General features: G+C 41.1%; 5 protein-coding genes, 2 long non-coding RNA genes and 1 pseudogene across 9 annotated transcripts; 3 read left to right on the forward strand and 5 right to left on the reverse strand.

Annotated features, from left to right (window-relative positions):
- Positions 1-206: 206 nt before the first annotated feature.
- Positions 207-11950, reverse strand: LOC140695710 (uncharacterized). The gene is made up of 3 exons (XR_012071541.1): positions 11866-11950; positions 5807-5975; positions 207-399 (listed from the first exon to the last, which is right to left on the reverse strand). It is a non-coding gene; the product is annotated as an uncharacterized lncRNA (long non-coding RNA).
- AMACR (alpha-methylacyl-CoA racemase) lies at positions 4739-20602 on the forward strand. Of its 2 annotated transcripts, none has more exons than XM_072958800.1 (5): positions 4739-4985; positions 7090-7233; positions 8231-8391; positions 13452-13632; positions 19842-20602. In XM_072958800.1, the coding sequence occupies exons 1-5, from the start codon at positions 4739-4741 to the stop codon at positions 20249-20251; spliced, it is 1143 nt and encodes a 380-aa protein (XP_072814901.1). In that variant the 3' UTR covers positions 20252-20602. The 2 variants fall into 2 exon arrangements, with proteins under 2 accessions (XP_072814901.1, XP_072814902.1); XM_072958801.1 differs by lacking the exon at positions 19842-20602 and adding an exon at positions 18964-19825.
- A 10262-nt stretch (positions 20603-30864) lies between these two features.
- On the forward strand, positions 30865-61884 carry SLC45A2 (solute carrier family 45 member 2). Its single transcript, XM_006199650.4, has 7 exons — positions 30865-31661; positions 33628-33804; positions 48405-48718; positions 52527-52670; positions 53325-53448; positions 59217-59431; positions 61619-61884. The coding sequence occupies exons 1-7, from the start codon at positions 31277-31279 to the stop codon at positions 61841-61843; spliced, it is 1584 nt and encodes a 527-aa protein (XP_006199712.1). The 5' UTR covers positions 30865-31276; the 3' UTR covers positions 61844-61884.
- Positions 61885-66996: 5112 nt separating this feature from the next.
- On the reverse strand, positions 66997-70783 carry RXFP3 (relaxin family peptide receptor 3). The gene has a single exon (XM_006199649.3). The coding sequence runs from the start codon at positions 69377-69379 to the stop codon at positions 68003-68005; it is 1377 nt and encodes a 458-aa protein (XP_006199711.1). The 5' UTR covers positions 69380-70783; the 3' UTR covers positions 66997-68002.
- Positions 70784-86505: 15722 nt separating this feature from the next.
- Positions 86506-374921, forward strand: ADAMTS12 (ADAM metallopeptidase with thrombospondin type 1 motif 12). The gene is made up of 24 exons (XM_015235450.2): positions 86506-86959; positions 96963-97324; positions 192931-193081; positions 249567-249763; positions 250339-250422; positions 260556-260680; positions 264260-264409; positions 273198-273341; positions 273867-274011; positions 276309-276401; positions 277931-278076; positions 280741-280910; positions 291311-291444; positions 298313-298433; positions 306561-306805; positions 308685-308823; positions 319385-319511; positions 329776-329986; positions 340421-341554; positions 346127-346279; positions 353827-354003; positions 359327-359470; positions 365732-365891; positions 371165-374921. Exons 1-24 carry the CDS (start codon positions 86833-86835, stop codon positions 371341-371343), a joined length of 4818 nt encoding a protein of 1605 aa, XP_015090936.1. The 5' UTR covers positions 86506-86832; the 3' UTR covers positions 371344-374921.
- On the reverse strand, positions 181340-184451 carry LOC140689922 (uncharacterized). The gene is made up of 2 exons (XR_012065069.1): positions 184291-184451; positions 181340-181566 (listed from the first exon to the last, which is right to left on the reverse strand). It is a non-coding gene; the product is annotated as an uncharacterized lncRNA (long non-coding RNA).
- A 33145-nt stretch (positions 374922-408066) lies between the features above and the next one.
- Positions 408067-428514, reverse strand: TARS1 (threonyl-tRNA synthetase 1). The gene is made up of 19 exons (XM_015235449.3): positions 428295-428514; positions 424923-424997; positions 421791-421981; positions 419146-419269; positions 418882-419003; positions 418274-418391; positions 417946-418010; positions 417780-417858; positions 416824-416970; positions 415657-415755; positions 414531-414697; positions 413389-413551; positions 413155-413292; positions 412717-412794; positions 412504-412604; positions 412302-412406; positions 410649-410721; positions 409055-409169; positions 408067-408610 (listed from the first exon to the last, which is right to left on the reverse strand). Exons 1-19 carry the CDS (start codon positions 428313-428315, stop codon positions 408462-408464), a joined length of 2130 nt encoding a protein of 709 aa, XP_015090935.1. The 5' UTR covers positions 428316-428514; the 3' UTR covers positions 408067-408461.
- A 78416-nt stretch (positions 428515-506930) lies between these two features.
- Positions 506931-507964, reverse strand: LOC102536048 (glyceraldehyde-3-phosphate dehydrogenase pseudogene; annotated as a pseudogene). The gene has a single exon (XR_338146.4). The product of XR_338146.4 is annotated as a glyceraldehyde-3-phosphate dehydrogenase pseudogene (transcript).
- Between the last annotated feature and the right edge of the window lie 68752 nt (positions 507965-576716).

Below are 576716 nucleotides of genomic sequence, written 5' to 3' on the forward strand. Positions count from 1 at the left end.
AGCAGTACTGTGGGACTGAACCATTACCCTGTGGGCTCTGTGCTACTGCCAATTAGTGTCAGAACTGAATTGAACTGTAGGATATCCAGCGCCAGAGGATTGCTCGGTGTGGGAAAAAAAGAATCCATACAACTGCAGTCAGAAGTGTTGTGTGTGTGGCAGTAGTGTGAGAATAAAGGAGAAACACCCAGCAGGAGTGAGTTTTTCCTACTTACCCTCCTACATGCAAAATACATTCACCCCCACCGGCTGCAAAGTCCCCAGAGGTCTCATGCCATTATAGCATTAGCTCAAAGTCCAGAATCTTGTCCTTTACATCAGACCCAGAGGTGGATTAGGCCTCTTGACTGTAGTTCTTTAGTTCACCTCCTTGAGTACAGTTCATCTTGATCTGTTGGTCTGTGAAATGAAAGAGACAAGACATTGCCTTCCCACCCCCCCGACCCCCACCCCAATACAACGGTGGGACAGGGAAAGGATAACAAGCATAGATGTTCCTACTCAAAAAGGGGGAAATGGGAGAGACCAAGGAGCCACTGGTCCATGGCAATTCTGAAATCCAGTTGGCCAGACATAAAAAAGTTCCTTGATGAGATTTTAAAGTCTATAAACACTCCAGTATATATCTGAGAGAAATGAGTTGGTTTTTTGTTTTGTTTTAAATTATAACTACCGTAACATTTTTACAAAAAGAAAATAATAATTCCTTAATATGACCTGATATCCAGTGTTAAAAAGTATCCCCAATTTCAAAACAAGGTGTACAAACTGCATTTGATTAACACACCTAAGTCTTGAAATCTGCAATGATTTCTCCTTTACTTATTTATCTATTTATTTATTAATTTGTCATTTGCTTTCCAACATTGTGAATATGCTGAGTATATCTCTTGGTGTTACATGGCATCTTCCTCTGTCCCACGCATTAACCATAAGCAGATAATGTGCTTGCTTTGATCTAGGTTTAATCTTTTGCAGGATAATTTCATGGGTGATATTATCTATTGCATCACTCCAAAAGGTCCATAACATCTTATTGTCTCTTTTTATGACATTAAAATTGATCAGTGAGTTCAGGGTATCTCAGCCACGTCCACATATTATAAGATTCCTCTATTAATTTTTGCCTAATGTTTTTAAGCAATCATTGATGATTATTGCTTAAATGCACTTCTTCATTAGCAGTTCCAAAATAGTGACATTTTAAAAGGAAGACTTCTTTCTTTAGCCATTTGGTTATCTGGAAATACTGTTCATACAGAAAAGATAGATGCTTGATTTTTTTCAGTTTCATTTATCACATTTTAGAATAATGAAATTGGTGCCTTAGCAACTTTTAAAGGTGATTAATTAGGTCTTTTAAAAAGGTATTATTATCAACTCATGATTTTTCATATATTTGACGTGTTTCAATCCCCCCCCCAGTCATTATTCTAACTTAATGGTCCCATCCTAATTGTCACGGGGACACCCTTCAAGTTGGTACCTCCATCCTTTTGACTCAGACACAGGCTGAGCAGCTGGGTGGAGGGTCACGTGGAGACCGTGCAGTCTTCAATACTAACCAGACTTTCACGCTGTGACCTCGAATATGACTCTAGCAACCCAAGTCCTGCCAACTGCCTGAATTCAGCTTTCTCAAGCAGTTATGTGAACTACTTCATACCCTTCCAATGAATTATTTTGAATTTAAGCGAAGAATCCCTTCTGATCTAAGAAGGAGTAGAAATCAGGAGATCAGTTAACGTAAGACGGAGTGAAGAAGTATGTTCAGAAGAGTGAGTGCCATGTGACATCACTTATGTAAATTAAAACCAAAACATATTTTGATTAAACAAAATATAGTATATATGCAATAGAGCTACAGCATCGATAGATATAATGGACTGTGGACCACGCATCAGAATCATGGGAGTGCAGCGTCTTTAATGGTGGGGTGAGGAGGAACAAAGTTATGTAACTGCAGTAACTGGGTTAAAGCTTTTTGGAAGGAGCTAAAAGCAGCTGGCCTCTGATCTATTTACTCCTCTCAGCTGGTAAATGTGGAGATGCCCAGGGGACTAAAGAAAAGGCAAAAACTCAACCGAACCTTGAGTAAAGAAATTAATCATATTTGCTTGGAAGAAGAGAATTCACCTGCTGAATGCACTTAACAGGCTATCCCCTGGCCACAGGATTACTCATACTAAATAAATCTAGAATTGAGGAGGCATGGTTCTATAGCTAAGTAACTCTCTGGGATATAAAATAGCCTGTTTGGTGACCTGAGAACTTCATTAAAGACCTCATCAGTAATCGTGGGTTACAGGGCATATTCGTTTGCTAGGGCTGCCATAACAGGATACCATAGACTGGCTTGTTTAAACAAAAGAAATCTCTTTTCTCACAGTCCTGGAGGCTAAAAGTCCAAAACCAAGGGGTCAGCAGGTTTCTTTTGGTTTCTTTTGACGCCTCTCTCTTTGGCTTGCAGATGGCCGCCTTGTGCTATGTCCTCACATAGTTGTCCCTTGGTTTGTATTTTCCATGTTCTAATCTTCTCTTATAAGGACCCACTCATATGACCTCTTTTTACTTAGTTATCTCTACAGGCCCTATCTCCAAATACAGTCAGATTGTGGGTGCTGAGAGTTAGGACCTCAATATATGAATTTAGAAGGGACACGTTTCAGCTTGTTACAGAGGCTATGTGTCTAATGCAGGAAGGAAGTGAGACAGGATGGAAGGGGGCAGGGCACAGCCATTCAAGGAACAACACAACAATTAACATCAAAATGGTGAAAGATTCAACCCCCAGTAGGCCTTGAGGCTCAGGATGATGAGAGATTTAACTTCTAGTGGATCTTGAGCTTCATTATACGCCCATTGTAATAAAGTAACATGGTGAGTAACACACCCACAGGCACCGTGGCAGTTCCAAGGCTAGCCACAAAAGATCAAAGAGTGGGAAATGGCCAACTTCCTGGGAATTCCAGCCCCTCCCCCTTAGACTGGTGCTTCCACTTATTAGCATATGAAACCACCAAGTCCATAAAAACCAGCAACATGGCGCCTCGTGGCCGCCCCTCTATCCCCCTCTTCGGAGATGGCCGACATTCTGTCTATGGAGTGTGTACCTACCTACTTTTAATCTGAGCACCCAACCCCCACACCTTGTAGCCTTTCTCTTGCCTTTTAATGTATCTCTCTAAATAAATCTACCTTCACTCAACTGTGGCTCGCTCTTGAATTCTTTCCTGAACGAAGCCCAGGACCCACACTTGGCAGGGCACGTCCCAGGGGCTCAACCGAGACCTGGGACAGAGCCCTCCTGACGCCCCACATCTGTTTTCCTGCATCAGAAGGACCTGTAGTGTGAGACTTCCCAGACTTCTGGTTTGTCTGAGCTTTTCCGTGACCTGTATCTTTGAGCTCATTAGTAAAGTTTCATGCTACTTAGACCTCTGGCTCACGTGAATCTGATCCTGGGTGTTAGCTCAAAGTTTATCTGTACTGTTTATTTTTTTAGAAAAATAGACTGGAAGCCACCATGAAAAAATAGTGTCCTGGATGTCTGCTATATCATTTTGTACTTTCCTCTTTCAAGTTTCTCAAAATAAAAATAAAACAAGAGGAGGAGTTAAGGAAACTTACGCCTGAACAAAGGTAGGAAGGTGGGATAGCAAGGGACGAGGGGTGGGGTGGCCGGGGTGTTACATTAAATGAGGTCATTAGCGGATGTGGCTCTAATGCCCTTGCAGCCTCTGTAAGCAAATCAAATTTAACCTGGTAAACGCCTCAGTTATGAAATCAAAGATTAAGAACCAAATACAAACAGCCAACTGGGCTTTAAGGTAAAACCAATCAATTTGTTCGCTTTGCCTCCGCCTTTTCTGTGTTTCTCCGTAGTTCCTAGTGCACTCCTAACTGCAAGGAGTGGGGCTATTTGTGATTATTTTATTGTACTTTTTAAAACAGTGCATTAGAATAAAAAACTTGAAACCATAATTATCCATAGAAATGGCAGGTGCCAAATCAAAAATTTTTTAAAGCTCTCTCTTTTGGCTCTGATGAGCACTGCCCGCTCTAATTTTTTTTTTAATAGTCCGCATTACTCAAGCCGTGTGTGGAGGAAATCACTGAGTGGGTAAGAAGTAAAAGTGGTGAAAATAGTTTGCAGCTCACTGAAGAAAATACCATAGCATGGTTCTTTTCAACAATTTTTTAAAAAAATCAAAGCTATGTAGTTTCGTCTTTATATTTATTTGGGGTGGGTAATTAGGTTTATTTATTTCAGTGGAGGTACTGGGGATTGAACCCATGACCTCGTGCCTGAGAGCTATACCCTTACCCCTTAAATTTATTTTATGAACTCAGTTTTGAGTATTTTACATGCCACTTTCTTAAATATTTATATGCTTTTTTTTCCTCCAGGGCAGGACAGAGGTAGGGTCCCAAACAGCACAGCGGTGGGGATCGCAACAATGAGAGTAATAGCGTCCGGGGAAGACGAAGACAGGTCTCAGGCTCGAAATGCCAAGCCCAGAACACAATTTGGAACCCAGCACGGGACGAAAACAAGCTGCTCAGCTGACCCGGCGCCCGCGACCCGGGAAGCGCGCCAAGGCGCGGGCTCCGCGGCAGCGCGCAGGCGCACGCGGGTCGGCGGCGGGCGCGCACCCGGGCTGGAGGGCGGAGGGCGGAGGGCGGCGGGCGGCGGCTACTCAGTTTTCCTCGCCGTCGGGAGACTGCGCGGGCGCCCATGGCTCTGCGGGGCGTCTCGGTCCTGGAGCTGGCGGGCCTGGCCCCGGCCCCGTTCTGCGGTATGGTCCTGGCGGACTTCGGGGCGCAGGTGGTGCGTGTGGACCGGCCCGGCGTCCTCGCTGAACCGAGCAGCTTGTCCCGAGGAAAGCGCTCGCTGGTGGTGGACCTGAAGCAGCCGCGGGGGGCGGCGGTGTTGCGGCGCCTGTGCGCCCGGGCAGACGTGGTGCTGGAGCCCTTCCGCCACGGTGAGCGGCCGACCCGGGGCCGACGCGGGGCCGGACGGGGCCAGGGCCCCGAGGAAGGGAGGGCGCCGGACCGGACGGCCTGAGGCTGCGCCGGGCACACTTTTGCCCTTTTGCCCCAGGAGCCCTTCCCTTCCGGGTCTTTCTACACCTTTCTGTTCTTGCTGATCATTCGCCCCCTGAGACGGTCTTACATACTCGGAGTCTGAGATACTGCTGTTGCCCTGATCTTCTTGTCCCTTTCTCTGACTCCTTCCCAAGTTCCTCTTTTCTCCAGTCGCCCCTTTCTATTTGCTTGAGGGTCATGAACCCAATGAGAATCAAACGAAAGCCAGAGAGGCTCTCCCCGGAAAACTGCACATAGGTACATAGTCATTTTGCTGCCGTTTTGGGGCTTGGTGTGCCCTGTAAAGCCATCCACAGACCCAGGCTAATTCTCCCTGCCTTAAACGCTGGTGTTCCCAAGTTCTAGCTTCCGCTTAGTTTCCTTTACACCTTGTTTCTTCGAGCTACTGTATCTATTCCCGTTGTCTTCTGGACAGAGGATGCCCAAATCTATAACTGTACCCACTTCTGTTAGGACCACAGACCGCCAGAATGTACAGGTCCTGCCCGTCTCTCGGGCACTACCCCAGGCACCGCAACTTCCACATATTCCGAACCAAGCCCATCCTCTTCCCTCCTAAAATGGCATCTCCCCCTTCTGTGTTACTTATTTCAGTGAGTGGAACCAAGATCCACCCAGTTGTCTGAATCAGAAACTTGTACTTCATCGAGAACTCTACACCTTCCTTTCTCCTCACCAGCTTTCAGTTATCACCTACCCACTCATTCTGCTTTCTGTGACTCAGGGTTCTCTCCACACCTGCTACAGCTTCCTCGACACTGTTGTAACAGCCTTTTTAAAGCTGATAATTGGGTCTGACACCACTCCAGTCTGTTCTCCGAAGACCGCCAGAGTTGTCTTGCTCAAATCCAAATGCAAATCTTTGCCTGTTGGATAACAGAAAGGCACTAAACATTTGGTGAATGAAATGAATGTCTCTAGGGCACCAGGCACATTTAAACATGTTAACTAATTTACTTTCACAGCTGTATTTGAGGATTGTAATAGTAATTAGTAATCAGGATTGTATCATAATTTAATAATGCCTATTTGAAGTTGAAGGAGGCTCAGCCTGGTTAAATATGTGAATACAGACATAGCTGCCAGGGGAGGGGATTGTGGCTGATGTTTATCTTGGTGGAGAACTAGACTTCTTGTGTTACTTACCATTTACAATTTATTATCTACTCTTTATGGTATCATGGTCCTCTACCTGCAGTTCCTTGGCATCCCCCAACCACAGGCTGTGTAATGGTATTTACTTTTAAAGAAAGTCTGCATGTAAGCGACCTGCACAGGTCAAACCGGCCTTGTTCCCGGGTCAGCTTTACTTGCTGGTAACTTAAGAGCAATTAAATGCTGTTGTAGCAAACCTTTCTTTTCACAGATACTTATTGAGCTTTTGTGTAGAGGTGCTGATGCAAGGCACTTTAGAGGCCCGTGGAAACTGATGAGGCATGAATCCTGCCACAGGATCTTCTGAGCTGATAGGGGAGATGGAATATATATATATACATACATACATACACACAAGTACAGCACAAGGTGGAAGGTGGTAGGCACTGATGTGGGCATGGACAGAGAAAAGATCCTAAAAGGAATAGCAGCTTGTCCAAAAATGAATTTTTGATCAAATGAAGACCAAGTGTAACTTCCAAGAGAGCAGACCATTTCTGATAGATCACCAAGGAGAGAATTTGGGGAAGTATTAAGGGACTGACTGGAGGGAGGAAATGTCCACTCTGAGGATCGAGGAGGCTTGGGTATGCCTGAAGGGGTGCGGGCAGTGCTGGAGGTATATAGCACCTTGGGGCAGAAGCTGCACATTCCAGAAATGGGGGCTTCAGCCTTTTGGTCCTTAATTACTGAAAACCCTGTAAACCGACAACAAATGTTATTGGTATTCCTGGCAACAGTGCTGTTTTATGTTTGTCGCAGGCGTGCTGAAGGAGGCTCTAAGTTCATGCTGGCTTGAAAACAGTTTGCAACTTTTCTCTTAAGGTGTCATGGAAAAACTCCAGCTCGGCCCAGAGATTCTGCAGAGGGAGAACCCAAAGCTCATCTATGCCAGGTTGAGTGGATTTGGCCAGTCAGGAAGATTCTCTAGGGTAGCAGGACATGACATCAACTATTTGGCTTTGTCAGGTATGTTGGAAAAAATAATTTCTCTATGTTTTTTATTTTGTTCCCAGTCAAGATCTACGAGTGCACTGATTAAAAAGAATTTTTTTAAGGTGAAGATTTAAATATTTATCAGAATCAATAAAGAGCATGTGGTTGTTTAAAAGGGTTAGTTTGTCTTGGAATAGTTGTTCTCGACCTCTCCCTGCCTGAACACATTGAAGGGATGATATACTGTCACTAGTAACATTTACTTACTACACTTGGGGAGTGAATTCTCCAGCAAGCCCCAGCTAGGAGGGAAGAGACTTGGTGGTACTAGAAATGATTGCTCTGTGGTTTGAAAATCCTAATATAGTTTGAAACCTCTTCTCCCCTACTTCGTTGAGAATCATTGTCTGAGTCGCCATTTTAGAAATTCTGTGGATACTATAAAAAACCCGTGGTTTTCAGGTCATAATATCACCTTACTAGAATTGTTGCCTGTAAGAACATGTCTTAGAATGGCCTAATTCTAGATTTCTAAGAACTGTGTTGCTGAATAAAGAAAGTCGCAAATTTTCTGTGTCCACATTCAAAGGCTGAGGAAAACAGTGTAGAATTGGCTTTTCATATCTATTTAAAAGTTTAATTCCTTTTCTTTTTCTTATGTTTGTTTTCTTGCATTTCTTTCTTATAAGAATAAAAGTGCGTTATATGGGTGTAAAGCCAGAAAGTCAATGCATAACAACCATTTTCTTCCCCAAACCCAGTGAATAAAACCTTAGCAATAGAATTCTGAATACATTCATTGGAATAAAGTTTTAGAGAACCAAAAACAAAACAAGGAACTTTTTTCAGAGGGAAGGCTTGCTTATAAATACACTGAACAAGTTTAGATTTAGAAAAGCATTAAGTATTTGTTTTCACTTATGTCAGCAACTAGAGAGATTGGTGTTCCCCTTAGATGTTCATGTATTTATTTAAAAGAGACATTAAATTTATAGTTAGTGTTCCCACTTTTTTTTTTTTAATGATGTAGGTGTTCTGTCAAAAATTGGCAGAAGTGGTGAGAATCCATACGCCCCGCTGAATCTCCTGGCTGACTTTGCTGGTGGTGGCCTCATGTGTGCACTGGGCATCACACTGGCTCTGTTTGAGCGCACACACTCTGGCAGAGGTCAGGTCATTGATGCAAGCATGGTAAGTGTTAAGTGGGGGAAATGATAAGCCTGCCAGTTGTACACAGGATGCTGTATGGCTGCCTCAAGTCCTCTTCTGAACAAGACAAGATAAATGAGAGCTGAAATTTGAATCCAAGTTACCAAGGGTGGCTTTTTCTTTAAAACAGCTTCATATCTTTGACATGTCAGAATGTCATATTTTAGTCATCTATGTGGAGTCAATTTTCTAAAGTTTCCATGATTCACCTGATTTCTATGTTGTGTTTCAAGAATTTTCCCCACACTTGTGCTTAGAATATGGTTTTCCAGCAGTCTTCATCCGAACCTGGGCTCAGAAAGTCTCCCTCAGCAGGTAGAAAAGATTCTTAATGATACTCAAGTGAAAGGGACCAGTGTAGACCTGCCTCCTGCCTTGCATCGGGGATGTCATGATGCTCCAGTGTTTTCAGCATCATACACTGAGCACTTGCCTCATGTTATCCTAGGCGCTTTTCCTGTGTGATTTCCCCCTGTGTGATTTCAAAACAACAATTTTACTTGGAATACATTGTTATTTTAAAGAAGAGGAAACTGAAGCATAGAAATTTGCCCAAGTTCTCACAGCTAGTTGATGGGAGCCCAGTCCAGCACAACTACACGTTTGCCTTTGGACAGATCTTTGGAGGTAGGGTGGAGAATGGATGTGATGGAGACGAGACTGGAGGCAGAGGGACCAGTTACTGGATTACTGCTGAGAGATAAAGGCAGGTACTAAAATGGTTCATGGCAGAATGGGTCTGGATTTAAGGATTTACTTCTGAAATATAAAATTGCTGGGATTTGATGATGTATTGGTGGTGAAGGGAGTGGGAGGCATCAAGGTTGGTTCCCCTCTTTCTGGCTTGGAAGGCCCAGTAGGTGGTGTCACTGGTGCCCTGGGGGAGGCATGCTGAAAGAGGCGTCCAGAGCACAGACTCCGGTGGCCAGCTTCCCCCACCCCAGCTCTGCTGTTACTAGGTCTGTGATTTGGGGTAAGTTACTGAGCTTCCCTGCCTCAGTTTCCTTGTTTGTAAATGGAGATAACAGTGGTTTCTACCTCACAGTGTTGTCAGAGATTTAAATGAGTCCATCTGTTTTTCACTGTTATGTAAATAACAGCTTGTGGGTTCTGTTCGTCATGGGTTTTGTCCAGCAAAAATCCCACCGTGGAAGAACAAAATTACTCAAGACTTTATCAGGTCAAGAGAGTGAGAGGGAGCCAGAGACCAACTCCCCGAGCTCCTCCAAAGCTCTTGTATTTATTGAGAAGAGTCAAACAAAGAAAGTAAAACGTCATAGGAATGAGTGAGGGGCATGGTGTATGTGCAGGGATGCAGGTCAGTAGCTTCAGTTCGTGAAAAACAGAAACATAATCTTAATTTATACTTAGAGAGAAGGTTCCAGTATTGATAGTACAAACGGTTATTTTAAACCTCAGACAATCATGAGCAAGGTTACAGTGCTCCGAACAATTGATAGTGAAAATCCGGACCACCACAGAGTCTCCATGCAATAATCAGAAATCGTCTAAGCACGCGAAGCAGCCCAGCTGTTCCCAGCTAAGGGCTGCGTCAGTCTTCTGTGAGCAGGAGCAGCCTACACGATCCGCCTAGGCCTGATAAGCGAAGCGTGTCCTGCCAGTTAGGGCCAGGGACGAATTATGGTTTTCCATAAGCACAAGCAGCCCTGAATCTATGACCTCACACTAAGCAAAGCATGTCTCTGCTTTTTATGGGGAGGAGACAGGTTGTAGCAGATTCCTGCTGGCAAAGCAGCTTCCAGGCAACTGAGCTGAGTTCCACAGGTAAAGTGGTGACTGGTATTGAGAGCTTGGTCTTTTAAGCTTTTGGACTTTTTGCTTTGAGGTAGCAGTATAAAGTCAAATATAGAAAGCATTGGTTTTGATTATACATTTCTTACGTGTTTACGTAAAGGTGAGAATACATAAAGGTGAGAATATGATTTGGTAAAAGCAATCATTGCAGTATCAAAGTTTGTAAACCCAAGTTTGTGCTCCCACAACAGCTGTCTTAGAGGAGACACTCTGTAAAGAGTTTGTTATCACTATTATTAGAAGAAAAGTTCTTTTAAAAAAAAGGCAAAAAAACTTATTTACAAAACAGAAACAGACTCACAGACATAGAAAATAAACTTATGGTTACCAGAGGGGGAATGGGGTGGAAGGGATAAATTGGGAGTTCCAGATTTGCAGATACTAACTAATATATATAAAATAGATAAGCAACAAGGTTATACTGTATAGCACAGGGAACTATATTCAGTATTTTGTGGTAACTTACAGTGAAAAAGAATATGAAAACGGATATATGTATGTTTATGTATGACTGAAGCATTGTGCTGTACACCAGAAATTGACACATTGTAAACTGACTATACTTCACTAACAATATATAGATACAAAAAAAAAAAAAAAGAAAGAAGAAAAGGAATGCAGTTTTGGTCATTTCAAGTTTGATCTGCCTCTCAGATACCCAGATGGAATCCCCGAAGCTGGGCATCAGAAGCAAGTTCCAGAGTCCTTTGGGAACCGCCTGAGACTGCGATCCGCTGGGAAAGGGAGCAGGAGAGCGGCGCTGGGGGAGTGGGTGGGCAGACCCCCTCTCTGCTCCCTTCTCCTCCCAGGCCCATCACTCCCCGCCCTCTGCTGCTTCTGGGCCTTGTGACACTGCCTAATGAATACATTCACACTGTGCCTTGAGCTTTGTGTTCCTCTCTGAGGGATTTCAGTAGGAGTGGTGTGTGACTGATCTCTACCTCCAGGCCTGGGCCTGGCTTGACAGGCCAGGTGGGAGCAGGGCCTTGTTTCTACCCGCTGCAGTCCGGACACAAGGCTAGGTGCTTTGCATACGTCTGTCCTCCTCTGACCTTCACGGCTCCCTTAAGGAGGGACGCCCACTCCCGCTTGGTACTAGAAGACTCATAGACTCAAGGAGGCTTACTACCTTCTCAAACAGGTGGCTGGAACAGGTTAGATACACCGCCTCTGAGCAGTTTGACTCCCTTGCGGGCATGAAAGCCCAGAATTAGTCACTGCCCTTTCCTGCCCTCCGAGCATGGCCCTTGGTCCGACAGGAAAGAACTAAGAACAAGCCTGAGGCCTTGGGAGTTTGAAGGGAATTTAAGGCTAAATACTTACTACATAATAATCTGAATAATTTACTAATAACATGTGATTTCTTATTTATAGTCCAATATCAGTAAAAGATAATTGCTGCTTTCATCAGACTGCGTCTGATCAGAATGACGTGATGATTAGGAAGACAGTAGGGTCTTAGTGTATGTGAAAATGTTGTAAACTTTGTTTAAGGTTCACATTCACGTTAGGGCACAGTGAGTGCTGGCTGAAAACTAAAGGTCAAGTGGATCAGTAAAGGCTCATATTCATTACCTCCCCATCTCTGGGGGCCCTTGTGATACAAACAGCTATAAAAGCTGATTAGAGGGGAACAGATACCTTATTCTTTTAAGCCAGTAGTTTTCAGTTGACTTGAGCTGCAGAATCCTTAACCCAGGCGTGCCGGTGAGGACCTGGAGTCGTCTCTTCATCATACTGTTCCCTTGGAAACAGTGGAATGTGGGGGGTGATTTTGCTGTGTTTACCCCTGATCTGGGGCAGCGCATCCGACCCGGGGGGCCGTGTGTTGGCACGCAGACCATTGGTCCACGTGAGGAGAATAGTGTAAAAGGTCGGGGAACCGAGGCTGCAGTTTCCCTGTGTCAAGGGTTCGCGTCTGTGGCGGCAAACACTACCCATGGGTGAGGCAGCAAGAGAAGCGTGTGCCGGGCAGCCTCGTGGAGAGGTGAGGATTACACTGCTGTGTCCCTGTCGTGTATCCTCCTGTGGCACCAAGTAAAGGTAGGATTAGATGAGAGTGCTTTTGCACCCTGAGTGAGCCAAACTAGACCTGTGATGCCGTGAGGGCATCTTTTTTAAACAGACTCATCAGTACATCCATTGTATAAAAGAGGTTATATCTTTGTGTGTGTGTGTGTGAACATGGGGATCTTCTAAGATCTACGTAACCCTGTTTCAGAAAAAGCAACACCATAGGCCACTTACACAAACTCCACTATTCAGTGACAACGGATGTCAGACGCACAAATTCAAGTGTGTGTGAGCTTTCAACTTAAAAGGGAACGTTGGGATGTACATAAAGATATATTTTGTATTTGTTTCACAGCCAGTGAGAAATTCCATGTGCACAGTTGGAATGGGGTCCCTCTGTTTGTAACCTCAGAGACAAGGATAATTTGATAGCCTTCTCCCTGGGATGCTGGAACTGTTAGGATCATAAAGCCATAAAGATAGGGAAGTGTGTTCTTTACATGGCCCAGGGCATCCAGCCTAGAGATAATCATATCTGAGGATGCGAATCCATTCCTGTTACTTCAGGACTCAGTGAGAGTTGGCATTCCCAAACTAGTTTGTACTCAGAAAGCGCATATACCTGCCACCCATATTATGTTTATTTTGTACCTTTTTAGTGATTATTAAAATTAAGATATATTAAATACTCAAATTTGTTTTCTTAGGCTTGGAGTCAAACAAAATTTAACTGTCATGTGACTTACCTTTAAAATGTGATACGCTTCATATATCTGTGTGTATGTGTTTATAGGTATTGAGATCAGGTGATGGATTTTTAAAAACGTTTTTGCTTTATTTTCAATTTTTTTATTCTGATGGTTTTTAATATATGTAAAATTAAAAAGCATATATACTGAATATCCATGTACCCTCACTTAGCTTCAAAAATTATCATTTTGCCAATCTTACTTGAAAAGAAGAACAAAAATCATTCTTTTAAGTCTTTGCTGAGTAGTATTTCCTGAGCTGAAAAGTGCAGAAACTCACTCTGCCATATGCCTGCTCTAACTCACCCTATCAAAATAGTAAGGAAGTTGTATAATTAGATGCAGTCTTCCTATATTTAAGATAAGCATTTTGACACGAGTGTTTTTCAAAAGCCCAACCAGAAATCAATCATGCTTTTCATAGTCAAATTATCTGGATTCCTACTGTATTCTGTTTCTTCAAAGGTGGAGGGAACAGCATATCTAGGGTCTTTTCTTTGGAAAGCCCTGGGACTGTGGAGCCAGCCTCGCGGGCAGAACCTGTTAGATGGGGGAGCGCCTTTCTACACAACCTACAGGACGGCCGACGGGGGGTTCATGGCTGTTGGAGCAATAGAGCCCCAGTTCTATGAGCTGCTCATCAAGGGTGAGTGACTGTCACCTACTCTTTTCTGCAGAAGCTTTTTAGCCTCTGTTTTGAGGCCTGTTGAAATTCATGATGTCTTTTATTAAATGTCCCATTATAGCCATCATTATATTGTGGGGCCCTTCCCCCGTCTTTTAAATTGGTGAGTAATTTTTCCAGTCTCTAAAATAACTCAGATTAAAAAACAGTCCCTTTTGTGGGAGTTCGATGTCTTTATTACATTTCACACTCAGTAGTGTTGGATATTTATGTCTCCCTTGTGTGCCCACATCTTACCCCTCCCTGGAGATGATCTGCTGGCTCTACCAGTTTTGGTTCCTTGCTAGATGTCCCTCATGGTGCTTCAGTGACAGAGGGGTCACCAGAGCACAGAGACACTTTGGGGAATGACATCTTGTTGGAATATGTTACCATTATTTGATGCTTCCACAGTTTACCTTTCTCGACATGTTGCCAAAAGTTAGGAAAATTTGGAATCTCTTCTTCCCTGATGAAATAATTGGACTGAAGTTATTTGGGTCCTGTGAAAGTTTGAATTTAAAAGTTTACAGATAATTCAGTATCTGAGAAGTTTTAAAATATACTTTGAAATGGTGTGACCAGCTGGTTGCAGCTCATTTATCTTTCAGCTTTAAGTTTAGAGTTCTTTTGTTCTGTTTGGTAGCTTTTCAGATGCAAAATGCTACTCAGAGTTAATTTGTACATAGCTGAAATGATTATTTTTGCAAGCGTTAGAAAGCATGTTATGATCAGCTGTATTAACTTCACCAATTTAAATATAGTTGGAAGAGCTGTAGAACAGAATGATTTATCTAGATCATATTTTTATTTTGTTTTGTTTTGTTTTGTTTTTGGTCCTGAAATTAAAACGAAGACTAGAAGTCTTAATTCAAAATTCTGGACAGAACAGTGCTGCACGAGGGGCTGAGGGCTGGGAGCAACACCCCCTTGCTGGTGGTACAGGGCCCTGGGAAGGAGCTGGGACATACTCAGTGGGGTTTGCACCTTACACAAATCTTGTGGTTTTGTCCATAGAGAATTTAAATATAGTAATAAAGTTGGCTAATCGTCAGTTGAATTTTATTATAACCATGCATCAGGCAATTCTAAATGACAGTTGAAACTAACTTTTTTTTTTTGATAAATATTTCAGGAATAGGGCAGTGTGAGCTCTGCGTCAGATCAAATAAAGACAACCCCTGAGGATGGAGATTTCCAGGGGGCTGTCAGACAGGCCAAACAGTGGTAGTTCACTGGGGATGGGATGTGGGGGGAGCTCCATCCTTATTTTGCCCCCTCCTCCTTGGCTGTTGATCCTACTGGTTTTCACAGCCACTGCAGTTGAGAGCCTGTGGGCTACCACAGAGCTGAGAGAGGGATGAGATTAGCACCGAGGCTCACTGCTCTTACTAAGATTTTTTCTTGAATATGCTCCTGAAATTGTTGTAGGCTTTTAGTTCATCCTATTTCTAGAATGATGAAAAAGTTGATCCTGCCAATTTGTGCTAGTGTTCTTGTTGCTTTTATACATGAGCAGATTTTTGAAGGTCTCTGTTCTGCCATTTCAGAAGTTAACTCCTCTCTGTCATATGTCTGGTTTTTTTTTTTTTAAAAAACATGTGTGTTTAGAATGATCATTTCTAACATCCACACTCCACTTTGATGAATGAGCTTTTCTGGAAGTACTGAAAGCGAAACAAGACGTTTTTCTAACAGGCTGATTGCCCCAGCACCTTGACTTCTGATCATCTTCTCCTGGGTTTTCTCTTTCTGAGTCTAAACTCTGTAACCCCTCAAGTTTTTTTTTTTTTTACAGCCCCCTCTCTTTGCAGCCACAGCCTTCTGAGATATCCCTAACCTTCTCTCCTCCCCAGGTTCACTGAAGATCCTTAGCTGGCAGGTGGCTTGTGCTGTAAGTCAGCTTAGCATGTCAATTCAGCTTTTTCTTAATCCACGTAGTCTGTGCCAGAATGCCTCAGCATATTCTTTCTTTTACAATACTTATTTGCAAAAATATACTTTTACTAGTCACATATACATAATTTCTCTCCCAGGCCTCATCAGACAAACCCCCACATCTGTAATGACTTTTTTGAGGTAGTATTAATTTATTATTTCTTTGACCTTATGTGTTGAGATCTTTGAGACCATACCTTCATTTAGCGCTCATTATCTGAAGACAAGGTTTTTGTAAAGTGCAGACTCCACAATGCTGTGTCCCTGCTGCTTTATAGGCCAAAGAAATGTAAAAACAGAGAATTTCATGACATCTTGAGGCTCTTGTTGTAAATCAGATAAGCAATAGAGAATGTTTGGAAGTTGTTTTAAAATTTCAAAATATTATTAAAAGAAAACCTGAAAATAACAAGTGTTGGTGAGGATGTGGAGAAACTGGAACCCTATGTATTACCGGTGAGAATGTAAAATTGTACAGCCACTGTGGAAGAAGGTGTGGTGGTTCCTCACAAAATTAAACATAGAATTACCATATGATCCAGCAATTCCACTTCTGGGTATATATCCAAATGCATTGAAAGCAGGAACTTGAACAGATATTTGCATATCCGTGTTCATAGAGTTATTTACAATAGCTAAAAGGTGGAAGCAACCCACGTGACCATCAGCAGATGAATAGATAAATAAAATGTGTTTTTCATTTATATACATATATATGCATATATAGATATATGAAACAATGAAACATTAGCCTTAAGAAGGAAATTCTGGCATATGTTAAGCATGGATGAATTTGAAGATGTTACGCTAAGTGAAATGATCTTGTCACAAAAGGACAAATATTTTATGATTCCGTTCATATGAGGTACCTAGAGTGGTCAGATTCATAGACAAAAAGTAGAATGATGGTTGTCAGGGGCTGGGAGAAGCAGGGAATGAGGAGCTAGTGTTTGATGGGTACCGAGTTTCAATTTGGGAACATGAATAGTTCTGGAGATGGATGGTGCTAATGGTTCCAGAACAATATGAATGTACATAATGCCATAGTGCTGTATTCTTAATGATGACTAAAATGGTAAATTTTACCACAATTTTTAAAAATGAAAAAAATTCAAAATAATGTGCTTTTTAGAAAAAAAATGTGAACAATAGTTTGTAAAGTGAGAGACAAAAATTCTCCCTTGTCTTTCCACTTTGGGGACATTTGAGATGTGGCCTTCAAGAATTTTTCTGGTACATATACAAACACAATTAAATTTTTTTTATAATTTATAAATAATTTACATGATTATATAATTTTACAATTCATAGCTATCTCTTTTTTATTCAAAGAATAGCAGACATCCTTTTTCGTCAACCCTAAAGATCTTCAGGCTCCCTCTTTTAATATAGCAGCCATGTCATACTCTATTCTATACCTGTCCTAAAATTTATTTAACCATTTCCTTATTCAAGTTTATTTACATTTTTCCAGTTTTTCACTATAACAAATAATGCTTATTATTTATTAATTATTAATAAACATTAATCTTTATATATATCATTGCATACTTATGGGATGCATTTTTGACTGCTTAATATGTGCGTAATATTGTTACAGAGCAGTAAGTTTATGACATGTACTGAAAAACAATAACTATTTTATGTAATTATGTGTGTACATATACATGTTTGTATAATGTAGTTTTTTTGGACATCAGAACATACTTTCCCAAGTTTTAAGTGGTATCTGAGTCCCCAGGCCAGTTTCTGGAAGTCAGTGGACTCACAATATCAGAAATTTAATATTAATTATACTGTAAAAACTAGCCACAATCTATAATTGTGTTCCGTGGGGGAGTGGATCCTCTGTATAGGAAGGTCAAGGGCATGGGAAACAGCCCACCCGAACCTCTGGTAGTTCATCCTGTGGCCTTGATGGGAAACTGTGTGCTGAGCAAGGCTGGCAGGGCAGTGGGAGAGCTGGCGTGTCAGAGTCAGGGGTGGAACTTAGGGTCTTTTGGTGGCTAGTATTTTTCCAGTATACAAACTATGACCTGTGGAATCTCGAGTATAATGTTTGTTAGAGAACTGTTGGCTTCAGTTTTAAATGTTTCTCGCTCCCCAGCAGACAAGGCTGTCAGGAAAGAATTTGTTTTGGAGGAGGAAAGGGTAGGGTGGTAATTATATGTATATGTATACACACACACACACACATACTTTTTTTTTTAACAGTTGCTAAGGATTGAACCCACGACTTTGTGCATGCTAAGCACACACTCTACCGTTGAACTATGCCCTCGCACCTTGGCTTCAGCTTTATTTAGTGTTATGATTCTGATCACATTCTGATTTTTTTGAAAAACTGTTTAAAAAAGCATGAAAAGATGTTTCCAGCAGTAGCTATGATCTACATCACTACTTTTGGCTAACTGCTCATTTTATGTGTTTTTCAGTCACAGAGTTTGGGCAATCAGGAGAGAGAAAGCAAAGTGAAACACATCCTTAGAAACATTTCTTTGTAGATGACAGTGATCACCCTGAAACAATAGCTCTGTATCTTCCCTGGTATTTGAATGAGACAAGTGGCTACAGAGAAAAATGTACTTATATATCCCACAGGTGTTTTTTCACAACTATCCCGAACTACATGAGTTCTCCTTATTTCCTTATATCCCCCAAACCCAAAGAAAAGCCTGCAGTATTCATGTCTTCTTAACTCTGTAGGTAAGCTTATATTAAGCTTATTATAAGCTACTCTGCATCTTCAGAGTAGCTTATAATATGTTTTTCAGAATAGTAGATGAGGAAAGGGTGATGAAAGAGAATTATTTAATTAACTTGGCTAAACATGCAAAATATTATACTTGGCTAAATTTATGCAAAGTTTAAATTCAGAAACCCTCTTATGCATGAGGAAATAAAAATGACAGTTACACCAAACCCCAGCAAAGTGGCCCTTTAGATATAATTTAATCAGAACTGGCGTTCAGGTGTTTCTGCAAGGGTAGGTGCTTATAGTCAATAAAGGAAGCCCAGATCGGTCATAGGTCAGAGAAGCCATCCTTCCTGGGAAATCCCATGTGGATGCTTTCATCCTCTCTGCACCCTATGTTGATGAGTCCCTTCAAGGCTCTTTATACTTGAGAGAAAAAAATCTGCCTGTCCCCTATTAATTGGCTGGCCGATTCCTTTCTGTCCTGTTTGTTATAGGAACAATTTACATGTGTCTTTGGTTACTTTACAAGTCCTTTGTTCCTAGTTGACAGCAAGGTTGTAAGAAAGCAAAGAGGCAAATACCACTGCTCTACTAGAGCTCCTCTGTTGGACAAAAATAAAAGAGAAATGAATATTATGTATAAAATTGCAATCTTGAATTTAATTATTTATCTTTAGGCTTCCTCGAAAACAGAATAGAGGCATACATTGGAGACTTTGTGGTTTGGATTCTGACTACCTCAATAAAACAGCTATTGCAATAAAGCGAGTCACATGAATTTTTTGGTTTCCCAGTGCATATAAAAACTATGTTTATATTGTAGTCTATTGAGTATGCAATAAGACTGTCTAAAAAGACAACATACATACCTTAATCAAAAAATCATTTTATTGCTGAAAATACTAACCATCATTTGAACCTTCAGTGAGTTGTAATCTTTTTGCCAGTGGAGTGTTTGAAATATTGTGAGAATTACAAAATGTGACACAGAAACATGCTGTTGGAAAAATGGCACCGACAGAATCGGTCCACACAGGTTTGTGGCACAAACCTTCAATTTGTAAAAATTCATAATCTGTGAAGTGCAAGAAAGTGAAGCACAGTAAAACGAGGTGTACCTGCAGTGATACTCAAATTCGTTTAGAATTTTAGCTTTTGCAGGATCTGGGAACACTATGAAATACGGTGTTATTTTAATTCAGTGTGACAGATAATAACATCATGAGAAAATTTATTTTTGAAAACCTACTCAGAGTAAAGAAATCGGTTTCTGGAAACTGGACCCTTAAAAATAGACTAACTTTTGATGAAAGGTAAATAATGAAATCTTGGCAAAGACTTGGAAAGTGTGTTTGAGTCCTTCTGTCCCTACTACCTTCTCCAGCCTTTGGCTCTAACTTCAAGTTGGGTTTGAATTTCTTCTCTTGACCCACTGGAGAAACTCCTCTAGAACATCTCATTTGGGAGCATACGGTGAGTTCAACATTCAGTTGTCATTGACTATAGTCACTCCACCCAAAGCACACTAATTTAAGAAACTGTGTTTTTCTCTCAGGACTTGGGCTAAAGCCTGATGAACTTCCCCATCAGATGAGCACAACTGATTGGCCAGAAATGAAGAAGAAATTTGCAGATGTATTTGCAAAGAAGACAAAGGCAGAGTGGTGTCAGATCTTTGATGGCACAGATGCATGTGTGACTCCTGTTCTGACTTTTGAAGAGGTTACCCATCATGGTCACAACCAAGATCGGGGCTCATTTATGACTGATAGTGAGCAGGGCGTGAGTCCCCGCCCCGCACCTCTGTTGTCCAATACCCCAGCTATCCCTTCTTCCAAAAGGGATCCTTTTGTAGGAGAACACACTGAAGAGGTACTTCAAGAGTTTGGGTTCAGTGAAGAAGAGATCAATCAGCTTAAGTCCGATAAAATTATTGAAAGTAATAAACTAAGAGCTAATCTCTAAGTTCAAGCTGCACAATTCAAGTGAATCTGAATATTGCATTTATAGTTTAGAATAGTATTAAAAAATTTTATGCCTGGAAATGTGAAAACACAGTATCACAGTGGTCTAACTATTCTAATCAGGTAACAAGACTGATTATAGAGTAATGATTGAATTTGAAAATGATTAACATCATGGTTTTTGGTTTAGGAATATTTTTAGTTTACCTGTACTAAATTGTGGCAGTTTTTCTGCCTTCCAAATTACTTAGTAGGTTATATTTGTTGATTTAAAATACTTACATGTTCATAATATACTTTAAATGAATTAATATAATGCTTTTTATTAAATAAAGCTTTTTTTCCCCGTGAAGTTTACTTGTCCTTTTATGTTTGTGGAAAGCTTTCAAGAGAGTTCTTTAAACATCACCAGAATAGCCTTTTGTTACTGAAATATTTTAGGCTCTCCTGTTAACCAGAATGAACATTCTTAGAAAAGCTGATCCTTTTAATTGATAAGGAAATCTTTCAGCCAGTGTCTATGAACTGGCATTTTAGAAAATGTTCTTGAGGTTCCCTTTAGGTAACCACCGCTCCTCCACTTGGACCACTCGGCTGAGAGTCCTACTCCTGTGTAGCTTCCTGTTAGCATCACCCAAATGTGTCTCTTTCTCAGTAAATTGCACCATCATCCATTTGAAAGTCTTACTAGACTTCTTTTACCAGTCTCTGCTCTCACTCCCATCCTGCCTCTCCCTGTCCCCAGGAGGTCCCACAGCTTACCCCTCACTTCATTTGGCCACTGCTCAAGTGTCCCTGACCCCTGTTTCAAATAGCAGCTGCCTTTTCACCCACTCTCCCCTCGCCGTATTTCATTTTCCTTCACACAGCTTATCAGTGCTGACGTTAATTCTGATTAAGGCCAGCCCTCACTCTGTCTTAAGCAGTGCACACTAGAGTGGAAGCTTTATGAAGGACTTTGTAGGTTTAATTCATTGCTAAAGTCCCCAGTTTCTAGACTAGTGCCTGGCCATTGCCTGGCCCATATTGGAAACTTTGTGAATATTGATTAAAGGAATGAATGTCAGTACAGATATTCAGAGCTCCCGTATCCACGCCTCTGCCCTCCTCCCACTGCTGCTTTCATCCAGACCCCTGTTTCCTCTTCCCTGGACTACTGCTCAGCCTTCCTTCCTGACTTTTCACCTCTAGTATCACTGCCTTCATTATTTTTTTTTCTGTTGTGCTATTTTGGAATCTTTTTGACACCAGACTCATCTTTTCAGTCCTGTAAAATTCTCCAGTGGTCTTCTTTTTTCCCTATTGAACTAAACATAAATTCATTTGCATAATATATATCAACCTTTTATTTAGAATAAGACTTCTACGTAGCTGTCCAGTCCCATCCCTCCCCCCACCCCACCCCCTGCTCCCCAGCACTTCATGTTGGGCTGCCTGAAGTTTCTAGTAAGCTATGGTCTCTCTTGATTCCATTCCTTTCCATATTCTGCAGCATTTTCCAGGACTAAAGTACTCCTGACCCCTTTTGCTGCAGCTTGTTGATCAAGCAGACTCAGACTTGGCTCACATACAGCCTTCTCTGTGACACTTTCTGCGTTTCTCAGCCCTAGGGCAGTTTTGTACAATGATTATGAACTTTGAAGTCAGAAAGCCCTTGGGTTCAAGTCTAACTCTGTCGTTGTGATGTCTAAGACAGTGCCTGGAACATCCTCAGTGCTCAGTAACTGTTAGCTCCTATTCTGAGGGGCCCTTTCTATGTTCTTATTGTACTTTGCATGTATCTCCAAGGATAGTAATTGCTTTTAGTGTAATTTACATAACTTTTCCAATCATCTGGGCATACTATTAAAACACAGATTCCAGGGCTCCACCCTAGAGATTTTAATGTGGTGGGTGCAGGATGGGGCCCATGAATTTGCATTTCTACCAAGCTTCCAGGTGAATATAATGCTTCCCGTTCAGACCACACTTTGAATATCACTGTCTTAGTGGACATGAACCAAGTCTTTCTGCCTTTGTTCCATCACAATAGGTGCTCAGAAAAGTACCTGTTGAGGAGACTGGTAAGGGAAAGAATAAAAGTGAATTGGCAAAAACTCAACAAACAGAGGAACTAGCTTGGAATATCGATTTTTGTGGCTGACTTCATCCAAAATGTTTGAAAAACTGGCTGTGAACTTTTAAAGAAAGGTGTGTAAATAAGGTTAGCAGCTTTTGTTAATGACTCATGTTTTTCTTCTGAAAAATCTGAGACTGCAGGAAATGCTACTCTTCCTCTTTTTTTCACCTATCTTTAGAGAAACTAGATTTAGAAGTAGGCGAAGGGGCAGGTAAGGAGAAAATAGAAAGCTTTAAGAGGAATGGAAGAGAAGCAGGCAGTTGAAGATAGCTAATTCTAGTGAAAGAGGGATTATATTCATGAAAACATTGGAATTATGTTCTTGATAGTCACTTGATATACATTTATTTGCACTGTCTTGATCCTACAATGTAGGAAGTGATGAGATACTACAAATGAGATGTGATAAATGCGACAGTTCTTAAGGAACGAGGTGACTGGTTGCAGCCAGGCCTCCTATCCCTGTGTTCATGTCTTCTGTCTAAGCACATTCCAGGTTTTAGTCACAATCACTTTGTGTTTTATAAATTTGCAAAATAATTTACCTGTACCAAATCAGGATGGCTTAAACGGCAAGTAGCAGTATCCAAAACAAGAGGGAAATGTTTTGGCTCACATACGTAGAGTCCAGAAAGGCTGAGTTTTAGGGTGCCTGAATCTGGTCTCTTAGACCCTGTTTCCCTGCGTTTTCCTGGCTCTGCCAACTTGCCATCCTCTCTGTGTTTGCTTTATCCTTTACCTGGTAGCAATATCTGGCTCTCATTTCCACCCACAGCAATATCAAGAAGAAGAGAGAATTTCAAGAGCTTTCAGCAAAACTTGCCTTGTGTCTCCTTGGATCAAGTTAAGTCACAAGCTGGCCCTATACCAGTCTTTGGCAGAGAAGGTAGAATTATCTTAGATAAAGCCAGCCTACTCCTGGAGCTCCCCTGGACTCAGCTTCCTGGAAGCATATGGGTGTGTGAGGGAGGGGTGGAATCTGGAAGCTAGTCCAGGTTTCATTAGGATGGGCGGAGTGGAGAATGAAGGTTACATCTGTTATATACAATATCTCAATTGCTGTTCAAACAATCACAACGGGAAAGAAGGTAGGGGTGGTTACTCCATTTTACAGATGAAGACTGAAGGCTCAGATGGTCCTAAATCTTCGTAGTTCACATCTCCCTTAGTGTCTCAGTAATTTTTTCATGGTGCCCCTTGGGCCAAAAAATACCTAACCATTTCATTTATAAGTAAGTCTCAGCAATGTAGGTATTTATGTCCTAACAACTTATTAGCTGATTGAAAAATATAATGCAATGAAAGAAGAATTTTTTATTTCATTATTTTTATTGAAGTATAGTTGATTTAAATATTGTGTTAGTTTCAGGTATACAGCAAAGTGATTTAGTTATATATATATATATGTATGTATATGTGTGTGTGTTTGTATATATACACACACATATATATATTTGTTTTTCAGATTATTTTCCATTATAGGTTATTATAAGATGTTAAATACAGTTCCGTGTGCTGAACAGTAAGTCCTTGTTGCTTGTTGCTTACCTATTTTATGTACAGTAGTTTGCATCTGTAAATCCCACACTCCTAATTTATTCCTACCATCCCCCTTTGGTAACCATAAGTTTGTTTTCTATGTCTGTGAGTTTGTTTTGTATACAGATTCATTTGTATTATTTTTCAGATTCCACATATAAATGATATCTTATATTTCTCTTTCTCTGACTTACTTAACTAACTATAGCATTCTCTAGGCCAATCCATGTTGTTGCAAATGCTATTCCATTGTATGTATGTGTGTGTGTGTATACATATATATATATATATACACATACATACATACATACACACATATATATGTATATATATACCACATCTCCTTTATTCATCTGTTAATGGACATTTAGGTTGCTTCCATGTCTTGGCTATTGTAAATAGTGCTACTGCGAACATTGGGATGCATGTATCTTTTCAAATTAGAGTTTTTATCTTTTTCAGATATATGCCCAGGAGTGGGATTGCTGGATTATATGGTAGCTCTATTTTTCGTTTTTTAAGGAGCCTCCATACTGTTTTCCATAGGGGCTGCACCAATTTACATTCCCACCAACAGTGCAGGAGGGTTCCATTTTCTCCACACCCTCTTCAGCAGTTATTATTTGTAGACTTTTTGATAATGGCCATTCTGATTGTTGTGAGGTGATAACTTCACTGTAGGTTTGATTTGCATTTCTCTGGTAGTTAGTGATGTTGAGCATCTTTTCATGTGCCTATTAGCTATCTGTATGTCTTCTTTGGAGAGAAGTCTATTTAGGTTTTATGACCATTTTTTGATTGGGTTTTTTGTTTTTTGATATTGAGTTGTATGAGCTGTTTGTATATTTTTATTGTTAACCCCTTGCTGCTTGCATTGTTTGCAAATATTTTCTCCCATTCCATAGCTTGTCTTTTCATTTTGTTGATGGTTTCCTTTGCTGCGCAAAAGCTTTAAAATTTGATTAGATCCCATTTGTTTATTTTTGCTTCTATTTCTTTTGCCTTGGGAGACTGATCTAAGAAAATATTTCTATGATTTATGTCTGAGAATGTTCTACCTATGTTCTCTTCTAGGAGTTTTATGGTGTCATGCTTATATTTAGGTCTTTAAGCCATTTTGAGTTTATTTTTGTATATGGTGTCAGAGAGTGTTCTTAATTTCATTGTTTTGCATGTAGCTGTCCAGCTTTCCCAACACCAGTATTGAAGAGACTGTCTTTTCTCCATTGTATATTCTTGCCTCCTTTGTTGTAGATTAATTGACGTAAGTGTGTGGATTTATTTCTGGGCTGTCTATTCTGTTCCATTGATCTACATGTCTGTTTTTGTGCCTATACCATGCTGTTTTGATTACCATGGCTTTGTGGTATTCCCTGAAGTCTGGAAGGGTTATACCTCCAGCTTTATTCTTTTTCTTCAGGTTTGCTTTGGCAATTCTGGGTCTTCTGTGATTCCATATAAACTTCAGGATTATTTGGTATTTTGATAAGCATTGCATTAAATCTAGATTTTGTGGGGTAGTATGGCCATTTTAACAATATTCTTCCAACGCAGGAACATGGAATATCTTTCCATTTCTTTGAATCATCTTCAATTTCCTTTATCAGTGTCTTATCATTTTCAGTATATAGGTTTTTCACCTCCTTGGTTAAGTTTATTCCTAGGTAACTTTTTGGAAACAATTTTAAACAGGATTTTTTTTTTACTTTTTTTTATTTCATTGTTAATGTAAAGAAATGCAATAGATTTCTGTATATTAATCTTGTATCCTACTACCTTGCTCAATTTATTAGTTTTAATAATTTTTGTGTGGAGTCTTTAGGGTTCTCTATGTAGAGTATCATGTCATCTACAGATAATGAGTTTTACTTCTTCCCTTCCAATTTGGATACTTTTTATTTATTTTTCTTGTCTGGTTGCTGTGGCTGGGACTTCCAATACTATGTTGAATGAAAGTGGTGAGAGTGTGCCTACTTATCTTGTTCCTGAATTTAGCTGGAAGACTTTCAGCTTTTCACCATTGAGTATTATGTTGTCTGCAAGTTTGTTATAATTGGCCTCTATTATGTTGACATGTGTTCCTTCTATACCCGTTTTGGTGAGAGATTTTTTCATGAATCGATGTTGAATTTTGTCAAATGCTTTTTCTACATCTATTGAGATAATCATGTGGTTTTTGTCTTTTATTTTGTTAATGCGTTGTATCACATTGATTTGTATATGTTGAAGCATCCTTGTGACCCTGGAATGAATCCAATTTGATTATGGTGTATTATCCTTTTTATGTATTATTGGATTTGATTTGTTAATATTTTGTTAAGGATTTTTGCATTTATATTCATCAAAGACATTAGCCTGTAATTTTCGTTTTGTCTTTTCTTTTTTTTTTTTTTTTGTAGTGTCTTTGGTTTTGGTGTCAGGGTGGCTTCATAGAATGAATTTGGGAGTTCCCACCTCTTCCATTTTTTGGAATAGTTTGAGGATAGGCAATAAGCTCTTCTTTGTTTGGCAGGATTCCCCAGTGAAGCCATCCAGTCCTGAACTCTTGACAGGGAGTTTCTGGTTTTTATTACAGATTATATTTTAATTCTAGTGATTATTCTGTTCAAGTTATCTGTTTCTTCTTGACTCAGCTTTGGAAGACTATGTTTCTAGAAACTTGTTCATTTCTTCTAAGTTGTCCAATTTGTTGGCTTATAACTTCATAGTATTCTCTCTCTCTCTCTCTTTTTTTTTTGTATTTCTGTGGTTTCAGTTGTTAATTCTCCTCATTCATTTCTTATTTTGTTTGTTTGAATCCTTTCTCTTCTTCTTGGTGAGCCTGGTTAGAGGTTTGTCAATTTTGTTTATTTTTTCGAAAAACCAACTCTTGGTTTTATTGATCTGTTCTATTGTTTTTTCAATCTCTATTTGTTTTATTCCCCCTCTGATCTTTATTATTTCCTTCCTTCTGTTGACTTTGGGTTTTGTTTGTTCTTTTTTTTTTTTAATTTATTTTAGGTGGTAGGTTAGATTGTTTATTTGAGATTTTTCTTATTTCTTGAGGAAGGACTGTATCACTATGAATTTCTCTCTTAGAACTGCTTTTATTGTATCCCATAGATTTTTGTCAAGTTGTGTTTTCATTTTTCTTTATATATATTTTCTGATTTTTCCCTTTGATTTCATCATTGGCTTACTGTTTTTTTAAGTTAACATGTTGTTTAGTCTCCATGTTGTCCTGTTTTTCTTTCTGAAGTTGATTTCTATTTTTATACCATTGTGGTCAGAAAAGATGCTTGAAATAATTTCTATCCTCTTAAATTTGTTGAGACTTATTCTGTAACCTAGTATGTGGTCTATCCTAGACAATGTTTCTGTGTTCTTGAAAAGAATGTGTATTCTGGGTTCTTTGGGATGCGGTGTCCTGTAGATATCAAGTAAGTCCAACTGGTCTACTGTGTCTTTTAGGACCTCTGTTGCCTTATTGATTTTCTGTCTGGATGATCTGTTCATTGATGTCAGTGGGATGTTAAAATATCCTACTATTAGTATATTCCTGTCAATTCTCCTTTTAAATCTGTTAGTATTTGTTTTATATATTTAGGTGCTCCTATATTGGATGCATATATGTTAATGAGTGTGATATCCTCTTCTTGCATTGATCCCTTTATCATCATATAGTGTCCTTCTTTATCTTTCTTTACAGACTTTCTTTTAAAGTCTACTGTGTCTGATATGAGTATTGCTCCCCAGCTTTCTTGTCATTTCCATTTGCATGAAATATCTTTTTCCATCCCCTCACTTTCAGTCTCTGTGTGTTCTTCATACTGAAGTGAGTCTCTTGTAGGCAACATATTGTAGGCTTTTTTTTCATCCAATCTGCCACCCTATGTCTTTTGATAGAGCCATTTAATCCACTGACATTTAAAGTAATTATTGATAAGTATGTACTTATTGCCATTTTAAATTTTGTTTTCCAGTTGTTTTTGTAGTTCTTTGTTCATTTCTTCTTTTTTTCCTTTTGTGGTTTGATAGTTTAATTTGTAGTATGCATCAGTTCCTTCCTTTTTGGTTTTTGTGATCTACTGTATGTTTTTAATTTGTGGTTACCCTGGAGTTCAAGTATATTAACCCATAACTATATCTACTTGCTTTAAACTGGTAATCATACAAGTTCAAGCACATTCTAAAAGATCTACATTTTTATACTCCCCTCCCCTCCATTCTGTGATTTTGATGTCCTGTTTTAGATCTTCATGCTTGTCCTTTTGCTGTTAATTGTAGTTATAATCATTTTTACAAAAAAAATTTTTTTATTGTTTGTTCATCTATGTGCTGGCTTATTGTTAAGGTGTTCAGAGCCTACACTGGATGTTGAGCAGTGCCTCCTCTTTGGTCTGTGGCTGTCACTGTCCTGTCAGGGGCCAAGTCTGCTACCCAGTTGTTGAAGTGGAAGCCCCGAGTGCCTGGTTCAATCAGGCCTTGTTGCCTTGCTCCAAGAGAGGGGACTGCTGAAGCAAGTGAGGCCCATGTGGTCACAGCAAACCTACGTACTGCCTGGGCAGGCATTTGTGATTCCACCCTGAAGCAGCCCAGGTTCACATCCCTTTCTCTATTTTGTTCGTCCCAGACCTAGTACAAAGCTGTGGCGTGGAGTCGGCTGGGGCTGGGACCCAGGGTGCTCTGGCTGCAGGAATCAAGGCAGCTGTGCCTCCTGAGACCTGGGCTGCTTCTGTGTCACTCCTCTCCCAGGACCCTTCTGCCCCAGATCCAGCGCCAAGCTGTGGTGTGGAGTGGGCGCAGCCAAAGCGCTCCCCACTGAAACCGCTGCATACTTCTACCCAGGGCAGCTCAGCACCCAGCTGCTGTGGGTTCCTGTGGCTTTGCCTGGTGTGCACCCTAACAATGTCTGCCAGGGCCCACCCTGCCCCCGCCACGTGTGCTGACAATGGATTCCACGATTCCCCAAGACCACACCTCAAGCCCTCCAGGCTCTCTGGACCCCTAGATGGAGTCCTCTCCCAGGACCTGTCTGACTCAGATTCAGCTAACACTGCGTGTTCCCGTGGCGGCACCCGTGTGCACACTGACAATGTTGGCCAGGTTCCATACGCCACCCCTGTGCATGAGCTGACAGCGGTCTCTGCAGTTCAGCCCGGATCACCCCCCACCCCCTCCAGGCACCGTGGTTATCTCTGCACAGATAGACCAAATCTCCGCCCTCCTCTCACTCCAGGCTGCAATGTGGAGTGAGCAGGCCAGGGAGTTCACCTCTTCGTGCTGAGAAGTGCGGCAAGGTGGCAGCCGCCAGTACAAGTGCTCCCCACCCTGATTGTCAGCCAGCCAGCATGTGCACACTACTCAGGAAGAGTCTAGGCTTCTCCAGCTCCTCTGTGCATCCCGGTGGATATCCCAACAGGCAAGGGGGCTCCCCAAGGCGAGGGTCTACTGGTGGGGACCCTCTCTTCCTTAGAGATCCCTCCCAGGGGCACTTGTCCTGTGGAGATATTTCTTGCAACTTTGGTTGTATAGGAGATTCCTGCCAGTTTCCAGTTGGTTTTCTGTGAGAATCATTCCACGTGTAGATGCGTTTTTGATGTGTTTGTGGTGGGGAGGTGAGCTCTGCTACTCCACCATCTTAACCCCCTTCCTATTTCCATTCTTAATCACAAGTCCTTCCTAATACATCATACACACCTTTTGGACACTGTGACTTCTCATGCCTTGGAATCAGATTGGATGTCGCTACCCTCATTTTCTGTTCCACGCTTATTTTCATATGATAGTTGCTTTTATCATGACTGTGGAGAAACAAGCCACAAAAAATCTAAAGCCATTGAAAGGACTGTATTGCAATCTTATGTTGCAAGCATGAACTTTTCATTATTACTTCACATGGTATCTGACAGATGTTGATTTTCACTGTGTTTACTGTTTTCAAATGCTTAAGTATCCTGAGACAGCCCTTTGAGTTCACTGTGGTGCCCTGGGGTACTGTGGCACATAGTTTGTGAAATACTGATTTAACTGATTTGCCAGAATTTAAACTTTAATATTCCAACTCCAAGTCTTGATGCTCTTAAACCATTTTTAGGGCCTTTCCTTTAAGATCATGTTTCCATTGCCATTCAGATTCTCATTTGAATTCAAGGTCCAACAAGGAAAATATGACCCTCTTGAAGTCTTTAAAACAGAGGAAATTTAATATGGAAAATTATACTGGTGATAAAAGAGCTGAGAAGCTCAGGGAACAGTGAGGCAACCCAGAAATGAGCAACCACAGGAAGCTGGGACCACTCCCATCACTGCAGAATTTTTATGGGGAAAGGAAATTTTATGGGGACTCAGAAGCTAAGGTTACCTGTTGGAAGCTGCACCCACAGTGGAGACACAGCTACTGCCAGAGACATCTAAGGATGGAGAAAGAGAGGGGAGGAAGTATCCTGATTTCTTCCTTTCTCCTACCCTCAGCCTTCCCATCAACGCTTCCCATTGGATGAATCTGCCTAGAAGCCAGAGAGCGAGGGAACCTGGGAAATGTGGTCCCTTACGGTACAGGGTACAGAGCATGGGGGAGGGGCGGGGAATGGATCTGAGCAGACAAGCAGTTGACTGGCACTACAAAATGTAGTATATACACTTTGTTCATTCTATGATTCCTTTAGCAAGTATTTATTGAGGACCTACTAGGTGCCAGGTATCATGTTAGATACCATAATAAGCAAAACAGACCTGATCACTGCTCATATGGGGTTTGAAGACCAACACAGGAGAAGCAGAATAAACACAAAGCTATCTAATTATAAAGCGTGTTAAGTGCAATGAGGGAAAATCCCGCCGTGCTGTGAGATGGGCAGTGATTTAGAGGAAGGGGGCACCCTCCCGGTATGTTAAGTCTCGTGAATTGACTCCTGGGGTATGTGTAGAAAACTTACGGTCAGGAAAGGTCAGATTATTTATATCTAGGAAAAGTTTACAAAAGATATTGGCTCATTCATATTTTAACTTCACATCAGCATTATGGGGCTTTGTTGTGTTTGTGTGTAATACAGTGTGTGTATGTGTGTGAGTGTGAGACAGACGGGGTGGGAGGAGCAGAGAGGGAGAGAGAACAGTACAAAGGAAGATTCCTTTAGACTAACATTCTAAGGAGCCAGCAGGCTCACAGCAGCTAATCTCCATCATGCTTTCCAGGCCCCACCCCCTTTCTTCTCATCATAACTTGTGATCTTAGAGGCATGAAAGAATTTGAGCCCCTCCCCTAGCCTGACCATCTCTGCTGGCCGCTCAGCCAGGCTCCATGTCAAATCCAGCCGGGAGCACAAACCCCAGGGCCACGCAGGAGGTGGCAGTGGACTCGTAGGCAGGTTTCGGCACCCAGTGGCCATGGGCGACAAGAGTGGGCAGCCCGGCACCCACACCTATAAATCTCTCGCTGAAGATGGAGCCTTCGGCTTTGTGGAGCCGCCCAAAAGACCCACGGGGAGTCTGCTCATGCACAGCATGGCCATGTTCGGCCGGGAGTTTTGCTACGCGGTGGAGGCGGCCTACGTGACCCCAGTCCTGCTCAGCGTGGGCCTGCCCAAGAGTCTGTACAGCATGGTGTGGCTCCTCAGCCCCGTCCTGGGGTTCCTGCTGCAGCCCGTGGTGGGATCTGCCAGCGACCACTGCCGGGCCCGGTGGGGCCGGCGAAGACCCTACATCCTCACCCTGGTCGTCATGATGCTCCTGGGCATGGCTCTGTACCTCAACGGGGACGTTATCATATCAGGTCAGTGGACCGCGCGAGGTGGGCCGCCGGGAGCGTCCTGTGATGCAGCTCAGTAGGAGCAGAATGCCAGTATCTTCATGTGACAGTCAAAAACCAGTTAAAACTTACTATCTCTCCTGAGTTACATTGAATTTCCACCTGTGAATGACCCAAATTCTGTGGTTAAGAGCCTTTACTTTTAGAAACCTCAGGCTACATTATTTTTTAATTGTTGTGAGAATCTTAAAATAGGATTAAATTTTTATCTATTTTTAAAAATTGCATATTTTTACGTATTTATCAACTGTGGTGTTTTTGTGCCCATTGTAAGATATTTAGTACTTTCTCAAAATAACCAGCTGCCAAATGGCTCTATAAGTATTTACAATAAATGTACCTGTGTGTCCAGTAAGAGTTAATTATGTTCCCAGCTTTATGTAGAGTCTTTTAGTGGGTCAGGGTATCAGCCTGTTAGCTCAAGGGGACATTTTTGCATTTAAAATCATGGACATAAACCTGATGGTGAGCTCTTTTTCTAGCCATTAAGCAGCCCCTAATTAATCCACAATTGGTAGTACTACAAATTGCATTGAAAAAAGGATCATTAAACTTAAAAACAACACATTTGTTTTTTTGCGATTAACTCTCAGGCTAGCAGAATGGATGATAAAGAGGCAGGATAATCAGTTATCATTTGTATATAATTTTAAAAGGGCATAAATCCATAAATGTAGAGTATTTCTGGAAGAATTTCCAAAAAATCTGAATAGTTGCCTCTAGGGAATGGCACTAAGGGGCTGGGGGTGAGAGGGGGAGGGGAGGCTTGTTTTCACTTATTTTTATACTGTATTTTTTTTAAAGAGCAGGTGCATATATTACACATTGTTAAGTTTAAAAAAGAAGCTGAAAGCAAGGGAAATAGTTATGAGTAGGTGAATGGATTGTGGTATAGCCATACAATGGATACTATTTAGCTGTTAAAAATTGTGAAGTTGATCTTCATTAAATGAAATGCTGAGATAAGAAAAGAGTTGGTTACAGATGAACAAGTACAACACGATCCCATTAGTCAGTGCTCCTCAAGGCACATTCCTGCACCTGCAGCATCAGCATCACTGGGGGCTGTTAGAGGTGAACATTTCCAGGCCCCATTTCTACCTACTGAGGAATCATGGGAGACTCATGGGAGATGGAGCCCAGCAATGTTTAAACAAGTCATCCAAGTGATGGCTAAGCATGCCGAAGTTTGAGAAGCCCTGCGTGAGGGCGCAGGTGCGCACCTCTGTATAAAGGCATAAAGGGAGATCTGAAGGAGGACAATCTCTAGGGGCTAGGATTCAAAGCATTTCCCCAGCTCTTCTATATCCTTGGAATGGTTTACAATAAGTGCATAATTTAAAACAGCTTTCTTTTTTGGGGGGTGGGGAGGGAGGTAATCAGGGTTTATTTATTTATTTGTTTGTTTATTTATTTAATTGAATGGAGGTACTAAGGATTGAACCCGGGACCTCGTGCATGCTAAGCACACGCTTTACCACTGAGCTATATCCTCTCCTAAACAGCTTTCTTTAAAGAAATACGATTCACATACCATAAAAAGTCACTGTCTACAAGTGTACAACTCAGTGCTTTTTAGTATATTCTCGATTATGCAACCATCATCACTATTTAATTCTGCAACATTTTCACCCCCCCGCCCCCCACCAGAAAGAAACCTGGTCACCATCAGCAGTCAGTCCCCACTTCCTTCTCCCCAACAGCTCTAGGCAACCACTCACCCTACTTTCTGTCTCTATAGAGCTGTCTTTTCTGGACATTCACTTGCATAATTTTTAAAACCTGAAAAAATAATGAAGCTATTTTTATTTGGAAAAGCAAAGTAAAATGAAAGTAAATGGAGATAAGTTAATGAGAGGTTTTGGTGGAAATAAAAATGCAGATCATTCTAAAGCAGGATTTAGAAGACCAATGTTTGTTTCTCTTTCAGCTTTGATTGCTGACCCAAGGAGGAAGCTAATTTGGGCCATAAGCATCACCATGATAGGTGTGGTTCTCTTTGATTTTGCTGCTGACTTCATTGATGGGCCCATCAAAGCCTACTTATTTGATGTCTGCACCTATCAGGACAAGGAGAGGGGCCTCCACTACCATGCCCTCTTCACAGGTATGGAATATTCCAGAAAGTCTATCCTTCAGCTCCCAGCACAGGGAGGCCCTTCCACTGAAGCCACTCAGTGTCTCAGCACTCGAATTTTTTGAATGAATGGATCCATTGAGATGATGAAACACTCCCATCACGAGGGCTCTGTCTTCCGGTGTATTTCTCTAAACAAAGTCAGCTTGTGACAGGGTGTGGAGTTTTTATAGAGGAGGTTTATGCAAGAGCTTTTTACTTTTTGTTTTGACGTTGTTAGTTTTTAAATGAGTAACATGTAGCATCAGCATTACTTAGGAGTCTGTTAAAAATGCAGCTCCCTAGGCCCCTCCCCCAGGTATTTTGATTCAGTGGGTTTGGGGTGGGGCCCAGAAATTTGCATTTTTAATGACAGTCCCAGATGAGTCTGTGGCAGGTGTCCCAAGAATCACATTTAAAAGTAAAAATAGAAACAAACCAAGCAAATTAAAGAACTTCAAATCTTAGAGATTTCTTAGTCATATAAAGAGTTGGCATTTTCTCAACCTCCTGGTTTGGAAAAGACCATGAAAAAAGACTATGGGGGTGCTCCCTTCCAACGCTTGGGGCCATTACCAGCCTCCTTTGGTTGCTGTTGGGTCCTTCATTTCAAACAGTGCTACTAATGTTCCACATGCTTTATAGAGCTCCAGTTAGGACTGTTCTAGCACTGGAGGGTCGTACACAGGACTATAGCATGATCCTGGCCTGGGAGCATTTTTATACCTAGATAGTAAGGGCTCTATTTGATTGTCTTCATGGCCCAGCCAATGTATTTATTTTATGTTTTGGCATATTCTGTCTCCTCTGAAGGTCAGGTAGTTCTCAGGAGAAGAAGAATCTTGAGTTTTGTTCAGTTTATGTCTCTAGAGCCAAGAGCAGAGCCTGCACACAGAAGCCATCGGGTCAAAATTTATTGTTTGAGCAAATATTTGAATGGTGAACACTGGAAGAATGGGGCTGCCCAGCAGAGACGGGAGTTCGTCCTTGCTTTAGGGAAGGTGGAGGAGCGGGAGTCCACCCCATCCGTCACTGGTCCCTGACCACACTGTCTACAGCTAGAAGGTCCCAGAATAGAGATGCAAACTGATTTCTCCTGATTTAAATCCCATAATACCTGCTGCTTTACTTTATCATAATTTGCTGAAATTAATTACAGCAAGATCACGGGAGACTTTTTGGCTTTTGACCCTGACACATGGAGGGTTTTATTGCTCTGAAGTACTCTGGGCAATGTGGCCACTCCTTCTTGTCTTACACCAGTATTAGTCTTGGCCAAATAGCCTCTGCTTTATTGCCTCTGATATTAGAAGATTGAACTCTGTATTTTGGGGACTTTTCCAAGATTAGCATATGGTAGTATTTCTATTGACTTTGAGAAAATATCTTGAGGTTGTCTATTGATAGTAACAAACAGTGGTCTCAGGAAGCATGTGTAATTTTCACATGCCCTTGGTTTAGGCTCTCACTATGTCTTGTCTGAGCTTTCGTACTTATCCTTTGTTTTTCCAGTCTCTAATGTCTTCCTATTCCGAGTGAACCAGCACACAGCTTCCAGATTCAGATTCCTAAATGACAGCTATACCAGGGTGCTTTCATAATCAATGACCTGCAGTGGCTCCTGGGGATGGAAAATTAATTAATCAGTAGTCAACTGAAGAAAGAAAGAGAGAGTTTTATTTGAGTCAGCCTGAAGATTATAAACCAAGAGACAGTCGCTCAGAGAGCTCTAAGAACTGTTCCTTCCATTGGAGGTCAAAGCACAGTTATATATGAGACAAAGGGTTATGCATGACATGTCGACTGCTCAGATAGTCCAGATCTTCACGTCCAAGGTGAGTAAGTGGTTCATCGTGACTCCTTACAGGATTAAGAAAGGAGTGCTATCTCTTAGGGAGTTACCATGCTAGTGCCAGGAGAAAAGTGCTCTTTATCAAGCAAGTATCCCTGAATCCTTTAAGGCGGTCTGGTTAATGTATAATACAGATGCACAGTGCAAAGAGGGGGCTGGAGTAGAGGCATAGATGGGTAGAGAGAAAATTTTATGTTTAAATTTTTCTTGCCTTGCCATAAAATATGCATTTTTTCTCATCACTCCCCATTTGCCTACTGAGTAAAGAACAAATTCCTAGGCAGGGTTCAAAACTCCTCACAATCTGTTCTCATCCTATCCTTCAAGCTTTATTTCCCTTACTCCCTCCACATTCTCTGTGCTCTGAGCAATTTCCCAGCAAGTTCCTAGGCACAGACTCCAGGTCTGTTTTGCTCACAGCATCCCTGGTACCTCCAACACTGCCTGGCATGCCATAGATGCTCAAAATAAATATTAATGAAACAAACATAGGACACTACCCTTTCCTTTCTAGATTCAAGGTCTACTTTACACTGAAATTCCCTTCCTCCTTTTCTCCCTTTGGAAGTCAAAGCTGCTTAGAAACTTTCTTCAAACCCCTTTCCTGGGGAGAAGGCCCCTCACTCTTTTCGAAATTGCAGGCAGACTTAATTTTTAACTTGGTCAGAGCTTCCACCCACAACATCATCAAAATATAAAAGTTTGTCAAGTGGATGAACATAAAGATAGCCACGTGGATAACTCCAGCGGGAAGAGAGAGTGGTTACAGTTCACCACACACACATCCTGAATTTTACCTCCCCTGTGCCTGTGTGGTCTCCTAGGGCTGTCATAACCAAATGCCAGACTGGGGGCCTTAAAGGACAGAAATTATGTCCTCACCATTCTGGAGGCTGGAAGTCCAAGATCAAGGTGTCAGCAGGGTGCTTTCTGGTGAGATCCCTCTTGGCTTGCACCTGGCCATCTTCTCGCTGTGCTCTCACGTGGCCTTTCCTCTGTGCGTGCACTCCTGGTGTCTCTTCCTCTTTTTATCAGGACGTTGGTCTTATGGAGTAAGGCCCCATTGTTGTCTCCTCATTTAACCTTAATTACTTCCTAAAGGCCTTATTTCCAACCATGTTCACTTTGAGGGTTAGGGCCTCAACATGTCTTTTAATAAAGAAAACAAAAGCTTTCTTAGAAAGCCCACAGACTTCTGCTTGTTTCTCATTGGGCAGAATTAGGTCACATGAGCACCCAGGGGCCTAGGAAGTTGGAAAAAAGAGAGAGTCTGTGTGTGTGTGTGTGTGTGTGTGGTGGTGGAAAGGGGGTTCCGTTAGCTGGGAGGGAGGGTAATAATTATTGAATAGGCCCAAACTAGTAGCTACCACATAGAACACAAACACAGTTGAGTATTAACCTAATGAGAACAATTAAGGACCAAGACTATTGTAAGAAAGTGACAGCCAGAGCTTTCAAAGTCCAATCTATTAGTGAATAATGAAGAGATAATTGTATTTTAAAGTTATACTCATGTTCACAATTTTACCTGATCACTTTTGTTATATTTACACTCTCCCCTGAATTACAATCCACTGTGGATTTATCCATCTCTTCTACAAGATTTGTGAAAACATGAGGATTCACCTGCAAATTCCCCGTGGCTTTTAACTTACTGTTTTGTTGTCACCAGGCACTTAGAAATGTTAGCTATGTAAAAGGAGACTCTCAGTTTCTTAACCTTGCTTGTATTTCATGCAAATTTACATCATGTTCAACTGCGTGGCAGATTGCATCAATCAGATGAATATGTTCATTTAGTTACTTTGCTTTGTCTTATGACCAGCACCGAACCCTGGACCTCAGTCACCTGCCTCTGGTTATAGGGGGACCCCCAAGGGTGTGTGGACGGCTCAAAGCAAGCTCTTTCCCCTACTAGGAAAAAACAACTTAAAATATCTTCCTCTTATAAAAGAACACAGTGACGTCTCACCTTGTTTAAGGCTTAAATTCTAAAGTCCCTGCTTAAGGGATGCATTATTTGATCATTCATAGAATACCGCATGCCTTGTTCTATGTCTATAGAGCTTCACAGTGATGGATACATAAAAATATGTCTGCAGATTCATCTCCTCTTTAGTGTCTACTTCCGGACATGGGCTCAGTGACCGGAACAGCAGATAGGACAACCCAGATTATTTCAGACGTTCTTCTTATCTTTCTTGCTCTCTCTTTCCCTCTTTCCAAAGTGTGAATGGTTGAATTCTGTTGAGGTAACTATGGATGTGTGGCCCCACCATGGTGTCCTCGCTCTGAGTGGGAGACCACATTAAAAATGGAGTGAAAAATAGTCAGCAGTGCATCATCATTTTGCTCAGCCTTTGCATACACACCAGACCTCTTGAATTTTCATGACCTTGGCAAAGAGATGGCCATAGCAGTCTGCCTGAAACAATCATTTTATGATAAAGGCATGTTCAGTGTCAGGGCCCATTTTAATTTTCATCAGCAGTAACATATCATTTATCTGAGGTCTCCAATGAGCTAAATAGATTGAAATTCTTTTTATTTATTTCAGAGCTTCAGTCCAGGCCCATCAATTCCAAATGATTTGCAAGTAAGTGTCCAAGGGTTCACTGCCAAAATATTTTCTAGCATATTTCTTACTTTTTCTTTAAAAAAAGAAAAGACTCTACTGGCTCCCTGAAGGACATTTTGGCCCCCCAGCTTCTTCTGTCTCTTATGTTAAAAGGTAACTCCACCTGCCCTCCATCCCTGGCGTAAGTGGTAGCCATGCTGCCGGTCACCCCACGCCTTCACCTCAGGGTGCATCTGAGGCTGTGCAACCCACACTCACCAAAAGGAAATGCCTCCTCTGTATTAAAATACTTCTAACCAAGCACACGTTGCTAAATTAATCTGAGGCTTCGCTCTCCTTAGCAGTAGGCTCTGTCTGTCCCCCGGAGGCTGGAATGAGGCATGAAGGGGAAGGCCATCCCAGATCAAATCCTGGCTCCACCTCCTGCCAAGTCGCCTTAGTATTTCTGAACTTTTGTTTCCTCACAGGGTTGTGAATCTTTACACGATGTTAATTACTAATATCCTGGTAGACTGCCCCAGGGCCAGAGCAAGAAACCATGTTAAAAGGATTCAACACCAAATGTTATATTTACCTGACTTCCTCCATCTTCACTGGGTTTGCAAAAGTTTTATTTGTATATTAAGACTCAGCAAGAAACTTGAACATCTTTGGAAGAAGAATGGGGAAACTTGTTAGGCTTAGCCTCTTTTAACTTTCCTGTTTCTTTAATACTTCAAAGTATGCGTAAAAATGGCCAGATCAGAAATGATTAAACACCAAGAAAAGAGTCCTAAAAATGAAGTTTGGACAGAGGCCCCTTTGACCAAACCTTCTACGCAAATGGAAAGAAGCTGCGTTTCATGTTAGAGTTGATTTTAACTTCTCCTTCAGGACTCATGGCTGCCTGAGTAGATTTCTTTCATCCGCTGGCTTCCCTTTGAAGTTTCCACCCCTGGTGAACTTTCACATCTCCTCATTCAAGCAGATTAGAAAGGATGTGGCCAGAGCAGAAACCAAGGATTCGGAAATTTCAGCTTGGAGGGTGCGTGAATGACTTAGGGCAAAACAGTTATTGTCTCCAAACTGCCATTTCTTTTCCCACTCAGCACCTACCTCCCAAAGAATCTCAGAGGCAGGTTAGAGAAGGGAGCCCCGAGGGTTTTTTTTTTTTCCTGGCTCTGTTGTCTGCCTGAAAAGTTCTTTCCCCAGGTACCAACTGGCCAGCTTGGTTTACTTTCTCTCCTTGTTGCAGTCTGTGTCCTATAGCTCCCCCTCAGTGATGTGTTCGTGACCATCTGATAACATGGCGTTTGCTCATTTGTTTATTGTCTGCCTCTGCAGTCAACATATAAGCTCTCTGGAGGCAGGAACAGTGTCTTTCCTGTGTGGTGCTGCACCCCTAGTGCTTAGAATGGCTCTGGGAGTGTGCTCAAGAAATATTGGTGGGACAGAAATTTTATTTTTAACATCCTCATTTTACCTGTGGGGAAGTTGTGTTGCCAAGAGGTAAGTGACTAACCCAAGGTCACACAGCTGGGTAGTGGTAGACTAGACTAGGGGCAGAAACTAACCAACCAGCCAACCCACCAAAGACCTGGTTCATGTTTTTGTCTGGATTCCTCTAAAAGCTGAGCCCCAGGGAAAGTCTATATGCAGAAAGTTGATTTGGGAAGGGACTGCAGAGAGCAAGAGCGAGGGGATGGAGAAGTGGAACAGGCCAAGTCAATAAGCCTTACAGACTTGGCCTTTGTGCTGAGTGGCTGTCCTCTATCTCGTCAGGATCCTCAGAGGAGCCTTCTGACATGCTTCTCAGAACTCTCCATCTGGGGGCATCGAGGAGGGAAGGGGTGATAAATCCAATGGCTCCAGTCTCCACTGGTCCAGCAGGGTGATCCCATGGGTGTTAACCTCCCTTGCATGAGTGCTGCCCCCACCGGAGTGTGGCTCCCTCAGGCAAGGCACTTTCCAGATGCACCTGAGCAGAGACTGGCTTAGAACTGGTCACCGCAGCTGCTGCTGGGCAAAGCAGTGGAGGGCGCTGAGAAGACTTTCAGTGTCCGCAAGGGCTGCCTGATGCAGCTCCGTGTTACTTGGTCACCACTAGGAGGAGTTAGAGCATTTTGCAAAGTGCTCCACACACTTTACCTTACAGTGAAATGAGCTATTGCAACTCTGAACTGAAATCTGTAGACTTAAAACTCCAGAACCGGGCCCATTGATGGCTTGACCATTTCTAATCCTTAAGCAAGAAAAGAAACAAGAGTCAGATTTATGTGTCATGTCAGAAAATGAGAAGTTTCAGGAATCTTGTCTGAATTAGGATAGCAATGGTCATTCACAGGCTCAAATAGAGAAGGCTGCTTTGGGAAAATGGTGGGATAATGACGGTGAATGCTTTTACAGGAACCATTCTTGCGGTAGACACACTTCACAGCAATGCAAAGTGTGATGTCAGTGCTCTTACCCTCTGTGGCAAACACCCTCCCCTAGTTCCCTGCATTGATTAAGAAGAATATGATTTGGACGTTGCTTTGCTGCAGATTTTTTAGCCTACGGCTTAGCTGATGCTCAGTGATAGAAAATGTTGGATGAATCTTTATGTCTGAAATGGGTATGAATCTCAAACCCCAAAACGAATGTTCTCCCACCTCTTTCCCCGAGGGTTGCAGCTAAGTTCTGGGTGCTTAGAATGCAAGGGTCTCGGGGCAGGGAGGATCTGGGTTTTAGCGTCATCTGTTCACACTGGCATTTTACTAGGATGTCCCCCATCCCTCCAAGTCTCAGGGATCAGGCTGAACTGGTCACAGCTGTGTTCTCTCTCCTCCAGGTCTGCAGGGCCCCTTCAGAACCTGGGATTCTCAGCTACCCCCACCCCCATGCCATTCTGCTATTCCCATGCCTGCCAGTGTCAGGTGAACTCTAGGGGCTGCAAACTCTCTATGCTCTGGTTTCTGTGTCCCTAAAATGGAGATCAAAATAGAGCTGATCCTCATTATTCATGGATTCCATATTTGTGAAGTCATCTGCTCACTAAAATTTATTTGCGACGCCAAAATCAGTACTTCACAGCTTGTTTGCAGTCATTTGCAGACACATGCAGAGAAGAAAGGAAAAAATTTGTCACCCAATGTTCTGGTTCCTGGCTGAGGTTGATCAAGGTGACACTACTGTCTTGTTTTGATTCTCATACCATAAACAAGAGTCCTTTCCGTGGTATCTTTAGTGCCAATTTTTTCCCCCATTTTTTTTTTTTTGGCGATTTCACTGTTTAAAATGGCCCCAAATGTGGTGCTGAAGTGCTGTCTCAGATTCATTAGTGCAAGAACATTGTGATGTGCCTTATGGAGAAAATATGTGTGTTACATAAGCTTTGTTCAGGTATGAGTTGCAGTGCTGTTAGCCATGGATTCAATGTTAATGAAACAACAATATGTTAAATGACGCATCTTTAAATAGAAATACACATAAAACAAGGTTACGAGTTGATCAGTTGATGAAAGTGAGACTAGAGGTTTGAAGGAGTTTAATCCTGTATTTCCCCTTGGACAATAGCTTACTATTCATGAATTCGGTGTTTGTGGGGACTTTGTAGAACGTGACTGCCACTAATAATAAGAATCCACCGTAGTACCGTCTTCAAAGGTTGTTGTGAGGACGGGATGAGTCAGTACATGTCAAGCACTTAGAACAGAGTCTGACACAGGATAAGCTCACCTTTCTTGACCCACTGCACAGCCATTTCTTCCTCGAGGTCTTCGTGTCTCCCTGGGGTCTTCTGCTCTTAGAGCCCCCAAGTCTTCTGCAGGAGGTTCTGCTCCCCACCTCCTATGTACCATCCCCAGCTAGGTCCAGCAAGGAGCAGAACCACCACTGCCTTCAGGATTCACCAGCATATGTGCACCCAACACGAATGCCCTGCCTATTCTGGGAAGCCTCGTTCTTAAATCACATTTTTCTACTGAATCTACTGTCTACGCCTTTGGAGCCTAAGGGCTTTTGAAGCTCAGAAGCCAGGAGACACATTCTTATTTCTCTGCTTTCTACTTTTATGTCCTTCCCTCAAAGCAGTGAGGCATCCTGGCTCAGCTTGACTGTGAAGGAAGGGCCCAGGGAGATCCTGGGGAGTGGTGGGTGGACAGAAACCATGGTCAATACTTTAAATATCTCACATATTTTAAGAAACAAGTTGCCTTGTAAATGTAAAGAAATGTCAAGTGTGCTTGTGTCTTCTCTCTTTAAACAAAGCATGCATGTCTTTTTGTTGGTTTTCCTTATACCCTCAGCTTCCAGGAGGGCAGACGTGGTCTGTATCTGCAATTGCCAGCATGGTTCCTGGTGAGAGTAGATGCTCCATCCATTTCCGCTGATAAACAAACTCTGTCTCACACACACACAGTCATACACACCCAGTAACTGGGACACAGCAGTTAACTCTGGATTTAATGTATGTGTGTTTGTATGTGATTGGTGTAGGTAGGAACCTAATCTGACACGTTAATTGCTGTTTTCTCAACACATAGAAAAGAATCAGAACGCCTATGTCATGAGCCCCCCAGGAAGTGGGGTCCCAGCCCGTCCCGGCGCTGAGGTTCAGTAGCCAGCAGCACACTGACAGCTCTCTCCACCTGAGCTCTTTCTCTGTCGGAGCTGTTTGTGCAGTCACACACCTGAAGCAGGGAGGCAGTCATAGGCACCTAATGGGAGGTGCAGAGCTTGGCTCAGACTCTTTTATAGGACATTCCTTGGTCCTAAAACTCTCCCAGTTTCCAATTTTACCTATTATAGTTGAAGATTAAAGAAAAAAACCATACATATTTCTGTATGCTTGGCCTTTTCCAGGATGAACCATTGTTCAGGCTGTATCATTAGTTATGAAATACAGTGTCTGCCAGGCCATTCATTCTCATGGGATTGGCTCTGGTCTGAGTTTGACGTCGCGGCCTCGCCCTGTGATGGAGGAGCCAGCTGGACCACTTGCGGGCCTCTCTTTGTTGTTAACTAATGTGCAAGCAGCTGTCCTTTGGATGCTTCAGCTTATGATTTGGTCAGTAGCCTGGTCTTTGATTCCAGGGGCGCCGGCGAGTCTGATGTTGGCAGTAGAGATAGATGCGGTCTGGATGCAGATGTGGGGTTGCCCTTAGCCTTTGTTGGAGCTAAGATGACCACACTCTGTTTTGGATATAAATATTTTGAAGATAAATCCTTAGCTTAAGCAGAGGAAGACAAAAGGGAAGCATTCAGTGATTTCCTACAACCCTTTGCTGGCCCACATCATATCTGAAGGTGTGACTAGATAAAGTTAAATGTTTCCATCCATTGTTTTAATATGGTAACTAACTATTGAAATAATTTCCCAATGGCCCACTCTTCCTTCAGGGCATGTTCTGTTCTAACTGTTAGCTAGCTGGGTCCCACAGTAGGTCTGGGACAAACAGAAGAGTTTTGCCTGTTTTGTTTGTTCTTCCCTCCTTAAAAGAAGAGAGGATTGGACAGTCTCTCAGTTACTTGTAGCATGTTTTACTTAACTAATTAATGAGGGAACTGAAAGGGAAGATGTAAAGAACTTCCTCACGTTCTTGCAGTGTGTGTGTGTGTGATATTAGCAAAAGAAAAAATGCTACATTTGATACAAATTTGATTAGCCGTCTACAAGGCAATAAAACTATCATTCCTCTCTCATAGTTTCACCAGGTTACAAAAACTTGATGAAAAACATAAACCCTATTAATGTCTACAAATTAACCCCAGTTTTGCAGGACTGCACTTCATTGTGCTTTATCAGTTGTGACTTGTTGGTCAAATATCCTATGACAATAAGGTCCTATTTCCAAGAATATCAGATGAGTGTTGAGCAGGTTGATTGGAAATTTCTCTGTCACCTGGCTACTCAAAAAGGGATATGTGAACTGGCAGCACTGGTGTCATTGGGAAGCTTAAAAGGAAGGCAGAGTCTCAGGCTCCACCCTACATCTTTAAAATCAGAGCCTGTGCTGTGGACTGAATGTTTGTGCCCCCCAGAATCTGTATGTTGAAGACCTCATGCCTAATGTGATGCCATTAGGAGATGGGGCCTTTAGAAGGTGATTAGGTCATGGGGGCTCATGAACCGAATTCGTGGCCTTACAAAAGTGGCCCAAGAAAGTTCCCTTGTCACTCCTGCTGAGTAAGATTACAGTGAGAGCAGGGCTGTCAGTGAGGAAGGAGGCCCTCACCAGACACCGAAAATGCTGACACCATGATCTTGGACTTCCCAGCCTCCAGAACTGTGAGAAATAAATGTTCGGTGTTTATAAGCTACCAAGTTTATGGTATTTTTTGTTATAGCAGCTTGAATGGGCTGAAACAACCTGCATTTTAAGAAGACATCCATGTGCACATTAAAGTTTAACAAGCACTGCTCTATAATGATATTTTAAAAAGCCAGGCAGTTATAATTTTTACCCTTTCCAGGTTTGAAATACACATTTCTTCCACAATACTTTTTTTTTAAACATTTTTTATTGATTTATAATCATTTCACAATGTTGTGTCAAATTCCAGTGTTCAGTACAATTTTTCATACATGGACATATGCACACTCATTGTCACATTTTTTTCTCTGTGAGCTACCATGACATTTTGTGTATATTTCCCTGTGCTATACAGTGTAATCTTGTTTATCTATTCTACAATTTTGAAATCCCAGTCTATCCCTTCCCACCCTCCGCGCCCCTGGCAACCACAAGTCTGTATTCTCTGTCTGTGAGTCTATTTCTGTCCTGTATTTACGCTTTGTTTTTTGTTTGTTTGTTTCTTTGTTTTTTAGATTCCACATATGAGTGATCTCGTGTGGTATTTTTGCCACAGGCCACACTAGGTCAGCGGTAAGCCGAGGTCTCACCCCTCAGAGTGGCTTCTTGATTCTAGTCACTGGGTCCAGAACGACTACGTCCTTCCAGCCAGCTCCTGGCAGATTGTTCCCCTCAGGGCAGCAGTCAGCTTCTCCTGCTTCTGGGCAAGGCTTTGGGGTTAGCACTTCTGTAGGAGGTCAGCAGGGCGCTCAGTTTGGGGCCTGGTTCTGCCCCGGTATATGCGGGTGCTTTACGTGTATTGTCAGGTTAAGCCTCACAAGACTCAAACAAGGAGGCATCACCACCCCCAGTTCTCAAAGGATACTTGCCCAAGACCACATGATTAGAAAGCACACCGGTGGGAATGGAAATCAGGCATAATTCCAAACCCCTTCCTTCCATGCTACCTCCTGTGGTTTTCTTATCTAATTCAACTAGACCAGTTCCAAACATCCTTCTACCTCTGAAGTCTTTGGATTCATTGATACATTGAATGCTTGTGAACATCACTGCTAATTCATAGGAATCCTTTAATAATTATTAATAATCAACATCATTTGATACCATTAACTAAGCTCCAATAATAACTAAACCCTTCAGAACTCCTCTACACTCTTTGAGTACCCAGCTCACAGTTCAAACATCATTTATCACAGTTTTTTGAAAGTAGCTGTTTACTTATCTGTTTCTCCCACTTGGAACCTCCTTCTGGAGAAGAGAGGATGGGCTGCTCTGTCTTATGTCTACACCTCCAGAAGCTGGTGTCGATTTTTACATACATTTAGTGCTCAGTATTTTTTTTTTACATTTTTTTATTGAGTTATAGTCATTTTACAATGTTGTGTCAAATTCCAGGGTAGAGCACAACTTTTCAGTTATACATGAATGTATGTATATTCACTGTCACATTTTTTTTTCGCTGTGAGCTACCACAAGATCTTGTATCTATTTCCCTGCGCTATACGGTATAATCAATATTTATTGCAGTACACTAAACTAGTAGGCGTAAAACTGGACTAGGAAACCTTCCAATTGTAGGACTCAAGGGTTTGAGTCAGTATCTAAGTCGATCATTTTATTTATATCCATATATTTCTATTCATAAAATAAAGCCACTGTTCCTCTGTACAGTGGAGGATTTGTTTCACATATCAGTTCTATCAAAGAGTCAGGGGTCTTCTGCTCTACATTTCCTCTGCTCAGTGGAACAATAAGTTTGAAGAAAAGAGGCATAAATGGTTAAGAGAAATAAATGACAATATGACAACCACTGGCCTAGTTACAAATGATAAATAGTTTTGAAAAAGGAATGTGTCAGTTTTCCATAAGGTTGATCAAGGTCTTGAGTTCTCAGCTGGGGCCCATTTTGTCCCCTGGGGGACATTTGGCGATGTCAGGAGATATTTGTGGTTGTCATAACCAATGGAGAGGCTGTTACTGGCGTCTAGCAGGGAGAGGCCGGCGGGGTGTTAAACATCCTGCACCGTGCAGAACAGCCCCCACGACAAAGCATTAGCCAGCCCCAGGTGTCAGTAGAGCCGAGGTTGAGAATCCCGGCTTAGGCAGACCCTGCAATAGTGCTGGGCCTTTCGTGATTCTTGTTGGCTGACTGCTTGGCTCAGCACATGACCTCTGACAACCTAGGATTCTCCATGGTTGAACAAAGAGTGTTATTGTCTAATGGTGACCCGAGGCACCACATGCCCCAGAACTGCTCTCTGCATCAGCAGCAGTGTGACCGCCTCAAGGGCCTCCCCTTCCTCTCCGAGCCAACCAGGGCACCTACCACGCAAACAGGTCACCAAATGTGTCATTTCTCTGTTTATCTGCCCATCACCCATAATTAGACCATATATTCCCTGCTGGCAGAGAACATGTTTTTTTCATTGCACCGTGTTGGCCGCCATTTCCCCTAATTCCACCTTAAAATCCTTTGGCACTCAGAGCATGATAATGATGCTTTATTTTTGGAATTCAATGGTTAAACAGTTTTTTTTCATCTGTAAATAGCCTCGTGGTAAACTGCAACTAGCCAGAATGTGAAGTGACCAGAAGCATCCATTTTTCCACTGTTCTGGATAAATTAGGATTCATGGTACTTGGCCCTCAGATTTGTGTTCCTGGGATCAGGGTTTGTGTAAGCCTTAAGTGTTTCTGGTTAGAGATAGAGAATTCCTTTAAGATTTGTTTTCTTCCTTGATTCTCTGATTTAAGAGGATGTTGTCTTTATCTGGGAAATAAAATGGAGCCTCCACTCACACAAGAAAAATATAAACAAACAAACAAAAAGCTGCCCTAACTAGGTAGATATTTGTCTTTGGCAAGGCATGATGGGAGATTGATATTTAAAGGTAAGTGACAGGAGGGTCAGCCCTATGTAAGCTTGGGACATAGGTAGGAGGTGTGTTTGGCATCCCTCTGCTTGCTTCCTGGGACATCTTCCCACCCCCAGGAACACCCCGCTTCGGCCCAGCCTCCCCAGAAGTCACTGGTGCCTGCTGCCCAGAGAAGCGTCTGAGGAGCACCTACTGCCTTGGCGCTGAGTCCTGCAACGTCTTGCCCGTACTAGGAGGGCTTGCATTTTAAGACAGGAACCCACAAAGAATGAATATCAGACATATGATTCATCAGGGCAGGATCAGTTTCGAGGAGCTCTTCTTCAGTGTCCCTCGAGCCACACTGTCGTTAAGCACAAGCAGATAAAGCAAGCTCAGGAAGACTGCAGGTCCAGGGTCCTGTGAGAGGATAACAAGGTTGTTAGCAATCCATATTTAAACTTTTGTTTTCATTTGTTCTGTGCCTGTCAACTGGGAACGAGTACCTTTAGCTTTTCATAAAGGAAAGAAGACAGATTCCAAGATCTCTGCAAACTTGTGTCACCCTAAGAAGCTTATTAATCAATAAATGATAAGACAATAATTATATTTTATTGCAGTCAGAAATTGGTTTTCTTTGGGGACTCTATAAGGCCAGGAATTTTGGTCCTTAAGCAGTGTAGAGAGTGTCGTTTAGAACTTCAGACGGCGGCAGTATTAACTAAGCACTTACTATGTGGCTGGCACTATTCCACTTTCCAATTGTGACCCTACCAGTAGGTTACTCTTTTATTATCATCCCCCTATTATGAGTGAGCAAGTCCAAGGTCACTGCAAGTACATGCTGGACCTGGGCCTTGAACCCCCGCTTCCTGGCCCAGGTGTCGTAGCCTCTCCCTCTGTTGCTTCTCCAGTCATAAGCAGGCTGCCTCTGCCGGCCTTAGAGAGCTTTCCCACTGAAGGGGGGGGCCCTCGCACGATGGCAAGAGAAAATGGTTCTAATTATGCTAATCCCGCTCTTTCTTGCTTTCCAGGTTTGGGAGGTGCCCTGGGTTACGTCTTGGGTGCTATCGACTGGGCCCACCTGGAACTGGGAAGAGTGCTGGGCACAGAATTCCAGGTCATGTTCCTCTTCTCGTCTTTGGTGCTCTCTTTGTGTTTTATCATCCATCTGTGCAGTATCCCTGAAGTCTCGCTTAAAGACATTCCCGCACAGCAAGCCCCCTGCGACCTTGCGGTGTCATCCAACAGAACGTACCAGTATGGGTCTATTGAGAAAGTGAAAAATGGTTATGTAAACCCAGAGCTGGTGCTGCAAGGAGGAAAACCCAAAAATCCTGATGAACAGGTAAATTCTTTTCTCTTTACTGAGGAAAAAAGATTCTTGTTCTTGCCTTTATTCATGTTTAAAAAAATTATTCTTTGTCTTTGTTTTGTTTCCTTATTTGGTGTGAAGAGTTTTGTTAAGTTTAACTGAATCCTAAAATCTCCAGGAGCTATTATCCCTTGGAATGAAAACTTTGCACCTAATAGAAAAATGCGTGCATTTTCCTCCAGTCCTCTTGTCCCTGACTCTTTTCAGAACATCAAACCAGGGAAGCTGAAGCCAGTTGCAAAATGTTAGGCCAGGAAAGAAACCTGGAATCATCCTCAGGCCACAAGAAATAATTTCACCTCTTTGATTAGGATTATAAAGTTGTTCTTCCAAATGACAGCGTCCCTGGGTTGGAAACTGGAAGAACTAAGAGGTTATCGGGATGAAGGCTTCATTTTCTCTTGATCACACAGCAAATAGAGAAAATGTGAGAATCTAGATCTGCAGAGACCTGATTAGCCCTTCCCTGCTCTGGGCTGCCTGGGGGGAGAACACCCACACTCCCCACTGATCTTAGCTGGGATGGAGCCCCTGTGCTGTGCAGTTCTGCAAGACAGCACAGGAATCATGGGAGAGCCTACAGTGGAACCCACTCGATCATTAAAAGATGTGTATGTTTTTGAAGATTTCTTTGAGATATAATAATTACGCAAAATACACATTCATATGAAGAATGATCTCCATTGTGGGAAAAACTACACACATACAGAGAAAAAATAGAGAGGATGCATATATATCCCAAAGTGTTCATTGAAGTTACTGTCCCTGGGCGGATGGGCTGACAGGCGGTTTTCATTTTCTTTTCTAAACCCTTCACTGTTTTCAACATTTCTATAATAGAAAAGTATTACTTTGAAAATGAAGAAAAAAAAAGTTGTGGTTTAAGGAACAAAAGAAGGCAGGGTTTTACTAAAGATAAGTAGGTATTATCGATTATCCCTGCCTCTTTGCCCCGTTGATGGATATGACTCACCCTCAAACTGTCATCCAGCAGCGGCTGTCTCACTTTACCCCGAGGCTGTTGTGAAGATCAGATGAAATCTAGTGGGTGGAAGTCTTTTGAAAGGCGTAAAAGCCTCCATGCTATTAAGAAAAGAAATGCATCAGATACAATGAACTTGTATTAATACGTGCCATGTGGACAACACTGTAGGCTCCGAATGGTTCTGTTATGTGGTTTAAAAAACAAAAGGAACATAACATAAGAAAGAAAAGAGTAATTCTTAGGCTCAGAGCCAAGCATCTGACTCTCCTCTTCCAAATGTGCATCTTGGGAGCTTCCAGCTGAGCAGTGGGAGTCTCCACTGTGTCAGGGCCAGGGCCCTGGACTTCATTGTTGGTTGAAGTCCATACTTTCCAAAGTGAGGGTGGCTGTGCAGTTTGAGCACTGTGATTTATTTTTTTTAATGGCAAAAGGCCTGAATTATTTCAGAGTTCAAACCAGATCCCATAAAATCTGTCTCCAGGTCCTCCATGCCGTCAGTTGCTCCCTTCAATATTTAGTCTCCTGAGGGCAGTTTTGTACAGTTCTCTCTTCCCCAGGTGGCTCTGTGACTTTTTCACTTATAAATCCATCTCTACCCAATCTCTAGTTGACAAAGTTACACAATGCATACAGTACAACTCTCAAGGGCTCAGAATCATTGCAAGGACTTCACCAAGGGGATTGAAGAGTCAGTGAATAATGTGCCAGCTGCATTTTCATTCTGAGTTAAAATATCCAAAAGGGCTTTGAACAGTTGCATCCTCAGCTTTTACAGAAAGACTGGGTACAATTTGGAAGTCCGTATTTATTTTTGGAAGAAAGAAAAAAATAGGTTAACAATGAGAGCAGGCTGAAAATTACGTATAAGACAGAAGCACAAATTAGTATTTGGAATGAGGCTGAATACTTGCTGGTCAGATTCACTTTTTAAAATTTTGAATTTTTGGAAAGAAAAGAAAGAAAGTGACGATAAACTGCTTACTCTGAGACATGAAAATCAGGCTGTTTCTCAGTCTATACCTTTAACTGCTTCATCCTGTGGTCAAGGAAAAAAGTAATAATTCTGCTTTGAATTTCTGTTATGGTCACCATTTGTTTTGCTAAGTACCATATTCTATATGTAGAAAATAGTTATTTTTACTAACTCCAAGAGAATGTCTATATTTTTGAATACTGACTAAGTATTAAAAAATCAATTGAGTCGTGGTTAAATACTACCAAATTTATGAATTAAAAAAATCAGCTTGTATAACAAACTTACAAGGGGTAAATATGATTTTCTGCATCAAAGAAGTAAAGAGCACTATCACATATGGTTAAGAGTCATAAAACAATATGCTGCTGTAGTTAAACTAGAAAATTTCAGGAGGCTGTCTTATAAATAAACTAGCCAGGACCCAATTTCATTATGTCAAGATTCAGAATAAATAAAGATCTGACAAGAAAGACCTATTACCCTACCATGCTTGATGCTTATCGTCTCAGTGTCTTCAGGGCAACTGAGTGCTTAATATTCCCAAGGTTCTTGCTTGTCTTACATGACCAGATGTTAAAGGCCGTTCCATTTTTTTGCATTTCAAAACTGTTGTGTCAATAGTTCAAAATTTTTCATTCTCTTGATGCTCCTGATACCAATAAATTAGAGCCTCTGCTTTTTACCATAATTTAAGTCTAGATTTAAACAATTGGGGGCATATGTACTGGGGGATGTGTGTGTGTATGTGTGTTTGTTTATGTTCTACAGTGTTTTCACTTCTGACTCAACGTAGGGCTCATTTACTTGTGTTGGCTCATGGCAGGATCTAGAGAAATAAACTGAGAGAAGGTACCTGGCCAAGAACAGGGAGCTGATTGGCTCTATACAGTAGATTTCTATTGCTTCATAATGAACTACCATGAATTTAGCAGCTTAAAACCACACACATTTATTATCTCATATTTCTGTAGGTCACAAGTCTGGGTTCTCTGCTCAGGGTGCCACAAGGCTGAAATCAAGGTGTTGGTGGAACTTTCTCATCTAGAGGCTCAAATGGAGAGAAATCAGCTTTGAACTCATGCAGGTGGAATGGTGGTTGCTCTTTGTGGTTGTAGGACTGAGGTCCTTGTTTTCTTGCTGATGACCAGGGGTCCTTCTATCTCCTAGAAGCTGTACTCGGGTCCTTTCCATGTGGCCCCCTCCACATTCAAAGCCAGAAATTCTTGTGCTTTGAGACTCTCTGACATCCCCTTCTGCTCCCAGCTGGAGAAAACGCCATCTTTTTAAAGGGCCCATGTGAGTTGGTTCAGGTCCCCCAGATGATTTCCCTTTTCATTAATTCAAAGTCAACTGATTAGTAAACTTAGTTATATCTGAAAAATCCTTTTGCAGTGTAGCAGCAGAATCATGAGGCTGGAGATCAAAGACGCCATCTTGTTCTAAGAGTCAAGAAATCACAGAATTATAATCATTTAAGGGCTGGCTTAGATCTTTGAGCTTGGTCCTCATGCAGTGGTTCTGTCATTCAAAGATAGGAAGCTAGATGTCTCTTACATCATGGCTCAAAGCAAGCTCCATTTCCAGTCCCTTCACCCTTGTGTCCCTGAAGCCCCACTCTGAGCCAGAAACTGCTAAGTATCCACACATGTTTAACAGGTCCCATACCTCCTATGAGACTGCTTCATGCTAACCTTAGTGCCCAGAAACTGTACTTTTGTGTGATGGTCGACTGACAGATGTGTAATATGGCTGTGTGCTGGCTCCCACAGTGGACTGTGTGTCTACACTGAATGTCACACCTGTTTGATGTTTTATTCCAGATTCCAAGGACCATGACCATGAAGTCATTGCTAAGGGCGCTGATAAGCATGCCTCCCCACTACTGCTGCCTTTTCATCAGCCACCTCATTGGATGGACCGCTTTCCTGTCCAACATGCTCTTCTTCACAGACTTCATGGGCCAGGTAACGGACACGTCTGCACACACTCACTGACTCACACAGCAATCCCTCAGTCGGCACCTGTGGAACTTCCGGGCTGGCCTCTGGGAAGGGCACAGTAAGAGTGTAGGAAAGAGTACTTTCAAGGAGGCGGCTTACAGACAGGTTCCAGAGGGAAGTTAACTACACCCTACACACCTAGAGGACACCGTGGGGCCGGTATTTGATCAAATACAACAAATAGGGAAAAATCAGCTTGAACTGTAGTAGCCACAGCAGGCTTAATAAAGAAGGTGCAGTGCAATTCAGACCTTAAAGGGTGAGTAGGAGCTGAAGAGAAAGGAGAGGGGGAGAAAACACTGGCATGTGTGGAGGTGAGTCAGAAGCCTGTTGACTGTACCAGAATATGGGTGACAGGATTGCCTAAGTTGGGTGGGGCCAGATGTTAGGTAAAAGGAGGGGTGTTAAAAATCCAGGGAGATGCTGTGTAAACTTGATGTAGTAGGTATTAAGACCTCCTGAGGGTCCTTGAATGGAGGTGTGAAAGGATGAAATGGGTGACATGGTCATGAGGGAATAAGGGCTGTGCCCTAGGAAAGGGTGGAGAAGTAGAGTATGTGAGAAGGGGTCCCTACCACCCTGCACTTGTAGCTCAATGGCCCCAAATCTCTCTTTCAGATCGTGTACCATGGGGATCCCTATGGGGCACACAATTCCACAGAGTTTCTCATCTACCAAAGAGGTGTCGAGGTTGGATGTTGGGGCTTGTGCATCAACGCTGTGTTTTCCTCACTTTATTCTTGTAAGTAAGCCTCCTCCTCCTAAGGGTGTCCTCTAAAGGGCTCTGGTCTAGCAGAATCTTGGATTTCATGTATCTATATTTCTATATTTTTTGCTGTTTAAAATACCAGATTCTTGATAAACATATGGAGATTAGGAAAAGCTATTCCCCTAGAATTGACCCATTAAGTATCCTGTTCCATGGTGAATTCTGGATATAATTTTTCTCCATGATTGCTTTGTACTTGGAATCACTGTGTTACCCAACTCAGGTTAAGTTCCTCACCGCTCAGAAGCCAATACTTGAGAGGCAAGTGTTGGTAAAAAGGACAGTTGCTTTAATCAGAAAAGCCAGCAGTCTGGGGAGAAGACGGACTCATGTCTCCAAAACCCAGCACTGAAGATTCTGCTCAGCCATAAGAGTTTTTAAAGGGAAAATGGGGAGCAATTTCAGTTTATCATTGAGATAGGGGATCCATCTTGTCACTGTCTCCCACTGTGTGCAGTCCGGTCAACTCCTTGTCGCGATCTTTCTTCAGATGCTGTTTTGTTCACCCAGTTTGTTCATGAGATTACTGAAAGGGAAGCTGGGGAAGAGATTTGGTCACCTGTTAATTACTTATTCTTTGTTTCTAGTTCTTTGATCTAAGGAAAGAACCAACAGGCTAGGCAAGGTATTGTGTGATCAAAAGATTTGAAAAGTGTGCTTGAGCTGGAGTTGAGTAGAGTGGAGGCAGAGGCAGAGGGCGTGGTTTAAAAGTTAGTTACAGCTTACCTATTGGCCATTTGTACGTCTTCATTGAAGAAACGTTTGTTTAGGTTTTCTGCCTATTTTTTGATTGGTTTTTTAAAATTTTTTTGTTATTGAGTTGTATGAACTGTTAGCATATTCTGGAAATTAAACCCTGTCAGTCCCATCATTTGCAAATATTTTCTCCTACTCCATAGGTAGTCTTTTCATTTTGTTTATAGTTCCCTTTGCTGTGCAAAAGTTTATAAGTTTAATCAGGTCCCATTTGTTTATTTTTGCTTGTATTTCTATTGCCTTAGTAGACTGCCCTAGGAGAACATTGCTAAGATTTATGTTGGAGAATGTTTTGCTAACTGTTAGAGAAATGTGAACCAAAACTGCAATGAGATGTGACCTCACACCAGTCAGAATGGCCATCAGTCAAGAGTCTACAAATAATAAATGCTGGAGAGGGTGTGGAGAAAAAGGAACCCTTTTACACTGTTGGTGGGAATGTAGTTTGGTGCAGCCACTATGGAAAGCAGTATGGAGATTCCTTAAAAGACTAAAAATAGACTTACCATATGATCCAGCAATCCCATTCCTGGGCATATATTGGAGGAAACTCTAATTTGAAAAGATACATGCACCCCAATGTTTATAGCAGCATCCTTTACAATAGCCAAGACATGGAAGCAACTTAAATGTCCATTGACAGGTGATGGGATAAAGTTGTGGTATATTTACACAATGGAATACAACTGAGTCATAAAAAAGAATAGAATGATGCCATCTGCAGCAACATGAATGGAACTGGAGATTGTCATTAGCCAAAAAGAGAAAGAGAAATACTGTATAAGATCATTTTTATGTGGAATCTAAAAAGAAATGAGACAAGTAAACTTATTTGCAAAATAGAAACAGACTCACAAACATAGAAAACAAACTTGTGGTTACCAGGGAGGAGGGGGAGTGGAGGGATAAATTGAGAGTTTGGGATTTTCAGATACTAACAACTATATAAAATAAATAAACAGCAATGTCCCACTGTATAGCACAGGAAACTTTATCCATACCTTGTCATAGCCTTTAATGAAAAAGAATATGAAAAGGAATATATGTATGTATAACTGAATCACTATGCTATACACCAGAGATTAACACAACACTGTAAACTGACTATAGTTCAATAAAAAATTTTTTAAGTTAGTTGCAATGTTGCTTTGCTAAAGTGACAAGAAAAAGGGGCTTCTTGCAGAGACCTCTTTCCTGCAAAAACTGCCAAAAACTGCTTACAAGTGGGCTCCTGATCAAGACTCTTTGGGAGGTAGAAGGGAATCTCATATATAAATTGGTGAGGTATTGGACGGGTAAGGAATAGAGTCTTAATGGAGACCATGACTGTGATTAACAGTGGGTCTTTGTTCTGCTGGATTAAGATCACTGGTGGAGTTTCATAAATGTACTTAGCAGTCTTGAAAATGACACAAAATTGGAGGATGGTTAATATGCAAGATGACAGAATTAACATGTAAAATTGAAGGGATGATTAGAATGCTAGGTGACAAGGTTAACGTGTAAAATGACCTTAACTCAGATGGGCAGGGTGATATGTTACAGGAGCACGGTTCCAGATTGAGGACAACGGCTTTCCTTCTCAGGTGCCAGCTTTCCACCGGATCTGCAGCCTATTAACCACCCCTTAGCTAAGCTGCAGCTGTGAGGACACTGTAAACAAGAGGATTTCTGGGACTGGTTTTCAATAAGTCCAAGTGGATGTACTCCAACTCTCGGGCATAGCACAGGCTCATTTTGTGCTTGCTAATTTGTATGGAAATCTCCAAGTGCTCCATGCATTGAATTAAGTGAGAACTCTGGCTGATAGTGTGTGCAATTCCCCCATTTGGAGTGGAAATCTGGGAGTTCCCCGGCATTCGGGGGAGAATAGCTGGCCCCCAGGGCAGAGCTCTAGGCTTTGGATAGGCCCAGGAGACGGCAGGGGTATGGCCCAGGTCAGGGAGGGGGAGGCGATGAGGGACAAATCCCCGTTGCCATTCTCAGGGGCATCATTCTGTCACTGAAGTGTGCTGCTTGTGGGAGAGGAGGGTGAATGTTTATAATGACCCCTAGCCTGGCATTCAGCCCTTTACCACATAGCCATACCACAGCGGGAAACCTGCTTTGAAATCAAGAAAGTCTCTTCAAAATATAGCACAGTTGAGCAAAGGGCACCTAATACAAACATATAAGGAATTTATGAGTGCAATAATCATAGAACCATAAAATTCATTATTTCTAAATTTATGGTAACCAAATAGTGGTGGCTTAAAGTATACCTTTCTTTAGCAAAACCCATTTTTTTCCCCTTAGAGTGTATGAATTAAGAAAATTCCAGGAGGAAGATTTCAAGTACCTAGAATCAGGGAGCATTAGACCAAAAGGATCTAATAAATTATCCATCTCCATCCCTCTGTGCTTTCAAAAGGTGAGGGGACTCTTTGTTCCTAATCTTATTCTTGTAAGAGGAATACATTTTTCAAAACATCATTAGCATTTTAATTTTGTGTCAAAATTAGCATTTTAACCTTTTTTTTTTCCTCAGAGAATCCCTCCTAGGGACCCTCCATTAGTCTAGTTGGAGTTTCTGTGTGAAATTCATGGCATTTAAAAATTAAAAGCATGCTTTTTCTTTTAGGTCTTTTCTAGTTAAAAGCCCTGTGTACAAAATAAACTAATATTTGAATAGTTTTCCATAGTTACATCTAATGTGTAAGTACATGGGATCCCTATCATTGTGAGTTAGAAGTAAAATTTTACTTATAAAATACCAACCACTCTGCCTAAGGACCTTCAGGGGCTCTCATGTTCATAAGAGAGAGCCCCAATCTTGGCACTCCAGGGTTTGCAGTTTGGCCTGGCTCACACTTGGACCTCTGTCGCTCCCACACAGTAAATCCCCCAGTGACCCTCTGTGCAGATTTTCATCTCTGTTTTGCTTTTGATTTCTTCCACTTGAACTGCTTTTTCTACCTTCCCACCCTGACAACTACTAATCATGCTTTCAGACCCAGCTCCAGTGTGACCTCTTCTGTGCAATCTGTCAAGTCTTTCTGCCACATCCCAACCCACTCTGGGCAGAATCAATCATTTCCTTTAATTCCAGAGCACACCATATAATCCTCTATTTTGGATTATCACATAACATCGGGTCCAGGTCCAGAATTTCTGTCCAGACAGAGCTCGGCTGGGCAATCTGGCTGCTGGGGCCGGGGGTGGGGGACAGTGATAAGGGACTTGGTTTCAAGAGCCTTTGCACAGCAGCCATGCTCAGATCAATGAGAAGAGCAAGGCTGAGTACTGAAAGATAGCCAGTTGTCCATCTCTTGCACTACTATTCATAGCTGGCCTTTAATCAATCATTTCCCTCCAATCTTGATGAGAGACACAGTGTGAGTTGTTATCAGACCCAGTGAGTCAACTTGGTCCTTAAATTGATTGATTTATCTTCATGAATAAAGCATTCTTTGCTGGATTTTCAGTCTTTGTACTGAAGTTACCTATGTTTCCAAATATCTCTTTATTTTCCTTTGCCTTCTTCCTGATTGGCCTGTACGCTTGTGAGAACATTTCCCTAAGAAGTACCGATAATAGCTTTCAGGTACTGAGACAACTTAGATTACATTTTCCACATAAATATAATCATTAAGCAAACAGAAACTGACCTCGCTTTATGCTGCTTTTCCTTTCATCCTTGACAACAGTCCTCCAGTCATGGGATGAATTTAATAGAGGGAGCAATGTTGGCTCATTTAACATTTTCAGAACTCCATGGGATGCCCCAAGACACTGTCTGGTTTCAGAACTGATACAACTGTAATACAGATTAGGTTTCTTGTCTTTGCAGTGTAAATTAATAATTATTTGAATAGATATGGAAAATTACACTCTTGAATAGGCACATTTCTAGTATCTGTCATTTATTTATCCCCATGAGTTCATGTGTTCCGGTAGAATGAGCAGGGAAAGATAAGGAAAATACAGATTAAAAATAACCAATTAAAAAAGGGAGATAAAAGTACTTTTTAGGGACTTTCCCTACCATGGTGGAAAACATAATAAAATATTTTAAAGCAGAATTTTCCATTTTAAAAAATGAGCTCTAGTGTGATACCTTTATTAGCAAGTTAAGTTCACCTGCCGGGAGGGGACCCAAGGTACGAGTCAACCATGTTCAGCCAAGCCTGTATTTGCTGAAATAATGATAGGCACCATTAACTGGATGTCTTCTGTGTGCTTGTGCTGGGTGATTTCAGTTTATCTGACACAGTTTATCTCATTTGATCCTAATAACAACCACAAAGAAAGGTTTTATTAGTTCCACGTTTTCTGATGAGGAAGCTGGGGTTTAGGGAAGTTCCAGAAGTTGTCCATAGAGAATAAGGGCACCAGCAATGGGAGGCGCCCGTGAGGGGAGCCCCTTGTCAGCCTGGGAAGGGCTGGCAAGTCAGGTGATAGACATTCTTTACTTCTTTCTCATGTTGTGTAGACGGCATTCAGGTGGGGTGAAGATGCTGAACTACTTGGATCATTCTATAAAATCTGGTTATTCCCATTTTCCCCAACCTGACTTTGGGCTTCAGGGGCCAAGACAGACCTGGATTGTTATTTTGGTCCTGTTAGGCTAGATCCCTGTGTATCAGAAAGACCCCCACTTTTCTTCCATGCCTTGTAGCCCCAGGGTCCCATAACCAAGGTGGGCTTTTGTATCACCTCTTCTGCAACCTGTTGCTATCCAGCTGTCCACGACACAGTGCTTGGTCCTATCTTGCAGAATAGAAGTCAACCCACCAAGGCAATTTCCAGCTCTCTTTTATGCAAAGGATTCAGAGCTGATTCAAAAGCCAGCTGTTTTCAAGCACAGATAAGGGGCTTCTTTCGTTCATGACTCAGGATCAAAGGAAGGCTAAAAAAAGTGACTCTTCAGAAGGGAAGGTTGTCTGAAATGATGAAATGTTGTGAGGCACTGCCAGCTGTAATTTCTCCCTCTCTTCTCCCCGCAGACTTTCAGAAAGCTTTGGTTCCCCACATCGGATTAAAGGGTCTTTACTTCATGGGGTATTTGCTGTTTGGCCTGGGGACGGGATTTATCGGGCTCTTCCCGAATGTCTACTCCACCCTGGCCATGTGCACCTTGTTTGGCGTGATGTCTAGCACCCTGTACACCGTGCCCTTTAACCTCATTGCCATGTACCGCCGCGAGGAGCAGGAGGAGCAGGTGCGTTGTTGAGCCTCGGCTCTGAGTCACTTCTGGAGTCACCTGAAGGCTGGGGGAACTTGGTAGGAAGGTGTAGAGCAGAGGTGAAAAATAAGGGCTCTTGAAACAGCAGCACTAAAATGTCCAGCCAGGTGTAACAATGGTCTGGCCAAGGCATGACTGTCTTCCCAGCCCCAACCCCTCCCGGACCTTACTCTGAAGCCCTGTGCACCTGGGAGCAGTAGGGCAGGTACCGTGACTCCCATTGATCAGATTAGGAAGCGGTGGGCCGGTGGAGGGGCCGGGAAGGTGGTGCAGGGGGTTGGTAATGCCGAGAAACCAGCCCACAATCACACAGAGACCAAGCAAGGGGAACCCTGGGCTTATGACTGCAACATTTCTGGGTGCCACATCGAGGGCTCCTAGCCTGAACCACTGTAGGGGTGCATGGTGGAATTTCCAGGAGTTATTGGTGGAGGGTAGGAAATTTGTAAGCAACATTTTCCTTGGATGTCTAGGTATTAGTAAGTCAGACCCTGTGTGCAAGGAGGAAAGCCGGTCATAGGTGATCACCTCCACCAGTTGCTTGAAGGGAGGCCTCCCCATCTCCACCTCAGCACTTAAGCCAGAGGGCAAGACCCTACGTTGCCCTAAAAGAGCACTAGATTGGGTATTTCTGCTGTAAAGTTTTTTCTTATCAAAATATGCAATTTTTCCCCAGTAAAAGGGACTTTGCTTCTAAAGAGACAGCAGCATAAAGAACTGTCCCTCTAAGAGAGTTAGATGGTACTCGGCCCAAAATACATAGGCTTAGGACTCAGAGAAACTTGCATTCAAATCCTGCCTCCCCCGCATGGCAGCTTGGTGATACTGGGGATGCTATTCATTTGTGTATTAAATATCACTTAAAATGAGTTCATTTTTAGATGGACAATGCAGTCACGTGGTTCAGCACCCACAAAGATACACGAGTGTGTAGTAAGTGGCTCCCGCCACCCCTCCCTCCACGCTTTCCCTATCTGCCACCCTGGCTCCTACGTGTAACCATTTTAATCAGGGTTTTGTCTGTCTTTCCAGTATTTTTGAATGAAAATCCAGCAAATATGAATCTGTTTTATTATTCTCCCTTTCTTACTCAAAGGATAATATGCATTTTTTCCTGCACAATGACTTTTTTATTTAATAGTACAGGAATTATCACTCAGAGCCTTAGTTTTCTAATCCATCAAATGGGAATGATACACCCACCTTATAGAGTTGTTGGAAAATTAAATGAAACAAGAAAGTGTAGGTGATCTGGTTAGCATAATGCCTACCTGGCACCTGGCAGACTGCAAATATGGTAGGTGGTAGTGTTATTCTCATCATGGGGCTCATTATAATTATAATACATGCATCCAGGGAGGTGGTGAGGATGCGATGAAGTAACGTATGTGAAAGAGCCTTGCAGAAGGCCTAGCACACAGATGATACCCAACAAATGGCAATCTTATCAATCATTTCTGACCAAATATCAAATAGTGATCAGATATTAATCAACTAACCAAATATCAACCATATTTTGAAAGGTTGAATTTCATTTTTATGTTGTTTCTCCTACATATATCTGTGATTTAACATCTTTCTAAAAATGTTTGAAGTTTTGACACCAGGAAAGAAAAGGAATGGATTATTTATTGAGTTTCTACTACATTGCACATACTGACTTCTTAGGAAGAGATAATTTTGCATTCTTAACCATTTAACTCTCCTGTGTGTTAATGGTGGAGTGTCAGACTTTGTGGCAGGCAGGGAAGACAGGTTCAGGCAGGGCGTGGTGCTTAAATCAGGGGTTGACAAACTATGTCTTGTTGGCCAAGTGTGGCCTACGCCCTGCTTTTGTCCAGCCTGTTGTGAGCTAAGAAATCTTTTAAATTTTTTAAATGATTTTTAAAAAATCAGTAGAAGGATAATATCTGTGACAAGTGAAAGTTACATGAAATTCAAATACCAATGTCCACCAAATTATGTTGGAATGCCAGCTTGTTAATGCACTGCCACTGCTTTTGCACAACAGTGGCAGAGTCATGTAGTTGCAACCAAGACCACGCGACCCACAAGCTGAAAGTGTTTATTATCTGGCTTTGTACAGAAAAAGTTTGCTTGCTGACTTCTGCCCTGAAGGACAGTTGGTGTAGATCAAATGCTGTTCCTGTGCTTCCCTTGCAGAGGCAGCAGGCCCGGGGAGGGGACCTGGACAGCAGCGGGAGAGGGCAGGGCCTGGACTGCGCCTCCCTCACCTGCATGGTGCAGCTGGCTCAGATCCTGGTCGGAGGTGGCCTGGGCTTTCTGGTCAACATGGCCGGGAGCGTCGTCGTCGTGGTGATCACGGCCTCTGTGCTGGCACTGATCGGCAGTTGCTTTGTGGCTCTCTTTGTTAGACACATGGATTAGGTCAATAAAGAGACATCGTCCCTAATGTCAGACACAGTGGAGCACGCAGCAAGAAATCAATCTTTTCTTTAGCTCTGCTCGTCTTGTGTCTGCCCATTGGATGCCCCATGTTATGACTTGTAGCTGCAGTCGTCTGCCGACCCCTCACTCTCAGCCAGCCGTCTGCACAACCGTTTCCTTATTTTAGGCATCATTTGTTTTAAGGGAAACTGGGCTATGCCTCCATTCACCAGTGGCAAAGAACAAGTGTGGGTGACAGCACCTCCACGCGCCTTTCTCCCTGTGTCTCGGTGCAGCTGAATGGAGAGACAGGCTCTGTTTTCCACAGGGCATTTCAGGCCTTGACGAAACCCGAGAAGCAGACTAGCATGTACCTGTGATGCTAGGATTTATTCTAGGATGTGATTTTTTTTTTTTTAACCAGGGGCCCAAATATAGTCAGGTGGGAGGGGCATATTTTTCATCAGATTTGCCATTACTCAAAATATTGGCGATGATTTATTTTATGATGTTAATTTACTCACATTTAATTCATAGTTACTTGCTTGTAATTAATTCGTGTTAATTTATGATATCCCTGACATGTCTACAACATCTCATGCTGGAGGATTCACCACTTTCAAAGAGCTCATTTTATTGACACGGTGAAAATCTCTCTCTCTAGCCTGCACTTTGGTTCCATCCCCTGGAGTCTATATGAAAGGCTTTCGAAGAACTGCGTCCTGTGTCCCCTGTGATCTTCTCTTCTCCAGGTGCAGTAGCTTCTCTCAGGCATGATCATTACATAATTTGTCTGAAGCTGCACAGCCCTAAGTGGCAGAGCTGGGCTTTGAACCAGGCACTTGGGCTCTGCTGTTTCCTATGAGAGCAGCCCTGAGCCTGCAGGCGGGCAGCTGGTCTGTGCTAGGTAAGTGATAGCCATCATCACTATTTTTAAAGGCTCCCCATCCTGCTCCCCCAGGCCTAGAATTCCCCCCATCCACAGCACTTCAGAAGTGTTTGTCTATACAATTCCAGATGGGCCTGTGGGGCGCAGAATGATTTGCCCACATGTCTTTACAATTAAAAAGATGTATGTGGTTCCTCTTCCTGCTTCGTCTTAAGATTCTGGTGGTGTAGTCTAATGGCCTCGGATGAGTTTCTAACTTAGCATGAATTTCTAACTTCCATGCTGGAAGGGAATTTGGAGAAAGGAAATGAGGTGCTTGGAAGACAGGGCCATCGGGATTTGGACTGCTCTGTGGTTTACCTCGGGCGGAGTAGAATGGACCGCTCAGTAGCGCGGCAGGCCCTGCGGTGTCAGCTCATTTAGGGTAGCAGCTCTGAGAAGAGGAACTGTGCTCTTTGGGTGGGTCTTTGGGCCCTCTTTCACACACCTGCCGGGGGTATGAGGAGTGCAGACCCACTCCTGACATTTCCATTTGCAGGGCTCAGGGCAAGAACACTGATGGAGGTCCGTCGTCCTCCTCCCGCCCTTAGCTCTGTCCTGTACCGTGAGGGCCCTTGTGTGCACTTTGGCATCGGTACACCCATGGCCTTCCCAGCCCCTCCACTCTCTATCACACCTCTGAACAGCCGCCCTGAGTCACCCCTCACACCTAAAGGTACACAGACTCAGCGGTGTTGTCTACCTTCTGGAGGAAAGGACCAACTAAACCCTTATCAATAGGCTCAGGGCCATTTAGATGGAGGAATTCTGATGTCTCAGGTACTGGAGCATCATCCAGAAGGTGGGAGGTGGATTCCTTGCATGTGGGGATGGGCACAGCTGGGAGGGGAGGTCAGAGCAGGGCCCTCTAATAATCAAACCCAGGGCAGGGTTGGCTGCCTGGGTCTGAGGGCAGCGCTGAAGAGTGCCAGCCAGAGGGCAAGCCAGATCCACTGTCATTGTGGGGCAGCCCCCTCCCCAATTTCTCTAGTGGTCTCAAACTGGGTCTGTATTATCTCACATTCCCTCTCCTCTTGCTACTTTTGGGGGCTTCCAGGCTGCTGCTGCAGTTCTCTTGATCGCCTCCTTTTTTAAGAGTCTGATCTCTGCTGCCACTGCATCATCACCCCTGTGCCTGGGGCAGTGCTAGGGTGTGGGGTGGTACATCTGGAGCCCCTCAGAGATCTGGTCTCTTCTAGTTTGTGTGCAGTGGTGGGGCGGGAGGAGGGAGGGGCAGGGGCTTACACGGAAGTGGTCACTCCTTCCTGCTCACTGCTCATGCTTGCCACCTGCAGAACACACAGCTTCCTGATCAGACACCAGTCTCTCTGGGATCCTGCAGTTTATCCCATTTTTCTCCAGATTATTATTTTTTTTCCTGGACTGGGCTGGGCTGTCTTCTCAAACCTGAATGTGCTGTTGTTTCACTTAATCTCTGAGATGTTCTCCTCTCCCCACGGACACTTATTCTCTGCCCCTCAGTCAGGTCCCCCTGCTGTCTACTGCTATATTCACTCACAAAGGAAAGCATCTCATTCTCTTTCGGGAGGATCACATGCAAAACTACTCCATCTTCCCCAGCCTTCCTCCCTCCCTCTCCCGCTCACATCATCCATCCTAGAGCAGCAGGGTCGTGACTGTCTTAGGAACGACTGGGGAGAACACCTGCTCCCAACCCCACAGCGTAGGAGGAAGATGAGCAGGTGCCCCTAGGAGCCCACATGACACAGCACTTAGCTTCCTGAAAGAAACAGCACCAAGCTGCCTCTTTTGTTTCACCTCCCTGTCCTTGATCTCTGTAAGGTTTAGAAGTGGAATTATTTGCAGAGGGAGTTCCATGTATATTTCCTGATCATTTCTGCAAGGATAGCTCTGGTGATTGAAGATTTTGAAATGAATGATTGCGTGATCTGGGAGGGTGATCTGCAGCTGAGGGCCATCAACCCTAGACCCCCAGGAAGTCAAGAGTAGTCATCTCTGGCCAACCACAGTCTTTATTGCAAATGAAGCTAGTTTCAGATGGAACACTGGCTGGGCTATTGGATGAAGAAGAGAGCTAGAATACACACACATGCACACACACACACACATTCTCTCTCTCTCTCTCACACACACACAAATATTCAAATACTTTACTTTTTTAACTCAACCGCATTGAGGTTTGAATGAGTTGATAGAATCCAATTTTAAAAGCCTTTAGCCACCTTGGGAACTCAAACATTTGTCCTTAGTATACCAATGTCATATCCACTCTGGGACAAAAATGTTCCATTACCAGACCAATAGAGCAAGTGCAGGGACATCTACATTCTTTGTAGAAATCCTAGGATATCCTGTCGGAGAAAGGGAAGCCACACTGCTCTGCCTCCCACTTCCCCCGCAACGTACCTGGCATTCCAGCCTCAAAGCTTCTGATCACTGCATTTCCTCAGCTTCAGATGTCCTCTCTGCATCCCCACTTCCTGTCTCAATTGCCATACTTGCCCGTCTACATTGCACCCATATTTCTAGGTCCATCTCAAATACTGCTTTGACCAGGAAGCCTCTGATCCCCCAGCAGAATCAAGCTTTCCACCCCTGGATTCCCATAGATAGCACTTTCTCTTGGCCCTTTCTATGACATTCAACTCACTGTTCCATGACTCGTTTGCCTTGTACACATGGCAGTGTCCCCTTCTAAATGCTAGGAATGTGTACTCGATCCCAGCACTCAGCACAGGGCTTGGCACACGACAGGCATCCAAAAACTAAATCACTGATGTCAGCTGATTTGACCACTTCCTTGTTGATGCTTTTGTCCTTGTCGTAGACAAAAGTCATGGTCATTGCTCCCTCTAGCCACGTTCTCAGAAGCCCTCAGGTTTGAATGAGGACAGGGTGACCCTTTTCACAGAGATCTTTCATGAAGGCCTTGCCCCCCCTTCTGTTTTCCTAGTACCCATCATAGCAGAATCACACACTTCAACATACTTTCCTAAAAATCCTGGGCTACCTACGCATTATTTTATTGTCAAAACCAAAGTGACAAGTTGCCTTAATAAAGAGAATCTCAGTAAGAGTCTAACAGCAGTGTTACACATGGATACACTGCCATGCTACTTTTGTTCTTTGTTGTGTTCACTTGTTCATTTATTTGTATTTTGGAGACCTGAAGAGCTTACCATTCCATCTTTATTAGCCCATTGGTTTTCAATATCAGTATCATTAGGGTTTCTTCCTAAGGGGCAGTGAGAGACTAATATGATTACTTTAAAATAAACGCATTATTCTGTTTTCTAAAAAAAGCTAACTTCTCAAGATTGCTCAGGACTGGGGAGGTCAGGCAGCTTCTGTTTTTGTGGCAAGGTTCTGAGTGCTTCCTCATTGCACTGTGTTGTGTTACAGAAAGCAGGACAAGGGATGCTGGGGCTGCAGAGCTCACATTTTGAGCCTTAAATCTCAGATACTGCAGGGAATTTCCAACAAAATTACAAAATGATTTGTAGTTCAAGAGGCTATTTAAGCAGACATGTTTGTGTAATGATTATGGTCATTAAAATAAGCACACCAGTAGGTGCTCACATGGTGGGGGTTTTTAACCCCAAAACTAGGTTGCCAAGCAGAACAACAGTAGCACCTCTGTCAAAGTTGGCAGCTGGGTGGGTAGATTGATGTTTGATCCCCGATCTCTGAGCAGCCTCAGGAAAGAACTACACTGCTGTGACCAGAACAGAATTGTCATGAGAAATCTGTCACTCTTCAGGGATGGTCCCATAGACCATCCAGGGGTTAAGGAAGAATTCATCATGCAGGTCAACACACTGAGTACTCCTTAGAATAAATGAAACTTAGTTAAGGTAGTGTCCTATGGGAATTCTGATTCCCTGCCTTCTCTCCTTGGTGTTAGAAACAGTAAGGAACCTCACACCTGAAAGTCTGGCGGTCCCCTCAGAACAGGATCTCAGTCTTTTTCCTTCAGGACAGGTTGTACTTGTCTCATTCCCTTTCCCATCTCACTCCTCCTCTTGAAAGATCAGTCTCCAGCTTCCAGGAATTTGGTTTTCAGGAACCACAATTCTACAGCATCTCTTAATCTGCTCTCTCAGTTTACAAAAAAAAAAAAAAAAAAAAAAAAGCGGCAGAGCCATCCCTCTACTCGCTGGTCCAGAGCCTCAATCAAACCGGTATTCTGATTCCCAAAGAATGAGGGGAGAAAAGTCCCCACTCTCAATAGCATGTCTACTCAGATCATTTCCAGTTGCTCCTGAGTACAGCTCACCTGCAGCGCGCAGACCCCAGCGCACGCACAGCGTCTCCCGGCACCCACACCGCTCTCCGGGGAACCCAGATGCCCAGGCTTCGAGCGCATGGTGCACTCACTTGCTGCAGGGTTACCTAGAGAGCGCGTGAACCCCCTTTCCCCTTTAGGGGCCGTTGCCTGAAGAGGTCGCTCTGTTAGGTCCCTCCAACTACACTGCGTCCGCTAGCTCCCGCGGTGACGCGAATAGCTGGAGTGTTTTGGCCACGGCGACCTGTGAGCGCAGAGGCAGTGCAAAGTCGCGGTCGGGCTTCGCGTGTGCCCACTCGCCCTGTCCGAAATGATAAACCTTTAGACGTCCCACGGGAGGTGGCTTTCTCCCAGTCTAGGATGTCACTCCTTTCTTCCAACTCCGAAAAAGTTTCTTGGCTCTCGGCGCAACCAAGCAGCAAGTTAGTCTCGGGGTCAAGGCTTAAAGGAAAGGTTTTGTGGGAGGCTTCCTCGGCTGGATGCACCTTGAGGACCCTTTCAAGAGCTGCATTAAAGTCGCAGCTCCATTGTCCGCCAATCGTTTGGCTGAGCCCCACTTCCTCGCGCCCGAATTGCTCTACATGCCTCTCTCCGCTTCTGGGCGTCCCCACACTGCTCAGCATTGACAGCACAAGGAGAGAAAGGGGGATGTGTGCACAGAAGGTGGACCGAGGCTGGTGGCTTGGCCCTGTGAGTCAGTCTGATCTCGGCCTCTTTGCCAGCTCGCTCGCGCGCTCTCTCTCTGTCTCTCTCTCTCTGCCTGTTTTCGCAGCCTCCCCTCTCTGGCAAAGGTCCCCCGGCCTCTTCACTGGTTGCTGCTCCTTGGTGCTTCTCCCTACCCTCGTCCCTCCGACCTCTGAATCCGGGTCCCCCTCCCCCCCATCATCCCCTACCCCTTTCTCCCCTTTCCCTCCCGGAGAAGGCCACTTTGCAGTTTCTGCCCACCCTTGGGCTTCAGCCTGCTTCAGTAGGCGGAGCTGCTGGGCAGCACGTCGTAGCGCCCCCCGCTGTAGACTACCACGCCCGGCGGGTAGTAGAGCAGGTCGGGCTCGGCGGCCTGGTGGAGAGGCGCCAGGGCCTGCAGCCCCTGGTCCTCGGGCTCCGGCTTGGTGGTGGCGGTGAAAGGGCGCATGCTGGTGAGAGAAGGCGACGCGATGCGCCACAGCAGGTTCTTGAGAGCTTTACGAAACTCCCGGCGCACGAGGCAGTAGAGGATGGGGTTGAGACAGCTGTTGGAGTGCGCCAGGCACACGCTCACGGGGAACGCGTACACCTGGCACAGGAAGTACTCTTGACTAAAGGGCACCGCGTTGAACTTGATGAGGATGCTCCAGGTAGTGAGCGCCTGGTTGGGCAGCCAACACAAGAAGAAGGACAGGACCACGATGGTCACTGATCTGGTGACCTTGGAGCGTCTCCGGGCGCTGGCTTCGGCCAGGCATCCCCCGGCTGCCGAGGCCCCTCCTTCGGTCCCGGCCACGCGGTGGTCGGAGATGAAGCGCACCAGCAGCAGATAGCACAGGCTGATGATGCCCAGCGGCAGCACAAAGCCCAGCAGCACCTTCTGCAAATGGTAGAGGCCCAGCCAGAACTGCCGGTCGCAGCCCAGCAACTTGTCCGGGAAACGTACCAGGCACAGCTCCTCGCCCATCACCTTGATCGTGGTGGAGAAGATGGCATTGGGCAGTGAGGCGAGCGCGGCCAAGGCCCAGATCAACACGCACAGTGCTCTGGCCGAGAAGCAGCGGCTGTCCGCCAGGCTCCGGCCGCAGCACTCTCCCCGGCCGTGCCCTCGGGTCCGGTGGCTCTTAAGAGCCGAGGCCACCGAGTGGTAGCGCGCCACGCTCATGGAGGTGAGGAAAAAGACGCTGGCATACATGTTCATGGACGTCACGATGGAAACGATCTTACACATGGCCTTGCCAAAGGGCCATTTGAAGTCGAGGGCGTTTTCGACTGCCCAGAAGGGCAGAGTGAGCACGAACTGAAAGTCAGTCAGCGCCAGGTTGGTGACGAAGAGGTTGATGGAGGACTTGCGCCAGCCCAGCTTACTCTTCATCAGGTAGAGCACCAGAAGGTTGCCCGTCAGCCCCAGGGCGCACACCACCCAGTACACCACGCTGATGAGGATCCTCACCCGGGCCTCGGTGTCCGCGCTCTCTGGGCCGCCGCCGCCGTCCGGGGGAAGCCCTGGCGCTGCGCCGTCCGGCAACTCTAGCCCCAGCTCCCACCACAAGTCCTGGAGCTGCGACTCGTTGCCGCTGGTGTTGGCTGCCTGCACAAGGTCTGGAATCAGACTGAAGAGTTCTGCGAGCTCGTCCCCGCCGGCCGCTTTATTCATGACGGCTATCGCGGCTGCAGCGGCCACCTGCCTGCGCAGGTGCCTCTAGGTCATGTTTCGGGGAATAAGACCTAAGGGAGTCCAGCTCTCCCAGGGTTCCGTCCCAAGTCGAGGGCGCACGTAGTGCTTGGGGGCTTTCAAAACAGCAGCTGAAGAGAGCGCCTAGGAACTGGGTGCCTGGCGCGAGGCCGGCGCGCGGAGTTTGGCCTTGGGTGCGGGAGTTGCGCTCAGCGTCTGTTCTGGAGGGGAATTCGAGAGCTGAAGAGCACAGTTCCTAAGGCAAGCGGTCGGCGTCCAAAGATTCTCCGGCCAAGGATGGAGTCTCCGGGTCCCTACTGTAAGACTCAGACTTCCCCCGCCCTGCGTTTCCCACTGTCACTTGGGCACTAGCGCATACCCAACCCAGCTGCTCAAGACCGCTATTGGGGGCCCGCTGCTTCGCTTTCAAATACCTTTGCTGGTTTCCTCTGCCGCTGCTTGGACGAGGTTTCTGAAGAGTTCTCTCTTCCTCGTTATGACTCTCTGGCGATCATTCGATGCTGTCCTCGCTGCCTCGCGTCCTCTCCTCTTCGCTGTTGTCAACTCCCAGTGAGTTGCCAGAGACGCTCGCTCGAATTATATTCCCACCCGCAAAACCGAGGCTGCGGGCTCCAAGGAGCATGCGTAACCCCCGAGGCGTGAGAGGGGACGCTTTCCGTGGTGCTGAACTTCGCCGCTCCAGCTGCGGAGGAGGGGGAATAGGCGTGCAGTAGGCAGAGCCCAGCAGCCTATTTTGCGTTTCCTCTTCAGTTTCAGAAGGAAATGGTCGTAACCCTTTGTTTTCCTATGTTGCTAGAGAAAGTCTGCTTTGATTTGCGATCGCTTTTTCTTTCGTATTCCCCAACATAACTATTAGAATTTTTTTCTTCCTCATTTCCAAAGGCATGATTTCTGCCCATTTTTCTTTCTGAAAGCAATTATAGTTCCCTCTTTTCATGCCCAGACCTTAAGTTAGACAATGCTCTCTTATTGAATATACAAAGGCCTGCTCCACGTTCCCTTCTTAATTAGCTGACCACTTAATTAGCTGATAGGATTTTCAAAAGGTCTTCACATAACTCTGGGTTTGGGTGTTGTCCTCTGCTTTGTTGTATTCTGCGAACCTAAGCTAAGCAGAGCGTATAAGTGGTGGCGCTGAGTTCACAGACATTAGATGTTTAGCTCTCAGCCCAAATCTCTTTAACATACTGTTTTTTCATGCACAACCACACTCTCTTAACTTTGAGGCAATTGAAATAGAGAATTTCATAGGGCTGTTTTTGGACCACCAGCCCCCTATTTCCACTATTATTACAATCAGAATTCTCTACCAGGTGTTTTTTTTCAGACCAATGTATGTAAATTCTAAGGAACCTTCTAAGTTACTTTGGGTAAGGGGGAACTAATATGAGCCATTTGAATTACTTTCTTAAACTGCAGTTTACTTAAATGCCAGCTAAACTGCTCTGGTGTAAAAAGTACACTTCTTAGAATGAACTTAAGAAATGTTAAAAGTGTTCCTCAATGTCTGGAATTAAACTGAAACAAAAGCATCTTAAGCGTAATTGTCCTCAGTCCTGCAGAGCTCGCATCTTTACTTACAGAGATGAAGAGGTTGTGACTTTAAAGCAGAGGAGACAGAAGAAAAAAAAAAACATAATGAAAAAGGAATGTGGTACGCAAAATGCAGGAAGGGAAACGGAAACACTTGATTCCAAAGAGAGAATACCGGTCAGAGAACATGCTTCACTATGGTCTCTGGATTGCTCCGCTTTCCCGCTAGAGGGCGCCAGGGCTTTAAATTAAAAACAAAAACCAAATCAAACCGCTATTAGAACTGCTTCTACCTACCAAAATAGTAAACCAAAGCCACACCACATACCTGAAGGAATCTTGTAGAAATTAATGTTATCATCAAGGACTTAAAAGATGCAGAGGTGGAAGTGGAGCAGCAGGCATTTCCACGTAGGACACCAGGCACCATTGTGTATTGCTCACATTTTCAGTGATCTGTTGGCTCACCTCATTGGCATTGGGCAGTAGCTGGGATCACAGCTCCTTCACTGCCCACCAGATCTCTTCCTCCAGCTTTTTTGAGTCCTGGACCAGATACACCTGCAGCTCTGGATAGCAGGGAAATTATGCAATCCAGTTCACACATTGGAAAGGCCATACTGATTGGTGAATGGTTATAAGGCATGAGGGTACAAGCTGGGAGCCTGGAAGAAGACCACTGAAAGAGTCTGGGTGGGAGATGATGGCAGCTTGTCTTAGTCCATTCAGGCTGCTATAACACAAACACAGAGACTGGGTGGCTTAAACAACAAACATTTATTTCTTACAGCTCCAGATACTGGGAAGTTCAAAATTAAGGCATAGGCAGATTCACTGTCTGGTGATGGCCTGGTTCACAGAAAGCCATCTTCTGTGCTTCTATGTTGGGTCCTCACCTGGCAGAAGGGGCAGGAGAATTTTCTGGGGCCTCTTTTATTACTAGGGCACTAATTCCATTCAAGAAAGCTTTATCTTCATGACCTAATCACCACACTGAGGCACCATCTCCTAATACCATTACATTGTGGGTTAGGATTTCAACTTATGAATTTTGGTGGGACATAAATTTTCAATCCACTACACAGCTTAACGCTGGTGACTGTGGGGATGGAGAGAGGTCCTGATTGGAATTTCATTCAGAGAGTAGAATCTCCAGGACGTGGTCATGGTAGTGGATTGAATGGATAATGGAGAGATGTGGGAGAAAGAGTAGTTCCCAATATGATCTCATCCTAGGTGGTTAACAGGAACTTACTTTGATGGATAGATTGGAAAAAGAAAGATTTTGGTAGAAAATCAAGAGATTTCTTATGGACATGTTTCCTTTCTGACATCCAAGGGGAGAGGTCAAATAGGCAGTTGGAAACATGGGTATGTGGAGCTTGCAAGTCAGGACTGGACTAGTCTTTCAAGTTATGAGAACAGATGAAATAACTTGAGGAGGAACAAGGAAAGAAAGCCTGAGACATCATGAGAAATGCAAGAAAGGTTAGTTTCTGAAGATGAGGTTTCTATGAGTTTTTATGGGGAAACTTATCAGAATGAGCATTTTAATTTTATTATCTTCTTTAAAAATAAGTTCTTGGAGAAAACTGAAACTATCTTCACGAAGCTGAACACAGATAATAGAGACAAATAGAAAATGTTAAAAAGGCAAGTTGAGCATATGTTTACTAGGTCTAAGACCCTGGAGAATGTGATAAATGTTTTCACTAAATATGGAAAAAATACTGTCAGCTGGGGCCCTTTACAGATCAAGAGAGGCCTGGGACTCCTCCAATACTTTCCTCAGGCTCCTGGTATGAATAGATGCATACAGATATAGACATAGATTATATAATGATACGTACATGTAATGAAAACATGCCAAAATCAAATTACAAAATATTGTTATAATTGAAATATTATTTTAATAATTTAATATTTTAAAATAAGAAAAGACTGAGATGATGCCAAAGCCTAAGTTTGATGCCCTTTGTGAGTGCAAGGTCCAGGTTCCTCCCCACTACTCCCTACACTCACTCATTCCCTTGGATGCCAACCATTGTGATAGCTTAGACCAGACCCAACGAGGGAAGAACTCACCTTTTCTTCCCTGATGCCCTCTTTGTTAGTGAACACGCTTCAGACCTTAGGATGTAGAAGAGGAGGCTTCACCTGCTCTTGGGCCGAGGCAATTTAAGGGCTGGACTTTGGACTGGGCTCATGTCTGGGTGGGCTAGACCTCCTTATGGAAAAAGTTGGGCTGAAATATTCAGATTATGAGACTTGAGAGTAGCCATGTAGCAGTATAAGCAGCCTCTGTGAAATTCCTTCTCAGTGTTTAAAGAGGTTCTGTTAAAAACCATCGCCTCAATTTAACTGGGAATGAAAGGAGAGATTTGAATCCATGCCTAGAGTGGATTGGTGCTGGAAGAGATAAATAGCCTGGAAAAGGGTTACAGGACTGTGCATTGTGATCTGAGTTTCCAATGTTGCAGGTGGTTCATTCAAATCTTACATGGTTGGCAGAAGGGGCCAAACCACCAGCCAGGCAGATTTGTGAAATATTCAAGCATCCTTCCTGGGTTTTTATGGTTTCTTTGCAAGTGGAAGCCAAGGTAGGGATGGATTTTTCACAACCTTGGGGATAGGGCTTAGAAAATAATCACTGGAGATAGGAATAAAAAATATAAGCTCATTTTTTGGTTTTAAGATGTAATGATGAAGAAACATGTCTGGTAAAAATGTAGGAACATTCCTTATGTCTAAGAAAGGGACTCTGCTGGGTTTTTTTAAACAAACATAAAGACTGTTCTGATGTTTATATACTTATAATTTGATAAGAGACATAATACAGTGATGTGAAAAGTTGAGTAAATACACAAGGTCATAATCTGGATAACGTAATCTATAATTAATGGGTAAGTAAAGGCTAGGATGTGAGTTTGGGGGAGCCTGTGGTCATGTGGGTAGTTTGTTCTGGGAAGATTGCTGCTGGGTGGAAGAACTTGAGCTGGATCTGGATAAGAAGACAGGAAATTACTGCCTGAGTCAGGTTAGAGAGATGTATAATCAGCACTTCTAGATTCTGGGAATGTACAAGGCAAAGTGTGTTTTCAGATAAGAGAGAGAAGAAAAGGGTCCATTCTCTCGAGACCTTCACATTGCATTAGTTCTTCTACATGGTTTCTGATTTTCTTTCAGATTTTTTAACTTTAGTAAATGATATTACTATTTACTTAACTATTCATGCTTAAAACCCAAGAGTAATTTTTATTTCTCATTTCCCCTTACATCTAATGTAACCCAACCTTGTAAGTCCTGTCAGCCTGTTCTCAAGAACAGAAACAAAAACCTCAAAACCAAAAAATAATCCTGAATTGGTCTACTTCTTTCCATTTCTCAATTTCTCTCTGTATTAGTTATCTTTTTCTGAATAACAATTTATGCTGACACTTTATGGCTTAAAACAACAAACACCATTCACAGCTTGTAGACACTGTCATTGGTTTAAGGTCTCTCATGAAGTTGCAGTCAAGCTACCAGGTAGGGCTGTGGTTTTATCTGAAGGCGTTAATGGTAGGGAGAGGGATCTGCCTTTAAGCTCACTCACATGGTTGCTGGCAGACCTCGATCTTTCATCATGTGGGATTCTCCACAAGGCTGCTTCCCATGATGGTAGCTGGTTTCCACCAGGGTGAGTGATGAGAGGGGGAGAGAGGGAGAGAACCCAGCATGAAAGCTGCAGTCTTTTTATAACCTAAAGTCAGACGTGACACTCCTACCACTTCTGTCATATTCCGTTCTTTAGAGGCAAGTGAGTAGGTCAAGGCTGCATTCAAGAAGAGGGGAATTGTACAAGAATACTTTTACCAGGAAGCAAGGATCATTGGGACCTTCTCAAGGCTGACTCTTACAGCAGGACAGGTGATCATGATACCCAGCAGAAAAGAGGAACTGAAGGGCTACTCAGCTGAGCAGATATTTCAACAGCTACACAGAGCTGGGGCAACAGAGACTGAAGCACAAGCCTAGTAAAGTGGAGAGGAATAAGTAAATAGTCCAGGCTTTAAGTCAAAACCACAGACGAGGCCCATCCTAACAGTAATTTCTTTACTCTATTCTCACCAACCAGAAAATACACACTTTCTTTTAAGTATGTATAGAACATTCATCAAAACAGGCCACAGGCTGGGCCAAAAATCAAATTTCAACAAATTTCAAAGAACTGAAAACATACAGAACATGTATTTTGAGCACAGTGGAATTAACCTAGAAGTCAAGGAAAGAATGATAACTGGAAATCCTCAAATCTTTCAAAATTAAGCAACACATTTTGAACAACCCATGATGAAAGAACTAACATTTATAAAATGTTATAAAATAAATTATAAAGTTATAAAATATTTTAAAGTAAATCATAATGAAAATATGGCATATCAAATTCTGTGGGATGCAATTAAAACAGTACTTAGAGGGAAATGTATAGCTGTAAGTGCACATTTTAAAAAAGGAGGCAGGTTACATATCAATGATCTAAACTGTCAATTCAAGATCCTAGAGGTAGAAAAATTAATTCCAAAGAAATCAGTTTGGAAATATTAAAGGTAAGGGCAGAGATATGTGGAGAGCCCCTGCTATGTCGGGGATGAACCTAGTTGCTGGATCACAGAGAGATGGGTGGTGGGGACTCAAGAGAGGAAGGAGCAGCCCCAGGTGGGATTATTAGGGACTCAGGGTAGGAGTTAACCCATAGGTATGGAAATATATAAATATTTTTTAAAAACACTGCTGTCATACTTGCTCACACCACCTGAATGTGAATATGAGGTCTTCTTAATATGGTCCCATCTCCATCTTATCAGTTTTGTCATCTTCTCCCCATGAGCTAAAACATCCCTAACAGTTGCTGAATTTCACTGACACAACCTGACCAGTCAGCCCCCATGTTTTGTTAAGCGGTTTCCCTCCCCTTTTCTTTGCCCACCAAGCTCTTTTTGCCTAAATGGACATTTCTCTTCTACCCCTGTGTGACTGGTGACCTACTAACTGTTCTTCAAGGTTCAACTCACACATTATTTTCTCTTTGAAGGATTTTATTATTCCCAATATTTCCTAGAGAGAATTAGTCACTCTTTCTGCGCTCTCATAGGACTTTGTATAAACATCTATTATAGTGCTTATTACTGTCTCAGACACACAAAAAAACAGCTAACTCTCCTCTAAACGGAAAACCTCTGGAGAACTATAGCCTGTGTCTAATCCATCTTTGTATCATAGTGCCTGGAAAAATGTATGCAGCTTGAACCCATGAATGAGTCATTAATTCCATTTCTTTACTAACCACTAACATTCGTTCAATAATAAGAAAGCACTTCCCAGTTGGAATACCCGGCAGGAATCTATAAACTCTGTTTCTAATGCTTCTCCAGTCCTCCTGTCTACACTCCACACACTGACAACTTGGCAGGTGTTGTTCTTAATGCACAGAAAGCAATCTCCCCGCCCACCCCCCACCTTTGCCCTGGGGGGCTTCTCTAATCAGGGTAACAACACAGTTCTCAGTCAAATGGTTAATGAGGACTTGTTTCATCAGAAGATACTAAAACAAGCCTGAATCACTTCACAGCATTCTGAGGGCAAAAAGTGTCACCTTCACTATTTTTCCAAATCAAATTGAACCTGGCTTAAGGCTCCATTGACAAAGTTGGAGAGAAATCAAGACGAGTCAACTTCGGTGACTTCCTGATCTTCAAGGGGGCTGTACCCCAGTCCTCAGGGCATGCCAGCACAGTGCTGCTGTGGTTGCCGGTCCAGATCTGAGGGGCCTAACGTTAAGGGGCAGCTCCACCAGCAGTTTTAATGCTGAGCTCCATTCTCTGCTGAGCGTCTCAACATGACAGCCCTAATGCCATGAGCCATCCATATAGTCATCTTGGCTCTGGGATGCTGCATTGAGGCAGGCTCTGAACCCCTTCTGAAATCTCCAACCTTCCTCCTATCCCAGTTCCCAAGGTTCACAGTCTTCTGCATTGAGCATTTTCTTCTTTAATTGTCAAAGTTCTGTTTATCTCACTGTTGAGAAAAAACTCAACCTACTCACCCCATGCTCTCTAAAATAGTGGTTCGCAAAATGAGGTTCCAGGGGGCAGCAGCGGCATCACCTGGGAGCTTGTTAGACATACAACTTCTCAGGCTCCTCCTGATACCTACTGAATCGGAAACTCTGGGGATGGGGCCCAGCCATTTAGGGGTTAGCAAGCCCTCCCAGTGGTTTTCATGTATTAAAGTTTGAGAACCACTGTTCTAAAACAAAGAAGTAGCTTTTCCCCAACTCCCACACTGAAGCACATTAAAAAATTTTTTTTTGTTTGTTTTAGCCACCCTTCCCCTAAAGAAAGCTCAGATAACTAGACAACAAGGATGTGACAGGAGAGAGGGAGAGCTGGTATGGGGACTGACTACTTTTCCCTTCTAAGGTGATGAACGCTGCTCAGAGAAAAAAATAAAACAAAACAAAATTTCTGTGGCAAAATAACCTATTGCTGCCTGTTTCTTTAGCTGTCTTAGAACCTCTCGAGGAGCTTAACAGCATTCCATTCCCTGGGTTCCTCCCACGGGGAATCCTGGTTACAAAGGTCTGGAGTGAAATCCAGATGTTATTTTTGCAGAGTCAGGTTATTTTCATGTGCAGTCAATGCTAAAACTCACTGCCCTAGATGCTCTGCTGATTTTTTTTTTTTTTTGTGAGGATGACACAGGTTATCTTTACTCCCATTATCTTTGAGGCTTGTTTGTAACTCAATCTAAGATGGAATAGCCAGTCTTAGGTTCTCCCAGTTGCCTCATATTCAGTCAAGAGTTGACGTTTATATTCTTTCCCTTGCTTTAACCATTTTCGCATTCACATACAGGTCTAACCATGACAAAGTCACTGAGGAATGCTTTTGAACACCAGCCTCTACACTTTCCTCACTCCCATCATTACAAACTAACTCAGGCTGACTTTTCCTGCATAGATTTTAGTTTCCTTTTGTTAAAAATCACGAGTCACGCAAAGTTAGAGGTGAGTAAGGGATGATCTTGGTCCCCGCCCCACCACCCCTTTACCAGTTTTCAAAGAAGCATATTTCATACCACTTTTGGCCACACACCACATTTATTTGTAAACACAAACAAAAAGCTCATGCAACCCATTTTGTAGGCTCAATGAATCTAGCCAGCACCTAGCGTAAAGGGCTCATCTGAGGAAAATGCAATAATATTCTGTCAGCAGGGTGTGGCTGGTGGGTAGTGGAGTCAGACAACCAGAAATATCAGAGACTGGATGTAAGTCTGTTCATCAGTCAGGCCAGTGATGTCATTTACAAGGACGGACTACTATCTAGATTCCAAAACATGTTTAAAATTGTGATATAATCAGCATGTAATAAATTGCAAATACTTAAAATACAAGATTTGATTCAATCATGCCCCAGAGTTTCCTCTTGACTATTGTAGGCTATCCTCCTTTCATTTTCACTCATTCTGATTTGCCTTCTGTCACTAGAGATGAGTTTGCCTGTCCTAGAATTTTATATAAATCATACAGTATTGATGTTTGTTTGTTTGGTCTGCTTTTCTTTCACTCAGCTTAATAATTTGGGGATTTATCCATGTGGCTGACTATAGTTTGCTCCTTTTTATTACTGAGTATTATTCTGCCCTATATTACAATTTTCATCCATTCAAATGTTGATAGACTTGGATTCTTGCCAGTTTTTGGCCATTAGAAATGGAAGTGCTATAAATATTCATGTATAAATATTTGTGCAGACATATGCTTTCATTTCCTTGGGTAAATACCAAAGTCATGTGGTGGGTGTATACTTAACTTTTTCAGAAACTAGTAAGTTGTTTTCCAAAGTAGTTATGCCATTCATTTTACATTCCCAACAGTGGTGTGTGAGAGTTCCATTTCCTCCATGTGAATATGCCAGCATTGGTATAGTCAGCCTTTAAATTTTGGCCACTCCACTGTACAGTGGTATCTCGTAGTTTTAACTTGCATTTCCCTAATGACAAGTGATGTTAACAATCTTTTCGTGTGCTTATTAGCTATCTTTTTTTTGTGAAGTGTCTATTCAAATATTTTGCCCATTTTATCGGTCATTTGTCTTTTTCTTACTGAGTTGTGAGACATCTTTATATATTCAAGAGACATGCCATTTTTTCAAATACATGTTTTGAAAATATTTTCTCCTTGTCAGTGACTTACGTTTTTATCTTCATCACAGTGTCTTTTGAAGATTAGAATGTTTTAATTTTGATGAAGGTCAACAAATTGATTTCTTTTCTTTAAGAATTTGTGCTTTGGGGTTGTATTTAAGGAATCTTTGCCAAACTCAAATTCACTAAGAATTTCTAGAAATTTTTCTAAAATTCTGCATATTTAGCTGTTGAATTTCACTTGAGAGAGAAATATGATCTCTTTCAAGTTAAATTTTGTATGTGGTGTGAATACAGGGTCAAGGTTAATTTTTTAATGCAGGTATCCAGTTGTTCCAGCACCATTTATTGAAATGATTATTTCCCCCATTAAATTTACTTGGCAATATTTATAAAAATTGACTAACAATTTATGTATGTGTCTATTTCTCTTTGAATTATTCCAGTTTTTTTTTGCTTCTGAAAAAACTTGTTTTTATTTCATCTTAGATTTTGAAAGATTTTTGCTGGTTATAGAATTATTTTATAAATTAATTATAGATTGACTTTTTTTCTTTCAGTACTTCAAAGATTTTTCTTCATTGTCTTCTGGCTTACATTCTTATTTTTTTAATGAAAAGTTTGCTTCGTTCTTATTTTTGGTCAGCATTTGATATGTTTTATTTCTCTGTCTTCTTTTGAGATTTTCTGTTTATCACTGGTTTGGGGCAATTGGGTTGTAATGTGCCTTGGAGTACTTTTCTGTATTTTTTTGCGTCTAGGATTTATTGAACTTCTTGTGTATGTGGCTTTATAGTCTTCATCACATTTGGGAAATGTTGACCATTATTGTTTCATACTTTGCTCCCCTTCAAACATTTTGTGAACCTCAGTTACATGTATATTAATTAGGCTGCTTGAAATTGTTCCACAGCTCCTGGGTGCAGTGGTCTTTTTTCTCTTTTTAGTCTTCTTATTTGTGTCTTTCATTTTGGATAGTTTCTATGTTTTCAAGTTCACTAATATTTTCTTCTGCAGTGTCTAATCAGCTAGGACAGTACCATGTAGTATAGTCTTTATCTCAGACACGTTTTTTTTTCATTCCTAGAAGTTTGATTTGTGTCTTTTAAAAATCTCTTCTTAATATGCTCGTGCTTTCTTCTGCCTTCTTAAACCTATAAAATGTAATTATTGCTACTTAAAAGATACTCTCATCTACAGTTCTATTGTCAGTGTCACTTCTGGGTCTGATTCTACTGACTGCCTTTTCTCCTCATTGTGAACTGCTTTTCCCTCCTTCTTTGCAGGCCTTGTTATTTACTTTTTTTTTAATTGGATGACACACATACAGTTATTTTTACCTTATTGGGTGTTCCACATTTTTGTATTCTTTAGTCTTGCACTTGATTTGGTATCACACTTAAGTTACTTATAACAGTTTGGCCTTTGAAGGCTTGCTTTTAAGCTTTGTTAGGTGAGACCAGGACAGCATTTATTCCAGATTTAATTTTGACTCATTAATGAGTTAATATCTTTCTGATGCCCTGTGTATTACAAGTTTTTTTTTTTTTTTTCCCAGTTTGACTGGCAGGAAAGCAAACTATTTCTGGTCATGTGTCATCATTGGAATTGTTCCACTTGAAGCTTCCTAGTGTGTTTTGTTCTTTTTTTTCCTCTTCTCTCCTGCATCAGATAGTTTATTCCCATGCATGGACTGAGCAGGACTCAATTAAAGGCTTGAGGAGAATCCTCTACAAGTTTCTGAAACTCTCTCTACATGCGGCTCTCTCCTCACTGTGGGGGTCTCTACTCTTCCATAGTTTGCCTTGCAAACTCTGAGCTACTTTGGCTTCCTTGGATTCTTAACTCTGTCTCCTCAATTCACAGAGACCACTGAGCTGTTTGGGGTGCCCCGCCCCCCTCACACTGCAGCCTGGAAACTCTCCAGGCAGTAATCTGGGTAACTGCAGGGCTCAAATCACTTGTTTGCCTTCACTCAGGGATTATTGTCCTGTGTTCCTTGTTGCAGTGTCTGAAACCATTGTTTCATATATTTTACCCATTATATTTTTAGTTGTTTACACTGAAATGGAAAATTGTATTCCTGTTACTCCATCAACGTTGAAACTGGAAATCCCTTCTGCTTGATTTTATATCCTGTTTGTATGAGGTTGGGAATGTCCCTGCAGTAGCTTCCTGAAACCATATTATCTTCAGTATTCTGATTAAAAAACATCTGGCATTTGTCAGAGATAAAGATTGTTGAAGTACTTTTAATTACTGACTTGCAGTGTGAACTTTTGATTAAGTATTACCTAACCTTTCTCAAGGTTCATATCATTTTTCTAGGGCAGACATTAAAAGTAACACATACCAATATTATTGATCATAAAATAGTTTGAAGTAAATTAAAGATATTGTACCCCCTTCTCCCCAGTAAAAATGCTGTCGACCTGGGAGTTTGGTTTCACTTTCCAAATCCTCACCCCAACAAAGTGCCAGCCATGGGTTCTTCTTTCTTGTATATATGCCAAGATTAGATGCTGGAGCCAGGACCAGGTGCAGAAATGACAGGGAGGTCTGCTCAGAACGCTGCCACCGTCCCCTGAGCAGTGGCCGATGCCCCATCTTCCGCTGAGGTGCATATGGTGTTACAGTGTAACAAGTGTCAATGTTAACAAACCTCTCCTTGCTGCAGTGACTGGTGATCTTAACAGTTACATTTGCTTTTAGCAAATAGGCAAAGGAGAATATTTATTCCCCAGGCCAAAGAGAGGAGAGGGTAGTCTAATACTGAGGCCAGAATCCATTTCCCAAGGCCAGGTAGGAGTTAGGAGAGGAAGCTGACTCTAATAGGGCGACGTTTCCACTGGCTTCAAAGCAAATCATTCCCCAGAAAAGTCCCAAGCCACCTCTCACAGACTTCTGCCTGCCTTCCACGCTAATCCATGTGTTCAAGGAACATATCCCGTGTACCTAATTTTCTCACACTGGGTTTCAAAGGCTCCAGTGGTCTATCCAGTCACCTCTCTCCCCTTCCAAAGGTGAATCACCTTAATCTGCTCCCGGCTGCTGCTTTACAGCAGGAAGCAGTGACAGCATCAAGACAACCTCTTGCTTTTGGGAAGCCTCTCAGGAAACTTGGTACAAATTTAGCAGAACAGCAAAACAAGTAACTAATAGAGTGAGTCGGTGTTATCTGCAACACTCAGAGGGGCTATGAAGCAACAAGGAGATTTCCTCGTTGCCAAGGAGGCGATCCTGGCGGCACTATTTGAAGAGCATGGCCAAGGTAGGTGAAGGTGTTAGCAGAGCACCTTGCCCTCGGCCAGCTGTCCCCTGGCCACACAAAAGCACAGTCTGCCTTCTGTGCTCTGGAGAATCAGAGTGCTGCAAAGGCTCATCTCTGGCTTTGGAGATAACCCCCACTTCGGTCTGGCAGTGTGGGAAAGCTATGTTAAAACTCTCTACAACACTATAGAGAGATCTTTTGTCTTACTCCAGGCTCAACTTCCAAGCCGATTTTTCATTATTTTGATGTGCATCTCTTAAAGGCACTTTATCCTGAGGAGAAACATATACCTTCCATGGGAAATGAAATTGTTGGAGCAGTTAGGGGCCTTCCTTCATAAATTACAAGGAAAGATCTTTAACATAAACTACTGGTGTGCATGCATCTGCCTGATTTTAGAAGAGGGATCCACGATCAAGCTTTCTCAGCATCACTTTTCCAGTGGTTAGTGGATAAATTAATAACAAGGTGAATGAATAGACCAATTGTCACAGACACATACACACATACACTTGCACACACATATATATGTCAAAACTCATTGTGGTGATAGTTTCACAGGTGTGTGTATAAATGCAAATACATAAAACTGTACACTTTAAACATGGTCGGTTTATCATACGTCAATTATACCTCAACAAAGCAAAAAAAAAAAAGTGGGTACTATTATACTATATCCTTACTGCTCCTGAACTAATCTCATTTACCCTCTTCAAAGTTCCTTGGGGGCACAGCTGATGTTCTGCAGTCAGTGTTCCCAGGATATCAAGGAACAGTGATAAATATCAGGGGACGGGCCCTCTGAGACCAGGGCAGGACCACTGACAGTCAGCTGGTCCCCTCCGAGGAGGAGAACCCCAGCCCAGGCTACTCAGAGGCTCTGGTTGATCTCCTGTATTTCCAGTGTTAATGGCGGCTCTGAAAAATGCCTCGAGTGAATTTTCCTTGAACTTCAGTCATCCCCGTGCTTCTGTAGGTTCGTTAGGAAAGTATAAATTTCTTTATGCCTTATTTGCCTATGAAACAAAGGGAGCTCTTTGTGAGGTATTTTAGATCTTTTGTCTCAGTTTGGATTTTCACGTGGAAAACCCAATACGAACTGAGACACTATGATGCTGTCCTGTGGAAATGTCCTTAGTCCCTGCACACTTTGTGGATAAAGACCTTACAAGGGGCCTTGAGCAAGACAGATCTGTATTTGATTCTACATAGTGGCTTGGCTAATTCTTCATTTCTCTGAACCTCACTGCTTCATCCTGGTTTTCCACTTCATAGTGATGTGATCCTGGGCAAGTTATGTAACTTTTCAATGTCTGTTTTCTCATTTACAAATCAAGAATAATTATAGTACCTACCTGATAGGTTTCTGTGAAGATTAAAGTAATACAGATACAGTATTCAGCACAGGGCCTGGTGTTCGCTGTTCCTACCTATTATTTAACACTTGGATTTCGCAAGATTTTGTAGTTTTTCTTCAACGGTAGCACATCTGTATCAGCCACGGGATATTTGGAGACTACGCAGTGCTTCACAGCTCTGCTCTCTACAGTGGGCATATCAGCAAAGGTAGTTGACTTTTTTTTTTTTTATTGCTCCTAACCTTGGTCACCAAGAGGATTTGTTTTCTTTTCCCACTGAGCAGAGGAAAAGCTGAGGAGAATTAACTCTTTCCTCTACCCTGAGGTGACACTGGGCTGTGGAGGAATTTGGTCAATTCTGGAAAGAGTGAGAGGAACTCTAAGAATAGTAAAAGGATGCATATTTGTGCAGAGCCATGTTGAAAACCTGCTGAAGCTGGAGACATGAATTGGTAGTTGCACCAGTAGGTGCAATTATGTGAGTTTCTTCAATAGCACTTCAGGGGAAAAAGCAGAGAAAATCAGCAGTTGGGGTAAAACAAGGTTACAGTTTGATGAGGAAGATGAGATGTTGAAGGCACCGGTGAGAGATTATTTAAGGAGATGGATCATAAATACGACTGGGCAAAAAAGGAGGTAAAACCAGAGAGGTACTTATAGATTATGGGACAAACAAAGATGAAGAGATCAAGAGATGGGAAGGCCTTTCTAGGCTGAAAAGGCTGACAGAATACAATGTTTTGGTGGGATTTTACAATTCAAATATTTCAGTCTTGGGTGACTTCTGGGTGGCATATATTCCTTGTTGTGATCTCGAGAGTAGATTGGGGAGAGAGGGCTAGGGGGATGCCGTTAGAGTGGAAGAGGTTAAGAAACTGTGAGGCCAGAGTGTTCTGTGGGTCCTCCCTGATATTGCTGGGACTCAGTAGTTTCCAGAGTTCTTTGGGCTCCTGCCTGAGAGATGCAGCTCTTCTCCAGGGCATGGAGTCCAGAACTAATCTCGTTCTTCAGGTGAGACCATACTTGCTATCGAAAGGAGAAGAAGAAGAAACAAAAGGAGGGAGAAGAGAAGGACGAGGAAAAGGGCAAGGGGATGGGGAAGGAGAAGAAGAAAGGGAAAGAAACAAAGAGTTTTAGCCCAAAGTGGGTCTTTGATGCCCTTGCAGTTGCCTTTCTGTTGGGTCTTCATGCCATTTCACTGGACATGCCTGTCTTATCTGCATCTCCTTCGGACTCAAGGTGTGCTCTTCCTATCTAGTATTTATGTAACAGTAAAAGGGGCTCAGAGCAGTTCTATGACTGGCCTATGAGGACATAACTTGTAATGTTGCATGGCAAGGGGGATAAAGGTTGCAGGTGGAGTTGTGGTTGCTAATCAGCTGACTTTAAGAAAAAGAAATTAACCTGGATGATCTAGGTGGGTCCAATGTAATCACAGGGGTCCTTAGAAATGGAAAAGGAAGGAAAAGAGATAGTTTCAGGATAATGCGACTTAAGAGACTCCACTGGTCATTACTGGCTTTGAAAATGGGGGAAGAGGGCCACAAGCCAAAGAATGTGGAAGCTTCTAGAAGCTGCAAAAGGCAAGAAAACAGCCTCTAGAAAGGAAGAAAGGTAGCTGTGCTAACACTTTAATTTTAGCCCAGTGAGACCCATCTCAGACTTCTGACCTCCAGAACCATAAGATACTAAATTTGTGTTGTTTTAAGTCACCAAGCTTTTGGGAACTTGTGACGGCAATAACAGGAATCTTACACCTACCCCTTGAAATGTAGTGGCGTGTAGGTATCCAGTCTGAAGTCCTTCGAACTACCCACTCCAGGCCTGTGAACACAACCTTGCACTTGGCGTACTGCTTTGACTTGGCTGCCCTGGCTCCAGTGAGGTTGGATGAGTTGGTATCCGCAACCTCTCACTGAACACTTACGGTTGGCTGGAAGCCATGGAGAACCAGTATGGGGCCAAATTCCTCCTGAATGGACTGAGATGGTGGGCTTCAGCCCAGTAGCACAAAATCTTGGCTGGATTATCCCAGGAAATTCTCAGGATGAGCGGCAAGCTCTCTGGTTTGTGGTACTCTCTCAGTGATGTAAAGCTTGAGCCTCAGATTGGTTTCCCCTTCCATGGGCAGCCTGTGCAGGTAAACTGGAGAAATCCCTTGGCACCTTCTTGGGCTGACTTACTTCCTCTACTCTCCTGGTTTCCTTCTGGGTCAGTGGAGGCGGGCTTAGAACAGTAGAAAAGCACCAGAGACCTGCTGACTCAGAGTGGCTCACTGTCCCTTGGTCTCAACATCTCATGGTACAGAAGAAGGGACTTGTCCAGCGTTGAACCAGCGGATTAGCCCAGACCATTTCCCTTTGTGTGAATTGGCAAAAAGAAAAATTGCTGGTTATTTTTTCAAGTGGAAGCCCTAGTAGGCGCTGGAAAAGAATCACAGACAAGGGCGGCTGAGGAGTCTTGGAAGAGCAGTGTTAGGAAGTTTGGGAACTGGGAGGAGAAAAGCAAGAAAGGGGGCAGCACTGAGCTGAGGAGGGTCTGGGAGCGGGGTCTCCTCTGCCCCATCTCTGCGCCCAACATTTTCCGCCAGTGTGAGGGGCTGGCCTGGGGGCCTCTCACTCGCAGTCCCGCCCAGGGTGACTCTCCCTAGGCTCCCCTATTTGGCCGGCTCGGCCGGGCTCTGGGCGGGGCCGGCGGAGCGCGGGGGTGGGAGTCCCGGAGGAAGATGCGCGGAGCTGGGGGCGAGGCCCCGCGCACAAGGCGGAGGGGTGGGGATCTGCGGTGGGCTGCGCCCGCCCGCTCTGACCCTTTCCGCACCCCGCGGAAAGCAGACGCTGTCAGCTGAATCACTCCCCTTTCAGGAGGAGGGAGGGAACAGAAAGGTAACTAGCCCCTTTATGCTTAAAAAAGCAAAGGGAGATCGTGGGCAGCCCTGCAGCCTCTCCTTCCCCACGCCTGGACCATGCACCCCTGCATCTTCCTGCTCGGCCACAGGCGAGGACTTGATTTCTTGAGCTGAGAGCTAAAACTTGTTGACTTTTCTTCTCCCCAACAACTGAATCATGCCATGTGCCCAGAGGAGCTGGCTTGCAGACCTCTCCGTTGTGGCTCAGCTCCTGAACTTTGGGGCCCTTTGCTATGGGAGACAACCCCAGCCGGGCCCGGTGCACTTCCCGGACAGGAGGCAAGGTTAGTGACTTTTTAAAAATTTCCTTGGAAAACCGCAGTGGTAAGGCTTCGTGAAAAGTTGGTTGCTCCCTTTTCCCTTCCCCCACTCTACTGAACTCCGCAAAGCCGTTTGGCCGAATTGCCGGTTGCGAGGAAATCTGGTCCGGGAGCTCAGTAACGCGGGGCTTGTCAGACTTCAGTGTTTAAGGTGCGATTCCTTACTTCTTACTGAAAGGCGAGGATCCCAATCCCTTTTACACTAAGGATGCTGCAGTGAGGACTCCAGAGGTAGCTGGCAATCCTCCTCCCCTTTTGTCTCCTCGGAATGCTGCACCGTTTCAATCCCTGTTTTCAGATTCTGAACGCGGAAAATGTTTTTTTGTTTTTTAAATTCCAACTGGCCATTGGCAGTCATTGCCATGTTTCTAGCTAGTTTTAAACTTATGGTGAGGGAAGGGGAAATGTGATTCCGCCCCCCTGCTGAGTGAGCTTGGCTGTGTTTTGGTTTCCTGGAAAGATTTAGGGCTGTGTTGTAAAAATAACAGAACTTTTGGAGAAAATTTCCAGCCACGGGGGCTCACCTCTCCCTGTCCTGTCTTCCTGATCACAGCTGGCTAATTCTCTTTGAGTTTCCCAAAACTCTTGTGATGCTATAGGAAAACTGGAGGAGTTGGGATGGACAGTTTGTTTTTATGATCCTCCTTGTTGTTATTATCCATTTTTAAAACCTAACACCCTGAGCAGAATGGTACTGTTGCCTCTGCTTTTTTTATTGGACTTGCAGATGTCAGAGATACTTTCCGTTTAGTGGGGAGTTGGTTGGGCTTCTGGGAGAAAACAGTCACACGGCAGCAGTGGCCCGCGTGGCTGGAGCGTGTCTCATGCGCCAGGACTGCTAAGGCACTCTGCTATGTCAGCCCCTTGACCACAGACAACAGCCTTCTGGGGTGCAGGGACTGTGGGTGCCATCCGTGCTTTACACACAAGGAAGCTGAAGCCTGGGGAGTTTATAGGCTTAGCTATAGTGGAGTGAGGTTTTAAACCCAGGTAGCCTGACTCCAGAGGCTGGCTTCTTACAACCAAGCATAATTGTCCGAGAGCAACAATAGAGACAATACACACACACAGAACACGGGGTTAGCATTCGTTAAGTCCTGTGTCTGCTGACTGTGCTCAAGTCTTGGGAAGCTTCCGTAGCTTCCTGACCCCCTTTAATCCCCAAGACCACTTGGGTGGCAGACATCACCAGCCTGACTTTGTTGGCGGTTTCTGCCTATGTTGTGAAGTTCAGACACTGGCTGGAGAGCTCCTCTGCTGTTGCCTTCGAGAGCCATCAGAAGCAGGTCCCTTTGCTTTCCTTGGAAGCGAGCCATCAGAAGCAGGTCCCTTTGCTTTCCTTGGAAGCCGGAGCCCACAGACAGCGGGGTGAGATGTCAGTCAGCCAGCACTGGCTTGTGTAAACTGTCCCGATACCATCTCCCACCCCCAAGTTTAAAATAGCAGTGTTTGTTGTCCTTTGAAAAACAGCCCTTTTGTGAAAAGTCCCTCTTCTGCCCGCAGCACAAACAAAGCCTGCGAGCACTTCCCAGGGCATTTGGAGATGATTTGGTTCAAAGACACACATTCTCTTGGGTTGGTTTTCAGCTCCGCTTGTTCCACATCTTCTTTGTTAAATGAATTCAGCTCAGTGTGGAGCAGACTCCGCTGGGACTTGCTTTCTCTTCTCTGGAAAGTGAGAGATGGTTGTCTTCCTTGGTCACCTTTAGGGTATGTGCTGAGAGGAGCTGATACTGAAAAATACCTGTACAGTGCTCTGATCTTATTAGTAATGTATAGATACTTAGGCTTTAAAAATAATTTCAGATTTTAATTAAAGACTTCAGTGTAAGAGCTGAAGCCATAAAACTCCGAGAAGAGAACATAGAACACTCTTTGACATAAATCATGTAAATATATTTTTTTGAATCTGTCTCCTCAGGCAAAAGAAACAAAAGTAAAGATAAACACATGGGACCTGATTAAACTCAAAAGTGTTTGCACAGCAAAAGAAACCATCAAAAAAATGTTGGTTTTATATGGGAGGAAATATTTGCAAAAGATATGACTGATAAGGAGTTAATGTCCAAAATATATATAAACAGCTCATATGACTCAATATTAAAAAAAACAACAAAATGATTAAAAAATGAGCAGAAGTCCTGAATAGACATTTTTCCAAAGAAGATACATAGATGGCCAACAGGCACATGAAAAAATGCTCAGCATCACTCATCAGGGAAATTGCTAATCAAACCCACGATGAGATATCACCTCACATCTGTCAGAATGGCTATTATCAAAAAGTCAACAAATAATAAATGTTGGTGAGGGTGTGGGGAAAAGGGAACCCTTGTGCACTACTGGTTTGAATGTCAGTTGGTGCAGCCACTATGGAAAACAGTATGGACGTTCCTCAAAAAACTAAAATAGAATTACCGTATGATCCAGGAATTCCACTCCTGGGAATATAGCCAAAGAAAACGAAAATGCTAATTTGAAAAGATACATGCACCCCAAGGTTCATAGCAGCACTATTTACAACAGTCAAGACATGGAAGAAACCTGAGTGTTCATCAATAGGTGAATGGATAAAGAAGATGTGGTACATATATACACAGCTTTGATATTGTATTTGTTGTAGTTAACCATAAGCAGTCGCTGCCTGCGGGTTAGATATCACAGGGTTGGTGAGCTAATCTGATCAATCTCCTGTAGTGTATTTAACAACTTTTGAGTCACCGTTTTGAAGTGATACGATTCTCCGCAACATTTTGGTGTATGTAGTTTTCTATAATAAAAATACAGTTAAATGGTTACAACAACACATGAAGGATAATTATGAATATAAACTTCCTACTGTCACAGGAATTTCATTGCCCTTTGTAGTAACAAGTCTTAGAAGAAATTCAGTTGTTCTCTAAGATAGATGAGATACGAAAAATAGAGATTTAACCCAGACTTTACAAAGTCTAGAAGGTACATATTCGCTCACCTCTCTCCTTTCTTTCTAAGCAGAGGGTAAAAGATGACTTGGTGATTTGTGTTTTCAAAAGCAGTTGTCAAAACAGGCTTCCCTCAGTTTCTCATGGAGTGTCACCTAAACTTATGGCCAACGTTTCAAATCTAGTTTTAAACAAGGCAGATGAAAGTATTTGTGGCTTATGTTTTACATCCGGTGATCCTAGTGCAAATTGTGCTGTGATGAAGGGGTGTCTCAGCCCCACCCACAGCCTTGTAAACACCCAACCTTGATGCCTGCTCCTCAGTGGTAGACCTTTGAGAAGAGTGAAGGCAGCGGTTAAAAGAGGGGGACTCTGGGATCAGATTGCCCCAGCATGAACCCTCACCCCTCTTTATTGTCTTACAGAGGTGGGAATGAAGGCTAAGATGAGGGACGTGTATGTAACATCCCAGATAATTGTGAGGATTAGGCAAGACCAAGTTGGTATACTCTTAATGCCATGTTTGACCATAGAAATGGTGAAAATTAGGAGTTACTATTTCCTGACATCTTATTTCTCCATCCCTGTCATAGCCCCTCTGAGCCCTGCTTTCTATTGGCCGGTATGGTAGCTAGTTCATCTTTCAAACTCAACATCTACTGAGAGGAAGCCAAGATGAGTGCGGGCTTCTCCCCATCTCTGCTTGGAGGTTGCATACATTTAAGGCCAGAGGGGTTCCTAGTAGCCAAGTTTCTTTTTTTCTTTTTTTTAATATATCTATTTTTATTGAAGTATAGTCAGTTTACAATGTTGTGTCAATTTCTGGCGTATAACATAATGCTTCAATCATACATGAACATACGTATATTCATTTTCATATTCTTTTTCACCATAAATTGCTACAAGATATTGACTGTAGTTCCCTGCACTATACAATATGAACTTGTTGTGCAGTATGATTTTGCGAGAATCTTCCTGTATTTTGAAGCAAGAGACACTGCTCGAGTTCTGTAAGTGTTCTGTGCGACTCAGTGGGTTTATAGATGTAATTCTTGGTGTATTTGTGGGAGAGGACGAGCAGTGAGTCTCTCTACTTTGCCATCTTGGCACCTCCCCTCAAGTTCCTATGTTTAATAGTAAGTTCTAGTGTTTAGATAATGTTATCTGTTAGATGGTGTTTTAAATCTATTACGTGTATTGATATATTGAATTCTCATAACCACCCTAAGAGAGAGATACTATTTTTGTTATGCCCATTGTACAGATGAGCTGAGTACAGTTGGGCCGCCCACATAAACCACACTCTGTAAGTGGCCTCCTATTTCCACCCACACCCATTGGCTGATGTGGCTCAGCTCCCTCCTTTATACAACCGGAGCAGTGAAACTGGTCTTACCTCCTATTACTCCTCCCAATAAAGAGATAGCTATTTTCTCCTTCATTGCTGAGCGAATTGAAGCTTCTAAAGAAAAGTCAAGCAGTTCTTTTCTTGTCTCAGATCACGATCCCCCGGGACAATGCTGTTCCCTCTGCTCTGTTATGCTCTCCGCCAAGGGCAGCTGCTTCTGTACACGAAGTGCGGTGGCTGAGGACACGATTTTAAAATAGGAAGCACAAAATTTTAGTCCAAGGAATATTGCATGTTGGCTCTGTGACCTCTCTTAGATTTCGGTTTTTTAGTCTATGAAATGGGGATAGGAACTGGATCTGTGTCACAGAGTTGTTGTGAGTATTAGATGGGGAATATTAGAGCAAGTGCTCATGAAATGGTTCCTATACTTATTATCAGTGTATTATTATACAGCCCGCTTATGCTGACTCTCTTAAAAGTGCATTAGATAAAAACCAGCTGGGTCAAAAGCTGTACATTTGTTTGCTCTTTTATTCTTTGAACAGTATGTCCTGGAACTTAGGCAAGTTAGTCTTTCATTTTATATTTTCAGAAATTATGTTTAATGTTTTGAGATGTGTCTTTAGAGACAGGCCTTTCAGGGACAAAAGAGCTGCTTTTGAGAGGAGTCAGCATCTGGATGGGACCACATACAGGGGATACCACTCCAAGATGAGTAAGTGGAATAAGGCTTTTTCTGCCCCAACTGCTTTTCCTCTGCTCCAGCCCTGGAGGAACCAGAGAGGTCACTGTGACTTGTAGAGGAAAAGTGCAGCAGGAGAGAGGTATTAGAGAAGCCGATTATAGCCGACCCCACCCAGCCTGGCCATTCCATGCCTGAGGTCTGGACTGGGGCGGGCACTGAAGCTCTGATACCAACTAGGTCCAAATATTCCTTGGGGAATGGGCAGGACAGAGGCCCGAGTCAATTTGACTCCTGGTTCACGCACACTAGTGTTATTAATTCGTGCATAACACGTTTCTTGTTTTGTTTACACATGCATTTTGGTCCCTATTCCCCACTCCCGTTCCTCCACATAAAAAACCCCTTTTAATGGGTTCCATATGTATTATTGTTCCCCTGTGTATTTCCCATTAATGTAAATGGCTCTGTATTAACTTGTTTTGTTTCTTATTTTTCACTGAGTGTTGTTTTTAAGGTTTGTTTGTGTTGCTCTGTGGCTCCTAACTGCTGCGGTTAGAAGCAATGGGTCTGGACTTTTTACCCATAAAAACAGAAGCTACTTGTTAGTACCTGAGAGTGAAAACCGTGCTCTGTCCCATATTTCTCTCTCTCTCTCATTGAGGTATAATTGACCTACAGCACTATGTTAGTTCCTGGTGCACAACATAATGATTCAATATTTCTATATATTTCAAAGTGATCATCACAGTGCATCTAGTTACCATTTGTCACCATACAAAGATATTACGAAAGTATTGACTGTATTCCCCATGCTATACATTTCATCCCTGTGACTCATTTGTTTGGTAACTGGAAGTTTGCACCTCTTAGTCTCCCTCACCTATTTCACTCATCCCCCAACCCACTCCCCTCTGGCAACCACCTGTTCTCTGTATCTATGTATCTGTTGTTTTGTTATGTTTTTTAGATTCCACATGTAAGTGAGATCACATGGTATTTATCTTACTCTGACTAATTTCACTAAGCATAATACCTTCTAGGCCTATCCATGTTGTTGCAAATGGTAAGATATCATTCTTTTTTAATGGCTGAGAATATTCCATTGTGTACCTATGCCACATCTTCTTTATCCATTCATCTGTTGTTAGACACTTAGGTTGCTTCCACATCTTGGCTGTTGTAAAAAATGCTGCAGTGAACACAGGGGTGCATATATCTTTTTGAATTAGTGCTTTTGTTTTCTTTGGAAAAATACTCAGGAGTAAAGAATTCCTCGTAGTTGTTTTTAGTTTTTTGAGGCCCCTCCATTAAGTTTTCCATGGAGTCTGCACTAATTTACATTTCCACCAACAGTGAAGGAGGGTTCCCTTTCCTTCACATTCTTGCCAACACTTACGTGTTGTCTTTTTGATAATAGCCATTCTGACAGGTGTGAGGTGATAGCTCATTGTGGTTTTGATTTGCATTTCCCTGATGATCAGTGGTGCTGAGCATCTTTTCATGTGGCTGCTGGCCATCTGTATGTCTTCTTTGGAAAAATTTCTATTCAGGTCCTCTGCCCATTTTTCAATCGGGTTGTTTGTTTTTTTGTGTTGTCTGTCCCATATTTCATCCAAGGCACCGATGAATGACAAGTGTGTTTGAAGGCAGTTGTCTGGAAAAAAAGCTCTTTTATAATTGTACCCCATCAAGTCCAGTTTTTTTGATTAGCCAGCAAAAAACGTGTCAGTGCTATATCCACACATATGAATTGGGCACCTGCGATGTGCAAGATTCTGACCTCCAAAGTATTTGGGAAGAAATAATAAACAAAAGGCATTGTGAAATCAGGCTGTTCTGGGAGCTACAGAAAGTGAGGACCTGGAAGTTCAGAAGTGGGAGAGAATTTCAACCAGGGACATTGGGAGAAGGAAGAAGGAGGATTTGAGTTGGGACTTTAAAACATAAGCAGGGAAAATAGGATGTTGATAGAGAGTAGGAAAGACATTGTAATTGGGGAGGTAACTTGAACAAAGTAACACAGGTTACAAAGTGCAGGGAATACAGCTGGGAGGTGATAAGTAGAACTTTCTCCCCTTTCTTTCTCTCCCTTCCTCTCCCTCCCTCCCCCTTCTTTGTTTTTTTTTCTTTCCTCCCTTCTCTCCATCTCTCCCTTCCTTTCCTTTTTTTGTTTTTTGTTTTTTTTGGGCTGAAGCAAAAAATTTAATCTTACTAAATGGCTAATGGTTTGCTTTAAGTAGTCTATACTCCAGAGCCTGATTCTTACTCCCCACTAGTTGGATTTCTTATTATTCTCAAACAGGAAAATGAGGAGGCAATGGTGGGGATGTAACTATGAGTAAGTCAAAAGGTGTTTGTGGTCTTGTGCATGGAAGGAAGGAACCAGTGTGCTTGTCTTATGTTTTTTTCAAACAGAAGTATAGTTGTTTTATAATACTGTGTTATAATACAGCAAAGGTATACAGCAAAGTGATTCAGTTATACATATATAAATAGATATCTATATTCTTTTTTCAATCATTTTCCATTATAGGTTATTACAAGATATTGAATATAGTTCCCTATGCTATACAATAAAGCCTTGTTGTTTATCTGTTTTACATATAGTAGTGTTAATCCCATACTCCCAATTTATACCTCCCTGTCCCGCTTTCCCTTTGGTAAACATAAATTTATTTTCTATGTCTGTGAGTCTGTTTCTGTTTTGTAAATGAGTTCATTTGTGTCATATATTAGATTCCACACATAAGTGATATATAATATTTGTCTTTCTCTGTCTGACTTACTTCACTTAGTGTGATAATCTCTAGGACCATCCATGTTGCTGTACATGACATTATTTTATTCTTTTTATGGCTGAGTAATATTCCATTGTATATATATACCACATCTTCTTTATCCATTCATCTGCTGATGGACACTTAGGTTGCTTTCATGCCTTGGCTTTGTAAATAGTGCTGCTATGAACATTGGGGTGCATGTGTCTTTTTAGATTAGAGCTTCCGTCTTTTCTGATATATACCCAGGAGTGGAATTGCTGGATCATATGGTAACTCTATTTTTAGTTTTTTAAGGAAGCTCCATCCTGTTCTCCATAGTGGCCGCACTGATTTACGTTCCTACCAATAGTATAGGAGGGTTTCCTTTTCTCCACAGCCTCTCCAGCATTTATTAGTTGTTGACTTTTTGATGATGGCCATTCTGACTGGTGTGAGATGATACCTCATTGTAGTTTTGATTTGCATTTCTCTAATAATTAGTGATGTTGAGCATCTTTTCATGTGCCTGCTGGCCATCTGTATGTCTTCTTTGGAGAAATGTCTATTTAGGTCTTCTGCCAATCTTTTGATTTTTTTTTGTTGTTGTTGTTGTTGTTATTGAGTTGTAGGAGCTATTTGTATACTTTGGAAATTAAGCCCTTTTCACTTGTATTGCTTTCAAATATTTTCTCCTAGTTCGTAGGTTATCTTTTCATTTTGTTTATGGTTTCCTTTGCTGTGCAAAAGCTTATACGCTTGATTAGGTCCCATTTGTTTATTTTTGCTTTTATTTCTATTGTCTTGGGAGACTGACCTAAGAAAACATTGCTGTGATTTATGTCAGCAAATGTTTTGCCTATGTTCTCTTCTAGGAGTTTTATGGTCTCTTGTTTTATATTTAAGTCTTTAAGCCATTTTGAGTTTGTTTTTGTGTGTGGTGTGAGGGAGTGCTCTAACTTCACTGATTTGTGTGCAGCTGTCCGGCTTTCCCAGGACCTCTTGCTGCAGAGACTGTTTTGTCTCCACTGTGTAGTCTTGCCTCCTCTGTCAGAAATTAATTAGCTATAGGCTTCTGGGTTTATTTCTGGGCTCTCTATTCTGTTCCATTGATCTGTATGTCTGTTTTTGTGCCAGTACCATGCTGTTTTGATTACTGTAGCTTTGTAGTATTGCTGTCTTGCATTTTTAAAGTGGCAATTTTCATATTTTGACTCCAGTGCCTCTGATCCTAATATGTTCCTTTACCATTTTATTTTGTATGTTTTGTGAAAATAAAGAAACACCCAAGTTCCCAGAACACATGCTGTATTTGTGCAAGGTTTGTCAGAGTATACATGATGGGTTCACTGGGTTTTTGCATTTCTCCTCCAGTCTGACTTAACTGGAAATTCTGGAGGCATTTATGTTACTGAGTCCAAACTTGTTCTGCTCCCTGCACAACAGGACAATAAATTGGGAGACAAGGTGTTGGGGCAAAGAGTTGCAACTTTATTCGGAAAGGTGGCAGACCAAGAAGATGGCAGACTAATGTCCTGGAGAACAATTTTCCCCTAGTCAGAATTCAGGCTCCTTTTATACTAAAAAGGGGAGGTGGTGTGGTTGTTTGTTGCAGACTTCTTGATGTAGGAATTCTTTGTTCTTGGAATCCTTTGTTCTTGCAGCTGTCCAGGTGGATCAGGTCATGGTGCCCCTGTAAACCTCCAACAAAACAAACATTAGTTTATATTCTGCATCTTGTTATCTTTATATGAGTGCAAAAGTGTAAATATCCTTGAAGGTCAGAGCCTTGAGAATGGGTTGTCCTGTATATTTCAGGCTCTAGGCAACATTCTTTTACAAAATGTGCAGAGCTAGCAAGACTAAGCCTAGAAAACAGGGCACGGGGTTAAAGCCAAAGAAACAGATCTAATAAGGAGTCAGATTTGTTCTTTTCTGTTACACTGTCTTACTGATCTTGCACATTTCCTAACAATATTCCTCACCAATGAATTCTCGTCTTAATTTGTCTCTGGTAAAACATCTGACAACGAGGGCTCTACCTTAGTGTCAGCTCAGAAGGCCCAGGTCACTCTGAGTTGTTCAGGGATTTAATATTGATGGTATTTATATGGTGGGAAGTATCTCTAAACTTCACCTCGACAACAGGATTTTGCAATTAACAAGCTAAGTTCCAAACAGGGGATGTATTTGTCTTGCCGCAGACTCAGCAGGGATCTCTTAGTCTTATTTTGTGTCTCCTTTTTTTCAGAGCATTTTATCAAGGCCCTGCCGGAATACCATGTGGTGGCCCCTGTCCGAGTAGATGCGAGTGGGCATTTTCTGTCATATGGATTGTACCATCCGGTCTCCAGCAGCAGGAGGAAGAGAGATTTGGATGATCCTGAGGACCGAGTGTATTACAGAATTTTACACGAGGAGAAGGACCTGCTTTTTAACTTGACAGTCAATCAGGGATTATGTTCCAAAAACTACATTGTGGAGAGGAGATATGGGAACCTCTCCCATGTTAAGATGGAGGCTTCCTCCGGTCCTCCCTGCCATCTCAGGGGCACAGTTCTGCAGCAGGGCACCAGAGTTGGGACTGCAGCCCTCAGTGCCTGCCACGGACTGGTGAGTCACCCTCCTCCTCTGCCCTCAGTCCCCTACCGTCTTGGCCTGCACACCCACTGTCAATGGGTTTGCACATGCATTCAACACATATGAAGTGAGCACTTGTGACGTGCTTGGTCCTGGCCTCCAAATGGGCTGAGAGAAAAATGCATAAAATTAAAAGTCAAGCAATCTGGGAGGTACGGAGAATAAGGGCATTGAGGGTTCAGGGCAGGGAGAACTTCAACCTGGAACATCAGGGGAAGAAGAAGGAGGACTGGAGTTGGATCTTCAACCTCTAGGCAGCCCTGAGGGTGTTGGTGACTGGCTGGCTGGCCAGCCCCTTTTGAATTAGGAAAACCTGGGTTTGAACTGGGTGAGAGGCTTACTAGTAATGGTGGTGATGTTCGCAGCTGCTGTGATCCAGTCGTTGGTTGTGGGTAGTTTGTAATTAGATTTCATGATGGACCTTCGGCTGTCAGTTGATCCCTTATGCCTCTGTTTTCTCATTTATAAAATCGAGATAATGACGGTACCCAACTCACAGAGCAGAGGTTGGCAGACTATGGCCCACAAACCAAATCTGGATCACCTCTTGTTTTTATGGATAAAGTTTTATTGAAATGCAGATGTGCCAATTTGTTTATATTGTGTATGGCTGCTTTTGAACTACAACAGCCAAGCTGAGTGATGAGGATAAGGACTGTTTGGGGCCACAAGTCCCCAAATATTTGCTCTCTGGCCTTTGCAGGAACAGTTTGATGACCCCTGTAAAGAGTACTGTGAGAACTAAATTAATTAATATGTATATAATATAAATCTTAGAAGAATATTTAGTAAATTGTAGGCACTTAGTGAATATTGGCTGCTATTATTATTTTTTATGTCTCTAATATGCCAGGCACTGGAATGTGCGGTTTATGATGTGGTTCATGTACCTTGTTCTCCCATCCGCTGCTCCCCATTTTTGTTGTTTTAGGGAATGAAGAAGCTTGGAGATGTTGAATTTCTTGACTGTGCTGTTAATTTGAGCCCAAATCTTTCAGGTGTTATGTGCTGCATCTTGAAATGTGACCAAGCTTATTTCTTAAAATTTAAACCTGTATTTAAAAAAAAAAAAGATCTCTTTGTTGCCGCTTGCTTCTGGCAGTTAACAGCAGTGACAGCCCCACTGGCAACTGCATGACAAACAATGCTTAGGAATTGCACTGAGGTTTTTGTTGTGCTGCAGTCGGAGGCTGGCACCAGCACTGACCAAGTGTGCTTAGGGAGCGACTAGAGGCGGAGAGGGTCCGGAGTCCTGGGGGCATTTATGGCAGAGCGTAGGGTGTCACCATGGCACCTGTGCCGGGCTGGTGTGCTGGGCAAACCCGCTGGTGGCATTTGCATTCCTACGGGAGACCCTGGTCCCAAATCCTCCCACCTTTACTGCCAGTTTGGTGAGAACCCTGCTCTTTGTAATTTAAAATTATATTTATCCAGTACCTGTCTTGGTTGCCTTGGCTAGAATACTATGGGAAAATTAATGTAAAACATTGGACCTTAGTTTAAATGTACCAAGAAAGTCCAGTTTTCTGAAGGACCTCTGGGGTTGAATCACTTTGTACAATAAGTGGAAAGTCTTGCTTTGCCTTTTTTTTTTGGTAAATCTAAATTTTCATATGTAGACATTTATCATTTTCCCCAATTGGATCATAAATGTCACAAAATAAAAAATGATGCCCTATTCTTTTCTTCTTCTCCTGGGCCAAGTACCGTGCTCTGTTGTACTGGGGTATGTCTCCTGGCTCCATGGTCCTCTTTCTCTGGACTTTGGGTTCACACCACATTTTCTCTTTGTCAGCCCTGCTCTCATTTCTCTGAGACAATCCTGGGAGCGTCAGTGGCACCTGATCCTCTACGACAAGGGTAACAGAACAAGGAGCCCTTGTTCTAGAAGGGCAGGCACACAAGAATGAAGTGATCCACAAGACACATATGCAAAGGCCACACTGGTCCAGAGAACACTGATGTGGGAGTGCGCATATATTCATTAACCATTAACCATTCATAAACCGTTGCTGTGCTCATAAAATCCTAGGACGTTGGCATGCCATTGCCTTTCCGTGGCCTAGAGCAGTGTGGTCTGTGACCTCATAGAATCAGCATCACCTGGGAGCTCATTGAAAAGACAAATTTCTGGGCTCCACTGAGACCCAGTGCATCAGAATTTCTGGCGGCAGGCAGAAACCTAGGTGAGTGTGTTTTCACAGCTTTATTGAGGCATACAGTTTACCCTCTTGAAGTGTCCAACTTTAAATATATTCATAAAGTTGTGCAGCCATCACCACTGTCAGTTTTAGAACATTCTCATTAGCCCCCAAAGAAACCCCTTAGGAGTCACTCTCCAATCCTCCCATCTCGCCTACTCCTTGGGAACAATGAATCTACTTTCCGTCTCTGTTATCTGCTTATTTGAAACTTCTGTTTCAATGAGCTCTTCAGGAGATTTTGGTGCTCATTGAAATTTGAGAAGCCCTGGGCTAGGGCAGTCATTCTTTTATAAAATTAAATTTTTTTTTTATTGAAGTACATTTGATTTACAATGTTGTGTTAGTTTCTGGTGTATAGCAAAGTGATTCAGTTATATATATATGTATATGTATTTTCAGATTCTTTTCCATTATAGTTTATTGCAAGATACTGAATAAAGTTCCCTGTGCTTTACAGTAGGACCTTGTTATTTATCTGTTTTATATACAGTAGTTTGTATCTGCTAATCCCAGTCTCCTAATTTATCACTCCCTTCCCTTAACCCTTTGGTCACCCTAAGTATGATTTCTATGTCTTTGAATCTATTTCTTTTTTGTAAATAAGTTCATTTGCATTATATTTTAGATTCCACTTATTTAAGTGGATATCACATTATATTTGTCTTTCTTTGTCTGACTTACTTCACTTAGTATGATAATCTCTTGGTCCATCCATGTTGCTACAAAGGGCATTATTTAGTTCTTTTTTATGGCTGAGTAGTATTGCGTTGTGCATGCGTGTGTGCACATGTACACGCATGTGTATAAATATACCACAACTTTTTTAAAAACATTTTTTATTGATTTATAATCATTTTACAATGTGTCAAATTCCAGTGTAGAGCACAATTTTTCAGTTATACATGAACATATATATATTCATTGTCATTTTTTTTCTCTGTGAGCTACCATAAGATCTTGAATATATTGTAAATATTTCCCTCTGCTATACAGTATAATCTTGTTTATCTGTTCTACATTTTGAAATCCCAGTGTATCCCTTCCCATCCCCTGCCCTCTTGGCAACCACAAGTTTGTATTCTATGTCTATGAGTCTGTTTCTGTTTTGTATTTATGTTTTGTTTGTTTGTTTGTTTGTTTGTTTTAGATTCCACATATGAGTGATCTCATATGGTATTTTTCTTTCTCTTTCTGGCTTACTTAGAATGACATTCTCCAGGAACATCCATGTTGCTGCAAATGGCGTTGTGTTGTTGGTTTTTATGGCTGAATAGTATTCCATTGTACAAATATACCACATCTTTATTCAGTCATCTGTTGATGGACATTTAGACTGTTTCCATGTTTTAGCTATTGTAAATAATGCTGCTATGAATGTTGGGGTGCATGTGTCATTTTGAAGTAGGGTTCCTTCTGGATATATGCCCAGGAGTGGGATTCCTGGGTCATACGGTAAGTCTATTCCTAGTCTTTTGAGGAATCTCCATACTGTTTTCCACAGTGGCTGCACCAAACTGCATTCCCACCAGCAGTGAAGGAGGGTTCCCTTTTCTCCACAGCCTCTCCAGCATTTGTCATTTGTGGGTTTTTGAATGGTGGCCATTCTGACTGGTGTGAGGTGATACCTCATTGTAGTTTTGATTTGCATTTCTCTGATAATTAGTGATATTGAACATTTTTTCATATGCCTATTGATCATTTGTATGTCTTCCTTGGAGAATTGCTTGTTTAGGTCTTCTGCCCATTTTTGGATTGGGTTGTTTGTTTATTCTTATTAAGTCATATGAGCTGCTTATATATTCTGGAGATCAAGCGTTTGTCGGTTTCATTTGCAAAAATTTTCTCCCGTTCTGTAGGTTGTCTTTTTGTTTTACTTACGGTTTCCTTTGCTGTGCAGAAGCTTGTAAATTTCATTAGGTCCCATTTGTTTATTCTTGCTTTTATTTCTATTGCTTGAGTAGACTGTTCTAGGATAACATTTTTGAGTTGTATGTGAGATAATGTTTTGCCTATATTTTCTTCTAGGAGGTTTATTGTATCTTGTCTTGTATTTAAGTCTTTGATCCATTTTGAGTTGATTTTTGTGTATGGTGTTAAGGAGTGTTCTAGCTTCACTGATTTACATGCTGCTGTCCAGTTTTCCCAACACCATTTGCTGAAGAGACTGTCTTTTTTCCATTGTATATTCTTGCCTCCTTTGTCGAAGACTAGTTGACCAAAAGTTTGTGGGTTCGTTTCTGGACTCTCTATTCTGTTCCATTGGTCTATATGGCTGTTTTTGTACCAATACCATGCTGTCTTGATTACTGTAGCTGTATAGTATTGTCCGAAGTCTGGGAGAGTTATTCCTCCAGCCTCTTTCTTTTTCTTCAGTAATGCTTTGGCAATTCTAGGGGTGTGTGTGTGTGTGTGTGTGTGTGTATAAATATACCACAACTTCTTTATCCATTCATCTGTTGATGGACATTTAGGTTGCTTCTATGTCTTGGCTATTGTAAATAGTGCTGCTATGAACATGGGGTGCATGTATCTTTTGGAATTAGAGTTTTCTCAGATACATGTAGGGCATCGTCTTTAACCCTGGCTAAACATTAGGATCAACTAAGGAGGGTTTTTTTTTTTTTAAATCGAAGTGTAGTTGATTTACAATATTGTGTTAGTTTCAGGTGTATGGCAAAGTGGTTCAGTTATACGTATGTATATTTTTTCAGATTATTTTCCATTATAGGTTATTACAAGATATTGAATACAGTTCCCTGTGGTATACAGTAACTAAGGAGCTTTTTAAATTATCTATATCCCAACCCCACCTTTGCTTTAACTGGAGGGTGGAGCCCAGACATCAGTATTTTTCAAAGCTCCCTAGGAGACTGTGATGTGCAGTAGGTGTTGCCAACTGCTGGGTTAGTGTGAGTGGGTATTAATTAGCAGTATGAGCCAGCGCTGCTCTGAAGTAGCAGCTCTCCTTGGGTGATTCCAGCATGAACCACTGCTCTCAATTGCTCCCTAATTCATCTTATTTTCTCTAAGGGAAACTGCATACAGTTTAGCATCATTCCAGGCTTGGCGCAGACTACTTTGCAATTTCTAACGGCCCCAGGGAACTGTGAGAACCACCATGTGGGCATTTTCAGAGTCAGATTTCAGAGTCACGCTAAGCGCAGGAGCACAGAGAAGCAAATGTGAGCTGATAGACTTATGTGGTCGCCAAGATGATAGGAAATTTTTCGATCCAAATCATTGAATGCTTTTTCCAGAAGAGCCAACCCACTGGGAGATTATTTTGGAGCCTTTCACACATAATTGTACAATTAATGGATGGTTATGAAAAAGGCACCAAAAGCCAAACGAGTTTCTATTCAGCAACTCTCACCTGGAGTGGTTCTAGTTGAAAGGCAGTGGTTGGCCTGGTGTCTGATTTCTTCTGCTGGATATTTACTTTCCTTTTCACCCAGGGATGACCCTACACTCAGATTCACAGGATGGCAGGCTTATGATGTACCGGCTTTAAGTCTCTCACTGCTCGTGGGGACCAAGGGAGCATTTGGGAAAGCTTTCTGAGGCAGGAAACCCTCTTATGTGGAGCAGGACATCTGCTTCTCATTCCCATGGCTCAAGGTTGGCTTATTCTTGGCTTTAGATGTGGTCGTCCTAATGTTGGAGGCTGTGTTCTCTCGGAGTTGTCTGTAACTTGAGGTTCGTTTAGTTTCCCGTGGAGAAAACTCAGATGGTTGAAAACTGAAGACCTGAGAAAGGTTACCTGTGCCAGACAAGGGGTGATGTCCTTCCTCCAGGTAACATCCCCTCACCCGACTCTGGTGTCCATCCCCCTGGAGTCCACTTTCAGACACAGTTAGCCCCTGTCCCCACCTCATCAACATCCTCTCTGTCATCACCACCGTTTTCATCATCTTTTCCCCTCAGCACTTTTATAATTTTGAAGTTACAGAGTAGTTGCATTTGAAGAGTTGAGTTGATTTGTTTCATTCTATGTTCTTTGTTGGAGAAACTGTATTCTTTAATCCTTTCGACTAGCGGTTCGTCCTCAGCGGGAGTTACCACCTGTGAGAATGCCAGTGGGGTAGTTTTGGATTTGTTGTTGCCCCGAGCCCTCGGGGATTTGTTGCAGGTTGGTTGGTTGTTAGTGTTTCAGTTCTGATTTCTGGACTGAGAGGAGAGTACAAAGTGTTAGACTCCACACTTATACATGATACAGGATTGGGGTTCTGCCTCTTCGTGGGGTACCCCACTTCCATCAAGGGCTTGGGCTAGGCACCCACTGTCTGGACTGTATACTTGAGTCAGTAAGCAGGTATTTAACATTTTTGTTTGCAGTCAGGCACAGGCTTTCTCAGCTCAGGCTTTATTAAAGTGAATACAGTTCTTGGCTCTATCCTAAACCCTAGCCTCAATCCCAGCCCCTGCTGGGGAGTGATTTTGGACCCCTCATTTGAATAGTAGAGTAATTCAGCTTCAGTTCCCACTCAGCTCTCTTTCCCCTTGCCTTTGAGCATATGAAATTTCCTTTCTTGTTTTGAACTCAACTGTGGATTAAAATCGTGAAAAGGTATTATTTTTAGTTTTTTTTTAAAGTTATCTTTTAGTTTTGAGGTCGTAGATTCATGTGCAGTTGTAAGGACCAATATGGAGAGGTCCCATGTGCCCTTACCCCACTTTCTCCACAGTGGTAACTTCTTGAAAAATTACTGTACAATATCATAGCCAGGACTCTGACACGGATACAGTCAAGATGCCCAACATAACCATCACAGCAATTACTCATGTCCTTTCAGCCACACTCATTTCCTCCATCCCCTCCTTACGTTTACATTTTATATTTAAGTTCATGATCCATTTTGAGTTGAGTTTTGTATAAAGTGTGAGACTTAGGTTCAAGTTCATTTCCTTCCTTCCTTCCCCCTATGGATGTCTAACTGCTCCAGCACCATTTTAAAAAACAGCTACCTTCCCTCCACTGAACTGCTTCTTCAGCTGTCAAAAATCAGTTAGCCATGTTTTTGTGAGCCCATTTCTGAGTTTTACGTTTTCTGCCACCAACTGAGTCTTCATTACTATAGCTTCATTATTGTCAAGCTTTATACGTAGTATAGAAATCAGGTAGACTGAGTCCTTCCATTTTATTCTCCTTTTCCAGAATTGTTTTAGTAATTCTAGTTCCTTTTCCTTTCCATATAAATTTTTAGAATAATCTGACTACAAAAAACTTCCTAGGATTTTGGTAGGGCTTATGTTAAGCCTATATATTGATTTGGGGAAATTGACATTTGCTATGTTTAATCTTTAAATCCACGAACAAGATAGATCTCTTCCAGTTCTGCCCATGAGACCTATCTAGGTTGACTGGTGGGACTCAGAGTTCCATGGTGCGTGGTCCTCTTTCTCAAGGTGAGCATTATATAGTCTTCTTGGGAGGAATTCTAAATCCCACTCTGATGGCACTTGTCGCAGGAAATCTTCCAGCCCGTTACACTTACAGTATCACCCACTGGATGAGCCGTCCTCGTGGGCCAGCAGACCCACCCCACCCATAGGTAGTTAGTGTGAGAAGAGAATGAGGCTCTTAAATAGACCCCAATAATTGCCTTTTTCCCCCTTCTCTGGGTTGGAAAATATATCTGGGGGAAAAAAATAGTGAAACTGTTCTTCCAAGTTTGTTCCCTTGGTTTGTTTGTTCATATCTACTCTTGAAATTTTCTGTTTTGGAGAGCTTTTAGATTCTAAATTGGTCTGGTTGAATGATAGCAGTTTCTTCTCTGCTGAGCCACACTGTCTCCCCCATTACGGAAAGATGGGGAGGTTGGTAGAATGACCACGTTTTACTCATAGGTGATATTTGTCTTATCAATTCAGGCATGTTTGGAGTTGTGTGCTCTGGTGTAACCTGTTTCTCTGCCTTCGTGGTATGCTCTATGATTTCTTTTCAGTCTGCAGAGTATAGTGTCCTTTTAATTCAACTCCCTTTTTGTAGGCTTTTAACTGTGCAGCCTGTCTGGAAAGTTGTGACAGTAACCTTTTTATTTTTAGTGATTGCCCCTTAACCCTCACATGCCCTTTGCAAACTATTCTTATACAAAAATGTGGATGAATACATTAATTACCCCTGCTTACCTCACACCGTTCTTGTGGATCACAGCTTCCAAACGCTTTGGAAAAGTTCTCTGGCTCTCTTGTTGGCTTAGTGTGAGTTGCTCGATATCTTTACCCACATTGTTGGGACAGCTCATTAAACTGCTCTTGTACAGCCAGTAATGAACTTCCTGTTGCCAGTGGGTGCCTCTCTGTTTTCGTCATACTTGATGTCTTAGCACCATTTGACACAATTACTGCTCTTTCTAGGTGTATTTTTCTCTTGGCTTAAGTGACACCACATTATGATGGGTTTTCTCCTACCTATCATGGTGATAGTTCTGTCTCAGTATCCTTTGCCACTTTCCGTATCTTTAATTAAGAGTGTACTGGGGCTTTGTCTGGGGACCCCTCTTCTCTACACACTCTCATTAGGTGATCTTAACCAGTCCTAGATGCTGTCACTTATCTGTCAGTTAGTCTGTCCATCCATCCATCCATCCATCTAGCTATTATTATATCTATCAACCTAACCATCTACCTGTCTATTCGTCATCATCTGTATCATCTATCTCTATCTCTGAATATGTATGAGTATGTGAATAACTCCTAAATGTGTATATCTGACTCTGACATTTCCTTGGAACTTCAGCTGTCTGTTTGCCATTTCCACATTATGCCTAATAGGAATCTCAAATTTTAAGACGTTCAAAGCAACACTCTCCAGTGCCTCCTCCCACGATCTTCCCCTTTGCTGTCCACGGTAACTCCATTCTTCCTGTTGCCCAGATCAAACCCGTGGAATTATCCTGTCCTTGACTCCTCTCTTTCTGTCATACTCTGTACTGTTCTTATCAGCATATCTTGTCTGCTCTGTCTTCGAAACATGTTCGGAATCTACCAGTCTTGTCACTTCCACAGCTAACACCCTGGTCCAGAAATTCTCAGCAGGGATAGTTGTGTCCTCCAAGGGACACTTGGCAATGTCTGGAGACGTTTTTGGTTGTCACCACTGGGGGAGGGGGGTTGCTTCTGGCATTTAGTGAGGCCAGGGATGCTGCTAAACTCCCTGTAATGCACAGGACAGCCCCACAACCAAGGATTATATGGTCTGAAATGTCAACACTTATGAGGTTGAGAAACCCTGCCCTAGTCCTAGTCCTAGTCACCATCGTCTCTCCTCTGGACCATTGACCTCCCAAGTGATTCCTCTGCTTCCTCTTGTAATGTCCCTCAAACCATTACTCACAGAGTGGCCAGACTAGACTTCTAAACACATTTATCAAGCACTGCGCTCTTCTGCTTAAACTCTTCTCCTGGTTTCCCATCACAATAGGAGAAAATCCAAATGCCTTGTCCTGCTTTCCAAGGCTCCCTCTGCTCTGGTCACTGCCCCCCACCCAGTCCTCCTCTCCCATCACGTTGCCCTCCCGCATAGTACTCCAGCCACACTGACCTCTCTGTTTTTCAAGCACACTCTGGCCGTATCATCTTTGTGTGGACAGTTTCCTCTGCCTAAAACATCCTTCCCTAAGATTTCTACATAGCTGCTTCTTCTCGTCTTTCAGATCCCAGCGCAGGCTCTTCCCTGACCACACTGTCTAGACTCCTCAAGTATTCTACCCCATTGCCTAGTTTATTATTTTTTTAAAACCTACGGTACCTGACGGTTTCTTTTCTTTTTGGCTTAACTTTTCTTTCCCTCACCCTGGCTTGTTCACGCATGTTAAGCTGTGTTCCATAATAAACACTTAGTAAATACTGGTTAAATGGATAAACGTGTTTATTTCGGTATTTAGCTCCAACTGCTCCAAGTTTCTGTAGACCCTCCCAGCCTGTGGCTTCACAATGAGATCGTATTTCCTCAATTACCCAAGCAATGGCTTGAATGCCATCTATTGACTTGCAGAATGCAGTCTGCTTAAGTGGTCCCTGAGCGACTTCCAGTGGGCTCCAGGGCGCTGGCTCCCCATCATGGCCCTGTGACTTTGCCTCTGCTACAAGGCCCTCCTGGGTCCATCATTCTACAAACCGGGTGACTGCCACCATCATGTTGATTTTGGCAAGAGGATGCTGCAGTCAGCTTTGCTGTTCTCTTCTGTCTCATCCAGGCCTTTCCTTAGTTCTGCAAAACACATCAGAGGCCAAACTGTAATTTTCAGCAAGATTTCTTGGAAGGTTTGCATCTAAAAGGAAGGGAAGTTCGACACAAATAATAGCCTGAAACTTCTACTCCCCTGGGTTGTGCTTCGAGCCTAAGGGGATCTTCAAGAGAATCTCTAACAAGCACCTGGCCTTTTGCTGTGTAGCAGGAATTACCCTACAGCAATCTCTATGCTAAGAGATGCACTGAAACATATTTCCCTTTTGGGGCCTGGGCCTAATCCGGAGACCTCTGAGTAAGGAGGAAAATTTCCCCACCCCAGCCTCAGGCCAAGCTTTGCTTCTAGTTCTTCTTTCCAGGAGTTTCTTTCAAGGAAGTTTCTTTCTTGCTTCAGGAAAATCCCCAACCTTAGGCTGCTGGGTCCCACCAGGCAGTTTGTGCATTACAAACCCTGCACAGGGACCCCATCAAGGGGACCAGTGGGGGCTGAAATCCAGCTCCAGCTCTGCCAGCCCAACCAAGTTCCTGGCTCTGGGAGGAAACGGGATCTTTTTATAACCTCTTTGCCCAAATTGGAGCATCTTTTTGTAACGTGTCTGCTTAGATGGAGTGCCTTCTAAATTCATTTGTTCTGCAGGGGCACCCTTTAAAATTTCATCCGCCTCCCCTGCAATTGCCCCTCCTTGCAATTTGCACAAACGTGTGCTCCTGAAGTAGCCCCAGAGCCCCCTTCCCACAGGAGGTGGCCTGGCTCTGTGGCCCTCAGGTGACAATCACATGAGAACACAGTGATCCATCGTCAGTGTGTTTCCGAAAGCCTGAGGTAGTCAGCACCAAATAACAGTGTGGAGAGGTCAGCGGGTGGAGGGTGGTGCATTCATGACAGATCTTTTCCATTGAGCTGTATGTAGCAAGTCCAGACCTAATCCTTCTCCCAATCTCCCCTTTGATTCAAAGTGGAGAGCAAGTCTGTTCTATTTCCTGAAACTCTTGGGGTCTTTGCTTCTGATCTACAGTGAACAGCTACTTGAGCTGGAACACAACGGAGAGGGAGTCAAGAAGAGACAACTGCATGAGGCTCAGTTCCTATAAATGTGTAGAGAAAACACATTTCTCCCATATGAACACCCCAAACTGCCGTGCAATGTTGCTGCTGAAATATACACGGAATAGCCATGTTTGAAGACATCCTTTTTCCTTCTTTGTTTAGCCATCTCCACACTCAGGTGAAGACAATTTACTTTTTGTCATCAGAACAAATAGAAAGGTATAATCTGAAAATAAATTTAATCTTTGGATGCAGGATTGTATAAACTTTGGAATGGTTTCCACCTTGTAAACAGTAAAGTATCAGTTTTTGCTAGAACATACTGTTACAATCATTTTAACTCTTCAAACTTTGTTAGGTTCTAATTTCCAAACATGCAGGAATTAAGTGTTCTCTGTGTTTTGCTATGTGAATGCTACAAATGAGATTAGTGACATTTAAAAATCTCTGCTACCCCAATGTTCATAGCAGCACTATTTACAATAGCCAAGACATAGAAACAATCTAAATGACGATGCATCGACAGATGACTGGATAAGGAAGTTGTGGTATATTTATACAATGGAATACTACTCAGCCATAAAAAAGAATAAAATAATGCCATTTGCAGCAACATGGATGGACCTGGAGATCGTCATTCTAAGTGAAGTAAGCCAGAAAGAGAAAGAAAATACCATATGATATCACTCATATGTGGAATCTAAACACACACACACACACACACACACACACACACACACACACAAATGAACTCATTTACAAAACTGAAACAGACTCACAGACCTAGAGGACAAACTTGTGGTTACCAGGGGGAAAGGGGATGAGAAGGGATAAATTGAGAGTTTGAGATTTGCAGATACTAACTACTATATATAAAATAGATTAAACAACAAGCTTATACTGTACAGCACAGAGAACTATATTCAGTATCTTGTAGTAACCTATAATAAAAAGAATATGCAGATGCATATATGCATATATATGACTGAACTATTATGATGTATACCAGAAATTGATACAACCTTGTAAACTGACTATACTTCAATTAAAAAATTTTTTTTCTTTAAAAAAGTTAAAAAAAAAATCTCTGCTATGCGATGGCGCCTCTATTGAGAGAGGGTTGTGCTTGTATCCCAAGTTACTCCCTTGAGTGCTGTTGAGTTTCTTGGCCCAAGTGGAAAGCCCTGCTAGTTTCTTTTCCATACACTCAAAGAATGTAACTGTTTCTGCCCTCTTGTTCTCGAACTTGGGCTGAGGCCTGGGGTGATGGATCTGAGGAATGAAACCCGCTGGCAGAGCTGTATGGGAAATCTTGCTCATTGTGACTTCTTGCCTTGTTCCCCGATGCAGAGCTTGAGGGCTCGTGTGCAGAAAACACCCATTTGAGTTGGGAGATGCCCTTGTGTCAGAGTTTGTTGTTTTCCACCACGGGAGGGAAAGAAATGCTCTGTGTCTCCCCTAACTCCACTCCCAGGCTGAGGAATTCTCTGTGACCCCTGACCTTTGAGGGTTGCCTGGTAAGACCCGTTCTCACTCAGACATGAGACTTTGGATCTGGGCCTCTGGCTGGCAGGAGATTCCTCTCATCATTAATGCTTTGTGTTATGGGCTCATCAACATGAGCTTTTTCCCCACCCTCTTTCTCCCTTTTTGTCTTTCTGCTTACTTTTCCATTCATCAGGTTCATCTTGTGAGATCCCAGCTGGATGGACTGCAAGTGAGAGAGGGAGAATTGAAGAATCAGTACTTCAAAAAGTGCTGATCTTGAATTAGGGACCATCCTCAGGGTCCAGGGATGCTGCAGGAGAAGGAATGACCCTCAGCTGTTACGGGAGATGAGAGGCTGGATGTTCTGTTTCTTATCAGGTTAATTATTTGGTTTACGGGTCCACACAAGTGCAGCCTAGAGATGTTACTCCTCTCTTCTCTGCAGATTTGACTTTGAACCTCACTCCTGTTTTCACTACAGAGACTGAAGATTAGGTGTCCAGAGTTTCCCACTGGATGTTTACATATTAATATTTCTCTTCTTTTGTTGATCCAGCATGAATGGTAGGTCCAGGGAGCTTAAATATCAGCTTTCAGAAAGATCTAGTTCCTTTTAAAAATGTCTCCATTGACTGACAGATATTAATAAGGACTTGGAAAAATGAGAAAACAGGAGGCCTGGGTTTTAGGTTTTCTAATTGAAAAACAATGTTTTACTTGGTTGTTGGAGATGATCCTTCAGCGTGACATGACTGATTTATTTTTAGCTGGACAACCCATGTCAGAGAGACACAGCCAGGTCCGTGGAGACGGCACATTTTTTATACGGAGCAATCCCACTGGATTTGGGAGTCTGAGTGTTGCCAGTGGATGTAACCCATATTCCAGGTTCTTGTCCCATCCTGGAAAGAATTCAGAGGCAAGAAGCAGAGGTTAAGAAAGTAAAGTAGGGATTTATTAAGGGATAGATAATACATTCTTCAAGGGGAGAGTGGGTAGGCTCATGTGAGCAGCGGCCCCGAGTTTTTTTGGCAAGTCTGTTACATAAAGTGTAAAAATGAATGGGCAGAATATTCATTAGGGAGGGAAGGGTCTGGGGTCGTATTTCCTGATTTTCATCCCAGCTCCACCTTCTCAAAAGGAGGAGGGATTTTCATCCTTATTTACTCTGGATCAGAAGTGTCATGGCATCAGTGCATGATGGGTGCTTCTAATCTGCAAGGCTAATTTTATTGAAATAAGGGCATAATTAATGAGCAAAAGGTTACATTCAGATACTGGAGATTCTTGCCTTTTCTCACCTTTCTTTGCTGGCCTCCAGGCTGCTCATTACCCCAAAAGGTGTGACCACTTAGCCCCAAGGTTCCTGCTTTTCTTTCTCTGCCCAGGGACCCCTGGTGCTTACATGATATATGGTTTCCTTTATTTGGCCGGTGTCTCTCCTTTTTGCCCAATTCCTGCCATTTGGCCTGCGTCCTCCTTTCTCTGCTTTTATCTAGCTATCTGCCTGCTCTAACAAGAGGAACTGAGCTCAAATCCTAGCTCAGTATTTACTAACGGTGTGACCTTAGATGGGGTCCTTTGCCTCCTTGGGTCTGTTATTTGTGTAGACTGGGTCCTTGAGGCTAAATGTGTGGCCCATGGACCAGCAGAGTGAGCATCACCTGGGAGTTTGTTAGAAATGCAGATTCTCAGATCCTGCCCCGAGTCTGCTGAGTCAGAACCTAAGTTTTAACCACAGTCGTGTGTGATTTGTAGGTGCATTAAGATTTGACAAGCATTGGCCCGTCAAACCCAGAGACACGAATTCTATTCGAGTTCAATCTTTTACATATTACATCCTTTTGGCAAATTGCTCAAATGCCTAATGATGCGTAGAAACAGGGATGAGGAGGGTGCTGCTATTCTAATCAGTGTCGAGTGAGAGGGCGGAAGAGGAATCTTGGATAATGTGATTCAGAAAAAGACTGAAAAGATGCATGGAACCTTGGGAACCAAATAAGATGGGTTACAGTGGTCAGATGCACCCATCGCCATCCTTCGCTGCTCTGCCCTCCGCGGTGCTTTATGTTAGAACCCACGTGCTTGGCTTGGACAGCTCTTACCAGGACAACTTCTGGTGCTTCTCAGGCTCTTTCATTCTCATCTCTCGGGTGCATGTGCCAAGCAGCAATCTCTGGTTTCCGTGCCATCTTCTAAGCTGTTGAGAAGAGGCAAGCTTTTTGGGCCCCACAAGGTGGGACAGACAATAACAGCTGGTACTGTTCAGACTTCTGTCCCTTTCCCAAAGGGATGGAAACTTGTTGATGCTAAGTTTGGGTTAAGAATGAGGAGACCCTGATGTTTATAAATATTCCCTTAAAGAGATTGTGAAAGTTTAGGTAGAAAAGGCAAAGCGAGAATGAGGCTCCCTTCTCAGCTCTGGGAGGACACTATCCAGGCAGAGAGGGCTACATACATCAGTGTGCTCCACAGACAACAGGGACAGGAGATGTGGCCTCTGTCTTTTGGCCGGGACAACCTTATTTCTATTAAGGTCTGTATTCTTGACTAAATATGGTGGGGATTTAGAGAAAGGGTGCGTGTGTTTCTCTTTCTACTTGTTAATGCCACAGTTGTTCTATTTGCCTTCTTCATTGATTATACCTGGTTATTTGCTTTTAAGGCTTTTCAAATAGTCAGACACTGAAAATCTTCCTCAAACCAACACGTTAAAAAAACATGACCTTCTGCGATTTCCCAGTGGTGTCTGTTGTTGGATTTCCTTATTTCCTTCCTTGAGCTAACCTAGGAGTTCACTTAAGAAGAGTGACTTTCTTACACCAGTGTTTCCTTCCAGACCCGGCTTCTCTAACTTGCAGACGGCACATTCTCACTACAGTTTCTTCCTGGGTCTGCAGTGAAATTGGCTGGGAGGACAGTAAGCTAGTCTGAGAAATAGTCATCAGTTACAAAATTTCATACTAAATGATCCCATTTCCTGTCACTGACTCCCCCCGTCCCTTCACCAGTCTGCCCTCCCCTTATCACCCACCACCCTGTTTACAGACAGAATTTTCTCTGGAAATTTTCTCCTCACTTGATGTCTGCTTTGACCCTAAGGAATGAGTCACACTGTTTAAAAGTGTACAGCTTCCAGTCTCTGATGGGTGGTCAGATAGCACCGTCTTCTTTCTAAGCATGCTTCCTTTCTTCGGGCGAGTTTCTCCCCCCCCCCCCTTTTTTTTAAGTTTGCAACCAAATTTCTCTTTTTCCCATCCTCCAACATTCTTAGCTTATCTCCAATGCCCAATTTTTCCCCCCTGGTTGTGGATTTTCTGGGTTTTCTCTGTGGCTTTCCTTTCTCTTTATTGCTCTTGCTGAGTTTTAGTTATTTTTGCAACTTTTTAAAAGCGCATCTGCAGAAGGAACATGTGAGGTTGAGCTGTTAGTTAAATAAAACATTTAACTTATAAAACCTATATATATATATTTAACTTTGAAAATAATTTATATATTTTATGTGTCTATATTATATATATAATTTTAAATATAATTTATAATATAATTTATATTTAGCTCATGTAACTGATGAATTTACATAAGTTATAATTATTTAACTTCTGTAATTTACATAAGTTTTTTACCTCTTTTCAACCTCTACATAGCTTGATAGGGAAAGAACATTGGAAGTGAGCTGCTCATAGCAGAGCTTCCAGACAGATTGGTGTTTATGGCAGATAGAGGAGCAGATTGTGTGTGTGTGTGAGTGTGTGTGTGTGTGTGTGTGTGTGTGAGTGTGTGTATCAGGAGTGGGAGAAAGGAGGAAAACAGACAGAATATGTCCACAGAAAGGGATTTTTATCTATGCTCTAGTTCCAAAGAAATGGATGAATTCACAGCCACAGTTGAAGATGTAAAACATCCTTGACCATCATTTTTTTGAAATTGCGCTGGAGCAGGGGGCACATCTGAACTTGGAGGATGGAGGGGAGACACCCGTCCGGTTTCCCTCCTGACTGGGTGCTCTTTTCTCTCTGGAAGGTTGTGATGGCATTTGCCTTGACAAATGAACAGGAAAGGATTTGAGATCTACTGATAAGTGCTTCACATCCTTCCTCTGGAAAGGATTCACTCTTTTACTAGTTAGTTCTGTTTCCATTCAACTGTTTAATAAAGAGATGCAAGTTTGATAAGTGGGCTTTTCTTCCCTTTTAATTCAATCTTTAGTCCAGACCACTGTGATTTAGGTTTCAGAAGAGTATTTTATTAATCAAAAGCATTGGACTTGGCGTTGAGAAACCTGCACTTTATGTCTGACTGCTCCTGGCTCGCGGGAGCTGTAAGGCAATTCCCTTAATGCCTCAAGGTCCCAGATTCCGCATCTGCGAAATGAACAGTTTCCAAGATCTCATCGAACTCGGGACCTCTGACCACTGTGACCTGCCTGTGGCCAACGCACTTACCATCACTATATCCATCGATGAGCATTTGGGTTATTTCCGTGTTTTGGCTTTTGTGAATAATGCTGCAGTGATTGTGGAAGTGCAGGTATCTCTGTGAGATCCTGACTTCACTTCTGTTGGTTATCTACCCAGAAGTGGGCTCGCTGGATCCTATGGTGGTTCTATGTTTAATTTTTAGAGGAATGTACGTGCTATTTTCCAAAGCAGTGGCACGGTTTCATATTCCCACCAACAATGTATAAGGGTTCCAGTGTCTCTACATTCCAATTAGTGTGACTGAAATGTCTAACGAGCATGCAGCAAAATTCTGACCTGAAACATGGTTAGTCTACAACCCTCCCCCCATGTGAATTAGCCAATAAAGGACCCTTGAGGTTTGAGATTAAAAATCTCTGCTAATCAGTAGCTCACATGTTCTGTGTTAGCAGGCTCCACTCTGACTTACTCTATCCTCACCAGCACCCTGGGAAGTAGGTGTTACCCCACCTCCCATTTATAGGCAAGGAAATGGAGGCGGAAATAAGTTGAATGACTTTCTAAAGGGACTCTCACCCTTTGGGAGGAGGTTGAAGAGGCTGACCTCCTGTTCCTGTGGTCTTCATCTCAACACTGTTCTGCTTTTTAGTTTTTTTTAAACCAGAGAAGGGTCAGGTTTGAAAAGCCCTGTTTTAGGAGCTTCGCTTTAGAAATGAAGGAACTGCAATCAAGAGAGGCCGGACTCAGCGTTGAGGCAGCACCCCAGGTGAACGTCAGAGCCGGGGCTTGCTTTTCAGTCAGAAGGAGAGGCAGTTACCGTCAGTGTGCCCTCCTTTCCAAGTGTTTTAGTCAGTCCTCTAGCGTAGGGACGCGTCTTCTCTTAGGAAATGACTTCCTGTTCGCTCCTTTTTCCTCCCCCACACACTTGGGTCCCTTCATCCCCTCCCCCATCCAACCTTCCCCTGCTGCTTGCTTTCTCCCTCTCCCCTCTCCCAGCTACTTCTGCTCCTCTCATACCTCTGTTCTCCACAATTCTCTTTGCCTGCATTCTGCTTTCCTTTCTTCTCTCACCTTCTCCTCTAATCCTGTCAGTTTCTACTGAAATGCATTTTCTTTTTTGTCCTTTTACTCCATTGAGTCCGGCTGATGGGGTATAAGAAACTATGTAACTGACACGGTTCTTGTGATTGACCATCTTTAGTCCTTTAGACTCTGGAAAGATGCCCCCATTGCTTCATATTTTCTGAATATGTGTAGTCTTGGCTCATCATGGAAGTCTAGACACCCGTGTGAGTCCACATGAGGCCTTGGGGGATTTCTGTGCAAGCATTTCTGTGGTGATGCTGCAGAGAGTAATTAAAATGCCATGTGATTCCTTATGACAGTTCTTACTTTTAAAAAATGAGAGAGATGTTAAGCTGAACCACACATCCTGATCTAATTTAATTGTGACATTTCAGTGTTCTCAGTAAATGATAGTTTTTGTATCATACTCTCTATTGTGTACAACTTTTTAAATTTCTTTAAGGTTTCTGAGAGTCAGGTCTTGCTTGGTAGGAAATGTGTTTCTCTGGTAAAAAGTTTTAAGTGGGGTGTCTTTCAATAATGAATTCTCAGCAGTGGTCCGATTGTAGGAAGAGTGTGCTGACAATGCAGTGATTGAATGCAGTTCGTCGCTGTCATTGCTCTGTCTCCTTTATCAAATTCCCATATTCACAAACTGATCATACCCTGCAAGGAGCACCAAGCAGGAAGGAGCCACTGCAGGTCCTGGGAAGATAATGGGAAGTGCTCATCCCGGAGCTTAGGAATTCCGTTCAGCTGGAAACAGACAGTCCCTGCCCTGCAGGGTCAGATTCCTGCAAGAAATGGATGTTTTTCAAGAATTTCCTGGTAGGCCCAAGTGGTCAGTTGTCAAAGGTAAATTTTTTTTGGTGGGTGCAGCGAGCAGAGCTCTTATGATGACTTGCTTCTAATACATATTTGGCCTAATGCAAGGGAACTCTGATCTCCCCTCCCTTGTCCATCACCGCATCTAGTCCATCCTTGTCCCTGTTGATTCTGGCTCTAAAATGTAGTTCAAGTCCTTCTCTTCTCCTCATGTCCACTCTCGCTCTAGTCCGCCCCCACCCCCAACCCCACCTGGTCTCAGTACCTCTCTCTGATTCATTCTGCACAGAGCAGCTAGGTTGCTGGGTCCTGCCTTGTGCACTTCAGCCCCTCTGGTTCTTGGGCTGGGATTCCGGGTGTTGCAGAGGCTGAGCGTGACCTCTCTCTGTGGGCTCTGGCCTGTTCATTCCGCATGCTGCTCCTCAGGGCTCCAGCACCCTGCCTGCCTTCGATGTTTCAGGATGCCTCAAGCGCCTTCCCACCCCAGACCTGTGCGCAGGCTGCTGTCTTTGGCCAGAACGTTCTTTACTTGCATCGTGTTCCTTCTGGCCCTTCAGTCCTTCACCTACTTACCTCCTTCTCTGATAGTCAGCCGAGCACTGCTTCAGCTTATTGTTTGCCACTCTTTCCACGTTGCTTTATTTCCCAGATTACATTCTGTGCTTCTGTCTTGCCTTAAATCCATCATCTGCATCTCCCCCACTACTAGAATGGAAGTTCGCCCAAGACCAGAGGATTCCTTGTCTTGTTCACTCATGTTCTCCGTTATATCCTTAATATCTAGCGAATGTTAAAGATCTGTTGAATGGATGAATTTGTTTCTAGTCTCATGGGTTGTCTGGCTTCTATGCTCTCCTCCCAGAAGTTAAAAGTGCCACCCTACTTGGGTTTTCTCATTTTAAAAGAGGATGTTTGCAGAAGGCTGGCACCAATGCAGGGAGTAAATCGCCCATTGGAGACTGTCAGGGTTTATGGGAGGGCCGTTTTCCGGGCGTGGAGAGGCTGCCTGACTGTTTTTAAGCCGTTTCAAATTGGTACCACCTGCTCCTCCAGGCTGAGGAGCAGATGCCTCCTTAAAAATACACATTTAGGTCACAAGTAAAAGGCGGAGGCCTTGCACAGGAAGACCAGATTATCTCCAACCTACCTACTGTCCTTGGGACAGACAAGTCCTCTTGGGGCTGGTGAACACCCTTCTCCCTCCACCCAGCCAAACCACAGCAGGCGTGGTTTCCAGATTCTGCACTCACATTCACTCAGCTTTCTCAGTGAATGGCTTTGTGATAACTTAATGTGCGGAGGATGTAGATTTCAGGAAGACACAAACAAAACCAGGAATGTTTACATCTGTACTGAGCTTCTGCAGCACGTGTCTGGCATTTGGGTTTCAGCCTAGGCTGCCTAGATAGACGACAGATAGATGATAGGTAGATAGGGGAAGGATCTTGTCCTCCTCAGCTTGATCATAAATTCTGTACAGGCAGGGGGACAATCTTATACTGCTCTGTATTCTCCAATCCTGAGAATGTTGCACAGATTTAATTTCTCCAAGCCTCAGTTATCTCAGTTCGAAAATGGGGATAACAATACTGATTTTGCAGAATTAATATAAGGACTAAGGATAAGCCCTTACCTGGCTCTGTAGGTTCTCAGCAAGTGATGCTAACGTGGGGGCAGGCTGCATGGTCTTCTTTCATTATACAACAGATACTCATTGTGGACCGCACCGGAGACCTGCCTTTGTGGCACTTACGGTCCTGAGTGCATATGAATGGTCGCTCTGGAGATAGACTTGGGTTCTGATCTTGGCTCAGCTGCTTATTAACTGTGCAGCTTTGGACAAGTAATTTCTCTGAGTCTCATTTTCCTTGTTTGTGAAAAATAGGTTGTCCTGGAAATTAAAAGGATAGTATTTGAAAAATGTTTTGTACCATTCATGGCTTACCGAGAGTGCTGAAGAGATGGTGATTGATTTATTTTCCACCGATACTCCTGTGGCTGGTGCTGCCACAAGGGTAGATGCTTAGTCTGCTGCTTCCCTGCTTCCCACTCCACCTCTTGCCCACCACGTGCCACCTGGGACTTGTCTGTCCCAAGAATATTAGGTAGGTTGGAGTTAATCTGATCTTCCTGTGTAAGTAAGGCCTCCGCCTTTTACTTGTGACCTAAATTTGTATTTTTAAGGAGGCATTTGAAAGCAGATTTCTTGGCCAAGAGCAGCATGTGCGTATGCACGTTGGAACACAGAGTCCTAATTCCTCCGAGGAACTGGTGACATCTGTCCTAAATTCTTATCTACCCAGGGAACTTGGGTGAAACGTGTGTGTGTGTGTGTGTGTGTGTGTGTGTGTGTGTGTGTGGTTACGAGGGGTTGCTCTGACCTTGGCAGTTGGGCTTTGACCTTGGCGGTTGGGCTGTGCCCTTCTGACTCCTCCGGTGGACTTTCGTGGAGAAGGGCAGGCCCCTGGCCCTCTGGAATGTGAGCTCGGAGTTCACAGGCAGCCGTAGGTTCCTGAGTGAGGAGTAAGTCATTCCCTGACACATACCGGGCAGTCAGCTTATTGTTAAGTAGGTGGCTTTGCAGGAAAGCCTTTCTGTTTCTCTAGAATGCTAAGAACTTGTTTTAAAAATAACTTCTGTTGTTTTTTTCTAAATATAAAAGTAACACATGTTGTTGTAGAATATTTGAAATATTCATAAAAATACTAAAGAGAAAAATGAAATTCACCCCTCCGGCCACCACTTTTGAGTTCAAGTCCAATGAAGCCAGTTTGCATAGCAACCTATGAACTGAGAAGCCAGGCCTGCTCTGTGGCCTGAGGCATCCTCGGAACTTTTTGAAACAGAGTTATTTTGACCAGAAATTTTATTTCCTCTCTTCCTCCATCACACCCCTACCTTTGTTATTCATGTGTATCATTTCAGCGTAATTCCTGTGGCCCTCAAAAAATTATGAGGATGACTCACACATTTTACTTTTATTTGTAGTGACTTATTCATAGCTATTGGACTCCTGGAAGATCTCCTATTACAGAGAAACAAGTATGTTCTTGGAATCTGTCATAATAAGAGGAGAGCATTGACTGAAGCTAAAAAAAAGAAGAGAAAGTTCTCCAAAGGATGGGGAAATAAGCAAGTGGCCTTTTTCTCCTTCACTTTTTGATGCAGGCCAATTTTTCAGTCCTGTCGCTGCCTCCCACGGTTGTCTCTAATGCGTGTGTGAGAGTCAGACAGAGTGAGCCTTCTATTTATATTGATATAAATGGAGACAAAGTATGGGTTATATTTAAAGAAGGGGAAATTCGGCTCTTTTGTAAACAGTCATTCCAAATAAGCAGACATGGTGTCATTGTCCCCAAATGAGACTATACCAAGGGGAACCCCCCCATCTCTCCAGTGCTGAGTGGAATTTCTCTTTCTGAGCAAGCACCGTACCAAGTGGGAGAAACTATACACATTGTATGTCTTGTGAAGTGTTTAATGCTTAACACATTTGTCTGCGTATCAGCTGAATGGAACTCATTTGAAACAAGAAGAGGAGATTCCACTGTGTGTTTGTGAAAATTTCAACTCACTGATTATTTTTGGTTTTTACATGGGAACTTGGCATATATGTACAGTGCTCTCTCCCATAGGTCCCACCCCCCACAAAGTGTTCATTTACTTCTTAGGTCACTCTCTTTGCAAAAGAGGTAGGCAGGAACCTCATGCAGTGCAGATGAGGAACCAGAGGTAGGGAAAGCCTCTGGATTTTGATGAAGCTTTCTTTTAGTCATTTCTAAGTTGTACGAGTCAGTGGTACAACTTAGAAATTAATAAAAATCCCATTTCCTATTTAATTACTCCAAACACCAGTCTACACACCCTCCCACAGACTTCCAGATTTTGCCTTTAGAAAGTAAATGGCTGATACTGTTTCCCCTTCTTCCATTTGAAGCTTTCCTGGTAATTTTAGCAGCAGGTTCTGAATGGTGGTCTTGGTGATTGCCTGAACTGTGAATCTGAAACCCATGGAAATCATGGCATTGTGCAGAAGGGGAGGAACTGTGCTTGGTACCCGCTCCCCTGCAGGGATCCTGTGAATCCCGTCTCCTGAGGAAACACTCCTTGTCTTATTATTCCTGCCAGGCCTCTCCCTGGGTGTCAGGAGGACCTGTCTACTTCTAGCTCCTGCAGTGGCCTTGGCCGTGGGGCAGGGCTTTTGTGACTGTCTCTGCCACCTGGAGTTTTCATTGTGGGGAGCTATTCATTTGCCATGGCAATATATTTTGTTCCCTGTGAAGGCAGGCTGGCTTGTAATTGGGAAAGTAGCCAGATTAGAAAGAAGATAATGAGGGTACCAGCTTAATTTGCACCTGTCATTCTGTTGCTAATTACGCAGTACCGTAATTGCAGATGGAGGCAAGCTCTTGGCTTGAAAGTGCAGTCTCCTGGGTGGTTTGGGAAGTAAGAAGTCATCTAGGATGAGGACCAACCAAAAGATGGAAATGGCCCTTTGTCTGAAACCAATGATGTGCCTCTTGCACTTGGTTACTTAAGATGCAGTAAGTCAAGCAAAATATTTGCCTTTAGCAGCTAGACTGCGATGTGGGCTAATTAGTGAGGGATCTTTCACAGGGGCTCTTAACTTAAGGTCACTGTTTATTTTTGTTGGACAGATAAACTACCATTATTGAAGAGGCAATGTAACAGAGTGGTTTTGGTGATGGATGGTGAAGCCAGAGTGCCTGGATTGGAATCCCAGTTCTGTCCCCTTCTCATTGTATGATCTTACACAAGATACTCGCTCTCTATCTGCCTGGATAGATGGGGATATAAGCAGTTGCTATTTTACAGGTTGCAGATTCAATGAGTTAACATTTGACATGTGCTTAGAAGAGTGTCTTGAATGTCACAAATATTATCTATGTTTTCTTCTATTACTGTTGCAATTATTTATTTTTTTCCATTCAGATTCTGGGTGTGTTCTGAGTTGTGTGTGTGTGCGTGTGTGTGTGTGTGTGTGCGCGCGCGCACACATGTACTTCATAAGGCAAGAGTCTGTTTGTAGCATAGATATGTTGGAAATCATTTTGAAAATGGAATTAAACCAGGAACCAGAGGCATCAAATCAGCAACTGTCAACAGTTACAGTGTGGGATTTGTTTTTGCAGAAGCTGCAATCTTTTGCAGAAGGCAGAAATCTTTAACGAGTTGTCTTAAAGTTGTGAGGACGCCTGCCCTTGGATGTTTTTATACTTCATGTCAACCAACTGCTTTCTTGGTGGGCTGATTATTTTCTGATTATCTTCTCTTTCGAAAAGAAATTTAGTCATGTAATTAGGCCGGCCTGATGTCAAATTGTGATATAGATCAAACTTGCACTCCAGGTGTCCTGGCCCCTTTTTGCCACTCATCTCTTCGTATCACTCCTTCCCTCTACCCTCCAAGTGGGTCAGAGCTGTGCTGGGGCTCTCAGGAGCCCTGGTGGGCCAGTGTCTGTCTGCCTTCCTCCTAGATCCTTCATCGTTGCCCCACAGTGGTCCCACCCTTCCTTCTCCTTGAATCCATCAAAGCTACATTCCCATTGGGTGGCCAGAAATGACCACATCCTCTCTCTGATTTTGATTTCTACCCAGTGACCCTGGCCTCTTTCTAGTCTGAGAAGTCTTGCCTACCTTCTTCATACACTGGAGTTTAGGATGCTGACATTTTATTGAGCCAGGGGCAGAGGTTGGCCAAGGAAGTAATGGAGAGGGCTCTCTGAAAGCCACTGAGGAGCCGTGATGCTGTTGGCCCCCTGGGACGGGTCTGGGCTTTCTATCACTGGTGCCAAATGGGTTCCTCGGTAAAGCGAGGCTGAATTCTTTAAGAACTGAAGAGAGCTAGTTGACATTAGTGGGACTGGCAAGGGCCGTCCAACTGGGAACTTGTACTTGCTGACATCGTCGGTCAGCTCAGGGGAATCTTCTCACAGCTGTGTAGGGGAATTGTTTCCAGGGCGTGAGTTCAAGGGAACAGAGAGGCCCCAGGGGGATCTAATTATTAAGGCTCTTGGGGATTAAAGAAGGCAGGGGCAGCTCGAAGGCCAGGGGTCAGATCCTCTTTCCATGCAGTTCCTGGGAAATCACTTCTGAACTTTCAGGCAGAATTAGAAGTTGAGGGAAGCGGATAGAGCAGAAAGTCAGTTGTGTGCTGCTTTGGAAAGGTGGGATGGGGAGGTCCGGGCTGAGTGAGAAGAGAAGAAGAATGGGAGACTTTCCTTCAAAGCTTTAAAAAAGAGCAGTGAGTTTGAAGTATAGGACGAAAGATGTATCCGGTGAAGTCCTTTTTAACTGGGCAGGGCAGGATGCTTGATCTCTGAGGCCAGGTGCTGCAGTCGGCCCAGGAGTCTTCCCGCTTCTGTTCAGGGAGGGCCAGCGTGGCGAGGCACAGCTCACAAGCATGGTCCTTTTAATGAGTTCTTCTCCCATCATTGGCCTAAGGAACTATGCCATTTGTTTATCTCATTGGAATCAATTTTGTGATGAAAAAGACTTGAAGATGAAGTGGGCATGTGTTGGAATGGAACACATCCAAAGCAGAGTGTGTAATGCCAGCTACTGACGTAACCAAGGCTTACGTGGTGTATGTCAGCACGACCCTTTCTCTGTCACCACTCCCCCCACCCCCAAGTGGAAAGGAACTCCGGTTTTCAATAGAATAGGTAAGTCAGAGATTAGTAATCATAACACATGGGCCAAAGAGGATGTTAAGGGCAATATCTAGTGAGACGGACCCTTCCTGTTACCTCTTTCCCCACCAGCACCTTGAGTCACTGCATCCTGCCCTCCTCCAGAGGACCGTGGGATTACTTCGGCTTTCCAGCCCCACCTACATCCATGTTTCTCATCTTACTTCTACCCGGGGAGGGGGGGATTGTTGAGCAGATGGTGTTAAGAGAACCTGCTTACAATGTGGAGAAAAGTCAAACTAGAGAATCTCATGCAAATCTGGACCCTAGGTGGATTAAGGACTGAAGTGTGAAAAAAAATAAGAAGTCAAGAGTAGAAAATGCTGAATACTATTTTAGTGACTTAGTGGTGGGACATATTTCTTAGTAAAGATTCTAATAAAGCACAAATTATAAGGCAAAACATTGGTGAATTGGTTATGTAAAATTGAAGATTTCTGAGTTAGCAGGAAAATATTACATTGGGAGATACCAGAAGGATCTGGTATTCAAAAGATACAAGAACTTTCTAGAAATCAATTTCTAGAATCAATAGCAAATAAAATCTAGAAAATTTTGGGAAACATAATAAAAAATCGGCAAAATATATAAGCAGGAAATTCACAAAAGGAGAAATCCAAATGGTTAATACATACATGCAGTAACACTTGAAATCATTGATTCAGAAAAATGCAAATTAAAAGAACTAGATAACACTTTATACCTGGGAGGTTGAAAAAGATTAAGAAGTTGGTGATGTCAAATCTTGGAAGAGACAGAAAACAGGAACCCTTGCACTGTCAGGAGACATTTGAGAAAGTGATCTGATTGGGAAGGGTAATAGCTCAGTGGTAAAGTGCATGCTTAGCATGCATGAGGTCCTGGGTTCAATCCCCAGTTCCTCCATTAAAAAAAGAAGTTGTAGAGAGAGTTATCTGACAATGCGCAGGTGAATTGCCATACATCCTATGACCTACCCATTTTATTCCTGGGTGTATGCTCTGCAGGAATTCTAAGACAAGATGATGAGGGAACAACTATGAAGGATGCTTTTCATAGTGCTGGTTTTGGTACTGGGGAATTGAAGGCCAACTTACAAGGATGCATTAATAAAAATGTAGTGGATACATACTATGGAATACATACTTTGTAGCAGTTGGAAGGAACTCTCTAGATGTAACCACAGTAAAATGGATAGATCTCAATGAGATAGATCTGAGTAAAAAAAATTATTAATAGTGTGGCATACATGGCACAATACTATTTTTTTTACATCTTAAAGAATTATTTTATTTTAGAACACGTAAAATGCAGAGACCATTCCAAAAATTTTCCCTCAACTGCTTTACTTTTCCTGTCTTTGAAAATACTCCCAACGTTGTCACCTATTCCTACAATTTTTAAACATCTCCCCACCCATTAGCTATAAAATAAAGTCCTAAGTCTTTAGTCTGACAGTGAGACCTTACCCAAGCTTTTCTAGACCTACCTTTCTCAGTTTCTTTTTTATTGTATTCCTAGAAGACCACGTGGCACAATACTATTGATGTAAGTTAAACTACATACACAGAACAAGAATTTATATATATATTAAAGGATCTATACACATTCAGATATACATGTCAATCACAAACAGAGCAGTTTGCCTATGAGTGATGGGGAGTGGGGCTCAAAAGGAGTTTTTTATTGCTAAAACAAATTGTCACACACTTAGCGAGTTTGGAACAATACTCACTTATTAACTGAGTTTTGTAGGTGAGAAATCTGGCACAGCAAGGCTAGGTTCTCTGTTGGGAGTAGCGCCTGTCTGACATCAAGGTGTTTGGTTGGCTGAGTTCTTGTCTAGAAGCTCTGGGGAGAAGTCTGTCTCTAAGCTCAATTCCTTGTGGTTGTAGGACTGAGGTACCTGTTTCCTTACTGGCTGTAAGCCAAGGACACTGCCGGCTCCTAGAATCCACCTGCCTTTCTTGCCATGTGCCCCTCATCTCCCCCTCTTCAAATTAGCAATGACACGTCAAATCCTCTTATGCTTTCCATCTTGATTTCTTCCCCCGTGACAAGCCAGAAAAAAGTCTGCTTTCAAAGGCTTGTGTGATTAGATCATTGCCATTCTGATAGTCTCCATATTTTAAGGTCAACTGATTTGAGATCTTAATTACATCATTAAAATCCCTTTATAGCAGCACCTAGATTAGTGTTCTATTGAACACTGGGAGAAGCTCTGAACTTCTGATAAGGAGTGGGACCATTTGCAACGTCTACCTATCACGCTGACCTTGGGATCAGAAGTTTTTCCTTTCAGAGTCTGATCTCCTGGAATGAGTTTCACATTGGTTTGGTTTGTTCATTTAACATTTCTAGCCGGCAAAGACCTCATCCTTGACTTGCTCTGGGAGTCAATATGTCATAGAATGTGCCATAAGGAACTCGATCTTGCCATGAATATAATGAGCTGCATGCAGTTCTGCTATATAGGAAGCCAACTTAGGCTCATCTAGCTGAAGTCCGTGTTCCAAACATGACAAACACACCACGTTCTTGTGAGTGACCTGACTTTGTTTGGCTGCCTCATCTGTTCCCGACAGCCTGCCAAGTGCAGCAGGTGCCTTCCCCCAAGAAGCCGTGGCTGTTACTCACCACTGGCTTTGAAGAACAGCTTTTGAGTTACGTTTCCCAGGTCCTCCTAGCCTGGGGCTGTTTTCCTGGCCTTCTGGGTACCCAGTCTTCTTCTGCTAGTGCTTGCTTGCTTGACATCAGAAATGCAGCCTCCTGACTGTGCAGAGGAAAGATCCTGCCTGAGATGTCAAGGTTTCCTCCAGAGTCCACGCTCAAGAGTTGCCAAGCAAGTCTACCGTCTGCCCGTCTCTTTTTCCGCAAAGCTGTCCCTTTGGAAATGCATAGAGTAGAAAATACGAGGTAAGGAAAAGAATTTCTGTAGCCAGAGTGACTTAAGAATCCATCTGTTTACCTCCATTTATCCTGGGAAGGCTATCAGGGATTTAGTTACCTTATGCTAATGCTGTTCATTGCTTGTGTGCCTTCCTAGAGTAACAGATGAGAATGAAAATGCACATGAAAATCAAAGAAAAAGCCCCCTGGCATTTAGACTTTAGACTTCGTGTTTTCAGTTAATTTCTATAGGTTTTAAGGTGTCCCCACATAATTGTGCATGAATGATACAGTATTTTTCTGTGCCCCCCCATCATGACTTCAATCAAAGCAGCTCTGTTTTTAACTAGTTTATATGTTTATATGTCTGGGTGATTTTTCCTTGAAGTCAAGTGTTCTGAGGACCTAGTGCAAGAATCTTGTTTTCACTTTTGAATGTTCACCTCTGTTTCACATCTGCTGGCAATCCACAAGTTAGTTTTTGTAAGTAACAGAATGCAAAAGCCTAAACATGAAGCAATCGCTAAGTGTTTATGTGCCAGGAGTTGTGCAAAATGATGGACATGGATTATATCAGAGGAGAGCAAATTTTGGGGGTAAAGGGTTAGAGAGAAACATTTCATTCTTCGGGGGCCATGTAATCTCTGTCACAGCTCCTCAGTTTTCCTGTCACAGCGTGAAAGTGGCCACAGACAACGTGTAAAGGAATGGGCATGACTGTGTTCCAGTAAAACTTTATTTACAAAAACAGGTGGCTTGGTTTGGCCCATGGATCAGGGTTTGCCGACCTTTGAATTACATCATTTGATTCTTATAAGAATCCTATATTTAGGGACTACTATTATTAGAAAAAACATTTGGATTTTATGTTCTATTATGGTGGATTGACTAAAAAATAGAATCTTTCTGAGCTACAAGTACAGCGTTCTAGCTGTATCTTTTCAGCCATTTCTTCAGGATAAATAAGACTGACCTTCCCCTGCTCCTGCCTCCCTGTGACACCCGATCCTGGTGGATGGTGGTCATGTTTGGGTTGTCAGGGTTGATTCTAAAAGCACTGCTCAGGCCCACTGGTCAGCCTTAAGCAGCTTCCTACTGGGCTGAGAAAGAGCCGTGTCTTAATGAGGGAATGATGCTTACAGTTTCATAGACTTCAGTTTTTGTGGATGCCTGAGAACTGTTTAATAGCAATCCGTCACGTGCATTATTAAGTTTTAGTACTCACTAGCTAAAATTGGTGAGTTACTGGAGCTTACTGTGGCCTCTAATTCAGCATCTTACTAAGAAGCCCAGTTGCCTTGTGATGCTTAACGACGTAGCAGAGGGCCCGTTGTCCTCCAGACACCTTGGTGACTGTAGTTCTGCAGTTTTGGGACAGAAGCTTCTTACCAGTTTACCATCAAGGTGCTACTCAGCTGTTTGTATTTGCTACTGGCTTTCATTTTTAATTACAAATTGCACTTATTATTAATTTAGCTGGTTGTTGCATAATTAACCAAATAATGTGTACGGTACACATTTGCAGCAGGAATATTTTTGACATAGGCTTTCAAACGATTGGAGGGCCAGGCATCTCTCCATAGGTATTTGTATATGTATGTATACATTGAGCTGAAAATTGGACTGTCCATACCCAATTGTTCAAACCTATGTGTATAAATAATCTCCCCTCAATCTGCTAGTACTGTTATCACAATTTTTCCATTAACAGTTTTTGAAAAATATGTGAGTTAGGTGAGCAGTGAATCTTTGACTCCGCCAAGTGGACTGCCATTCAAAAAAAAAAAAAAGGTTTCAGTTCCATGGCTCAGGAAGGAAAGCTCTCCTTTTCTGAGCACACTATTGTGGACCTTATTAGGAAGCACAAATTGAATGTCAATTTTTAGTAGGGGAGAAGTAGAAAAACCAATTTATTTCTTGACTTCCCTTGGAAATTTCTCCAACTCTTATCACCAACAGAACATCTAGGAATATACGCATGAGAATATCATAGATTTTCATCTTCTTTCTTTTTAAGAAGGAGCTTTTTTTTTTTTTTAAACACCCCCTCACCCAGCTGCCGTCAGACACTTGATATGTTCAAACTCTTCAGCTGTGGCAAGGAAGGGATCTGTTCCATTGTGGCATTTTCTAAGTCCAGTTTTCAGACGTGACTTATTACTTCTTCCTCAATCAGAATTTGCTGAGCAAAAACCATACATGTAGAATTAGCCATTGGAAATCATCTTGATTTTTTTTTTGCCAAAATAAAAACAGTTCCAATTGAATAAAAAATGTAAAGCACTACATTTTGATCAAATAGTTTTATGTAACTAGTTAAGAGCCTTGTATGCTTTTTTTTTTTTTTAAACGCTTCTGGTTTTGTGTGGCTTTTGAACCCAAATCCTGTACGTACAAACTTCCCTCTTGGCAGAGGTTTTGCCGCATTCATTGCTCTATCAGTTGTAAATCCTCACAGTTTGGCCACTGGCTGAAACTGTCCAGTGAAACGATATAACCAGCCCAGTTTCCCTCCCTGAAGAATTTGGGCTTATAGGTATCATTAGATTCTTGGCTACCAACTGGTTTCTTTCAGGTGCTCTGTATTCTTGCATGTGGCCAGGAGGGTTTGTCTGGAATTTCAGTGGGTGACTTGACTCTTTACACAGATGAAGGGCATTTTCAGCAGGTTTTGTGGGGTCATCTCCGAAGACCTCCTGAAGAGTAACTCTTTGATTGTTTGAAGGGCAGGAAAGGTGGTGCAAACAGGATCCCTGGTTAGGCGTAGTTGATATCGCTCTGGTTTTCTTGGGAGCTCTGTTAGGATATGCTTGCCAGTTACTTTAACACATGGCTCCCAAATCTTTGTGGCCAATCACAGTAAGTTTTCTTATTCCCACGACAGCCTAGTCTGAATCAGCATCTCTTCTCGATGGCTTTTCTCTGAGAAATGGCTCCCCATCTAGTGATGACTCTGGAGTCCAGCCTTCATTGTGTGGCTTTGTCATGTTGGAGTCCTTTACTTCTTCCACCCTGAAAAGCTTTCAAGGTGTGAGTTGAGGATCTCAGGAGATTTTAGGGGCCAGATGGGAAAGTGTCCTCCTAGTCATGACTGTATAACTTTACAGAGCACAGGATGCTGGGAATGAGGCTGCCCTATGTAGTCAGAAAGAGGAAATGGGACTGGTGAACATCTAGGCAGGCTGAGCCACAGATACCATCACAGGACCTTTCGTTCCACATTTGTGCTCCTGAACTATTGGCCCGTCCCTAGAAAGCCATTCTTCAGAATGTTAAAAGATAAACTTAGGCGTATTAAAATTTGGAAGAGTTTAAAACAAAACAAAACAAAACAAAGCAAAAACAAACTCATAGAAACAGAGAACAAATGGGTGATTGCCAGGAGAGAGAGGGTGTGGGTAGGGGAGATTGAGGGAAATAGGTCAATGGGATTAAGAGGTACAAACCTCTAGTTACATAATAAATAAATCACAGAGATGTAATATACAGCTTAAGGAATATGGGCAATAATATTGTAATTACTTTGTATGGTGATGGATGGTTACCGGACTTATCGTGGTGATCATTTCATAATGTATGCAAATGTCAAATCATTATGCAGTATACCTGAAACTAATATACTATTGTCCATCAACTATATTTGAGGATAAAAATAAAAAGAAACAATGAATCAAAAGTATTATGGAGACAGAGAAAAGCTGAGTCAAAATAAAACAGTGAGTCATGAAGGCCGAAAAAAAAAACTTGGAAGAGTTTATTTGAGCAAAAATTCGGTGGAATCAGGCAGCACTGAACCAGAAATGGACAGGAGTGCTCCACTGACGGGGACCAGGGGCGGGGCTTAACAGAGAAGATGTGGAAGCAAAGAGAGGAAGTTATTTGATTGGCTGTAGCTTAAAGCCTCGTTGGCTGATTGTGACTGGTTGTCCTTAGGTTTCGAGGTCATACCTTTGGAACATTTACAGGCTTAGTTTGGTTTGCTTATATGGGCCACCACGGCATTGGAATTCCTTCCCTCAGTCTAACGGCTTCCTTGTTTAATTACTTTAACAAGAGTGAGCTGACTGGCTTCTCTCCTTAGGCAACCAGGCTTCTCTCCTTTCACTTTACTTCTGCTCTGGATGAAGGCTGAGTGACTTAAAATGGGAGACTCGGGGTTTTTCAGGCATGTTTATGTTGTTATTGTTCATATGTTCATTATTTTTGTATAGACTAAATTGCCTCATTGATACTTATAAAAATGTAAACTTGGGGGCTATTTCCTCTGCTGAAATGAACTGACAGATAGTCTAGACTGTAGAAGGGAGGCTGAGACCCATGGCTTCAAAGGCCGGTGAGACCCATGGCTCTTCAGTGGGGCTGCTCCAAACCCACAAGTTACCCCACGCTGCTCCCTTCCTCTGGCAGGTGGCTTCATGGGGTAGAGCATAGGAGTTGAGAGCATGGTCTTGGGTTTCAGTCCTGGGTCAGACACTTGAAGCTGTCTGAACTTGAGGTTTAAGTGAAATTAACCATATAAAGACCTAGCACAGTACCTGGAACATAGTTCTTAGTATATCTTAGTTCTTGTCAGTATCTGTTGTTACTCAGAAGGAAGAGGTTCCCTTCAGTGGGTAAGTTGGCTCATGACCACAATATGCTTTGGAATCTTTAATAATTTCAAACTTTGGAGTTTGGTTTTCTTCATACTTCACCCTTTCTGCCCCAATTCACTCTCACTTTTTTGACCTTAAGATGAGACCTTTGTCTCATCAGATGACAATATCCTTCTAATTTTTTTAATAGGGTAATTCCTAAACTGACTGCCCAAAGATATATAACATTTTATTTGGCTTGCATATTACTGTAAATCAACCGGAGCCAGCAGGTGCAGTATTGGGGTTTCTATCTGAAAATGTGAAGTTCCTACTGCTTAAAAAACCCAGAAGATCCTACAACAAACAATAGGCCTGCATGCCAGCGAGGCCAGAGTCGATGGTGGGGGGTGAGTCTTCCTCTTTCCACACCTGGATAAGTGAGTCCTGTCAAGTTCACTGCAGCCCCCACCACTTCCGTATTTCATTTGACACTAAGGCTGAGATGGGACAGTCACCATTTATCATTGTTTTTGTACTTCTGTTTTCTAATTGTTGAGCAATATTGTTTTTCTCGTGGACAAGTGTATAAAATAGAGAGAGAAACAAAAGATAGACCAATGATATTAAATGTATCAGGAAAATGGGAGAAAGCATAATTCTTTGTAAAAGTGAAGACCATTCCTGTATCTAAGAATAAAGCATATACCAACTTTGAGAGAATTAAAGCCAGCATGCTTCACTCATTTATATCACCTATTTGGCCCCTGAAGGTAGTTGAGCTTGATACCTGGGGAGAAAAAGCTGTTAACTGAATATCATTAAGTGCCACAATAGATAGTGCAGTAAATACTATGGGCAGACTGAAGGAGGGCTTTGTACTTTCCTTGACTGAGTTTAATCATTGTGCGGTGACATCTCTTAACTACAGATGTCTAGAAATTCCCTTTTCATTGGGAACTCAGGGACTTTTGGAGAGACCATAGAGATGATAAGACTATATGGAATATAGCCTAATTCCCTCATATTCAGATGAGGAAAACTGAGGCCCAGAGGAATAGTAAATAACATCACACAACCAAAGCTAGGACTCGAAACATTTGTAAAGACAAAACAGAATGTGACTTGAGGACTCCTAAATTTCATCAAACACATTTGGAATAATAAGTGTTACTCTCTTAGGTTAAATAGAGAGTAGACAGTTGCAGCAAATCACAAATTCAGCAATTTTAAATGAAGAGCTGGAATTTAGTAATCCGTGACTTGGTTGATGGGGTTCCGTTACTATACTGAAAACTCTTTAAAAAATGTTTTTGTATTTAAAAATTTTAATTTTTTTTAGGGGAAGCAATTAGGTTTATTTTTATTTATTTATTTATTTGATGGTACTGGGGATTGAACCCAGAATCTCCTGCATCCTAAGTACGCACTCTGCCACTGAGCTATACCTTACCCCCCATATTGAAAACTCTTCAGTAAAGCTTTTGAAGGAGTGAAGTTGGGTAATCAGGATCTGCAGAGCAAGTTCAGAGAAAAGGAAAGAAGCACTTTGATGGATCTGATAAAAACATGCCTTGGAATAGCTAAGCCACAGAAGTCTTTCTTTTTTTATTTAAAATTTTAAGTAAAATGTATTTACTGCTTATCAGATTTCAATCACTTTAAAGTTAATGAGTATTGACAGCGGTAAGGGAGAGGGCACACGGTGTACTGCTGCTTGGAATGGGTTATGGTACAGAGGGCAGTGTGTTAATGCAGATCAAAATGAAAGTCTATATGACTCATAAATGATCTAGTGATTCCATTTCCAGGATTTTATTTTCAATCTATGCTCTAAAATTCAGCTACCAGGATATTTACAAAAGCATTGATCATAATAACAAAAACCATAAATCACAGACAACCCAAATGCCCAACAAAAGGGAAATGCTCATTCAGAGTATCTTCACACAATGGAAAATTATGGAGTCATTCTCAGTATCTTGGCGGATTATTTGATGATGAAGAAAAGAATTTGTAATATTGTTAAATGTGAAAAACACCATGATATGAGTCAAAATTTTAAATTATGAAGCTTGTAGATACTAGTAAAGCTTTAAGAATGTCATTGGTGGTCATTACCAGTATCACCTGATACTGTTTTCCTAATCTACACTTTCCAAATTTTCTTTATACTTTAGCAATAACAACTTATAGTTCAGAAGTTAAAAAACCCAGCCCCACAATCAAACTGAAATTTCTTCCCTCAGCTGAAACTGGCTTTAGTTCTGTTGGCTACAGAAGAGTTTATCATCTCCTCTACCCATTAACTACTTTGCAGATGTCTTAAGATACTGTGCAAGCCAAACGTGATCTACTAAACATATTTTTAAAGCTGCACATAAAGCCATTCTCTAAGAGGTCCCAGATGGGTCACATGTAAAGCATTCTTAGAAGTGAACAATCCATGTGGCTCTTTCAGTCAATCTCAAAATAGTAACAGCTAGATTGTTGCTAGTCTATGTTAAATTTAAATCTACTGCTCTTGTTTCCAAAGAATGAAGTTCTCCCTGAGGAGTGAAGCCCTGACTCTCCGTATTTTATAAATATCATAAAATGATTCTGGTGATTTCCATTTTTTAATTTCATTTTTTGAAAGAAAACATAGAATATTAGTAGTGTTTGAAGGAATGTCTGAGACTATATAACCTAGTCTCAAAATTTATAGACGACACAGTTGAGACTCAGAGAAATAAAAGGATTTTCCCAAGGTCACAGTTAGTCCATGCTAGAGATGCCTAAGTAAATGTCAGCCCACTCTGGCCAACGGCATCTTGAGGGGGCCTGCACGTGTAATCCACTAATGGAAAGAGTGAAATTATTGCTGTATAATCACAAATACAAAATGGCAGCCAGAGAATGGTAACTCTTCCTTTTCCCTTCCCAGCTGGTCAACTTTTAGCTCTGAGTACTTCTCTCTCTGAGCAACCTCCTCTTGTTTTTTCTACCCCTCTGCCCTGCCCATCCAGGTCAAGAGTAGGAAGTGCATCACCAATGACACTGTTGTGGGATGGTCCCTCAACGCTTGGAGTGGGAAGTACTTGGGCCTCTCAGATTCTTCTGAGTGGAGCATCTATGCTTTATCATATTAAAAGATTTGTTTAAGTGTCTCAATATAGTACTATAGAATGATTTCCATGATGTAATATTAAATAAAAAAAAGAAAGGGGAGAAAAATTACATGTTTAAAAATATATGAAAACAAACATATGTATGTATGTGCATGATTGGGACATTGTGCTGTACACAAGAAATTGACACTATAACTGACGGTACTTCAATTAAAAAAAATAGTGAGACAATTAGAAATCTCTGAACACTGACTAATATCTGATAAGATTAAAGAATTATAGTTTATTTCTTTAGGCATGATAATACTGTAGTTATATATTTCTTTTAAAAGAATCTGTATTTTTAGAGACACATAATGAAGTATTTAGTGATGAAATTATCTGATGTCTGAGATTTGCCACAAAATAATCCAGGGCAAAGGGTAGGGGAAGTGAGTAGAATATGGATTAAATGAGATTGTCCACAAATTGATAATTGTTGAAAGCAGGTGATGAATATGTAGAGTTTTGTTATATTATTCTATTTTTGTAATGTTTGCTATTTTCCATAGTGAAAAATCAAAGGACTCCTATTAGGATGTTTAATAAAAAAAAGCAGGAACTCAAACTTCTTGAGTACTCAGGGCTTCGAGGGGGAGGACTGAGGAGGGTGAAGGAAATCTCATTCTGTGGTATCATAAATATTTCTTGACTGACAAAATGATAAATTGCAGGTATGAATGAATGGATAACCAGACCCAGTTCTTCTGAGTCTAGTGCAGGGCAGTCAAGTTCATGTTAGCGCCTCCTGTAAAACATGGACTGAATACCACCTGTAGGCTTCTAGCTTGAGATTTCTTACTTGTTTATTCAAAACTGAACTTTGTAGTCCAGGCTCCTTCCTGAGTTTCACATGCTTTGAACTTGCAATATGACTCACCTTGCTTTTCTTTCTTTCTTCCTTTCTTTTTTTTTTTTAAAGTTTGTACCTTCTGACCACCTTCACCCATTTTGTCCACTCCTCACCCCCCTACCTTTGGCAACTACCAGTCTGGTCTCTGTATCTATGAGTGTTTAAAAAATATTCCACAAATAAGTGAGATTACATGGTATTTGTCTTTTTTTCTGTTGGCTTCTTAGCATAATGTCTCAAGTTCTATCCATGTTTTCACAAATGGCAGGAATTCCTTTTTTATGGCCAAATAATATTCCAGTGTATTTATGTACCACAACTTCTTTATACATTCTCCCATTGAATGGCACTCAGGTTGTTTCCATATCTTGGCTGTTGTAAATAATGCTGCAGTGAACTTGATGTGCACATATTTTTTTCCTCATTTCTTTTATTTATTTATTTTTAAGGATTTTTAAACATTTTGAGATATACTTGATTTACAGTACTAGGCTCAGGTGTGCAATGTAGTAGTTTGTACCTCTTAACCCTCTACCCTGTCTTGCCCCTCCCCCATTCTCTTTCCCCACTAGTCACCACTAGTTTCTTTATATCTGTGAGTCTATTTCTGTTTCATTATATTCATTTGTTTTATTTTTTAGATTCCACATATAAGTGATGAAATAGAGTATTTGTCTTTCTTTGATGTATTTCACTAAGCATAATGGCCTCCAGGTCCATCCATGTTGTTGCAAATGGCAAAATTTTGTTCTTTTGATGATAGAGTAGTATTCCATTGTGTATACGTACCACATTGTCTTTATCCACCTATATGTTCATGGACATTTGGGTTGCTTCCAAACTTGGCAATTGTAAATAATGTTGCTGCACATAGGGTTCTTGTATCTTTTCAAATTAGTGTTTTCATTTCCTTAGGATATATACAGGAGTGGAATTGCTTAGTTTTTTGAAAAACCTTAGTACTGTTTTCCATAGGGGCTGCACCAATTTATATTCCCATGGTCTGTCTGAAATGGCAGAACTGGATCCTTTTATTGGTCCTCCAAGCAGCTGTTTTCAGGAGAAGCCTAACTAATATTTTTAAAGAATACAGCTTGAGTTGGCTAACACAGCACGTACTGTGATCAGCTCATAACCTTAATGGCTGTTTGTTTCTCATTCTTGACTCTGGAACCCCAGGGAGGGAGCACTGAAAACCACACAGATGCTTACTGATGGGACCAATAAGTCTATGTTGTTCAGAAACTTTACACCCCATCTGAAAGACTTGGAAATTGGAGAATATTCTATTTCATTTTAGGCTATTACAAGGTATTGAATGTAGTTCCCTGTGCTATACAGTAGGACTTTGTTGTTTATCTGTTTTATATATAGTAGTGTGTATCTGCAAATACTCCCAGTTTATCCGTCCCCACCCTGTTCTCCTTGGTAATCATACGTTTGTTTTCTGTGTCTGTGAGTCTGCTTCTGTTTTGTCAATAGTTCATTTATGCACTTTTTTTTAGATTCCACATATGAGTGATAGCATATGGTATTTTTCTTTATCTTTCTGGCTTACTTCACTTAGAATGAATATCTCCAGGCCATCCATGTTGCTGCAAATGGCATATTTTATTCTTTTTTATGGCTGAGTAGTACTCCATTGTGTATACATGTATATACACCATAATTGTTTATTCAGGCATCTGTCAATGGACATTTAGTTTATTTTCACATCCTGGTTATTGTAAATAGTGCTGCTATGAACAACGGGGTTCATGTATCTTTTTCCGTTAGAGATTCCTCCAGATAAATGCCCAGGAGTGGGATTGCTGGATCATAGAATGTCTATTTTTAGTTTTTTCAGGAATGTCCATACTGTTTTCCATAACAGCTGCACCAAACTACATTCCCACCAGCAGTGTAGGAGGCTTCCCTTTCTCCACACCCTCTCCAGAATTTATTGTTTGTGAGCTTTTAAATGATGGCCATTCTGAGTGGTGTGAGGTGATACCTCACTGTAGTTCTGATTTGCATTTCTCTGATAATTAGCGATATAGAGCATCAAGTTTATATCTTTATTGTCCACTTCTTCCTTGAATTTCAGACTCGTGTATCTATCTGCTTAATTGACCTCTCCACTTGGTGGCTTAATAGAAAACTTAGGTTTAACTTGTCCATATGGCATAGGAGTGAAGGTCCAGAAGCAGACTATGACATATGCAGTCACTTGATTTAGGACACAGGTGATACTGCAGTGTGGGAAAACAACGGCCCTTTCAATAATTGGTGCTGGTGAAGTTGATATCTATATGGAAAAAACATGACTCTCAATCCATATCTCACATGGTAACAAAAGTCAGCTCCAGGTGAATTTTAGATTTTAGATGAAAGGGAAGCCATTTAACTTATAGAAGATAACACAAGAGGATATATTCATGGTGTCGGGGGAGGAATGTTTCCTCTAATAGGACACTAAACACACTCAGGTCAAGGAAAGGATTGACAAATTGAACTTCATTATAATTAAGAATGTCTGTCCATCAAAGGACATCATTAAGAGAAGGAAAGTACAAGCCATAGACTGGAGGAAGATATTTGCAGACCATACACACAATGTAACATTTGTATGCAGTGTGTATAACAAAAAAATTTCCTAAAAATTAATAAGAAGAGACAGGAAGCCATTTTACTTATTGTCTACTACATAACAGATCACCTAAAATATTAGTAGCTTAAAAAATAATCCTTTACTCACTCACAATTTTGCAGTTCTGGCAGGGCTCAGTGGGGACAGTATGTCTCTGCTCCACGTAGCATCAGGTAAGAAGACTTGACTGGGGCTGGAGGATCCACTTGCAAAATAGGCCTGCAAGTTGGTGCTGGCTGTTACTTGGGAATTCAGCGGACTTGTTTCCCAGGGACTTTAATTCTCCTCCATACGAGCCTTTCTGCATGACTTCTTGAGCTTCCTCACGGAATGGTGGCTAGGTTCCAAGTGAGAGGACACAGTAGCTGTCAGTCCTCTTTCAAGCCTGGCCCAGAACTGACTCTGCATCACTTCCATTGTAATCTAGTGATCAAAGTAGTCAATGGCCCAGCCCAGATCCAAGGCGGCAGAGAAATATATTCCATCTCTCATTGTGTTGGGGGGATGGTTAAAACGAATTTTAACCATCTCTAACCCACTACAAAAATCTAATTAAAAGATTGACAAATGACTTGAACAAGTACTTTGTGAAAAAGGGATATTTGGATTACCAATAGGCATAAAAATGTATTCAATAACATTCGTTGTCAGAGAAATGTAAGTTGAAATTGCAAGATAGCACTATACATCAATCAGTAAGGCTAAAGTAAAAAAAAACAAACACTTGACAGCATAGCCACTGGTGAGCACGTGGAACAATGCAAGCTCTTAAATACTGCTGGTGGGAACTTAAATTAATACACATTAGGAACTTGTTTTGCATGATCTGTAGACCACTCACATGGCCTGCAAGTTGGTGCTGGCTGTCCCTTGAGAGTTTGACTGGGGTTGCTGGCTAGTGGCCTCAGTTCTCCTCCACATGACTCTTTCTGTGCATCTTGGCTTCCTCAAAGCATCATGGCTGGGTTTCAAGTGAGAGGAAGCAGCATGTAAAAGTACATATGGATATGCATTCAACAGAAATGAATGTATATGTGCAACAGGAGATGTGCAGTGCAAGGATGCTCACAGCAGCAGTGTCAGTAATAACCCCAAACTGAAAACCTAACACCCATCACAGTGAATGGATATGTAAATTGTAGTGTATTCAAACAATGGGATAATATATGATGTATTCAAATAATGGAATAAAATGAAAAAGATGAACCCTTGCTATGCTTAACAATGGATGCTTCTGACACAGTTAATATTGAATGAAAAAAGCCAAGCACAACAGTTCTTATTCTTTGAATCCATTTATATAGAGCTCAAAACCAGGCGAAACTACTCCATGGTGATGGATGTGAGAATAACAGTTACTTTTGGGGTGAGTGGTGACTGGGATGAATATGATGAAAACTTCTATCTTGGCAAAAGATATTCTAAAAATATTCTATTTTTCAATCTTAGTGATGATTACCCTGGTATGTTCTTTGTGTACAAATTCATTGAACTGTCCTCTTAAGATGTGTGTAGTTTTCTGTATGTTCACTTGAGCTAAAGATAGTAACTTTAAACCTCGCATCCTGCTACCCAGACCTGCGGTACTCACACTCTTCCCTTCAGAGCTAATGGCTCCCCTCTCCTTTGGGTCACCTCCAGCTTCACTCTTTCTTCCTTTCACATCCCAAATTCATCCATCAATCTGGTTGGCTACTTAGTGTAGGTCTAGCTTCCAATCACTTCCTCCTCCTCCACCAGAACCATCTTGGTCCAGGACAACTTGTTTGCTCACCTGAATTATTTTGTCACTGTAGCCTCCTAACTGGTCTCTCAGCTTCCACCCTCACCCTGGCTGCACACTGTTCTCAGAACCACAGGCAGATGATCCGCTCGAAACCCAGATCACTTCTCTGCACTCTCCCAGGGACCCCGTCTCCCTCAGTGTAGAAGCCCAAGTCCATAACGCCATTTATGAGGTCTGGACAGCATGGCCCGTTTCCTCACTGTTGTTTTGTTTGTTTGTTTGTGTCCTTTCATTTTCAACCCCTCTGGTCTTCTTGCTGTTCCTTGAACACAGCCTGCCCACCCTCCCCATCGGCTCTTTGCCCTTCCTGTTTCCTCTTCCTGATCACATTTGCCCGCAGAAAGCTGTATGGCTTTCACCAATTTTTCATACATCACCTTCTTAGGAGACTTACTCTGATCACCCTAATTTACATACCCTTCCCTTGGACTCCCCTGCTGTGCTCTGAATTTCACCTTTGTACTTCTTACCTCCTAAGAAACTATGTATTTTCCTTATTTATAATGCATATTATTTGTCTTTCCTGTCTTATACAGACTCTCTGGGGCATTCTGAAGCAATTTAGATTTTGGAAACTCTAGTTTTGATCATCCAGGTTGCAAAGTGCTTTTGCATCCCATTATTGAGTTTGATTTTACCCTGTGAGTTGGCACAACAAATACTATTAACTCCAAGTTTGTTGTTTTTGTTGTTTAACAGATAAAATAACTGAAGCTTAGAGAATAAAGTCATGGTGCTAGAAAGTGACAGGGCCAAGACTTGGATTGGTCTTGAAGTTGGTCAAGAACTTGACTCCAAGGCCAGTCTTCTTTCTACCATAACACATTATCCCCTGTGACAAACAGCTATAGCTAAAAGGCAGCTGAGACATTGGAGAGAGCCCAGCAAAGAGGTGGGCCAAGGAGCAGAGGGAGTGACCGGAGCTTAATTTAGTTACGAAGCAAGAAGGGGTGGTGAGGAGTGTGTGGACATAAAAATGACAGATCCTGGCTAAGAGATAGCTAGCCTGTTGTCTCCAGGGACTTTTGGGGAGTCAAGTAAGGACAGTCCTGGGTTGACTCCATGTCCAGAGGCTGGAAAGGGAGCAGGACAAAAGCAGATCCTTTAGTGACCAAATCCTTCCATTTCAGGGCGAAGTTCTGGAATGTGATGTTATCCTTTGTCTTGTTGGAGCTCACAGACCTCTTATCGGTTTCAGATATTCCATGGGATCCTCATAAGAATCAGGTCTAAATTTCTAAAGATTATCTAACATACATTTTTATACCCTCTCCCTCCAACTTTTCTTCCAAAGAGGTATGAGATAGCTTACGATTTAAGAGGACCAATAGCATAAACATAAAAGATAAATAGCGTATGTGGGGGTGGAGGTTATGTAACGAGCCAAAAAAAATCTTGCTAGTGAATTTACTGTGATTAGAACACTTGGTTTTCATCATTCTGAAAGCTGAAGAGATAATGAAAACTATCAGTTAATGAACAGTATTGTGCCCAATATTTGGTCACAGGGACATGGAGATTTTAGGGAGTATGCAATTTAAGAGGAGCCCATCAAGCAAATCTTATTTAAGGGACATTGACTTCATTAGTGGGTTTTTATTTTTATAGACCTATTTTAAAGCGTTTTTTATTCTCTAGAGATTAAAATGCAGAATGCTTGTATCGAGGGTTTGGGGGAGGAGAGATCTGCTTTGTGTTTCCATTCTTGCTGCTGCTCTAGGCGCTCTTAGTCAGTGCTCCTTAACTCAGCATTTTTCTGTACATCACTGTCCCCAGTGCTTTGAACCTGAGTTTCTGAGTTAAATTTAAACTTCTTGAGGATTGAAATGCCTTCCACTTCTTATGTACTCCTTCAGTTCCGGCCCCAACTATTTTAAAAGCTGCGAAGTCTTCAGCCATCTCTCAGCTGAGTTTGACTGTGGAGTCGGATCAATGACAAGATTTGATCTTGAATTCTCATCTAGGATGATATTGAGTGAGAGCGTTAGAGCCAAGAAGCTGTGGTTTGCCTACTGGCTCCAACACCTATAAATCATGAACCTCAGTTTCCTCTTTTGTAGAATGGGACAGTTAATGACCCATTTCTCATATGACCTTCACTGGGATAAATCTAGTAGTCAGGTCTCAGTCTTAGCGACCCTGTCCGCAGCATTTGGCACAAATGATCCCTTTCTCTTTTCTGATGCACTGTATTCACATATTTTCCAGGACACCAAACTCTTTCTATATCATTGGCCACGCCGTCTTGGTTTCATTTGCTGGTTCCTTCTTGACCTCTTAAAGTAAGTGTGCTCTTAAGTTCACACCTTAGCCAACATGTTTTCCTCTATCTCTACTCATTTCCTTGGTGATCCCACCAATCACAAATAGAGGCTGATATATGCTAAAGACTCCCAATTTAATTGGGAGTCCATTAATATCAACGATCCATGTTCCTCTCCCTCAGACATCAGACTCATGTTCACTGAATTGATTATTCAACATTTCTACCTGGATGTCTACTAGAAATCTCAAACTCACCTCATCCAAGACTGAGCTCTGGATGTCCCCACTCCTCAGACCCTAAACTTGCTCTACCCACAGCTTTCTCCATCTCAGTCAATGGCTACTTCATTCTTTTGGTTGCTCAAGCCAAAAATCTTGGAGTCATCCCTGACTCCTACCTTTCACTCTCCACATGCAGCCATTGGACATTTGTTGGCTCTAGTTGGCTCTACCTTTCAAGAAGGCCACTGACAGTTGGAACATCCCAACTTCAATTTTTTTCTCACCAATTCCAATGCCAATACCATGCTTACATCCCATGCTAACACCTCTATGTAATCTCTCACATAGATTATTAAAGAAAACCATTTAACTTTCTCTTTGCTTTCAAAAGAAGCTCCCTACATGGTAGTCATGGTGATCCTTTGAAAATATGCCAACTTTCTGCTTAAAATCCTGCAATAGCTCCTCATCCCATCCTAAGCAGAAGCCAGCATCCTCCTACAGTGGTCTACAAGGCTGGTGCTTCAGGCCCCCATGCCTGAACCACCTCCACTAGTGGATATGTACTGGTTTTTCCCTCTGCTTGGAACACTCGCCCCGCTACCTGTCCCCCACATCTTCATTAGAATGTCATGTTCCCCGTGGGGCTGACCCTGACCATCATATATGAAATTCCACTCTCTCACACCTAAATAGCAACTTTTCTTTTTCCCATAGCAGCTTTCATCTCTTAAGTGACCATTTTTCTTATGTTCGGTGCTTATTGTGTGCCTCCTTCTGCTCGAATGTGAGATTGGTAAGTCCATATTGGAAGAAGCAATGACTGATAAGAGACTCAATCCTCAGATGGGGGAAGCATACCATGTCTCAAAGTAGAATAAATAAACATAAATCTGGGTGCATTGCACCAACGAAACACATTTTTTTTAAAGTAACCAAAGAGAATGATAGGTTTCTTAAAAACAAATACCAGACTGGTATAGAATTTCTCATTAGCAATAGTAGAGGTCAGAAGATGATACAATATCTTCAGAGCACTGGGAGGAAATAACTGTTAACACTGAATTCTGAATCTGCTAAACCCTTGCTACTCAAAGTATGATCTAAGGACCAGCAGCACCAGAATCACCTGGAAGCCACTGAGAAATGCGGAGTCCACCCTGGACCTACTGAATCACAGTAGTTTCACAAGGTCCCTGGGTGTTTTATATGCCTATTACAGTTTGTGAATCCCTGAGCTAAATTATCGTTCAACGTGAGACCAACACAAAAAGCTGTTCAAACAAAGAAGAAGGGAACCTTGCTAAAAAAAAAAAAATTACTCCAGTAAGAAGGAAATTGAAACCATAGGAAAGAAGAAGGATGTGGGAACCCAAATAAATTGGCAAATGTGGGTAAACCTAAAGAATTGCAGACACAGTCCTTACCCTCAGGGAAGTTACGATACTGCTGAGAAGGGGAAACCAACACACACAGAAAGCAGAGCATCATCAAGGTGCCCTGACAGCAGTGGTCAGGAGAACTAGATTCTCATGTGGAGTTTGCCATCGGTCGTGTGTGTGTATGTGTGCATGTGTGTTTGACCTAAAAGAAGTCTTTCAATCTATCTGAACCTCAGTTTTCTCACCTGTGAAAGGAATTTCTTTGAATCACTGGTTTTCAAACTTTCTTGACCCTCTGACCCACAGTAAGAGATACATTTTTACATCTTGACCCAGTTCATTCATATGAACCTAGACAATTAAACAAATGTTAATCAGAATGACCCTCTCCCTTTCTGTGTGCCATGCGCTCGGATGCTTTCTGTTCTATTTCCTGTATAAATCTGCTGGTGTGCTTTGATTTGAAAAAGCTAAAACCGATGGCCCTCTAAAGCCCTTTTCAGTTCTAACCATATATAATTCATTCTTAGTGGTAAATATTAAATCACATAATATCTCTAGATAACTGGTTGTCAAACTTGACTGCCCCTTAGAATCTCTTGGGTTGTTGTTGTTCGTGTTGTTTCCTAGTTACTGGTGCTTGCGTTCCACTTCAGAGATGCTGATTTAATTGGTATGGTGTGTATCTTGGGGTCAGGATTTTTAGATGCATCTCAGGTAGTCCAAGGTGAACCACGTTTGAGAACGACTGCTGACAGACTCCCCTGTGCCTGGAGCATCTGTGCACATGGAAGTAGCTTCTCCCAGGCTCTGCTTTTTTGTGGCTCCCCATAGTCATTGCAGACGATCACACTGGTGTATGTAAAGATGTACATTTTTCTGATTCCTCTGGTTACACCAGAAGAGGAGTCCTTCCTTCTCTCTCAAGTTCATGCTCGCCCTCTTCCTATGCTCTGGATTCTGTCACCCCTACTTCCTCTGGTACTTTGTGGAATCAGTTTTCACCTTTCTGTCGCACTCCACTTTGCTCTCTCTACTACCAGCTCCATCCCGTTGTGCCTGGGCATTTAGGTATGCCCTAATCACCAGAGGGCGAACACTTCCCCATCTCACCTTTTTCCTCTCTTGTGTAGTAAAACTTCCAGCGTGAACAGAGGTGTCTGCTACCCACTTCCCAACACCAACCCCTCGTCAACCAACTGCCCTCTACCTACTACACCTGCCTCCTTTGTCAAGGTCCCTGGTGCCTCCTAGACTGTTGGATTCAATAGACACACTTTAGTGCTTAACTTGCTCGAACTCTGCAGCGTTTGATGCTGTCCGCTGTGCTGTTCCCCTCAAAGCTCGTCCCTTGGCTTTCTGAGAACGTCACACTTTCTTAATTTGCTCCCTAGTACTCAGATCGCTTCCTCTCTCTCTCTCTGTCTTTCCTTCTGGCTTTACTCTGTCCCTGAGCTTAGTTCCATATCTTTCATTTCATTTTTTATGCCATGCCCTCTCTCTACCTCCTCTTCCTCCGTTTCTACCTGTAAAAACAACTTATAATTTCCGTTTTTTGCCCCAGATCTTTGTTTTGAGCGCCAACTGCTTGCATACTGATAATCTCCATGTGGATGTCAAACAAACTCAGTTTGTCCCTAACTGAATTCATTGTCCTTTCCAACCGTTCCTCTGTCAGTGTCCCTGTCTCAGTAAATGGCATCAGAATCACCCAGTGGCCTGCACATCCTCCCACCCCTTCCTCCGTTCTCTCCCGCAGCCGGTGAATCAGCACAGCTGTTATGCGACCTTATATGTTTCTCTTCATGTCTCTGCCATCCATCCTGTTACCAGCTTCCTGGTGCCGTCTAACCACACAATGACTGCAGATTTAAGATTGCTTCCTGTCTGGGAATTCATTCTCCATTGCTGCCTCTGTATATTTTGAAAATGTCCATCTGCTCATGTCAGTCCCTGTTTAAAACCCATTAGAATACAGTCTGAGCCCCCTTGCACAGCCTGTGCACCCCTTTGCCTCCGGCCCCTTTGTGCCTCCAGTCGTTTTCCTCCTTTCTCTTTCTGCTTCGACGATGTTGGGCTTTTATCGCCCCCAGAGTGCCCCATTCCCTCTGCCTCCGGCCCCTCTGTCCTTAACTGCTTTTCCTCTCGCTCTGCCTGAAACAGGCATTGGGGAAGGAAGGGATTTACTGGGGGACATTTCGTCTGTTCATGAGAAGACATCTACAACCTCAAAGTAACCTCAGAGAAAGACAACAGCGTGGCTCTAGGATCAGACACACTTGGCTTCAGCAGTTAGCTCCGTCACCTACTAGCTGTGTGATCCTCGTCAAATGACTGAAACTCTCCTGTAACCCTCTTGTTTTCCTCATCTATAAAATGGGGATGATGCCAGAACCTTTCTCACTGGGTACCTGTGAGGATGAAATGACACGATAGATGTAAAATTCTTATTACAAAGACCAGCACGTAACAAACATTAAATTAAAATCTGGTATTGTGTGGTGAATTTAATTATCGTCATCATTGTCCGTGTCAGTTGGCTTGACTCATGATTCTTTGGATTTAAATCGAATGCAGTCGTAAAAATGATGACGTAATTCGCCCAGAGATATGGAAACACTTCTGAAATGGGCAGTAAGTTACTTAGATCCAGTGAAAGGCCAGTAAATACGTACCAGGACATGGGCAAGTAGAACACTGTGTGGAATTCAAAGAGCGCCATCGTCAGCAGTGTTTATCCAGACTGAACAGGCCAAAATGAGCATGTAGCTACTTTTAACCGATTTATTTTTATGTAGTATTTGTGGAGGAAACACTATTAAGCACAGTCTCCACCAGCGTCTCCCTTTACTGTGTGTTGAGACTTGTGGCTTAGAGCAATTGAGAACTGACCAAAGTCACATCATTTTAAGCGACGTCATTGAATTTCAGAGGTAGGACTGGGACCAGAGGCCAGGTTGCCAGACTCCAGGCAGCATTCTGTCCACAGTGTGGCCCAGTCACAAAGCCTGTCAGCTCCCATAATAGGAAGGGAAGCGCCAAGTCACACAGAGATTTAACTTGCCCAAGATTCCCCAGCTGGTGCTTCTTTCTGTAGGAGTATGATCCAAATAAATAGGATACACTGGAAATCTGTAACACGAAAATACTCATTTTTTTAAAAAAAAGTGTTAACTTTTTTCGTTCCTTAAATTCTACAGCTGATAGCACATTTAGAGGATTTAGAATCTAAATTCGATGCTAAAAACTATTGTTTCTTTAAAAATGGTCACAAGGTGAAAAGTTTCTCTGGGGTTTTTTTGCCTCAATGTGTGCTTGCACATCAAAAGAGCTCAAACAGAGCCTGAAATATACTCTTGGCAAGAATCCTGGTGAAGGGGAGTTTCAGGGGAGTTTCAGCGCCAGCTCCATCACTCCACTGGATCTGGGAGTCCTTGACTCGGGTTTCAGTGAACATTTTTGAAAAAGTAAAAGGTTGGCATGACGCGGCTGATGTTTTTACTTTCCCTTGTAAAGATATTAAAAAGTTTCAACCACTTGCAGCTGTGGCTGGCCGGCATCACTTCCTTCCACAGACTGGCACTGAGAAAGCACTTACATAGCCTGCCATCATGAATGGTCCTTACATCCTTAGGAGGCTGTGCTTCCATTAATTACTTCTTTGTTTATACACTGAACACAGTCACCCCTCAGTATCTGTGGGGAATACCGAACTCCCTGGATGCTCAAGTCCCTTATGTAGGATGTCATCATATAGTAGGTCCTCCACATCCATGGGTTCCGCATCTGAGAACTCAGCGAATTTTGATCCGCGGTTGGTTGAATCTGTGATGCGGAACCTGCTGATACGGAGGGTTGACTGGACGTTTCTAGGTTCTTCAGTGACTTCCATGCATGGGGGCAAGGGACGAGAGGAAGCTAATACTTTCTGCAAACGCACATGCTTCTTCCCGTGTTCGTGATCTTCTAGTCTAAGCACTTGTAGTCAGTACTCTGCAGTCACTTTAAGGCATTAGCCCCCTTAACATAGCATTCTTTTAAGAAGCATATGACCTGTGTGATACAAATGAGAAAGCTGACTCTCACAGCAGATCTACAGCTAGTAGATGGAAGAACCAGAATGCATATGACTCTAAAGCACAAATCCTCTTAGTGTTTAATAATCTTATTTAGAAATGTAAAAAAAAATCTGATTTTAGACATTTGTACTTATTTATCTGCTTAGACTGCAGTAGACTCTACTTAAACATATTTAATTTATTTTTAAGTGTTCTGTAATTCACATTCTTTACAAAATCATTTTTCCAAATTAGACAAGGCTGTTTTTCTTTTCTAGCACAGACATCATAACTTCTTTTTTCCTGTCACACATGCCGACATTTATTAGACAAACATTCATTAACAAGGCAGGCACAGAACAGTGCGCAGATCTGTTCTGTAAGCTCTCTCTCCTCCTAGGTGCTCTGCCCCTTCTCTGTATGAAACCGCTCATGCCCAGCAGATGTGGCCACATTCCAAGGCAGGATGTTGTGCAATCAGTGATCCTCCTAATCCCATCACTGGGTGTGGATCTGATGGAGGATTAAGCCCCACATGCCTTGTACATGTTTCTGATCTTGCTGGAGTCTCATACTTTGCTCATGTAAGAGCAGAGAGGGTTGCTCAATTATCTTAGCAGTTTATACATTTTCAATATCTTTCATTTCTTCAGTGAGATGACATTTCTAATAATACTCATTGTGCTAATTAACAAGACCCTAAGTTCACAATAATTTTTTTTTATATATACACTGTGCTAATTAGCAAGGTATAGACTGTTGATGGTGACCCAAAGGGTAGGATTAGTGAGAGCCACTCAGGGAATGTGGCTCTTTTTATTTTAATGCAAGCTGACCACCCTTGGGCTGCACATCAAGCATATTGTTAGCTTGGCCAGTCTTGGAATTTAAACTTGAACTCATTGGTGCATACACAATATCACACTAACTAGACTGAAATAGTTTACAGTAAGTTACAGACTTCATAACACTTGCTCTGGTAAGTACACTGGCCCTAGTTTTGTTTGGATGGGGTGGGAGATGAAGTGCCCTGTGATGATATGAATCTTAACTTTGCTGAGCCGAATCCCATTGACTTACACATATTTCTCAATTACGTGTTCTTAATATGACTTTTCAGAATGCAGGGTCCTATCTCCTCCCCTCGTTATTCACAGGAGTGAGGTAAAGCTCACAGGATTCGGAGGAGTGGGGATGTCGAGCCAGTCAGGTATGTGTAATTTGAAATTTCCAAGCCATCTGGATACCACCCTCCTCCCCAACCCCACTGCCTCAGTTTCTCCTTCTGGCCAAAACATTCTTTGCACTTATGAATTGCATTGCAAATATTTTCTCAAAATGGTTTCCAGAGTGATTTCCCAGGACCTCTCAGTCTGAGGAGGAAAGTAAAAACTTTGGCATAACACAACAGTTAATTGTTGTTGCCTTCACATCTGCAAGTTGGCTGGGAGTGTGTGGGGTGTGACTCTCCTGCGGGCTGAGCTCTCCTGCTCCGTGTATAAGCCTTCCGGGGCTGAGCCGGGGAGGGGCAGCAGCTTTGGGGAAAAACTCTTTCCAGGGCAACGGCAGAGGTGCCGAAGTGGCATGAGCACCACTGTGCAAGCTTAGTTCTCATGTTCGGTTGCACTGGGTCTGTTTCCATCCCTTTTACCAAAATAAGTCACGTGGACGAGCCCAAAGTCCAAGAGCAGAGAGGTGTCTCCTCGCTTGGAAATGGAGGGAGAGGGGGAGAATATATTCGAATAACCTAATATGTTGTAGGCTATGAATGAAAACAGTGCACCCTTTGGAGGAGTTTTTACTGTGCAAAGACTCCCACAGACGTTATCCCACTCAGTCCTTCAGTAGTCCTGTGAGGCACCTATTCTGCGTCCATTTTTAATGACCGATTAAGGCTTAGAGAGGTTAGAGATATTTGATAAAGGATGTCCACCTGATGGGTGACTGCTGGAATCCTATCTTCTTCCCCTACATTATCTCATTCCCCACTTGACCTCCCACCAAGCATGGAGACCTTTGCACCCTGGGCTGCTACTGGAGAGCGTGGCCGTGGCCGTTGGTATTTCTCAGGGTTATTTGTTGATGGCAACCTAAGGGAGACTGGACGCCAGAATGGCCTGGCCAGTGCATCGCAAGCTTCCATGCACAAAGAGTGAACTTGTGTGATCGCCTTTGGTCCTTTCCCTGGCTGTAGCACTGACCGCTTTAGGTTGCATGTACCATGCATGTCCTCATGGTCTGTGTCTCTGCGTGTAAGCGTCTCATCGGCAGGGTTTGTGTCCTGTCTCCAGCAGTGTTTCTGATGCTGCCAGTTGTTTGTCTCCATTACTCTTCTTTTGGGTTTTGTTGTAGTTTTGTCTGTCGGTTTTGGCTTGGTTATTTTAGTCTGGTTTGCTTTTTTTTTTTTTTAACGAGGGAGTTTGGGGAGATTCAAAAGCCAGCAGTGCCTCCTTCTTCCCAGAGTCTACACATCTGATCATTTGTGGAGGCTTCCCTGGCCCTCCAGGGTGCCTGACTGCCACCTCCTTTGGACCCTCCTATACTGAATATCTTTATCTTATAACATCAGTGACACTTGCTGATTTGAGGTAAGGGTCCTTCTGAAGGCAAGAGTTGCTTTTTAACTGTCTTCATTCTCCTGTACCCAGTTTGATGCCTGGCATACAGAGTCCCTCAATAAGCATTTCTTAAATGAAGGAATAGATAAAATTGTGCTGCAAGTAGGTCCCACACCTGGAGGAGTAAACTTGTTGCCCTGTGCAAACTACCCAGTAATTATATGACCTCTCCCATGAAGAACAAGTCATGGGCTATTCACTCTGCCCGGCTGTTGCTAACGTCTATACCTTGAAAGAATGTCCAAGAGGTTTACTGGGGTGGGATGGAGGGTAAGGATTCAGAGATGTGGTATCTGAAAAGGGGGAGGTCATATTGTTTTCTATTAGCTAATGTGTGGCTGTTACCTTCAGATGCCACCAGAGGAAGTTGCCTGAAGTCTTCATAAAACTATAAGCTGAAGAGTCGGTGAGGATATTTATGAGGAGTAATGGGGGAAGATGCAGAGAATAGGGACCCAGGTGGCCATCCGAGCCACGGTTTACACATTACTGTTACTGTAGCATCAGTGGAACAGAGGCGTCTTTGGTGATAAGCATCACCCCCAACAGTGACACTGTGGGCAGCATCCTCTTGTTTGACAAATGCTACCTGCCCGTGGTTAGGATCCAGTTATCCAGTTTTGCACTTGGCCCAGTTCAGTTTTGCTAGGAGATAGTGGCTCAGGTGTGTGTTCAACAGAGAAATGAACTTTCCAACTCAGCGCCTTGCAGAAAGCTCTTTGGTTAGTCTGCAAAAACATGGTCCACTGAGAGGTCCACTCCCCAGTGACAAAGTGTCTCAGTGATTTGGCACTAGAATCACAAAGAATGAGAATCACAGGGATGGGGGCTACTTCAGCTGTCACCTTGACCTTTCCCTCACAGTGCCATTTTTTTGGTCACTGAGCTATCTGATGTCATATATAGTGTCCCCTCCTCAAGGACAGGTGTCCTGTCTTGCTCCTCTTTGTACCTTCAGTGCTGTTTCTGGTCCACAGTATGTGCTTAGTAAATGTTTCTAGAGTGAATGGGTTTGTTTTGAGGCTCTTATTTTTTCAGGGAGGAAACCACAGAGAAAAGCTAAGAGGGCCACGTGAGGACAGACGGGTGCTGTCTGGGGGGGAGTCAGAATGCAGACCCTGCTCACAAGTTAAGTGCGTTATCCAGTGTGTGACATGACATGACAGGGATGACCCCACGTCACAGTACGTCACGTCATGTCATGCCACGAAGCAGGCTCTCTAGTTGTTTATCTCCCGCTAAGCTGCCCAGCTATAATGTAGGCACACACCAGCTCTCTGAAACTGAAAGCTCTGATCTGTGCCATTGTCAATTTCTGTGGTATAAAAACGCCACCGTGGCTGATTTCAAGCTACCTGGGTTAGTTTCCTGTGACTGCTGTCGCAAATTACCAGGAACTTGGAGGCTTCAGTCAACACAAATGCATTCTCTTTCAGTTCTGGAGCACAGTAATCCAAAATCAGCTTCACTGGGCTGAACTCAAAGTGTCAGCAGGACCACTCTCCGTCTGGAGGCTCTGGGGAGAATCGTTCCTGGCCTTTCCTGGCTCCTGGTGGCTGCTGGCATTGCTTGGCTTGTGACCACATCACTCCAGTTTCTGTCTTGGTGGTCACATTGCTTTCTCCTCTTCTGTGTGTGTCAAACCTCCTGCACACCTCTCATAAGCATATATATATATATATGTATATATATATACATATATGTGTATATATATATATATATATATATATGAATGATTGCATTTATGACTCACCTGGATAATCCTCCCATCTCAAGATCCTTAACATATCTGCAAAACTGTTTGTTTTTGGTCATATAAATGAACATTCACAGGTACCAGGAATTGGGACATGGTATCTTTTGGAGGGCCACTATTTAAGCAACCACACCTCTGTTTAACAACCAGCTCACAAAATGCCTAATCATTTAGCAAATGAGCCTCACGAGCAGGTGCAAGAGGGCTGCAGGACAGCGCTGAATGTAACCTGCTTGCAGGAGTAGGCTGGGGCTGCTCCTAAATTTGCTGCTTCTACAGTCCTTAGTCTGGTGCAAGCCAGTATGAGCTAGTGCTTAAAAAGTACCTTTGAAATGGCTCTAAGAGACCTTAATGACAACCCTGAAACTAGTTAATGTAAAGCCACACTTGTTTATTTCTAGGAAAAACCTCCAGGCTGTGAGAGCTGTAGCAGAAATGAATCATTGAAGGCTCAGGAACTCACAGCTTGGTGAGAGAGTTTAATGGGTCATGGCCAAAGTTTGCAGAACATTGAGCACTCTGGAAAACCCACGTATCTGCAGTGACTCAGTTTCTGAATGTTCCCCTCAGGTCAAATTTTCCAGTCCCAGTTTCTTTGTCTTTTTGTTTTTCCGCGTGTCCTTTGTCTCATCTGCCTCACTAGACTGAGCTCTCTGGGCGGGGATTGTGTGTTCAGATTCCTCATTACCCGTGACCGTCTCCCTGCCCCTAGTCCTGCAAGGCTGGTGCAGTGCCTTGAACTTGGTGCCTCCGTGATAGTTGGGTTATGCGCGAGGTGACTGAGCCCCTCACTGGACTGAAGCATGGGTACGTGTGTGCTAAGACTGCTGACTGAGGGGAAACCAGAACAGGCCTTGTATTTCCCTAAAGTTACCAAATCCTGTATCGTTGTGGCATCTCCTGTGGTTCCAGTGCTTGGCTGGCACAGGTTGTGTTGCCTGGGCCCTCACAGTGCCAAATGTCCTGGTGCCAAGAGCATTTTCAACAATGTTGGTCCCACATCCCTCTAATCCCGAAACAGACTCTGGCCTCCTGCTCTCTGCTGCTGCTTCGTTTAGTGACCTTGTCCCAGTTTCCCTCTACCTGGGTTGAGGGGAAGATGGTGCGTGTGGCATGAGATGCCCTCCTGGTCTTTTACTGCGTCCAGGGCAGTTGACCAGACACAGCCCCTTTTACCAGCCTTCACAATCTTACTTTCAGATGTCCAGCCAGTCCCTTAGACCAGCAAAGAAGGAAAGAGACAGGAAATACATTACGCAAGCATACAATATATGTCAGCTTTGGACTGGGTCGTTTACAGCATAGTTTTCTATTTAATCCTCTTGACAACGTAGACAATGGGGTGTTACCCTCATTTTATGGATGAGGAGATTCATGAATGGCCAAAGAAGTGGCCAGTTAGCATTTAAATAAAATGGTTGGGGAATGGAAGTGCCTGATGAGTGGAAGGTAAAGCAGTACACCTGGAATTATTCCCATTTTACAGAGAATGCAGCCATAGTCCAGAGTGGTTCAGAATGGGCTGGATTTCTCTGGTGGGGACTCCATCCCCCCATCATCAGTACCGACACTCCAAGCCCCCTCACACTGGCTCAGCCACGGTCAGCTGGAGTTCCATATTGCTGTGTTCCTCCGGTCCCAGGAACTTTCTCCTGTGAGACCCTACTTCACACTGGTTGTGAGGGGGCCTTATTTTAGAGAGAAGACTTATCCAAGTGTGAGCAGTTAAGTATGTTATTCATAACTTTCGATTTTATTTACATTTTGGGGGGGTAATTAGGTTTATTTAAGTTTTTTTAATGGAGGTACTGGGAATTGAACCCAGGACCTCATGCATGCTAAACATGCACTCTACCATGAGCTATACCCTCTCCCATAACTCTTTTAATCCTAGTGTTTACTAACCTCTATTTCTGATAACTCCCTGAGATAGTGGGGGTTTTTTCAGCTTTATTGAGGTATAATTGACACAATTGTAAGTTATTTAACGTGTATAATGTGACGATTTGACTTATGTATACCTAGTGAAAGCATTTTCCTGTTGAGTTAACACATTCATTACCTCAAATGCTTACCTTTTTTTTAAAGAGAACATAAGTTCTACTCTCTCTTAGCAAATTTTACTTATACAACACACTGATATCAACTGTAGTCACCATGTTTTATATTTGATCTTCAGACCTTACTCATTTCATAACAGAAAGTTGTACTCTTTTACTAACCTCTTCCTATTTCTCCCACTTCTCAGCTTGTGGCAAATACTTTTCTATTATTTTTAAGAGTTTGACTTTTTTTCCCCTTAAGATTCCACATATAGGTGATACATGCCATGTAGTATTTGTCTTTTTTGGTCTGGCTTATTTCACGTAGCTTAATGTCCTCTAGGTTTACCCATGTTGTCACAAATGTCATGATTTCCTTCTTTTTCAAGGCTGAATGATATTCCAGTGTGTGTGTGTGTGTGTGTGTGTGTGTATTATATATACCACTTTTTCTTTTATATTCATCTATGGATAGACATTAAGTTCATTTTCATACCTTGGCTATGGTGAATAATGCTTCAGTCAACATGGGATTGCAACTATGTCTTTGAGATAATGACTTTGCTTCCTTTGGATATATATACATACCCAGAAGTGGGATTCCTGGATCATATGTTCTGCTTTTCAATATCTCGAGGAACCTCCATACTTTTTCCATAATGGCTATACCAATTTACACTTCCACCAACAGGGCACAAGGATTCCCTTTTTCTCCATATCCTCACCAACACGTTTTATTAATTTTTTTGATAATAACTATCCTAACAGATATGAGGGGTTAGCTAACCCAACAGGTGTTAGGTATTAGGAAGAGATACCTAGCAGGTGTGTGAGTTTCCAGGCACTGGTATTTAAATAGACTAGAACACTAATGGCGTCGCCTTGAGCTTTACAGGGCAGGAGTCCTCTTCGACAGACTTAGCCAGGAAGATTACAGACCCTTGACCACTCTTAAGAGTGTAAAAGTGAAGCATAAATTCTCCTTGTCTAGCACCTGGTCCTGGGACTTGGGGAGGCTAGGCTTCTAAATTTGTTGACATGCTATAAGCTAAGGGATTGCTTGTTAACACTCTTGTTATCAAGATATTACCTTCTCATGCCTGAATTTAGAGATTCTTTTATAGAAGAAGGTTTCTCAGATTCTTTTCAATCTCGCCTTCTATGAATTCTTGGCTTTTCACTTGGGACGTGATTTGATCCTGTAGCAGCTGGAAAGAGGTCAGGCGGCTTTGAAGGACTCTCCAACCATCAGTAGTCACAGAGGTCATCCATCATCCAGTCTCCCATCCCTTAAGGCAGTTCAGTCCACACAGCTCTCATTTGAAATCACACAATTTTGATCTTTTATGTATTTTTATTGAGGTATAATTCATGCATATTAAATTAGTTTCAGGTGTACAATATAATGATTTGATATTTGCATATATTGTGAAATGATCACCACAATAAGTCTAGTTAACATCCATCGCCATACACAGATGCAAAAAATATTTTTCTTGTGTGATAAGGACTTTTAAGATCTCTCTTAGCAACCATCAGATATGCAATACAGTGTCGCCTGTGTTGTCAGCTGTAGTCACCATGCTGTTCATTACATCCCCATGATTTGTTTATTTTATAACTGGAAGCCTTTTGACCTCCTTCAACCATTTAGCACCCCCTCCCCAGTGTTAACCCCTTAAATAAAGATGATGTGGCTGAGATTTTGGGTGTTGATGTGAGATTGGTCTTTGCACCACAGCTTTGTCATGGGGTTGGAATGACAAGTAGCTCTCCTGATATTAACAATTACAAAGTTGGAACTGACATACTTGATGTACAGTTAAAAAGGATTCCAGTCTGTAGTGGGCAGTTTGGCTCAACAGGATGCCTCTTCAGTGTCAAATACTATGAAATAATAGCTGATCTTACAGTTCTTCCCATCTTTCCCTTTCCCTATGCTTCAAAGAGAGATGGGAGAGCAGCGTTTGGTTTCTGGAGACTTTGGACAGGTTCCATTTTGTGTCATCCTTTTGACTTTCAGCCTTTAGCTTAAGGTTTTGTTCCCTGTTAAAGTTAAGCTTCCTCCTCAAAGGAGGGGGAGGGGTCACGAAACTGTTCAAGCTGTTTTCAATTCAAAGCAGTGGTTCTCCATCAACTGCTTTCTCCAAGCCAGTTCTGAACCTTGGTTGCACATTAGAATCACATGGGGAGCTTTGAAAACTACTGGTGCCTTTGTCTCACCACCAGGAACTTGGATTCAGTTGGTTTAAAGGCTCACCAGGTGACTCTCATGCACAGCTGAGCTTAGACTCAATGGCTTAGAAGGAGCCAATGGAAGTTTTGATGGGGCTGGAGGAGACATATAGGGTCTCTGGGTAGCTTGGAATTAGGGATGATAATGCAGGGAAGAAAAGCGAGGAAAGAATGGAGAGGAAGAGAATGGGCACAGGAAAGAAAGCTGAACAAGGGAAAGACAGGCTTCTCAGATCTCTCTTTTGCTAGATTGGTCCAGGGAGGAAACTTACCCTTCTAACCTACTCAGTTAAATGATTTCCACCAGGGATGCTAAACCTAACCTCATGCCAGGAGATGAAGGCATCAGAAATTGAAAGAGACCTACAGCCTAAGATTTCACGTTGCCTGATTGGCCTCATACATGAACGAGTTTCTCCAGTGTCTACCATATGCCAGGCCCACTGCTTGATGCAGGTGTGAATGAGACAGACCTGGCAGCCTTGCCCTCATGGCACACTCTGTGTGGCACGTCCGCTGTAGGACTGCAGTCTGTTCCACCGAGGTCCTTATGGATGAGACATTCACACAATGCACCTAATGCTGAGGGCAACATCATTGTGCATGTATCTCTGGGCACTTGTGCAAGTTTTCTCTCTCGCCAACAGTGGGGAATAAACTGTGAGTTTTAGTGGTTCTCCACATGCCCAGAAAGATTGGATTTATTGTGACGGAGGTGCCAGTTGGTGGAGACAGTGGGGCTCTCCCAGTGGGACCTCCAGGTGTTCTGCCTGGGCTTTTTGTTGTTACTCCTCAGCTGACGTCAGCATTTAGTTGCTATTAAAGCAATTTGCCTAAGGTATCTGATGCCTTCTTTCTTTTCAGCCTTTACTTGGTTTGGTGGGGGAGACAGGGCAGATTTTCAGAGCCTTCTGCATTGGGGCTCCTATTGACTGTGAGGGAGAGGGGCTCTGAGGGGAGCATTGTGCATCCCTGCTGGACCCCCCTCATCCCAGCTCCCCGCTTCCTCTACACCGGAAGTACCTGCCAGAGCTACGGGAGTCTGTTCACTCACCGAAGGGTGAGACAGAAGTGGGACACAGGCACCAGTAGTTTTCAAAGCTCTGCGTAGCTTACTTCCTAGAGTCCCCTTTCATTTTGTTCCCAAGTGTGCTTCTGGATGACACTTCTCAAAATTTTTGGTACGAGACAGACTGCTTCCTTGTTTCAGTGCTGTGAATAGATTCTTCCCCCATATTAAATTATTTATTCATTGCATGTGATTTCGGGGGCTCTGGAGTTCTGTTTTGTTTGTTTGCTTGCTTCTGCCCTGGGTTTCCCGGACGCCTGTCCTGTTTTTGGTGTACTCCGTCAGAGGGCATTAGATGGGAGCGGCGTGTTGTTGTGTTCCCACAGAACGCTATGTTCGCTGGTGTATGATAACACATTTCAAATCGCTGAGCTTGCCAGCCTCATGGTTCCCTTCTCTTTACTGCTGGGGCAGTCCAGGGGAGATGCTTATTACAGATTGGATTTACTTGAATCCTTCAGCTCATGGGTCCTACAGTGCTTATTTTAGGGCTGGAATATCCCAGTTTTCCTCCGCGCCGCCTTTAGAGTTTCCAAATAAAACCCAGATTTTGCGGTCCATGAAAGTCTGTTCTTGTGACCAGCTGCCTGAAAGGAATGAATTTTTAAAGTGCTTTTTTAAAATATATTTAGAACTTTTATTTTGTAACATTAAAAAAACATTGAGAGCTTTCTAGTTACTGAGAATGAGATGAGATATTGGTGTCTCTGGGAGGAGGAGAACATGCGGGAGCTCTCCCTCTAAGAACAGTTCAGGCTGCCGATGAAGTTGTTTCTGGAGCTGAATTTCCGACAGGTGGCAGCTCACGATGTGATTCATAGAGTTGGAATGTATACTGGCTTCTCGCTTTTCCCTTGACTTCTGGGAAGTTCACCTCTTGCAGACTCAGAGGGAAATATTCAGGTGTGTGCCTCAAACGCCTGCCTACCAAGCCGGAGGCTGCCGCCTCTCCTGCTGCTGAAGTGCCCCCCGCAGCGGCAGGTCCGAAGGGAAACACGAGTATAGGAAGGGCGTCAGCTAGGCGGTGGGCACACCACGCCCTACCTGCACCACTGTCTCCAGTCCAGGGGACATCGCCCACTCGAGCAGGTGTAATTGAGTGGCTGTGCTACAAAGCGAGAAGGCAGTACAGCACGATGAGAATCGGCTCATGCACCAGGCTGGAGCCAAAGAAACGCCGCCCACCCAGGCCGGCACTGTCTTGATGGCCTGAGTGTCCTCAGCTCTCCTCTTCTGAAATAATGAGAACACTTGAAGAGACAGCCGAGTCTCTTCTCCCTCAGGAATAATTCTCTGACTCTTCTGAAAACACTTACCTGTCCTTTCTGAAAGCTTTCCGAGTCTGTGCCACGTTCTGACACTTGTTTATGTGCTGTGTTCTTCGTTCCCCTCACGTTTTGTGCATCAGTCATGACTCCTCAAGCAGACGTATGCTCAGAGAGAGGGAAAATGCACAACACATTGAGGTGGAGAATCACTGCACTTGGCCAAGGGGTCATCTGGTCAACCTTTCCCCCCATTATGAACATTAAGTTTATTTAAGACAGCCAAGGCTGATTAGGCTTTAGCCTCCACCTTTTATTCCACACTAATTTTTCACTCCTTCCGACAGACCCTTCTTCTCCAGTCAAGCCTGGATATTTATTCTTCTCTGCCATTGCTTTCTTTGGGTCTTCAATTCAATTGTTCTTCTTGTTTCATTTTCGCTTTGCCCAGTGTCTTAAAATTCTGTCCTTCCTTCAAGGCTCCTTCACCACTGAAACCCAGAAGGAGCCTTGAGAAGTCTGCATTGCTGATTCGTCCCATACTAACACTGACACCTAATAATGTAGTGCTTGATGACGACTGATCTTGTTTCATGTGTGTCTTTTCTGTCCACCAGTCTAAGAGGTTAAGACTACAGCTACTACTTCTGTATTATTTTAGAGCCCAGGATCATGCAATAAATAATTATTGCTGGTACCATCTTGCTAATAGTGCCAGACTTTGAGATTCATTTAGAAAAGGGCCTAGTTTAACAAACAGGATGCTATCTAGGAGTCTCACAGAGAAAACACAATAATACATTGAGTTGTGGATTTCAAATTGGATATGAAGGTATCAAACAGAGCTTCAAGTGAAAATGTATCAAACAAGTAAGAAGAAAACCGGGTAAAACAGCCAATCTAGCCTTTCATTTTGAAAGATTTCAAATTCAGTTAAAGACATGATTGGATAGCCTTCCACTTATATCAATGCATAGTCCATCCAGACTTTAAGAAACCTAACTCCCTAAAACACCTGCTGTGAGATGTTTTATCAAATATTTCAGGAATTTAAACTATTCAGAAGGTTATTCTTAAGAAATGAAAAACCTGTAAAGTTTATTCTATGCAACTTCAATTCCTAATTAAAACAAATAAGAACATTTGACATTTTCCTTTAAAATTTTAGAAATTTTAGGCAGCTGGTCACAAGAACAGTCTTTCTTTCACGGACACGGACAGCAGAGTCTGGGTTTTATTTGGAAACTCTAAAGGCATAGAAATAAGATTATTCTTCATTTTAGACACTATATATATGTATATATACATATATATATACACACACACACATATATATATAAAGCCATAATGGAGGAAAAGAGTTATTAATTCAAGAAAGACTTATGGAGCACCTGTTAAGTGGCAGGCAGTTTTCTAGAGACAGTAGTGAACCAACATAAGAATTCATACTTTTCGAGAGCTTCCATATTGAAGAAGATAGCCAGGAAATAAACATGGTAACTAAATATCTATTTTGTTTGATGGCAATCAGTACCAAAGAGAACATCACAGCAGGCAAGGAGTTAAAGAGTTATGGGGATGATGAAATTTATAGGGTGGCCAAGGAAGGCCTCAATGAGAAGATGACTTTGAGTCCAGACCCATGGAGGTAAGGGAGGGAGCCATGAAAGTTTGTGGGGAAAGGTTCCTTTGACTGAAGGAATGGTATTTGCAAAGGCCCTGAGGCAGAAGTGTGCATAGTATTGAAGGTCCAGCAAATAGGCCAGTGTAGTTGGAATTGAGTGAGTGGGATGCTGAGGAGCAGGGGGTGGTGCTAGAGATTCCTAGGCCCTTGTAGCCATTGTAAGGATGTTGCCTTGACTCAGAGAGCTGGGGAGCCATGGAGGGGCAAGTTGAGGAGGGCACTGACATAGTATGATTTATATTTCACCCACTGTGATGAGAATAGACTGAAGTGGGGCAAGGCAGAAAGGGAAACCAATCAGGAGGCCACAGGATGGAGTTAGGGGACCCTCTGAACTGGAGGGTCTTGAAGTCTTGCATTTTAAGACGATGGAGTGGATAAGATATAAGTGGACGTAGCAGAAGGATTGAGCACACACCAGACATGGGAGGGCCTCTTCATAGGTTACATCATTTAAATCTTGCAAAAATCCAGAGAAAGAGAGTGAGGGCTAGAGCTAGGAGAGGAGTGAGGGGAGGTGGGGAGAGAAAGAAAGAGAATTTCCCCCATTTTACAAATAGGTTCTGAGAGATTACAGGATTGCCTATGTTCCCACAGTGACTCCAGTGCTGGGTGGGAGTAAGGACGAACAGGAGAGAGGGGCTGATGAGGTGAGGCTCGGGGTGCCTGAGGGCGTGGGGCACCTGGCTTTGATTACTTGCATGCCTGCAGAGTGATATCTGAATTCCTGCAGCTCCAGGAAGCAGAGCGCAGGCATATTCCCTATGGGAACACACCCCTTCAATCCTCCTCCTCCCCCAGGATGATGTCTGGGGGCAGCTGGTCTCCAGACCCCGCTTGCCTGGTCCTCGCATGCCTGGTCCTTGCATGCCTGGTCTTCGCAGGGGCAATTCTGCAGAGGAGCCCGGGAGAGGGAAGGCCTGTTACACCTCCTGCAGCTTCTGCTCTCCAGTTGCTGCCTGCCCGTAAGGGCAGAGAGCACCAGGATGTGAGTATGCATTTTGGGGAGGTATCAGGCATCTGAACACTGGGCCTCAAGAACTTTTTAGTTTGGGGAGGAAGATGGCACACCAAAAATAACTCAAAGAGAAACGGGAAACTAGAGCTCGTCTGTGTCCTCAGGAAGGAGAGTATGGGGCCAAGGTTTACGCACCACTGGCTTGTGAAGGACTGCAGTCCCTGGGCAGGAGGGGTGGGAGCAGGAGTGAGGCAGGGAGGAAGGAAGCAGGGCCGGCGTGAGGGCCTGCTGCCGGCCTGGCAACCCCTTGGCGTCAAGTATGACTGATGGCTGCTTCTGAGAAACAACGTGGAGACCTGCTTCTCAGGGAAGCAGATGCATTTGCTGACTCCATCTCCCTTTGTTCAAAGATTTGAGAAACTGAGCAGGTCAGGTGAGGAATCCGGGGCAGAGCTTAGACCAGAGGTGGTGTCCTCCATCTCCTGGAAGGCTTTCAGATCTGGGCTTGGCTTGTCTTCATCATGAGAGCCTGACCTCACACTTTATAGTGGGGGGATCGTCTGGAAACCCTCTGATCAACGTTTGCATCACCAAACGTGGGAGAACCAGGTAGATGTTAGGGATAGCTCATGTCGGGTGATAGCTCAACGGGAAGAACACAGCACCACCTATGACATGTTTTTGGTCATATACATATATGGCCTTTTATATTTATATGTGTGTGTATATGAAACTCTTGCCTATATGTATAAGTAGCTGATATCCAGTATTTAGCCATATATGTATATATATTTATCAGTATGCATATGTATATGTGTATATTGAGCTAGAGCTTGATTTGATTCAGATGTATATGTATATGTGTGTATATGGATCTGTGTATATGAATGTATACACACACACACATATGTATACAGACACACACACCACATACCTGAATCTAATCAAGCTTCTGGCTCACTTTACTGGTTTACAGGAGAACAAGGTTAAAGAAAACCACAAGGAAGCAAACAGACAAGTCCAGAATATGAGATGGTCTATGGGACAATTGACCTGGTTTCTGCAACCAGCCAATCACAGAAAAGAAGGGCAGGTCGACCTGCTCTGGAATAAAATAGACGTAAGAGACAACACAACCAAGAGCCAAGTGGAGACCTTGTCTGCTCCTTATTTGAACAGGTGAACTGTGAAGAGATTTTTCTTTGAGAAAGCTGCAAAATTGGATTATTTATAACACTCTGAAATTACTAAAAACATAGTGTACTAAAAGCATAGTGGTTATGTGTGAAAATGTCCATACATTTAAGTGTAGTATTGGGGTGAAATGGCATGATGTCTGGGATTTTCTTAAGCAGCAGGGACCTAGTGTCAGCCCTCAGAGGGCATGAGGGACAAGACTGAGGTGCCAAGTTAAAGGGAGGAGGCCGCAGGGTCCAGTAGACCCTCCCTTCCAAGAGCCGGCTTGAGAGCGCACGCAGAAAACGTCCTTTCCCCTGAGTTGGTCAATTTGTCAGGAACATCAAAGTCATTTCAAAGTAAAGGAAAGCAAACCAGAGCTCTGGTGTGCCGGCGATGGGATGTCAGGAGCCTTGTCACAGGGTTACAATCAAAATGTCACTGCTGTGAACATGTTCATTATTTCTTTTCAAACCTGCTGGGCATGCAGCTGCCGTGGTCCCCTTGGCCACCAGCAGCTTCCCTCCTCAGGGGGCCACTTCTTAACTCTCTGCTTTCCTGCCTGAGAGACCTGTGGGGGAAACCTCCCCTGGATTTCCTGATGGGATAAAGAAGAGCTCTGGAGGGCGTGCTGCTCATGGACAGGGTAACGTAGGCTGTTACACCCGCCCCTCTCCTCGGGCGTGGTCCACTGGCAGCCTGGGGACAAAACGTTTGGGCAGCGCCTCTGGCATTAGGATGACAGATGTGTCCTTGTCCATATTCACGAGGCCCATGTCCAGCAGCAGCTGGTTCTCTGGGGATATGAGTCCCCAGGTGCGGGATGCAGCTGCTGTCATGCTGTCCCCTGGCTGAGCGTGTGTGGCCTTTCTGTCTGGTGGGGAACTCACATAGTGTCCACAACTTGTCAGAGCTCTTACGTTCCCACGAGTCCTGATCTTACTCACAGAGCAAAACCACGCTTGGTTTATAGGATCTGCACGTCCCGAGTGTGTGCGTCTGCATGAGTCAGATTTCTGTGCCCTGAGTCACATTTTTGGTGAGCTGGGGCTTCCCTCTGAGAGAATGGAGTCTCTAGGCTCCTGGGAGTGAGCGACCTCCTGCAGAGTGCTGCGGGAACAGGCAGGGGACCTGGAGGAAGCGCAGTTGCTGCCTCTGTACAAAAAGGGTGGTGATGCCTGCCTGCCCTTCTGTCAGTATTGCTGGGGAAACAAAGGAGAATGTGTGTGGCTGGGCTTTGGAAACCCTGTAGGTTCTGCAAATGTTAAGTGGGGTTTCCGTGGAATAGGTTTGCTTATGGTGAGTGTCACCTCCCTCTCTTAAATAGCCCCCCTCTCTCTAAGGCTGTAATCCAAGGATCCTCTAACAACTGGAGAAATTCAGAATTGTTGCCTGGTGCACCTACTTCCAGGTTTTCTCCTAATCATGCCCCATTCCTTTCCCCATCAGCTCGGCTGGACTCCCTGGAAGTGAAATCCCATGGAACTATGGAGAAAAAGACAACATTTGTTTCTTCTGTGTACCTCCACCGAGTATATTTTAGCAGTCTTGCTTTTCCTTCCTCCCCTCTCCTCCCTCCCCCTACCATCTCCTCTCTCCCACCCTCTTCCTTCCTTCTTGGTATATTTTCATACCAGCCCAGGGGTCACTGGATATGATGCATTGATCACCTTTTTTTATTGGACGTATGTATATGAAAGAGAGAGAGAGAAAGGGATATCCAGGCCCCTCCTGAAGTTGCTGGTTTGCTTTAATTGGAGGCGGTACATTCTTCCAAGTTCAGTTAAGTGACAGGAACCACTGCTGGCTGTTCAGAAGGAGCCATCCGTGGGCAGGTGTCTGTGTCCCAGAACAGACTGCAGCGTGAGGGCCTGGGCACGCTTCACAGCCGTTAGCTGATGATGAAGGCAGGGATGGGGTGCCCATCTGCTCTGGAATTAATTGGCATCCTTATGAGATCATCTTGATTCAGGGTGACTAAGAGTCGCCTGTTCCCTCCCGTTGAGTGGGGCTGGGAGCTCCGTGGTGGCAGGGCCCGGGTTCTGTTTGTCTTCGGTGGTCTCACGCGGGAGCACACCCTCAGACATGGTAGGCGCTCAGTAAGTGTTTAATTCACGTGATAGAGTCAGAAGACCAATAAATTTCTATCAACATTTTTTCTTCTGCATTTTCTAACCACTCGCTGTTAACCCCTTGCAGTACATTTCCTTTCAGACACTGTTGTTTTCATCTCTTAAAGTTAGATTGGATCTTTTTATATTTCCCATGTGTCTAACTTTGTGAACTTATGGAATACAGTTAGAATAAAAGTTTTAATGTCAGAAAAAAAAGAGTCAGAAGAAAACAGCTCTATTTCCTATCCTACTTCCCAGTGTCTTTGTAAAATGTTGAAAAGAATGATCTCTCTTTTCTACATGGAGACTCTTCCGTATCCCCACAAAGTGATGTAGTAATGATTCCTGGAAGTGGTTCTGCCTGAGGGCCCCCCAGGGACCAGGACACTGGGAGGGCTGGTTGTGGGCAGCTGATGTGGAAACCAGAAAACAGGCCTTGCTAAGGGTGGGCCACAACCGGGGGGTCCTGTTGACTTGCCACCATTCAATTCCTGGTCCTGATGACTCATGTCACCACCAAAGCACCCTTACATATGTGGTAATTAAAATGCCACAGTTACTTTCTTCTCTTAAAAAGTATGTTCTCATCATGAAGCAGCCTTCATGGGAACGCTTAAGGGTTTGTCCACAAGGCTGAACAGTGGTAGGGACTGCAGGCAGGTTGCTAGATGGGAACCTTGTTGACAGGCATAGAGCTGGCAGTGACCCTTTGATGGGCAGCACTTTAATTTTGTTGAAGTCCCCATGTTCTCTCTCCTACAGAGCTCTCCTTTTTCTGAAAACAGTAAGAACCTTTAGCCTTCATCTCTAGCAGCCTGATTTTTTTTTTTTTTGGCTAACTTGAGAATCAGGAAAATAAAGCAGTAGGAGGTGACTGCAAGGGCTACATATTTTCTTATGTTTCCTACATTCTTCCAGGAAAGGGAAACTTCTACTGAGTAAGGAAAGATCAAATGCTTCAGAGTTAAAGACATTACTTTTTTAAAGTGGAAGTATGGTCTCATGGTCTCATAATCACTAAATTGGTAAGACGCAGAGCACTTTCAACCATAGAGGACTACAATTAGGCACAAATGTAGCAGATGCTCTCAGAGCTAGAAGGTGTCATGAATATGATTAGGTCATAATCGTAACAAAATGGTTGGCCCTTTGGGTACTGAGCTCAGAGCTCAGAGGGATTCCGTTCACTGGACCGGAATCCCCACCAAAGGTGCGAGAGTTGGGAGTTTTCATTATTGGTTTAATTCATTAAAATTAGGTAGGTATTTGCTGTCCCTGGTGGCACGGGAGGTGGACTGGGTAAATGTGATTAAAAGAGGGCCAGAGAACAGGTCTTCCCAGAGTAATATTCATGCCGCTGTGCCCTGCCACCATGCTGAAGGTTCCCAGCATTGTAGAATGTGGGCAGAATTTCTTAAACTTGTCTGATCACAAAAATCACCTGTTCTGCTAGTTGAAAATATAGACTCCTGGGACCCAGTCTGATGGAGAGGAGATTCTCAGGGGTATATATATATATATATGTGGGTAATGCATATCAGAGTCATCTAGGGGAGTCTTTTCAAACTGTATTTAGCCTCCCCATAGTGAGTGATGATAATCTTAGATTTCTGGTGTTACAGTGTATGGAGGAACAAATATATGTGTGTTAAAAAGAAACTTCTTACATAATTCTAATATGCTGCCTCCTGTCTTCCTCTCTGTCCCCACCTCTCATCCCCATCCACCCTCTTTGGAGAACAACTAACCCAAAAAAAGGAAATTAATTTTTTAGGAAATAGCTTTATAAGTATCATATACATGCCATAAAGCTCACCCACTGTTAAGTGTACAGTTCAAAGATTTATAGTAAATTCATGCAGTTGTGGAATCACCACAATACATTTTTAGAATATGTCTATCACCACCTGCCCCTGCAAAAGTTCACTCATGCCTATTTGCAGTCAATTCGCATTCCCATCCAAGCCCCAGGCATGTACACTGTTCTCTTCTCTAAGAGATTTACAGTTTAAAGAAATGGTGAAATCATATAAGATGTAGTCTTTTGTGTCTGGCTTTTTTAATTTAGCATAATATTTTTGAGGTTCATCCATGTTGCATTTATGAGTAGTTCTTTCTTTCTATTGCTGAACAGTATTTCTTTGTATTGATGTGCCATAGTGGGTTTATCTGTTCACCCGCTGATGGACTTTTGAATTATTCCAGTTTTGAGCTCTTGTGAATAATTCTGTTATAAATATTTGCATACAAATCCTTGTGTGACTATATGCTTTCATTTCTCTTGAGTACATACCTAGGGGTGGAATTGCTTGGCTGTGTGAAAAGTATATGTTTAATCTTTCAAGAAACGGCCAACTGTTTTCCAAGATAATTGCACCATTTTACATTTTCACTAGCAATATATGAGGGTTTTGGTTTCTCCAGGTCCTAGCCAACACTTGGCATTGCCGATCCTTTAGATAGATTGTAAGCATTCAAATGGGTAGGTAGTGGTGTATAATTATGGTTTTAATTTGCATTTCCCTAATAATTAATGATACTGAACATTTTTCATGAACTTAGTAGGAACTCCTATCTTTGTTGAAATGTCTGTTCAGATCTTTTGCCCATTTTGTAATTGGTTTGTCTTCTTATTGAGTCGTAAGAATGTCTTCTTATTGAGTTGTGTTGTAAGAATATATATATATAGTATGTGTATATATGTGTATATATATGTATGTGTATTATACACATACATATGCACATTAAGTACAAGTCTTTTAAATTTAATTTTATTTATTTTTCATTTCATTTTATTTTGTTTGGGGGGGAGGTAATTAGGCCTATTTATTTACTTATTTTAATAGAGTACTGGGAATTGAACTCAGGACCTCGGGCATGCTGAGCTCCCACTCTACCTCTCAGCTACACCCTCCCCTCCAAATACAAGCCCTTTATCAGATACATGTTTTGCACACATTTTCTCCCTGTGTGTGTCATGCTTTTGCATTTTCTAAAGGATATCTTTTGAAGATAAAAAGTTTAATTTTGGTGAAGTTCAGTTTATCAGTTGTTTTCTCTCCTGAGCTGTGCTTTTGCCTTATCCAAGGTCACGTGATTTTCTCCTCACAGTTTTCATCGTTTTAGCTCTTATGTTTAGGTCTCTGATCCATGATGAGTTTAGTTCGATACATAGTGTGAGGTAGGTGTCCACCTTCATTCTTTCCACGTGGGTCCAGTTGTCTCACCTCCAGTTCCTTTCCCATTTTCTCTCTCCTGTCCCAATTAAATTGTTTGGCAACTTCATTAAAAATTAATTGACCTAAGAGTAAGGGTTGATTTCTGAACTCTCTGTTCCCTTCTGTTGATCTGGACATCTCTCCCTATACCAGTACCACACACTATCTTGGTTACTGTAGATTTACAGTAAGTTTTGAAATTAGGTAGTGAATTTCCAACTCGGTTCTTTTTTGTGAAAGTTATTTTGGCTATGGTAGGTAGTTTTCATTGTAATATAAATTTTAGGATAATCTCAATAATTTCTAAGAAAAAAAAAGTCACCTGAAGTTTTGATAGGGATTGTGTTGAATCTGTAGATAAATTTGGGAAGTGTCCCCGAACTATATCTTCAGTCCTTGAGCATTGTATGTTTTCCAACTATTTAGAAATTTTTAATTTATCTCAGTGATGTAGTGATATTTTACAGGTTTCAGGGTATAATTCTTGCACATCTATTTAAAAATTGATTTGTAATTATTTGATTCTTTTTGATGATACTGGATATAGACTTGTTTTCTTTGTTTCATTTTTGTATTGTCTGTTTCTAGTATAGAAGCACAATTAATTTTTCTGTATTGATCTTGTGTCCTGTAACTTTGCCTTCCCTCCCCTAGGTGATTTTGACTGTCACAGTGTCATTTTCAAAAAGTTGAAAACATAATTTTCAAATATATGAAAGTTTAGTTAATCTTTTTCAATTTTTCAATCTTCAACAAGTTAATTCCAACTTCATAGAGTCTGGACTCTCATCAAATGTAAAAAGTGACTCAAATGTTGCTTATTTCATTCTCTGTGTTCTTCATTAGACTTTGAACTTCACAAGGGCAGGAATGTCTCATTTGTTCAGTGTTACATGCTCAGGGATCTTAAGGAGAAGCTGGTGCATGGGAAACACCTAATAAATACTTCTTGATTGGGTAGATGAAACTGATGATCTCAGACAAGGTTAGTGTGAAGGTAAACTGAAATCCAATACTGGATTCAGACGAAGCCCAGCCAGCTGCTTTCCTAGAGCAACGTTTGATGGTCAGCTGCTTCTTAATAATGTTTCTCTTGGTGAAGGGACCACTCAACCCTATTTTTTCCCTTCAGCAGAAAGGGTTGAAGGTTATATGTGCATCTTCAAAACAATCAATCATCATCAACATCCTAAAAAAGCCATTTTTTTTCCCCCAGTAGCTCAGTGTGTGTAGTGCTGCACTAACTTCTGGAAAGAAAGCACTCAGCATTGTCAAGACCTGCTTGGGGTTAAACAGGATACAAGGTATAGGGTAGACAAAGAAAAGGGGTACTTTTGGTCTGTCTTCTTCTCAGTTTTATGTGTTTAATAGGTCCATGCTACTACTAGGGGTCAGATAATTCTCAGTTCAGTTACTGAGAATTCACATGGAAAAATAGACCCTAGTTTATCATCCTGATGGCCACAGTGGTGGAGCTCTGACAAGCCGTGGAGGAGGCTCTGTAGATGACACATGTGTACGTCTAGAGCACACGCCAGGCTGTGAACTGCTTGGCAGCAGGCTTTCCTTTTGTAAAGATCGTGGTTCACCCATCAGCAGCCTATTCTCACTTCAAACTCCCTGAAGGAGAAGAATGAAAACTAAAGGGAGCATGATTCTTAAAGCTGTGGAAACTTCTCTGCTGTCTACCAAGCTCCAATCCAAATATCAAGAACATGACCTTTCTTAGTGTTCAGTAGACTGATTGTTGGAGAGTTTGCCAAAGAATGACTGCATTGAGCCTAAATTCAAAATGGGCAAGCTGTAGAGCCTGAAATGTCACTGGACAAAAAGGTAAGTGGCAAAAACTGTTCTTAAAAGGGCAAAGAATTGGAACAGAAGATTCAATCAAGAACAGCTTATATGTAACAACAAGGTCTTACTGTATAGCACAGGGAGCTATATTCAATATCTTTAAATAGCCTATAATGAAAAGTAGTATCTATATCGATATATCTATATATATATCTGAATCACCATGCTGTACACTAGAAATTAACACAGCATTGTAAACCGACTATACTTCCATAAAAAAAAAAAAAGAACAGCTTATGTGTTCTGGAATCCCTGCTATGCCTGCAACCTTCCATATCTGGGCTTTGTACAAAGTCTTTTCAGCTGCCTGAAAGATTCTGTTTCCAAACTGTGAAGTACTACTCACTCTCCAAGCCCCGGATCACAGACACCTCCTTTATGAAACCTTCCCAGATGGAATCAATTGCTTTCTCATTAGTACCTCCACAGCATGGGATCTGTTCCTTCTCACTGCCCACTTTGTATTAGAGTTATTCATCTCTGTGACCTGGAAGGCAAAATACCAGCCTTATTCATATATGTATCACATGTGGTGGGGTTTATATTAACGCACTTCAAATTGTAGGTGCACAAAATAAATCAAAGTCAGTGGAAACATATCCAATGCTAGCTCAGTTCTTAAGAGTAGTGCAGCCCTGTCTTTAAGACAGAATTCTCTTATGCGAAGGGTTGAAACACAGCCTAGCGGCTCCTTTCCGAGAACCCTGGAAGAGAGGGATCTCATTTTTCATTCATATGAGTATACTTCATTATGCATGCATACAAGCACATATGGGAACTGTCTCCATTTCTTTCTTAGAATATTAAAAAGAATTCTGCCATTTAGTTTTGCTCAGTCTTCTGACCTGCTGTAATGTTTTCCAGACAAGTTAATAGAACACCTTAGGGGTTATCTCTAGATCACAATGGTGAATAAATTTCATCTCACATTGTCAAGTTTGATTAATTGGTAGAGGATGCCTGGAGTGCCGGTGAGAGGGTCTGTAAGGTAAGTAGAAGGTATGGATAGTGTGCCAAGAACGAGCATCAGTGTTTGCCATAAACACTATACAGGACCATGTAGGTGAGGCAGGTGGCAACGTGTAGACCAGGTTTTGGCATCTCTGTTCTAGATAGATTATGGTAGTAGCTCTTGTGCAAGGAGATGGCTGCTCAGAGTCTAGAATTAAAACCACATAGAATTTGCTATTGAAAGGAATGACAAAGGATATCTATTCTGCAACATAATTTTACTTGACAGTGTTATCATTTTAAGGACCATGGATATTTTGTTTCTCTATTTTGCAGTTCTTTAAAATATTGTGGTAACAAAAAATATTGTGGAAAATACACATAATACAAAATTTACTGTCTTAACTATTTTTACATGTACAGTTCTGTGACATTAAGTACATCCATAGTGTGGGTGGAATGCATCCATTACAGAACTCTTTTCATCTTGCAGAACTGAAGATTTATACCTAACAGATGCTGTACTTTTTTTTTTTACAGTTTCATTTTTAAAGAGCAGTATTAGGTTCACAAAATTAAGAGAAAGGTACAGAGATTTCCCATCTACCCCCTGCTCCCCACATATGCATAGCCTACCCTATTATCAGCATACCCCCTGCCAGAGTGGTACATTTGTTACAATTGATGAACTTATATTGACACATCACAGTCACCCAAAGTCCATAGTTTTCACCTTAGGGTTCATTATTGGTGTTACACATTCCATGAATTTGGACAAACGTATAATGACATGTACATGTGTCCATCATTATATTATGATACAGAGTATTTTCACTGCCCTAAAAATCCTCTGTGCTCCATCTATTTAACCTTCCCCCTACCCCTTCCCCCTACTGACCCCCAACATCTCTGGAAACCACTGATTTTATTATTGTCTCCATAGTTTTACCTTTTCCAGAATGTCATATAGTTGGAATTGTAGAGTATGTAGCCTTTTCTGGTTGTTTTTTTTTTTCACTTAGTAATATGCATTTAAGTTTAGTCCGTGTCTTTTCATAGATTGATAGCTCATTTTTGGGGGCTGAGTAATATTCCATTGTGTGGATGGACCACAATTCATCTATCCATTCACCTACTGAAGTACATCTTGGTTATTTACAAGCTTTGGCAATTATGAATAAGGTTGCTATAAATATCTAAGTGCAGGCTTTTGTGCAAACATAAATCCTCAACCCCTTTGAGTGAAAAAACCCAAAGTGTGTGATTGCTGGATTGCATGGTAAAAGTATGTCTAGTATTGTAAGAAGCCACCTAACGGTCTTCCAAAGTGACTCTACGATTTTCCATTCCCACCAGCAATGAATGAATTTCTGTTGCTCCACATTCTCATCAGCATTTGATGTTAGTGTTCCAGATTTTGGCCATTCTAATAGGTGTGTTGTGGCATATCATTGTTGTTTTAATTTGCATTTCCATAGTGACATGTGATGAGAAACATCTTTTCATGTGCTTATTTGACATCTGTTTATCTTCTTTGATGATGTGTCTGCTAAGGTCTTTGACCCATTTTTTAATCAGATTTTTTATTGTTGAGTTTTAAGAGTTCTTTATTTATTTTTGATAACAACCCTATATTAGATATGTCTTTTGCAATGTTTTCTCCCAGCCTGTGGCTTGTTTTCTTATTTTCTTGACATCGTTTTTCTCCAAAGCATAGTTTTTAGTTTTATTGAAGACCAGGTTATCAGTTATTTCTTGGATCATGCCTTTGTGTTGTACCTAAAAAGTCATTTCCATACCCAAGGTCATTTAAGTTTTCTCCTATGTTATTTCCTAGAAGTTTTATAGTTTTACATTTTACATTTATGTCTATGATCCATTTTGAGTCAATTTTTGTGAAGAGTGTGAAGTCTGAGTCCAGCAGCACCACTTGTTGAAAAGATTACCTTTGCTCCTTTGTCAAAGATCGTTTGATTATCTTAATGTGGGTAGATTATTGGGTTCTATATTTTGTTCCATCAACCAATTTGTCTGTTCTTTTGCCAGTACTGTACCATCTTGATTACTGTAGTTTTATAGGAAATCATAAAGTTGGGTAGTGTCAGTCCTCCAACTCTGTTCTTCTCCTTCAATATTTTTTGGCTATTCTGGGTCTTCTGCCTCTCTGTATAAACTTTAGAATCAATTTGTTGATATCCACAAAAAGGACTTGCTGAGATTTTAATTGAGATTGCATTGAATCTATGGATCAAGATGGGAAGAACAGATATCTTGACAATGTTGAGTCTTCCTATCTATGAACGTTGAATATCTCTCTGTTTCTTCTTGGATTTTGTTCATCAAGATTTTGTAGTTTTCTTCATATAGATTTTGTGTGTATTTTGTTAGATTTATACCTAAGTATTTCATTTTGAGGGTGCTAATGTAAATGGTATTGTGTTTTTAATTTCCAATTCTATTTGTTCATTGCCAGTCTATAAGAAAATGATTGACTTTTGTATATTAATTGTTTCCTACAGTCTTGCTATAATCATATTAATTCCAAGAGGCCTTTTTCTTTTATTCTTTAAGAATTTTTACATAGATAATTCTATCATTTGCAAACCAATACAGTTTTATTTCCTCTCTCTCAATCTGTATACCTTTTCTTTCTTTCTTTCTTTTTTTTGCATTAGCTAGACCTTCCAGTAAGATGTTGAAAAGTGGTGGTGAAAGGAAATACTTGCCTTATATGTAATCTCAGTGAGAAAGCTTAAAATTTCTCACCATTAAGTATGATGTTAGCTATAGGTTTTTTTTTTGTGAATAGTGTTTATCAGGTATTTTTTAATAAGCCAAGATGTAGTGGGTTTTGGAGGGCATTTATCCTACATATTCTCTGAGCTTCCTGGATCTGTGGTTTGGTGTCTGATATTAACTGGGGGAAATTCTCAGTCATTACTGTTTTAAATATTTCTTCTGTTCCCTTTCCTTTTTTTCCCCTTCCCCTTCTGCTATTCCCATTATGTTAGACATCTTAGAGTTGTCCCAAGAGTTCTCGGATATTCTGAGTCCTTTTTCAGTCTTTGTTCTCTTTGATTTTCAGCTTTAGATGTTTCTATTGATACATCCTCAAGCTCAAGAGATTTTTTTCCTCAGCGATGTCCAATCTACTACTATAAGCCCATCAAAGTCGTTCTTTAATTCTGTTAAGTGTTTTTGATATTTAGTATTGTTTTTTGATTCTTTAAAATTTCCATCTCTCTGCTTACATTGTCCATCTGTTTTTGCATACTGTCTTCTTTATCTGTTACAACTTTTAGCATATTAATCATGGCTGTTTAAAATCCCTGGTCTGATAATTCCAACATCTCTGCCATGTCTGGTTCTGATGCTTGCTCTGTCTCTTTAAATGGTGTTTTTTGCCTTTTGGTATGCATTGTAATTTTAAAAAATAAAAATTGTGTATGTTTAAGGTGTACAACATGATGTCTTGATGTACATAGTGAAATGATTACTATAGTCAAATTAATTAACAGATCCATCTCCTCATGTAGTTTTATTTTGGGAGGTAACTTTTTCCTGATAGGTGGACATGATGTACTGAGTGAAAGGAGCTGCAATGAGTAGGCCTTTAGTAATCCGGTGGTGAGTTGTCAGAGAAGGGGAAGTGTTCTGCGGTCCAACACTCAGGCCTCAGGGTTTCAGTGAGCCTATTCTAGGATTGGAAACTTCACAGATATTTTTCCCCACTTCGGTGGGACAGAATGACAAGACAGGGCTGGAGCTGAGTACTCCTTTTCTGCCACGTGGAAGTCTAGAGCTGTTAAGAGTTGGGCATTTCCCTTCCGTAAGGTCAGTTAGGCTCTGATAGTGCCTAGCAGGTTGGGCTCTGGTTTACCATCCCCCTGATGGCAGGTCTTGTTAAGAACAGAGTACTCTGGCATATTTCCAAATGGTTCCTTTCGCCCTCCCCCTGATGGAAGCACTAGGGGATTTTTTCTCTGATTTTTACCGTGGGAATTTGGTTGAGCTCCTGGATGTAAATCTCACAATATTGCAGAGGCCTCTTATAGTTAGGTCCCCCTGGAATTAACTCTTAGAGTTGTCCACGCGGAGCCCTCCAGCAATTCATCGATTACAGCTCAGGCTTTTCTGCCTGGGCACTGGTTCCCAAGGTGGATTCCACTTGTGAGCCTCTGTTCTTGTAAGCTGCTCCTTCCTGTGTTTGTCTGTCTCTTCTGTCTTGGGGGCAGTGGTTTGCTCTCTGTCCTCCCTTCTCTTGTGGATCCAAGAAGAGTTGTTCATTTTTTCATTCTGTTCAGCTTTTTATGTGTTAGGATGGAGTGGTGACTTTTAAGCTCTTTATATGCAGAATCAGAAACCAGAAGCCCCTTTTGTAGCTATTTTTGTTGGATGGATACTTCTTTTTTAGTTAAAAATTGTAATGATAAAAACTAATCACTTTAGGAGATTTAGAATAGACAAGAAAATAAGAAAGAGAAATAATATCATTGGAATGGGACTATTAATGTCTTGGTGAATGCCTCTCCACTTGGTCATTGAGGCTCTGACTTCATTTTTTTCTGTTTATCAACATCTGTTCCCAGAAAGGGAATGGAGACCCACTCATTCATACAGATTGAAAAACTTACTAAGATACTTATTCCAAAGTCATTTTAATTATTTTTCAGGAAACAGATTCCTTATTTACCTTTAGCCAAAGGAATAAAGATCTAATTACGGATTTTAGGTATCAATTACTCAACATTCATCACTGAACAGATACTTGTTGAACACCTACCGTGTGTTGGGCTGTATTCCAAGCAATGAAGATATAGAGTTGAACAAAATAGATAACTTATTCCTTCCAAATGAATTCTAGTGTGGAAAGTGACATTGGACAAGATTAAACTGGTAAATACATGTCTATATATAGTATGTAATAATTGCTCTAAAGAAAAATAAAGGAGGTAAGGCAGATGGGGCGTGCTCAGGTGAGAGCTGTGCTTTTGTTTGCATGGTCAGGGAAGGACTTTCTAGAAGATGGCATCAGAAGTATACATATGTCTGGAGAAGGGGCAGAAGGGCACAATCTGAGGGCAGGGACCCTGAAATAACATTATTTCAATCATGCTCCCTGGGCCCAATGCACAACTGACTATTTGCTTAGACCCTTTTATTTTTTGGAATGTATATTTCAGATAGGTTTTAAAAATACTTTATAAAACTGTTAGAGCAAGCAGATAGCTAGATATGAGCAGAGAAAGGGGGAGGCAGCCCAAATGGCAGGAATTGGGCAAAAAGGAGGGACACAGGCCAAATGCAGGAAACCATACATCATGTAAGCACCAGGGGTCCCTGGGCAGAGAGAGAAAAGCAGGAACCTCTGGGCTTATAAGTGGTCACACATTTTGGGGTGACAAGCCACCTGGAGGCCAACAAAGAAAGGTGGGAAAGGGCAGGAATCTCCAGTGTCTGAATGTAACCTTTTGCTCATTATGCCCTCATTACAATAAAATTAGCCTTGCAGATTTAAAGTACCCATCATGCACCAATTCCATGACATTTCTGATCCAGACTGAATAAGGACAAAAATCCTCCTCCCTTCGGGAAGGTGGAGTTGGGATGAAAATTAGGAAATATGACCCCAAACCCTTCTCTCCCCAATACATATTCCACCCATTCATTTTTACACCCAACTTGCCAAAGAAAGTCAGGGCAGCCACTCACCTGAGCCTGCCCACCCTCCCTTTGTGAGTGTACTGTCTATCCCTTAATGAATCCTCACTTTACTTCCTTGACCTCCGAGTCGAATTCTTTCTAGGATGGTACAAGAATCTGGACACACATTACATCTACCAGCAACAAAATATTCTTATATTGCCACAAAACCCCAGAAAAGCTGTGGACATGTAATCAATCAACGGCAACTGGACTTACTTAGAGTTCCTAATATGTCCTGGGAGAAGCTGAATTACAGGCAGCTGAAAACTCCTCCTTCTCCCAGTGTACAAGTTACAAATTAAAATTAGTGAGAAAGGATCCAGCAGAGTTCCTGCAATTTCCCAGTAGGCTCCAGGAAGCTTAAAACTTGATCTGAATGGGCTCTCTTGCTCCCCACAGACTTCAGATTTTCCTGTACTCAATTTATAGTTGGAAACAACCAGGACCCAGTGCATAAAGGCCACTTCCTTCTTAATGCCCTTGAGGTTAACAGACTTTCTGGGAAGGTCTTTTTGGAACCTTTGGAATGAAGACATGTTTAAAACCATGAGCTCATGCTTTCCACAGATGAGACTTTGTCAGATGGACCGTCACACTATATAAAAAGCACCCACCCATCACCCCCAGGCATGAGTTTATTGGAAAGAAAACTATTACTAAAGCATAATTGTGATTTGTAGCAAAACAAATGATTGTGATTATTCAGCTGAAAATGACAGAGGGATAAATGTATGTATTACTTGCAGATCTCAAATACATAGTTCCATTTGCCTTTCACTATACTCATGGGAAGAAGGCAGTATGACAGTTTTCATTTTTCATCTACAAAACCTGAGATCCAAGAAATTCCGTGACTGCAAAAGATCACACACCAGGGGAAGACTGTGTCTCCTAATGGTGGACCAGTTTCTTTTAAGTCATTCCTTTCCACCCTTTGCATTCCACCTCTAGATTTCTAGAAAGGCAACTAAATATCTCAATCCTGTTTCTCATTTTTAGTTCCTAGTAGAAAGAGAATTGTGTTTTCAATGTTAACAATCTTAACATTTTCATAGTGCTGATTTGACAAAAGCTCTTGGGGCTGACATGACTCACATCACTGTAATTGATTTAAGGTGAATACACTGGCTTCATTTTAAGTTCTTTCAAATGCTTTAGTCTGGACCGAGTAGCTAAAATTTCCAGGGAGCAAGGTTAGTTAGCCCTTTCCATCAATCCCAGAGCTTGATACTAGCTTTTGAAGTTCAGGCAATCTTTTATTTAGGGCTCACCTCCCAATTCCTGCTTGCAGTCTTCCCTTTTGCACCTGATGTTTGTAACCATATTGTATTTGTTTCCTGTTGCTGCTTTGACAGATTCCCGCAAGCTGTGTGGTCTGAAGCAACACAGATTTCTTATCTTACAGCTCTGGAGGTCAGTAGTTTGAAATGGGTCTCAGTAAGCCAAAATCAAGGTGTTGACAGGGCTGTGTTCCTTCTGGAGACTTAAGGGTAAACCAGTTCCTTGATTTTTCCAGCTTAAAGATCAGTTGCATTCTATGACTTATAGCTCCATTTCTCCATCTTCAAAGCCAGCAACACTGGGCCAAGTCTTTTCACACCGCTGTCTCCAGTCCTACCTCTCTTTTCCATTTATAGTAATCCTTCAGACTACACCAGGTGCACCTAGATAATCCAGGCTAATTTCCCAAACTCAAGGTCAGTTGATTAGCAGCCTTAATTTTATCTGCAATCTTAATTCCCCTTTGCCATGCAATTTACATAGTCAGTTTCTGGGAATTAGGACGGGGACACCATTCTACTGCATCATTTCAGTATGATTGAAAACTAGTATCTTGGCAGGTCCAACACTCATGAAATAGTTATTAAGAATTTCCATTTCTTGATGGTTCAGAAGGACTTTTGAAATAGTGATTTTGATCACTCAAAGCCGCCCAAGCTAATGGTGTTATTATTTCCCTGTGGCAAGCAGTTGTCTTCAAAATCACCCTTCCAGCTTGAGAGATTTGCTTTTCAAAAATGATCTACACTTCTCCCTCTTTTGCCATGAAGTGAACAAGTGAGTGACTGAGAAAGAAGTGGAGGTGGAAGGGGAGGCCTGGAACAATATTAATGAGCAGAACAATCCACCTGGACAATGTGGGGACCACCTGTTCATCTCATTACACGTGGCGCTCTTGTGTATTGACTGGCACAGGTGTGAGTGGTTCCCTCCCCAAGAACATTTTCTCATGGCTATAAAACGTTGCTAAACAACATCGGGGCCTGATCTAATCCTGTTGATTTCTCCACTGATTAAGAACCTCTCTCACCCCGTATTATTATTGCCTTTTAGTGAGTTTATTTCATGCAATTTCCAACTTCCTACTTCCTAGATTTGAGAGCAGGACATCTTTTGCTCTTCCTTTTCTTGCCTTCTTTCCAGCCTTCCCACTCTTTCCTTGCTCACTTTTTCTGTAGTTCTTTATCCCTTGTCTTCTCTTCCAGTGTGTTTGTCCGTTCTCTCTTCTCTCTGTCTTCCTCCCCCTTCATGCTCTCCAGTCCCACCTCCCTCTCCCCTGCTTTCACCCCCTTTACCTGTGGACTTCTAATTGGCAGTGTAATTGGGCAAACTGATGACTGAGATCAGGAAGACAATGCATTTTAAAAGCACTTCAATTTAAATCATGCTTCCTAATGAAACATTCTCAAAACACCACACTCTGTGTATATTACTTAGTATCCTTAAAGTTTTTTTCTAGATAAAACATGTCACCATTGCATTTACAGAGTACAATAGAACTCAAACCATTGCATTTACAGAGTACAATAGAACATTTTGTACATTCTCTCTGGTTTTTAAAGTATCACATGCTAATATAGAGATTTGAAAAATTCAGAAAGGCACAAAGAGGAAAATAAAAATCATGTGTCATCTAATCACACAAAGAAAAGCACTAGTAAATGTTTTGAAGATCACTTTATTTTTTACCATAAAAGAAATATGTATCCCATGTGGGAAATACAGAATTTTCAGCAAAAATATAAAAAAGAAGATAACCATTATCCAACTATTCAGGAATAACAATGACACAAAAAGATATATCTCTTTCCTGTATTTTCTCTGTATTTCTACATAATTGGATTCAGGCTGAAGGTAAAATTTTGTGTCTTTCAGTCTCACATGATGAACATTTTTTGATACCGTCAAAAACCTAACATATCTTTTATTTGCTGAGTAACTTCCCATTATATAGGCATTGCACAATTTATTTTCCAGCCCTCCGTTTTTGGCCATTTAGATTGTTTCTTATTATTCATCATTATAAATAATGCAGTGATGGATATCTTTGTGAACAAATTGTTTTCCTTATCTGAACCAGTTACTTAGGAAACAATTTTACAAGTGGAGTTTGGGGTCAAAGTGTGCGTTTCGGAGGCTTTCAATGCATCTTGTCCCCAAAGGCAGAGGCAGTCCTTCCTCCCTTGCTCTGAAGTGTGTTGATCCAACTGTGATATCCTGGGACCATATTGACAGAGTAATTGCACCATTTTATGGTGGAAAAAAATTTTAATTTCTCTTCCCAGATTTTGATTATGATTCACCTTCCATCTATCTTAATGCAGTTGTTTGTAATTTTTGAAAGGATACTCTATTTTAGAGCAAGTTTAGATTTATAGAAAAGTTGCAAAGAGAGTACATACAGTTCTTGTATTCCTGGCACCTAGTTTCCCTTATTGTTAACATCGAGCAATATTATGCGTGTTTGTCACAGCTAAGGAACCAGGCTTCGTACTTTACAATTAACTAAACTACACACTTTATTTAGGACTCATTAGTTTTCCGAACGTCAGTCTTCTGTTTCAGGATCCCGTCCAGGACACCACATTACGTGTTAGTTATTGTATCTCCTTAGCCTCCTCTGGGCTCTGACAGTTTCCTAGGCTTAACCTGTTTTTGATGACCTTGACAGTTTGAGGAATATTTTGTAGAATGTCCCTAAAGTTGGGTTTGTGTAATATTTTTCTCATGGGGTTATGGGCTCTGGGGAGGACCACCACAGAGGTAAAGTGCCCTTCTCATGACCTCATACCCAGGTCACATGCTGTCAATATAACATATCACTGATGGTGCTTTCCTTGGTCACCTGGCTGGAGTAGCATCCACCATGCTTCTCCATTGTAAAGTTACTTTATTTCTTCCCTTTCAGTACCAGTACCCAACTCTGTGGAACCAGGTCATCAAACACAGGCTACACTCAAGGCAGGGTTAGGGTGGAGGAGTTAAGTTCCACTTCCTGGAGTGAAGAATATTTAGTTAAACTTTCTGTAATTTTTCTTTACAGGAGAAGTTTATACTTTCAATTTTATAAAATGAGCATGTCACATAGAGATAACCACTGGTAAATTTTTCAGAATAATTGTTTTGTTTGTAAGAGAAATACATACCAAATACATATGTACATGTGTATGTGTGTTTTATATACAAACAGATGTACATTTTATATCTGTATATATCAAATGTAGCAAATTTGGAAATTACAGGAAAAGTGTAAAAGAGAAAATAACTCAAGTGTTTTTGCTGTGATCAGAAATTCTTGATTATACCTTTGTTCTTTGCTTAATAATTGCTATTCATTAGTAATTTGGGAGGTCATAAATTGTGTCAGCCAGGGTTACATTTGCTTCAGGCCAATCCATCTCCAAGAACATCACCCTCATCAAGGTTAAGGTCACTACAAAGGTCACAAATGGTGGGTAAACTTCAGCTGTCATTCAGGTGCTTCAGAAAGTTCAGTAGCACTTACCACATACATTCCAAAATTGAGACATTTGTTTGTGCTGTATAGGTTTTGACAAGAATGCTGTGTTATTTTATGGCATAATTATTCTCTTGGTAGGGATTTTTAATGTTTTATGCCATTTGTCATTTATCATGGATTATTTGGGGTATAAACAATTTTAAATGGTGAATTAAAACAAAAGTAGACTTATTTTTCTAAGTTTATAAAAAGGATGAATGTCATGTGTAATCTCTTTGACATTGGTGTGAAGGTTTAACTCATTGTTTATTTAAACCTGTTAAAAGTATGTCTTATTAATCGAATTATTTTTGTTTTTAATGTTCCTGAAACCATCAAAAAGTTTCTAAAGATGACAAATGGAACAATAGGTTTCCTCTCCTTCCTAACAATAACAGAGAATAAGAGAGGAGCTGTTTTAGGATATGAGATTTTAACAAAATTCTAGAGGACAGAAAGTGGGACAAGTAATAATCAGTATTTCATGGCCAAGTGAGCCCCACCCCAAAGTCTGCATACTGACAGGATATAGCCAAGAAGAAAGTTGATTTGACTCAAGAACCCCAGAGTGTTCTGAGACTTAGAGATGCTGATATGATGGAGGGCAGGGAGGATGGGGCTGAACACAGAATTGCTGTTTCCACTACCTCAGGCAGAATGACTGCAGTCTGGTGTCCACCCCCTAAGCCGTACACTAGAGTCTTCCTCTCTGCAGGAATTAAGTGGGGCCATAGGGATGTTTATTATAGTGTTCTTTGAGTTTTCTGTACTTTTGAAATTTTTCCAAATAAAATATGGGGAAAAGAACAAAAATCACATATGTACTCTTAGATCCACTTTTTATCTGCAGTGACATCCAGGCACCGCCTGCCCATTTTGCAAAGAAATTGGAACCATTTGCAGAGGCTGGTTCTGGTGTGGTCTGTTCGTATCCACAACAGCACTGCCATGAACTGTTTACTGGTCTTCTCCTCTTGGACGCAGAGAGGATGGTCAGAGTGGCTGGGAACTTGAACTCTAATGAAGATGATGTCTGGTCAGTTCAGGGCCTTGTTTAAGAAAAAAATCATTAAACTTCAGGGAGTACTGAGACTTTCTGTCTTCAGTGTTGTCACTGTGTGTTTTCCCCAATTCCAAAGCCCATTTCCTGGACCCTGTGTAACACCATGGAGAAAATAAATCATTTTGTTAAGCCCTAGTAAAAGGAGAAAGTCCTTATTAGACCAGATTTTTGCCTTATCACTTTCTTCCCTGAAGAATTTGATTACTGTGAAGAATATGTGTGTGTGTGTGTGTGTGTGTGTGTGTGTGTGTGTGTGTGTATATTTCCCACTTTTTCATTTCTCCAAAGTTGATGACATTGGGGTGCTGGACCCTCAATGCCCTATTCTGGTGTCATTTTCAGAGAGATAGTGACAAACTGTGGCATGGTTCCAGGGAGATTAACCAGACTGCTGAAGGATTAGCACAATAGGAAATGAAGAATGGTTGAACAAAATGGATATATTTAGGCTGAAAAGAGAAGCCTTAGTGGCACATGATAAACGTTATCCAATATACATAAGCAGATATCAGGTATAAAAGATACCAGCCGTGTTCTGGTATTGCTCCACAAGACAGAGCCAAGATGATGAGTGGAAGTTACAGGGACACAGATTTTTAATACCGTAAAGGGAGGAGATTTCTAGTAATTAAAATACATGAGCAATAGTGGATGCCTTGAGAAATTGTCTGTCTTCACTATAAGTACATTTGTGGTTTGGATGAATGGAACTGAGGACACAATTCCAGTGTCAGCTGAAAAATCGACCCTTGATGAATGTTAGGGTAAGATTCTCCGATTTTATAAGAAGCCACTATTTTTGAATTAATGCTACATGCCAGCCCCTGTAATAGGGGCTTCCTTGCAATAGTTCTTTTTGTTCCTGTGAACAGCTTTATCAAGTCAGCATTCCCCGTTTCTCATAGGCATAGCCTGAGACTCATCAGTCAACCACTTTGACCGTCACGCAGGAAGAGAGCTCAGAACCAGGGCTAGAACTCAGGTCCAGATTTAGCAATTAAGTCCCACTCCCTCCTTACCATATTACAACCATGTCATGGTTGTAGTCCGTTATGTGGATATGAAATCAACTTAGTGTGTTAGAGCCAGAATTTAAATGAAATGAAATAGAATAACACAGAATGGAGTGTATCAGAATGCCTCCTATGTGGGAAAAGAGGGGAGCACTGCTTCCTAAAATTGTTGTTTGGCTGTATACTGGGCTCACAACGTGAAATATATTTTTAACTGTAGGTCAGAGTGAACACCTTAACCTCATGGACCCTAATCTTCTTGACTTCCCATTCTTAGACTTCTTCGATTGGGTTCACTTTGGCGACCTATTCCCGTGACCACTCCCCTGGTGTATGAGCTTCCAAAGGCTGATGTAACAAATTACCACCGACGCAGGGGCTTAAAACAACAGAACTCTTACAGTTCTGGAGGTCAAAAATCAAAACTCAAGTGTCATTAGAGTCACGTTCCTCTGGAGTCTTCAGGGGAGAACCTGTTTGTCCCCTTTTCAATTTCTAGAGGCCGCTTATGTTCCTTGGCTTGTGGCCCCTTCCTTACCTCACACCAACTTCTTGCCTCTGTTAGTACCTCTCCTACTGCTCATTCTGACCCTCCTGTCTCCCTCATTTAAGGATGTTTCTGATTACAGTGAGTCAACAATCTCCCTATCTCAAGATCCCTAACTTAATTACATCTGCAAAGTCCCTTTTAGCATGTAAAGTAGCCTACTCACGGGTTCTAAGGATTACGAGGTGAGCATCTTCTGGGGGCCATATTCAGCCTGCTACATCAGGCTTGCATTACAAAGTCTGAATGCTTAAACTTGAGTGTTCCCCTTTCTGACCACAGCCTCTTCTGCATTTATCTTGTCACTTCCTTTGACTTGCTTTTAGCTGCTCACAATCTCAGCTGAGACTTCAGCCAGGCTCCGTGAAAGGCTGGTGGCTTCTCCCATTCTCCACAGCAGTTTCCCAGATGCCTTTCCTACTTGCCTTAAGTAGATGATTTTACCCTCTGTTTAAAGAGAAAAAGAGGTCTCTCACATGTACTGCTTCAAAGACTCTCCCCTCTTTTTCTCCCTGTGCTGTCTTTGAAGGAAGATACAGCATTTCTAGTCACAACAAAGTATGAGAGAACAGTGTTTGTTGTACTCAAGATTTCGTAGGTGAAAAAGATAAGGGAGTTCATGTTGTACATGTCCTGTGATGCTCCAAGTAAAAAATCCCCATTTTCTTTTTTACATCTTTCCCTTTGGCCGCCAGCTGGTGCATCTTCTTCTGTGGGCTTTTCCTTTCTAGCCTCTCCATCTCCAGGTGCCACTTTGTCTACATCTGGATTATTTCTGAGACTCCCAACTTCTCACTTCTTTCTTAAACACAGTTGCTTAGAGCTTTCTCAGTTGCCATTTCCCTTCCTCATACTACTTTAATGTTGTCTTCAAGGGTGGGAAAGTCCAGTCTACTGAGTAGGAAGTTTTTTTCTTTTCTTTTCTCTTGGCCAAAAAGTACTACATCCACCCAGACCTGTTCCCCTTATGTGATAGTGGGGGGTTACAAATAAGTAACATAAATTTGTGCTGCTGTAGTCGTGACTTTAGTGGGGCATAGAAAATGGAGACAGTGAATGTGGACTCCCTCTGTAATGAAAGAGCCATTGGGAAAGCAAATCTTTCTTTAACTTTTTGTTTTAAACATATAATGAGGATATAAATATTTACCTGTGTTCACATTCACATCTTGAAGTCTCATACTAGACCTCCTCTCCGTTTTTTACCCTTTTCTCTGCTGTGGCACTTAGTGAAGTTAACACGCCATCAAATTCTCTCGTGGTTTGCCAGCTCCCATCACTAAGCCACCAGAGAAGGCATTCCCCTTTGGCCCTAAGCCATTGGTAAACATCGCTGGAATGCTCTGTTTCAGGCCAGAACCACTTTGGTGGCCATAGCAACAGTCTTGACAGGCTATTGGACTCGTCCCTCCAGGCGTGGGGGCTCTCCCCGATCAGGGACTGTTGCCCATCAGAGTGGGAGAAGCAGGGCCAGGGCCGCAGCCCAGGAAAGGCTTTGCATCCTGTCAGTGGAGGATGGTTTCTGATTTGAGAATGATGGCCTGCTGGGAATGTCATGAAAAAATAGTGCTCTGTCTTGGCTAAATCTACCATGATGGCTTTCTGCTCCCTGTGGGAGAAAGTTCTTTCATTTGTTCTCCCTAACAACATGTTTGCTGGGCTCCCAATGTGCTGGCAGGTTTTCCCCAGTCCATTTAGTCGGACCCCTCATTTTCTAGTGATGACAAACATGGATTGCTGTTTATAGAGACATTTTGAAAAACAGAAAATCGTTCTCACGATATGTTGTATTTCTGTGATGTTGGTTGTAATTTCTCCGTTTTCCTTTCTTATTTTGTTTGTGTTCTCTTTTCTTCTTGATGAGTCTGGCCAGAGGTTTGTCAATTTTGTTTACTGTTTCAAAACAAAAAAACAGCTCTTGGTTTGATTGATTTTTTCTATTGCATAATGACGTGTCAATGTAGTATCCTTGTTTGTAACACACGTACCTCCCTGGTGAGGAATGCTGATAGTGGAGGAGGCTGTGGAGGGTGGGCAGAGGGTATATGGGAATCTCTGTACTTTCTGCTCAGTTTTGCTGTGAACCTAAACTGCTCTAAAAAACAAAGTCTATTTTTTGAAAAGATTAAAAAAAATTGTTCTGAGAGAAGATTATTGGGAGAAGAAGAAAGAGTCAGAAGTAACCCTAAGTGTCTGATGGGGGCTAGGAAAACCACCTGGTAAGATACCGTCTTCCACGAGGCTCCTACCCCATTCCTGAAGATAACGTGGAAGAGAAGTTCTGATGAGCTTGTGGTTGCTACGATGTCTCTTAGCTGATGTTTCTTGATTTTGTTGGCTTATCTAGGAACTCATGGTTTGAGATGTCATTAACATTCCTTTTTCAATTTGTGAGAATAGTAGATTTGGTAGGGTTCTTTCTTTTTAAACTTTTTTTTATTGATTTATAATCATTTTACAATGTTGTGTCAAATTCCAGTGTAGAGCACAATTTTTCAGTTATACATGAACATATATATATATTCATGGTAAGGTTCTTAATATTTGTGTCAAGCTAGCTTCTTTAAGACTGCACATTTTCTTCTTGATGTGACATGATTTCACATTTATTTCACATTTCAAATCCCAAACAGTTATTCAGCTGCTTCCTAGAAAGGTTTGAACTTTATTTTTTTGGCATCTTTTAAGTGCCCTGATCTGCCAAGATGTTATGGATTCAGGGGAATATGTTTCACAATCAGCAATCATTAGAGCTGAAACTTCTTTTGATTGGGATGAACTAAGTGTTTAATTAGGGTCATAATGAGTATTTCCCCATATCCTTAGTGCCAGCTTGACAGTGGGAGAAGATGAAAACAACCAAGCATCACCCAATGGAATACTGTGTTTTTCAAAGCATGCTACATGAATTGTCTATATCAAAACCCCCAGGTGCTTGCTAAAATGCAGATTTCTGGGTATCATCTTTGGTTGACTGATCAGAATCTCTGGGCTAGGTTCCCAGTGTAGGCATTTTAAAGACACTTTCCAAGTGATTCTTACAGCCAGTAAAGTTAGAGATGAGTCTTCATCTAATGCCTCATTCTCTTTGGTGATTACTTCTTTAATTTCTGAAACTCCACTTTATTGAGCTAAGTGGGTGCCCTTCTATTAGGTGCTGACTCTTTATTCTGTAAGAACAATAGTTAGTGAATCTGGGGGAACGGCTCTGGGGAATTATAACAGAATAAATGCACTCAGTTCCAAGGACTGCCAGGTATGAAACAAAGATAATTGAGACAACTTTTGTACCCTTAGATGAGCAGGCTTTCTTCTGGAACCTCAAATGGAGTACTTCCAGAAATAAACAAGTATATTAACCAGGCTGCAAGATGAGGAAATGATTAATTGAGTCACAGGGACGAGTCCGAATACCATCATCTTGAGGAACTCCATGGAGACAGCAAGGCCAGGCACTGTTTGGGGTCATTTTTAAGTATTACCTTATTCTGTTTTTATCAAAACTCCTCAGCAAAGAATATGTTGTCATCACCATTTTACAGATAAGGAGATAGGCTCAGAGAGACAACATTACTTGTGCAAATCTACCTTGTTTGTTAGTGCTGGAATTGAGTGTTGAACTTAGCCCTGCCTCCAAAGTCTGCCTTTTCCACTGGAGGAACACACCCTGTGCTGGAGATTCTGTTTCCAGTAGGAGGAGGAGGGCAGGACTCGGTATCCATGTTGACCTAGAGACTTGGAAAGTAAGTTTATTGATGATTTCATCCTTAATTCATTTGAAGAAATCCCAGTTTGGGAATCAGACTTGATTCTTCCTGAAAGATGCCTTGAAAACCAACCTCCCAGGCTGAGGAGTTGACTGTGGGCTGAGTGAGGTTTGATTACAAGGCCTCCACCACCCCTTCCAGCTCTAAGATTTTCAAAAAGGAAGAGAGAGAAATCTATTTACTTTGTCTCCTCTCAGATTTTTCCAGACAGCTGAGTGTACCTCCAGTCACCACTGATTCTCCCCTAGTGAGTGCATTTATTGTGAGGAACTGGCTTACACGATTATGGAGGCTGAGACATTGCGTGATCTGCAATCTGCACGCTGGAGAGCCTGGACAGCCATGGTGTGATTTAGTCCAAGTCGGAAGCCTGACAGTCCGGGGAGCTGATGGTGTAGATCCCCATCCCCATCTGAGAGCCGGAGAAAACGAAATTAGATGATTCCCACCCACATGGGGGATGGCAGTCTCCTGACTCCACTAACTTAAATGCTAACGTCACCTGGAAACACCCTCATAGACACACCCAGAAATAATGTTTAATCTGGGCACCTCATAGCCAGTTAAGTTGACGTATAAAATTAACCATCATATCAGGGATCTGGGGTAATGTTCCTTAGACTATCATAATGGCTAATAGCTAATACTTACTAGGTACATACTGTGTGCTGACACTCACCCAAGCACTTTATACCAACTCATTTAATAGACATGACCACTTTTAGTAAGTTAGTTAACAAGTTACTACCACTATTCGTATTTTTCAGATAAGGAAACTGAAGCCCAGAGAACCTAAGTTACTTGCAGCTAAGGGATGAACCAAACAGCTGGACTTGAGAATACTTGCTTTCAATCACCACTTTATCTTGTGTTCACTGTGGATGATGCAATGATAAAATGAGCATCTGTGCATTTATGGGGACCTACCAGATAGATGTTAAGCCTTCTGCTGGGCATTTTACATACAGTGTCTCTGATAGTTACAACCCTGCAAGTTAAGATAGATTTTGCTCCATTTTACAGATGAGAAAATTAGCTCGAAGTATTAACTAATTTTACCTCAGCTCATGCTATTTCTATTAAACCCTGACATAATTTTTTGATCTTATGGTTTTTTTTTCTGAATTCTCATCCACTTTTCAATGAAGGGATAGTTTTTCCTACTACTTGGACTCTGAGATGCCAGCTGGGGAGTGATACCAGACTCAAGGTCTGGGCTCTAGACCCAGTGCCATCAGAAGTCATGGGCCAGCCTCTGGGACATGTGAGCACTACACATTTTTCAACAGGAAAATGCTAGGGCTTTGCTGTTCCCCTTTCTACTATTTTATGGATATCAGTCTTGTCTTCCAGGCTGGGTTATAAACCTTGAGGGCCGGGGTCACTGCCCCTCTTAGAGCTCTAAGCACTGGGCTGGCCATGCGATGGATAATCAATAAGGGTGATCTGGAGGTGTGATTTTATTTTTTCCTGTGTATAGAATGGGGAACATGTGGTGCCTTTCCACTGATTCATGCACTGTAATTGAGTACCTTGGATACCTCTTTATCCTAAACCAATTTTTTCCTGTTCTTGACTATTGTTGATCATGTTGTCTTCATCACCATGGGAAGAGACACACTGATCTGGCAACTTCTGACATTTTCAAATACAATGGAAATTCTTTCCAGGACAGGTTGATGAGTTTTGATGGCACTGTTCCATTGCACAACTCCAGAGGGGAACCACTCACAGTTTTTTTTCTTAGTGAATAGCACCCCCTTGAGTTGTGCAGCGCAGGGCCCTGAGTATTGGAACTGATTTGATAATTTCCTCCTATGTCTTTTGCAATACCGTCTTTTCTTCTCTTCAGTCTGCTGTTTTTAATTGGTGGTAAAACCCAAAGGCATGACAGCATAGGTTAGGTGACTCTTCAAGGTCTCTGGGCTTCGTGATTCCAGAGCACTCTATTCACAAATTCCTTGTAAGATGCTGCCAGTTTCCCACTGGATCCCAAATCATTGCACTAACCGAAATATAACATCTAGAAAATCAAGATGACTAACACTTTGATGGGAATTGAGGAGAAGAAGGCAAGGTTGTAGGCAACTGTTCTCAATGGGAGACTAGGAAAAAATGAATTGGTTCTCAAGAGGCTGTGAAGGTCCTCTCCCCTGCCCTTCCTTAGCAGAGAGCAGTGGACGTTCCATACCAGATGATTCCCACAAGGCAGCTCAGCTTTTTATCTCATCCCCACCAGCTGGTCTTGCGTGATAAGTAGGAAGCAGTGTAAGTCTGATCTAATGGACCCTGAGAAATCCCCCTGCCTTAAAATGTTTTCCATTGGCCAGTCCCTACCTAACACTTGAGCTAGTAGACATTACTATTATTATTATTTTTTATCAAGTAATGCTTCCTATAAAGAATTAAGGATAGGTTTAAAACTAGTTTATTAGTGTTAGAAATCAGAATAACAGTTACCCTTGAGGATGATTTCACTGGAAAGAGAAACAGGAAGTTTCTCGGCTGCTAGGAATGTTCTGTTTCTGCATGCAGGTATTCCCTCTATGAAAGATTAATGGGACTTCACAGTTATGTTTTGAACTTCTTTCTGTATGTTTATAATGCTTCAAAATGAAGTGTATTTAAAACAATTCTTAGAAGATAGCCTCGGGAGGCACTCAGAGATATTTATAACTTAGTTAAACAAGGAGGTGAGTTTATTTCTGTGCTGGGACTACCGGATACTGGGAGGAGGAGGAGTAGATGATGGATACTGAATGACTGGTCCTCTGTATGTTACAGTAGGATCTTGTTGTTTATCTATTTTATATGTAGTAGTTTGTATCTGCTAATCATTATGCTGTACACCAGAAACTAACACAACATTGCAAAGCAACGATACTTCAATTAAAAAAAAAAAGAGTAGATGATGGAAAAAAAAGGGCAGATTTGTCTTCCTTGAGCTTTTTCCTGCAGCTTAGTCTGCCCTGATTATTCTGGGAATCTGTGCAAGCCCCAAGTAGACTGGATACTAATTTTTCTAACCCATTCTCATTCAACTTCAAAGATAGAAGAGGCGAGCAGGTTGTAGAGAAGACTGGAAGGAAGAACTCCTCCTTTGGTTCAAATCCAGAGTTGGCAACAGAAGAAGGTGGTTCTCTTGGGCAATTAGTTTCAGGGAAAGCGTGGGGCCAGCCTTCCTTCCATCGGAAAGCAAGCCAGGTTTCCCAGCTGACCGCGCTCTGGTTGGGTGAGAAGAGACCAGTGAACCATGGCCACTTGGGAAGCAGATGTACAAAGCTCTGTGTTTTTATGTCGGGGGAGGGAGGCAGTGCAGGGCTCAGATGGGAAATCTTCCCGCCTCACTCTCCCAGAAACCAGCGGGTAGCTCTTCACCCCCTCCTGCCCGTTCCCCTCTCTGTGAGACACACACGCGGGGTCCTGGGGCAGCAGCCCCACTTACATGTGAGCAGGTGTCCCACTTCCTGTCCAGCTGGCGAGTCACCCAACTCTCCTAGATCTCCACCCAGCGTCTGAGAAATATTTCGGCTGCATAGGTAATTGCCAGGTGCATGCTGGCAAAGCGGGCTTTGTGGAGGAAGGCAAATCGAATTAAGCCTTTAACGAAATGCTCATTTGGCTTTTAGGCACTCTCATTCACTTTGCCCATAAAAATAGTTATCATGTTCTCAACTGGTGCCCCATCTGTTTCTTCCGCACTACCTGGGGCCAAAATTTGAGGTGAAGAAGTAGCAAGGTGTCCTTCGTGTTGAGGTTATTTTTCTTTTTCTTCAAGGATATCAGTGTTAGGTTGATGGCAGTTGCACAGAGGGACTCCACAGCAGCCACCCTCAAGGAGTCCTTGCCTTCTGTTTCATTTCTAAGGAGCAAATGAACTTCATTAGCAATAGGCCCACATTCTCCGTGTCCCTAGTCTGTGATCTTTGTCTCAGACTAGAAATAGCACCAAATCTCAGCCCTACATGAGTCTGCTTCCAGCTATTTTATTGTGGCCTAGCCCTGGTCAGTTCTTCCTGTCCCAGAGATTTTTTCCTCCAAGAAATATGCTGAGGAAAAAAAAAGTCATGTCTCCTAAGAAATATTAGAAAATTCAGAGTCAGATGTAACCACTGCTGGAGCGGACAATTAAAATATTCCCACCCTGAATTTGTAAAGCAGTTGGCATGGGGCTCGGATAAGCTTCAGCTCATTTGATTCTCCTAACAGTCCTATGAGATAGTAGACATTACCCACCTTTTACAGGTTGGGTGACCTATTCAATGTCACACAGCTATTCTTGTCCTTCCTTTTTTCTGTTCCCTTGTTATTAAAGATACTTTAAGGTTAGTAATCAAAGTAGGAAGCCAATTGTGAGATTTATGTTTAGATCTGGTTATATTACTGGTACAATGAAGCAGACATTTTGCAAAGACCCCCAAGTCAAAGGCGGTTCAACAGAGAGCGTCTTCCTTCATGGGAGCCCTTTTGCCTCCTGACCTCAGGGGCCACTCAGCTAGTCTTCAGACTCGTCTGTGGAGCAGAGTAGCCCTGGCTTGCTGAGTTATGGTGAGGGGGCTTGAACTCTGGGACTCTCACAGTTTTCCTAACCTCAAGGCTTCCAGGTTAATTTTTCAGACTTAATGTTTCATTGAACTGCTATGTCGACTCTGGAGAATCTAAGACAATGAAAAGACATAAAATCTGAGCCCTGGAAAGAGTGTAATGACAGAGAAGACTGTGGGCCATGCCCTTGTCTAAGAGCTTTGCATAGATTAACTCATTTAATCTTCACAACAGCCCTTGGTTATGCCCATTTTTTGGTTGAGAAAGAGGAAACTGAGTAAGTCATTTGCCCCAAATCAGAGCACTCATTAGTGGAAGAGCTGGGGTGTGAACCCAGTTTAATTCCAGAGTCCAAGCTCTTGCCCACCTCGATGTGATGCCTCAAGCTGGGCACTGAGGGTGAGACCTTTTCTTCATGGATATAGAGTTCAGATCCTGAGAATTAAATCCAACCTAGGAGATCATTGGCAAAGGAGTTTCAAAACGTCTCTAATGAACACTAAGACATTTTCCCCAAGAGAAAACAGAGTTGTAGACCTGACCTCCAAAAAGAGTTACCCATTGCCCAGCACTCTCCAACTTATCGCTGATCCCCACATCTGTGAAATGAGAGTGACTTCCTCTCCCTGGAAACTGCCAGAGGGCTTTCCACTGGAAACTCCCAACTCAGTTTTAGATCAGGAACTTAGCGTTATTGTTTCTTTGTTTCCTTGAGAGCAGAATGGCACTGAACACTTCAGGTCAAACCTCTATGTGAACATGTAGCTACCCACGTACAGGAAAATGTTCCCAAAAGTTGTCAATGAAATGTGGAGTGAAAGTGCCAGTTCCAAGTCAGGGCACCCGGGGAGCACTAGTTCCTCACTTAAGATTCACAGGTATCCAGCCATGGGTTTTCGGGGGTAGAGGGAATCCATGAACCTGTAAAACTGTATGCTACATTTTGGAGACATATGTATATGTGCATTTCTTTTCATTAGCATCTCCAAGGGGTCATGACCCCAAACCATTGAGTAACTTTGACTATGAAGGCATTTCACTAAATTATTTATGTGTAGCTCTTCTGTGAGGCCAGACGGCAAATGATGAAAGCGCTGGTCTCGTGAGTTTCGGGGATCGTCGTGATCTACATAATTTTCACTTTGCTAATTTTCTTTACCTAGGTAAAGAATAGATTCTGACAGATACACATTACTATTTATATAACAGAGGTAAAGAACAAGAACCTACTGTATAGCACAGGGAACTATATTCAATTTCTTGTGGTAAACTGTAATGGAAAAGAATCTGAAAATAAATGTGTGTATATGTGTGTGTATATATATAAATATATATACACACACATATAAATATATATATAACTGAATTGCTTTGCTGTACACCTGAAACTAACATTGTAAATCAACTACATTTCAATAAAAAATAAAATTAAAAGAAGAATTGGTTCAAATAAGCCTTTGTATTGCATGTGTTTACAGAGTGGATTTTTCCAACTACCACATGGAGACTTTTTCATTGAGCCTGTCAAAAAGCACCCGCTGGCTGAGGGAGAGTACCACCCACACATCGTGTACAGGAGGCAGAGGCAGGGCGTCCCAGAGATGAAGGAGCCAACCTGCGGATTAAAGGGTATTGTGACTTAATCTCCTCACTGGGTGCAGGAGGTTGCTTTGTTCTGTTACTGTCTTTTCACTTGCTCTCATTCAAATCTGTTATCTCCTCCTCATTCTGGGGCCAGAAAATATATACCTTTGTATAAATCATTTCACTTCTCTGTACTTTTTTTTTAAAGGGGAAAGGGAAAAGGTATCTCCTACGTCCTTGCCAAGTTAGTTGATGGTATTCATGTGGTATTCACACTGGTGAACTGCTCTTTTTAAAAGCCTCTTCTGAATCCCTTAGAGGAAGATAGTTTAAATTAAAGACAATGATTTTCAGTGTCAGCAATGTTATGATACATTAGCGTAGAATATTACCAGGCAGCTTGTCATAGCTGCATATGGAAGGCAGATTTAAATGTTTGATGATGCTGATAATGGTGTGTAAAGAGAAACTGAGAAAGAAAATCAGTACATTATCAGAGGATGAATTCAGCTAAGGTTCTGTTGGCTGCATTTTGCTTGTAGTCCACCGCCAAGTATGTTCCCTGCCGCTGTGCCCTGGGAATGATCTGATTTGCTCCTCTCTGCCTTGTACTAGAGTTTCAGGTAGTTTTCAGAGGTAAACTGACCCAAGTTATTTCCTTGCAACTCCCAATTCTTTTTAATGTGTAGGAGATTGTAGTCTATGCGTAAAGGGCCACTGAAAATTGGGATTTTTAAAAAATGTTTATTATTTAGTTTCTTCTTTCTTCAGAGAAAAAGTAGTGGGCTAGAAGTTAACAAAACAAACCATAATATTATTTATATGTGTCAAGGATTTGGAACGCATGGACGTCAAAGGGAAAATAGATAGATGATGAAGGAATTAGGGAAGGTGGATTCTGATAAGGGTTTCAGTGGATTCAGACCTTGAGCTTAGCAAGTAGGAGAAAGAAAGGACAAGGGGAGCGGACATCCCGGGAGTTTCTTCTGTAATCTTAGCAGAGCATGTAAGCAATAGGAAACTTCTGAGTCTGTAACAGTTTCTATACACAAAAATGGACAGCTGCTTTAATTCCTTAACTTTAGTAAACAGTTGTAACTGTGATCTAAATTAGATGAGCTAGATAAGTTATTGTCTAAACCTCCTTCCAGAAATCACCAAGAGAAGAGAAACACCATCTGGGTGGTTTGATTGACTGAGGTACCAATCCATATAATTTAGTCTCAGGGTGAATTCTTAGGACTGTGTCACCAATCCAGTCACCTGAATAACTGCTCAGTGTCTGTATACCTTGGATGATGGATGACACTTTGGATGTGTGATTCGGCATTTTTTAGGTCTCTAGGTCATCATGATGGTGGAGAGTGTTACTAAGGCAGTGAGTGAACTTGGCTGGATGATTGCTCCTGGAGGCGTGGCTGCTCTGTGAAATGTTAGGCTATTCCTCACCCTCCCACCTCGAACACGTCTCCTTTATAACCCCACTGTTGAGGTAGAGTTGAATAATAGTGAATTGAGAATGGCATGTATTTAGTCATAAAGGCGGAAGAGATGAATAGGAAAAGAGTGAGGTATACAAATGTCATGTTCCCGTTACCCAATACCACAGTGATAGTGCTTGTCACACAGTCTCATCATTGTGCTTCTAGGCCAACCTTAGGACCATCCACTGCTATGAAACCTTCTCAGATTAATCCCGCCTTGGGACAATCTTTGCGCTGTGAATTTCTCCACACACATCTTCTGAAAGATGTTCTCTTATACTTGCTGAAAACCCCAGGATGTCAGAAGTGGACAGCTTTGTTGGAAAGGTGTTTGAGAGTGCCTCGTGCAGCCCCTTTCTTCACCAAAGAGGCAACTGTGGCTCAGAGGAGGGAGTGAATTTTCAAAAGTGTCAAGGTAGCTGGTGTTCAGAATGTAGCCAAGCTCATGAGTCAATGGTCTATTATACCTCGTGCTTTATACTCTCTCATTTTTATTCTTTAAGCCTTCCTTGAATATAAATCATGTATTATCAACTCTCTGGAAAGCCCCATTAGAGTAGGAACTCTCTCCCCAAACAGCGTGTAACAGTAGAAATTCATTAAATCATTGACTGAAATGAAGAGTGATTTGTAGCCACATAGATGAAACTAGCCTGCACTAGCGTTGAGTCCATGTAACCGTGATAGAAAGAAAAAAGAAATATACATTTTCTAGATGTTGAGGAAGTGTCAGTTTGTGACTTATCTCCCTTCCTAAGACAGGAAGCATGTTTCGGCACTTACATGGCAACTAGAGATTACAGAATAAGCTAATGTACATGTGATTATACTTAAAGTATACTTGACATTTAGAATTGAAAAATCTTCGTATACTGAAATGTGCTTGGTCTTGCTGAACCAGGTAATTGCAGTGTTCTTAGACCACATTATCCTGCAGAGGTGATGGAATTAACTGACACTAGCCATGTCATTAGATAACATTAAGGTGCACCTCACGCTTAGGGCAGTTGGTGCTACAAGATTGAATTACTGTGATTATATCAATAAAGACCACCTTTCCTTGTGTAAAACAGCCTGTCTTTGTAATGGTCAAACAGGGACATTCTTGGTATTGGAAAACGTTGTAGTTTAAAAGTACTCTGGAAATTCGGGGGAGAAAGTGTAGCAACTACTTTCCCTGAAAATGTGTCCCTTCACTTATATTTATTTCCCACATGGAAAAGTGCCCAGGAATTTCACAGCAAGTCCCTTATCAATGTGGCCCAATGTAATTAACTTCTTTTTTCCCCAGGACTTTAATGTGAGGCTATTTTGTTATTGATTTGATCAAGTTGAACTAAAATTTCTTAACCCATATGCTTTTCTGAGACTTGTTTTTGCTGAGCCCTGCCAAAATTCTCATTTTCTCTCATGTTCTGGAATCCATGTTAAATCATGGGGAAATAATACAGCTTGCTGGAATGAAATCTAGAGCAAATTTCAAAACCTCATTTTATTGACATTGACAAGCTCCTTTCTGTTAGGTTTTTTTGGTGGGAACGTATCACACTGGAACACGAGTGGCTCTTGGATGGAAGTATCAGGGGGACTATGGTTTTTGGAAGCTGGGGCAGGAGAGTCAGATAGGTTGCATGACAACAGCTCAGGGTCATCTGTGGCATAAAGGGGTCCAGGCAGGGGAAGTCAGAGTCTGGAATTTCGTGGATCAGGACACTAGGCTAGAAACACAGGCTCTAGTCCCTGGCATGCGCTTTTGTGTTAAAAATTTATTCATTCATTCAACGAATCTCTGTTGGGTATCTTCTCTTTGTCTGGTGCTCTCCTGGGTTCTGTGAGGACAGCTGTGACTAGGGTATAGATCTTGGTCTGAAGAGCTGACAGCCTAGATATAGGATATGAGTGAGTAAGGCATCTGGTCCAGGTTTTATCTTTATAACATGTGGTAAGACCATGAAAGGAAATGGCATCATAATACATGTATTGGGCTTTTGGTTATACCACATTATGTTTGTGCCAGGACGTGTAGCTATAATCCATTCCTTTTCTCTGCTGTGGAGTACTCCATTATGTGAATTTTGCACTTGCTCTGGTCTCCTGTGAATAGATCGGAAACTTTTCCAGTTTGGGGCTATTATACATTATATTGCACAGACCATTCTTGTACATGTGTTTTTAAGAACACAGGTTTGTAGGGTTTTTCAGGGCACAGACCTAGTAGTGTAATGAAATCAGTATCTCATAGGATGTATACATCTGTGACTCTACCAGATGGTGCAAAGTTGCTTTCCAAAGTTGTTCAAGAGCAGTGAGTATGAGAGTTCCCATTGGTCCATATTCTGTCTCATACTTGATATTCTCACGTACAAATTTTGCCAGTTTCATGAATGTGAAGTGGTATCTATCTATGCTTAATGTCGAAGTTACACGTATTCCACTATGGAGTTGGGTCCCGAGTCTATGGCTTGTGGCTATAGGTTCTCCGTGAGTAGTTCTCTGCCCTGTACCCAGAGTCCAAGCCCAGAGAGCCAAGTTTACGTTTGCTTACTTCCCTGTTTCTCGCTCACCTTTTTTTTTTTTTTGCTTAGAAAATTATTTATTTTATATACTTATTTGCTTTTTATTTAACATTTTTTATTGATTTATAATCATTTTACAATGTTGTGTCAAATTCCAGTGTAGAGAACAATTTTTTAGTTATACATGAACATATATATATTCATTGTCACATGTTTTTCTCTGTGAGCTACCATAAGATCTTGTATATATTTCCCTGTGTTATACAGTATAATCTATAATCTTGTTTATCTATTCTACATTTTGAAATCCCAGTCTGTCCCTTCCCACCCCCCACCCCCTTGGCAACCATAAGTTTGTATTCTGTGTCTATGAGTCTAATTCTGTTTTGTATTTATGTTTTTTGTTTTTTGTTATTTTTTTAGATTCCACGTATGAGCTATCTCATATGATATTCTTCTTTCTCTTTCTGGCTTACTTCACTTAGAATGACATTCTCCAGGAGCATCCATGTTGCTGCAAATGGCGTTATGTTGTCAGTTTTTATGGCCGAATAGTATTCCATTGTATCAATATACCACATCTTTTTATCTAGTCATCTGTTGATGGGCATTTAGGCTGTTTCCATGTCTTGGCTATTGTAAATAGTGCTGCTATGAACATTGGGGTACAGGTGTCATTTTGAAGTAGAGTTCCTTTTGTATACATGCCCAGGAGTGGGATTCCTGGGTCATACGGTAAGTCTATTCCTAGTCTTTTGAGGAATCTCCATACTGTTTTCCACAGTGGCTGCACCAAACTGCATTCCCACCAGCAGTGAAGGAGGGTTCCCTTTTCTCCACAGCCTCTCCAGCATTTGTCATTTGTGGATTTTTGAATAATGGCCATTCTGACTGGTGTGAGGTGATACCTCATTGTAGTTTTGATTTGCGTTTCTGTGATAATTAGTGATATTGAGCATTTTTTCATGTGCCTGTTGATCATTTGTATTTCTTCCTTGGAGAATTGCTTGTTTAGGTCTTTTCCCTTAGTCTCTAGTCTGGCTTTTCACCTCTGCGGGTCCTAAGCTGACCTATTTTCTCCAGAGCAGAAGTAGGGAGCAGCAGATGCCCTGATCAGCAGCTAGCTCCTTGCATCAATCAGGGTTTAGCCAGAGGAGCAGAACCAGTAGGAAATATATATTAAGAGCTTTATTAGCTTTATTGCAAGAAATCAGTCTACATGATAGTGAGGGCTGGCTAGGCAAATCCAGAATCAGTGGGCAGGCTGTCAGGAAGTGCAGGCTGTGACTCTCAGGCATAGCTAAAGAAGCTGTCCACGGGTAGAATTTCTTTGTCTGGGAAGTCTCAGCTCTGCTTTTAAGGTCTTTCAACTGATTGAATCAGGCCTAACAGCATATCAAGAATAAACCTTCTTTACCTTAAGTCAACTGATTATGGACTTTAATTACATCTACAAAATGCCTTCACAGTAACACCCAGATTAGTGTTTGAGTAACTGGGACTGCAGCCTAGCCAAGTTGACACAAGAAAAAGCTCACACTGCATCTTTTACTTTTCTCTCTGAATTTCTGCTGATTTGTTTTTGTTTTTCTTTTTTCCTATTTTTGGCCTCTGAGGATTTACCTCCTTTTTTAACGCTATAAGCATTGTTAGGGGCTTAATACTGGGAGAGTTTTTCAGAATATCTAGTTTACTATATTGAAGTCTTGGGTGGATATCTTAAGTCATTTGGGAATTTTTGAGTTGGTTTTTAAATGGCATGCAGAAATCTTAAATATTATAATAACATTAACAGTCGTGCATTAGAATTAGTTAGCATACCAGATCCCTAAGCTCTGATATACTGTAGAGGGTGGGCATTGTTTACAGTTTTGTTCTAATTTAATGGAAATTCAGTGAATTGAAGATTCTAAGCAACCTCCATACCGAATCTAAAATGCACCGTTAGTTTTCCCTGGCTAACAGCCAACTGTCTTGGTACAACCTGCCTGAGACTTGCTTTGAATTTAACCACCTGATTGCTTTATGATTACAGCTACTCCACAGTGATCCATGCTTTGCTTTGCTATGAAGTAGTTAACCTTTTAATTGTTGTTCTGTACTTTTTATTTTTTGTCGTAGTGAAGGGGCGTATTATTTTTGATTACCTGGTTTCAGAACTGGTGGGAGGCTTGGCACAGTGCTTCAAGCTTTTACCGGTGAGAGGAATGAGAAAACTGTATGAGGAAACTGGGGGAAATACTTCACATGTGACTGAATGGGAAGATAAAATGGTAACCCAGTTAGTTTTGTTGGCTTAGTAAAACCCAAGACAAGACACTAGGAGCTCAGAGCATCAGGCATCTCAGCACAGTCGCTCTGTTTTTCTGGGATGCTCATTTATCCAGCTGAAAGCCTTTATTCATTAGCTGGACCTCACCATGGTAATTCCTTTCTTTGCATTTTCTCAGAATTTGACAATTTTTGGACTCATATTTAGGTGCATACATTCCCGCCCCACAAACAGGAACCAGCTTCCCTGGGAAAGAGGGCATCTGCTTGTTTTTACCTCCCCCAGGACGCTCTGCGCTGAGCACATGCTGTCAGAGTGGCCAGGACTTCCCTGAAGTTTGGGTAGAATTCTGGAAGGCAGAGAGCACTGGGGAGTGCTTGCTAGGCGGGGAAAGGGATTTGGATCAATACGAACAAAGGACCAGTTTCAACTAAAACACAATTCTCCTGCAGGGCAGAAAGTCCCAGTTTTGAAGGAGTACTGTGTAAGATGGTAGCCATTAAGCTCCACTTCACTTCCCAGAACCCTATGGGGAAATGTGCAAGGTGTCTTGATGGGTAGTAGCCCCTGGCTCTGCCCCTGGTCATCCTGGAGCTTCCATGTGCCTGGGGAGGGCCCAGGAGGAGGCTTATTCTATTCTGCCCAACCTTCTGGTTCCTCCTGCCACCTGCAGAGACTGAGACAGCTGTCTGATGGCTCCATCCCACTCTGATCTGCTCACCACTGGAGCCTCAGTGTCCTAAGAAAACAGTGATACTGTCCCTAAAAAAATGAATGTCTCAGTCTCAGCGTCAAAGCTCTGTGTGGCAAACAAGTTCCTGGTGTGGTTTTTCTTCTCCTATTCATGTCTTTAGTCAACCCACATTACCAAGTCTTATCATTTCTGCCACCTAAAGAGTTTCCTAACTATGTGTGCCTTCGGCATCATAAGCTCTCACTTGGATTACTGCGAAGTCTCCCTGCCCTTGATCTTTCTCGTTAAAAGTCAGGGAAGTACTTCTAAAACCTAAACTAGATCATCTCTGTCTCCCATGCCCAAAGCCGCCTGTGAACCCTTAGAATAAAGATCCAGCTGTTCAGTAAGTTTTAGGATCTCCTTCTCTGGGTGACATCTGCCTTTTCTCTGGTTTCATCTCATCACTGCAACTGTAGCCTGTGCCATCCTGGTGTTTATTCCTCAAAGATACTTTGCTTTTCATTGTACTTAGGCTCCTTCTTCTGAAACATGTTCTCCCCAGGGCTTTACTGACTTTCTTCTGTCTGTCTTTAGGACTCACACATGTCTTCCTTTAGAAAGCTTTCTCGACCGTACCTCTGTCTGCATCAGGTGCCTCTTACCATCAGCTACTTCCCCTGCCACAGGCTTGACCATATGGTGACTATCTGTCTGTATTCTCCTCTGGGCAATAAGCTCAACAAGGACAAGAATCACATCTGCTTATTCACATATGTGTCCCTGAGATCTGGCAGAGTTCCGGGCCAAGGTAGGATGTTGAACGTATAAGTATTGAACTTACTGGCCACCTGTGCTGCATTTGGCACCTTTGGGGATGCTTATATTTTGCCTCTATGGAGCCAGTTTAATCCATGAGAATACCCACACCTTCCTGAAGGAATTCAGTGGGTACTCTGATGTCTTGCTGTTGAAGAGGAACATGCAAGACGAAGAAGTGAAGGCTGGAGTCGTGGCCAGAGGTTGTAGCTGAAAACAACTACTTCACATTCTTATTCTGGAAAAAAGGAGAGGATGGATGGATGGATGGATAGACAGATAGATAAGAGAAAGCAAGTGACATTCATTTACTCAACAAGCTCCTACCCTGTGCCAGGCACTGGGGATGTGCTTGGTGAATACAATATAGACCAGGCAGGAACAGAGAGTGGGGGAACCCGCAAGTAGGGAAGAGGTGGTGTGCTCTCTCAGTGGAGGTAAAGAAGAGCAGGTGCCTTGGGAGATAAACATGTCAGAGAGGACCAAGTCAGTCACCTGCGGCCGCACTAGCATGCCGAGTGCTAGTCTCTGAGCCTAGAGCCCACGTGATTTTCAACCTCCTGATAGGAATAGAAAGACAAATTCCCAGCTGGTTCACTAGGCAAATTTCTGACATCCTTCCAGCCTCATTTCAAATGCGACTTCCTTGTGAGGGCCCCACCCCCATATGGACGACCCTAAAAGGAGTGATTGGCCCTGTCCCCAGCTCACTCCGAGTCTCCATGTGACTCTGGCTGACTTCCACCTTCCCTCCTACCATTCTTCCCCCTCCTTCTCTGCCTCCCAGGGGTTCCTTGATGTGAGCTAACCCCAGGGCCTTTGCACTCACTGTTCCCGCTGCTTAGAACACTCCTCCCCCAGATTTCATACTGGCTCGTTCTCTCACGCTCTTCAGATCTCTGCACAAAATCACCCAAGCCTTCCTTGACCACTAAGTAAGATGGCTTTCTCCATGTCACTTTGTAAACCATTTATGCTGCTTTATTTCTTTTCACAACCCTTATCATGATGTGATTTATCTATTTATTCATTTATTGGTTTATATTCTATCTCTCCCTAACTAGAATGTAAGCTCCATGAGGGCAAACACTTTATTGCTCTTGAACTCTGCTCTATCCCCACTGCCTTGGACAGAGTCTGTCATAGTGTTGAATGAATGAGTGAGTAAATAAATGAGTGAATCATAGCTTCATTAATGATTATCCTGTTGGACTTGCATTGTGTTTCTGCCACTAGACTCATCTTTATATCCGAAGTCTCAGGGACACTTGTATCCTAAGTACCAAGGCCAGTGTTGGCTGCGTAATAATTATTTATTTGATGAATGTCTGTCCATTGAATGAGCGAATGATGTGTATTTGCAGTGGGGTCTTGCAAGTGTGAGCAGATACCCATTGTACCTGGACCAAGGGACTAAGCCACCCAGGCGTGCTCGGAGTCACCGAGGCAAGGCACGCGTGTTCTTTTGGCAGCAATGAATGTTAACTTCGTGTTTGTCCACAACTTGATCAATGCCAGTGGTTGGGAAAACAAACATTCCCCCCCAAGCACAGTCCCGTTTCTGTGCAGCAGCTGGAAGTCTTATAAATAACTGCAAACTTGTTTCTTTATGGGGAAGGAAGTTTACTTGGTAGATTGGAAATTAAATATTTGAGGAAATTATTGATGACTTTGTGGTCTAAATCCTCTCCTCCAAAGGCCCAAGAAGAGGATCCCTAGGGTGTTTTCTGGGCCAATAAGCCAAAGATTAGAAGGTTCCAGAGTTACATTTACATTGGTTTGTGTGCTATTGATTGACCTTATTTCTTCAGAAATTTTACTTTCGTGCTTCCTCTGGACACAGCCCTGAACATTCCAAGAGGGACCCTGCCCCCGTGAACTTATGGGAGGAGAACTTAAAAATTATAAAGATGGTGTAGATGAGCACTGTTGCTGTAAGAGTGTCTAGAAGAGGAACTTGATGTGATCAGGAGGGTCAGAGAAGGCCCTTCGCGTAAGGAGCCTTAGACAGGGTTCAGATACTTCGGGAGCCGTCTTCCCTGAGGTCACGTCCACACAGCATCCAGCATTTGAGGAAGGGTGCCTGTTAGCGATTAAATTGTGCCCCCCTCCCCAACTCATATGCTGACGTTCTAACCCTCGGTACCTCAGAATGTGACTGTATTTTTGGACATAGAATCTTTCAAGAGATCACTGAATTAAAATGAATTAAGGTGGCCCCTATTCTAATATGAGGAAAAACAGGAGGACATTTGGACACAGACAGACACAGAAGGAAGATTGTGGGAAGATACAGGGAGAGGACAGCCATCCACAGGCCAGGGAGAGGCCTCAGAAGAAACCTACCCTGGTAAAACCTTGATCTTGGACTTCAAGCCTCCAGACTCGTTAGGAAATAAATGTCTGTTGTTTTAGCTGCTCACCCTGTGGCGGCCCTAGCGGATGAGCACAGCAGCTGTGTGTCAGCCTGCCTGCACAGCCACCCTCCAGTTCTTTGCAGCTGCGGGCGGTTAGATACGCTGCCTGAGCAGCTGAAGATTGCACAGTCAGGTTCGGCCGGGGCTGGCTTTGGGGCTGGCGTGTGACTAGTGCGCTCTCCCAGGGCCTTACTCAGGAGAGGCCCGCGACCTTGCAATTCTTAATGGCTTTATCTTTGAATCAGTGCCTTGCAGGTGAAATCTGGTGGCGTGACGGAGCATGCGCTATGGGCCTAGAGCCTTGGCTCTTATGTGTTTCTTCCTCTCGCCACTGGGTTCTTGGCCACGTTCTTCCTGGCCCCTTCGTGCCCCAGTCCTCTTGGCTTCCTCCTCTGCACTGTGACACCACTTCTGCTGTGACCCTGCCTGGGCAGTGACTAGGTTGCACTGGGGTCAGTGGGGAGGCCTGTGTTCCATGGCTGCCCTCTGCCCCCCAGCGGGAACCTGGGCACACATGGGAGGTCCAGGATGGAGTGTGTGTCCCACAGAGCCCGAGGTGAGGTGACAGCGGTCCTCCCCATCCCACGCTGGCATCTGGCAGGTGGCTTGGAGGAAGACTGCTCACCGCCTCCCATTCAGGGACTGGATGTATCCCAGTGTGGTGTTTGCAGCTCCTTGGGGGTCGCCCGTCTGCGGTGGGCTGGGTGGTGGGCCATGCGAAGGAAAGATTGACAGCCCTGCCCCTGGCCGGGGCCCCTAAGATTCATTTTGTGCTGCCCTCTGCAAAGTCGTGTAGCTGGCCTGGGTTTAGAATTGCTTTACCTCCAAAAAATTTAAAGGGAATCTGACACGTATTAATGCTATGCCTGAGATTATCGTTTCATGAGCCATAGATGGAAAACTATTATTACAAATCATTATTTTTAGTTTTGCCCATCGATTGGCAAACAAGTTTTACATTTTTCGCTTTTCACAGTAGAGTTTACAGAGAAATGGCCTGGAGATCAGGAGAACCGTGTTCTCTGCCTCCTCTGTCATTCTCTAACTTGGCTAAGTTACAGGAACCTGGCTTCTGTTCCCTCATCAGTAAGATGAAGGGGCTGGAGGATCTTAGTGGATTCTTTCAACTCTCATGCATGATGAGTCTACTTCTGTTTCTATTCTACAGTGTCTAGAAACAAAGCAGTGATGACACTCCTCATTCATACCAGTGTGGTTTACCTTGACAAGGGGCTTTGTACACACTGGTGTCTCCCTTAAACAGCGAAGATCTTGACCCATCTCTCTGATATCCCTAGGCCCTGGCTCCCAAGTGCTCTCTCCTTTGGAGTCTTCTGCCCTCTTTACACCTTGGCCTGTCCCAAACTCCCACACCTGACACAGAAGCACAGGCTGCTTCTCCCGTCACCCTTCCCCAGACCCGGGGGGCCAGCCAGCACCAGCGTTTCCGGGACCCTTAAGCTGGGGCTGCAGAACTTCAGAGTCGTGAGTCAGTGGATGTGTCTGGTCCATCATCATGAGTCAGAGCATCAAAGGGAAGGAGTGGCAGTCCAGAAACTGAGTCTGGACCGAAGATCCTTAATATCTGGAAAAGGAGAGAGGCGAGAGTATCATGCTGTAGCAAGATTAGAGGACTTACTCATCCAGGCCTGGCTCCACTGCACACTCACATACATACACACATTTCTCTTGAAATGCAGTGCTTAGTTAAAAAACAAATAGTATGTTTAAGTGATGTCAAATACAATGGGGCTGTTATTCTGAGTTCATGACCTCATATTTTAGCTACATTCAGCCTGAGTAGGGTGTGTGTGTGTGTGTGTGTGTAGGTATGTTTGAACACACCTGTCACACACTTTTGGCTCCAGGAGGCAGAGACAGCTTGCTCAGCTGTGGTGACTCAGGATTTGATGGACGTTCTTTCCATTCTCGTTAAATATTCCACGCTGAAAGCCCAACGTATTCTCTTCATCAACAGAGGAATTCTTTGTTTAATTTAACTGAGAAGGGAGAGTCCAAACCCCTCAGAGAAAAAAGAAAAGGCTCCCCTTGCTGAGAAGTCGTGTGAAGAACAGAGCCAGTGTCAATGCTGCCAGGAGCCGGCCGGCACCACGGCTGCGCTTCCCCGGGGAGAGCTCTGCTGAAGTTACACAGAAAGGGGCAAAGGGCTCATGTGCATGAAGCCACCTCTTCACCCACCTACCCTCCAGAAAACTTTTAGTCGGGAGTCAGCCCTTCTTACCAGCTCCTCTGGAGCCCCAAACCTTGGTCCTTTGGTGCTTTCTCCCAGCGGGGTCAGTGAGCACTGAGATACTGAGGGCTGGCTCCATCCTTCCTCGGCCAGCTCAGCGCCCCGATGCAGACACTGCCCGGCAGTGACTCCCGCGCTGCGCACACCGAAGTGCAGGAGACAGGCAGCTGTCAGCGCGCATCTGCTGGGAAGATCCGTTGATACAGTATCTGCAGTGATGAACCATCCCTAACCGAGGGACCAGGTGGACGACTTGATGCCTGAGAGAAGAGAGCCAGAAGCTTTTTTCCTCGTTAGCTCTGCCGGGCTTCAGATCTCTTTTGATCTCATTTCTTCGAGGAATACGCAGGAGATGGGCCAGATTGGGAGAGTCAAAGGTACTTTTAATTTGCATGCCTTCTATTTCTGGGGAACAGTCCCAGTCAAAAGCAGATGATTAAGGTTTGGGGAGAAGGGGAGCAAAAGCTCCCTGATAGGAGATGTGCTGTAATTCAGGCCTGAGAAACAAAAGATCAAAGTCCCTGGACAGAGCAGTGGTTTGTCCTGTTAATGACTGTGGCTCCAAGAGTGACATGAATCTGGCTGGTGAGAGTGGGCCATGGCCTTCTGAGGGGAGAGGCTGTTATCAAAACCCCAGTGGTTCCATCTCGCGTGTCTTCCGCTGGCACCATATTGGGGCAGGAGACTCTGTCTCCAACAGAGCTCAGCATGGAGACTCGGGGATCTTTCTTCAAGTTTCAGGGAAGTTCGTTAGGGGTCTGGTTTTTTTGTTGACCATGTCTTTGTCCACATTAGCCTGAGTTCAAGGTGAAGCCTTAGCAGCTGAACCAGGCACGTCTGAATTCCCACTAGCTGACCGGCCTTTGGCGAGTGGCTGTTTTCCTACTCCAGTTGCATCCTGTTGCTGTTTTCTCATCTGTAAGCCGTGGATAATGAACATTTCCCACTAAGGTGGGGTAGGGGTGGGGCCATTGGGAGCCACAGGCTCGCAGTTCCTGAGCTGCAACTCTGTTCCAGAGACTGCTGGAAACCAAAAGCCTTCTGGTAAATGTTCAGCAGACTCAAGTGGGGGCAAAATGTGACCTGCATTGACGTGGGGCTGTATGATTTTCATGCATCCTGGTTGGTTGAGACTAGCTGTACTTTTAGCTGCAGAAGTCTCCTTGTGTTCAATGTCAGGGTACTGCCCTAGATCCTGCTGGGGATGTTCAGTAATACGTGGTATGTGATCCAAATTGCTTTTTTATAAATTTGTGGCCAAATACTCAAACCATAAAATCTAACATCTTACCCGTTTTTAGGAGCGCAGTAATGTTATGTACATTCATAGGGTTGGGCGACCAATTTATAGAGCACTCTTCAATCTTGCAAAACTGAAATTCTATACACATTAAACAAATCCCTCTTTCCTCTATTCCCAGCCCCTGGCAACGACCATTCAACTTTCCAAATTACTTTTATAATTGCAAAAATCCTGAGTTCCAGTGCACATCTGGTCCCAAATGTTTTGGATAAGGGATTGTGGATTTTTTTTTTTTTTTTTTGGATTGTGGATCTTCATGAAGGAAGGGGGAATGGCCAACGTTTGACAGAGTCGCCACCTGTGAGGCTTTTGGTTTCCAGCAGTCTCTGGCCTTCCAGGGGTCTTTTCTTGACAGCACTCGGCTTCCCAGCATCCGGTGCCCATGTGAAAATGACTGCAGAACATTGAGATCAAGTGCCACTAGGTTCTGACTAGTAGCAAAGAGAGTATGGGCACCAGGGTGCAGTGCCTACAACACTCTCCTGTTTTTCTGTCGTTCCCTTGATCTCACTCTTTTCCAGGAAGTCAAGGGGCAGCTGGTGGTGGCATCAGCTTGTTCACTTCAACCCGTGGAGCGTGATACAGGATGCTCTCACAGTGAGAAGGTGTTCAAGCCTGCAGGCAGACTGAATTTGTGGGGAAGGTGCTGACAGCCCACTGAGACCTTGCTGGAGACCTTTGAAGCTGGACTTCTGCGATTTGTAACACTCTCCAGGCGTGTCATGAAAAGCAATAGGTCTGACTTTTTCTCTGTTAGTCCCTAGCCGAGCTCGGCATGGAGACCTGCTCTGGGTCATGCTCTCTCTAACTGGAATGAATTCATTGTTTACATGTCTCTGAGAGTGTGGGAGGGAAGGGCTGTTCAAGGTTATCATTGGAAAGTCCGTCAGTGACCAGGCATCGCTGTTGGAATGTCTGCTCCATCCCCACCAGCCATTTCGTGAGCTTCCTGGGGGGAAATGGAGAGGCTGTTCTCTGCAGGAGGCTCACGCTTTCTCTCCCAGTTTGTAATCTCCAGGGACAAAAGTGGATGCTTGAAAAATTGGAGGCCCATGAGCACAAACATTCAGAACATGGATAACTCCTGATAAATATGGACAAACTTAGTACCAGAACTTCCACTTTGGGGTTATCTAAAATGTATGAAGAAGTATTTGCTTTCAAAGCAGATTACATTAATTGGGATGTCTTTATCATCATCATTATACTGTTCTAAAGAAAACTGTAAGAAATCCTCTGTTCACCGCGAAACAACACTAGAGAACTTTTCATGTTATCTGGCCCTGGAAAAACTACAGATGATCAGTTTCCAAACATCAACATGGAACATTCCGAATCCACAGTGACCAGGATGCCCCCTGAGCGCCAGAAGTTTGGGATCAGCTCCAAAACAGGTTTCCTGTCCTTAGTGGCATTGCTGCCAGCATCACTGCCACCATGTGGCCTGCACTGGACACCAGCTGACCTCTCAGTCACCGGAAGTTAAGGTGCACTTTCCCGATGAGGGCATTAGGCAGCAGGGACCTTAGGAGGAGTGAGAAGACAGGTGTGGGGTGGGGAACAGAGGGACCAAGACCAGGAATTAGTCTTGAAATCTGGACCACAGGCCAGATTCAGCCTGAAAGCTAAGAATGGATTTTACATTTTGAAATGGTTGCATTTAAAATGGTTGTACAAGTCCTCATATCGTATCCTTGATTTTGCCCCTTGAGCCTCTAAGCCTAAAGCATTTACTTTCTGGCCATTTCATTAAAAAACTTGCTGGCTCCTCATCAAGGCCAGTGGTTCTCTAAGTGTGGTTCCCAGACCAGCAACAACAGCATCACCTGGGAGCTTGTTGGAAATTCACATCCTCGGGCATCACCCCGGATTTACTGAGTCAGACACTCTGGGAGTGGGGCCCAGTGTCTGTGTTCTGACCGGCCCTCTGGACAGTTGTGATGCAGCCTAAAGTTTTAAGAACCACCAATGGAGACTGCCAGCACCATCATTCATGAGTTCATTGATTTATTCCTCAAAAAAAAAAAAGAGGACCTGGGGCAAATGACTTAACCTCGGTGTGCTGGGTTTCTTCACCAGGAAGGGTTATTGTAAAGATCTAAAGAACTAAAGCGTGTGCAATGTATTAAAGTAAATGCTCAGTGCATGTTAGTTGTTCTTTCAAATTTATTGTTATTAAGAAACATTTTGTTAGATCTCAGGCCAGTTGAAAATCAAGAGAACCTACCAGAGACCTGCGATTTTACTAGAACTCGTTAAGGTACCATGCAGCAAGGCATGCCCTGGAGGAAGTCAGATGCCAGTTTCGAAATTGGGAGCCAAGGTTCTCCAGACCCCGTCAGGACCCATGGGTCCTCCTTCAGCCGGGCTCCGGGGCGTTTCTCCAGCTCTGACCAGGCATCCCAGCTGCTCTTCCTTCCAAGGAAGTGCCCTCCCAGCCTTCTTCCCCGGCTTTTGGCGCAGGGTCCCATCCCTCACCCACCCTGGACAGAAGCACACATGCTTCAGTCATGAGTCACTCTCAGGACATCGGGCTCTTATATAAGAGTCACGCTCAGGGGATAGGGTTGGGGTGGGGAACTGTAAAAGCTGTACATGTTGGCAAGGTGAACTGGATGTGTGATACACGTTAGCTGCTGTGGTTGTTACAGTTTTGTAAGTTTGTAATTGTTATTCAGAAATAACATGGTGGCTAAGTCTCAAGCTGGTTCAAGTCAAGAGAAGCAGAACATTCTCTTGGTCAGCTGAGGTTTCTGGCCGATGTGGCTGCTCCCTCGAGGGCTTTGGTTTCCTGTACTGGGCTTTGCTCCCCTCTGACCCAGAAGCACTTTGAGCAGTTCAGGCAGAGCCCCCCGGGGGGGGTCCCTCTTTGCCTGAGGAGGCAGCTTTCACTCCAGAGCCCCAGTCACAGAGTGATGGCTGCTTCGCTTGAGAGACAGAGGGGTGTTGGTCTGTGGTTGCTAGGAGGGGAAGCGGGCAGCATCCCTTGGATGGAGTGGAGGAGGGAAAGGAGGAAACCGGGTCTCTCTACTGTCTCTGATGGTGTGACCACTGCTCAGGCACTGCTCAGCCATCTTTGCAGGCAGGCATCCTGATGCTAAGAGCTGAGTGCGAGAGAGAGAGAGAGAGAGAGAGAGAGAAAGCGAGAGGGAGTGTGTGTGTGTGTGTGTGTGTTGATGGTGGTAGGAGAGTCCCAGACTCTGACATCACATGGATGTGGGTGTGAAATCTTGGCACTGAGCTGCTCTGTGATCTCAGTTGAGTTTCTGAAGCTCTTTGAGCCTCATTGTCTTCATCTGTAAAATGTGAGTGGTTCTTGCTTGGCTAAGGGCTCAGTAGGTGCTGGCTTCTATTTTGGGGGCTAGTAACAGCTGTGACTCGCTGACGAGTCTCCTTGACTACGTGTGGAAGGATGGCTTATGAAATGGCATTGATGACGATTCTCAGGAAACTCCAGCTCACGCGGGTTCTTGTGGTCAACCACAAAGCAGCTGGACTTGCATCATGCGTGGCCTTGTTGACATGCACTTGGAATTTAAGGACCCTGGTTGCCATGGCCACTTTCACTGGCTGAGACCAATCCACCCAAAGCTGATGGTCACTTCCCCCAAGACCAGCTGGTGATTAGTGTTGAAGTACCTCCCATGGGCCAGGAGGAATACTAACCACTTGAGAGCATCTCTTACTTAAGACTCATAGCTATCTTATGAGTAGGTGCTATTATCATCCCCATTTCACAGACAAGAAAACTGAGGCTTAGAGAGGTTCAATGGCTTGCCCAAGCTCACATTGCTAAAAGTAACAAATGTCTATTTTACTCTGAAACTTGTTCCACCATGCTCCAGGACTTTTCTATGATTAGTTGTCTTGAAAAAAATTTCATGTGGCAATTTTAATCAATCAATAATAAATATAAATAATAAATGTAAAAATAAATATAAGTTATTTTCACCAGGAAAATACAAAATAATAAAATGAGGGAAATAAAACCATTCATAATCACACAATCAAAAATAAGCACTGATTTGTGGATATTTTATTTATTTTCGAAGGTATGACATACGATATGACAATATAATTGAATTTAACATTGGATAAAAATATAATATGTTATAATATATAATGAAATATACAGTTGGGATGTATAAAATCTTTTCATGCAGCTTATACAGGAAAATTATTCCAAAGCAATTTTAAGGATTGCTGAAAACTCCTCTGTTGGGTAGGTCAAATTTTGTTTAACTGTTCTCCTAGTTTGGACATTTACATCTTTTTCCAAAATTTTGTTATAATAAAACTCTGTATGATTATTATTTTTGTGTTGTGAATTTTGCCACCATTTAAAAATATTACTTTAGATTAGGTTCCTACAAATGAGTTACTGGAAATATTTCCAAATATTCCCCAAAAGGCAATATGTATTCCTAAGGCAACATGTAAAAGTATCTGCTTACAGTCTTACCAGCATTGACTAATGTATATTTTTGAATCTTCTCTAGTTTTATATGTGAAATATGTTAGCTCATGGGTGCTCTAATTATTATTTCTTTGAGTTTTTGAGTCATTTAAAATTCTTCTTTAAGAATCACCTCTCCATGTTCTTTTGTCATTTTTCCATTGGATCATTAACATTTTTCTTAATAATTCATAAGAGAGCTTCATATACAAATATATAATACATTTGTTGTGTTTGTGAGAAAATACTTTTCCTGCATTTTACATTTTTGATATTTTTGACACCTAGATATTTCAGATTTTTTTGCTTGGATGTTTTTCTCTCCAGTTTCTTCCATGCCTTTTATGCTTACAAAGATCTTTCCCATCCTAGTATCAGATAAGTATTCACCTATTTTTTTTCTGGTCCTTTCTTCCTGGCTTATGATTGGATTCGGAATGAGAAGAGAAGGTGGGTATATGGTATGTGCATTGCTGCTTCTGGCTCCTGGTGTCTGGGCAGACACCACTAATCTGTCACAGCATCCTGTCCTGCTCAGCCTGGATGCGACCCTAGAATATTTTTCAGTGCAGTTGCAGCTCTAGCCACGACCAGCCGGTCACTGTTGGAACATGAGATTATACCTCTTTGCCATCTCTACTGGAGAACAATTCTCTGATGTTGACAAGGATGAATAGTTTAAAAATCCTAAGCATCCTACAAATCTTGTGTATTTGTGGAAAAATGGATAGTCTTGTTCTTAATAGCACACAGTCTAATAAGATGCACGCTTAACATTTCTCGATCAGGGTCACAAGCCATCTGCAGACTTCTGGCATCTTTCTGCTGGACAGCCTCTGCTAGGTCAGAGCATCTAACCCCTGTCACTTGTCCTCCCTTTCCAACTGGCCTCAAATCTGGATCTGTCAGCAGAGATCCTCAAGAAGGCGTTTGCTGTCTTCTACTTTTCCTGATCTCTTAGGACTGGACCCTCATCTCAGTAGACATCACTGGCCCCCCTTTGGAAGCTGGATACCGTATCCCACCCTCTCCTGGCTGTCTCGCCTCATTATCACTCATGTCTTTTCAAGACATTAGGTAAGGACCATATCTAAGCATAGCTGAACGAAGCTTAGGACTGGGTGAAAAGGCAGCAGGAGCTTCTGTAACATATGCCTGTTGTCTTCACTGCTCGCCGTACTGTAGAGGAAAAGAAAGGTACCAAGCAGAAGGGAAACTGGTGTTTATTAATCCATAATAACAATGATTAAAAATAAGTTGCCATTTATTGTATGCATGGCATTGAGTTAAATACTGTACAAATATCATATCACAATAATATTCTGAGGCTGTTTTACTTATCCCTATTTATAGATGAGAAAACCAAGGCAGGTCAGAGACCTTCCAGTCAGTAAGTGTGGAGCCGGGGCTCCTGAGCTGTAAACCATTATGCTCAACCCTTCCACTTTCTCCACGAAGGCAGAGACCTTTCCGTTGCTGAAGAGTGTCAGGAAAATAATTAGGTCACCCTAAAGGAGCAAAGTTAAAGGATCATGGAGAGTTGCCCATTCTTCTTGGCCACAGCTAGGGATTTGTTAAAGCATACCAATGCAGTTAATGGAATATACCAGTGTGGAAAACATGACATAAAGTGGGGGCTCCCTAGAAAACAATCCTTGCTGTGTAATTAGGTGAAAGAGGGACTTTCCTGTCTTTGGACACTTGCTTCCTGATCAGTGGTGGGAACCAGCCTTTGGAAGTTCCTAAAGCAATATGTAAAATTATCTGATTGATTTCAGTATATTTTCCTCTTATTAAAAAATAATACAATTTTAGATTTTTATCCATTCATTTAGAGATTAAGGTAATAAATCAAAATTCTATATGAAAAATAAAAATAGACATTTAAACTAAATTTTAACCATATGTAGGGGCAAGTACAAGAGCAGGAGGAGACATAGGGAAGGAGACAGAGGAAAAAGGTTCTCTGATCTTTCCTGCCTCCCACCTTTCCATTAACCTATCATTCCAAAGACATTTAACTCTTACCCTCCAACACACACACACCAATGGACTTTGATAGCATAGTGATGCCATCTTGTGGCCTTGAATGATATTGATACTTATAGAATGTCACAGATCATGCCATTTTTGCAACAGCTGTCATAAACTGTATAATTTCACAGAGAAAGATTCAGATTGACCCTCTCCTAGGAAGGTCTCCCTTTCAGCCCTGGGTAGGTGGGGAAGGACATTGTTAAGAGCATCAGAGTGGAAGAAGGGAGCCTTCTATTCTATGACTTTTCCTTGGAGTCCCAGAATTGAACTTTTGCCCACAGACACAACCTTAACTATTGTGTATTTAGAAAAGTTGGATGTGTAATAAGTACTCATTGAAAAGCTACGTATATTCTGTAACACAGACACACACACACACACGGATTTCTAACCCTCTTGTTCTACCACCTGAAACTGGGTGTTCTGATCTCACCACTGCCAGTGTCTTTTCCTTTCATTTGGGAGACTCTGCCACTTGCTAGCAAGCAGGAGTTGCCTGACCTGCCCATTGGCAAAATCCTAAATGTTCATTTGGGCGATGCTTCTGATTCTTCAGAGCACTTCAGAGCATGAGCCCGCTGGATGACATATCTCCCTGTACACTCAGTGAGCTGGAAATTGTTATCCTGCTAGACTCCATTTCTGATTGTGCAAGTTATGTCTGCATAAGAGAATGTTTGGACATTTCATACAAATGTAAAGAATATAAAATAGCTTTTATCACACGGAGCTAAAATGAGCATTTCACATTTCCTGTGCATCAGTCTCCTGGTGCATACACACATAATATACACGCACACATACACATGGATACACACCTGGATGTCCATATGTACGTGCACACACACACAACACACGCATGTATACAGATGACACAGGTTACTTTCTAATGAGATACTCTTTAAATGAGATCACCACAGCTGAGAGGTTAAATGACTTGTCCAGCCATACCTGACGTTCCTGGTTAGTCATCTGATTCTAGAAATTCTTTCTCTCCATCCCTGTCCTAATTGGCCAGCCCTCTGCTGCATACTGACCCAGCTCTCTGCAGGGCTAGGTTGGCCTTTCCCAGCCTGGGGCGAGAACACGTTTTGTGGAAGAGCCTGTGATAGCCTGAGGCCTGAATCCCAGCCAGCAGGGACACTGTCCTCCCCTCACTGTGGAGAAGTGGGGCTTAAAGAGCACATGGCCTCAGCAGAGAGCCTCGAGGGATGGGCTGATCCCACCAAATGCTGATGATCAGATCTCATGCTGAGAGGATGCGAGGGCCACCAGGCCGAGGGCTTATGAGTCTAGAGGTCACAGCTCTGTGGTGGGAAAGGGGTGGAACTGGGAGGTAGGGGGCACTGAAAACGCCTTCCATGCACCTCCCAGTCTGTGGCTGACTTTCACAGGCGGGTCCACCTCCCACCAGGGGCCCGGAGGGAGCATCTCACCCAGAGCAGACAGTGCTGGGTGGGTGGGAGCCCGGCTCTCTCCCCAGCTTTCCTCACACGGTCCTTCTCGTAGTCAGGGCTCTGGCTCCGCTCCACCTCTCTCCCTTTCTTCTCTTTGAGTCTGTGGATTTTCAACTGAAAAGTATTATTTCAGTAAACATCCCAAATAGAATAACTTCCTCCAGCCTCAGGGAACCCAGCGGCATACGAAGAATGGGGCCTCCTTCTGGGGGAAGAGGGTGGGCTCGGGCTGTCCCGGGAGGAAGACGGGAAGTCCAGGACTTGTTGAACTGACACCTGAGCATTTCATGGACACGCCAGAAGTTGGAGTCCATTTTTGTTAAATTTCTTTTTTCTCTGTCTGAAGTATGAGGGGTTGTAGTCTTTGTGTTTTTGATCAGTTTGCTGATATGTTCTGAGTGCCTGCAGTCTAGATGCCCAGGGTAGATTGTGAATGGAACAGGCAACGTGCCCTCAGGGAGCCCACGGTCTCATGGCAAGACTGATAGAGAAACAGATAAATGATGCAAATCAACAAAAGCAAATGCGAACCAGTAAGAACCAGAAATGGAATTATCAGGCGAAGAAGTAACAGGGGACGAAGGGGGTGCCAGGATGGTCTGCGGGACTCTTAGGCTGAGATGGAAGGAGAGGAGCCCCCCTACTCAAAATCCAGGAGGAAAATGCATGCAGGCCTTGAGCAGTGGCCGCTTGGCTTGTTTGAGGACTTGAAAGAAGGCTTCCAGAGAGACGATAAAGGGAATGAACCTGGAGAGAGAGCCAGGAGCTCCGTTGAATAAGCCCTGAGCTAACACTCATGTATCTCTAATCTAGAGGTCTTGGAAAGTCTAGAAAATGGAGATGCCCAAGAAACTGAGAACTCAGGACGCTATCTGTAAAGCTTACGTTTGCGTCTTTCTCTCCTCAAAGCAAAAACCTCTCACCTTCAGAAAACTGTTCTTTCTCTAGAGAGGCAGCTGCAAAGCCATGAAATGCCTCCAAGGAGAAAGGAAAGAGACACAAGTCTGAATGACCTGCTCTCGGATTGCTGAGCGTTCATTCGGAAATGCAGGGACACGTCCTTGTCTGTATCATCCCAGGCCAGACCTTTAGGCTGGACTTGACCTTAACCCAGACTTCCGGGACCAGGGCAGCCCTGATTCATGGTGCCCAGTCCAACTCTGTTTCACTTTCCTGCTTCTCAGCGCTGTTCCCCCAGCAGGTGAGGTGGAAACACTCCTCCGTGGGAGGGAGAGGAGGAGAGAGAGGACTGTGTGGGAGCCTCTGTCCAGGGGGTGGTGAGCTGACCTGATTAGAGCCCGAAGCTCCCCTGGAACGGGAAGGAAAACAGAGCAGCTGTCAAAGATCCAAGTCAAGGAGGTGCTGCCCCCATAGGCAGATTTCTGGACCTTGCCTCCCAGAAGGGTGGATTCATGTGGCTTCAGATAGTGGAAGGGATCAGAGCACCAGACAAGTGTAAGGGATGATTTTTAGGGAGGTGCTAAAGACAGATGATTTCTAGGTGGTCACGTGACTGGAAACTTGGAGCTCAGCCCCTGAGTTTCTTTAGGAACCCGTATCTGCAGCCCTCCACCCAGGCCTCCTCAAATAAGCCTCCAGCGTGAAAGAGATCAGTATCTTCGCCAAGTAAAGGGGACTTCAAGGTGAGTCCTCTGGACATATGCCTTTCCAACCAGATTGCTGCCTTAAGCTCCTTCCTTACAGATTTTTCTAGTGACCACCATACACCAAGCTTGTTTGGTGGCCACTGCTTGGGCTGTGTAGTGGAAGGTGACCTAGAACAGGACACAGACCTGGGTTCTCAGCCTGACATTGGCACTAATGCTCTGTGTGGTCTGGGGCAAGTGACTCACCCTCTCAGGGCCTCCATTTCTTCAGCTATAAATTAAAGAGTTGGGGATATATTTTCTAAAATAGCAGTGGTTCTTGAACTGGAGCCTGCATCAGAACCCCCTGGAGGGCTTGTTAAAATCTCTGGGCGCCCCTCCCCCCTGAGTTTCCGGTCCACTGGGTCTTGAGTGGAGCCCAGGCATGTGCATTTATAACAAGTTCCCAGGGGATGCTGATGCTGCTTGGGAGTCTGCCTGGAGATGGGAGTTTCCTGAAGTGTCCCCAGGATGAGTTGTAGCCATGGTTGCAGACTTCACAAGGTGAGGGTTTCCTCACTGACGCATCTGGCAAGGCTGTCCACAGCTGTAGTTCCTCGAGGGGCTCTAAGCAGTGCCCGGCTCCTGATTCTGTTTTTTGATGGTCGTAATCTCCTTTCAGATGCTTCATCTCTGCCCCCTTTTTCCTCCTTCCTCTGATTTGGCAAGTATATATCCACAGAGCTTTAAATAGTTCAGAGAGTTTTGACCTCTGGGATGACAACTGAGTTTGATATTGTAAAGGGGGAGAGTTCTGGGTAATGAAAAAAACCTCCCTCTCTAGGGCTGGATGAGATGATAAGACAGGGGAGGAAGGACTGGTTCTCGTACTAAATGTCTTCCCTTAATATCTAGTCTTATATGATCAGATAAAGAGAAACTGTGTCGAGGGAGCCAGGCAACCCGGGAGGATTCACTGGAAGGAAATTGGGATTGGAATTTAAAGCAGAATGTTAAAGGAGCTTAAAGGTCATCCAACTCAGTGGTTTTTAGAAACCAGTGTTTCTGCAGAATTGTATCAGGGGCTGTTACAGGGGTGCTGACTGTCCACTTTTCAAAGGCCGCCAGAAGCATCTGGTGAGCAAGCAGAGCGAGGTTGGTTAGATGTGCTGGAGTAAAGGAGAGCTCGGTGCTGTCGCATTGCAGGGAAGGTGGGCAGGGAACTTGTGGGCTTTGGGGGCCTGAGGTGGGTGATTTCAAGGCAGGTCTTATAAGGGAGGAAATGGTTGGGATTTGGACATGTTTATGACAGAATAGCTTGGGATTGGTGAGCTCAGCATATTAAAATGGACCTTGATAAGCAAACTATAATATAGTTTGCTTAATACGTATAACCTTACCCTCCAGGAAAGGACTGTCCAGAACACACAGCTAGCGTACTCCTGCTCAATTTCAAGATTGTTTAAAATAGGAACAAAAAAGAATGTCTGTTTCTAGAATTGTTTTGCATAAAGAAATACAGGGAATCATGTGGACTTCAGTCCTCAGGACCAAGGAGAGCGGTTGCTGTTTGGGTGCTTGCCCCTCCCCTGCCCTCTCAATCAACTAGAGCACCTGCACATTCTTCTGTTTTCTGTTTGGGGTTTCTCCATCAGATTTCATTGAAAGAAAGGGCTTTATATCTTGAAAGGGGTTCAGACTCCAGACGTACACAAAAATCCCCATTTAGAATAGAGAACACTGAAGTCCAGAGGGGAGGGGCAGTCACACCATTGGTTCATGGCACAGAAGAGGGCACGCACCAGCTTGTACCATGCCCCTGGGGCAGTCAAGACAGCAATGCTGGGCTCAACCACAAGTCACCACCAAAATCTGAGTGGTACCCAGTAAAGCTGTCTCTCTCTCATGTACATCTGAAGGGATGAGACAGCTTTCCCACATCTTCCATCTTTCCCACAGGAAACACATGGTCTCCAACATGCTGTGGGAGAAGAGAGGAAAGTGGTGGCTCGGTGGCTCACTGGCTCTGAGATCCAGGAGCAGTTGAAAATACGGGTTACATCCATGCACAGGCCACTGGCCCCAACCTGACTGCAAGGGAGGCTGGGATGCCCAGAGGAGCCCAGGAAACACTGGTGTGCACTGACTACCTCTGCCTCATCCAGGATTTGGGGGTGCATGCATGCTTCATCTTGTGCTGTTTTATCCCCTAGTTTCTAGAGGAGAAACTTAAAGAGCAGTAAGGAGCAGTAACTTGACCACTCCTCACAGGCTGGAACTGATGTGGCCAGCACTTGAACCCAGATCTGACTGAAGACCAGTGCTCTTGTCTCTCCCCTACCCTGCGAGGAAAAGAGACATGGGGGGGACGAAGAGGCCAAAGCCAGATGGCTTTGAGGTAGGAGAGATCTGTGTACTTTGGAGGCAGAGAGGCAGGAACGGGTAGACCTGAAGTTGAAATGTAGGAGGTTGAAGGAAGACATATAAGATCTTAATGAGAAAAACAGGATTAAAAGCACAGATAAAGTGTTAGCAAGCAGAAAGAGATGGAATTATTTCTCTTCCTCTTACACAAAAGAAAGAATGAGAGAGCAGTTTACAGACAGTGAATATAAGGATAAATGGAGCCTGTACGCAAAACTTGGGATTCTGGTGACAGATGACAGTAAAAAGGGGAGGAGCCCACACTGAGGGGTTAGGAAAAATAGCATGGTATTTAGATGAACCAGGTTGGCACTGGGTCTTGTGATCTGAGCTTCTCCATCACCTGGCCCCTCCTCTCTCTCTGGCTTCCCTCTGGCTTCTATGATCTCGCTCTGAGGCTGCGGGCTGGGCGCTTCCTCCTTGCTCGCAGCCTGCTCTGCCTCAGTGAGGCCAGTTTGCTGTTCCAGCGCCATCAGACTTTGGTGGTCACTGCTCGTCCTCACTTAGTGACCCCTCAGTTGCCTGCCTTGAGCCACCTGCTTCCAGAATTACTCCTGATGAATTCCTCTCTAGCCCTTTGGCTTGTTAACAGAGTAGTTGTCCCCTCTGCACTCTTTTCATCCCTCCAGCTAATGACAGTCCTCAGATCTACATAGCTAAATTCTGCTTAAAGGAATCAAACTCATTTTGATATTTGGTCTAAGAAAAAAATAGGAAGATCCAGGTTTCTTAGGAGAGGCAGCGAGGCTGCCTGAGTTCACATCCCAGTTCCACCCCTAACCAACTCTGAGACTTCACACAGGTTACTTAATCTCTCTGGGGCCCACTCTTTCTTCATCTGTAAGATGGGGAGAGTAGTAGTGTTACCAGAGAGTAGGTTCTTGTCTCCTACAGGAAAGAATTCAAGAGCAAGCTGTAGTAAAATGAAAGAAAATTTATTTAGAGAGATGCATACTCCATAGACAGAGTGCAGGCTGTTTCAGAAGGGAGAGTGGCCCTGGGAGATGGGGGTCCTCTCAGGATTAAGAGTGGCCCTGGGATGCAGGGGTGCTTGGTTTTTATGGGCTTGATAATTTCATATGCTAACAAGTGGGGGGATTATTCCAACTATTTTGGGGAAGGGGCAGGGATTTCCAGTAACTGGGCCACCGCCCACTTTTTGGTCTTTTATGGTTGGCCTCAGAACTGTCATGGCGCCTGTAGGTGTGCCATTAGCATGCTAATATATTACAATGAGTGTATAATGAGGCCCAAGGTCCCCTGGAAGTCCAGTCTTCCACCATCTTGGGCCTAGTTGGTTCTAACCAGTTTGCGTCCTTTCCTCAATTGCTGTGTCATTCTTTTAATAGTTGTGCCCTGCCCCCTTCCCTCCTGCTCAGTAGTTTTTTACCTCATACTATGTTTCTAAGCATTAAAATTTGTTGCTATAGCTAAAAGATTAGGATAAACTAGAACGAAAACTTAGACCAGTGGTAAGAATAATGTAACTGTTTCCCATCATCATTTTTGTTATCAAACACAAGCAACACAATCAAGGTCAACAGTGATAATGGTTCTATTATTTGTAAAGATCTGTGTCACTACTTTGCTTTATTCTCATAGCAAATCATTACTAGTGGCCCATACCACTCTTTTGGTTATAAGAGCTTTCATTAAGTTTAAATATAAAAAGGTATCTTCTGAGTTTGATGGAAATGTGGTTCCAGTGTTAGTCATATTATAGTTTTGTATTCTTGCCACGGGAAATATTGTGAGCAAAGGAGTGCTTTTATCTCAAGTTATAAGGGAAAGCTTTATTGAAACCAGGATGAGGGGGAAGTCTTGTCACGTTGCCATCAGAATGAAAAGAAGAGTCTTCACTCACTCATCCTGCTGCTTGTTTATATAAAGAAATCTTGGCATCAGGTCCTTGTGAGGAGAGACTACAGCATTTGAGCTGAGTTCTTTGGGGGCTCAAAGGACCATCGAGAGAAGGGCAGTCTCGTTTAGTAAGATGGGAGGCTGAGCTGCTGGTTTTCATTCTCAGCAAAGTTTCCTGCTCGAAACAAACAAAGGAAGGTGCAGGTGGTGAAAGGGGGAGGCTGTGGAACCGACCCAGGAAAGTTGAGATAAATCCGACTCAGGATGCAGAATTCAAATATTTTCTCTGGTGTTGACAGGAAGGGTGGGCTGAGTGTTCGCTCTGCTGTCTCAGCAGTATGTTCTGTCCCGCCACTCCCCTGTCATCACCAGGCCTGAAGCCTTTAAAATACCAACACTTAGCATTTTGCGGGTGGAAATCCAGATTTAGGGAAAAGGAACCCTTCCATATTGGGAGATCGTGGGGCCCTTTGCTCCGGCCACCTTGGAGCTGTAGAGAAGGGAGAAAGGCAAGGATCCCTCCCACAGTTCATCCTGCCTCCTGATCTGAATGCCTTATGACAACTGATTGACCTGTTGTGGAGTTTTTAGGCTTTTTTAAAAAATTCATTCAACTTAAAAAAGTTATCAGATCCAAGTGCACATGTCACAAGTACACAATTTATAAATTTTCACAAACTAAACATCCTCATGTAACTAACACCCAGATCAAGACACAGAATATGACCAGCCCTCCAGAAGCCCTCCTGTGCCTCTTTCTTCTGCCCTGACCTCTAACAGAATAGATTGCTTTTGCCTTCTTGGTACTTCATATAAATGGGATAATTCAGTGCATACTCTTCATACCTGGCTTTTTACCTCATCGTTACCTTGGTGAGATTCATTCATAATGTTGCACATGGTTGGAGATCATTCTTGGCTGTAGAGAATTCTATCGTGTGAACACTTGATGAGCTTTTGGCAATTTCTATTTGGGCTTTTTTTTTACTGGTGTTGCTGTGAACCTTCTAGTGCATGTCTTTTGGTGGATGTGTGCACATTTTGGGGGGATATACGTGTGTGCACTTGGAACACACACGCACACGCACTCCCTTCACACCTAGGAGGGGAATTGCTGGGTCATACAATGTGTGTATATTTAGCTTCAGTTGTTACTGGCAGTTTTATAAAATGGTTGTACATTTTATATGGAATCCCCCTACAATTTAGTGTAGGGGGATTCCATTTGTTCTCCATTCAACTTTTGTGCCCTTAGATTCCAGGGCCAGCACGACAGACTGCACATGCAATAAGCACATATAACAAGGAACAGACCATAGTCAGCTCAGCATTCTTTTCAAAGCAGAGCTAATGCTGCGGCTGCTCCCCTCAGCTGCTCTCTGTCTGACCAATGAGATTTATCCTTGGAGCCATCAAGTCCCCAGTGGTATGAACTCTGATCAGACCCCTGGTTCTGGCTTTTCTTTGACTGTTGAGAATCCTGGTGAGCATCTGTTGTCGATGATTGCCATCAAAGGACAGTCTCCACGGCCTATTTATAACGAGGAGGGTGGAAGGACTTGGAATGCTTTTTCCTGAATCCAGAAAAACTTACTGGAGTTGGAAAATAAAGCCCCTTTTTAGAATTGGCAATCACTTTTTGGGGGAAAGGGGAGCTATTAAGAGCTTATTTAAGAAGCTTAATATGTTGATGTCAGAAATCTCTTTCATCCTCACCAAAGAATTGATCTTAATCCCATTGTCTAATTGGATAAGAGTCGTTCACAATTTTAGACGTCTCTGGATAGCTTCCATTGTGGATGCTTGTTTGGATGTTTTTACAGGCAGCATATTTTCCTGTGGAATGCTTGGCAAACGTTTGTAATGAAGAGTTGGATTTGAAGTTGTGGATACAGATGGATAAGGTCACCCTACAAATCAACCATCGAGTAACATTAAATGTTTAAATTGGATATAAATAAGTGCTTTGGCTCTTCCCTTCCTTCTCCCCCTCTCTCCAAGTATTTTTCTTTCACTTCCATCTTTCAATAATCAGCAATAGTTTTACTGGATGTTGGGCAAAAGACTTGTTCTTTTTTTGTTAATAGAGCATTCATCTATCATAGCAACTTCTCCACTTTTAATGGAACTAGTAAAATTTCTGCTTTCCATGCTACCTTTTATTCATAAGTTAACTTAAGTTCTAGCAAGTAAAGATGACAAAAGCCAGTGGCCAGGAGTCGAGGAGAATTTGTCTTATGGGTAAGGTATTTAGCCTGAGGGATTTCAAATGCCACTTTGCATGATGAACCCCCTTAAGATTCTTAGAAATTGATGGTGCAGTGAAACCACTCATCTTAATAGATGCTCGTTGGACAGCCAAGCCACCCGACCATCTTATGACTCCCTGGTCAGAAAAGCAAGTTACTCATGTATGCAACTATTTAGCAGCTAAATTTCTGGAAATAGAATTGCTAGGTCAAAGGGTAAGTCCATTTAAAAATTTTAGAAATATTGCCAGATGGTGCTCCAGAAAGCTCGCATCACTTTTCACTCAGTCTGCAGTGTACCAGAGTGTCTCTTTTTCTCCTCACCTCCTTTAAAACCTGTCACAAAAATGAATTCCTCTTGGATTCTCTTTAGAGCCCTCCTATACAGCTCCATTCTGCCATTGCCTTGGCATCTGTCTTTTTCTTCTCAATGGCTCATATTTTGCGTATTTTTACAACTTACTTACTTTCCCACTTCGTCCACCCACCCAACCCCTCTACTGTCCTACCTAAGCATTAAATTAAAACCCAAGTGGATTGGAAGAACTGTTAAGCTCTCATTGGTGTAGCTGGTTCAATCCTAATTTTGCAACAACTTACAAAATAGACAAATTGGGTAAGTTGAGGAATACCTGTATAATGATAAAGATATTGAGACAAGGACCATTAAATTATTCACAGTGACCAAAGAAAGTCTTTTATTTGGGACGGGATGGTTGGTGGGGGAAGAGAGTATTTATGAGAGACAGTGCAGTGGTTAAGAGCCAAAATGCCTCTGTTTAAATCGTTGCTCAGCCACTGTGTGACTAGTAAGGAACTTATGCCATCTGTAAAATGGGGATAATAGTTGTACTTCCCTCACAGGTTTCTTGCATAGATTCAATGACTTAATATATGCAAAGCACTTCTCATAGGATCTGGTATAGCACCATTATTACTAGTTTAGGGCTATTACTATGAGTTTGTTGCTTCCTTTTCTTCCGTGGGCTTAACTATTCCATTGGGCAAGAAGATGAAAAGTCTGCTCTGAGTTCCCTTCATCAGACTAGCTGAAATTTGGATGTATAGAAAGGCAGTTTATTGAAAGCACTGAGCTTTTGTGCCTGAAAAAAACAGGCAAGGTGGTGCTAAAAGACAGTGGCATAGGAAGGGTACGGATTTTGTCTTATCTGTTAAAAAATATTGCCGGCGTGAGCCTCCGTTTTTTTTTTTTTTTTTAACAGTTTGATAGACAGGGTGTCTAGCATAAAATGGGTGCCTCTTTCTTCCTCCTCCTGCTTCATCTGACAAGCCTTCAGCAAAGAAATAGTGCAATGCAAACCCCCTTGATGCCGGGACATAGGACTTCCTTCCTTTGCTGTCTTCTCTGGCCGATGGCCCCTCTCACCTGTGACACACCCCCCCCTCAAAAGCCAAAAATTACGTGGAATTTCTTTCTTAATCAATTTCTGCTTCCATCCGACTTTCCAGCCTCTAAATCCATAGAGTATTTTTTAGCTTTACTTGGGCCCAAAAATGTATGCATGTTCTTAGATTTTTTTCCCTTCCCAAACCAGTAAAATAAGAATTCTGTGTTGGCAAGCTCAATGACTCTCTCCCTATCCTCTGAGTAGAGTTTACTCCGACTAGATCAGTTCTTTGGGGGCTTTTATAATGTTGAATCAGAAAGAAAGTGAAAATGGACAAGAATCTGAAACCCCTGGGCTTGGGCTGGGGGAGGAGATTTCCCAGGGACATTTGGAGGGAGGCTGTGAGTTTAAGAGATTGATCCTTGTTGTGATGATTTGTCATTGCAAGCAAATTACTTTGGGTTATTTTAAATTAATTTTGTTAGCGGCTGAACTGTGATCCTTTGTTCATATCAAAATATAATTTTCAATGACTAAAAAAACACTGTGTGATAAAAATTGTGGTGAGCATGTGCAAGGTTTTAATTACTGCAGTAATGAGGGAACCAGCAGATGACAAAGATGATTCACAGGAGGACATGAGAAGCTAACGTGTATACAGCTAGTGAAGGAAAAAGAAAAGACAACACTGCAATAAAGAAGAAACTGCAAGAAGATTGCTAGGTTGATTGATACCCAACTGGTTCATTTCCTACACAGCAATAAAAACAGTAACTTTTGGGGCTACCTTATCTACTGGACAAAAAACATTTGTTGTTTATAAGTTTTCTACAAATTAGCATCTATCTTTGCATAGCTATAAAATGTGCCTGGCCCTTATCAATGGTAAACAGTAAGCCTAGAGTCAGATAAACCTTGGGTGGGCTTGTTAGATAGCTCCCTGCGTGATAGCAGAGATTATTCGGTTATCTCTTTTTGCTTTTCTTCCAAGTTTTGGGTGATTTTTCTTCATAGTCCCTTGTGTGGTCATAAACAGTCTTCTAAGATTATTTTTGATCACAAAAAAGACTGGTCTCACTGTGTTTTGTGTTCTTTGCCTGATCCATTTACAGAGGAGCAGCACGTAGAACACATACCACCACCATTCTTGTTGTTCAGCCAACAAATCTACGGCCATGAGAAGCCAAGGAACTACAGAAGCCAGACAATCAGCTTTGGTCTGGAAAGTTTGTAAAGAATCCAGGATTGCATCTCAACTTCTATTATTCCAAAGATCATCTCCCCAAATGTTTATTTTAATCATTCTTATATGCTTATTAATTCCAAAGCGAGAGAAACAAATTTAAGAAATTCATCTCCACCCAGGTTTCACCCACAGTGCCTACAACTGCATGTGAATTCTTTTCTCGAGGTCTTCCTCCTCCCCTGCAAATTGTTAAAGTTCCTTGGCTGCCAGGGAGTGATCCTCCTTACTGCCTATGAGTCCGGAAACCCTGTAAGCACATACCAATTTCCCAGCATGGCCTTGTAGACATTAGGCCCACAAATGACAATCAACTTTTGTTGTTTGTCGTATCAATGACATGAGTTTTAACTCTGGCATAACACTCCAGGTGTGGCCTAAGTTTACAAATCAATTTGCTCAACTACATCTCTGTTTAAAAAAAAAGATTTTAAAAGATTTTTAGTATTTGATTTATAGTGTTGTATTAGTTTCTGGTGTATAGAATAGTGATTCAGTTAAAAAGAGTAAGTTTTTTTTTTCTATTGAAGTATAGTCAGTTACAGCATGTCAGTTTCTGGTGTAGAGCATAATGTTTCAGTCGTGTATATATATATATACCTATATTCATTTTCATATTCTTTTTCATTAAAGGTTATTACAAGGTATTGAACATAGTTCCCTGTGCTATACAGAAGAATTTTTTTAATCAATTTTTGTATATAGTAGTTAATATTTGCAAATCTAAACTCCCAAATTTATCCCTTCCCACCCCCTTTCCCTCCAGTAACAATAACAGCAGTCTGTTCTTTGTTTTTTAGAAATCAAGGCCATACGAAGTCAGCAGAAAGCCCAAAAAATATTCTCAGGAGAAGCAAAATCTCTATTATCTGGACAAATTACAGAGAAGATGAATAATAAATTTTACTGCCTTTTGTTAAGAGCAGACTGTATACTCCAAGACTCATTTATCATTTTAATGGAAAGAATACTGCATTCTAATTTTGCGTTAATGTGATATTGGACAGTATAGAATTTATGAGCATTTTTAAAATGAAAATTGAACCAGCTTTGTCAGCCTTTTAAACAAATTTCTTCTTTTCAGTCTTAAGTTTGCAAGTTTTATAAACTAAGGCAAATAAAATTTCCTCTTCTGTGAACCTCCTGTATCCTGTTCCCATGCAGGTTTAAGATCAAATTATTTTCTTTTTTCATTAGCAAACCCAAACACAGCCCGTTATCTTGCATACATATATACCTATTTATTTGGGACTCCTGTTCTCAGTGTAGTCTCAACCACTGATCTTAGGTACAACTTTTAACTAAGGTAATGTTTATTTCATAGTGAAAACTGGAAGGTAATATTTAAGAACTAACCCTCTGTTATGCAGAAACATCCTAACAAGCGAGCAAAATTCATAAACATAAATAACAAAACTTAACTACAGCTGCACACACCTGTTTTACACATACGCACATCGGGAGCTTGCAGCCTCAGTTCTACAACTCAGTGAAAGAAAGAAAGAAAAGAAAGAAAGAAAGAAAGAAAGAAAGAAAGAAAGAAAGAAAGAAAGAAAGAAAGAAAGAAAGAAAGAAAGAAAGAAAGAAAGAAAGAAAGAAAGAAAGAAAGAAAGAAAGAAAGAAAGAAAGAAAGAAAGAAAGAAAGAAAGAAAGAAAGAAAGAAGGAAGGAAGGAAGGAAGGAAGGAAAGAAGGAAAGAAAGGGGGAGAGGGAGAGGGAGAGGGAGAGGGAGAGGGAGAGGGAGAGGAAGAGAGAGTGGAAGGAAGGAAGGAAGGAAAGTAAGAGAAGAGAAGAGAAGAGAAGAAAAGAAAAGAGGAGAAAAGAAAAGAGAAAGAAAGAGAATCCCTGCGAGTCTGCAGACCTTAAGAATGGATGATTACTCTACATTTTGAAAGGGGCTTTTCCCATCCTTCAGACCTAGCCTGCAAACAGCTGTGGACCATTACTTAATCAGACTTTCAGATACAAACAAGTGATAGCACAACCAAAGTCCACACCCAGCTGCTTTTCTCTACCTGGCAGACAGGTGCCCAGCCAAGTCACCTGAGCTCTCACCCTGGAAAGGAGATGCTTGTCAAACTAGATCTTTAAGACTCACTTTGAATGATGATAACCAGAATCACTAAACCATAACAATTTTTGGCAGGTCTCAGAAATACTTTTGCTTCTATTGACCAGTGGATTTTTGTCGTATAAACAGTGAGACTCCAATAGCTAATCACGTTGCCCTTTTCTCAGTAATGGCTAGAACTGAAGCCAGGTTTGTGGACCAAACAAAGCAAGGAAGAACAGAAGATAATAACTGGTTTTTTAATTAGTCTCATCATTTTCCACTCATTTTATCTTCTTCCTCTTGTTTTTCTTTCCTTCTTGCTGTTTTCTAGTGGAAGTTATCTGGCCATAGTGTCTACTGGGGAGGCACATTAACTCCTTTGTGAAATAAACAGGGTTTAGACATGTATCAAACAAACTCCCAGACTGGATCCATTTCCAAATTTCTGTTTGTGATGTCCTTATAGTTTTGAGGCTCAAAAGTGCTTTAGAATGAACAGGAAACAGTCGTTGTAGCTTTAAATCTGTATTCTCAAAAAACTCTTCCCCAAACTGATAACGACATTATTTTGTATGTTGATGGTTTCTGTTTCTGCTTGCCTAGAACTTGATTTCCTCAGCAGTGAGCTAATAGGACTTGCTGCTGCTGCTGACTGGACACATCCACATACAATAAATCTTGATAAACAGTATGCGCTGAGGGGTATAAGTATAGTTCCCTGATTGGCCCTTTTGGTAATACTGATTGTTCCCTTTGTTGAATTTCACGCTATGAATCAAGCTCGTAAGCTCTAGGTGGAAAGCATCTCCATAGTTTCAGAAACATCAGTTCAGAAGCTTAAGGCCTCAGAGTATGTGCCTTCCACAGTTACAAATCTGGTGTGGGATTTGGGTATTTGACTTAGTATTTGTTTAAAATCAAGTCCCAAATTTATTTTAAAGTGAGGCCACGCTGCAGGAGTCTAGCCAGAGCCCCATGTTCTGCGATGACCTGAATTCCTGTTGGGGCCCGGCCATGACCCAGCCAGTGGTCCACAGGCAACTTTGTGATCTTAAGGACCAGATGTTGAGTTGAAGGAGCCAAAGTCCCAGGGTGCAGCGGGAAGATGCTGTATTAGCTTACCTCATCTGGATCCATCTCTTTGTACCAGAGGGACTCAGTGGGCTCAAGAAGAATGAGGTTTGATTTGAGAGGCCAAGCTATTTCATCTTTGCCAGTTTATTACACGAATTATCACAGCTTCTCATCTAAGTCAGTGATCTTGGACTTGGCCTTGTCTCTGTCCTTTACCTCGTCAATTCTCATTGATTCTTTTCCCCACTTCTGGCTCTCCTAAAACCTATGGTACCTTCTTCACTCACAGTCACACTTGCCTGAATCCAGGAGGCTTAGTGCTACAAGCGCATCCTGTCCCTGCAAGAGGCAGTTCTGCTACAAAGATGAGGAGTTCATGACTTTCTTTTCACAACCTGCTTTCCCTCCTCTGCCATTCTTTTCCATCCCCAAACTTTTATCGTCATCTGTATTTGAAGCCTTCCTTTCAAGAGCATTTGAAAACATTCTTTCTCTCTGGAGTGGTATGTAACTTTGGGGGACATGTTGAGAACTGCTCTCATCATTTAGAGCCCAATTTACTATTAATTGACAGGGAGTCTTTTAGGTTTTCTATCCAGTTTCTATTTACTTGATTAACTATTAATAGAAGTAGGTAACATTCATTAAATTTTTACAATGTGCCAGCTACTGCAATAGGTTTTTAATCAGCTCTTTAATGGTTATAATAATTCCATAAGCTAAATTCCGATCTGGTCCCAATTTACAGATGAGGAAACTGAGGCAGAGAGAATTCAAGTAAATTATCCAGAGTCACTCAGGAGTTACTAAGAAGCAATGCTAATTTGACTTTGAAACTCTGTATGTAAACATCATTCTATGCCCAAAACTAGATTAAGATATTGAATTAAGAGTTTGGGAGTAACATGTACACACTACTAAATATAAAGTAGATAAACAGCAGGGACCTACTGTATAGCACGGGGAACTATATTCAATCACTTTTAATAATCTATAATGGAAAAGAATCTGAAAAAGAATAGATATATATGTGTATAAAAACCACTTTGTGTACACCTGAAACTAACACAACATTGTGAATCAATTATACTTCAATTAAAAGAAAAGATACTGATCTCTGTTATGCACATGTCCTCAGGGTCACTCCATCTCTCCAGGGTCCATTATGTTCTCTATTTTAAGTAGTATTTTTAACTCTTGAGTTTCGGAAGATAATATATACTACAATTCTAACCCTGTTGACATTTTCAGAGAGGAGACGGTTAGAGCAGAAAGGGAGACAGTATGATGTTCACTAATTTTTGTGATTAGTTTTACAAAGTAACTTGGCAAAGCCTTCTGTGGGAGGATGTTGCCGTGTATCTGTTGACACAATTCCATTCTTTTGGAGACTGACAGTAGGGAGTGGTGCTTGGAGCATGTAATATATTTGGAAAGGCACCGAAGTCTGGTTGTGTAGCACTGACCCCTGGTCCTGGAGGCCTGGCTGGGCCAGCTGAGCCTAGCAGGGGCTTTAATTTAGAATTTCCTGAGCCACTTGTGGATTCAACCTATAGCCTTGGCTTCTTGAGTCCATGCTCCAGTGGCAGTAATTGGATTCAGGATTATTTCTATATGCCGAGTCTCTGGCTCTCTTTGATGATGATGGTTGGCGTGTAGACCTGAGTGAATAAGCAGAAAGTTGATCTGATCAGTGATTTAACAGGCTACTTGAGACTTCCAGAGGTGTTTTTTTTTTTTAAAGAAAGTCTTTAAGAATAATATTGAAGTAATACCAGTTATTAATTCCTAGTATGTGTACATAGAATGGTCATACCTATTGTATCCTTGAATTACCATAATTGCCAGAGGAAGTGACAGGACACATAATTTTAATCCCATTTCAGAGATGAAGAATTAACCTCAGAGAGTTCAAGAGACTTTTCCAGTGTCAAATGCTTGGGATCAGAATATAAGACCCCTAGTTTGTAGGAATTACTCTTTTTATTACACTTTTTTCAGACTTTTTTGTTTTGTTTGTGTTTATGTATTATTTTCATGGTAGACTGAGTCCACTTATGGCCGCAAATTTTGATCTCTTTCTGTATCCACGTCTTGGGCTGTGTCCCTGAAGTCTCTCTCACCTTCTTTTCTGAGTACGCCTTTGTGTGTAGCTCTAACTTTTAAAGTTATAATTATATTCCAAAAATTCGAACAAAAGAGAAAGAATTAAAATCAACTAGGATGTAGGGGAAATCAAAATGGAATACAAGCAGCAGCAAATGAAACTAGCTCTATTATAAATGAATAACATAACCACAGTGAAGTAAGTGGAGAAGAAAAGAACTAACCTAAGAAATAGTGTTTTAACTGTGTTGTAAGGCTAAAAACCAAAACCAAATACACAAACATAGTATTCTAGTTAGTAAGTTTGTTTTACGCAGGGGTACAGGTTAGCAGGTCTGAAACTACCTTACATGTACTGGAGGACTGAGCAGATAAGTAAATATATTGTGGAAACAAGAATCAGGTTTCCCAGGGGTAGAGAAAGAAGTTATAAACAACATAAGCAACAACAAATAAAAATAGAGAGGCTAAAATAAGCCCTGTGACTTTGGCTACCCAGAGGTATCAGTATGAACTCATGGTTTTTAAGAAATACGTAGATGGATGGATCGGTGGAAGGATGGAATGATAGACAGATTGACATAGACGTTGACATAGAGGTGTGCATATATACGAGTGTTTACATATACTTCCTACCTTTATCTGATTAGAGGGCTTAGAAACAGTGACACCCTAGTAGCAACAAGCACATCTAGCATCCAGATCTTGGTTTCTAATACCATTTTCTATCAAAGAACCTGGGTTTGTTGGTGAAGTGGTTGATTCCATGTCTAGGGCAAGGAAAATACAAGATAAGCTTGGATCATCTTATGGTGCCAGGAAGCAAGGAAGTACTTGAAAATGTTGGATATATTGAAAGTACACAGAGCCAACTTGAAAAAATTCCCAATGGCCAAAACTGGGACAATTTAAGCAACAAAATGGATGCTGATCGTATTGGATTATAACCCATAGAATAAATATTCGTAAGTCCAAAATGTTATAAATAAATAATTGAAAAATGGTGGTGAAGGGGCAAACTTTTCCTTACTGTAAAATTCCAATTAATAAATATGGATGGAGTGATGGAAATAGAAAATCACTATTTATCAGAGCAATCATTGTTGCAGGCAAGAATCACCAGTGTTCGCTAATTAGCAGGTGAAAGTATGATGAGAAACAAGATATTTCTGTAACTTCAAAGTATCTCCTTACAAAATATGTATTGATGACTAAGGGACAAATAGGAACTTTACAGTGGAGACATCTGGCAGATACCACCCTAACCAGGTGATGAATGCATCATCAATAATGAGGTACATTGATATCATCTGATTCTTCATCTGAAGCACTGAAAAGTGCATGGCATCATGGCTGTGGTATTTTTGCCCCAAATCATAATCTAATTTAATCCTGAAGAAGCCAGACAAACCCAAGTTGAGGGTTATTATTATACAAATGACTGGCCAGTTCTCTTCAAAAGTATCATGGTCATGAAAGACAAAACCAGAGCCAGGTTTGAGGACACTGAAGAAACATGACAACTAAATGCAATGTGGGATTCTGTATCAGAGCCTACAGTAGATGGAGAAAAGTAATTGGACCTGGGCAAAACTTGATACGGTCTATAGAGTAACGGTAACAGTATTGTATGTCAATGTTAATTTCCTGGCTTTGACAGTTGTCTTGTGGTCAGGTAAGATGTTAACACATGGGGGAAGCTGGGTGAAGGGTATATGGTAACTGCTTGTACTTTTTTGCAGATGTTTTAGAAATCTGAAGTTATTTCTAAATGAAAAGTTAAAAAAAAAAAACCAAACAGATGCAATTGCTGCCCTCAGATGTGTCCCTGCTGTCAAAAACACAATCTAGTGGTGGAGATGGACGTTCATGTAAAAACACTCAAATAAATGTAAAATCACACATGTGTTAAGTGCTCCAAAAGTTAGCACATAGTGGGGTGAGACACATTTATGGGGGACTTAATTCTCGTTAGAGAGAAGGGGACATTCGAGCTGGGATCTGAAGGAAGACTGGGAGTCAGTAAGATGAAGGAGGAAGGAAGGAGACTTCCAGGCAGAACTAACACCATATACAGTGGCTCTCTGGCAAGAAAGAGCAGGGCACAATCGAGAAATCAAAATAAGTCTGGTGGGGCTGGAGTTCAGAGAGTGCGGAGCAAAGGAAGGAGGTGGGCTGGAGAATTAGGTGGGCAGGAGAAAAGACAGACTGGGGTGGTTTCAAGTGGAGAATGTGGGGTTCAGGGAAGGAGGAGTTACCAGTTTTTGAGCACTTTTTATATACCAGCTTCTGTGCTAGACCCAGCCCTGAAGCAGAGGCTGCCATTAGCCTTCTTTTGCAGATGGTAAAGTTAAATCACTTGCCAGCAACATTTCGAAACTGCAGATCTCAGCTCATTGGTTCTACTGAACCAGCATCAACACCAGGTTCTCCAGACCTCAAGAGTACCATGAGAAAGTGCTAGGGAAACTGTGATTTCAAAGGAAATGCATAGTTAGTTCATGAAAGAAAGCAGCTGTCACCTAGGAGAGCTTGTGGTGACGGAGGTGACAAGCAGAAACAGTGCCAGTCACCGCTCACATGCGCTTTTAGCATGGCTTTGGTACTGGGTGAGTCGGCTCACTGGAAGCCCATTGTGAAGTTGACTCTTCTTTATCCAGAACTGTTAGTCGATAAGGGGTTCAGGGAAATTGTGCCTTCTGTTTGACTTAACTCTCTTGTCATGCCACCCCACAGCCTCAATGTTTAAAAACATAGAAGGTGATAGAATATATTCAGCAGAAGAAAGATGGACACGAGAATTTCTTTTTTTTTTTACCTTAATGTAGGTGCTGGCGATTGAACCCTGGACTTTGTGCATGCTAAGCATGTGCTCTACCACCAAGCTATACTCACCTGAACAAGGATTTCTATGATGATTGAGAAAGCATGTGTAGATCTTCACAGACTCATGATCACTATCAGTGCCTTGCCATTACCTTAGCAAAAGAAAGAGTATCCTATAGTGAAGCTGGGCTGATTCTGGAACAAATGCTGGAAGTTGCTGTATATAAATGATTGATATCAGTGCCTTTATCATTTGGCCAATTCTCTTTCTCTTGTTTAAAAAAAAAGTCTAAGGGGAAAATGATGTCCTCATTATGTATCTGATTGAACTTGCTGCTTGTTAAGTTTCTGTCATCGTCACAGTCATTAAGTGTCGTGTTAATAACACTTCTTCTGTTGGGCTTGTTATGGGAGACTTTAATCTGTCTGTTTTAGCCATCTGTGACTACCCAGAAAATCCATTTGACCTAGTGCATGCACTACAAAATCTTTAAAAGTTTGCGCTTAGTGCTTGTCACTCTCCTTTGAGTTGGCATGAATGGGAAACTTGAAAAAGGAAAATGACAGGGTTGTTTTGGGTTTTGTGGCTGGTATGGGGGATTTTCTGTCTTCATTTAAAATGGCTTAAGTCCATTTAAGACTATGGGAAAGGCATTGTGCTAATGATTATGTGGTTAGATTTTATCCCAAGTTAAGTCTCCAGTTGGCAACAGAGCCCGGGATTAGAGTCCCTGTCCCACATGCCAGCTCTGAATGTGGTTTTTCGGAACATTGAGGCTGTGGGTTTGTTCCCAATTTATAGGGCAATCTGAGAATCTCAGAGCTTTTTAATTTTGTGTAATTTTATTCTATATTTTTAACTTGTAAAATCTGAGACGAGCTTCTCAGTAATTCTAGACATCCAGATTTGAGTAAAGTCTTACTGATTCAGACCTGCTCCCAGGGGCTACACTGGGACAGGGAGGAGGGATGGGGTTGTCAATGCCACTTCAAGGGAAGCTCAGAAGAGGTAAGTGAACACTTCATGGCCCATAATGGATACAGCTGGAGCTCGTTGGGTCATACTTAATAAAAGGACAAGCCGGGCAGTCACAGGCCCAGCTATAAAGAAAGAAAGAGAACAGATTTTGGAAGAGAGCAGGAGCCTTGCCTCACCAGCGAAACCAGAAGAGGAGGAGGGTTCTAAAGGTGGTTGGATGATGGGAAACAGAACCTGGAGAGATTCTGCCAGCAGGTGACAGCCAGCGAGGCCTCTTCTAGGCTGATTGTATTTGATTGACTTCATCTTACGTGTTTTTATTTCTTTATGCACACGTCTCTAATTCCCCACACCTGAGTGCTGCTGTGATTGTGGGCACCTTCCCTGTGCCTCCTCCGCTTCTGCTTCCGTTCCTCAGCGGTTGCTTTTCTTGGTGCTAAGTTCACTCAAGATCAGGCGCTTGGCAGGGCTGTCTGAGCCAGAGGAGTAGAGGTGAGTCACTGACTCTGGACTAGGAGTTGGGAGATTGAGGTTTAGTTTCTGCTTTTGCTGCTGCTATGTGAGCTTGGACAAGTCATTTCTATTATTTTAGTAAAATTGTATTGAGACAATTGCAGATTCACATGTAGTTGTTAAATATAATAGAAAGAGATCCCTTGTACCCTTCATCCAGTTTTCCCCAACATTAACATCTTGCAAAACGATAGGACAGTATCACAATCAGGGCGATGACATGGACATAATCCGCGTTGACCTTGTTCATGTTTTCCCCCTTTTCCTTGTGCCCAGATGTGTGTGTGTGTGTTTGTGTGTAGGTATCATTAGTTCTACGCAATTTTATCACACGAGTTGTTTCATGAATCCACTGATGCAGTCAGGATACTGAATAGTTCCATCCCCAGAAGTATCCCTCATGTTCTTCTATAACCACACCCACCTCCCTCCTATGCTCCCCACCCCTTATTCGTAAACTCTGGCAACCACTAATCTGTTCTAAAATTTTTTCATTTCAAAATGTGCTATAAATGGAATCATACAATATGTAACCTTTGGGGACTGGCTTTTTTCACTTAGCATAACTCCCTAGGCATTCATCCAAGTGTTGTGTGTGTCAGCAGTTTGCTCCTTTTTTATTACTGAATAGTATTCTATGGTGTGTATGCACCATAACTTGTTTAACCATTCCCCTGTTGAAGGACAGCTGGCCTGTACCTAGTTACTGGTTTTTGGGTGGACGTTAAGTGGTCATTTCTGTAGGATAAATGCCCATGAATACAATTGCTGGGTTATGTGTTAATTGTGTGCATAGTTTTATAAGAAATGATCACAAACTGTTTTCCGGAGCAGCTTCCTCATTTTACATTCCCACCAGCAGTGTATGAGTGGTCCATTTGTTCCACATCCAATATCACAATGGTGATAGTGCTTCTATTTTTAATTTTAGCCATTCTTATAGGTATGTTGTGTTGGTTTTAATTTGCATCTCGCTGATAGGTAATGATGTTGGATATCTTTTCATGTGTTTTTTGGGCTTTCTGTATATTTTCTTCAGTGAAATGTTTGTTCCTGTCTTTTGCTCATTTTTAATTTGATTTCTGGTGGCTTTTTTTTTTTTTAAGTTTCTGTTGAGTTTTGAGAATTCTTTAGATATTCTTGATACCAGTCTTCTGTTAGATATGTGGTCTGTCAGCATTGATGAATGGACTGTAGCCCCAGGTCAGGGAAGATGGTCACTAAGGGCAGGACCTGCCAGGCTGCAGTCAAAGGTTCGGGAAAGGCCCAGGGAAAGAACTTTTTAACTTATGTTATTGTGAAACCTCATTTCACTGGAAAGTTTTGGAAGATGATATTTCTGGCTAATTAAAATGTTAATTAAAGCTGATTTAGCAAAGACTTACTTTGATCACCTCACCTGTTGAAATGTTAATGCCTTAATAAGCACACTTTAGTGATCTGTAAACAGTGATTGGTAACTGAGTTTCTTAGGACCTACAGGTGGGACCTATTGATGTAGCGACAGAAAATACAGGAGATTGGGTGGATCTGGGTCAACATTCACCATCTAACATGGAAGTTCCTTTTTTTAGTTTATTTTTTACACTGTGGTAAAATATGTCTAACAGAAAATGTACCATTTAAACTATTTTAAGTGTACATTTCAGTGACCTTAAGTACATTTATTCATTGTTATGGAACCATCACCAATATTGATCTGAACTTTTTCATCTTCCCAAACTGAAACTCCGAACCGAACTGATTAAACAATAGCTCCTCATACTTTCCCTCCCCTGCCAGCCCTTGGCAACCACCATTCTATTATCTGTCTCTGTGAATTTGACTCCTCCAGGTGCCTCATGTAAGAGGAATCATACAGTATTTGTCCCCTTGTGACTGGCTGTTTCACTTAGCATAATGTCCTCAAGCTTGATTCATGTTTTAACGTATGTCTGAATACCGTTCCTTTTTAAGGCTAATAATAGTCCATTGTATGTATATATAGCATTTTATTATCTACTCAGTCTGTCAATGGATAGGAAGTTCTTTTTAAAATAAATCTCAGAGGGGAGGTTATAGCTCAGTGGTAGAGTGCGTGCTTAGCATGCATGAGGTTTTGGGCTCAATTCCTAGTATCTCCGCTTAAAAATAAATAAACAAACCTAATTACCACCCCCTCCAAAAGAAACAAAACAAAACAAAGTAAATCTCAGTGTTAGAATTTACTCATCTGTCTCTCTTGAAAAAAAGAGTATGGAATAACAATGGGTAAAAATTATTTGCTTCTGAGTGTTGCTTCCTCATCACTTTGCTCTAGTAGGTGAGGAACTAAGATATTTTGCAAGGTGAGGACAGGGATAAGCTGCCAGGTTGGTTAAAGTCATGGCTTTCTCCTACCAGTGGAATTAAATAAGCCTTATCTGAAAACAAGAAGAACTTGAGTTTTGACCTATTATAAACAGCATATCTTTAGTTGCAAATAGGATTGAGGAAAACAAAATAACACTTGCTGTGACTCGGTATGCCTGGCGCTCATGCCACATTCTAAATTATTCCTTCCTTCCTGCAATTCTGTGAGTCAGACTTCAGACAAAAACAGCAATAATAGTGAAAAGACTCTGGATTAATATGTAAATACTTCGAGCTTTAAACAAGTACTAAGCAATACAAATAGAACATGAGCCACAAAGGCAAGTCACATATGTAATTCTCAGTTTTCTAGCAGCCAAGAAAATACAAGAGAAAACATTTTTTAAATGAAATTAATTTCAATGATTTACTTAGCCCAAGATATCTGGAATATTATTTTGACGTGTAATCAATGTAAATTGTTAATGTGACAGTTTACATTCTTTTTTTCCCCCTACCAAGTCTTTGAAATTCCAGCATGTGTTTTACATTTACCGCCCATTGCAGTTTTGACTTGGCAGATTTCAAGTGCTTGATCACTGCATGTGGCTGGTGGCTGTGTGTTGTCCTGTGCTTCTCTGGACCGTAGTGTTCCTTCCACTGCCCCAGGAAGTGTGTTTATCTGGCTCAACTCAATGTCTCCCTTTATACTTCTTGTGTCTCTGGTTTCTTAATTGAAGCGTTAGCTCATGGCTTCTTTTTACCAGCCACATACCTACACAGAAGAATGGCTGGCTTATTGCTTAGAGGTGATAATTCTTTTTTTCACCCTTGATTTTGCACTTTCTCTAGGTCTATTTCTCTACCTTTGGAGAACCAGGAAATGAATGAATAGAAAAATCGGGTAGATTTATTTTTCTCAGTAATTACATAGGTTGTGATTATGTGACTGCTATTGCTAGGGGAGCATTTTAGTTGGCTGGGAAGAAGAGCGTTTGGTTACTCAGTTAAAAGGACAGACATGAACAAGAGAATTAACGAAGCAACTCAGAAAAATGGTGCTATTAAATTACCAAATTGTGGCATAGAATTAAAGTAGAGGATCTTCACCATATTTTTAAAGTTTATTTTTCTAACCGTGGAAGTAATATAGAAAATACAATAGCGTGGATAAAAGGAAAAATTATCCACAATCTTGCTTTCTCTAATGAGTTTCCAAGAAATTTCAGAGCTGAAATGGGAATGCCTTGTTATTTTGTGGGTTCCCTTGTCCCTTAAAGTTAGGAGAGCACCTTACTCCAGAATAGTGTTCCCTTTGGGAAACAAAAACTTGCCCGATTTTGACCCGTGTGCACATTTATTGTTGGTGTATTACTTTGGGGTATACTTTTAGGTCTTAACAGAGTTGGAGGTGGATAAATGTGCTGAATAAGTATAGAGGTTGGGAAGGAGGAACAAATGACTAAGTTAATGTGCTGGCTCATTTGATGCTGGATGACATGTCTTTTGAATGAATGAAGGGGCCTCAAGGAAAGTTAGGGGAGGATGAGTTCCTATTTGTGGGGTTCAGGTTTCCTATCAGAACCAGCCCCTGACTGTCAGCTGGTGGCCCTGCTTGTCCGGGATTGTGGCCCCAGCCCTGCGTGGGTGGACTCCGGTTCTCTCTGTGAGTGACTTTCTCTTGGCCCAGGACATGCCCTCAACAACTTTCCAGGTCATTCCTCCTCTCCGGGTCATTTGATACCTTCAGCATTAGAAAAGAGTTGACCCTTGAACAGCGCAGGAGTTGGGGGTGCTGACCCCCACAGTTAAGCCCACCTACTGCTGTCTGCGCCTCAAAAACAAGGGAGCTGATAAATGACTCACCCAGAGGCAGGAAGCTGAAACAGTTTGCATGGAATCAGGACTCAAACCTTTGCACTTTTGATGCCACATGTTATGATCTCTAATCAAACACAAATTCTCCCCTATACTTAGTTAATTTAAAGATCTGAAAAATGAAAATACAGGTACTGTATTTATTGGGGAAAAAACCACATATAAGTGGACTCGTGCAGCAAACCTGTGTTGTTCAAGGGTCAACTATACTCACATGGAAACTCCTCCCCAGAGTAAGGAGGAGAGATGACATGAAGAGGGCCTCGGGGGTCTACCTGATACTGACGTAGTCCTTCTCCAGTATCCACTCCTCAGCCTGGCCCATCCTGTGCTTAGGAGGCCCAGGGTGACTTTGGAACCTGTCATCAGACCTGTGAAGGACCCAGTGTCCTGTCACCCTGGATGTAGCCTTTGTCTTCAGAGAGTGATTTAAGACCAGTGCAGCATTTACAAATGAGTAAGTCTGTGGAGCCCAGGCGAGCCCTTTGGGTGGTTTATCTACTTCCATCTTCTCTTGAGTAGTAGTCCTCTTTGTTACTGTCCCAAAGTCAGGCTCCGAGGAGCTCATGTTTGATGAATGAATAATAAAATTCAGATTAGATTCACTAGAATGTAATTACCATTTTTTTCCTGTTTTGTTTACTGTTCTGTATTCCACCCCACCCCCACAAATCATTATGAGGTGAATGAATCCATAAACTTCATTCAGCACATACTTATTGCTTATGAAAAATCACCAGGCTCTAGGCTATCTTGAGTTACACAGATGACTGAGACACTGATTCAGTTCTCCCTTGTAAAGAAAGTCTCCCGTCTCAGAAAGATGCTGCTCAAATGGCAAAAGACTCAGGCAAAAGAAAGTTAAATGAAACGCAGAGCTTTGAGTTGGAAAATTAATAGTGGCTAGTCTGTTTTTATTTGCTGCATTTGATAATAGAGAAAATAAATAATAAACTTCTGCCATTGATGTATAACAAAATAATATCACACTGACCTTTACTAGAAAAAAGCAAACTGCAGAGTCTCTTTGTGACACTTGTCTCAAAAACAAAGTGCTCCATGATTACAGCTAATAGAATGTCCCCTGGGATTATAATTGATGTCTCCTGAGTTCCCCCTTCTGGTCTGTGATACCCAGAGGGCTAAGGAAAATGATGTAATCATGCCTTTAGAATACACTAGCGAAGCTGAATTTTACCATGAAAAGATGACACAAAAATATTGGAGACTAGAAACCCCTAGCCCCTGCCTCCAATATGGGGGGAAATTTTAACAATTCTAGATAATAAGCTTTAAAAAAAAAAGAATTCCTTAGTTGCAGATAGTGGACTGGACATGAATATGAGCACATTCTCTGAGGTTAAAAAGAGAAAGAAGAAGAAGAAGAAGAAAGAACAGGAAAAAAAAAGATGAGAATGCAGACACCAGAGGTTAACCAAACGTGAAAGATAGTGGCTTCCCTGGAGCTCTGAATTCTGCATTTTCAGAGTCCATGCATCAGAACCTGAGAACAAGTTTCTGAGCTCACAGAAAGAAGGTCGAGAGCTAGAGGGAGATGCATGTGTGAAGCCAAAACTTTGAAAGTGACATTCTCAGTGGAGGGGTGTACTAGAAACCAATCAGACTGATCAACTAATAAAATAAATATTCTGCAGAGGAAAAGTGTAAGGAAATGGACCTACTTTGGTCTAGGTTCTGGGTTGAGGAGGATGCCACATACTATACTAGGAGAAAAACAATGTTCTGAAACTGTTAAAATAGGTAGACAGCTAGATATGAGCAGAGAAATGGGAAACCCTTTGTAAGGAAACCATACATCTTGTAAACAACGAGAGTCCTTGGGCAAACAAAGAAAAGCAGGAACCTTTAGACTGACAAGAAGTCACTTCTCTTGAGGCAACAGGAGTCCTGGAGGCAGACAAGGAAAGGTGGGAAAAGGTGGGAATCCCTGGCATCTGCATGTAACCTTTTGCTCATTATGCCCTCATTACAATAAAATTAGCTTTACAGATGAGAAGTACCGATCACACACCAATGCCATTATATTTCCAATCAAGACTAAGTAAGGACAAAATTTCCTCCTCCCCTTGGGAAAGTGGAACTGTGGTGAAAATCAGGAAATACAACCCCAAACCCCTTCCTCCCCAATGAATATTCCACCCATTCATTCGTACACCCCATCTAACCTGCTTGCCAAGGAAACTCAGGGCAGCTACTCATCTGAGCCTGCCCCGCGCTCTCCCAGAGAGCATGTTACTGCTTAATAAATCCTCACTTTGCTTTCTTGACCTCCATGTCTCATCTCTGAATTGTTTCTGAGACAAGACAAGAACCTAGTCACCAGTTACAAAACCTGTATGAATATAAATATTATACTTGTAATAAATTTTCTTGCAAGAGGTTATATTAGTGTGAAATTAAGCGTTAAGTAGAGGAAAAGAACTGTAAATATGTCCATATGTATGTGTTATATGCCCATATGTATGTAGATATGACCAGATATAATAAAAATTATCTCATCAGGCTGGAATTGTCCTCAAATATGGGACAGATGGTTTCTCAAGTCTCTGTGAACTATTTCTCTGATGAGTGTGCTCAGAGATTTCTTTATTCGTGACTTTCAGCTTGACTGTTGCTGTCTTGCCAAGTTAACATTTTTTTTTTTAACTCGGGACTCTGGGGGTACTGGAAGAGCTTGGACCTATTAAAGCCCTGGAGCCAAGCTGGGGAAATGAAATATCAAACAGTCGTGTGTGATCTGGGCGGTAGCGGCCACAAAAGTAGCTGACTGTTAGGTTTCTTATTAACAGACATGCTGAGCCTTTGATGCCATGGGACAGAATGTTAATAAATGAACAGGCCAGTAGGTATCACTGAGAATTTTCTTGCTGCATTTGTAAGTGCTTATGAATTGAGGTTCCCAACCATGCATAGTGTTTTCTTCCCCTCTCCACAAAACCTTGGGATCTTTAAATCTCTTAAGAAGACTCATGGAATTGTCTTCTCTGGAACAAGAATGGGCATGTAGTCTTTAAGAACGTACTGCTTCTAGAAGCCACTGGGGGATCCGTCTTATTCCTGCTAGTGACAGAGTGGAGGTATTGAAAGAAAACCCACTACGTATTTACATTGAATCAACGTGCTGAGCTGAGGGGATGGCTCAAATACTACCACTTGGAGATGGAAGCAGCCTACCCCCTGAGGGTTATGGATGAGAAGAAATAAGGCTTACAGGCATGGAGGGGGTGGGTAAGTCATCTTATGGTTCAGGATTATATGTTTAGGTATAATAGGAAACCCCAAATACAATTTACTTATTTAAATATTGTTACTGAATACAAGGAACTATTCTAGGTGCCTGGGATAAAGAAGCAAACAAAACAGCCCTCTTCCATTCTAGCTGAAAAATGGACTTTTGTTCATCACTCACATCAATGAACTTCGGGGAGAAAATGTCCCAGCGCAGTGTAGTGCTCTGCAGTCCTCAGAACTCTGCCTGTCTGTCTTCCATCTTGTTGTTCTATCTTGTGACATCTGGCTTCCACTTCCTTGTCCAGACCATCCACATTCAGGCCAGGAAGAAGGAAGAGGAAAAGAAGTACCCATCCTTCCCTTTAAGTTCTACAAGTTACATGGAGCACTTCCCTGTGTCCCATTGGTCAGAATTTAGTCAGAAGATAGGCTGGGACATTTAGTCTTTATTCCAGGAGGCCATGTGCCCAGCAAAAAAGCAAAGAGGAAGAACAAATACTGGGACAACTGGGGATCTGACACTGTCATCGTAAAGGCAGACACAGATTGCCTTAGGCATGATACGGTATTTGATATGGTAGTTTTAAGACCAGATACAAACAGCAGAGAAGGAATAGATGGGGAAGGGATACTGAGAGGGTCCCCGCCTTAGGTTACCCACCACCTTAGAGTGGCCTAAATCTGTTTAGATAGAACTGATTCATTTTTCCTTCTATGTCAACAGTTGGCTGTAGGTCCATGTGAGCATGAAGGAAGGCCTGTTAAATCATTTGCATCATATTTGTTAAGCATATATCATGTTTAGAGAACTTGGTAATCTTTAAAAGTGCTGCCAGAAAGTGTAGGAAAGTAGATTTGGAGTCCAGGGTGGGCCTCAATGGCGTGACTTAAGTAAGAGGTCTTTCTGGTCTACCAATATGTAAATCTTCAAGACCTAAGAAGAAAGCATAATCGGTGTGAAGAAACCTGGGTTTCTATTCTTGCTCTGTAGCTCCTGGACAAGACTTTTTTCCCCTTTATTTCCATGCACATAATCTTAGGATGACAGATTCTTGTAATCTCAAGAGGCTTTAGCAGGCATTTAAGCTAATTTCCTTCCTGAGCTTGTCTTCCTTAAAGCTGTATTTCCCAAGTGATAGACATGGGACACTGGGCAGTAATAGGAGCTCTGAAGACAAGTCCCAAGGTCAAGAAATCTTGGGAAACAGTGTATTAAATTCCCCACTTGGAGATTCACAATGATTAGTTTTATAGGCTAGTAGAATTCCATACCTTACACGAAAATGTAAGTCTGTAGGAGTAAACTCTTCATGAATGCCTTCAGAAAAGGAGAGCTCACCACTGAGGACCTGAGACTATCAGAAGCTTTTCATGGTGCCTTGGACGAAGTGTGCAGGTCCCTGGGTTTTTCACAAATCCCTCAGTCACAGGCTAAGGAGAGTGTCAACAGAGTTCTGCCAACTTTGCACGTGCTGGGATTCATTATCCCTGACTGATTACTCAGTTTTGCTTGGTTTTCCTTCTGCCCCTAGCTGCCCCCTCCACATCTGGTCTTCACTGTGAGAAATGCCTGAGTACATTTCTATCGGAACACGAGGAAGGGGAAGAAAGTATGTGGGATGAGATCTCAAACCTTCAGAATTCCTTGTCGTTCCAAGCATTGGCAATGAATGAAACTGATCATTTAAAATAAAATGATAATGGACCAGATTGTTTTATAAATTCTCATTCTGATCGACTGTCCAGAGAGATAGATCCTGAAACCTTTCACCTCTGCTTGATGTAATTACATTGTGATTTTTGGGAAGTTTCACGTTTCCAAAATGATTAATCACTTCCTTCCTTTTTTAGTGGCATGTTCGAATGAAGTGAGGGTTTCATAAGGCAAGACCAGTCAGCCCTTGGAGAGCATTTTTCATTTTTGTTTTTTCAGGTGTTTATACTTTCTGTCCACACCCCTAACCTGGGAGTAGTTACTTTTGCCATTTACTGGTTACTGACGCTTAGACTCATGCAGCCTCCCTTGTTGATGTTTAAAGACAGATGTTTTCACTTGAATAGTGGCCAGTTTTGAGGAATAGATAGTCTATTACCTAAGTGTAAAAATATTTTTGGTTCCCAGTGAATGAGGTAAACTTTTTTGAATGAAAATGAGCGTCCTGGCTGAGGCATTTTGAATCTACCCAAAGCTTCCTGAAGATGGGAACACCTTTGGCAGCTCAGCCATTTTTGATAAGAACATGAACCCCAGCTTTGACATTCAGCTCTGTTGGGAAAGGCCACACTGTTCTGCCAAGAAGGGGACCTGCGTGCAACTGTGTGATGGTAGCAGACTGCTGCCAGTTGTGCTTGAGTCATGGAAAGGTGTGTTTATTCAACTCAACACACCAGAGTTGAAAGGTCTCTAAGATATCGTGTCATCTAATGGCTTAAAGCTGTGCCATGTGGAATCCCCCTCAGGGCCATCTGCCACATCACAGCCACTTTCTTTGCCTTGCTGTTTGCAAAATCTGTGTGTGGAGAAAGGGTTCCATAACTAAATGAAATTTCCAAGTCAGAGTTCAGTTTAATTTCCTTGTTACATAGGAGTGGGATGGGGGTGGTGATGAGAACACTTGTCCAAGGTCATGAGACTTGTGAGTGGCTCCACGCAGAAGTGGTTCAGGCCAAGCCCACAGGGCTGGGGAGGGGGTGGTTGTCAGCAGTGGGCCTGGACAAGCTATCAGACTTAAGACATTCATCTTCCTTTTTTCCAGGCAAGTAACATCCAGGAAGCCCACCCCTGTCTCCATGCCACTGTCCTAAATGAGATCCAAACCTGCTCATCTAAGTGCTCATGTGCTGCTTATGGGCTATGAGACTTTGAACAAATTTGAATAAGTATAACCTCTCTGCATCTCACTTTTCTCATTTAAAAATGGCAATAATAAGACTTACCTCAGATAGTTGTTGAGAATTAAATACAGTTGGCCCTCTGTATCTGTGAGTTCAGCCAACCACAGATTTCATCCAACCTTGGATTGAAAATACTAAGGAAAAAAAAATCCAGAAAATTCCAAAAAGCCAACTTGAGTGTCCTTACTTACACTGCCCATTTGGCTAGATTTCTCCCCTTAAAGCAAACACTGCCTAGTCTCAGTGTGGAGAATCCTCTAACTGAAACAGTCATCTCCTGGAAGTGAATAACTCTTGCCATTCTTCTTTGTTTGTGGATCATAAATCTGTTCCAATTCATCATCAGTTTTTCCTTCACCCATGCATCAAGCATTTATTGGGTGTCACTGTTTGCCAGGTGCAGTATTAGGCGCTGGGTGCAAAGCTAAAGGAGCTCTCGTCCTTCAGGCACTTAAAGCCTCACTGGACAGCCCTGCAAGCAGCAGGAAGTCACAGCAGTGCAGAAAGTGCTCCACCCCAGGCCTGCCCAGGGAGGGATCTCTAAACAGCGCGTGTGTGGTGTGGACTGAGCTGTGTCATCCCACTTTTCCTGTGCTGAAGCTCGAACTCCCAGTGTGACTGTAGCTAGACAGAGGGGTTTTAGGAGGTAACTAAGGTTAAATGACACCATAAGGGTGGGGTCCTAATCCAGTAGGATTGGTGTCCCTATAAGAAGATGAAAAAGAGATCCGTCTCTCTCTCCACATGCGCACAGTGGGAAGGCAGCCTTCTGCAAGCCAGGAGGAGAGCTCTCAAAGAGCCTGTCCGTGCTGGCATCCTGACCTTCCAGCTTCCAGGAATGTGAGAAAAGAAATTTCTGTTAAGTCACCCAGTTGATGGTATTTTGTTATGGCAGCCTGAGCTAAGACAGCTCGTGTGTGTGTGTGTGTGTGTGTGTGTGTGTGTGGGCCAGGGGGTGGGGAGCTTCCCAGAATTGCTGGCGCCTTACCTGCCCCTGAGGGACTGTCTGGCTTTGTCCTCAGGCCTTGAAGATAAATGTGTAGGGCTGGCTTCTTGTACTTTCTGAAATTCCTTAGCTGAGTCTTGGATGACTTCATCAGGACTCAGTGAAGTCAGCCTAGATATATCTATATGATCCTCTTTCCTAACTCCGTCCCACCAGGGTCCAGTTCAAATCCCATCACTTCTGCGGAGCTCTGGCACTGTCTGTGAGAGAACTGATCTCTCTCTCCTTGGGAATTATTTGCAACCTGATCAGGACATTTTCATACGTTCTTGTTATCTTATCCACAATTAGATTGGCTGTCACATCAGTGCAAGGATCGTGTCACTGACTTCTTTGCCGTAGGAAGTCACAGGAAGGCAGAGTAGGGCTCGCCCTGAGGGCCTGGGCCATACGTGTTGGTTGTTGCTGTTGTGGAGTCAGACAGACTTGGCTGGTTGGTTGTGTCGTTTACTATGTGACTCTGGGAAAATTACTCAATCTCTTTGAGCCTTGGTTTCCTCATCTGTACTAAGGTGGTAATATTAGGGCTTCTCTGATGGTCTGGCTGGTGCAGTGAATGAGGGCATTGGGTACAGAGTGCTTCGCACAGGATTTGACCTTCAGCAGGTGCTTAGTGTAAGTCTTGTTGAAAACTTTTAAACAGATGTATGTCTTTACCAGACCCCATCTCTCACCATCTCCACATTTCCCCCTACAGGCCCGTTTACTGAGTAACTCATCTGACTATTTGCTGAAAAAATGAAAATAACCTGATGGGCTTTAAACATGACTTCCTTTTTTTTCCTTTAAACTCTTTTTCTCAACATCAAGGAGATAAAAGGTAGAGGAGGGGGAGGAGAGAAGGAGAGAGAAAAGAAAGAAGCGACTGGGAGAAGCAGAGAAATCATCTTTGTCCTGCCAGTGTCTTACCTGTGCTGGCCTCCTGCCAGCCCCTAACCTTAGACGCCTGAGGGCCTGGGAGGCGGGGGGACCACAGCCAGCCAGGGACTCAAGGCTGCAGCCTGGAGCACAGGGGCCTCTTTAATGCAGGGGTTGCATACTGCACGGTCTCTGCACGGTCAACTGCAGAGAGCTGAGGGCTATGCAAGGGAACCTGTGCCGAGGGGAGGGGTGCCCAGCCTGAGGGCCAAGTGAGACAAGGAGACCATGTCACCAAGGGCTTCGTGAAGGCAGTGGGTTGCCCAGGTACACAAGCTCATGGGGAGCACTGAGCATCCTTGCACCTTGGAGGAGATCCACCCCCACGTGGCAAGGACAGGAGGAGGCCGAGAGGAGGCGGTCGTACCTAGCCCGTGCGGACGGGATTCCTCTACTTGGCCCAGTCGGCTAGCACCCCTTCCAGAAACAGACCCCTCGTGGGCTCAAGTGTGGCTTGCTCCCTGGCTTGGGCAGAAAGATTTAGAAACAGATAGTAGTTTGAAACTGTTCCCATGAGCTTCAAAAGGAGATGAGAGGGTGATAGACAGAAGGTAGGAAGTGGTGCAGAGTTAGAAACCATCGGTGTAAAGTCTTTGGAGATTTCTTAGCAAAGTCGTACTTATCCATGCAAAGTTAGTGCAGATGGACCATAAAAAGTTACTCTGCCACCAATGAGGGCTTAACTGTCTCCCCATATGTAAGCTTTCATAGGGCTTCCCTACACCTAGGATTATGTCTCATTTCTTTGGTAAATATTGCTCAGCGTGGCGTGTTCCAACTTCACACACGGTGAAACGGAGGAACCGTGATGAGCTACACAGAAAACCAGTGTCATCAACTCTGCAGCCCAAAGAGCGTGTGGGGAGAAGGGAGGGTATGGACGGTAAGGTTTCAGTTGTCCCAGTTCCGTGTCTGAGGCGGGGCCTCAGGAGGGGCCGGTGTTCGAGATCGCTTTGCAGGACAGGACCAGACTGATAAGCGGAAATTCCGGGAGGAAGTTTCAGCTTGGTGCAGGAGAGAGCTGCCTAACAGAACAAGACGGCCTGTCAGGTGGTGGGTGCCCCCGGCTCCGGCAGCGTTCCAACTGAGGCTGGATGGCCGTCACCGGAGATGAGGACGGGGCTGTGAGGTTTGCTGCTCTGCTCTCGTGTTTTGCCCCAGCCAGGGGTCCTGGGTGCCGATGAGAGCAGGTAGGAGGTGTGTGGCTGTCTTCCTGATAGAAATCCTCAAAGACTCAGACTTCGTTTCTCCATCAATCCAGGCTTCTTTCCTTGTTTACCCTTTCGGTAAATTCATCTTTCGTCAACTGCCTACGCCATTCCGAGCCCACTGAAAGCTTTTAGACTTGACCACCCCTTGGGTTAAGCTTCCCAGGGTGTGAAGCAGCACCTTATTCTTACTTGGGTTTTAAATAAACCTCTCTCAAGTTTCAAAGAGGTGTTTCTCCAACTTCTGGGAGTTTGAGGATGATTCCAGTTTTCTTCATGATTCTATAGTCTCTCCTGGGTTTTGCCTTCCAAACTATGATCCTCATACATAAATATTTTCCATACTGAAACCTGTTAGTCACCCTGATAATTCTACTGTCCTTCATTAGATCCTTTCCAGCTCTTTTTATACCTTTGAAGTAGGATGTCTTGAACCACATGCAGCTTTTCCAGCTTCCATGTGCTCCCGTCTTATGCACATTTACTCTGTGGGAGACGGTATGATGTCTGTGAAAATGCATGATTTGGGGGTATAGAAAATCCTGGATCTTCCACTGATATTATAGGGGGCTGTGTGACTTTGGGGAAGTTGTTTAACCAGCCACTTTGAGCATCAGTTTCCACATTTGCAAAATGGAGATAGCAGTATGTCCCTCAGAGGTTCATGAGGATAAACAAGTGGGCATTTCAAAGCCTTGTGCACTGCCTTGCTCCCAGTAAGCACTGAATAATTTAGAGGAGGAGGAGAAGGAAAAGAAAGAGAAAGTTCCCATTCTTGATTATATCTTTTTTAATGATGAGGGATCTCTTTAATGAAATAGATAATGGCTATTTCAAAGCAGTACTTTGAGTCTCCCTGTTATATTCAAATTTCACTTATTTTGATCATATTCATTTCAATTGATCTCTTCTTGCATTTTGGTCATATATATAAGAACATTGCATTTGCACATTATTAAACCTAAATTAAGCTTACAGCCTTGCATCTTTAAAAACATAAGTGAGAAATATGAGAGAGAGAGAGAGAGAGAGAGAGAGAGAGAGAGAGAGAGAGAGAGAGAGAGAATTAACCCATTATATTCTGGTCAATGTTTAGACAGCCTTGGCATCTCCCGGAAGCAAGAGCTACAGCGAGAGAAGTGGGAAAGGAACAACCTGCCAAACAGAAGCCTCTCTCGGCGTTCCATCAGCAAAGAGAGATGGGTGGAGACGCTGGTGGTGGCTGACACAAAGATGGTTGAGTACCACGGGAGTGAGAACGTGGAGTCCTACATCCTCACCATCATGAACATGGTACGTCTGACTGCATGGGGGCGGGGGCAGCTGGTGAAGAGATGTCATTAGAAATGAGAACACGAGACCCCTTTTTGGTCCTTCTAATACATATTTGTATTTATATTTATAAATAAATTCCATGCCTAAATAATTAAGGATGGAAATTCAGGACAAACTAATCTTTCTCTTAAAAATGTGTATCCTAAGAAAATTTCTAAGTGTATATTTTCTACTGGTTACTTATCCAGTGACTCGATCATTTTAGTATGTTTTTTTTCTTTTCTCATTGATTTATGCTAGTTCACAAATGAGTAAATGGAGGCAAAGAAGTAGTAGAACATGATTTCTTCAAGGTAGTTAGAACTAGAACTGGAAATGATAACCCCTAATGTCAAGCTTCCCTCTTGCATTGTTGAGGTTTTCTACCTTTTCATTTGACAGTATCTCACTCGTCTTTGCCCTCCACCAAAAACCCCTGACCTGTAAGGTAAGGAATTATTTGAAGGGCACTGCAGTTCTGTTTTGTCCCCTCTTCCAGCATTTGTCTAGTGTCTATCCATGTGAGGCTAATGGTTTTCCATTTCTGACTCCAGGTCACTGGCTTGTTCCACAGCCCAAGCATTGGCAATGCGATTCACATTGTTGTGGTGCGGCTCATTCTGCTTGAAGAAGAAGAGGTAAGGAAGAGTCTCCCCGCCACCTGCTTGTATCCTCACACCCCCACCTACTTTCTTCAGAAGAGCTCTTGAGGGTACCAGAAAGATGTTCGGAAGCCCATCTGTGTTATTTTCCGGGGAGTCCAGTGATGTCAAGTGTGAGATGGAGAACATTTCCAAGGTATACATTACTTGACATCATCTGACAGTCTTTGTATCTTATAACTCACAAGTCAGATTGACAGCAGTGACTAAGAATGTCCTACAGTGGAAACAGACTAAATTGTGTCATGGTGGGATGGTTTCAATAAAAGTTAGGAGGGACATGGAAATATTGGGTTTTTTATGCTTTTCTTTACCTCTTGCATATTAATAATGTCTCCCGGATCTGTGCCCACTCGTCTCCCTGCACTTTGCCTTGGGGATTCCATCCATTCTCAGAGACTTACCTGGCATCGGTGTGCTGAGATTCAATTGATGCCTCAAGTCCAGACCTCCTACTTGAGCTCCAGACTCATATTCCATTGCTTACTTGACATCTCATCCTTCATGTGGTCTAGTCACTCAAACTTGGAAGCTTAGTAAGTTCGAAATGTTTCCTAACTCAAATCATCTCAATCCTGCCTCTCACTGCTCTCCAACCCTGTGTCTTCTCCAGCTCAGTAAATAGTGCTGTTATGCACTGTTGCATAAGCCCAGAAGTCATTCTTGATTCCTTCTGTTCTTATCTTCAACATTCAACAGCAAGACCCACAGGGCTCCTACCTGCTGTGGCCACACCACGGTGATGGTACGCAGGTTGGTAAAAGAATTACCCAGAGACAGAGAGGAGTTTAGGAAAATTTAATAGGGACACCGCTACAGGCCAGAGGGTGGGCATGGAGGGTCTTTTATTGGGGGGAGGGGGCTGTGCACACCAGGAGTAGGGGCTGTGTGATCAGTTTGTGCACAGGTACCTGATTGGTTGCAAGATCTGTCAGGGACTTCTCTGAACAATAGGTTTTACGACTTTGGTAAGGGCAAGGTGTGAGGCCTGTCGCCTAGAGTATTGTGAGATGGGCTGTCTCCTGGGACAATGTTAGGGTAAACACACATCAAGAGATGTTTTTATCCTGTAGAAATGCAGGTATGGTGGTGGTGGTGGGGGTCCTGCAGTGGGGAATTGGAGCTAAGGTGTCAGTAGGCTCCAGGCACACAGAGAGCCCAGGGGTGGGGGTTTTGACTCCAGAGAATTTCAACCGGCTCCACATTACCTTCAGAATACATCTCCACGGTCATTGTGTTGATTTCAACCTTATATCTTGCCTAGATGACCACAGTAAAATCCCAAATGTTCTTCCTATTTTAAGATTCGCCCCCCATCATCCAATCTCTATGTAGCAGTTAGAATGGCCATTTTAAATACAAATTGAGTTGCTCCACTATTAATAGGTTTATGTCCTTTTTAGAACAAAGTCAACATTTCTTACTGTGTCCTGCAGAGACTTTCATTATCTGGCCTCCATCCACCTTTCCAGGTTTTCCTTGTGCCACCCTCTGCCTTGCTCCCCGCCTTCGCATTCACTGGACTTCACGTAGGTTCTGGGACACACAAGGCACTCTTCAGCCTCTTGGCCTGCACACTTGAGGTTCCCAATGCCTGGAACACCCCTTTCCTGGCTCTGCTTGTGGCTGGCACCTGCTCACCTCTCAGACCTCTATTTAAATGCTGCTTCTTCAGAGAGGTCTCCATGACCAACCTGCCCAAAGCTGGCCCCACTTTCTCTTCTCCACCACAGAATGCAGTTTGCTTCCTTTACTGATCCTACCCTCAGCCACTGTCAGAATGTGAACTCCATGAGAGCAGTTGACTATGTTTCTTTATTCTTGTCTTTATCTCCAACTCTTAACATAGTGCCTGGGCATGAATGAATGAATGAATGAATAAAAAAGGAATGAAACCAAATTTAATGAATGAGTGAGCAGCCAAGCTGATGGAATGACTCGGCAATCTATAGCACTTTACCAGCAGCTGAGATCTGTGAAGAAGTGTCTCATTCATATCTCCATCAGCAAGGGACCTGAGGTCAAAATGCTCAAGTCTAGGTCTATTGTTTTCTGAGCAGAAGCCTCCACAATAGGCTAGGAAGTTTTGAAACAATGATCGCTGGAGCCTGGATCCCTTTTCCTTCCCCTCTCCCCCACCATCCCTGCTTCCCTTAGTCACTTAACGCATACTTTGGGTTTCCTGGGATACCGATGGATATATTATTTCTCTTCCTGTGAAACTTTTGTTAAAAAAATTTATCCAAAACTTAGAAATCAGGCAAAACAAAAACCGTGTGTCCTCTCAGTGTGAACTCTCTGATTCCATGGGAAAATAACTTTGGTTATTTCTTTGATCAGGGACTAGACATGGTAGAGTTAGGTGTTAACACGCAGAAAACTGATTGAGTGAAAATGGATTTTGTCCAGTAAAGATAGAAGTGACTGTGTCCGGCAGAGAAGGTAATTCTAAAGGGTATGGTTTTATTGGCCTGGGGAACATTAAATAATTCTGTATCTAATTTAGCAGTCTCATGCCAGCATTTTTTTGTGGACTATAATTGCATCAGTTTCATGTATCTGCCTTTGAACCAGCTTTGCCACCTGGCCTGTCTCCTTATTAGTGAGTTAAAGAGATCTTGAACATGTGCTCACGGAATATTTGTATGAGAGTTACGTTTTTTAACTTTTTGAAATTATACTTTGAAACCTTGGCGTTGCATAATGGTCTAGCGTATGTGTGTGCTTAGCCACAGGGAGAATAAAAAGAAGGTTCTTTTGGGTGTGAGAAGGAGAAGCCTTCACCATCTGCAGTCCCAACAGTAAGAGTAGTAGGACCTCAAACTGTGGCTTCCTTACAACCCTGTAACTCTTCCTTCCCAGGAAACAATGCCACCGAAGTCCTGCTGCCAGTGGAATCCTTTCCGAGAACTTGACTGGCTGTTACCTCTCTGGCCCCAGCACAATTACATTGTTTTCCTTCTTCTCATCCTTGTTTTTCAAGTGCAACGAGACACAAATGATTTGCTGTTTAAAAAAAAAGCCATGTCTCCCTATCTCCCACTTGCCAAGTGTCTTCCCCTTTCAAGCTTTTATAGAATCTCCACGTAGTACAAGGTTTACCATTTGGCAACAGAACTGCTAGCTCACTGGAGAGCTGCAATTCACGATTCCCACTTTCTTGATTCCCAGATCATGGCTCAAGCTGTTCTTCACATCTTTGACTAATGAGCAGCCCCAAAACAAGAGACAGCCATGAGTCTCATAGAAGTGACTCAACTAACATCCAGGTAGCAGCCACAGGCAGCAAGTACAGTGTGAGGTGCTGCGAGGGGACTGCTCTTGAGCAGGGAGACCTGAGTTCTAGTCCTGACTCTGTCATCATCCCGTAGGTAACTCTGAGGAAGTCACATCATTGCTCCATCTCTCCTTTTTCTTCATCTAAATGAGAATAATAAATGAGGAGTGAGCTGTGATGCACAAACTGTATGTCAAATGCTATGCTAACCACTGAGGGGAGAGATAGGAATATAATAAGTCCTATTTCTTGATTCTAAGGAACTTAGCATCTCCTGCACAAAGGCACAAGATGGAAAATTTCAAATTGAGATTGTCATGAGTATAAGAAAAAAAAATCCAAAGAGGCACCTGGGATAAGGAAGGATACTTGGATGTCTAAGCTGGTTTTTAGAGGATGGGAAGAAATTAACCAGTGAGGAAGGACACTCCAGGTAGAGCGACCTGGAAGTAAGGGTAAAAGGACCAAGGAATCAGTGTGGCTTCAGATATGAGCTAACTTGCTCTCACTCGTGTCCTCTGTCCCTCCTGCCTGGAATCAAGTTCTCATTTTCACTTTATGACCCTAATCCTATCCTTTGAACTTCCATTCTCCTTCAAGGGCTTGGACACAAACTTGGCTTCTAGCCCTTTCCACTTTGTGCCAATTTATTCGAAGGCCTCCCTGCTCCACTTTTGGGCCAGGGGTTAAGGATAGGATTGCTCCCTTTCCTCCTAGTCCTGTGAGTGGTTGGTAGTCACAGCAAGCACAGATTTATAGTCAGTCTCCCCTCTTTCTAGTCATGTAATAGGTTACTTGACTTGCCTATGTGTCCATTTGTTATTTGGTAAAGAAGAAATGAGAATATTTACTTCCTAGGGTTGCTGGGAGACTCAAAGATGCTAATTCATGTAATAGTCAGCATACTCTCTGGCTTGTAGAAACCACTCAATCTGTGTCACTTGCCAGTATCAGTCCTGTTCTTACCCTGGTCATCATCATTTAGGTCCACAACAACCCTAGAAACTTGTTACTATTACACTCTTTTCACAGATGAGGAAGCTGTACCGAAGTCCTTGATGCAAAATAAAAAACCTTAAGGGACAAGACTAGGGTCATATGAAGTTGGAGACTTCCTTTAAGAACAGGGTAGAGATAAAACTGGGAGGGAAGTGAGTTGGGATGCAGCCAGCCCGGTGGGCCCCAGGTCACTGTGCCCTCAAGGGGTGGAGCTCACAAGCGTCAGGCTGCTGAAGGAGCAGTGGTAGGGCTGACAGACAGGAAGGTGATGAGTTTTTTCACAGGGAGTATCTCTCTTGGTCTCAGAGTGACTTAATGTTGGGTCACTTCTATGAGACTCTGGAGTTAAGAGACTGTTACCTTTGGAGATTTAGGCTGGTGACTTCCCCTGCCCCCAGGGTGATTTGTGGGTCTGTAATAACCTCTAGAATTGCTTCTTTATCAAGATAAATGCTAAAAATATTGGCAATGAATTTGTATGCTCATTAGCTTTTTAAAAACTCAAGTATCTCTTCAGCTGATAGTCAGATGAGTTACTCCTTAGACACACGGGAAGTTTTCAGGTTAAACTTCTTACTGCTTTTTTGTTCTCTGCCTGTTCTCTTTCTTCCAGGAACCTAAGCCTAGCTAACAGAGAACAATCCCATTGTGCACTGAATCACGAATTCCCAAGGAAATCAATACATAATTTTTTTTTCATTACAAAGAGAGAGGTTACAAAGAGAACAATTTATAATAAAAAGCCATGTTCTTGCAAAATAATTTTCTCTCCCCCATTTGGGACTATTTCTGTGAGCCACTGCTGATTTCCTCTAGGTCACCTCCCTGTCCTATTAGGTCACATACTCAAATGAATAGATAAGAGGAAGTGGGAAGTGAATTGGACTCGCTTGAGAAAATGAGGTGAGAAAAATGATGAAAGAGTGAAAAGGGAAATCTATTTTTGTTTACAAAGGAAATAGGAAAAAAATTAGTGTGGATGGGAGTTTGTTTTGACAAGCCCCGATAATGATGAAGATGCTTTATGGAAAATGTTTAGTGCAAGTCTGTCTCCCTTTATTCGCTGTGCAACGGAGTGATCTCTCTGAAGCTCTTTTGTAAGTTGTGCGTGCTTAGGGCTGCATGGCATTGAGGCATAGCTGATGACTGTGACCAAGGCTCCTGTGATCAAGTGCATTCAAGAAATTAAGTGAGTAAGTGTTTCTTGGACTTAACTTCTTATGAGACTTGGAGATGAAGAGGCTGAGGGGGCTGAAAAAAGCTGTGCTCAGTTAAAACTTCCTGGAAGAGTCATGACGTCTAGTAGAAAAGCAGGAAGCTGTCCTTGAGCTTGTGTTAAATGTCACATATTGTAGATGAAAGTTCTACACAGGGGCAGGGCACCCAGTTACCAATGCTCAGCAACTCAGTTAGCGGCACTTGCTTTGTCTGTAAGGGGAACGGACAAAAGCCATAGGGAGAAAGCAAGCAAGATTTTGGGGTGACTTCAGGCCCTAATTTTTTTTTCATCAATGATTATCCCCCAGGTTATTCCAGAACTGCTTTGTAAAAATGTTGGAGAGTAAGACGAATCCCCTCTGTTGACATCTCTTTACACCCAGCTCCTTTGCGCCTCATTTACTCCTTCCTTCCTCAGGAGTTCTGCTGCTGGAAAATCTCAACAACCAGGCAGCCCTGGCCCATATACTCGGATGGTTCAACCTGGATATAGTTCTCACTACTGCTCGATCCCCGATTGTTCTCTCTCCTCCTCATTCCTGTCAGGAACTTTGAAGGGTCTTAGATTTTCCTCTCCTTGCAAGCAAACAGGTCATCCTACCATACTTTCATGGATGTGACTCTCGGAGAAGACATGAGACTTTTGGGTCAGAGACAAAGGGCTTCATTACTCACAGTACATGGGGCGTGAGCTTCACGTTTGTATCTGTCCCGCTTGTCCCCTAAATCCTGCAGGGGTGATGCAGGCACCCCAGGTGGATGCTGTGCACACACTGTGTTTTATCACAGCTGAGAAGCCCCAAAATAAGGAAACTCCAATCCCTTAAACGTGGTTGTAAGAAATTTGTTGAATTTTGCCCCAGAGGAAGCCATTATCTTTATTATCTTAGAAAGCAAGGAAATCTGCCTTCTTCCCTGGAGGGAGACACTATCCCTATATGCCAAGGCTGTTTGCTATACAATATCCTTGAAAAAAACACAAAAGCTGTCAGTGCCTTTGTTCAGAAGAGGTCAAGAACACAGGAGACGTGTGTAAAGCCGTTTCCCGGCAGATCCTATTACAGGCAGCAGAATTACTGTTCCATATTTTATGCTTTATTCTTAAACTTCTGGCCCCTTACCTTCCTCTTCTCTAATCAGCAGATCTTGCCTCTTTGCTAACTCGCCACAGAACCTCTCAGCCACAAAATCTTCACTTTTGTCCGGCTTCATGGATATATGCTTTGCCGTTTCTCCATTCCTTGAGGAGTGATGGGCGTCCTCTGTTTTGTCGGTACGCTGAGAATGCCAGGCTGTGTGCAGTACTTGATTCAGGCCAGTTATTATTTTTAAGATACCAGTATTTTTTGGAGATAATTCTAGATTCAAACACAGTTGTAAGAAATAGTACAGAGAAATCCCTTATATCCTCTACCCACTTGCCCCCAATGGTAACGTCCTGCATAACTTTGGAATAATATCAGAACCAACAAATCGATACTCATATAAACCACCTACCTTATTCAGATTTCACCAGTTTTATAAGCACTGTTTGGTGTGTGCGTCAGGCGTGTGTTTACATTTAGTTCTTGTCAATTTAACATGTATAGATTTCTGTGACCTTCATCGTAATACAGAACAGTTCCATTACAAGGATCCCTCTCATGCTCCTCTTTTGTAGATCCTTCTGCTTACAGTCCTAACTCCTAGAAAGCCCCTAGTCTGTTCTCCATCTCTCTAATGTTGTCACTTCAAGAATGTTATATAAGTGGAATTGTACACTGTGTAATCTCTTGAGATTGGATTTTCCTCATTCAGCGTAATTCTCTTGAGAGCCATCCAAGTTGTGTGCATTGAGAATTTACTCCTTTTTATTTCTGAGTAGCATTCCATGGTAGACGTCAGTTTATTTAACCATTCACTCATTGAGGGACATTTTGATCGTTTCTAGTTTTTTTGCTATTATTCATGAAGCCGCTATAAACATTCCACTACAGGGTTTTATGTGAGTGTAAATCTTCATTTCTCTGGGATAATGTCTAAGCATACAGTCGCTGGGTCATATGGTAGTTGCATGTTTGGTTTTGTAAGAAGTCTCAAACTGTTTTTCATAGGGGCTGTAGCATTTCACATTCTCACCAACAGTGAGTGATCCACTTTTACCATGTTTTTACCATTGTTTGGGTGCTGTCACTAATTTTAATGTTGGTCATTTAGACATATAGTACTATCTCATAGTGGTTTCAATTTGCAATTCAATGATTGCAATTAAATGATGGTTAGTGACGCTGAGCATCTTTCCCTGCGCTTATTCGCCATCTGTGTATGCCCTTCAGTGGAGTGTCTCTTCTTGCCTTTTGCCTGTTTTCTAATTGTTCTTTTACTGTTGAGAGATCTTTATGTATATATAGGTATCTTTTTATATTTTCTGGGTGTAAGGTCCTGTGGCTTACCAGTACGTTCTCCCACTTTGTAGTTTATCTTTTCCTCCTCTTCACAACACTTCTCTCAGAGCCAAAGTTTTTCATTTTGACGAGATCCAGATTTTCCATTTGTCCTTTGCTGGATTGTCTGACTGGTGTCCAGTCTCTGAACTCTTTGCCTAGCTCTCAGGACCCAAGAATTTCCCTATATTTTTTTTTCTAAAAGTTTTATCATCTTAACATTTTACATTTCTATCTATGATCGATCTTCAGTTCATTTTTGTGTAAGGTGTGATGTTTAGATCAAGGCTCATGTCTTTCATCAGCATTTTGTAATTTTCAGGATACAGATCCTGTTCCTGTTTTGTTAGATTTCTACCGTTTTCATTTTCATTGGAACAATGCAAAATGGCATTATTTTTTGATTCATGGATATTCTTTTAGAGACTTTCTCCCCTCAAAAAACAAATGAACAAACAAACAAGTGTAGGGTTTAAAACAGACCTCCGAGAAATTAACAGCTGATGCTTTGTTTGATGACCTGCCTTCCTGTCTGCAGGAGCGAGAATTAAGACACCAACCAATGAGGCTGGTCACCAGTTAGAGAACCACAGCTTCATCGAGGAGCCCTCGTTCTCTTAGTCTTTGATTCAGTCACTGAGCTGAGTGACCATCAGCTAGTTCTTCACTTCTCTGAGGTTTAATTTCCTCTTACACAATGAAAATAGCAATGCTTTATTTACAAATAATGCTGAGAAGATGCAATTAAACAAGAGAATATGTGTGAAAGTATAGTAAACGATCAAGAAATGTTTTCTTCTTTTTCTCCTTTCCTTTTTCCTTCTTCCCTCCACCCACCCCTTTTATTTCCTTCTCTTTTCTTCCTTTCCATCCCTGATTCATGCCTCCTGGCCAGTTCCTTATGGTGGAGCTGGGATATTTGTTCCAGTAGGGTTTCTATTCTAACGCCAGCTTGACTAGTTGAACAGGAGACTGACTCCCCCGTGGCCAGCCAGCCCCCTAGAACTTCCCCTCCTCCACCATACGTCATATAATGAATGATATAATGATGAGGATTATTAAATACTGAAGGCTCTTTCTTCTATTTTAATTTTTACACTAAGAGGTTCAGTGAGTTTTCATGAGTGATGAGCACTTCCTGTGTTCCCATGAAGGGAAAGAGTTCTCTGGTAGTCGGTGTGGGTGAGGGTCCCGGGAGTGCCTCCAACAGGCACCTGAAGCCTCTCAGGCCCTGTATGAATTGGGTGTGGGCCTTAGTAAAATACATAATACAGAGAAGCAAGCTCATAGTTTTACGTAGAAATCGCCCAAAAGTTCTTGGGTTATGCCCAGGGTAACAGACTCAGATTAGAGTAGGCCAATGGACGTAGTCATTCTCCAAGGAGAATCCACCTTGTACAAGGGATGGCTCTGTATAGAGACTCCAAAGAAATGGGGCAAAGGAAAGAAATTTCCCCTTTAGAAATTCAGAGTAAACTGGAGTCCCTCTAGGGCTGATCATCCATTTTTCCTTCTCCCTCATGTGACAAGCATTTGTCCAGGTAGTTTGGAACAATCCCTCCCCTCTCATCTCCAATAGTAACTGTGGGCCACATAGATGTGACTCAGGAGCCCTTGAGGTCGCTGGCTGGGGGCATCTGCTCCAGCATTCTAATTGCTGTCAGGTCATCGATGATCCTAACTGGTTAGAAGCTGGAGAGATTATGTCATGTTCTGGCCTTCACCCACAGACATCAAACCAAGATGGAAACCATGAGCAAGGAAACATCCAGTACATCCTTGCAGGATGTCTCATGAAAGGAAGAAGCTTTTTGTTGAAAATCTATTCATTTTGCGTTAGAAATAAAAATGTGTCTTTGGCTTAGGAAGCAGAGTCCCACTAGAAATAGAACTTCAAACAGCTGTTGGTCTTTGTTGATATATTTTTAGTTTTTCTTCGAGGGCTGCTACTTGTCCCTTGAATGATAATTTCTGTCCTACAGTTCTCCTCTCTACGCTCTTTTAGTAGAATGAGAATGATAGTTTAGAGCAAGGGGTTGGCCCAGAGGGTAAGTTGGCCTCCCCAGATTCCTGCCAGGGGTCTGGGGCACCCACCCAGAGCTCATCTCACTTGGCTGCTTCTGGAGAGTAATGCAGTGGACACTGATGACAGTAAACTCACCCAGGCCAATCCCTTCCTCTTCTTTCTCCAGCAAGGATTGAAAATAGTCCACCATGCAGAGAAGACACTGTCCAGCTTCTGTAAGTGGCAGAAGAGCATCAACCCCAAGAGTGACCTCAACCCTGCCCATCACGATGTGGCCGTCCTTCTCACCAGGTACCCAGAGACTATGCGGAAGCCAGGGGCTGCAAGGCAGGGAGGGCTGGCAGGTGGTTGCTACTTTTTGGTGCTCTTGGTCATTTAAAAGGCAGCTTCTATGAACTAGACAACTTCTGACTCCCGAACCAGTCAGGGAGCAGTTAGCAAACTTGCTGAATGTGCACAACTCTCTGTGTTAATAAACTGAATCTGCTGGCAAACGCAGACCTCTTTCCTATTCCGATGATGATGTCATCCTTAAAACTGGCTTCTCAGTGCAGCTCTGTAAACAATGAGGAGGCTTGTTTGCAGATCCTCATTAAAGAGTCCCATAACTCTTAACCAAGAGATTTCTCATTCTTTAAGTTTTTTTTTTTTTAATTTTCTTCAGTTTAGAAACCTGCAAGTGTCTTTATGGAAATCAGTCCTCCTGGTAAACCCATCCCTGACTGATGCTGAAGACAGAATATGGGGAGAAGGGCCTCCCCTGAGTAGGCAGGGTGGTTTGCTCGTAACTTTCTCCCTCTGACCCTCACGAAGACACTGTTTTGTTCTCCCTGTGGTGCTAAGCTCACAGGTGTGTAAAGCTAGTGGCCGCTCCTGGTCAACCCAGGCTCTTAGAAGGCTATGTTTGCTCATTGAGTCAATAAATATTTATTGAGCTCCTGCTGTATAACAGATGCTGCCTTAATCCAGACCAATGAAGTTCTTACATTAATGGGGGAAGTAGGTGCTCACTAGGCACTTCTGTGCAGATTCAGAGACATCTTGAAATCCAGGGATGTGTAATGGAAGAGGCTCTTCGGCCTGGCCCTCCAGCCACAGAAAATTTCGGGCACAGGAAGACCCTAGGTGTATGTGTGTTGTCCCTGGGGAGGACAGGCTTCCCCTGAACATCTTGGCTTGACATTTGTCCCTTTGACAGGATCATCCCAGTGCATAGGATGCCTACAGGGGATGATAACCAACCCCCACCCTATCCAAGAGTCTGTCTTACCCTGACCTGCAACTCCAATGATCAGAATCACTCTTTTAAGTGATGGTATCAAGACTTTGGTTGAATGTAACCATGTTCCAAATTAAGCCCGTGGCATAAACCTATTGCATTAAGTTCATTAGAACGTATCACATCTGGATTGATCATAGCTCCCCTGGGAAATAGGCTGGTGGGGGTATGGGATGTAAGCACAGGGGCCTTGGGGAGCCAGCAGGCAGCCAGGGACCATGAGGACCCAGGCAAGTGACCGGGGAAGACTTCGGTGTCGGCAGGACCTGGCTAGAGGGAAGAACCCTGGGTTCTGGGACCAGCATTGGCCCCGGGCAGCTGGGTCTCAGCTGCGTCTCTTTGCTCTCCCTGAAAGCAGACGTAGTTTCTCCTCTGATTCTCACGTGCAGAAATGAGTGAGTTAATGAGAGCTGGCGTTTGGAGAGAATTTGACATGGGCCAGGCGCCATGCTACAGCTGGTGGAACAAGCATCACTCCATTTAATCCCCACTACCGCCCTGGAAGTTCATGACCATCAGTCATTCCTCTTGCAGTAAATCTTGCAGTCTTCCACAGATGGGGAAACTGAGGCTTAATTATGTCAGTTGCCCCAAATCTCACTGCTTTTAACAGGTACAGGTGGGACTTAAATCTAGGTAGTTTGACGCAAATAGACATATTCTTAACTTTTACCCAATAAGAATATGAGGGATCTGCTCTCTTTTTTTCTTATTACGATTATTTTCCTTCCTTAGAACAGGCGTCTGGTTTCAAGCTTTGACGAACCTCCCCACTAGACGGTGGAGAATATTTCAAGTTTGGAATTAGGATTTCTCATTACCAACACCATTGGCATTTTGGGTTGGCTAATTCTTTGCTGTGAGTGGCTGTCCTGTGCATTGTAGTATATTTAACAGTATCCCCCACCTCTATCCATGAGATGCCAGTAGCACCGTCCTCCAAGTTGTGACAACCAAAACTGTCCCCGGACATTGCCAGATATTTTCTAGGAAGATGTGGAGAGCAAAACCAACCCCTGTGGAGAACCTCTGGTCTGAAGAAATAGGTAGGACCAGGAAGGGAGGGAGGTATAAGACCAAACTTGCCTCCTGAGGACTCCGCTGAGATCCACTTCAATGGAGTTCTCTGTAGGGTTGCATTCAGTAGAAGGTGGATTTGGCATGAATACACCTTGTGAAATGGGGCTGGTGGCTGCATGCCAGGGCGTGTTTTCTCTTACACTTTCCCCAGCGCATGGTGGAGATAGAGCTGATCCTCCTGTTGGGAGCTGAAGGGCCTTCCCTGCAAGACCTATATTTTACAATCCTTTTGTTTACCACCTTTTCCCCACCTTAGTGCTGGATGAGTAAACAGTTACTTAAGGGACCCGCCTTCCTGCACTATCAGAGTGAGAAGGTCAGTAGATTAGCAAAGAACATCATTCATCCTTTCCCAGCAGCTCCATGCAGACCTAGATTTTTTTTTTTTTAATGAAAGAGGAAAAAGTAAATCTTGCAGAAGGGATGGAAAAGTGTTTGGGCAGTCCTCTCACAGACTCAGAAATTAAGAGAAATTATGGGCTGCATGATCCAGTCTCGCTCTCCGGCACAGAACTGCCCAGCAACTGCCGCTGCTAGTAGGGGTGGGGCTTCCCGCCTTTTGCGCATGTTCTGAGCTGAGAGCTGCTTTCTTTTATCCGGTTTCCCAGCCATTGTCTCTTGGAGAGTTGAGAACTCACAGAGGTTCTCAGAGCCTGGACCTTTTCCATGGCCCAGTGGACACAAAGAGCAAACCATTTATTGCCAGAGCGGTGCCCACACAAACCCCATGAGCTGAAGGTTTGCAACTAACTAAAGCTCAGAACCCTGTTGGCATTTGTGCTAGTCATTCTTGGCAAAGACCTGTTTTTGAACTAAAGAAAAAAGCATACGACTAATTGACAACTCTTCAAAACTCTTGTCAGCAATTGAAATGATTCCTGCCAGGATATGGAAGCACATTTTTATATTTAAAATGTATAAGTAGTATTTTGTGAGATCCTGGGGGTCTTTACTTGTGTGTCCATCCCCTCCATACGCAGTATTGTTAGGGCAGTGGGACTGGAGAGACCACTGACGAGATCCTCCTGATGGGTTGATGTGACCAATTACCTTTTTCGTGAAGGAGTAGAAGTTCTCGGATGAGTTTTGAGCATAGACCTCAGAAAGTCCAAAAAGGCGTTTCATGTTTGAAAAGGCTCAGCCACTGCTGATTGTCCCTCCCCTATTTAAAAGTTCAAGTTAACTTTAATTTTCAGTCAAATCCTTCTCTTTGGGGGCAGATAATATAATTCAGCCTCCTGAGATTAGGAGCAAAAGCAACTCAAAATAAAGCATTTGTCCTATTTTCCTCCATTTTTTAGGTGTTAGATTCAGTAGTCAAATGGTGAAATCAGAATAACCCTAGTGAATTCAGAATTGCTCCCTCATTCATATGGACTTTCAAAAACAATTTTATTCATGCTTTACAGACCATGTTGAATGTGAACTAATACCCCACTTTTTCCAGGAGGATTTTTCCCCCAGGTATTCCTTTGGGCACCTGTACATCCTTCCATGTTCTCTACTTTCAGGAAAGACATCTGTGCTGGTGTCAACCGCCCCTGTGAGACCCTGGGTCTGTCCCACCTGTCGGGAATGTGCCAGCCTCACCGGAGTTGTAACATCAATGAAGACTCTGGACTCCCCCTGGCTTTCACAATTGCCCATGAGCTTGGACACAGGTAAAGGGACCAGGGAACTGAGATCTCCTCGTGTTCATGCATCAGTATCAGTAGAGGGAACGGAAGGTTCCTCTCCTAACAACAGGTTGTCAGGAGAATCAGATTGCACTGTGGCTTGAGAATCACCCTCCTGACTCTTTGCTTCCTCATCTGTAAAGTGTGGGTGGGGAATCACCCACATCAAAGACTCCAGTGTCTTCTCTGCCCCAACCACTTGTATCCTTCTACGTCACAGAATCAAAGAGGCCACTAAAGTTCTATTAGTGAGAATGAGGTGAGCAGAAGCAAAGAGATAAGTGTAACTCAATTGATTAATTCAGGAGTAACAATCCCTATTTCTTTTTTTCAATTGAAGTATAGTTGATTTACAATGTTGGGTTAGTTTCTGGTGTACAGCAAAGTGATTCAGTTATACACACATATATATATCCTTTTTCAGATTCTTTTTCATTATAGGTTATTACAAGTTATTGAATACAGTAAAACCTTGTTGTTTATCGATTCTGTATGTAATAGTTTGTATCTGCTAATCCCAAACTCCCCAATTTATCCGCCCTCCCCCTACTTTTTCTTTTGGTAACCGTAAGTTTGTTTTTTTATGCAATAGTAATAATATTAATATCATTAAGAAAATCACGAACTTTAACATTTTGTGCCCTTCTTTGATGCCAGACACTTTGCATGTGTCCCTTAATCCTCTCAACAACCTTGTGAAGTAGATGCTACTGTTAGCCCTGTTTTGCTTGTATGTATTAAAGGAGAACACTGACTTGAATAAAGAAAAAATGGAAAACTGCTATGAACTTGGAAGTACCATCAAGCAAACACCAGTTAACAGGAGGTCCAAGTTGTCACAAAAATGTGTGAACTGGATTAGATGAATTGAAGGCAAGTTTCAGAAAGTTGAGTAGAGAGATGATGAGGAATCTGAATTCTGTAGATATCAGAGGTTCCCATGGAGGAAAGATCTGAGCTTTGTTAGTGTATAGACTAACCCCAAATAAGAGAACATCATACTAATTAGAAGCTCAGAGTGGGGAGTCATGTAAATGTCTCAACTCTACCCCCTGCCTGTTGGCTAGCCACCAGCCTGGATCTCCTCCGGATCATACTCTGAATGTACAAGCAGAAAAAAAGGTGGGATTGGGAAGCGCCCTGTTGACTGAAGTATTCACAGCCTGGCCTCTCTGGCCTGGGCTTTCTCAACATTTTTCTCAAGTAATATTGGAACTTTTCAAAACACTTCACCTGCACTACAAAACCAGAGTATTGGCTTGAGAATTAGGAAAAGGGAATGCTTATTCAGGCCTTTTCATCAACCAATATAATGATTTTAAATAAGTCCCTTTCTGCACCTGTTTCCTTATCTGTGAAATGACTGGGTTGAACTAGGCAATTTCTTAGGTACTTTGATTTCTTTGAACGTTACCAAAAAGTCCTGAGAGATAAATGTGATATATGATAGTATTTTTAGTTATCAAAAATTCAAATACAGAACAATCAAGTGACTTGCTTATGATTAAATAATAACTGGGGACAGAAGGCTAGATCTTGAAAAGACCAAGCCAGAGTTGTTGGCATGTAGATAAGAATAACTCATTTTGCCAAATTTAATTATGTACAAAAATATAGGTGTCCTCAGTCCTGATGTGTAAAGGGATATATCCCTTGTCGTCTTCAATCAAGTCATTGGTGTCAGCAGCACTTGCTGGCCAAGCAATGTCAAGTAAATATAGACAGGTCACCCTGAGAAATGATTGCTCAAGCCTTCCCAGCAATGGTGTGCCCAAGCGAAAGAAAAGTGGAGAAGACTTGCTTGATAAAAGACATTTTCAAATGCTCCCTGCTTGTGTTCAAAGAATGGATCCTTTATATCCTCAATTCAGCTTGACCTTGTAAAGGGACTCAGAATGGTGCTGAGAAGGTTCTGCCAAATCAACGTTGCCCCAGTTTTTGAGGCAATCATCGGCGTGACTATCCAGACCATGACATATCACCTCTGTGATGAGGACCACCTAAGTAAATAAAGCCAAGGGCAACTATGATCCTCCTTCCAGATTTTGGAAATTCTCCAATAAAGTTGAAAACCTCTTGGTAACATTACTTGAGCACAATTTCCCTGAATACTTGAAAGCAAAGAGTGGTAGATGTCTTAAGTGGTGGATATTTTAACAGACTAGAACTGGGCCACTGCCTCAATCAATTTGATGTTTTGATATGTGTCCTCTAAATATAAGGGATCTGTCCTTTGATTGCTGATGGCTATCTTTGAACACAGAGGTGCAGACAAAGAGGTAGGCAGCATTGTTACTACACCTCCCCTCATTGTTGCAAACCCCTCCACCTTTGGCTGAAGTGACTTCCGGAGGACTTAAAGGGCCAGTGTCCATTTCTCCCCATCTTTACTTTCCTTTTCCCCCTTTTTGGAGCCTGACAGTAAAGACTTAAGACTTCCAGAAACAATTTTAAAACTAAGGAAAATTAGAAAGTGACCACATATGCCTAAGGAAAGACCTGAGAAGAAAAGAGCTGAGAAGACCTTAAGTTTACACTGCAGGTTGATCTTTGACACAGAGATGGCCTACAATAATCAAATAACAAAAACAATAATAAACATCAAACTCTAGGAAAGGGGAGAAATCTAATTTACAGAATCACTATATTGTTAGATTCAAATGTCCAGTTTTCCACACACAAAAAATCACAAGACATATAAAGAAATAGGAAAGTATGGCCCATTCAAAGGAAAAATAAATCAACAGAAATTGTTCCTGAAAAAGATGTGATGACAGATATACTAGACAAAGACTTTAAAACAACTGCCTTAAAGATGCTCAAATAACTAAAGGAATGTGTGGAGAAAGTTGAGAAAACAATGTATGAACAACATGGAAATTTCAATAAAGAGAAACCTAAAAAGAAACCAGAAAGAAATCCAAGAGTGAAAAGTACAATAACTGAAATGAAACGTTCACTAGAGGGATTCAGTGGCAGATTTAAACAGACAGAAAAATTAGCAAACTTGAAGATGGAACAATAAAAATGATCAAGTCTGAAGAACAGAAAGGAAAAAGATTGAAGTTTTAGCCAGTGCAGTAAGGCGAGAAAAGGAAATAAAAGGCATGCAGACAGATTGGCTAGGAAGTGTAAAACTAGCCTTATTTGCAGATAACATAATTACCTATGTAGAATCTACACATGCACAAACTAGAACTAATAAGCTCACAGGATTCAATATAACATACAAAATCAATCATAATTCTATAGACTAGCAATTAACGGGAATGCTGAAATTAAAAATGCAATACCTTTCACACTCACTCAAAAATATGAAATATTTATGTATAAGTATTACATATTATACTTACAAATCTAACAAAACATGGTCAGGACTTGTATGCTGAAAACTGTACAACACTGAGGAAAGAAATCAGAGATGATCTAAATAAATGGAGAGACCTTACTGTGTTCATGAATTGGAAGACTCAGTGTAGTAAAGTTGTAAAATTTTTCTCAAGCAAAAATACAGGTGGAATGATATTTCTATCAAAATTCTAGCAAGATTTTTTTTGATATATAGAAAAAAATATTCTAAAATGTGTATGGAAAGTCAAAGGAACTAAAGGAAAACAATTTGAAAAAGAATAATAAAGTAGGAAAAATCAGTGTATGAGATTTCAAGTTATTTTAGACAGCGTCAGTAATCAAGATTGTGTGGTTTGGGCAGAGAAACACATAGATCAATGGAACAGAACAGAGAATGCAGAAATAGTCCCAAACAAGCATGCCCAACTGATTTTTTGACAAAGGTGCAAAAGCAATTCAGTGGAGGGAAGATTGCCTGCTCAACAAATGGTGCTGGAGGCAAAATTTTTTTTTAAATATGGAAAAGGAACCTCTACCCAAGTCTCACACCATATACAAAAATTATCTCAAAATGGAATACAAACTTAAATGTAAAACATAAAACTGAAAACTTCAGAAAATGAATAGAAGAAAAGTTTTCAGTATCTAGCACTAGGCAAAGAGTTTTTAAACTTGATACCAAAACAATAATCCATAAAGAGAAACATGTAAAAATTGGACTCATCAAAATGTAAAACTTTTGATTTGTTTAAGAGGATAACAAGATATCAAATATAGTCTTGTAGTAACTTATGGTAAAAAAGAATATGAAAACAAATATATGTATGTTCATGTATGACTCAAGCATTGTGCTATCCACCAGGAGTTGACACAACATTGTAAACTGACTATACCTCAATTAAAAAAATATATATATACACATGCAAAAAGAAAGAGGATGAAAATGTAAGCTATAGCATGAGAGAAATATTTGAATAGCGCCCCTCTACTTGCACAAATTTAAACCCACCTGGAACCTCAGAACATAACCTTCTTTGGAAAAAAGGTCTTTGCAGATGTAATTGGTTAAGAATTTCGAGGTGAAATCACCCTAGATTTAGGGTGGGCCCTAAATCCAATGACTGGAGGGAGATATTTTTGGACACACAGAGACACAAAGGGAGGAAGACCATGTAAAGATGGAGGCAGAGGTTAGAATTGCTGCCACAAGTCAAGGAAGCCTGGAGTCACCAGAAGATGAAAGAGGCAGTGAAGATTCTCCCCTGGAGAGAGAGGTGCTTAATGCTGCTGACACCTTCATCTCAGACTTCTGTCCTCTAGGCCTGTGAAAGTATAAAGTTCTGTTACTTTAAGCCACCAAGCTTATGGCAATTTTTATAGCATTTCTAGGAAACTAATATACCTTACATCCAACAAGACTAGTATCTCGAATGTATAAACAACATTCAAAACTCAATAGTAAAAATCCAAACAATACAATTTAAAAAGACATGAAGAGATATTTCACCAGAAAGGATATACAAATGGCAAGCAAGCACATGAAAAGATATTCAACAGCAATCAGGGAAATGCAAATTGAAATCACATGAGATATCACTGCACATCTATCAGAATGACTGAAATTAAAAACAGTGATGACACCAAATGCTGGCAAGGATGCAGGGAGTCTGAATCATTCATACACTGTTGGGGAGAATGTGAAATGGTTTAAGCACTACGGAAAATAGCTTGGCGGTTTTGAAAAAGGAAAGCAGTAGTAAAACCACCATAGAATCCAGCAGCTATGCTCCTAGGCATTCGTCCCGGAGAACTGAAGATTTATGTTCACACAGCAACCTATATGTGAATGTTTATAGACGCTTAATCTTAAGAAACCAAAACTGGAAACAACCCAGGAGTTGTTTTAGCTCAACAGGGTGAATGGTTAAAGAAACTGTGATTGATCCATATCAGGAAATACTTCTCAGCAAGAAAAAGGAACCAACTATTGATACGTGCAATGACCTTGTTGAATCTTCAAACAATTATGCTCTGTGAAAAAAGCCAATCCCAAAAGGTTACATGCTGTAAGATTACATTTACATAGTGTTATTGAAATAACAAAGTTATCAAAGTAAAGAACATATTAGCAGCTGCCAGGGTTTCAGGAGGGGATGTGAGAAGAAAGGAAGTAGGTGTGGCTATAAAGTACAACATGAGGGATGCTTGTGGTGATGAAAATGTCCTGTGCCTTGACTGTATCAACATCGGCTTCCTAGTTGAGATACTGTATTATATTTTTACAAGGTGTTACCACAAGGGGAAGGTAGGTAAAGGGCACATTAGACCTCTGTGTATTATTTCTTACAACATGCATCTGAATCTATAATCATATAATAATATAAATTTAATATATAATCATAATAAATTAAAGTTGGATTTTTAAAAGGGTGCATTGGGCCATGTACAGATGGCCTACATAAAACACAGTCTTTAAATGGCAAAAAAAAAAAGTTCAGTGTCACTGAAAAGAAAAACAAAAGTTGAAGGAAGATATATAAGCTTGAGTCTCAGTGATAGAAAAAATACTTTGATAAGACACAGAACTGAGGAAGACAAGACTTTAGGGGCATCCTTTTGCTCTTAGCAGAAGATGCTTCTCAAGTATTTAGTTCTTTCCTTAGATGTATAGTTCTAACTAGCTGTGGATCAAACTGCAGAAGACTGGGCAGATCAATGAAATGGCCTGCAGCTGCCCAGAAAAAGAAAAATACAATAAGCCACTATCCTAAGAAGATACTCATTATAGTTTAACAACAAAGATACCCCATTATTCATGAAAGCTTGTTTGTTTCATCACTGATGGCGTAAGATATAAAGTAGAAAGTGAAGTTAGCTAACTTGTGCTGTGGCCTAAATTAATCATTTCATTTTTATTCTGAGTAAACGCATTTAACAGTTCCATTTATGAGAACCCTGGATTATATCCAGCATCCACACCTAAGGTCTCATCCCTTATTAGATGAGTTACCAAAAACAAAGATGGGATTCCAGCAGGAAATTTAAAAATCTCTCTTGAGACTTTCAAGTAATGAAAGTATCGTGATAGAGATGAACACTTAAAAGGCAATATCCACCCAACATTTCCCATTATTCTGAATCATGATATTCCATTTATTTCATTTACAAAGCTTTGCCTGTTGCATATACAAAATTGGTATTTCCTCAATGAGTTAGAAAAGCTCACCTTCATACTTTCATGGTTCTGGTTCTTTGCTGGTTCTGCTCCACCACAAAAGGAATAATAAAAGGCAAGGAATATCCCACCAAGTGATACCTTGAAACCCAGGTGATTACTTAGCTTGTTATTTCATGTCTATAATTTCATAAACCCATTTAACAGGATTTTAAAACAAAGACCAAGTAAAGCAGGCTAATCCAGCCACCCAGCGACTTGTTTCAGACAGTAAGCAGCAGCTCCTTACTCCAGACTTCAGGCTCATCCTACCTTCTGGAAGGTAGCTTCCTGGAAACAGGTCTTCCATCCCTATGACCCCATGTGTTTTCCTTGTCTCTCATTATTCATTGACCCACTCATCCCATGTGACAGGCATGCTCCACCCATTTAAAGGAAGTAGATGTGTCCAGAGGGACATTTGTTTAGTTGCATTGCTTTTCTCTCATTAGATGGGAGCCCAGAGGGTTGATAAAGCTGGAGGGGGAAATGCTTTATTGGACTAAAAACCTTATATAGAACAAAATGAGCTTTGGGGCAAACTGATGTATTTCAAGTGTAGGTTTGTAGACACCTGGTATATAGGCTCCAACCATATGGCTTACTGTATTGAAATAGCCAATGCTAGAAAAAACATTCATGGAGATTTTTAGACCTATGTTTGTTTAAGATTTTTCCTAATTATTGAACAGGTGAACTTGTTGAATATTTCATGAACTGGATGAGGCTGGATTTGCAATAGCTTGGGGAAAGCCTGCTCAGAAAAGATAATTTTCATTGAATCAAATTCTTTGTGGGTGGGTGGTAAGAGCTTTGTAGATTAATTGTCTGACTCCTTTGTGAGTTTTGTATTCCTGTGGAAGGTGATCAGAGTCTGTAAGGCAGTTGATAACATCTTAGTGCATTAAAAATAATACAAGAAAACCTCCCAAATACTATTTTCTGCAAGAGTTGCTAATACTGATCAGGAGATTTTACTAAAGTTGGATGTCAGCTTGCCTGTCACAGGGATTGACTTTCACTAGCAAAGTAAAAGGTCATACTTTCCTCTGTTCAGATTTGGAAAGTTGAGCCAACATCTCAAGGCTGTTTAAGTGTCCAATAAGCAGACTCCGGTGGAGAGAGGTCTTGTGGGGAGCTCAGAAGGGGAGCTGAGGACTCAACTTATAAACAGACACTTCTCATTCTGCCTCTTTCCCAAGCACCCCTTGCCATGAGCATCAGTTAAACTCTTTAGAGCCTTTCTAGGACTGCTTCACTTGGACGCCCCCGGCAGTGGGAGGTCCGGGAGCAGACAGAGCAAGACATGGACAAGAGCACTGACTTAGGTGCAGATCTCTGCAGAAGACCTAGTTCTGTCACAAACCAGTTCTGTGACTTTTGACAAATCTCACACTCTCAGCTTCTTCAACTTGAAAAGGAAAATCTGCTAGACAATGATGAAAAACAGCAATAAAAATTTCTGTCATTTATGCAGCTCTTAGATGCCAGGCACCTTGCTGAGTGATTTTCAAATTTTATTCCATTCAGATGAGAATAAATCCCAGGTTTACGATGCCTACTCCGTTTTCTACTCAGTGAAGCTGAGCAGATTTCAGTAACTCACAGATCATTAAGTGGCAGACCTGGAATCCAGATCCAAATCATCTGTCTTCAGATACCCTGCTCTGAACCACTGGACTATAAGGTCTCCCTAATGTCTATTAAAGTCCCTAATGGCGCTCCTATTGAAGGACTCAGAACAATACTAGAAAGCAATCCATCCCCTCCAAGCTTGTGGCTTCCCCTTTCATGCTCTCTTAAATTATGATGAAAAGGGAGAAGGAAGGTTTTGTTCTTTTGTGCCCTGGTTGCTGCAGCAGGAGAAAGAAGGTGGCTGGAGGCAAGATTTGCCTTCCTGACGCTAGACTCATAGAAAGTCAGAGTCCAACTGGGAACTTTCAGCTTTCTGCCAAACAGAGGTTTTTGAATTAGCCACACGGCTCCTAGGGCTGCATGTCTGAAGCAGAGACCTGCCTAAAATGGTTCCTGTGCTTTTTAGATGCAAATGAGTACGCCTCCTCCAACTTCAAAGTCCCACTTTGCGTACAGATGCCTTCTGTACAGAGGTGGCTCTCTGGGGGTTATTCTCACCTTGGAGAAACTATGGTTGTCTTCTTGTTTCACGCCTGCCTCCTTGATATTCTTGGGCTTTGTGCCTCCCTGCAGCTTCGGCATCCAGCATGATGGGAAAGAAAACGACTGCGAGCCTGTGGGCAGGCACCCGTACATCATGTCCCGCCAGCTGCAGTACAACCCCACCCCGCTGACGTGGTCCATGTGCAGCAAGGAGTACATCACCCGCTTCCTGGAGTAAGTCACAGCGTCTCGGGACAGCCTCATTTGGGTCTCTGTAAACCGGCAGGCACTTTGCGTTTTACCTGAGGCCTGGAAAACTCTCGTAACAGTAGGGGTGGATTTCGCTTCTGCTTTCTGATCCTGAGATCTGGTGGGTTCTGGCCTGCAGCCAGAGCCAGGTGAACACCCTTTTTCCCACCCCTACCTTGCTCCTGTCTTAAAGTGGCTCTTTGTGATCTGATTGTGAGTTAAGTCCCTGGGGACTTGCAGAAACAACCAGGACAAGGCAGATGTGGGTTGCCCAACTCCGCTGCAGGTAAGATGATAATTTTCTCATTTTACTGCTTGTACTTCTTAGATCACACCTGAACAAATGGAAATGCATTTCCTTTTAGAGAACTCTCACCTTGGGCCCAGATAGAGATAAAGTTGTCTTGAAGGACGGAGTAAACTAGAGGGATGGAAGTTTCTGTTGAATGAAAGACTAAAGATGGAGGAAATCGTAAGCAACTGCTCTCATTTCTATTAACTTGTTTTCAGCCGAGGCTGGGGATTCTGTCTTGATGACATCCCCCAAAAGAAAGGCTTGAAGTCCAAAGTCATTGCCCCTGGAGTAATCTATGATGTTCACCACCAATGCCAGCTGCAGTATGGCCCCAATGCTACCTTCTGCCAGGAAGTAGAAGTAAGTGTTGGGTATGGCAAAGTGTTGGGTATCTCAGTGCCTCTGGTGAGTATGTGCAGGGCTTGAGATCCAGCGTGCGGAAGGAAGGGCCGGGGAAATATTTGGAAATCCCAAGATCCAGACACAGAAATGGAAACTTTCTATTCATGGCAAGATGTCTATAGGACAGAAGGATGGAAACTGGGGTCATTTACATTCCTTGACCCCACCTCCTTGGTATCCTTTGCAAGTGGGTGGTGGTGTAGGAAATTCTATAGTGATTTTCAGCAATCACAGTGATTCACATCTGCAGACCCCATAACAACCAACTTAATCCCCAAAGTTACTCCTTTTCCTGCATTTCCCCTCTGGTTGAAGAGCACCACCAGATCCCAGGGTAGGATTCATTCTCCCCCCTTATTTTCAACATCCAAATGATAAGCCAGGCCCTGACATTTAACCTCTTACAGAGTGTGTGGCTCTGTCCTGTCACAGTTATTCCCACTGCTGCTGTCCTGATTCAGTCTCCCATTACCTCTCCTAACTGCGGACATAACCTCCTACCTCACCTCTCCCCCATTCACATTGTTGCTCAAGTTGTTTTAAAAAAAATCACAAATCTAACCATGGCTCTGCTCTGCTCTTCCAGTCCTCGCTGACCACAGGATAAAGTCCCAGGTCTTTTGTGTGGCATCCCTTTGTGATCTGGATCTTGAAGGAGTAGATTAGAAGAAATCCACCACCAGCAAAGGGAGATGATAGATAAGCATCTATATCTCAGACTGAGTTTTGAGGGGGAAGGATGCTGGTGGATAACTTTCTCTGCAGAAAATTCTTACCATGGTCCAGCCTCTTGCCAATTTAGAGTTCATATTTATGCTCTTGTGTGGTTTGAGAACCCCATGTCAAAAAATTAACATGAAAATATTTCTGACCTGATCATACCATGGGATGCTCAGTAGAAACAAACGTTTAAGAACTAGCCTGGAGAAACCAACCCTCAGCTAAGGATGCACAAAACTCTAAGAGATAAAGCTTTGTTCAGATGAGTTCAGAATTCAGCACCTAATTAAAAATGTAAAATGGTCTATCTCCTCACAGCTAAGTGAGGAGAGACAATAAACCTTCAAGAGCTTTGAGTAATTGAATTTTTTAGGTAGGGATAATGAAATAACTGCATAAAAGAGGAATTGTATGTGAGAAAAGGAAAAAAAGCAACTACTATAAGTTATATTAAGGTAGATATGAAGAAGGACAGTTACAACCTCTAGAAATGAAACATGTCATCATTGACTTTAAATTCAGTGGGTGGCTTACACAGCAGGCTTGACACAGCTGAAAAGAAAATCAGTCAGCTGAAGTTTAGAGTTGAGAAAATTACCTCCCATCCCACTTGAGTCTCAGACTTGTGTGACAGAGGAGAGGCTGTCCTTTTCCTGATAGAAATCCAGGCTTTTTCAACTTCGATATACAAGAAAATTGAGAGCCAAAACTATGAAAGTAAAGTCGAAACTTGAAGGACAGAATTGGGAGGTCTGTCAACAACAACTATGAGTTGCTAACAGAGAATAGAGGTAATCAGGGAGAGGCAAGATTTATAGAGAGGTAAAAACTGAGAATTTTCTGAAGTAGTTAAAAAAATACCAGATCTTATGGTGAAAGAACATATTGAATCTTGAGTACAGTAGTGGATGGAGTGATGGCAGATGGGTGAATTGGAGAAAGACTAAAATGTGGATGGAAGCAGCAGAGCCATTTCAGATGACGCATAAGAATCCTGCCAACCTTCCCTTGTTCCTCCTGCAGGAGGAGAAATGGGAGGGAATATTCCGTTCACTTCATGGCAGCTAAAACAAACTGGCTATTTTGAGTGATAAGGAAATAAGCTGAGGTTTTCTGGATGGAATGGTGTCCTTTCCTTTGGTGAGCAGGCTCAGGGTACAGCCACCCAGCTATTTGTAATCAGATTGCCTTTCATCACAGTCTAAATTGCCCTCTGATGGCTAATGTCACCAGTTACCTGCCTTAGGGCCATGAGAACTGGGTATTGTGCCACACTCTTAGGAAATGTATCTTATCTTTCATTTTCATATTGCCCTAGCATGGCCTGCAGACCACTGTCTATGAGTGATGACCAAGTCCAAGTTAAGTGTGAGCTAAGGGTTCTTGAATGATGACTTTCCATCACTCTTACTAACAACAGCAGCATTTATTGTGGGTACGTGGGCGAGTGTGTGTCTGTTTTACTATCACTGTAGAAATGCTTTTGTGCAAGCTTGGAAAATACAAAAAAGTGCAATCTCACATTTGTTTTCCAGAACGTTTGCCAGACGCTGTGGTGCTCGGTGAAAGGCTTTTGTCGCTCCAAACTGGACGCCGCTGCAGATGGGACACGATGTGGAGAGAAGAAGGTAATGTGTTAGTGATACATCAGGCTGAGGAAGGAGGTGGTGGGGGTTCGTGTTCTTGGGAATTGCTGGGGGGAAGGCCCCAGAGAGCAGCTGTTTCTGGGTGAATGGAGGTCCTCACACAGTCAGACTTCCCAGAGGAAAGAGTTCTCCTTCCACTCCTCCTTTTGAGCCTTCACTGGAAACAAGTCCTTAAGGAGAGCGGGCTGAGGCCCAGCTCCACACTTCACTTTTGAAACATCTGGCCCATCTTTCCCTGACAAACTTCTGTGGGGTTTGTGGCCAGTAATATCTGCTGAGCTCATTATCAACCTTCATTTTGACCCTTCCCCACCCCCCTCATGTTGAAGATTGGGAGGGCCAAGCCAGCGGCTGCTTCTTCCCAAAGATGTTGAATTTACGCCATGTGTTATCTTCTCTCGCACCATCTGACCTGCCTGCATTTCTTGAAGTTCTGCCCACTTTACTGAGCAGGAAAGGCAGATACCCAAGAACTCAGAGATGTTAGCTATCCTCCAGACTGCCCAAGAACAGAGTAATACGTGCTGCTCAACAGCGTCATTTGGGTTTTGTTGAGGGCCTAGGATGTGTTTAGTGCAGCTTGAGCATGGCATGACCCATCACTGAGATTACAGAACTTGATCAAAATGCATCCTCAGAAATGTTCACCAAATAAAACATAACTCTCAAAAAAAAAAAAAACCCCAAAAATTTTTAAAAAATGCATAGTGACCAGAAATAAGGAGGAAAAGGAGGCCAGCAGATGAAACATGCCCAAATCCCCCAGGAAATGTGGCCATTTCTGAACACCAGCTTGCATTTCTTGTTTCCTTTTTTGCATGTTCACCCTTCTAAACCTGACAGTAGTAGTTGAAGGATTCCCTTAAAGAGGGAGAGAGTGGATTTTTTTTTTCTGAGCCACTGGAAACAATGGATAGAGTTATAGGAAGGCAGAAAATTTTTCTTGACATTAGGAAGAACTTCAACTTCTTAACAACTTGTGTTTTTTGGCAGTGAGTGGACTTTTAGCAGGAGGATGAGTTATCTGGTGCAAACATGAAATACTCATCAAGGCTGTAAAGAAGAGTTATCTCAGTGCCAGGCTGCACAGTGTTTGTCATGGCCTAGATAAGAAGCTTGCACTGGAAAGTGAATCAGTTATGTTACTGAACAGCAGGGTTACTCAGCATACTCGGCTGACATGCTTTTCATAGCAAGACTTTCTCAGTGAAGGAGGTGGTGTGTTGATCTACATTCTGGTGTGCAATCTGCCGACTACACTTTGAGTAACACTCCTGAATTAGGTGCAATTAGGCACCATAAAGTTCCGTTTAATTCCTGAAGTTCTTTGATTCTACAACCCAGACTCCCCAGGGAAATCTTTCAAGAGGCTTTCTTTGTTCCACGTCCGACGTGTGACTGCGGGAAGCCTGCTCGCGCAGGGAGGATGGGTTTGGACTTCTGGGGTCCCTGACTCCGCTTGCTATGGGAACCTGACTGACGGATGCCTCTCCTGCCTCTTCCCTTTGCAGTGGTGTATGGCTGGCAAGTGTATCACAGTGGGCAAGAAACCAGAGAGCATTCCTGGAGGCTGGGGCCGCTGGTCACCCTGGTCCCACTGCTCCAGGACCTGCGGGGCTGGAGTCCAGAGTGCAGAGAGGCTTTGCAACAACCCAGAGTAAGTCCAGCCAAGGACATTTCCCTTCCTTCCATGAGCACTGGGAGACCATTCTTAGACAGCATGACGGCAGTGACCCCAAGCCTCCTCGAGGAGACTAAATAGATTCCCAAAGACAAAAGGGAGCCAGAAGGAAGGTTCACAGAGCGTGAAAAAAAAAAGTGGTTCTTTTTTGCTTCGTTTCATTTTGGCTTGGCACTGGACTCTTTCTAGGACTTGGATATGGAAGCTGATTCCATCATTTGAAGAAGTAAACAAAAATGTTTTAAAAGTACAATCTATGTGAAAGCTTCTAGGAGATTATAGAATTAAATCCTTCCAAATAACCCCATTCTATCAGTGGGGATTAGTTATACCTGATTTTGCTGATAAGATTGTAGCTTTCTTTCCATCATAATGAATGTATAATTAAAAAAAATTTTTTTTCTTCCCTTAGGTAACTCATTAACAAGCTAGGCACGTTTTTTGAAGATAATTATTTGTAATGTTTTAGACAAGGATTTTATAAACCTCAGAGTTCCGTATTAGCCTGTTAAGGATTCCATGCAAGTTATTTCACAAGTGGCTTTCAATTTTTTAGTCAAATTATTTAATTTTTGCATATTTTAAGTTTGTATAATGATATTATATATGAATGAAATTTTTATTTCCCTGATTTCCATATATTACATATATTCTTAATTTCATTATTTCCTGATATACTAGTTCCCAGGTATAATTTTTTTTAAAAAACTGTACATCTGATGACTCTTGTAAGTAGAAAGTGTACTGAGCTTCTTTTACCTAGATTTACATTAGTCTGCACTGAAGGGAGGAGTCACATTTTTTTTAAAAGGCAAGTGATAAATATGATTACAATTCCTCCAATATCTCAGTTCCACATATCACTTTTCCTTTGTATTAATAAATGTATTACTATATACATATATGTGCATGTATAGTATACACATATAAACTATACACATATGTATGTATATATAAACTATATATGTATATATATAAAACTATTATATAATTTCTTCTAAAAGTTAATAAGTTAATATCTATGAAGAGTTATCACAATATTATCAGTAAATAGTGGTTACTATGATATCTTTATCATTTTCCATGCATATAAGTAAGTGTACATTTGAGGAATCTAGACAAAATTATTGTAAAATCTTACATTTTTGTTTAAATACAAGGTTCTTGTGACTTGAAAAATTCAGATCCAGAAATTTCTTATGAAGTATTTTTGCAGAAAATCTTTATTTTTTAGTTTGTTTCAGTGTGATCAGAAAAGTGATTTCCATTTTAGAGATCAGGAAATACGGGCTGTTTGCTCTAGGACCTACTCTCAGTACTAAGTGTCAGGCACTACCAGTCCACAGCCTTCTTGGGAGCGTGGTTAGCAACCCATGCTTATCAGAAAAGGGACATCCATGTTGAAGAAATGAAAGATGATTCTGTAACTTGGCTTCAGGGGGAAAAATGGTGCAACCTCCATCTTAGAGGCTACAGTTTGTTATAGAGTCTCCTTGGTGAGCGTCCATGTCTGACCTCAGTAGCTGATTTGCTTAGGTTCATTGAGAACAATGACTGGAAACACAGTCACAGATTTAGTTCTGTGATTCAGGTCACAGATTCAGATCAGTGCGTGATCAACTGCCCCTGAGGCTGTATCCTTGATGTATGTATTTGTCAGCTGTCTAGTGAGAACCCACTAGGGCTTGGCTCATGGAAATGAATTGGAGAGATTCCAGGTCACAGAGTTTCACTCCATCATCACAAATAGGAAACCAGCCTAACCTCAACTATCAAGGACAATTCTTAGTACCTCCTACAGGGAGTCAATGAATGTAAACTGCCTTGGTCAAAGGATTATCTTTGGAGGTGATAAGTGCAGGAAGTTCCTACAATAAGATAGTGAAGTGCAATTAAAGAAGAGAATGAGATTACTTCTGGCAGGAATCCAGGAAGAATTCCTGATGAAGATAGCATTTATTTGGTCCTGAAAGCATGGATAATACCTAGATATTTAGAGACTTAAGAGAGCAGAAATCTATCTAGAGGCACAGAAAAAAAAAAGAGTAAATAAGTCGCTTGTATCACTGGAAATGAACAGGGGCAAATGAACAGGGGCATGGGGGGAGAAAAGTTGTTCAGGTGATGTAAGTTGGGGCCATGAGGGCCTTGAATGCCAAGCTCAAGAGTTGATTCTGTGCCCACTGGGTGCTGTTAGAGGTTTTTAAACAGGAAACTAAAATAATCAATGTAATCCTAAAAATTAGCCAGATGCAGTGTGTACAGCAGGTTGAATGAGGAAAAAGAGGGGAGACGGGAACAGAGGTAAGGGGTGAACTAGTCCGGTGACTGTGGGAATAAAGGGAAGGCAACAAATATAAAGACGCAATTGATGGCCAGGTAACTGATTGACCATGGGGTCAAAGGAAGGGGTCAAACTGTATCAAAATAGGCAACTGTACACTTTGGACTGAATGTTCATGGGCAACAACAGCAACAAAAATGTGTGAGATTTGAAGAATATATTTAAAAGGTGAGTTTTGAGGCTAGAGAGGAACATGGTTTGGCAAGGAATGGCCATGGCCAGATGTCAAAGGATTTTTAAAGGACAGTGCTGGCCTTTAAGGAGATGAAAGAACAGCTTGTGTGTTTCATTTGTAGACCAAAGTTTGGAGGGAAGTACTGCACTGGAGAAAGAAAACGCTACCGCTTGTGCAATGTCCACCCCTGTCGCCCGGATACACCAACATTTCGGCAGATGCAGTGCAGTGAATTTGACACCGTTCCCTACAAGAATGAATTCTACCACTGGTTTCCAGTTTTCAATTCAGGTAAGGAGCTGGATGAGTATATTCCAGATCTAGGGCCACAGTCATTATCAGAAAGCATTTATATTGTCAGGGTACCTGTGATACCCTGAAAAGTTCAACAAAAAGAGAATTGTGCCCTTAGGAGCTTTTTATTTTAGGAGGTGGAGACACTGTCCTAGTTAAGTTGATCAGTAAACTTTGAAGGCAGAATATTCCAGCTGCATGCCCTGCTCTGAGGGAGATAAAAGAAGTTTATCAAACATGACGACTCAGTTCAAAACAGCTGAGGTACAACTAAACAATAAGTGGGGCTTATAGAGATTCAGGAACTAATCACTGATGAAAGTCCTTGTTGATGAATGTGTGGAACTGAATGTAACTTTGGCAGAAATTCAGCAAAGAAGGTCATTGTGGGTTTGGAGTGATTTCAGAGAAGTCTTCCAAGGAAGCTGTTGATGATTCTTAAGCATGAGTAATCTTTCTACTGGAAGAAGGGTAGGGGAGGGCACTGAAAATAGAGCCAGCAATCCCAGGTGGGAGGAGAGAGGCACAAGGAAAGACAAGGTGGTAGAAAATGAGTAAGAAGTGAAACTTCATCGGAAATGAGTGAGAGCCGCTCTGGGCCAGAAGTCAACATTTTGTGTGTACAGGACAGTGAAAGAAGGGTAAAAAGTAAAATCAGGCATTGAAGGATGTGCGTCAGGGGATGGGAACATAGCAGAGTTGGAGAATGGAACAGCAGCTTTGACAGTGCTTCTCCTGACTCAGCACCAGTGACACATCTTCTCCTGAAAATGAGGATGAATCATTAACTGTTGGCTATAGTTTAGCATCAAAAAGTATCTGTGCTATTTGTTGTTATTGGAAAAGAGAACTGAAAAAAAAAAAAAGATATTCCTGGGTCAAGGAGATGTGAGACAAGGTAGAAAAAGGTAACCACATTTTTTGTGATTTTTCACCTTCTGGAATCCATTGTGATAGAATACAAGAAGAATCTTAGACGTCGGCCAGTGAATAAAAATTACGTATCTGGACTGTCAGAAAAATGAATATAGTCAATTGCTTTAGGAAGAAAGACTCTATAGTGCTTTTCCTACTTTGTGTCTACAAAATATCCCACTGGCTGTTGGTTGTCATGGGCAACGTCTGCTCCCTGTCCTCCATTGTTTAGCATCATTCATGCTCTAGGCAAGGGAGTCACTTGATTTTTGGTGCAATTTCACTTCCTGATTCAAGGACTTGAATACAGGAAAGCTCATGGATATACTCATGTGGATGCCAAAAAAAAAAGCAAACAAAAACAACCCCCCGCCCCCCCCCAAAAAACCCACAGTGATGAAAGGTATACCCAGCTTGTACTGCCTCTGCCTTTATTTTGGACGTTCTATTTTGTTGGAACTACCAGAGTCAGTAGGACTATAGACCCTGAATGTGCAGAGGACGTTCTGCCCGAGTGTTGTGACAGGTGCCTAGTTGAGGGTCCTCATCCCCGTCAGATTCAGGGTTGGTTCTGTGTCTGTCTACTTGACTCTGATAGCTCAAGTAGCTGGATCTGGAATACAAAGATTTGGTTCAGTTTGGCTTTTCATGGCTTTAGAAGCGTTTATCATGTGCCTACTTTTTGCATAGCATAGCACTAGGTATTAAAGAAATGAGAGTTCTAAAAGTGTACACAGATTTCGCTCACTCTGGAGTGATTGGTTTGCATCTGTAACTGGTATTCAGGCTGTATAAACCACGTGAGGGAATTAGACTGAGTGTTACCTGCTTAACTCACTGTCTGCCTGGGCTGTAAGCCTCCATCCTCCATCCCAGTGGTTTCAAACAGGCTCCTATACTATTATTTGACCATAGTGACCTACCTGCTAACCTGATTAGCTGCTTCCTTGACCAACACACTGATTTCTTTCCCCCGTCAAACTGTTAATCCTACAATGTTGCTCTTTGCTTAGTTGATAGGCACCCCTGGTGGTGACAATGTGGCATTCATGTCCACAGCTATCTGTGGAGCACTTAATCTGTGCCAGGCATTGAGAACTTTACACCATCCCAGCCTCCCCTTAGAAGCCACCAGAGGATGAACAGAACATACAGCAGAACTTTCTACCCACTCAGTGGATAGTGTTAAGTGTCTTAGTGACCTTTGGCAGATTTGGCTAAGTAGTGAGGGACAGAAAAAGAATCATAGATTCAAACATTTGGAATAAGCTTAGAGACTCCATCAAACCTTGTAGTTTCCAAACTCTGTTCCATGGAATCCCAGAGCTTCTAACAATGTTTGATTCCAATTTCATTTGCCAGAAAAAAAATTTAAACTATTTTTAAAAGTGCATTAAAAAATAGTGCTTACACTCAAACATATTATATATCAAGTTTTAACATATCAAAAACCATTAACTTATACAAATTAATTTGGTTCTCCACAGACCTTAGGATAAAAAGTCTCCCATTAGCACAGTTTAATTGATAAATATCCTGAGGTTTCAGGTCGAGTTGTTCTATATTGTTACCATTTGCAGCTTTATATGTGTCAGAATTTTTCAATGCTGTGCAACCAGTAAAACCCACAGAAAAAAATTAGGTGCTGCAGCCAGTATAACTCTGTAACTTGATTAACTCCATAAGCTTGATTTCACAATTTTCTGTTCGTCTTAGTAGTCCCTTTAGAGCCCACTGACTTATTTTTAACCATGATATACTTAAACTTATAAGATTTATGTTTAATAAAATCCTGAGTTTATCTGCTTTATTTGCAAGATCTGGTTTGAATAAAGAAAAAGAAATCTTTTGTTGAAAGGGTTTGAAAACTACTAATCTTGATCAACTAACTTTCCAACATAGGGATTTCCTTTACCAGTACTCCTGGCAAAAAAAAATTTATGCAGATGCCACTTGCACATGTTCACAGAGGCACCAGTGTGGAGAGCAGCAATCTATACATTTTCTCACTTACCCCCACTCCATCCTTCAGAGATGAAGAAACTTAGTCTCAGAGAGGACAGTAACTTATTCAGGGTTATAGTGTCTTATATCATAGAGCTGGAATTGAAACGTACAGTCTGTTTGATGAAGATGCCGAGATCCTTCGGCTCACTTAAATAGGTTCCCAAGGACTTGATTTGCCTGTGTTACTATGAATTGATTACATGCTGCATTTCTATTAGGAAATGACCAGAGCCTGATCTTGGTGTCATCACTATCTTGGAATCTCTTTTCCTTTCTGGATTTTTTTTCCCAGAACACCCAAAGAACTCCTCATTAAAGCTAATTTTTCAGTTGTTGCTTCTAAATATTTTAGCCCTCTTCATCTGTGATGCCAGTGAGGTTTCCAGCAACTATGGAGGGTCTGACATGAGATGAGATCACAGTCTGCTCCTCCCAGGATAGGATGCTTCAAGAACATTAAGGAACTGTTACAGTTGGGTTCCCTAGGAGACAGACTCTGAGACTGAGGCTAGCACGCAGGAAGTTCAACAGCCATAGAAGGAGAGAAGGAAGAGGGATCAGACAGGGGAAGAAGCCAGGCTACGGTGCAGTCTTAGCAGATGTCTTCTCCAACCCCATGGGGGCTCTGCAGCTGGAGAGACCCTCAGAGTTGCCATGGTTACAGTAGGGGAGCCAGTCCCTGAAGCTCTACGTGGACCAGACATTGGGTGTGGTCTGTCCCCAGAAGGAGTGAGTGTCCTTGGACAAGAAAGCTCTCTTAAGCCAAGGTGACAACTGAGGGCCAATGCTGGCATCATTCCCAGGGGCTGGACACCTAGGGGAACCTGGGTTACCTGTATGGAGTTTATTACAAGAATACTTGGGGTTTAGCTAGAAACAGACTTTAGAGAGAATGTCAGTGTGGGGAGCGACCCGGGAGATCTTCTAGCCAGAAGCCTCTCATTTCACAGACTGGGAATCTGTGGCTTCAAGGTGGGGAATGATGGAATAAAAAGGATGATGTTTGCAGACACCCCCCAAAGCCAGTCACAACACTCCTCCCTGTCACTTTCCTCTACAATAGAAGAGGAAAAACGGAAAGACTCACTAACCTGTATCACTGAGAGCCTCAATTCTGACCAGAGAGAAAGACGGCAGCCCCTCTGGGTCAGGCTTCTGGGAAGGGTTTTCATTGCTGCTGACCCAGCTACACTTGGCCTCCTACCTCTCTGCCTTTCACTCTCCTCCTCTTGCTCTCTGAGGTCCAGCAGTCATATTGCAACCATGATGAGATGGCTGAGCAGGAAGGTCGGAGAGCCTCTGGACTTCTTGTTATGTGGGAAAAGTGAAGTCCTGCCATTTCAAACAAGGAAGCAACATTTTTTTGCTACGTGCTGCAAAACTCATTACTGATGACAGCAGCTTATAGTAAACTTGCATTTGCTCTGTGCAGGCCCTTCAGTCAACACTTTATATGCCTTTCCCTAATTTTAATCTCCACAAGAAAAATCCATGATGGAAATTTACATTTTTGTCCTAATTCTTATGGATATGCAAATAGACTTAGAGAATTTAAGTTACTTCTTAAACTCTAACTGTACAGTAGAGCCAAGAGTTAGCCCAGAACTTACCACTTAAACAGAGACTGGGATAAGCCCATTACCTTAAGAATAATGCACTGAATTTTGAATTTTACTTAAGAGGATGCTCTTTTTTCTTTTTAAATAGATGATTTTATGGCCAAGGAGCTCTGGTGGGAGGAGAAGAGCCCCCAGCTACTCTTTGTGTTATGATGAACAGTAGGTTTACTGAACTTACATATCTTGCCTTTGAAAATCAATTTTTCTAAACATTTAAGCATTATGACAAAATTATTACATTCCTTAATTTAAGTTGCAATTCCAAATTTAGTGTCCCAGTTCTTAACCATTTTAACTAAAGACAGAATATAAACATATTCATTAAATAGAAAACATTACTACATTTATCCTATTCTAAAGCATCAGTGAAGTGGTTTAATTCATTTTTTAAAAGTCATTCTCTTCTTGTTTTCAGAACTTCCTGCGGCTGTAGTAAAATATATTAATTTTAATGCCTTCTTATGTTTAACTGATATGTATTTTGATATAGTTGGAGATCACAATATTACCTTATCAGAAAGTAAAAGAAGAGCATTTTAGACCAGCCAGGGTTACAGGATTTAGTAATTATTTGACTGATTTTTGGTTGGGTGTTTGGTCAGGACTTTTTATTTGTTTTTGTTTTATTTTTTCCCCTCAAGCTGATCTGAGCCCAGTCATTAAACTGAGCTTCTTTTTTAAGTTAAATATTACTTGTTAAAACATAAAACATTTTAAGTTACACCTTTTGCTTAAGGTTTAGTCTTTCTGAAAACCTGGCAAGGAACCTCATACACACATATCACAAATCTCCTCTGTGCGCAAACCTCATCGTCCCACTGAACTTCACTTACAAGACACAAGTTCAAATGTAAAATTATGAAGAGTTTTAAGACAGTGACAACAGAGCTTTCACCCAAGTGTGAGGCCCTGGGTGACTCCACGGGGTTCATATCCATGGAGCCCAGCCCGTAAGTGGATTTTAGAAACTGAAGTTTTTTAAATAGTGAAACTCAAATTGCAATTTACTCACAAAAACATAAAATGCATCAGAACTTTCCCTTGACCTGAGAAATAGTTTTTATCTTTCTTAGCAAGTTTTATTTTTCGCTTCTAATGATTACTTCTTAAGATCATTATCCAAAAATGTTGAGCCACCCTGTTTCAGCAGAATAGAGAATGCAGCCTTTGATTCAATCCGTTCATTCAGTTACCTGCGCTTCCTTTGAGAGGATTAATCAGGCAGTGTGAGGGAGAGTCAGCCATCGATTAGTTTCAGAGTTTTCACTTAGCTGAACTTAGAGTTTAGCTTCATTTAGAGTTTTCACTTAGCTTAGTAAATCTGTATGGAGGCTAGAGGGAAAAAAAATCACATGAGCCAGACAAAAGGATGTGTGAGGACAGGTGAGTACACCTGAGACAGTGAAAACACTCAGCTCAGCTCTGTGGGTGTTAAGGGATCCATGAGGGTGATACCTGGGCAGAGACTCTCTGATGGTCCTGATGACCCTGGAGAACTAAGAGCATCCATTGCTCCTCCTGCCTCCTTCTGCGGAGCCCTGTGTCCTAGGCCCACCTAGACATACCCAGAGCACCATGGAAGACAGGCCAGAGGAAAGGACAGGGAAACAGGTCTTCAGGGTCAGCCTTATAAACTGCTTCAATAGCCCTGAACCCTCAGTTCACAAAGGATGCTTTCAAGCACAGGGTTCTTTCTGGCCTTGAGCATGACAGTGGTCTCCTAGCACCGGGAGTCACGGCAGTGGGTCTGCACGCTGCTGCTGTTGCACGAGAATTATTTACTAGCTGTTCCTAAGGCTCCACAGACCGCTGTCCTCATAGTCAGTAGGAATCTGTGCTTTTTACTTGTAGTGCCCTTCAGTTAGTTCAGACAGCGGACTGTCTAATCCTGAAAGATTTCAAGATGAGTATCCAGTATCACAGAAGCAAGATGAAAAGCAGTCTTGAAATTCGGGCCTCTCTTTATGGAGACGTGTCATGATTATCACTGGGGAAGGGAGACCTTTCCAGTTTTCTTATTTAAGGACCAAGACATTATTTATAAAAGGAGTACCTGCTTCTTATTTAAAATGCAAGTGTATATAATACAATGAAATAAAAAGGAATTCTTCCCACCATAACTTATTCCTCAGAGGCAACCAATGTTAACAGCAGGTTTTCATTTGCACATGAACGGAATCATACTTTGCTGATTCTACAGCTTTCTTGAGTCACTGAGGAGAACAGCATGACATTTCGGTTTATCTCATTCCTCATAGTAACTGCATAGCCTTCTGTTGTGTAAATACAACTCAGTTGGTCCATTTCTTCCTGGAGAAACAGTTAATGGCTACAGTGAACAACCTTGACTTTTGTCACTACGGTCAAGTTCATTTTTATGACTGAGTGGATGATCTCTCAGGATCAAGTTGATCTCTTTGCCACTTGGTCCAAAAGTTTCTCCCTGACAGCGTTGATCACTGCCATGTCTGTTAATTAATAAACGTGGGTTAAGAGGCTTTTCTGGAGGTAACAGTCTGCTGGTATTCATTGGAAATGGTAATAACAACCACGTTTAAACAATTGCTCTATGCCAGTTACCTTACTGGAGGTTTCAGTGTGTTACCCTCTGAAAACCCCTTGTGTGCAGACTGAAGACCAGAATGCCTTGGGCAAGATGTAGGAGTCAGGGCTGGGATTTGAATCCCTATGAATCTAACTCCAAAGTTCATGTGGAGAGTCCTCCAGGCTGTGCTTATCCCTGCCCCTCCCGTGCCTTTCAGTCCTCCCCGGCCAGGGACAGGATCCCTCTTTCGCACACTGTGCTGGCCGACAGCAGCTGATCAAAGCATGGATGACTGGGGTGCCCCTGAGGACACTGTGGTTTGGCCGAGGAGCTTGTAAAATCCATAGTCTCGGAAGCATAGAGCTGTGAGGACCTCCGTAGTCGTCGTATGGGGGGGATGGCTTTGAACCAGGTGCATGGTCATGGAAAAGAAAAGTCATGGAACCACCTGCTGACCTAGCCAGATCTAGAATTCTTTCTGCTAAACTGACAAGACAGCAGTTGTTTAGAAAATAGCAAAACAGAGCATGAAATCAGTGCAGAGTTGATAGAAATGACATAATCGGAAGGAGAAGAGCCTATTTCAGGAAAGATTTGTATATGCCTGGGAAAGAGACCCGAGCCAGCATGACAAAACACGTGTCTTTCAACTGCTACAAAAGAAGGTTGGACTGATAGATGCATGGCTTATCGGGGCAACTGAAGGGGATTTTTAAAATTTATGAGTTCATGACTAAGAGGTGAAAACAACCATAACAAATGTCATCTGTCAAGCACTTACTGTATACCTGGTATCACGCTGAGTGCTTAACATACGTTCTCTGTCTTAATCCTCACAATTACCCTGCAGGGTAGGTATGATTATCCCCATTTTTCAGATGAGAAAACTGAGTCACAGAAAAGTTAAGGAACTTTCTCAAAGTAATATTAGACCCTCATGAGCTAGAACTTTTCTATCTGCTCTCTGTAGAAGTTGATGGATCCAGAGGCTGATAATTCTCACTGTATTTCAGTTCCATGAGAGAAATACTAAAATGGAGTCCAGTTGGCATTCTACCAAGTTTGCTTCTCAGAGATGATCCATGAATAAATGCATTGCCTAATAATGTAAAGGTGGTAACTTAAACGATTTCATCAAAGACATTGTTAAAGAAAATTCTGTGCCTTTATGTTACGGGTTAATGGTGTGAACTCTGAGCTAAACCTGGGTTTTGCTCTGCCACTCAGCCTGCGAGTTCTTGGGAAACAGTCTCTCTGTGCCTAAATTTTCTCTATTAAATGGGGCTAATAGAAGGACTAACATCATAGTGTAGTTGTGATTGTTAAGATGAGATAAGATAACCACTGCAGAGCACACAAAGATCTGGGAAGTAATGCTCGAGTAATATGTTGCCTGTTGTTTTAACAAGCAAAATTCCCTTTAACTCACTAAATAAACAAGACTAGCAAAAGTCTCTGGATGGCTTTATCCTACAAGGAGTGAGTCAAACAGCACAAGCCCAGAGGGAGTAAAACTAAGGCAAACATTGGGACTTCGCCAATCTGGAATTCAAAGCAGCGCTTGCCTTTGGGTGGGGGTTTACTTGCTGTGAGGAGCCATTTATACAACCGAGAGAGACGCCCTCAGTTTTGCACTCTAGGTACCTCTAGTCCCAACCCTCCCCAGCAGGCTGGAACAGATAATTCCTTTAGAAACAGAATTATTCAGGGCTGCTTTCTCTTTGTACTTTATGTGTCTAAATACAAAATCTCAAGTCTAAATTCTAAAGCGCAAATCAAAGTCTTATTTAAAAGCATTTCCCCCGCCTCCATCCTTCTGCTTAACAGCCCAATGTTTCAGAAAATGATTCCCTGGACTCAGCACACCTGGCTGGATGTTCGCATCTCTCGGAGAGCAGAATTGCTCCCAGGTGGCTCCCTCGAAATACTTCTATTCCAGTTCAGGCAGTGAGAGAGCTAACCTTGCGGCCAGGAATGAAGATTTACAATAATCCCGAGTCATGCCTTGGCCCCAGAGTCTCCTGGCTGTTTTCCATCGGCACTTGGTGCAGTAATCTCTCCAACTCATTTTGACTTTGTTCATTTTCTCAGACAGCTTACCCACTGCACTTTATATAAGATCAGTTGGTACCTTGATTTGCTCTTACCTGTTTCCTTTGCTCTTTGAAGAGATGCTTTTGAAACTCTGTCAAGTTCCACCAGGGTTTCAGTGTGTGAGCTTCTGCTCTCAGTTGTACTTGTGGAAGTTGTACACTTTTATTTCTTTCCCACGTGGGTCACTGCATCCTTGAGCAGCCGTGCCTTGAGTTGGGCATGTGGCCTGCATTTGGTGTCCATCCACACTGAGGTGGGTCCATGGCAAATGGCCCTGTGGCTGGTGTCATTGAGCCTCCAGCTGGTCACACCACCAAGAAAACTTATAGCCCTTCCCCCAATAAACAGATCCAAAAGAGATCCCAAAAGAACCTTTCTGAGGAGGACATTCTGAAGTTTTTCACTTAAAGAAAACAAGACGGAACATTCCAAAGAAAATGACTAGTCGAATGCTTATCAGATACATGCATCACCCATTCAAATTTTTAAGGGAATTTATGTCTTAAAAGTTCTCTCTTTCTGGTTATTCCAAGTACCTATGTATAGAAATGCACTGAATTAAGTAAACCTTCAGAAAAAGCAACTCTGTGCGGGAGATCACCCTGTCTTCATTCACAAGGGAACAGAAAATTGAACCTTAGAATGGATTCAATGCAGGACGCAGCTTGATGGGGTGGGCCACTATGATAAATAGGCAGGTTGGCTTCTGCTTTGGCAAAAAAACAGATCTTTTGTTTCCATGTGGTTATAAATCTGTGTCTAAGGACTTGGACTTGAGGAGAATAAGAGAGACTGTTTGTTGGGAGTGGGCTTATGACTGTGGCAGTGGTGTTAGTGGTCCCCCCGGAGTCGGCTTACTTTGCTGCAGACAATGCGCAGGCATCAAGCTTGTCCTGCATCACTGGTTGCTGTTACCAGTTTTCTAGGTTAACCCCAGATGCTCAGTGCTTTATTTTCACAAGCACAGTTCAACATTGGATTGAAAGGTCTCATCATTTATAACAAAAGGCCTACTATTTTAAAGCAATCTTCCCAATTAAATTTGTTACAAAGCTCTGTAGAAGACAAAAGCCTACATTCCATCATGTGTCACGGAAGGGTAAAAGATGGGGCTCTCCAGATTAACGACACTTGGGAGGTCATACGTATGAAATCCTGGGGGGAGGGTTCTGAGCTCAAAAGCTGACTTGCAAGGATTTGTCTGTTTTTCACTTCAGCACATCCCTGTGAGCTGTACTGCCGACCCATAGATGGCCATTTTTCCGAGAAAATGCTGGATGCTGTCACTGATGGTACCCCTTGCTTTGAAGGTGGCAACAGCAGAAATGTCTGTATTAATGGCATATGTAAGGTATTGGGTATGTTTCCTTAATCTATGACTTTACAAAATCATAATTTTTATTAATTCAGGAAGTCAGACATTCTAACCTTTTGCTTCCTCGGCATTTGCATGTGGTTTTTTCGTGTGGCCTGTGAGACAAGATTTCTCAGCACTCATCAGAGTGACAGGGAACTGACTAGTTTTCCTCCACCGTCATCTTCATTTCCTGTCTGTTCATGTGCTCTGGGGTAGTATTTTAGGCTTGGAGCTGGGTCCGTTTGAAGAAGAACCAAATTAAAGGAGGAATTATTAGAAAAAGGCAACTCGAATTATCTCAGTGGTATTAAGTTATTCATTGGTTACTTGTCAACAGAGGAATTAAATTTGAGGAAAAACTGAAATTAATAATTGTATAGTGTTTTTCACAAAGAATTTTCACATTTAATTCTTCGTGGGTCACGAACATGATCTTACGAAGAGTGAGATGGCATGACCAGTGGGTATACCACAGGTCTTCTGATTTCCAGGTAGTATTTCCACATGGACTCTCTGAAGAAACTCTGCCTTTACATAAATTACTTAGATTTGATTTTTTTAAAAAGCTTTTTATGTGTGCAGTCATTGAAGAATTTCTCACCATTGCTCAGTCCATTTTGCAAGAAACAGGTGAACAAGTTCTGTGATCCAACATTCGGGCATAAATCTCAGTTTAAAGAGGTGTTTTTAATCAATGAAAGAAAAACCATAAAAATATTCAGTTAACTATTACTAAAGCGCAATGGTTTATGCTCAGGCTGTAGAATATGAACCCAGTACCACTGTTTGGTACTTATATAACCCCATACATCTTTCTAAAACTCAATTTCCTTTCGTAAAATTGAAGTATTAACAGATTTTCTTAGTCGGAGTTGTCAGAAAATGTCCTATGTGTTAAGCCCTTAACAGAGCGCCTGACACACAATAAATTCTCAACATATTTTATTTGTTATTACAAACAATTATCATAATTGTTTTTCCATTGGACCAACTTGATGCCATGAAAAGCTCCTGCCCAGAAATGTTTAGCACCCTGGGAAGGTGAGTTTATCACCTTGCAGTTGCCTGTGGACTTAATCCAGCCGTGACCAAAGCACAGGAGGCAACATGGTGATTTCCAGGACTGAGGACATTAACAGCAAGCCTGAATCAGACTCTAAGTTGGAACTGAACTAGAGCTCAGGCAGAATTCTCTCTCTAACACACTAATTACCATTATAGCTACAGAGAGCCAAAAATAGCATATTTTTAGGTTAGATCTATTCCCTAGAGAGGGAAAAAGTTTGTTTAGCTAATTTAGGCCAAAACAGCCCCTCACCATCTAAGGCAGTGGTTCTCAGGCCTGGCTGCCTATTAGAATTAGCTGGAGAGCGTTTAAAAACTGATGGTGGCTCTGTCTCCAACCTGTTAATTCAGAATTGCTGGGATCTGGGGCCTGGGCATTGATATTTTAAAAACTCCCCAGGTGATTGCTGTATGCTGTTAGGGCTGAGAACTTCAGTCATCAAGGAATGAATGTGATGCTAAAATTATCTTTTAGACCTAAATGCCTTTGCATGCATAGAGACAGTATCTTTAGCTTGTGATGAAAAACAGGTGTTTTGAACAAAACATAGGTGGTCTTGGGTATCTCTTGAAACCAATTAAATCAGCTTAACAGGATAAGCCATATTCTCTCAGCTGGGCTTCCTCTTTCTGGAAACCAGTTAATACCTTTTAGAAGCTTTTATATATATATGTATTTTTTTTTTATTGAAGTATAGTCAGTTTGCAGTGTTGTGTCAGTTTCTGGTGTACAGTATAATGCTTCAGTCATACATGAACATACATATATTCATTTTCATATTCTTTTTCACTGTAAGTTACTATAAGATACTGAATATAGTTCCCTGTGCTATACAGTATGAACTTGTTTATCTATTTTATATATATTAGTCAATATTTGCAAATCTCAAACTCCCAATTTATCCCTTCCCATTCTCTTCTCCCTCTTCCCCCCAACAGTAAGTTTGTAGAAGCTTTAGTTACTCACTTTCTGCGTATACCACTCTGAGCTAAGTTTTTAAGCTGAAAAAATTGTGTCAAATGAAATTTACCTTAATAGCCTAAATATAATTTATCTTTTGAAGATCCAGGTTGTAGATATGTTCAGCTTTTGTTAGTATTATTCATTTACCACAGTTTTTTCAAGGGGAATTGAACATGTGTTGAAATAAAAAGTTACACCACTGGAAAAGAATATATATGGTGTCTAATTCATCTTCTTTGTGGATATGAAAATATTTGCTGATATCCCTATAAATAGTCATTATATTTGCTTATACTCATATTTAGCTATTTTGAAATTATGATATTTGCCAGTATGTTGGCGTGTTAGATTTGCAGATTCTGTTGTCAAGAGAATTATCAAATTTTGACTAGAACTGAAATTGCTATAGGACGTAACTGTGCCCCTCCCCCTCCCATTTTTTAAACTCATACTGCACTCCTAAGCTTATTTATCACAGATATAAATGGAAACAATGACTTTTCAGGATATCACCTATTTTTAATCATAAGTGTGACATGGAATAAGCTTTTAAATATATGAGCAGATATTCCCACTCCTCTTCCAACTTTCCCAGCTCTGCAGTCTTACCGACTGTCTCAAGACAGCCGGCTAACCTTCCAGCTCTCTCACCCCTTTCTTTGGTAATCAGTTCTTTGGCTGTCAGTTCCTTCACGCTTCCCCGTCCTGCCAGTCAGCAGAGCTTTGGCATCATTTCCTTCCCAAACAGCTTAGCTGCCCTAATCCATCACATCAGCTGTTCCTAGACTTCTTCTCTAGGCCGTCCATCAACCTCTGACCCCAGGACCCTGATTCTGATCGACCTAACACAATGATTTTTTGCTCTTATGATCAGTCTACTGACATTTCTTAAAATGGCTGGGACTGAATCTCATCTTGGAGCCAGGCATTCTTCCAGTCTCTACCTTTGCCAAGGGACCACGGAAGGGAATGAGTAGTTTCTTGGTGCATTAGGTCGTGGCGCCAGTTGGTATTTTAGTCCTTGGTCACTTGAGAAATTATAGAATAAAACAGTAAAACGATGTTAACTCATAGGGGAAAGATGAGAATCGGTAAGAATACATATTACTTACTCACTCATGTAGGGCTGAAAACCTAGTGAATGACTGGGATCTGATTTCTCTAAAGAGTGTTCAAGATAGGATGCTCTTCAGTCCAAAAGACAGGGTCAAGAATTGATGATGCACTTTTGCACAAGAAAAGAAATAGTCATCAGAATAAAGAGTCAACCTACAGAGTGGGAGAAAATGTTTGCAAACCATATATATGATAGGAGTTATTATCTAAAATGTATGAGAAACTCCCACAGATCAATAGCAGAAAAACAAATAACCTGATTTAAAAATGAGTGAAAGACTTGAATAGACATTTCTCCAAAAAAGACATACAAATAGCCAACAGGTATATGAAAAAGTGTTCAACATCATTAAATGTCAAAGAAATACAAACAAAAACTCTTGAGATATCACCTCACACGTGTTATAATGGCTATTAAAAAACAAAAGGTAACAAGTATTGGTGTGAACATGGAGAAACAGGAACCCTTGTGCACTCTTGGTGGGAATGTACAATGGTGCAGCCACTATAGAAAACAATATGAAAGTTCCTCAAAAAATTAAAAATACTTACTTTTTAATTAAATTAAAATTTAATTTTTACCATATGACCCAGCAATCCCACTTCTGGGTATATATCCAAAAGGACTGAAATCAGGATCTTAAAGAGATACCTGTATTTCCATGTTTATTATAGCATTATTTACAATACCCAAGATATGGAAACAACCCAAATGCTTATCAACAGATGAACAGATAAAGAAAAATACCATATGATATTACTCATATGTGGAATCTAAAAAAAAAAAAGGGTTCGGGGACACTAATGAATTCATCTACAAAAAAACAGAAACAGACTCACAAGACTCGCAGACATAGTAAAAAATCTTACGTTTACTGGGGGAAAGGGAGTGGGAAGGGATAAATTTGGGAATTTGAGATTTGCAAATTGTTAACCACTATATATGAAAATAGATTAAAAAAAACAAATTTCTTCTGTATAGCACAGGGAACTATATTCAATATCTTATAATAACCACGAATGAAAAAGAGTGTGAAAATAAATATATGTGTATATATGCATGACTGGGACATTATGCTGTACACCAGAAATTGGCACACTGTAACTGACTATACTTCAGTTAAAAAAAAGAAAAGAAAAGAAAATGTGGCATATACACTTCTTTTAGAAAAGAAGAAAATCCTACCATTTGGACAACATGGATGAGCCTGTAGGACGTTGTTAGGTGAAGCAAGCCAGTCACGGGATGACAAATGCTACATGAATCCACTTATATGAAGCCCTGAACTGGTGAGATTCATAGAGGCAGGGAAGAGGACGGTGGTTGCCAAGGTCTGTAGGGAGGGACCAATGAACCGTCGCTGTTCAATGGGTAGAAAGTCTCAGTTATGTAAGATGAGTAAGTCCTAGAGATGCTGTTGTTAACAGTACTGGATTGTGCACTTCAGTTTTGTGAAGAGGGTAGATCTCATGTTAAGTGTTCTTACCACACACAAAATGAAGGGACACAAGGGAACTCTTGGAGCTGACGATATGTCTGTTACCTGGATTGTGGCGCTGGTTTCACAGGTGTTCGTAGGCGTCCAGACTCATCAAACTGTAAAACTGAATGTGCAGCATTTTACATATTAGCTATACCCCTAAGAAGGCTGGTTTTTAAAGAAAGAACTAATGATGTGATGGGAAATTAAAGTGATTTTCTTTTTTAAAAAAAGGTGCCTATTGGGGTGGCTACCTGGCATCCTAAGAGTTGCATCAGAGGAGCCGTGCTGGAGTCTTTGTCCGCATTTGGTAGCAGCAGCAGGGCCACCTCTGATTCTGCTGAAGGCGGAGAGATGACATCTGCTGCCAGAATACACGCCATGGAGGAGGAGAGGGATGTCTGTTCATTTTCCACTGAGAGCCCTTATGTTTTACGTGTAGCGAGGAGAACTGGCCTTCTGTTGTACTCAGTTCAGGGTTGACTGTGCTGTGTGCAGCTGATGGGAGGAGCAGGTGGGATGGAGTGCCCACAAGAAGCATTTACTACGCACTGGACCAGCATGTTGGGGAGTGTGCCTTTCTGTCCCCAACCCTGCCTCCCAGGGATACAGGCAAACATTGCTAGAGAGGGGCTCAAGGTATTTGTTTTTCTGACTCTCTTTCCTTTTTATCTCACATTTTTTAATCCATCCCCTTTTGATCAAGATTTTTAAAAAGACTTTAAAATGAGTATGTCTCAGAGTAAGTTTCCTGGGCTCATTCCCAATCAGTGAAGGAATGAAGTTCACTGGGAATAGAATTTGTAAATGTCGGCTTATTAGAGATACTCAAGATTGATGTAAACATATCACTTGTGAAGGGTTGGCATTTTAGTTACAACCACTGAAGGCACACATCCTTTCTTTCCTTTCTGTTGTGATTAGCATGACTGGTTTTTTTTTTTTTTAATCTCCTAGCATTTTATTTTTCCCACCTGGGTCCAATAGCACAATCTTTGGACCTAAAGGAAAGCACAGATTAGGTTAACCTGAGGAATGATGCTGTTTTCTGTCCATGGGATCAATTCTCTGTTTAGCTGGTGGAGAGAGGATGGTGTTTAAAGACCTAAACTCTTCTTCCTTTCAGTCGATTTGAGGTGGCTTTAAAATAAGAAAGAGAACTCTCTTTGGGAGAGAAACATAAACTACCTGGGCACAATTCTTCTTCCCAAACAGAAAAGAAAAATCCAACTACTAGAATATAGTGTAGTCTTCCTTCTTTCTTCTACCACTGAAATGTGGTTCTGGAATACAGGCCATAGAAGTGGGCAAGTGACCAAGAACTTCAGTGGAAGTTCACATGTTCCATGGCTTTCAGTCTGAGTGTCATGGTTCTTTGGTATCTGATGCTACCAGACACCCCAAGTTTAATGCTCTCATTTTCCAGACTGGGAATCAGATGGGAAAGACTTGGCTGTATTGGTGGGCCGAGGAGAAGGAACCTGGGGAGAGGGAAAGATGGTGGTTCGGGAGGCCCAGTGCACAGAACACTGAGAAGTGATCCCGTCCAGGGCGTGGGGCATTATTAGTCTTGGCTCAGGGGAGAAATAACCAGTTCTTCCTCTGCAACTGGAGGAAAGGAGGCCAGGGTGGCTGGGACACGGCTGCGTGTAATGTGCAGAGGGGACTGGGGTCTTGGAGGCTCCGAAGGATCTGGCGCCGGGTCTGCAGGACAGAGATCTCTTCCATCACGGGACTGGGGAGGTCTCAGCATGAAACCAGGTTTCCCCCATGGCTGCCAGTTTAGACAGGAACCAGAGAGGGTAACCCCAGTGAGGAATGTAAAGGGACTGAACAACCAAAATATAGGTGGAGTGGTTACATCATTCCTGGGAAATGTCACTGGAGAGGAGGGGGTGTGAGGTTTGCACATCTGAAAGGGATCTGCTGCTCCACTTACTCCGATTCCAGGATGTTTTCATTGTTCAATTTTTGGAAGTGTGTCCAGTTCTGCCTCTCACTTGGGAAATTAGAGACCTGTTCGGTGTGTACGTCGTTTTCCTCTAAGCAGCTGGTTCCTTTACCATCAGTGGCTGCTTTACCTCTGGCTGCTACCAGGAAGAGGAACCATTTGTTCCTGTAATGCCCCCAGCCTGCATCTCATCCACAGCAAAGGGGGCCGGGAGAAGTCAAAGGTCCAAGGCAGGTGTGGCGTCTCCTGCCTGTGTCCTTCACCCTCGACCTCCCTTCCCTGCAGATGGTGGGCTGTGACTATGAGATCGACTCCAACGCCACGGAGGATCGCTGCGGTGTGTGCCTTGGGGATGGCTCCGCCTGCCAGACCGTGAAGAAGATGTTTAAACAGAAAGAAGGATCTGGTAATAAGCAAATAAATAATTAAAGTGGCAGGGGACTGAGAATGAAGGTGAAGACTGAGTGCTATTTTTTTTTTAAAGCAGATTATGACTTTCACAGAATTGAAAATGGATGTAGCCTTCACTCCAAAGGGATAAAGGCTCCTTGGCAGTCTTAGGAAAGGGGTTGAATGGTATGCAGTTTCAGGAAGTGTCCCACTGCTGCTGTAGGGACCTGAGGTGGCCTTGTGGCTGCCTATGGGACCAGGTTTAAGAGTGTGATCTGCAGGAGAGGATCCAGGGCTGAAGGCCAGTGGACGAGGAACCAGGGGAATAGAAGCCACCTGGGGAGCCATAAGGCACCGCTGGCTGGGGCTGCCTTACAGGGAGGCATTGGGAAGAAGAGCAAGTTAAAGCAAGGCTGCCTTGCCTCTCCTTTGGTCCTGAAGGTTCACTCTGATTCTTCTGCCTTTAAACCCGTTGCTGGCTTCTCTGCCCTTTCTTGCATCTGTGTCCTTCTCAGCCAGCTTCTCATCTCCTCTCTCCCCCAGTTCTCTTGTTACTGTATTGCAGTTGGGATATTGTACCCCCAGCATTAAAATATTGGGTATAGTCACTTTCTGACTCCAGCTCAAAGATGTAAATCTCAGAATCCTCCCTGTTGTGTGTCCTAAAGTATTCTTTTCTCCTGGTCTCTCCACCCGGCAGTGGTCTTCTTGTCATTGCTGCTGTTCGGTGGGTGGCAGTGATCGGCCCAGGAGGCTCACACTATGCCTCCATCTCCCTGGTCAAGAGGGTCCCACTCGCCCTCCAGAGTCTGTGGCTTGTGGTGGTTCCTTTTGGAGGATTATTCCCAGAACAAGTGTGTGTTTATAACCGGCTGCACGGGGCTGTGGTTGTTTGGAGAAGGCTTTGTTGTCCAGCGTTTGTGCATTGAATCCCCATAGCTGTGTTATCACTGTTCTTAACCATGGCCTTGAAAGAAAACCCAGTGTGTCTTTTTTCCTGAGGGAAGTAAGAAACCATCAGGCAACACACACACACACACACAACAATGATCTTGGGCAACAGGTGCAGAGTAGCTCTTGTGGCAAAATCGTCTCTGTTACCAGGAAATAATGAGGACATGCGATCAGTCACTCAAAAGGATTCAAAAATCCTTCAAACCTTGCATGGCCAGACTGGTCCATGGCTTCTGCCTGTGTTCTTCTTTTCCCTTCCTGCTTTACTTTGGCTGACAGCTTTTTAAAAAAAAAAATAAAAGGTGAAAAAGTCTGCATTAGAAATGCCCATGGTGGTCAGACCCAATGCCTCCTCCTCTCTGGCTCCTGCTGCCCTTGGCTATGAGGGTGTGAAATATTAGTCAAGACTTTTCCTTATTTGTTGTGAATGCTTCTAAGAAAGAGAGGGGAGGGTGCGAAGGTGAGGTACACTCAGGGGTAAGAGGCCAGGTACTGGTCTAGGTTACCACCAACCCCAGGAGGTCACCTCTGTGGGCCTCACTCAATTTCTGAGGCCCCTTCCAAGCCCGGGTGGCACTTCCTGTCTTCCCTCTGTCTCGGGCCTCAGGGCTGATCATGAGTTTGTTGATATCTAAGTGTCGAAGGTGGGCAGGCTCTTCAGAAGACGGTGTCTTTATCCATGGGCTCCTTGGGATGTCTCAACAACTAAGTTCCTGTCTTTCTCTGTGGAGAAGAGCTCTTTTTAGTAGATCTGATGCCTCACAGCAGATGGTGGCATCTTGCCCTTTAATTAATGCCACACTTGGGGAACAAAAGACCCACCGACTTGTAGATCGTCCGTAATAGCTTCTATTTCCTATCTGGGGGAAAGAGAAAAGAGTTGGTATTAGGTGTAGTGCGTGGTTGCTGTGATTGGACGTGTCTGGAACTTGAAGAACGTAGGCCCAGAGTACTGTGTACCACAGAGTACTGTGTACCGTGTACAGACATAAAGAATGGCCTGGTTCATTCATTCATTCACTCTGTTACTTGAGAAACTTCAGCCGAGCACCTGTTGTGTGCTTGGCATGGGGAACAGAGTAATGAGTAAGACGATGGCTCTTCCCACTGCCTACTTGCCTCACACCGTCCAGGTTACAGGTCCAGAGCCCCGCTGTGACATTTGACTGTTGGGTAGAAATTAATGAGGAGCCTGTTTCAGAAAGAAGTTGGCAGGAAATTAAGCCTTATTCTTTCAAAGGTGCCCTGGGCTTGTTACCCAGAGCCCTGGCCTTCATCCCAAACTCTTGCAGTCCCTTCTCTTTGGTCTAGAACACTGGCCCTTCATTGTCCAGTTCCTCAGCCTTGGTTTGTTTCTTGGTGTCTCATCTCCTGGATCCTGTATTACTCACCTGCCTTGGTCTTTAATATTAGCTATCTCTTTCCTGATTTTTTTTAAGTTCTTGGCCTTAATCCACTGACTTTCTGAAACCACCACTCTGGACTCCTCTGGCCTTCATTGACTTCTCTGGACCTCACCAGTGCTAGGCTCTCTGATCACTAAACCAAGTCCTAGTCTTGCTCACACTGGCCTGCTTGGCTCTGTTGCTGAGAACAAGGATCTGCATTCTCTGAGCACCTGAACTCTCCTACAGCAAGTATGTCACTTAACATGGTGCCTAAACCACCAGCTTTAATTCCTACCTCCTTTATTTAATCATAACCAGAATGTGCTCAACTTTCGTTCAAAGTCTTTTTATAGAATTGGAATAGTGACCCTATAAAATTCACGTTTAATTTTATATTTTAGATAATACATTTGCATCTCTATTTAGTAGACTTGCTGCACATAATTGAGTTATTTTGAACTCTTTTGGCACACTACTTAAGTTAATTCAGTTTCCTCTGTCTGATATACCTTGCATACAATTTCCTTTTCACAATTCAGCATGTAGAAAAATCAATCTACAGTCTAGAAAGCAGAGGATGGACACAAAATGTCCCTGTTCTATAAACTATGACTGCCAGTATCCGTATCTTTAGAATAGGAGATTCCTAGAATGGGGTAAAAGTTGCGGCTGCCTGGAACCACTTGGATGTCAACTGTCTCCTGACCCCACATGTTTATGTGTTTAGTTCATCTTGCTGTAGCTCCCTAGGCTCTGCCACTGATTTCTTCTTTTTTTAAGTCAAAATATTAAATTCACATCGAGTTAGCAATTGACAACAATTACAAATTATGCTAAAATTGCCATCTTAATCCCGTAATGAGGCGTGTTCTGGACTTTTGCTTGGGACCACCTAGGCTCTGGGACAAACTGAAGACGATCACGAATGAATGGGGCCCATCAAGAACACTCACAGTGCAGGTCGGGGGGCAGTGGCCACAGTGTGGGGGTAGGGTCTATACAAGTCAGGGCAGTGGGATTGAGGCACTTTGAAGAAGAAATGATACGGCTTCATGACTCAAAGTTGCTCCTTTGCTGGACCACACGGTTCAATTTCTTTGCTGTTGATTTCAGAGAGAATAGGGACCAATCTATGATTTTAGGTGGACGAATGACACGAGGAGGTCAATTTCACAGAAAGACTAGTTTGCCTGAGATACAAAGTTGCCTGGAATAAGAGAGCCCAATGCTAGGAATCAAAACATTAACCCAGGCTCGGGAGATGAGGGCCTAGAAGTTCATGTAGATGGGATGAGAATCATATAAGAATATATTCCAGAGAAGGGACCTAAGGCAGAGTTTGTGCATACTGATAAGTGGGGACATGGCTTTCTTGAAACCAGAATAGCACCTTACTTGGAGACTGTTCTAGATCATGCTTTCCAGGCAGCCTTGGGTCAGAAGGGGTAGGGAGAGAGAGACTGGACATTTACTGGAGAGTTTTCCCATCAAGGTTTCACCAGAGCTGGGACTCTTTGCCCCAGAGGCATTTAGGGTCAGGAAGCCCTTATCAGTGTCTGTTCCCTCTTCTCTGTTTCCTTTCCACTGGCTTCTAGCAAGTGGGTTGTGGTTGCTTACAGTGTCTTCCAAGATTCCAGTCCCCTTGCAACCCTCTTTTGAAATAATTGAAGCTAAAACTCCAAATCTAGGGCAGGAGAGTTTGACTTCTCAAAAGATCTACCAGGCACGTGTACTTACTTGCACGTAGCTCTTTCTCACTGTAATTTGTGAGCAGGTCAAATGCAGGTCTGTATCTGAACGAGACACTGATGTGTCACTGCTGTTGAGCCAGGCCTCAGAAGGTGGATCTGCCTTTCCCAGGAGGCATCCCACAGAAACCATGACGTCTTGGCCTGCGGTGAGGATTGTCTTGCTTGCTGCAAATTGACAGCACAAATCTTTAAAAAGGCAAGCTGGTAGCTGTAGATAAATTGCCTGTGTTAATAGAATCACCTCTTTACGAACACATTTTTATTTGAAGTGACAGACTGGAAACCAAATATGCCAGTGGATAACTCCTATTTTTAGAACAGTTGAATAAGATGTACATTAGCACCAATAATCCATTGTCTCTTTTGTGACATGTCTTCAGAAGTGAGGCCAATCTTCTGCCCATCCTCAGAAGCCCTGAATGTTCTTTTAGCTGAAGGCATTCAAGACTCAGTGATGGGATGGTTTCTTCAAGTGATGTCCATGGGCCTAGAGACACTTCCTTTGAGATCAAGTTTATGTTTTCTCACTTCCTCCAATACTGATGCAAAAGGCTAGTGTTTACCGGGGAAGATGGGAGAAAAGTGATTTGCTGAATGAGTATATTCATCATTCTTAATACTTTGGACATATTCTTACCAACCTTAAAAATCTTCCCTTAACATAGAATGAACATCTCAATAACTCTCCACACCTACAACTTTTTAATATGATTCTTATTCCTGTAAAGAAGACCCATGAGGATGAGACATTCAAGGGGGATTTGTTTTTATCTCTATTCTACCAACCACATTTTTCCATTAAAAACACTGTCCTAGGAGTTGGTTAGCAAACCCTGGTTATAGGTATGTTTATTTTCCATCTAGCTGTGTGATGCAGAATAGATATTTTTCCTCTCTTAGGAACTCAGTTTCTTCATTTTATAGACAAAGAGGTTGATAGCCATTTCATTCCCCATAAATGTCCATTAACAGTGGGTTGGTTAAAGCACCTCAGTGTTCATAGCATCATTATTTACAGTAGCCAAGATATGAAAGAAAACTGTGTCCATAAACACATAAGTAGATAAAGAAGATATATACACACATACACACATATATATCCTTACACACACACACAGTGGAATACTACTCAGCCATAAAAGATGATATTTTGCCATTTGCAGCAACATGAATGGACTTGGAGAGTATTATACGAAGTGAAATAAGTCAGACAGAGACAAGTACTGTATGATATCACTTATATGTGGAGTCTAAAAAATACAACAAACTAGTGAGTATAACAAAAAAGAAGCAGACTCACAGATATAGAGAGCAAACAAACCAGTGATTACCAGTGGGGAGAGGGAAGAGGGAAGGGGTATTATGGGGGTAAGTAATTAAGAGGTACTCTATGTATGAAATAAGCCACAAGGGTATATTGTACAGCACAGGGAATATAGCCAATATTTTATAATAACTATAAATGGGGTATAACCTTCAAAAATTGTGAATCACTGTATTGTATACCTATAACATATAATACTATACACCAACTATACTTCAATAAAAAATAATAAAAGTTTTAGAAATTTTTAAAAATAAAGTGTATTTTAAAAGAAAAAAAACACAGTGGGTAGGTATAATTAATGGGTTTATGTCATTTTTGTAGCTGTTGAAATGCTCAAAAAATAAGGAAATATATGTAAGGGATATTAAAGTTAAAAAGGAATAGTTAGAATAGTTCATACAGTATGATTGCACTTGTTTAAAAAAGTGTATGTGTGTGCACTTATACATACAAAGAAAGATTTTGGAAGAGAATCCAAGAAACTATTAACTGTAATTATCTTGGGGACATAGGACTCTGGGTGGAGGGAAGTGGAAACTTTTACTTTTCATTTTATAGTCCTCTTTATTGTGGGCTGTTCTGTCGTGTGCAAAGGAGTCTAGTGGATATATTATAATTTTATCCTTTGGCTTCCTCCTAGGTATTTTTTTTGCAAATATATATTACAGATATTTATTACTTTTGCTCTTGGCTACATCTGCCTCAGTTGACATCTCCTGTTGACACACTGTTTAGAAGCAGTGCTTGTACTTACTGAAAGCTTGTATTTAAATTTGATATACCTCCCCTTTCAATTTGAAAGAATCTGTCCATGATAAATATTTTCAATTTTGGAGTTTTTTCCTCTTAAGTGGAAGATAAAAAAACAAACTCTTTGGAGGTTTTTTTTTCCCCAATCTGGTTTTTGTTTTGTTTTGTTTTTAAACAAGGGATAAGGTGGTTGCCACACTACTTGCCGCCAGTTGGCTCTCCTGCTTGAGCTCTGCTCTGAGACCACATGCAACATCCTAAGTCAGATGATGGCTGCGGAGAGCAGTGCTCCAAAGGCATTTTAGACAATTACATTAGCCTCAATTACATGTGATAAATATTTTCCCCGAGCTATTTATAAATTAGTAGTTTTAACCAGCTGTCTCAGGCAAGTGTGTGAGGGCCCAGTGGAATTTAATCAAGTACTTCAAGCCCCACATTTTGTTTCCTTTGGATGAGAGCCACCGGTTTGAAAAATAGAGCAGAAATTTGTGGCCCATACCCAGCTTCTGAGCAAATCATTTCTGCTGGCCAGCCTTAGGTTTTAACTCCCAGGACCCCATGCCATTAGTGTCTGAGGGAAAGGGAGCTGTTAGGGCACTTTTAGGTGACAGAGATGAGGGTTTGCTTGTTAGTCAAAAAAACAAAAAGAAAAACAGCGAAAGAGAATGTGACAATGAATCTATGTATGTTTGTGTATAACTGAAAAATTGTGCTCTACACTGGAATCTGACACAACATTGTAAAATGACTATAACTCAATTAAAAAAATGTTAAAAAAAAAACCTAGTATATATCCAGTGGAAAATGACCAGGATGATCAGGATCTTAAAATCAAGTTTTATATGGAAAAGGTAAAGGAATGGAGAAAGTTAAGCTTAGAAAGGGGCAAAATAATCAATTATCAGAGCTGGGAGCGGGTGAGGCATCATCTCATTCAAGGTGCTTCATTGTGCAGATGACGTTCAAAGAAGTTAAATAAGTTGATAAACATCATGGAGCTCACTTGTTAGCAACGCAGAAACTAGAACTCAAATGTCTGACTCCTGTGCCTCCCGTACTCTTTTCCCAGTGCCATCCCCAAGGTCCACATTCTTTCCATTCTGTTGCATCTATGAGGTGATGGTTCTTAAGATGCATAAATAGGGTGAATCCATAAAGAGCTCAGCCTAGAGTCTGGCAAAGAGAGGAAACTGTTATGTATTAATTCCTTTTCTTCCCAGTATGTCTCCTACCATAACAACCGTAGCTACAATTGATCATGGCCTTTAAGTGGATGTCCTCTGTGCTTTTTCAGAATGTTGGATTAGAACACATGAGAATAAAACATAAGTTTATTATATTTCATCAAAACATAAGAAAAAACACTTTCTAACGAATATAATTGTCCAGCAATATAAAAAGCTGTGCTCAGAGCTATTTCTCATCACAAGCTGTATTCAAGAGCGCCAGGTGGCAATCAATCCAAGATTCCCTCTAGAATTCTCTTAATGAATTTAAGCTATGGTTAAATTACTTCTAAGAGTCTGTCTTTAATTTTCAGGCAATGAGGATGAGGGAAAGGATGGAGCCACTGCAATATTTAGGGAGATTAATCTGATAGCAGCAACAAATGAGGGAGTAGAAATGCTAATGGGAAGCTGAACATTTTGAACTATTAACATATAATCACAGAATATAAATGCTGGATCAATCACAAAAAAGCTTCAGAGCCCAATCTGCATTTATTTCACCTCTTCCCTCATGAAACTGATTATACACTGAGTCACAAAGCCCCTGAGAATTCTACTCACAGACAAACTCCTTCCAATTCCCCATAGTTAGTACGTCTGCTGGCCCCAGTAAGCACCTAGGAGGAAGGCTAGGGTACTAAATGACGGGGATACTGGGAAGAGGATGGATGATGGGTCAGAAGCAGATTGTGTTCAGCTAAGCTAGCGTGCCTCTTTCATCATTGTGTCTTCTTTCCTTAGGTTATGTTGACATTGGACTGATTCCGAAAGGAGCCAGGGACATACGGGTAATGGAGGTCGAGGGAGCTGGAAACTTTCTGGCCATCAGGAGTGAAGACCCCGAAAAATATTACCTCAATGGAGGATTTATTATCCAGTGGAATGGGAACTACAAACTGGCGGGGACCATCTTTCAATATGACAGGAAAGGGGACCTGGAGAAACTGATGGCCACAGGTCCCACCAATGAGTCAGTGTGGATCCAGGTAATGCAGAAGTGAAGGAAACTGCTGACATATGCATTAGTTAGGATTTTTCTAATTTTCTTGTCCAAGGTATTTGCTAGGGGATATTCATTAACAATCCTTAAGCCTTCTTCTAGCAAGGAACAGGGAGGGACGTGAGATACTAGTTTGTGTGCTGCTAATCCTTTATTGCCTAAAATTGCTGAAATCCACATAATGAAATGGTAGGGACCCCCAAATCATCCATTAAGTTCAGTTACCAGTATGGTTGACACAGGCTGTTTATTTGAGGATGAGTGTTCTTCAGGTATAAAAAGGATGCTATTCTGCTGGGGAGGGTGTGGAGAAAGGGAACCCTCCTACGCTATTGGTGGGGATGTAATTTGGTGCAGCCACTATGGAAAACAGTATGGAGATTCCTTAAAAAACTAAAAATACACTTACCATATGATCAAGCAATCCCACTCCTGGGTATATATCCAGAGGAAACTCTAATTTGAAAAGATACATGCACCCCAATGTTCATAGCAGCATTATTTAATGTGTTTAAATGTCCATCAACAAATGATTGGATAAAGAAGTTGTGGTATTATTTACACACACACACACACACACACAATGGAAGACTACTCAGCCATGAAAAAGAACGAAATAATACTATTTGCAGCAATATGGATGGGCTTAGATATTATTATACTAAGTGAAGTAAGTCGGATGGAGAAAGACTATCATATGGTATCACTTTTACGTAGAATCTAAAAAATGAGACAAATGAACTTATTTACAAAACAGAAACAGACTCACAGACATAGAAAGTGAATTTAGGGTTACCAAAGTGAGAAAGAGGGGAGGGATAAATTGGGAGTTTGGGATTAGCCGATGTCCATTTTAAACACGTGGTAGGTAGTTTGCCTGCAGGAGAGGGAAGTGAGGGGAAGGGCCCCAGAGTGGTGGCTACAACTCATGACCATTGTAATCCCAGAGCTGTATGCTTTGAAGGAACTAATCAGCCTGAGAGCTAGAAAAAAGGCATCACAAGGCAACAACAACAACAACAAAATTAATATTTATATTAATATTAAATGCTTACATTAAAATCGATATTTATTGAGTGCTAACCATATACCAGGCACTGACCTAATCCAATCTAGTCACATTGCATTTATTTATTTAACCCTCACAAACCACTCTATTAGTCATGCTATTATTATCCTCACTTTGTAGGTGGGGAAAATAAAGCAAACAGAGGTTAAGTAACTTAGCCATAATCACAATGTTAGTAAGTACACAAGGGCACAAGGTGACCGACCAGGCTTGTTGGAAAGGACACTCCTGGTCATTCCCTCAGAGTAATCCGCATATGATTAGACCACCCAAGAATTTCCAGGGAAATTCAGTCAAGAAATAACAGAATGGAGAAGATTAGATATAGACATATGTAGATGGACAGGTGGAGGTAGAAACAGAGGTAGAGATATATTTATTTAATGGTGTTTGTTCCAATGCATCGCCTCCATGACTACTTTTTTTAATTAAAGTACAGCCGATTTACAATGTTGTGCTATTTTCTGGTGTAGCATAGTGATTCAGTTATACACACACACACATATTCCTTTTCTTATTCTTGGTCGTTATAGGCTGTTACAAGGTATTAAACATAGTTCCCTGTGCCATATAGTAGGACCGTGTTGTTTATTGATTTTATTAATAGTAGTTAGTGTCTGCAGATCCCAAACTTCCAATTTATGCTTCCCCCACTTCCACCCCAGGTAACCGTAAGTCTGATTTCTATGTCCATGACTACTTTGAGATGATGGACATGGTGTGTTATTTTTATGTGATTCTGCTTTGCGGTATAAAGTCATGACAACGTTTGACATGGCCCCTCTCCGTCTTTTAGCTTCTATTCCAGGTGACCAACCCTGGCATCAAGTATGAGTATACAGTCCGGAAGGACGGCCTTGACAGCGACGTGGAGAGGCTGGTGTACTTCTGGCAGTATGGCCGCTGGACAGAGTGCAGTGTAACGTGTGGGACGGGTGAGAACAGCTGCTGTCTGGGCAGGTCCACGGCGGCTTCAGACCTGTCCGTGGAGGCCTCTAGGCCAGTGGTTTGTGCTCTGTGCCCCCGGGTCTGCAGGGTTCCACAAAGATGGCCCAGGGGCCTCTGTGGAGAGTGGCCATGCGAGTCCTGGTCCAAAGAGGGGGGCGGTTTTTCCTTTACCAGCTTTATATACTGTCCTTCATGAAAGGTTTTGTTTGAAGAAAGGGTTAACATGTCTTTTTATAAAGCAAAACAGAAAGGTTTAAAACTGCTCTGGTTGAGGACCTGAGGACCACGAAAGTCAAACAACCCACGAGAGGTGTACTTTAAACCACAGCCAAATTCAGACCGTATCTGGCTCTGCTAATTCCTAGCCCAGTGTTTTTCTTCTGTCTCAGATTTACCAAATTTTCGTATCTACAAGGAGAATAATTTTCCTTCATAAAGTCAAGCCTGGGAGAGATTCCTTGCTGTCCAGCATGTCAGGACGGGGCAAGTTCTGCTATGGTAACAAAGGTAGCAAAGTCTCAGGAACACGATGAAGGGTTTAACCCACCCTAAGTCAGATGCGGGTGAAATGGCCCTGCTTCACCTTGAGCTGAGACACTGGAAATGCCTGGCTCCCAGAGAGAAACCAAAGAGGCAGGCTGGCCCTTAGCAGTGGCCTTGGCCTGGAGTAACACAAACCACTTCTGCTCACGTTTCATTGGTTGGCCTTAGTCCCATATGCGCAATCCAAGTGCAGAAAGAGGCTTCTAGCTGTAAAGGAGCACGTGGACGTTTGGAGAGCGTGGACTCTCTCCGCTGCCATGTTAGATGAACTTTCCCCCGGCCTCCGAGGGCAGGGCGCAGGGGCTGTTCTGGTACTTAGGCTTCTTCACTCATTTGGGGGCTTTCGTCGCAGTGGCCAATGAGAAAGCCTCTGCCTCTCTTTCTCCCCTTGGATCATGTCCAAGTCTGCTCTGGATCTTCCTATCTCTAGTGTTACTACTGTAAAACTAGGGCGGTACAAGCTGAATTGTCAGACTCAGCAATGTTGCAAAAGAATTCAAAGTGAAGGAATCGAGAGAACACAGCCTCCCCTCCCTAGGCTTCCCTGTCATGCTTTGTCTCCACTTCACTTGTTCACTTGCTCCTTCCCACCCTCCACCCGCCAGGAGATAGTCTGGAAAGAGGTCCAGCAACAGACTGAGTCATGTGCCATCAGCCTTGTAAGCAATTTTTGTGTTACCAACTTCTTTCTTTTCCTCCTTCAGTATAGATAACCAAGGGCAACTTTTAGAAATCACAGGAATCTTTTGTTCGTTTCAAAATGTATGACATTTTGAAAACCCTAAACCTCTGTATCTGTCCACGTCAAAGGTGCCATCTGGCAGCCATCGAAAGTGGCGTTAGTAAGAGTCAGCTCTGCTATTCCCACCGCTGCCTCCTGGGTTTCCAGATGTCCTGCCCCGACTGCCCAGGAGGGCTGGGCTCACTGAGAAACAAAAGCAATTGAAGCAGGAAATAAGTTGTTGAAAGAGATTTCCCTGAGGAGCAGTTGTGAGGAAAATGAAGTCATCGGGACTGTAGTTAACGAGTACTTTTTAGATTTTGCATCCCTTTTGTTCTCTCTCTCTCCCCCACCTTTTTTTTTTTTTTAACAAAGTACAGGTTTTGTTACTGAGTCCAAACTCATTCTGCTCACTGCATGACAGGCCAATAAATCGAGAGATGAGGTGTTGGGACAAGGAATAACGACTTTATTCAGAAAGCCAGCAGACCCAGAAGATGGGGGACTAGTGTCCAGAAGAACCATCTTACCCAAGTCAGAATTCAAGCTCCTTTGATGCTAAAAAGGGGTCAGAGGCATAGTTTGTTGGTGCAAAATTCTTGGTGTCAAAATCCTTTGTTCTTGCAGCTGTCCACTAGCTCAGGCCTTGATGTTCTGTAAACCTCCGACAGGACAAATGTTATTCTCTGTTCTGCAACGTTTTATCTCTACATGAATAGAAAAGTGTAAAACCCTATCCCATATATTTCAGGCTATGGGCAACAGTCTTTTACAAACATGCAGAACCAGCATAAAGGAGCAGACCTAATATGGGGAGCAATTTGTTCTTCCCTATTACAGTTTAAGCTTTAAGCTTTAAGCTTAAATCGTTTGTCCCAGGACACCAAGGAGTGAAACTCAGCCGGTCCTGACCGGGCAGGGCCATCCACCCTGGCCTTCATCTTCTATTTCAACATGGGCCAAACCCTTTGCATGACTTGTGCAGTATTTCAGAGCATAGGAAATACAATATAAATGGCTGATTTGTGCAGTAATCATAAGGATACATCCACAGTTAGGTGGGAAATGAAACAGCCTTACCAAATGTGAATCGGGCATTTGGTTTTGATACAGCCTGATCCTCCAGCAGCACCTCTGCCGACTTGGGCAAATGTTATTCTGGTTATTAAACCTCAACAGGACCTATCCTAGTACCCGTGTGCCTTCCTGAATCTCAGCCGCACTGTCTATTCGAGTGACAGTCAGTGCTCTTAATTCTGGCAGAGAAGAGTGACAGTATATCTACCTCCATACTCTCCAACGTAGAGAATGAAATGCTAATATTCACATAGGACACTCACTGCTAAATATAAACATAGAAGACTGCCTGAAACACTTGAGTCATTCAGTGATGTATTTTTATTTCCTTTAAGATAAAATTTCTGTATTGTAAAATTAAGCTAAATGATTTACTGAAAAATTAGAAATAGAAGCAGTCACTCCCCTAACACATGCACTTTGGTTCTTTGCTTTATTGCCTTTTAGTATTCTTTTTTCTAATCATAGATGTACATAGTTGTGCGCATATGGATGTATTTCTTTACATATACACACAGGTTTTCACTTCACAGCATAAGGTGGGTACCTTTCCATGTGTTATTCAGTCTTAATGGCTATCATTTTTGTGGATACCTTGTATTGCACTGGCAAGAAAAAACAAAACTCCCTCAGCCAATTCCTTATTCATCATCATCCTCTAATAAGCATCTTTGGACCCATGTAAGGAATGATCTCATTAGTATTAATCTGTAGATGATTCCATTCTAGGTTCGAAGAGTAAAAATATTACAATGCCAAGAAACTTACTACCAAATTGATTCTCATAGTAAAAGGGTTACAAACAGGTGGTGGTAGCATTTTATCTTATTCGATTTATTACTGTGCGATTTTAGTTTTGTACTTTTTTACTGAAAAATATTTCAAATATCCCAGCAAAACAGAATGCAACAAACTCCTGCACATCAACACCTCAGCTTCATCAGATCTTGTAATTATGTCGTATTTGTTTCAGTCTCCTTTTCTAAGAAAAAAAAATTGCAGATACACTTGGGGAGCACTCCCGAACTCCACTCCCTTTCCTTCCTCCCCAGCCCCCAGAGTTAACTAGGGTCAAAATTTTATGTCTGTGTGGGAGAAACACCAGAGGGAAGGAGAAGAGAGAGAAGACCTTGGCAGCGATTGAGGGAAGTACTAACAGTGGCTTGAACTAAAATTAAGGTGGCACAGGTGGGAAAATGATACAAATGTGGCGCTATCTAGGAGGTGGAGTAGACTGGACTTGGTGGTTGATTCGGTTTATCTGTTGGTGGAGAGAGGTTTGAGCGGGAGGGAAGGTTGAGGGTAACACCCAAGGTTCTTTGCACAACTGGCTAATGGTGGTATCACTTACTGAGACAGGGAGTATGTCACAGGAAACAGGTCTAAAGAGGAGTTTATGATTATGTTATGTTCAGTTAAAGCACCTGTGAGATTTCCAGGTGAAATGCCCAAAGGCAAAGGCGGTAACATGTTTATTTTACAAAGTATGTCAGGTTGCCTGTCTTAGTTTGGGCTGCTGTAACGAAATACCATAGACGGGGTGGCTTAAACAATAAACGTTTATTTCTCACAGTTTTGGAGGCTGGGAAGTCCTAGTTCGAGGTGCTGGCAGATTCAGTTCTTAGTGAGAATCTTCTTCTGGCTTGTAGATGGCTACCTTCTCCCCGCATCCTCACATGGTAGGGAGAGCACGACCTCTCGTGTCCCTTCTTCTTTTTATAAAGGCATTAATTCTGCCATGAGGGTCTTACCCTCATGAACTAATCCCTCCCAGAGACCCCACTTCCAAATACCGTCACATAGGGGTTAAAGCTTCAACATAGGAATTTTAGGGGATGTGGACATTCAGTCCATAGTACTGCCCTCTGAAATTTATTTTACCCCAAGTGAATTCTGTTATAATTATTTTGTTGCCTTTCTTGGCATTATATTTCTTAAGGGACTTTGGAATTATAATTTACAGGCTTGATTTGAGTATTACTTCCTTTTAGTTTCTTTTTATTTTTCGCTTTCCTATCCATTTCCTCAATTTTTCTCTCTGTGTCCACACAACTCTTTCTAGATTTTGCAGTTTTTTTCCTGACCACACTGTGCGACCTCATTTCAGGACAGGACTTGTTAAAGTGGGTCAGAATTGCTGTCTCCTAGTGACATTGACAATTCATTAGGAATCATGACAGAGCCATTAGGCAGCTTGGCTGAATGCCTGGTTGAGAAGCTAAGACTTTATTTTGCCACTTTCCTGGGCCTGAAATTCATCAAGAGTTAAGACTCTAAAAAGTTTGTGATGAAGGGGCTGGGGTCTCCTTCCCATCCTCGGACTTCACTGGAGCTGAGCACGTGGCCACCATCCACTAACAGCTTCTGGCCAAGAGCCTGGCAGACCCTTCACTTAAGTGCTACTCACCCTTTGGCCAGGATGTTTCCCTACATTTGAACCTTGTGACTTTTTGCTTTTCCCTTTCTATAGAGTTATATTTTATCATTTAATAACTTTTATATATTTATATTTTACATATTACTGTTGTGCATTAGGAGCAAAGGTCTGCTTAAGCATAAATTCACTAAGATGTTATTTTTTTTAGTCGGACTGTTTAAACATTCTTATCATCTTTGTTCGAGAGCAGAAATCCATGTGAAAAATTGGCAGAGCAATATTACAAACGTAGCGAAGTGTCATCAAAGCCAGCCCACTTATTTCCCACAGCCACTTTTCAAAGGTAAAGAGGACTCAGAGGATACCTGCAACGGGCCTCTCTCGCTGCTAATGTTTGTTCTTCTGTCCTCTCCACCGTATTTGCTTTCACTCCTGGGATGTGACTTTGGGGTGACTCTGGGAGAGTTTAGCACTGCTGTCCCTCATGAAAAGTTGTAAGGCAATGGACTAACAAGTCATGACAAGAGACTTGTTGAAGAAAACTGACCCAATTTACTCATCAAAAGATCAACCATAAACGTTCAACCAATGGATTATCTGTAAAGGAACAGCTGCAGAAATGGCTTGACACAGATGTTGGTCTCAGTTGGAAGCTTTGAGACTCCTTACTAAACAAAAAATATTTTGTAGAAACCTCAAGATCTCTTTCATAAAAATGTACAGGCCACCATTTTGCCCCATTGCAACCCTAGTACTGCAGAAATCTATCAGTTGTTATACATTCTAACCAAAACTCCCCTGTATCCTGTAAAACTTTGAGCAATGACACTACTGTGAGACAGTGGGTCATCACTTCTGAACGTGACCTTTGCCAGTTGTGTGCTCTGTCTCTGTTGTGTTTTGGGTGTATAAGTACAACAATGGCCTGCACAAAAGGGAGAACATTTTCCCTTGCCCCACCCTGGACATTGCCCTGCTTGGCTGAATTCTCTCAGGAGTGTAGACACTGTCCCTATTTTTAAGGAGCGCCATGTTCCGATAGGAAAAGGCACATATTAAAAACTGCAAAGACCATGCGAAGGTCCTGGAGATTGCATCAAGGAAATCAGAGATGAAAAGTTCAAGGGGCCAGAAAATATGAAGTACATGTTTAGTGGGACCTGAAATTGAACGTTGATAGACTGAGCATGGACACAACTTAAGGAGGATTACAGTTTACGTGCTAATATAAAACTTAACTTGTACTGTTTAACTTGTACTCAAATGGTTATTTAGAAAAACATGTTGTTCTTTGTCAGTATTTTAAAGACTGGGTATGCAGTGCTTTGAATCTCTTTCAGATGATGTGATTAAATATTCAGTGCTTGAGTGTCTTTGATCCTAAGTTTAGATATAGCAGGAAATATTGCATTTTCTGACATGGGTCATTACAGTAAGATAAGTCTTCAGTTGATTTCTCTATCCCCTTCCTAAACTGAATTTTTGAGTCAGGAAAATCTTAATATGAACTAAAATAACCATATAACAGCCTCCCTCTAATTTACAGTCTCAATATTGAATTGAGAATATGATGAGCTTTGTCATTTTTTTGTTTTATTTTGTTTTGTCTTGTTTTCAGACATAAGAAACTTTACTTGTTCTTTGTATCAAGGCATAATTTCCACTGAAGATGACCAGGTTCAGGGGTGTATAAATATAATTCTTCAAAAACAAGACCTCTTAACTGATCTTTCACTGCGAGTATCTAATAAGATTTACCAAATATTTACAGCTGCATGGTGACACTCTCATCGCTACATGGAGAAAGCAACTCAGAATCCTCTATAAATAACATTTTAAATTTGATTCTCATATATTTTAGAATGTGATTGATTTTCACTTAATGTCCTTTTCAAGAAAATACTTCTAGATAAGCAGCTAACTTAGAACTGGGCCAATGTGTTGACTGACATCCCTAATTAACTCAAATTTATTTTGGGGCTGTGTTCAGCGTGTAAGAGAGTCAGAAGGCAAGCCAAAGGAGAAGCCAGTATTATTTTTCTTCTTTAAATCCCAGGGACAGGTCAAGGTCATATAGATTCAGTCTAGTCTCTTACATGTTCTGCATTTGCAGTGTTCTGTTGTGACCTCTACTCTTAAAAGGATTCTAACCCCCTCTACGAGGGGTATTATAATATCCTATGTCAGCGAAAGAGTCTGTTACTCCAGCAGTTGATTTACAGAGTTAATTAATGAGAACGTCACTCAAGATCGATAGTTTGAGTTTTTTACTACGTTGTCAGTCAGGGTGCCCTGCACACCTAGATGCAATACTTTGACTGCTTTCAAAGGTGTGGGTGGGGCTTGGGGAAACCACGAAAGGGGATTCATTACCTCTGTCCATTAATAGTGGAGGATGGGGGAAACCAGGCTACCAACCCTAGGCCTGAAGAAGTAAGACAAGGAGCGGTTATCCAGAGAGACAGCACCTCCATTCCCCAAATCCAGCCGGAAGCCACAGCAGTCCATAGCATCAGCTTCCCAGGGTTCACGGCAGTTGCAGAATGAATCAGGAGTGACAAGCAGAAGAAGCGTTCACACAGGAGAGGGTGAAATGAAAAATCAATAAAATCAGTAGTGGATGGTCTGCTAGCGAGCCAAGCTGGACTGTAGCTCTGGGTCTTGACTGAAGAAAGGAGGAAAGCTAGCATCTTTTGAGTGCTGTTCCAGTTACTGCTGCTAGATAACAAGTCAACCTCAATTTAATGTAGTAAAACACCATCATTGTATTATGCTTATGGGTTCTACAGTTTGTAAACTTAGACAGGATACAGTGGGGATGATATTTTTCAGCTCCACAATGTTTGGCACCTCAGCTAGGAAGACCTGGATGGCTGACAATGACTCAAATACCTGAGAGCTAAAGTCGTTCGGAAGCTTCTTCACTCAGATGACTGGCACCCGGGCTGGATGACTCACCGGGGACTGTCAGCTGGAGCACCTACGCCTGACTTCTCCAAGGGCATGGGCTTCTCACCCAGCTGGCGTGTCCTGAGAAAGACAGATCCAAAAGAATCTGATGGAAGCTGCGTGACCTTTTATGACCTAGCCTCTGAACTCACACAGCTTCATTTCTGCATTTGGTCCCAGGCCAGGGTAACCCCATGTCGGGATGGAGAGATGAGGGTGCCAGATGAGAAACAATTGTTGCAGCTGTCTTTGGAAAATACAGCTTGTCATAGTCAAGTTCACTGAGGCAATGTGAACTGTAATTTTGAAACATTCTGACAGCAGTTGCAACAAACTATTTTTGCAGTTAATGATAAAATTATAGTAACCAGAATCCTCTTATTAGCCAAGGTTTCCAGTGATTAATCTTTATCTTCCCTTTGTAGATGACAGAGTTTAAAATGTGGAAGACACTCCTAGAAACCAACGAGCTCAGCATCCTGCCCTTAGTCCGAATATCATATCCTCATTTTCCTGTAGTAGCCAAGTGGTGGGTAAAAGGAAAAATAGAGCCTAGAACCCAAGACCCTTGCATTTTGTTTATTTGTTTTATATACTTAACCAGAATTTGAGAAGGAATAAAATTATAGATTAAATTGTACCAAGTGAACTCACAAGCACCAGAGTTGAGAAAGAAGTACCTGGCCAGGTATTGTGTTCCTGTAACGTGGGAGAAATCAATCTACTGGGTTGAGACCCCTTGTTGGAAGATGTGTGCTTAGCTTTGTAACTGTCAAGTAAGAAGTCAAGAGCTAGAAGAATAGATTAGTGGTCACCACAACCATTAATTCCAACAGAGATACTCTGACATGTTATTAATTTTCCCCTGTACACTCCGGCTGTATCTGCCTGGCCCATCCATCCATTTGTCTGACAACTGGTCCAGTGGATTGACCCATGAAATGTTATTAACTCTCTGGCAGGGATTTTATGTGATGTTCTGTGCCCTTCTACTACTTCTGGAGGCAGGAGCACTAAGCATGCTTATTTTCTCTATTTACACACAGAAAGAAGCCTTTTTGGGGAGATTTCCCACCCTTTTATATGTTTTGACATCAAGAATTTGCCCAATTACTCAAAGTTTGCATGAAACTTCTAAGTAGCGAAGCTTTTTCTTTTTCTCTCTTCTACAATGGCAGATACATATCAGCTCTTCCGGCTTTAACCATTTCAGTCTCCACTCCACTCACATTGTCTGCCTCTATAGGTGTCTGTGTCTTTCCAGACAGTGACTTACTCATTGTGCCATGAAAGTTCCTTTACAATGTTGCTTCTGGCTGTTGGTAGTGTTTATTTATACGACAGAAGAAGAAGAACCCATAGTCTATCAGCTGAGAAAACCAGAGTGGTTGACAGATTACCTATCCCTTCCAAAAGAATAAAATAGTGTTGATTTGACAAGAAAATATTGCTGATTCATTTTAAAGGCTTCACTTACTGTTTTGAAACTCCCTCTGATACTTTTAAATGGGGAGATGCAATCTCTGGCATCTGAGTGTGCAAGTCAGCCTGGCAGATGGGGTTGGCATGAGTCCATGAGTCCTGGAGACGGGGCTGGCATGAGGCAGCGTGAGCTGGTGTGTGGTAGGGAATTGCCCCAGTCCTGGTCCTACCAGCCACATGGTTGTGGGGAAGCCACTCCATGTCTTTGGTGCCAAAGTGAGGAGGTGACTAGTTTATCATTGGTTTACTCAAGGCGTTTCCAGCCCTGGGCTTCACTAGTGAGCCCCCTGGAGACCTGGATGCCCTGAGAACTCAGGGTGCCCACGTCTCTGCAGGCTGATTGCTCTTTAGTCTCCTCACCGAGTATTTCATATTTCAATGGAAGCATCAGTTCTCTCAGGAGACATGATGCCTCCTTCCTCACTGCCCTTCCGCCTTTCAATCCGGGACGTTCCGGCCACTCCTGTGTTCTCTTGCTAATGATGTCCGAGCCAGCAAAGCCAGTGGTCCTTTCTTTTCTTTGTGACTTCACTCAGTTTCCTCATCCGTCAGATAGTGATGATGGTGTTGACCTCACTGGGTTGTTGTGAGGTTTCAGAGATTATATATCATAGCAGATAACAGGTAGTATGCAATATAGACACACACATTTATGTATGTGTGTATATTTGGGACACATATATGTATACACACACACACACATACACACACACAATTTTGAACAGTGCCGTGGGCTAGGCAAGCACTACGTGTGTACACTATTACATATCCAGAGTCCAACCCAGCCCACAGAGGTGCTTTGTCTGCCTGTGGACCTGGCCACTGCCATGTGCCTCTTTCGCTCCCATTACCAACCCGGTTTCAGAAGGCTGTAGTAGTATCAGTCCTTGCTGTCAAAACCCTCTGCTTTAAAAACCATATCCTCTCGAACCTCACAACGTTATTTTGAATTTTATTCCTGTCTTTCAGAGTTTATAGACTCCACCTAATATAAGACTCCGTACCTCCTCAATTCCTTTATTAAACTAATAATGTAACATTATTATTGTAACACCTGGTGATGATACCTGCTTTCATTATTTAAATTTCACTTTGTTTTTTATTTGGCATATGTGTGTTAGGCTTGTCTCCACAGCGAGGCTGTAATCTATGTATTACACTATATATTAACCTACATACATTGTCTGTAGTCCTTCCTAAGCAAGATCTCTTCCATCTATCACCTGCTGCAGTATGGGCACAGGTAATAAAAGGTCCCCACTCCTCATCCCTACTTTAAAAACCAAATACCTTATGGATAGCTTTCCTATCAGCTATAGGCATGACCAGTGGCCTCACCTGACACTGACCATGTGGGCTCTGGATTTAATACACGTGAACTTTTCTGTCTGGCCCCCAGGTATCCGCCGCCAGACTGCCCATTGCATGAAGAAGGGTCACGGGATGGTGAAAGCTACGTTCTGCGACCCAGAAACACAGCCCAATGGGAGACAGAAAAAGTGCCATGAAAAGGATTGTCCACCCAGGTAACCACTGGTAACAGCTGGAGTTTGGGGTCTGATTTAACAGTAATCCAGGCTGAGAGATAGGGGAAGGCTGTGTGGCTTTGTTTTTGGAATAAATACAGGAAAGCTGTCACAGGTGTCTGCAGCTATGCTGTTGGAACCTATGACAAGCTGTGGGAGGAGAGACATTTTCTCCCCAGAGAGCAGTATTTCTTATGAAGCTGGTGTGTTCAGTGTTTAAATGTTCGGTCAGACTTAAGTCCCCAAGCATTGTTGAAGAGAATGGTATGTAGATCGTCCAAAAATTCTTTAGCTAATGGGTTTACCTTTTCCAAAAGCACTTCACCAGTGTGACAGTAGCTTCTAGACAGCACGTTGACACCTTCAGATGGCAGTGTCCGTTGGCACTGAGGGCTGTCTGTAAGAATGGACTTGTGGGCCAGGCTGTCCCGACCTCCGCGCTGTTGACACTTGGGGCTGGATAACCCTTTGTTGTGGGGGGCTGTCTGTGCACCGCAGGACGTTAGCAGCCTCCCTGGCCTGTATCTATTTAGACGTTATAGCACTCCTTCCCCATCCGGGATGTGACCACCATGAACGTCTCCAGACTTTGCCGGATGTCTCCTGGCGGCAAAATCACCCCTGGTTGAGAACACTGTAGTAGAGGTATTCATTTGCTCCTAATCATGTTGGTTCAGGATATTGAGATTCTAGAAGGTAGCCGGGATGTTATTATGAGGGGCTTACACTACAAAGGGGCTTACAAAAAAGAGAGAAAGAGGAGTGGGAAAAAGAAGGAAGAAAGAGAAACAAAGGGAGAGAAGGAAGGAGGGAGGAGGGAAAGGAACATTCCGTTCTGGGCAGTGTCTTCATTCTCTTGCGACCTTAGACAGGGATGTATTTTGGATGCAGATTCCATCAGGTGTTCATTCCAGTCCCAAAAAGACATACTAAGAAGAGTTTAGTTTAATAGGAGGGGACTAGTTGGCATAATAAATCTAACAAGTGACAGGCTGGACTTAAAGAAGAGCTTGGAGAATGGGATAAAGGCCAAAGAACTAGGCCAAAACAGAAGAGTCCAGACAAGTCCGTGAAGGCAAAGAGGCCGGTCGCAGAGGGCAGCAGCTCTCATCTCAAGAGTCAGAAGGCTGATTCTCTATCTGGTTCTGCAGTTTCTGCCAGGTGGGAGGTGGGCTGTGAGGTCCAGAGCTGGACCCACCTCTGTGGAGGCGGGACAGGGGTGCTGCTGTCCGTCACCTTGCTGTCACTCTGCCCTGGAACTGTTTTCCTGGAAAGAACTAGGGACTTGACGAGAGGTTTAGGCCCCACCAGATTCTGTGTGGAATTGCAGTTTCTATAAATTCTTTTCAGGAAAGAATGAGCCCCTAGAAAGAGGAAACTTCTTTTCTTTCTTTTCTTTCTTTTTTTTTCTCACTGTATGGCATAGAGAATTATGCTCAATATCGTGATGTATTGTAATAATGGAATATAATCAGAAATATAATGGAATACAATCAGAAAAAAAATAACTGAATCACTATGCTGTACCCCCAGATCAACACAACACTGCAGATCGATCAACTATACTTCAATTTAAAAAACTAAAGACTCGAGAGTGGGTTTTAGCTGGTCCGCCTCCCTACCTCTAGTAGCACGTCCCCCCATAAAGACAGCAGTAAAAGCCCTGCCCTTGTATCCGGGGTCTGTAGGGTCTGGATGCATCCATATTGAAACCTTGAAATGAGATGACTGACACTAACTTGTCCAATAGCAAATTAATAAACTCCACGCAACATTGCCTACATTTCTGCCCCTCCTCCCACCACTATCAGGGCCGACAGGAGGAAAGAGGACCCTTTCTTATCCATAGCCTTTTCTAGTTGAGAGCCTACCACTCTGCAGAGTTTACGTGCTTCCTTCATTCCTACTCTCCCTCAAAGTTACGACCCTCTGCCAGTAACTTCCTTTTGTGCTCCCTGGGCACGTGCCGGGGAGTCTCACCTCACTTTTCAAAGCCACTCTCCCTGGTGAGGGGCTACCTCCTTAAAGCCACAGCTGTTTATTTCCTGGATCTAATTTTACCCCTGAGGTTCAAGTTCTCATTTTTATTGTTTTATGTAGTATGCCTGGGCCTTAATATTACCAGCAAGCATTTGTTAAGCATTTCATCGTTTCCCATGAGAGATACGATGGTGACAATAACCGTAGAGCAGTTATCATGTACTGAGCACTGTGATATTGTGATTTAATAAAAGATACATATCTGGTTTGGGTACCTGGTTCCAGGAAGAGGTCCTAAAACTCAAGGCTGGCTAGCTATAAGCCTGCAGCAGGTGTGCATACAGCAGGACCCCTCCAAGAAGCGTGCACCTCTTCCCTTATTCGGGCTGTGTCTAAAGCAGAGCAAGCCCTGTGCTAGGTGCATCAAGAAGTTTTGATGCAGGCACTCACCTGCTGAGGCCAGGGTAGAGCTGGGAATGTGAGCTGTGTATGTAAAATCACCATGGCCAGAGGAGATTGTGCATCTGTTATCAGCTCTCTGTTTCAGAACAGACATCAGTCTGTATCTGACAGTTTCTTATTCACCTGTAGCTAAACATCTGTCTTCGTTCTTTTCAGAATTCAGTTCCGGTAAGGGTGATCATCTTTTCCTACCACTGCACTCTAATTACTAGAACTTTCTAGTTGGAGTTGACCCTCTAGTAAGACACATCCGGTGCTAGGAGGCGAGCACTGGGACAGGAGTCCCGAGGCCAAAGGGCAGGGGATGCGCTGGAGGTGAAGCCTTGTAGACACAGAGGGGGAGCCTTGATAGGCGAATTCTTAAGTGATACAGGCTGACCTCTGGGGACTTGAAGTTGGCTCCGAATGTAGTCACATGATGGGCTGAAAACTAGCCCCCAGGAGCCTGCAGTGGTTATCTTATTTGGAAAGTTCAGACCTGTGCAGATGTGATTAAGCAAAAGGGTATTGAATTGGGGAGAGTATCCTGGATTATTTATCCACTTGGGCCCTCAATTCCTTCAGAGTCCTTATAGGAGAGATAGAAGGAAATTTCAAACACAAATGCTTGTGCACGCGCACGCGCACACACACACACAAAGGAGAAGCATTATGAAGATGGAGGAGAAAGAGATTTGAAGATGCTGACCTTGACCAGAAATTGACACATTGTAACTAACTGTACTTCAATAGAAAATTTAAAAATTAAAGAAAATGAAAAATAAAATAAAAAATTGGAGTGATGAGCCACAAGCCAGGGAACGCTGGCAGCCACCCCACGCTGAAAGGAGCAAGGAATGGATCTGCCCTAGCGCCTCTGGAGGGAGTCAGCCCTGCCGCCACCTTGACTTCATCCCAGTAACACTGACTTGGATGTCCAGCCTCTAGAGCTCTAAGAAACTAGTTTTTCTGTTGTTTTCAGCCACCAAGTTTGTGGTGGTTTGTTACTGCAGCCACAGGCTTACTAATTAATGCAAGCATAACCTAAAAGCAGGGAAAGAGAAGAGGCCATCTCTCTACCAAGTCATAGAAGTGCCAGAGCTTGGAAAACCATGTGATTAGGGTTTCCTCAGAGCATGTGACAAAGGATTTGTGGAATAGCACAAATATTTCACTTCCTAAGAAAGCTAGCAGCCAGCAGGACTCTAGGAGATACATGCCCTTCGGCAAGATGGAGCCCTTGTTGTCAGGGCTGGGACCAGCAGTCAGGCTTCTGGGTGCTTTGCCGGACGCCCTGCCTCCTGGTCACTGTCCACGGTCCCTATTCTCTTTGGGGCTTTGTGGTTAATTGGCATCTCTTTACCTCATGTTCTAAGAGCAGCATTGTTAGGACGAGGTGACTGACACTTTGGGTTTTTTTTCCTGGAATGCTTCCTAAGCTGAGTACATGGATACAGCATGTTGATTTAGAGCAAACTTTTGAAATGGATCAATTACTCAGCTCCCTCTCACAGAGTCTGTAATGAAGCCCTGGCAGTTAGAATGGAAGTGCTGATGGCCACAACCAGCCCTGTGCCATCCCGGTCAGCACAAGTGTGACATCCAGTGCCCAGGTTTTCTTGGTGAGCTGCTGGTCATTTCTGCAGCTGCCGCTGCTGCCATTCCACATCATTACACTTCAAAGGGAGGAAAACAATCCATCCTGTTCCCCCAGTTTCTGCTGTTGTGTTGGAAATTTAACTTCCTCCAATTCCCTCTAAACAGTGTGAAGATTACACTTAAGGAAGAAGAACAAAGCATATGTAATTTGGCAAGCTTTTTAAAATCTTTATCATTTGGTAGCATTTTTGTTTTGATTTCCCTTTGGTATCTATTTCCCAGGGTCTGAGTTTGTTGTTTCTATACATGATTAATGCCTGAGCACCATTTGTGGTCCTTTAAGATCAACAAAATTAGCAGATCATGCCTGAATTTACCTAGTTCAGACCTCAAACTAAAGGCACAGCTTTCGGAGAGGGATATTAATGATCCCAATAGTGGGTTTTTTTTTTTTGAACTTGAAAGTAAAATATATGCCCTTATTTTTATTTTTATGCCCAAGGTGATACACACACACACACACACACACACACACACACACACACACTCATACTTACATGCATACATATATACATTTATGTTTAAAATTTATGGTACCTGTATTTAGAGGGTTACTTGACCCCAGCTAGCTAATTTTATTGAAATTTCATATCTAATATTTATTTGTTCTCATGATATGTAAACACACACATATATATTTTTTCCTTTCCCTAAATCTGTATTTGTTTATTTAATGTATCTGGACTAAAATCTTTATCAGAAGTTACAACTCGAAACTTCACCCACAGTGCTTTTATTACGTAGTTCATTTTTGTTGAAATGCATAAGGCTCTCTAACTTGGTCAGAGATTTTGACTCATGAAAATGTTAAGTAAATACCACACGTGGCAGCTACAATTTCTGAAAATGCATTCTGAAGTAGGATATGATGAGCTAAATAGAATTCCATGGAATATTCCAATATAATGGATAACGTACAGAAGTCCTTCTTATTTACCATTGCATTTCAGCTTCCCATGATATTCATGGTAAAGTTAGGGGGTAGAGGGTGGGTACTATTCCCAGGGGGTAAACAAGGAGTTATGAGTTCAGAGAAATGGAATGCCATGCCTCAGGGTAAAGAGGTAGAGGGAAATGAGCAATTTTTAAGAACCCACTATTTTTCTTCTTTTTTCCTTTTTCTTTTGCTTTATTTATTTACTTTTTTATTGATGAACCTACATTAACACATCATAATCACCCAAAGTCCATTGTTTACTAAAGAGTTCTCACCCACTCTCATAGAATGTTGTACACTCTATGGGTTTGGACAAGTATATAGTGACATATACCTGTCATTATAGTACCATACAGAGCAGTTTCACTGCCCTAAAAATCCCCTGTGCTCTGCCTATTCATCTCTGCTTCCTTCCTGACCGCTGACAACCACTGACCCTTTCACTGTCTCCATAGTTTTGCCTCTTCCAGAACATCGTATAGTGGGGTACATACAGTATACAGCCTTTTCAGATTGCCCTCTTTCACTTAGTAATGAACATTTAAGGTTTTTGCATGTCTTTTCATGGCTTGATAGCTCATTTCTTTTTAGTGTGAATAATATTCCACTGTCTGGATGGACCACAGTTTATCCATTCACTTTCTGAAGGACATTCTTGGTTGCTTCCAAGCTTTGGCAATTATGAATAAAGCTGCTGTCAATATCCATGTGCAGATTTTTGTGTGACCATAAAATGTTCAGCTCCTTTGGTTAAATACCAAGAAGCATGATTTCGGGACTGAGAACCCACTCTGCTTTAAGCCCTTTCCATATTGCCAGATCACTTATTCATGTTAGCCACCCTGACTGTTAGGTACTTTTATGCCATTGTACAGATGAGGACACTAAAATCTTCACAAGAATTGTCCCGAGTCTCTTAGCTACAAGAGGTAGAGCCAAGATTTGAACCTAGATCTGTCTGCTGAGAATTCTATGCTGGGCTAGGATACCATGCTACTGCCTGGGATCTCAGGATGAACAGGTTTGGGGGCTAAAACCAGAATCCCCAAATTTAAAATATTTCTCACACATTAAAACACAATGAAAATGCTATAAACAAGTGGAAGATTCTAACTCCAAAGCTAAATCATACACACAAATTCACAAGGGGATAAAAGAAACAAAATTAAGTTGATTTGATTTTCTAAAGAATAAATAATAAATGTCGATTGCTGTGTTAATATTATTTGTTTTTAAAAGCTTAGTTCAGTTGTTTCCTTCGATATGAATTTCAAATTGCAACACTTTCCTCTGTCACCTAATTTTCATTATCTCTGAAGAGTTCATCCCCATCCTTCAGAGCTGTCACTTCCCCTACTCAAATGACTCAATGTGCAAGATTTAATCTTTTATTTCTGGATTATTGTCCTTCAGTAATAATTTATTTCTACATCCAATTTGGACATTCTGTGTCCTTTCCCAAATGAGTACTTTGGACAGATTTTTTTTAAAGATTTAATAATTTCTGGTAATCTAAGCATAAGAAATACGTGTTACATGGCTTTCAGGATGAAAGTCTTGAGTACATGGTCCAGGATGGAGTAGCCTGTCAAGAAAGAAAAATCTTTGGAATTGAAAGTGTATCTGACTCCAGAAAGAGGTCATTTGAGTCTCTTCCCCCTCTTGACTTCTCTCTGAACTTTGGTTTACAGCAAAGCAGAGCTCTGTGAGGCTACAGCTGTGATGGTGCCCAGCACATCCAAAGTGCTTCATAAACTCCAACAGCAATTCTTTCCACCCCGGAAGCTGCATAGAGGTTTCAGTGCAAAAAGAATAGCTCGTGGTTTAAATCCAAGTTTCTTAACCTTAGCACTAGAGCAACCTGAAGCTGGGTAATTCTTTGCCATGGGAGCTGTCCTGTTCATTATGGAGAATTTCATAGCGTCCTTGTTCTCTACGCACCAGACCCCAAGAGCACACCTCCACCTTGTGACAACCAAAAATGTCTTCAGACATTCCCAAATGAACTCTGGGAAGGTGACTATGGGGCTCTCCACTGGTTGAGAACTACCAATCTCAATGAAAGGAATAAGGTCATTGAGGCTGGGAAAAGTCCATGAGAGGTGAGAGAGGAATGAGCACAGTGTGTGCAGGGGACCACAAGAAAGCTAGAGAAGATGAGGTGGGACCAACAGGATTCAGTCAGAATAAGGAGACACTGTGTATAAAGGTCAAGGAAGCTATAGTGCTTATATCGTAATAATGGTTATTATGTTGAAATTTGGAATGTCAATTGAATTTGATTTTGGAATGTACCTAAATGCTATTAGGGAAAATATGAGTACAAATAATAGTTTTAAAAATTGGTATTTTTAAAGAAATTACTATTCTGAGCAAGAGTTTAACAAATTCAGATTAGGACTTTCAGTTTTCTGTGTAATAAGGGTTAGAGTTTATTTTTATATTTTATTGATTTATTGGTAGTCAGAGCTGCCTGAGCAAGCGCTGGTGTGGGAATGGGTGGAAGATACAGATCCTTCTACTTGATCTCAGAAGGTGTCCAAACGACAGTAAACTTTTCCAGGACAGCTACAGGTTCTTTGTGGGTCTCAAAACACGCTCACTTCTTTATTTTACTTAATCCATAAGAAAACAACAATCTGTTCTTTGTAGAAAAAATTTAAAGATAAACAATCAAATGTTTATTTGGTATCATAACACCAGTGATTTCTAATCCTGACTTCATATGAAAGTCATCAAGAATCTCAAAAAACACTGATACCTTGGGCCCTACCTGCAAGAGATTCTGGTCAACCAATATAGCAATAACCCCCGAACACTGATCATTTTTTTTAAGTTCCCCAAGTGATGCACAGTGAGAATCATTGATAGAGCCCCAGTCCTTGAGGCTTTTACATAGTAACTGGAATGAGAAGATTGACTAACCTGTAGGGACTAAAGAATAGAAGGCAATGTAATACCAATCATCCAGTTGTGTGTCAGGTGTGACTGATGTCATGGATGTTCTGGTACGAGAACAATCAATGGCAAAAATGGAAAACGTCAGGTTAGGTTGTTGTTGAGTCTGTGCTGAGTAAGCCAGAAAGGTTGTCTTGTTGAGGTGGATAAGTGTGTGGGCTGGGTCTTTTGTCTTGCTGAGTTCTTCGCATGTTACATTGTCCTTCTCACCAGACACTGAGCATGTTAACAGTCTTCTGTCACAAATCTTCTATGAACATAAATATAAAACAATATTCTTTTACAAGTCTCCTGGAAGAGGTGGGATTATGGCAGACACCAAAAAGAATGAGACAGACAACGGAGAACAATTGGCAATAGCTCGTGAGCCCAGGGCCTGGGAGACCTTTGCAGGGAAATAAAGAGGATGGGTTTCACTTTAAACTAGTGACAAACATATGTGAGGTATCCCCAGGGGACTGTGGAGAAAATTTCAGGAGGAGAAAATAAGAAAGTCCATTATCACTTTGTGATGCCATAGCTGAAAGCCTTGTAGCAAGTAATTAGATGCATTAGACTTTTGGTCGGCTCAGATTAAGGCCCCTCCAGAATGGCATTTGATATATTCGATAATGTGTCTGGCCTCCCTTAGAAATGTCAGAGGTAGGACAAAGTGATTAGATTAATACAGGGGGCATTTATTTGGTGTCATGTCCATATGATTCCAATATTAGCTCTTTATCCACACAAGATGGCCAAATGTTAAACACGAAAGAATAAATAAGTAATCTTAATTACTTGCTAAGTGAAGAATATAATAGAATTGAGGAAGAGCTTTCTTCTAATATTTTTAACCAGATGAAAAGGATAAGGATCAAGGATCTACCCAGATAAATCCAGTATTTTGTAAACATAAGTAATAGTACAAAGTTTTATCTTCTTCAGAATTCAATACTTTCTCAAGGCCAGAAGGCTCCCTTAAAGTCAGGATTGAAGGACTTCACATGCTATATTATTTCTCCCATGAAAAAGAGAGAAATATTCCATTTTATTCCTGCACAGAGAGATGAACACAAAGGCCATACAGCTAAGCAGTGGTGGACCCAAACCACACTGGATTAAGACGCCTGTTCCATATTTTGTATTGAGGAAGATTTGTGCAATGATGGAGAAGGGAAAAAAGAGAAGGCTCTTTGTCACTTTCAAAAGCTACTTCTGTGTAACCGCTGGGCTCACATCCTAGAATCTTAAGTCCGTCATCCATGATAATGGGGTAGAGAGAGAGTACACCTCCTCATTTTTCCATAGAGAATCCAGGTTAATTTAGCCAACAGTTTCAACTATTCAACCTATCAAGAACAGCTGACAAAAAAGAAATGACCTTATTTGATAAGTTTCTCTTTTTCCTACCCCTTTCTGATTAAAGGGACCCATGAAAATATTAATAGGTAGATAGAGGGAGATCGGGTGGGGGAATCATGGCAATCCCCCTGCCTGATCACCTCCTAAATCATTGAAAATTAGTGTTAAAGTACCTGCTTTACATTGAGATAGAAAAACATTCATTTAGGAGCCAAGAGACCTAGGAAAATAGTGACTTTAAATGAGTGTTGGGGATTAACCGAAATACAAGTATATGTCCAGTGCCTAGTACAGAGCTCGACGTCATACCAGTTCATCATTGGTAACTGTTGTTGTTTTGACTGCTGAAGGATTGAGTTGGTAGGATGCCAAGCCCTGTGCTATGCACTGGACATAAACTGGTATTTTGTTAATCCTCAACACTCTTTTAAAGTCAGGGTTGTGGGGAAGGATATAGCTCAGTGGTAGAGTGTGTGTTTAGCCCACACAGGGTCTTGGGTTCATTTCCCAGTACCTCTGTTAAAAAATAAATAAATGACCCTAATTCCTTCCTCGGTCAAAATTTTTTTTTAATTTAAAAAATTGAGTCAGCATTGTTACATCTATTTAACAGATAAGGAGAGTAAGGCTTAAACTCACTTGAAGTTGTACAACGGAAAACTGGACCTCAGGTTTCTTGACTGAAAAGAGGGCTTTTTTTTTTTTCACATTTAAAAATATCCTTACTGAGCATCTACTTATGCCAAGTATTCTTTTGGGTTTTGGAGCTGTGATTGAACAAGCTAGTCTTAGCCCTGTCTGCAGAGCGCCCTCCACTGTATGGGAGCATCTTCAAGAACCTCCCAGCTCTGTCACGGGCACTTCTGCTCCTGGTTTCCTTGCAGGGGTTGAACTGAGAGTGTATAGACTGTGGGTGATCTTCCCTCACATGCCCGTGTGTGTCTGCAGGTGGTGGGCAGGGGAGTGGGAAGCATGTTCGGCCACGTGCGGGCCCCACGGAGAGAAGAAGCGGGTGGTGCTGTGCATCCAGACCATGGGCTCCGACGAGCAGGCTCTCCCGGCTGAAGACTGCCAGCACCTGCTGAAGCCGAAGACCCTCATTTCCTGCAACCGAGACATCCTGTGCCCATCGGACTGGACAGTGGGCAACTGGAGTGAGGTGAGCTCAGGGGTTACAAGGGAAGCCCGCGTTGTTGGTGCTTCATCAGCCCCGCCCCCATCCCTCTACACTAGCCAATCCAAAGTGCCCCCGGGTGAAATTGCACCGCTGGCCAGTGTTCTTCACTTCGGGCCTGTTTCCTGCATTTCCCACCACCCAGTATCGTGTCTTGGCTTGTTTTTCATTCTTCCAGGATCTCCCTCTCACTTGTCCAGTGGTCAGATACCAGCCAGGGGGCAGCTAGATCTCACGCAAACAGGCTTCCAACAGCCAATCGTAAATCTTTAGGATTTTTCTTGGCCCATTTGTTAAACCATTGGTAGCAAATCGAGGCTCCCTCACCTTCCTCAAGAGCTGGTTTGTCAAACATTTACTGGTAGTTATGTTTCATACAAAAACCAAAGGAGGGCCACTCTGATGGGGGAGCGGCAGGCAGTACACTTGACACTTGGAGAAGCCCCTCAAATCATCCGTCTGTTCAGACCTGACCAAGGTTTAGGTTGTGTACTATTATCAGTCACATACATTCAGATAGTGTTGCATTTCCCCCAAGTTAATTGAATCTAATTCTCCGAGTATAGTTAGAAATCCATGGGCTAGAAGGTCAGGAGAGACTCCCAGGCTTTAATTTTCTTTGGGTCGCCATGGACCCTGGTGCTGTCAGGCCTGGTGCTCCCAGAGGCTGCAGCAGAAGCAGAGACCTTCTTCCTGCAAGGGTGCTGGAGTCCCCAGGGGCCTGGCTCTGCCTCCCTATGCGTATTTCAATTAACGACCTAAGGAATTACTAGAAAATGAATGATTCTTGAAAAACCAACAGGCCAGAATTTATCGATCGATGCTGACTTCTTACGAGCTTCCTTGGGAAGCCACGTGGTTTCCATAGTAACGCTACCATTGACCAGAGTATCTTAGGAATTCCTCTTAGACTCACCTTCAAAGAAATGAAAAATATTTGATTCAGGAGAATGCCACAGAAAGTCTATTAGAATTAAGTCTGTTGGTTAAAGGAGTAATCTGATTGATCTGGAAAAAGCCTTTGTGTTTAAAGTGGTATTTGATTATAAATAAATGCTACTGCTTCTCACAGCTTAAAAAGGTTCTCTGAAAGTATTATCTAAAAAAGAATTCAAAAATGTGTATAAGCAAAGTTACCATCTCTGAAGATAACTATTTGAAAGCAGAAAACACTCATTTGTATACAGACACTTTGATAACCTTATTTCCAAAATGATTTCATTAGCTCGTAGTCACGGTTTAGGTTTATTTAGCTTCTAATTCTGTACAGAATACTCTCTGGAGCATCTGAGAGAAAGTGAAAAGTATGGTCCCTATATTGTAAGAACTTCCCATCAAATGGGACAGCTAGGACCAAAACCAGAAAAGTCAAAGGTATGCATGTAAAGAAAACACACCTACAGACGAATGCAGGTGTGTTAGTGATACGTGCACACATCAGTAATAGGCCAGAATATCCCCCTGCTCCTGGGAAGGCACACTCATGGCCTGTGGCTGGCCTGACCTATTAGTCTACCGCCAACCTGGATTGTCGTAAATTACAGTGTTGTCAAAATAAGGCTGAATAGGGTATGGCTACTGGTCCATTAAATCTGTTTACCAGAAATGTGTTGGCTGCATCCAAAGCAGTTAATAATTCCTGTCATGTAGAATTTACTAATTGCCATAATCGTGCTTTTTCAAAGGACTGCAGTTACATGTTTGGCTAAGGCACTCTTTTTATTGTGTTTATGTTTATGAGGAGCGAAATGATGTGCCTTAACTGGGGAACAAAGGACCAAAAAGTTGGCACAAGATGACAAGTACTCGAGAGTCTGTTGTTTCAAACAGAGCCACCGGGTAGTGTACTGACAGCAGACATGGAATCCAGTTTCTAGCTTCCATTTGACAGAGCCAGACAGAGAAACGGAGCCACTGCCTTCATTCAGGAGATATTGTCAAGAGAGGTGCTTTTAGTTAAATTGGCATTAAAATGTTCATCGAATGGGGCTTCCTTTCATCCCTCTGCTGTCTTGCTCGTGTCTGCATGAGCCCTTAATGAGCTTTGCTGGAACATGACACATGTCTTTGACGTTCTGACTATGCCAGGATACTTTTTAAAGAGATGATATAGTGATTCTTGCTACACAGAGTATTTCTGGTCTGGATTTTGTCTTGAGAGCAACAATAATTGATGAAAAGCAGTGTTCCAGCAATACCTGATCACTTGGTCTGCACTGGGCCATTTGGGTCAGCCTGGGTGAGTCTAAAGCTATAATGTAACTGGGTCAGAAGACCCCAGACCTGTGAGGCTCCTGGACTCCTGTAGAATGGCCTTCGCTGGGCTGCCCAAGGTGGGAAGAAAGAGAAGAGGCAAATACATGAGCTGCCCTTCTCTGCCAATCAACTCTGCCAACCCAAGCAGTGAGGGGAGAGTGGCTTATCTGTGCCAGGCTGGACCACTCATCCTTGCCCCAGCAGGAGTCAGAAGAAGGAGGTCTCTCCCTTGCTAGTGACAGCCAGAGGCTGCCCCCAGGGCCAGCCTTCCTGCCGCACTGTGACCATCCCCTTCCCCTCTAAGTTTGCGCTGTGGACACCTGACTTCTACTCCCAATCTCAAGTTTCACCAAGAATCTTATCCTGGTTTTGCCCAACCTACTTTCTGGGCTTGGAGGGTAGAGGGGGCCTCTGTTGTAAACAAAGACAATTATCAAAGTTTCTGTGGCCCCCATAGATAGACCACTTCAGTGACCTGCCTTGTGAGAGGCATCCAGTCTAGTGAAGGAGAGCATGGCCCCCTGGGTTCAAATCCTGGCTGTGCCACTGATCTGATGTGTGAATTCAATCCCTCTGTGGTTACTTTGAGTTTCCTGTGACTTGTTTCCTCCACCTCTAAAATGGAGATAACAGCAGTACTTAGACTCTAGGGAAGTTATGAGGATTAAATGAGCTAATATTCCTGAAGTTCTTAGAACAGTGCCTGGCACTTCACAAGAGCTACACGTATAATCGTTTGTTAGTAAAGTGAATAGATGGAAACAGGAAGAATGTCATCCATCATTTGTTGAGTGCTTTCCACACTATAGATCAGTGTCTCAGTTAGCCTTTTAAATAACTCTATGAGGTTGATTTTATTTTATTTTATTTTATTTTATTTTATTTTAGAGTTATAGTCAGTTTACAATGTTGTGTCAATTTCCAGTGTAGAGCGCAATTTTTCAGTTATACATGAACATACATATGTTCATTGTTGCATTCTTTTTCACCGTGAGCTACCACAAGATCTTGTATGTATTTCCCTGTGCTATACAGTATAATCTTGTTTATCTATTTTATATATACCTCTCAGTATCTGCAAATTTCAAATTCCCAGTCTCTCCCTTCCCACCCCTCTCCCCCCTGGCAATCACAAGTTTGTATTCTATGTCTATGAGTCTGTTTCTGTTTTGTATTTATGTTCATTTATCTTTCTCTTTTCTTTTTTTTTTTAGATTCCACGTATAAGCGATCTCATACGGTATTTTTCTTTCTCTTTCTGGCTTACTTCACTTAGAATGACATTCTCCAGTTCCATCCATGTTGCTACAAATGGCGTTATGTTGTCGGTTTTTGTGGCGGAATAGTATTCCATCGTATAAATATACCATATCTTCTTTATCTAGTCATCTGTTGATGGACATTTAGGCTGTTTCCGTGTCTTGGCTATTGTAAATAGTGCTGCTGTGAACACTGGGGTGCAGGTGTCTTTTCGAAGTAGGGTTCCTTCTAAATATATGCCCAGCCACTGTGGAAAACAGTATGGAGATTCCTCAAAAGACTAGGAATAGACTTACCATATGACCCCAAAATCCCACTCTATGAGGTTGATTTTAATTCATGAATTCCCCTCTTTCTCCCAGCAGTTAGATGAATAGATTTAGTGGAATAGTAATTTTTCTAGACATTTTAGCCGTGGCAAGCCCTAACTGAGCTAATGTTAAACCTCTCTCGGCCTTTTCTCATTTAAAAAGACAGAGTTATTATAAGGTTCGATGATAATCTGTGTGAGCCCTTGGCATAGTGCCTAGAAAATAAGAAGTGTTCACTAAAGAGTAACTGTATTATTGGACAAGATGACATGCTACTGATTTTGCAAGCCTTGTACAGTCCATGGCACCCAGTTGCCCTGATGAAATTGATCTGTGGCCCCTGCATTTTCATCTAACTCCCTCCCGGAGCTCAGGACCATTTTATGCATGGAGTTATTATAAGCCCAGGGCTAAGAGCCTGCAAGCTTTTTAAGGGCCTACAAAAATGTTTGAAACCTGCAAAATCAAAAAAAAAAAAAAACCCCAAAACTAATGTGTTGCTCCAATAGAAAAATGACACTGCAAAATCAGAAATCAGTCTTTAATTACATATTAAAAGCAAATAATTATCAAGCATTTAGTATGTATATCAAACACTTTAATGGGTATTAGCACAATATCTCACAATAGTCTTCTTAGTCCCTTTTTACTGGTGAAGAAACTGAGGCACAGAGGTATTTAGAAGCTTGTCCAAGGTCACACAGCCTCCAAGCCATAGAACCAGATTTTGAATGCAAGCAACAGAGCTTTTACTCTGAACACTGGCATGAAACATCTCAAATGTCTGCAAAAGGTAACAATATGACAGCTCTCAGTATTCGTGGAAAATGTATTATGTTTAGAAACAATTTTCTCACTTTGCTGAAATTCCAAACTATGCATAATGATTGCGGAGAAGTCAGAGCCACTCATAAATTAAATGAGCTACCGTCGCCAAATATTTTCAAAAGCAGAAGAATAAAACGCCTTTCAAATTGTTTTTACAGAAAGGAAATTACATTTCACATGCGCCTAGAGATTTAATCTATTTGATGGGCCATGGGGTGGAACCTCCAAAAGCCGGCATGCCCAGGGTCTGCAAAGATCTTTCATCAATCCTTTCTGTGCAAAGCTGTTCACATGAGTGTTGCCTTGCATAAGTGACCATGTAGACTAAATGCCGATTTTCACAAACAAGCTCTCCCGGCTCTTCAAACAGAGGGCACTGCAAGTGCCAGTGGCTTATCTGTTGCTAAATGAAAAGCAGAGCAAACAGTACTCGTGCGAAGACCCCCATGAGTTCCTGCAAACTGAAAGGAGACAGAGCATGGATGCTAGGAGACGTTGCTGGTTCACTTATCCTTAGTAATCCCGGGTTACAGTTAAGGTCCAGGGCACTCCTGTGGGGCTAGACACCTGCTGCTTTCGCCTTGACCACCTGCTCTTTTGTCTGGGGACCTCTGCAAGTGCCAACACCTCAGTCCTTCCAGGACATCAGCAGCCTGTTCTTTGCCAGGTTTCCTAGAGAACACACGTGAGCACTTTTTTTTTTAAATTTATTTTATTATTTTTGTCTGAAACAGCTACTCACAGAAAACCAGTTGGGGGCCATGCTGATTCTCTACATCACATCGGATTTTTTTTAATTATCTACTGTACTATATTCATTTGCTAGAGCTGCCACAAACTGGGTGTCTTAATGAAATGTGTTGTCTCACCACTCTTTAACTAGAGGTCCAAGGTCAAGGTGTTAGCAGAGCTGGCTCCTTCTGAGGGCTGTGAAGGAGAATCTCTTCCATGCTTTTCTCCTATCCCTCTGGTGGTTTGCTCACAGTCTTTGGTGTTTCTTGACTTGTAGATGCAACACATTGGTCTCTGCTTTCATCTTCACGTGGCCTTATCTCTACGTGTGTCTCTGTATCCAAATTTCCCCTTTTTATAAGGACAGTGGACATATTGGATTAGGGCCCAACCTAGTAACCTCATTTTAACTTGACTACCTCTGGGAAGACACAATCTTCAAATAAGATGACATTCTGAGGTACAAGGGAAGAGGATGAGCAGGGGTAAGGACTCTGATATCTTTTTGGGGGGTAGGGGGACACAGTTCAACTCATAACAGGTACCCAAGGTTTGTAGCTTACTTCCAAAATGGCTTTAGTATGAGATCCAATCATTCATTTATAAATCCCCAAGACTATGTATTAAATGTTTTTATGCCCAAAGCATTAGCTGTTTCTCTACTTATGCCCTTAGCCCAAACTCTCTAATAAACCCCAACTGTGTTTTTAAGTAAAGTCTCTCTGAGCCAATTGCCAGCTCCCCTCACCCACAGTCTCCCCCACAGTGCGCCTCAGGGGGCTTGACTGATTTAGCCCTAGACCTGGTTCTCAGTAGGCTCCCCCGGGAGTCCTTAATCTAGGCGTGATGGCATGTGACAGCAAGATAACTCCCAGGGAGGACATTAGCAGATTGACACGCTGTTTGCCTGGTACAGAGCTCCAAATTATAAGCTAAGAGCATAAGATAATCATAGCAGAAATTGGTTTTGAGAATCGTGGAACTACCAGTTGAGATGAGTTCTAAGTGTGGTGCCGTGTCTTGCATTTATCTCATTGGAAGGGCTTCACAGCTCCTAAGGAGATAAACACAGTTGGAAGATGTACTGGAAGAAGCGTGCGCTGAATACAGAACAGCACCGCTTGTTCTGCTGTGACTACGAGAAAAGGCAACTGGGTTTCTATGCCCGATATACTCGGTAGATAGTTAACACTGTCTCACTGGGCATAGTCTGCCCTACTGCAGAGGAATGGCAGCCATTGATTATTGGAAAAGCTCCATGTCTACTGGGTAAGGAAAGCAGATGGATGCCGATGGTCGGTGGATAACATATACAGTCTCCCAGACCCAGGGGTCCATTTATGAAGTTTTGAGTTGCCATTTAGGAGTGGGGCCAAGAGTTGTAGGTCATCTGCTTTTTCAGGAGAAGTTAAAACTCTGGAGTCATAGTAGGAAATCTGCTCATTTTCAAGTGTTGACACTAATTCAGTTTTTGTATTTTTCTCTTCTTTCTTTATTTTTTTTAATGGAAGTACTGGGGATTGAACTGAGGACCTCGTGCATGCTAAGCATGCACACTACCACTGAGCTATTTCCCTCCCCCCAGTTTTTATATTTTGTTTGTTTACTTGTTTGTTTGAAGGTTGAGCAGACCAAAGAATACACGTCAGTGGGCCACATTGAGCCCTTAAGTCTGCCACTTTGGAATTCCTGTTCTAGAATAATGTTTTGTTTTAAAAGGTCAAAATCTAATGTATTTTAACTGAACAACTACCTAGATAGCTATTATTTACTCCTGCTTTTTTGTTTGTTTGTTTTTAGGCTGAACAAGTTCACAGTGAATAATATTATTTAATACTTGTAATTTATAAATTAAAAATAAAAACTTTTATCCATCTCTTAGCCCTAGGAAGTCTGAATTGAAAAAAAAAAAATCTAGCAGTAAACCGGTGGGCTATTACGGGTCTCTGCAGTGTCTTCTAGACATGTGCCTACAACTACTTCACCCAGACAGGTGCTCACCTCACAGCATCCCCCAAGACAGGTCTGTGCATCACTCTGTGCTTCACAAGGATGGTAGAAATTGGGGACCCCCATGCCCTTCATAATTATCACTATTATTATTATCAGCATCATTATTATAACAGTGATAATAATAGCTTCCCGTTCCCAGTTGTCTTCTATATATTATGCACTGTGTTAAGACTGTTGTCTTATGTAACATTCACAGGCACCTTGAAAGGTGAGCATTACTTTCAATTTCTGGATGAGGAAGCTGAGGCTTAGTTCCTACCTCATGCATGGGGTTAATAATGGGGTTATAATGGCATGTTGAAGGCTTTAAGCTATTTCTTACAGGTTTCATAAAAGCTTTTATATCATAATTCACTATGAGGTGGAGGGCACACACCCATATACTTTTGGATTTTTTAAAATGCTTAAAACAAAATTTTTTAATGTACACTACTAAAAATGTACACTACTCTATATAAAATAGATAACAAGAAACGACTGTATACAGTTGAAAACAGGGAACTGTATTCAATTTCTTATAATAACATATAATAGAAAGGAATCTGAAAAGAAAAAAAATGTATATGTGTAACTGAAGCACTTTGCTGTACATCTGAAACTAACATTGTAAATCAACTACGCTTCAATTAAAAAAAAATGTAAAGTTGTCCAGTAAAGTCTATGGGTATTAGAGACATGACAAATCAAAATAAACAATCAGGAAAAGGAAATGAAGAAAAAGAAAAGAAAAGTAAATCAAAAGGTTTCCTACTATGTAACTGTCCACTCTGACATTTTTTGGAAAGAAAATCCCAAAGGGAGTGGGGTACACCTGCTGCTTGAGAACAGTTGGTGGCAGCGTTGGCGGGGTCCTCACTGATGAATCAGCTCTCGAAACCAAGCTTTCCTGAGGCAGTCAGCGTGGAGGTGCGTTCAGACGTAGTACATGGAGGATTATTTGGCTAGCCTGATCAGTTTTTGCAGAGTGGAGATTTGAAGAACCAAGGGGTTTGGATTAGTACGTAAGTGGAGAAGTGACTCAGGATGACTAAAATGGATGGAGCATAAAGTATCTTTAGGCACAAGAAGAGTAGAAATATTGTGATAAGCCAGGAAAAGAAGTATCCTCAGCCTGCCCTTTCCAGGCTCCAAGGTGCAGTGAAGAGACCGTTTTCTGCCCGGTGGGCTCTGAGACCTTTAGTTTTGTAGTCTCCAGTTGGTTGGAAATGAGTGTGCACTTCTTGGTCTGTGAAGCACTCTTCCCACCAAAAATTAATATTAGTATATATAAAAAAAACTTGGAAGTTCAGTCTGAGAGTTGAGTGTTGACATCTTAAACCCACAGCTTCATTGGTCGCCCCCAAATCTGCTGTCGGACATTCCCTGAGCTGCACAGCCTCCTTGTGCTTACGAGTGTCTCCTGCTTTTAAAGGCACTGGTTTTACAGACCATCACGGATCCATGAGTGACTGTGCTTGACTGGAATGAAATAAAATGGGAGTCTTCTCCAAAAGTATTATTTCCTTATACAGAGGAAATTGAAAATAGGACTTGAGAAGGCAAGAAATTTAAGCCAAAAAATGGAAAAATTGGAGAATTTTCCCATTCCTGATTTTGTTCCAGGTAAAATAATCACATAATAAATATGTAGTCAGTAGTCACTGTGTCCTAAGAACCATCCTGGAATTCTATTATGAACAAGAAAAGAGTTTTTGCCTTGGATAACTTTTCAGGAATCAGGAGTTTGGTCAAGTCAGTAAGTGATTTCAGCAGATAAACTGCGGGTCCACTGTGCTGTGCTAGGTTTTGTGGGAGACACGGAATAAATCTGATTCTTACTCTGAAGCTGACTTGCAGCCTTTCAAATGGGTCTCTGGGTCTCAGTTTCCCCTCTTGTGAAAGAAGGAATAGTAATTCCAGCCTTGTAAATCTCACAGCCCCATACCCCTCACAGGGCTGACACTTACAGGGGACTACCCAGAATAATGGCTGGGAAGCCCTTTGAAACCTAGGAAGCATTGTGTGGTCCCTGTCTTCAAGAAACCTGCTTTGAGGTTAGAGATATAAGACAGACAAATATGAAACAGCCAGTACAGACCGGGATGGTCTATGTTCAAGAGCCAGCTGTTTGATGGATAACTTAAAATATCATTGGAAACGTAAGCTAAAAAGGAGCAATTTAGTAAGAATATGGATTTCTCAATGTATCTAGACATTTAGTGTTCTGTAAACTATGTGGTTGCAGCTGCTGAGACTTGAAATAAATATTCTTTACCATGAATGCTGAGGGAGGACTGTCCTGTTAGGATCTTCCCCTCACCAAAGGCAATCTAGCTGCCTGCGCCTTGTATGCCCTACAGAAGAATGTGGATGGAACATTGGAGAGGGGCACCTGCCGTGGCCCTGTGTATCCATCAGCACTGTGCTACAGGACTCAGCTACCTGGAAAGAGTATTTCCCCACCTTTGATTAACTACCTGCCTTTGAATTTCAGAAAAAGACCTGGATCTCTGTACATGAGTGAGTACAGTGATTTTTTAGCTTTCAACCTGAGTCTACCTGACACAGGCAAAAAAATGGGGCTCTGGTGTCTGGGTGAGACTATGTGAGTCATAATGGGTAAGGAAAGGCTCATAATTAACAGATTCCAGTGACTATAAATAGTTTATATTAATTTAGAAGCATCAAAACCCTAGGAAAGATATTACTATCTCTTTAAAAAAATTAGGTGATCTGTTTAAATCGCTGCACTCTTCATGGATCCACTATTCAGCATTCATAGCCCAGTCTTCAATTTTACTATGTTATTTTTGGCATTTTCAGTTTGTTATGGGTGGATGGTTGGCCCAGAGTCCCAGCTGGTCTCCAGAAGACACATATTTCCATGGGACTCTAAAGGAGCACAAAAATCAAATATGAAGATAGAAAACAATTTTAGCCACAGTTCAGCTTCCATTGCACCTGTCCTGATTTGTCGTAAACCTTAGCATGAGAACTAACACATCTTTCCCACTAGACTAACAGCATCTCTCTTTTCCAGTGTTCTGTTTCCTGTGGTGGTGGAGTGAGGATTCGCAGTGTCACATGTGCCAAGAATCATGATGAGCCTTGTGACGTGACAAGGAGACCCAATAGCCGAGCTCTCTGTGGCCTCCAGCAGTGCCCGTCTAGCCGGAGAATTCTGAAACCCAACAAAGGCACAATTTCCAATGGGAAAAAGCTACCAACACCTGACCCCTTCAAGCCCATCCCTCCAACTACGCCCACTCCCAGGATGCTGACCACACCCAGCCCTGGGATGCTGACCACACCCACCGTGCCTGGGTCTGTGAGCACAAGTACTCTGGCGATCAGCAGCCCTGGTCCTACCACAGCTTCCGAAGAAGTCGACCTGGATGGGAAACAGTGGCAGAATAGTTCAACTCAAAGTGAACCAGACTCCTATGATGTCATTTCCATTGGAAGTACTTCCCAGCCCATCGTCACTTCCCAGTCTGCGAGTATCCAGCCAAATGAAGAGAACGTTTCCAATCCAGACACCGGCCCTACCTCAGAGGGAGACCTTTTAGCCATGACAGTGAGTGGTTCTGATTTATCAACTTCCAGCAACCCTGTGACTTGGCAGGTGACTCCATTTTACAATCCCTTGACCAAAGAACCAGAAATGGAGATTCATAGTGGCTCAGGGGAAGACAGTGAACAACCTGAGAACAAAAATGAAAACAACTCTGTGACATGGACCAAGATCAGAGTAGCCGGAAATGATGTTTCAGTGGAAAGAAGTACAGACATGCCACTTGGACCTCCGCCAACGCCTTATCTTAGGGGGGCATCCTTGTGGCCACCCTTCAGCACAGTGTCAGAAGGACTGCTCGCCACCCAAAGGCCCTCCACTCTCAAAAGTGATGCACCCAGAGCTGAGGGGATGGTCACTGAAAAGCCAACTAACCCTCTGGGAGGAGATCGCCAGCCAGCATCCTCAGAAAAGTCAGTAAACCATCACCCCCCAGAACTTTCAAGCAACATGAATCTAACACAGAGTTCTGGACCAGTTTTGACTGAGGAAGATGCAACAAGTCTGATTGCTGAGGGGTTTTTGCTGAATGTCTCCAATTACAAGCCACTCTCCACAGGCCACAGTCCTGCCCAGTGGATTGTTGGAAACTGGAGTGAGGTAGGAGTTCCATTTCTTACCCATGCCTGATTCTTTATGGAAATTAGCGCAGGTATTATAGTGCAAATTTCAAAGTGGGCTTGTAGAAAACATAGTCTACTGTGGCAAAAAGGCAAGGCAGTCTGGTCCATGCCCTCACCTCCCTGTCTCCCTGTTTCCTCTCCCAAAACTCCTAAATAGAGAAAAAAAAAATCTCCAGGGAAGGAGAGCAAGTGTAGTGAGATATAGTGAAAAGAATCTGGAGCTAAATCAGGAGGCCTGGGTCAGCCAGCTGAGTGATAGTGGAGAATTCAGTCTGTCCCTCTGAGCCCACTTTTTACCTACAGAACAAGGAAGCTGGTATAGGTCATCTCTCCTCTTTAATGTCCCTTCCAGTTACAAACTAATGATCCTATAATGAGGGACACTGAAAAGATGTGAGTTCACATCTCATTCAGAAAGCCACTACTGAGACACTGATTTAAACCTGTCAACTAATCACAAATGGAATGGAAATCTAAGAAAGAATTCTTAAGAGTTCTATAGCTCACTGTATCAATGATTTCTTTTTGGATTCAGTGTTTGCTTGTATTAAAAAGTTTTATTTTGGCTCACTAAAAGGATTAGACAATAGAGAAGGAGATAAACATGAGGACAAAATGTTGGCCCCTGTTTTCAGGCTTCAGGAATTTGGCTAGATATTTGTTTTTCCATCTCTCGAACTAATTACATCCTTTGAAGCATCAAAATCACTTCTCACCCCCTTGAATTTTGAATGCACAGTATATGAACCTGTTAAAAATAATTTGACAACTCAAAAGAGGACTTTGTGGCAAAGTAATGACACGTTCAGATCATTCCATGTTTTTTAGGACAATGCATGACTCATCTCCCCAGCTAAAGAGAAGTATTAGCAGCTAATATAAAAATAACAATGTGTTTAATTTATAAAGTGTGTTCATTTCCGTATCACTTTCCTGTGTAGTCTTTTATTTTCTCCTTTTGACAGTCTGGGGAGCAGGTAGGGTCTCATTTATACCAACTTACAAATAGAGAAACTAAGATTTTTAACAGTTAAGTGACTTGTCTACAGACATGTCAGTTGCATGATGAACCTTCTGACTCCTTTCACTCTAATCTGCTGTTTCTCTAGTGAATTTTGGCACCAACTGACAACTTTGCTGTATAAAATTCTTTTGTCTGAATTAATCAATCTCGTTGGTCATGGAATTAAATATACTGGCAATAAATAGGTGAATACAAACTTCAAAAAATGTTTGTTCGTATTCGAACTATGTTTTCACATTGATTTATTTCGCTTTCTAAAGCGAAATCACATTCATTACATTTTCTGTCAGTGGAGGGGCATCTTATTATCTCCATTTGCACGTAGAGAATCCAGGTTCAGGAGGGGAAAAAAGTTTCATGCTTAGAATAATCCAGTTTGTAGAAAGAATGAGAGGGATGGGTGTTATCATTTGACTTTGATAGAAATAAGCTGTCTCAGGGGGAGGAGAGCAAGTGGTGGAGCACATGCTTAGCGTACATGAGGTCCTGGGTTCAATCCCAGTACCTCCTCTAAACAAATAAATTAAATAAATTACTCCCCAAACCAAAACAAAAACCCAAAAAGCGAAAGAAAGAGAGAAAGAGAGAAAGAGAGAAAGAGAGAAAGAAAGAAAGAAAGAAAGAGAAAGAAAGAAAGAAGAAAGAAAGAAAGAAAGAAAGAAAGAAAGAAAGAAAGAAAGAAAGAAAGAAAGAAAGAAAGAAAGAAATTGTCTTGTTGAACACATCATAATTCACCCAAAATTTGGCAACCATTGGAGCCACTGAGAGCTATTAATTCTAGGCAGATTGTCTGGAAAAGGGGAATTGGCCCAGACTGCAGAGGCTTTTAAAACTGCAAGAACATTACGAGGACAGAGTTCCCCATTTGGCCAGAGTCCCCTTCATGACAAGGCTTGGCACCTTCTGCCTTTGTGCATCGTTTGAGACAAAATGTTCAATACACAGAATTGTCGGAGAGGATCAGGATCCAGAATGAAAACCTGGGGTTTTCAGTTTCCCAATGTCCCCTGATTTTCTTTATTGTACCCATTTCTGAAGTTATTTCTTTAGGATTGTCCCTCCCTATAACGGCGTGACTGGCTTCTCAATCACTGCATCTTAGGAACCCTAGAATCCCTGCTAGTATCAATCTTCCCTTGTCCTCCTGGAAAAACCCTAATGGTTTTTCAAGTCAGTGTCATCACATCATTTCTGTCATCTCCTCTTTATTTCCTGTTAGTTTAGTTTCGGCAGTTTCCAATCTAATGGTCAGAGGCATCTGGAAAAGGTTGTTTCCAGATTTCCAGATGTCTCCCACCATTGTTTACTACAATGTTGGGGGGAGAGGGCTGCTGCCAGCATTCCATGTCTGAGAGCCAAAGATCATGAGAGTCCTGTGACACTCAGGGAGGCCCCTGATGAGGAAGTGTTACCCACCCAACATGCCAGTAGTGCCCCAGAGGTCAAGAGTGGTGGACCCTCGGTTACTACTCTTGTTAGAACACCTGCCCTTGCCGGTCTGAGCCCTTCCAGTCTCTCCCCTGCCCAGTGCTTTCCACTCATCATGCCAAGAGATGTAAGACTGCCATATTTCCCTTCCAGAAGGAATTTTCTAATCATTCCAAACTTCTGATCACAAATCTTTAATGTACTTTCATTACATATCACATCAGATGAGATCCACTCTAATATCCAACAGCCATCACAACCCGGCATAATCTAGCTTTCAACATTACTGCCTCCCACCTTGCTTCATCCAACTGAAGCTTCAGCAAATCTAAACTGCTCAGATTCCTCTAAACCGTCTGCTCCTCTCGGTCCAGTGCCTTTGTTTATGCTGTTTCCTCTGCCTGGAATTTCTTTCTCCTTCTCCTTTGTCCCTTTAAATCCTGCCTGTTCTTCAGTGTCCAGCTTTGAGCTGCTTCTTCCATAAGCCTTTCCTACTCTTTCAGATTGGAAGTAATTTCTAAAGTTACTTAGCATTTGACCTGAAAGCTCTCTCGTGGTGCCCTCCCACTTTCTGTCCTGTGTGAAGAGCTGTGCATGTCCCCCAGCGTCCCCATCATGTTCCCTCTCACTGCTTGTGAGTTCAAACATTAAAGAACTCGTATAAAAACCAAGTTAACATTGTAAACTTGACATGTAGACATAAAGCTTGAAAGCAGAAGCTCTGGGTTTGCATATTGGCTCAATCACAGACTGTACGTCCTCACTGCACCCATTTCCTTATCTATAAAATGAGGATGATGACGCTGCCCGATTCATGAAGATTGTTAGGAGATGAAAGGAACAGCTCTGTGTAAGGTGCTCAGGAGAGTGTCAGGCACGTAGGAAGCACTCGGTAAGTATTTGCTTTGATATCTGTTTGTAGAACAGAAAACTTAGGTGCTTGATGGCGTGCATAGGTGGGGATCTCATTTTGACCGAAAATCACATATCAACAAATTGCTTCATCATTCAGTCAGATCCCCTGGGCCAGTTCAATGCATGCTATGCAGTTGTGTAGATGGAAGTGACAGTATAATTTTCCACAGCCTTTCACAGCAGCTTCCACGCAATTCTGCTGCAGCCCTGCGCATCAGTTCCAGTTCTGAACACCCTGAAACCTGCTCCTTGACCTGGTAAATCAGTTGTCACAGGGTCACTAGCTGTGATGAGGGAGGTTTCTGGGACAAAGTGAAGTTGTCCCTCAGCCTTCTCAGGGTCCTCCTGTCTTCTCTGATCCCCCACTCCGAATTTTAAACTAATACAAGGGACAGTCAGTGGAATCCCATTTCACTGACTGCATTCCATGGACTTCCTCCTGTCAGCTTTACCTCTGGACCCTGACTGGCTGCCTGAATAGAAATTGTCAAAAAGGAATTAAACAAATGTCTGCTCACAACATCTGAATCTAAGAGGACTAGATTCAGAGCCCCAGAGACAACGTGTGTATTTGCAACATAAATATGGTACAAAAAGAACTATAGATAAACATCACTTGAGGTTTACCAGGTTCATCACTGGCCTGGTCATTTGGTCTCACTAACTCCTTTCCTGGGCTTGAACAAATGTCATGTTTTTCTCCATGTCATGATGTGAAATTAACATCATACTGTCTGTGTGACCTTGGGCCTGACTTCTAAACTCTCTGAGCCCCAGAGATCTGGAAATGGGACTTATAATACTGACCTTGAAGATGTGTTGTGTTTAATAGGTACCATTTTTAGAGCACTCGCTTTGTGCATGAATTACCTCTGTTGTTCTCACAGCATTTAATAGATGAGGCACTGGGTTTTCCTCTTACAAAGAAATCAGGAATCCGCAACCCTGGCTGCTTATTAGAATCACCTGGCAAGGTTTTAAAATACCCAGGCCTGAGCCCTGCCCGCAGCCGTTCCAGTTAATTTCTTTGGGGTGGGGCGCCAGCACTGGCACGTTTTTAAAGCTCTGCAGGCAGTTTTAGTGGGTAGCTGAGACTGAGGACCCCTGACTCGGGGGTGTCTTGGCGTGTGCCGGAGAAAGTGGCCCTGAGCCTCTGTCTTCTGTCTCCTCCTCCCCCGGCAGTGCTCTACCACGTGCGGGCTGGGGGCCTACTGGCGCAGCGTGCGGTGCAGCACCCACCAGGACTCAGACTGTGCCGCCCTTCAGAGGCCGGACCCGGCTAAGAGATGCCACCTCCGTCCCTGTGCCGGCTGGAAAGTGGGGAACTGGAGCAAGGTAATTTATCAGGCTCAGCGGGGATAGGGGTGGAGGGGTGCGGGAGGAACTTGCACAAGCATTTGCTAAAATAGATTTTCCTCCTCCCTTCCTGCTCTCCAACCTTCCTGCCTCCCTTCTGCCCTTTTCTTTGATAAAATGGTGGATGAGTAAATCACAGGCATTACACAATCACAGGCCTACTTCATGTTACACAATAGCCTTAGAACCAGCACGGAGTTGTTATTAACCCACGTGTTTTTATCTGCCTGTCCACCCTTACCAGATAAACTGAGGGGAAGAAAAAAGTTAAATTTGGTGTGATTAATTGCTTGTCCAGCATGCAACACTATTTCTAAATTGCTTAAATTTAGCTTTATAATTAATAATTCTACGTTATCGCATGTGTAATTAAATCATGGTTCAGCAGCTGCTCACAAGGCAAGGATAACACTGAGTCTGCCAGACTCAAAATGAAAAGAAAGCTGAAACATCAAGAAAAATTTTGGTCTTTAAAAGTCTGTTTCCTGTATGAATCTCTTTGATGTGCGATTTTGTTGTCTCTGCTAATGGGGCTGCCGTTACTTCCATTAGCGTGCTGTCTGCATGGTCCCTTGGGGAAGGCTTTAGCCGGTTTTAGGATTAGTCAGCCATGGTCCTCCTGGGCACCTATCAGGCCCAACCTGCCCGTCACCTTGGATGGGGCTAAGCCAGCCCCGGGGGGGATGCAGGGAGACTGGCGTCCCCTCTAGATGTTCGCTCCCTCAACTAGTGGAGAGGTCATGTCCCCAGACAGGCAGGACCTTGAGGTGTCTCACTGGATGTCTGTCTCTGGTTCTTCTAGCCGGCCCTCCCTGGCAGACAGGCACTCGGAACATCGTTTATCTGTGTTAGGCCCCTTTTCCCAAAGAAAGGCTCTGATCTTTGGCAAGAGAGAGAAAGTAGTGCTATTCCCTGAAAAAATTACCTTGCGTTTCTTGGCTGCCTGCCCAATCCATTTTTCTGTTTTCATACCATTTTTCTTTCAAGAATGAATGCTGGTTCTTTTTTCTTTCTCTTCCAACTCATAACAAACTCAAGATCCAAGGACTAAACACTTGGCTACAAACTCTCTCCCACATCCAGAAGAATCTCAAAAAACATTTGTATCCCTGACCTTGCCAAATGTTGACCAAGTCCTAAAGTTCCACTTCCCCATCCTGGGGATTCATTCTTTCCTTGGAAATTTCATGACTCATAAAAAGGACAGATGTGTGAACTAGCTAACACTTTAAAAAAAAAATCGATGCCAGAGGAAAATTCCAGGAATTCCAGCTGGTGTAAAACCCTGAATGGGAGATACGGAAGTCAGACCTCCCAAAGAAAGCCCTTCCCCTCCCATCTCTGGGTCTCCTCTCTGTGGTGGCTGGGAAGCTTGCAGATAGATTTATTAACCCCTGTAGCACTCCTGGTCGTCGTGTAAAAGCTGTCTCTGATACATTAACAAATTCTGCCAGAACGTGGTCATCATCACATCTAAACTCGAATCCTCAAAATGACTCCGTTCCTATCATAGGGAAAATATCTCCTCTCTCAGGATAGCAGATAAACCTTATATCAAAGACACTATAACTCCTGAAAGTCAATTGCCCTGACTTTTGTTTTTTCCTATCACTAGGGACACTTCATATATGATTTCTCTTTTTTCCTAGGGATGTTGATTTAAATGTATCTTAAATTTTGGTGATTAAGTGGACCCTTTTTTTTTTTTTTGACCACCACATTATTAACCAGTTCACATGGATGTCTGAGGCCCAAAGCACGCACTAGGGAAGATTTGAAGGCCTTCATTGTTTCATTGTTCTCTCGGGACTTTTAAACTGATGCAGAGGCAAACTCCAAATCCTAGAGTAGGAAAATAGACCCCTAGTTTTGCCTTTAAATATCCAGAGAGTTTAGATTCTGCCCACTTGATAGTTTGACTTTTCACAAACACTTTCTCAGGGAAGAATTCTAATTTCATCTTGAATCTTTCTGCATTATCCCACCGATCTCTACTCCAGATCAGGAGACACCTTAACTCTTGTGGGACTAAGGGTGTGCTGCAGCCTCACCTGAACCCACAGGTTTATCACACCTGAGGCCCCCTGGGTTACTCACCCGCTCTTCCCCCGAGCTGTGGGCACGGTCTGAATTGCAGCTGCATGCTAGCTTCTGTCTTCAGCACCACTTGATGGAGCCCTGATACAGCTGCTGTGGACTTTTTCTCATATGTGCGACAGTACAGTGGGCCTGTCCACTCAGTGCTCCACCTTTACAAATTCTAGAAGTGGCTTTTTTGAAATGGTTGACTTCCTCTTCAGGCATTCATCCGTCTGAAACAGATTCAAGGTTATAGCCCTCAGCTTTGTCCCCGAGGCACACTTGAGAAATTGTAGTTTTACAGAATTGAATCCAGGAAGCAGCACTGGGCCTGGGATCAGACACATCTGGGTTGGCAGTCCCTCTCTGTCACCAACCACCGTAGGATACTGGTCCTTTCTTCCAGCCACTTGGGAGCTTTAGTTTTCTCACCTCCGAGAAATGAACTGCATCATACTCCCTCTACTAACCTCGTAAAGTTGTACAGATCCAAAGAATGTGAACAGTGAAGACTGTTCAGTTGAAGCCTTGGGAAACTTTGATCTCTGGGTAAAGGTTTGGGCTTGTTCTTAGGCTTTTACTAACATCTGGCTTTTCCTGGGCTTGGGGCAGGAGGCCTGTGGAGAGGAGGCAGTGAAGTAAGTCCTGTCAGTCCAGCAGGTCTCCACTCCTCGTACTAAGCAGAGTGCTCCAAGTGTCCATGAACTTTGGAGGACTTGATCTACCTTGGGCCCTAGCACTCACCAAATACCACTATGTGCACAACACCGCATAAGAATTTTAGGTAAACAATTTTATTTTCCTTCAATAAAAGACCTTTATAATTCCTACTGAGGAAATGAAGGCTTAGAGGATCTAAATCACTAACATGTGATCAGTTAGTATGAATACTCTCAGTTCTAAGAAACCATCAACTGGGGGATGGGTCATCAATTTAATTACAGCTTTTCAGAAAGAAAAAAAATGACACAATAAATATGTACATAAGTTGTAAGACACATGCCAATTTCAGAACGTTAAAATTTGCATAAGAGCAAAAGTGATTCTTGTGCTGGAAGACATGCAGTAAGTGACAAGATGAGCTTGGAAAACTTTCTGTTGGGTTTGACACCAAAGCTGTGCATCCTCCACAGCCACCCCCCACCACCTCCCTGATTGAACATTTCACTTGTGCCTCCTGCAGTTTTGTAAACTGGTGATTTGACAGCCTCCTTATTTTTCTTAGAATGATAATGACTTTCCATAGTTAAGTCTGACAGCTCTTGGTGATCTCTGAAATGAATCAAAGATTTTCGCATTTTCTTGAAATGATCTGTCTTCCCACCTAGGCAATGTTGCAATTTTATTTTAGCAGTAGCTGACTGTATTACCTGTAGCTTTACTGGAAAATAAAAGTAAGTGGCCCCTTTTCTTATGGCCTTGAGTTTCATAATACTCAGTGCTACATTTTTTTTTTAGATCTGAATTTTCACAAATGAATTAAATAGGGAAAGAGCCCCTGTCTTGCTAAATACAGTCCCCAACTTTCATACATAACATGTTCCCAGAAGCGTACATTGAAATCCAGTGTGCAAAAAGTCAAAACATAGAATTGAATGTTACAGGGGAGCTTCTGTGCTCAGAAAGCAAAAATTGACCAGCTGGAATGTGGGTAATACACTCAAAATCACTGCATTTGTTTTCTCTTGATATAATTTGTTGTACATCTAAATTGTAACCCTCTCTTGACAACCCTGAGTGTTTTAGATTAAGGAATCCGTAAGAAGAGAAAAGAACAACAATTAAATGGAAACCTTTAGGGCCACAGAAAGCATGACCTAAGACCACTCTAGTTGAGGACTGATGTCCAGACCATGAGGCCCTCCATCATGGCCCCTACCATCTCGCTTTGTCCAGCCCTACCCTCTGCTCTAGCATTCTGTTGGACATGTTCCCCAGCAAGACTGGTCGTTTCCTGGCACTGTGCCTGTATATGCCATCCTCTCCACTTTGAATGTCCCCCATGCTGTTTGCCAGCCCAGTGAACTTGCACTCATCTTACATGATTTCAGCTCAAGCATTGGCTCCTCTATTCAAGCCTTCCCTGGCTTCTTTGGGTGAAATCAACCACCTCCTTTGTGCCCTCGCTAGAACCTGAACAACTTATGACATATAATCTTTATGATTTCTACTCATTATGTGGCTTTTTTCCCAGCCAAATTGGGATACAGAAGCTGGAACATAGTTAAGTGCCCAATAACAGGAAGGAAGTGAAGAGGCGATTGGGTGATGGGGACAGATGAACAGATAGGTGAATTTCAGTGATATTCGACATAGAATTTTGAGAATGAATTAATTTGATTTTAAGGATCTTATGAATCTGTTTAGCATAAATAAAGGAGAAGATAGATTCATTTCTGCATCCTGCTTTAGTCCTTGGAGAATAAGAAAGTATTCTGAAATCAAAGTAGAATACAAACCCAATGATCCCATACAGTTACACCACTCTAGAATGCTGGGAGAGTTCAATCTCCCAGTTTATCCTCCTTTTAATTCTGATGGAGAAATGGAGGCGTAGAGAGGTGTAGTGACTAATCCGCGGTCACACAGCCACTTGGTGTCAGGGTCATACCTGAATGTAATCTCTAACCTCCCAATCCCATGTTCATTAATTTCACTACATTCATCTGAACACTTGGTAGGGGTCCAACTTGGAAAGTGTATCAGGATGACTGAATAAATCAAAAAAACCAACACAAAGAAGAAATGGTTATAATTTCATTTTTCTCTGCTAGTAGCTCCTGTAAGCTAAGAGTATTTCTCATTCTAACTCAATATGGTTTGCTGATTACATCAGTTAAACTGGTGTAGTCAGTGGAAGATGGTCAGGTTTGGTCACAACTGGGCATTAGCCAGTCTTTCTGTTCTCATTAGTTTGGTTCCTGTCCTCAGTCTGGTCCATGGACTCCAGGTTAGGAAAACATGAATACAAATGACCCTTCTTTAAGGCAATAAGAAAATGAATGTAATAATTGGCATTCAGTACACAAAGGCAAAACAGTTCTCCAAGTGGAGTGACTTGATATCCCGCCACTTCCCTCTTGCTACCTGCATCAGAGGCCCTTCTGAAAATGGAGTGAAAAAGTCAGATTTAGTGAGTGTCTTCCCTTATTATTTACTTTCACATATTAATAAACGTCATTGCCCACTGAATGTGAATACACTCCTTGACAAAAGGGTGATGCTAATTTGAAAATTTTAGGAACTAACAGATTGTAGCAACAAAGGAAAAATAAGAAAATAAAACTTCATTGTATGCTTCTGTCTTGTAAAATCCTATTCCTAATAAAGAGCCCTCCTGTTTTAACCATGGGTTATTTCCTGCGAATCTGTCAGACAAATGGCTGCTTTGTGTGAAAATTATTAGCACGCTTCCTCATTTGTTCTATGGCAGATTTTAAATTGGCAGTTACTTTTTTCTCCATGTACTTAATAGCATAGCAGATAAATGAAGTTTTGAATTTGATTTTGGGGGACTGTCTGGCAAGTGTTGCTCATTTCTGAGAAGTTAAACACACTTGATTTATGGAAGCATTAGAGCATCAATCTGCTTCCTTGTCACCCGGGCCCATATCTTGTATGTTCCAGCCCAAGGTCTGAAGTCAGGTGACTATGCAGTGTGCCAGGTGGCAGAGGAAGAGGAATCAGTATGTTGGGATGTATCTCTACTGAAAGGGTTTGAGGAATTTTCTTTGACCATTCGCAACCCTACAATTGTGACTATTCCACCGTAGCCAGAAAGAGAGTGTATTTAACCACATGGGGATGGAGGAAACAGATGAAAGCATACCTTACAGCAGTGGGCACACTTTGATGGTGGTGCATTTTCTCAGCCAGGACTGTAATGATAGATCATTGATGGAAGGATTGAGAGGGTGAAGAAAGATGCTCTTTATCCCCATGGCAACCACAGATCTCTTTAGCCCTCTGGGAGCCCCTGGTTGCCCTTTTCTCAGAATTCATATATTCATTCAAAAAGCCTGTTGGGAGCATCTGTGCTTTGCCTGGCACCATGCTAGATGCTTGGGACACAATGGTGACAGTCTAATGGAAAGGATAGACAGAATGAATAAGAATTGTTTCACATTTCAAGTTCCCATTATGGAAACAGAAGGAGATGAGATAAATAACAAGAATAGGTATCCTTTGGATAAAGTATTCAAGGAAGGCCTCATGGAGGAGGTGACATTTAATCTAAGCCTAACGGAAGAGCAGTAGCAGGTAATGCAAAGGGTGGCGGCAAGAAGATTCAGGACATAAGGACCACAGGACATATTGTCGATGCAGGTATAATGAGGGGAAGGGGCTTAGAAGCGCAAGGGTCAGCGTTCATGCCGCCTACCTTGGGTCCCCACTTGAGTGTGGGCAGTGACAAGATAGGCCAGGGCAGGACTGGCCATGAGAAACTAGGATACAGAGGCCAGATGAGCTAAAGGGACACTGATGGCACTAGCATTCTACACAGACTGCAGACCAAGTCTTGGAAGCTATAGTTATGCTTAAATAAAGTCTTTCTAGGTGGGGGGTGGAGGAGGTTCCAAAATCCAAGAGGTCAGAGAATTAACAAAAGTACTCCATAACAGACCACATCAGCTCTTGTTTTAGGTGACCTGTGTGCATCTGTGTTTATCATGATCTTAAGGAAATCAACAGCCTGCATGTGAGCCTGCCCTTTACTGAGAGCAGAATGCAGGGGCTGCTGCACAAGCGGGGGGCACTTGGGACGAGGGGCGGGAGGAGGCCTCTGTAAGGGCTTGCAGTGCGTTGCTGCTGAGAAAACCCTAGTGATGGAGGCAGTTGATGGCGGCTGTAGGAAGAAGGCTGATGGGCGATGTTGCTGTGGGGGGAACCATGTGGGTGAGGACAAGGAAAGGGTTTGTCCGCTCCCAGAATCAAACCATTGAGAAGTTATTTAGTTTATTTTCCTAATAGAGGCCCTTCCCTTGTAAAAGGATTACCTATCCTGCATTCAGAGTCAGGGAGAAAACAGGTTTTCTGAGGGTTCTGAGGGAGAATTGGATGTGGCGGAGCAGAGAGCTCCCCCATGGGCAGTTCTGTTTGCTGCAAACGAATACAGGCACCAGAGGGAATGGTGGCCCACCAAGCCAGACCCTATGCCAGCATCACCCCAACCCTCCCTCCCCCACCCCCACCCCAGCATCTGTAATCTTCACGACACCCCTGCAGGCATGGTTTTTATCCCAGGTTACAGGTGTGATAGCTGAGGCTCAGACCATTTCTGCAACTTGCTCAAGGGCTCATCATCTTGGGGAGCTGCTTGAGTGACCCTCTCTTCATGACTAGAAGCCTGGAACTTCGTGATGCTTTGTGAAACCCCTGGGAATCAGGGCATCGATGGCCTGATGCCAAGGACTCAGGTGTCCCCTTTTCTCTCACTCTCCTTACAGTGCTCCAGAAACTGCAGCGGGGGCTTCCAGATCCGGGAGATTCAGTGTGTGGACAGCCGGGACCACCGGAGCCTGAGGCCCTTTCACTGCCAGTTCCTGGCTGGCATTCCTCCTCCACTGAGCATGAGCTGTAATCCGGAGCCCTGCGGGGAGTGGCAGGTGGAGCCCTGGAGCCAGGTAGGGCCCCTAGTACACCATCCCCGCAACCAGGCCAACCTGCATCCCTGTGTCCGTGCGAGTCTGGAAGTCAGGGAGGACCCCTCGTGCGTTCTGCCAGGGACTGGCCTCCGTTCAATGACCTGACACTCTGCTGGGGGTGCTGAACATGTCCAGCAACTTGAAGGCTGTGTCATGTGGTTTAAACTGTGATTGTTCAATGTTTTATCACAGCCTAGTCTCCCAATAAATATACTGGGGAATTGGGATCCCTGCTGGAGAAATGTACATGGACCACCATGATGAGAGCCATTTAGGACTGAGGCTCACAGGCCTCTCCGGGGCTTCTGCAGTTAGGCTGTGGGTAATGGTCAGCTCATTTCCACACAAGGTATAATTTCATAGCTCCACTTCCCAGTTAAATGCCCAGATCCTTGTTTGCACAAATAAAAAGAGGAGTCTGTGTGTGTGTGTGTGTGTCCTGTTTTGTGAAGGCCAAGGCTCTGCTGGGTCTTTGTCCTACTTTACTACATGAAAACAAGTTACTGTTCTTTGAAGTATAATGGTTTCATTTGCCAATAGGTGAGTGTCTCAATGGTGAAAAAAAAGTACCCCCAATTATATCCATGCATGGTAGAAAGAAGAGCATAAAAAAGAACCCAGCATATTTTGAGTGTGTCTGTGCACTGGACATTTTACCTGCAATATTTGTTTTAACTTTTGCAACAGCCTTGATGGTAGGCCTTATTAATATCATTTTATAGGGAAGAGATGGAGACTCAGAGGTTAAAAAACTTACATGAGGTCACACGGTGAGAGAATAAATGGTGGAGTATCAATCCAAGCATAATGCCGACTCCAATGCCTGGCCTCCTGCTACTGTAGACTTCAGTCCAGTAGACGTGGCGCAAAGAGTGAGCTGAGGGGAAAGAGTCGGTCAATAGCTCTTTGGGGAGAACTTACCCTGTGTCAGGGAAGGGAAGGGGTGTAGAGTTTGTGTCCAACCCTGGAAGACTCAGGCCCCCAGCTACTTACTGTCTATTGGGTCAGGCAGCCATGCCGATTCCTGACGCCCTGGGCCAATACCTGGTGTTTCCTGGGGCAACCACTGCCCCCTGTTTCTCCTCCTTCCCCTGTCCGGCTCTGGAGGACATAAAGTGCCTGCTACTCCCATGTTCTAGACAGAGGCCTCCGAGGCCTCCAAGCTCTCCATGTTTGCTGAGCCTCGTGGCAGCTTCCAGAAGGCTGGAATCTGCAGAGGCGCTTAGATCGCCTTGTCAGAGAAATGGCATTAGCAAGGAGCCCAAGATGAGCAATGATATCCACGCTCTGGTTTTGAGAAGGATGTATTCTTTATGCTTCCTCAGCAGCCTCTGGGAGCCCCAGTCATGAGCCTGTTCCCTGAAGGCCTCCCACCACCCTCCTTTCTCCACTGCACTATTCTGAGCAAACCACAAAGTTAGAAGACTTCCCTCTGAGGGAGCAGTAAAGATGGAAAATGCCAAGTCAGTTGAACATTCCCCTGGAAATGAAAATGTTGAGGGGCCATTTTGGGGGCTGAGCACCTTTAGGTGCTTTCCCAGAGCCATCATGATGCTGCTCTGTCTACAGAGACTAATGGATGCCCTCATAGGAATGCTCTGGGCCCCTCAGTGAATGTCTGCCAGCCCAGACTACTTGCATGGAAGATGCATTTTCAGCTGTGGGAGCATCTCCACTAGTGTGCAAACTTTAGCAAACTCTGGCATGCTCTAGCATCACGTGGAGGGTTTGTCAACATACAGCTGTCTGGACCACACCCTCACAGTGTCCAATTCAGAGGTCTGGGGAAGGGCCCGAAAATTTTGCATTTCTAGCAGATATCAGGAAGATACTGAAGTTGCTGATCTGGGGACCACACTTTGAGAACCACTGGCTTATACCATCTTTACCCTCCTTTCCTGGAGGTTACTCAGCCAGGGGGCCCTGGATCGATATGCACACATGTAGTTATGCCATAGGCTCCCAAATGTGGGGTTCCTCCCCTTCTCTCCTCATATAGGGTTAAAAACAGTGAGTAAGTGGGAAAAAAATCCAGGTTGGCTCTCAAAGTTGGAATACTGTGAAAGCAATAGATTGGTTCTTTTATTGAGCAGAAAATGTTAATTTCATGTAATTTCCCTGTTTTCCATGGTTACCACCACATACATAGTGCTGGATGGGATAGGCCTGATGTTGGCAATCATAATAATTGTTTTGTTGTTACCATATCATAATTAAGATTTTTCAAAGTACTTTTCAATGTACTCAAAAGTATTTTTCAAAAATTTTTAGTGAGTTATTTAATTTCCTTCTAGAAACCTCAGTAAAATGAGACAATATATATTAAAAAAAATCATTCTAGTGAGCCAAAACCTGACACATTTTAGAATTGTATTTCTTCAGAAATCCAACTTGTCATGTCGAATTTATTTTGTGAGCATTACAGCAGTGCATCAGACCCTTAGAAAACCTATCAATTTCACTATTCTGAATAGGGACAAATTTAATTCTAAAACTTTGTGTAGTGGGGAAGAAGATTGAATCCCATTTTTCACAGGAGATGAACAAAATTGTATTGCAAAGCCTTCAAGGCTGCCAGAGCTAGTCAGAATAAAAACATCTACGTTTTACATCTGGTTTCTAGACACTCATGCCAGAAGGCAAAAGTCAGATAACGAAATGTCCCTTCTAGAATGACAACTCATTTAGGTTTTTAACCAAAATTCCTCCCGTTTGACATATTGAACTATTTAGCATCGTCTGATTTTTTGCCCTTTTCTTATCCTCAGAATTTCCTTTATCAGTCTCCCATTAATTCCTATTTCACCACTGTTTTTGTATCTCCTGTTGGTTTACACATACACACACACATACACATATATATTATATATAGGTATATACATATACACCTATATATATACATACACACACACACATACATACATATATATATGGTTATTTTAAATTAATGATCTGTTAACTTCAAATTCATTCTAATAACCCTGAATTTTATATCCCCCCCATGTTTAATGTTTTTGACATCATATTTGCTGTCTTGTGTGTGTGTGTGTCCTGTAATCACTTATTGTGGATATAGAGGATTTTACTATTTTTGTCTTTTAACCTTCTTACTAGCTTAAAAGTGGTTGAACTACTGTCTTCACTGGATGTTTGCCTTCAACAATGAGATTTTTTTCTTTTGTACATTTTTATATTTCTAGTTATGGTCTTTTATTTTCTACTTAGAGAAGTCCCTTTAACATTTCTTGTAAAGCTGGTTTAGTGTTGCGCTTGTCTGTGAAATTCGTTCTCTCTCCCGCAGATCTGAATGGAAGCCTTGCCAGGTGGCGTATTCTTGGCTGTAGGCCTTTCCTTTCATCACCTTGAATGTACCCTCTCACTCTGCTCTGGCCTGCAGAGTTTCTGCTGAATAGTCAGCTGGTAGCCTTACGGAGTTCCCTTGTGTATAACTAGTTGCATTTCCCTCGCTGATGTTAAGATGCTCTTTTTCTTTAATTTTTGTCATTTTAATTACAGTGTGTCTTAGTGTTCATCTTGTCTGGGACTGCCTGTGCTTCCAGGAATAAATGTTTGTTTCCTTTCCCAGGTTAGAGCAGTTTTCAACCATTATTTCTTTTAATAGATTCTCTCTCTTCTCCTTCTGGGATCCCTATAATGCAAGTTTTGGTATGCTTGATATTGTCTCAGAGTTCTCTTTAACTATCCTCATTTCTTAAAATTCTTTTTTCTTTTCAGCTTGGGTGATTTCTACTACTCTACCATTCACTGTTGTATTCCTCAGTGTCACCTAATCTACTGTTGATTCTTTCTAGGGGATCCTATTTCAGTTATATATTCTTCACCTGTTTGGTTCTCCTTTATATTTTCTAACTCTTTGTTGAAATTCTCTCCTGAGCTTATTGAGCATTTTTATGATCTGGACCTTGAACTTTCTAGCAGGTAGATCTTTGTCTTGTTCCTTCATTTGGAACATACTCCTCTGTCTCCTAATTTTGCCTAATTCCTTGTGTTTATTTTCATGGATTAGGAAGTTGGTTACATTTCCCAATCTTGCCGAAGTGGCCTTATGCAGGAGATGTCCGGTGGGGCAGCAGCATGCTCCCCCGTGGTCACTGGAACTATACGCTCTAGGGGTTCCCCCTATGTGGGCTGCATGGCTTTTCTATTGTGATGGGACCGACTACTGTGGGAGCTCTGGTAGGTGGGGCTCTTCCTGGTCTGGTTGACTCCCAGGCCCTGCCCCATGTGGTGGCTGCTGGCATGCTGATGGGCACGGCCAGCTCACAGCATGGCTGGCTGCATGGCCTGGAGATCCCAGAGCTGTTGTTGGCCCACTGGCGGGCAGGACCAGGTCCCAGTGTTGCTGGCTGTGTGCCCTGAGGGGTCCAGGTCTGGTGCTTGCCTGCTGGTGGGAGGGCTGAGTCCTGGGGCTTATTTCACTGCTGTTGTTTGAAATGACTGAGTGGTCATTGAAAGGAACCTGGCACAGGTGGTATAGATTCCAACATAGATACTAATATTCTCAATAACAAGGTACACAACAAAAATAGTAGTAAAAAATATAAAGAAAATTCTGTTGAGATTTTCTGTCTTCTTGAGTTCTTTGTTAAAAAATTGATAATAGCTGTTTTGACTATCTGAAGTCTTTATTTTCACATACTTTGGAGAAAAACATCTAAATACACATGGTTTTGAAGACACTAGGAGCACATGTTATAGTGAACAGATGAAGCTGCCTAGATTTGGAGTTAAGGTATCTGGGCCTGCTTGTTGCTGCCAGCTTTGTGATGTACTGGGATAAGCCAGGTCTCATCCCAGGTAACCCTGAGCCAGTGAGCACCAAACAGATTTTTTTTATCCCTACTTGAAATAATTTATTCAGCTGTCATGGAAATCTCTACCCTAAGAAGAAATTATGTTTTATACTATATACATCTGTCTCTTTAGAACTTAACAATATGTCATAGTAAAAATAATTGCTTGTTCCAGACTTACCTGAAACATTCATTTTCTTATTTCTTAAAAAAAAATAACTCTTTAAATAATTAGCAGGAAAGGGGATAGAATACAAATGGAACTAGGGATAAACTGTCAAGTATGTTTTTAAATAAAGTAGACATTTGTTCAGCATCTACTGAATACCCACATCTACCAGGTCAATGTCAGGTGCTGAAGATACCAAGAAAAAAGACATGCCCCCTACCCATAGGGAGATCATATCTGGAAAAAAATAATTCTTCCCTTATCTCTGAAAATGATACCATGTGATTTTTAACCTGACCTTGTCCCTATTGTGGACCAGTGTTCCAGGTCCTGTGGAGGTGGGGTTCAGGAGAGAGGAGTGACCTGTCCAGGAGGCCTCTGTGACTGGACGAAGAGGCCCACGTCTACCGCGCCCTGCAACGGGCACCCTTGCTGTCACTGGGCCACTGGGAACTGGGACCTGGTAAGAGTCAGTTACAGTCTCTTTAATTTATTTTAGTCTTTTTAAAAAATAGCATTTGTTTTCATTTGATTTTAGAAGTCATATTTAATCCCTGTAAAGGTTTAATGTATCCATTGATTTGAAGTGTGTCTCTACATATTTCAGTTTTATATTTTACTCTTCTGCCCTCTAATACCTCTAAGTGTGCTAAAAATTGACCCATAGCTGACCTGGTGGTCAGTGTTAACAGTCCTGAGTTCGGAAGAGAAAAAGATCAAATCCTTCCAAAAGAGAAAAGATCAAATACCAAAAACTATCCCAGAGGCTCAAAGTCTAAGGAAAGGTGATTTTAAGCCCTCACATCTTGGATCCTCTGGCTTTTTCTAGAACAAATAGGAGTTGCCTATGCCCTGAAACTTGAGGCTTAGCACGATTTAGTGAGTTTCAGGTCTCTTGTCAACCTGCAGGTCAGTTTGCTGGATGGCCAACACATCCGATGGAAAGACAGACAAAATAATTCAACAGTAAATGAGGGAAATATTAATAATTTTTACAAAGTGTATTTATTATAGAAATAAGACCATCAGTGACACTGAAACTAAAGAAATTCTCCCATAGGGAGGTTCTGCCATCACTCTGACTTGTTTTATCCTAGGTTCTCTAGAAAATAAAGACTTGAGGCAAAATCTAATATTTTATTAGGAAATACAATGCCAGGGAATTAGGAGTGATTGAAAAGAGGAAGGAGCAGGGAAGAGGGGAATCAAGTATGAGGTGGTGCGTTACCAGGCTGACGACTTTTCTTGACTCACCACTGCTGGGTGTCGAGAGCAAGTGATTGCTCTGGAAAGAAGGTCTTTTAAAAGCTATCTGAACTACTTCCTCTTAGACCAGTTTGTCCAAAGACAGGAAGATAGGTGATTGTCTACTGGCTCCTGTCTCCCAGGATTAGGTAAAAAATCTCCCCTTAGAAGGCTAGCATCCCCCATCATCCTGGGTTATTCATGTGTGGGCAGGTCCCACTGTGTCTTGCATCTTATTGGCAACGAGAAAACCCAGAAGCTGGAGGTGAGGGACACATAACATGGGCACGAGGTGCAGGCCAGTGGGTTATGCTTCTGTGAAGTTGGTTACCACCTCAGCTAGGCCCATCAAAGGCCAACAGCTGGGAGACAGGGCAGTCAAGAGGATCTGATGCACTATCCCCTCAACTGTTAATATCTTTTAAAGTAATTTGCTCTTGTGTATTTTGATGATTAAAATTATAACACAGGCCAGTGAAGTATTTTGTCAAACTTCATGTCCCCAGATATTTTTAGGTTGCTCTGTTCTTGGTAATTTTCACTGCTATTGCTGTGCAGTTGTACCTGCGTGGCCATGATCACTTTGAAGGCTGGCATGTACTCTTGAAAAAGGCTCCTGCTGGTGCATCTGACTCAAGGTTGTGTTGGTCTCTGAACACTACCCTACTCAAATCCAGGAAGAACAAGATGACTTGTTATTGCTAAAGGAACATTGTGCATTAATTAGGCTGCAACAAATAAAAAATACATATTTTACTATTTTATAGCCTGAAAAAATGCCTAGTAGACAATGAAGAATGACATCAATCATTCTCTTAGACAGACAGGACCCATAGTATTTTCTATGAATGCCCTGTTTTCATTGGCATCTAATGCTGATTCATGATGAGTTGCTGAAAGAGATTGTGGTGTTCAGGCAAGCTTCTGGTTATGCATCTTACTAAGTTGTCCGCCAGGGCCGATACCCTGTTTTCACCCTACCCCATGCTTCATGGGAACAACAGAAAATGTCATCCAGTTGTACTTTTCATAAGAAGATTATTTAATTTCCATTTAGGCACCTTACAATATCTCCCTTGGAAATTTACTTTATTTTCTATTTATTAGTAGTTCAGTTATTCTGAAACCAGTTTTCCTCCTCCGTCTTTGATTTCACAACCTGAAAAGATTGTGCTCAACAAATAAAGATGTGTTTCTGGAGTAGGCACTTCATAAATACCCCGGGGCCCTGTGTAACAATTATAAGCATCACTAATCAAATCAAGTGTGACCATCAGAAAAGAAAATCTGATCCAATGTGAACTGTCATGGAAATGTTATTAATGTGAGCCCACTCAGGGACACAAAATTCCATAGATTAAAAACTATAGATGAACATTTTTAAGTCTTACCGTCAGTTCCCTGAGACTCTTATCATTTATTGTACCTTATCATTCATTGTAAAGGAAAGTTGGTAATGCAGTTTTCTTTCTGGCAGGAATGATGATGATATCGCAGTAAATATGACAGTAGTAATGATGTGTGAAGCATACTGAGCTCTTAGGGTACATGCTGAGAAGAAATTGTCAAAAAAACACCATCACTTTTCTGAAAGGATGCAGGCTGCTCCTCCTTTTGACATTTAGATATCACTAAGGTTGTAAATTGTGAAGTTTTGTGTGCTACTTCAGCCAAATTTCCAGTGTATTTCTTCAGGTATAGCCATCTGTGTGAAGTTAGAACAGGAAGTGTTAAAATCAGCGAGAAACTTAAAATACATAAACTGACCCAGAAATTCTACCTTTAATCATTTAACTTACAGATAAGCATCAGATGTAACTCTAGATGACTGTAAAGAATGCTCATGGCCATGCTGTTTGTATAGCAATTTCTGAAAATAATCAAAACTTCTGTTGATGGAGGAACTGGATAATTTATTAATATATTATAGTACAGACCTTTTAAGAATGAGGTAGACCCATATTTCTGAGATGTAAAAATTTCCAACAGAAGTTCAAAATTTCCTTAGAGGGAGGTAGAAGTAGCCGCCTCTTGGAGGTGGACATGAGTTAAAGTTTCCTTGGAAGAGCTATGTATTAAGAATCCATCCACTGTGCATATCAAAGAATAGGGGACAGTGGAGGTGGCTAACACCTGCCAAGCCAGCCTTTGGAATTGCCCTTGACCTATTTTTAAGTGAAAAGGACAAGTTATAGAATTCAAGTAAGACATATGGATGGATTGAACATATGCATTTGCCTCTGTTCCCAGAATTTCATTAAATAGGCAGGAGATTTAAAAAAAAAATAACTGAAAGTGGAACAAACCCACAAAGAAGAGGATTAGAGACAAGAGCAAAGAGAGGAGGGTGGTCAATAAAATTTTGGCAGCTGGAAGCATTCCTTAACCAAACTTAAAATCGACTTAGCATGCCAAAGAAAGCTAAAAACTGTCCACAGCGGAGATTTCCAGGCACCTCTGAAGGCAGAGGTGAGGGTGAAGGAAAGTGGGAGTTGGGTGAAAGTTTATAAGAGAAGCAGTTGGATCTTTAGAACCTTTCCTCCATCCTGACCATAGCCTGGAGGTTTTCTCTTTGGAGAAGTAAACCAAGAGAGACCTTGGAATCAGGCACAGTTGGTGGAGGTGAAAGGGCTCATCTCACCGGGGATTAAGTGATGAAAATACACACAGTAAGTAGTGTCATGTCCCCAGCCCCAGCCCCAACCGAGCTCTATAAAAGCAGAGGACCAGCTTAGCCTCAAGAGGAAAAAACTGCATATAAAACAAACATGAAGCTCCTTTTCCTGATCACCTTATGTAAAGCCATGTCTCAATAACTGCCACCCATGGAACTTACAACCAGCTCATCAGTGCCTCATCTGAAATCTAAATAGATAGCCTAGGATTTCTGGTCAGGTGAGGAAACTGTTTTGGGGGTTCAGTTCTGCACAAAGAATTCTTTTTTATTTTTATTGTATACAAAGAAGTGAAACTGGGCATTAAGAAAGGTACCTTCTCATGAGGATCACACATAAAAATGCACGTGAAGACCTGTTGAGAGATCTGTGTTTACGCACATGAAATCTATATGCATGAACAGTATGTGCACAAGCCTAAATTCACTCGAGTACAGAGTAGTGCAAAGACTGTTAGATTTTGCTTCTGCTCCCCCTTCGGTATGAACTTGGGTCTCAATTTCCTCAGTTGTAAGACTTAAGTGCCAGATTTTTTTCTTTTAATTCTAATTTCCTGTATTTCTAAACCCATGTGCAAAACCAATTATAAAATAAACCAATAAATTTAAAAAAAAAAAAAGGTACCTTCTCTCTAAAATTCCAAACTCACAGCATTACCACAATTAACAAAACCCAAATTAGCAACTATGCTTCCTGCTTAATCATCCAGTTACAACTCCTGCAACTTCTTAGTCACAAGTTAGTTTAATTAGCTCATAAGTGCACAGGCAGTGCTCTCTCTGCTTATTTTTGTGCTTGGCTTGGAATTAGCTCTTCCATCTCAGTCTGCCCTGACCAAGGAGGTCTGCGGGACTTCGGCACCCAGGACGAGCCCAGGCTTCTTCCATCAGACCCTCAGAAGCAGAAAACAGGGAACGAAGTCATGTATTCTTTAACTAAAAACCTTATTTTACAGAGGAAGAGAGAGAGAGGTGGAGTGAGACCCAGGGCAATACGCAGTCAGTGAAAAAGCCCAAGTCCCCCTGAGCGCTGGCCCGGTGCCCTTTACCCCACGCTGGCTTGATTCATTTCCCTCGTTCTTCTCTCTGTCCCCCGTCATGCTTTGATTGACTCAGGGTCAGTTGCGTTTTTACCTTTTTCTTGTCCATCTCCAAGGAGAATTCGATGTGCATTCACTGAATAAAATTACCTTTAGGTTTAATCAGAGTAATCTCTGACTTTATAAAATAAACACGAAGTTCCATGCTGCTCACCTTGCTCTAGACTTTATGAAGAGTTGAGTGAAATAAGCGATGGACTGTAAGAAAAATTTGATGTTTTCCTCCTGTTCCATACTGGAGTTTTGTGGGAAACAGGGTTTAATAGCAGTATTCTGAGTTTCAGTGCTGTCCGAGTGTAGGTATTATTTTTAGTCTAATAATCTTGGTGACCAATAATATTTCCAATGAAATATTTTGGGCCTAATGATTCTTCCAGAATTTGCCATGCAGAAGTCTTTTTCAGCCCCTCAATCAATCAATGAGTATTTACTGAAAGCTCAGGCTGTGTTTAGCACACTTATCTAATTGGCATGCAGGATGAAGAAAGAGGAATTGATTTCTGCCTTATATAATCAAAATTGGATTGTGATTATATAAGATGAGGTTAATAGTAGTAGAACATGAAATAGAATGTAAATTACAAGAGTCTATGTGGTTCACAATAGCCAGAAGGTGGAAGCAACCCAAGTGTCTATCAGTGGGTGAAAGGATAAAGGAAATGCAATATCTACATACGTGGAATATTATTCCACCTTAAAGAAGAAATTCTGGCACATGCTCTAATGTGGAGGAAACTTGAAGACATTAAGCTAATTGAAATAAGCAAGTCACAAAAGGACAAGTATTGTAAGATTTCACTTATATGATGTCGCTCCAATAGTCAAATTCATAGAGACAAAAAAATAGAATGGTGGTTGCCAGGGGCTGGGGCAGTGTGAGTTGGGGGTAGAGATGAGGTGTTCTTATTTCATGGGTATAAAATTTCAGTTTGGGAAGATAAAAAAGTCCTAGGGATGGATGGTGGTAATGATTAAAGAACAGAATGAATGTATTTAAGGCACTGAACCGTAAGCTGAAAAATGATTAAAATAGTAAATCTTATGTTTTATACATTTTACTGCAATAGAAATGATTTTTTTAAAAGAACGTGTATATAGTAAGTTCAGACACATTCAGAATCATCTTACATAAGCTGCTTTCACAGGCCAGAGAATCTCCCTTCTGTTTCCAAGCAGCCACATCATGACATGACTTGAGTCTTGTCTGTTAGCTGGTTGGAGACTGCACATGGTGCCCTGGGTCCATCCAGACTCTCTGCATGCCGTCTTGGTTTTCCTCTCCCACTTCCCCTTTTTATCCTCTCTCAGCTTTCTTTGTAGCCCTGTCCTGTCTCCCCACATCTGAGTCCTAGCCTCAAATCAAAACTAGTTCAGAGAAACTGGACTGCTGAGGCATTAGAGCCCAGGTATGATGGGTTTGTTTTTTTTTTCCATTTTGCTTGTGAGTCAGCCTCAGTCCACATTCTTCAGAGAACTGAATACTAAATTAAGCCAGATTCAGTTCACACGCTCTATCGTATAAACCCTTCCTAAATTCACATCTCCAAATTATGAGTGCCTTTATTCTATGACTCCTTCAGAAAGAGTTCTACTAATTGAAACTTTCCCCTTCTTGACTGCATAGGGGTTAGCGGGATTCTGCTGGCGCTCCCCTGGTGATCCTGGGGAAGGATCCTGACCCTCCCCCCTCACCCCTCTCTTCCAGTGCACTGCTTCCTGCGGAGGTGGCTTTCAGAAGAGGACTGTCCAGTGTGTTTCCTCAGAGAACAATAAAACTGAAGGCCAAAACCGATGCCTGTGTGATCACGAACCCAGACCACCAGAATTCAAAAAATGCAACCAGCAGGCTTGCCAGAAGAATGCTGGTAGGTGAATGGCTTTGCTCGATGGGGACAGAGCTTTTTGTAAATAAGTTATTGTCCTGCATGGCTGGATTTGTGGGTAGTTTTTTGTTCCCTTTCCTGAGCAGAGCATCTTAATGCTGAAGAGGCCAGCCAGCTCCCCTGGGAGCTGTCTGTCTGATTTGGTGAAGTTTGACGCTAATTCCTTGAGGAAGTAGCACATCAGTGCTCCTCTCAAAGCACGTTCGTGCTGACCTCATCCCGCATAGATGAGAAACAGAATCACTTCTATTTATTCAAAGATTCCTGAGAAAAATTCCAGCCTTTCTCAGGAACTCAGTCAAGTACTGAATGGCCCTTTCTGTCAGCCGAGCAGCACTGTCTGAAGTCAGGTTCCCCGGAAATGGATTCTGAAGTGAAAATTTGCGTGCAAGGGATTCATTAAGGAAGGGGTCCCCTGGAGGACCACTGAGGGCGTGGGGAAAGTGAGACAGAGAAGCGGCCAGGCTGCCATTTCAGGCACAGTCCCAGCTTCAGCCGGGCCCCCAGGGAAGCTCCAGGGTGAAAGGTAAAATTCAGGGTTGTCTGCTTCTGAGGCCAGTGAGGTGGATGTTCCTACGCCCGCGCTCGTCAGCCATCAGCCCACGGCTACTGCCAGGGAGAGTGAATTTGCAGGTATTTAAGGCTCTCCACCAGTGGTGGCCTTCTTCCAGAGGTCCTTGAGGGTGAGTGGCAGTGAAACCAGTGGTCTGTTAATTGGCTGCTCACTGGCCTCCAAGCACTGAGGGCTGGCATTCCACAGAGGCTGCTGTTAGAGCGCACATGCCAGGAGGGCTTTCCCTAGGGGTGGTTTATTTACAAATCCTGTATTTACTCGACAGATGTTGGAGGGGGCACTTACAATGTGTTAAACATAATGTCAGACAGGGAAGAAAACCGCCCACCGCGAGACCCTGATAAGGGCGGTAAAGATGTTACGGGAGTACTCGGGGAGGGTGTCAGATGTAAACTGGGGAGAGCGGGGAGGGCCTCCGGAGGAAGTGAAGGACGAGTAGAGAAGTCAGGTGAGAGGTATCTGGAGCAGCTTTCAGTGTCTGCTGTAGCCAGGAACAAGAGAAGTCTAACTCAAGTACGAAGTTCAAGGGGAGCTGGGAAGCAGTAGGGCCAGAGGGATAAGCTGGAGCTAGAGGGTACAGAGCCTCATCAAGCATGCTGATGAGTTTGGACTTTATCCCCAGGGCAGAAGGGAGCCATTGAAGTATTCCAGACAGGGGAGTGCAGGTGAGAAAGTCATGCTGGCTGCAGAGTGGAAGACAGAAGGAAAAGAGCAAAATGGGAAGAGACCCAAAGTGAGAAGGAAAGAAATCAAAGAACAGAGCAGAAATAGAGACTAATAAGACAACAGACCTTTTCTGCCAGCCTTCCAGTCTTTCTCATCAACAGCTGCTCTGTAAATTGTTGTAATTTTGGTAAGCTGTGGGAAGAGGTGGGCTCAGGGTCTTCCTACTCTGTCTTGCCCACCCCCCAGCAGACTTCCTACTGAAAGATACTCTTCCAGATGAATAGGTTTCATTCATTTATTCAGCAGATATTATTGATCAGAAGGTATGTCTCAGACAAGTGCTAAAAACTGAGGATACAGAAATGAGTTTGACCCAGTCCCTGGCCTCAAGGAACCTGAAGTCTTACAGAAACTTTATTTGCCAACAATATTGAAATTATTTTTCAACTTTTGTGGGCAAAATAGTATCCTTCAACCTAGACATAGCGGAAAGCTAGGGAACAAGCTTATACTGTCCCTTTATTTTTTTTTTACATTTTTTTTATTGAGTAATAGTCATTTTACAATGTTGTGTCAAGTTTATACTGTCCCTTTAAATCTTGACATGTGGTTTATACTGAACAGGCAGAGGACGTCCTCCCCAAGCTGCCCCTGATTAGAAGCATTGTGTGTGCTTCGGCTGGAATCCAGTTGGCTGATGAACACAGCCAGCCTTCATTGTTTTACGATAATGAGGAGAACTGGTGCAGTTAAGCCCTGCCTTGATGTTGGGCTCACAGTCATTGTCTAAATGAGCTGCTAAACATAGGCCTGGAACACAGGCTCCCAATATAGGTCACCGCTATCCTCCACTCTCCCTCCCAGTTTCCTACTTTCAAACAGGAGGACCCTAGGATCCACATGTGCCTGGGGCTCTAGAGAATCACTGAACAACAGGGCTCATGATCTCATGATTCCCAAGATCAGACCAGGCTTGGCTGAGCCTCTTTGGGTCATGTAGGTGTTGACCTAACCTACAAGTGAGGGCCCTGGGTTGAGCAAATGAAGATATTCTGGGTGAGGAAGACCTGTCCATGTGGTCCCTTCCTTGCTCATCACCAACTCAAGAGGTTCATTCTCTTGGTGGCAGAGCTTTAGAGGCACTGAAGCAACATTCAAATTCCAACACCACCATCTATATTCTAGCTGTGTGATGTTCAGCCAGTTCCTAAGCCTCTCTGGTACCTCAGCTTTAAAAGGAGAAGAATAGACATACCTATACATAAATGTCTCTGAGGATTAAATGAGATAGTATGTGTCAAACTCATTGCCTAGTATGTGTTCAGTGCTTAATAAATTGTTACCTAAGTTATTATTATGTGGGGAGGAGTGCATTAATTTCCTAGGGCTACAGCAAACTACCAGAAGCTTAAAACAATAGAAACGTATTCTCACAGTTCTGGAGGCCAGAAGTTCAAAATCAAAGCTCTTGGTAGGGCCAGGCTCTCAGCTCCTGGTGGTTACTGGCTTTCCTTGGCTTATCACTACGTAACTCCAATCTCTGCCTCCATCATCATGGTCATCTTCCTCTGTTTGTGTCTTCATGTGGCTCTCTCTTGACTGTATATGTCCATCTCTTCTCTCTTTATAAGGATGTTGAATTAGGGCCCACTCTACTCCAGTATGGCCGTATCTTAATTTACATCATAATTACATCTGCAAAGAAGTATTTACAAATAAAGTCATAGGCACAGGCACCAATGATTAGGACTTCAACTTTGTGATGGATGCTTAAACTTTAGAGGATACAATTCAACATGTAACAGGGTTAAAGACTTTGGAAGCCTCTAAGAGGCCTTTTTATAATGGCAGACACTCTTGAGAGGGGTCACACTTCAGCTCTTAGTGGAAAAAGCTCGCATACCATTTTACAGAAGAGTGCAAGATGGAACATAGTGCTGTGTTGTCGCGAATGTTACAGCAATAATACAAGTTTGGAGATTGAGACAGAGGGAGTCTATGCGGTCTAACATGGCCCACAAAAACCTTTGTGGAGAGAAGGAATGGAAGCTGAGCTTTCATACTTTCTCTGTCTCCTCCCTTTCTTGAAGTAGCCTCAGCATGGCAGGGAGGATGTGGGGCAAAGAGCTACCCAAGAGGCCTTCTCCATCCACCATCCACAAGTGCTTTAGGAGAGGCTGGCTAAGAAGTCAGAGCATTCCTGTGATGGTGGACCCTGTTCCAAAGCCAGCAGCCCAGGAAGGATCCTTGCCTTGTTCTGAACAGCAGCCTGCATGATGCATGGCCCCGGCCCTATGGAGAACACCTGCTGCTCTAGTGGGAACATGGCAGACGAAGAGCTCGAATTCCTGTTCCACAGTAGGACATCTTGGCAGAAATATGTACTCCTAACATGTCAGGTCGTATACAGAAGTATCCTGTGTGCTCGAGAGACACTGATATAATAGATTCAAGAAGAGGCTTGAAGAAGAAAAGAATCCACAATGAAGAGGTTTGGGATTCTAAGAGCATTATATGTTACCTGGTCCCAAGAGCACTTGAAACTTGCAAACCAAATGGAATTCTGACAGCTAACAAAGACACTTATTTCTTCTTGAAAAAGCAAAGTGCAATCAAGAGAACGATGAGTTCTAAAGAGCTAGAAAGCATTTTTCGCCTTCATGACCTGAAGGTGAAAAATACAGTGAGAGGCAGAAATACCATCACAAATTTCGGTAAAGAGGATATCACCTCAATTTCTACTTTTACTGACAGTTCAACTTACAAAGGACAGCAGCCCATTTGTGAAGGAGTTTTTCTTCCGGACCGTTCAAATCTTTTCTGAAAGGAGAAAGAAAATCAGCTTGAGCTCTGAGAGGCACTCAAGCAAAGTTTGAAACAGTTTCACTTTTTATGAAAGAAAAATCTGTCGTCTGGGTCTTACTGAATTCCTTCCAGACCAGGAGTACGTGGGCCAGTGCAGTCTGAGCACCAGCCAAAGAACATGCGAGGGTGGTCCTTGAGAAATCTAGTCTAATTCCCCGCTTCATGTGTGGGGAAAGGAGGGCCAAAATGACTAAGGGACTTACTTGCCCAGAGTTAGAGAAGAAGGAGGGTTAGACCCTAAGTAATGAGTTGTATCCTCACTGTGGGGACTACTTGTGTATGTCTTGTGCCTTCATCTACAGGGCACATTTCTCAAGGGCAGTGACCATGTTGTATACACCTGCATCCTTTGCTTGAAAGCATTGGTTAGTCGGCTGACTGACCGCTTGGTGTTCCAAATGATAACGATTGATTAAAACATGAGCTTTCAAGTTGAAACTGCCTGTGTTCAGAGCTGACGGTGCCACTTACCAGCTAGATAATGATGTGCAAGTTCTTAACCTCTGTAGGTTTTACATTCCTCATTTGTAAAATAAAGTACAGCTGTATGTCCCTAATAGTTACTGCTGTGAAGATTAAATGGAATGATGCCTGTAAAACATTGCCTTCAGCTACCGCATACCAACGCTACATTGCAGAACACCTCTAAACTCAGGGCTTTAAAACCACAAGCATGAATTTCTTGCTCAGCAGCCACCGGGCAGCTGAAGTTCAGCTGATCTACTTGGCTCTGCTTGGCCTGGGCTGCAAGCTGTAGGTTGGATCTAGGTCTGCTCTGTGTGTCTGTCATCCTGTGTGTCCAGTGGCTGCTTGGGCCACATTCTTCTAACGGTGATGACAGCGGCTCGTCAGGGCTGCCTCACCCTCCTGCACATGCCAAGGCTCCTCAGGGATCATATCTGTTAACATCCCATTGTCTAAAGCAAGTCTCAGGGCTGAACCCAAAGTCCAGGATTGGGGAAGGATTCACCACCTGGTGGCTGTGGCAAGGCTGGGAACGCGTAACGTTGCTACACAGGACTGAATGGCAGGAGATGTCAGCTGTTGTTATGAATTCTTAGTAGCCATATCAAGTCTTCCATTAATAGAAGTTGTGCTCATTAACTTGCAAAAGGATCACCTTTATTTCTTTTTTTTTTTTCTCCCACAGATTTACTTTGCACCAAGGACAAGTTATCAGCCGGTTTCTGCCAGACATTAAAAACCATGAAGAAGTGTTCTGTGCCCACCGTGAGGGCTCAGTGCTGCCTCTCGTGTTCTCAGACACACACCGCCCACACTGAACGGCCGAGAAAGCGGCAGATGCTCAAAAACCCCAAAGCCCCCTAAGTCCAGAAGGAAGCCACTGTCCACCATGGACTGCTGCAGCCTGCTGACCATGACCTGTTCTAGCCCCAGGGACCACTTCATTGAGGTTTTACTTGTGTATTTCAGGTTCAAGCTTGGCTCAGAATGAAACCCATTGTTCCTTTAGCCACAAAATGTCCCTCGCAGGAGGCATGGCTCTGTAATACATACTGCTCCTCGATAGGCAGGTGAGGTACCCAGGAGAAACGTGCATCTCCTGGGATCATCTCCTGGGAAAGGTGTCAAGTTAGGCAAGTCTGTGAAATGAGGTCTTTTTTCCCTCCCTTAAAGATAAAAATCAGAGAGACCAGATTTTTCCCAGACTACCTCAAGAGTGTCAGGAAGCAGAGCCACACTTATCCAAGGAACAAATAATCTTATTAATTGGTGAAATCATCCTTTTTTTTTTGCCTCCCTACTTGGGGCAGCTGCTATTTAAAATGTTATTGGAGAGCTTTTAGGGACAATCTTTCAGTTCATCCAGGCAGGGGACCACTTTTTTTCACCCAGTGTCCAACTGGACAGGAAGAGAAAGTGCTGGCTATACCCTCAGTCTGTCCCTAATCCCTGTGGACTCCACATCTGGGCTGTTTGGCTCCCATGCCTACCTGGAGACACTCAGAGAGGAGGAAATGGGCAGGCACTGTAGGATTTAGGAAACCTAAGGGATTTAAGTTACTTATAAGGAAGGCATTTTTGACTTAGGGATAATTTCTACGAAAACTCTTAAAAAGCAAATGAACATAAATCCAGGAAGGAAACATGTTTTTTCTTCCCACTTCCCTGGCAGATAATCCATTTCTTTGCAGAAGTGCAAATGAGTCTTCCCATCTGACTCTCCCTTCTCGAGCATCTTCCCTGCCTGAGTCATCAGCTCAGGGTGACATGTCTTTTCATTACCAAGGGGTTTACACAGGACAACTCTACAGCCACATCCATGGCTGCAACCCACCCCCCGTCAGCCCCAGCCTGCCCTCAGGTTGGAAAATGGAGCTCTAGATTAAAATATTTCCAAGAACCAGGTAAATGGTATTAAGTACAAAAACTTAGTGCAAAGTTCTAGTCTCAGGAAAAGATGCCCTACTTTCTAGCACACCCAGTAGTTACTTGCAAGGATCTGCTTTCTTGCAGAGAACAGGTGAGTCAGGGGGTCCAAAAAAGTGAAATAAAAGTTAGAATGCTTATTCTGAATGTTCCCGTCACCCATCAGGAGGCAAAGTAGGCTGTGGTCTCAAGTTCAAGGTGAATTTTCCTGGTTTCTAAGCAGAGGTATACACATGAACTGAAGCTGGAAAATGAGCTGGGAGCCCGGGCGTTGGTGGGGGTGCTAGCGGGATGCATTGCAGAATGAAGCTTCCAGGGAAGGAAGACCTCACACCCGGTTCTTGGCAGAGGTCGAGACAGCATGTCTTCAGACTGGTGCCCAGGTACAGTTAGCATTGAGCACAGTGTCCCACACCTCCCTTGAATTATCCGTTCTATCCATTCAGCAGAATGGTGCTATTGGAAAATGGTGCTAATATCTAGATGGTGGCAGGACTAATATAAACAGATAAGTAGATGTACAAGCGGGCAAGTCCATATACATCTTGTGTTAAATGCGTAATGGTGTTGCTGGCCAATGCCACTTCTGCTAGGATTCCAGAGGCTTAAACGTTTTATATTATGTGCTTTTTTTTCCCCAAGCCATTACTGTGTATTATTCTGATAAATTCCTGTGGAAAATAAGACACTGGGGTTGGGATGAAATTTGAGATAGACCAGAAACAGGAGGAAAGTAGAAATGTTTATCAAACCCAGGGAATTTATTTCTAGGTAATAATTACTTGTTCTTGTATTCTCTGTTTTTAAATATAAACATTGCCGGCTGATGGCAGTCTCTGGTGAAATAACAGGCTTAGAGAGAAGGTGTTTAAACTGTCAGTGATGGGAGTGGAAGAGAACCTGATTTTTTTTTCCTGATGAGGAAATTGGCAGAGACTGTCCCTGAAGCGTAGTGGAGGCTTTCAGGGGGATTCATTTGTAAGCCGGATGGTCTAACTTACCCTGGTGCTCTGCTCTCCCAGGCTTATGCATGTCATCAGAGACCTAGATCTGATCAGTCTTACAGAACTCAGGAACAAACCCAGATTCCTACTGACCTCAACAAACTAAACTGGGCCAGGTTTCCCAATATGCAAAATGTTATTTATGACCCACAGGGCAAAGATGGTAGAAACGGAAGGAGGGTCTGGCGAGGTGCTCCATTCTAGGCCTTTCTCTAGTTTCTCAAAAGGCAGAACAGTGGCCCCTAATCCTGCATCATGGACATTCACTTCCCGTATTGAGGCTGTGTTGTGAGACAGTTGTGTGACATCTGTCATTCTAGACCCCAGGATGAAGATAGCGCTGGCTACTAGAGTCATCTGACATGGTTGATGCCTTGTCAGGTCCCTGTGCCTGAGAAAAGAGGGGCCTTACATTAACAGGGAGACTCTGAAGACAAGAACCTAGATGGTGTCTCACCATTTTTGGGTGCTCGCGAGGGTCAGTATGAAGTAGCCTTGTTGGTGTTTTCATACATGGGCTCCTTTCCTCCCACTTAGAACAAGCAAGTGAGAAGTGTGGCGAGAAACACTGGATACACGTCTACCGTGAACCACAGAGGGCCGCCACAGGGCCTGGTGCTTCAACACATGAAGGTTCTCAAACCCAGTTTGGTTTACACTGCCTTTCATGCTGGTAGAGGTAGCTCTTCTCTGAACCGTATGGGTTAATTTAATTCTTCAACACTGAAGTATAATCCAGCACACTATGAGAAAACAATATTTCAAGAGACTAAATCGTGATTACTTTTGTAAAACAGGAAGTCATTTTGTGATACAAGCAATTGCCTCTCTGTCGGAATGACTTATTTTAATGTTGGGTTTTCTTAAACAAGAGTGCACCTCCGTCCAGTCTGACACCCAAGTCTCTACTTGGTGGTGTCATCCCAGTGTGATGCTTTCGGATGTTTAGTGAATGTTTTTGATAACCCTCAAGTTTCTGGAACACAATTTGAGGGATTTATGTTGCTTCAGATCATAATTTCCCAATCAATTGGTTAAAATCCTCCAAACTCTGAAAGCAACACATTGCTACCCCAGAGATGACAGGTCATAGCTCTTCTTTCTGACTTTAGGATCAAGCCCCTGGGAACAGTGAATCAGTGCATAGTGACTCATTTTCAAGAGACAGATGACATGAACTATCTGGTGCTACAACTTAGCCAACATAATTGATGCTACTATTTTTTTTATGCTACTCCTTTTTTTTTGTATTGCTAATTCAAATATTGTTAGTAGTATTTTATGTCATTAAAAAAAAAAAACACATGGTTGGGGAAGCACAATTTTACCTGTCACTGTCCCCCAGAGTGGTTGCATGATGTGCATGGCCTGATCCGTTGCCCTCCCTGCATCTCTGTGCTGCTTCGCCAGGCCCAACCTCCTTAAGGGGTACCTCAGGGGGTACCTCGGTATTTAAAACCAGACTGTAACCATAGCCTGTCATTGTGTGGCATCAATAAATGGCTAGCCTCACTGATGTTTCCATGTGATTCATTTACCCTCTGCTGCGAGACTCCCACCACCCACCAGAGGAACCCTGGAATTGAGCAACCTGGGGGACGATGCTATCAATTCCTTCCTCCCTGACTCCTTGCAGAAGCCCTTCTTCTCCACCTCTAGATCCAGAAATCACTAGATGAGACACATCCCAGGTGAGGCAGAACTTAGGTCTCTTCTCAAGAATCATTGTGCAACAGCTGACACCATCCACCATGTGATAATCTGAAGTGATACCTGAAGCCCTCCACCATTCCAGACCCCCATGTACTCAGACTTGGAGCTCACAGCATAACCTGGTCCCCCCACCTAGCCAAAGTGTAAAGACATAATGCTCAGGGGAAAGTAGTAGTAATGATGAAGAGGAATTCGCTTTGGAAATCCAATCCTTTTTCACAGCATAGTAAGTGTAACCAGCAGTTGTAGCGTTTAGACAGACGGACATGGAATCCACTCGCATGGAGTGAGCAAAAGCACCAAGGCGGGAGGAGTGAGGCGTGCACGGTGGCCCCTAGAATGTTTGAGGGCATGAACAGGGGTGGTAGGAATCTGGTTTGGGTTAAGAAGATACCACAGAGGGCCATGAAGCTCTGTCTCTGTTTGTACCTTGAAAATGCTTCTGTGACCACTGGGGAACTCTTTATCTTCCAAGGCTCAGCTCAAATACTGTTTCCCTGAGGAGCCTACACTAACCCTGCCAGAGAGACTGGGGCACTTCTCTGCCCCTCCTTCACTGTGTCCATTTTCCTCTAGAAAGGGGTTCTTATTTGGGGACAGTTTTGTCCCCTCCTACTCAGAAGCCAAGGAGGCTGCTAAACTTCCTACAGGACCGTCCCTCCCATCAACAAAGAATTGTCTGGCTCAAAATGTCAATAGTTCCGAAGCTGCAGGCTCTGCCCTAGAACAGTTATCACCCTGGAGTGAGGCACAGGGTTCCTGGGGAGAATAAGACTGAGCTCACCCTGACACTCAGCCCTCACAAAGAACTGATGAGGTGGGTCAGCAAACTTACAAAAAGAAAAAGATAAATACCAGGGTTCGAAGCCCACTAGCTTAATAAAATCACCTTAATGTCAGAGCGGGGAGAGGGTAGCAAGCTTAGCTCCAAAAGAGTCTTGAATGAGCTGCTGGGGCTCAGGTGTTCAATCCTAGAGCCGGGGAAAATTAAGCAAAAGCAGATAAAGTGGAAAAGTGACATATAGGTGGTTTGGAATAATCCTCCTCCTCCAACTGAGGCTTCTAACCAGAGTAGACAGAATCAGCCAGGTCGAAGCCACAGCTTCAGTAACGGTGAAGCTGGCTTGGAGAGCATATTATGGAGGGAAGCATTTTCAAAGTGAAATACATATTGTGAAGTATGGAGTATAATTTTTAAAATAAAATAGGAAACTTCAAGGGCATTTCCTCAGTCATGGGGTGTGGCATCAATCAAGCCTCTGGGCCTCTCTCCTGTCTTTGGTGGAAATGCTTAAGGCTGGATTCAGTGCCCTCTGAAGTCAGATGTGCTCTGATCTGTGACGTGATGACTTCCTCCAATGTGGCCACTGTGAAAATCCCACTGGACATCGCCCTCCGTTTACTCGGTTCCTCACTGCAATCCCCCACCAACGGCTCTTTATATGCTAATCCAATTTTTCCTGGCACCATCAGTAATGCTTTGATGGCTACTGACTTGTCTTTTCCTCTCCCTTCCTCACCCTGCACTGTCCTGGAGCTAATCATGGGCAAGATGCCCATTGAAACAGTGGGACTCTTCCGGTTTCAGCCCACGGCAGCCCATTGCTGTGTTCTTCAGACCATGACTGAGAATGGAATGAGCAACCCATTCAGGGCACTTAAACGTGTGGGCTGGGCTAGTCTGTTTACACTGGTCAGAGGCAGGAGGCTGCAGGGCCACTCCTCCCGGCTGAGACAAACTGCCATGTCCCCATTAAGACTGCTGCAACCCAAGCCACCCCCAAATCTAGTGGTGTAAGAACCACCACCGCTTTATCATGCTCACAGATCCTGTGGGTCAGAGATTCAGACAGCACACAGGGATGGCTTGTTTCTGCTCCACAGTGTAGAGAACTGCAAAAATTTGGCAGGAATGACTCCGTCCAAACCCCTGCATTAACAGATGTGACCAAACTCTAGGATGGATTTTAGCAGCTTAAGGCCGTGTCCCTGGAATGACCCAGCCCCTACTGAGTTCTGGTCTGGAAAACCTCAAGCGTGCCAAAAGAATTTAGTGTTTGTTCCAGCCAGCACTTGGATAGGCCCCTGACCTCTCTTTCTCAGAGCATTTATTAAAAACTTACCATTGTAAATCCTTTCTCTGTCCGTTTGAAATGTATATGTATTGTCTACAACCCAGAAGTGCCTTTGTCAAGGACCTGAAAACCATTCCTTTGAAAAGTAATCATCTGGAAGGACAGAGCATCTGTCTCCCAGGCCCTGTGGGAGAGGAAACGCTGAACTTTTGAAAAATGCCGGTTAGACACAGATGACCTAAACACACTGACTCTGACCAACTCTTTTATCTGATTTTAGTAGGTTTTCGCTTCCTTCTCTGCTCACTCCCGCTCCGTACTCTCTCACTCTCCCTTTAAAACATCCAGTCACCTCAACACAAATTGGAATTGAGCTCACAACACTGCAGTCCCTTCCCATACTCAAGGAGGAAAGGACATCGACCTACCTCTCAGAGGAGAAAGTGCCAAATAATTGATTTAAAACCACCACATGCACCAAGTTCTAAGCTCTATGTACAGTAGAACTTAATCGTTTGCAGATTCCACCTTTGCAAATTTGTCTATTTGTTAAAATGTATTTTTAAACTCCAAACCATTACTAGCAGTGCTCAAGGACACGTGCAAAGCAGTGGAAAATGTGAGTCACTGACACGCATGTTCCTGGCGGAGGCTGAACAAGGCGATGCTCTGCCTGTTTGTTTCAGCTCTCAGGCTGCAAAAAAGGCAAAATTTTCACAGTCTGTTTAGTGCCATGTTTTTCACATTTTAGTGCTTTTTTTTTATTTTGTGCCATAAAATGGCCTCCAAGTGTAGTGCTGCCTGGTGTTCCTAAGAGCAAGGTGGCTGTGATGTGCTCAAGCTTGAGAAAACACTGGGTTAGAGGGATCACCACAGAACATCCATGATATAACCATGAGGGTTGGAATAAAGCATTCAGGTTGTATTCTATCATTAACCTGAACGACATACAGTTCCAGCCCAAAAAGCTTGCACAAGACCGCTCATACAGCTTTATTCAAAACAGTCAAAACACTGGAAACAGTCGTGTCCATCAACAGCAGAATGGATAAATGAACTATGATATACTTACACAATGGAATATTACTCAGCAACAAAAAGGAACGAACTATAGGTACAACTAACAATATGCAAGAACCTCAAGAAGTTATGCTGAGTGCAAGCAGTTTTATCCAAAAGAAGACATACTATATAATTCTTTTTTAAAAAATAAAATTTGGAAGCAGGGAAAACCAACTTACAAAGGAAAAAATCAGAATAAGGATTGGGTGGGAGTGGGAATTGACTAGAAAGAGGCAAATGGAGCACTGTTGGGCTTCAACCCCAGAACTTCTGATTCAGAACCAAGAATTTGCATTGCTAATAAGTTTCCAAGTGATGCTGAAGCAGCTGGTCTTGGGAATCACACTTTGAGAACCGCTGCTCTAACCTAGCCTTGCTTGACTGATACAGCAGATAGCTTGGGTGCCCTTTCACATTCCTAAAGCCCGTTTCAGTTCTGTATGAGCCCAGGGTCATCGTGCTTCAAGCACGTGCCAGACATCAGTTTGCTTTCTGCCCCAGAGCACCTCATGTACGTGCAGCTCTGAAGTACCGGGGAGTTAAGACTGCTGGGGGGCAACTCTCAACCAATGGGAAATAAACTAGTGGGTAAATGTTCTGGTCCTCTATCCACCAGGTGAATAAATCTGGAGGATTCTGCATCCTTTGTAGAGGGCCTGGCAATGTTGAGCCCCAGATGCCCACAGTGGCAACCTCTATGACACACCCTGAAGTTGGCTTTTCTCCTTCCCTGTCTCACTCTTGCTGCTCCCACACCTCTGTTTCCTGAGATCACCTTCCTAGTAAACTACTCTCATCCAAGTTCTTATCTCAGGCGCTGCTTTGGGGGAACATAACTAAATTAAGATAATTGAGTGTATGTTGGTAGATGAAAGGATGCTGAATATAATTGCTAGGACAGCATCTGACTTTTACAGTAGAAAATGAAGGTGGTAGACAGCAGCTTTGAATATGCTGCCCCCTTATCAGATTTGGTGTTTTCTGTTGGATCCTAGGGTTCCTACTCGGTTCTTCTGCAGACCAGGATCTATGTGCTCTCATAGTCTGACCTTGCTTGGAGCGGAGCCCAAGGGGGCCAGCTGGTGTCACCGGGATGAATACGAAGGGCGTGGTGTCAAGCTCCGCTCTTCCCGCTGATCAGTTGTGCCTGTTTCTCTGGACACTCCCTGGATTCTGACCTTTAGTTTTCCAGATGCTCTGCCTGATCTCTGAGCCTCTTGGAGAAGCTCTTGATCACAAATGTAACGCCTCAAATTTCAGAAGTGAATCCTACTTCCTTCGGATTAAGTCACTTTGCCTGACCCTTGTCTGTCAAGAGAAGGATTGGTTAAAACAGCATTTCCCAGCCTCTTCAGATATGGAACATGGAAAGATGGCCGTACATGCCTGGCCTGGTGCAGTAAACCGATGAGACCAGCAGTGACCAGGCCTGGCCACTCTGAGCACTGGGGGTTCTGCATCTCAGGCTTACCCCAGTCCCGAGATATTAAATGCAGAAACTGTCACTACTTACAGGAATAAGAACAACAACTCTCTGAAATATCGTCAACCCCTACTAAGGAGGTATTTGAGGACAACAAGCCCAGCCCTGGGTGCCCTCCGTTTTCTTACATCCCAAGTGGCCAAGCTAACAAACTTAGATCTCCACTCCCCTTATAGCCCCTTCCTGACGCATCTCTGGAGACTGATGCTAGGCATCTTCCAGGACAAGGGTCATTCTCTTGGCCTCCTGTCTCCCTTTTCCAAACCTCTCCTGGTTTTGCCTTATCTCAGACCTGTACATCCAGGGTCAAACTATACACTTTCATATGGCCCCAGGCCATCCTTATTGCCTTGGTTGCAAACCTGGACCTAGTCATGTGTGGGCTGCCCCTAGTAGCTTGTCTTCAGGGAAAGAAAAATCTGTGCTCCCAGGACCATTCACAGAGCTGACATTTCTCACTTAAAATGAACACCAGAGATTAGGCCAAGATGGTGGAGAGTAAGAACCTTGAGCTCACCCCCTCTCAAGAGCACACCAAAATCACCACTAACTGCTGAACAACCATCGATTAAAAAAGACTGAAACCTACCAAAAAAGATCTACTACTGGACACGTAGCTACATGTAAAATAATGAAATGAGGACATTCTCTAACTCCATATGCACAAATAAACTGAAAATGGATTAAAGACTTAAATGTAAGACCAGATACTTAAAAACTCCTAGAGGAAAACGTAGGCAGAACATTGTTTGACATAAACCACGGCAGTATTTTTTTGAACCAGCTCCTAGAGTAATGGAAATAAAAGCAAAAATAAACAAATGGGGCTTAATTAAACGTAAATGCTTTTGCAGAGCTAAGAAGACCATAAATAAAATGAAAAGACAAGCTACAGAATGGGAGGAAATACTTACAAACCATGAAACCAACAAGGGATTTCCAAAATACACAAACATCTCATATAGCGCAATTAAAAAAAACAAAAAACAAGCAATAAATGGGCAGAGGATCTAAGCAGACATTTTTTCCAAAGAATACATATAGATGGCAAGCAGGCACATGAAAAGATGTTCAATATTGCTAATTATTAGAGAAATGCAAATCAAAACTACAGTGAACTATCACCTCACAGTGGTCAGAATGGCCATCATTAAAAAGTCTACAAATAATGCTGGAGAGGGTGTGGAGGAAAAGGAACCCTCCTACATTATTGGTGGGAATGTAAATTGGTGCAGCCATAATGGAGAACAGTATGGAGATTCCTTAAAAAAAGGAAAAATAGACTTACATGATCCAGCAATCCCACTCCTGGGCATATAACTAGAGAAAAGTATAATTTCAAAAGACACATGCACTCCAATATTCATAGCAGCACTATTTACAATAGCCAAGACATGGAAGCAACCTAAATGTTCATCAACAGATGACTGGATACAGAAGATGTGGAGAGATATATATATACACACACATATATATACATACATACACACACAACGGCATATTACTCAGCCATAAAAATGGAAATAATGACATTTGCAGCAATATGGATATACCTAGAGATTATCATACTAAGTGCAGTAGCCAGAGAAAGACAAATGTCATATAATACCGCTTACTGCATATGGAATGTAAAAAAAAGGATACAAATGAACTTATTTACAAAACAGAAAGAGACTCACAGACATAGAAAAAATCTTATGGTTACCAAAGGGGAAAGGAGGGGAGGGATAAATTAGGAGTTTGGGATTAATGTATACACACTACTACATGTAAAACAGATAACCAGCAAGGACCTACTGTACAGCATAGGGAACACAATATCTTGTGATAACCTATAATGGAAAAGAATCTGAAGAGGAATGTGTGTGTGTGTGTGTATAACTGAATCATTTTGCTATAATTCCTGAAATTAACACACCATTGTAAATCAACTATAGTTCAATAAAACAATAAAAAATATGAAAGGAACACCAGGTCTCAATAGGAAAGAAGGCCTCTTGTGAGGAGAAATGAGAGTGGCAGACAATGGCGCTGCTGATCAGCTAATAAGCAGGAACACCTTTCCCCAGCTCAGTGGAAATAACTGTAAACCAAGTCCAACGGGTGGAGCCGCGGGGGACCAGCTTAAATCCACAGCTGTACAAAACAGCAATTTGTTTTTGGCTGATTGTCTTGTGTTTGTTTTTGATTTCAGACAACGGATGAGCTAACGAAGCATGAGATTGAATTAGCTCTCCTTGGCCCTTGCGGATTGAGGAATGGATTAGTTATGTATTGCTGGGGAGCCAATTGCCCTTTACTGCCTTTACGATCCACTGAAGAGCAGAACATTAACAAAAGTTCCCCGTTTCTCTGGTGCTTGGGGACATGGGCATATGAATGCATCTGAACCTCAGCAGGTGAGGAGAAAAGATACAAACTGACAAACATTCCTTCCCTCCTTCTTAGCGCGATGAAACGCTGGAGCAATTTAAACTTAAATTGTCAGATTATTTGGAGCAGGAAGTGGGCAAGTGAAGATGGTACAGCTGTGGGCCTCTATTGTTGGGAATTATTTTTTCAAGATAATCACCAAACTGAAGTCTTGCTGACTATTCATTTGTGCCACAGTATCCCTAAGCTCATATTTATGTTTTTAGAACAGAATTCCAAAGGCCAGCTTCCCCCAAGATGCATTTACTAGGCTACAGTCATGATTTCTGAGGTGCCAAGTAGGAGGAGAAAATATCCAGTCTGGCCAAATTAACAAAGAAGGGTTTTCTGGGGCTCTGAGCAGGTGGCTTGGTAGACGACCTTCTGGGCCATGTCTAGTTTGACACAATGTTGTCTGGGGTCTTTGGGGAATGAGAGTTGTCCTCCTTCCACGTGAGACTGTGTAGGTGGAACAGTGGAAACCTAGCATTAGCCTAATTCCCTGCTTCCTGCCTTCATTCACTTGCTCACTAAAGATTCTATTGACTTGCAACCAGCACCGTACTTTAAACTCTGGTTAGTTCAAAGCAGCATTAAGACAAGTCCTCACCCTCAACAAATTTGCCATCCAGCAGAGAGCTAACCCAAACTTCTAAAAAGGTAAATTCAAAAACAAAATACAGTAAAAGAGAATAATTCAAAGAAACCACCAAGCAGAACAGTACATAGGGAATTAGAATAACAAACCATTATGGTTTGGAAAGGTCCCCCACAGGGAGAAAAATCATGAGAAACCCAGTCTCAGCTCAGTGTCTCATTTAAAGGAAGAGTCCTACCACCAAAAGCAAGTGGGAAGTAATTTCAAACTCTCCCAGCCTCTCCCAAAGAGCAGGAAGGAGGGCAGCATAAAACCTACAGCCATGTTTTAAACCAGTTCTTTCTTCTCCTTTCTAGTTGCCCCACTGTCAGAGAAGCTAATTTACTTAAATCCTAATTCTTCCTGCAGGAAGAAGGGTCAAGAAGCCCCAACTCTTCCCTATTCGTCCAGCTTCTCCAGGCCTGAGTCTACCTAACCATTCCCCTCCATGGGCAGCACAACGCCCAGGAATGTTCTCGTCAATGACAGGACTCACCTTAGAGGGTAAGGACAGGAGGGAAGCTGGGCAGGCAAGAACAAAGCACAGGTTTTCTTCAGCAGGCCATTAGTTTAGGATGAAATTGGGGAAAGCGAACACAGCAGCATTGATGCAATTTCTTCCTGACACTAGTAAGGTCACCAGGTGGGTGGGGTTGGCCACCTGAAGAAGTAACCCCGGGTGATGCGCTATCAGACGTGGTCAGGGTGATAAGACACTGGCAGTCATGGTCTCTTGGAGGAATACTGTTTACTATCCTTATTTATTCCAACATTTGATCTGTGATTTAGCCAAACAATTCTAAACCTACTTATTTTTACTTAATAGACCTAGGAATGTTAATCAATTCAATGCCTAGTCTATAACACATGCTATAAAAATCATGTGCACACATGTCTGTGTGAAGCAGAAAGGTCGTCTGTTAATGAGTGTTTGCTCTGTATTCATTTATTTTGGCTTCTGCTAACCTTTCCTTGCAAAGAAGGAAGAGCAGTCACCAATGTCTCAAGGAAAAAATGTTTAAAGGAAAATTAAATTTTTTCCTACTTCAATGTATTCACTTCTAACTGGCAAATGGTTCCCTGGCATCTAACTTTTGGTTGGGGTTCATGGAACCCTGGCAAATCTGTGTTTATTTCCCAAGTCAAAGCAGTCAGAGTTGGAACTGGAAATCCATCCTGGCTATGCCAACCTGTGAAAGCTAGCTGAGGTCCCATTGACAAATTGATCTCTTGAGGGAGAAAAATGGAAAAGGGAGTCATTGTCTTCATAGTGCCTAGAGGAGGCAGGTAAAGATAAAATATTCATGTGGTTTTCCACCACTTTCCAGAAGAAAAAAACATCATTCACCACCCTATACAACTATCACCTTCGGCTGATAAATTTCTCCTGGAAATATAATAAATTGACATTCTGATTTATACATCAATTTCCTGTGAGTTAGGTTAGTAAAGGTCAATACCTTTAAATCAGATAAAATTCAGCTTCTAAACTGAAGGTCAGACCTTAGATTATTATTGATCCATCCCCCAAAAATGCCACCTCTTGAGGCCCAGTGTGAGCAGCCAGCTGATCACCCCCTAAAGCAGCAAAACCTCTGCTCTTCCTGATCTCACGTGGCAAATGACTGGTAGGAATAATAAGCTCTGAGAATTCCACCATCTGGCATAGTACCTAGAACGTAGTGAGAATTTAATAACTTTTGTTCAAATTATCTTTTTTTCTGTTCATCAATTCATAGGAGAGATGTGTAGTCAATAAGTTAAAAGTTGATAGAGGAGGAGGAGGCAGAGGTGAGAATGCCCAGGTCACGCTTAGGAACATGAAAACAGCCTATCTGGGATGGGGGACGTTTTGTGTGTGTGTGTGTGTGTGTAGGAGCAGAACTGAGGAGTGAAATCCCAAGGAGGCTGAAATGCAGAGGCAGTGTCCTGCCCTATCCACCCACCATGGCAGGAGACCAAGGGCACAGCGGGGGCCATCCCAGGTTGGACTTCCTCCCAGTCCTTACACGGTACTGAACTCTTCTATCTGTGTTAATCCTCGCCTTCTGCAGCCCAGGCAGTAGAGGGAGGCATGTGCCAGGTTTGTCTAAAACTGCCTAAGGTTATTCCATCAGGCAAGAGATTGCCTGCCCATTCTGGGCCCTGAGACAGGCTTGCTTTACACTCACTGCAAGCATTTGTGGGGCCTGGAGTAAGAGAACAACTGAAGATCCACATACCAAATGTCTAAATGTTTAAAAGTTATCAGATAAGCTATGTGCTGGGCCCGGACCACTGCCTGGGATCACTCTTGTGACTGGAAGCTAAATGAGCCATCTCTGGGCCAGCACTACCTCCTCAGACTCTGGTGGCCCACATCCAGGACTGAACCCAAGTCCATGATAGAGACTTGGAGACTGACCTGGCCAAGCTCCCCAGAGGGTCAGGACAGGTTAGCTCCCATCCCCTGTGTCTTACTATTCCAGTTCATCATCTGCAGGCAGTTCTAAACACCTTCCCAAACCACATCATTGGAGCAGAGCGAAGAGAGGGGCCACAGTTACCTGGGGAATTTGGTCTGCCCAGAGCCCCTGGATGCTCCTTACACGCTTTGCAGTGGCCTTCTTTAAGCCAGAGCAGCTACTCTCTCTTTGGTTTCCTTGGGTCCTTGGGTCCAGGCTGTCATTTTCACCTCCCTAGTCTGCACTCACAGGTTCTCAGACCCACATCCTCCTGTGACCTGGGGATATACACTGAGTATGTCTGTAATATAATAATTTTAAATGCATATATGGTCTTTATCCCTGGTTCCTAGCACAGAGCTCTTAAATGTGGAATTTCCCAAGTGATAGGATGTCTTTTGTTACTCATAAGAGCCCCTTTCAACCATACCTGAGTTTATGCCAATGATATGACTCATATTAAGGCCCCCAGATAGCTTCTGGGGAGGGGGGAGGTTAGCGTGCAGCTCAGGGGTACTAGTCCAAAATTACAGGGTTGGAACTTTCGGCCACATCCCTCTGGCCTCTTGGAAGGAGAGAAAGGCTGGAGATTGAGTTCAATCACCAATGGCCAGTGATTTAATCAATCATATCTACATAAAGAAACTTTCATAAAAACTCTTGGACAATGAGATACAGGGAGCTTCCGGGGTGGTGAACATGTGGAGGTGCTGGGAGGGTGGTGCCTGGAGAGGGCACGGAAGCTCTGGGTCAGCTCCCATACTCTGCCCTGTGCATCTCTTCCATTTGGCTATTCCTGAGTTGCATCCTTTATAATAAATCGGTAATTGTAAGTAAAGTACCTTCCTGAGTTGCGTAAGTCATTCCAGTGAATTATAAGCCCTGAGGAGGGGGTTGTGGGAAACCCTGAATTTGTAGTCAGCTGGGAAGAAGTGCAGGTGCCTGCAGACCTCATCTGTGACTATCTGAAGTGGGGACAGCCATGTGGGACTGCGCCCTTAACCCCTGGGTTCTGTGCTCATTCCAGGTAATGTTAAAATTGACTTAAATTGCAGGACACTCAGTTGGTGTCGAAGAATTGGGTTGGTGGTATTGGAACAATATATTTGGAATGTCAGATAAAAAGAAATCACAGTATTCCTTTCTGATCAATCTTAAAACTTTGAAAAAACGTTCTTACTAGAACACAGAGGCAGAAGTGGTATTTGTGATTCAGTGTTTGTGACATGCTGGCCCCTCCACAGCAAGGCTCAGGCCAGGGGCCCCTGGGCCCAGACCTAAGGGCAGCACTGCCCGCTGCACTGCGGTTCATGAGAATTTAACAGCTGGGAGCAGAAACTTTTAATGAAAGGGAACCTTGTAGCTCGTAGGATCCAGGCTTCTCTTGGGCAGTGGGAAAGCTGAATGAGTGGGAAACAGTACCTCAACAAGGTTGGCAGGCTGAGTCACTCTGGCCTGGAAGCCTGGGTTTCTAAAGGCCACCCAAGGAGACAGGCTCAGGTGTGGCTGTGAATGGCCAGGTGGGGATGAGCAGACTAGAGCCAGGGTATCTGGAGTTCAAACTTTGACACGTGCTTCCTGCCCGCTCCAGGGCCTCCTGTCCTGCCTACTGGCTCTACCCACTGCCAGGGCTGTGGCTCACAGAGGGCCCAGAAGCAAAGAAGTGGGCAGAGGGGCTACGTGGGCACGGCTTGCGTCAACGACACCAATTATCCTTCCTCTGCATTTGACAAAGGAGCTAATTCTCATCCTGATTAGAGGCCATCCTGCATTATTAATAAATTGTTGGGATTTCACAAGTAGCTCCCACATTTCACTCCAAGAAGCTAAACTCAATGAGCCACTCCTTATCAAGTCATCATTAAGCACAGTGCACAGATATGGGATTGAAACAACAGCAGAACTGAGAGTTTGCTATCTGCCATGTCCATCAGGGCGTCACCAGAAATGGGATGCCAAGGAGGGAGTTCAGCACGAGGACAGGGGACAGCACGTCCATCACGCCCTCCCTCTTTGGTGAGGTGAGTTTGGTATTATTTCATCTACCTCAGCTCCCCCCAGTGTGGTTGTGGAGCTCCAGCAAGATGATGCCTGGGAAAGGGCCTGGAAAAGATGGTGGCCTGGGATACGTCTACTGCCACTCAGCCACTCACAGGAGAGACTGTGTCCTGGAGAGCCATGCTGTCCACCTAACATCCCTCTTCCATTTCCCCACTGTCACTGTTAGTCACCCCTCTACCCAGATGCATCAAGGTCTTTGGCTTCCTTCCATCCTCAGCCCTACTCCTTTCCTAGGGAAATTCAGCGTCTAACGACCCATCCAACTTCCCAGCCCTATGCTGTCAAACTTGAGTTTGTCTAAGTTATGTGGGGGAATTTTGTTCAAATGCAGACTCTTTAGCCCGGATTGCAGTGATTCTGACTCAGAAGGCAGGAGAAGGCACCAGAATTTGCAGGTGGTGCTGATACAGATGGGCCAAGGGTCACGGAGAAGTCCTATTTTCTTGATTCCTTGACTTTGTCAGTGAAATAGACCTAGGGTTTCACAGAGGTCTTAAAGAAGGCTAGGTCATGGGCATATATCCAGGGGAAAATACAATTTAAAAAGACACATGCACCTTGGCGTTCACAGCAGCACTATTTCCAACAGCCAGCACATGGAAATAACCCAAATGTCCATTGACAGAGAACTGGATAAAGAAGATGTAGTGATACATATACACATACAATGGAATACTACTTAGCCATAGAAAAGAATAAAATAATGCCATTTGCAGCAGCAAGGATGGACCTGGAGATTGTCATTCTAAGGGAAGTGAGTCAGAAAGAGAAAGAAAAATGCCATATGATATTGCTTATATGCGAAATCTAAAACAAAAGAAGAGACACAGATGAACTTACCTATAAGACAGAAATAGACTCACAGACATAGAGAACAAACATGGTTACCAAGTGGTTAAAGGGGTGGGAAGGGATAAATTGGGAATTTGAAATTTGTACCTCTTGGGGAGTGATGGAAATGTTAGCTATCTTGATTGTGATGGTGGTTTCATTGGTGTACACATCTATCAAAATTCATCAAATTGTACACCTGAAATACGTGTAGTTTACTGTGTAGGAACCATAACACAATAAAGGTGTTAAAAAAAATACGCTGTTCCAAAATAGAGACAGATAGATTGATAAAAAAAAAAAAGAATAAAATTAATTTCAAATTCCTTCCTAATTGGAAAAGCTAAGTCATTCTTCTTTTGAAGTAACATGTACATTTTAAAATTACTTTCCCCAAACACCCTGAACCTAAATATATATTTTTTTTCTGATTGAACTATCTTGTAGTAAAACTGCAACCATCTTCATGAGTTAAAATTTTATGAAGTAATAGGAAACTACAGTTACGTAGACTATAAAAGGTGTTACTTTGGTACTTCTCTACAACTACAAAGATTATCTCCTTTATAACGGATGTCCGTCAAAGAATTACAGCTTCAAAACTCCCTGATCCTTTTATAAAAATGACCAATTAAATAAATCTGCAATCACATTTAAATTCTAGTGAGAAACAATTACAGAATATTTTTTAAAGTTATAGGAAAACAATAAATACTAAAATATATTTTCCAAGTTTCAAAGAGCCAAAGGAAGAAAGGCAGGTAGGAAAGGCAGCCATACCTACTCTAAATCACTCACACAGCCTCGGCTCTAGACTGTTCCTCCCACCAGGTTTCCTGCCTTATGACATGCGATTGGGAAGCATTAGGAAAGTAGAATGGAGCAAAAATTTCAGAAGCGTTCACTAACAATAAAGGGACAATAAAATATTCAGATCTTATTCATCTGAATCTTTCTAAATTTTTGCCCAACTGCTTGACTTTGATCTTGTACAGTTCTCACTTGCCCTCAGAGGTAACCTGGATTATCAGGAGCCTAAGGAGATGACAAATTCTCCAACTGACCTTTCAGCAAAGTAAGTAAACAAGAACGAAATAATCTTCAAAAAAAAAAAAAAGGCTAGGAAAGGCTAGGTCTTTTCTATTTTTAAGGATTCCAACATATTTTTTAAAAATGAAGGAATAAAGTTATCAACATTGTGGTAAATTTTGAATGCTTGTATAAATACACACATAAAACTGCATTTGGGGTAAACAGCAAGTCTAAACATGAAGCCCCCTGGAGAGGTCAGCCTCAGCACTATGTGTATATGTAATGGTCCTCAAGGGACGCTCAGACCAGACCTAAAGCCTTGAGGAAGTTCGACGTCCACTGGTAGCGCTTCTCACCAGCTCCTGTGCACTGTCGTTTTGGCCCAGCCCCCTAGCCGGCTGGGGCCATAGCGAGAAAAATGGAGCCATGAGACAAAGCACCTGTGTAGCTACAAGGACGGTTGCCTGCCTGCATTTGTCTTCAATTCTTGTAGCCAATTGTATTGAGAGGATGGTTAACACCTGGTGGGTAGGACCACGCCCCCCCATGGGTAGGTGTGTGTATGAGCTCCCCTATGGCCAACCACCCAGGGAATAGGTGGGCCTCCAACATAAACTTTAGGGAGATTGGAGGGAAAACTCTGCTTGAAAAAGTTAGGGAGACCAACATTAATGCTGGCTTCTAGAAAAGGCTCACCTAACAGCTCCCTACATATTTGTGTGGAAGAAGTTAAGTTACCGAGACTCTTTCTCATAGAGGAAAGTATAAGCAAAGAGAGTTAACATACATCAAATGCCTCCTCCAAGCTACTCATGGGGCCCTGGCATTGTAAGCTTACTTTTCATTATAGCTTGGGACTTTGCCAAGTATATTAGGTTGAACCATATGAAGCTGCCATTTCATTTCTGTGGGTCAAAAAAGGTTGCATATTGGCAGTTTCATATAGTTCAGTCTAATATTTCAGACATCAAGGAGCAGGTGAATATAAGATGTTGGAAGCTAAGGATCAGAGATTGACCCAAGCCTGAAAGGTTTGCCCAGGTAGTGGTGGCCCTGGTGGAAAGAGGACAGGACAGAATAACAATCGGAGAATTGTTAATAACAAGTAGGGACTGATGGTGGTGAACTTGCTGTTCCCCCACCCCCACCTGGAAGGCTCCACCCCCAGATATACACATATTCTCCTCCCTCACAATCTCGGATCTTTGTTCACGTCTCACCTTCTCAGAGTGGCCTCCCTCACCAGTCTTACCCCCAGGGGTGCTCTAGCCCATTCCCTGCCTTATTTTCCTCACAGCACTTGTCCTATTTGTATTTATTATGACGCCACCACTAGAACGTAGATGCTGTGAGCGTAAGGGACTCTGCGCTCTCCCACGTCCCCAGCACACAGACGGCTGCCTGGCATGTAGCATCTGCTCGGAAGTATTTGTTGAATGAGTGAGCAGAAGAACAGCTAATGAAGACTTGATCACTCCATTTAGGCTGCTATCGGAACAGTCAGATCTCATACAAACAGAAGCACATGACAACCGACAACCAAGCCTATGAACACGACTCTCAATTAATTACATAAACCCATCATTATCATCACTTCAATCACACATCACCCAGCCCTCAGCATTCGCTTCCTGGGTGCTACAAACAGCGATCCTCTCGGGTCTGTGAGGGAGATTTGTATGGTTCTCACTTCCTTCTGAGTAAAGAGGAGACTCTGCCACAGAAAGGTTGAGGTCACACAGCCCTTCAGCAGAACAAGGCCCTGAGGGGCCAACTGGGGGCAGCTGGGAAGAAAGCTTTTTGCCAACTCTAACTTCCAGTATCTTGGGAAAGGCAATCCCTGCTGGGGGTATCAAAAGTAGAAAGTGATTGAAAGCACTTGCCGCTGATCCTGCCTGGTCCTGGCACCACGTTGAAAACCTTTCTGCAGCTGTCAGCCAGCAAAGGGCTGTTGCTAAGCCTGCTAGAGGAACATATCCTGGTTGCTTCTTGCTTCATCCTTTTCAGCTGGGCTGCTTCCCGGCAGCAGTGCTGACCACAGTCAGTCTATGTAAGACACTTCAATCCAGAACCCACATCCAGGACTTACAAGTCCAGAGGACAATACAGCAAGTAAATGTAAATGTATAGACTTACCCTTTGTCTACAGGACATTCTGGAATGAATCCTTGTACATTTATAATCTTGATTACTTTTCACAGTAACTCTCCCACATAGCCCCTCAAAGAACTTGCTATAGGATTTCTCTATTTACTTATTTATTTTTAGGCTGTTTGTCCTTTTAAACCATGCATTCAGGGGGCTGAAACTGATGATGGAGATACAAAAGGAGAGAAAGAAAAAAGAGAGACACTGCTGGTTTTCCTGTTTGGCAGCTGAACTTAAATCCTTTAACAAACTACCGCAAACTCGGTGGCTTAAAAGAACAAAGTGTATTATCTTACATGTTCTGTTGATTAGCATCCAACAGAGATCTCACCAGCTTAAAATCAAGGTGTGGGCAGCGCTGTGTTTCTGTTGGAGGCTCTTGCAGAGAATTTATTACCTTGTCTCTTCCAGCGTCTAGAGGCTTCCCCTGCGCCTTGGTTCATGGTTCCTTCCCATCTTCAAAGCCAGCACCAGCTGGCCAAGTTCTCCTCAGATTGTATACCTCTGACTCTCTTCTTTTGCCTCCTTCTTCAACTTTTAGTGACTCTGTGATTACATCAGACCCACCTGGATAATCCAGGATGCTCGCCCTTTCTTGGCATCAGCTATTGAGCAGCTTTAATTCTCTTTGCAATCTTAATATCCCTTGGCCAGGTGACCCCACATAGTCAGAGGTTGATCTGGGAACAGGATGGGGCAGCTTTGGGGGACCACTGTTCTGCCTGCCATAAAGGATGAGATTACAATGGGCCCGGTCATCATTTTTAAGGAGTTTTTACTTTAGCCTAAGGTTAGTAGAGGGTCAGTAAAGGGTTTTAAGCAAGTGAATAACAGGATCGTACTGTTAGGCTAAACTTTTGGGTTCTTTTTCTCTGTAAGTTGGAATGGGGACTAGGTGCTATCGAATGGAACTCTGGGCCTGGGCCTGATACTGGGTCCTGGAGAAAGTCCTGTCCAGGAACAGAGGAGAGGAAATTGTAGGGCTAGAACTTCAGATGGACACCTGCCCCCCAGTTCCCAAACCTTATCCTCACTCAAGTCTATGCATAATAAGATGAGAGTCTACTGTAAACCCATTACTTTCTCCCAGCCCACAGTCACCTCTTCCTCTCTGTGTGGTCAGGTTGAATCAGTGTTTACCTGTGAGGAAGTCAGAGAGCTGCCACCCAGGGTGGGGCAACACTCACATTCACACTCCTTACCCTCTCTTGATTTCTTTCCACCTCCCTGCATTTGGCAGGAACAGCTTGAAAAGCATCATCTGTCTCTACCCCAGACTCCTTTTGATAAGTCAGGAAATATACCTTCTACCTCTTTATCTGCTTTATCATGGAGAAGATGTTTCCCAAATCCTTAAGTCTTACTTAAATTGCAAGAATAAGATAAAATACTGAAAACATTTTATTTCCTTTCCATTACTTTAAAAAGACTTTCTAGAACTCTCTATAAATAAAGACTTATTAGGAGCCAAGCTTCTCTTCTAAACGACATGCAGCAGGATGGAGAGCTGGGTCAAGCATCTCTTTCAACTGCATTTGGTTAATTAGCCACATTGTTTTGCTACCTACAATCAACTGTGCATACCAGCTGGTGTGGTTTCAGAACAAATGGCAGTCATGTGCATGCTTTGCGCCTTATCTTCTGTTTGCATGATATAATCAACACTGAACAACAGGGCCTCTCCGGCCCCAGGCCTCCCCACACCCCCAGCACCAGGGGCTGGGATCCCACCACAGGTTCTTTGAGTTTGCCCATACATTTCATTGGCCCTGGAGGACACAGATCGCCCTGGCCCACTTTGATTCCATCCCCTGCCCTTATCTACCTGATCTCATGTTCTGGCTTCCATGGCCTACCAACCTTTAACTCACTCCACCCTGGGTCTCCAGGACGAGAAAAATCTACCCAGCACACCCCTCCTTCCCTCCACAACATGGTGTGGACAGAGGCCTTGGAGTCCCAAAACCTGGGTCCCCAAACTCTGACACTTATTAGCTGCCTTCACTAGTTGTATAATCATCAGATTATCCTTACAGACTTATTGTGAGGGCTAAATTAGTTAACGCATGTAAAAACACGTGAGAGTGCTATTCAAACTGTATTTTACGGACTGACACCATCCACAAGTTGCTTGCTACCAGCCTGCAACTAGATAAATATGAAAGTATAGTTAAGTAGAGAAACTTGTCATTGGATGTCATTGGATTGATGAGTTTATAAAGCAAAAAGAAAGCTCATTTGTCACGCTATGAGCTCTAAAGTATACAGCATTTATTCAAAGTGTGCATAAAGGCCCTTAATATGAGGAGCCACTATTTTACTCATAAGTAACTTTTTGTGAAGTAACAAAGTTTTGTGTAATAATCATTGTATTAGTCACACTTTCAATAGACAATATGTACAGGTTTTGCACTTTTTCTTTTTTCTGATGTAATTTTCTATTAGTTCATTTGTATCATGTTTTGCAAAAACATTGATCTGTGTCAAATTGGAAATCAAAGAAAAAATAGACATTTGTCACCGAGAATTTGAGAAGCACTTAGAAACTACCTGGTATATTATAAAAATATTAAAAATTGCCAAATATAGTAAGTGTTCAATTAACATTAGCTAGTGTTATTTTCATTTTCTAGGTGCAGAACCTTAGGCAGACGGAGGTGCAGCAACTAACCCAGAGTCCCAGGTCTATGGTACCATCCACTGAGGCATCCTGCCCAGGACCTGGAAGTACCTGCCTGTCTACCTCCAGGGAAACTGCTAGAAGGATTTATCTTAACTGGGACAAGGGGCTCCTGCAGAAAATCCTGCAGGACAAAAAGCAGAAGCTGGAGAAAAATGGATGTTTCACTTTATCCTTGAGTTTTTCATGGTGCCAGCAGAAGCTGGGATGAAATGGAATTGCCCAGAAAGCACCTCAGGGTGCATTGCCTATGGAACAGTAACAACCCTGAGTTACACCCACCCAGACGTCGGCACTGGGGGCAGCAAGTCACCCAGCTACCTGGCAGAAAAGAAACATCAACTAGAAACCAGATTTACTGGTCTGCACAAGGTCACTAGGGCTCGCCGGGGACCTCTACTTCCTTGCAAAGTCACAAGGTCAAGTGGGCTCTATTCTTCAAAATCAGACACAATCCTAAAGAAAAAGACAAGAATAGAAGCTATACGAGGGATCAAGCATTTTTAACTAATGGAAACTGAACCCCACTTCAAGGGAATGCACCTTATTCAGGCCTGGAGATGCAATTAATCTTCACCTAGTGTCCCGTGGGACAGGGCTCAGAAGGAAGTTCCAATTACAGAGAAATGACATCCCTTTCCCTGCACCTCTGAGTTGTGACGAGTTGAATTTTTCTGTCTTCCTATAAGAACATCTGGGGAAAGCTAAACAATGAGTTAAGGAACCTATGAATCCAATGCTCAGTGACCCATTTCTGACTCCTTTCCTCCAAGCCCCCGCGCCCAGAGCCCCAGAGCCCAGCCCCAGCAAGCAGCGCAGGTCTCTGCCGGGTCTGAGCAAGTGCCAGTCCGCACTTCACAGCCCATTAGCCAAACGGGAGCGCAAAGGAGATTAAGTGATTGCAGCCTGTGGCGGAGCATGTAGGGGTATTCTGGAACATGACACCTCGAGGAAGGTGCCTGTGACAGCTGAGGGGACAAAGGGGTGGGTAGGCGGCGATGCTCCATGCTGTTAATGAGGCTTGTCCTGGCGGAGGCAGGTCCGCCTGCCCACGCTGCACTAATTCAACGTTAACCTGAAAGGAGAGGAAAAGGCAAGCGTTCTCTTCAGTCAAGGGCAGATCTCATTCCATGCCTCTTTGCCTGTTTGATTGTTAAGATTTTTAACCTTATTTTAAAAGTCAAACACGTTTTAGTATTGCATGTTATACATCTGAACACTTGAAAGGGAAGTGTAATCACATGTTTAGTATTTATACCTGCACAATAAATGAGAGCACTTCTAAAAACCCAACTGATTCCTTAACAGTTTTAATAATCAGAGGCATTTTCACTTAAGGTTTCTCTGTGTTATTTTTAGTGATTACCTTACTGTATGAGTTTGTCAAAGTTCATTGAACTGTGCAATCAAAAAGGCTGAATTTTCAGTATGTAAGTTATACCCCAGTGTGAAAAAAAAAAGAGTTGAGGGTAACTTAAGTCTCAAAAGCAATTTTAAAGAAATACATACACCTTTTAATAGATTTAGGGGGGAAATAATTTCAAAATAACAGAAAAGTTCCAAGAATAGTGCAAAGAACTTTTATTCCTGAACCCATCTGAGATGCTGAAGCAGGGCTTCGTCACTTCTCATGAACAAGGACATCCTCCTCCTGTAAAACTGTAAACCAAACATCAAAGTCAGGAACTCAAGACTGATACCCATCCAGCATCCAGTCCACAGACTCCATTCAGGTTTCACCAATTATTCCAGTCCTTTAGAGAAAAAGGATCAAATCCAGAGCCACACACCACAGCTAGTTACTGTATTCTCCTACAGTCTGGAATACTTCCTCAGTCTTTCCTTGTCTTTCATGGTCTTGACACATTTGAAGACTACAGGCCGGTTGTTTTGTAGAATGTCTCTGAATTTGAATTTATCTGATACTTTTTTTTGACAATTAGAGTCAGGTTATGATTTTTTGGCAGGAATATCACAGAAGTGATATATTCTTCTCATTGAATCCTATTGGGGGCACAGGATTTGAAATTGTCCCATTGCTAGTAATGTTCATCTTGATCATTTGTTTGAGGTGGTGTCTGTGAGTGTGGGTATGTACACACAAACTTTCATATTTATGTTCATTTTTATATCTATCTATATATATTGAAAATCATGAGTCCACAGTGATCTCTTCAACGCCAGATCAGTACAACAGATTGATCTGAGTTTCCCCTACAAATTTGTAACCTCCTTTTTGGACAGTGTGAAACCTGACTCCCACGATCGTCCATAAATGTACTTGTGTCATCTCCCATCTCTCATCACCACCTCCCATAGACCCCTCCTCCCCTCACTTGTGCTCTGACTTCCTGTCCTGGGCCACCACCGCCACCCCTACCCGAATGCCCTCTTCACCCTGCTTGGACTCCCAGGGGTGCTGGGGGTGCCCCTGCCATTCATTCACCCACGCAGGAGCCTCCCTCACCCCGTTTAGGCTCTGACGCTCTGCTCTGGTCCTGCCCTTCCCCCCCCCATAATAGGTGCCTATTTTTCTGAGTCCTACCCAGTGATATTTGGACTAAATTATTCAGGAAAGAAGGAAGAAAGGAGGGGAGGGAGGGAGGAAGGGAGGAAGAGAAGCCTTACCCGAAGCCTGGTGTGTGGGCTTATGGTCTTTCTAGTTCAGCACAGAGCACATCTAGGGTCAGTTCTCTCCTGTCTTGAGGTCGGGCAGTAGAAGTGTCCTAGCTACCACTTTTATCCTTATCCTTACCCATCAACTTTGCTCTGTTTCACAGCCACCACAGAGGTGAGGCCCACCACAGGCAGGCCCGTGGCTGGGGAGTCTCGGTGTGCACTTACCTCCTATGGTCCAGGAACCATCCTGCATCCCCATTTCTGCAGAGGAAATGCAGGGTCCTGTGATGGTACCTTACAGGTAACAATGAGGGGCTGAAAAGGCTCTATTTTAACCCAAAGGGGGAAAAAATGCTTCTTGAGGAATGTTAGGCCCTATGACATGCTTTTGGGAAGAGAAGGAGAGGAGGGTTATTCCCAAGGTCCATGCCTGAGACTGCCTGGTTAGGAGGGGTTGGGTGTTGATCCAAGGCTGCATCTCCGTCCCAGCTAAGTAGAGCCTCCATTGGCTTGCTCAGGGAAGCTCAGTTGCTCTCACCTGAGCTCTGTTGCCAGCGCCCTGAGCTCAGAGCCATGTGCCCAGGCTCCCTAAGAGCTTCATCTATCCTCTTTGGTAGTTGGTCATGGTTTTCCGGCCATGATCTTGGGCAAGCTGACCTCTTTGACCTTCAGTTTTTTTGTTTTTTAAGTGGAGCTGATAACAACACCAGCTTCCTCAAAAGGTTGTTAGAAAGAATAAGCAAAAATATTAAGGTGCTAAAGCCCTGTGTAAAAGTTGGCTCTGTATCACTGCCCTCAGCAAGCACAGCCCACGGGTGAGAAATGATGGTGAACAACTGAGCAGTGGGGGTGGGGATCCCTGCAGCGTGTCTGCAGGTGTAACACGGGGCGCAGCCCTGGAATTTCTGGACACCTGATGCAACACTTTGATCACATGGACTTGTCTGCATTCTTCATGAGCCTGAGATTCACTCCTTAGAATCTTTCTTACTCAATTTATCTATCCTACTGGGGACAATGACAGAAGGATAATCACAACTAGGGGAGCTGAGGTAGTTTCCCAGCAGTCTGAAGGGTGGTTCCTGTACCAGCATCCACCGGGGTGAGTGCCCAGTGCGCAGACCCACCCACCTCCCAGGCAGACTCCACAGCCCTCTGGATTTCTCTGATGCACGTTAAGTTTGGAAAATACTGGCTTCAAAAGCTTAGCTAATGGGAAAATTTGATGGAATATTTTTCCTTGAAGAGTATTTTTTTTACATTCCAAAAAATAAATGCCAATTAGGGGCAAAAGCCCTATTTCCAGTTCTGCTATCAAAGACAATGATTTAAAAGCCTAGGTAAGAAGCTGTGTCCTGATTGGCATGATTGGTGTAGAAAAACCTGGACTAATGACTGCTAGGAAATATTAAACATTTGAAATTCAAATGTTCTGATAAAAGTAAAACACTTTCCTTTCACAATTTGTGGACTACAATGTAAGTGGCAGACATTACTCCAAATCAACAGAGACTAGAAGAAATAGTACAATGTAAATGGTGCCCTGCTGTATTAATTCATTAGTACACTTTACATTTTTAAACTTTATTCCCTCAGGGTCTCTCTATTTCCCACATAAAGCAGTAGTTCTCAAGCTTTGGTATTTGGAAGAAATAACTTATAGAACTTATTAAACTCAACAGATCTTCCTCGACTTATTATGGGGTTACATCCTGATAAACCTACCGTAAGTTGAAAATACCACAAGTTGAAAATTCATGTAATATACCTAACCTACCCAGAATCAGAGCTAGCCTAGCCTAACTTAGAGGTGCTCAGAACACTCACATGAGCCTACAGCTGGGCAAAGCCATCGAACACAAAGCCTATTTTATAATAGAGTGTTGAATAGCTCATGTAATGTATTGAATACTGTACTAAAAGTGAAAACCAGAATGGCTGTCAGTTGCTTGCTTTGGTGATCTGCAGCTCACCATTGCTGCCCAGCATCACAAGAGAGGACCCTACCGAATATCGCTAGTCCAGGAAAAGATCAAAATTCAAAGCACTATTTCTACTGAATGTGCATTGCTTTCACACCACTATAACCAGTATATATTCCAGACTATCTTCCCCAGATATGGATTCACTAAGTCAAGATTTTAACAAGGACCCTAGGTAATTTTGAAATGAAAGGTTAGAAGAACTAACCTTTGAAAAACAAACACTTAAAAATTGACTGACCCCTCTGCCCAACTACTCGCCTTCCCTACAAAAATCCTCTTTAAGACAACTTATTCAACCGACCTTTCCATGCAGCTGCACATTGAATTAATACTCAATGCAGCATATCCTTTTCCAGAGCCATGAACACAGTAACAACTTTCATTTCCCAGAGTTGATTTTAAAAAAAATAACTATTCATTATATGAAGAACTGTAATGGCAAATTAACACAGGGTGGTTCTCTGGTCCTATGATGTATGGGCACTCACAAGCAAATCGAATGCATTAAGTAATGCATTAAATCTCAGTTTCCTGGATTTCTGCCCATAGGATGATGCAATAACAGTGGGCACAGACACTTGCTGTACTTTGTGGTAACCCAGTATTTTTGAGTTCTGTTCCTACATCTGGGCAATCCCCTCCCGACCTCCTGCTTAGGCAAAGCTCTCCACCAACCTCCCTTGAAACTAGAGCACAAGGAGCAAGATTTTCCCTTCACTGGGAAGAAGGAGGCAGGCACCCTGGGAATCCAGCTGGCCAGGAGAGGGGAGTGGACCATGGCAGAGAGATGGCCAGCTTCACTAGGCAGCCCTGGTGGAGGTGGGAGGGCAGAACACCTCCCCAGTGCAGGTGCTACGAGCTGGCCTGCATGTTCTGGAGCAATGGCCGCACCAGTGCTGCCCTCTGGGGCTGTTCCCTCTTACAGTTTCCTGCTGGACCCCAATCCCCTCCCAGAGGTTCTGTGAAGTACTTAATATATCTTAATGAACTCCTCTCTGCCTGAACTAGAAGCCAGTTCTGCTGTTTTCTACTAAGAATCTTAATAGAGAACAGTAATTGTCCATCTTGCCATCTACAGACATGTATTCTTTATTTGAAATGTCATCACATCCACTCTGCTGGATTTTTTTTTTAACATAGTCATGCCATTAGTAAAAAAAAGTATTCCTTTTGCATGTTTAAAATAAAACCTGCATTAAGGCGGAAGGATGCCACTACATTCGAACCCTTCATTGCATGCAGGAAATAAAACTGAAGCACAGGGAGGGGAGAGTTTCCACTACTTACTTGTACTTGGATTCTGGAACCCAGTTGGCCAGCCTTCCCTTCAGTGGCCACCTCCTGCCGTGTCCAGTTTACATGTTGCCCAGGCTCAGCCACAGATGGAGATTTTGTCACATAAAGTGCTGCTTCTCAGCATGGTGCTGAGACATTTCGGTGTACTGAGTTCATTCATTCCAGATCACATAAAAAAAGACCTTGGACATCAGTTTATGCAGGCAATTGTGAATGACTGAGGTTCCAAATAGTAGGTGCTTTTGAAAATAGTAGCCACAGAAAAAATTCAAGGGGGCCCTCTTATATTTTAGGGAAAGACCTGGATGAAGCTTTGACTTTTGCTGCCGAACTACCCACATCGGCATTCTCACTGAATAGGAATAAGACTCCAAACAATTGCTAGGAGGGAATGTTCATTCCTGACTCCTATTTAGACTCAGTCTCCTGGTCCCTCTCGTCATCCCTCTTCACTCCCCACTCCCCGACGAAGTGGGACAAGTTGTCTGATAGAGGGGGAACCGGTTTCGTCCCATTAGCCCGATCTCCCTCCTTTGTCGTGAACCAATTAGTCCAGGAAGCAGGTTTTCTCTGCCTCACGTTTTCTCAGGAGACGGTTTTGAAGCTCTGTCTGGACTGTGTGAAAGAATTTACTTCCGTCTTTGTGGAGAAGGGGCAACTAGCCAAGGGTATTTTAGCTGATTATACCTCAGCCTTGTCAATGTTGTCATCTGCATACGGAGGGCAAGACTGCCCTCTGCTGCCTGGAGGAGAAATAGCTGTGTGTAGTCACAGATCTGACTTTCCTGGAGTAAATTCCTTCTACCAGTAGCCAGGGGAGCTTCCCCTTGATAAAAGTTCTGGCATCACTGGAGATTCATAATGAACTTTGAGATATTGAAAACTCCAAGAAGTCATACCTTGAAGAAACTGGTTTACCTAAGTCTCTCCCAGATTGATTACCTTTAAGAGCCTATTGAGAGCACATGACTTCCTATTTTCAAAGTCAACACATAAATGCTGCTTTGCACAGGCCACTGTGAGTCTAAATACAATGATCTGTACCTCCAAGGGTGACAGCATCCCTCAGTCATTCTGTCCTCAATTCTACGGTAACCCTGCCTCTTATTCTCCCAAACTTCCCCATCCCATCTCCCTCCCAAGTCCAGTCACTTTTTCTTTCTTGTGTGAAACAAAATGCATATTTTACAGCAAGATAAGGAAAATTCAAACATAAAAATTTGCTCTGCCCTTTGGCCTCCTCTCTACCCTCACTGTGCACTGTGTATCTGCACTATACATCGACCGACACCCCCCCTCAGCAGAAATCCTCCTCAACCATCAAGAGCAACCAGTAAGACAACTCCTTAAAGATAAAATTCCTTCTTGCTAAGTGGTCACATGGTGCTTAGATCTGGATTATGCAAACTGTCAATGATACGTCATTTACTGTACAGCCCTCTGTCTCACAAAACCTATAGAACTGTGCCTTGACTTCTAATGGATGGGGCAGTTCTCAGAGCTTTCTGAGATGTTCTTTCTCAGTTATAATCCTCACATTTGGTTCGAATAAAATTTTCCATTTCTTTCTTAGATCGACTGATTAATTTTTCGTTGATGTGTGATACCTCCTCTGTCAATTCCTCTCTCTTCTACTCTACAGTCTTGGTTTCAGTTACCCCTTCATTCTTGATCTGCCTCCCATGACTCTGCAGACCACATGTGCCTCCAATGCATCCTCCCTCACAATATGCTTCAGAACTATAAGTATTTGACTCCCCTTTCTCTCGCTAGATTGTAAACCCCATGAGGGCAGGGATCTTGTCCATCTTGTTCACTGCCTAATACAGCACCAGTTCTAGAGCTGGCGCCCAAGGATTTTTACCCCCCGAGCACATGAATTTCTTCAAAGAGAGTTGTTAAATGCAGCACAGAGGATCTTTGGTCTTTGGCAAGTACCATTTGAATGATGTGGAGAGAGTTGAAGTCAGAATACACAAGGACACAGAATACAGTAGAATAGAAAAGGTGGTGGTGCCTTTAGGTTTAGAGGTTGGAGGCAATTAGGGGAGAAGTTGGTAATATAGGGGGAAAACTGTAGGAGCAAAGTACTGGAGCAGGTGAGAATAGCATTTTTTTTTTACACTACATATAAAACTCATTGACTCCTCACAACAATTCTATGCAAAAGATGTCATCTACATTTTATGGATAAGAAAAGAGGCTCAGATTTATCTGAGCTTAAATGAACTTGCCTGAGGTTATACCACTGGTAAGTGACAGAATTAGCATATTAACCCAACAGTCTGTCTCTAAAACTCATATTTTGTCTGTATGCCACACTTCCTCCCACAGGACCAAGAGCTCCAGTGGACTGGCTGGCCTTAAAGGGAGGAGGAAGAAGATCTCATTCACTGGGGGGAAAGAAGGAAGCACCCATATAGGTTTCTAGATTTAATGAAGCAGAAAGGAAGCTGGTAGTGTGAAGTGTGATGTGAGATTTGAAAATATAAAGCCAAGTGATTTTTATAGGCTCTTAGACAGAATCCATCTGGGAGAGAGGTAGGAAATTTGAAGAAAGTAGTGGCAGGAACTGAGAGGCTGGGTCGAGAAACTTTTCAGGGGGATAAATGATTGTGCAGGTGGAATTGGAGATCATAAATTGGAAGTGGCACAAATTACATATTTTAACAGTGTTCAGTCTCTTGGCTGTAGCATTAGAGAAAGGTTGAATATTTGTCAATGGGTAAAGCAGAACAAGGATACGTGAAAGGTGAGAGTGTTGATGAAAGAAGAATTTGAATGATGGGCCATGGAAGTCAAGGCTTGGTAAGGAAGAGAAGCAAAAGGCAGCCCAGATCAGAGGGAGACACAGAATGAAGTAAAACACTGGACTTCTGTTGGACCCAAAAGCAGAAAGTAATGGCAGAGGACTTTCAGCCCTGGTGGCTAAACAATGATCTCAAAACAAAGATGGAAACCAATGTGCATCTCTGATGAAATGAAGTGTATGAGCTGGGGATTGCTTTAGCTATAATGCATTAGAAATCTGCCCACAGCAGTTTAATCAAATGGGTGTTTGTTTCTTTCACACAAGAAGTCCAGAGTTTGGCAGGCCAGGCAGATTCAGCAGACCCACCACATCATCAGTGACCCAAGCTCCATCTACCATTCTGTTCTCAATTATTAACGTGGAGTTTCCATTCTCATGATTACCTCCTGGGTGAAAGACAGCCACCAGATTGCCATCCAAGCAAAAAGAGGAAGAAAGAACTGGCAAGAAGGGCAGAGACATCAGAAACTAATATAACACTGTAAGTCAACTATACTTCAATAATTATTTTTTAAGTCAAAAAAAAAAAAAAAAGAAGGACAGGGAAGGGACAAAAGTTTGTTCCAAGAAGCCCCACCCAAGGATTTCCAGGTCTATCTCATCGGCCAGCTCTGTCTCATAACTGCTCCTGTGAAAAGCTGAGCGTCTTAAGGAGAGTACACTGTCATTCCCAACAAAATCTGCGTTCAGGAAGTAAGAACTTGGGCAGGCAATTAGCAGCCTGACATACAAGGAGACATCTGTGACCCTAAACCGCCACATCTGAAGATGGAAGTGTAAGCAGATAGGGTAGGGGGTCCCCGGAGAAAGAGAACCAGTTCTGTTTCAATGGTAAAGACCAGCCTGAAGCACTTTCTTGAGCTGTGTTGCGAAATTTAAGCCCCCCTCAAGTGCTAAACCACCAGATCAACTGGAGCCTAATGAATGATGATGTTGACCTTTTCTGACCCTCGTGACTTAATCAACTCAAGCTTGGATTCTGTCCAACTCTGCCCCAATTCTATGCTGAATTCTCCTCTGCTCAGCTCCCTTATAAACATGCACACACAACTCAGACCTCTTCATGAACATGCACGTACCCTTAGTTTTTTAAAACCTCCCCAATTTTGCTGTTCAGGAAGACACTGCTTTGGGACAAATCTCCAGTGTTCTCCTTACTTGTTGCAAGTCATTAATTCTTCCTCCTCCAGATCTTTGGCTTGGTTGTGTCCTTTGGCTTGGCACTCACCAAGAGGTGAGCCCAGGTTTCGGGTAACAAAAGCTAAATGGGGCTTTGGCAAATGATGCAGCAGAGAAAAGGAAGGTCAAATTTAAGTGCTTGAAAAGGATGGAAGTAGCAAGGCTGTTTGTCCTGAAGAGCCCAGGAGGTCTCAGGAATTAGCGGCATCAGGTACAGTGGAAGAAAGGGGACTAAACATGAGGGTATTATTTGAAAGTCTGCATAAAGAGTAGTTAGGTCACTGTCTGCAGCCCTACCTTGTGCGGTCAGGTGATGCTCCACACTCCCCTCCTGGAAGATTGTTGGGACTGCAGCCTTCTGGGATACCAGAGTCCAAGGAGGACAAGGACGAGGTGCTGTTTGGACATTGGGAGAGTAAGTTAAAGTCTGCGTATTGAATGATAGCACTTCCCCCCCAACCCCCTCCCACAGGCTGACCCTGCAGCGAGATTGGAAGAAACTTCCATGAAGAAACTTCACCAACTCTACAGAATTTTATTATAAGGAATAGGATAAGAGCAAAGAATAATCAATGAAACCTAAGGAACCGACATCTGACACCTTTTAAAATCACCTAAATGATAGAAATTCCACTAAGAACAGAACAGAAGGAAAAACAAACTGCCCACCAGAGCATAAGTCAGGAAAGTTCTCCAGTCTGTGCATGTACACACACACACACACCCCCTAAATTTTGAATGCGTCACTCTTAAACAAAGATCCCAGACAGTTAGGCATACTTATAGTACAACAGATACCAATACATCAACAAATCAATTTAAAGACAGTAGAGATAATGCAGTGGAACTGAAGAAAACTGCAGTGTAAGTAAAATGAATACCCTGAGATAAGAAATCGAGTTAAAGGGACAAAAATACAATGCTTTGATATAAGGAATAACAAAAACATAAGAGAACTCTTGAAAACTTCAAAAAAAATGACAGCTGGAATAAAACACATACACGCACAATAGAACTAATGGGAAGAGAAAGTTAAGGAACTCTCTCCTAAAGTAGAGCACCTAAGTAACTGAAGGCCTGTTAGGAGCAGAGGTCAGGGAGGAAGCCGTCAAAGACAACACAAAAGGCATTTCTCAGAACTGCAGGGCACCCATCATCAGAATGAAAAGGCTACTCACTACCTTGGAAGGCAAAAGACCGACACTGTCATCGTGAAATTTCAGAACAATAAGGCTAAAGAAAAGAGACCTAGACCTTTCAGGGAAAAGAGTGCCGGGTAACACACAGAGACCTGAGAGTAGGAACGGATTCCTCAGAGAAACATTAGAAGGCAGAGGAAGATGAGAGCAATGCCTTCCAAAGTCTGAAAAAATTTACTGTCAACCAAGAGTTCTAGACCTAAGCCCACACATTCTTCTTTGAAAAGCAGCTGGAAAATCCTGTCCACCAACATGAAACAGTGAACCAAGAGAGAGTAAGACAGGGAATCCAGGGAAGCAGGCCAGACATGGAGGGGAGGTGGGAGCTGACCCCGGTGAGGCTGCCTGGCGCCCACGCTGCAGCAGGAGCTTGGAAGCTTCTAGGAGGGGCTTGTCTTGGAAGATGAGTGGATCCAGTGAACTGTCCGTCAGGTGACTTCTGGATGGTAGTTACAGGGGATGGGGATGTTAACTAACCTTATTGTGGTGAACCACTTTGCAGTATTTATGTTGATCCAATCATCACATTTTACAACTTAAACTTATTACATATATGTCAATAATACTTCAACAAAGCTGTAGGGAAAATGGACTTTTGGGAAAACTGTAATGAAAGGTATAAAACAGAGCTGTTCAAATCAGATATTCAAAGAAAACATTTTAAAAGAGATAATTATTAAGGCCAAAAAGAAAAAAGTTGTACTAGAAAAAATGTAATCATAGAAAACAATTCAACTTATTAGCGCATAATATTTGTGGACATAGTAACAATAACACCTAATATGGATGTAACAAAAAGTTGAGATATATTAGGATGGAGGGAGGAAATGAAGGGCTGTGAATTAGAATCCACATCTGAAACAGTAAGTCAAAAGAGGGGTTCTCAGAGTGATGAGTTGAGAGTAGTGTCTGGAAACAGGAACAGAAGTTTACGCCAGCACGGCTGAAGTGGTTGCCTGGGAGTATGGGAATCAGATGAGGGTCAAAGGTACAAGAGGCTGGTTTCCTTATAGGCCTTTTACCACTATTTGACTTTTTTTTTTTTTTTTAAGGCAGAGGAGAGTAAGGCTAGTGGGAGAGAATGAGAACCTTCTTCTCACATCGTGCTTTTCAGCATCAAATGGGAGCTCAGGACCCATACCTACAATGAGTGTGCATTTCCACGCCATCTCCTGGTGCTTCACATGCCCAGTAGTCTGAGAAGCACTGTAGCAGTCTCAGTGCAGGGGCGGGCCTGAAGGGAGACGCACGCATCCATGGATGTAGTCAAAGTGAGGAAGGGAAGTAAGGGGGTGCACTGGGCACACCAGGCCATCCAGGGGTTCAGTGTGACCTCAGCCCACCATTCCGGAACCTTCACCCTTTCACTTGCCTAAACCATCTTAACCTGCCTGCTCAGTACTCCTGACTTTCTGTATCTAGATTTTGGTTTAGGTGCCTATTTACACATTTTGGTACCTACGTTAGTTCTGGAAACCTACTTCACAAAATCTGTCCTTGCAGATGTCATTGCTGACGCTCTTCTCACATTGCTCCTGTCTGTATTGCCAAGATCGTGTAACTCAATAACCCAGATGCTCAATATAGTCTAAGCAAATGGGTTCTGTCAATTCTTTAAGTTATGAGCCAGAAGAGATCAGAGGGGTAGAATTCTCTTTCCTCCAGGAAAAGAAAAGGAAAAGGAAACAAGACAAACTATAGACATGAGCTTTCATGGGATAAGAGGGTGGACCCCTCATGCTTCCACTGCAAGTGAGGACTAAGCTGTCAGTTACAAAGAGGAGCCTTGATTCCCAGTCCTGTCTACCTACGTTTTTATTATACTTTTAAACCTCAAGTTTTGTAAGATTTATAAAACTTCTCTATTTATATATTTATAATAATTATAATATATACTAATATAAATATTAACATATCAGCCACTTGTTGCTTTAAGTGTGAAATACGTATTGAAAAAAACGTAGCTAAACCATAGTTGGTCTTTGGACTATGTTATTACAGAAGCCATTGAAAATAATTCTCTTAAGTTTTTTTTTTTTAAAAAACTGAAGACAAATCCAATCTAAGATACTGTGAATTTTAAAGAAATTAAAAGTCCAATAACCTGTTTTATGAATCTGAAATTTTGGTGTCATGAATTGAGAATAAAAGTTCTGGTTCGAATAGAAAATTAGTTTTCCTCAAGGTAAGTACAGATGTTAATTATAAACCTATCAAAGGTGAAGTCTTAAGACAGTCATAAGCAAGGCTTAATTACGAAATTCTGAAAAAAAATCCCTATGATTAAAGATCTTATCTCCTTTATTAAAGGCAGGATTGATCTATGCAAATTAGCTCCCCTTAGAAGTGACCCTAGCAAACAAGCTATTGGAGTTACTGGTGAACTGAAAAGATGTTGCCTTTTTAAAGTAACTAAAGAGGAATCTACATGCATCCACGTAAAATTTCTTACTTCTCCAAAACACCACTCACTGGTTAAAAAAAAAAGAAATTCATAAATTATCCCTTATAGCAGGAAATTTGTATAAAGGATTCTATGGCCCAGAACAGTCTGCTATAAATATGTATTTTTTTAAATTGAACTATATTGATATACAACATTATATAAGTTATAGGTGTACAATATGATTCACAATTTTTTAAGGTTATACTCCATTTTTATAAAACACTGGCTGTATTTCACTGTTGTACAATATATCCTTGTGGCTTATTTTACACGCTAGTCTGTACCTCTTAATCCCCTTCCCCTGTGTTGCCCCTCCTCTCTTCCCCCTCCCCACTGTAATCATTAATTTGTTCTCTGTATCTGTGAAACATATTTCTTTGAAGACTTATCCTTCTTTCTGCACCTGGTTCATATCCCGGTTTGAGAATAGCATACTCTACCCAACTTACCTCATCAGTGTTATAAAACATGAAAGATAAATATTGAATCGAATGGTTTGTTCCAGGTAGGTGTGTAGGAGGCAAGGGAAAAAGCAGTTGAAACTGATGTGAATAAAAGCTTTTATTTTTATGTAGCAATCCAATTCCAATCTTTCCTTCATATTAATGAGATTTTGAAAAAAATTTGTATTTTAGCTGCATTAAGTTTACAAAAACATTCTTCCACATTACATTAGACCATTCCTCATGTTTTATTCCCAGTGCTCAGAAATTTAACAAATAAAATGATTATTTTACTATATCACTTTTAATTACCTCCCGCAAATATACACTATCTAATATCTGTCTAGGTCAGAAAAGGCTGCTCCTGCAGTCACCTCTGCAGACTCTGCCAAACTACTCCCAGGTCAATATAAACTGAGTTTTATACCAGAGTACAAGGTTAAGTTATGAAAACATGCTCATCCTTTTCCATTGAGCCAATCTGGGCCAAGCTCTTTAAAACTCTTCTTCTGCCTGTTTGCTGTAGGACTGCTTGAGCTGCTGGAGCCGCTCGATGGTTTCAGAAACAGTACGTTCTCCGTGCACCTTGTTGTCTCTTGTGCGGATATTAACAGTGCCACTGGTCTTCTCTTTTTCACCAACAACTAAACCAAAGAACGCAAAGCTTTGCTAGGTAAAAGGATTCTTACTGAACATTCGAATGGAAATCTACCCTGTAGCTTCTGATTCATTAAAATGTACAGCTGACCAAATCTATTCATTAAAAAGCAAAACAAACCAAAAAAACCCCACCATTTTGCAAAGACTAAAAGTGCTGTTTACTGAGCCACTTAATCCAGCCAACTTAATCAAAACCCACCATATGAAAAAATAGGAGGTGAAATGGAGAAGACTTTTTAGACAAACCTTTCAAGATTACTCTTTTTCAAACCAAAATGCTCCTTTGTCATATTAATATAACAAACATATAGTTTGAGAATCAGGACTGGAAGGAACTACTGATGACACAATTCTCTTAAGCCTAAATCTCAAGATTTCAAGTTTTCCTCAGGGTGGGCAGATTTTCTCTGCTGAGCTTCCTTTCTTACCCAGGATGAAGTTATACTGGGCTAGCTGTGCGTTTCTGATCTTCTTGTTTAACGTGCAGCCCGGATCCAGATCAATGTCCACCATGAATTTAGCATCGTGGAACTGCTGTCGCACCTATTTAAACAGAGACACAGAATTCTTCACGTCCAAGGTAACTGTATTTTGATCTTGAATGCTTTTATTTAACATACAATTTCAATAATCATGCAAGCATTAAAAAAGAATGTTAACAGATGTACTGAAACATTATTAATTTGTGACTTGGAACTACAAAAAGATATACTTTATACTTGAGAGAGAAATTACGAATTAAATAAACTAGATTAAATTTTCCATCTACCCAACAACCAATTACCACTAACAAGACAAAAAGATCTGAATGAACTGTTTTTAATTCACTAATAGGTTGTTATGCCTTAGTGATCATTAACCAATGAAACTGCTGGGATTTTATAAGTATGCATATTTCAGAAGGGTTTTTAGTTTATTAGAATGCCAGGATTAAGACTACATTCTTAGCTGTAATGTATGTTAAAGAATAAAGCACCAGTGTTTTCTTTAATTAACACGAGCCCTGCGTACATGTGAGTTGAGCTATTCTGCAACTAGGGAAGTAGCCTGGTAACTGCAGCCCATTTAACACCTGTGGTCTCTGGTCATTAAATATCAATAGCAGGGCCCACCTGTCTCCACTCAATATAACCATAAAACCACTGCTACATAATTCCAAACACCATCCGACCTCCAGATGGAAAGAGAAAAGTCAGTATACCGTCTGCAGTTGAGAAATGAGATAACACAGACCTTTTTCCTACAGTGTGAACTTTTCATAATGCAAATATGGGAAAGTACCACTGACCATGAAGCATCAGTGAATCTCATCGTTTCTAATTAAAACTATGTGCAGTAATAGGAATATAGTATATCTTGAACGGTTTTTGCTTATCAGCAAATGTTAATGCTCATAGTTGAGACCTCAGTGCAACTTACTCTAATGATCAGGAAATACGCTGGTTTTGATGTTACAGTGTTATGTAATTATGAAACAATGCATTTTTTATAACTCAACTTTTAACAATTTGAAATTCCTCAGAGTGGAATTGTTGCTGTAACAGATTGTTCTACTCTTAAGGTGTGATATATGAATGGATATTTTATATATATCTGTTAGTAGGGTAGCTTTTTGGTAGGTAGGGCAAAACATTGCTGTGTCATGCCACTAACCTGAAAAAAAGGTTCAAATTAAAGAAATGTGCATTAGAAATGAGCAAAATTACTCTCTGAATCAAAGAGCAGCTTACGCTGCATTATGCACTTGAACTTACTTGTCATACTGAGGCATCTGCTAATACTAAACACCAAAATATACAAGTGTGTATACTTTCCAAATTACGCCTTCTAACAGCATAACCACACAGAAAAGCATTAAAGCAGTAATATGATCCACTCAGGTTCACTACAGATTGAAAATATTAACATTTCTCTTTATCACAAGCAGCTTGATTTACCAAGAAAAGATACCGCTTACTGAGATCTGAAAGGCTGAAATGACAGCTATTAAATGTATTAAATTTAAAGAAAAGTCATACTTACCTTTTGGGCATATTCATCACATGTTGGTCCCACTGGAACTACCATCACCTGGCGAGGAGACAGCCAGAAGGGCCTTTAAAAGAAATTAAAAATCTTTAGTGTGGACTTGGGCACTCTCCTAAACAACGGTGGCACCTTCCTCAGTCTACTCTTGAGCACTGTTTCCCTAAACACGAAAGGGCCACTTTAAAGAACTCAGCTTTCTGTCGATATCCAATAAGGACTAAAAGGAGATTCAGAAGCAGAAGACTAACCCTACATCAGGAAAATCTGTAAGACTTGTCTTGCTAAGCAGATGACAAAGCAAAGAGGGGGCAGGAACTGTGCCCCACAGGTCACACATCGGGTGACAGAACACCACACACACTGGCTGCCAGATGGGTTAAAGAAACATACTTAGTGATTTAAGTTATTCTACTCAACAAATTATTTTGCTCAAGCATTATTTTGTTACTTATTCTTCACGGGGAACAAAGACTTTGCCTTCAGTTTATTCAAGATCCATTTTACAGGATTCAGCAAATTGGAATTGATAATAACTGGTGATAGTATTTGGTAAAAATGAGTGTGTTTTCACTACTTATTACAAGGTGACCTTGTCTGCAATTCTCCCTTGCAGGTGTTTCAGGGTCAGGCCCTCCCCCTGCTGCAAGACATCAATCAGGCCAGTTTCTCTTGATCAATCTATTTTCAGTGGTTTTGTTACATCAGGGAAAAGGCTGGAGCAGGCACTAATTCCACCCAAACTGTGGGCATTTTTCCCTCTAGGTTTGGTAGAGCAGTTAGCTGAGGATGTCCCTACTTTTTAGACGGCACAGAGAATGCTTTCTGTACTTGATTTGATTTAGTAAAACATATCTGAAAAGAGATTAGCTTATTTCATTTACATGTATGATGAATTTCCTATTAAGTCTGAATTAACTGTAATTATAAATAAAACTGAAGTGACTGCAATGCAGACGATAAGACAGATTTACAACATTTTACAGAAGTTACACATCACACAAAACATGGCAGGCTCTACAGAATGGATGTCTTATAATCATGTGTTGTTTTCAACTCCATTTACAAAATGCGGCCCCAGGCAAGGCTGCTTAGGAAATAAAATGAAGTCGTGTGCTCATATCTCACCATCAGAAACATAAGCTTATAGAAATAAGACACAGAAATGTTGATCAGTCTGGAGTCTATACTTTCAGTTAAAAAAAAAAGCTTGGCTTCTAAAGGGTCCAAAATACTTGCTTATGATCAGCAACACCGAACACGCTGTCACTAAAAGCCTACTCTTGTTTATGCAGACAAAAACAAAGACGTTATATAAATTCCCCAGGTTACTTGAAAAGCAATCAGAGCAATAAACAAGCTTCTTACCAAATAATAATTCCTAATTAGAAAGCATTTATATAATATTCAAACAAATCAAGTGCTGAAATAAAAATAATTACTCGTAACAAATATTCTTGGAGCTTAAGAGTCTGGATTTAGATTGTGATTCCTTCCTTTTCAGTGACTTTTCTGTCACTAAACAGAAGTGACCAACTGGTGTAATTCTCCTTTTCCATCGTACAAATATAACTAAATTGGAAAGTAGACATTTCTTAGAGCCAATTTACATGGTCCAGACAAAAACAAGAAAAGAATGACAAAAATTACCATTTGCCTCCATAGTTTTCAGTGAGAATAGCAATCATTCTTTCCACGGACCCCAAGATGGCTCTGTGGATAATCACTGGCCTTTTCTTATCATCACCATCATGGCTAGAAAAGAAAAAAAAAAATTTGTTTTGCTTTATTTTATATCTATATTCTTTTATATGTCCTCGAAGAATATTCAGAGCAAACACTAGAAACTCACCTTACAAAAGTAAGATTAAATCTGATGGGCAACTGAAAATCCAACTGGATCGTTGCACACTGGTGGTACCGACCAATGGCATCTTTAATCTGTATGTCAATCTAAGAAGCACAGAGTGGATTGTATTAGGACTGTTTTGTTTTTTAAACTTAAAGTAATTTCTTCACCCCAAAATGAAATTCACATCACTCCCAAACAGACTCTGGTACTGACCTTTGGACCATAGAAAGCTCCATCTCCAGGATTTAATTCCCACTTCTCACCAAACTCATTCAAACTGTTCTCAAGTTGCTAAGGATAAAGCAAAGTGATTTTAATTTTTGTTCACCTGCAACTTCTTCCAGCCTAATATGAGACTAAATAAAAATACTGCAATTACTTTCATGGGTCACTATTCTTCGCTTTACAATGTTGTCCAGGTAGACATACTTACACACAAACCCCTTTAGAGGTTATAGCTTGATGACTGAAAAAACATTCGACCATTTCAAAAATACAAAATCACAGAGAAAAAAAACTAGCTTACACAATCCTGGAAACCATTTCCAATTTTCTTTTCCTTTTATCCATTTAAAGAGGCATGGCTTTCTTACATCATGGAACAAGCCAATTTCAGTCAAATAATACTGAAGCGTGCTGAAAAACACTTACTTTCTCAGCTTGATTCCATACTTCAACATCTCCAAGGAATTTTTCTGGGCGAGTAGACAGGTTCAGTTTAAAGGAAAATCCAAATACGTTATATACTGCACGCAGAAAATCCAAACAACCTTTTATTTCACTCTCAATCTTTAAATTAAAAAAAGAAAAGGGACACAGTGGTAGTTAATTTTCCTTGATTTTCTTGACACTTCTTTCAAAGTATTTTATCCCAGAGTCTCGTACCTGCTCCATGGCACAGAATATGTGAGCATCATCCTGCTGGAATCTCCGCACCCGTGTGAGTCCCGTGAGTGCTCCTGACAGCTCATTTCTATGAAGCACCCCGAAATCAGCTACTCGCAGAGGTAACTCCCGCCAGGACCTTGGCCGATGATCAAACATAAGGCTAAAGAGAAAAGTAAAGTCCATTGATACTTAATTTCACAAGAATAAAACTGCTTCTCTAATATTATAAGAAAAGCTGTCAAAAAGCTACTGGTTCTAGTTGTTTAGACAAGAAACACTTCTCAAAGTCTGGGCTCTGCACAACAATGGAAGTGCTTGCATGAATAAAGCAGCAAATAAAATAAACAGAACCATCCAGAAGAGAGAATAAAACATTTATTTCCCTATGTCTGGAGTCATCGCTTTGTGATAAATATTTCTATTAATTTGAGAACTGCCTTTAAGAGTCATATTGAAAAAAAAAAAAAGAAAACTTAACTACGTACAAATCATTTATAACACTGGAAACTAAAGTCTATACTTTCTTGTTGCTCTTAAAAGTGCTTCAGTTCCCTGTTGGTCTGAAGGTGCTTCAGAAACTCTGAAGAATCTGGGAAACCCAAGAATGAACTTGAACTCAGTTCCCTGACCCACAACCCAGTTACCTTGTGGCGATTTCACTGTCTCACCTACTCTGCCCTCGAGGCCCAGCTACTGGGAGCAGGACTAGGAGCTATGACTGAGCCACCTGCAGCCCCGGCTCTCCCTAGTCTTGCCCCCGGTTGCTCTTCACCCAACTTTCAAGAAGGATAGAGTGGACTGCCTCAAGGCAAGGAAGATTTTCCAAGGATGTCAATTCATCAGCAACAGGTTTTGATACATGCTTTAAAAAAAAAAAATCTAGAGAGTCTGCTATGCCTCACATTCGGCCTCCTTTGTTTTGTATTCTGCTTGTTCACTGTTACCCCGGTGCCATTAGATCCTACAGATCTAAGGATCTAGCTGGACACAGATGATGTTACAATACCGTAATAATGATGCATCTAAATACTCTTCTGATTAGATAATTTGTTTTTTAACAAAGTACTTTCAAGGGAGGGAAAACAATCTAGAACTGACTGCAAGAAAATCTCTGATAGAAACTCAAAATTGCTGAATACCAGTGTCCCGGGCAGTTCATGGGTTTCAGAGCAAACTGCTCCTTCTCCACCTCAAAGGAGAACATGTTCTCGCTGTAGTGCTGCCAGTGGCCCGAGGTCACCCACAGTCGGCTGTTGTAGATGTTTGGGGTGACCACCTCCTGGAATCCCCGTTTCCTATATTCACTCTGTTAGAAAACAAACACAATGCACGTGTAGGGAAGTAAATGCTCATACCTCTGGTCGAAGTAAAAATGTAAAGAGCAATTTTATACTGTCTAGTAAAGCCCAAGATGCACATATTACAACCTAGAAACTCTACTTGGAGGCATCTACCAAGCGCCTGCACGTGCACGGAAGGCAGCTGGGCAGCACCGTCAGTAATGCAGTGCCATGAGAGGTGACATCTGTGTCCCCCAGTAAAGAAACGGGCATACTGGGTAGTGGTATCACGGGCTAGTATGTAACAAGGGAAACAAAGTGGATCTGTACATATCTAGAATGAAAAGGCAGTGCAGACTGATACACAATGAGACTTCATGTACGTAAGTTTGAAGCACACAAACACATACATAACTTAGGGGGTATATTTATGGGGTAGATATAAAAATTACAAAAAGAATCCATGCTAACTTCAAAAAGGAGTTACTAGATATGTATTACTTACTAGATATGTATAACTTCACCTCAATAAAAAATCTGAAGCAACTCTAGCCCAGGGTAGGTGTGTGTTAAATGAGGTGCTGAGTACCCTATGGCGGTGGTGTTATTTTCTGACATATGCTTGAAACACTTCATGGTTCATAAAGTAAAAAAGCAATGTAAAGACGAACTTGCTTTTTCAAGGAAAATACAAAAGAATGGGTCAGAAAGCCACGGGGCTCCTGTGTAAAGGACTGCAGGCCCCACTTCAAGTTCACCAGCCTATCCCATGCACACACCTCCATATATACAGACAAAATCATGTACGAGGAGGGAAGAATTTTTTAAACATTTTATGAGACTTCATATGCCCATTTCACTTTATTCTTTGAAATGTTTCTTCTTAAACACAAGATTCTTTCCTCTTGGTAGACCTTACTTAATAAAATCAACTTATGTCTTAAATCTACAGAAGATATAATAATAAATAATAAACATGGTTTACCCTGATGTATTCAATAAGCATATTATAAATGTACGCTCCCTTTGGCAGGAAAAAGCAACTTCCGGGGCTGAGTTCATGGAAGAAATACAGTTCTTGGTCCTGAGTAAAACAAAAGTAAAAGAAAGTTTATATGTGTAGATATCAACATAAATTTCAGGGTTCTTGAGTTCAGAATATGGTCATGACGTCTCATATTTTAACTGATGCCATACTGCCAAATGTCAAATAAACATGCTGACATTTCTGGGGTGCAAATTAATGGTACAGAATTACAGTCCCTTTATAACTTAGCATGAGTACATTCTCTGCCTGTTAACGTTCCTAAGTTCAGTCAAGTTCACCCAAGAGTGGCACGGAGCAGGGGTCTTATTCTCCTCTACTCTGCACAGCAGGGGATCTCAGTTTGAATTCCTCAATGCTCCAAGTTCTGAGTGTTTTTTTTTTCTTTTTTTTTCTTTTAAAGTAGGAGTAGCAGGAAGGAGACTGGGAAAGATCGATAATGAAGTAGATGATGGAGAAGTGGGCTAACTTTGGGTCATGGTCAAAGAGGAACACCCTCCTACCTCCTTGCCCATTACCTACCATCCTAAACACCCAAGTCCTGAAGGAAGGACCCCACCAATTGCTGGTTGCCTCCTTCCTGCTGGAGTTTATGTCAGCCAGCCAAGAGAGCTTGACAGTGGATGCTGCCTCCTGCCCAAGCTGCAAAAGCTAATAGCCATAACCTGACGCCTGGCACAGAGTGAACACACTTCTAGAAAGGAGTATTTTTACCAAACCTAACTTCCAGCTTAGGAAACATTCAGGGCTAGAAGGAAAAGAAAATGACACCACAGAATCCATCACTGACTCATCTTGGGCAACAAGTAGATGAGTCTTTCTGGGACTTAAGTTTCCATATCTTTAAAATAAGTCAGTGACCAGGGGTGGGGGTGGGTGTAGCTCAATAGCAGAGCTCATGCTTAGTTTGCATGAAGTCCTGGATTCAATCCCCAGTACCTCCATTAAAAAAATAATAAAATAAGTCAGTGAGACCAGGGGATTTCTAAGGTTATCAAGCTACAGCATCTCTTCAAAAATCAATTCCTAGCACCTAATACAATCACATTTCAAATGAAAATAAAGAAAACTCAGTCTAGACACATCATTATTCTTTTTTTAACATACCCTTCCAATTTTCCTATGATCTCGGTTCTTAGCTTCCTCTTGGAACTTCTCCCACTCTTTCAACATTTTAGGATCTGGGAATGAAATGCCATAAATTCTCTGCAGAGTCTCCATATCTGCCTTGCCTTCCCAGTAGGTGGAGGAATTCTGAAAACAAGAAATAACCGTGAAATAATATTCAAATTTCTAAGTATATCCGTTATTTTAAGAGTTAGATGTTATTTCTCACAGTCACATTATGCGTCAAACTCATATTTAGTCCTTATGGCAAGAAAAATGGCACAAAAAGCACACAGTCAGTAAACACCTCCCAGTTCCTGAGGCATAGCCAGGGTAGTTGCACTCATTCTGCAGCACAAAACTGCTGCTTAATCCCCTCAAAACTGTTCACCCCCTCAATACCCACTCACAGCAGAACGCCACAAACATGACTGCAAGGGCATCTTCCACAAGATGATTGAACAAAAATGGAAAATCAACCAACCAAAAAAAACGCTTTTTTAAATGACTCAGCTATTCTTAGGATTTAGAGTGCACTTTAATAACCACCCATTAAATATTACACGCTAGTATAAAACTGGCAGGATTAGTTTGGTTAAAAGGAACTATTTGGGTAATTACTACCTTAGACACACAAAAGGCAAAAGCACATACTCCCACAGTGAATCTCAAAGCTTTTAGAGCCAAGATGGTCCACTGTGTGATTCTGTAAATTCTCCAAATCTCCATCCCTGTGTGCTCCCGTGATGAATGATGAGTCAGTCACTGCTTGAGAATTTCAGTTAAAAAAAGGCTAATGACATGTAGTACCCATAGTCAGCAGAGAACATGAGAAAAAAAATCCACCCTTACATATGCAAGAGAAAAACAGCCGAAAAGAGAAACCAATGGAAGTTTCAACATATATCGTTAGGACACAAGTATGTTTACACCATCATTAAAGTTACATTGCTTACTTTGTGTATTTTCAAAGCCTTGATTTTGCCAGTGTGTCTGACATGAGGACCCCGGCAGAGATCTATCAAGGGGCCACACCTAAAGATAAAATGAAAGGGATTTTAACTAAGACTTTAAATGACATATACGTCAGTGGTATTTAATCACACTTGATATTCTCCTCACCTGTAGACTGTGGTAGTTGGAGTATTCACTTTTTCATTCAATATCCTGCATTTGAACTTGTTGTACTGAAAATAAGAAAAATTGTTTTTTTAAATAACCATCCTTTAATTTTCACTTCTAAATACTATAGATAAAATATAAAGTACACCTTATTTAAACACTGTATGATTATAAATATGTCAGCATTTCATGTTTTGAAAATACTGTTAAATTTTTTTAAAGAACAGGATAGACATCAACTTAGTACATGAAGCCCCAATGTGACAACTTCAAGTGACATTAATGAGTGAAATAAAAATAGAGGCCACATGTTAACAGTTCAATTTACCTTAAACATTTCCAATAAGGTTTCCTTCTTAACTTCTAATCTTTCAAAAGCTTGTTTTTCTTTAATGATTTTCTTACACAGAGCCTCCAAAGAAGAGAAATCATTGCTGGACACACCCCTGAAGAAGAAAACATAATTAATCTCTTTCCATTCCATCCTACTCACACTGCAGCTTGCAGGAGTGTTTCTTGAGAATATTTCAAGGGTTTTAATATAAAAAAGCTGGACTCCTGAATCATATATTAAGAATTTTAACCTACAAATTTTTAATAAATTATTTTTCTATTTTCCATGACTTCTACCTTGGTCATTGTGCAGACCATTCCCTCTAGTGCACCTTCCCCCTCTAACTCTGTAACCAGGTTTAAAGAAAACGAGAAGTCCAAGCTTCATTTCACTTCCCAGTGCAGCTTAGGGCTCCACCTCCATCGATCTAGAAGGAAGCTCTTATTAAAGCCCCCACTGCTTCATGGGCTACTACGACACTGCAAGTTCTGATGGTGGGAATCCTTGGTGACTATAAACCTTTACTGAGAACTCTTTAAAAATAATGTCTGGACCCAGAGTAACTCAGATTTCATTCTTCTTTCTCCAGTCAAGTAACTTACCCTTCTTCAAGGTACATGTCGTAATAGAATCCATTTTCTATTGGTGGACCGTAACACAAACACCCACCATAGACTCTTTCCATGGCTTCACCCATTATGTGAGCACTCGAGTGCCAGTACACCTGAAAATTCAAAGAAAAATGGGATGGTTTGACAAAATGAAGATTTCAAACATGACAACGAGACATCAACAAACCTTAGCCACCTCTTGGCTTTAGTATTAGCTGGAAAAGACTGTAAATACCAATCTGAATAAAAACTTACCGCTTGAGCTTCCTCATCTTCAAACTTGAGAAGCTCCAAGGTACAATCTTCCTCCAGAGGACGGTCTAGGTCCCACACAACTTCATTCACTTTAGCAATGACAGTGTTGTCAGCCAGGCCTTGACTTTAAAAATACACACACATGTATAAAAACACAAGAATCTAAAAAAGAATCTTCTGCAGCACAACAGTTAATTTGAGAACAAGAACATGAAAATAAACATCAGATACAGGCATACCTCCTTTGACTGCACTCCACAGATACTGCGTTTGTTTTTTAACAAATTGAAGGTTTGTGGCAACCTTGCATCAAGCATGTCTGCCAGCACCATTTTTCCAACAGCATTTGCTCACTTCATGTCTCTGTGTCACATTTTGTTAATTCTCCTGATATTTCAAATTTTTTCATTATTATTATATGTATTTGTTATGGTGATCTGTGATCGGCGATCTTTGATGCTACTACTATGACTTGCTGAAGGCTCAGATGATGGTCAGCATTTTTAGCAATAAAGTATTTATAAATTAAGGTATGTACATTTTTTAGACATAATGCTACTGTACACTTACAGACTACAGTATAGAATAAACAACTTTTATATGCACTGTGAAACCAAAAAATTCACGTGACTTGCTCCATTGCAATACTAGCTTGATTGTGGTGGTCTGGAAATGAACCCATAATATCTGAGGTCTGCCTGTATATTATATTCGCATGTATATTTATCTTTCTGAAATAAAATCTAAACAGCAACATTTTAAAGATGTACCTAAAAATATAACTAGAAGATTCTGAAAATTCAGAACACTATTATTTGACATTTAATGTTTCTTGTTTCAGCAAACGTGGCAACTGTGATAAACAGACAATAACAATTTCCATTGGTTTGATTAATCTTTAAATTTCTCCAAATTAAGTTTTCCACAAAGCCAAGCTATTTATATTCCAAAGGAAAAAAGGGGTAGGGGTGGGGTTCTAACAACCTCTCTGCTTTTCTCTTGCTGGAAATCCGTAACAGATCTTTCCTTTGATAGGCAATGCTAATCTCAGGATCCTGCAAATGGCTAAGATGATATTATTTATAACAAATATATAAGTGACATAAGATACCATTTAATAAAACATCTTATAAACATGCGTAAAAATGTTATCTGAATACGCAGTACAAAACACAAGTCTCCTCAAGTGACGAAATTTCAGATCAAACGGGAGCTCCAGGGAGGGGAAAGCACAGGTCAGAGCAGTCTGGACGGACTCTGAAAACAAAGAAAGTGATGAGGGGCTGAAGGATCAGAAGACTTGGACAGGAACAAGAGACGAGACGGCACTCCAAACGCGGGAATGGGCATGGATGTGAGCGGAAAGGTGCGGGAAGCTGTGTGGCAAGAGCAGAGCTGAGTATGATCAGTCAGATTACAGATCGGAACGTGCGGCTAGAGAAACTAGCCTGTGACAGTCCAGGCAACTCACTACAGCAGGCAGCCCCCTACGGTATGAAGGGACAGTGTACAGCCCTCACACTTTCAGTCTTAAACAAATCTACCACCAGAAGGCTTCAGCCAGCTAGGCATGCTGGGGGCGGGGGGGTGGTTCTCTCCTTGCTCTGCTTAAGGGTTTATAACCAAGTTTATGCAACCTTCCCCACTGAAGAATCAGAACAGAACAGAAGGAAATAATCGATTCCTATCCCATTTTCAGTGCTACCACTGAATTTCCCATGGATTATAACCAATTCACATGGTGACTTCTTTATTTCAGCTCAATATATAATGATTATAATAATGAAAGACTCTAATTAGCGCTCCACCCTCCAAAACCTTGGTCTTACTTTATATAACTAATGAATAAATACATGCGCACATATTTTAAGATAAAATGTTTAAATAGAGATGGGCAAACTTTTTCTGTAAAGGGCCATATAAATATTGTAGACTGCAGGCCATACATGGTCTGTCTTGCATATTCTTCTAAGCTGTCTTATTTTTTTCAAACTATTTAAATACATAAGAATGATTCCTAGTTCTTGAACTGTGCAAAAACAGGCTATGAACACAGTTTGTCAACACCTGGTAGAAGATAGATGTATCAATTTATGCTTTTCCAAACTTCATCATTTGATAAACTTACTAACTATTCATCCCAATCATATCAGACTAGCAAAGTATTTATTCTATGACAAAGTACGCATCTAATTTTCAGTTACTTAAAATAACTTCTTCCTAATCCAATGAAAGTCTTAACATTTATAAAAAAATTAGATTTATAAAAATGGTACTTTTTTCATGGGCCATATACTAGCTTATTTTTCCCATTTGAGATGATTTACCTTCATTTTTAACTTTAAAACTGAGATGTTTAAGTCTTAATAGGTGAAGCATTCTCTACTTGGTTATGTGATACTTTATGATTAAAGTAGAACTAATGATACAAAATCCTTTGCAAAATAAGACCAAAGTTGACTCTTTCAAATATTAACTCTGAATCTTGACTACATCATTTCGATTTTTAAAAAATCCCAAATAAGGTATATTAAACATTAAGAACATTGAACAGGAACATAACAACATTATGAGGATAAAGCATGGCAAGATAAAAAAAAATTTAGTTACAAACAACAGAAGGTTAAGACAGGTGTAGCTTATACCTAATTCCACAAGCAATTTGATACGGTGTAGTTTTCCAGGATTCTGCATCGACCTGTTTACCATCAGGCAGGGTGACTTTAATTGGCTTGCTATCTTTTTCTGCCTTTTCTGCCAGAATGGAGTCGTGTTCCGCTTTTAGTTTATTATACATCTCAAGACGTGTATTAATATATTCAGGCCAAGGACTCAACTGTAAGACAATAAATGAAGAAATAAGTAAGCAGTAAACACTTGCTTTTCTTTTTTCAGAAAAGTGAAAGAAATAATAAACACAGACAATAAAAAAATCCATAATTATAATTCAATGTGGTACATGGATTGCCAAAAAAATCACTTATCTTGTCCTAAATGAAGGCAGAAGAAGTAATTAAATGCTTTCTTCTTCCAATTTTCACTTTAAGGAATTAAAGAAAATAAAAAAAATATAAATAACATAATAAACTTCTGGGCTGCCAGCATCCTGAATGAACAACTACAACAACATTCTGCTATTATTTGCATAAAGTGATTTTTTTTTCTTTTAAGGTGTTTTCTTTTCTAATGAATTATAAGTAGAGTTATAAACAATACTGAAAACAACAACAACTAGCTGGCTTTTCCATTTTGTTTCAGTCTTGTTCAAGGGATGGTCTGTGCAGCTGGTCAGCCTACATGTCCACTTACAACTCTTAACTAATGAACTATATATTTATTTGATTTAAGGGCTTGCATTCAAGGAAAGCAATTACTGAATTCAAAGAAATCACGATCACCACCTTTCTTGGGAACATTTAATTAGCAAAATAAGAAAACAACACTACTGTCCATAGTGGATAAAATGAACCAAAATATTTTATATAAGATATCCACTTGGGTTCCTGAAAGTTTGGCAAAGTAGAAAAGAATAAACAACAGTCAAAGATCTGACTGCCTCTACTAGTAGAGACTCCAGTCTTCAAAATATTTCAAAAAGCAGGCAGTGAATCTGTGGTCACAAAATAGTCAAACCACTAATATCTATATCATTTACGGTCTTCAGTTGAAAATAACATGAATATTAACAGCTGCATACAAAAGCAAAGATATGGCTTAATTTTACCATGAGTTTCTATCCTCACATGGATTTAAATTAATCAGTCAGCTATAATAACTTATTCAAACATATGCTTTAAGTTATTCAATTTCGATAATGCTGTCCAAAGTGGTACAAATAATATGTATCAACATAACCCAACTAATCTGAAAGGAGCACAAGCTAGTATCTAATCCTAGAAAAAATGGCTTCTGATAACAGAAAATAAAATCAACCATTCCATATGGACTCATTGCCTGGCCAGCTTGGGTACTATGGTTTCCGGTAATCATGGTTATCTATTCTGTCAACCACAGACACCAATACCCTTGGTATCACAGTTAAAAAAACAATAGTCACAAAATTTAAAAATGTATATAGATTTTAGCCTGGTCGAATATTACTTCTTAGAATCATAAGCTTATACCTAATGCGAAGTAGTGCTTTTAGTTTTTTTTCCCCTTATACAAAATTTCCTTCTCATTTCAATCTGGGAGTTCAATCTTATTTTTTTCTTGACCTTCAATTTTTCAAATGGAAGACGAGCCTTAATTTCTTTGTAATTCCCTCCTACAGCAGTCTTTTCCCTTCTTTAGTCATTCAGGTGCTCTTTGGGAGCTTTTCATTACACTGTCACAGGGGTCCACAATCCTAGACGGTGAAGCATCAAAAAAATTAACTGTTAAGTTCAGAGCCCGTCATTCTACAACCATGCTCTGAATCCCTCAGGCCAAAGCAGCTTACCTGGTCCTACCTACTCAGAAGTATCAGCACAGGCCACATCACCCACATGACCCTCTGTAACTTACTGCAGTTTGTCTCCACATCCATTTGACACTTCCCAATCAGAAGAACTTAGTGTCAAACTTAATTTATTCAACATTCACTGAGCAGATACTCTGTGCTCAGCCCTGGGGACGCAGAGAAGAGTAAGACCTGCTTGCTGGCCTCAGAAGGGGAACAAGACAAGGACATAAATACTGCGAGCAAGGAGGGGGAGGAAGGGTCTTGGACATCTCACTGCACTCTTTTTCCCCAGACAGATCATTTAAAACAATATAATAAATCACATGCCACACGCACAATTCTTTATTCAGAAAAGTCCTCTAATTACACCCTTTATTTCCTACTTCCAGGCTAATTCTCAAGCTGTAACAGAACAGCACGCACTACTTATACTGAAAGTAAAAAGAGAAATAGGGAACATATGCATTTTTCTATTTACTTGCAAATTTTTAAATTCACAATCCTACAATTCTCCTCACAATGACAGTAGGATATACTGGACAAAAACACAAGGGAGATGGCTATGTAGGGCTCTAAGCAACTTTTAATCAACTACAAACTTACCCTTAAGTAAATGGAAGCACTATAAACGTAGCAATGCAACATTTGTAACAACAGCTCTTTAAAGCCAGTTTATTGTGCCACAGTAGACTTCTGAAAAGCCTATTCTTTTGTTCTGTATTCTGGTAGTTTTCCAAAGAGTCGCTAATAAAATGGTTGTAATGACAAAAGCAAAAGGGGAAGCATAGTTCACTGTAGTTTGACTTAAAAACAAGAGTAGGAAGACAAGCTGAAGCACCTCCAGAGCAGAAAGCCCAGGGTCCAGACCAACCCTGGGCTAACTTTCAATTTCGGGCTGACTTTCGAAATGCCACCTCCTTTTAGCATGAGCCCGGGGAACTGAAAGCATTTATCTATACTTGAGAGGCGTCAGTATTTGTCATGGATTAAAATTAAACCTCAGTGGCAGGTCCAGGTGGAAACAGTGTGAAAGGGGTGAAGGGACTGAGCTTTCTTTGGTTTCTGTCATACTCAGTATTAACTGAAACATCAAGTATCAGCATCTCCTTGAATAAAATGGTCAGCGAGCATCCAATTTGGCAACTGAGTAATTTCCACAGTCCACTTTCACCAACTTTTCCCCCTCTCAGACCTTTCTAATTCTTCTCCCCGATTTTTCTATCTAGTGCCATCTTACACCCTGATGTAAACCATTAGAATCTCACACAGGATGAGTCTGAGACAGCTCCCTGCCACCTGTCAGTCTTTGACGACAGAGCCCTGAAACACTTACCTCTGCTCGTCCTCCATCCCCAGATGCTTCTTTGTTCTTGCCTCCTTCCTTTTGATTCTCCTCACCGGCACCCACCTAAAATGGCAAAACAGACGTGACGGTTTTATATCTTAACCTAATCTGACACCCCTCCATGCTGCCCCCAGAAAAGTACTGAGGGTGTTATTTTAGCACCTTTTTTTTTTTTTTACAGTGGAAATCTGATTTTGAAAGATAGAAAATTTCACTACTGCACAAGGCAAGTTGACTTCAATAAAGACAAGTCCTAAAAAAGCAGGAGTTACTTGATAATATTCAAGTCCTCAAATTTCATTCATTTTGCCTATTCTCATATCTCTCACCTCAGGTTTAAATGGACATACACCAAAAATACAGCCACAAGAAGCAAGCGATTTATTCAGCAATAGTATTTGGGGGGGGGGGGAAACTAACACAATACATCTATCCATTCCACAATTACTATGTGCTCATGGTATTTTGTTAAACCCTGTGGAAGAAGCAAACCTGAGACCCAATCCCTACCATGTGCAAACAACCTCTCCAGGGAAACTAAGGCATACATGTATGAGAAACTCCTGGAGGAGAAAAGAATACAGCTGTGGCAACTCCACTCAGGTGGCAAACAAGCTAGGACAACAGTAACTGCTAGGGCTTTAAAGGATAGAGATTTCAATAGGCTGGATTTTGAGAAAGGAAATTTTTTCTACGTGTACACAGAAACTTCCTGTCTATGGTCAGAAATGTCAGAGAAAGACGAAGAGTGGGAGAAGGAGTGAGAAGGTGAGCTATGGAAAATGACTAAACCTTCTAGGAAATAATGTCAGTTAAGATAGACTAGGGTTCAGACAGAAAGCAGCACTAAAAGCTACCATAAGGAATGAGGACTTCAATTTGAAATACATGAAGTCATAGAACGTTTCAAGCAGTAAGTCCTGTGCAATAAGGCAACTGATGGCAGAGTTGGTCTTACTGGTGATTCTCAACCAGAAACAATTTTGCTCCCCTGCGGACATTTGGCAATGTCTGGGAACCTTTCTGGCTAATCACAACTGGGGGGCGTGATTGACATATAGTGGGTAGAGGCCAGGGGTGTTGCTAACCATCCAACAATGCACAGGACAGCTTCCCACAACAAAGAGTTACCCAGTCATCATGTCAAGAGTGTTGAGGTCGAGAAACTCTGAACCACATTATGGGAAACCTAGAAAAGTATCTTCTCAAAAAAGAATTACTTACTTCCCGGTGACTGCTCAGACAGAAACATTCTAAAGCAAATTTTACTACAAAAAGTTTTATAATTTACAAAGTTCCTCCACAATCACATCTGATTCTCACAGAAACACTGTGAGATGGCCATTATTCCCATTTTATAGATAAATTAAAAAAGTTAGATTATTCTTCCAGGTTCACAAAGTCTGTAAGTGGCAGAAAAAAAAGATACCCACCCAGATATTGACTGTGGTCAACTCTAAGAGATGTGATCATCAACAGTGAAGGAGTTTTGAGGGTAGAACTGGGGATGTGAAGGGGTGACTTTAATTCTGTATGATTTTGATCTTTGAATTTTTAAAAAAGTTTTATTAAGATACATTTCTGGGGGTGGGGGTATGGCTCAGTGGTAGAGTGTGTGCTTAGCATGTGTGAGGTCTTGGGTTCAATATTCAGTACCTCCACTGAAAAAAAAAGGACATATTCCTATAGCATACAATTCACTCACATAAAGAAGACGATTCAATGGTTTTCAGTATATTTATTCACTGTTGCCTAACTAGCAACAGAATCAATTTCATCACCCAAAAACGAAACCTTTACCATTAGTATTCACTTTCTGTTTACCCCTTCCCCCAGCACTTGGAAACCACTAATCTTTCTGTCTACAGCTTTACCTATTCTGGACATTTCATATAAATGGCATCATACAACATGTGGTCTTTTGTGACTGGTTTCTTTCAATTAGTATAATGATTTCAAGATCAACCACATTACATGTATCAGTATTTCACTCCTTTTTATTGCCAAAAAACATTCCATTATTCATTTATCCATTTATTTACTTGTGGACATTTTGGTTGTTCTTTTCAATGATATAAAACTTACATCTTGTATAATTTAAAAATTTAATTAAAATTTAAAAATATGACTCCTAATTTCATGCTGAGCTAACACTTCCCCCACTCTGGGATTTAGGACTTAATAAACTTTAAAGGTTCATTTATAGTCAATAAATGAACAGTGAACATACATTAAATCCATTCTAATCAGGTAAAGTACTGACAGGGTTATAAGATTACCTGGATGCCTTCACTATACTACAGGATTAATGTAACTAGTTAAGTATAATCAGGTAAAAAGAGAAGTAAAAATTAACTACAGGTCTGTCTGTGTAGATTTAAAATGGAAAGAGAACGAAATGATTCTATTTTTCTGATTAAATGTTTTTGGTTTTAGCCACATGGATATTTACTATATAAATAGGAATAACGGAAAAGGAGAGAATTAACACCAAAGTTTTTTTGTGTTCTAAATCCCTCTCCATTTTACAGATGAGAATAGAGGCTCAAAGACAATAATTTCCCCTCTGTACACAGCTAGTAAACAGAAGAGCCAGGACATTAAAATGGGTCTCTCTGGAACCCTGAGGCCTATTTCCCCTTTACTTCAACAACTGGGAAGATGATGGGCAACCGTTCTTTACTTTCTAATGTAAGCATAGCAAAATTGCACGAGTTATGTAAAAGCTATCTAAAATTTCAACCCCAAAGCTGGTACACAGAAGAGGATTGTGAAGATGTTCCTAAGCAATGGATGACACTAAAAGGAACAGGTGAAATGCTGAACATTTGTGAATGCCGTAAGGCGGGCCGCCAGCACTAGGCAGGGAATTGTGTAACTTCCCTAGAGTTTTGTCCGCTGGGGTCATCCGGCCTCCACCACATAAACTCCCCAAATTTGGGTAAGCTGTACCAGATCATGGTGATTCGGTTTTCCCTTCCTTAAAGTGGGGCTATTTACCCCTACGTGGTTTTAAAATAAAATGCGTCTCTGCAACATTCTTCCCTACTAAGGTGAGTCTGGAGCCCTAGATTCTAAGTCTTGGCTTCTAATTACAGGTGTGGGTCTAAACCAAGACACTCAAGGTCTCAGGTTCCTCATCTGCAAAAAGACGGCGGCCCCAGAGATGATCCGGAAGGCCCTGCCGTAATTTATGAATTTGAGACTCTTCTCCAAAGGGGGCCCTGACCTGTCCAGGAGCTCCAATCTTCCTCCTCAGGACCCTCCGCGCCCGACCCGGTTGGGGCCCTCCCTCGTTTGGGCAAGGTAGGTACCAGGAGAGCCCCAGCCCAGCCTCCAGGTTCCACTCAGCGTACTCACCGGCTTCTCCTCGTCTCCCATCTTCCCTGAAGGGCTACTGGCCTTCTCCTCCGACACTGACAAACCACCAAAAGAAAACTGAATCCCAAAACGACGGTCTGGAGGAAAGCAGGGCAGACGCCAGGTAGAGGAGAGCAGCGACTGCCGGGAAACTGTCCGACTGCAGGGAACGGGGCGCTTTCGCCAAGTGGTCCAGAAGAGACCGGCTGATGCAATAAGAAAGCGCCCAAACCCCGCCTCCTAACCTGCCGGAAGAACGGGCAGCCAATCGACAACGGGGAATGGCGGGCCCTCCTTTCTCTAAACCGAAAGCTTGTTAGGACGACGGCAGTTACAGGAAATCAGGGTGCTGCGGAGCAGGAGAGGAACCAGCCCGCAGGCCTCTCCCAGAACCGAGCAGTCCGCTATGCGCGCGCTCCTTCTTGCGTCTGAAGAGGCCTATTCCAGGGCCTTTTCGGCCACCGTAGCGAATGAGAGGGGCTGAGTCTGGGCTTCCGGAAAGTCTCCGGCAACCCGATTATCTTCTTTGGCAATGGGACAAGCACAGCGACAGAAGCCAGGATTTCCTGCTTCCTTGGCGCCTCTTCACCTGGCGTGACTGCTGAGTTCTGGGGACTTCCCAGGGCCCCCAAGCCTGTGGCGGCGAGTGGAGCGAGCCCTCCTCTTTGCAGTCCTGGGCTCCCACGACCCAAGCCCTATTGATCCAGGGAGGAGCGCCTTTCCTCCGACATTCCTTAGTGCACGCAATCGCCAAACTATGTTGCATCAGGGAGCATTTCCCCAGAGGCCAGGCACGCCGACTCCACGGATTCTCACGCAGAGGTCTCAGTGTTTGGAATCGAATGGGCCTATTTTCATTTATTTTACCAGCCATTTGAAAACAATTCCTGATTTGAAGTCAGAGGTGCAATGAACTCGTTTATAGTTTACTCCATCAGCAGGTTGTATCGATTTTACTTTCTAAACATCAGCCCTCGAGAACTTGCCACCTTCAGGGCCATCCTTCCATGAAGATCAGTAACCAATAGCCTCCTAGCCCGACTTTCTGCATTCACTTCTCAGATGGCACTAGAATAGTCTTCTAAAATACAAGTATGATTATGGTAACCTCCTGCTTAAAACTCTTCTTTTAAGTGGCTGTCAATTTAGAAAGTCATGGCTTTGAAAGCCCCCAACTGCCCAACTTTCTCACTTCCCCACCACACGCTGAACTGCAGCCTTAATCTTATTATTTCTCAGGTCTTTTCCCACAGACTCTTTTGTACCTGCCAAGATTATTCTCGCTATCCTCACCTTTACGTGCCTCACATACTTTTTTTTTTTTTTTTTTTTTTTTTTTTTTTTGCCTATTTAGCGCCTCCTTATTTGTTAGATGTCAAGAATCGTTTTCCTAGGGGAACCATTTCTTGATCACCCTTACTGACTGGTGCAGGTCTCCCTTATTACATCTGGTAGCTTCGGATAGCTCTCTTTGTAGCACCTATCAGTTCAATTTTACGATTAAAAAATTATTGTCTCCTAGATTGAAAAGTTCATGAAAGCACAACTTGTTTATTTTTGCCAGCATCTAGCAGATATAAGCCTGGCACACAGTTGATGTTCAGTACATGTTGAGGGAATTAATGAGTGTTGAGACAATCCTTGCTTGAAAAACTGCCTCTTAATTTGTACTGCAAAAAAAGAGAAGCCCAAATCCCTATACTAATTAGATGTACAAGAAGGCTTATAATAAGAGTAGATTATTGGTAGTACTTAGTGGATGCTCCCTTTAAGAAGTTCCAGGAGTTATACACAATTTTAGGGGCTTAGGTAAACCAATCTGACTTCCCATATTTAAATTAGAATGAGAATCAACAGGATCCAGTCTTACATTCCAATGTAAAAACAATTTAATTATGCTCATTAGATATGTTTGAATTGGATCTTAATTTTAAATGAGAATAAGAAGGACCAGAAAGATCAAGATTACTGAATTTGCTGGAGGCAGAACAGTTGTAGGCTACAAATTACAGATTGTTCTTACTGCTGTGAAACTTGGTCTTCAGCAGCTTCTCTCTACACCTTGTTCTCATTCAGTTTTGGAACCAGTCCTGATCTAAGAATGGCAAAAACAAAAAGCAGAAGGCTTTTCTGAAGATTTGAATGTGGTGCAGGAATGGAGAAGCAGCTGTAAACATCAGTTGCTGGTGTAGGAAGCTCAGGGAGGTATCCCAATGGCACAGAGCCTCCTGGTGTTAGGAAGGGGATCTTTCATTATTTGCATATTTAGGCCTAAGCAGAGATGATGGAAGCTTCCAGAAGATCTCAAATCCAGAGCACAACATGCTGTTATGCAACTTTATTTTTTAACCAACAAAAAATATTGACTGGCATCCAGTGTTATAACTTATGCCTACTACCCTAATACTTTTTAGGACAGTGGTTCCCAACAGCTCTGCTTTGAGAAGTGGACCAAAATTATTTAAGAACTACGCTACAAAAAATGCTACAAATAATAGAAGATTGCACATAATCAATTTTTTAAAAATATGAATTAGAGAAGATTCAAGGTTATCTATAATCTCTTACTCACTCATGCAAGAACATTAAAAAAAAATGGAAGTACAAAGGGTAAGGAAGTACCAAGGGTGTATAACTATGGAAGATATACCTGGAAAGTTCTGCTTTGGTGTTAGTACATCTTAGAAAAGTGACTGGAACATAGCCAGGTAAGAATGAATCTGATTACAGTAAGAATGAGGAGGGATGGTCCTTTGGTTGCAAGAAAGAGAATCATTTGGTGATTTTGACAAATAGGAAATTTATACTAAAACTACATGAAGTAGAAAGGGAGGTAGAAATCTCATTTTTGTAGTCAGGTCATGTGGCTTGCAGGAAAATTGACAATTGGGCCTCATGGGAGACTGCAAAGACTGCAGCTTGATGGCTGATTGGAATCCAAGATACTCTGTAGTAACAGGAAATTGTGAATTTGAACTCTAGTAGTCCACCAGTAACTTGATTCAGTTAGTCTTGTCTTTTGCTCCTCCTGTTACCAGCTGGCTAATTTAGTCCATCTGTCCTGGTTTACATTACCAAGGGGGAAAAATCAGAGTAGTTGTCTAATTACCAAGCCACATCATCGTAAGTCACAGCTCAGCTTATGGACTGGTCGTTCCTTAGGTCGAGTGCCTCCCCTGGTCTTATCAGTACTGGCTGAGGGCTGATCATAGCCATCATGCTGCGGGGATCAGCTGCTTTCCTCATGGACTTGTGGGCACCTTTAGAAGGAGATGCTGAACATGACAGATGCTATGAGTGTTATCTCCAAGGCAAAACGTGTTTGTGACTCATTTGGCAGTATTTTCAGTTACTATAAAGAAATATGGGTGCTATTTCACTTAAAAAGGGCTAATGGAATTTTTGGCGGGGAGGGGATGCACGGGTGCTTAACTTCTAACAACATCTAGCAAAACTAGTTGTTGCATGGAATGCCCTTTGGAAAATGTGACACTTGTAAGGTGTTTGTTATTATGATAAAATTACCTACCAGTCACATTGGAGTGACATAATGCTTTCATAAATAAATCTTGACTTGTATTTAGTCTGAAAACTTCAGAAACATATGGTCTCTACTGATACAAATTTCCCCCCTCTGATTTCTTTACAATTAATCCTACAGATTGTTTTATTTCTGAAAAAGATATTTAAACTTGTGGGTGCTGTTGAAAACGATACCAATCATCATTCAGATTCATGCTATACAAAAATAGATCACTGTACACCACAGCACAGAAGATAATGTTGATGCAGATTGAGAAAACAATGTTTACTCAGGGCACAGACATAATAACTGTGTCAGCCTGAAACCCACTCTCTAACTCTTTGAATATTTTACACCAGTGTTTCTGGTTTACTTTTCAACATTGTCCAAATGTTGGGCGTTTTGAATGACAGTGTCAACCTTTAGTAGGTGGTTCCAAAATAGAAGGTCTATCCACACCTTGAAGAGGGTGCTCTCTGTGATATTTGAATCTTGGTTTCTTGTGGGTTAGTTATTTCAGTTTGTTTAGCGACTTTGCTTCCCATCCCATTAGATTTTATTCAGTGGATCTTGACTTATTTTTTTGACCTAATATCGTCTAACACGTCCTTCATTTTCTATTGCCTTTTTGAAGAACATCTTATTTCACTACTACCTTTTGAGGTTACTCCATTTTATATCTATCTTTTCCTTAAAGATGTACCTTTTTCTTTCTTGCCTCTATCATAATTTTTTTCTTAAAGGAACCACTTTCTTCCTGCAACTTAACCAGACTGTCTTCTTTTACTTTCAGTGTAACACTGCTGATTTCTAACATTAGAAATGAGCGTGTTTTTCAAGCTACTCTACTTACTCTTGGATCTCCTAAGAATACCTGCTCCCCAGAGACTGAGACTTCAGACAAAGGTCTTTTAAAAAATTTAAGGGGGAGGGTATAGCTCAAGTGATAGAGTGCATGCATAGCATGCTTAGCCTACACAGGGTTCTGGGTTCAATTCCCAGTACCTCCTCCAAAAGTAAATAAGCCTAACTATCCCCACCCCCCTGCCAAAACAAAATAATTACATAACACAATAATTAATAAACAAAATATTTTAAAAATTTTAATTACCTTCTTTACTTTTGGGTTTGCAATATTTTAATTGAATTGTTTCTCCATTTCAGTCCCCCAAAAGAACATATTCTCTTTATAATAAAGGCCCATATCCTTGTCTTGTAAACACGTATCAATTTTTTGATTTTTTTAAACTCTCAAGAGCCTACTTAAGATCACATGACTGGTGAAACCTCTGAAATCTCTGGCCAAACCGTAAAAGTCAAAAAGGTTACTCCCTCCAGACTCCCTCCAGACTTACTCCTTAAATACAGTTCAAAAATCATACAAAGAGGAGTGGAAGGTGGGACAGCTGGTCTTGCTCTGGGTACCTAGACCTTGTCCTGAACTAGGACTAGTACTAGTACTACAGTACAGCAGTGCTTGGCAGCACATGTGTATCTTAGTACTTTAATATCCTGCCCATTGGCTGAAAAAGACTGTAAAAGAGCCAATGTTATTCCTTTTGACAACACTTAACAGAATACCCCAGCCTAAAGTTTAGCACAAGGAAAAGCTGAAGCAGCCTCTCTCAGGCCCACAGCACCTGCTTACAAGGACAGGTTCCTGGCCTGCTCCAGTTAAATACCAACTGCAACTACTGTAAAAATCAGCTAGTCACAATATAAACAGCTACAAAACTGTTCAGAAAGTTTGCAAGTCAATCATTAAACATAGCTGTGGTTAAAAATTGAACTATATTAAATGCAATATGGTATCCTGAATTGAATCCTGGCACAAAAAAAGAATCTTAATGGAAAAAGTGATGGAATTAAAATATAGTCTATCATTTAGTTTATAGTATGGCACTGATGTTAATTTCTTACCTTTTGTAAATGTACCCTGGTCACGTAAGATGATAACATTAGAGGAAATGGTGAGGAGTGTATGGGAACCTGATACCATCTTTACCATTCTTCTGTAAATCTGAAGTAGTTTTGAAATAAGAAGCTTATAAATTTTTGTTCTGAGATAGTTGTATGTTTTTGCTACATGTATGATATATAAACTACATATAATTATATATTTATAAACTAATACTTATATAAATATATAAATTTACAATTAAATAAATTATATTTTTTAAAGATAATAAGTATCAAAACTTACCACTTCCTAATTATTTTACTATATTTAACTATTTATGCTTTTCAGGTCATTTATATCTATTTTATCAATATGGTAAATGACTACATACTGCAGATCTCTTTCTCATTCAGAGTTCAGACATTGGTAGATTAAAATTGGCTGTGGTTGGATTATTTACACCTAGAAACTGGCAGATCCTACAAATCAGGGCTTATTTTCTCCCCAGAGAGCTGGTTGTTAAACATTACCAGTATACCACTGGGTATATACCATACATCTGTGACAATACATATGGGACTCTTAATTCTAGATGTAGATTTCATGGGTTCAGAGGGAAAAACGAGGTCGTTCTCACTTATTAGCCCTTAATAACTCACTTGATGACTTTTTGCTTCTGATTGCTACAACCTTGGGCTGGATGATTTTGAAAGTCCTAGTCCCTAAGCGAAGTAATGCTTTTACCAGGGAACATGGTCAGGGTACAGATGAGTTGTTCTGGGACTGCCCCCCGGACACTTTGGACTCCATATACTGCTGTACCCACTGGCAGAACTGGGAGTTGCTTTTCTGGCCAGAATGATTGATTCTGATTTGTCCCCTGATAGGGGACAAATGGGTTTCTGCTATGTAAAGGGAGATTTTGTCAGGAACCTAGGAGATACACTGAGTCATTTTTTAGCACTTCCTTGCCTAATGTTCTGCTCACTGAAAAATTCTGACAACCCAATAAAGACAAGGAAAGATGATTCAAGAGGTGCTTGAAGAGGGAAACTATACAGAATTGGCTACAGCATTTGCAGAGCCCAGTGAAAAATAAAAATGTGGGGCTCCTTTTTCAAATATGACCAAGAATTTCAGCAGAGCAACAGGAGAATATTAAGCAAGTGCAGGGCCCTTCTAAGTTCAGGGCTCTGTGTGACCGCCCTGATTGTACACCCATGAAGCTGGCTGGCCCTTGTGATCAGAAGAAAGTATGGACTGTAGCAGTTGTGTTTATACCTCTTCTTTCTTATTTTCCCTTCCTCTAACTTTTCCTTCTATCACATATGAAGGGCACCATGGATGGCTAACTTTTCAGGCTTCCTGTGGGAATGTGATTGGATCAATATCACTCCATGATGATGAACAACCTTAAGGGACCTCATGTGTCCCATGTGTTGGGATTATACACTTTTCTCGTGGATGAAAGACTGGAGAGGGTGTTGAGGAGGGGAAGTTATGGCCTGTATCAATGGACTCCTGTTCTGTTGAGTTCCAGTAGCTTTCAGCCACTGGGACCCTTAACAGGAGGTGGGAAGGCTCAGAACAAAATGAGGATATTTATTCCCCTGGCTCTTCCCTGGGAAGAGTTTGTGCTGGGGTGTTGATGTTTAACTACCAAAGGTCACTGCTTATCTGATGGCAGTGCTTTCTGCACACCTCTTCCTTTGTGTTTTAGTAAACACTGATTCTCCCCACCCTTCCTGAACTGGGAGTGGTCACAGATTTCCCATTACTACTAGCTTTAGGTTCCTGACTCTTTACACCTCCCTATCCCTTTTTAACCCCTTGTAAATAAAGCTTCTTTAAATTACACTAATTAGAGTTTGCCATCCATTCCCTGGTTGGATCTCATATGATATCTTTGTGCTCTCAGCTGTAAAATGGGGACAAGAATGACACATGATTCTGGAACTTCTTGGGAGAATAAAATTAAAGCAGAGGAATGGAAAGCACATTGCAAACTTTAAAGGGCTATAAAAGTTAATTATGTTTGGGGAAATGAATGTTCTGGCTATTTACCCTCTAGGGTTTACCCTAGGTTTGTTAGGAACTATCCTAAAAAACTCCCCCAGAATTAGTCTCCACTTCTGTTGCATCTCTGCTGAGAATATCACAGTGGTTTTTCATTGCCTAGAGCAAAGGTTGTCTTTATCCTGGTGATGCAGGAAAATGAATGTGGGGCACAAGAAGGGCCCTGTCCCAGGTCTCGGTTGAGCCCCTGGGACGTGCCCTGCCTAGTGTGGGTCTTTGGCTTCCATCAGGAAAGAATTCAAGAGCGAGCCACAGTTGAATAAAGGTAGATTTATTTAGAGAGATACATACTGCATAGAGTGAAAGGCAAGAGAAAGGCAAGGAAAAAGGTGTGGATATTGGGTGCTCAGTTTGAAGTAAAAGTAGGTACACACTCCATAGACAGTGCGGGCCATCTCCGAAGGGGAGGAAGTGAAAAGAGGGCCACTAGGCGTGGTGGTGTCAGTTTTTATGGTCTCAGTAGCTTCACACGACTACAGGTGGGATCATTCCAACAGCACTGGAGAAGGGGCCGAGATTACCAGGAATTGGGCCACCGCCCATTCTTTGGCCTTTAGTAGTTAGCCTTGGGACTGCCGTGGGCCTGTGGGCATGTTATTTACCATGTTAATATATTACAATGAGCGTATAATGAAGCTCAAGGTTTACTAGAAGTTTAATCTCCCATCATCTTGAGCCTCAAGGCCTATTGGGGGTTGAATCTTTCACCATTTTGATGTTAATTGCTGTAGCATTCCTTGAATGGCTGTGTCCTGCCCCCTTCCTGTCTTACTAGCACTAAAGGAGCTTCACAACTTAGATCCTCATCACTTTCCAGTTTATGTTTCTTCTCTGCCCTCATAAATTCCAGTGAAACAGATGTATCCCAGGAGAGGTGACACACTGTTTTTCTGTGTCCTGGCCCTTGCTCACTTGGTCATGCGCTTACTCCTTCAGATCCATCTAAATCTTGCATATCTTGCCATCTCTCAATGCCTAGCACAAGACCTTAGCAGTCATAGTTACCACTTGTATCTGGGGCATATATTAAGTATATATTTCTCTTGGAATTAATCAAATTGCGGAACTTAATGGGCCTTATGACAATTTAGGGCCACATTTGCATAATTTCTTACCCTACCCTTTTTCTGTGCAGGCCCATAGCACTCAGCCTATTTCCCTTTTTTCTTTAGATGCCAGAAGCCACTTGCTTTCCAGAAATTTTTCTTCCTCCCAGAAAACTGTGATTGTGAGATGGGATTCTTCCCACCTGCTTTCTTCTAATATGCCCCTAAAATGAAGTCTAGTGTTTCTTAATTTAATCATTTGCATTTGCCTTTGTAGAGAGTAGATGGGGGTGGTGGGGGTGGGGAATGACAGAGTAGCAAATAGGGACACTTGATCAATTTTGTAATGTTCTAATATTCTCCATTCTTCATCTGTATTTTCTGGATCCTTTCCTGCTCTGTGATTTGCTTCCTTTATCTCAGCATGGAGCTCCAGAAGCACCACTTCTCCAGTTCCTCACCATTCAGAGGCCCTCAGTCTGTGGGATGGTTATTTACATCTTAGGGGGCACCAGCCTAGGTGGCTCTCATTTAAACATCTGTGTTCCAGATGGAAATCTCATCTTAATAACGACCACTACTTTTGAGTAACTTATTTAATCCAAATAATCATTTTGCATGGTACCTCATCATTGAGGAAACAGATTTAGGGAAATTAAGTGGTTTGGTCACAGTTGTGCAGTTAGTAAAAGCAGGGCTAGGAGTGGACCACACATCTGTTTGTCTGCAAAATTTGTGTTTCTTCCACTCTTCCAAATTGCGTTACCCCAACACTAGGTTACTTCCTGACAATCACAGACCATCACATGAAAGCCTGTGAAGGTGCTTCTGTTGTTATGTTGATCTTTGCGTTTGTATCTTTTATCATTTTTAATTTTTAATATTTAAGAATATTATCTCCTTATTATTTATAAAGCTAACTGAAGACAGAAACATTGTACTATATGTCACTTTATTAGCCATTGCACCTCTACTAAAGGTTAATGCACAACATGTGTTGACCATATATTTGTTGGTTAATTCTTCCAGAAAGGTTTTCAAGAATAAATGGTTTCTTTTACCTGTTTTCTTTTTTATGTATAGTGTAACTGGGATCATAATTGTAATTTTTCTTTGCTGAGTAATAGTCTTACAAATGAAGAGTGATCTCAGTACATGAAAAACAACAAAACAAAACCGAAAGATGTTTAAAATTATGTCTATAAGGGGCCACATAGAAGTGTAGTGGTTAAAAAAAAAAGAGGCCTTGGACTGACAAGCAGAATTTAGAGATGACAGCTAATGTATAAAGAGTTTAGACAGTGATGAGCCATGAAAAGGATATGATCTATCAGATTTGTCTTAGGGATGTCACCCTGGCTGCACCAGAAAGAATGGATGGTTGTGGTGTGAAGCCAGAGGCAGAGAGATCTGGTCCGCCTTATTTGGGATCGAGCATTACTTCCCCAGCCCCACCCTACCTCCCACATTACTGTGCTAGTCAGGATGTCTAATCCTGTTAATCAGTGGGAAATTGTGTTTCCTCTCTGCGGTGGATGCAGTGAAAATAATGTTTAGAACCTAGAGAATCACTAGAGTGCCTCATGACACTCCTATGAAAAATAGTCCTATTCAGCGTAAAACTGTAGCAGTCTAATAAACAAGACCAGCAAAGACTCATATCCCATAGGAATAAATATTTGTATCTTCCTGCCAGCTGAAGAAACCAGCTGAGATACTATCAGAGGTAAAGGGAACTTGAAATGAGTAGGGGAAGAAGGCAGCTATGATTACCAGCTTGAGGCTAGTGAACAGCTGTAGAAGTAGGAATTGTAGCATTTATGCTAAATAGTATTTAATTGTTTCTCTTCCTCCTTCTTTCCACTCCTTTCCATTATATGAGGAATACTGATGCTAGCTAAAATTTAGTTTTCAGGTAGTAACATGAATCAGTGGATTTCAACAATACAGTGGTCAATATGTGTTGATGATACAAGTTTTTGCATGAATTAAGGACAAGAGTTAATGCTGGGTATTAGAATGGATGGACTGTGTTGTAGAGTTTCTGATTTTTTTCCTGCAGACACACTCCCTCCCTACTCTTCCCCTGGATCTGACTTGAAGGCTGACTATTATAGACTGAATGTTTGTGTGTCTGTAAAATTCATCTTGAAATCTTAACTCCCAACGTGATGGTATTAGGAGGTGAGACCTTTGGAAGGTGACTAGGTCTTGAGGGTGGAGGCCTCATGAGTGGGATTAATGTCCCTCCAGAGGAGACCCAGAGATCTCCCTCACCCCTTCTACCATTTGAAGATGCAGGATGAAGACAGCTATGAACTAGGAAGCAGGCTCTCACCAGGAACTGAATCTGCTGATGCCTTGATCTTGGGTTTCCCGACTTCCAGAACTGTGAGAAATAACATTTCTGCTGTTTATAAGCCACCCAATCTATGTTATTCTGATACAGCAGCCTGAATGGACTAAGACACTGGCCTTCATCAAATGATCTTGACTTCTCAGTGCCCATTGGATTCAACCAATGAGAAGTACCAGCAGGAGATCAGAAGGAGTGAGGAGAGTGAGATGGCTTTATTTATTCCCCCAGCTCCTTCCTTGTAGGGTCTTCATGGACTCACTACATCCCCTGACCAAATGTCACAGACCTGTCAGGCTGTCTTCCCTGAACAGCTGTCTGAATCCAGGGGTTAGAGGAATGCTTCCTCCCAAAACCGCTCCAGGAGTAAAGGTGATATTATTACTAGTATGAAGTAATGCACTTTCTCCTATGGTTTTCATACATTATGCCTATACCTTTGGAAATAGTCCTGTGATTAAGGTTTCTTCAAATTACCCAGTTTATGGGTGCTAGCTGTTCCTGCCAGAATCTCGCTAATCCATGAAGCTTGGAGTTGAACTGATTGCCAAGGTTTAAAAAATGGTTCCTGCAGTGTCCTTTTGTGTGTTGGGGGAGGTTTCAAGGCTTGGTGCCCAGGTCTTAGAGACTGATCTAGAGACAGTATTGGCATTCGTTCTTTACTTCTTTTAACTCTTAGTTCTCTGCTTAATTTTTGCCAGAGAAAAACCAATGAATTCTTTTGGAGACAAGAGCCCTACACAGGTTTGACACACACAAAAAATCATACCCCCTTTGCCTACTAGAAATACGTGTGAATAGCTTTTTGGAGGTTCTGAACCTCATCTCCAAAGAGCATTCCTTCCTCCAAAGTAAGCTGTAAGCTTGTAAGATCGTACATTTGTCTCTGGTGTCCCTCCAGTCTCATTTCTTTGTGGAGTAGCTCTGCCATTCCCTGTAGGTACTCAGGGACCTCACACTCTTTTCCACCCACCTCTCTCTATGAAAACCAGCTTCTGGGAAAGACTCTGAATTCATTTTCACTAAATAAATGACTGCTTGACTTTGATTTGTTACCTCATGCAGATAGCAAAAGCAGAGTTTTCTCAACTTCAGCACTATTGATATTTGCTCCCCTCTCCCAATTTTTTTGTTGCAGGGGGCTCCTCTATGCATTGTAGGCTGCTTAGCTGACTCCCTGGCTTCAACTCACTGGAGGTCAGTAGCACCCTTCTCCTAGCTGTGATAACCAAAAATATCTCCAGATATTGCCAAGTGTCATGTGGGAGCAAAATCACTCACAGTTTAAAACAATGAAAAGGATGAATTTCTACCTGTGCAATCTTTGGGCATCATCAAACCAGAAGGGTAAATATGTATTAGGGCAATATGTGGGAGGTCCTTCTTAAAATATGGGCCTTCAGTAAATAACATTCCTTTTTGATTTTGTAAGGGGTTAGGATGACCCACCACTTTGTACTTACAGATCTGGATTGTGCAAACTGTCTACATCATTTAATGTACAGCCCACTGTCTCAAAAACCTATATAACTGTGCTTTGACCTCTAATGGGCAGAGCTGGCCTCTGAGCTTTCTGAGAGGCTGTTCCTGGGCTATAATCTGCAATTTGGCTCAAAGAAAATTCTCCATTTCTTAGATCAACTGATTAAATTTTGTTGACGTGATCTTGGATAAAGACATAAAATTCTTCTTGGTCTTTTATGGTATTATTTCTTGCCTTTTTTGGCTTTTGTAGGGAACATAAGAATTAAGAACATAAACATACTGGATTTGGAATCGACAGATTTTGGGTAACCTCTAGTTGTGGGACCTTAATTAAGCAAGGCTATGTCCCCCATTGGTTCTGTTGTCGAGAGTGTGAAAAGAGGAAGTTGATCTACATGCCCGTCTAGATTTCTCGATCTTTAAAAATTCTAAATATTTGCATGTATGAAATTTGCATGTAGTAATCCATGGCGATTTCATTGGACTTGTTGGATGATCAGGATGTACATAAACTGAGAAGCCACTAGATGTCATGTACTTCTCAGAGTTTGCTTGTCAAACCCTATTTTAAATGCCAGGATATTTGGGAAGCTGAATGGAACCTTAAAAACCGTATTGTTTAATCATGTCAGTTAATTAAAACCAAAAATAGACGATTTGGACTAGGTAGATCAAATGATTTAGATAAGTTCACATAGCTAGTTAGCATTAAAACAGATTTCTTGCCTTCTATTGCAACAGACTTTCCTTTCTTTAAAGTAAATAATATTTGGAAATGATGGTTTTGCATCAGTTATCAACTTTGATAATTTTTTTCTTTTTCTTCTTGAACTCGAAGTAATCTGGAGTAGATTATTCAAATTTTTGTGATTTAATATAATACCAATAACATTGGGAAGAAAAGTAATATTACTTGTCGATTCCTACTCTGCTTTGAGACTTGATGCAGATAAGTCACAGGAGGGTATGAGAAACTGGGCATATGTGATGAAAATGGAAATCAAAGTTCACCAACACCTCACTGATCTGAAGGTTAGACTTTGGCAACCTCAGAGGTTTCCTTTCTTAACATGGCCCTGGCAGGAAATTGAAAAGGGCTTTCTTTGAAAAGTGAAATAGCTTTTTTAAGGTCTCTGTGCCAAACTCATTAACATTAATTTCTGTGTTGTCCCTTGAACCTTATCTAACATGCAGTGTTTAATAAACATGGTTGTCTAATTCTTGGTTTAGATGACTCCAGAGTATTTGAAACAGAAATGGGACTGTAAGAGGAAGGCCCACTAAAATAAGAAGTAATGCAGATAACCTGATATGACTAAGGGGGAAAATTGCTAAACTCAAAGAAACAAAACTGTATTACATCATTATAAAAGAACAGATGCTTACAACAACATCCTTGTGGCTTCAATAAAAGGTTAAATTACACTGACTATCCTTTGCCATATATAAACTTTTCAAGAAGGATTTCTTACACAATGGTTAAAAAGAAGCTTTGGTGTCCAAAAAGAATAAGTTTTGCTTATATGAGAAAGTCTTTTATGTAATGCTTATAAATGCGAAGTTATAATAAATCCTTTTCTCAGGCTGGAGCTGGGAATGGATCTTGTATAGAAATAGTGAGTCTGTTAATATGGCTTCATTTCCTGAGTGAACTGGGAATAATACTGCTACAGCATGAGGGTCCTGTGGGATGTTTGAGAGAGTGTGAGAGGTAGAAAGCGCTATACACTTGTAAGCCGTTAAGATGATGACAGGAAAAGTGAATGCATACACCCTCCCAAGAAAAGCGCTCTCTGAGGAGGTGAGCTGAGGAAGCAGAAGAGCTCAGGATTAGAAAGACAGAAGGATAGAAAGGAGGGCTGGCCATGGGTTAACTTCTCTGTGATAGTGAAGTAGCAGGGCTGATCTGCTTTCCAGAAGACAAGAAATGAACAGAGAGATTCTGCCAGGGATCAGAAAACGAGACACTGTGAACCAGTGCTGGGGTGTGACCCATCTGTGTTCATGAATGCATGTAACACTATGGCTTCGCAAATGGGCTGGAGCTCTGTCCATCTAAGGGACCGGCTCTTGTATTCTCCCCAGTTATTTTTTTTCCCTGCTCAGTTCCAACGGGAAGGAACAATAGGCCCTGTATAGTGTCTTCCTTAAGCTATTTTCAGTTTTATTTTATATCTGCCCTGGGTTGGACAACTGGGGTGTTCTGCTGTTGCCCCCACTTTATGCGATCAGGCTTCAGTCTTTTTCTCCCTCTTTTTAAATCCTCTTTGTGAATTTATACGTACAAAATGGGAGTTGCTTATTGTAGGAAGATTCCATTTGGTTTCAATGAAGAAGTAAGACAAGTTGGCCATCACCTGTGTTCACATCTCAACCATGTGCTGATTGAATTTCTGTATTCTCTCAAGTTGCCTCATGTTGTGCAAAATTCTTATGATGTCAGAATCCAGCAAAAAAAAAAAAGCCCAGCAAATATGCATTATTTCAATGTGGAAATTTCATATTCTCTTCTATGTTACTGGAGAAAAATTGTTTCGCACATATTTTGATTGCATTATAGTGGTGCCAGTCATCTTGTTGTATTAGGGTGGTGTCAGCATTCCTGCTATCAACTTTGTTTGTCAGGCTCTTGTATCTTGGCTGTAAAATTCTGCCTCAGGTCTGAGGCTTGCTCTCAATCCCAGACCCATTTAGGAGAGGAGAAAGTAAATGTATCTTAAATTGAATAAAATGTTAAAGAGTCAACATAATTAACAGCAGGAACGTCCAGTGGTTCAAATCTAGTTGCTATTTTTCATCAACTCCAAACTGTAAAGCATAAATTTTGAATTCCTTAAGTTCTTTCTTTCTGTATGACTTTTAGTATAGTTTGGATGTTCATCTTTAGATCCGAGAAGGACATTGCATCTCTGCAGATAAACCAACTCAACATCTGGGCGAGAAAATAATTCTATTTGTGAAAAGTTTCATGTTTTTACAAAGTGCTTTTGAAAGGGTAACATAGTGGGAGGGCAGACAATGCAATGGCCTGGGAGAAGCCATTTGTGTGTGTTGTGATGCTGTTTCTTCAACCTCAGTGATAAACCCACAGACATCCTGCTTCGCTCACTTTTTCTCTCTTGAGTTGCTTAAATGTGTTTTCCCTTTTTAAAGTTTTAGTTCAGATTCTACTTTTTATGTTAATAGCGAGGGTGTTCTGAGGACAGACGTGAACAGAACAAAGCTACACATCAAATTCATTTTGTAAAAGTGTCTCTTTACAGCTTATCAGTAAGTGAGCCAGGGTGTTGTGAAAGTGAAACTTTTTCAGTTGAATTGTCTTTCTGGGAAACGCTCTTTTTCTGCTAAACTGTCTTTCCGGGAAACAAATTTGTAACTGCTGATTTGTTTGCATGCCTCAGTTTTCAACCTACCCACAAAACGATAGCTTGGGTGACTCTGAAGCTGTTGTTGAACTTACTTTCAGAGATCAAGGCTCCAGGCGGGGACACTCCCCCTCATTGACTTCAAAGCAAACTGAGCCCAGAGACAGATAGGCAGTAGGGGGATAGCTCAGCCAAATTCTTATCGAGATTATTCTGGGGTAGGCTTCTTGGGATGAACTAAGCGATGTACAACTTTTAATCATCTTCAAAGCCCTAAATGATAATGTTTGGTTTTAGTTAAGTTCAATTTGAATAGAAAGCCAATCAGTTGAAAAAACAGCAAATGTGTTATGGGACCCCAAGCTAAATATGCTTCCCCCCAAAAATGACCTCATTCAAAGTTCCATAAGCACAGGAAGGAATATGGGGTGGGAATGGGGATAAGAGGAGCCCTGTCACTACCTTGCTGAGTGATTTTCTCTTAGTTTCTATATTTCTCTGAAAGTCAGTTCCTCTTTATACGAAAAAGTAAATGTGAAAGAGAAAGAGAAAACTGAGCTATTGTAGTAGTTATTTTCAGTTGTTTATGCAGGAATTGGGTGACTTTCTGGAAAGGGCCAAGTAGCAAATATTTTCAGTTTCACAGACCACATGGTGTCTGTTGCAACTACTCAATTCTGTTGTAACTAGAGAGCAACATGTTAATGATAGGTGTGGATGTGTTCCAGGAAAGCTTTACTTACAAAATCTAGTGGCCTGCAGTCCACAATTTGCTGACTCCTGGTTTAATGCATGCTTGCATACTTAATATATGCCAGGCATTGTGTTAACTGCTTTATAAACATTAACATACCCAACGAGGAAGGTACTATTATTGTCATCAGCTTATGAATGAGGAAGGCAAAGCTCAGAGAGGTTAATCCACTTGCACAAGAACACATGTATCTAGTACATTGCAGAATGGAGGGTTGGCATCAAATCCACTTGCCTCAGCTTCTCTTATTCTTTAGACAGACTTACCTTCCTTCCAAAGAGAGCTTCCGTAAGAGAATTACTAAGTCCCAGTCCTGTAGACCAGGAAATGTGACCCAAATCTTCATAACTCCAATTGATGAGTTATGAATATTTGGCCACAGAACATGTTTTCCAGATGATTCTTATAATTTGGCTTGGTAATAGTGGTCAAAATAACTTATTGTCTTTTTTTTCAGATATTTGACTATACTTGTTTCATTCATATTATACATTCTTCTTGTCTCCAAATGTATTTGATAATTTTCCACTTGCTGTTCTCCCTTGAAAGCAAAAGAAGTGTTAAGATGTACTGTTTCCTTAGACCTGAGTTCCTCAATTTAAGTGGGAAAAACCCAAACATACTTTTTTGTTTTCCCCTACTAAAAGAAAAAAGAGAAGACAAGAAAAGAAATGGAAACAATGAGAAAGCCTTGTTAGGTATCATAGAGATGGTGACTGTACTTCAACATGAATGCCATTGTCACCCTCTTGTATGATCTGACAGTCACTGAAGGGCTTGCGTTTTTAGGTGTATGGTGTTTGTGATGTGGAAAAGTGTATGCATTTTTATAATGAACTTGTTAGATTGTTTCTCAGGCAGAACAGCTCATTTGGGAAGACTTGGAAATATACTGAGAATACAACTTGGTTTATCTCCATCAGGGAGGAGTCTCCCCAGTACCTCATGTCTTCCAACTGGCTCTGCCTGACTCCCAGAGCAGGCTGGGATTGAATAAGAAAACAGTACAGTATTGACTGCACAGTTCCCACACTTTCAGTGTAGTAGAAAGAACAAACTGTCAAGACTTCCTATACATTGGCTGTGATCTGTGGTGCCCTTCACAACCCTTCTTTTAGATTTCCCAGGAGATCTTATCAGAGGGCCCCTAAAAGGCAACATAGGCTCAAAGGAAGGTCTGTAATACATCAAAAATGTATTATGTATGCAAAATGAACCTGACCTAGGAAGGTGAACTTCCTCACTTCAAAAGTTACCTCTTAACCAATCAGGTCTGGCGGGTACAAACAGACCCCAAGATCTGGGCTTCCAGGACAGCATATACAAACATATCCATGTATGTATGTTTCCAAGGCTAGGACACCTGGAGCATCCTTTCTCTATTTTTATTTTTGTTTTCTTAAGCTCTTGGATTGAGATTTATTAATTAATTACTATAATGTTTTAATTTATTTTTATTCACACATATAATATAAAAAGATATTCTCATTACAAAAATTCATCTAGTACAGATATAACTAAAGTTCCTCCTGATCACTGTTTCCAATCCTAGCCCTTCTCAGAATGTGGTGTATATCTTCCAGACCCTTTATGGAGTTTCATTTTCCCTTTTCTCGCCCAAATACTGTCTTCCTCAAGAAAAGGAAGTGTTCATTTTATTTAAGTTATAACAGTGGAATTTTTAGAGTTTAAAAACCTTATTTAAATTACTCATTTCAGCTCATTCCTGGTCTATTCTGACCCAACATGGTTTTATACCATCAAAAATATGCTTTAAATATTGTGAAATTGTCTTCCTATTTTGCAATTCCTTTATTTTGTAGTATTCCTTTTTTTTTTTGGAATATTTTGGAGTAATCACTTCCTGAGAATGGCTGCACTAAAGGTAGATTTTATGAATACTTATATATTAGAAAATGTCTTTATTCTCATTTCCCATTTGATTGATTATCTGGCTGCACATAAAATACAGTGTGCATTAATACCAGAATATGTTTGACCACAGGAACTTTTTCCATGGGCATCCCATTGTCTCACAGGGCTCTATGGAAATATACTTTGGGGAAAATTATCCCCTTGGGAGAAAGCTGTATTCAAGTAAAATGTTGCTTGCAAATATTGTGCGACTTAATGAGGCTGTTAAGGTACCTGATTGGTAGCTAAGTAAAGGTGTATTTTTTTTCTCTTCATTCTTTCTTTATGATGGAACCATTCTGGCTTCTGAAGCTTGGTGAGCTTGCCCTGGTGTTTGTATTGGAGTCATGAATGTTTTGTGGACAGTAAACCTCCTTGGCAATTCTCTGAATGTCTTCTTGGATGAACTCTGTTGCAGGTTATGTTTATAATTTACTTTCTGGAAGTAGCGATTCAGGTGCATAGCTGCCACTAACATCATCATTAAGCAGTAATTAGTGACCCATTTGGATATAACACTATACATCAATGCCATCGCCTCTCTTTCCAGAGTCTCTCACCTCCTGGAATCTCCGTGTTCTGGAGTCCCCATGCTGATTCCTCATTACTATGCCCCAGCCAAGCCTGGCTTTCCCAGGCTTGCTACATATCTCTATTTCTTATTCATTTCTCTACCCCTGGAGCAGACACATTACTTGCATTGGCATAAAGTCTCATTGCATTGTGTTTAGGAAAATTAATCTTCTGGTTTTTTTAATTACAATTAGGTGAAGGGGAAAAAATTTCTCATTGATTTTTTTCTAACAAAGGAATACCAATTGTATCAAACACTAGGTTGAATTAAAGTTCTCCAACAGAGTAAAACATTTATATATATAAAATATTAGGGTACATGGTTACATCAGAGATAACATTAATACTTAAAATTTTTTTTTATTGAAGTGTAGTTGATTTACAATGTTTCAGGTGTACAGCAAAGCGACTCAGTTATATGTATACATACATATATATTTTTTCTTTTCAGATTCTTTTTCATTATATGGGTAACATTAAAGTTTTGAAGACCAGATGTATTAAGGGGAACTCCTTACAAATGAACTAGAACTACCATGTTTATGGTGATAGGATACAGAACAAGTCACATATGTAAACCATTTCATCTCTTTATACATACACCAAGATGAAGATGTGATATTTAATTCTTGAATTGTCTGGAGAATTTAATTAGTTATCTACTTACTGATGTGGAATTGATCTTCCAAGAAATTAGAGAGCTTATTTTTATTATTGTTCCCAGAGAGAGGTAATTACTCACCTCTTTTTCATTTCTGGTAAAATCTACTTTGCTGGAAAGAGTGAAAAACAGTAAGATTAAACATTTAATTACAAATCAGCAGCAGAGAAATTTGTCAATTCTTCTATCTATAATGTTGTTTAGAAACACATTTGATTTAACCTGTTGTTTTCATAAATTGATCTTGAAATACACTTTAAAATTTACAGCCTGATCAGAATTTCCCTTAAAGAATCATGTTATCCAAAGCAAATTAAATTATTAACAGGACAATACCACTTCCTCCCTTACCAAAAAAAATTCTTTTTCTGTTTATAACAATAATTCACCCTAGAACTTTTGGAAGATAGATATTATATGAAATTATGTAAAAATACTCATAATCCTACTGCCCATAAATAACACCTGTTACCATTTTGGTATATTTCCTTCCAACCCTTATCCATGCATGTATACACCAGTGTGGGTCTACCAATGGGGTCGCAGTAAGAATATGAGCCACAATTTAACTGGATTATGTCCTCATCTGCATGGTACCATCCTCCAACTGCAGCCTATGAGCTCCACTTCACCCCAGTCATCTCTGGGAGCCCCTGGGGCATCTCCAATGGGCTCAGATAGTTTCTCATGGGCCGTTCTAGTTCTTTGCTTTCCTCTGCCCTTGCTTCTGTGGTATCCTCAGAATCTGGAAGAATGGCTGGTACAGAGGCTGCTTAATAAATGCTTATTGAAGTGCTCATTAAATACAAAGTCTCCTTGAGGGTCATGCCCCAACAGTGTCCCAACTGTTGGTGCCCTTCCTGAGTGTGCTGTCGACCCACTAAGAGTGCAGTCTCCTTGTGCCCCCAAAGTTCTCACAGCACCGGATGGATGCTTCACACAAAGGTGTAGAGAAGGCCCCCCTTCCTAACTCTGTGCCACAATTTGTCACCCAGAACATCAAGGCCTTACTGAGCAGGTCCCCATACCTCATGGAGTCCCTTTAAAAACATTTCCTACAGCTTCTTGCCTGTGGTCACCGCTTCACTGGGCTCAGACACAACGTTGGGAGTAATACCTGAAACAGACACAACGATTTCTGCTCTGGATTTGTGTCCTTATTGCTCCTTTTTAAATTTTTTCACACAAGTGAAATTTGGTTATAAGAATGAAAAGAAATTACACAGTTGGTTTTCAGCCAATATGTTTAGAAGGCTTGAACAGTGAGCAAAATCACCTCAATGCCTTAGTGGCCTGTTTTGCCTGAGAAATGTCTGAGAAAGTGGGAGAAAGTTGATACCTTATTTACCTTGGTTACCGCTTTGCAGTAGTGATAGTTAAGTGCTATGCTGGAGCTGTACTTGCCTCTGTGTGTGTGTGTGTTTTTTTTTTAACCTGAGCTGGATCAGCTACCTTCTTCTTCATGTTTCCTTCTAAAATCAGTGCCACTCCTTTATCCCAGAATATCTACCCCTTACCGATCTCTCTCGCTTTCTTGCCACATGTATGTATGCACACACACCTTAGGAGGGCCACCTCCATCCTTAATGGGCTAAAAAGGTGAGATATGGATGGCTTCTTTCTGTTTTCTCCCAGTAATCTTCCTGAGAAGCTGACAATATTAGTGTGTTGACTTTCTTCTGCTCTTCCCTGAAGAAGTCTTGTCAATGGATCTTTTTCAGGTTTTGATGAAATTTTTATGTTTTAGGTCTATCTATCTATCTATCTATCTATCTATCTATCTATCTATCCATCCATCTTTCTATCTATCTATTTATGGTATTGAATTAATTCAACCTTTTTAGACTGTATAAACAGATTCACTTTTCCTGTGGCTTACATAATCCATTCACAGATGCCAGACTCAACCCTTTGATACAGAAGGAACATTTAGCTTGTGGAAGAGAAAAGGAATCAGGTCTCCATTGATATTCAAGATCAGATAATAAAGGGAAAGAAGCGATGAAAGTTTCAGTTTCAGAACTACAATGATTGTTGCTGTTGCTAGCATACTGGTGTGTGAGAATTTTTCGAGTTCATAATTTGAATCATAAAGATGATGACTTTTAGGCCTGGGCAGCTCCAAGGGTGCTTGAAAACCTGGGGGTGCCTTCCACCTCTAGCAAAGCCCAAGGGCCCTCTCTGGGCCAGTCGGGTGTTTGCAGTTGAAGACAAAAGAGGGGACGGTCCCCAGAAAAGAAAGTAATCTGGGATTCTTCAGAATGATTTTGAAAACGATCCCAAATCTGATTTTTATTTCTTCCTTGCATGAACTCAATTCCTGGCTCATATCAGATGCTTTCCTGCTGCTCTGTCTCATCTCATGTCATTCCCAGCTGGGCATCGAGGCCATGGGAAAGATACCATGGCCCTTCCCTGAAGCCACTGGTAATCTGCAAGGCCTGGCCTGAGTCCTTCCTCTTCTTTGCTGCCTTCTCTAACTATTCCAGCCATTATTGAGTTTCCTTTCACTCTGCTCACCTTCAGCATTCGGAATCTGTCTTGCATGCTTTAGCAGTTAGCTAATATTTGGTACTGCCCACATTATTGAGTGGGAATCAAGAGACTTATGTTTTAGCCCACGTTCATTTACTAGGTAGATGTCCTTAAGTCACATTGCCTTTCTGACTTTTATGGGTCTTTTTTTTTTCCTTTTCATATAAAAAAACAGAGGAGTAGGTAGATCATCTCTAAGATGTCTTTTAATTCTATTACTCCTGCTGCCGACAGAGATTTTAATTGCATGTTAAAACTGTATCAGACACTTTTGTCTTTCTCATGCCTAGCTGAGTGCTGTGTGCAAAGAACTCAGTAAATGAATACTTCGTGGCTGGTTCAAACCCCTAGAAAGTACAAATATTTAACTTTTTATTCTATCCATCTATGAATAGAGGAATTAATATCAAATATTTACTATTGTGTTTTGGACTCAGTCTACAATTAGCCCAAGGTTTTCACATACACTACATCCAGTAGGATTGTAAAATGAGAATTGGTGGTCAAAAAAAAAAATGACTCTGAAATCCTGTACAATTTTAAGGATCTCTTCCTGCATGACGAAGCCTCTCTAGAAGCAGTTTTAGTTCCCAGGAGATATATGTAGCAATGACAAGACATTTTTGATTGTCAAAGTTAGGGGAATGTTACTGGCATTTAGTAGTTAGGGGCAAGGGGTGCCATTAAACATTCTACAATGTACAGGACAGCCTTTTGCAACAAAGAATTTCTTGGTTCAAAGTATCACTAGTGCTGAGGTTGAGAAACCCTACTATGTGGTAAGCCTAATGAAGGTAGAGATTATGTCTTACTCATATTTGTTCCCTAGAGACCAATACTTGTTTCTCACATCCTCCAAAAGCTAACCTAATTCTGTCAATCTGGTTTTAATATTAGGTACATTTGATGGAACTAAAATTGTTTCAAAATTGATCATCTATGTGGATCTCTTCTTTTGTATTTTTTAGATGATATGAATATAAAATTAACTAGGACAATCACTAGTCTAACAAATAAGGTTTGGCATCAAAGCCTTTAACACCATAGGTCTCTGTATATTGAACCTACATAAAGTTATTCATGAATAATAATATAATCCCTTTATAGGGAATTTCCTGAAAGTGATGTTTCCCCCGAAGTCAAATTCAATTATGGCAAATTAACTTCCTGAATATGAAGCATATTTCTATACCTGAAGATGAAAAAGTAATTACAGTTTTTTTGGTAATTGAATTAGTGAGTGAAGAGAGGAGAAACATACGCCCATTTGGTGCTTATTCCTGTAGTGTTAATATTTTCATTTTCTCAACTTTGGCTTTGAGTATAGTGCTGTTTTTTCTTTTAATGATTTGAGAATTTACATATTCCATTGTTATTGGCCAGTGATGGTGTGGATATTTAGAAGATGCCATTCCTAGACTAATTGATCTATTCAATCAAATGTGTAGATTGATCTCCTGTGCCAGGTCTCCTGTGGTAAGGGGTGAAGAACGATGAACCTGCTCTTTTGCAGCGTACAGGTCATGAGAATAGCTAAGACCTATCTGTATACACCTTTAGTATAATAAAGAGCTTACAAAGTCTATAAGACAGATACAAGTCAAGATCCAGTTCAGATGAGGAGAGATTATTTCCAATGGAGGGAGTGGTTAGAGGAGGTAAGTCAGAGGGGAAGTTGGGATCCAGAAATAGGATCTTTACAGAGAAGTGAAGTGTTCCTTTGGCCCAGCAGCCTTTGCTCTCCCTGGCCGATAACAAAACTACCATCTATTGTGTGCGGAACTTCTTAGAGGCTTCAATATTCTGAGTGCACCTCAAGAGAAGGAGAGGTTATGCAGCACATCTCAAATTTATTAGTACATGTGTCACTTTTATTTATTTGTCAGAATTAGAGTTCCAGAGGGCACCTTCCAGAAAATGCTATTCTACTCTAACGGAGCTGAGTGAATGTGGAGGAAGGCAGGCCTTTGGATATCTTTAACAGCACATCTGGGGAAGGAGAAGGGAAGTAGCAAGTCTCACATGACAGGAATTGTGCTGCATCTTGTACGTAACTAATCTCATGGGACATCACAGAGCCTGAGCCCAAGGAAAGGGTTGATCTGGAGACCAAGGTTGCACAGAGATAAGCCTCAATTCTCTTGGGTCCGATGTAGGATTGCACAAGTGTTTCATTCTGTTTTCTCCATTACAAACCAGGAATCTTCATATTGACACGCAGACTGGCTGTATCACTTAGCCTGTTCCTTGTCTGCTTTAAACAGGAACAGTATATGAAGAGCAGGTTTTAGGCCCCTTTTTTGTTTTATTTTTGTTTTTTCCATTTCCTGATCAGGGATTTAATCTTTGGGATTGCACTTTGTTTTATTTTTGAAATAAAATAACTCCGGTGGTTTTGAAAGAGGTACTGTATGTTTTTTAATTGTAAATAATTGTTTCATAATGATATTTGGCCTTGGGGCCCACTTGGAATTGAGGTCCCTAGGTCACAATGTGGAACCCATTCTGACAACATCAAAGCCTCCTCTTTCCTCTCTAGAAGGCAGAGAGCAGACACACTGGCTTGATCCAACACATACTTTTCTTGCAACCGATGGGTTATTTATTGTTGTTGCACACACTGACAAGCAATGAGACAAGGCAGGGTCTGGGGAAGCATCTTGCCAGATGACTGCCTCCCCCAGGCATCTGTCAGGGAACGTTATAAAATCACAGACTACTAGAGTTAAAGGGAACTTCGTGACTTAAAAGAAACCATTTCCCCTAGACAAGAAAGAGGGAAACTGAGGCCCGGAAAATTTAAGTGACCTGCCTTAATCAATCAGGCTATACAAGCCGATTTGGACTCAGCATCGCACTCCTAACTCAGCATTCATTTTCCTACACCATAGATGATTCATGACCTGGAGTTTATTATACTACACAGTCTCTATACATGCTTAATTTTTTCACTTTTAGTTTGTTTGAATGAACTTCAGGATTCCCTGCTACCCTTTCCTTAATGCAAGGCTTTGGAGGCTTCTAAGTAGAACCACTAGATGTTTCTGGCAAAGTCAAGTCTGGATGGAATAGAACATAAACCGATCTGCCACAAGAATTCTGTTTTGCTGAAAACCCACTGAGGTTGAAAAATGAAAGACAAAACTGCCAGGTAGGAATATTTTGGGTTTTAGTGAATCCAGAATATTGAGAAAGAGTTGAAGAATTTGGACCAAACTGTTCATTGCTTGACTTGCTCAGTCCTGCTCAGCACTATAGGAAAGTTTGGTAGAAAACACTGGAAATAGGTTTAGTCTACAAATACCCCAACTGAGATGAAAAGCATTCTAGTGGCCAGCAGGAAACATTTTTATCTTGAAATCACCTCAAATGTAAGAGTACAACATGGGTGAAGGCAGTGTGCTGACATTGCTTCAAACCAAAGAATTCCAGCCCTTTCAGGAAGTCCCCCCAGATTGAGCCAGGGCAAAGCTCAGCCAAAACAATTGTGAGCCCATTCTTTTATTCTCAATATATGCACTAAACAATTAGCAAATATTACTAAGCACCTACTGTGTGCCAGGCATGAGGGGGTATACAATGCCGTTTAGAGGTGCTCTTTCCTTCAAGCAGGTCAGGTCATCTTTATCATGAAATTTCCAGAAGACTTCTGGAAACTATCCTTGACCTGCAGTTCAAAGACACTGGCGAGTGTCCAAGTATATCCTTGACTTGACTTTGTTATGGGAGGGAACTTGAACTCACTCCACACTGAGATTCAGATGTCATCACTCTTGTCTGATGCACTGGGATGGGGGATTGGGTAACGGCCAGGAATCATGGATCCCCTGAGAGAAAATCATCATGAGTGAAGAAAATGGGTTCAGTGGTTCAGATAAAACCTCATGGTCATGGTCTGGGTGTTGGAGACAGCAGTGGTTCCAGCTTTGGTTAGAAACTACACCTGACCCAACCAATTGGCCCTCACCTTCCACAGGTACTCATTTCACTCTACTATGTGCTATGCTATTTACATGCTTTTTTTTTTTCTAACTAGACTTTAAGCTTTTTAAAGTTAAGATATGCTTTTAAATAATGACTTTCGTGTTTTCTGTCACTTCAAAGGAAGTACATTTTGATTATCAGACACTTAAAAAATTAAGATAAGCAGAAATGAAAAAACAACCAGTTAATACGATGTTTATAACTTTATAATAATATATAGAAAGCTAACTTATGTATATAGATATACATATACACTTTCTTATACAAACATGTAACAATCACTTAAACAGAAAATAAAATGGACTACAGGTATACTACTTTGTTACCTACCTAAAAGTAACTATATATATGACTTTGTGTCATTAAATATTCAACAGCACCATCATTTTTAAATAGCTTCATAGCAATCCATCTTGTAGATATGCCATGATTTATTTAATTGAGCCCTTTATAATTGGACATTATTCCCAAGTTTTTGCTGTTATTTTAAAAAATGCAGTAGATACCATTGTGGCTAATTCTTTCCACATATCAAAGGTCTCTCCTTAAAACAAGTTTTTCGAATAGAATTCATGGGACAAAACGCACAACTGGGTGAAATCTGACAGATGTAACAACCATCATAACCATTCTTTGTTCAGATTATAAAAACATCCTCTTTAATCAAGGCTTTTTACATGGAACAGATTTCTGTCACCTCAGAAAGTTCCTGTGTATCCATTTGCCGTCCATCCTCTCTCCCTGTTTATTGCCTTCTGTTAACCAATGATTTGCTTTCTTCCACTTACAGTTCTGCCTTTTCTAGAATTTCATATAAATGAGATCACAGTATGTAGCTTTTTTTTTTTTGGCCTGACTTCTGTTACCTAGCATGTTTTAGAGATTCATATCCATTTTGTGTGTTAATCTGTAGTCTTTTTATTACTGAGTAGTATTCTGTTGCAGGATTATATCAAAATATGTTTACTTCATTTTCCATCCGATGTATATCCCCCCCCCCCCCCCAGTTTTTGGCTATTATGAGGAAAGCTGCTATGAATATATGAGCACAAGTCTTTGTGTAGGCATACAGTTTCATCTTTCTTGAGTAAAGATTTAGAATCTTAATTGCTGGGTCATATGGTAAATATATGCTTAATTCTTTAAGAAATCCAAATTTATAAGCATTCCACTTGGCCCCGCATCCTTGCCAACCTTTAGACATCATCAGTCTTTTTGATTTTAGAAATTCTAGAGTTCTATAGTGTGAGTGGTAGCATTCAATTATGATTTTAATTTACACTTCCCTGATGACTAACGATGTTGAGAATCTTTTGGCATCCATGTGTCTCCTTTGCTGAAGTGTCTGTTCAAAATCTTTGCTCTTTTTGTTGTTGTTTTTTTTAGTGAGCTGTAAGGATTTTAAAAAATGTTTTTAGGATAAAAGTCCCTCATTGGATGTATGTTTTATAAATATTTTCATATAATAGCCTGTGGCTTGCCTTCTCATTTTCATAACAGTGTCTTTGAAAGAGCAAAAGTTTTAAATTTTGATGAAATTTGTATTTTCAGTTTTTAAATACTTCATGCTTTTTGTATCCAATTTAAGAAACCTTTGCCTAACCAAAGTCACTAAGATTTTTTTCTTATAAATTTTTCTGGAAATTTTATAGTTTTAGCTCTTACTTAAACTATATTTGGTTCTGTGATCCATTTCAAGTTAATTATTATATATTGGAGAATGTAACTGTTAGATGTTTCTTTTTTCTTTTCTGATAATCAATTCTTTGAGCATGACTTGTTGAAAAGATTTCCTTTTCCTCACTGAATTGCTTTGAAACATTGTTGAAAGTCAATTGGAGAGTATATATATATACACATACATATATACATATATATGTGTACATATATATGTATATATATTACACTTTATAGAATAAATATATCTATTTATAGAATATAATTTAATTCTGTTTCTTCGATCTATATGTTTAACTTTATGCCAGTACCATTCTTTCTTATGTACTGTAGCATTATAGTAAGACCTGTAATTAACTTTGTTCTGTTCTTCAAAATTATTTTGGCTATTTTAGTTCCTTTGCATTTCTATATACATTTGAGGATCAGCTTGTCCATATCTAAAAGGTGACTGCTGGGGTTTGCGATTGGGATTTCATTGAATCTGTAACTTATTTTTGAGAGAATTGATATCTTAACAATATTGAGTTATTGGGTATTCAGATCCACGAGCATGGTGTATATCTCAATTTCTTTATGTTTTTAAAATTTTCTTAGCAATGTTTTATAGTTTTCTGTGTGCAGGCCATGGCTTATATTTTAAGTTTATATCAAGAATTTTGTGATTTTGATGTTATTGTAAATGATAATTTTAAAAAATTTCCCCACTTATAATTGTGCTAGTTGATAAAAATACAGTTGATTTTTAAAATACTGATCTTGTATGCAGCTAACTTGCTAAACTCATATACAGGTCCAATTCCTTTTAGGTAGATTCCTTAGGATTTTCTACAATCGTGTCATCTTAAAAAAAAAAAAAAGACAGTTTTATGTTTCCTTTCAAATCTGTACACTTTTATTTCTTTTTCTTCCTGGGAAAGAATAGGGCAGGTACTCAAGCTTGTGTGGAATGGTTTAAGTGAAAGGAGAGACAAGTAACTTTGATTTTTACTGAGATTAGGGGAGTATGGCTAGGATAAGTGTTACCTCTGGTCAACATTTGTATAGTTTGACTATTTTGTTGATGTCAAGGGTGAGAGTGTGTGTGCCTTCTTATGGCTCTCTCAGATGTGGAGCAAAAATAGGAAGTAGGAGGGGTAGAACTTCAAAGTTGTCAGAGGTCAAACATCAGAAATGGAGGTTCTTAATTATAATTTGACTTGCTAAAATGATTTCAAAGAAATTAACTATTAGCAACCGGAATTTCAAATTTGGTAGTCTATAAACAAGATGACTACATTGGTTTGTAGTTTTAATTTCATCTAGATGAACTGTAGGACCTTTAAGGAATTTAATAACATGGACAACCAGAGAATAATATTGCCAGCAGTGTACTATCAGCGGTAAGCTCTACCCTACCATCTAAAGAAACTTCCCCTGCTTAGTCATCTTGTCACCTGGCTTTATTTTAAAAGGTGAGTTTAATCCCAGACCATTGTTTTTTGGGTCATCAATTTTTATCTTTTTATCAGACCAACTCCATCACTTAATGACTGATTGGAGACTCTAGTAATTTTTTTCATATTTTCGTGCAGACTAGAAAGATTGGTATCAGAGCTGACTTTACCCATCTCTGATTGAATCATATATAACTCGATTTTCTGCTGTTGTTAATAATACTGCAACTCCTCTCTTCTTCCCTGTCTCTTAAATTTAGAGAGCTCAGCACTTAGGGCAACTCCAGTCACTCCACATTTGAAACTAACTCATCACTTGCATTCTTGAACTTCCTCCAACCAAATTACTAAAAGAATGTATTCCTGAAGAGACTGATTTTTGTCTTTTTCTCATGACAGGTGTTAGGACCATGACAATTATGACTCACTGGGAAAATAAAAAATCCTAAATCAATTCCTTCCCATAACCTAGGCACTCGGGCTGTCTGAGGTTTGCCATATTTATTAACGCAGGAAGGAGATCTTGTTTTCTTAGTTACAGCTCATTTAATGACAGTCCCTCTGCAGGCTGTCTGTGTGTGTGACCTGCCTAGGGAATGCTGGAGATTTGATACCTTGGTTTAGATTCTTCCTGGTTGCTAAGGGCAAAAGAGACCATGTGTCCCTCCAGGAGTTCAGTTACCCTGCAGAGCAGCACAGCTGGACCTGCATTCAAGATGGTATTTTTTCCATTAGTAGGGAGGTCAGCAATTCCTGACCAGAGGGCAGATAACACTAAAATTGTGAATACCTCAAATTTCTCTGTGCTCCCCTGATAAGTTATTTTGGAACAACATGTCTTTAAGAAGTTGGAATCTCACTGGGGAGATAAAATTGGTAAGTGACTAACCATGAGAGAAGTCCTCAGTGTGAATCAAGAATCCTTAGAGGAAATTAAAAAAAAAAAAAAGAATCCTTAGAGGAAAAGTAAAAAAATATAGAATATAAAATGACTAAATAATAATAAAACATTTCACTGACACATGCCAGATATAATGCAAGTACTGTCACATCCTACAAAATAATTATTTCAATAATAATAATATTTGCTATATGCCAGGATGTACCAAGTGCTTTAGGCAACTTCATCACAGTTCAAGGTAGGTGCTAGTACCATCTCTAATTTTAGGTGAGGAAACTGAGAATCAGATGGAGTAAACAACCTGCCCAAGGTTCTATTGCTGATGAGGGGCATAGCTGGGATTCTGATTATCAAAATTATATTTTCCTTCTCTTCTATGTGATTATTCTATGGACAAATGACTATAGGAGTTTGAACTGGGATGATAATCATAGAAAACCTCAAAGAAGAGGCCAAATGAGATGGCCTTGAAGTACCAGTTGGAATTTGAATGGTGGAAATAGTAGAGAGAGAAGGCACCTGGCATTGTAGGTAAAAGATTCAACGACAACGGCTCTATGAGCATGGTTTTCTCTTTTATCTTGGGCGCATCTCCCCAGCGCCCCCTGCCTGTTTGCACATCTCATACAGGTGTGTGAGCTGTTGTGTGATGTTCTGACATGGCTGTTTTGTTAAGGCCATTCTGCTATGACTAGGTAATGGAGTCCCCTTCTAAAGGTGAGTGGGTCTTTGAGAACGCCATCTGTGGAAGGGATCACTCTTTTGACAGGACACTGATTCTCCTGATTTTTGAGAGGCAGCTCTGAGGCAGGGAGACAGCACCTGCTTCTTTTAAGTCTGCCTCATTGTGAGTCTGGACTTTGATATGGATTTGAGGGCCTTACCGAGCGGTGGGGAAAAATTTTTGCTTTTATCTAGAGTCAGAGGGGGCACACCAAGAGACACTCCCATGGGAGATATTTAGGAAAATAGGGCTGGAGATATTCTGGAAGATAGATTACCTTGCTTCATATTACTCTGTTTTCCTTTAGTGCTCTGAGAACCTTCAGCAAAGGTTTTATTTGAATGCTTGAACTTGATCTTGGCTATGCTATGCCATTTGAGTCAAAAAACAGTAATGCCCCCTGAGGTCAGAGTGATGGGGGTAGCAGTAATTCACTCTCTCTCCCCACCTCCCTTCTCTCTCTCTCTCTCATTTCCACTCTTACTTTCTTGCTCTCCATGTACTGCTAAATTATTTTGGGGTGCAGACTATGTGCCAAGTCCTTAAGTTAAGGACTTAATGCATGCTGTCTCAATGCTCATGCCCATCCTTGAAGTAAGTACCTTTATTCCTCCGGTTGACGGTTGAGGGTTACAGAACTGGTAAGTGGTAGTTTCAGTTACCTGTTGCCGCAGTAATATTACATAATAAACAACCATGACACCTCAGTGACATACAGTGGTAAACACCTGTTTGCACATGAGTCTGTGGGGTAAAGCTAATCTAATCTGGACCTGGCTTATTCTAGCTGGTCTCACTCTTGTGGCCGGCTCTGGGTTGGCTGTGGCTCTGTACTCTTGGCTAGGCTTGCTCACATGTCTGGGGTTTAGCTGGTTATTGGCTGATTGAGGATGACCTCTCCTGGGATGACTGGCAGTTTTCTTTGTTCCACTTCTTGTTCATCCTACAGCATGCTAGCCTAGGCATGTTCATCTCACGGCATGGCAGAGGGCAGGAGCAACAAGCAGAAGCATGTAAGTGGTCTTGAAATCTCTACATATGTCATGTCTACTAACATCATACTGGGCAAAGCAAGTCACATGACCAGAGTTGTAGGTCCTGGACAGGTGCAAAATCAGGGCCATTAATGCACTCAACCTGCCATAGGGGTAGAGCTTATGCCCCTTTCTCACTTATCTATCTCCCACTAATTTGTAAGATATTATCTAATAATTGCCTAATTATTCTTTACCTGCTTTCCTTAAGTAGAAGATGAATCCCAAACTAGAAGATTTGGGGCTGATGGGTCCGGCCACCTCTCTTTGTGAAGATAACCCCTGCATTGACAATTTCAGAGAGGGCGTTTGCTTCCTTACAATGTGTATATTCACATTCTGGAAATATGATGACCCATCAGATCCCACGCTGAAAAATTTTCCACAGTCCAGTGGTTCCCAAGATTCCAGAGGATGAAGACTTCTCTCCAAAAACAAAGCACTCACAGAGACTTACATGATAATAGCTGTATCAGATTGAGGAAACATATAGCAGAGAGTTATTCTAAGTTCAGTCCACATGTTTAGGCTAATGTATATTTTATTAATACCCACAATGTCCCGATCTATATACATTTTGAAAATAGTGATACTTGCATGTGTTAGATATTATTTATGTATTTTACAGTTAGTACAGTTGGTGAATATGAATTCTCTGATTCTTTGCAGTAACTCTGAAGCTTCCCTCCCAAGTAAAGGCACACACGCAAACACATGCCTATCTCCTTCCTAGCCTTAGTGACTATTTTTTTTTTATTACGTATTTTATAAAATCTCTCGTAGTAAATGTAGGGCTGAAGATACAATGCGGAGGCTATCAGAGCTATGACAGTCTTGTACAAGGTACAGAGGTGGTAGCAACCTCCTTGCTTTCTACAAAGACTCTTTAGTGTGCATAAGAGGAAGACCTTAACTCTTCAGTTAGGGATTTGAAAATTTCCCAGATTGGGCCTAGACTTCCCTTTCTCGGTTTCTCTTTCACAATTTCATTTACAAAATAGTCTCCTTGTCTGAGAAAACACACATTTTTCTCATTTCTGCTTTTTGCTTGATATAAAATACCCTCCTTGTGTTGGGCAACTACCTGTCCCTCAGACCAGGCTCATTCGCTCCCTGAGGTCTTAATCGTGGTTCTCAGCCTGTCTTTTATGTTTTGGTTCCATTCATCTTTTTCTCCCTCTGATATCTTACATTATCATTCTAGAAGTGATTTTAATTAATTTGTGTTTATTTATTTTTATTTTTGGTGGGGGGAGGTAATTAGGTTTTATTTATTTATTGGTTTTTAGAAGAGGTACTGGGGGTTGAAATTAGAACCTCGTGCATGCTAAGCATGCGCTCTACCAGTTGAGCTATACCTCCCCCCCACCATTTATTTATTTTTAAATTGAAGTATAATTGATTTACAATGTTGTATTAGTTTCTGGTATACAGCATAGTGATATATATATATATATATCACTATTTTTCATTATAGGCCATTATAAGGTATTGAATATAGTTCTCTGTGCTTTACAGTAGGACCTTGTTGTTTATCTATTTTATATGTAGTAGTTTGGTGAAATCACCTAGCCCAGTGGCTGACACATAGACTGGGCTCAATAAATGCTTATTTCTCCTTTCTACCTGTTTATTTGTACCTTGTATACAGGAAATGCACATTGGTTGAGCCATTTGAAACCCAAATATCTACCCTCTTTAGACCAGCTGTCAGAAAACTGGATTATTTAATACCCCTAGTGTGCATAGAAACTCTTCAAGGAGTTGAATGGGTAAACTCCACAATTGCTTTTTTCTAAAATTGACCAGTCTGAGATGAATGTTATTCTAGTTCTTTTTCCCCAACTTTCCTTTTAAAATCATCTTTCCACCACTTAGAAAAAGAAAGGCACACCTTCCACCATTTCCAAACTTTACTATATACTGTGTTACCTGGGGAGAGGGTATCTCATAAAAGACAAAAATCAGAAATTAGAAAAAATAAAGTATGCTGGCAGAGGAGAGCATTTTTGTAAAGGAAATTGTGAAAGGGAAATCTAGAGAGGGAAGCTTAGGCCCCATCTGGAAGGTTTTCAAATCCCTGGCTGAAGAGTCAGGTCTTTCTCCTATAAGTACTGAAGAGCTTCTGTAGAAAGCAGGAAGGTCCCTGCTGCCTCTGCATCTCGCAAAAGACCGTCATAGCTCTGATGGTCTTCCTACTGCAACTTCAGCCCTACGTTTCCTATGAGTTATTTTGTAAAATATGTAACATATAATATATACATATTATATGTAATCTGTATATATATTATTATATGTGTCCAGTAAAATTGTAGTTTTTATGTTAAATCATTATTTACCAAACTTTGTAATATGTTTAGAACAGTTCTGTACTACTAAAAATTTTAATGGCTAACTCAATCTAGAAGAAATTATAAACATAAGAGAATTATGGATACAGGAAATGGAAAGCAAATACATATTTCAAATAACATACATGTTTTTGTTTGAGAAAAGTATGATAAGGTGATCAACAAAGCATAGCAATTTAGTTCATTTGGATGAATTCTATGGGGACATTCCCTTTGATAACAAAAAAAGCGACAATGTAAACACATGTTAAGAAAGTGTTCATTTACTGTTCAAATGGATGGGTATCAAATCACTGTAGCATTTAGATTTCATTGGAAAAATTTACAAAGAGATGCAATAGTTTTATTTTTAAATGTTATTATTTACAGTACACTGAAAATATCACCCATTGCAATTATTTAAATTTATGATGAAAAAATTTAAAGGACAATTAAAAAATGTGTAAAAGGGGTATATAGCTTTCAGCCTTTTGGGGAGTAAGTAATCCAAAAAGTTTGAAGATCACTATTATAGGGAACGTGCAAAATGGAGTTTGGCTAAGGCTGGTGCTTTGCTTACAGTAAACAACTAAGAGTAAGTTGGGAGGAACCAGGATCGGCGAAGGGGAAATTAGTAGCACATATACATGCAGTACAGCGGATGTACCATAGAGGGGCGCTGGAAGACTGAGCCAGAGAGACCTCTGCCGGGCTCCTCGGACCGGAAGTGGCTTTTGTCACAAGCGCGAAGGCGCGGGAGGGGGTGGAGAAAATGGCGACCGCTGTCGAAAAGGTTCAGCCTCGCAGATTTGGCCACATTAGCGGCAGCGAGTTGGTTTAGGGCAACAGCTGTTGTCAGGACAGGTTTCCAGAGCGACCGGACATGAAGCAGTTCCAGCCAAGCCCGGTTGGTGAGCCGGAGTCAGTGCTGGTGGAAAGGAGTGCTGAGGATTCCGTTTCGGAGACGCTGAAAGGCTGAACCTGATCACTAAACGGTTCAGCTTTCGCGGAGCAGTCTGTGCGTCTCACACACGCAGAAGTGAAAACACCTCATAATTTCACACACCAGTTAGGTAAAGGTATAAAGTGTTGGTTGCCATGAATGATGGGTTTACCAACTGAAGAAACCCAGGGTTTCTTGGCGATTCTAATGGTATCTGTGTTAACACAAATTTACTTTCCAAAGCCAATCAATATATTTGGTTAATTTAACCTTTTTACTTTGTAAAAAGAGCACTTGTATTTCAGAGTTCTCTGGTGTGCTGGGAAAGTGAAGGCAGTTTTCCATGAAAGTAGTGATCTGGAATACCAGAAAGAATTTCTCTGCGAGATGATACTGCAGAGACAATTTCTCGTGTTAGGATTCAGGTGTTCAGCTGCAACTTGTTTATTGTATTTGAAACAAATCTAACTAGTTAAATGTAAGTCTAAAAACATCTCCAAGACAAAAATAACTGTTTAGATTATCATTTCACATTATCCAAATTCTGATTTCTAATCTGTTTTCTCTCTTTCCTTTAGTAGCACAAGTGATTTATATAATTATATTTTTATTTTGTAAATACTACAAGTTTCCCAGCAGCTACTGTTGCCTATCGAGGAAAATCTAACTTTTTAGTCTGACATTCAATGGCTTCCATAATTTGCTTCATCTGTATTTTGTATTTTACTTTCCATCTCCTCCCTGTGTGGTATAGCAGCCTAAGCTGGCTGTTCACTACCCTCTGACTATGACATCATGGTACAGTAGGTGCCAGATTAAGATACAAACAAAGGATAGTAGGAGATCACTTTTGATAGGGCAATCAAGGAAGATTTCATAAAAGATACGACATTTGAACTGCTCCTTGATATATTGGATTTTCAAGGCATGGGTTTAGAATGAAATACTGAGCTGTTGGTGAGGGACTAGGGATGACTTAGATGTCTAGGACATTTACTCCAATAAAAGATATGGGAAGACAGACCCTATTTGCATTGGTCTTTTCTTATTACATACTGCACAGATGTGATAAAAATGCCTACATTAGGTTTGTGCTTAGGTCTTTGTCCACACATGGAGTTGTGAAATAGGAAATTCCTGAAGTTTGATGCATTGGAGGTAGAATTTAGTATAGGACAGTTTAGTGTCCTATTTGTGATGGTTTATTATTATTATAGTCATAGAACAACTCCATTCTTGTATTTCACCTACAGCACTTTAATATGTCTCAGGAATATCCCTGGACAAAACAGTGATTCAAGTTTTTGTTGTCAGTCTGGGATTAAAAAGAAAGAAAGGTGATGCTGACGAGGAATCTGAGAGTGCAGATTCTAGATCTGTCAGGGCATCTGAGTAGCTGAATGCTAATAAAAACAAAACTGTAACTTTTTCCAATATTAGTTTTCCCACCTGTGAATATATGTAGTAATAACTTCCTCCCCTATTTGTGAGAGTACAGTGAAGATTAAATCTGTTAATATATGTGAAAATATTTCTAGAGAATTAAAAATCCCTAAAATGCAAAGGATCAAATTCCAGGTTCCTTATTCCTTTTGAGGATACAGTTAGGTAACCTGAATGATAACTAACCATTCAAATGTGTTAGATGATATAGGTAAAGTCCATGAGGGCTGGGACTTTGTTTTGTATTATATTTCCAGACAGCGACCATCACATTGTAGGTACTCACTATAGATTTATAAAACGAAGGAATGAATGAGTGACTGAGGCATTTAGGGGCCTTCCTCTGGCTGGCTGACCTGTCTGCCGAAGCTCTGTATCTAGGAGGCTGGCTGAGTAGAGCCTGTGAACTGTGTGTTTACCTAAGGATACCTTGATTCCAGCTGGCTTTTCTCCCTGACTGTTTTGATGATAGGAATAGCTAACATTGCTTGAAGACCAAATATATGCTAGGAGCTGTGAGCTAGGAGCTTACGTAAACTATCAGTAATCCTCCCAATCCTGGAAAGGTGTGTATTTTTATTTTAAACACCAGAAACATGCTCAGAGTGGCTGAGTAAGTTACTTAATATCTTACAGCTAACATATCAACCTATAGTATAGGCTACATTATGCTGTGATAATAAACAGCTTTTATATCTCAGCGACTTAAAATACAAGGGTTTATTTTTTGCTTGTCTCACATGTACATACTGAGTCAGCAGAAGGGCGCTGCTCCTTGTTCTTAGGGATTCAGGCCACAGAGAAGCAACCATCACAAGAGAAAAGACATTTCTGCAGTGTCACACCAGTAGTGAGTGCCATACATCCCTTTTTCTCAAAATACATTGATCAGGATTAGTCACATGACTCTAGCTAACTACAGGCAAGCTAGGAAATATAGCCCTATCATGTGCCTGGAAGACAGGGTGAGACATTTTGGGAGAGGTGCAAATAACTACCAGAGCTAGTAAGTGGAAGACTTGGTTTGTGAATTCAAAAACTATCTGACTCCCAAATAGGTTTATGTTGCAAAAGCACATTGCTTTACTCAACTTACCTGGAGTTTTGGGAATGGGGAGTAGGTGTATCATTCGACTTTCTGCTGCGTTTCAGTGAGAGTTGTCTTTCTGAGGCAACCTAGGCTAAATCTTCCCAGGCTGAGAATAACTCTTCCTTCTCAGTTGTCCCACCAGCAGACATGGCCCCTTTGGCCTATGGTAGATGAGGCCTTGAAGTCAGACTCTGGCAGGACAGGCACCATCCCCATCCGTGCTATCTTCTGCTTGCTGTGTCTATAGCAGAGATAGTGTTATTGACAACAGTGTCTGCTATTCCAGGCCCAGAGCTGCTGAAGTGACTTCCAGTCCTGGAGCTGCTGGAGTGACCTAGTGATTGGCTACGTGTACCCTGAACTGCAGAAGATGTATACTGGGCCAGAAGCAGGCCTTCTTCCTGCGGACTTGGAAGGAGCTGATGACAAAGGCCTGCCAGCAGTGCTGAGACTGTAAGTTAAGATCATTCACATTTCCATCTTTGTAGGCAGCCTGTGATGTTAGTTTGAACACTGCCCAGCTGAAAGCCCTGAATTGAAATTCGGGAGCTTTGAAATCAGCCCTGGCTCTGTCATCACTAGCTATGTGACCTTGGGCAAGTAATTTAATCTCTCAGAAGTCTGAGTTTTCTCATCTGGAAGAAGAATTCCAGTTCCAACCTTCTGATTTTTAAGGTGAAAACTGCCAGTCTGCACATTGTGTGAATGGCTAATATCTGAATAGTACTTAGTGTTTTATGGAGCTTTTCTTCAGCTGCCCTGCTGTGCAGACATGATTAATATGATTTTCTCAGGGAAGAAACAGTCTTGTAGGAAGGTGAATTGCCCAAGGTCTCACAGTTAATAAATAGCAGGAGTAGGACTTGAACATAAATCTTCTGTTTCCAAATTTGGTATTTTTTTCTCCTGGCCTGAGTCAGTGACTGGGTAGTCCATAGGGTGTGAAAAAGGACACACAAGTAAAGAAAGTGGGTGGCAAAGAGAAAACAGCAGAGGATTTAAATCCTTGAAGACTAACTTTGAATCCAAGCTCTGCCAGTTACTGGTTTAGAGTCCTAGAAAAGCCACTTCATTTTTCTTTTCCTTTTTTCAGTTTGGCAAAAGTAGGCAGGGGTGATAGCCACTTGGTACACACTGGTACAGCCATACTGCTTATTAAAATAGTGAAATCCTTCTGTGCTATTTGATGAGTAGCCACTCCATCTGATCCCCTCCTTTAAAATGCCTCCCCCCTGTCATCCTGTGATACAGCAACAAAGGAGTTCATGTGGGGCTCAACCAGGGTCATTAAGGATTTACTCCATTTTAGGAGGCTATGGTGGGTTGCAAACCACATTGGTTGTTAAATGTTTTTAATATCAACAATGATTAGGGATAATAATGATAACATTCTTCCCAACTTCAATGGGCTACTGTTGAAGATCAGATAATATAAAACAATGAAGATGACAGGTCAGGTATAAACCTCAAAAGCAATGTTTTTTAAAATGTCATAGCAATGACCTCTAAGAAAAAAAGTTCTATTGTACATAGGATTTTACCTTGCATGAAACTTGCTGCTTATTAGTCTATGCAAGACTCTGAGATAGTAAAGGAACTTATTTTACATTTTTAACTTTGAATATTTTAAAATATTGAGAATAGAACTCATTTCTTCCACCATACCATACATACCACATCCTCTACTAATTTTGTGAACCTTGGTTTTTGACCCTTAGCTTATTGTTTTATGTGTCTTTACTTATTCCCGTGTAGTACATCTTTCTGTGCAGTGGCTCACGTGGTTCCTACCCTAGATGCTGCTTTAGTCCAGAGTTAAAGGCATTCAAATCCCTATGACAGATTTGTCACAGAGCCAGGGGTCTCTGGACTCCAGCTATCCCAGAATAACAAGAATAAGGAAAATGATGGCATCATCAAAACAACAAAGGCAAGAAATATTTATTGAGTGCTTTTTACACGTTGAGGACCCTGCTGAGCGCTGTACATGAGCTACTGATCGTGGTGCTTGACTCCATCCATTTTACCCAACATGATTAGCCAGGTTCAACAAGCCATAGCCTGCAAGCCAGCCAGCTCCAGGCCTGTTTTTGGAAGACCCATGAGCTCAGAATATTTTTTACATATTTATAGGATTGAAAGAAGAATATGCGGCAGAGATTGTATGTGTCCCATAAAGCCTAAAATTGTCATTATTTTTTCTTTTACAGAATAGTACCCAAACCACTTTGCTTACAATTAGTTGGATTAGGGTTAGACATTCAGTCCCTTTAAACAACAAATAGTTATTGAGTCCTAACCACTATTTTGGATGTTAGAGATACATCAGTAAGCAAAACAGACAAAAATTCCTGCCCTTGTGTATCTTTACTCTGGATCTAGTTAGTGAAATGTTAACTGTTGCTGTTTCGTAAAACTTCCTCACATTTAAGTAGGTGATAGTGAAAAAGATACTCATTTCTGCCTGTAGATGTTTCTTTCTTTAAATATGATACTTATAACTTATGATCATGAGAGGAGCCAGCTCAAGATAGAGTTAACACATCAAAGGAGACAGAAGAGAAAGTTAGAAAGAAATTAATTAAGTTGCTGAGTCAATCAGCCTTGAAATCTACCATGCCAAAGACCTCCTAATATAGTCTATAATAAGTTTTATGGCATACTTATACACATATGTTACCCAGTTTAATCCTTATAACAACCCTTATTACTCTCATTTTTCAGAAAAGGAATGTAAAGATTGGAGAAATTAATTTCATAGTCTGCACAGTTAGTGGAAGAGCCACAAAGGGAACCCAGGTCTCCCTGGATCTCTCATCTCTCTCCTGTTTCTCCCTCTTGTGGAATTTCTAAACAGTGGGAATTGTTAGAGAGAAAGACAGGAAGTCAGTATGAGAACAGTTTTTATATCCTGAGCCTGTGTTTAGGCTGTATTACTGAGCTTCATCCTTTTTCTGAGACCCAGAACAATGTTTCATGACTCCCATCCCACCATGAGAAGGCAGTATTTTTCTGTTTTTTAAGGAGTCATTACACTCAAACAGTTGCATTAACATATATAAGGAACCAAGCACTGAAATCTCCCACGGAGGGGCAGATCTTGTCCATTGCTGTAATAGACTCCCAGCTAGTCAATGCTCAGTCCTCTCTGGCCTTCCATTCCAATCTCCACCCTGTAGCTGGATAATAGAGACAAATTTTCAGTATTGCTACAAAGCCTGTTCAGCTTCACCTTTCCTCAAGCACCCTCCTGCTTTCTCCATCCTGGCCACACTGGACTTCATTAGCCATTAGCTTATGCCAGGAATGATCTTTCTTTCCTTCTATGCCCAGTAAACACCTGCTTGTTTGAGGGTATTTATTCAAGTTTTCCTTCTGCATGAAAGCCTTTTCTGATATCCCTGACTGGTTTGACCCCTATTGTTTGTCCTCATCAGACCATGCACCTCTCCTTCAAAGCACATGGCACAATCATAGTTTTCCACTAGTTTGTGTGATTATCTGTTTAATTTATCTACCATACTATATTTTATGCTGTAGGAGAGCAGTGGCTACATTGGTCACTATTGTAAACCCAGTACCTGGCACACTACTGGTGCTCAATGAATATTTGTGGAATGAATGTATAAATGTATGCATGAAATGGCATCTTATATTTATTCAGTGACCCAAAGCATCATGGAAACTTTATCAAGTTGTGTCAGTCTGAATCCCTGTAGCAAATACATTAGCATCTCAAATGGAGCAATTGAGGAACTATTTACACGAGTGTAAATAATTTTAAGGGAAAGTAACAAGGGCTAATGAAGCATCCTTGGGGCTAGCAACAATGGAGAGAGGTTAGTACCCCTAAAACTGAATGGGAAATGAAGGGAGCAGTTTTGCCTCTAAGAGAATAGCTGTGGTTCTAGAAGAGAGCCACAGGATAGGAGCTGTGTCCACTATAGACAAACCCAGCCAAACCTGAAGGAACACTCCAGTGTCCAGTGATACCAGAATTACAAAAACAAGAAAAACATCATTATCACCAATACTCTCTTCCCTCCTGTGACCTCCATCCAGTGCCTCTCATGCCATTTACCTAGTTAGGTAAACCCAACTGAGAGCTAGAGGGCAGGGGACTAAATGATGTGGTCTGTAGAGGCTGCTTTCCAGGGCACAATGCTGAGTGGAAAATGGAGCAAATGAATCTGGCAGGACAAATAAAAAATATTCAGTTGTTGGTCTTTGAGACAATTCCATCTCTTGCTTTTCTAAAAGAATTACTGAGACAAATAATGCTAAAATGTAACTTGAAAAGTTTTAATTTAATAGACAGAAAGGAATCATTAAAGACTGATAGTTATATGGATAATCAAAACTACAAAAGTTTTCTTATCATAGAAATGCCATGAGAAGAATAGATGACTGAAAAGTGTCTGGGATTTTTAATTAGACTTGAGATCAAACTAGCTCTTCTGCTACCTACTTTGGTAGCCTTGGTTTTCTTGTTTGTAGAGTGAGGATTATAATGCCCATCTCATAGGACTGTTGTAGGAATCCAAGGTCTGACACATGATAGGTGCCCGGGAAATGGCAACTACTGTGAAAAAGATATGTAGTAATTATCTCCTAGGGCCTAGCACTATGATAAAGTCACTCCTTGGGAGCTTCAGTCATTAGGCAAGCACAGCCACCAGGGAAGCAGCAGTTAGAGATCCAGTGGGCCAGAGAATGATCAAATACCAATTGCACATTAAGATGCACAAGGAAGCTTCAGGTCACAAGCTCTAGCAAATCTGCTGTGTAAATGGACCACTCCTCTTTCTTGCCCCTTTCCCACTCCACTTCCCACCCACACCCATAGATCTTTAAGGAAACTCCCAGTCCTAAAAGCTAGCGCATTGTAGATCATGAGGATTGTGTACATCAGGGAACTACTGAGTCACTCAGCTACGTGCAGTTTAACCACGGGCTACCAAGGCCAATAAAAGCAGGAGCAGTTTAGAACTCCTTAGTGGGCAGTTCTACCTTAAGACAGTAGTGACGTCACATTACCCAGCTCAGATGCATTGTGTGAAACTGACAACTTTCCCCCCACTTAACAAAACCTGTTTGCTTACTTGGTGCCAAATGGCTCACATATAAACACTGAAGGACAGATTAAAGACCACATTGTACTTTTCTTTGCCATTGCGTGAAGGGCATTATTTTCCAAGTAGATAAGATCTGGAGGGAAGAATAAGGCACAATGGACTTTTATTTTAACCACTAAACACTCACCATATCTCACAGAATGCCCGGGGCTCTGTTCTACTGCTCTTGGTCACAAAGCTTCTGCCATTAGGAAAAGCAAAGACACTTGGCTCAGAATTTATTCCTAGGGAATGGGAAATGAGTTAAGAGGAGGGATGAAAAAGCAGAATTAGAGGGCCTGGAGGACAAGCTGGAGTGACAGTATTTATGCCTGAAGTCCACTGCATGCAATATGATTCTTGTTCTCAAATTGCGTGAGCCAGACTGACAGAGAGGGGCAGATGCCACCAGTGTAGATGGATCAGAGCATTAGCAACGGAATCAGATGAATCCGACTTCATACACGTAGCCTTCCCTGATGCGTCTGTCCTGTCTTGATCTGTGTCTTCTCTATATTTTCTCCAAACTAGCGAGCAGTTCTTCTATTCTCGCCTCTCTTTTCCCACTTACATGAATGCCTTGTGTTGTCACAGTTCACTCTTGGAATTAAAATCACATTGGGCCAGGAGTTAAGAGGCCCACTTCTAACTTTAGCTTTGCTATATATCTTTGAACATGCCCTTTTATTTATTTATTCATTCATTTCTTGTTATTATCATTTTGATGAACCTGTTTAAAATTGAAATATATTGATGTACAATATTATGTTAGTTTGACATTTGCATACCCATGTGAAATGATCGCCGTGATAAGGCTAGTCACCACCTGTTCCCCATACAAAAGCATTGCAGTATTATTGACCATATTCTTTATGCTGTATATTATATCCCTATGGCTTATTTATTTTATGACTGGAGGTTTGTGCCTCTTAATTCCTGTCACTCATTTTGCCTCCCCCAACTGCCTTCTCTCTGACAACTACCCGTTTTCCGTATCTATCAGTCTGTTTTTATTTTATTTTGTTTGTTTTGTTTTTCAGATTCTACATGAAAGTGAAATCATATAGTATTTTGTCTTTCTCTGTTTGACTTATTTTGCTTAGCATAATACTCTCTAGATCCAACCATGTTGTTGCGAATGGCAGGGTTTCATTCTTTTTATGGCTGAGTAATATTTCATGGGGGGAATATTACTTTCTACTTGTTTCTCATACATAAAAATAGGTGATGGGGTTGCAGGAGAATAAAGTAAAATCACTCCAGCTTCTTTCCATTTCCCAGATCCTTCACCCACCTTCTTGCCTTGTATGTGACCATTCTCTTTCAACAGGTCACTTTCTGTATGAGTGGCAAAGGGTTATCAGGCCTGACTGGTGGATTTCCTTATTCTTACTGGAAATAGAGAGTATATTGCGAGTGAAGGAAATTACTATGAATAGCTCTCGGCAAAAAACTTCCATTGTAACAGGGACATGGTCTCAACAAGGAGACTGACTCTTGAAAATTTGTCTATGGATTCTTCTTTTGGTTCAGGAAGGGAAAACAACAACATGGGGCTGTTTGCATTGCAGGGAAGAACTCTTCAAAGGCAGAACTGGCTCCAACCTGACAGGGCCCATTGGCCTATGATTTCTGAGATTGAATAGACTTCCAAAAGAATCAAGTCCTTCACAGTCCATATTCATTATGAAGCCACTGTATTAATGTACTCGGCAAGGCTGAGATAATAGTCAGTCAAGTATTTTTAAACCATGTTCCACAGGGCTCCATCCATAGAGGCACTTCAAGTATTCTGCAAATGTTTGGTTTGAATTTTTTTAATATGGTCAGTTTTTTTTTTATTCAGATTCTAGTCCTTATTTTGGTTTTCATTTACACCCTCTCTCTTGGAGTCCAGTTTTCAGTAGACCTTACCAATACTTAATAATAAATTAGCTTAATTTGTTTTTGGTCAGGGTATCTCTGAAATAATGATTCCCAAACACCTTGGAGAAAGTATACATTCTTGATGCCAAATACATTTTTGAAAAGATGCTTCCTTCCTGTGTGCCTTGGTAAAATAACTTTTTGGAAGTCCAGTCTCTTTGGTGGATCCTGAAATCTGTTAAGAGTCATTTTGGAGCTTGAGAACTGGAGCCTGGATAGAATAGGAGTTGGGTAAATCAGAGATTCAAGTGCGTGTGTATGTGTGTACAATAGGAATCATCTATTCATTAACCAAACACAAAACAGTATATATTTTATATGGCTACATATTTTTGTATGTAAATGCATTTTTAAATGTCTGAAAGGACACATACATAATCCAACATTAGTTACCTTAGAGGAAGCAGGGAGGGGACCAAGATCAGAAAGGTGGTCAAAGAGGATTTTGCTATCTACAGCATCTGATTTATTTTAAAGGAGAATGATTTATTTATGTTTGATGTTGTTAAATATTAACTTAAAATAATGATTTATTCAATCATATGTGAAACACTTTTGAAGGAAGAAAAAAAGAAAAGAAATCAAGATGATTGGCCCAAGACAGCCGTCCCAATTTCGTGCTGTATGTGTCCTGACTGGTGTCTCCCTTTGCGCTTTCCCTTGCTCCTTATAACAATCCTCGGTTTACCTGCTGTTAAGCAAAACCTTCCTATTCCTTTTCTCAAATATGATTACTGTCTCTGACCTTGGGAAGAGCTGGAAATGGAACGGTACGGAGACAAATCTCTGTGGTTCTGTGATGTGGGTCTGTGCCAGCTAATTCTGTCAGACAGGCCTAGAGACAAATCCTGCTCACATCATTGGCTACCTTTGAACTTAGCTTGTAGGATTTTGTTTTCTCATCTCGTAAATAGATATAATTTTATCTGTTTTGTGAGTCTTGTACTGAAGATTAAGCAGTGTATAAAAATGTCTTTCACGGGGCCTGGCACATAGGTCTATAGTTAGAATCAATAAATGTTGGATCCACGTCTTTTAGTTGTCTTGTTCTTTTATACCCCCGGGAACTGTAGTAGGAGCTGATGATCTGAAACAACGGTGATAACAAAAACAAAAACAAAAAAGAAGGAAGTGATCCTTGTCTAGGAGCTATGTAAAGAGTTAAATGCAGTTGAGTGGTTTGAGTTCTATAGTTTAAGGGTACTGAGAGAATACAAAGTAAGTAATGATGCCAATGGCTACAGTTTATCAAATGTTTACTCAGTGAGGCCTATGCTGAGTGCTTTTTGTACCCTATCTTATTTAATCATCCCTGTAACCCTTTATGGGATGGGCTATATATTATCTGAGTTTTACAGATAACGGAATTGCAGTTCACTTATGTTAAACTTCTTGCCCCAAATTGCATATCTACTCAATAACAGAATTGGAATTAGATTTTGTGCCTCCCTGACTCCAAAGCCCATTTTTAACCACTGTTTGGGGGTTGAGAATAGAAGCAAGACATTTTAGAGAAGTTTTATTAGTTCATCTATCCATCCATCCTTCCTTCTACATATCTCAGAAAGGATTTAAGGTAGCTTTTGGAAAAGTAACATTTGAGCTGAGTCCTCAGAGACATGTAAGTGTCAACATAGTGGGGCCAGAAAGGGCTTTCTTGATAAAGGCAACAACCTGAGAAGTAGTATGAAAGGATCCATCAACACATAGCCTTGAGTGTCCCCAGGTAAGGGTGAAGGCAGAGTCTGGAGAGCTACATTTGGCTGGCTACCTTGTCTGCGATATTTCAAAATTGAGAATTTATTTTGTAGGCAATAGGGAGTTAGTAAGGATAATGACTGTCACAGACAACCGGTTTCATTAACATAGGACCTCACTTCAAGTTTTGGCCCCAAAAGGAAGCACCTTGCTTATCATACTCACTCATTTATGAATAATATTTAGCAGTTTTCAGAAATTTAATCCAGTCTCTGAGGCTGAAGCTTTAACTTTACAGAGGTTGTTGGAAAGAATGTTCTTCATCCTGTAAAAGCCATTCTCAAGGAGGAATTTAAAAGCTGATTACATATTGGAAATATGTCTAGAATATGTTTTTGTCTTGAGGGATAGGGTTACCAGATTTGGGGAGGATAAGTGGGGAATGCTCAGTTAAATTTGAATTTCAGGTAAATAACGAATACTTTTTTAAAAAAGTATGTAATATTTGGGGCATACTTATACCAAAAAATTATTTGTTCTCTATTTGAAATTCATATTTATCTGACATCTGTTGTTTATCTAAAATTCAAAAGTGTAATGTTTTTCATATGATAACCCTCTGAGATGGCTACTTTGTTTTGATATTTGTAAAATTCCAGATTTATTAAATTGTGGTCACTTTCTCTATAACCCCTTTTTCCCAAAGTGCTGAACTCCTGCAGGACTCAGTGCCAGGAGAAACGTGTGTTGTGTACAGTGCACTGCCACTTCCCACACACCTGGACCTGAAAAAGCATAACCCCAGGGCAATGAGAAACAAAAGAGGAAAATCAAGACATGAGCCTCTGTGAAGTCTTTCAGGGCTGACCTTGGGTGTTTTGTAACCTTCCAGTGGCCTGGCGGCCTAGCCTGAGTGCTTTAATGTTGAAATATTTAAGTAATTGTGTTAGTTTCCTTTTCATAAACCTTATCTCTTCCTTGGAGTGTGTTTTAGTTTGCCTGGATGGAGTTGAGTATTCATTCTGTTGGCTCCCTGAGTCCTCACGTCGGACCCTGTTTCTGTGGGATTTCATTCTTTGCTTATTTGCTTTAGGAAGAGGCTCACTGATAAAGGAGAGCAGCCATGGGGGGCAGAGGATCCTCTTGTGCCACTGCCCACTAGGACCCGCCTCCTTTTCAGGCTGCAGGCAGTTTATGGATTATCACGGATTGTTTAAACTGAGAAGCACCTTAACATACTCTTGTAGTGGGGTCCCCTTGACACTCCCTCAGAGCAGTTTTTTGAGTAATTTTACTTTTTGTCATACAGTGTTAGTTCACCTGAAAGATATCACTTGATAAAAGGATTCTGCAGCTAGAAATGAGTTATAAAATTCTTTATTATAGCCCTAGCTCATTACAAATAAGGAAGCTTAGAGAGGTAAAGTGACTTGCCAGATATAATGTAGCAGGTTAGTAGCAGAAGTGGGGATATATGAGCTCAGGTCTTCTAGCTTTTTATTCAAGTGTACCAAGTCCCTAACACTAAGATTCAGCTACGCACATTTCAGGGGCCAAGAAAGAGTTCCTTGTCATTTCATGTAGCTTCCCTGCTTAAGGAGGGTTGGAGATTGTTTTGATTGCTGCTGGGGGTGGTGGGAAGATGTGTTAAGGCTTAAAACATAAATACCTGAGCGGTGCTAGACTGCTATTCTATTCTATCCTATTAGATAAATCTAGATAGGAGTTTGTTTCCTGAGAAGAACATTTCGTGGAGGAGAGCAAAGAACAATCTGGGAGCCTACATTTAGTAGGGATGGGTTGCTTTCAGGGTAGAAATGGATTCCAAGAGCAGGATGTGATCCTGGCATATTTACTTCTTGTTTTTTCTCTAGCTGGTGTTTTTGGTGCTTCATCCCTCTGGATGTGTGGGAGATATACCATTCTCTTTTCTTTTCCCTCCCTCTTAGGTGAGCACTTGGCTGAGGTACAGAACTTCTGTTCTTATATCCTGTACTTGCCTTGTTTGTAACCCTTTCCCTGAGGAATTCTCTATAGTTCTTTTTTAGATCATTCCTCTAGTACTCCAGGCAACAGAGCGGAATCACTAATGCCAGAAATCACAGCCCCAAATACCCCTTCTACTTCCCTTATATGTAGAGAAATTTACAATGTCCTGAGGGAATAGAATAGCAAGATGTTTAAGGACTTGGAATTTAGATTCCAGACCTGGATTAAAGTTCCAGCTTTGACTTTTACCAGCAAATGACTTTGGGCAGATATATTTTACCTTTTTGAGCTCAGTTTCTTCAAAGATGAAAAGGATACATGTTGGGTGCTAATAATAGCCCACACTTCATAGGATTGTTGTGAGATTTAAGAAATGTATGTAAAGTGCTTTGCATAGTAGCTGGCAAGTGGTAAGCACTCAATAGCTGCTAGTTGCTTTATTACTCTTATAATTATTGATACTTTTATTATTTATTTTCTATTAAATGAATAGAACTATTAAAATGAACTATTTTAGGTCTCTTGCACCATGATCTGGAACTTGGTATTCCTATCTTCATGAAAGAAAATCTCTCTCAATCAACAATTTGGATTTATGTAAAGAGATTTCTTTTTTGCTGCAATAGAAATAGAGAATGAATTCTTCTAAGTTAAAAAAAAAAGGAAAATCCTACTTAGCTTATTTTTAATTGTTTTAAATTATGATTTCTTAAGTTTTGGTTCTAATTTCACATCCAGATGAAATCTTTCACCCTGCCACAACACTGATCTCTATCTCCTTTGATTTCCTGATTTACACATTCTCTGTGCCAAATGATCTAGAGAGCATTTTTCTAACATTTTTCACATAAAGAGTCTCTCTTTTTAAATTATTTTCCCATGAATTTTGTGGTTGAAAGTGTATTTTAAAGCTAATTTTCTTATTAGGGAAATTTCAAACATTTAAAACATGAAAGTAGTGAAAATAGTATAATGAGCTCCATGTATCCATTACCCAGCTTCAGCAGTTATCAGTATTTTGTTAACCTTGTTTTATCCATCTCCCCTGTTCCCCTTTTATTTTGGCCAGAGTATTTTAAAGCAAATCACCAGGTATCATGTAAGTTCATAGGTAAATAGTCCGTTGTGTATATTCCATTGATAAAGATTTTTTTCCTTATAATTACAATGCCATCAGTCTAACAAAATTAACAATATCCTTTCATCATTTAATACCCAGTCAGATCTCACATTTCTCTGATTGCCTCAAAAATGTTTTTTAGCCGTTGTATCAATAGTTTAGAATCAAGATTCAAAGAAAGCCTACACATTGTATTTGGTTGCTGTGTCTCTTAAGTCTCTTTTACTTGATTGAAGTTCCTCTTCCCTTACTTTTTAAAAATTTTCTCAAGATCCAAGACCTAAATAGAAAAACAATCCAAAATGCATTCATTATAAAGAAGTCATTTCCCTATTTAATAAATAAAACATAAATAACTGTCAGTCAGAGTGTCTAGTTAATATAACTAGAATTAACATGTTGAATTGACATCAATCCAGTTGAAAGCACAGGAATTTACTATTTTAGTTAATTTGTGCATTTTTATCTAAGAACGCATTTCCATTTGGTTTTTTAAAATAATACAGATGGCTTAAGGTATTTGGTCCTAAAATCTGAAGTTGAGACAAACTGATATTTATTATAGAAAGACAATTTCTACTTTTAAATACCTAATATTAAGTGTTCTTCTCAGCAGGCAAACCCCCCTTTTATCTGGAGACCCCCACTCTGTTCTCACTGATGCTAGTTGAAGATGCTGTCCTGCTCCCTGGGTTTCAGTCTTTGTCTTTAGCCTGTTCGTTGGCAACCCCCAACCCCATGGACTTTGCCTTCCCCATGAGCCTGGACGATGGAGAGGATGAAGGGAGCTTCTTGCCTCTCCTGGGTTTGGAAGGAGGCAGAACATGAACGCAGTGGAGAGAGAAACGTGGGAAGTGTCGGAGACAGAAACCCTGAGAGAGACAGAGTCTGCAGAACTAAGTTAAGAGGGACACTTAGCTTTGGCAGTAGAATTTATGTTGTTTTTGGACTGAAAGTAGAGGGAATGTCCAGTCCATTTGTAACCCCTTCAAATGAGCTTTATTTTGAGTATGAGATAGTGTGTGATAATAGCTTGGTCAAAAGAAAAAAAAACCTGAAAGCAAGTTATTTTACAGTAAAACTAGACAAAATTTAAAATACTAGTAGCAACACTTACTGAAGCCCTTGAAGGCAGATAGAAATCCCACTTAAGTTTTCTCTAGCAGCACTTCTCAGCCGCGGCTGCACGTTGGAATCACTGGGGACCTGGATAAACTACTGATGCTGGACCCTGTCCCCAACCCCCAGGTTCTGATTTAGTCTGGGGTGGGAAACAGCAATCAGTATTTTTAAAAGCTTACCTGGTAATTCTAAATGCACTAGCATTCATGGTGAATTTCTATAATTCTTACTTTACTACCCTCCCCCAGTTTTATTAGTACAATTTTTTGGAACATCCTATGTTGTTTCTCTCTGAACACTTTTCTATGGATTCCGTAAGCTCAAATATATTTTTTATTTACTTATTTTACTGCTTGAAAATTTCAAAGTACACAGTTTTTTAACCCCATTATGCTGTTGCTTTTTGTGGACGATGCTGGGACTCTAAGCATCATTTTATTAAGTTGGTCTTATGGGAAAATACATCCCATTTCAAGCTGAAAACTTACCCAACTAGAACTCAGCTGGCTTTTAATTTGGCACATAGACTAATTTTCATACTCAATAGCATTATGAGTTCTTTGAGGAAGAGTAGGTTTGGATACAAGTGATCAAACACCCAAATTAATAGTTGCTTAAACAAGGAAGAAGTTTATTTCTCTCTCATGTATCAATTGGCTGTAAGACATTCAGGGCTGGTGTGATGCTTTGTGGTGTTAGAGACATGGGCTCCTACTTTGCTAGTCTGCCAAGTGAGTCTTCGGTTTTCATGGTTATCACCTAGTCCAAGATGAATGTAAGAGTTACGTCCATGATGTCCACATTGCAGCAGCAAGAAGGAAGTAGGGCAAGGAAGGGAAAGCTCCCCTTTTTAAGGACACTTCTCAGAATTAGCAATTCACTTCCACTTATACATGACTGGACAGAACTTGGCTTCAAGTGAGGCTGGGAATCATAGTCCTTATTCTGGGTGCCTGAAGATCAGGCAAATATCAAGGACCTTTACTAAGAACAAAGGGAAGAATAGATACTAGGGGGATAGTCAGCAATCCCTGTCTGTAGAGGAATGACCAAGTGTTATACATTATTCTGTGTATCTGCTATGCCATCAAGATCTAACAGATAATTATCAATTGATTCCAGCTAGCCAGGATTTTTTTTCTATTAAAAAATTCTAAAATATATGCAGTATTTTACCCATATGATTTATTGATTTTGTGGCCTATCTTGGGATTCTAAGTGCCATTTTATTACATTGTTCCCACAGGCATCCCATTTTAAGCTGCAAACTTCTATCCAACTAATAATGGCTTTCTATGTCTCAGCTGGTTTTTATTTGTTTTAGGACTGCTCACAACACAGAGTTACTATGTTCTGTAAAATTCTTGTAAGAGTTTGTATGTATGTTTGTATTTTCCTGGGAGTAGAGTAGGGTTCATAGTGTCCATCAGATTCCTTAGTAAATCTGTATCTCATAAAACGTTAAGAATCATTAGTGTAAACTAGGAAGGAACATGGGTAGTTTGATTCCGAGCTGGTAACGCTGCCAAGTTGTTTCTTGTTCTTATCCCCAGTTACTTTAGTAATCTGTTCTTAATCTTTAAAATTCTCTAAAATTCTTTGAAGGGGCTCAGTATACAAATAAATACCCTTTTTTGGCAAAATAAATTATAAACCCTCATTGTTTTAAAAGTTTGGATTATTGTATTTTGACTTTTTAAATTTCAGCTTTATTGAGATATAATTGGCATACAATTATAAGATATTTAGAGTGTGTGTAGTAGTGATTTGATGTATATATACACACATATATATCTGTGGATATATACAATATATGCATAATGTAACATGTATATATTATATGATACATATATTATATTATATATACATAATATATTGTGTGTGTGTGTATGTATGTGTGTGTATATATATATATATACATGTATTTGAAATATATATGTACCACATTGTGAAAAGATTTTCCCCATCAAATTAATACATCTATCACCTCACATGCTTATATTTTATTTTTTGGTGAGAACATTTAAATTCTACCCTCTTAGTAAATTTCAGTTATATAGAGTTGCTAATACAGTGTTATCAACTCTAGTTATCATGTTTTATGTTAGATTCTTAGACTTTATTCATTTTATAGGTAAAGTTTATGCCCTTTTACCAACCTCTATTTCACCTACCCCTACTCTCTGGTAACTGCTTTTCTACTCTCTTTTTTCAATGAGTTTGACTTTTTTTTTTTTTGGACTTCACATATAAATGATATCATGTCATATTTGTCTCTCTCTGTTTGGCTTATTTCACTCCATTCCATCCATGTTGCCACAAAGGGCAGGATTCCCTCTTCCTCATGGCTGAATAATATTCCACTGTGTGTGTGTATGTGTGTGTGTGTGTGTATTGAGTCTCTTTAGCCATTCATCCATTGATGGACAGACACTTAGGTTGTTTCCATATCTTGGCTGTTCTGAATAATGCTGCAGTAAATATGAGAGTGCAGTTATCTCTTTGAGATCCTGTTTTCATTTCTGGGTATATACTCAGAAGAGGGATTGCTGAGTCATATGGTAGTTCTGTTTATAATTTTTTGAGGAACCTCCATACTGTTTTCCATAGTGGCTGCACAAATTTACTTTCTCCTCAGCAGTGCGCAAGGGTTCCCTTTTCTCCATGTCCTCACCAACACTTATCTGTTGTCTGTTTGATAGCCATTCTGACAGGTGTGAGGTGATATCTCATTGTGATTTTGATTTGCATTTACCTATGATTAGGGTTGTTGAGCACCTTTTCATATACTTGTTAGCCATATGTATATTTCCTTTGGAAAAATGTCTATTCAAATCATCAGCCCATTTTTCAAATGGATTTTTTGTTTTTTGGGTACTGAATTGTATGAGTTCTTTATTTATCTATATATATATATTAACCTCTTATCAGATATATGATTTGCAAATATTTTCTTCCATTCCATAGGTTGCCTTTTCATTTTGTTGATGGTTTTCTTTGCTTTGCAGAAGCTTAGTGTGATGTAGTCCCACTTGTTTATTTTTGCTTTTGTTTTCTTTGCTTTTGTTGTCAAATCCAAAAAAAATCATTGCAAAGACCTATGACAAGGAGCTTAACCCCCTATGTTTTCTTTTCAAGAGTTTTATGATTTCAGGTCTTACATTCAAATTGAATCCATTTTGAGTTGATTTTTATTGTGGTGTAAATAGTAGTCTAGTTTTCATTTGTTTGCATGTGTCTATCCAGTTTCCCAACACTATTTATTGAAGAAACTATCTTTTCCAGATTGTATATTCTTAGTTGCTTTGTCATTAATTAATTGATCATATATGCATGGGTTTATTTCTGGGCTCTCTATTATAGCCCATTGATCTATGTGTCTGTTTTTATGCCAACACTGTACTGTTTTGGTTACTACAGCTTTGCAGTATAGGTTAAAAACAGGAAGTGTGATGCCTCCAGTTTTGTTCTTTCTCAATATTGTATTGGCTATTTGGGGTTTATTTTTTTTTGGTTCCATATACATTTAAAGATTTTTTTTAACTTTTCTTAGACTGAATTCTAATTAGATATTTGGGAAAATTAAGACAGCAACATTACTGTTACTTGGGCTGTAAAGAGAAATAACATTTCTTTTATATTCAGTCAAATGTTATATATGCAAGAGATGCAAGATACTCTAATTTTGGTGATATCCACAGGTTCTGTGGAAATATTTTTGAATATTGTCTGGATATATGGAAACAATTTAAATATATTACAACTTTCATTTTTCCTAATAATTAAAAACTAAGAATGTAATTAAGTGTATGACAGTCATGGATTATTTTATAAAGGGTTTCTGAACTAAATAATAGCTAACAGGAGAATATACAAGGGGCACTTATAGCTACTTTGAGTAAGTAGCTATAAAATCATTTTTTAGGGATTTCTTGTTATCTGTCTTGCCATCTAAATGTAAACTTTCTGCTTTATTTTTAGTTAATTATGTTGTAAATTATTAATATCAAAAGTATCATTAAAATGTGCTAAAAAGATACTGATTTAGAACTCCCTATGTAGACTTAGTGTGACTAGCAGATGTAGTTGGTTTAAATAAAATCTGAGATATTTTTGCTTCTTAGTCATCTACAATCTAATTAGGAAAACAAGAAAAATACACATGAAATTATGAGAAAACAGTGAGTAGTGATTAAATGACATACTGTGCCATACAATCACTACTTAGGTACAGAATCTATTAATATGAGCTGAAGTAGTCTGTCTTGTGGTTCCTGATAGAGTTATTAAATTACTATCCCAGTATCTTTCCAGATGAGCTGTTTGGTTAAAGGTTAAATTCCTCCTGCCACATATTAGAAATTCCAGCTGTAATTTTTATTTGGAAATTTCCCTCCCTTTTCCATTAATGTAATCCCACCCTAACCACCCACCAGAGAAAACAAACAGGAGTCTTTTGTGTGGTGAAGGCATTTTGAGAACAAAAGAACATGACACATGCAATTAAGCTGAATATTTGAATGTCTGCATGATGCTGTAACTGTGGTTCTTTGGACAAGAATGGCAAGCATCCATCTTGGGAGTCACCATACTAGTCCAATAGTGAAGGAATCTTTGGACTTTAAAACTGGTTCCCTTGTTAGGATTCTCTTTTTGAAGGGAGAAAAGAACCTGAGAATGAGGGGGTGTGTGTGTGTGTGTGTGTGTGTGTGTGTGTATTTGTACATACAGAAGTGGTAGTGTCAAATTTTACACATTACACAATTCCAAGGATTCTTTCCTAATAACATTTAGTGAAGGATGAAGTCTTTGTATTTCAGCTTGCCAAATTATGTAAGAGAGATGGACTGTTGAAACTAGCATCTGATACCTAGGGAGTCCACTGCTGTTACAAAACTTGATGTCTTTTATTCACCAGAGTAGACCAGATTGTAGAAACAAACTATGCCAAAACCCAAGTGGCTTAAAATAACAAAAGAGAATTATTGCTCCCACTAAATGTCCATCATGGGTCAACAGAGGGCTTTGTTATACAATGTGATTGTCCTCATTCTGAGACCTAGGTTGGCAGAGCAGCCTCCATCAGGAACATTGCTGGTCAAAGTGGCAGAGGGAGAAAAAAATAACTCTGTGGGTTCTAGCATCTGCATCAGTCTTTGACTTGGAAGTAACACAAATCAATCTTGAGGTTAGAGTTTAATCAAGTTTTATTTAAAAACTCCAATGAGATAGATACAGAATCTTATATTTAGGACCTCAAGTTCACCTGCCTAGAATGAAGGTGTGTGCAAAAAGGACTGAGGGCTCAATATGAATGAGCCAGTAGTGTTACATGACAGCCAAAAAAGCTAAGGCAATTTCAGGTTGGAGTAATAACATCCATAGCAAAATTGGTCCCTAATAGTTCCACCATACTCCCTAGTGGTTAGACCGTTCCAGAATTATTTATTCAGGTTTGATACCACATTTGGAGAAAGATATTAATAAAGAGAAATGAGTCTAGATGAAAACAAGAGGGTCAAGATTTACAAATACTGTAAGACGAGGAATGGTTGAAGAAACAGGCTGTTTCACCTAGCTAAGAGAAGACAGAGAAGTGACATCCTCGCTGCCTCTAAGAATGTAGAGAAGGCATTCAGCCTATTTCTATATACAACACAGGCTAGAATGGGGTGTATGAGTGGAAAGTAAAGGGAGGAGGATTTCAGCTCAGTACTGAGAACTTAATAATAATCAGAACTGTCCAGCAATAGCACAGACTGTAGGGTACAGTTCCGAGCTCTGTGAGAGGTTCTAACTGAATGTACTTTGTTACTGACTGTGATCCCCTGTTGTCTCTGACTGAATTTTATTCTTATATAGTTGGCTGCATTTCTGTTTCATACATTTAGGAGGCTATTTGAATCTTACTTGGCATTTTTTATATTGATAGTTGGTCTTGAAAATTGTTTTTGATAAAGAAAATGAATTTTTGAAAATCTCTGTCAAGGATCATTAAATGATACACATTGGATTCCGACTGACAGTATTCATATCCTAGCTCCTCCCTTACAAGCTTTATGTCCTTCACGATTTAGTTACTTAATGTCTCCTAGCCTAAATATGTGCCTCTGTAAAATGGGATTAATTACACTGCTGAGAGGATTAAATTAAATGAGTTAATGCACATAAAAAGCTTCTGAATGTGCTTGGCACAGAGTATGCACCCAGAACATGGAGGTTATCATTGTTATTAATCCTTCTTTTGGATTTTGACTAAGGCTGATGTGGTACTTAGTAAAGTCTTTTCAATTCTTAATCTCAGCTTCTTTTTACTATTTCTCTTGAGTTGCTTCAGGTTTGTCAACTGAAATAAAATGCACAACCTAAAAGCTGAGTGTTGTGTTTTATTTGGTGGACCTCCTGAGGACGTGAGCCTGGGAAGCAGCCTCTCAGATGGCACTAAGAGACTGTTCAGCCCAGGCAAGGGAGAAGCCAGAATATATAGTTTTTTGTGGTTTTTTTGTTTGTCTGTTTGTTTTGGCAACAAAGACCAGATAGTCAGAACACCAAAAGATTACTGTTAATTAAAGGAAACCAGATATCTCAAGTTAAGGAATTTAGTGCTTTTCTGTGTACGGGAAGATGCAAACGTCTGGGCTTATTGAAATCATTCCCTTGATATGCACCTAGCTGTCTAGGGCTAGTATCCTGTTCTTTCACACCCTGAGTTCCCTCAGGGGCCACTGTTAAAGGCGGCAGCAGAGGCCAGGTTGCCTGCTTGTCTGCATCCCGAGCTCCCTCTGCTCACTGTCGGGGCGGCAGTAGTGGCTGATGACTTGATGGCCACATCATCCTTTTTTTTTTTTTTAACTGCTATGGCTGACAATATTTTCATTCACAGGTTTCAGGGTCAAGTCAAAAATATTAATGGTTTTACTATTTCTCCATTCACCTACTTTCCTCACACTCAAATGTTCTGCAGTCAGGTTTTCTGATGACTTCTGTAGCTGCCATTACTGGTTATGTGTGTAGTAAAACCCATCACATTGCACCATCCAAATGTCCAAGTGGTATTTGAACAACTGCTCTTATTGCTCCAAGCACACTTCAGAGTTGGGAGCCGTAGACCTACTCATGTGTATTGTCCCTTCTTAAGTTTTCCCTCACATTTGAAGGCCTTTTAGTTTTTCTTTGACCATTAACCAGAGTGAGGCTTAGATAACCCTATTAGCTTGACCTTTCCATTAGTTCACAGAAAACTCAAAGAAATCTCACCCAAACCTTTTTTGGGTGAAAACAAGCTTTAGAACAATGGCATTTGCCAGCACTGAAATTTGTTCCTTTTATGGCTCATTTCACCCCTCACAGTGACAAAAGAATTGTTATACCCAGGAGTCTTTTGGAAGCATTGACTTTAAAAGTCCTGCATTAGATTAAAATGTGAATAATCATATTGTATGCATGTTCTGTTTTGCAATGCTCTGCTACAAAAGCCAATTTACAGAGGCTTTTTTCTTTGTATGTAGATAGAATGCTTGCATCCAGCTCTTTCTTACCTGTTCTGCTTAGATGCGAGCTTGTCTCTGTTTCTCACTGGTCCAAGCTGATGGCTTTATTCCTAAGGTTTGTAAACAATTAATTCTCTACGTCTCCACAGGGACTAATGAAACCCAACTACATTGTGATATGGAGAAGCATGAGGCCTTCGGAATTTATGAATCATAGCAATCAAATCTGGAAATAGTCATGTAGCCTTTTGCCTGAAAACATATTGTTGAGAATTCAATTATGGTTACTGCTCTTCCCTAGTGCCAGTTTGATTGTAAGTCAATTAAAAAACTCAAGCAGCCTTTGTGTGAGGACACTTATGCTGGCAAACACTCCTGTGTTACAGACATTTATTACTAAACTGAGCAAACGTTTCCATAAACGTTCAGGTTTTTTTTCCTTCGGAACAGTCCTCAAAGGACATTTTACACATGGTGTCCCCATTCACTCACATTCATCTGCACTCCCTTGACTAATTGGTGTTAAAGTGATGATGGGGGTGTGTTTTCAGTTTTTTAGGGGGAGGGATTTACATTTTTTACAGATGTATTTCTTTAAACTAATCTTAATTTTCCTTAGCAAATTTGAGATTACTGTGCTAATTTTTTATAATGGGATTACCGTAATTTTTAGAGTGGGGGAAGTGTGAAGATATTTGAATTTCTCACCCTGTATAGATGTTCTTATATGCAAGAGGGAATTGCTAGAGAGAGAAATTCAGGTAACTTAATATTAGTAACTTTCATATGAAAGCTATTTAAAGCATTAGATCTCTACTTCTTCACTTATAAAATAAGACTGAGAATGGCACTGTCTCAAAGAATTCTTATAAAGTTCCAAGGAGATTGTGCACTAAGCATTTTACCCAGTGCCTATGGCATTGTGAGCGGGTGGCAATTTGTTCCTCCTAAACTTGTGAGGTAGGAGCTGTGTTGTTTCCTGGACTCTCCTGGTGAGGAAACTGAAGCTCCCAAAGGATTAACAGGGACTTTTTAAGGTCATATGGCTAATGTATTGTCGATAGTGGGATTTCATTCTGAGAGTCTTAACTCCTAGTTCTGTGCTCTTTCACTTCGGAAGGTCAGGGGTAATTAATTAGGTGGATTACTTGACACAGTTTAAGCAGTATTGTTTAATCCTTGCTGTTCGCTAGAATCACCCGTAAAACTGAAGATCCACGTAGATGTTTTGGTTCCAACAATGGAGATTCTAATATAGTAGATCTGGTGTGGAACCTGGAATTTGTAGTTATAAATTCTTGATGCTATCAATGTGCTGCCTCTCCTTTGTTATCTATTTTTTATATTTCTGGAACTCCTTTTGAATATATGTTGAAGCTGTTCCTTCTAGCCTTTATATCTATTCCCTTTGCCTTTTTCCTTTTTTAAATCTCTGTGCTGCATTGTTTGTTTCCCTCATATTCCCCCCCCTCCCTTTTTTTTAAGTTTGTTTCTCTTGGTATTTCATATAATAAGCTTTCTTCTATGCTGCGTGACATTTGGCTGCCCATTCATATTTTACTGACATATTCTAAATAAACTTCTCCACATGTGGAAAGGGCTTGTCGAAGTATGCTTCATTGTAGAATGATCACGCAAGGGCCTGACCATTTTTTCAAATACTTTTTCTTTGACTTTTAGTATTAAGAGGACCTGAGCCAGACTTTTCCTTTGGGGTTTCCCCAACGAAAAATTCTCTAATCTCTTGCCCTATGGATATAACCTAGATTTTAGCACTGTGAGCAAGAACCTGGGAGTAGTAGACTTTTACTTAGCCTACTGTTTACAGTATGGAACTGCTGCCTTCAGCTGTGCCTGATGTCTCTGAGCCTATAGTCCTTCAGTTTCAGTCTGTTTATAAAAATCCATGTTCAGACTTATGCTGGGTTCAGGTAGAGACAGTCTCCTGGCTATGCATGGTAGGAGAACAACTTTTTTTTTTCAATCTTCAATGACTCCTCTACCAGTATTTCCCCATGTGTAGAGCTGCATGATGCATCTAGTTCCTGATTCTTTCCGGGGCTCCACAGTGTGAATCTGCATTCTATTACTCTCCAACCCCCAGCCCCATCAGCCCACCACTTGTAGGTAGTTAAATTTCTGCTTTATCCAGTATGTTGTCTGGGTTAAGACTGCACGTGTCAGGATTTGATGGCTAAAAGAGGGAAAGGCATGAAACTTCCTTCTTCTTTTCCCTGTTTTTCTTTCTCACTATTGTTCTGCTTCCTAGGATCTTCCTCCATCCACTCAGATCTTTCCTCTTCTGCTGACCCCAAATACCAGTGCATAACGTAGCTGTAAGCAACAGGGATCATGTCTGTAAAGGGTAACCTGAGAAACTCTAAATGTATGCCACTATCCCCAATGCTATAAGCCACATTCCTATCTATCTACCAATTACATCTCAATCTCCAAAGTTCAGTCCTCTTAGAAAAGCTTTAGGGACCATTTTTGTGTAAGTGAATAAATCTTCCTTATGTGGACTCAGAGGAATCTTAAAATGTCCTAGTGTTTCCTTTCAGGATCAAGGGGAGAGGACATGGGAAGGGTTTTCTAAACCTGATTTCCTGTTTACTAGCAATTAAGAAAAATTCTGAAAACTGAAATTATTGGCAAGACTGACAGATAATTTTGTATTACTCAGATGGTCAGAGTAGAAGGAAACTGGTCAAAAGTTACAAGTGATGGCTATAGAAGTGAAAGGAGGCAGGGCAGATTAATCCTAGAAAAACATGCTAGTAAGGCCGTCTCTTTGTTTCTTTTTCTTTTCAAATTCTGTTTCCTCAAATTCCAAATAATAAATGATTCAGAGAGGAGATTCAACTGTCTTTTTCTGAGTCCTAGCTTTGATGATTTTTAGGTATATGAATTTGAACAAAGCTATGATAATTAGAACAATGTGATACTGGTACAAGCATAGACAAATAGACAAATGGAGCAGAAGAGATTCTAAAACATATTCACTAAAATGATTTATGACAAAAATAAAACTGTAACTTAGTACTTAACTTCTATCTCAGTGTCTTTGTATGCAAAATAGGAATAACTGTATCCCTGTGGTAGTGTTGTGAGGATTAAGTGCATTCATTCAAATGTGCTCAGAATGGGGCTGGGCATCTAATAAATGCTTAGTAAATTTAAGGTACTGTTTTTGTTCTCTTTATTTCAATATGACTTTTCCTGGTTCCAGGCCTTAATCGGCTTACTTTGAAATTTCATTCTCCTCATTCTGCACCACTTCTTGCTTTGCTACCAAATTCTCTTACATGCATTAGTGTATTCCCACCTCTTTGAGGATGGAGACCACATAGAACACATGCAATTGCTTCTCTAGGTCTCATGGCATACAGCACAATGTTGAGCTGAAGGTGAAATTCAGTCTGTGCTCGTCAGTTGACTGAGCAGTAGCTTACGTTGGGGGTTAGACATGCTCGTCAGGTGATCTGCTTTTAGCTTTCCAAGGCATAAGGTTAGAGCAGTTCTATGTTTTTTAGACCTAATCAATATCAGAAACATTTGCTATTTTTACCTTTTTACTAAATGGTCCTGGATTTTATAAATTCTTAGGGATTGTACCTGACAGAATCTGTCCAGAATTAAATGCACAACAAAGAAAAGTAAAAGCTTGTGGTTCTTGACCTCACTTTCACCTCCAGAGGCTCAAAAGAAGACAAGAAAGAGCTTAAGGTTTTTTTCATTTATGAATGGGTAAAATTTTCACATCCATATTGTTCCTTTGGGACTGTTAGGTTTTTGTATTTTATATGACAACCTAAAACTACAAGGTTTTTTTTTTTTTTTCCTCTCTTCATTTTTTCCCTTCCATTTCTACACTACCTATTGTCGCTCTTAGAAAAGCTGTTTTTTTCAAAGTCTTCCTGCCTTCCCAAGAAAGGACCCATGTCTGTTGGTTACCTGGAAGGTGGCATGTTGCCCTTCTTCCTGTTTCAAACTAGTCTCATGGTGCTTGCTTTCCTGAGAGGCGGCCAAAACTGCTTGCTGAAATGGTCATTTGTGAATACAGTAATTCTCAGGAGGCATAAATTCATATCCTGTTCTTACTGTGTATTTTATTAACTGTTAGAGTTATTCTATTGCCAGGCCCTGGCTAGAACCTGATTCAGTGCCCAGTGCTAACAACTGTCTTTAAAGACTTATGAATAGGGTCATAAACACTATTTACATTAGTAGAAACACATACTTTTAGTATTTCCACCACCCCTATCCCTCCTGCTCACTGTCACATGCACAGGCAGTTTGTGATGAGTGTGTGGTTACTATGCACTTTCCTCATTTTATTTTAGTTGACATGTGGATACATCTGTTTGTTTAAACTTTATTTTTCATAATCAAGTCACTCTTATACCCTGGCCTCTAGTCTTTAAATAGCATGAACCTTCCCAGATTATTTGTTGTAAGAGTTTTTTTTCCTTCTTTTTAACTACGGCCAAAAAGAATAAGCCTAGGTTGTGATGCAAGCAACCAGAAAGCTAAACTGTTGCCTATTGTGCATTAGCAGAAGTTCAACTGCAGCAGGGTCCTGTTGTAGACATAATAAAACCATGGAACACACCTTAGTTCAATGGCAAACTTGATGTTCACCTCCCAGGTGGCTCAGGATATTCAATCTTAGCTTCATTATCAGAGAAATATGAAAATAAAAGTTAGAGAGGCAACTAATCTTTGTTTTTCCTCAATTTTACTTAAGAGAGAGACTAGATAGTTGAGTAACAGATTATTCCTTCTGTTTCAAGATGTAAACCATATCATGTTACAGCATATGATGAGAAATCTGGGAAAGAAGCAATATTATGCAAAAGTTGATTTGGTGGTGACTGGATTTCCACTCAGACTCTATAATAATACACGGTGAACATCATTCAGATAGCTCAAAGTATCTGTAGCACAGGGCTTGAATTCAGTTCAAGTAGTTCATTCAACATGCCAGCCTGGTAAGCGAGAAAGTCAGTATAATGATGGCAAGATTTATAGTTGAAAGAGTCTGTCTACAAAAGATGTATGGCAAAGAAATAGAAAACTCATGCTTTTTGACCTTCGTGTAAGAATAAGGCACACCAAGGGAAGATTGTTGATTATATACTTAATTTTTTTCTCAGTCTCATTTTACACATCCTGTTTAACTATGCATTTTATATTCTGTGCCCTTAAAATGGGTAACAGTATTAAATTGGACCTGAGAATGCTATTTAAGTCCATGTAATTATTATGTATTGACTGCTGACAAGAAGTATTAACAAGCCACGTATTTTATGGAAGCAGTTTGAGTAATGCTTAAATGCACTGGATTTGGAAGTAGACAGAGTTATGCTGTTTCTTTGCTGTAGGAACGCGAGCAAGCTTTCTATGAAAAGTTTGAATAATAATGGTATCTACACGATACCAGTCTATTCCAGCATCTTACAATTCATACCATACTTAAAAGGAGAACAAAGTAGCATTCTTATAAATGTTTGTTTTGATATTTGTTCAGGTTGAAGCCTTTTCATGTTCTGTTGGCTACCATATTCCTGTGCTAGTTGTTAATCATGATGCAGATGGCTGATAGTGTGGGTGATGCCACTGTATACAACAGAAGTTGTGTCCAAAGAAGTGTGCTACAAACTACATAGCAATGACTTGGAGTCTTCTTGAGTAAGAGGACCAGAATGGTATGTCACCCCCTCCCTGCCCTGCACACATACATACACACACACATAGTACTAGTTTTACTTCTTATCTGTTATTTAAGAAAATCCATAGTGGAAAAAGATATTATGAGTGTCATAAAGCTTTTAGTGAAGATGTATTTTATTAAGCACAATCGCATCTTCATACATTTGAAAGGTAGCAGTGCATATGTGAGAGAAATTTTTTCAGTCTAGAATGAAGAAGTGTGTCCCATTTATCATTATGAGTTATTCAGTGAGAATATTTGTGGTATTCTACCCATAAAAATCTTTCATTCATTATGCATGTTTTTGGATCTAATTAAAGATAAAAATGACAAAGATTGGTGCACATTTCATTTTTTTCTACTCTCCTTGTCGGTAATCCCCAAGAAGGATCCTGGTAGATCACCAAGAGGAAGCATAGTAAGTGTGGATGCTTCATACTATGTTCTGAGCCTCAGACCATGCTGCCTATCTTTAAATCAGAAGATGTTTGTAAATAACAGCAAAGGGTTTATACATAAAATTTTTTCTCTATGCAAACTTCTTTATATAGCACCAAAATTTCCTGGTTCATGGGTCGTCTTTAACTTAAAAGAAAAAAAAATTCTGTCCTCTATAGCATAGATCACTCCATGAAGGAATACCTAAAAATAAAACAATCCATTAACAAAAGTGTATTTATGAGTGTTTACTGTGTGCCTAGCAAGAAATCATTTGTTTCTCTCATCCATTTATCTGTTCGCCTTAGGTCAGTAATGAATGTCAGTTACTGTGGATGTAGAAAGGAATTTTTATATTGATGAGCTGCATTTTGACTTAGAAAGTTGACTTAGGTTCTGTAGAAATAGATTGCTCTTTGATAGATATACTTTCCTTTGCATAGGTAAATGCACTGTTGTTTTTAATCATTTTTATATTTATGGAGGAGAAGCTGATTTGTATCTTTTAGGGGCTGGTGAACATTTTTCTGCCCATATGAAGAACTAATCAAATAATTATGCATGTGGTTCAGTGTCTCTGTTAGACTACGGGGAATGGGAATGAGGGGTTAGAGCATTGGAAATTGATGTACTAAAGATATCAAGAGACTGCTTGTCTTGAGTAGTACTGATAGAGGGAGAGGATAACCTTTTTAGTCCCTAGTAGGCCTGTTTTCTTGTTGTTGTTTTTTATGGGTTTTTTTTTTTTGCATACAGAAATGAAACATGGAGATTTGATTTGTAAACATAATATAGTCAAATCTCACCTAGTTTACTTGGTTTGAAGTGGGAAGCCCCATAAAAAAGACTGGCAGGACTCCCAGGCAGGGCCACTACTCTCCTTCCAGCACCATTCGGTTCCCTGGCCCAGCGGCTTTCTCTCACTTTTTGTCTCTGAAAGGGCTAACTTCTAGGATAGGGGGCTCACTTCTGATTGGTCCATTTCCCTCACTCCTGATTGGTTATTTCTCTCCCCCCTGATTGGTCCATTTCTACAAAGCCTGTTCCTAATTAGTCAACTTTTGTTATAGTTTATTTGCATATGATGTTGCAAAGTGTAAACTGGCAGCCTATAAAAGCCTGTGTAAACCTACAGAGGGGGCCCAGAGATTAGAGCGTTAACTCCTCTTGGCCCGCTGGTGTAATAAACCCGATTTCTCCAACTTTTCCAGTGCTGCTTGGTCTTTCACCCCGATCCAGGTTGCTGTCATAACGGAGCTGTAACATGGAGCTATAACACTGAGCTGTAACACATTTTTTTCTGCAACATTTCGAATGGCTATATTGGGCAACTGATATTTCTGGTTATCATAAAAGTCAGAGTATGGTAGGTATACATTGTTAAAACACAAGTCTTTAAAGGACTATTTTCCTTGCTGTGGAAACTATTCATGTACCTCTGCTGTTATTTTCCTGGGGAAGACTGGAAATTGCAACTGTCTGGTATCAGCCTTAATATAAAATATGTCTAAGATGCTTTTATTAATTTTTATTAATTCCATGAATCACAGACCTTTCTTGGACATTTACCATGTTCAAGGCACTGCAGCTGATAGTGAATATACAAATATCTGTGATGTGATGAAATGTGAAGTTTAATTAATAGGCTTTTTTTACATTCCTAGTTTAGCTGGCAAATTATACCTTATTTAGCAGTCATACCATGGCTACCTGTTACAGCACATGCCAAATTTGTAGCTTCTAACTTTGAAAGGTCTCATCTGGAGTGAGATGGGGATGATTTGAGGACAAGATACTGATAGACTAAACAGATTTCTTATCCTGTTTCCAGATATGGTAAAAGCCCCACTGAATTGACACAGAGAAGGAGCATTCAGAGAGGAAGAGGAGAATTAGCTCTGTGCTCTGCTTTCAGCATCCCAGTGGGGGTGAGCCTGGGCAGAGGGCACAATAACATTCCTGTTGAGATTTTTAGGTGTCCAAGAATCGAGGAACTTGTGCTCTCCCTTCCCATTTGGAAACTTGAGATGTGGCAGTCTCACAGATATGTCTTGTGTTATCTTTGATAGGTGAGTGGAATAGAGATGGTGGCTTCTGTGTCCCAAATGACTATTGTAGTGTGGTGGATATTACAAAAATTGAGAAGAAAGAACAGTTACCTTGATCTAGGCTTGTTGGAGAAAGTTTAAATGTTTTTCTACCTTAATAAGTTCGATATAGGGAATGTAATATTATGTTGGCTAGTTTGAATTAATAAAATGTTAATTACTCCCAGAAAATGAGCAGTAATAGTCTCGTTTTCTCCCTTTTTTGCACACATAGATAATAAAAAATCTATTTCCTATTAACTGGAAAATAGCGTAAACTTTTTTATTGACTATTAGTACACCTTTTCTTTCTTCAGTTATTAAACTACTCTAGACTTGATGGTTAATTATTTTCTTTTTTCTTCCTCCAAAACAAAAAAACAAAAAAACTGAGGTAGCAGAAGTCTTAATCAAGTACTATCTATCCAGTATGTAAGATAGAAGAGCAACAATAGTCTCTAATAGAACAAATTCCAACCATTGCATTTTGGAAATAAACCTAAGTCCTAATAATCACTCAGATCATAGGGTACACATATCCCTTGAGGGTTCCCCCCGGCCATAACTCATATATTTCTTCCAGATGTTCCTCAGTCTCTAAAAACACAGAGCAGTCACTGAAAAGGTACCACTACCATAAATTTTGCCTGCCCCAGAAAATCTCCAGGTAAGAGCCTCCTTATATCCAATTTCCATTCTAAGAGTAAAGTAATAAACCAAATTACAGCAAGCCAATACAACTCCTCCCTCACTGTTTTCCCTTGCAACTTGACCTTACTGGGGCTCAGAAAAACAATAAGAAAAATTACCATTGAATTAACTGTAAACTGTACCATATGAAGTGGAAATAATGACTTTAATGTTTGCAAAAGCCCTTGAGAGAATGTTGCTTAGATTTACTTACTGATCCTTTATATTAAACTTACATCCTTCAAAAACTATCAGTTATTTAGTGGATTTGGAGGATAGCATAGAGTTTCATAATGTAAACTTGAATTCAGAGTTTACATTATACAACTATTCATAATTATATCTGGTCTTTTTGTCTTTTCTAAGATTAATAAAATTTTTCTAACAGTCTATTTCTGGCAAAGTTACAGACTGAGGTGTGACCTTTCACCTTAAGCAAGCAATTATGTAACTACTTAATAGTAATCACTTTACCATCTGCAGTCCATACTAATTTAAAAGACACCTGATCCTCAATTCTGGTGTGTGGCTCCAAGTTCAGCCTTTCTTTTCCTAGTTCAGCAATGGTCATTTCTACTCTGGTGACTGTGACTGTCAGTTTGGAGGATGGAAAAACAGACCACTAAGTGGAGCTTCATTTATTCTGAACTAATTAGCCCCACCCAGCTTTATTCCTATCCTACAGAGCTCAGTTCTCAGATAATCCAGGCTTTCATGTTTTTCATCCCATTTTGTTCCTTTAAATAGATAGACCATTTGTATTAATCTTCCATTGTGAGGTTTTCTAGTCTTGAGTGAGATTCCAATGAGTTCTGGAGGAAAAGGGGACAATGAAAGGCCAAAAATCTTTTTGTAGATATAGATTGCTTTCCCTGTCTCCATGGAGAGACAAGGCTATCCCTTGATGGGTGTTAAAATAATATAAAAATTCCACCCAGACCTGGATATGAGGAAAGCATTTAATTTTTGTTCCAGCATGTAGCAGACTTTTACAGCAGAGTAAAAAAAAAAAAAAATCACATTTTCTGACAGTCCAAACACCTTTTTAATGTATTGGTCATTGCTGGTGCTGAGGAGGGAGGGGAGCAGAATGGAGATGTTGGCAATCAGAACACCTTTTTTTCCTTTTCAGTTCAACAGATGTTTGGCTTGAGAGTCTCCACTTTAAGGCTTTTAAAAACACTCACTATCACCTTCTCGTGATAGTTACACATGAAGGATTTGAATTCCATCTCCCCCACCAACCCGCCCTGGTCTTCTAAAGTGCTTAATACACCTTCCTCTTCATATTCTATCTTTGCTTCCATTCCTCCCAACTCTCTGTACCATCTCATGTCTTTTCACACCAAGGCATCTACTTTGTTGGGTTTAAATGATGTGAGCTTGTTGTCAATGTTGACATCATCCCCGGGTATTGGGCCTGTGTCTGTGCCCTGTGGGGCATTCTGCATGCTTCAGGATAAAGAAAAAGGGTGAGAAGCGTAGAATTTGTGACCTATTTCTGGCAACTCAACCTAATGAACTGTATTCATGGAAATTTAAGAATCTGCTCTCTGGACCTCACTGCTTAACTATAATATTCTGGAAGATCCTTGGAAATGAACTGTTAGTGCAGAAACATCCCTAATTAATGATGCAGAATGATTCTGCATCCAGCCAAGATATAATTATGGAAACAGTTACAAAAGATATGTGATCTACAAAATAATTCCCTAAATATATTTCAAAAACTTACTGGGCTTAGTTGTGCATGATATATATATGTATATGTGTGTGTATATATATATATGTATATGTATATATACATATATGTGTATGTATATATACACACACACACATTATCTATCATATGTGTATATATATAGTATACATATAGTATAACATATACTCTATATGTGTATATATTATATGTATATGCTATATGCTATATTGATATTTGTGGTACTTATCTATACTATAAATATGGTGTAATGCTATATATGGATGTGTACTGAATATATGTAAATATACTATATATGCTACCCCAAGAATAACATATATTTACACATATGGTGTTTACTATATATATAGTGTAGATAGATAATATACATATAGTATGGATAGAAGTATTGATAGATTTTATATCTGTTTATATTTGTATTGTAATTTTCTTCTCCTAGGTGTCTCCAGGGAAATGACTGTCTCCTCTCAGGTCAGTCTTGAAGTTAGAGGTAGTAGATAGTCACTTTAATGAGGTGATTGATTAACTTGTGTGAGCCTATAAATGTATCCCTCAAACCTGTGTAGAACCTCAAATTCTATCAGTTGGGTTTTATTCTGTTAAATCCTGAAGGCTTTTCAACATTCTTAAGTACTAATTAAAATTTAAATATTTTTGGGAACGTCTTACCAATTGTAACTTGCTTGAAAGCAGAAAGGAAAGAGACAAAGGGTGTCAGTTGACAATTAGATGATAAAATCCCAGCAAAAAGAGCCCAGGGTAGAAACCTGAATTTAGTAGTGGGACAGCTTGGGGTAGGGAATAGGGTTCGCAGCCAAAAGAGGTGGGAAGGAAGTGTCAGAGACAAGTTTACCTACTTAGTTTTGCAGAAGCCTGGTTCAGCTCCTCTTTTGTGTGTAATGGGTATTCACTCTCTAAAGAAGTACTTGGATGGTCTCTGTAGGGAGATAGAGAAATAACTTTCTTCTCCGAGTTAACAACCAGAACCTTCACACACCTAAATAAACACCTTTCATGCCAAACATCACATTAGTTTATAGGGAGATGTCAGTGGTAGACCTAAAACATTACTTTACAAGATTTCCTGTCGGAGGAGTCTGACAGAGGAGCTGAAGGACAGTCTTGCTGGGCTGGGCCAATAAATGCTCTTCAGTGTTTTTCCCAATGGCTCCGTTGAAGCTGTAATTCTTCACATACTAGCAATTTAGTGTGTTTCCTTGAAAGTAAAATGCCTGGGACATGGCTGAAGAAAGTCATAACTTTCCCTTATCTATTGGGTTTGATGGTTGTTTTAGTGACAACATCTTTAACTTATAGTTTCAGTCTTTGCCTCATTTTCAGCCTTTCGTAATAACCTCATTTCTTTTGTCAGTTTCCCTGTGGTTTCCAGTTTCCAGACTTAGTCTCTCTCTCTCTCTTTTAATTTAAATTTCCCATTGGTGTATTATATTGACCAGACTAGAGTGGTAGGAATCAAAAAGTAATGAAGATAATAACTATCCATTATGTGTCTAGTATATATAGGGCTATTTATATACTTTATTTCATTTAATTCTCAAATCATTGTTGTAAGATGAATATTATTTAACTATTTTAATGGGTAGCTAAGAGAGGTTAAGTAAATTTCACAGCCTTAAACAGTGAGAAGCTGAGATTTAAACCTAGGTGTTGCTTGAGTCTAAAGTCAGTTTTGGGTTATAATCTTGGCTCCATCTACTTGCTACCTATTGTTAATGTCTAGTGTTTTGATTTTCTCATGTGTAAGATGTATGGAAATACAGTTTTTATATGCTTAATACTGAGACATTTTCTTGGGTTTATAATAAAAATGCACAAAACAAGGCAGCTAAAGTAATTTTTAAAAATACTATAGAGCAGTACTTTTCCAGTGATGATCAGATTACTACCGCTGGAGCCCTAAGGAATCTAGGACCACTGGAGTTGGAGGATTTTTGAGGGAGGCTTAGTTGGTAGGGCTCTGAACTCCTTTCTCAACAGTTATGCTCTTATCTGTTTTATGTATCAAGATTCTAAGTAATTTTTGTAAGTCAAAGGGTTCATTGTTTTACAAAAAACATTTTCCCCCCAAGTCCTTATTTATTATATAATAATGTTGGAGAGATTATGTTAGGACTTTGGAATGTCAAAGTTAGAACCACAAGGTTGACTAAACTTCCAGGCAACTTCTGAGGGAAAAAACAGAACCATGTTTGCTTATAGAGTCCCCGTTATTTTGTTTAGGGGAAAAGGGAATGAAGGAAGTGAAGAGGGAAGGAGGGAGGAAGGGGAGAGCAGAGAAACTTGTATGCCCTGTATAGCAAGTCAGATGTTTTCTTGGTATTAATCACAAGAGGAATTTGTCATGTTGTTTCTCATATGAGGGGCATGATGGACAGTGATTATTTCAGTCATGGTTTTACATAAGATGTTCTTGTGATGACTTTTTCTTTTAACAACCTTTAAAGGAACCTAAAGCCATAATGTTAATTGAAGAGCATCTTGGGGGAGGGCAATAAAATAAGGGGTGTAAAATGGGCATAGCAGCCTGCCTAGCCAACCTCACAGGGTTTTTGCTGAAAGCTCAGAGAGCCAATGTGTGTGAAAATGTTTAGAAACCTCTCAGAACTAACTAATATTTAGATAGTTGTGTCATTCTTTAAATCACATATATTTTTGAGTTCCTGCTCTGTGCCCGGTATTATTCTAGGTGTGGGGATACTCAGTGTCGGGGGTTAGTCTATTTATCTACCAATATCTTTTGCAAATTATATATTTAATCTCATTACTTTGAAGGATAAAGTTGATTATATGAATGAATTGAGTGGGGCTTGACAATTAATACCTTGGGCTGCTTTCAGAATGTGGAATCATTGAGCCTTCAAGCTGGAAAGGTTTCTAGGGGCTATCTGGTTCGTCTTGCCCATGTAGGAATCCTTCGCACAGAATTCCTGAGGAAGAGCACCGGAAACTCATTAAATATTTCTAATTCACAAGCAGTCCAGTCTACTTTAGACAACTTTGGATTTTAAAAAATTTGTTCTTTATGTTGCACAGCCTGGAGGGTTGAAGAACAATGACAGAGATGGGTATTAGAAATCCTCTATGTTCTTGTGTTGATAACTTTGTCATTTATAAACTTCTCATTGGCACATGCCATCAGAAGCATGCTAGAAAGGATCTTGCCGCCTTTCCACTTGACAACCTTTGAATTTAAAGATGTCTATGATGTCATCCCTAAATTTTTTTTCTTTTATAGGCTAAACACTCCCAGTTCTCTCGTTCTTCATTTGAGATAATTTCCAGACATCATCTTGGTTGCCTTTGTCTGGCTACATTGTTTTGACAATGTCCTTTTTACAATATAGCGTTCAGAAATAAACATAGTGTCCCAGATCTTGTCTGACTTATAAATAAGATTCCATTCTGGAGAGTTTATTTTACATTTTCTTTTTCTTTTTTTTTTTAGGCCTCAGTTCAACTTATAATTGAAATACGTGTCTGTGAATGACCTCTGATCGTATGCTGTCTCTCAAATTGTTTACCAATGTCATTGTACAAACTTGTTATACCTAAAAATAAGTATCACATGAAGAATTCTCAGATGAGGTAATAGACACAAGACTATTTGGAAGTCATAAAACTATACAAAAGTGAGCTATTGTAACTAAGGTCCTCATATTTTCAACATGTCAGTTCTGAAATCACTGTTAAAATACCCTTGAATCCATATAACTTATTTCCACGTCATTTTATTTAGGCAATTACTTTCAATCAGCCAAATGTCTTTTTATTTTCCTTGGAATAAATTAATTGGGTCTACTGTTTTTTTCGTAGATTGATCAGAAAGTAGTTACTGAGCACTAATAAATCTACTGCTAAAAATTCAGTGCATACAGAGAGATCGAGGACAGTCTATCACCAAGGAGTCTTACGGAGGCAGGCTGGCCTTATCTCTTCCTTTGATGGAGTTATATTAGATCAGTGTTTCCTAAACTGTGTTCCATGGAGAACTAGCTTTCTGAGAAAGATTTATTGATATATAAAAATTAGAAAATGTGGTCAAATGTATTTGGGAAATGCTGGGTTAAACCAAGTTAATCACATTTCTTCACTGCAGGATTTTTCAGAGCCTTTGATATGCTAATATGCACCATGAATCTCCAAGAGAAAGACAGAGTGTGCAGGGTTTTCTAACACTATTTGACCAGGGACTTTATTCTTCTTGTTTGTTTTGGTTTGCTTTTGTTTTTGTTTTTGTTTTTGTTTTTGTTTTTGAAGAATCATGAAACATTGTTCTTTGGAGAATAGTTAATGAAACATTGCACTGGGTAATATTTGACTCTGCTATTATGCAAAAAGCATATGTTCTTTGATCTCAGAGGCTTTCTTTGGAGATGACAGGACAGATTGAAGTCTCCAACTAAGTCAATCATGGAATGCATATTGAAGGAGGAAAATCCTCCTTCAATTCAGAACTAGAATCTGAAGAATGGGTAGAATTTTCATAGCTGAAGCTGAGTGGAGACATTTACAGATAAAAGAAATTGAATAAATGTAAGACACGAACAGATGGAAAGTACAGTAGGTTTTGGGAAATTATGAACTGTCAAAAATGTCTGTGGCTAAAGTATATTCTGAGAAGTGGCAGGAGGTAAATGAGGAAATGTGGGTAGGTGTCAGATTGTTGAAAGCCTTGAATGTCAGAGTAGACAGGCTATGCTTTGAGTGGGCAATGCAGAGCCATTTGACAAGGAGAATGATATAAGCAAAGTGATGTAAAAGGTAGCTTACTCAGGGACAGTGTGGAAGATGTATTGGGGTGCAGTGTGAAAGTGGATGATTTTGTGACCTGGATTTGAAATTGAATGAGGATGGTGGCAGTGGGAATAGAATGGAAAGGATGGAATCTGGCTATTTCTGAACATCTGAGGACTCCAGACTGTCTGTTAATATCCAGAAAATATTGGAGAGTTTGCTGCATTTGAAGAGTGAATGAGATCCAGCAAGAGACGTTATTCAAGAGCAACAGTCAATGTTTCTCAGGCAATCAAGAACACAGAGAGGAGTGCTGGTTATTTGGCTTCTTTGTTCTTTCACTAATTTATTTATTTACGCATTTATGCATCCATCAAACACTTATCGATGGCCTACACTGTATAGGTAAATATGTGTCCAGGGACATTACGGCCTTTTCCCTAATTTACTGCTGATAATTTGCAGTGAGGTCCTTGTATATTCTTGCAGATCATTCTCACTGATATGCAGGGAAGTTTTATCACTTCATTAGAATAATAAAATTTTTAACTGAAGTTTTAAAAACATTTATTTTATATCTTCTTTTATTTTTCTAACTTGCTAAGTTGCTAAAGCTAACATTTTAATATTACACTGGACAGTGGTTTCTTATGAAATAAATATTTTGAGCGCTGTAATCTAAGGGAATATGAGGAGTCCAATGGCATAATGCGTCAGAAGCACTGACCTGCATTAGTGCTCGGTAGTGACAGCCATTACTACTTCTACTACTATTGCTGCCACTACCAGCTCCACTATAGTTATATTTGAGAATTTTTCTGGCTTTGAGTAAGCCTCCAGCATGTTCAATTGTAATTTCAGTTTTCTTCTAGCCTCACTGTGAAGAAATGGGTTGAGAGGGGCACAGAGTAGAATCAATGGAACGTCTATGTACAATAAGCCATGATGTTTGGGAGTCTGAGAAGTTTCAGGCTGTGATTCCCTTATGATCTGCTGGAATGAAGGACCCTTGGAATATGCTTGTGTAGGTGCTTGTGAGTGTGTGCACACATGTATTTGTTCATGTGTGTGCATGAATATGTGTGTTTTAAGCAGTTTATTTGGATCTAAGATACTATTTATGTATTATTCAGCTAACTTTAATATTCTGTGTTCCATTTCTCTTAAAACCTTGGGGTTTCTTGGTTATCTTGAAAGAAACTGTAGGAGAAGTCATGCTGAAGGGGAGGTAAGAAGGCCACTTCAACATCATAGTCTCCCTGCTCGTCACCCCTTTGCCACCTGGCACCTTTGCCTCCTGTAACACTTGAATTTTGGACTCAGGAGTTTTAAAGGTAGGAAAACATTTCTAGAAAATTTTGGAGGCCAGGAAAAATATGTATTCTCTATATTACTTAGGAATTATGATAGTTATCATAGTTAGCATCAGGGAAATTGAAATCCCATATGATTCATGCCCTAGGATTTTTCCCCCCCTTTGCTTTTGCATCTGTACAAACATTTCCTGGTTTGCTTGAGCTCTTATCCACCCAGGAGGTTCCTATCAGAGCTGCCTGAGCAGACTACGTAACGAGGGTGATTTATGATGTTCTAATGGTGAAGTTGCAGATTTCTTTATTAAACACCTAGAACAAAAGGGAAACAAAGCAGGGAAAAACATAGATCATAATCATTGCTAACTGAGACCTGTACCCTGGGCATGTGAAAGAGGAAGGAGCAAATAGGCTCAAGCCAACTGCTCCCTGCAGACCTATATGTGGATTTGGTGATTTCTCCTCTTCCCCTTTGGCCTCCTCTTGGAACAGCAACCTAGGAAATACTGTCATTCACAAAAATGTTATTAAAATGCATTTATTCAGTCAACAGATATTTCTTGAACAAATACTCTGTGCCAGAAATTGTTTTAGGTCATGAATATACAACAGTGAACAAAGTAGATGAAAATCTCTGCCTTTGTGGAAATTGTGTTTCCAGTGACTTGGACTCTGAGGCACTGACGTACTCGAGGCAGGGGTCCTGGCAAGCGCAGAGGCCTCGGGGAGGATGAGGCACAGGAGGCCTGTGTGCCTGCAGTGCAGAGAGTGGAGGTGAGGGGAGGAGACAAGGGCGTGGGGCATGGAGTCTGATTGTGTAGGGCCACATTGGGCTAGTGAAGGCTGGGCTTCTACCCGACATTATAGCAGAAACTGTTGGAAGGTTTCGAGCAGAGGAGTGACATTATCTAACTTATGTTTTAATGAAACATTTGACTCCCGTGGTGAAATACACTGAAGGGAGCAAGGACAGAAACAGGGGGACAAATTAGTAAACTAGTGGGGAATCTGAGGGTTTGTCTTCAGTTTTTTCCAGGGAGCTCTATTTAACTAGTCTTAAACTGTTCACTCTCTTGTATATGTACAACATCTAATCTAGTTCATGGGAATTCCTCCTTCATCTTTGATTCAGTAAACACAGTAAACGCAGCAGCAACTTCTCTCCCATTGCCAAAGCTGCAAGCCAACCCGTCTCTTGCTCTTTAGACTTTCCAGGCAGAAGTCAGACACGAGTTCACTGGGTTCCTTTCTAACAGAAGGAAATTCATAATCAGTTCTCTGAGTGCTCTCTTTCTCTTCTGTCTCTCTTGAGGGTGTGAAGAAGGAAGAACTCACTTTCCCCTTGGAAAGGGGTGGGCACATAGGATGCCAAGAATCTTCTCCACTGAAGCCTTTTTGGGAAATTCTCCCTGAGTAATATCCTGAAGCCCTCTCATTAGACTTTATTTTAGGAGTTAGTACTTCGCTCACATCTCTTCCACGGCAAAAGACGAAGGAGAAGGTACAGCATTCTCTCAGGAAATCTTTTCCCACAAGCCCTATTTTTTACTTCGTCTTTTATGCCCTGGATGCAAGTGAGGGGATTCCAGAGTTTTGTAACCTTTTTTTTTTTTTTGACTACTACCTATGAAAATTTGCATCTGGGTCTGGCACTTCACCCTGAATGTCAGCTATTGTATTTTGGTGCCATGATAGCAACATCCTATTACAAAGGGAAAGGCTATTTGCTAATTAATGAATTGTGTATTTCTGCCTTGATAATAACTATCAATAAATGAGAATATATTTGACAGGGAGAAAAAAGAAAATTCAGAATGTCATATCCTCATATCTTGTCATGGTGATATGCACATAATAGAATCTTAACAAATATTTGTTGAAATAAGGATTGAATTTTGTGCTTTGAATGGAAACTGCAAAGTAAATTCATGTTAGGAAAGCAGTTTATGGTCAGAATTAAATCCACTGCTCACAAGGATAGTACAAATAAGGTAATTGTGTCCTCACCCTGCGCTCGACTTCTACCTAACCCAAGGTATTGATTTTTTTTTTCTGCATAGCAATTTGTCAGTAATTTCCAAGCCTCAGAGTCCTTCTGAATCCCTAAAGGAGCTGCCATGTAACTGGATAAAAAGTGCTGTCATATCACCTCTAGTCTCTGGGTTTGTAGAAAGAGTAGGAGAGTTTTCTGGCTGATAAAAAAGGGGTTTGAGTCTTCACGCCCAACACTTAGAGCTGGACTTGAGAGAAGTGTTTAAGAAATGATGATGATAAATGCTTGAACATTGCTTAAACATGACCTGTTCTGATGTGGGAGTCACACTTACACTCTACATTGCTTCTTATGAATAAAAGTGTATCACGGGGATACTATGTGCCAAGCCATAAACTGGAAGACAAAGCATACAAATGTGAAAGGCTGCGTAACAGTACAGTAATGGTCGTGAGGCACTTCATGTGAGGCATATTCACTTACTGCCAGTGGGAGATCTAAACACTGAGTCCTCTGAGAGCAGAGGAGGAAGCAGTCACTGCGGGGTGGGGAGGAATGTGAAGGATTTCTGAAGGACTAGAGAAACAGTTTTATAGTAAGACTCTATCATATAAAGTTTGGTGCTTATCTAATATATTTCATGTGGGTGTGAAATATACAAATCAATCATCTGTTCCTCAGATTTTCATCTACCCCTTATCACCTTTCAAACTGATAAACATAACACACATATAAAAAAGTGCCCAAAACAGTTTAATGAGTAACAGCTTAATGAAGAACATTTTAATGAATAAATAAGACAGAATAAAATAAAGCCACATGTGTATTGTAATTACACAAGAGAACGTGAGCAGTGTCTTGGAAGCCCTATGTGTCTCTTCCCAAGAACTGCTCTGTCCTTGAGGCAACCACCGTCCTGCATTTCAGGGCACTGATGTCCTTGCTTGTTTCTTTTTAGTTCTGTCCACTATGTACTGTAAAAGAAAAACTGTTCAAGACTGCTCTGGAATAGAAACTTTCTGTGTGATATAATTTATAACCCCTTTCTTGGAGAAGATTAGCATTCCTGACAGATTGCCTGAACAATTTTCTGGGGAACTTTAATGAGATTTGTTTTGGACGTGGATTACTCACCAGTCAGTTTGGTTCTCAGTTGACTATCAGTCAAAAATCTACTTACTCCCTTTAATCAGACCCTCCTCTTTAGATATCTAGGCTAAAGATGACTGCCTAACCACTCTCCTTTCCTATAAGATGTACCTACAAAGACTAAATATTTGAATAGGCCTCTAGGTATGTTTTTTCTTGTCTGCAAAATCTAGAAAACAAAGTAATTTTGATACATACCTATAATTAAATAGTCTGAAAAGTTTATTTCAGTGGTATATATTGCTAAATAATAATGATAATTTTAGTGTTGCTCATTATTAAACTTCATGAAAATGGATTCGTATTATATTTATCTTGTTGTCTTTGTTTCTTTTGCTTAATATTTTGGGTTTTTTTGGGGGGGAAGGGTAGAGTATACTTTATTGATGGTACATGACAAGGCAGGGCTCCCTAAGCCCCCCCCCTTCTTCAGGGGGTCTGGGATGGAAACTGTGTGGAGGTCAGATTCTCAGTGTGTTGGGGGATCAAGTTGGGGCCAGGACTCCCCAGCAGCTGAGGGCCTCTCTCTTCCTCTTATGCTCTTGCTGGGGCTGGTGGTCCCAGGGCTCTTACTCCTTGGAGGTCATGTGGACCATGAGGTCCACCACCCTGTTGCTGTAGCCAAATTCGTTGTTGTACCGGGAAATGAGCTTGACAAAGTGGTCGTTTAGGGCAATTCCAGCCCCAGCATCGAAAGTGGAAGAGTGAGTGTCACTATTGAAGTCGCAGGAGACAACCTGGTCCTCAGTGTAGCCCAGGATGCCCTTGAGGGGGCCCTCTGATGTCTACTTCACTACCTTCTTGATGTCATCATATTTGGCAGGTTTCTCCAGGCGGCAGGTCAGATCCACAACAGACACATTGTGGGTGGGGACACGGAAGGCCATGCCAGTGAGCTTCCCATTCAGCTCAGGGATGACCTTTCCCACAGCCTTGGTGGTGCCAGTAGAAGCAGGGATGATGTTCTGGGCGGCCCCTTGGCCATCATGCCACAGCTTCCCAGAGGGGCCGTCCACAGTCTTCTGGGTGGCAGTGAAGGCGTGGACTGTGGTCATAAGTCCCTCCACGATGCCAAAGTGGTCATGGATGACCTTGGCCAGGGGGGCCAAGCAGTTGGTGGTGCAGGAGGCGTTGCTGACATTCTTGAGGGACTTGTCATACTTCTCGTGGTTCATGCCCATCACAAACATGGGGGCATCAGCAAAAGGGTCAGAGATGATGACCCTCTTTGCTCCACCCTTCAAGTGAGCCCTGGCCTTCTCCATGGTAGTGAAGACACCAGTGGACTCCACAATGTACTCAGCACCAGCATCACCCCCATTTGATGTTGGCAGGATCTCGCTCCTGGAAGATGGTAATGGACTTTCCACTGATGACAAGCTTCCCGTTCTCAGCCTTGACGGTGCCATGGAACTTGCCATGGGTGGAATCATACTAGAACATGTAGACCATGTAGTTGAGGTCAGTGAAGGGGTTGTTGATGGCAACAATGTCCACTTTGCCAGAGTGAAAAGCAACCCTGGTGACCAGGCGCCCGATACGGCCAAATCCGTTCACTCTAACTTTCACCATCGTGTCTCAGAGACTCGGCTGGCACTCACAAGAGATGGCGGCTGTCTGTCGAATGGGGAAGAGCAGAGAGCCTGCTTAATATTTTGTTTTTAAGGGCCAATCATCTTGTTGCATATAATTTTTGTTTGTTCATTTTTATTGCTGTGTAGTATTTTATTAGGGGTATATACTAGAATTTATACATCCTGCTGTTGATGGACAGTGTTGTTTCCAAAATTCCAGTTTTGGACTGTTGAGGAGAAGACTGCCAAGAACATTCTTGTATGTATATCTTGATGCAAATATGCAAGAGTTTCTCTGGGGGATGTACTCAAGAGCAGAATTTCTGGATTGTAGGATATGCACATATTCAATTTTAGTAGCTAATGCCCATTTGCTTTTCTAAAGTGGTTGTTTCCAATCTGTACTTCCGGCAGCACAGTATGACAGTTTCTAATTTGCTCAGTTTCCTTACCTAACGCATAGTATTTTCAGACCTTTTAATTTTTTTAAATTGGTTTAGAGTACAGTGGTATCTCATTCTGGTTTTGACTTGTATTTGTCTGATTAAATATGAGGTTGAACACGTATATTTATTCATCATTTGGATTTCTTCTTTCATGACGTTCCTGCTCAAGTCATTAGCCTTTTCTTTTCCTATTCTATTGGATGGTCTTTTTTTTTTTTTTTTTAGGAGTTTCTACAAATATAAAAAGTCTTGTGTTGCTAATATCCTCTCCCATCTTGTGGCTGTTTTTATACTCTTCCAGTAAAATCAAATTTAGCAGTCTTTCTTTATGGTGTTTGTGGTGTGTGTGTATGTGTGTGTGCATGCACATGTGCATACAAATACGTTTTTATTTTAAATTTTTTTCATAATTTGCTGAATTCAGTTATTAGTTCTACCATTTTTCGGTCCTTAGGGTTTTCTATATGTAAGGTCATGTAACTTGCAAATGAAATTTTATGTCTTCCTTTCTGACTTGGATGCCTGTTAATTCTTTTTCTTGCATGATTGCTTTTGCTAATACTGTCAGAACTATGTTGAATGAAAGTGGCTTTGCACCGGATCTGAGAGAAAAACTTCCATTTGTTTTCCCATTAATTATGTTGTTAGTTGTGGGTTTTTCATAAATGGCCTTTATTGTGTTGAGGAAATGTCCTTTTATACTTATTTCATTCAGAGTTTTCATTATGAATGGATGTTAAATTTTATCAAATGCCTTTTCTGCTTCTGTTGAAATGATCGTGTAGTTTTTATCTTTCATTCTGTTAATGTGGTGTATCACATTGATTGATTTGCATATGTTAAACTTGTATGCCAAGACTAAATCCCACTTGGTCACCATGTAGAAGTTCTTTATATATTTTGTGTAGCAGTGCTTTATCAGATATGTATTTTGCAGATATTTTCTCCAATTCTGTGGCTTTTCTTCTCATTTTCTTAATGTCTTAGCATATTAACTATAGTTATTTTAAATTCCCAGTCTGATGGTAATTCCAACTTCCCTGCCATATCTGAGTTTAGTTCTGATGCTTGCCCTGTTCCTTTAAGCTGTGTTTTTTACCTTTTGGTATGTCTTGTAATTTTTTTTGTAGCGAGCTGGATCTGATATACTGGGTAAAAGAAACTCCAGTGTGTAGGCCTTATTGATGTGGTGGTACGGTGTGGGGGAGGGGTAGTGTTGTTAGTCCTGTGGTTAGGTCTCAGTTTTTTAGTGAGCTTATGCTTCTGGGCTGAGACATTTAAAAGTGCTTCTTAAGTCCCTCCTCCCCTCTCCACCCCCTTAAGTGAGAGAGGAAGTCTAGAAGAGGCTGCAATTGTTTATTTCCCTTCTTTCACATTAAAGGCTAGAGGAAACTAGAGTTGATAATTTCTCTTTCCCCAGGTCTGTTAAGCTCTGGTGAAATAGTTTATTTTGTTAAGAACAGACTGCTCTGGGCTGGATACAAAAATGACTATTTTTTCCCTTCCCCTGATGGAAGCATGAGGGGATTTTTCTCCAATCATCTTTGTGAGAACCTCCTGGGGCTCCTGGAGGGAAGACTTTCAAAAGTGTAAGAGGCCCCCTAAGACTCTCCCTCCCTGGAATTTTTAAGTCTCAACCTCGTCCACCCTGAATTTCCAGCAATTCATCAGTTATAGTCTAGATTTTCCTGCCCTGGTACTGGTTCCCATGGAGGTTTCTGCTCCAGTAGGTTGTGATTCCCTGTATCTGCCTGTCTATCTCTCAGAATTTGGGAGCAGTGGTTTGTGTTGTGATTTTAATTTTTTTGATAGATCTAAGAAAAATTGTTGATCTTCAGTTTGTTGAACTTTTTCTTCTTGTCTGGATGGGGGTGACGACTTCCAACCCCTTATATGCTGGACTGGAAACTAGAAGTCACTAAAGTCTTTTTTATCAACTCTTCCAGTTCTAGAATGTTATAAAATTTAATTTTATCGCAAAACAATTACATTTCATTCATTTTCACAAGGTCTAGGAAAGTTGGGGGAAAAAAAAACAACTAAAAAGACTTAGTCACAGAGTTAGTTGCAGAGCTGGTATTAGAACTGAGGATTGGGACTTGTCCATAGCTGTTTACCCTAGGTCAAGTGAGCACAGTGATAATGCACATTTTTCTCAAATGGAAACCCAGGGAAGAATGAAACAATAGCATATGACCAAATAGGAAGCAGAGGTGATGTTATGGAAAAACAGCAACAACAACAGCACAGTTACTAATAGGAGAACAGATCGAAACATAATGAGGGCTAATTTTTTCCTCTCATTCTCTCCCATTTCCACAGGGCATGATGTGTTGTGATAATAAGAATCTTTATGTTTTTATAGATATTACAACTAACATAAATGGAAAGAGCATTTATTGACTATGTGATTAATTCAGCATTCTCAAAAATGTGCTTCATGTAACACCAGTTTCAAAAAATGGTCATAAAAGGTTTTCATCTAATCAAATAAATTTGGGACATGCTGTAAATAGTATCTTCCTCTTGTTGCCTCAGCACCCTGCTTACTGAATTGAGACTTGAGGACACAGTTTTGGATGAAGTAGAAAAGGCAGCTTTATTTCTTTGCCAGGCAATGGAGGTCACGGTGAGCTAATGCCTCCAAGACTATGAGCCTGCTGGGGAGAGAAGGCAGGGGGTTTTATAGTAAAAGTTCAAGAGTTCAAGGAGCGGAGCTAGTTTCCACAGAGATTGCATACAGGGTTAACAAACTGTTGCAGAGTTGTTCTTGTTTTTGTAGATGCAGCAATCCCCTTCCCTCTGCTAGTTATAAAGTTTACTTCTGGGTTTGGGAATCTTAATAGTCTTGTACCTAAAACAAAGGATACATAAGAAGGGGGTCCAGGGAAAAGAGCTCTAGAGAAAAACTTGTGTAGTTTAAAGTCAGGTTGATAAATGCTTTTAGCTTTTTAAGCAGGCTGAGGTCTGGGACCTCCTGCTGGAGGCTGAAGCCTACACCTCAAACAACAGGATACAAAGAAACCACAAGGGGCCCAAAACAACTGCAGACATGCTCAGTTGGGGCAAGTTATAAATAAAAAAAATGCACAAAATACCCAACTGTAGTTTCTGAGGTGTGAGGGTTAAGAGGAGGACACTGGGGGCAAAAGCACTGAGCATGATCCCCACGCATTGCACGAAAGGGGGTTGGGCATACTACCCAAGGCACCTTCCCCTCCAGCCTAACCCTGGTCGGCAAGAGCATGAGAAGAATCCTTTAAACCACTATACAGTTAAGTGGTTACAAACATCATTACAGATATCAGATGGTCACCAATAACAATAGGATCCTGCATGGTTACACTCTTGTTAATTCACTAAGAATTATTATATTAAATTAATATATTAATATAATAATTTAGAAGTTACACATTAAATAAGTCAGTTTGATTAGTTTAACTCTTTATTTCCTAAACTAATTTGATCCATAGACCTCATTTACTATTCTCCAGAACTTGTCTTATGTGGAACACACTTTGGGGAAAGCAAATCCTTGCAAGCTAACGTATCTAACAAGTTAAGCAAGGTAGGTTTATGGTCATTATTTTACAGATAAAGAAATTGAGACTTAGAGGGTTTACATGACTTGCTAATAATAACACTGTGAATGGTAACACTGGGAATTCAAGTCTTCCTACCCAATATTGCTTCACCAAAAATATAATCTTTGCTGAAGGAAAGGGAGATGGAATTCATGATCACAGAATGTTCACCTGTCAAATATAAATACCTCTGACTAATATTAGTAATGATCAAAAGGATTAGACTTCCCCAATATCCTTATTAGTATTATTGCCCAATGTAACATTTCTTACAATTAGACACTCCCCAATACCTCAGTGGCAAGTCATTGTGTAAGCACCTCATGATGGCCTTCAGTCTAGAGACTTATTTTTTTCCACATGATGAGATGTTTCCTGTGATTCCAGCATAAGAAGACAAGCCAGATCTATTGAGGCCTGGTTGGTAAGAGAACATTCAGGTGAATTACATACTTAGTTGAATGTGTCCCTCACTCTCCCACTTAATCACTGCTATTGATGGTTCCCTGGGAACTTGAGCTCATTACTTCCCATGAAGCCATTTGTCTCATGTTAGTTGTTGTTCTCTTGGATGCATAAGAAGCTCTTTTCTTTAGAAACTTTGCCTGTTGCTTTTTGTTTATTTTATGTTTCCTTAGCTCTTGAATTTTTCTTCTTTCTATTGGCTGGAATATGAAGTTTTCTTTCTATGAGACAACCTTTGCGAGGGGAAGGATGAGGTCAGAACCAGCTGCATAATTTGTGGGACCTAGTGTAAAATAAAAATATGGGGCTCTTTTTTCAAAAATTACTAAGAATTTCAAGATAAGAACAGCAGAGTATTAAACCAAGAGTGAGGCCCTTCTGTGCGTGAGGCCCTATAGGATTTTACAGGCTGGCTCTGGGTAGAGTATTAGGGGTCAGAAAGGGTCAGAAGATGTCAGAAGATGGGGTTTTAGTTTTGACTCTGTCATAACACAGCTGTATGATCACTGACTGGGCCACCTCTTTTTCATCTCTGAAACAGGAAGTTGAATTAAATGGTCCCTAAGAGTCTCTCTAATGCCAAGTCCTTTGATTATGTGACTCATTTGTAAATTCTTGAAGGCAAACAGCTCAGTGCTTATTAACACATTAACTATTCATTTTGAATCCCATCCCCCAAACATATATACACATTCAAAGCTCAATTATAGATAGTGGGACACCTTCTTCACCAGATGTTTTCGATAACCTCTGTCCTTTCCGTTATAGTTTCGGTGACAGATGAGAGATGAAGAAAGGCCTTCAGGTTCTCACCATGAGGAAGGTGAAAGCAAGATTAAAAGACTAACGTTGCTCTTAGAAGAACAAAGGAATTTCGTTTAAAATGGCCAGTCATTTCCTTTGAGGCCTCATTTAGTTTTGGCATGTATGCTTTCTGCATTATCTAACTATGTATTTTTATAGTTATTTGTCTTGGTGTTAAATAATAAGTGTCATTACTATGGAAACTGCTTTGTTGCATCAGGCTTTGTTTGAGATAAAGTAGAAGAACACATGCTTTTCACAGTGCCTTGTTAACCTCTTTATTTTCATGGATAAAATGAAAACCAGAGCTAGGTCCCTGGTATTAACCACTGCTTTTAAAGCAACATAAAAAGCTAAATTACCAAGTGCACCACAGGTCACTGGATTCACAAAAAACATTCAGGACTGCTGATGACCTCTCTTGTTCTTAAACATTTTTAGACAAGACATTTTCCAAATATCCTCACCCTTTCCACATTTTTTAAGGAAGATTTTTTATTTGTACAGAGTTCTACAAGTTTTGACAAATGCATGAAATTGTGTAACCACAACCACAATCAGGATACAGAGCAGTTCCATCGTCTCCCACCAAATTTCCTATGCTAACCCTTTGCAGTTAAGCCCTCCTCCCATCTTAACTCCTAGAAACCACTGCTCTCTTCTCCATCCCTATAGTTGTACCTTTCCCAGAATGTCATATAAATAGAATCTGGCTTAGTAAAATGCACTTGAGATTTATCCACGTTATTGTGTGTATGGTCTGTTCCTTTTTATTGTTGAGTAGTATTCACTTGTCTGGATGTACCATATTTTATTTACTCATTCATCAGTTAAGAGACATTTGGGTTGTTTTCAGTTTGGAGTAATAACTGGTAATTCTGCTATAAAACTTATGCACATGAATTTATGTTTTCATGTCACCTGCGTAAATATCAAGGAGTGAGATTGTTGGGTCATGTTGTTAAGTGTATGTTTCAAGTTCAAACTCTTCCCAAAGTGACTGTGCAATTTTGCCTTCTCACTGGCAATGATTTATTTGCTCTTCATCCTTGTCAACAATTGATATTGTAAGTAGGTAAGCTAATGAGTAAATAATGATATTCCTTACAGCCTTAGTTTACATTTCCCAAATGGTCAGTGATTATGAGCATATTTTCACATTCATATGATCCATCCCTATTTCTCCTTTGGTGAAATTTCTATTCAAGTATTTTTGCCATTTGTGAAAGTTGGGTTGTTTTATTATTGTTTAGTTTTGTGTGCTCTTTGTATGTTCTAGATATAAGGTCTTTGTTAAAAATGTGATTTGGAAATATTGTTTCCCAGCCTGTTGCATTTCTTTTCAACCTCTTAATAGTGTCTTTTACAAAGAAAAAGTTTTAAATTTTGACGAAGCCATATTTATCAGTTTTTTAAAATGCATTCTGCTTTTGGCTTTTTATCTAAGAACTTGCTGCCTAACTCGAGGTCTCAAAAATTTTCTCCTATGTTTTACTCTAAAACATAAAACTATGTTTTATGTTTTATGTTTTAGAGTAAAACCAAACTGGACCATATACTTAAACGTAAAACATAAAACATAGTTTTATGTTTTACGTTTAAGTATATGGTCCAGTTTGAATTAATTTGTATTAATTTGCAAGTTTGTATTCTATGTCTATGAGTCTATTTCTGTTTTGTATTTATGCTTTGTTTGTTTTTTTGTTTGTTTTTATATTCCACATATGAGTGATCTCATATGGTATTTTTCTTTCTCTTTCTGGCTTACTTCACTTAGAATGACATTCTCCAGGAGCATCCATGTTGCTGCAAATGGCATTATGTTGTCGGTTTTTATGGCTGAGTAGTATTCCATTGTATAAATATACAACATCTTCTTTATCCAGTCATCCGTTGATGGACATTTAGGCTGTTTCCATGTCTTGGCTATTGTAAATAGTGTTGCTATGAACATTGGGGTGCAGGTATCATTTTGAAGTAGGGTTCTTTCTGGATATATGCCCAGGAGTGGGATTCCTGGGTCATACGGTAAGTCTAGTTCTAGTCTTTTGAGGAATCTCCACACTGTTTTCCACATTGGCTGCACCAAACTGCATTCCCACCAGCAGTGTAGGAGGGTTCCCTTTTCTCCACAGCCTCTCCAGCATTTGTCATTTGTGGGTTTTTGAATGATGGCCATTCTGACTGGTGTGAGGTGATACCTCATTGTAGTTTTGATTTGCATTTCTCTGATAATTAGTGATACTGAGCATTTTTTCATGTGTCTATTAATCATTTGTATGTCTTCCTTGGAGAATTGCTTGTTTAGGTCTTCTGCCCATTTTTGGATTGGGTTGTTTGTTTTTTTCTTATTAAATCCTATGAACTGCTTACATATTCTGGAGATCAAGCCTTTGTCAGTTTCATTTGCAAAAATTTTCTCCCATTCCATAGGTTGTCTTTTTGTTTTCCTTATGGTTTCCTTTGCTGTGCAGAAGCTTGTAAGTTTCATTAGGTCCCATTTGTTTATTCTTGCTTTTATTTCTATTGCTTGAGTAGACTGTTCTAGGAGAACATTTCTGAGATGTGTGTCAGATAATGTTTTGCCTATATTTTCTTCTAGGAGGTATCTTGTCTTATGTTTAAGTCTTTGATCCATTTTGAGTTGATTTTTGTGTATGGTGTAAGGGTGTGTTCTAGCTTCATTGCTTTACATGCTGCTGTCCAGTTTTCCCAACACCATTTGCTGAAGAGACTGTCTTTATTCCATTGTTTATTCTTGCCTCCTTTGTCAAAGATTAGTTGACCAAAAGTTTGTGGGTTCATTTCTGGGCTCTCTATTCTGTTCTGTTGGTATATATTTCTGTTTTTGTACCAATACCATGCTGTCTTGATGACTGTAGCTCTATAGTATTGTCTGAAGTCTGGGAGAGTTATTTCTCCAGCCTTTCTTTCTCTTCAGTAGTGCTTTGGCAATTCTAGGTCTTTGATGGTTCCATATAAATTTTATTATGATTTGTTCTAGTTCTGTGAAATATGTCCTGGGTAATTTGATAGGGATTGCATTAAATCTGTAGATTGCCTTGGGCAGTGTGACCATTTTAACAATATTGATTCTTCCAATCCAAGAGCATGGAATAGCTTTCCATTTTTAAGTCTTCTTTAATTTCCTTCATCAATGGTTTATAGTTTTCTGTGTATAATTCTTTCACCTACTTGGTTAGATTTATTCCTAGGTATTTTATTACTTTGGGTGCTATTTTAAAGGGGATTGTTCCTTTACTTTCTTTTTCTGTTGATTCATCATTAGTGTAAAGATTTTTGAACGTTAATCTTGTAACGTGCTACCTTGCTGAATTCTTCAATCAGCTCTGGTAGTTTTTGTGTGGACCTTTTAGGGTTTTCTATATATAATAACATGTCATTGGCATATAGTGACACTTCTACCTCTTCTTTTCCAATTTGGATCCCTTTTATTTCTTTCTCTTGCCTGACTGCTGTGACTAGGACTCCCAAGACTATGTTGAATAGGAGTGGTGATAATGGGCATCCTTGTCTTGTCCCAGATTTTAGTGGGAAGCTTTTGAGTTTTTCACCATTGAGTACTATGCTGGCTGTAGGTTTGTGATATGTAGCTTTTATGATGTTGAGATATATTCCCTCTATACCCACTTTGGTGAGAGTTTTTATCATAAATGGGTGTTGAATTTTATCAAATACTTTTTCTGCATCTATTGAGATGATCATGTGGTTTTTGTCCTTTCTCTTGTTGATGTGATGTATTACATTGATTGATTTGCGTATGTTGAACCAGCCTTGTGTCCCTGGGATGAACCCCACTTGGTCATGATGTATAATCTTTTTTATATGCTGTTGGATTCTGTTTGCTAATATTTTGGTGAGGATTTTGGCATCTATGTTCATCAGTGATATTGGCCTATAATTCTCTTTTTTGGCAGTGTCTTTGCCTGGTTTTGGTATCAGGGTGATGGTGGCTTCATAGAGTGAGTTTAGGAGTATTCACCCCTTTTCAATCTTCTGGAAGAGTTTGAGAAGGACTGGTATGAGTTCTTCTTTGTATGTTTGGTAGAATTCCCCGGTGAAGTCATCCAGTCCTGGACTTTTATTTGTAGGGAGGGTTTTTATTGCTCTTTTGATTTCATTTCTAGTGATTGGTTTGTTCAAGCGGTCAGTTTCTTCTTGATTCAGTCTTGGTGGACAGTATGTTTCCAGAAATTTGTCCATCTCCTCTAGGTTATCCAGTTTGGTTCCATATAGTTTTTCATAATATTCTCATATGATATTCTGTATTTCTATTTTATTTGTTGTAATTTCTCCATTTTCCTTTCTTATTTTGCTAATCTGTGCTCTCTCTTTTTTCTTCTTTGTGAGTTTGGCCAGAGGTTTGTCGATTTTATTTACTTTTTCAAAAAACCAGCTTTTGGTTTGATTGATTTTTTCTATGTTTTTTAAAATCTCTATTTTATTTATTTCCTCCCTGATCTTTACAATTTCCTTCCTTCTACTGCCTTGTGGGGTTTTTTGTTCTTTGTCTAGTTCTTTTTAGTTGGTGGGTTAAATTGTTTATTTGAGATTGTTCTTCTTTTTTGAGGAAGGCCTGTATCGCTATAAACTTCCCTCTTAGCACTGCCTTTGCTGTGTCCCATAAATTTTGTGTGGTTGTGCTTTCATTTTCATTTGTCTCAAGATATTTTTTAATTTCAACTTTGATTTCCTCATTGACCCATTGGTTTTTTAATGGCATATTGTTTAATCTCCATGCTTTCCTTTTTTTCTCCTTTGTTTCTCTGTTGTTGATTTCTAGTTTCATGGCATTGTGGTCAGTAAAGATGTTTGAGATAATTTCTATCTTCTTAAAATTGTTGAGGTTTCTTTTGTGTCCAAGTACATGATCAATCCTAGAAAATGTTCCATGCACACTTGAAAAGAATGTATATCCTATTTTGGGGGGGGTGTAATGCTCTGAAAATACCCACCAAATCTAATTTTTCTATTGTATTATTTAGTTTCTCTGTAGCCGTATTTATTTTCCATCTGGAAGATCTGTCTAGTGATGTTAATGCAGTGTTAAAATCTCCAACTATGATTGTATTCCCATCAATATCCCCCTTTATCTCTGTTAGTAATTGTTTTATGTATTTAGGTGCTCCTATATTGGGTGCATATATATTCATGAGTGTAATATCCTCATCTTGTATTACTCCTTTAATCATTATAAAATGTCCTTATTTATCTTTCTTTATGGCCTTTGTTTTAAAGTCTATTTTGTCAGAAATCAGTACTGCTACACCTGCTTTTTTGGCTTTTCCGTTTGCATGGAATATCCTTTTCCATCCTTTCACTCTCAGTCTATATGTGTCCTTCTCCCTAAAGTGGGTCTCTTGTATGCAGCATATTGAAGGTTCTTCCTTTATTATCCAGTCTGCCACTCTATGTCTTTTGACTGGAGCATTTAGTCCAGTAACATTTAGAGTAATTAATGATAGATGTGTGTTTATTGCCATTTTGAACTTATCTTTGCCGTTGATTTGGTATTTCCTCTTTGTTTCTTTCTTCTTCCTTTTGTGGTTTGGTAATTTTCCTTTGTATTATCATGGAATTTATTTAGTTTTTGTGACTTCCTTGTAAGTTTTTGGCTTGTGGTTACCCTTTTCTGTAAGTCTGTTAGCCCATTACTATATCTCGAACCCATCCTACTGAAAACAAAGAATTTTTTAAAGAAAGAAAAGAAAATACTCTATATTTTCTTGCTTCCCTCTCCCACTCTTAATGGTTTAGATGTCTTCTTTTACAATTTCATGTTTATTTTATTTGTAATTCATGAGTTATCACCTTTCCAGTTATGAGTTTCTCATTTCTGTAGCATCCTGCTGCTTTTCTATTTAGAGTAGACCTTTCAATATTTCTTTTAGCATGGGTTTAGTGTTGTTAAACTCTTTCAGTTTTTGCTTGTCTATGAAGTTCTTTATCTCTCCTTCTATCCCAAAGGATAGCCTTGCTAGATAAAGTATCCTAGGCTGCATCTTTTTTTCATTCAGGACTTTGAATATATCTTGTCACTCCCTTCTGGCCAGTAGTGTTTGTGTAGAGAAATCAGCTGAGAGCCTTATGGAGGTTCCCTTATAACTCACTCTTTGCTTTTCTCTTGCTGCCTTTAGGATCATTTCTTTATTCTTGACTCTGGCCATCTTGATTATGATATGTTTTGGTGTGGGTCTGTTTGGGTTCTTCGTGTTTGGGACCCTTTGAACTTCCTGTATTTGGATATCTGATTCCTTCTTTAAGTTTGGGAAGTTTTCAGTCATGATTTCTTCTCCTTTTCAGTCCCCTTTGTTCTTTCTTCCCCTTCTGGGACCTGTATTATGCGAAGATTGGCACGCTTTATATTATCCCATAGGTCCCTTATGCTGTTTTCATTTGTTTTTATTTGTTTATCTTGCAGTTGTTCTGATTGTGTGCTTTCTATTGTCCTGTCTTCTAGGTCACTTATTTGTTCCTCTGCATTGTCTAGTCTGCTTTGCACAGCCTTTAGATCAATTCTCATCTCAGCCAGTGAGTTTACCAGTTCTACTTGGTTCTTCTTTATAGCTTCAGTTTCATTTTTGACATATTTTGTATCTCTAAACACTATCTCTTTTAGTTCCTTCAGTACTTTGATCACTCCTTTTTTGAAATCTTGATCTAGTAGGCTATCAATGTCTATTTCATTGATTGTTCTTTCAGGGGATTTCTCTTGTTCTTTTAATTGGGAATGGTTTCTCTGCTTCTTCATCTTGTTCATATCTCTCTGGCACTGTGGCTTATGGAGTATCAGTTATCTATTGTGGTCCTTAAACAAGTTTGTTTATTTATCTAGCTAATGCCTATGTAGGAATAAAACAAAAAAAAAAAAAAAAAAGAGAGAGAGAGAGAGAGAAAGAGAATTTTAAAAGAAGGGAGAAGAAAAGGTTTAAAAACAGTTTATAATCAATTATAGAAGAGAAATTTGAATCAGATTAGCATTCGAGTTGAGATGTCTTTTTAAAAACCCTTAAAAAAAAGGAATAAAGATCAAAAAATGATATTTTAAACCTACTGATAATCAATAACAGGAGATCAAAACCAAAAGAAATGAAATCAGGTGGATTAAAAAAATAACTACTTTAAAAAAATTTAAAAAGGAATTAAAACTAGAAGCATATACAATTGTTTAGAAAGGAGAAATTAAAAATGTAATAAAAAATAAAACAGATAAAAGATAAAATAGAGAATTTTAAAAGAAGGGAGAAAAAAAGGTTTGAAAACAGTTTATGCTCAATTATAGAAGAGCAATTTGAATCAGACTAGCATTCTAGTTGAGGCATCTTTTTTAAAACCCTTAAAAATAAGGAAAAAAGATAAAAAAAATGATATTTGAAACCTACTTATAATCAAAAACAGGAGATCAAAACCAAAAGAAATGAAAATGAAATCTGGTGGATTTTTAAAAAAATAATAATATAACTACTTTATAAGAAAAATTTAAAAGGAATTAAAACTAGAAGCATATACAATTGTTTAGAGAGTAGAAGTTGAAAAGGTAATAAAATAGAACAGATAAAAATACGATAAAAAGAATTTTGAAAAAGGGGAGAAAAAAAGGTTTGAAAACAGTGTATAACGAATAATTGAAGAACAAGTTGAAGCAGAATAGCAATCGGGTTGAGACGTCTCTTAAAGACCTTTAAAAAAGGAGAAAAGAGGAAAAAAATATATTTGAAACCTGTGTATAATCAATAACAGGAGATCAAAACCAAGAGAAATAAAAATGACATGATGTGGATTTTTTAAAATAATAATAATATTACTTTAAAAGAAAAATTTAAAAGGGATTAAAACTGGGAGGATATATAATTGTTTCAAAAGTAAAAATTAAAAAGATAATAGAAAATACAACAGGTAAAAACAAATTTTTAAAAAAAGGAGGGGTGTTCTCCTGGAGACTGGGTGCTCTCAATGAGAAGACTTTCTGTCCTCACCCTGTTTCGTGAACTCAGCTTGCTGTTTCCAGAGGCCCTCCATTGGTGCCCTCCTCTGTGCTGCTCCCAGTGCCTGTCGACAAGCAGATCGCACCCCCTCCCAGCACTGGGTCAGGTGCAGCGTTCCTGCCCTAATGGCGGGGGGCCACCCGCCATCCCCTGACGCCAGTCCCTCCACAGCTCTGTGCCGCTAAGTGCTCCATCCCACTGCACGCTCTGCCCCTCTGTCGGTGCTAGGCAGGCTGCCCCGGGAAGACCGCAAAACAGCCCCGCCCCTGCTCCCTGCCCAAACTCATTTCCTTGTTTGTCCTGGCGGTGTGAACTTTGTGAGGCACCAGGGCGAAAGGATCCTATCTGACTCCGGCTACAAACAAGTCACTGTCTGGCCTTTCAGGCTGCCGAGCCCCCAGGCGCGGATTCAGGTTTTGACCCCGCGCCCACCTGGGTACCAAGCGCTGGAGGATATGGCAGCAGTGCCTGAGCCCCGCCTCTCCTCCCCGAAAACCTTCAGTGGGTTTTCAGAGATGGGGGTATGCACCCTTCCCCCTAGGGCATATCAGCCGTGTTGTTTTATGGAGGACCCAGGTTGTTCTGCCCTGTGCATCCACAGCCACACCCTTGCAGTCTCCCTGGGCTGCCTCAGTGCAGCTGTCCCCATCCTCTGCCCTGCTCGGGCAGCCTGTCCTGGCCCCCAGCTGTCGGCTCGGGAGTCGGGCTGGGTGTGGCAGGGACCCTCTGTGCCGGTTCAACCCAGTTCTGTTGGTCAAGGGCTGCTCCTTACAGATCCGAGCCTCGGAGGCTTCCCCTCCATCCCGCTGGCCTCTCCGTTGGAGAGGGGAAACCCAGTGAACAAGCGCTAGTCCTCCTTTGCCGCTTCCTCCCCGCGGGACCTGTCCCGCAATGTTTTGCCTTTTCTTCTTTCTTTTTTTCCTTTCTCCTACCAGATTTTTGGCGTCTTTGTCTTTTGAAGAGGACGATGTTCTGTTGGAGTTCCGCAGGTGCTCTGGTTGGCTGAGTGGGTCTGTGGATGTGAGTCTTGGTGTATCTGTGGGAGAGGGTGAGCCACTAGTGTCCTACTACTCCGCCATCTTGGCCTCGTCCCCTCCATTTACATTTTAAAATAAGCTTGTCTATGTGTATAGAAAAACATTCTGGGATGTGGCTTGGGATTGCATTGAATCTATAGATAAATCTGGTAAGAAACAACATTTTATCAATATTGAGTCTTTCAATCCATGAACATTAATTTAGGTCTTCTAAAAATTTCTTCCATCAGTATTTTGTGGTTTTTAGCAAATCCTGAACATATTTGTGTGCAATTATAGCTAAGTAATTTTTGGTGCTATTAAAAATGGCATATATTTTGCTTCAATTTGAATTTCCAGTGGTTCATTGCTAGTGTATAGAAACACAATTGATTTTCTATATTTATCTTCTGTCTGTGACATTGCTAAACTCATTCCCCAGTTTGTGCCACCTTCAGGTTAAACCTGGAATAAATTTCTCCATTCCAAATAAATGAAATAATAAAAAACAGGAACTTCACAGTCCATGTACAGGGTATTCTTCAAGTTTTTTACTTCAGTCTCCAGGCCATCATTTGCTTACAACTGCTTTTGTTTCTTTTTTAGAATTTTCAGGTACTTCCTTTTTGTATTTTGTTCAAAATTTTTAGCTGTGATCACTGGGAAGTCTAGGTTTTAATAGTTTACTCTATCTTTGCTAGCTTCAGAAGTCTACAAATTCCATTTTTACTGAAGTTTAAAGCTTAATATTTACTCTCAATAAGTATCCCACCCCCATTTCTAATGTAAAATGTGTCATCTGTAGTAGAAGCCTGTTTTCTGTATTGTTGGAGGCAAAGGCCATGCCAATCAGAAAAACAGCTTTTATTGTTGTTGGGATCTAAGGGATGGTTTAATGTAGTCCCCAGCTCCACCTGATACTTACAGGGGCTACCAGATTTTTCAGATCTCTGAGCATTTGATGTGTTGCCTGAAGCTGATTTGGACATTAAGTGTGCTTTACTCTTTCAGAGTTCAGTCACATGGTGCTATGAAAACTGAATATGCACATGCAGAAGAATAAAATTGGACCCCTGCCTCACACCATATACAAAAATTAACTCAAAATATAAGAACTATAACTCTATAAACATCTTAGGAGAAAATACAGGAGTAAGTTTTCATGACCTTCAGTTAGGCAAAGCCTTCTTAGATATTACACCAAAAGCATGAACAGAGAAAAAAAAAACAGGTAAATTGGACTTCACCAAAATAAAAACTTTTGTGCTTTAAATGATAACTTCAAGAAAGTTAGAAGACATCCACAGACAGAGTGGGAGAAAATATTTGCAAACTATATATTTGATAAAGCACTTGGGTCTAGAATATATGAATTCTTAACAACTTAACAATTAAAAAGATGACTCATACAAAATGGGCAAAGGATATGAACAGACATCTTCAAAAAAGGTCTACCAATGCCAATAAGCTCATGAAAAGATGGTCAACATGATTAGCCAGCAAGGAAATGTAAATAAAAACCACAACAACACACTACTTCATATCCACTAGGATGGTTATAATAAAAAAGACATTATAATAAGTGTTGGTAAGAATGTAGAGAAATTGGAACTCTCATATACTGTTGATAGGAGTGTAAAATAGTACAATTACTTTGGAAAACAGTCTGCCAGCTCCTCAAAATAATAAACATATGAAGCTAGCAGCCTCTTCCTAGGTGTATATGTATATATATATGTATATGTATATGTATATGTGTGTGTGTGTGTGTGTATATATATATACCCAAGAGAAATGAAAACATATATTCCCACAAAATCTTGTACATGAATTTTCATAATAATATTCATAATAGCCAAAAAATGACAACTCCAAATTCATCAACTGATGAATGGATAAAGGATGTGTGATATAGTCATACAAAGGAATAGTATGGTAATAATAAATAAATGAATAAAACAGAGTTAATTTGGCAATAAAAAGGAATAAAGTACTGATACATGTTATAACATGGATGAACCTTGAAAAAATGTTGCTAAATGAAAGAAGTCAGTCGCAAAACCACATATTATATCATGCCATTTATATGAAATGTCCAGAATAGGAAAATCTATAGAGGTAGAAAGGAGATTGGTGGTTACTTAGGACTTGTGGTTGTGGAGAAATGGCGAGTGACTAATGGGTATGGGGTTTCTTTTTTGAGGTAATGGCAATGCTCTAAAATTGACTGTGGTGATGGTTGCACAATTCTGTGAGTAACCCCAAAACCACTGAACTATACTCTTTAAGGATGAATTGAATGGTGTGTGAATTGTATCTCAGTAAAGCAGCTTTTTTTTTTTAAAAAAAAGAAACACAAAAAAATGAGAGGAAGTAGAAGAAGTCCATAGTCATTTTCTAAGTCTCTTGTAACAAATTACCACAAACTAGGTGGCTTAAAACAATAGAGATTTATTCTTTCAAAGTTTTGAAGGCCCGAAATCCAGAATCAATTTTACTAGGCTGAAATTAAGGTGTTGGCAATGCTGCCCTCCCTGCAGAGAGTCTGGGAGAAACTTTGTCCTTCACTTTTGTGAAAATGCATTAAGGAAACCTAAGTCAAAATTGGATTTGGGAAGCCATGAAGGGTGGGCTTCCACACACATGCTACTCATGGCAGCTTGCACAGTCCTGCAGGAAGAAGGACGATTTCCTCTCTCACCTGGCAACAGCAAGCTGCTCTCATCTGCAGACGAGGAGAAACCCCCACCATTTTGATTGCCTGCAGTCAGTGAGAAGCTACCACCACTTTGACCTTTCAGTTTTGCCCATTGAATTTTTGTTGAAAATAACCCTCCCAGCTTCCTCCTTTCCTCTATAAAAGAACTTCTTTCTCCAGACTTGCCTATGGTTCACCATAGTTTGCTTGTCCTGAATTTCAATTCCTCTGCTATTCCCAAATAAACTCACTTTTTGCTTAAATCAAATTGCTTTTTCTTCTGTGTAAGGTTGACAACTCTTCCATTTTTTGATGGCCGCTGACAATCCTTGGCTTGTGGCTGATCACTCCAATCTCTGCCTTTGTGGTCACATTGCTTGCTTCTCTTCTGTGTGTCTGTATGTATGTGTCTGCTCACTCTTTATAATGATACATGTGATTGAATTCAGGGCCGGAATAATCCAGGATAATCTCTCCATCTAAAGATTCTTAATCACATCTATAAAGACCTCTTTTCCTTATAAGGTAGCATTTACAGGTTCCAGAGATTAAAGTCTAATATCTTTGAGGGGCATTATTTGACCTACTACAAAATCGAAAAGGCCTGTTTTTTAAAAGCATTTCTTGATGTCTTTAGGGGTCATGCCTATCATAAATTGTTTATATTTGATACTAAATTTGAGGAAAAAGAACCAAGTGATCACTTAATCTCATGAGGCTACTAGCTGGAAACATTTTTGGACATTCATGCTGGTTTTAATAACCAAGTCAAGAGTTTTGAATATTATTAGCTAATGGACTTTTCAAGTTTTGGGCTGTCTTCATCTCGGCTTTGTGGTTAGCGTGGTGTATGCTTGTGACCAGCTTGTGAGATGCCTTATTTTGACTTGGTTCATACCAAGTGCTAATACTTCTCAGAAACCTCGTGGAGGCAGGAAACGTTTCTGCTAGTTCATTTTACAAGTTCCTGTGCAAACTGTGAATTGCTATAAACACAAGACATTATTTTATTGGACATGCTCTCCTCTGAGAGTTCTCACTGCAGGACCTAATCATGAGTCCCCTGACACAGCTTTAGATTTCTAGGGAGAAGGACAATAATCAGAAACACAGTGTGAGGATGTGTACTTTAAAATCTATCCTCTAAGAGTTTAAGGGGAGTAAAGTGCATGCACAGTTTATTTTAAACTTCCATTTAACTTTTTAGGGAAGAAAATCTGAGACTTATGCATAGGAGGGAATAAGATGATTTTTGAATATTTGCATTAAAATGGCAGTTTTCTCTCAGAGTAATTACTCTGAAGGATGGTGTACTTATGCTGATGATATGACCACTGAGTAAGAATGCTTGTAGCTTTTTTGGCGGGGGGTAATTGTTTTCAAATCCAGTTTCTGAAAAATTGAGCTCTTAATTGCTTCATAGTCATCCTTCATGTTTGACCACAGCTAATATCACCCAACCTGCTTATCCACTTCACTTGCCATCTCTTACTCTGAGTGATTTTGGGTTATTTAAAAAAATCAAATTTACCTTCAGAGGATGAATTTTTGCTACAACTGAGACTATTCAAAATTTGAGACTGTTTGATCTGATGTCTATAATAAAATGGAGCTCTGATACATTTTAAGTGAAGGCAACTTAGTAAGACTATGTATATAGCTACCAAAGTTAAAGATTTTAAACAGGACAGTACACATTTGGATATGTAGGTTTTAGTGTGTGTGTGTTAAAAGTAAAATAAATCATGTCTTATAATCATACTTTGTATACTGCAACTAAAAGCACAGAATCCTTTTTCGTTCGTATACTTTGCCTATCTCCAGCTAAGAACAAATACTTTTTGGTTATTCATTATTTAAATACTGTGACTGGATAGACTTTAGGGAACAAAGCAGACATAGTCCCACATGGAACTTAAATAGGTAGAGATAGACAAATTAAAAACTGTATACACACATATGTATGCTTTGGGGCAATAAGTTCTGTGGAAAAAAAATTAAGATTAATGAGAGAGAGAGAGACAAGGGGGGAACTACTATTTAGATAAGGTGATCAGAAAAGACGTATTTGATGGGTGATGTTTGGGCAGAGATGTGAAGAAGCAAGGGAGCTGGATTGGTAGCTGTTTGGGGGAGAGGCAGGATGGGGTGTTGAAGAGAGCATCCCAGAGAGAACGGCAGGTGTAGAGGAGCATGCTTGCTTGCACAGTAAACTGTGAGAGCAAACATCCCATCTCAAGAGACAGTTCAAAACTGCTTAAGCACTAAGTACAAATATACAGAGGATGTAAAAAAGCTGGTTTTCAATGGGGCAAAATCTCTTGATCAAAGCTCAGGATGAAACCTATTGCTTTTCTCTTTGTGTCTTCTGCAACAACATTTGGACTTTCTTTCCCTATAGTTTCTGATCTCAGGTTATTTGAGTAGAATAAACCCAATCATGTTATTCTAGATACATGCCTATGCAATTATGACGAGTCATTCTGGTTCAGTCGTTGTGCTATCCAGCTTCTGTGCACATTGGTAAGGGAGAGGCAGACTTTGATGGAATAGGGAAAGATATCCCAGCAGTACCTTTCAGCTGGGATATCTTTGTTGAATTGTCTGTAAATATGCCACAATCTCGTTCTCCACTCTGAATTGCCAAAGAAAAGCTTTCTGTTTGGTCTAGAGGGCTCCTTTGGAGGACGGTTTCTCAAATGTTCTTAAATAGCAAAACGAGGACTTATGGTTAGCCACGAGGAAGAACTTCCCTGAAATGAGGGTTCTATTTTATAAAAGTAAGAGGAGTTGTAGAAATTAGAGTTTGAAGGAACCATGGAGTTCTTTGTGAGTTCAACTTCCTCATTTGATTCTTGGTGACACGGAGGCCCTACAAAGCTATGGTGGAATGAGAATTCACAGATGGCAAGTGCTTTCTGTGTGGCAGGCGTTGCACTGGGCACCTTCACGTGTGTTGTCTTATTTCATCAGCTGTACAAGTCTGTGAAGTATTGGCAAGGACTTGTGCTAGGTCTTCTCTGTCTGCCCTTATAGTCTTCTCTCCACTCTTTTTCACCTTCTGTGCCCTGGGAGGCTTACCTCTGTGTACCTCGTTAACCAAACTCCTTTGCCAATGGGAGGCACAGCCCGCAATCAGAGAGTGGGAGGTGAGAGAGGGAGTGGTCCTTATCAGCCTGGCTTGTTCCTTGCCAGGCCACCTGTTGGCCCATGCTACAGAGCTCTGTTGAAGGCCCTCTGCTACAGCTACAGCGTTACCTGTAACTTAGGGTCAGACAGTCTTTCCCCTACTTCCAGCAGATTTCGGGTCAGGAAGGGAGGAGGGCAGAGGCAGTTATGGCTCCCTGCTTTGGCAGCTCGGAGATATTTCGCCAATGCCTATTCATGCCCTTTATCTTGCCGACACCTTGTTAATAGTCCCTTCAGTAATTTCTCCTTATTTACCCCATTTGAGTGTTCCCTTTCTTTCCTTCTGTGACTACACTGATTCGGTTTTTCTTGCCCCATTTTGTGGAGAAGAAATCTGAGGCTCAAAGAGATTGATTGATTTGCTCAAAGACACTCTAATTTGTCAGAGTCAGGATTTCAAACTAGTTCTACCTGATTCTAAAGCCTCGCACTTTCCAGTACTTACCCATGGATATTGCTAGTTAACAGTGGAACTGCAACCCAAACCTAAGTTTGGAATCCCTCTCTAGGTTTCTTTACACCAAGCTCCATTAATGATGTGTCACCTCATCATTGTTAGCTCTCCTTTTCTGTCGGCTTTTTTGTTTGTTTGTTGCTCTGAGAGAAAAATCATAAAGTTTTTCTCAACATACAAAGAGTTAACATGATTTTAAATATTAAATATTTTAAGATTTTTATATTTAATTATAACTGGGAATAAGATGGTTAAAAAAGACAGGCATGGTATTTGCTTTCATGAGTTTAGAGTTTAGAGGGAGAGACAAACATCAATCGAATGCAAATAAATGTAAAATTATGGCTGTGATTGACAAATGCTATATGAGAGGTACTGGACCATGAAAACTTATGTAAGAGGGACTTAACATAATCATGGAGGACTGTGGAGCCTTCTTTAAAAAGTGATGCCTCAACTAAGATTTGAAGGATGAGTAGGCATTAAGTAGGGCTTGGTTTTCTCAAATAGAAGCTAAAATAATTTAGTGAGCAAAACTGCTTGTTTCACACCATTAAAAAAAAAATTTGTTCCATATAACTTAACCTCATTGCTTTTCTTCAGTCACTGAGATGCCCACCGTGGCCCTAAAGGAGATTACTTACGATGACTTCTATCTCTGAAAACATGAGGTAGGTGAAGCCAACAGCCCTGGCAACCTTAGACTCTGATGGAAAGAGCCCGGAGAACACAGGCATTGCCATAGGATGTTACTGCCTACAGGGACTTAGAGATAATCTGACTCAACCCCTGTATTTACCTGGGAAGGAAACTGGGGTGCACCGTCAGCCTAACCCTAGGAGAAGAAGCCTCTGCCTTCTACTGGCTTCTCATGCTAGCAGGTTGGGGAACAGTTTCTGTCTGCATGGAATAATGAGTGGTTTGATAATGAAAATATTAGTTCTCGTGTTCTTTATTGGGACATGAGGATTTTCTGGCCAATAAAATTCTTTGTCGCTACTTGTTGCCCTAGTTTTGCTTCAGGTTAGTCAGGTCACTAAATATCCCCTCATAACACTCTTTACTGTAGAGTATAATTTACATTGTTATACATGAATACTTCACTGGATTTTAAAAATTATTGAATAATGCATGTTTTTACTCATTTCATAACAAAGAAAGTAAGACAATGCTTTACAGTTCATTTTATGAGACTGCTAATTCCTTGATGTTAAAACAAGATAAAAACAGTTAAAGAAAATAAAAGTGATCTGCCTCTCATCACAGCCTGGTTAGGGTGGATTGGTATTTGATATCATGTCTGCTTAACTGGGATGGTCAATCTCTTTTTTTTCTTGTTTTCAATAGACTTTTTACTTTGGAATAATTTTAAACTTACAGGAAAGTTGCAAAGATGGTACAGTGAGTTCTCATGTACTCCTCACAGTTTCCCTCATCATTAATGTCTTACTCAAGGTCTTTTAAAATAAATGAATAAATCAATCAAATTGTCTCTAACTCAGATGTGGGTGCTGGACAAATAGATGGTCCCCAAAGGAAAATTCTTCTCTAAGAGAAAACATCTGAAAAGTTTGTACCACACACAAGCTGGTCAAACATGATAACTGCTTTCTAGAAGAGGGTTTACTGATGGTGGGCAAAAAGTGATGAGTGAGAGGAAAAACTAGAATGAGAAATTCAGGTCATAATCTAGACGTTTCTGTCAGGAATCTGTAGCTTTTAGCTCTCTCCATTCTTCAAGCAGAGTTACATATTTGGAGTTTTAGTTCTGTAGCTGGATAGGATTGTGTCCATGCTTTTGATAAGAGGAAAACCCTCTCGTATTTCCCAGCATATTGCAACTTGTATTTAGTTTTGGCTTACGATAAAAGTCAAAAAGTTACTTAACTGACATACTCCATGGTAGAGATTTTTATGTCTTTAACACATGTGGTTCAGTGTGTCATTTACCTCTGGGATCTCTTAAAGTGTGTTTGGAATTTTAAAATATGTATATGCTATACACGCCTTGCATTTTATAACCATGTCTTGGTTTCCAAATGTGCAGAGCTAGGATTCCAAATGAAAGAATAAATGGAACCATGGACTGGTTGGCTTTAAAATATACTTTTTGATTTTTTTTAACAATTTTGAGAGCAAAGGCTGAAAAGAGCTACAAAAATGATATATGAATGTAATCACTCTGTCTTTTGTAGTCCTTGTTTTCTGTTCTTTTTTCTTGACCTCCAGCCAGTTTGCCTTCTGTTGTATATAGCTCTTTTCAGTAGACTGGCTTTGCATTGCTTGCAGCCCAGACTTGGTCCCTGAAGAGATATTAGAGGAACAATTTAATGGTTAGCAAGTCACGTTGGGAGCTGAGATCGCTGAGGCAGAACAGGACACAGTTGTCCAGACTAGCTGCTTGGGGAACAAGGTTGTCTGGATGGTGTAAGTTTAACTTAATAGCTTTGGCAGTGGCCGAAGGCAGTGGTTAAAAAATGTCTTATAAGGGACAGAGTGAAGGGGCTGCAGTCCTGGAGTTTAGCTGTAGTTTAGTTGCTCATAAGTTCTATCTTACCCTCAACTATTGTGGGATTGTAGTTTTGGGGCTTACAGAGCTTTGAAAAGGTAAGACAGGAAGAGCATTAGCAAACTGCCTTTGGGGAATTAAGTGTCCCTGCCTAGCAACACTGGTGGCTGTGGTACAACACAGAGCTGGGCTATTTATCCTTAGATATTTTAGTGATATATTTCATGCCCTTGCTTCTTTCCTCACATTGGGAGAAACCCGTTTGCAGTAAATAAGCTTGTAATGTCCAGGGAGGAATTTTGACTGTAAAACTGCATGACTTTTGCTTTCTTCATAAATATTTATATTTTAAGACACACTCTAAACCTCATAACAAAAGATTTTAAAACAGCCAGGCCGTAAAAGAATTTTGTGTGAAGATGATGAAAACCAGGCTGTAAGCCTAAAAAGAATTTCATGTGCTCTTTCTAGCTCATCTTTCCTTGTAGCATTGGTTTTGATGGAAGTTTACTAAGTTGTACATATGGTTGGGATAGAAGAGGAAGGAGACTCAGTTTATGTAAAGAGAATCTTCTGTCTCATATGCTGCTACTATAGGAGGGACTGAGATTTGGCAATCTGTTTGTTCATTTAATAAAAATACTGTATACTCTGTTAAGGGTCGGCTATATTGGTTAGAGGAAAAGTACAGCCATAGCCATGTCTACAACCTTAATTAAGGGCCAGATACATTAAAAAGTCCTAGTATTGATCCCAAGAGGAGCCCAGGTAGGGGCAAGCATTTGGATGGATTAGTGAAAACTTAGCTCTACAAGGGGCAAAATAACTTGAAAAAGCATGCCATATGCAAATGTTACAGGTTCACTCGCATTATCTTAAGTTATATGGAGGCTGAGAGTATAGCACTGATAACAAAATTCAAAAATAATTTTGAGGACGTAGTAGAATTTCTGTATTTGAACAATTGTTGGTTTGAGTGATTTCAGAAGATGTATTTCAAACTTGTGTTAATGGAGATAGTCTAGGGGTTGTATGATAATTGTACTGTGCTAGAGAGCACTAATTTGGAATCCCAAATATTTGTATCTAGAGTTTTAAATTTATTTAAAAGGAAAGGGCACTCGGGCCTGATTACATCCATTTACCGCAGGTGAATTGTTCACTCATAAATTCCGCAGGCTTTTGTTGAGAACAGATTGCTTGCTAGGGTTTACAGAATAGGCTTTTTAGTTTTTCTTTAGGTGAATGTGCAAGAATGCCACACTTCTCAGAAGAAGGTGAGAGTTTTGACCTTTAGGGGAGACGCTTTCCCAGAAGAGAGTTTCTGGGGTTTGATAATAAGCCCTGATAAGTGAAGGCAAGGTAGAGCCACCACATGGAGCAATGCAGGCTCGTCTAGAGACCTCTGACAAACAGGCCTCTGTTCCCCATGGCCCTCTGGGGATGTTTCCACAATTTGCTTAATTGCAATGTTCTTTTTGAGTTTTAGGGAAGAGCTAAACTTAGATTTATTTTAGGGCCTGGCTATTTTAAAATCTTTTGTTATGGGGTTTGGAAAGTGTCTTAAAATACAAATATTTATGATGAAATAAAGTTTTTTTTTTTTTTTTGCTTTCTTTGCTAGGAAACTTCTTCAATTTTTGTGTGAAATGCAGAACTTTATAGCTAAGAAAAAGTGAACTGCAATTTTCCCTAGCAGAATGTCCTCTGTACCACTGCCCCCCCTTTTCGTTCGTCAGTATCTACATCTATATTTTCTAAGGGTTTTCTTTTCCATGTATCTCTTATTTAAGAATCTTGCATCTGATTTATCTCTTTTCCCTAGTATTCATTGTTTGGGCAAATTTGGTTATGACTTTAAACCCAGATGGAAACCATCTGAGTTTTTAAACGTCCAAAGTCTTTGCTGTGGTTTCTAGTAAGTCTTTCCTAAGTTTCTAATAATAACTTCCTCTGATCTTTCTGGTGGCAGCCAGGAGCTGCTTGGGTGATTGAGTTGCTCTTTTTAAGTGTAATTTATTGAATTTTCCTTCATTGAAAGAGATGGCTATTCTTGGAAAGTAAAAGAGTTAGAATATAATTGATTGTTTTGGTGTTTTAATCCTCTTAATTCGTCATTGTCAATACATAGAGCTGTTAGGGTTTAGTGTAGGAGATTGGTATAAATAGCAGTTATTTGTTTTCTCTGATTCACTTGCTTTCAGAATTTTACCAGATTTATGAAACTTCAGTAATAACTTGGAAATGCAGTGTATTTTCTAAGTAGGTTGGTGCCCCTATCTTAATGTTAGATATGTAGTAAAGGGTGCTTTTTTTTTAATGGCCAACTTCTTTCTGCTTTAGCCTTTATCCCTCTTGAAATAATTCCTCTAACTAAGAAATGTTTCATGATTTATTTACTAAATGTTCATTTAAAAATAAAAGACCTTAAAGTTGGAAGGGATCTTAGAATTTCTTTATCTACCTTCCATTTGGTGAAGAAATACATTCAAACTCTGCCTGTACAATTCTTCTGAAAGTGAACATACTACCTCATGGGAACCATCCAATTGGTAAAAGCTCAATTATGTATTGAGCAAAAATATATTTTCTGTAGTTTCTAGTCATTTATTCTAGATGGTCTTCTGTAACAAAATGGCATGTCTTTCTTTCCTTTCCCCAGGTTAGTTAGGCTCAGATAAGATTCCAGTGGTTTAGGCTCTGGTTAACTAGTTTTCCCTCAGGGCAGGACTTGCTAAGAAGAACAGAGTGCTCTGGTTTATTTCAAAATGGTTCTTTTCCTCTCCTCCTGCTGGAAGCCCAGGGAGAGTTTTCTCTCAAGTTTATTATAGGAACTTGGTAGGACTCCTAGAGGTAAATCTTAAAATATTGTAGCTTCCTCCCACCCAATCATGACTAGGTCTCCTGGAATTTTTAATTCTCAGAGATGTCCACTTTGAGCCCCCAGCAATTTATCAATTACAGCTCAGGTTTTCCTGTCCCGTCACTGTTTCTAGTTGTAGGAACTATGGGTTGCCATGACTCCCTGTATTCGCCTGTCAGTCTTTCCAGTCTTTGGGGGCAGGAGTTTGCCCTTTGTCCTCTTCTTTCTTACAGACCCAGGAAGAGTTGTTGATTTTCAGTCTGTTCAGCTTTTTACTTATTTTTAGGGTGGAATGGCGACTTACAAACTCTTTACATGCAGAACTGAAAAGTAGAAATTGCAGTTGATTTTTTAGATGTAAGTACAGGTTTTATATTCAGCCATATTCAGTGTTATGTTATTAGGTTCATCATATCTTGATCCCTTAATGTAGTTTTGTCATCCATGGATATAGACATGTCTTCTAAGTCTGAAACCAGGTTATTGATAAAAGACAATAGGACAAGGACAATAATTGAGTTTCAACAAATTATAGAATGAATTGAACCCCTTTGGAAAAGACTCTGGCAGTATTTATTCATACTAAAAATGAGCAGATCCTTTTACTTATTAATTTTACTTGTAAATTAAAGTTGGCTGCATATTATTTTGGTACTCTTCCCATTGAAAGGGAAAGAGTCCCCTTCCCTTGACTCTAGGTAGGCTGTTTGACTGATTGGTCAATAGAATATGGTTGAAGGGATACTGTCAGTTTTCAGAACCAAGCCTTAAGAGATTAGCAGTTTCCATTTCCTGTCTCTGGGAATCTTGCTCTTAGACCCAGACATCATGCTGTGGGAATGCTAAGCAGCCTACAGAGAGTCCAGGTGGAAAGAAATAGAAATTTTTGGTTAACAGTCCCATCTGAGTCTGCAGCCAATATCCAGGAACAACTTGCCAGTTATTTGAGTGAACTATTTGGGAATGAATCCTTTGGCCCCATTTCAGCTACCCCAGCTAAAGCTGCATGAATTGTTCTGCTGAGCCCTGCCCAAATTTATTATAAATTCATGAGTTTTGGGGTGGTTTGTTATATATAAATTGGTAACTGGAACACTACTTTTCATGAATCTCTCTTATAAAAATAAGAACATCAGAACACAAGAATAGATATCCACAGGGATGTTTCCAGCAGTGTTCTTTATTGTAATCACCACCCCCCCCACCAAAAAAAGGAAAGAAAGAAAATAAAACAGAAACAACATGAATACTCTGAATACTCATCAATACATTATGGTTAAAAAATAGCTTTATTATACAACACATAATAATCAGTTGCATTTTTATACACTAAGAATGAACAATCTGAAAAGAAAATTACAAAACAACGCCATTAACAATAGTATTAAAAAGAATAAAACACTTAAGAATTAACTAAGGAGATGAAAGTTGTGTACAATGAAAGCTACAAAACACTGCTGAAAGAAATGAAGGATATTAATAAATGGAAACACATCCTATGATCATGGATTGGAAGACTTAATATTGTTGTCAGTACTACCCCAAAGTGATTTACTGATTCAATGCAATTCCTGTCAAAATTCCAATGACTTTTTTTTTGCATAAATAAAAAACCCCATCCTAAAATTCAGATAGGATCTTGAGAGACCCCAGATAGCCAAAACAATTTTGAAACAGAAAAACAAAGCTGATGTACTCACACTTACAGATTTCCAAACTTACTATAAAGCTACAGTAATCAAAACAGTGTGGCACATGTAGTATAAAGAAGACATATATACTAATGGTATAGGGAACCCAAAGATAAATCCTCACATGTAGGGTCAAAGGATTTTTGACAAGGGTACTAAGAAGACCACTCAATGGGGAAATGACAGACTTTCCAACAAATGATGCTGAGAAAATTGAATATCCACATACAAAATAATGAAGCTGGATCCTTACCCAACACCATATACAAAAATTAACCCCAAATAGATCAGAGACTTAAATGTAAGACATAAAACTATAAAACTCTTAGAAGAGAGTGTAGGCAAAAGATACACAACATTGGGTTTGGCAGTGATTTCTTGGCTATGATACCAAAGAGACAACAATAAAAGAAAGACAAGACAGACAAATTGGACTTCATAAAAATTTAAACATTTTGTTTATAAAAAGATACTATCAACAAAATCAAAAGGCAGTCCTGAAAATGAGAGAAAATATTTGCAAATCATGTATCTGATAAGGGATTAATACCCAGAATATATTTTTTAAGAATTCCTAAAACTCAATCACAGCAAAAGAAACAACCCAGGACAAAGGACTTGAATAGATATTTCTTTGAAGATGTACAAATGGTCAATAAGCACATACAAGGATGTTCAACATCACTAATCATTAGGGAAATGCAAATCAAAACTACAATGAGATACTACCTCACACTCAATAGGATGGCTACTATCAAAAAACCAGAAAAGAACAAATGTTGGTGAGGATGTGGAGAAGTTGGAACCTCATGCACTGTTGGTGGAAATGTAAAAATGGTACAGCCACAGTAGAAAATAGTATGGCAGGTCCTCAAAAAATTAAAAGTAGAATTACATTATGATCCAACAATCCCATTTCTGGATATATACCCCCCCAAATTGAAACAGGGTCTTGAAGAGATACTTGTACACCCATGTTCATAGCAGTGTTATTCACAATAGTTAAAACATGGAAGCAACCCAAGTGTCCATCAACAAGTGAATGAACAAGCAAAATGTGGTATATACGTCCAAGGGAATATTATTAAACCTTTAAAAAGGAAGGAAATTTTGACATATGCCATATTATGGATGAACCTTGAGGACATTATGCTAAGTGAAATAAGCCAGTCACTGTGATTCCACTAATATGTGAGATACTTAGAGTAGTCAAAACTGTGGAGACAGAAAGTAGAATTGTAGCTGCCAGGGGATTGGGAGGAATGGGGAGATTATCATTTAATGGGTACAGTTTCAGTTTTATAAGATGAAAAGAGTTATAGAGATAGATGGTGGTGATGGTTGCACAGCATCACAAAAGTATTTAATATCTATGAACTGTACAGTTAAAAATGGCTAAGGTGGTAAATTTTGTTATGGGTGTTTTACCAAAACAAAAAATTTAATAGCTCTATTATGGACTTATTTTGCTACTAATTATTATAAATAAGTTAAAGCTATATGTATCAACATAGAATGGTATCCATAATATATTGATAAATTTAAAAAAGCAAGTTTGAGTGTAAAATAGTAAAATACCATGTAACTAAAAAAGAAAACACTATAGATGTACATATTTTACGAAGTTACATGAGTATAAAAAGCATAAAGAATCTACACACCAAAATATTAACACTAATTTTGTCAAGAGAATGAGATTGGACAAGGGAGCTAGAAACTTTTTTCTTTAATCACTTTTGTATTGTTTGAATTGTTACCAAAAACCCCCAAATATTCCTCTTGAAAATTTAAAAGTATGTATCTTGGGTTTCCAGAAAAACAGTAGTGATATGTGTATATGAATGTAGGTGTTTATTTGCTGGAGAACTTTCAAGAACTGCTCTGCTCCAGGAGAATGGCTTCTCCATGGATGAGAGGCTGAGGAGAGGACCTCAGGAACTATGACATTGAACAGGATTTTCCTCCATTCCTCCTGCCAAGGCTCTGATGATGGCAGCGGTACTCGGGTGACTAGAAGAAAAAGGAAAAGGAATGCTCTTCCTCTAGTGCAGATAACCTTCCCCAGTGTTAGGAGAAAGCAACTCTTCAATTCTTGTATGACAAGCCTTTTCGTGGTTTTGGAACCTGGTTCTAGGGATTTTCAAGTGGAAAACAAAATCTCTCTAGTCACTAATTCTGGACGTGGTCTCTGACTTCTTTTCTGCAGGATCTTCGTGGAGATAGGGTCTCAGAGGGTCAATTAGTGGATAATTTTCCCACATGTGTGAAAGGGGAGAATACTTCTGTAACATAGTGATTTACTTGGTGTGGGGAGAGGTGACTGGTCAAAAGGGGGTATGCTTTGAAGCCTAGGGATCTGTCTTTCATTAGTGGTGAGGCTGTGGAAAGAATTAAGGTCTAGGAATCAAAAGAACTGTCTCTGATCCAGGTTCTCTTGGTGATTAGCTGACTTTAGCCAAAACTGTGCCCTCTCTGTGCCTATGTTTTCCTACCTGTATATGGAGATATGACACAAGGAAGAAGGATTATGTCTTTCACTGCCTGCATAAAATGATCACAATATTTGCTTCCTTACAAGAGTTTATGAGTAATGTCTTGCCATTCCAGCAGCTAGATGGCACCATCGCCTCTAACATTTGTTTTAATAACTAGAATTTAATTGCAGCTGATGCTGTGTGCTGTACTTCTTTTCTTCTATGATAGCTTTTGTCAAAAGGTATGACTTTTAGATTAAAAGGAATGTAGCTATGTTGTTTTGAAACACTATGGATCTCTTCATAGATGATTCATCGTAGATTAACTTGAAGTCTTTTAGAAAACCAAAAACCATCCTTTAGTAGATGTGATCACTCCTAGGATCATAGTTGCCCTGGTTTCATAAGAATTCTCTTTTTGCACCCCAGATGACATGCTGACAGGCCTAGCCCAAGGGAGTAAAGTTATGTGTTTATTCCGGAAGGTTCTGTCCTTACCACATCTCCCAGTCCCAGGGGAGGAAACCTACAGTTATTAGCTATGCTTTGTTGATTGTTGAATCATAGATTTTAGCAACCCCTGAGCAAGCCAACTTCTGTATTTTCCTGCTAAGTAGATGAGGCCCAGGGAGGTTAACCGATTTGTTCAAGTTTATACCCAAAATAGTCATCTCCAGGCTCCCATCTCTAGTTTTTCCACTGGGCTGCTGCTTTTTTTTTTTTTTTTTAAGTAAACTTAGATGTTCTGCCAAGGTGTCACAACTAAACTGGATTTTGTAAGATTGCTTTGTATTTACCAAAAAACCCCCCAAAACAAAAATCACATAAGCAGGATGAAATATTTAAACCAGTTCTAGCTCCCTTATCACCAATAAGCTCCAGAGCAAGAGTGCTTTGGGCAAGTGGGGAATCATGTGTGATCAAACTCCCTGTAATTTAAGTTCTCCATGTCTTAAAAATGGGTACAAGTAATATTTTGCCTGTCTTTTAATATTGCACTAAAATACATGAGAATTAAGGAGATAACAGAGTAAAAATTTTAAGAGGTTTTCTAAAATAAAATTATAAAAATTCAGGTCATTCTTGTCATTTTACTCTGTCAAAGAAGTTAATTTTTCTCCTTTTAAAGTTATGTCTTAGTTATTTATAATGGTTTTTCCAGTTTGCAAGATGCTAGAACATACTTAACAAGGGTCATCTTCCTCCTCAGTTTTACCATTATTGATTTAAAAAGGAAATGTTTGTGGATTCAGCCTCATCCACTTCCTGATATGCCTACACAAAAATTATGGAAATCATGATATGCCAACATAATGCTACTTTCTTTGGTTCTTCTTTCATTAAATCTTTAGTTACTGAATTGTGAATTCTAAGGAGTCACTAAGATTTTAGAAATCTACTTGAAAGACTATAGCAATTTTACTGGATAGCACATTATCCAAGAGTTACATATTTTTTTCCTCTCCTTTAATCAAAGTTGTCCCTTTCAAAATGAGTACTCAGCAGTTTATACTTTTTCTTTTATGGTTTTGAGAAACCTTTTTTTTTTTTTTCTTGTGTATCATGGCGTGACTATAAATCACTTTTCCCAGAACTCAGACAGGATGGTGAATAGTTTTAGGAAATGATGCTGATAGTAACTTGATATTCTGAGAGTAGTGTTTCCCAGTTTGTTTGAAATCTTTAAAAAGAAGAAAATAAACTGAAGGAACTTTGGATGATTATATTTATGTTTATAATATGTGTTGACTATGAAAATGTATAATGACAAAAATCTACTCTTAATTTGGTAATGCTGTTTACTTGAATTAGAATTTTACACATATATTTGAAAAATAGGAGGACTTCTGTGAGTAAAATATATCATGTATTTAGTTAAGGGATAGTACTAGGTGCACCTAGGGATTTAGATACAGTTTCTCTGTAGCTTCCCCAAAACTTTAAATTGGGAGCCATTGTTGTAGGATGATAAATATCTCCAAGTGAATCGAATTTTAATGATTAAAATTCAGCTGCAGCTACAAGTGTACTGCGAACTTAATATATTCCAGGAATTACGCAAAGTTGCCTTAGACATGTGTTAACTAACTTAATCCTCATAGTAGTCCTATAAGGTAGGTACTACCGTTGTCCCCATTTTATAAATGTAAAGAGAGAAGCTTAAAGGGTTCAAGTCACTTTTTCAAGGTCACACAGCTAATAAGTGGCAGAGCCCCAACACAAGAAACTCCAGAGCTTGACATTAACCACAACACTGTTTTTCCCTTCACTGAGTTGAAATCTGTTTCTCACTTGGGAGTTTAATATGATGTTTTATACCTATGGATAATTCTGATTTTCATGCCTCTATTAAACATACAATCAGAGGTGAAGTGAGAATAGCTATCAATTTAATACTGCTGAAACAGAAATGTATTTTGGTAAAAACACAGAGTCATGTAATCCACCTGGAAGGGACATGTAAGATCATCCAAAACAGTGGTTCTCAAGTAGAGTAGGGAGACACTTAAGTGAGTACTAAAATCCCATACCCAAGACTCCACCACAGACGTGCTGAATCCAAATCTCTGGGAACAGTTGGACTTAGACATGTATATTTACAAAGATAGCCTCAGGTGAATTTTATGTGTATCTCTGGTTTAGAACCACTGGTCTAGTTCACCTTCCTCATTTTGTATTTGAAGAATCTGAAGTCCATAGGGAGAGCAAGTTACTCCTGCACAACATCTAATATTAAAATCTTTGCCATCATCAACGTAAACTTTTTTTTTTCTGTTTTCAGAGATCTACAGAGATAAAAGACCTTTGAGTGTCTTGCAATCTGAATAGAGACACAGGATTTAGGCAGAAAAATGTAAATAACAAAAACAATGTATGCTATTTAGAAAAATGAATGGTGGCAGAACGAAAAATGTTTAGCTGAAAGAGACATCTCTAAGGTAGGCTTCAGAATAGGAATGGGTCTTGAAAGAAAAGGAGAACTTAGTGAAGTAGAGAGGAGGAGTGGGAAGCTTTCTAGGTAGGAGAAGTAGTATGATCAAAAGACAGGGAGGCAGGAAGCAGAACAGGAGTTTGGCATAAATGAGCAGATCATTCTAGCTAGGGTGAATGGTGTTCTGGTGGGACAAGTAGAAGATGAATTAGAGAAGTGGGGACGCTAGATGGTGGCCTTGTGTACTAGACTAGACTAAGAAGTTTGCACTTCTTCATATAGGAAGAGGAAAGCTATTCTAAGTCTTAGGGAATGAGTGATGGATAAAGATGATATTTGCAAGTCCAATGGCTGAGTTTGAGTGTAGGGAATTGGATTCACTTTGGGCCCATCCTACGGAGGTAGAACTAGCATGCAATTAAAAGTTGGACTGGTAGGCTTAGCTTGCCTAATGGAATTCTGTTACCATTATTATTACCAGACGTAAGCTATGATAGCAAGTAAGCAAGGAGAGCCCTGCTTAGTGCCCTCAACTGCTTTCCGTGGTGGAACTTCTAATATCTGTGTTTAAATAGGTTGGTATTTTTAAATTTCAAGAGAGTTGAACAGACAGAATCTAGTCTGGGTTTTTAAAATTTTTCTCACTAGTGTCTTATTCTCACTCTAGCCAAATGTGGCTACTTGTGATTATATGGACCTCAGGACTTTTCACAAAATTTCAGTCAATAGTGACATTGATTTTGCCTCAGAAAGAGAAGTAGACTACAAGTCCACAGAAACTCTTGAGGAAGAATTTGTTTACTTTTGTTCACTTTTGTGGAATTTTTTAAATTAAAATTTTTATCCTTCATCCAGTTTCCCCCAATGGTAAGGTAACATCTTGGAAAATGAGAGTTCAGTATCGTAGCAGGATACTGACAATGATACAGCCAAGATGCAGAAAATCACATCGCCACAGAGATTTCTGATGTTGTGCTTTTATAATAGCCATATCCAGGTGTGTCCTGCCCTTAACCCCTCCTTAACCTCTGGCAGCCACTAATCTGTTCTCCATTTCTATAATTTTGTTACTTATATCAAAAATGTTATGTAAATAGTTTGTAACATTCAGGGGTCGACTTTTGTTACTGAACATAATTCTCTGGAGATTCATCCAGGTTATTGCACATGTCAACAGTTTGTTCCTTTTTATTATATTCTATAGTGTTTTTGAGAGTCACTCTTTGTGTAGCTTTTTAAAGTGATTTAGACATTATATTATGTATACATTACTCATCAAGTCTACTGGTGGCATCATTTTACCAGTTTGAGTGAGTACAGAAACCTTACCTCCCTTTACATCTTATTACCTTCCCTCGTTTACAAAGTGAGTATCTTAAATATTTCCTCTACATGTATTTCGAATCACATCAGGCAGGGTTATACTTCTTGCTTCAACCATCAAACATAATTTAGAAAACTTAGAAGGAAAAGGAGAGTCTATTGTATTTATTCATATTTTTGTTTACCATATTATTTCTTCCTAGTATTTTAAGGTTCCTTCTTTTATAATTTCATTTCCGCTTAGAAAACTTTTAAAGTAGGTCTGCTGGTGACTTTCTCTTTGTTTCCTTTCATCTGAAAATGTTTAGCTATCTCCTTTATTTTTAGAGGATATTTTTACCAGATACAGAATTTTGAGTTAACAGTTTTTATCTTTCAGCTCTTTAAAAATAGTATGCCATTTCCTTCCGGCCCCATGGTTTTTGATTAGTAATCCACTATTGTTTGAGTTATTTTTCCTTTATAGGTAAGGTACTTCTTTTTTTGCTGCTTTCAGAATTTTTTCTTTAGTTTGTTAAGAGTTGGGCTGTGATGCTTAATGGTGTGGATTTCTTTGAGTTTATCCTGTTTGGGGTAACCCTTATTGAATATGTACGTTTATGTATTTTGCCAAATTTAGGATATTTTCAGTCAATTGTTAGTTTTTTCAAGTGCTGTTCTAGTTCCATCCTCTTTCTTCAGGACTCCAAAACATAAATGTTGGTCTTTTGTTACAGTTCGTGAGGTACCTTAGACTCTTAATTTTTTTTAGTCTATTTTCTCTCTGATGTTCAAATCAGGACATTCCTATTGTTCCATCATCGGTTCACTGATTCTTCCTACTGTACCTACTCTGATGTTGAACTCATCCACTGAATTTTTAAAATTTCAGTTAACTGTATTTTTCAGTTCTAAAATTTCCATTTGGTTCTCATTTATATCTCCTGTTCTTTGCTAAGACTTTCTTTTCTGTTTCAAGTGCATTTGGAATTGCTCATTAAAGATTTTTGTCATGGCTGCTTTAAAAATCTTTGTTAGATAAACTCTAAGATTTCTATCATCTTTGTGTAGTCACCTATTGACTGTCTTTTTTTCATTCAGTTTTAGATTTTCCTGGTTCTTGGTATGTTGAGTAGTTGTCAGTTGAAACGTAGACATTGGGGGTACTATGTTATGAGATTCTAGATCTTATTTGAATCTTTGTTTGACTTGGCTTTCTACCAAGGGAAGGAGAGATGCTACCTCCTTACTGACAGGTCAGTGTAGAATTCCATCCAGCTTCCACACTCTGGCTCCTTGGTACTCAAGGCTAGGTACTCCTTGTTACTGCTGAGCAGGAATGGGTGTTCCAGTTTTCTACTAGGTCTCCGCTGATTTCTTTCTGGCTGGGAAGAGTAGTAGTGCCTCCTAACTGCTATTTATCTGGCTTCTAGTGACACCACAGAGAAAGGGGGGAGTGGCCTCATTTGTCTGGGAAATGGCAGAAGTCTTTTCTCTCCGGTAGGGCTGCTTTGACACCACTCTAGCAGGAAGACAGAGGGGTACCATATTACTACTGGGTGAGAATAGAAGTCCATTCTCCCACGTGGTCTCCACTGACATTGTGGGAGTATATGTGAGAAGGTGGCTCATTACTGCCCAGCAGAGATAAATGCCCCAGTTCTCTGCTTGCTTCTTTGATACTACCATGGTGGCAGGTATTGGGGTACCTTATTACAGCCTGGTGACAGTGGAAATCTAGGGTCCTCACTTGTCCTTTGCTGGTGGCTGTGAAGGTGAGGATGCGGGTGGGGTCATTTTCTTCTCTGGTACTTATTTTCTGTAGTGTTTATTTTCTGAACATTTTCTCTCTTGTTAGACTGCCCCTTTCCTGGACCTCTGGCTAAAGAAAGCAGGCTGTTCTTATTGTTTATGTCTGTTTTATTCACTGATGTTTCCAGGTTGCTGACTTCTTCAGCTACAAGTCTGGGATATATCAGACAAAAAGAAAATGCAGAGAATTCACCCAAGTGTTGTTTCCTGAGTCCTGAGTTTTCTCGCCCATCTGCCTTCTTCTCTTCACCTTTCAGTCTTCTTAACTTTGTTTTATATATAATATCCAGGGTTTTATGTTGTATTTAGTGGGGAGGATAGGGAATAAGTACATCTACTCCACCTTCTTGGAAGGGAAGTCCCCTGAAGAATTTATTTTTAAACATTAGTCTAGATCTTTAGGATTCTGGGTGTTCTGAGTTCCATAATTTGTATATTTGTTATTTATGTGAAAGATGCCATTTCATATTGATTTATCCCTTTAAGAATCAATGAATTTTCCCTAAATAAATAAGGTATTAATTTTCAAGTGAAGCATTTAAATGGGGGCTATTAAAGGAAAAACTGTGTTAAAGTGGCACTTTACTCTCCAATCAGCTTTTCTTATTCTTTTTTGGAGAGGTTGAGGGAGGTATTGAAAGACTTGTTTGAGAATCTCATTAAAGCAAAATATGTCTTATGCTCCCAGATTGTGCTTGCAATTTAGGATGTCCACAGACAGCACATAGAGCCCTGCTAAATAATCTGTCCTATTTATGCATCAGTAACATATGAGCTTATGAAGCTAAAAGACCAACAAGAATGGAAAAAGAAAAAAGAATAATTAGGAAATATAGGACTCAGGACTCTTCTGTGACAGGCTGGGCAGTCCTCATGGCTGAACTCTATAAAACTCCATTTTGTCAGCCTACTTAGAAAGATGATCCCTCTATGTGCCGGAAAGAACTGTAATTCCTTTTAACACAGTCTTTAAAAGTGGTGAAGCTACCATTCCAATCTAGGTCTTCCTCACTTTAATGCTGATATTCTATTTCTTATTTCTTTTTTTTTTTTAACATTTTTTATTGATTCATAATCATTTTACAGTGTTGTGTCAAATTCCAGTGTTCAGCACAATTTTTCAGTCATTCATGGACATATACACACTCATTGTCACATTTTTTTCTCTGTGATTTATCATAACATTTTGTGTATATTTCCCTGTGCTATACAGTGTAATCTTGTTTATCTATTCTACAATTTTGAAACCCCAGTCTATCCCTTCCCACCCTCTACCCCGCCCCCCTCCCCGGTAACCACAAGTCTGTATTCTCTGTCCATGAGTCTATTTCTGTCCTGTATTTATGCTTTGTTTTTGTTTGTTTGTTTGTTTTTGTTTTTTAGATTCCACATATGAGCGATCTCATATGGTATTTTTTTTTCTCTTTCTGGCTTACTTCACTTAGAATGACATTCTCTAGGAGCATCCATGTTGCTGCAAATGGTATTTCTTAAATACAGCGTTTTCTGTTTCTTTTATCAACAGTTGTTGGGGGAATTTCCGAATCATGTAGGTCATATCCCTACCTTTGGATTAACCAAAATTTAGCATAAAGTGCAACCATTATGTGATGCGAAAAAATACGGTGTATTGGTAAAGACTAAGATTTTCTTCCCTCTTAAACAAAAGATTGAGGTAAAATGTTCGATGTCTGTTGCTGAGGAAAGATTGCTAAGGCAAGTTTTTTTGGTTTTCTACTGCTGTATAACAAACTACCTCAAAACAGTAGTTTAAACCACAACCATTTATTATTTCTCAAAATTCTCTGGATTGGAGACCTGGATGATTCTTCATGTGACTGGGGTCACATGATTATATTCATGTGATGGCTTGACTGGGGCTGGAAGCCCAAGATGTCCTCCCTAGTACTTCTGGTGATTGAGACTGGCAGGCAGCTGGGGCACCTTGTTTCTCCCACACTTGGCCTTTTATTTGGTGAGACTAGATTTATTCAAGGCTTGGTGGTCTCAGGGTTCCAGGAGGGAGAAAAATGAAAGCTATCAGATTTCTGAAGGCCTAGCCCTCGAAGTCACACATATTACTTCTACTGCATTCTGCTGGTCAAAGCAAGCCACAGGGCCAGCCCAGATTCAAGCAAGGGGAAATGGACTCCATCTCTTAATGAGAAGAGGACAAAGACCCAGAACAGAGGGGCTTTGAGATGGGACGAATTGTGACTGTTCCTGCAAACGGTCTACCACAGGGGACAGGGAAGTGACGTGCTGTTGAGGTAGAGGAGGTGATTTATGCAAAAGGTTGCAGTGCGTGGTAGGGTGAGCTACTGACACAAGGCCATGTGTCCCAGAGAAAACTCAAGCTGTGCACAGCAGCCAAAAAAAAAAGAGTGTGAAGCAGTTGGCAGGGAGATTTCCTGTGATGATTTTAGATAGCTCTGGGGACTACTCATTTCCACTCAGCCAGTGGATAGAACTAGGCTTTTTTCCCCCCTAGAGTTTTTCCCTTATTGCAAGCAAAGACTGAAGTCAACAGGCTACAGTTCAATTTGGATACATTATCAGACTGAGGCAAAAAAAGATTTTTCCCAAGCTAAGCACCTCATGGGCTTAAAAAATTCAAATATGAAATGAAGCCATCTGCAAAACACCTGTTATACAAACATTTTGGCTGCTAAAATAGTGTTGTAAGTGATAAAAAAAAATGAAGACTACAGGGTTTTGCAAAATAAACTTTTTGGAGTTTGTAGCCCAGTGGATTAGCAACATTGGTAAACTAGCTCTAAAAGAGACATTGTGGACATTTCTTAATAAGGCTGGTGCTGTACCATCCCGTACTGGATTGCTCAGGTGACAGGTTCCTATCAGGCATTCACTTCTGGAACATGAGCTGTGAGTAGAGATCTGACTGTGCCTACGGTAGAGTGTGTGCTGAATCCGCTAGAGCCAGGGCAGATGTGCACATGATTAACCATGTGGCTCAATTCCAGCGCTCACTCTCTATCCAGTTCTGTCTTTCATAATGCCAGCTATTCAAGTTGCACCATTTGGGATCTCTGAGCTCTAGCTACGTGACCTTACTCTAACGCAGTGGTAAGGAACAGCCTAGTAAACAACGTGACTAAAACATGGCTGAGAGATCTCTTCAAAAGCTACCTTATTGTTCTATATGTATTTCATTCCCTTAGTTGAAATCTTTCTAGAGTGTTGGCAATAGGCAAGTCACTCTCCCAGAAGATAACCAAAGGTAGGGTGTGAAGCTGCTTTTATATGCGTATGGAATAGCAAAGTGATCTGAAGGATTTTAAGAAAGGAGTTAATCCCCAAGGAATATCCTTTCTGGCTCAATTTTGATGTTTGAGATTTTATCACTAAAGCAATTCTTTCTCCCTCTTCTCCTTTTCTTCCTTTCTAGAACTATTTCCTGTAGACTTTCTCTTTTAAAATGCAAACATTTCTGGTTTGTTGCTGTATAAGGCTTCATGATACAGTGGAAATTGTACAGGCCTTGATTTATGATCCTGTTCTTACTAACTGTGTGATCATGGGCAAGTTATAAACTTCTGTTAGACTCATTGGGTTTTGTGAGGATTAAGTTCTAACATATTCTCACAAAACGCAGTGAGTAAGTAAGTCCTGACAAATAATGGATGTTCAGTAAACGTTAGTATCCTGCCTCTCTTGAAACAGCAAATTAGCAAAAATATCCAGGTAGTGTTTTCTTTCACTGATCTTTCCTGACATTAAGGCAGAGGTTTTGTAACTTGGGGCCCATGAATAGAAATTAGAGGGCTCTGTGAACATGGATGGGGAAAAATTCCATTTTTATTTTCTTAACTTTTAACTGAAAATTTGCATTTCCTTTAATTATAAATGTAGGCTACAAATAGCAATATTGGCAATACTAGTGACTTTGTTACCAGTAGGAGTCGCAGATATTTTCATGTCACATTTTAAGAGTTATAGAAATTTTGAAACATGGTTTCTAGGATATGTATTAATGTAAAAAAGAAAAATGAAGACTAATGTATACAGTATGCCACAATTTCTGTAAGAAATAAGTATATAAATATAAAATTAAAATATATGCTTGCTAGATTATTTTTATAAAAGTGGCCTAAATGCAATGGGGTATCTGGGTTAGATTCTGGAACAGAAAGAGGACATTAATGGAAAAACTAGTGAAATCTGAAAAAAAAAAAGCCTGTAGTTAATTGATAGTGTGTGGCAATGTTAATTTCTCATTTTGACAAGTGTACTGTGGTTATGTAAGGTGTCAGCAGCAGGGAAAACTGGGTGAAGGGCTGGTGGACCTTTCTGTACTATGTTTGCAACTTTTCTGAAAACCAAAAATATTCCAAAATAAAGTTTAAAAAAGAATGAGGGGAAAAATGAAAGAATAATTCAGAAAATAATAAAAATTTATTTATGATGGGAAGGAGGGAATAGGATAGAGGCAATAAGAGATAGAAACAGAAGCCTCCTGATGTGCATTGTTTTGGAGATTTAACTCAGCCTAACCATTGAAACATTTTATGTAATTAGGCAAAATTAAATGAAAAAAGTCCCTTAAAAAAGGAGAATGAAATAAAAATGCAACTACTTTTTTGCATTGCTGGCTTAATCACATAGAGAGGAATTGTTTTACGTGATTTTAAAACAGTGTAATTTGGCTGCACCCCTCTAGTGGGATGTATCCTATGGCCAAAACAAACTGCAAAAAATATATATATTAAATTGTCTTTAGTAATTATAGTGTAATAATAATATTAATACTGTTATTTTGAACCAACCAACATATATTGTATATGTGTATGTGTAAATATATTGTAGGATGACACTAATAAGTATGTTGATGTCATTACTAATCAATACGTTCAGTATAAGGGAAAGAAATAAGACATAAAATCAGAGACGTAAAAGCCCTGTAGTCATATATTTGAATTGGAAACACTGGTATGAATTTATGATGAATTTTCTCATAGAAGGTATCAGGGACAACATGATTTCTGACTTTATTTGTGACTAGGAGCAGCAAATTATATGGTGGTAAAAGGAAGTTCTGCTCTTTGCAGCTACTGTCAAATGAGGGGAAGTGGTTTTCTCCTGGTGATGAGTACAGGAGCAGGTCATACTTCATAATTCATCTGTGAGAATACTACTGAAAAATGACGGATACTCATTATCATGATTTGAATCAAGAAAAGCTCTAATTATGACCATATCCTCTGTTGGAGAGCAGTTAAATGTTTCAATATATCTGAAAATAAATAAAACATGTTTTAGCATTTAAACATAAGTTTCAGATATGTCAAAATTTATTTGTATGACTTTCCTTATTCCCAGATGATACTGAAAAATGAGGAGTGGTTATATTTGGAAACACTTCCAAATGTGAGCTAATGTTCCCTATTGATTTGCACCATGTGATACCTTAAAGCATCTTGGTAGGAATAACAAGTGTCTGGTCTGAGTCTATAATTATGAAAGGAATTGGCTGATAAGTAGTTATGTGAATCCATGTCTCTCAGAATGTAAGTGCTGCCTGAATAGGTCATTGCAAGATGATCAGGGCTGTCTAAATACACAGTTAATCTCCAAATGAATTTGGAGTATCCTCTCCTTTACCCACGGTGCCTTGCACATTAGAGATCTTTGTGCTGATTTAATAAAATATGTTTTTCTGTTTAACTACCTTTCCTTATTTGTTTCTCCATGTTTTAAAAAGTTGTAGCATTATAACTTGCTTCACATTTTAATGAGTCACTAGGCTCAGCTATCAATGCACACAGTAGTATTAGTTGAACTTGTCCTTAAGTGAGGTACTCAGGCATTGATAGCTTTCTTTTTTGGTGTAACAGTTCATTTCTTTAATTACACTTTTCTGTTACCTGATTTTTGGGACTAAAGGTAAAGAAATATACTGAAATGATCACATTGTAAAGAGAACAAATGTTACTATTTTTGAAAGAAGGGCAAAAATGTGCTCCATTGTATAAAATGTATTAATTTGTTCTTTTTTAATTACCTATAAAGCAGGCACTGTGCTAGCTGCTGTAATACACAGAGGTGAATTATATAGACAGAATGCCCCTCGTCATACTCATGCCTGTTCTCACCATTTCCCCATAGTGTCTAAAATTCATTACAGTTATTTAAACTTTCTCAATTGCTCTTCATGTGTTTCAACAAGTTTTTTAAAATGTGTGTAAAAGTTTTTAAAATGTGTTGGAAGACTGTCACCTTAGTGTTAGTTGCTTCCCTTCTAACACCTAGCTGAAGTGAACCACATTGAGGAAATAAACTGTTTTTTTCCCCCCAAAATGGGATTTGTAGAAGATACTGTTGATTAATTTGGCACGTTAGGCATAAGCAGTGGGGACGTATAAATAGCTAGGAGACAGATGGGTATCTAAGGAATCTAGAGTGAGGAGGAGAAAGGAGTAAGGAACGGAAGATTCATTACTAAGGACAAACTGCTTTTGTAATGGCACCGTGGACTGACATTGTATTCTATCTCTGAGCCATTTCTCCTGGTGTCTCATTCCTTGCTCCAGTCTCTCTCCCATCTCTCCCCTTATCCTTTTCTTTTGCTGAGGCTGTTCTTTATTTAGGACATATCAATCAGAATATCCTCACAGTTTCCATGTTAATAGATCTGCCAGAATAATCTCTTAAAAATAATAACAAAGTAAATCTTGCTTAAAATCTTCCAGTGGCTTCCCAATATACTAGGAGTAAAAGCCTCTGCCTACAAAAGTCCACTTGATCTGGCCCAGGCCTGTTCTAGGACCTCATTTCCCACTGTTCTCTCCTTGTGCTTCAGTCCCACTGTCTCTCTCTTCAGGAAGATCGGCTTCAGTCAACAAAATGTATGGAAGTTGAGGATTTGGAAATAAAATTATTTATAAAGCCATTTTGAACACCACTGGATTAATGAAGCAACTGTGTGAGTTTACTGAAGCACCTTGAGAAACAGGATCAGAAAGAGAATTATCACAAACTGCCATCAACCACATTTTCTTAATTATTATTAATTGTCCCAGTTTAGAGGAAAGCTCCAAAGGTGGCCAGATACAGTGACTTTTCATTAATACCTCAGAAAATTGCTAAGTCAGTAGGGGAAAAAAAGTCATGTCTTCAACTTTTATCATTTGGAGATTTTTACTTATTTTTTGAAGATAGAAATTTAGTGTTTGCCAAAGGCATTTTTTGAAGGGATAGATAATAGGAGGTGGCAAAATTATGAGACAGGTGATGTTGAATTTTGGTGATTTCTCATATCCTTCATCATGTCTTTCTTAGATTCTTCAGTTCTTCAGCTCTTTTCAATTTTGTTTTGTTTTTTGTTTTATGTTTTCTTTTTTTTAGGGGGGTAATTAGGTTTATTTATTTATTCTTTTTTAACAGAGGTACTGGGGCTTGAACTCAGGACCTCATGCATGCAAGCACCCTACCATTAAACTCTACCTTCCCCTTAGTTCTTTAACTCATGAACTGCTACAATGATCCACCCACACCCAACCCTTTCCCCTGTCTTCAGTTACCTGAATTTTAAGAGGCAATTTCTGAAGAGCTAAAATCTATAAAGAATACAGGATAGAAAAGAGTAGTGACAGGCAGTGAGGAATGTTCTTTTGAAGTAAAAAGTCACTACTTCGAACATACTTCATAGATAACGCTACTTCTTTCTTTCTTCCCTGGTAGCTCTGTGGGACTGGGAAGGATAACTAAGGGCAATATTAGTTGCCTGTGCTAGGCCAGTGTATATTCTGTAGTCTGAGTAGTATTTTTCTAAGCCAAATGACCTCCTTAGATTGATATCCTAGACTGGGTTATTTAGATCAGACTCACATGATACAAGTATTGAGTATCATGTGAAACTGAAGACCATGACCAGATACTGCCCTCCCAGAATATGATGCCAAAAAATTAATGAATGGATGAAGTTTGGGTTTCTGGCATCAATTTGAGTTTAAAAAAGGAATTGTGAGCAATGGTAGTTACAAGCAGGCAAAGGACTTTTGTATCTAAGTCTAAATAAAAATGATAGGAGCAGACTGAATATAAATAGATGAAAATTTTCTTTAGGGCCAAGACAAAGCACATAGCAAAACAGAATCTTTATTTATAATGATTATAGCATTTGGTTGGGTTTCGTTGCCCTTGAGAAGAATAAGTAAATCTGTTTCTTTTTTTTCATACATCTTTGACACTAAATTTTATTTGTAATGAAAGCCTATGCATAAGTTTAAACAGAAATAGTATTCTTGGGTCTGTATAAACCCCTTATTTTTTATATGAAAAATGTGGTTAACAAGATATTATCCTACATTTTTTTAATGGAGCCAGTTTTCCCTCAAGGCAAAATCATTCTTAACGAGCCTATGAGAAAATAATATACTGTTGTGTTGTACATTCCAAGGAAAGTTCTCCCAGCGCTGTGAGCTATAGCCATCATGATAAACCTTTGAGCCAATCACTAGAGTGTTTCTATAGTGCTCATGAAGTCTTAACATATGTTATATCCTCCGCAGTGTATAGGATAAAATCGTCCTGCAAAAGGCATGCTTCTCTAGGTGCTTATGCCAGAGTAACTCCTTTAAATGATGCCATTAATGCATAGATCATAGAACTTCTGCAATCATAGGACTTGAGATCCTCAGTCCATTTTTTAAAAAAGATCTAGCGATCTAGAGATTTGTCAAAAGCTGTATCATGAGTTGGTCCCAGAGCTGTGACTGAGAGTACATCTCCTGACTTCCAAATCAGTGATTCTCCCCCCGTTCCATTCGATCTCCTGAGACAGCCCACTACGTGTGCACATTCACAAGGAGGTATTGGGAAAACAAGAAATAACAGTTAAACCCTTTCATTTGTCCTTCCAGACCCTATCAGAGTATTTTTTCAACCACTGAATCAAAGTAAAGTCATTTGAGACATCTGAGGATAATTTATTTTTCACTCTGATGATCTGATTCAGACCTGTCTGAGATTTAGAATGTTTGTGAACTAAAAAATCAATGATATTTCCTCCTAAATTTTAAGAGAGGTACACCAAAGAAATGCTGGGATCTGGCAGAGAACCACTGGCCAGGATCTGAGCATAGAGATACACAAAGCAATTCTGAGTGAACTGAATGTTTGTTGTAACATTGGCAAGTTTGAAAACCCTGCTTATACCAGGAGATGCTCTGATTGAAGTCAGGTGAGAGTTCTGGAGCTCTGTCTACTTATCTTCCATTCTGCTCAGAGTAGCTGCCCCTTCGAGATCCCAGGGCTTCTGCAAAAATACCTTTTAGAAACTACTGGGCTTATAAGTTGACTTGCAAAGGAATCCTCTGCTTGAAAATAGAGAAATATTACTTTATTCCTTTATTCTCTCTTTAACTCAACAAATAGTTGTATAGTTGAAGTGATATATTATGCAAAGTTATGATGTTCTATCTTTCGCTCTAATCTAAGTGACGCGGTCCCTCAATAATTTTATACCAGTTATTGGATAGTAGAGCACACTTTGCCAAGTATTTTCATGTATGTGACTCACTCAATCTTCATAACAATCCTGTAAAATAGATACTTAAAATACTCATTTCACAGGTGAGGCAGTTGAGCCTCAGAAAAATTAAGTGACTTGTCCAAGGCTAGAGTCTCAACCTAAGACTTTCGACCACAAGTCTAGGCTTTTTGAACTGTTTTCTGTTGTGGTGAATTAACCTATGTGAATTTGCCCACTGTGTTTGGTACAACTTGTGAAATTGCTAGTATCGTCTGTAGTCATGGAATTAATCAAATCAGATTTGGTTTTTAAAGTACTAAAAACCATGGCCTTGGTCTCACTGGACCTCACTAAATAAGCTAATTGGCTGTAAAGAATTAAAATCCTCATGGTGCTTATCACTGAAGTTTGAGCATGCTTAATTTTAAGCTGAAATCTTATATTGTTTTCATTAGTATCTGCTTCAAGACTCACCTTCTTGTTGAAGCATAATAGTGTTTGTGGGTCCTATAATCAGAACTAGCTCTAGACATTAAGGGCATTTTCTGGAGACTTTCTTCTCTATACTCTTTGTGTTGGTGGAAGGGAAATAACTCAGGAAATAACCTGAGTTATATTGGGTGACAGCGAGAAGGATGTCGCCCTGCCAGCAGACGCACAAAGAGACCTACAGTTATATGAACATAACTAATTCACAATTTCATTGTTTCATGCCAAAAGAGATAGAATTTCTCTCATTTTATTCTCAAGCTACATTCCATTTGTTACATCATTTTAAAATTCATCACTGTCCATGAGGTCCATTTTAGTCAAACTTCACTTCATCAAAATAACAGAGACGTGGAAGTAAGAAAGAAAGCTCACACTGATTTTCTTCCCAAACTGTGTCCCTCTTAGGAAAGGTGCTGCTGAGAGACACCAACATGAGTCTTTCCTGTGTTCTCAACAGGATGTACAGCTGTGCATGGTACCTGTGCACTGAACACAGAGGCACACAACAGGAACCAGTCACCAGGGGCAGGGGTGAGGGTGGTGGGCAAAGAAGAATCATGGGCAGGGGGAAAGTGGCAGTGAGAGTCTGGCTCTTTCTCTTTAGGAGCATGTCTTGCCTCCCTAAAATAAAATACTGGAGAACTTTTGGCTCCAGTGTACAGCTCTAGCCAGGCTTGTGGACTCCTTTTCATTTGGGGAATTGTTTTGATCTGATTGACGGCCACATAAAATTGTCTTTGCCTGGGAGTTCAGTTATCTCTTTAACTCTTATACTCTGACTTTCTTACCTTATGGCTAGGAGTTTTGAAAGTATTTGATGTGGTCAGACCTCTGAGGTCTCTCCAGTGTGAGTCTGTTAACACCGAATTTCTCAGTCGTGGGAATCAGCTGATGTTAGAAGGGTCTCCTAAGTCCACTTTAAATCACAGCACCCACATTAGTATTTCAGGCGTACATTTAAACTTTCCTTTCTTAGTCCTCCTTGAAGTTTGATGCCAATTACATGCCAGCACCATGGCAGCATCCTGAGAGTCACCTCTCCAGGTGTTGGGAATAAGTGTATTCAGTGCTATTCTTAAAGTTATCCAAATACATACTTTTTTTCCCCTCCCCAGGCAAGCCTAGCAGCATTTTAGCAATGTTTTCTGCACATATTTTTGAGGAGATCCTGACAAGAGAGTACAAGGTGGGTTTTTTTGCATTGAATTTATTGCCTTTCCCACTAAACAATAGTAAAAATGAAGTCTCTTAAGTTTTCATCAGTGCAGAGTTTCTGATGCAGCTTTTGATGTTTAATGGTTTATAGCCTGGTGTGGATTTCCTGCATTTAGCAGACCTTTGATCTTTTTCCCACCACCCTTCTATTTTTTTAAGCACAGTAAGGTTTAATTCATAGGGTGGCAGAGTAAAGCGATTGGTACAAGACTGTGGTATTTTTAATCTCATTAGACATTTAATTGTTAAGTTCTTGGCTGTGGAACATAAACTGTAAGTGTTAGTGGAACGCAGACTTGGGGACTACCACTGTTAACCATGTTTCAGTCATTCAGCATGCATTTATGAAGCCTCCCTTTGGAAGCACAATGCTACACAGGGAAATGAACTAGATTATATAATTTATTTCAAATATTTTATCTTGGGAAAAGGCAAAATGTTTCAAGGAAAATAGAACAAGAAAGTTCTTGTGTTTATGGCTACTGGTTGTTTTGAAAAAAATGACTGTGCTCATTTGGAGGCTCTCGTTATGGGCCCAGTTACTGAGTAGTAAATATTTGGTAAGCAAATGATTCTCATCACATCTTCGCAAGTTTTCCTGAGAGGCTGGTTCATATTTGCAAATGAAAAAAGCAGTATCAATTGACATGACTCATTTCTACAGGAATGGCATCTGATTTGGAATTTAATTCTTGGATCTTTAATCCATGACTTGGTTTTCCATTCTCTTCTTCCTTAGGATGTGATATATGAGACGGAATTAAAAAAAAAAAAAAGGATATATTCAGGTAATTCCTGATTCTTCATGGTAATGTCAGGGCTTAATGGCTTGTATAATAAAAAAGATAATTCAAAATCATTATTTGTTTTTGCAATTGGTTATATACATAGCTATAAAATTAGGTCTGTCTTCACTAATTTGCTTTATTTAGACTAATTTTAAAATGTTTCCCCCAAACACATTAAATGATGACTTGGAGGTTATCTTTACATAAGTGTCTGAGATTATAAATATATTATGAATACCTACATACAGATAATAAAGCATAAATTCTGTATTAGTGTTTCTTCATATCCGGTGATTTAAATTACTCTTTATTTCTACTATCATGAAAGCAAGAGTGGGTTTAGCATGCTGCTTGTAAAGTATCAGATGTGTGCTCGATATAGCTTTCACGCATCTCTCCAGCCCTGTCTCTTTCTATCCATACCTAGCTTCTCCCTGCTCTCACCCTTGGAGGCTTGACAGATATAGACAAGTCAATAGTCTCTGGTCTTTTATCTTCTGGGTGCTTTTGGCCAATGGGAGCTTTGGCAGTAGTTCAGGGTGTTCTCCATAAAATTTTACTTTGGATGGCTGCATCCCTCTTTCAAAGGTTATCATCTGATATGAAGCCCTGCCCTTCTGGGTTCTGGTCATCTCATCCCTCTTCTTTTTTTCGTAGGAGTCGTAACAAATCATCTGGTGTTAAGCTTTTCCAGTTACCTACATGGTACATCTTCCTTTACGGTTCTGCCACTCCCTCCTGCACTTTTGTACATAGTCTATTTGTAAATAGATTATCCTCAAATTATCCTGGTTTGAATGTGCCATGTATATCCTGTAGGACCCCTGAATGATTTAAAAAAAAAAGATACAGAGCTCAGGTAATGTACAAAGTATTTGTGTATTACTTTCATTTGTAAACAATGAGGGACCTGATAGAGGAAGAAGAATAAAAGATTGCTACTTACTTTAAGATTTCTTAGAAAAAGTACTTCAAACTCCTAGGATAAACACATTTATTATTTTCTTTCTGTCCCAGACAAATGTAATATATTTATACTTTTTAACCTGGTGTTTGCTCAGTTTTGTATATAGTTCAAAATTTAGGCAGATTTACTCATGCATAATTAAGGGTGAAGAATGGCCATAGTTTAGATCCTCCCCCTGGGTAAGGGAATTCTTTATTCCTGAGGTTTTATATGAGTGTCTCCCTCTGGCCCTGGGATGAGCCCTTATTATCTACGGTAATCCTGCTGATGGCATTCCTGAGGATGACTAATAATCCTGTCAGTACCGATTATATTTAGTCTTTCTTTTGTCAAGTGACTTAAGGTATTGTTTTGTGTGTTACTCATTGTGATACTCTCTCCTGTTTAACAGCTACATGGACTACAGCATTCTAAACGTAAAAACTCTAAACCCTAGCCCTAGCAGAGCATTTGGAAAGATGAGTGACAAAGGACATAACCTCTGCTCACTCAAGACTTTGATACGTAGACAAAAAACATAATTTTGCATCTTTTTAGCTTTTTATTTTGAAGTGATTTTAGATCCACATAGAAGTCACAAAAATAGTACAGAGTTTCCATGCACTCTTTCCTCAGCATCCCACAATGATAACAAATTACATAACCATAATTTTACATTTTATTTTAAGGTAGTTTTCATAAAATTGATTTATTGATTTATTCCTGTCCTCTATACTTCAGTTTGTTCATGAGCTATTATTAAAGAGGCTCCACCTTTCTATTTTTATTTGGGGGAAAATTAGGATGAATTTTAAGAAGGAACAAACAGCATAATAAACAACATCACTTTGCTAGAAAGTGGTAGCTGGGCAGAGAGTGAAAATGTTGCTGTGCTGGGAGAGTTTTTAACAATGACAACTAATTGACAAATTTTGATTTTTATTCCAAAGCGAAACAATTGAGTATGATTTGTTACATACCAGAGATGCTTTCCTAACAGTGCCAAGCTATATTTTCAGGAAGACTGTGTAGTCAGCCTTTGTTTAAAAAAAAGAGTGGGACAAACTAAATTTGCCAATATTTTGACTTATTACAGCTAGCACATTTTTCTTATTTATAAAATCATTTACAATGTATATCCACAAAATCAAATCTGATAGACTATATTGGGATATTTTATTTCAGGAACATTATTTATTTGGTTATTTTAAAACAGTCTCCATTTAATGGTAAATTGCTACTCTCATAGTCTTAGAACACCTAGGCCCATGGCCCTGAAAGATCCCCTTAACATTGAAAGACCCTTTAAAAAAAGAGCCTCACATTGCCAAGAATGGAAAATTCAGAGTAGTAATTTATACACTAACCTTGACTTTCTCACTACCCAATAATGGTTATTATTCTTTGTGATGCCTGTGAATTATTTTGTACTTCTATAAAATAATTTATTTGATTTAATGACTGGAATTATCACATTTTTATTCAAATAATCCTCCAAAACCCAACACCTGGCCCTGGCCAACCACACTGTTTGCTTGGACACCTATCTTAGATTCCACATTCACTGAGCAGATGAAAGCAAACGGAAGCAAGCTGCTGTCCCTAGCAGTCCCTCCGTTGTAAAGAGGTAGGCCACTGGTCTTTAAACAAATTATAAGGTATTAACTGCTTTTCACTAAAGGAAATTCTATTGCTCAGGAAGCAGACACATCATATAAAACCCAGTAACTTTGTAAATGACCCAGCTATCAGTTTCCAAGTGTTATTTTTTTTTACATTTTTTATTGATTCATAATCATTTTACAGTGTTGTGTCAAATTCCAGTGTTCAGCACAATTTTTCAGTCATTCATGGACATATACACACTCATTGTCACATTTTTTTCTCTGTGATTTATCATAACATTTTGTGTATATTTCCCTGTGCTATACAGTGTAATCTTGTATATCTATTCTACAATTTTGAAATCCCAGTCTATCCCTTCCCACCCTCTACCCCCCCGCCCCCGGTAACCACAAGTCTGTATTCTCTGTCCATGAGTCTATTTCTGTCCTGTATTTATGCTTTGTTTTTGTTTGTTTTTGTTTTTTAGATTCCACATATGAGCGATCTCATATGGCATTTTTCTTTCTCTTTCTGGCTTACTTCACTTAGAATGACATTCTCTGGGATCATCCATGTTGCTGCAAATGGCATTATGTTGTCGGTTTTTATGGCTGAGTAGTATTCCATTGTATAAATATACCACATCTTCTTTATCCAGTCACCTGTTGATGGACATTTAGGTTGTTTCCATGTTTTGGCTATTGTAAATAGTGCTGCTATGAACATTGGGGTGCAGGGAAAACTGGACAGCAGCATGTAAAACAATGAAGCTAGAACACACCCTTACACCATATACAAAAATCAACTCAAAATGGATCCAAGTGTTATTTAAAGTATTTGAATTTAAAATTGGAGCAGAAAGAGTACTTTTAACTGTTTAGATAAATGGATTATTAATGGCAGTGAATTTCCAAAAATCTGTTTACATAACATAAAGCAAATTTATACCACTTAACTAATCCATTTATTGTGCTACTTTCAAGCACTGAGTGATAAAAGCACTGGGGAAAACAAAATCTGATTTATTATCCTCAGTAGAAAATCAAATCACCTCCAATAAAAATGTTTTATACAAATATCTTTCTGCTGAAGAGGCAATTTTACAGATGAAACTAAGGTATAAGGAACAAGTTCATTTTAGACAACACCTGATTTAGTTCATGGGAAACTTAATTCTAACGTGTACAAGGGGACCAGCCACCCAGTGGTATAGTCTTAGGGACTGTGCATAGCATGAGGATTGGGACTTACTTCCTTCCCATCAGCTTCCTCTTCATCCTCCCCTTATGGTTTTTGGCTTGCTGAGATTGATACTACTTATTTTGCAAATAAAGAGATGTTTTTAATCAATAAAACAAATCTCTTAGCTACTTATGATCTTTTTTTTTTTGATGAGTACATAATGACCCCCCTCCTTTTGTATTTTCTCAAGCTGTAGTGAGATTAGCACATATTGTTAAAGATTTGGGAGAGCCAAGAATCAATCCTGTGAAAGATGGTTGTTCATTCTCTTTTATGGACACAAACTATTCCTTTATTCCTGGCTTGTGTTCTACTGGTTATGATGAAGACTGGGCAACAAAATAAATTCATCACAACTATAAGGAAAAATTCCACTGCTGAGATTCAAAGATGTATTAGACACAGTTTCTGTCCTCTCAAAATTCATAATCTAACAAGTGAGAAGAATAGGTAAACAGAATTACAGTGTAGTGTGATAAGTGGTGTAATTAGCGTGTGTATCAGTCCTGGGAGCACATAAAAACAGGTCTTTTTCTAAGGGTGGAGTTGGGATCAGGGAACACTACTGGTGGAGGTAGCCTATACTGTAAGTTCTGAAAAGGCAAGAGAAAAAGTAGGCAAAGGGAAGGGTACGGAGGTGAAGGTTGGATGGGGATGTGAGGAGAGTCGGAATGGTTAGGTAGACAGGTTGAGATATAATTGTAAACAACAGAGTGTATGTATGAGCTTTGCAGTTCTTACACACCCTTATTTCAACCCATTTTGCAGGTAAGGCAAAATATTCTCTTAATTTATACTTATAAGTCATTCAGCCAGGATTTGACTCCAGGTCTGGTGACTCCAAATTCTGTCTTTTCAGTATGCCATTTTGACCAAGGCCACACTAAAGTGAGGAGCGAGTAGGACCATTTTAACTAACAAAATGTACAATTTTTCTTTTTGCTAATTATACATTTTTTGAGATGTACTATTCATTATTTAACTTTGTACTCTCAACAGTTCCTAGCACAATGCTGGGTTTATAGTAGATGGCCAATCATCGTTTTGAATTGAATTGAATCATTGTACAGGTATTCTAAACTTTTCTTGAACAAAAGGAATTTCCACTTCTTGCTCTCCTCATTTTAGTTCCTTTCGAGTCTATTCTTGTTTTCCCAGGTGTCATTGTGCATTCCCAAATCCTAAACTGAGAACGTCAGCTTGTCTGCTCTCCAATGAGATTCTCCTTTGTGCATAGAGAGGGCTCCTTTACAAATACATTTGTGTAGAACTTACCCCACACACGTGTTGATTTTTCTCTCTCCATATTCTCCACTCCAGACAAAATCTTAACCAAGAAAATTATGCCTTTGTCTTGGCAAATGGTCTTTGTTATCAGATTTCATTTCTTGAAGCACCAGTTTAAGCAATCAATATTCAGGGCTTCCTGTGAAGACTTTGGAGTGACTATCCTGTTTCTCACACTTGCTTTTGGCTAGGAAGATGATGACATTTTTGCTTTCAGTGGTCTTTACTTTTTACCTCTACTTGAAGCTGATTATAAAAAAATAAACGATATGGTTGGTCTGAAGAGGAAATTAGAATCATTTGATGCTGACCTGATGTTAACTGAGGACAGGGCTGGATTTAAGCAACAGAACTGGATTATACTGATAACTCCCCACTTTCCAAACTTTGAATCGTGTTGACATTCACAGGAGCTGTGTGAGGCCAACTCTGTGTCAGAAAATCTTAATTTCCAAAAAACTGTATGGAGATACATCTATGGAAATAATTTTATGACTCTGCTGGCTCATCTTCCCCACTCTAATGTGGGAGAACAGTCCTAAAGGACAAACTACATCAATCATCACTGGAAAAGCCTGCTATACCCTTCGCTGGGGTGGAGTAGCTCCTGCTGTGTGCTTTGCCTGTACTGAGTATTCCTAGAGAGAACTCCACCATTTCTTTTGGAAGTGTTTCAATTATCTGTCTGTCACAGCTTTATTCAGAGAAGGAGGCTTGTTTTTTGCAACCGTGTTTGGCCAGATAGTCCCATGGGGTCATTCTCCCAGGCTTATCCTCTTTGTGCCCCATTATGTGTGGGTCACAAAGCTTGATTTGAACTCAGTTGGGGGAGAAAATGGAGAATGTCCGTTAGCTTAAAGATTCACGTTGTAGTGTTACATTTTTGCTCTTAGTTAAGTCTCTAGGATCTCTGTCACTTGTCCTTACAAGATGACTGGTATCAAACATACTGACATCCAGTTCTGTGTTTTGTCAATAGTAGGTTTCACAGTGACAGGCCAGTACCTCTAAGACCCAGTCCTAAGTCCTCACCACTGTGGTTACATCATTATGGGGATCGAGTGTCATGAGTGACATGAGACACTCACTTGACCAGCACAGCAAATGTTCTTGGCTTCATTTTCAAGCAGTGCTCTATTGGAAAATCATCCATAATTTTCTGGCTGCTGACATTCCTGGGTCTCTGCTTTCCATAACCTCTCATTCCTGTTGAACAGCTGTGCTTCTGATTAGTTTTCTCTGGAGATATTAACTTTTCAGCACTCTGCACAAGGAAACTTTTGAAGTAATGGGAACAACGGACCCATCCTTGCTTTGTGAAAGCCAGTTGGTCAGTTGTGGCTTGGAATAATTCTAGAAGAGAGGCCTAAACAAAAATAAGAATTCACTTAAATGTTTCATAAGACAAATCTGAGTCTTGGAATTATGAAAGTTGTGATTATCCATTTGGAGAACGGAATAATCTCATGTTTACTTGTGTATATTTCTTTTGTCTATTTTTTTCGTACATTTTGAGAAATAAGTATTTATCAGCATCATATGTTAGTTCTCTGAAGATTTGAGTGGAGAATAAAATGGTCTTGATGGCTGAGGGTAACTGTCCATAACCACTTTTTACCTGTTTTCTTTGACTATCCAGTTTGTTAGATTCCATTGTCACACTCTCACTGAGTGGCATTTTTCATAACACTTACCATTTGTTTTATTAAAATAAAAGGTGCCTTTTAAATTTCTTCTTAATAAGAGTATATATGACTTTATAAATGAAACTGTTTTAATTTCACAAATACTGCTTTCTGTCCAAGAAACTCAGTGAGAGAGTATATTTATCTGCTAACGTATGGAATGCAAGAATAAGCCACCACTTAAAGAAGTGATGAAATAGGAAGCTTTATGAATTTGCTAAAAGATCTTTCTTCCTATGGATTTATACCAGAATTAGATATTTAGCCCTTACTTCTATAACCAACAAAATACCAAGTTCTTTGAAGAAAAAGTGGCTGACGCAAACATTAATTGATTACTCTAAGTATATGTAGGTAAAAAGAAGAAGCAATGTGCTTCCTAATTATCAGGAAATGTCTTGGGAGGAGGGTAGGACTTGAGGTAGTTGGTGAGAGTTGGATAAGATTTAATATTGTGTAATGAAGGCAACCCAAAGAAACAAAGCAGAAACTCAGAGGAAGAAAAGAGTAATATGGGTTTAGCAGAGAACAAGGTTTCTGACTTTATGAAGTGTTTGTGTAAAGTTTTGGTGTCTAGTACTTTGTGGAGACTCATTTATTGTGTGTTGAATGACTAAATAATCCCCAAACCACAAATCCCCCCTCTTCTAAATTAAATTTCATTTTCTGCTCCCTGCTATAAATATTCTTTTTAAAATTTTTTTTCTTCAAACATGGGTATACATGGCTGTCATCTATTCATTAGAATATTTCGTCAGATCAGCAAATTTTTATAGTCTAGTTTGTTTTTGTTTTCCCATCACAAACTAATGTTACGACATTATCGTTACCCACATTCCCAGAAACAGTCAAATTTGCCTCTATTTTTGAAGTCTGTTGTTTACTAAGTTTAAGTTAGATTTCCTGGATCCTTCATTTTCAAAATGCAAACATGAATTCTGTTGACTGAGGCGACCTAAAACTGCCTAGTTACTAAGTGTTAGTTTGAACTAACTTGATTTTCAGACCATCAGCCCTGCATTTCCCATAGTTTTTCAATTGCTTTTTGTATTATGCTTTTTTTTGGGTCAAAACACAGAATCCCTCCACTTCTGCCCTCCCCCCCAACTAAATGCCAGGAAGAAAGAAGTATGAGTCATAGGGAAATGAAAAAGGAATGTCTCAAATATTGGGATGAGATAACTCTTCTCATCTAATAGAATTCTCATTTTCTGTCCTGAATCATTGATTCACATTTAAATAGCAATAACTGTAATTCTAGCTCGGGGTGTGTGAGGTGTGTGAGGGGGCGGTGAGGGGGGGCAGGGTGGGTGATGCTGGGGAGTACTAGAGAAAAGAGGGTATGATGCTCTTGTTATTCGTGGTTTATGAATATGCCTTTTGGAAATGGTGTTCTGGTCGGAAGTGGTCAGAATCTTTGGGCCACTGTGGTCTTTGTGGTGGTCACGAAGGGTGCTGAGCCAGTATGGCACACTGGATCAGAGTTCTTTTGTGGTGAGAATAACATTAATAAATAATGGAAGACAAGCAGGGTGGGAGACAAGCAGGGTAGTTGCGGATTTTGCCTTCTCATCCTCGGTGACTCTCTTTATAGATACAGTCCTGAATTTGGTCTTTTAGCTTCCATGTGAAATTAGTCAGATTTGAGAAGTTTTGATCTGTCTGAACAGAAAGGAAGTATGGATAAGTGAAACAAAAGAGATAAATGATCATCAACACGATATCCTAAGTGCTGCATACAAATTCTCAAAATATTTACCCATTCGCATTTAAAAGATTTATTTATTATCTGTATTCTTATGGAAAAAAGAGTAGATCATTGACTTCAAAGACATTGACAAACAATAAAGATTTGTTTAAATAAGCCGAGATGGATTTTGGTGAGTTCTGGCTTTCCTTGATGTCGTTGTATTTCAAATGATTCATTGCCTTGAGCTGCTTTAAAAATTGTTTTCCTGGATTCTGTAGTTTTCTTATGACAGTATTTGAGGGAGGTAGAAGTAATATCCATCTACCATATTTTGATTATTGGAGTGGTACTTACTAAAAATTTTTTTCATGGAACTGTTTTTCCCTTTTCTATAGGAATAAAATTAAAATGTAAGATGTAAAAATACTGGCACTTTAAAATGTTAAAAATAATAACATCAGCTCCACATTATTATATAAAACTTATCAAAAATTTTAGAAGCATAGTATTTACAGATGTTATCTGTTTCAGTTTTGCATTATCAGAATTCAGTGTTTGTACTACTAGGCTTACATTTTGATTTTGATCTTTACTTACATTTCCTCAACTTTCATATTTCATCAGAGATACTCTGATTTTCCAGTCCCTGGTAGTCACTAAGAATATCTCTTTCTCCCTAGGAAACCCAGCCACTCTTATTAGTAAGGTCCAGATCTGAGTCACTAATCCATATGCATAGAAAGATGCCTTGCTTTCAGGTGGCTCTTTATACCCTTTATCTCTGGACCAGACTCATCAGAAATAGAATTCTTCAAGTGAATAGATCATGTTAAAGAATTCTTTCTACTGTAGTTATGACTCCTTTTTTTAATGTAAAAGTACAGTTAAATCCCTTTTAGCCACAGAAAAGACGAGATTTCCGATTCAAAACAACAACAAACACAGGAGTTGACATATCAAGTACAAAATTAATGCCACAGGAGAGTTTAGATTTTCTAAAATGGGAAGAAGCATGCAAATCCTTAATATCACTTATCTTAATGAATTGCCAAGTAGTAGCATAAACCAACTGTCATTCTTATTAAGCAATGATAATATATATTATGAAAATTATCTCCCAATTTTGTCTTTTTATATAAATGTTTTGTTGAAAGTATTAGTCAAAACCACCTTTTAGCTTATGCTTATGATGTAATATACTTCATAAAAGCACCTCTTATTTGTATGATGCTTATGATAAAAATTTATTTTGCTTCTTTTGTTTTATCTAATGTATTTGAAAATTCTATCTTTAAAAACATAATTTTTATTAGTAAAGGGATATTTATTTCATTATGACTTTGTTTTACACAGTTTAGTCTCTTACTGGCTTTAGTATTTGCAAAAATAAATCGATTTATGTATTATGTTTTTGTAAAGCATAGCTATACTTGTACAGATTTAAGTTTCTCACAAAGATCTGTGAATCCTGAAATCAGTAAAAGTTTGACTCAATTGCAGAAACAGTAACTGAGCACACTGTCACTAAATGAAATTATATAAAATAAGATTTTTGTTTTTTTCTTTTATTGCCTCCTTCTGGAGAATATTGAGTTTCATGAGAATAGGGATTTTTGCTTTTGTTTTTGTTTTTGTTTTCAAAAAAAACCCCTATATTCCTAGCTTCTAGAATATTTTATGGCACATAGTAAGCTATCAGTAAATATTTGCTGAATGAATTCACTTATTTAAAAAAGTTTATTGAGTGTCCATAACAAGCCAAATATCTAGGCACTGGAGAGAAAGTAGTGAATAGGCTGAAGTCCTGGATTTTTGGAGTTTACTTTCAAGTGAAAGGAGATAGATATTAACAAACAATTAAATATGTAATATGTATGGTGTTAGTTAAGTGCTAAGAAGAAAAATAAAATAAGGCAAGGGGATGGAGGGTAAAGTGGGAAAAGAGAATTGCTGTCTTTGCTGGGGAATTCAGTGAAGGCATCCCTGAGAAGGTGAGTAATGGGTGAATGTTACTGCCCTGGCGCCACAGCCTTTGGGGACACTGAAAAAACATGAAGGATCTGGTCATTGACCATAAGGTGGTTTTAATCTTATGACAAAGTCAGACGTATTATATATCATATATGTAACATGCAAGGGTACTGGCATGCATACAGTGCTATGGGAGCAATGTTTGGAGAATGGAGCATAACCAGATATTTTTAACAAATAAAGTATATGGTTGTGGGGTAGGGGATGACTGTAGAAAGTCTAAAAATATAGAACTGAGTCTAAGCTTTGAAGATTCTTCCAGATTAAGAACTTTGCACCTCAGCCAATAGGTGATGGGAGACTAACAGTGGTTTTTAGACTTGAAAAGGAAGCAATCAGATATGTATTCGAGAAAAATACCTTTGGTAGCACGATGGAGGATGAATTAGAGGGCATGAGATTGAGTGAGCTGATGTTTTAATAGCATTTTTTGTGAGCAAATATTACTTGAAATAATAGACCAGTCGGGCTAAACAGTGTTTCCCCCCACCCAACCAGGCCAAAAAAAAAAAAAAGTGGGCTTTCAAGGTCATTTTTAATGGCAAAATTGGATCACTACATGAAGTCATAAGAAAAAAGTAAATTATGTTTGATGGTAAAAATTCTAGCTGAGATACTCAAATTAAGACAAAAGCAAGAGTAAGAATTTATAATCTTAGAATTATAGGATAATTAAACTGGTGTAGGGGAAGCACCCAGTTTATCTGTGTGCACTTGTGTTTCCCTACTTAATCCACATGGTGTCATTTTTTACATGTGTTTTCTCAGAGCAGCTTCTTTTCATTCACAGGCGGTAGTGATGACTCAACTTTATCCCTTTTGGGTATTCGGGGCTCTGATTTCATTCAGGATATCTTCCGATTCACTAGACAGTATATTAGACATTATTGTCCAGTTGGAATTTGCCTGGGGAAAAAATTCTTAAATAAATATATCATCATTGGTTATACTACCCTCACATACACATTTTAACAAAAACTTTTAGCAGAAACTCAACTTGATGAGAATCTGTTAGTTTCCTAGGGTTTTTGTAGCAAAGGACCACACATTGGGAGACTTAAACAGTGGAAGTTTTTTGTCTCACAGTTTTGGAGGCTGGAAGTCTGAGCTCAAGTTTAGGCACCGTTGATCTGAAGGCTGTGAGGGAAAGATGCTCCAGGCCCCTCTCCTTGGCTTGCAGATGGCTATTTTCTCCCAGTGTCTCTACATGTCTTCCCCTGTACATCTCTGTGTCCAAATTTCCCGTTCCTACAAAGACACCAGTCACACTGGATTAGGGCTCCCCGTAATGACCTCATATTGACTCTGTAAAGACCCTATCTCCAAACATGGCCTCATTCTAAGGTCCTAGGGGTTAGAATTTCAGCATAGGAAGTGTGGGGATTAGGGAACACAGTTCAGCCCATAACAGATGTTTTCTTTCTTCTCTCTGGATCTCCACTGTCCCTAAAGTGACGGTGTTCAATAGACCCAGCTCCTTTCACTGGAACTCCTGGTTTCTTCCTGTCATTATCAGCTGGCTTCATTAGCAGCATCCTCATTAAATATCTGGCTACACGTTACTGAAAACTTGTTTGGGACAATTTGCTTACAGTCTTCATTAATTATTCTAGCTTATGGTTATGTTTCCCTCTGACTTTCTGTAGGACAGCCATGTATAATGTAGTGATGATTTGTGGTGGACTTTTTTTTTTCCATCATGTTTGTAAGTCTTTTTTTTTTTTAATTTCACATTTCTTGAAAACTGGTATGGTTCTGGCATTTTTATTCTCTGTTCTTCAAAATGTTTAACATAGTTCCAGGTCCCAGTTGGTACTTGAGGAATGTATTTGTGGGCACACAGCAGTCTAGATAGCTCAGACTTTTAAAATGAGAGCTGTGTCATCTAAATTATGAAGCTCATTAGTAGGAAAACACACTGGAGAAGGAAATTGCATAATGTGGTAGAAAATGAACAGAATGTCTGTGTCTGAATCCTGACTCTGCTCTTTGCCCACTTTGTGATCTGAGAAAAGTTACTTACCCTCTCTAAACCTTAGTTTTCTCATTCATAAAATGGGGATATTATTAATAGCTACCTCACAGAATTGCTGTGAAGATTAAATAAGATGTGGTAGTAAATAAGATGCAGTATTTGGCAGAATGTCCAACACATATGGTCCAATCACAAAGTGCATAATGTTACCTCCACACTTGAGTAGTTCTGAATTTGGGATGTATCTTATAATTGATGTCAAAGGAATTTTGCCAACCTTCAGACAGCGAAGTGGGGTATGACATAGTTCTTATTGTCTGTGTGGGTGAACTTAGTCATACAGAGATGATAACTACTCACCCAATTGTTGCCTCAGTTAAATGCTTTGCACTAGTGGCACAAGCTTAAATTGGATATCTAATTATTACTTTTAATGTCTTCAAAAGGGTTACATTATGATCCTTTAACAGAGCTTTGACATAGTTATTATGGAGTAGATTGCCTATCATATTCCAAGTAATTCAGCTAAAAGGTGATAGAAATTTTCCGATCCTTTGGAATTAGTTGTATGATTTTCATAATTAGCAAAATTTGTATTACCAGTTCATGAATCACAAAGAACAAACATTAAATCTAATCCTGTGGAAATAATCGAACTTAAATTGAGTGACACTCCGCAAAATAACCGTCAATGTCAGGAAAGGCAAAGAAAAGTTGAGAAACTATTTAGAATTAAAGGAAACTAAACTGGCATGACAATCAGATAGAATGTTTGATTCTGGATTGGATCCTGAATTTGAAAAATAAAGTCAAATTACTATAAAAGACAGCAGTAGGACAATTGGCACAATTTGATACGGACTTTTTGATAATAATATTGTGCCAATGTTAAATTTTCTAAATTTTTGTTACACTTATTAGATTTATATAGCATTCTTGAATATTTTAATTAAAATAATTATACTGAATTATTTGAGTTGTCACAGGTTGAGTTTCCCAGGAAGTTTAAAGAGGCCAGCACTTGGGGGAGTGAGGAAATAGGATTAGGTAGAGAGAGGAGCTGCAGTGCTGTCATAACAGAGAAACCAACTTTGGCACGGATTGTTCTGAAGCTGAGATAGCCCTATGGAGTTGTCCTGAATTTGTGCTAGTGGGGCAGAGCTTTATAGCACTGTATTGGCCAGTCATTGGGTGCAGACTGCCCCAGGGAAGAGGGTGGGACTTTTGTCAAGGTGGGTTTCTTTAGCCAAGGACATTTCAGAAGGGCAGTCAGTTGCAAGCCATTCATCACGAAAACCCACAGTTGATGGGGAAAATGGGCAGCTCAGTCCTGAAGAGGGAGAAAGGATATAGGTGTCAGACCACAATATTCACTCTAGTCATGATATCTGCAATTTACTCTAAGATGTCTCAGCAAATAATAATGCTGTAAGAATAAAAATATAAACAAGAATGCAGAAAAACAAGAAAGAGAGAGCTCAAATTGACAAAATACTGAATAACTGGTGAATCTAGGTGAAGGTATACTGTTCTCAATTTTTCTGTAGGTTTGAATGAAAAACAACACAAAAGTTTAAAAAGTGAAAGTCCCAGGTGATTTCAATATACCGCTGGACTAGGGGACGATGAGACAAAGTCATCCTTAGAATTCATTCTAGCTCTAACATGATAAGCTCCTATGGCGTGATCAGATCAGTTATGATGCATTTGCTTGGACTCTTGGGCTACTTCCTACATGCTTTTTTCCACATGGGTTTCCAGACTTTGATGCGTCATATTATTTAATTAAGTTGGCTTTAGGGATTGTAGGTTAAACTGGGATTCATAAATATAGCTGTTCTTTTCTCCATTTTGGTGATTAGCAGTGGACAGGTTTCTCTATTAAAGACCATCCCACATCTGAGGAAAAACAAAGTCAAATATATATTGGGTAAATTTAAGGTAAGATCATTTGATCTTCCAGTTAATAAAATTGTATTATGATAGATACATACTATCATTACTTTCTTAAAAAGCTGCTTCAAGAGAAGCTAATACTTTTAGCTTTATTAAAAGTTAAAAGAAGATATGACAGGCTCAGTTATTTTTCTCTTTTATTGTGAAATCTTCTTTGGGATACTTGTTTATTATGAAATAGTTTTAAAAATAAACAACATTTCTTTCTGGTCTTATATCAGTGTCTTCATCTCACCAGGCTGAAACACTGATCCCCAGCACCCAGTTTGAGGTGTGGTGATGATCATATCATCCCACTCTGTTTTCAGTGTTAAATTAAAGTCTCAACTCAAGAGCACTAAAAATAGTTATTTTCTTACGAAAGATTTGGTGATCCCTTTCCTATGGGGATCTTGCCAAATGCATTCAACAAATATTTTTTGAGCATAGGCCCCGGAGCCAGTCTTCCTGGATCTTATTTTCACTTCCAACACATAGCTGTGTGTCCTTTGAAATATTACATAACTGCCCTGGGTGTCAGTTTCCCTGTCTGTAAAACACACATAAATAAAAGTACCTATGTTATAGAGTTTTTTTGAAGATTAAATGAATTAAAATATGCAGAGTGCCTGGCATGTTATAAGCATGAATTAGTTTATTCCCATACCATTTAGGTAAACTGGTATGAGTTGATTAATTACTGGTTTTAATGTTAATTATCTGAAGTATCCTGATCAGCTTTGTTCACATGCTTCACCATAAACATGATATAGACAGATCCATCATTTGGATCCAAGCTATGGATCATATCCCTCTCCCCTTCCTTCCCTATTCCTTTTTCTTCCCTACTCCTTTTTCTTCCCTACTCTTCTCTCCTCCCACGCTCCCTCCTTTTTCCTTCCTTCCTCCTCTCTCTCCTTTCCTCTCCTTTCCTTCATCTCTCCCTCCTCATTTCCTTCCTTCCTCCTTTCCTTTCTCCTTTTCTCTGTTCTTTTCTTCCTTCTTTCTTTCTTTACAATGGAAGTTTAATGAGAGCCCATTGCCAGGCACTGTGCTCAGTACTTAGCATTCAAGCCTTAAATAAGGTCTAGTCCTTGTCCTTAGGGAGCTCTTAATCTAGTAGGGAAGACACTAGAAAAAAAAAGATATTAATTGTAAAATAATTTGATAACTACTTCAGTATCAGAAACACTGGTGCACTCTGGTGGAGTAGGATAGGATTTAGAGTTAGGAAATGCATCCCAGTTGAGGTGGTAAACTGGTTGGGACTAGCCAAGCAAGGATGCATTATGGTAACAGAAGAGGGCTGTTGGAAGTTGTGTACATTAGAGGCAGAACAAGGTTGTAATATCACAAGGTGAAGAGACAGCAGGGTGGGGAGCTACAGCCTAAAGATAAACAGGAGAGTTAGGGGAAATGAGGCTGCAGAGTCAGGAGAAGTGAGATCACAGAGAGATCTCATTTTATGTAAAGCAGCTTGGACTTGATATCGTGGGTGAGGGAGAGGAAACCATCAACGAATTTTAAGCTTTTGTGGTGACACAGTCAAATCTTTTTCAGGAGTGATGAATTCTTACTTAACCAACCTTGATTTTTCTGATTCTCAAGTGTTCACACCAACAAGGTACTTGTTGTCCCAATAAATATATTCATCCATTTTCCTTTTTCTCAGTTACTTGTATTTGTCCTTTTTTTTTCTGGCCAGAAATGAAAAATAGTGAATGGCAAAACAAGTGTCTTATTTGTTAACATTCCCTCTAGGTCATTCCTCAGTTTAGAGGTCAATTTCTGTCCTCAGTTTTTGCAGAGAAGCTGCTGTTGCAAGAACAATGTGTTCTCATCAGAGAAGTTTTTGTGTAAGGGCAGCTAGGTGATTCTTGAGCTGTCAGGTATGAAACTGGCTGAGGGCACCGCCACAAAGTAGTAACAGATGGTCAACAACCTTTATTTATTTAGCACTGAATCATCTAGAAACAACACAAGCAACTAGTTAAAAGTTTCGGGTTTTACATGCACACACACGCGCGCACGCACACACACACACACCTTTTACTGAACTTTCTGTTTGATGACTGCCCTTTAGGACCTGGAAAAGAACACGAGATACATTAAACAAAAATATGCCCATCCAAATTTGAAAGATCAATCCCTGGCCTGTTAAACTAGGTTCTTGACCCATGCTTGTCTCTCTTAGCGTAACTCCCGCATGGTTTGAGGGAAAACATACCCTTTAGAAAACAGAGGACACTGTCATGGTTTGAGGTTGTGAAACTTCCTATAGTGCCCCGGGTTTCATTAAAACCTCCCCATCCAGTTTTGCAAAGTGCTCTTCTTCATACTTAAAAATGCCCCACATATTTTAAACCATGTGTTTCATATTCATTTAGACATCTTGTTAAGCTAGAGTTGGGTAAGTATCACTTAGTGTCCAAAAAGACCTTTCCTTCTAGCCTTTGGTTCTTAGAAATAGAAAGTTAGACTTTGCCAAATGCAAATAAATTCCAGACCCTTACATTTTAAATGGGTTTTGTAAGACTGGAAAAAAAAACCTCATGTCCCTATCCTGATTCTCCACATATTCAGGCACAGTAGTCTTTCTCATAGTGTAGTCTCCCCACATGAGAATTGCCACAGGGTTGTTAAAAATGCCTCTTTATGAGTCCTGACACAAATTTACTAAATTTGAATTCCTCCTTATTTTATATAGTATGATTCTTTATAAGAAACTGGAGATATACAGTAGCTGCTCTGTAAGTTTTAGCTATTATTATACAAATGATTTCTAGACATCTCAATTTGTTTAATAGGCATTTGGAACTTGTCATGTTTAAAATTGAACTCATTGTCAATACTTCAAATATAATGAAAAGCATGCCTTGTTTCAGTGCAGGGTATCACCTCCATGCCAGAAGACAGCGCTCACTTCCTATTTCCAATTGGTCAATATGTCCTGTAGATTTTACCTCTTTACATCTTTCCAGTTAATTCCTTCATTTCCATGCCCCCTGCTACTGTCTATTTAGACCCATAGCATTCCCTCTCCCTAGGTCCAAATTACTGCAGACATGGCTTTCCTTTGCCTTCAGTCCTCAGACTTCTTCAGTAACTAATCCATCTGTCACACTGTGATCTTAAGATCATTCTATATATATTTACACACATATATATATATATATATATATATATATATAAAATTTTATATATATATAAAATTCACTTCAAAAGTAATGCCACTTTTCTTCTTGACTGCCTGGGCACAGGCTATGCTTTCTTTTTAATGTCCAGAGTGAAGTTTAATTTTTCTTTTAATACCCATGACCCTCATGATCTGTCTCTTTCCTTCCTCTGCAGCTCACTTCACACTGCTTCCTTACCTGAATCCACACAGAGTGGATGTGTTATGCTGTTCCATGCCTCCATGCTTTTACACATGCAGTTATCTTCTTTCATTCTTATTTACCTTCAATACATCTTCCTCTTCTAGCTTCTTCTAGAAAAGTCTATGTGTCTTTTAAAAATCAGCTTTAACGTACCCTCTTCTTGAAAGTCTTCCCCTGACTACCAATCTGATTTAATTGCCACTATGCTTAGCATAGTGTAATAAATAATAGAATTCACCATTTTGTTTTTTTCTTGGGAGAAGTCAAGTAGTTTAACTAAAGTTAGTTATAAAACTTGGATTGAGACCCACCAGTTCCTCTACATTTACTCTCAAACTTTCTAAATTATTCTAAGTTGGATTGCTGATTACATTTAGAGGGAGGTATCTGAGAGGGGGCATAAGGGCTTGCAGGAGTACTGATAATGTTCTGTATATTGACCTGGGTGGTGTCTTCATAAATATAAACATAATATGTATCAGTTAATCCTTTTACTGTGTACTTAAATTTGCACTTGACTATAAGTTATGCTTCAGTTTTTAAAAAATGAATATAAGTAGCTGATTTTTTAACTATAAAATTTGTTTCCAGGCCATTTTGTTCATTTCTCTTTTGCCTATCAAATGAAATCATAGGAACCTTGCTTCTAGATGATAATTTTAAATAGCGAGCTATGTTTAGCTTTCTGTGAAGGAGGGCTTTTAAAATCTTAACTTCTCAGTAGACAATGAAGTAATAAAATGGGATTCATCGGAAAAATGGCTTAATACTTGCTTTACTTATGTTTCTGCCGTTTGCTGTATCTTCCCCAGATATTTATTTTATTGTGCTAGGTTTTAATCTCCTTGCTACTGGCATGTTCTTTTTAGCTTTTCAAGGTTACCAAAACTAAAGATTGTATGAATTGTCTCATCAAGGTTATTTTTAAAATCCTGATAAGAAAAATAACGAATCCCTCTTGATTTTCAACTTTGAGGTCTTATATCCTTGTATTAATCATTATACTGCATGATCTTTAAACTCTTAATCCTGAATCTATGATTCCACTTCGAGTGTTTTTCCATGAAGAGAGATTATTGGTAAGAATTGCATCCACTCTTTGCTATGTCTTCCAAGAGGAACTTCAAAAATAGAGTTGTAAGTTTCATTGCAGACTGTTTAGTTTACTGTTGCATCTCCAGCACCTAAAACGGTCCCTGGCACATAGTTGATGGTCAATTATAATAACAGCAATATTGATAAATGAATAAATGAAATGACTGAAACAGTGTAGAATATGCTGCTCATTCCTCTGCTCCTAGATCTGCTATGATTCACAATTGTCTAATTTTGGTCATTTGTCTTCTGAACAATTTAACATTTAGAAATTCAATTTATAACTTACAGAAAAGGCCTTCATAACAGTTTCCAACTTTCATTTACTATTTTAACAAATGCACTTAGTGAAGAAACATATGATTATGTGCTATTTTTATTTTGCTCAAAAATTTAACTAGAATTAGTAATATAGTTCATAGAAAAATTTTAGTATGTTTTTACTATTGAGAGATTTCATGAATTCTTAAATTTGAATTTTAAAAAATACGTTAAAAAAAGAAGCAAGTGAAAGAAGCAATTTAATTTATCCTCAGCTATTCCAGATTGATGCGTTAATACAACCCATTGCACTGGATTAAGTTCTGGAGATCAATTTAATTGTCTTCCAGAGCTGGAGATGTCTGCTGATACCTAGAGAGTACATAATGGAACCTTCTAAAAAGACTTTTTTTTTTTCATTGATTATTGCCTTGTACTAAATCTTTCTGTCAAAGCTTTACTCAATTTTTGTAATGCATGTTATCATATTTTGATTTTTTTTCAGTCTCCTCTAGATCTAACCAATTTTTTGTACTAGATCTAACCATTTTTACTTAAAATTGGCCCCTTATTAAATCTGGGCAGTTGTGGAGAGAAGGGACTGGGGAAGGAGATTAAAGTTGCTTAAAAAAAAATCACATTGCTACATAAATCTTAATAAAATTCCTTAGAGAAAGTAAGGGTGCAAGTTCTCACAGTAATTTTAATTTTAATCCTTTTTCATCAAGAGATAGCTAAAGCCAACAATGCACAGTTGGGACCTCTTTGTCAGGTTATATACTTAGAAATAAATGTAGCCTTTAAAAATATTGGTTTCTGGGAAATCAGGAATAATAAACCTTTTGACACTTCTTGTCATAGCTACTCATCAACCAATAATTCTGGAATCAGCTTGTTTATCATGGTGTAACAACACTCAGTTTTCAAAGTTTGGATGAGTTTGTAGGAAGTACCATTTTTACTCTGTTGTGACTCATGTACATGTCTTTGATGTTACTATAAAATAAGGAGGCAGGGTTTCATTAGCCGCACACTAAATGTTAGCCTCTTTATTCAATAGTTACATCAGCTATAGGTAAGGCAATCTAATCCTGTACCTTAACTACATTTATATCAAGTACAAATTCATTGAACACAACACAGCTATATTCCTGAGAGATAGGAGCATCAGTATTGTTATTGTGGCATTAGAACAAATTTTGAACTTGACTGAGGTCAGAAGTAAACCTAGGACTGGAATCCATAGTTCCTTCAAGTGACCTTGACACCTTGAGATTTTATTTAATTTTTGCACTCTAGTCAAGTAAGAACAATGAAATGGGAATAATGCTCTCTTCTCTATTTTATAGGGTAATATTAAAAGTAAGAGTGAAGTAAAGTCTATAGTCTTCAAAAAAATTAAAACGTTATGCAAAC

Source organism: Vicugna pacos, chromosome 3 (genome assembly GCF_048564905.1).
Source record: "Vicugna pacos chromosome 3, VicPac4, whole genome shotgun sequence".
Classification (NCBI taxonomy): domain Eukaryota; kingdom Metazoa; phylum Chordata; class Mammalia; order Artiodactyla; family Camelidae; genus Vicugna; species Vicugna pacos.

What these genes read in the sequence shown, in the direction of transcription:
- AMACR (XM_072958800.1), top strand. Translation starts at nt 4,739, where the DNA reads ATGGCTCTGCGGGGCGTCTCGGTCCTGGAGCTGGCGGGCCTGGCCCCG. An exon ending in CAACTATTTGGCTTTGTCAG is followed by an intron (nt 7,234 to 8,230) that starts GTATGTTGGAAA and finishes TTAATGATGTAG; the next exon opens with GTGTTCTGTCAAAAATTGGC. An exon ending in CTATGAGCTGCTCATCAAGG is followed by an intron (nt 13,633 to 19,841) that starts GTGAGTGACTGT and finishes TTTTTCTCTCAG; the next exon opens with GACTTGGGCTAAAGCCTGAT.
- SLC45A2 (XM_006199650.4), top strand. Translation starts at nt 31,277, where the DNA reads ATGGGCGACAAGAGTGGGCAGCCCGGCACCCACACCTATAAATCTCTC. An exon ending in CCAAAAATCCTGATGAACAG is followed by an intron (nt 48,719 to 52,526) that starts GTAAATTCTTTT and finishes GTTTTATTCCAG; the next exon opens with ATTCCAAGGACCATGACCAT. An exon ending in GCGAGGAGCAGGAGGAGCAG is followed by an intron (nt 59,432 to 61,618) that starts GTGCGTTGTTGA and finishes CTTCCCTTGCAG; the next exon opens with AGGCAGCAGGCCCGGGGAGG.
- RXFP3 (XM_006199649.3), bottom strand. Translation starts at nt 69,379, where the DNA reads ATGAATAAAGCGGCCGGCGGGGACGAGCTCGCAGAACTCTTCAGTCTG.
- ADAMTS12 (XM_015235450.2), top strand. Translation starts at nt 86,833, where the DNA reads ATGCCATGTGCCCAGAGGAGCTGGCTTGCAGACCTCTCCGTTGTGGCT. An exon ending in GCCAACCTGCGGATTAAAGG is followed by an intron (nt 193,082 to 249,566) that starts GTATTGTGACTT and finishes GTCAATGTTTAG; the next exon opens with ACAGCCTTGGCATCTCCCGG. An exon ending in ATGAGTCAGTGTGGATCCAG is followed by an intron (nt 306,806 to 308,684) that starts GTAATGCAGAAG and finishes TCCGTCTTTTAG; the next exon opens with CTTCTATTCCAGGTGACCAA.
- TARS1 (XM_015235449.3), bottom strand. Translation starts at nt 428,315, where the DNA reads ATGGGAGACGAGGAGAAGCCG. An exon ending in GGGATGGAGGACGAGCAGAG is followed by an intron (nt 421,982 to 424,922) that starts GTAAGTGTTTCA and finishes ATTGTCTTACAG; the next exon opens with TTGAGTCCTTGGCCTGAATA. An exon ending in ATGAACTGCCCGGGACACTG is followed by an intron (nt 413,552 to 414,530) that starts GTATTCAGCAAT and finishes TTTTCTCTTTAG; the next exon opens with CCTTATGTTTGATCATCGGC.